This window comes from Tiliqua scincoides, chromosome 1 (genome assembly GCF_035046505.1).
Source record: "Tiliqua scincoides isolate rTilSci1 chromosome 1, rTilSci1.hap2, whole genome shotgun sequence".
In the NCBI taxonomy this organism is placed as follows: Eukaryota; Metazoa; Chordata; class Lepidosauria; order Squamata; family Scincidae; genus Tiliqua; species Tiliqua scincoides.
Window position 1 is genome coordinate 256,657,032 of NC_089821.1, and position 576,716 is coordinate 257,233,747.

Here is a 576,716-nt window from a genome sequence, read left to right on the forward strand (position 1 = left end):
TGGTGTTATTTTCATGAGATATAACTTTCTTTGCCAAGTAATCTTTACTACTGTAGCAACAGTGAAAATAAAACTCTCTCTCTGCATCTTATGGGAGGAGGGTTGTGTGTACCTAACCTTTCCTTGTTCCCCTTTTTAAAAAAATCATTAATTTGAATACAGTTCAATACTTCAGCATTATTTATACCTTGAAATAATGTAATTCAGAACTCAATTTTAAAATTTTTTTAATTGAACACAAACAAAAACAAAAGCAATAAATACTTCAAAGCTATCTAAAAACCATGTCACAAATTAGTGCACTTTTGGGTTTGTTTTAAAAACAGGATCATCTATACTTTCCCATTCACAGCACTGTAAATATAGATACATTTTTTAATCCTATGAATGAAAGGATTTACAAACTCCCTGCAGTAGTAATTCTAGTAAACAATTAAAAACAGCTTACCTAAGTCTTCACATTTTCAACATTACAAATGTGAAACCTCTAATAAATAAGATGCAATTTTTACAAAAACTTTAAAAACAAGGCAGTGGTATAAAAAACAACAGGATTGCTTGATCCCAATCTAGAAAAAAAAAGTTGCTTTTAGAGCTTGGAGGCCACTAGGAATATGCACTCACACCTCCTGGCTCAGGGCCAAATCTTATCCAACTTTCCAGCAATGTCAATGGTGTACATGCTGCATCTTAGAATGGAGGGGCAGTCGTGGAGGCCTCCTCAAAGTAGGGGAATGTTTGTTCTTTTACATCGGGACTCCATTGTGCCTGCATCAGTGTTGGAAAGTTGGATAGGATTGGGCCCTCAGTGCTCTACGGATTCTCCTTGCCCATCTTTGGGTAGCAGTCAGGGAATAAGGCTGGAAAAAAGGACTAGGACCACAGAGCTGAAAGGCAGCACACACTGCACGCATCTGTTGCTTCCTCTAGGCTCTTAAAGTAACTGGCAGATTATCCAAACTGAAATTTCATATCCCTGAAAATGTTTTGTAATCTTCCTTGTATTTTTACCATGACTAAAACACAGACAAGTTTGTTTTTAATAAAAATAGTAGAAAAATCAGTGCTTTTAAGGTGACAATTCTCCTGGCAAAAAGATGAGCATGCAAGTTGATATGAAAATATTCCACATAGATGCAGAAAAAGCTACCTCCATAGCTATTAACACAGACTCCTGCATGCTCAAAATGCCTTCACTACGTCAGTGCAATAAATTCTAACATCTTAGTGAGGCAAATATCAGTTGAAGAAAAAAGGCAGAAAACAAAGCAAAATACAGTCACATTCCAGAATCTCTCAGCTGCTCACATTTCTTAGTCTTACTGTGTCTGATCAGACACTGACTGCTCCCCCTCACAAATAGCATGAGGGAAGCTACATGAGCAGGCTGCAAACTGCAGCACAGGTTAAACACTAAAATTCCCTCTACACTGTTTGTATAATAACCAATTCAAGGGTTAAAAGCACACATCTGCATGCACATCTAATGACTCACTCTTAATATTGCAGAAGAGAAATAGCATGAAAGATGAAGGCAGCAGGCTTAATTATGCTTCCATCTGAAAAACCCACACATTTTTAATTACAATGTGTTTTCTGTGTGTATAGATCTATCAAACTCTCCTCTGAGGGATAACATTACACCCAATCTTACCTATTAAGAAATAATGGTGAACAATTTTTAAAGTGCTTTTCTATGTTGTGTACTAGAACCTATCTGGGCATGGAACTTGTCTATGTCATTCACAAAACTCAAAGGTAGCTGTTAGTGCTCACATGTATTCTGATGTGTGCAGTAAGCAGATTATGTTGGGATACAAAGGGTAGGTGGGGGTTTCAAAGCCCCAGAGGGATGAAAAATCATAAGTCTAAAAGAGAATTGCCTCATTTGGTCCTCAGCAGTGTCCGATAAGCTTGGAAATTAACCCTACTACTATGAAACAGGGACAGATCAATCCTACTGAAATTTGTGCTGAGGCAGTGGGGCCAGCATGGCTTGCACTGTATCTTGTGAAGGAATTTTGCAGACTGGAGATCTCCCAAAGGTAAGGAGACATTTGTCCCCTTGCCCCAGCTGCAGCAACAGGTCTACTCAGACTTGTGCCTGTTAAATTGCTGGTGCAAGTTCAAGTGGAGCCATGTCAGTGGATGTTGCCTGGGAAGGGGGGGGGGACAGGATACTGTGTGCCTCATCCCCTGCCCCCTCACACCTGCTGCTTACCTCCTCCGGTGTGAAGGTCTGTACTGGCACCAGTAGGATGGCGCAGGCCTTTCCTCTAACTCCTATGCTGGCATGAAGCACTTTACAGCACTTGTGCAACAGCCTACAGCAGCACAGCACACTCCACAGGCTCAGGAGGAGCTTATGATTGTGCGTTAAGTCTGATGCTTCTGCTATGCCTTTTATGTACAACTAAACCAGAAACTTTACTTGCTGAATAGTATTTCAAGATTCTGCTTATGTTTTGCAACAGTTAGACTAAATGGTCTAGTATACTTACAAACCTCATAAGCTGGTTGAATACCCAACTAATTATCATCTCCATTGAGCTTGTAAAATATGCCCATATCCATTCCACTGTAGCTGCTCAGCTCTGTTTCATTCAATGCACATTAAACAATCTATGTGGAACTGGGGTGGTCAGATTACGCGCTTGTATCACAAGAGAATCATATGGCTACCACTAAAACATAACCTAGGGATTTCCTCCACTGAACCTTCACTTTCTAAATGATGTTGAGATCATGTGGATTGTCAATAGGGCCTATTCAGCAATTCTTTCACATTCACAAGAAGCAGATTTTTTAAAGAAGTTATTCAGAAGGCCATTATGTGTGTACTGACTTGAAAGTAATCCCCATTGTAAGTGATACTTCTGTGTAAATATGCATGGGATCAAGCTGGCTTTCACATTGGTATTCTTTCATTTTCATGAGCTTTGTGAAATGCATGAACAATCCCTAGTAATTAGCACCTTTTGCAATGCTCACAATTGAGTGGAATCTACAGATCTGCCTGCAAGTTTCAAAAGATCCTATAGCATCACCTAAAAACATGAGATGGTGACTCAATTAGGAATGTTCAAATACGTGTTGAAAATTTTTAAGCCACAATGTTTTGCTACAGGCTAAAAAATTCATCTTGTTAGGACCTCAACAGTTTCCTTAATGCAACCTTGAAAAAGTACCAAAGTGTATAAAAATAGGTCAGCTGAAAAAAGGTCAGGTTTTCCTATCACCTGAAATAATCCAGTGATCACCAGATCATGTTCTTAAAGCTTTAAGCAGTTATCTTCCAGGTTCTTCTCATAATTCCTCAAGGTCAGTTAAATCGACTACTACTTTTAAGAAGATTGTATCATCTTTGATATAGGTATTTTTAGTATTTTCCAGCACACTGTGTGCCACAAACCGAGGACACCCACTGGCAATATTCATCTCCCCTTCAGGCCTTTTGAAGCTGCTGCTGTGGGGGTCAGCCTTAAAGGTTTCGACGATATGGTTTTTCTTTCCACTTTGGTCCAGAAGCATAAGTGTAACCTTTTGCTTGAAAGGCCATGGTAACAATGAATCAAACTCCCCTCTCATCACTACAAAGTAAAGGGAAACGAAAGTCCCTTTTCCCGATCCATCCCCATTCAGATATGCTCTGGCACATAATCTGTACCCACAGCGGCTGGTGTAAAATGGCTGGCTGAATATAGAAACAGTGCGGCCTTCCACAGACTCTTTTTTCTTCATTCTGTAGTCCGTGATTTTCCAAATCAGTTTCCCATTGTAACTTGTACCCTCCAAAAGCTTAAACCGTTCTTCATTTTTGTTAAGTTGTGTCCTGTGGATACCAAGGTGGACATCATGTTGATTGGATAAGTCTTCTAGAACAACTTGAGGAGAAAGAGATGGAACATCAGGGATACGTGTTTTTCAGAGTTGCATGCAGACTTATGAAAGTGACATTGCTCTGTTTAGACATGGTGTGTAATTATTTATACTACCCAGGGATATGATGGAATCACAGTGCCAGGTCTCAAGTTGAGCCCATAGTCTCTGCTCCAGGACTTGAGTCACAAACAAGTCATGACTCATCCAAAGCAGTTTTTTGAGTCATTTTGACTCTAGTCCAAGTCCTTAAGAAATGAGTCAAGTCATGGAAGTAGCGATAAAAGCAAGCAAGCATGCACAAAAGCGAGACCCGACTCGAGTCATTTCCCAAGTCACTGACAACAGTCTTGTGTTAGCTCCGAGGCAATGACTGTTAGCACAATCCTATGTATGTTTAACCAAAAAGTAAAAGCAAATGATTCTATCACTTTCTCCAACCCAAATGAAAGCAGATAGGGAAAAAGGGTCAGTGCGCCACTGCTTCTAGAGCATCCTGAACTTAATGTTCCCCCAACCTTTTCATGCGAGTCACTGGGAAGTTGGCAATTTCCCAGTTTCTGAGTTGCCAATGACAAGAAAAATAAATAAAAGTTACTGAAAAAAAACACCCGAGGTTGGACATTGTCATGAAATGAAAGGCAGATTTAGTACGTATTTATGGACAAATACGCAAAAGGCTGCAGGTTGCCCACCCAGAGTAGAACATTAACTTTTGTGCCATGTAAGTAGTAAAGATGGATGTCTTAACTTGCAATTGTTGTGCTTCTTGGTGAATGAATGAACAGGTAAGTGTCTTATGGCCCAATCTTACCCTGGGTCAACAGCAGCAGATCTCGCTATAAGGCCAGTTATGGCGGCATGAAAGGTGCACCGCTATCAGGTGCTCCAGAGCCACTGGCACAAATGGCCAGAGACCATCTGGTAGCCCTCCCCCACCACAGCATGCAGTGTGCACTCTGCCAATGGTGATGAAGGCTAATTGCTGGCAAGGGATGGGAATGGGCTGCCCATTCTTTTCAAGCTGGTGGTTTTTTGATCCTAGAGTTACTTAAATGACTCAACACAGCGAATGATTGATAGCTGATTTGCCCATGACCTTGCAGTGGGAGTTGGCAGTCAAGCCTGTAACATCAGAAAATTGTAGGAAGAAAAGAGTCCTTAAAATACCTAAACGCTGATCAAACGATTCCAAGAAAGCTACTTTTTGTTTTATGTCGTCAATGGTCTCCAGCAGTGGTCTCAGGTCAAATTTGTTCTGCTGCTGATTTGCCATTTGCACCAGCTGTCTCACTTGCGTTTCCAGGCAGGCAGATTTATCAACATGAATTGCCAGAGTCTTTACGTTACACAACCCAGGGGAGGAGGGAGGGGGAAAAAAAGACAAGCAAACTTTTAATAACATTAAAGACAGAACCATCGATTAAACCTTCCACCACCAATTAATAAAATTAAGCTGAAGTGTGTCTTTGTCCCCTCACAGAAAATCCACTGCCATGCAAGGAAGACAAGGAGCAGGAGGAGGGAAAAGGAGCAAGACAGAGTTCCAACTGTAACTTCCATCTCTACCTGCGGTAGATCGGGATCACGGTCCCGATCCCTGTCATTAAGCAGCGCACGACTGTATATATATTGAGGACATGCAACTTCTGACCTTGTATTTCAGGGGCATCCCAGTTGTCTGGGTATAACTTGGTGCATGCAGGCACTATCTAAACACCACACACATGAGATTTGGAAGCACAGGACGAAGTTAGCCAATAAAAGCATTAAATTTAAAATCTGCTTTGCATGTCAGTATGCAAGTGAACTATAAACAAAAGAAAATAAACCCAGGCTAATAAATTCAGAACTCATTGGTCACAACAATCTAGCACAGCAGGTGCCAAACCCCAGCCCACGGGCCAGATCTTTCATCCTGAAACAGCTGTCCTCACAAAGCGCTTTCCATTCCGTGTTGCAGCTTCTGACACACCAGATCTTTCTCCGGTCTCTAGTTGGGCAGCCACACCCCCTGGAAAATCAGGGCACAAAGGCGGCTGGGGCAACCGGAGATGGAAGCGGGTGGCTGGCATGAGGCTGGGGAAAGATCAGATGTGCTGAAAGAGGCCACAGCGCAGAATGGAAACAGAATGGAAGGGACAGCTTTTCCAGGACGTAGCAGTCCACAGTTTGGAGACTGCTGATATAGCACAATGAATGGAACTGGCATTGTTTTTAATAAGGCAGCAAAGGCTTGATCTTACCTGAGTGCTTGTGAGCAAGTTGCTATTTTTACCAAACAGCTGGGTAAACTGCCTGAATTCTTTTTCACACTTTTTAACTGTGTCTGCTAGTTGCTGAATTTTTATTTCTTTATGTTCTAGGTTCTTATAGAGGTCAGAGATCTACAAAATGAAAGATGAAAAGTGTGAATTCAAGCCCCTTATTAAGCACAGAGAAAATAAAACTGAACTATAGAAAAAGGATGAATACAGATCAGAACAATGTACTCCTGAAAAGGTTTAATAAACCCTAACCACAACCAGCTCCTTTGTTGCCTGACAAGCCTTTTATTTTCATGTGCACACATGAACCTGATGCCAGGTGGCTGCCAAGAGAGCACAGGCCAGACTAGGAAAATTATTCAGAAGCAAAATTGACAGAAAAGTGCCTCAGACCCTGTCACCTAGGCCCAGCCCAGGTGGCTTGGGATCAACCTGGAGTAGGGTCCTCCTCAGGGGTAAGGGCCTCCTCCGGAGTAAAACAGGACTATTATCAGGACTGGGACCCCAGCCAATTCCCTTCCCAGGGAGCAGGCCCTGGTGCCTCCTGGGAGCAGTCAGCAGGCACGTGGGTGGAAAGGGCGGGGCAGAACAAGAGGAGCCTCATAAGGAGGCTGGGAGGCGAAGGGAGAGGTCGCTCCTCTCCAGTCGGGAGAGGGATCCCAGAGGAGGCGAAAGGGGGTAGCCACCCCGGCCTCATCCAGACAACTGAGGCTCCTCAGGGAAGTTGGCAGAGCTCAGCCCTGGAGAGAAGGGCCAGGGGCTGGGAGCCTCCAGACCCTAGTCATGCCTGGGGTCCTGGGGTAGAACTCAGAGAGGCGAGTCTACAACAGCCAGGACCCCCTCTCAACAAACCCCATTGGAGGCCAGGGATTCGAGGGGCAAGACCGGAGATACAAGGGGCCCTCCTGAGGACAGCTGAGCAGACCCCCAGCCAAGGTACTGCAGTTCTCGGGAACCCCTACCCCTGGCCGACAGACAGCAGCGGGAGAGCCAGGCCTGAAGCCTCAAGGGGTCAGGCCGTCGTGGGGAACGGGCCGGGTATGCGCCGACGCCACCAGTCTATGTAAAACAAAGGGGCCTGTGACGTAACAGGCCCCATGAGTGTGAAGAACTTAACACGAGTAAACCGGCTGTATAAATCCACTATATCTGCCTCACGGTCTTCTTTTCGCCGACGACCGACACGCATCGTCCGGGTAAGCCCCCCGTGCTTGGGCACACCCAAAGGGGCGGGGTCTCCGCCAGCCATGGACGTCACAATGGTGGAGAATGCGGGCACTCCCTCCGCGGGACCGGGGGCGCCCGCAGGGGAGGGACCACCGGAATGGATACGGTGGTGGATGGTCCAGCAACAAAAACTGGCAGAAGGACAACAGCAGTTGCTCGTCACACTGGCAGACCAGCAACAGACTTTATTGCACAGTCTGGCCACGGCAGTACCCCAGCATGGACCCCACACGGCTGGGTCGGCGATCCCCGTCGGAGGGCCGGATCGCACCCCTCCCATCCGCTTGATGAAGATGGGGCCCGAGGACGACCCCGAGGCATATCTGAACACCTTCGAGCGTATTGCGACAGCAGCAGCATGGCCCCCCGCGCAATGGGCGGCAATCTTGACGCCATGCCTCACGGGGGTGGCCCAAGAGGCCGTAGACACCCTTACCCCCGACGAGGCGGCCTCGTACGCCACCGTAAAGGCAACCATACTGGGGACCCTGAACATCTCAGAAGAGACGTACAGGAGGAGGCTGCGAGAAATCGACCTACCACAGGGGAGCAGCGCTCGGTTGGCGGGGAACCGAATCCGCAGCAACGGACTGCGATGGCTCAAGCCAGCCGTCCGATCAGCTCAGGAAGTCGCCGAGCTCGTTTTGATTGAGCACTTCCTTTCTATTCTGCCACAAGCAGCCCGGAATTGGGTCCTTTGTAACCAGCCAACCACATTGGAAAAGGCCATCACCCTCATGGAGACCTATGACGCGGCTACCAGCACCAGCTTTGCCAGCGGCGTGCAGGGACTGAACCCCGGAGCCACCTCGAGGCCGGGCCGCGGGCGAGCCGCCAACGCACCACCCACAATACGCAGCAGGGTCCGTGAGGAGCGACCGGCACACCGGCCAGTAGATCCGCCACCAGAACCAAAGACGCGGCCACCCTATGCGAGAAACCGACCTGATCAAGGGTTCGGAGGAACAGCAACCCTCCCACCTGCCCGGACCACTCCTATCGTTTGCTTTACCTGTGGTCAGCCGGGCCATATCCGGAGAGACTGTCCGGTCATGGAGTGTTCCCACGTAGACACGTGGGCCGCTGCCCAGGTAAGGGGGGCCCGGGAGGAAACACGCCCACTGGTGCAGGCCTGGGTAGATGGACGCCCCGTGTGGGCTTTGTTGGACTCGGGGTGCACCAGGACCTTGGTCCAACAGGCCCGGGGCAAACCCCTGGATGCCACGCTGTTCGTCCGGTGTATCCATGGGGACATCCGACCCTATAGCCTGAGGTGGGCCAAGGTCCAGGTCAAGGGGACATGCCAGTTCCTGCAGGTTGGGGTGGTACCCCAGCTTAACTATGGGGCCGTGATAGGGAGGGATTGGCCTCACTTTAACACGCTTCTGGTGCAGGCGGAGGCCCAAGAAGGGGCTCTTGGGGAAGAGGTGAGGGACGGTGCGGCTGGGGACGCCGCGGCCCCTTTCCCCCCGGAAAGAGACTTGCGGGACTTACAGAGGGAGGACCCCACACTGGGTCCCGCATTAGACCAGGCGGCCAACCCTCCCCAGGGAGATGAGGGGATCAAATTCGTGTTCAAACAGGACGTCCTGTACAGGGTAGGCCGTGACCCTCAGGCAGACCGAGAGGTAGACCAATTGGTACTACCTCAACCCTTGCGTGCATATGCGCTCAGGATCGCACATAGTGTCCCCACCGCCGGGCACCTAGCGGCAGGCAATACACTACAGAGACTAACGCAGAGGTTCTACTGGCCTGGCATCCGCAGCCAAGTGCAGCGGTACTGCGAGAGTTGCCCGGAATGCCAACGGGTACAACCCCGTGGCCCTCCCGGAGGGGGGTTGATCCCTCTGCCGGTGGTAGGAGTACCCTTTGAGAGAGTGGGCATAGACCTGGTAGGGCCGCTGCCGGCTGCCCGGGGCGGCTTTACTCACATCCTGGTGATCGTGGACTATGCCACCCGATACCCAGAAGCCGTCCCGCTACGAAAAACAGGGGCCCAGACCGTGGCCCGCGAGCTATTGCGGGTATTTTCCCGGGTAGGGTTCCCAAGTGAAGTAGTGACTGACCAAGGCACCAACTTTATGAGCCGCGTTTTTAGAGAACTGTGGGACCTCCTCCGGGTACGGCCATTGCGGACCTCGGTGTACCACCCCCAGACAAATGGGCTGGTGGAGCGTTTTAACCAGACCCTAAAGGGGATGTTGCGCCGGTTTGTGCAAGAACAACCAGGCAGTTGGGCCCAGTTATTAGACCCCTTGTTGTTTGCAGTTCGGGAGGTACCCCAGGCATCGACAGGGTTCTCCCCGTTTGAACTGGTGTTTGGGCGCAAGCCCAAGGGCATACTGGACCTAGTGAGGGAGGACTGGGAGCGGCCACGAGGGCAACCCAAGTCCTACATCCAGTATGTGACCGAGTTGAGGGAGAGACTGACCCAGTTAGCTGACTGGGCGGGGCTACATATGAGGGAAGCCCAACTTGTGCAAAAGGGCCAGTATGACCGCCGGGTCAGGCCCCGGTCCTTCCACCCCGGGGACCAGGTGTTGCTACTGCTACCCACCACTGACTCCAAACTATTAGCCCAGTGGCAGGGGCCTTACGAGGTGACAAGGCAAGTGGGCCCTGTTGATTACGAGCTGCGCCGACCAGACCACCACCCCGAATTACAAGTATACCATGTCAATTTATTAAAGGCCTGGCGGGCACAAGAATGCCTCCTAGGAGAGGAGGAGGAATTTGGGCCTTCGGGAACAGAAGCAGGGAATGTCCACCCCGTGGGCACAGGGGGAGAACTAACGCCTAGCCAAGTTGAACAGGTAAGGGACCTCGAGAACAAGTTTGGGGACGTGTTTTCAACCCTCCCCGGGCGCACCCACCTAGCAACCCACCATATTGAGACCCAGGAAGGGCGGGTGGTGCGGGTGCCCTCACGGAGGTGGCCGAAACATCTCGAAGAGAACCTCCGCCAGGAGGTAGAGGCGATGAGGCGCCTGGAGGTGATTGAACCCTCGCGCAGCCCCTGGAGAAGCCATCCCGTCATGGTTCCCAAGCCGGACGGCTCTACCAGGGTCTGCATTGACTTCCGACAGGTCAATGAGGTGTCGCGCTTCGACGCCTACCCCATGCCCGCCGTCCCAGGAATGCTTGAACGTTTAGGGGGTGCCCAATACTTGTCTAAACTCGACCTAACCAAGGGATACTGGCAAATCCCCTTGACCCCTTCCTCCCGGGAAAAGACGGCGTTTGCCGCCCCCCAAGGGTTGTTTCAATTCACACGCATGCCCTTCGGGTTGCATGGGGCAGCGGCCACGTTCCAGCGGCTAATGGACCAGGTGCTGCAGGACCACCAAGCCTACGCGGCCGCTTATATCGATGACATTATCGTTTTCAGCAGAGACTGGGGGCAACACCTGAGGGACCTGGAGGCGGTCTTAGAGGCATTGAGGCAGGCAGGGCTGACAGCCAACCCTGCCAAGTGTGCCGTCGGGCTAAGACAGACCCAGTACCTGGGGCATATCGTAGGAGGAGGCCAAGTGCGGCCCGTAATGGACAAGGTCCGGGTGCTGCAAGGGCAGGCCAGGCCACGAAACCGGCGGGAGGTGCGTCGGTTCCTGGGGCTCTCGGGGTACTACCGTGCTTTTATCCCCAACTATGCCTCGAAGGCAGCCCCCCTCACCGATTTGCTAAAGGGGAAACCAGGAGGGAGGCTGGAATGGACCGAGCACTGTGAAAGGGCCTTCCAGAGCATCAAGGCAGCGTTATGTGCCGAGCCAGTCTTGCAAGCCCCTGATTTTGACAAACCCTTCCTGGTGCAAACAGATGCCTCAGGAGTGGGATTGGGAGCAGTACTGGCCCAAGGGGATCCCCCGCACGAACACCCCGTGATGTACCTCAGTAGGAAACTCACCCCAGCAGAACGCCAATATTCGGTGATCGAGAGGGAAGCCTTGGCCGTCAAATGGGCCCTACAAACCCTCAAGTATTACCTATTGGGAGCTCCCTTTACCCTGATCACCGATCATGCCCCTCTGGCCTGGCTACACCGTATGAAGGACACGAACCCCCGTCTAACTCGGTGGTACATGGCCCTACAGCCCTACGCCTTTAAGGTGCAGTATAGAAGGGGAAAGATGCATGCTAACGCTGACTTTCTTTCTCGGCAGGACACCCTGAACCCGTGGCCCCTTGACTCCGTGGCCCCGGTCTTGACGGGGGGGGGGGGGGTTTGTCACCTAGGCCCAGCCCAGGTGGCTTGGGATCAACCTGGAGTAGGGTCCTCCTCAGGGGTAAGGGCCTCCTCCGGAGTAAAACAGGACTATTATCAGGACTGGGACCCCAGCCAATTCCCTTCCCAGGGAGCAGGCCCTGGTGCCTCCTGGGAGCAGTCAGCAGGCACGTGGGTGGAAAGGGCGGGGCAGAACAAGAGGAGCCTCATAAGGAGGCTGGGAGGCGAAGGGAGAGGTCGCTCCTCTCCAGTCGGGAGAGGGATCCCAGAGGAGGCGAAAGGGGGTAGCCACCCCGGCCTCATCCAGACAACTGAGGCTCCTCAGGGAAGTTGGCAGAGCTCAGCCCTGGAGAGAAGGGCCAGGGGCTGGGAGCCTCCAGACCCTAGTCATGCCTGGGGTCCTGGGGTAGAACTCAGAGAGGCGAGTCTACAACAGCCAGGACCCCCTCTCAACAAACCCCATTGGAGGCCAGGGATTCGAGGGGCAAGACCGGAGATACAAGGGGCCCTCCTGAGGACAGCTGAGCAGACCCCCAGCCAAGGTACTGCAGTTCTCGGGAACCCCTACCCCTGGCCGACAGACAGCAGCGGGAGAGCCAGGCCTGAAGCCTCAAGGGGTCAGGCCGTCGTGGGGAACGGGCCGGGTATGCGCCGACGCCACCAGTCTATGTAAAACAAAGGGGCCTGTGACGTAACAGGCCCCATGAGTGTGAAGAACTTAACACGAGTAAACCGGCTGTATAAATCCACTATATCTGCCTCACGGTCTTCTTTTCGCCGACGACCGACACGCATCGTCCGGGTAAGCCCCCCGTGCTTGGGCACACCCAAAGGGGCGGGGTCTCCGCCAGCCATGGACGTCACAATGGTGGAGAATGCGGGCACTCCCTCCGCGGGACCGGGGGCGCCCGCAGGGGAGGGACCACCGGAATGGATACGGTGGTGGATGGTCCAGCAACAAAAACTGGCAGAAGGACAACAGCAGTTGCTCGTCACACTGGCAGACCAGCAACAGACTTTATTGCACAGTCTGGCCACGGCAGTACCCCAGCATGGACCCCACACGGCTGGGTCGGCGATCCCCGTCGGAGGGCCGGATCGCACCCCTCCCATCCGCTTGATGAAGATGGGGCCCGAGGACGACCCCGAGGCATATCTGAACACCTTCGAGCGTATTGCGACAGCAGCAGCATGGCCCCCCGCGCAATGGGCGGCAATCTTGACGCCATGCCTCACGGGGGTGGCCCAAGAGGCCGTAGACACCCTTACCCCCGACGAGGCGGCCTCGTACGCCACCGTAAAGGCAACCATACTGGGGACCCTGAACATCTCAGAAGAGACGTACAGGAGGAGGCTGCGAGAAATCGACCTACCACAGGGGAGCAGCGCTCGGTTGGCGGGGAACCGAATCCGCAGCAACGGACTGCGATGGCTCAAGCCAGCCGTCCGATCAGCTCAGGAAGTCGCCGAGCTCGTTTTGATTGAGCACTTCCTTTCTATTCTGCCACAAGCAGCCCGGAATTGGGTCCTTTGTAACCAGCCAACCACATTGGAAAAGGCCATCACCCTCATGGAGACCTATGACGCGGCTACCAGCACCAGCTTTGCCAGCGGCGTGCAGGGACTGAACCCCGGAGCCACCTCGAGGCCGGGCCGCGGGCGAGCCGCCAACGCACCACCCACAATACGCAGCAGGGTCCGTGAGGAGCGACCGGCACACCGGCCAGTAGATCCGCCACCAGAACCAAAGACGCGGCCACCCTATGCGAGAAACCGACCTGATCAAGGGTTCGGAGGAACAGCAACCCTCCCACCTGCCCGGACCACTCCTATCGTTTGCTTTACCTGTGGTCAGCCGGGCCATATCCGGAGAGACTGTCCGGTCATGGAGTGTTCCCACGTAGACACGTGGGCCGCTGCCCAGGTAAGGGGGGCCCGGGAGGAAACACGCCCACTGGTGCAGGCCTGGGTAGATGGACGCCCCGTGTGGGCTTTGTTGGACTCGGGGTGCACCAGGACCTTGGTCCAACAGGCCCGGGGCAAACCCCTGGATGCCACGCTGTTCGTCCGGTGTATCCATGGGGACATCCGACCCTATAGCCTGAGGTGGGCCAAGGTCCAGGTCAAGGGGACATGCCAGTTCCTGCAGGTTGGGGTGGTACCCCAGCTTAACTATGGGGCCGTGATAGGGAGGGATTGGCCTCACTTTAACACGCTTCTGGTGCAGGCGGAGGCCCAAGAAGGGGCTCTTGGGGAAGAGGTGAGGGACGGTGCGGCTGGGGACGCCGCGGCCCCTTTCCCCCCGGAAAGAGACTTGCGGGACTTACAGAGGGAGGACCCCACACTGGGTCCCGCATTAGACCAGGCGGCCAACCCTCCCCAGGGAGATGAGGGGATCAAATTCGTGTTCAAACAGGACGTCCTGTACAGGGTAGGCCGTGACCCTCAGGCAGACCGAGAGGTAGACCAATTGGTACTACCTCAACCCTTGCGTGCATATGCGCTCAGGATCGCACATAGTGTCCCCACCGCCGGGCACCTAGCGGCAGGCAATACACTACAGAGACTAACGCAGAGGTTCTACTGGCCTGGCATCCGCAGCCAAGTGCAGCGGTACTGCGAGAGTTGCCCGGAATGCCAACGGGTACAACCCCGTGGCCCTCCCGGAGGGGGGTTGATCCCTCTGCCGGTGGTAGGAGTACCCTTTGAGAGAGTGGGCATAGACCTGGTAGGGCCGCTGCCGGCTGCCCGGGGCGGCTTTACTCACATCCTGGTGATCGTGGACTATGCCACCCGATACCCAGAAGCCGTCCCGCTACGAAAAACAGGGGCCCAGACCGTGGCCCGCGAGCTATTGCGGGTATTTTCCCGGGTAGGGTTCCCAAGTGAAGTAGTGACTGACCAAGGCACCAACTTTATGAGCCGCGTTTTTAGAGAACTGTGGGACCTCCTCCGGGTACGGCCATTGCGGACCTCGGTGTACCACCCCCAGACAAATGGGCTGGTGGAGCGTTTTAACCAGACCCTAAAGGGGATGTTGCGCCGGTTTGTGCAAGAACAACCAGGCAGTTGGGCCCAGTTATTAGACCCCTTGTTGTTTGCAGTTCGGGAGGTACCCCAGGCATCGACAGGGTTCTCCCCGTTTGAACTGGTGTTTGGGCGCAAGCCCAAGGGCATACTGGACCTAGTGAGGGAGGACTGGGAGCGGCCACGAGGGCAACCCAAGTCCTACATCCAGTATGTGACCGAGTTGAGGGAGAGACTGACCCAGTTAGCTGACTGGGCGGGGCTACATATGAGGGAAGCCCAACTTGTGCAAAAGGGCCAGTATGACCGCCGGGTCAGGCCCCGGTCCTTCCACCCCGGGGACCAGGTGTTGCTACTGCTACCCACCACTGACTCCAAACTATTAGCCCAGTGGCAGGGGCCTTACGAGGTGACAAGGCAAGTGGGCCCTGTTGATTACGAGCTGCGCCGACCAGACCACCACCCCGAATTACAAGTATACCATGTCAATTTATTAAAGGCCTGGCGGGCACAAGAATGCCTCCTAGGAGAGGAGGAGGAATTTGGGCCTTCGGGAACAGAAGCAGGGAATGTCCACCCCGTGGGCACAGGGGGAGAACTAACGCCTAGCCAAGTTGAACAGGTAAGGGACCTCGAGAACAAGTTTGGGGACGTGTTTTCAACCCTCCCCGGGCGCACCCACCTAGCAACCCACCATATTGAGACCCAGGAAGGGCGGGTGGTGCGGGTGCCCTCACGGAGGTGGCCGAAACATCTCGAAGAGAACCTCCGCCAGGAGGTAGAGGCGATGAGGCGCCTGGAGGTGATTGAACCCTCGCGCAGCCCCTGGAGAAGCCATCCCGTCATGGTTCCCAAGCCGGACGGCTCTACCAGGGTCTGCATTGACTTCCGACAGGTCAATGAGGTGTCGCGCTTCGACGCCTACCCCATGCCCGCCGTCCCAGGAATGCTTGAACGTTTAGGGGGTGCCCAATACTTGTCTAAACTCGACCTAACCAAGGGATACTGGCAAATCCCCTTGACCCCTTCCTCCCGGGAAAAGACGGCGTTTGCCGCCCCCCAAGGGTTGTTTCAATTCACACGCATGCCCTTCGGGTTGCATGGGGCAGCGGCCACGTTCCAGCGGCTAATGGACCAGGTGCTGCAGGACCACCAAGCCTACGCGGCCGCTTATATCGATGACATTATCGTTTTCAGCAGAGACTGGGGGCAACACCTGAGGGACCTGGAGGCGGTCTTAGAGGCATTGAGGCAGGCAGGGCTGACAGCCAACCCTGCCAAGTGTGCCGTCGGGCTAAGACAGACCCAGTACCTGGGGCATATCGTAGGAGGAGGCCAAGTGCGGCCCGTAATGGACAAGGTCCGGGTGCTGCAAGGGCAGGCCAGGCCACGAAACCGGCGGGAGGTGCGTCGGTTCCTGGGGCTCTCGGGGTACTACCGTGCTTTTATCCCCAACTATGCCTCGAAGGCAGCCCCCCTCACCGATTTGCTAAAGGGGAAACCAGGAGGGAGGCTGGAATGGACCGAGCACTGTGAAAGGGCCTTCCAGAGCATCAAGGCAGCGTTATGTGCCGAGCCAGTCTTGCAAGCCCCTGATTTTGACAAACCCTTCCTGGTGCAAACAGATGCCTCAGGAGTGGGATTGGGAGCAGTACTGGCCCAAGGGGATCCCCCGCACGAACACCCCGTGATGTACCTCAGTAGGAAACTCACCCCAGCAGAACGCCAATATTCGGTGATCGAGAGGGAAGCCTTGGCCGTCAAATGGGCCCTACAAACCCTCAAGTATTACCTATTGGGAGCTCCCTTTACCCTGATCACCGATCATGCCCCTCTGGCCTGGCTACACCGTATGAAGGACACGAACCCCCGTCTAACTCGGTGGTACATGGCCCTACAGCCCTACGCCTTTAAGGTGCAGTATAGAAGGGGAAAGATGCATGCTAACGCTGACTTTCTTTCTCGGCAGGACACCCTGAACCCGTGGCCCCTTGACTCCGTGGCCCCGGTCTTGACGGGGGGGGGGGGGTTTGTCACCTAGGCCCAGCCCAGGTGGCTTGGGATCAACCTGGAGTAGGGTCCTCCTCAGGGGTAAGGGCCTCCTCCGGAGTAAAACAGGACTATTATCAGGACTGGGACCCCAGCCAATTCCCTTCCCAGGGAGCAGGCCCTGGTGCCTCCTGGGAGCAGTCAGCAGGCACGTGGGTGGAAAGGGCGGGGCAGAACAAGAGGAGCCTCATAAGGAGGCTGGGAGGCGAAGGGAGAGGTCGCTCCTCTCCAGTCGGGAGAGGGATCCCAGAGGAGGCGAAAGGGGGTAGCCACCCCGGCCTCATCCAGACAACTGAGGCTCCTCAGGGAAGTTGGCAGAGCTCAGCCCTGGAGAGAAGGGCCAGGGGCTGGGAGCCTCCAGACCCTAGTCATGCCTGGGGTCCTGGGGTAGAACTCAGAGAGGCGAGTCTACAACAGCCAGGACCCCCTCTCAACAAACCCCATTGGAGGCCAGGGATTCGAGGGGCAAGACCGGAGATACAAGGGGCCCTCCTGAGGACAGCTGAGCAGACCCCCAGCCAAGGTACTGCAGTTCTCGGGAACCCCTACCCCTGGCCGACAGACAGCAGCGGGAGAGCCAGGCCTGAAGCCTCAAGGGGTCAGGCCGTCGTGGGGAACGGGCCGGGTATGCGCCGACGCCACCAGTCTATGTAAAACAAAGGGGCCTGTGACGTAACAGGCCCCATGAGTGTGAAGAACTTAACACGAGTAAACCGGCTGTATAAATCCACTATATCTGCCTCACGGTCTTCTTTTCGCCGACGACCGACACGCATCGTCCGGGTAAGCCCCCCGTGCTTGGGCACACCCAAAGGGGCGGGGTCTCCGCCAGCCATGGACGTCACAGACCCACAGGCTAAGTAGAAGGCCAAATGTCAGAGCAATCAGCTTCACCACATCAGGCTGGCTTAGATGGAGCCTTGCCTTGAGGACCACACCATGCTTGCACAGTGTACTTGACTCTGTGAACAACAGCCACCTCTCAGGATCCCCAACCCAAAGAATGATCCCCAACCCTAGCTGTTCTCACCAACTCCATGGCCAAATTCAATCAAGGAACAATGCTAATGGAGCAACCGGCCTTCTGAGCTAGCTGCTGCACCTCTAGCAAGGTGCACAACAGAAAGATGCAATTAGTACCAGAAATAAGACATCAAGGACCATTAAGGAGGTTCCTTGTTGAGCTCACCCCACAAAAGATCCTAGAGCACCCTATGGGATAAAAAAGGGTAAGAGGCTTGGTCACAGGACCATGTGTCTTCATCCTTCATTCCTCCTGCTGCTGCCTCACTGTAGGTTTTGTCATGTGTTAACCTGCAGTTACTATGTTAAGCTATCTCCATTCCAGCCACAATCCAAGGGCCACCATGCTGAGTCAGCACCCAGGATTGGTAAAACCTCTGTTCCTTTTGCCCGTGGTCTGAGATGTAGAAACCCTTCCCCCCTGTTTCATATCACTCCTCCAGCTTTTCTCCTCTCCTTCTACCTTCCCCAAACCCTCAAACCTCTACTTTTTCAACTCCAGGTCCCACTGGGTAAACCACATGTTCTTCCCCTTCTGTTATCTCTGTGCCATTACATGTCCCTTTCCTTTTTTAGAATTTTCTCCCCTCCTCTTTTTCTACTTTCTATCTATATATAAACCTTATCTATAAACCTATATATAAACTATCTATCTTCTATCTATCTATATATAAACCTTATAAGCTTATCATTTCGGCCCTAACTAAGTAAATGGCTAAGAAACATTGACCAGCTCTATTTTGATTCACCCTCCCTATCATTAACTTATCCTCAAAGTAAAATTTTTCAGCCCAATCCTATAGGGTCTTAGCATTGACAAAATGCTTTCAGCAGCAGACAGACTTGCACACTGCTGGAGTGCCAGCAGGAAGGTTGGAGCCTTCACCTGAGTGCTGGAGCAGCCACCTGGCTCCACCATAAGACTGCAGGAAAGGCAGGATGGGTGGGTGGGGGCAGGTGGAATGGGGCAGAGGAGGGTAGAATAGATCTGCAACAGACTGGGTGGATTCAGCAGCAAATTTGCTAGTGCATGTCTGGGTAGACTCTTCTACACTGCTGAGGCTTACCCGAACAGCTTGTTGATTGCAAACAAAGGCAGAACACAATCAGTAATAAGCAGGCTGCTTCTGGCATGGCAAGTCTGCTTTCACTGTGCAAGAAATTCACCTTTCCTTTTAATTTTCCTGTGGTGTATATTCTGATCTGTCCTCAAATGGCAAAATTAGTTTTTAACCACATCCTGGGAAACTACAGTGTTTGAGATATGATTTTTAAAGTTATAGGTAGGGGCCCACCCCTGGAGGGGCCTGGAGCAGGCTTGTTCCACCCCCAGGGAGGTCTCAGATTGGCTGGAGGGGGGGGAGCGGTTCCAGCACCCTAGTCCTCCTCCTTAGCAAGAGCTTCCACACCTGGCTTGGGAGCAGCAGCTGTTCACCTCACAGCTCCCTACTTCACACTGCATGCCTCTCATCCCTGGCTTCCCTGTTTTATAGAGCAAGCCTGCCCCCTTTTGGCCCCTCCCCTTCCTCCAGGTGGAACAGAAAAGGCCTTTCCTGTTTCTGGCTTGTTTCCTTCAGTGTTCCTTGTCTACCCTGCCAGCTTCCTCTGTCTGGTTAGGGTGAGCCAACCTTCTTTGCCCTCCTCAAGGGCAGGGAAGCCTCCCCACCCTGGGCACAGGGTGCCTGCTCCAGAGTAAGTCGGGGGTCAGGGCATCTGGGAGGGGCCCCAACACTATATACGATACACATGCAACAGACAGTTTGTAGCAACCAGAAAATCAAAAGCAATTATTTTCTAGGATGTGGTTAACTATTGATAGAAAGTACTATTAACATAACAACAGCTTTCTGCCAGGCATTATTGTGCAAATTCCCTCTTAGTATTTGCACCATACTATGAAATGAAATCAGTTGAGCTCAGCACGTGTCCAGGTTTTTTAGAACATGTTTCTTGTTTCAAATTAATTTTTAAATATTCAAATGAACTAGAAAGTTTTTCTCAACCAGTTGTACTCTTACCACTGATAGTACTTGAGGTGGTGACCGGTGGTACCTATGGGACCCCAGACCCCTGCAGCCTGGCAGAGAAACCAGCAATGACAACACTCTCATCGACCTGTCCACCACCACCCCAAGATCTCTCTCCTGATCTGTCACAGACAATTCAGAACCCATTAGCCTATATGTGAAGTTTGAATTTTTTGCCCCAATGTGCATGACTTTACACTTACTGACACTGAAGCGTCAATTGAACTGTCAATCCTCTGCTTGAGGAGAAAAAAAAGAAACACAAATTCTGACTAAAGTAATGTAAGCCGACCACAAGAGACTTACACTTCAGAGGATGAGCTAGTTCATATAGAAGAAAGCAGTTTTTCAGATACCACCATGCGCAAGCTGTAAGGGGCTTTAAAGGCCAAAACTAGTATTTTGAATTGTACCTGGGAACAGACAGACAACCAGTGAAGCCCCAGGAGCAGTGGTTGGATAGAGTCAAATTTGCTCATAAATGATCTGGAATTGGGGTAAACAGAAATGTGTTCAAGTTTGCAGATCATGCCAAATTATTCAGGGTGCTAAAATCCAAAGCTGACTGAAGTACTCCAAAAGAACCTCTTCAAACTGAGGGACTGAACAGCCAAATAGGAGATACATTCAGTGGCAATAAGTGTTAAGTAATGCTCATGGAATTTTTTGCACTGTACTTCACATATACACTGATGGCGACTGAACTGTTGGTGATTAACCAGAAAAGACATTTTGGAATAGCAGTGGACAGCTCAATGAAAATGTCAACCCAACATACAGCAACAGTGAATATTAAAATTGTGTAAATTAAAAGTATTTTTTGTCATACATTTTGCCATCACGTGATATAAGCTAGGACAGAGGTTACCAAACAGGGGTGTTGTGATGCTTCAGCCCCCTTAAGGGGCTGGGCGATGGGGAAGGCAGCAATGCAGTTGCCACAATTGTGCCATTGCCAGGCTCAAAAGGGTTTTTTGTTTTTTTTAGACTTACCCCTCACAGCGCTGGCCCTCTGGATGGTATGGGGAGACCACAGATCTCTCTACAGGGCTCCCCAATCCTTCAAGAAGCTAAAAATGGCAACTGTGACTGTCAGGCCTTTGACACCTCTCAGCCCTTGATTGTTATAAGCCAGGATGTGGCAGAGAGGCCCTGATGTACAGGCCTGGTATATGTAAACAAACGTAACTGCTGCACTTCTGATTATAATGACATGCACCTGTGTAAGTTGGGAGCCATGTGACTCGGGGTACAAGTGCTGAGTCACGTAGGCCATGGAGAAGTGGTGCAATGCACCACTGGGCAGCCAATCAGAGCAAGTCACAAGACTGTCAGAAGACAACGAGGTCACCTGTTTCTGATTGGCTGACTCTGGTATATAAGGTGACTGCTGCAGTCACTAGATGTAGGTAGTTGTGGTGAATGTCTATGGTGAAGTGCTGCTGGATTGGATTTTGACTCGGACTGCTTATCATTGCTCTGCTTGCTGTATACCTGATTTCTGGACCATTCGATGACTACTCTCCTGCCTGTTCCTTTACAATACATGCTTCTATATTCAACAAGCCTGCTGTGTCTGTGGCTTTATTTGGGACCGGTTGCTTCCTGTGCTGCCCCACTATGCTGCTATTCTGCACATTCTATCCTCCTCTGTCACCCCGACAGTGACCCACTTCCAGTTTGCACAAACCTGAAGTGGGTTGCAATTGTTATTTTTAGCTTTTTGGAGACTTGTGGAGCCCTGCAGAGGGGTCTGTGGTCTCCCCGTGGTCTTGAGGGCTGTCACTGTCAGAGATAAGTCTCTCAGAAACACTTTTGGCCCTGGCAGTGGCGCAATCACTTCGTTTCCTTGACACCTCCCCTGCAAACACTCTGGTTCCCAAATTCTCAGAGAGTTTGGGAACTGCTGGGTTAGGGGAAAAGACATCAAGTGCTTACATTGACAATTGGCAACTAAAGAAGGGAGGCTACGAGAGTGAGACAGTGAGGCTACTGATGTTAATGGCAGATATAATTTTGCATCTGATGATGTTTTGAAGAAGTATGATAATAGTGCGGCTTTCACTTTTTCTTCTAAGCTTTTTCCGTAACACTGCACAGCTGACTGCACAATTTTGATCACTCTTGAGCTTTGTTTGCTGTTTCGATAATCTAAAATAGCCCAAGCACTCTCAATTAAACTGAATGCCTCTGGCAACCACTTAGCTGTTAGAGTTCAAACATCAACCTCCTCTTTGTTCATGGCTTTTCTGTATTCTTTCTCCTTATCAAGGTCAAGTGAATTTTGGGTGGAAGTTCTTCATGAAAGTCTTATGAAAGTCTGTGTATCTTCCAATTCCGCCTCATAAAGATCTACTTAACTAATTTCACAGTGTTTTTTTCTGGTCACTTTCAACACTAAAGCCTCTAAAGTCATGCACTACACAGGGACACAGTTTTTCCCCCAATACCATTCATACACCAACAACAAACTGCCTTCCGTGCAACAAGCATTATGATGCAGTCTCTAAAGTTAAAAGACTTCCAGGTCTCTTTAAGATTTCTAGGTCTCTTCCCAGAGACTTTTGGCCTGATCTAGCAGGGCTTTTTCTTTTTTTAGTGTTCTTATGGTTTTAAAAGTACCATTCTCCACACGAAACTGCTCTCACTTTGCATTTCTAAGTGTTCATTAGCCCTGTTCTATTCTATTTAAGGTACAAAACGCAGTAGCATGCGTGGTGGGGTGTCCAGGAGGTGGCATTCACTCCCCCACTCCTGCTGCCTCCTTCCTGGAGGCCTTCTGAAGGTCAGGGAGGTCATATGTGGCTTCCCTGGCCCTCAGAATGACTCTGGGGAGAGGCAGCAGGTGTGGGGGAGGCAGCACCCTGGAGGTGTTTCTCTGGCGGGTGCAGTGACAAGGAACACCACTGATAAAATGTGCCCATTATTTTAGTGGAGATATACAAGGCAGCAATATTGAAAAAGCTGACTTCCCTCAAAAAGAGAACCAGGTTAAACACTTTGACCAAAAATACATTTCAAGTGCTCAGAACATACCTGTCCCTTAACAACCCTAACAGAAATAACAAATGTTTTTAGCCTTTGTGTGAACTCAGCCCAAGAACAGTAAATCTCACAAACTGCTAAGGATTTTGACTGCTAAGCAATAGTCAAAGACCTGGAACTGTTACAGAAGTTAAAGCCTTGCTCTCTTTTATAGCTACTATATAGGGCAGGGCTGCTCAAACCCTGGTCAGCGGGCCATTTGCAGCCCGTGGGGACCCCCAGTCCAGCCACCAGGGAGCCCCCCCCCCCATTTCCAATGGGCACTCGGCCCGCTGAAGACCTGCCGGAGCCCTCGCTGGCCCGACATCTGCTCTTTGCAGCGGCAGCAATGAGGGCAAGGCAGGCTCTGCAGAGCTTTTCCGCTCTTGCAAGAGTTCTGCAGAAGCCCCAACCATCCAAATAGGAGGAGTTGCTGAGGCCAGGCATCGGATGGGGGTGAGAAGGTGTGGGACTGGTGAATGCTGTTGCAGTGAGTGTGCTTTGTGTCGGGGATGGCAGGCACTGAGGGGGAGAAGGTGCAGGACTTTTGAATGGGAAGATCTCCTGGGATGCTGGGCTAATGCTGGAGAAAGCAGGAGGGGGGGCGTGGAACTTTTGAATAGGAAGGTCTCCTGGGATGCTGGGCTGATGCTGGAGAAAGCGGGGGGGGCGCCACGGGATCTGCCGGGAGGCTGGACTGATGCTGGAGAAAGTGGGGGGGGGCATGGGACTTTTGAATAGGAAGGGTCTGCAGAAGTGCAAGGATGATGCTGGGGTGAGAGGGGAGAAGATGTGGGCCTTTTGAATAGGAAAGAACGTGTGCCAACTTAAGAGTCATGGGGGTGGCGGGGGGCGCTGAGAGATGGAGAAATAGGGTTACTTCCATGTGTTGCTTGAGTTTACTAGTGTGGGGGGTGGTGGGAGACAGAGAAATGGCTCTGAGAATTTTTCCCTCCCCTTCCTGGACTTTATTGATGAGTTGGTGGCTCAAGACAACAGCTCTACCACTCACATTAATAGTTCATAGTTCTCATGTGTTTTCTTTGGATGCTGGTTATTATAGTTCTTATGGTTATTATTAAGCCCAGCAAAATTCATTCACTCATATAAGCTCTGTCTAAGGTATTCATTTATGTAAATTTTTTCAAATTTGAAATGCAAATTTTCCCAGCCCCCAACACAGTGTCAGAGAGATGATGTGGCTCTCCTGCAAAAATGTTTGAGCACCCCTGATCTAGGGCACAAACTGTGAGTGGAGTGACACAAATGGTTTGCTACATGAAAATGGCTCCATATTCTGTTTGGATGGGTTTTAATCACAATAGTTCAATTCCCTCCTCAAAACCATTCAAGAAACTGCTTCCACAACAGGTTTGCACTATAAGCAGTCTCTCTTCCAAATTGCTGCATGTATGAGCTCAAGAAACTAGAGGCGTCAAGGAGATCAGCATAAGACATCCAGAACCCCAAGTAAGAGACAGATAGAGCACTATGAGCTTTCTGAACTTCCGCTTTCCTGTATAACTCCTCTCCAAAACTGCCCAAGTTGTTTATTAACTGGTTACAGGAAGCAAACAGACACTCAGTACGTGTTACAAGTGGGAAAGCAGCAATCAAATCCACAACCAATTTCTCACTTTCCACTTCAGAAAAATAGGAAACCACCAGCCACTGTGAAATTGTTCTCAGTTTTTCTTCTTACAATCTATGTATCGAGAGGCTCTCAGTGTTGTGTAGAAACACAGTCAACTTTATTGGAAAGAACACACCTGCATTAATAAAAATGGAGACAGATTCTTCTCCTCCATCCCTGCCTCAAGAGTTGATGGTCAACTGAAAGCACTGGCAGTCCTGGCCACCCCAGGGCCATAGGGTAAGGTGCCACCCCTCAAACAGAAATAATTGTGGTGATGTCATCACATCACCACAGTTAGTTCTGGAACTGGCCAACAGTGGCTGCAAGCTTGCAGCCACTGTTGGTGTGATTCTGTGCCACTCTGAGACCTTCACCAATTTTTTTAAAGGGGAAGAAGGAGGCAGCCCTCAGATCGATGAAAGCCAACAGCACCGCTGGCTTCTTTCACTTTGAAAAAAAGATATTTTTTTTAAATGGGCATCGGGGGGGGGCATGGATGGGATCTGTCCCCCTTGACCTCCCCCCAGGTATGCCAGTGGTTGAAAGAGAGATGTGTGCACATATTAATTTAATTTCTGCTCTTGACTAACAGGTGTTGTAGGTTTCATATTACAGAAGCCTGCAAAACTTGTTTGACCAGAGACTGACATAAGAGAGACAAAATTAGTATGAACAACATGGAAAATGAAGCCTATCAAATCACATTTATAGAAAATATTGTCCATTTCTTGTCCAAAATGTAGGTAATCATGAATGCCATGCTCCACCTGATCTTCCAGCTTTGAGTTCTTTTCTAAGACCTGCAGCATATGTTCTCTTAAGGAGCCAGTCTCATGTTCTGAACGCTTTCCTCTTTTAATCTAGAGAGAGAATATATGTAAACTCAAAAGCAAGCTCAGCATATTATAAACATACAGCAAGTCCTCACTTTGCTGATAAAGTTGTAGTTTCCAAGAACCTAAGTGAAACTGCTCATAATGAAACCAATTTTACCATAGGCCAACTGATATATACGTAAACAAGAGTTAAGTTCCTACAGTGTAGTTCTGGTCACAAGAACATCAAAATTCTAAATAACGCTCATGCTTCTTAAACATTGAAATAAATGTGAGCTTCCTGGGCTGGAGAAAACCCACACAGACAAGAGGAGAACATGAAAACTCCACCCAGACCGTGGCCCTGGCCAGGAATCCACCCCCCCCCCCCAGCTTTATAACAAAATGACTGAGGAGTTGCTATACTAATAACATATATTAACATTTCTCCTTTGCCTGGTGAACTTTATCTGAAAAGGGAGGAAAATCTTCAGTGGGTTACTCTGATATCAAACCAAAGAGGATAAGACAGAAGGGACATTCATTAGCAATTGTGCCATGGAGTGCATCTCTCTACTGTAGTCCTAGTATTTTTATGCAAACTTCATAATACCTTTGCTGAACAGCCATACTGTTTATATGGACAATCAATTTCCACCTCAGGACATACAGAGACATGCTCTTCTACCTGCAAAATAAGAGGTCATGCATCAAAAGAAACACTTGAAAAGAAAATGTTGGTTTTAAATTCTTCAAAGTGTAATGAAGAGGACCAAGATTATGTTAGGATTACAAGGAGAATGTCTGATCAATGCTAATGGTTACAAAGGTACTTCAAGAGGTTCAACTACTGCTACCTGGAACTTTTACAAAATGTATAGCAAATATATATGGATGGTCTGTTCATATTAATACTATTGTGAACAAAGAACAAAAAATTTCTACTGCCAGACTCAAGCTAGCACAGGCAAGGCAACAGATTGTTCTTTTCATAAAAATGGCCAGCATGTACTGAGCCAAAAATAATCTTGTACCTCTTTTGTCAGAATTATCTGCATGCAGCCATGGGGACAAATCAAGGGATAATCAGGACAATCTGTCTTCTCGTGGATCTGGGGAAAAAAAATGTTCTGTTATTCAAAAGAAGCCAGACTCCTGGCATTATATGCAACAAAACACAATTGAATCCCAAAAGGTAAGAAAGACCAGATAGAAACACCTACATTATATACCAAGGGCACAAGCTATTGGAAGTTCAGTGCCCCAAGGCTACTTCTGTTCAATTCAGTGGAACGCAGGATATTTTAACTTGCTACACATTCGTTTGGTCTTCTTCTTGCTTCTTATCCCTCTATCTCTTGCAGAAGAAAGAAAAAGTAACCCACATTTGGACATACACAGGTTACAATCCTATCCACACTTACCTGGGAATAAGCCCCATTGACTATAATGGGGTTTCTATTTCTAAGTAGGCATGCACAGAAAAATTAAGGAACAGGCTAACTTGTAACGTAGCTAAAAACTAGTATCAATCAGTACAAATGTTCATTTTTCAGAACTGTACAGGTAATTAATAGCCTTTGTTGCTGCCTACAACATTCTTTAGTCACTCAGTGCAAAGTGAAAATGCTTCCCTCCCACCTTTAATCCTCCACACATTACAATGGACTGCTTAGACAGTGGAAATGATTGAACACCCAGAATGCAAGGGAATACAAGAAGGTTAAAGGCAGCATGAGACACCTTTGTGCTATTTCTAGCCCTCCTCAATGTCAGAATGGTCGTACTCTTGGCTTGGCAGTTCTATGGACCTCAGCAAGTACCCAATCCTGCAGAATGCAACTGCATGCTATACGCATAGCAGAAGGACTATAGATTGAGGTGGGAGAAGACAATGATAGTGAAATAAAACATACAGCACCACTTTCTGCAATTCTCATTTTTGTAAAAAAAACACAAAAAACTCAAAATCTGCAAAAAATAAAACCATTTTATTTTGATTTTATGTATTATTTAATTTAGGGTTGTGCATGGGTAATGATTGTGGCTGCATCTGCTGATACTATACCACCTTTATAAACTACGTAGTACACTTTTAAAGCGATTATTATAATGTAAATTTTGAATAAAACACATCTTTCTGCACTTCTAATTTCTGGAAAACACTGAATCCATGAAAAAAAAAAACTTCTTTCTCTCACCTCTAGCTGTAGTTGAGCAGCACACACTCACTTTGCATGCAGAAGGTCTCTGGTTCAACACCTGGCACCTCCAGGTAGGGTTACAAAAAGACCCTGGACACCAGTGGTCAGACTCAGTATAAACAAGTGTCTAAATCTATGCTTGGAAAAATCCAATGCTAAACCCTTCAGAGGCTGTGCAGGCCTGATGCCCACTCCATGGGCCTCACAACAGTTCCCAAACACGACCGGCAATTTGTGTCTGTGACTTCTGGTTGCATCTGAAAGGTGTTTTGAGGCCTGGAAGTTGCAGGTGCAAATTGCAAGTCACGTCTGGGAGCAGCTGTCCTGAGGCCCAGAGAGTTGGTCAAATCTGAGGCCCGCAGTTGGTCAAATCTGCAGATGCCAAACCCAGGATAAAGAGGCCCACAGTATTAAGAATATTTATATACAGTTTTCCAACAGAGTAGTTCACATAAGAGCAGGTTCACAGTTTGGAAGCACTCCTGGATGATTTGAGGGTTGCCATGGCTAGGAACAGTTTTTTGCACAATTCCAGCTGTTATATCAACTTCACCTGTTACTGGCCAAGGCTTTTAAGAACATAAGAAGAGCCCTGCTGGATCAGGTCAAAGGCCCATGTAGTCCAGCTTCCTGTATCGCACAGTGGCCCACCAAATGCTTCAGGGAGCATACAAGACACAACCTGCATCCTGGTGCCCTCCCCTGCATCTGGCATTCTGAGGTAGCCTACTTCTAAAATCAGGAGCTTGTACATACCTATCATGACTTGTAACCCGTGATGGACTTTTCTTCCAGAAATTTGTTCAATCTGATCTGATGAGTCTTACACATGCCCTGTTCATATCCAGCTTGTATGACTATCATACACTCTACATAGTGCTTCCCTTGAAAATTGCTTATAACCTTCAACTGATACAGAATATTGTGGAGAGACAGGAGTGTAAAACTCCTATTTTGTTCCATCTACACCGGCTGACAGTTTGTTTCCATGCTCAATTCAAGGCATTTGTATTTATCTTTAAAGTCCTACATAGTTTGAGGCCTGTTTACTTAAAGGACCATTTCTTCCCATATAGATCTGCCCACTGCCCCGAAATGAATCTGTCCACTTCCTCCATTTATCACTGGAAGTACTGCTCCATGCTTCTCCCTCATCAGATGTTTATGGGTGGGTGGGGAGGTCACACAGGACAGAACCTTTTCCGTTGCAGTGCCTAGGTTACAGAACTCCTTTGTTCTGGAGGCCCACTTGATTCCCTCACTTTCAGCACCATGTTAAAACTTTGTTTTGTCACATATTTCAGTTAGTGTCATTTTCTCCTGCTAAGTTAGTTTCTACTGTTTTACTTCTGTTTTACCTTCATGGTATTCTTATTTTTAGTTTTAAAGTGTCTATTTTTTTAATTTAACAACTCAATTTCTTTATTATTGTGAATTGCCATGGGGGTTGAACGATGAATATAAATTTTTGAATAAAAAGATAAATAATCCAGGAGGTGATCGATACATAGGGTCTAAGCCATTTAAGTATTGTATTTTCCACAGCAATTTGTAGTCAAATTCAAGTTAATTAAAAAGATTTTTGCTAGAAGCTTACCTTTAAATTAATTGAAATCACAGGCTGATTACAATATTGGCACAGTTGCTTGCGATAGTTACACTGTAAACTTAAGTGATCTTTCAAATCTTTCTGAAGAATCTTTTCAGAACATCCTTCATTTGTGCATTCAGTGCTTTCAAACAAACATTGCTGTAGATGATCCTGTAAAAGCATAGTAACGTACTGCCATATATTATCTATATTGGGGGTCCCAAAGTTTCAGCTTTCAAGGTTACATCACTCAGTCTTGCTCCTACAGTGGGACAGAGGAGTCAATTATCACACACGCATGCACACACTTTGTACACAACTAAGAATTTTCATAATAGGAGAGAAATATTCACAATCATTGTAGCTGCTGAGCTGCTTGTGTGTGCTCTCTCTTCAGCTGAGCTCTCAGTGATAACAATCTAGCCCAAAAATAGCTTCATCCAGGAGAAGGAAAGATGCATGATGGTGGGTGGAGGTGGGAGAGACAAAGAAGAAATGGATGGGCTGCATGTAATGATATTGTCACTATGCAGGGTCAGCAGACTGATAAAAAAGTTTTGGTGGGCCAGATGTGGTCCATTGACCACAATTTGGGGACCTCTGATCTACAATGTAAAGCTTGCTGCAATGTATATAGAAGGTGGCTGTCATATACTGCCCTTGTGATATATCTATCTGCATGGGAGGCCAGACCCCTCTCTAAATGGCACAGTCTCCAGTGAAAGCACATGGAAGGTTTTTTAAAACTAAAATAGTACATGAGAAGGCTGCTATCAGTATCCAGACCACAACAGGGGAAAGCAGCCCTACCTTCTTGTCACAGCTTCACTACATTTCATACCCCCCCACACACATTTTTTTTAAAAAGGCTTCCCCCTCCCATCCAGCCTTGCTGAACATTTAGGGTGCAATCCTAACCCCTTATGTCAGTGCTTTCCAGCACTGACATAAGGGCAATGCAGCTCTGAGGTAAGGGAACAAACATCCCCTTACTCTGAGGAGGCCTCTGGGAGTGAGACCCAACTGCAGGATGCAGCGCACGTCCCAATGGCACCACTATGCTAGTGCTGGAAAGTACTGACATAAAGCATTAGGATTGTACCCTTAGGCACACTTCTAGTTTGGTTCCAACTCTACATGTGCCTTATCTTGATTTTCCATGCTTTGCCACTGTGAGGAGGGTGGCAAACATAATACAATATGTTCCTGTTCCTCAATAAAAAGGTTTGCAGGAATGTCCACAATCCCTCCCCATTTCTCCAAGCAGATCTCCAAGTCTCTGCCTTTTGCTCTCCTACAGCAGGGGTGCCAAACCCCGGCCCTGGGGCCACATGCAGCTCTCGAGGCCTCTCAACGTGGCCCTCAGGGAGCCTCCAGTCTCCAATGAGCCTCTGGCCCTCCGGAGATTTGTTGAAGCCTGCACTGGTCCAATGCAACTGCTCTCAGCATGAGGGCAACTGTTTGACCTCTCGCGTGAGCTGTGGGATGAGGGCTTCCTCCACTGCTTGCTGTTTTATGTCTGTGATGCAGTAGCAGCAACAAAGGAAAGGCCAGCCTTGCTTTGTACAAGGCCTTTTATAGGCCTTGTGCTATTGCAAGACCTTCATTCATTCATTCATTCATATGTTATGAATCTTTAATATATATATAATCTTTAATATATAAATCTTTAATATATTCATTTATGTATACTTATGTAAATGTATTCAAATTTTAAATGTAAATTAATTCTTTTCCCCCCTGGCCCCCAACACAGTGTCAGAGAGATGATGTGGCCCTCCTGCCAAAAACTTTGGACATCCCTGTCCTACAGCAATGCCACCATTCTGTTTATGGTGATTTCCAGTATTCCATTTTTCCCAGTAACAAAGCTGAACACAAAAAGAACTCTTAAAACACCCAACAGTAACTAACACCAGTAACTGAACACCAGATGTTCCCAATTTAACTACAGATGTTTTCTGACCAATCAGGCCATTTTGCTTAAATTATCCTTTGAGTAACCTCTTATTATACAACTGTGAGTTCTTACAAATGTAGCTTCATCCTCTGTAATCAACCTCGCCCTTTCACAAATGCAGACATGGAGCAAATTTTGTGGACAACATGTACTCTGCACACAAGGACCGAAAGATACTTCAACAAAACCCTTTGAATTTGAATATTTTGTAAATATTACAAAATTCAGTAAAACATGGTCCATGCACAGAACCAGGTTTTCAAGTGCAAACCCCAGCCTGTTCCCAAAAGGTTATTGTATGCAGCTTAAATCATTCACATCCAATCTTCTTCTCTACTCGTCTACCCAATCCATGGTTATATGGGTACAACCTCAAACTCCTATAATCACAGACCCTCACCCTTTCTTTGGAGCTGCAAGAGGTGAGCTAGGAAGAGTAGAGGGGCTCTTATCTTTTTTGCCCCTTCCTCAATACACATGCCAACCACTTAATGGACAGGGAAGGCAGACTGACTGCATACAGACATATTTTTCTCCACAAGGTACTAAAAACCTATATATGAAAAGTAAAAATAGGTTTGACAAGTAGTTCCAGCACTGAAATATCTATTTTATTTGAAGTGCATTCATACCCATGCACACGGAAACCTCTTTCCTACACCCAAAGGGAAAAAGTAGCTTTAGCAACAATCCATTTCTCTGTTTTGACCATAAGACCAAAAGTCAATATTTGGCTCAGGTGACATTAGAATACCTGATAGCGCCCCAGAGATATTTTTGCATTGCAGGCTGGAGAATTTCTGCAAAACACTTGCAAATTGAGAACTTCTCTTTTACAGCAATTGTCTTTGAAGACCTAAATAGAAGCATAAATGCTTTATAAGCACACAAGCAAAAATACAACAGTACAATCTTTTTAACAAGGCAAGTGCTGAAAACATAAATCAAAAGCTGGCATCTTTACCACTAGACAGACCCCTGGATGCATTTGTAGCTACAGTATCGCTGCCTCAACAAGGGCATATATACTGTGTATCCAAAAAGAAAAGTTTTCTACACAGGCTAATTATTATGCACCAAGAAGCATCTAGTCGCAGATTTGAAGAGTGAAGCAAACACAGAAGCTCCCCTCGTAGAGTAAGACCACAGTACTCCATATTGTGTGGCCTTACCTTGAAAAATGGACTACCAAGGCTGGCTGGAGTAAGATGGAGAATGTTCAGGAATGCACACTAATGTTATCCATAGACATATTTGTATCTTGAGAGTTCTTATGCTCTTAAGTAGGTGAGCTTCCGTACCAATTTCATACTCGAGGAGTCAAAGGCTTTAGAAAACAATAGCAGTTGGGTACCTCTGATAAGCCTAACTTGCCAACACACAAAATTATATCCTTGCTACTCTGCTATGTTTCCATGAATGAACTGGGTTATGGTAGTGAAGACACATCAATTTCCCTTTCAGTGGGAAAATTTTAATAGCCATAACAGGTTTTAGGGAACAACTCAGCCTTTCCTAGTTACTGAGTTTGCAATTTTTGGGTTCTGTGAGATCTGCAGCTTCACCACTCAATGTTGCACAAAGATTCTCCACAAACCAACTCCATGGGCTCACATAAACAGAACTTATCTCACCTCTTGGGCTTTTATTACATCTTTATCAACAGGACATACGGGTACTGCATTCAGTTCTCTAAAGAGGGACACAGAAATATGGGCCAGGTTAGATTTTGTAACCTTTTGCCATTCACAGAGAGAGAGCGAGAGAGTGCGAGAGAGAGCGAGAGAGAGCGAGAGAATGAATTCATAGCAATCACTTGTTCAGACCAATGTAATAGTTTAACTTAAAGTTTTATCCCAGCACAAGCGTTTTTAAAACTCCCTTAGCTTATTAAATTATAGAATTGTTGATAGAGCATTACTTTTTCTTGACAAATTCCACCTCATCGATTAAGCATCTCCAGATTCTGTTAATTATAACAGTAGCATATTTTTAAATGTAAGTTCTGTTGTCATGTTGTCAAAAGGGCAAGAAAACTGCTAGAGAAAATTAAATTAACAAAGCCTGGATGCTGGAAATCGAACAAGCAGCTGGACTGATTAAACTTTGACAGTTTAAGAGAGCGTGTGAATTTGCTAGGAAGCATCTGTAAGAGGGAGAAGGGAAGAGACATATGAAGTATGTCTACTTCATAAGGCAGCAGAATACTGAAAGCGCACAGGCTGCTGTTTATGCTACTCTCTTCTCAAGATGAGTCTTAAAGCCCATTTAACATCACTTGGGAACGGCAATTTGTTACCCGCATGTCAATTTTGTTCTGGAGATACTACTGTAAGCTTCTGGGTTGGTTTTTCAGAAAGGAAATTGATAGGAATCTAAGTAATTTAGAGTGAAACTTAGATGAATCATAAGGCACAGGGTGAAACTGTATGAGAGAATAAAGTTTCGTTTTCAAACTTTTTGCACATCTACACCAATGTCATACAAAGCCACATTCTGCATATTAGGCTGCATGTTCTTAACACAACATTCAAATGCTGCACAGAGCATATCCCAGGCAGAAAGCCAAATTTCAACAGATAATACGCAAACAGACAAGAAGAAAGAAACACCTACCCCAAACAAAATCATGAATGTCATGCAATCAGAGTTAAGTACGTCCAAATACCATCTATTTCAATGAAGGAGTTAAATACAGCACAAGCTTAAATCGCTCCTGCTGAAATCAATGGGACTTATTAATGTTTAACTGTGGGTCAGTTACGCCACACATTTCTATTACGATTTAAAAACTCCAATTCTAGATACTCTGGGGGAGGTAGTTCAATCCCTGGCATCTCCAGGAAGGATGGGAAAGACCATTGTCTAAAAACCTGGAGAGCTGCTGTAAATCAGTATGAATGGTACAAAGGCAGATGAACCAATTGTCTGATTCAATATAACATAGTGTCACATATTTATGTTAATATTTGAATTAAAAAGCTTGATTCAGTGCCAGATTACTGAAGGTCCTGGGACAAAGCTTTGCACTGGGCTGCCCATGGTACCTAGATGGGAGCTACCAGTGCTGTTTGTACTGACAGTTCAGAAGTTGATCTGCTTAGATCTGTCTGTTGTCACCTCTAGGCTGCTTTCACATGACAACACACAAAGAAAAATACCCCAACAAAACTATGAGAACAGTCTTCTCATTCTGTGTAAAGCACCATGCACATGGATTTTGCTATACAAGTGCAGTAAAAATGTTGTCCTGCACAGGAAACGGAGTTTGCTGGTTACCCAAATATGGGTGCAATCCTAACCTTGGAAGGTTACAAACATGCTGTAAAGCACGTTTGCGCTTCCTCAGGAGTTGGCTGGGCCAGCGTAGGGAAGCGTGCCAGCTCATGGAAAGTTGTATCCAGCCTCTGCACCAACTTGGGAAGGGAGGGTTGCGTCGGCCAGGTTTGGCAGAAACATGCGCCTGGGGAGGGTGGGGAGGAGCCAGGAGGGAGGCATTCAAGGGTGGGGGAAGGCAGGTGAAGGGCACTCCTGGGGGTGGGTGGGGGGCAGAGAGCGGGAGGTGGGGCTGGGACCCAGCTGTTATGCCAGATCCCAACCCAATCCCCAAGCAGCACAGAGTGGCTTGAAGCCATTCCATTCTCCTTGGACTTATGCCACCTCAGGAGCATAAAGTGACTGGGGCTGTGGTGACTTACCCGGGGGTAAGGGGAAGAGTTTCCCCTTGCCTCTAGTTGAGCCACTTCTGGTCCCAATCTCGCGCTGGGAACAGCACAGGCCTACTGGCCTGCCAGTGCAAGATAGGATTGCACTATATGCTGGTTAATTCAGCTTTCACAAGACTTACAACAAGCCCCCCACTGACTGGGTCCCTCACTTATCTTCCTTTGTAGCACTTCTCCACCCTCCTCCCTTTTTCACAAGGGCCCTCTAGGAATGGAGCTGTTCCACTACCTTCCTCATGAGGAAGGGGGTGGGGCAGGCTTGCTTAACCAATGCTACATTAATCAGCACACTTTCTGCCATGTCTGCCCCTATGAAGTGGCAAGTGAAGATTCTGGTTAACCAAATTTGCCACTTAACTAATTGCCAGATACAACCTTTACTGTAATAGTAAAAATACCCACAAGGGAAAGAAAAGAGAGTTTTATGTTAGAAACAAAGAAACACATTCTTAACTTCACTGTTGAGAAAGCACCCAGGTCACTAAAGCTGTGCTGAAAACACTTACCACTCCTCTTTACCTTAATGTCCCTCACATTAAGTTATGCAGTTAGAGAGCAGAAACTGATGATTAGGGAAGGAAAGTTCATACCTCAGAGAGACAATGCAGCGCTGGCAAAATCTGTGCCCACATCCTGTCTGGTGAGGATTATGGAGGACTAGATGGCAATAGGTACATTTGTAGCGCTCTTCTAAGGTTTCCACAAACAGATAGTTGGCTTCAGGCTCAAAGTCTAATGAAACTGCATTGGCAGAGTTCTGGCGAGTGTAGCAATTTGGCAAGTGGCCAACAAGGTCTTCAGAGGCCATGGACACTGGACAAGTATCAGCACACAGAGAGAGAGAAAAAGTGATGCTAGTTGGCTACATATACACCCAACAAATGCCATATTCGTTACAACGTAAAATCTTGTAATATATTTGAAAGTTTTTTTCTCTTTTGGCTTTGGTACTAGTTTCTGATGCAAATGAGGTTTCCGTTACTGTAAAACTGCAGAGTATTATCAAGGGACTACTGATGATGAATAATTCATTCACAGAGCTAGGGCTTAAAAAATAAGAAACCTCACTATCAATTCTACTGGTTCTGCAGCTATAAACAACTTATCCAACAGAAAGTGTTCCATCATGTTTTAAAGCAAAATCCTTCAATACTCTTCCCCACAAATCTATTAATGTTGTGATGCCATATTGGATAACTTACATACCAACAACCATTACCTTAGACAATTTTCAAAAGAAGGATTGATCATCATCATGGAAGGGGGTCTACCAATCAGCCAGACAGTCTTAATCAAGTCTTCCCTATCATAAAGCTTAGTTTATGTGCAAGTATCTGAAAGGATTTTCCTACCCACTGTTAGAAATCTGAAATAATGAACTGTTAATTTAGCAAGGCCATGGAAAAAGTTGTTTTAGCATTTAATGCAGTGGTTCTCACTCCTTTAGCACCGGGACCCACTTTTTAGAATGAGAATCTGTCAGGACCCATCAGAAAATGCCAGAAAACCATGAGAACTGATGTCATGACCAGAAGTGACATCATCAAGCAAGAAAATTTTTAACAATCCTAGGCTTCAATCCTAACCACATTTAGTCAGGAGTAAGTCCCATTTACTATCATTGTTAAAAGCATCTTCACAGTAGCCTGTTAAAAGTACAGATCTATGACATTTCCCAAATGCAGTCACATACCTTGGTAGCATCAAGTCTAATATATTAAAAATAAAATATTGAAATGAATGGGGACCTACCTGAATTGGTTCGCGTCCCACCTAGTGGGATCGAACCCACAGTTTGAGGAAACACTGCTCTAATGGCTTATAACTCTATAACTTAACTTATAACTTTATCCAGATTTACAAATTGCTCTTAATGCTGTGACTAGTTCAGGCAGATACCATCTTTTCCCCCAGAGTTGGAAGCAGTTCATGCAGTACTTACTATATCATTCTATATTAGCACAAGCAGGAAATTGGTTTGTTAACCGCTAAAAGTGTATACAGTACATTAAAAAAATTAATGCGTATTTCCTTCTGTTTGCATTCAAAGGACAGAGTTCAAATGTGTGAGACAGGAAGCAAACAGGCTACTTTTGTACCTTTGTAAGTTTCCTGCCTCAAAGCCAAGTCACAGCATACAAGAGTTAATTCCTACACAGTAGCAATGCTCCCCCCATTTTAAACAGTACACTGCATACTCAACTGTTAAGATGCCAAATCTGATTTTGATGATGCATAGTCATTTGTTAAGATGTCAGACGATATACAGGTGGGTAGGGTATGAGATATCACAAACCAAATAAGGTCTTCTCCCATTCCCCCCAAACTACTGTTTAGACAGAAGGAGAGAAGGGTCATAGCTCAGTAGTACAGCACATATCCAATCCAAAAAGATTTTTGTTGTTGTTGAAAAGCAGTATACAAATACTCTATACACAAAGCACCTTTGTATTTTCAGGTAAGGCTGGGAAAGATTCCTGTCTGTAAGGCTGAAAAGATCTCTGTCTGAAACCATGGAGAGCCACTTCCAGGCAGTGTAGACAATACTAACTTAAATGATAATATTGACATTGTGTGCGGGGTGCAGGTTTGAACATACACAAACCCTTTTTGCTTCTCCAATCCTGGCTAGAGGGCAGGATTTGCCCTTACCACAGCAGCAGTTCCACGAGTAGCATTTCACTTCCACTCTGTAGGAGTGAATGGCAATAATGGTCTTATAAGTGACCATATGTCACATATACGTGGGGGGGCGGGGGCGGGAAGGTATTTGGCAATGAACACAGAAGACAAGTTCACTGCCAGCTCTAGTGACTGCTTTCCCAAGTATCACACTAAATGAAAAACAAGGAATAGAGTTTTACTTCTACCACATGCCACCATATCCTGCACTATAAAGCATGTGCACACATGCATGTCCATGTAAGCCCACAATCCTCTTCACATTACCACATTACCCCAGGGGTGGCATGGTCATCTATATCAGGGGCATCCAAACTTTTTGGCAGGAGAGCCACATCATCTCTCTGACATTGTGTCGGGGGCTGGGAAAATATTAATTTACATTTCAAATTTGAATAAATTTATATAAATGAATATATTAGAGATGGAACTTATATGAATGAATGAAGGTCTTGCAATAGCTCAAGGCCTATAAAAGGCCTTGCACAAAGCAAGGCTGGCTTTTCCTTTGCTACATCACAGACCTAAAACAGCAAGCAGTGGAAGGAGCCCTTGGCCCACAGCTCATGTGAGAGGTCAAACAGTCGCCCTTAGGCTGAAAGCAATTCTGTCAGGCCAGTGAGGGCTCCAGAAAATCCCCAGAGGGCCAGAGGCTCATTGGAGACAGGGGCTAACTAACCACAGGCTGGATTGAGAGACCCCAAGGGCCACAAATGGCCCCCAGGCCAGGGTTTGGGCACCTCTGATCTATATCATGGTGTCAAGGAGTAAAGACAAAAGATTTTGCAGGTGCAGATGGATGATACAATATCTGTTCTCTGTAGTTGGGTTAATTTATAAACTCACCAGGTTCTACTGGCCTGAACTAGAAACTTCGGCCGTAGCTGAACCCAAACCAAATTTCTTAATACCCTGATGCCTTGAACAGCCTTTATGCAGTGGTAATGAGACATCTACAATACTTAGCTATTTCTAGAACTCCAGATGAGAGTCTATGAAGGAAACACACAGGACTAAAAGTACAAATGAGTGGGTTTCTAGGGGGAATTAAAGTGTCTCTACTCTTACAAGAAAAAAATGCTAATTATCTTTGAAAGCTTGCCTACTCTAATTAAAATTCCAGAATCTAATTGTAGAAAATGCAATAGGGGTACTTAAAAACACATGACACTGAGTATTACTAATGCACAATTACTAATGCTCCATATTTAATGCACAGATGTTGTGTTTCACATAACAGCTTCATTTAAGACACATCTATTATATATACTAAAAAGAAAGTACATTTTGTGCAGCATCCTCTTCAGCCTTTTTGATTTCACAAAACACTTGTTTTGTGGCTTTTCCCCCTAATTATTAATGATAGTGCATCTTTCTACTGCGTTAAGTGTCCCTCAAGATAATTTCCATATCACAACACAATTAAGATTCATTAACTCAGACCTCCAAAAGTAGAGTCTAATTTTCATATATTTACTTGTTTATTTATAAACATTAAAGATTTATAAACATTTATAAACCCTTGCAATCCAGAACTCCAGTTCCAGAAAAAGCACCTTAAACTTGTTATTACATTTTAAAACGTAGCTCCAAGACTGTCCATTATGCAACCCCACAGCAGTGTGTGTTGTGCACAAATTTGCTTAAATTCAGAGAGCACACTGATGGTTATTTTCTTCCTCAAATTACTGGACAGCCATTCTTTCCTTTGCTGTAGAGACATCTCTGTTGTCCCAATACTACCATCTCTCCTCCTCCCTCCACATCTCACTGCTAAGCTCTGTCACCAATGCCCACCTCCTTCCCACCTCTTCTCTTCCTGTGTTCCAAGCTGCTGAAGGAGTGTGCCCGATATTCGTGCTCTGATTCCAGTCCACCACAGAGTCACAGGCACTTCTGCCCATACCAGGACACACTGTCAACCCATACAAGACTGTCATATGATAAACAAACTGTAATCATGCACTTAAATTGCTGAACAGCATATGGCAATGTAAGAAAATTTTCCTGTCACAAAGGCCATTGTCTCACAAAGAACTATGCATGCAGTTCTTCATACACTGAGGTCCAATCTGGTCATCTGAATCTGGCAGAAGTGTTATATTATACTGTGAAAACCCTTAAAACCTGCTTTTGCATTCTCTTTACAACTTTATACAGCAGTTACTCTTCACAGAGGATAAGATGAACTACAGAATGTCCTTCATTGAACTACTACTGCAATTTAACAATGCAACGCCTCCTTTGCAGAACTGCTTAAAAAAAAGTCAAACCAGACAGCTAATAAAACCTTAGATTGCTGTAATTTTCATATTATTTGAAATGATATGCCTTTTTAACATCTCTTCAACATCTTTTAATATTTTTTAAATACTTGGTTACAGGTCTGATTCTTTTATGATTTGCTGCTCTATGCTCTTTTTACCCGACTCCTTTTTATCTGACTACTGTTTTTATGATATGTGTTAATATGCTTTTATCTGTTTTTAAATTATGTTTTTAATCTGTTTTAACTTGTTGTAAGCCACCTTGGGTCCCTTCGGGGAGAAAGGCGGGGTAAAAATAAAGTTGTTATTATTATTATTTATTGTAAATTATAGAACAATTGTTGCTGCACACTAAGTTTAATAAAATTGGATTTATTGACCACTGTCCTTAAGCTCATATTGATTAACTGCCAACAAATGATAAAACTAAAAATAAAGGGTTTTTTTTAAGTTAGAAGAAAAAGGTACTACATTAAATATTGGAAGAGGCTGATATATACATAATTTTTTTTCCATTAGGAGGCTCAGACAGGGTTGAAAAGCTCGAAGCCTATGCAAGCCCTAGTGGGAAAAATGCAAGTCACACAGGATGGAGATGAAGAGTATTTTTCCCTTCTGAGTCAGAAAGTTTTCCCAAACATATCTAACAGTTATTTGATGACCCAGGGTACATTTTTGCTACTTCCTCTGGAATTAAATATAATCTACAAAACAATTTATATAAATTCTCTTTAGAAGATACCGCTTTAATTATCTTAATACCACTTTAATTATCTTAATATTTGTGTTCCAACTTTGTTTCATTTACATCTGCTTTGATTTGACATAATTAATGGAATACTCCTCACTTCGGAGGAGAATTCAATCCATTAATATCTACAAAAAATCCATTAATATCTACAAAAAAATTTCCACTTGTTATTCAGCCATTTTCACTTCCTGTCTTAGTATTTTCTTTGTTCTCTGTCTTGCTGATATTTTCCTTCTTGCTCCTCCCCTTGCTCCTCCCACTCCTCCTTCTTCCTCTTAACTCTCTTATATTTCTTGATCCTTCTCTTTTCTTCTTCTGTTTTCTCCATTTTATTCTTTTTGAATTTAGTCCAAAGATTCTTCTTCTTCTTGAAAGAACGCACTCTCTTTCTCTGAGAGTTGCCTCTTTTTTCTTCCTGAAAATTCTGAGTTCTAATAATAAATGCTGCTTTTTCCATCTCCTGTCTCATTACAAAAATCTCCAATCCTTTGGTTTCATCCGGAATTTGGTCCATTCTTTTTTTCCATCCCCTCCATACTTTTCTTTGTTTGTCTATTTGTCAGGGAGAAGTTTATTTGCCTCATTTGTTCAGATAGTTTTCCAACCTCTTGTTTCATTTCACTTCTGAATTCTCACAACATATCCATTAATGGAGGTCTGGCTTTCACTAACATCCTTTAAATTTTTAAATTTTAAATGTCATTCTTATCAGTATCAAATCAAGTCGATATAACTCTGGCTTTAATTGTTCAGGCCTGAGTCAAGTCTTTTGTGGCAAAAACGAAAGTGAAAGTTATTCCAGCCTTTAAAGATTGTTAAATTCCTTTTCATGCATACCATTCCATCCAACAGGGTGATCCTTTATCTTCCCTTATTTACTTTTCTTCCAATAATCCTTGTTACAAAAAAGAAAAAAAAACCTGTTCCAGCAGGAGCTTCTTTAAATCCACACTCGCTCTTTTTCCCCTCTGGGTGGCTGCAAGCCAACGTAAATAATCTTAAAGTTGTCTTTCCCTCCTTCCAACCTCTTGATTGCAATTCTTTTTATAGCCTTTTAATGAACTGGTTACTCACAGTTAAAGGCTTTGTTCGCTTTCATGTTTTATCTAGGCTGGGGGGGGGGGAGTCCTCAGCTGTCTGAATCGTCTCTGAAGATGGCATCCAGGATACAATGTGATTCAGCACAGAGCAATCGGGGAAAATATCTCTGAAACTGCGGTCTCAAGAGACTGCCCTCAGCCTTTGTTCCTTCTTCTTGGCAACAAAGAGTACCTCATTGTTGAGGTTCTTTAAAAACACATCTATTTAGCAGTTGTTCCCCCCCCCCAAGCCCTCCAAGGTTCCTTGCTACTTCACTGAGTGTTAACTCCGCCCCTGATCTGATCTCCGCCCAAATATCTCTGAAACTGCCGTCTCAAGAGACTGCCCTCAGCCTTTGTTCCTTCTTCTTGGCAACAAAGAGTACCTCATTGTTGAGGTTCTTTAAAAACACATCTATTTAGCAGTTGTTCCCCCCCCAAGCCCTCCAAGGTTCCTTGCTACTTCACTGAGTGTTAACTCCGCCCCTAAACCATTATTTCTCAATGTCCACAGTCAAACACTTTGTATGCATATATCCTTGGTACCATGGAAACACCAAAGAGGAACGCTTTATATTGAAAGTGCTGACCATAAAGCTTAGGTACTTCCAATGTTGCAGACTTATGATATAAAAAATTGTGGATCCCTTCCTTCTCGTGATGAAAAGCATCTATGATATGCCCTGTCAGAACAGGACTTATAATGACAAAGGCAAAAGTGTTGTACTTGCCCCAACACTGTTTTTGCAGAAGAGGTGGAAGCTAGTTTGAATGACTCTGCCATCACCTTGGTCTTCTTTATGTGCTCCAGGGAATCATCTGCAATGACATTAAACTAGTCTTTCCCACCTAATCCTTGCCCAAAAAGGGTAGTCTGGGATGTCATTATAAGGCTCTGCATAGCAATAAGTTTGATGCTGATTTTCCACCCAAAAGTGAAATTCGTAAACTGAAGCTCAAAGAACTTAAATCGAAATTGGCTACTCAGCAACAGCTGATGGCAAAGCCAAGGTCACATTCGGTCAATGCAACCATAGCATCCTTCAAGGTCAGCAACCTGATCGTAAAGAAATGCAAATCTTTCACTGAAGGGGAATTTGTAAAAGATTGTTTTCTTGAAGCAGCTGACAATCTTTTTGAAGGATTTAAAAATAAGAAAGATCATAGCTGCTATTCAAGATGTACAATTGTCAAGAAACACTGACGTGCAGCAAATAGAGAAGATGTGTGGAGACACAACTGAACAATTGTTGGAGGATGTTTCAAATTGTGTTGCTTTCTCACTCCAACTGGATGAATCTACAGACATAAGAGACATAGCCCAGTTACTAGCCTTTATACGGATGGTTTTTGAAGAATTCAGTGTTAAAGAAGAACTACTTGGAATGATTTCTTTAAAAGGGAGAACTACCAGTCAGGAAATATTCAGTTCTTTCCATTCTTTTGTGACAAAGTGCAATCTTCCATTGCATAGACATGTTTCCATCACTACTGATGGAGCAAGAGCAATGACAGGTGAGGTTAACAGTTTCATAGCCCTCTGTAGACAGCATGACGACTTCCCAGATTTCCTTTCTTACCACTGCATCATTCACCAGCAAGTTTTGGCAAGCAAGAGACTCAATACAAAGACTGTCATGGACATCACTTTCAAAATTGTAAATTCAGTTCGTGGAAGATCACTTCAAAGACGGCTTATCAATCTTACTCTTGATGAAGGGGCAGCGGAAATAATTTTGCACACAGATGTAAGGTGGCTAAGTAGGCACAAATTTCTGCAAAGATTTCGTGATTTGCTGAATGAAATAAGAAGTTTTTTTAAGGACAGGGGAGATGACCAAGCAGAGTTGGAAGATGAGGAGTGGTTATGTGATCTGGCATTTCTCACTGACTTTACAGGCGAACTAAGTGATATGAACCTTGAACTACAAGGTAAAAACAAATGCATTGGCAAGATGAGGAGTACAGTTTCATCCTACAAGAGCAAATTTGAGCTAATGATGACTGACCTTGCAGACAACACTTTTGATCATTTTCCTAATACGCAGGACCATCTGGGACAATATCCAAATTTTGTTTTTCAGAACGAAAAGTATGTGACAGAAATCTTAACCCCTGCTAACTGGGTAAGAGGCACTTTTGCAAGTGGGTGCTCCTTTTTATAGCAGGGGGAGAGTAACTGGCCCACCTCACGCCAGCACTGTCTGTTCTAGTGGCTGTCTGCTGGTATTCCTTGGCATCTTTTTAGATTGTGAGCCCTTTTGGGACAGGGAGCCATTTACGAGTAGATATTTGATTTTTTTCTGTAAACCGCTTTGTGAACTTTTAGTTGAAAAGCGGTATATAAATACTGTTAATAATGTTAATAATAATCTGTTCTGTTATCCAGGAATTCAAAAATAGATTCTGTGACTTCCAAAAAAATTGGAACAGTTGTGGAGTACTTGTCATACCCATTCAAAGTAGATGCGGACATTAAAGAAACTGCAGCTGCTATCAGTAAAAATTACTCACTGAACAAGCTTGAAAAGAAATATTAACCCTTAAAAATGACATTTTTCTCAAGAACCGTGCTGAGCAAGAATCATTTTGGAAGCTAGTGCCTAGAGACAAATTTCCCAACTTGAGAAGATGCAGTGAAGTTGTACACTCTTGTTTCGGTTCAACTTATTTGAGTGCATCTGCGTTTTCCCATCTGAAAATGACAAAGAGTACACAACGTTCCAACATGACAGATGAACATCTCCAGGATTTCCTGAGGCTGGCCCTCATGCAATATTCACCCAACCTCAAAAAGCTGGTGGATGAAATGCAGGCTCAGACGTCTCACTAATAAGCAAGAGCAAAATATTAAAGATTGTGCAAGATCAGCCTGGATCAATACTTGACCTAAATTTAACACAAATTACTCAATAAAAGTTAAAGAAAGTTATTAAGACAGTTAAAGAAAGTTATTACTCAATAAAACTTTAAGAAAAAATGTACTTTCCATTTCCCCTCGCAGTTCTTACTGGATCTTCGGCTCTCTGTTTTGTTCTTGCTTAATTTGCTTAACAGCTGATCACATCCAAGTAAATGACAGAAGGTTCACTAAAAATGGGGGGGGGGGAAATCCTCCAACTTTATTGGGTTAAAATTTAATTTGAAACTAATTTGAAACGTAATTTTCATGGTGGTAGATCACCGGCACTTTCAGCCGGAAAAAGTAGATCATGACCTGTTCGAAGTTGGACATGCCTGCCTTAGTGAATCAGTTTTTGGAAGTTTTATGTCAGCAATAAGTGGAAGAGAGAAAAGAGTGTATAAAGACATATTAGCAGAGCTGAGGACAGAATGCACACCCTACAGGCAAGGAGACCGTGCTGAGAGTGGATCAAATTACAGGGTAGAGAGTAAGCTAAACAAAGAACCCCTGAAATGCTACCAATGTGGTAAACAAGGGCATTTAGCTCGCTATTGTTATTCAAAACAGCCAGGTGTAAAGGAGCACCTAGGCTTAGCCCAAGGCAGAGGAAAGAGTCAGAGAGAATCAGAAAAGGGGGGTTGACAAACCCACTCACAGATTTACAAGCAACAGCTCAAAACAAAGACATGGTTGTTGCATGAAGGAACAAAAATTAGAGAAACAAGCATGGATTGTTGATTCAGGATGCTCCTCCCACACATGTTCAAGCCAGAGTTTTTTCCAAGAATTGGACACCAGCATAATGGGTCAGATTACTATAGCTGATGGAAAGAAAATTGAAATTCATGGAAAAGGAAAAGCTGAATTGTGTGGCAGATGATCTGATAAATGAAGTCACAGCACATGAAGTTATATATTCTCCCAATATAAGTGGCAACATGCTTAGTGTATCAAAATTAACGAAACATGGATACACAGTTAACTTAATGCAGGACAGCTGTACCATAACAAGAAACAGTGATGGTTCTTTAATGGCTCAAGGCTTTGAGCAAGATGGAGTTTATTTTCTAGATTTGCACCAGGAAGAACAGCTGATGTATGCCAAACAAACTTGTACCAATGATTGTCTGAACTTGTGGCACCACAGGCTGGGACACAGGGACACAACCGCAGTCCTAGACTTGCAAGACAAGGACCTTGCAAAGGGAATAAAGGTAAAACACTGTGAAAACCATCCAGACAGGTGTGTATGCTGCATCAAGCCAAGGCAGTCAGTCCATCCTTTCCAAAGAAGACTGAACAGCGCAGCGCCAAAGTCTTAGATATTGTACACAGTGATTTAAATGGTCCAATGCCCAGTCCCTCACTAGGGAACTATAGATATGTGCTAACATTTGTGGATGATTTTTTGAGATATACAGTGCTACTAATAGAGAAGAGTGAAGTTCCTGAGATGCTCAGAAAATACCTAGCTATGGTGAAGAACAGATTTGGAAGGAATCCTGGCGCGCTACAGACGGACAATGGTGGTGAGTACACCTCACAGCACACAAATTCACTTTTACAAAGCGGAGGAATCAAACATAAATTGACTGTCCCATACACTCCACAACAAAATGCCATTGCAGAATGCAAAACAGAAGCCTCTTGGAAATGGCTAGATGCATGCTAACTGATGCAGAGCTACCCACAAATTTTTGGAGTGAAGCAATAGTCACAGCCAACTATTTGCAAAACAGACTACCTACTAAAGGTGTTTTAGACAGCAAAACTCCTTTTGAACTGTGGCATGTCAGAGTACCAGACATGAAGCATCTTCGTGTGTTCGGCTGCAAAGTCTATGCTTATGTTTCAAAGGAGAAAAGGTCCAAGCTAGACATCAGAGCTGAAGAAGGTCTCTTCATAAGATATGCTTCAGGCACAAAAGGTTACAAAGTTATGGACATGCACACCGGAAAGGTGACCATTAGGCATGGTCTATACTTTGCTGAGAATGAGAGAGTTGACAAGGGTAAAAAGTTCATTGATGGTCTATCACAAACAGATGGGGAATTCATGTATGTACCAGTTTACCATAGCAGCATACCAGGACCCACATCGCCAGAGTCTGAGACCAGTGCAGCAGAAGAAGGGGAGACTGATGGGGAAGAGGAATTGTCCGAGCCAGAAGTTGCCACAGGAGCAGACCAGGTTCAGCAGAACCCAGGCGTTCATCCCGAGAGAACAAAGGCATACCACCTTCACGATTTGGACTGACCTACCTTGCAAGGTTGTTGCCAGAACGTGAACCAGAATCCTGGGAAGAAGTGGAAGCAATGCCTGCAGATGAATCAAGTAAGTGGAAAAGAGCTGCACAAGAAGAGATAGATGCACTACACAAAAACAAAACATGGAAATTAACCAAGTTACCACCAAGTAAGAAGGCAATAGAATGCAAATGGGTCTTTAAGGTCAAAACAGATGCAAAGGGACAAAGAGAGCACTACAAAGCAAGACTAGTAGCCAAAGGTTACTGCCAGAAATATGGAGATTTTGATGAAGTTTTCATACCTTTAGCGAAACACACTACTATAAGACTGCTCCTGAGCATAGCTGCTTCAAGGAAAATGTGTGTATGCCATTTGGATGTTAAAAATATATTGTTCCACGGAGAAATTAAAGAGGAGCTTTATATGAAACAACCACCAGGTTTCACAGACAGCAAGAAAGCTCACCTTGTATGCAAGCTTCAGAAGGGGCTGTATGGCTTAAGGCAATCAGCCAAAGCTTGGAATGAAAAACTGGACCAAATGTTAACAGAACAACACTTCACACAAGATGCAGCAGACCAGCGTCTGTACACAAAACAAAAGGATGGAAAATGGACCTCTTGGTTTATGTAGATGACTTGCTATGTTTTTATGAGAGGGAACAAGACTACAGAGACATAGTAAATCACCTGAACAAAGAGGTGGAAATTAAGGAGCTAGGAGATGTCACTTATTACTTGGGTATGCAAGTGGACAGAGGGGAACATGGAAGTTTTCTTCTCAGCCAGAAAACAAAGATTTTGGACTTGATGCTAGGACTCAAAGATGCACACCCAACAGCTACACCAATGGAGACCAACTTTCATAAACAAAAAGATGAAAGTGAACCTCTCCCAAACAATACACAATACAGAGAAGCAGTAGACCGGTTGCTTTATCTGTCCAACACAACCAGGTCAGACATTGCTACTGCTGTAGGAATTTTGAGCAGGAAAACTAATTCTCCCACAAAATGGGACTGGCTTGGAATTAAAAGGGTTGCAAGATACCTGAAAGGCACACTAGACTTCAAACTAAAGTTGCTAGCGAGTAAAAGGCCTCAATTAGTAGTCTACACTGACTCAGATTGGGAAGAAGACAGAGCTGAATGAAAGTCAACCAGTGGGCATGTGGCTCTGTATGGGGGTGGAGCAATAAGCTTGGCAAGCAGGAAACAAACCTCTGTTGCTCTTTCTTCCACAGAGGCAGAGTACATATCTGCATCAAAAACATGCAGAAAAATAATGTGGCTTTGTCAGTTGGTAAGTGATTTGGCAATAGATGAACTGTATTTGGAACACTTGGATTTGTCAGTTGTCTTCAAACAAATCCAAGTGTTTGAAGACAACCAGAGTTGTATCAGATTGGTGCAATCAGAAAGCCAAAATGCACGCACAAAGCACATAGATATCAGAAATCACTTTGTACGTGATATGATCAAGAAAGGACTTGTCAGGATGGACTACTGTCCAACCCAAGAAATGATAGCAGACATCCTGACTAAGCCACTAGCACAAGATAAATTCCAGAGTCTACGAGAAAGTATGAATCTGCTAGAGACTCTTGCATCCGGAATTGAGAAGGGGTGTTGGAGTTGGCGCAACTCCGTCAGCTGTCCAGAGGGGGCAGGATGCTGTCCAGAAGGGGTCAAGCTATGGCCCAGTGACTCTGACCTTTCTACCTGTTCTCTCTGTGATCCTTGTGGGGTATGACCCTAACCCTTTATCCTTCCCTTCTCCTCTGAGCACTTCCTCTTGTCCTCTGACCACCGACCTGTTAAGATGGCGCACACCAGGGCTCTGATGCCCAGGCCATCTTGAGCACAAGGCATGCAGGGTGAGGCAGCTCCAGGGCCTTGCTATCTCTAAGTAATAGCTGAACCTCTGATCCTAATCAGATGCTGCAAATATACACTCAATGGAACTGTAAGTAAATAACTTTTTTGCAACTTTAACAAGCCATTGCCTCTGTCTTTTTTTATTGAATAGCAGTCAGCCGGGTGAGGGAGGATCCCTTGGGTGATACCCAAAGGAGCGTCTGCTGCTTAAGCTACTCTGCTTCCCCCCAAACAGGAAACTATTTTTAATTTCCTCCAACAAGGACCTGGTTAGAGAGGTAAATGTTACTGAACCATTGGGGAACAGTGACCATGCTGCAATTAGTTTCACCATGCATGTTGGGGGAAGAGTGTCAAACAAATCTAACACAAAAACCCTTGACTTCCAAAGGGCGAACTTCCCTCAAATGAGGAGACTTAGGAAGTTAAGTTCGGGCAGCGGTATCTGCCCAAGGTCTTCTGCCATGAAGATAGAAGCAAAGAACTCATTTAATTTCTCTGCCATCTCTAAGTCTCCTTTTAACTCCCCTTTCCCTCCCTCACCATCAAGACGGCCAACTGTTAGTTAGTTAGGAAGAAGTTGAAAAGGAAGGTAAAGAAGGTTCATTCTCTACAGAGTGTGTGGAAGCTGTTTAAAACAACAGTAACAGAAGCCCAGCAGAAGTGTATACCGCAAAGGAAGAATGGCTCGACTAAGTCCAGGAGGGTGCCTGCATGGCTAACCAGCCAAGTTAGAGAGGCCGTAAAGGGCAAGAAAGCTTCCTTCCATAAAAGGAAGTCTTGCCCTAATGAGGAGAATAAAAAGGAACATAAACTGTGGGAAAAGAAATGTAAGAAGGTGATACGGGAGGCCAAGCAAGACTATGAGGAACACATGGCCAGCAATATTAATGGGAATAATAAAAGCTTCTTCAAATATGTTAGAAGCAGGAAACCCACCAGAGAAGCGGTTGGCCCTCTGGATGGTGAGGAAAGGGGAAATAAAAGGAGACTTAGAGATGGCAGAGAAATTGAATGAGTTATTTGCATCTGTCTTCACGGCAGAAGAGCTCGGGCAGATACCGCTGCCTGAACAGCCCCTGCTGAGCAAGGAATTGTCAGATAGAGGTTGAAAGAGAAGATGTTTCAGACCTCACTGATAAATTAAATTAAAAATAAATTAAAGATAAACAAAATGCCACAGTCAGTGAATTAGAGGGCAGGTCCTCTCCTGGATTAGGAACTGGTTGAGGTACAGGAAGCAGAGAGTGGGTGTCAATGGGCAATTTTCACAATGGAGAGAGGTGGAAAGTGGAGTGCCCCAAGGATCTGTCCTGGGACCTGTACTTTTCAACCTGCTCATAAATGACCTGGAGGCAGAGCTAAGCAACGAGGTGGCCAAGTCTGCAGATGACACCAAACTTTTCCGAGTGGTGAAGACCAGAAGAGACTGTGAAGAGCTCCAGAAGGATCTTTCCTAACTGGGAGACTGGGCAGCAAAATGGCAGATGCATTTCAATGTAAGTAAGTGTAAAGTCATGCACATTGGGGCAAAGAATCAAAACTTTACATATAGGCTAATGGGTTCTGAGCTATCTGACAGATCAGGAGATCTTGGGGTCCTTGTGGACAGCTCGATGAAAGTGTCAACCCAATGTGCGGTGGCAGTGAAGAGGGCTAATTCCATGCTTGGGATCATTAGGAAAGGCATTGAGAGTAAGGGCGCAATCCTAACCTCTTATGTCAGCGCTTTCCACTACTGACATAAAGGCAATGCAGCTCTGAAGTACGGGAACAAACATTCCCTTACTTTGAGGAGGCCTCTGTGAGTGACACCAAACTGCAGGATGCAGCACATGTCCCATTGGTACCCCTATGCCAGTGCTGGAAAGCACTGACATAAGGGGTTAGGATTGCACCCTTAGACAGCTAATATTGTAATGCCGTTGTACAAATCAATAGTAAGGCCACACTTGGAGTGTTGCGAGCAGTTCTGGTCACCACATCTCAAAAAGGATATAGTGGAGATGGAAAAGGTGCAGAAGAGAGCAACCAAAATGATTACTGGGCTGGGGCACCTTCCCTATGAGGAAAGGCTAAAGCGTTTGGGCCTCTTCAGTCTAGAAAAGAGGTGCCTGAGGGGGGACATGATTGAGACACACAAAATAATGGACAAGAGTAGATAGAGAGATGCTCTTTTCCCTCTCACATAACACCAGAACCAGGGGACATCCATGAAAGCTGAGTGTTGGGAGAGTTAGGACAGACAGAAGAAAATATTTCTTTTCCAGTGCGTAATTAGTTTGTAGAACTCTTTGCATCTGAAGTAGTGATGGCATCTTGCCTGGATACCTTTAAGAGGGGATTGGACAAATTTCTGGAGGAAAAGTTCATTACAGGTTACATAGTAGGTATGTGCAAGCTCTTTGTTTCAGAAGCAGGCTGCCTCTGATTGCCCCCAGATGCAGGGGAGGGCACCGGGACACAGACTGTGTCTGTTGTCTTGTGTGCTCCCTTGGACATTTGGTGGACCACTGTGAGATACAGGAAGCTGGACTAGATGGGCCTTTGGCCTAATCCAGCAGGGCTCTTCTTATGTTCGTAAGCCCCTAAGGTCAGCCACTGCCATAGTAATGGCAGCAAACACACCAGGAGGTGTGTTAAATGTTAAAGCAAATGTTAACAAAGGTGTGTTCATATGTTAAAGCAGCATCAATCTTAACCACTAGGAAAGCAAAGCCAAGAGTGCCTGCCTGAGATTACCTCCCCCCCAAGTGAGAAGTCTCCAAGGACAGCAATAGCAAGAATACCAGATAACAGGAGAGATAACTGTAATATTGTGTTTCCTCAGCATGTTTCTTAGTTGACTATCACAACAGTTAGCGGACAATCAACTTTGAACTGAATTGCACAAACCATTATAAGCAGGTTTGGGGATCATTTATGTCAGGGGGCCATTTGTAGCCCTCAGGGATCCCCAATCCGGCCTACAGGGAGCTCCCAGTCTCCAATGAAACTCTGGCCCTTTGGAGACTGTTGGAGCCCGTGACTGTGCTTTATGTTGGAGGTGTGTGTTCAGAGTTGTGTGCTCAGGCTGGAGGTGTGGGCTCAGGAGTTATTTATATCCCCCTTTCACTTTTCTGGCAAAAGCAAATCCATAATTGTTCCACACGCATCAATTAATGTCTCCATATGTTTTCTGCTTTTTCCTGGGCATATTTAATGCCGTCAGTGCCTCTGAACAACTAATGTCTCCATGCGTTTCTGGCTTGGCCTGCATGTTTTCACTGTGCAAGGGGTGTGTGGCAAACAGCTCATAGTTCTCATGTGGTTCTACATACTTGTATTAAACTTCTCATGTGTATTGTAAATAAGTTCAGTAAAATTCATTCATGTAAGTTCAGTCTCTAATGTATTCACTTATGTAAATTTATTCAAATTTGAAATGTAAATTAACTTTTCCCCCCAGCAATTTTTTTTCTCGACAATGTTAGAGAGATTATGTGGCCCTGTTGCCAAAATGTTTGCCCACCCCCAATTTATGTTAAAGGTGGAATAAAAGCATAACAAAACATCAACCACCATAAACAGGCATATTTGAGCATGTCATCTTGGAAGCACAGGGCTGCACCTACTTTGGCTAGTCCGAAGGAGGGCTGAATATCCAAAGTAGGTGCAGCCACACTTAGCACGGTCTCCTTGGATCTTTTTTTTTTTTTTTGGTATATCACCATGAGGACTTTTCAAGGAATACAGACTAAGAACTAATAATGTGCAGAACACCAAACTATAGTTCAAATGAGCTTCATGCTCATGACTGGACTGGAAAAGAAGTTCACATTTTTTTTTATTGGTTCACCACACCCGTGTATTAGTCATAATAAAAACCACTGACACTCACAAGCTTCCTAGCATGGCCACCTGAAGGCAATTCTCCCCATACATACAAGTCTGCTCTTTGCTAAGCACAGTAGGTGGCATTTCATTTTCAAGAAGCAACTCCTGCCATGTGCAGGAGCAGGACAACAGCCAAATCTTCTCTCTGAGCCCAAGGATTCCCATGATATTAACTCCATATATGCAAAAAATATTGGTAGCTCAGTACAGCTGAAAGGGTGTGAAGCAGTCTTCAGGAAGTGCTTGCTGCAACCCCAGAGTCTCCATGTCTTTCCTGAGACCCCTATACAATTCATGCAAAATATCAGCACCACATAAAGTGAGTCCTCCTTTATTGCATTTCCAGCTTTCTCCATAAGGATGACTGCTGAAGCAGTGTATTGACCTCCTCCCTATCTCCCCAGCACTTTTCAATCTCAAGAAGGGCGCACAAGTTGGGCATCTCTTATCTGAAGTGCTTGGTACCCAAAGTGTTTTGGATATCGGATGTTTTCCTGTTTTGGAACACTTGCATATACATAATGAGAAATCTTGGGGATGGGTCCTAAATCTAAGCACAAAATTCCTTTATGTTTCTCACACCTTTTATACATAGCCTGAAAGTAATGTTATACATTTAATAATTTTGTGCATAAAACAAAGTTTGTGCATGGAACACAGTTTGTGATTTTATTTCTTTAGGTCAAATTTTTTTTAAAAAGTCATTTTGGTGCTCAAAAAAGTTCCATATCTCAGAATATTGTGTATTTTGGAACTCCACATAAGGGATACTCAACCTTTATTTGTACCCACCTTTTCCCAATCACTGTAATTTTATCTTCTTACTGAATTTGTAGCAAAAGTAGTTCAATTCTCTATAGCAGCGGTGACCAAACATGCTTAAGATAAGAGCTACAGATGATACACTTCAGATGGTTAAGAGCTGCAATATCTAAGAAGTTCTTACATTCTTAATTTATTCAATATGAACACTAAACATGTTTTATTCTGCTGGACTCAGTTTATACCCAGTAAACAATTATAAAGCTTGACAACTTCTTATTTACCTTTTATACTAATTGCAATGCAAAAAGGAGCTCAGCCCACAAATTTCCAAGAGTCACACGTTATATGTCAAAAAGCTGCTTGTGGCTCCTGAGCCACATTTGGCCACCCCCCCCCATACCATCCCACCTCATGGGGAATAACCCATGACAAGTAAACTAGTGGCAGCTGTTGCATATTCTCTAGCACAGTGTTTCTCAAGGTTTGTCCTCTTCACATGGTCCACCTATTGGAAGTACCACAGGACGTTCTTGGAGATGACATCATTGCCAGTTATTTCTGAGTTGGGAGGCCCAGTGAGAGGCTCAGGGTGGGCTTTTTGGAGCACGGAGAAGCATGCTTTCCCACTGCTGTTTGTCACATCGCAGTCCTAGTCTGGTGTCCAGGGGTCCTGCGAGTACCGCCAGACGCCACCTCAAGTGCCACTGGTGGTACCTGTGCCAGTGGTCGAGCAACACAGCTGGAGCCTGTCAAAAGGGAGAGCTTGGAGGATGCGCTCTGCCCAGTCAAAGCACGCTTCCCTGGTAGTAAGTTTCACTGCACTCAGCAAGACACATTTCCCACAGAAACGCGCAGGGGAGAAGCGCGGCAGAACCGCGGGACCTCTGCTGCCCAGCTGAGGCACACGAACTCTGGTAAGCAGCTGGCAAACCATCGCTACGAGCACCTCTACTCAGAGAAGAGACGCTGAACTGAATGGGACTTACCCGCAGGAAGGTGCGCGGGGGGCCAAGGCGCACTGGGCAGCAGCTGCAGCGAAGCGCTTGGAGGCGGACCCGCCTGGAGCCCCCGGAGGCAGAGCCCGCTTCCCGCCCTCGCCGCCCCAGCGCAGCGGCTGCGGAGGCGCACGTGGCCAGCAGCCCGGGGACCGTAGGAGGGGGGGCTGCGAGCGTCCTCCTCGCCGGCGGGCAGGCGCCGTCCAGCCTTTGGGGCCGAGCCCCGCCTCTCCTTTCCCCGCGTGGGCGCCGGAGGTGCGGCTGCGCGCCCCAGCCCTGCCCTGCCCTGCCCTGGGCACGCTGCAGGACCCCGGAGTCAGCGGCGCTTCCGCAGCGGCTGCCTGGGCGCGCTCTTGGCCAGGGGAAGGTTGCGAGGGAGCCGCGCGCGCGCTCCCGCCTCCGCTTGCCGGGAAAGGGGCGCAGCGCGGGGCTGGAGCAGCTTCCCAAGCAAGCCCCAGCCGGGCGGAGCAAAGTTTTCCTGCCGAGACTTAAAAGGCAGCGCTCGGCTTCCCAGCCGGGCACTCCCCCTGACCGCCGCCTTCGGTTTCCCTGCAGCGGCAGCAGCCGCCTCCCTTCCTTGGGATCCTCCCCTGCTCGGTCGTTGCATCACACTGGTCTTCCCAAGCGTTGCTAGACTGAGAAGGCTCCAGTCCTCAAGGAGACTGGCCTGTGCCGGTCTACTCAGAAGTAAGACCCATGATAGTCAATGACATTTACTCTCAGGTAAGCGTGGCTAGGATTGCAGCTTTCCTCTCTCACGGATCGCAGTGGTCCCCACATTTTTTAGCACAGGGACCCACTTCTTAAAATGACACTCCCTCAGGACCCACCTGGGTTTACCAGACTTTGAAAAAAAGGAAATCTAGAAAGAAATATTTGTGAGTGATAATAACCAGAAAAAAATATGCTCAAACATTTATTTCCCTGTATTGACACCTGCTTGCAAATTCCAGAGACTGAGCTCTCCGCAGGGCAATTAGCAGCTACAGTCTCTGATTTTTGAATCCTCTCAGGGCTTGAGGCAATCAATTATCATTCCAGCACCTTTTGGTGACCCACCAAAAATCAGGTCACAACCCACCAGTGGGTCCTGACCCACAGTTTAGGAACCACTGGTGTAGCAGTTTTTGCAAGCCAGCCTCCTGCATACTCCTTTTCAGGAGTCCAGTGCACCCAAGAAGGTGTACAGTGGGAGAGTAATTATTACTAGGAATATTAATTCCCTCTTTATTCAGTGGAGCCTCTTCCTAGATAAGCATCCATGGATTTACAGCCTGATCCATCAAGAGGGCAGAGCCTTTAGCAAGCTCAGTGTGTTTTAGTAAGACTCAAACTGCAATCTGATACACTCTTGGGAGTAAGCCCCGCCAACTTTAATGGCCCCTACTCCCAAGTAAAAATGTATAGAATTTTCCTGTAAATCTAGTATTTGTCCCATATATAGAATGTCCGAGGGTTAAAGCAATGATTTACGTAAGTAGCACTTTTCTTATGCATCCTTTAAGAATGGTGATGGCCTTATATCGGTGTTCATAGTACTGGGTTCTCTGTACTCTTTGGAAGAAGGGATGCATGAGCAACATTAAACACTACAAAGTTCCTATATGAGTGGTTCTCAAACATTTCAGCATCGGGACCCACCTTAAAAAAAAGTTTCACTTTACCAGCTGCTCAAGTCTCTGTGGCTATAATGGTGATTGGGCAGCAGTGCTCCCCCCAAATAGCAGGTTGTTTAACTCTTGATGCACATAGCCTAGTCTACTCTGTCAGTTTTGTGAACCACCAATTATTGGCTATGGACCCACAGTTTGGGAAACACTGTCCTACAGCCCAGTTCTGCACTCCTGGCGCTCAGGGCTGCAGTGGCACTGAAAATGGCTACTGCTGCATCCTGCACACGTTGTTGGCAGTGTTGGCAGTTCCTTGGGGGAAGGGGACTTTCATCCCCTTCCCCCGTATAGCCCTGCAATGGGGCTACTCAATTCTATGTCAACCCAAGGATTGGTATAGAATTTTCAGCCTCTGTGTCGGGCCAGCAGCCTGAAACGGAAGCTCTGGATCTGGTGGAACTTTGCTTCACTGGTCCCGCCTCCCTCCCGTCCCACTCCCTCTCCCTGCCCTGGAACACCTCCTTCCCACCTCCCCCATGCTCTCACCTACCTCTCTGCTGCCCGGCGGTCTGTGCGACCTTAGTGCTGGACTAGCACCCGCACTAGGGCTCATAAAAGTGCCTTATGGCACCTTTGCGACAGTGCACACCAGCAATGTGCTGGTGAGCACTGTATAGGATTGGGCCTCTATACCATTAGCAATTAACATTGCATGTGTGTAAATTATCTGTAGGAAGGTAATGCCTCTTCGTAATTGGGGACCACTTCCAAAATACAGGTAGTCCTTAGCTTGTGGATGTCCTCACTTATGGATGGCTGTGTCCATACTTTAACAGAGGAACAGTCTGGCCTTGTGGTTTCACACCTGCTATTGGCCACGTTGGTACAGATGCTGTCCATCCAGCCTTGTGCTCTCATGTAGCTGTGAAAGCTCTGTTCTGACTTCCAGGCAAATGTCTGGAATGGAAGGTGGACTTACTGGACGTGTGAGGACATAAAAGCATCTATGTGTATCTATACATGTGTAGCCATTATAGAACAGGGATTTCTTTTAGCAATGAAATGTGGAGTGGTGGGGAAACAATGGCAGAGGGGAAGAAGAGAGAGAACAATTCATATTTTGATTTTCAAAGGCTAGTTTGTAGCATAAACTCCATAGACCAAACTTCAGTGCTTAGCCTGTTTGATAGAAAGCTAGAATCAAAGTTGCTGCTATTACTTGCTCCAACTGATATGAACCACGTTTCAGATTTGAAGATGTCAGGTACACAGGCTTAAGTGTACTTGCCTGAAAGTAAGCCCATTGAACTGAGTGGGACTGGCTTCTGAGTAAACGTGGTAGTCGGCTGAAGGTGAAATCCAAGTTAGACAATTGACTCAAGCAGCAAGCTACTATTAATGCTGAAGACTGATGAAAGTCTGTGGTTGTCTTATCTAACTCAAAGGAAAATCCCTTTCTGGTCTCTACTTTCATTAGAATCTTAAGTGTGAAAGCAGTATCAAAATCCTTGAGATGATTTCTGGGAAAATGAAAGAAGAGACACCAAGTTTCCACTCTGCCATTCTAGCTAGCTGTCATCTCTGTTGTGGCTGAAGATGGGAAAAGAAGTGAACAAAGACATATGACCTGCCCTCCATTTGTCATACCAGTTCTTCTGGTTAGCTGCATGTAGGTTTCTGGGCAGTTCTCCTTTGGTCTCCTTGGACTAAGTTTGTAGAAGATAACATCCATAAATGCTTGCATTACCTAAACCCTTGACAAATATGCAGTATTTGAAAGAAGGAGTGATAGAGGGGCCAGTTGCATTCTGCTTCTGTTCACACGTTGCACTCTTAATGAGAAACCACACATAAGCTGCATGACCACGCCACTATGGAATCCTTGACGATGAAGCAGTGTTCTTCCAGTGGTGCTCTCTACAGGTAGTGAAGAATACTTGAAGTATTTACCAGCCCTCGCTCCTGCCTCCCTTAGTAAACAAAGTGATTTTGTTGAGAACCATCAGGAAAAATCAGTCTCACCAGAGGAAAAGGAAGGAAAGAGCTGGCCAAAAATCTGCTGTCTCCCTAGCAAGGAATTGATTTTGCCAAGGATGAGAGGGCAACACTCTGGGCCAAACTACACATTACAATTAATGTGCATGCTTGCCCCTTTTTGTTGCTGTTAAAAATAGCACATGGAAGGGGAGAACACAAAATCCAAAGCAAAACTGTGGGAGGGGAGAGAGTAAGGGGATTTCTATAACTTGCCCGTCCATAGTTTTGTTGCAGATAAAATTCTCCCATTTTTTTTTACAACACAAAACCTAAGGTTTGCATATACCCTTGTGTAGTTCAGACCTTACTGAGCTTCAAATCAGGAACATCTTGCCTCTGCCATGAATTCACACTCCTCAGCTTTAGGTCCGCAGATGCAATTAAAAACTTATTTGCCTTGCAGGGGTTGTACGCAATATTCCTGCTAAGCAGTCTGTACCACTGTGCATACCCCTCCACAGGCTCCACAGCAGCTCCTTGTTGTTTCTGGACACAGTGATGATGTCAAATGTCATCACTGGACTTCTCAGAATATTGGGCTCTGAACTGTGGTGAGCTCAGCTTTGGAGGACTTTGAGCTACACAGCTTAAAGGGAACAGTAGTTGTAATGATGCAAGATAATACACGCAAATGCTTTTAACACTTCAAAGGATTACGTATGTTAAGTGGAGCACAAAGGGCTCTTCAGCCATCACTGACAGTGGAGATAGTTGATAGATGCTCAGAATACTGGTTAAGGGGTAGAGCACATGATGAGCAAAATCTCTACCTAAGCAATAACCACTGACAATCAGTGATGGTACCCGGCTAGCAAACTAATCATCTCCCTAAACATAAAGCAGTTCGTTGCATTTATATCCTATTCCAAACAGGCAAGAAATTTGCTTTTCTGTGATTATTCATCAAATCAGTTTTACTAGAGTTCAGAGCCACAATGATTGTTGCTAGCAAAATTCAATTCCTGCCTGCCCTCCTAGTACTTCTATTGGTAATAGGCATATAACACAGAACTGCTTGTGCAACTGCCCCAATACCACATTGCATATTGTGTTGGCAACCTTTAGTCTCGAAAGACTATGGTATTGTGCTCTGACAATAACTCCCAACTCACCAGCATTTATCTGAATCAAGCAACGCTTCCTACAAAAGGCCACCCTCCACAGCTAGCTGAAGTTCATGTGAAATATATTCTGTAATGCATCAGCTTGCAAACTGATTTGTACACCATTCACAGAGGAGTGTATTGGAATACATTAACTGTCGTTGTACTAGGGGCGTAGGGCAACTAGGCATCCTGCCTGAAATGATGTAGGCAACCTTCAGTCTCGAAAGACTATGGTATCGCGCTCTGAAAACAAAATTATAAAATTGGGGCCCAGTCCTATCTAACTTTGAGCACTGATGCAGCCAAGGCAATAGGGCATGCACTGCATCCTATGGTGGGGTTAGGCATTCAAGGAGGGCTCAGGGTACATTACCTCAGGGCTGCATCACTGCTGGAAAGCTGGTTAGATTTCGTCCTCAGTGCTCTAAAGCTACAGAGTATTTATTGTGTCTCAAATCTTTGCAAAATGTAAGTTGTATTTAACTCTTACTTTCTAATATTCAAAATAAACCTAACTGGAAGCAATGTTTTTATAATCTGGATGTTTAAGTATGCCTCTGTTAACATTTGTTTAAGTATGTTTAAGTATACCTCTGTTTACATCTGACCAAACCCCAAAAAACGTTGACTATTTCCCAAAGTCTTTTTGTTTCTCTGTGGAAATAAACCGCTGAAGAAATCCCGTAGATTTTTGGAATGTATTATTTAGTAATAGTATGCAAAAGGGTATTCAACCACAAACACCACAAGATCAATTTCCTCCACAATTTGTTCTACCAATGCTTTAGCCTAGAAGTACTTTCCCCAAATATACATCTTGGCCTTTAAAATGGCCATTTCATATAAAAGTTTTTATATTTCTTTATTGTAACTGAAAAACTGTACATAAAAAGGAGCTGTAAAGTTACATATCTCAAAACCAATGTAAGAAATATTTTTCTCTGCCCAACTTAAAGGGAGTGCAAACATTTTACATTTCATAAAGTGACAAAAAGAAACCAAAATGAACAAATTGCATTTTTGTAGCAACGGTACAAAGTCAAGCTGGATTTTTTTAATGGTATAGCAAAAAAGAAAACCTCTTTCAAATGAAAAAATCATATAATTTTATTTCTAATTTTTAAAAAAATATAAATGAATTTAGAAGAGAATCACAGTATACGGGCCCTAAACATTTTTAAACCATTACAAGGTACATAAAAATAGACACAGATTCCTCGGAAACTTTAATTCTTTGATTAAGCAGCAAGCATATCACTCTTCCAGGCAAAAACACTGCTTAACACAACAACCCCCTACCCAAAACAGGACGGGCAAGCTGTATGCACATAATCTGAGAAGCACACAATTTTTAAAAAGGACAACATTTTGCTATGTACATATTCAGTACTACAAATGCTAAACATTTCATTACTGTGTGGAATAGCGTATGTAAAGCAATATTACACTACATACCTATCTCACCCAAACGCACAAGTGCCCAGTTACTGTTTTGATAGTCTAAGATTGCCATCTGCACAGCAGCACCCACCCTTCTGTATACTGAAGTTCTAGCAACAATAGACAAGACAAAGTTAGCAAAAAAGGACAATACAGTCACTGGGAGATCTGATCTAGATATTTAAATACTGAAAATGCATTGTTAGCCATTTGGTATTTAGGATTATGCCAAAATGCACACACAGGAATTTGATATGCTGGAAGAACCAAACTACAGGTTAATATTGATTCCAGAACCAAAACTCAAAAATAATAAAGTACCAACAGTTCTAATAATTGACAATGCTGCTTTCCTTCCTTTGAAAAGCCAGTATTTAAAATCCAACATTATGTTAGGAGCACAGATATAGTATGAAAAGAGACCTATGGAAGAAATGTTTGTACTGAATTTATAAAACAAAAGAAAACAATTTAAATGCGATAAAAAAAGAGTGAGAAAATATAAAGTTAATCGATAATCCTCGATTATCGATTATCCTTGAAAAGTTAATCTAAAAGTGTTGACATGTGAGCTATAAAATGCAGGACAGAAGAGATTGGTACAACTTTGCTGCACGCAGAGGACATCCTAAACCTTAAACTTTGAACATTAAATACCGTTGCTTCAGTAAGAAATAGGGTAGTCAGCAGGGTCAGTTAAGAAGAAATGCACACTTTAGTGAAAACAGATTTTTAGTAGCTCAGCATTTTTTGCCCAAAACTGAGAAGCAAGACAATACAGAGCTGCACTACTGTTTCCTAATTGATTAATAAAGCATGATTTAGTATCTGCTTTAATACAGTTAAAATGGGAAAAAAATGCACTGGCAAGGAATACAAAGAAATGGTACCAAAGACTCTGAAGTACCTGAGTACCAAAGACTCAGAAACCTAAGAAGGAAAAGGTGGCAAGTAAAGACATTTTAAAACGTTTGATTGTTTCATATTGCCCCTGTATAGATGTAATTCAGGAGGGCACTCCCTGCTAACTTATTGCCAGAACTTGGACAACAGAATTAAATGTCAAGTAAAAAGCAGTACTACAAAGATTTAAAAAAAATGAATAATAACTTTATTAGCCACATTACAACAGAGGTGGTGTTAGTTTTGTTTTTAAAATAAAGCAAAGATGCTGGCTCATCCACCTCCTACCACAGATTCTGCACAAGCAAGACATACTTCCAGTATCTGTAGACCACATACATAAGTACTAATTATTTTGTACCTTAGCTTTGCAAATCTTCAAGACAACTTTTCAAACAGATATACTGAAAATGTTACCTGAAGAAGTGCAGTTTATAAAGAAATCTAGGAAATACAAGCCATAAAATGTTTGAAGTGTTATCTCTATCAAAATCTGTATTACAGGTTTGTTATTAATGTTTGTGCTCCTAACATAGGAAAATGTAAAAAGAATTCCCAAAATATGACAGGCTTGAACTGAATGAAACTCCTATACCCTCCAGGTGCTTTGTTTCCATGAACTCATATAGCTGAATTTAAAGAATCTAAAAAAATAAATAAGAGTAAAAACCAGTTGAAGTCCTAGTGCATTGAATTTTTTTTTTTTTAGTTAGCTATGTAAAAACGCTGACTTTGTAGACATGGTCTTTGTTGCAACAATCTACTGCACTGAAGTTTTGCAAGTACTGGTGACCATTTACATGTTTCAGCTAGGTTTCCAACCTTGTTCTTTTGTGTAAGATTGCCTCAGTACTGTGGAAGGCTTGCTCCCCACCTCCCGCTTCATTATCTGAGGAAAAATAGACACTGATACAATTTTGTATGTAAGTTACCATAGTTCTGCCCTATTTCTTTAGTGCAGAGGGGACTGTGATTCTGTCTGGATTCCAATAAGCGATGGTGGCTGTGGGCCGCCAGTGGAGGATAATGCTGGTCTTGGGTTTAGACGAGGAGGCATGGAATTAGCTGGGCGGATGAGTGGTGGAGGGGGCTGGTTTAGGGTTGGCCTTGGCTGAATAAATCGAGCCTGCTGCTGAAGTGGTGGAGGCTGACGATGGAGAGCTGGAGCAGCCGGAAGCGTTGGACGAAGTAATGGAGGAGGCTGGTTCAGAGTTGTTACGGGGATTGCTGGTGTTGGAATAGGCATCTGGGCAGGTGGAGAAGACCCTACACACTGAGGAGTCTGTGGGATCTGGGCCTATAAACAAAGTGATACAAATATGTAAAAGCAGCCATTCTGTCATTTCATACAATTGGGGTTGTCACTGTCTCCAGAATATGGGGAGCACAATTAATAAATCCATATTTGGTAGCTATGAAATCTCCTTTGAAAGCAACCATTTCTAAGCACTTTAATAATAGAAGAGACAAAATTATCAGTATAAAAAAGAAAAAATACACTTAAACATTCAGGATTATGCAATCAGTCCATACGTTAAGTCTGGAAATAGAGACAGGCAGCCCGGTTCTTAAAATTTTCTGCTAACACAAGCCCCATTGAACTGAATGGGACATGGCCAGTAGACTGCTCTAAGTACCAGAATGGAAAAGGCTTCCACAGCTGGAGATTCAGCATTCCACTTCAAGTTAAACATTACATTTTATGCTATGAAGTTTAATGCCATTCCTGAACTCATGCTTATTCAACATCCGGTACACAAAAACACACCTCATCTTCTTCATCAGTGCTCTTTCCTGATGGCACATTAGTATTTTTTGTGTCCTCCCCTAAAGCAGAAGCATCACCATTAGAAGCCAGGGTTCCTTGTTCTGCTTCCCACTCCTGCAATACCTCCTCTAAGTTAAACCGACGCCTGTAGTTTACAAAGAAGTTCTTCACTTGACCAACAGTCTTGTTGCCAATTACATCAGCAATAGCTTGAAAATCTTTACCATACTTGCGGACACCTAAAAAGGCAAAGTAAATACACCTATGAAGGTTCAAATCAATAAGCAAAACTCTGTATGATGTATATATGCATAGGTGCCCCCTAGGGACAGCAGATAAAGACCAATTCTGAAAACTAGAGTGGTGCTTCTGTAAAGATCTGCCATAATTCAAGAAGCATTATTCACTGTGTAGCAGTGGCTATGGCAATTTTATTCATCTGAGCTTTAATATTGTTACTGATAATTTACTTACTATGGCTTGGATTGAGAGAAAATTGTCTATAGTTCCATATTCCCAAAGGAGCTTTATCTCCTCAAATAGTAGTTCTCTATCCACAAGGTATATTACTTTTGTAACTGAAGAGACCATCAGAAGCAAGACTGATATGGTAAAGGAAGTCTACTGCTAAAAGGAAAACAGCCCTTTGGTGTTTCTTAGTACTTTGGATCCCAGCCTACATATTTTATCCATTACATCATTCCTGTGGTTGAAAGCCAATTTTGAGCAAGCACTGTAAAATAAAATGTTTCTATGTGCTTATTTAATGGAATTATTACCTAGTTTGCACATCTGTTACTATCACTAATGTATCACTGCTGGTCATTCCTTCCTTCCATTTGAAACATGAGTTGGATCAATGGACTACGGCCTTGGCTACAAAAAAGGTCTAGATTTATGACAGGCAGCATACACCAATATCAGTTTCTGCAAGCAGCTTCTCAGCCAATAGTTTACAGAAGAACCAAGTATCTCACATATTTGTTACAAATATTTGGATAAAAAGCCTCAAAAGAAAAGCTCAAGTTCTAATTATAGTTACTAACAGTAATTTAAAAAGTCTGAGCCCACTATTTTTGCATAAGGCTCAGGTTTTTTGCAGGAAACAGCAAGTTTAAATACATATGTATCTTCTGAAAATCTATTTACTTTAGTCTCTATTCGTAGACATGTCAGTAACTTGTTGTTTTTGAAGCACATCCAAAGTATTGCTGCTGATCTCCAAATGCTCAATTCTGGTTTAAGTAAAAATGGATACAAGTTATTTGTGTCAATTAACGAGAAATTATACAAACAAGAAGTGGTGAAATGAAGCAGATTCTGTGACTACTACAGAATATATAAACAGAAATATCTGAATCTCATTATTAACTGAAAACAGCTGAACTGGGGAGTTCACCAAGAGACACATTAAACAACTGATGGGTTAACTATATTTATTCAGAGATAAATTCCATGATGTTCAGTAGGTCTTACTTCCAGGTGAATGAGCATAAGATAGCAGCCTGAGGGCCCAATCCTATCCAACTTTCCAGCTCCGGTGTAGCCATAATGCAGCCCCGTCGTAAGGAAACACATGTTCCCATACCTTAAGAGGGCCCCTGTGACTGCCCCTCTACCACAAGATGCAGCACACACCCCACTGGCACAACTGCACCAGCACTGGAAAATTAGATATGATTGGGCCCTGAGTTAAATAGGGTTGTATTCTAATAGAACACACATAGAAGATCCTGCAAGTGAATTTTTTCACCTACTCCCCACAGCAGCCACCTGTGGTCTGCCAAAATCCACTACTATGGGTCTAAGGGAAAACCACTTCTCTGGAGTAGGATGCCATGGAGCACAATAGGTTTAGGGGGGGGGGGAGAAATCAGCAAAAATCCCGCCCCCAAAAATAAATGTTTTCCATTTGTGATAAATCAACTAGAATACACTCAGGTTTCCAAATAATCACTGCTGTAACAGAATCATCTTATTGCAGTGAACTGCCATGCAAATGAGAGTATCCAACCTCACTTCTAAGGTGCCAGATAAGACTCTCCCTTTTCAGGAATCTAATTCTTCTTGTGGTACCTTTCTACTAATGACTTATCAAAGAAAGGTAATAGAGGGGGTATCATGGTTTCAGTTAACCATGGATTGGGTATGCACAGCCCCTCCACAAGTGCCTCTCCAGAGATGAAGGGAACCCAGCTCAGAAGACCCTGCAGAGGCAAGGGGAGCAGAACTCTCCTTGCGTCTGGAGGGCAAGGGGGCATCCTTGGTTATCTGCCATTTCATTTAACCACTGGGGGGGGGGGGTTCCAGAACAGAACCCATGAAGATACAGGGCACACCTGAATGAAAAAAATATTGAACATACCTGTCAGATTCCATAAAATAATTGATGAATTTTAGTAAACAAGGGTGAGTGCATATGTTTTGGAATTTGAAAAATTCATAAAACTAACAACTTTAAACATGCAAATACTGTTCATCCAAGGCACAAGGATTCATCCAAGGATTTTTTGTGCCTTCTTAGTTGTCTTACTGAAGACACATTAGCAGTGCAATCCTATGTATGTCTATTCAGAAGGGCTATTCTGAAAGTAAGTTCTGTTTGGCTCTTAAAAAAAAAAGCTTAAGGAAAACAATTTAATACTGCTCAAAAGTTACATACCATGCTAACACTTCACTTCCATATAACCTCCACCTGAATTGAGGCAATCTTTGTATCCTGGGTCAAGCTTTTTTTCTCCCCTCATCAAGAAAGTTGCTACCAGGGAGCTCAGCCAGCTTGCATTTGTGTAAAGAAAAGGTGTGATTTTTCTTCATGACAACACACGTGCTCAGGCAGCAGCAACTTTCCTGAGGAGGGGAGACAAAAGCTTGTCCCAGGATACAATGATTGCCTCAATTCAGGAGGAGATTATGTGGAGAAGTAATGTGGCCATGATAGCATAACTTTTGAGCAGTATTAAATTGTTTTCCTTAAGTCTTCTTTTTTTAAACAGCCAAACAGAACTTATTTTCAGAATAGCCCTCGTAAGTTCCATTGTGTTCAGTAGGGTATACCTCCAGGAAAGTGTGTACAGGATTTTAGCCAAATTCTGTTACAGCATCAAAGTGCATTTAAAAGTAAGAAAGCTGAAGAATTTTAAGAAGGGTTTCTAATCTAAAATGTAGGAAATGTGCATGTTGCTTTTTCATTAGCATAGCTTGGGGTGAGGGTTGATACCTCATTACTTATGTGAAAACAAATACTGTTTTAGTATGGCTAGCTGCTTTTGCTGAACTGTTCTTATCTGATAAGGAAAATAGTTCTTGCTGAAAACAGACTAGATGATGTGCTTACTTACACCAGCTGTATGCAAAGATCTGTTGGCATGGTTGTACTGTTACATATGGCAAGGAGTGACAACACCGTTACATAATTTCCCACTTAAATTGATTCCTGTCCTGTATATAATACTGATGGTTCTACTTTCCATCCTGTATCTAATAGTAGTCTCCAATCCTAGTAAGGGAGAGTCAGATAGCTATTTGCTTGCTTCTTTGTAAGTACTTTTAGGATTGAAGGATCTAGAGCAGTGAGGACAGATTAGGTCTAATTATTTATCTATTTTAGAAACTTTCTGTTATGACCCTGGTTTTACTAAAGTGAATCTATACACAATTTTGTATATTAAACGGCATTATTTCTCTGGTATACTTGCCAACTTCAGCTTTAAATCATCCCTACTAATTAAAGATTTATTTAATTTCTTTTCATCACACTTTAAGCTGTCATACCATGTTAGCCATATGTTCTTTTAGAAGAAAAAATAAGGCTACATATCTATTTTTCTAAAACTTTCCCAGATCACAAGCCATTTCCACATTAAGAAGATATCAGTGGTGTCAACGTACCTTGTACTGCAAGAAGTTGTTCTTCTGTTGTCCAACGGGCATTGATTTTTTGACTTGACTATAAAAAAAGAGAAATGACATACATCAAACAAACATCACCACTCCACTGGCTCCCTGTATGTTTCTGGACACAATTTAAAGTGCTGGTAATGATCTAAAAAACTCTTAATGGTAGGGCCTAAATATTTGAAGGACATTCTTTCTACACATGTATCTGCCCATCCAATAAGAACTTCCAGGAAAGTTCTGTTGTGGGCTTCACCTCTGCTGGGGAACGGTACTTAAGGTAACCTGTGACAGAGAATATTCCATTATGGAACTCACTCTTTGAAATTGCCTTCCAATGAATGTTAGCTGGTGTTTCAGAGTCAAGACATTTCTATTTTGCCTAGCCTTTCAGTGACTGGCTTTTGATGAATTGCTCTTTCTAGCTCTGTAGCACTGCTAATTGCTCATTTTTGTTTTATTTGCTTGAACAGTTTAATTATTTTAATATATTTGCTGTATTCAGTGTTGTTTTGTTATTGAATTTTAATGAATTGAGAACCACCTTTGAACTTTCCCTGAAGGATATATATTTTCTAAATTAAAATATCAGGAGCAATCCTCTCAAAATCCTGCTAGTTAATGACTGGAAGTCAAGTTGAAGGATGTTTCCAACAGGATACTAAAAATGCCTTTGAACCTCTTACACTATTTTGAAATATTGTTACTATGAGACAAAGTGTATGAGAAGGCTACATTGAACTCAAAAATGCATTCATACCAATAAAGATAACATATTCCGTCTTAATGACTAAGCAAAAAACCAGCACATGCGAAAGTCACCCTGTTCCAATGGCTTATAAACTTTAAGTCAGTGGTTCCCAACTTTAACATGGTCACGGTGCGCTACAGTTACTGAGTCATGTTGTAGCAGTGCCATTGCCCGGCTCTTCCACGCACTGCCATCTTGAATTGTGTGAGATTCTGCGCAATCTTGTATGCTTCAAGATAGCAGTGCCCACATGAGTTGGTAAGAAGAGGCCACCAGGGACATCCCACGGTGACCCTGTAAGTTTGGTGTGGTGCCCACATAGTTTGATCACCACTGCCAAACTAGTGCCACCACTGCCTTAAGCTATTTCGCTTCCAGCACAGCAAATACAATATCGAACATTCATCTGTACTGACTTACCTCAGGAGGTTTGAATTCTTCTATCCCACCTTCAATTTTCTGCTTAAGTGCACTGTTTACTTGTTTAGCATTCTGAACCTTGCCCAAACAACAATAAAATCACAAATCCAAATTAGTTTACATAAAGCAGGACATGTACCTGTTTTGTTAAAGGACTGGGCTGCAATCCTATACACCAATATTTCTCAAGTTTATTCTCTGCTGTACCACTTCACATGGTCCACCTATTCAAAGTACCACTGGAAGTAACTGGCAATGACATCATTGCCAGTTACTCCTGGGTTAGGAGGCCAGATGCAATGCAACAAACACCAGTAGAAGTTCAGGGTGGACACGAGGGCTATTTCAAACACAGGCAAGATTGTTTTGTAGCTCTGCCTCCCAAGCCGAGCCTCCTACCACTGTTTGTTGTGTTGGCGCTTCTGATCTCACTGCCAGCAGCAGGTGTCCAGGGGTCACCACCAGATACCACCTCAAGTACCATTGGTTGAGAAACACCGCTTTACACACTTTCCTGGGAGTAAGCTTCATTGAACACAATAGGACTTACTTCTGAGTAAACCAGGTTAGCAAATGATCATGTTGTAGGTCAGCTGGGAAGCCAAACTGAGCTTTTTGTGTACACAAAACCACCTCTGAAAAGCTAGCACTTGACCTTGTTTCCACATGCTTGGATACTTATGATCAGTGTAACTGAACACTCTCATGAGAGTTTGAGCCTCTTGGATCCCGTGCTGCTTACCCTAGGCTGAGCATCTGCCTAGATCAGTGGAGGTATTTTGGAAGCCAAACATCCTAGGTTCTGGTTATTAAGGGACAAGGAAACAGCATCTTAACGATGACCATAGTATACATGTGCCCACTTGATCAAGCTGCACATATAATGGGTGGAATCCAAACCTTCAGTGCAGTGGCACTCTGACACTGAAAGTTCCTTCCATTCAGGGGAGGAGCTTCTGATGGCAGAGTGCCACTACACTAAAGGTGTAGGATGCTGCCCAATGCTAACAGATACAAAGACTAGACCCACAAACACCCAATTTAAAAACTCCTAAAGGAACATAAGATGTAGTTAAATTATATATGAAGTCACATTTTACAAAACTTATAAAGTAAATTTAATTATACTAAAGCCAACCCACAGACTACCGTATTTTTCGCTCCATAAGACGCACTTTTTCCCCCCAAAAAAGTGGGGGGAAAAGTGCGTGCGTCTTATGGAGCGAATACTGCAAAAAAAACAACAACAAATCTCCGCCCCTGGCTCCGCCCCCTGCCCACTCTGCTCGGCTCCGCTTCCCAGGAAACTGTGGGTGGCGTGGCAGTCTCGCTCAGACGCGCGCGTCTACTCAGAAGTAAGTCTCAGCATCACTGGGGCTCACTCCCAGGAAAGCGTGGGTGGGGTGGCAGTCTTGCTGAGCAAGCCCGCGCGTCTACTCAGAAGTAAGTCTCAGAGTCACTGGGGCTCACTCCCAGGAAAGCGTGGGTGGGGTGGCAGTCTCGCTGCCCAATCCTGTGCATGCCTACTCTGAAGTAAGTCCCATTAGAGTCAGGGGGGCTTACTCCCATGAAAGCCTCTCTCCGCCCCCCAAGCCTGGAGCATCACAGCTTCTCTCTTCCCCCCCCAAGCCTAGAGCATCACATACTCTTCCCTCCCCCCAAGCCTAGAGCATCACAACTTCTCTACAACACATTCCCCCCTCTCTCACACACACAGGCTGCCCCCTTCACTTACACACACAGATGCTCTGCCCCCCCCCACTTACACAGCAGGGGAGGGGCACTTTCACTCACCTCATCCAGCATCTGAATGTAAGCCCCATCACAAAGAAAAAACTGTCTCCTTGGTCAGAATGCCAGTGTTTGCTTATTGCACAAGCCCCAGGTAAGGCTTGGTTCTCACCATAAATCCAGAGGTTTGTTGTGTCTTGAGAATTCAAGTTGTGGTTGGACTTTTCACTTGTTCATTTGTATTGGAATCACGGAAGAACTGGCGAGGAGGTAGATGTGGTGTCAGCAGTGGCCCTTTAAGGGTAAGGCCTGGGCATCCAGCAGTGTGCTGCACAGCTGCAGCCACTGGAAGGCAATAGGGTCCTCAGGGATATAAGGAGTACCAGAGGCAGAAAGGGTTTGTGGGTTTTGAAGGCGTGCAGGTTGGAGAGGAGACTGACTGGGTTTATTGAATTTGGAATCTGACTGTGGATTGTGACTGGACTTGGATACCCTGATGGATTTGACTGACCTACCTGGAACCTGACCTTGTACTGTAATTTGGCTTATTGGCTCTGGACTCTGATTTGGCAACTCTGATTGATGGGACTGATTTACTTGGCATCTGTGGACTGGAACTGGACTCACTTTTGCTTGCTGCACTGGTGAGTTGCACAAGGGGGACTGATCAGCCTTAAGCGGGCATGAGGTCCAGTGGTTTGGAATTTGGCAGAACATCATTGTAGCAGAAAGATAATGTGATCCCCTATTTGAGTGCACCTGCTTTTGTGAGCTTCATAAATTCTGACTCTAGCAATGATGAGTTCTTGGGGGTTTCCAGAAAACTAGAGTACTCAAACCTTTAAGTCTCTCCATTTGTTAATGACAGTGATAATGGTTCTTAATGCCACTGTTGACTGCTGTTCACTTTACATGGTTCAAATGTTGTTCTGTTATAGCTTATTAAATATTTTATTACACTATTTGGTTCAGAATATTTTTTCCCTTGTTTTCCTCCTTTAAAAACGAGGTGTGTCTTATGGTCAGGTGTGTCTTATGGAGCGAAAAATACAGTATATGGGGCTGACCAACAAATTCACCAAAATCAAAGTGTAATTTTTCAGAATTGCTTTAGCAGACAAGAGTCTTAGTAATCAGGATAGAGCAGTGATTCACAAACTGTGGGTCAGGACCCATTAAGTGGATTGCGAGTTGATTTCAGGTGGGTTCCCATTCATTTCATTATTTTATTTTCAATATTTTAGACTTGATGCTACCATGGTAAGTGACTGCATTTGGGGAAACGTTATAGATCTGTACTTTTAACAGGCTACTCTGTGTACGTTTTTAACAATGATAATCAGTTGGGCTTACTCCTGGGTAAGTGTGTGTAGGATTGCAGCCTAGGATTGTTAAAAATTTTCCTGCTTGATGTCACTTCTGATCATGACATCACTTCCGGTGGGTCCTGACATACTGCCATTCTAAAAAGTGGGTCCCAGTACTAAAAAGTTTGAGAACCACTGGGATAGAACAGAGGTAAAGTCAATTTACAATTGCACTTTAGTAGAGATTTCTGTTTAACAATATTGCATCTACCCAAGCACTCAGAATGAGTCAAGAGATAAAAATAAAAGTGAAATGCATGATGGATCTCTGAAATACCTGTCGCTTCAGTGAAATCAACTCCATATCCAGTTGCCTAAGAAGCGTGTTGGCTGCATTGGGGCTACAGGACACTGCTACAACATCTTCTTGAGTGAGGTACATGCCTTTGGGGGGACGGCATTTTGAACGCTGGGAGTGATGACGATGTTGTAAACTCTGATACTCTCTTCTACCCAATCCTATTTTGCTGGACTGAATAGGGTGTTCATTACTTCCCTGCAATTTTCACAAAAATTTGGAAAAATTTAATACTTTTTTTTACAATTTTGCCAATACCAGATATAAATTCAATATGCTATAAACTACAAGTGTTTGTGTGTGTGTGCATGTATTTATTTATTTACAAATTTATATCCCGCTTTATCTTCCAAATGGGCATTCACAGTGCCTATATATCTATATACAGACACATACTGTGTGTGTAGACATACACACTATACTATAATGATAAAATTATTTACAGGTGTGCATCCCTTAGCGATGTTCTGGCTAACTCTGGGATCGCATATACGATGACCGCATGTGATCACATGTTCGTTGGGGGCGCACACCCCCACCCTCCGAGTGGGAGAGGAGCTCTGTTCTCCTTACCTCCGGAGGGCTGTCTGAGCCTTCCAGAGGCAGCACAAGTCTGCACGCTGCCTCTGCAAGGCTCAGACTGAGGGAAATCGCGTCTCTCATGCGATTTCCAGCTTTCTCCATGAAACCAGAAGTTGCGTGAGAGATGTGATTTTCCTCAGTCTGAGCCTTGCAGAGGCAGCACTTAGATGTGCACTGCCTCTGGGAGGCTCAGACAACCTTCCGGAAGGGAGGGGAGCCTTCCCTTCCCTCTGAAAGGCCCGCATTGTGTCAAGCGCTGCTTGACAACAGGGATTGACGACAGGCAGTCCCAATCCCCATTATTAAGTGGCACACAACTGTATTTATTTAGCATCATTAACATACATGGCATTTTACAACAGAAGACAAGTCTCTGTCCCAAGGGTATCACAATCTAAAATAGACATCAGGGAGCCAACAGAGAAAGCAGAGAGGACTGGTGCTATTGGAAGCTTCCCTGACCTTCAGAAGGCCTTCTAAGGGCTCTGGAAGACCAAAAATTGCAACTTCATGTTTTTGACTAAAAAATTTTGGTCAAAACGTTTTCTGGCTTCTAGAGGTCTCAAAAGGCCTTCTGAAGGTTGGGAAGGCTGCATGCAGTCACATTTGAAGGACCAGGTCCAGCTGAACGTGTAGTTTCAGAAGCCACAGTTAGATAAAAGGTGAATCACAGATAATCAGATTGGACTTGTATTTAGCTGGCACAAACCTGAGCAGCCATGCAGGGCTGCCTAGGTCGGGGGTTAGGATACAATGTGTGGTGCTGCTGACAATCCCAGTTATGTCAGAGCTGGAAAGTTCGTTAGGATTGGGGCCTAAATGTATCTAGCTAGAAGGGAGATTAAGAGTGAACATTAACTTCCTGTTCCCTGTTAATATTCACACTCTGCTCTAGCATCTGCCTGCTTGTTTGGTTAAAGGAACAGACATTTCATGTGACTGTAATGAGAATAAACAAAGGCATGGGGGGGGGGGTGAAGCACAGAGAGAACACTACATTTTATCTGTGGTTTCCAGTATCTGGGGGGGGGGCAGGGTGGACATATCCACCTCAGATACGGGGGGATGCCTGTACAAAAGTTAAAATCCACTGACACTGTACTCCTCAGATACGAACATACAACATTTCTATCTGCTCCCCATCACTATCATGTGGAAGATTCTATATTAGTAAAACACTAATTCAATGTTAATGAAAATCATGTTTTGTAAACTCCGATGTTGCTTTATTTATTCAATTTCTACTAGAGACTGACTTATGCCAAATCTATATATATATATATATATATATATATATATATATATATATATATATATATATATATATATATATGAACACACACATATATGTGTGTGTTTTATATTTATATATATATGTGTGTGTTTTATATTTATATATATATGTGTGTGTTTTATATTTATATATATATATATATATATATATATATATATATAAATTTTTCTCATTCAGTCATGACAATTAGGTGTCATGACTGAAAAGGCCTTGGTGTCTTGGACCCACCCACTGTACAAATAATGCAATTCCCCCAGTTTATTACCTCTTTTTTAGTTTCCTTTTTGGGGTCATAATCACTATCATTCCCATCCATTGGGTGAGTTTCTTCCACATCATCATCACTGAGAATACAAACAGATTAATGAATTAATCCTTTTATCTCTCCCTGTATTTCACTTTTGCCTTTCTTTTTCCTTATCCCACATAAGTTGGAGTACATTCATTTGCATGAAACAAGAAAAGAGAATGCAAATAAATATTTTCAGAAGATACATCACAGGTGCCTCTAGGGTGGATGCCACCTGCTGCAGCACTTGGAGATGCTTGGCTTTTTGGAAGTTTGGGGTGATGTAATGACATAATAAAGTGGCCACAGCCTTCTGGCCAATTGCTTTAAATGCAAAAAACCCGCCTCTGAACTACCTCCATTCAGTGATCTTCAGCCTACATAAAGAGCCTATGTTCTCGACAGTTAGGAGCTAAAACACAATCATCAGCAAGACCACAAGATGGTTGGGCTCAGAGCAGGCTGAAGATCACTAACAGAGACTCTGGTAGTGTGACGTCACCCCTGATATTTTCACATATGCCACTGCCAAGCCACATGCTGTACAAGAAAGTACAGGTCCCTCTTCCTGTACTTCTACCTCTGATTTTTTGTTCCTACGTTCAGGACTTTACATTTCCCCCCACTGAACTTCATGATGTTGATATGGGTCCACTGGTCAAGATAATTTTGAATCCTAATTTGGTCTTCCAGGGTTTTAGCTATCCCCCATCTGCAAACTTGATAAGTATCTCTTATCAAATCTCCAAATTCAAAATCTTACTTTTGAACTCAGAAGCAATCGCATGGAATAACATACAGGTAACTTGCATTAATTGACAAAGCAGAAAAAGTCTAAAACAACTCTACGCTGAAGATGGTCTTTTTTTGATGGTCTATCTAAAAAGAAATTGTCATGTTGCTTACCTGTCACCTTGATTATTTCTGTTAGCTAGCTTTCTAGCTTGGCGGTCCATTAAACTTGTTCTAGAACGAGTTTTCTTCCAGGAATAGTAATATTTTACAAGGCTTGCAATTGTCTTATCTGGAAGCTAAAACATGCCAACATAATACATAGACACTGGTTATGGGACACAGTCTTTTCTCCATTTACACAAGAGTACTATGTTTAAAAGACACTTTTTCTGATTAATCCATATTTAAACTTCTAGAACAGAGGTATGGAGGCATTTTTAAAAAAAGAACTGTATTAGAAATCTGTGATTCCCAAATTTACAAAGCAACAACTGGACTGAGTTCAAATTCTCATCTTCCACTGTGAATAAGAGTTTGCATTAAAAAAAACATATTTTAAGAACATTTGTGGTGGGTGCCTACAGTTTATCATAATCAGAAATATAAGAATGGTCACCCTCACTCCCAACAAACCTAAGTGGAAAAAAAGGAAAAATTAAGTAACGTAGTGCAACTATTGGGAGTTTAAAAATTCAATGACATTTGAATGGGTGTTCAAGAGTGTTCAAACATGTTTTTCAAACATGCTGATATTAGTAGATGCAGGTGCAGGAGCCATATGCTCCTGCAAAGACAAAATCAAGAAGAAAAACCTTCACAACCATTTTGGACTAGAAACTTCTTTAAAACATACAAACTTTATTACAACGTTGCACTCTACCTACTGGCTGGCTGGCTGATGCAAAGCGGTAATAATTGCATTATTGTCTTACCATTTGTTGGATTCTATGAAAGCTTTTCCCATGGAAACTGAAAGCTTGTTCAAACAGGACTTTATCTTCAACTGTCCATTCATCCGGAAACGGAGTAAAATTTGGGAGATCTGCAAGTGACTTCTCAATGTTGTGCTTATGCCAGAATAACATGCCAAGTGCCTTTCAACAAGAATAGAAAAAAAGTTTATCTCATGACTAGAGGTGTTTGAAAACTGTTGTTTACTCAGAAATAAGCCCATTGCGTCCAGTAAAACTTAGGCTGTAAACCAGGGGTGCTCACACTTTTTTGGCTTGAGAACTACTTTGAAACCCAGCAAGGCCCGGAGATCTACCAGAGTTTTTTTTACAATGTTCGTGCCATCATAACATATAACGTTGGTGTACCTTGAGCCCCACTGAGTATAACAGGAATTACTCCTGAGTAGACATGCCTAGGCTGTGAGGCTGCAATCCTAGCCACACTTACCTGGGAGTAAGCCCATTGAGTACAATGGGCCTTACTCCCGGCGTTTCCTCCCAGAGGCACCGGAAGGGGAGGAGGGTCGGCACTCCGCGATCTACTCATTTTGCCTTGCGATCTACCGGTAGATCGCGATCCACCTATTGAGCACCCCTGCAGTGTAAACCTATCTTATTCACCAGAAATAGACACGTCTATCATGACACTGCCAATTTTACGTCATCTTGATGGAACACATTTATAGCAGATTTTTCTCCCAACACAAATACTACTTTAGGCAATTCCTTTCACTGTTCTTTTACAGTACATCTCAAGAGATTCACCATCATACACACTCTGGCTCCTGAAGTTATGGGCATCTGATTTATGGACGTCTGAGTTAGATCTTCCTTTTTTGAAAGGTAGGTGGGTCATGATAGAAAGACTGCTATTTTATAAATTGTTTTAAAAAGTGGGTCCTGGTGCTCAAATGTCCAGGAACCACTGCTCTAGCTGGTAGACAACTTAAATTAAGAAATAAAGCAGGTCTTCTCCTGTTCATTTTCCTTGATCTCTCCAACTTTTGTATCATACACACTAGCAGTCTTCTTGATCACCTGTCCATGTTGAGAGAATCACTATATGGTGACAGGTAGATTTGAAAAAATGGAGCTTGTGGCTAGCATTGCACTCCTCCTTAACAAGTTTGCAGTTGGGGGCAGGGATATTGCTAGATCCAGGCTTACTCTAGACAAGGAATGTTAAACTTATTTCATAACAAAGAGCCTAAGTTAGCATTCATGGTGCCTGCTAAAAGCCAGAAGTGACATCATTAAGCAGGTGAAATAAGCACTTTGTTCTCACACAGAAACTCATTAGCTGCAAATGACAGAAGAGAAAATGTTTAAATCTTGTTCACATTTTCAAGATATGAGAGAGCCCAATTATCAAGTTGGGAGAGCCAAATTATAACGAGGGCCGGATAAATTGCTTCCATGGGCTGCATTCACCCGTGGACCTTATAACACCTCTGCTCTAGACATTCAGATCTGCAATGATCAGGAGTGGAATTCACCAGCTTCAGTTAGTGATCTATCTGCATCCACTCCTGACAAAGTATGTTTTCAGAGATAACTGCATTCAGGGGTAACTTCTAGGCTTGCACTGCATTCTACTGGGCTGCCTTTGAAGACCATATGGAAACTATAATTGGTTCAGCATACAGTGGCCAGATTCCCGAACAGTACCTGTTGCATTATACATGCAACAGATGTACTGAAACAACTGCACTAGCTCTCAGTTAGTAACCATTCAAAGTACTGGTTTCAAGAAAGTCGTAAATGATCTCAGTCTGGCATAAATGAACATCTGCTCCCATAGGAACCTGTCTACATGCTAAGGCCATAACCCAAGGCATCCTAGGTCAGCAGTCACCAGATACAGGTTAGGTACTCTCCCTGTTGAAGCTTGGTTGGTCTCATCCTTCCTCTTCTTTAAGCGCCAGGTTTTAAAAACCCCTTTTAAGAGAAGTTTTAGAAGGAATGGGGGTTAAACTGGCTTAATGCGTTTTAAAAAACGCATTTTAGTGGACTCACTGTTTTAACATTAAATATTTTTATTATATCATGAGTTGTTTTGCACATTGTTCAGCTGGAAATTGCAAGATACAGAACCTTTTAACTCAATGAATCTCTTACACTAATTTATTATATTTGCAATTCTTACCTGTTCCACATTGTAGCCATGCTTTTCTTTTGCTATTGCAATATATTCGTCCACTGCAACAAAGGAACACTAGAATTAATTTTCTGTTAATTAGTTTTTTGCTAAAGCAGAGAATCAATTTAGCATTACTGATGTCATGTGACAGATGGCAGCTTTAGCTAGCTCCTTTATATGAATTTTCCTGTTCATCATCTACTACACATAAGTGTAACTATTGACATAAATTTTGTGCTAATGTTAATTTTAGCAATGATTTTATAACTGGGAAATATTCCAAAGATTCTCTACCCCCCCCCCCCCCCCAAAAAAAGGCAGCTGTAATTCTGCATATAGGCTAGTTTAAATCTTACTGGAGCCAAAGAAATTTAAGTAGCCTAGCTATAAGCAGAACTGCAGCCCATATTTTTCAGTCAGTAATGGAAGTAAGCACTCGTTGACATATGAACTTGTCCACAGTTTAAGATTTATCTATTTTAAAACATTTATATCCTGCCTTTCCGGTCCTTACACAACACAAATGTGGCTTACAAAAAAATACAACAGAAAACAGGAAAAACATTTTTTAAAACAATAAAATGAAAAGAAACATTAACAAAGCCAACTATAAAACCAGACTACATATTTCCATCACCCAGCCTCCAAAAAGAAACTTGGTGGGGGAGGGGCTGCTTCAAGTTTCATCATATTCAAAACCAGATGTTCTCCATGAGAAACAGGGCCTTCTCGATCAGAGCTTTGGAAGATCCTTCTGCATGCCTGACTTCATCCCTTCTGGTGCTTGGTTAAGACCTTTCTGTCTCAATGTGCCATTTGCTGTGCTGCTGCTGCTTTTTGACTTGTAAATATAGTTTTTAAGAGAACAAATTTCTACATATTCTTACTTATGGGAACTATCTCCCCTAGCCTCTCTCTTAAAACATCTAGACCAGGGGTGCCCAAACTCCGGCCCTGGGGCCACATGCGGCCTTCGAGGCCTCCCAACGTGGCCCTCAGGGAGCCTCCAGTCTTCAATGAGCCTCTGGCCCTCCGGAGATTTGTTGAAGCCCACACTGGCCCAATGCAACTGCTCTCAGCATGAAGGCAACTGTTTGACCTCTTGCGTGAGCTGTGGGATAAGGGCTTCCTCCACTGCTTGCTGTTTTATGTCTGTGATGCAGTAGCAGCAACAAAGGAAAGGCCAGGCTTGCTTTGTACAAGGCCTTTTATAGGCCTTGTGCTATTGCAAGACCTTCATTCACTCATATAAGTTATGAATCTTTAATATATATATAATCCTTAATGTATAAATCTTTAATATATTCATTTATGTATACTTATGTAAATGTATTCAAATTTTAAATGTAAATTAATTCTTTTTTCCCCTGGCCCCCGACACAGTGTCAGAGAGATGATGTGGCCCTCCTGCCAAAAACTTTGGACATCCCTGGTCTAGACCAACATTTCTTAACCAGTGGGACAAGTAACACAAGTGGTACTTAAAGTGGTGTCTGGTGGTACTTGTGGGATCCCCGGACACCTGCTGCCTGGCAGCAAGACCTGGAACATGACACAACAAACATCTAGGCTTGGCAGGCAGAACTCTAACACATGCTTTTCCATACTTGAAAAGCCCTCCCTGAACCTCTTACTGGTGTTTGTCATGTCTCATCTGGTATCCCAACCCAGACATAACTTGCCAGTTACTTCTGGTGGACTTCGAATAGGGGTCCTAAACCATGTGAAGTGGTACAAATGTTGAGATACACTGGTCTGGACAAGAGAACACCATAACAGTGGCAGTCAAGGTATATGTTTGTCCACAAGTGTTTTTAGTACCTCTCATGTACTGAAACACACTTGCCCTGCCTGCTCCTTTTGTAGTATACTTACTGCCACAGACCTATAGTTTGCATAAAAAATCTCCAGAAAAAGAAGAGGCAGAAAGTCAAAAGGCATTTTTTTTTTTTGCAAAATTGCCCATGCCCTTATAAGTCTACCAACTTCATACTGCAAGAAGTTAAAATATGTTCACAGACAAATCACATGCTTTTGCTGACTATCAGTAATATATCCAAGTACCACAAAATATGCCTCCTGAATCCTCAAGATACTTGGCATCTGGTCCTCCAAATTTAACAAAATTCTTATTACTACTAATCCCCATACCAATTGACCCCCATACCAATTTAGTATCCAATTGACTTGTAAGAGTCCTCTTCTTCAAGTAAGCTGTTGTGTGGTAAGGGAAAGAACTCAGGGAAACAGCTACATATAGTGGCACCCAAATGCACAGGAGGACTCCAACAGGACACAATAAGCTTCTGAATAGCAGAATGTTTTCCAGATATTAAACAGCTGGTGTGTGTGTGAATTTACCATCAAGTAAATGTGAATTTACTATGAGGACTGTAATCACCTATATCAGGGGTGCTCACACTTTTTTGGCTCGAGAGCTACTTTGGAACCCAGCAAGGCCCAGAGATCTACCAGGGGGGAAGGAAGCGTCTGACAGACACCCCCTTTAATGTATGGAGCCCCTGCTGGAGTCTAGTCAGTTTCGTCAGTTTTGTTGCTGCATGCCTGAAGAGCACCTAAAGTGTCAGTTTCAGTGTCAGTTTAGTGTCAGCTAAATATGTCAGTTTCGTCTAGTCACTAGACGAAACTGACACATTAACAGTTTGGAGAGACAGGGCTCCGCGATCTACTCATTTTGCCTCGCGATCTACCGGTAGATTGAGATCCACCTATTGAGCACCCCTGACCTATATCATAATACCAACACACACAACAGTCAGGGTAGGGTGCAGGAGCAGCACCATGCTAGCCATGCTACTTCTGTTTTAAAATGGGTGCAGAAAGACTGTATGATATCAAATTGTATATCCCAGTTTATCAGCCTGGAAAATGAATTTACATGTTAAATCCAGGAATGCACTTTAACAGCTTGCCAAGTTGGACAATTCACCACTAGAAACTGTTGGATGTTTCCTGAAAATTAAGTAAAACAAAAAGCAAGTACAGTGGTGCCTGAAATTAATTCGTTCCGCAAGTTGTTTCGTATTGCGAAGCGCGGTTTCCCATAGGAATGCATTGAAATTTAATTAATGCGTTCCTATGGGCAAAAAAAGTCAGAACAAAGTCAAATTTGGTTTACAAAGTGTTTATTAAGTGCTCTTTAAAGGCATACATACTGTACAGAGGATTTCAAAAATTTCAAGCACAAAACTTCAACTTTTTAATTTTAAAAATTCATCTTGCGAAGCACGACCATAGGAAAAATTCGTCTTGCGAAGCACGGTATAGAAAAATTCATTTTGCGAGTCACCAGAAAAAACCGCAAAAACGCTTTCGTCTTGTGAGTTTTTCAGTGTGCGAGGCATTCGTCTTGCGAGGCACCACTGTACTTATAATACACTTAAAAATTAAACATTCAGAAAGTTAACAGCATTTAATGCTTAATTTTTTTAAAGGGAAAAGGGGTTTTAAGAAAGGTTTAAAACAGCAAGCTAGCAAAATCTTTTAGTGGCAACTTGCCAAAGCATGAAATATATAAGTTATTTACAGGCCTAAATAGAAAATATTTGTATATAGTTAGTTCCATGTAAAAATAAACATAAAACCCATACATAGATTGTAACATATGATAATTGCACAAGTTGGTTTTCATATGACTGGCTGCAGTTTTCAATACTGTGTATACTATACGTGCTCAGAGCAAAAAAAAACTGATGCTACAAGCATCAGTAACAATCTACACATGGGTTTCACATATATTCCTACCAGAAAGTATAGCAACATAAACTTTATGTGTTTAACATATGAAGTGCTCTTTATGCAGGAAAATTCCCAGAATACTGTTTAATGCATGACACAGAACTTACACTTGGCATCTGGGATACTATGATACGGAGACCACACAAGCATCCCTCCATTGTCTTTATCTGTGTATTTTGTAGCTCCTGGAAGAAGAAAGTTTCAGAGAACATGTCATTCACATACAATAAACAACAATCATGCATAAGAAATAGATGACATACAACTTGCTGTTCTCTATTTCGCTGACAGTATGCAATAGTAAGTCTAGCTTCTTTATGTCTTGTAGGAATAGAACAGTCAGGAAAGACATTGGAATACTGGCTAAACATGGTACAAATAGAACAGGCTAAGAATCACTCTATTCTGCCTGTGAGCTAAAGTGCAAAATATAGTTTTACTTTCCAAAATGTAAGCAATTCAGCTAAAATAATCCCACGTGTCAAGATTTCATATCTAGAAACTGCAGTTTGTTCTCAACTGTATCAAGGAAGAAAACCCTTGAGGATAATCATGTCTGAGATGGCAGCATAACTGTCCATGAAAAAGAACAAGAACATTAACTGCACAAGTGTTGGAACTGGTAAAACACACTGGCTCCCTGAGTTACAGATGGTTGTGCTGGTGCTTTCAAACAGATGAAAACCACATCCTTTGGTGGTACTTCTGCACAGGCACAGCAGAAGGGGGCTAAGACCTGAACATTTTGAGTTATGCACATTTCAACTTACATATAGGGCCCTGAAACCTAACTGGTACATACATTGTGTCTTAGTGTCATTTGTTCTTGGCTCATCTAAATAACACACTTGTAGTGTTGGTTAAATCTAGTTTCTCTGCGAATTTAATTTAATAATTTTAAACATGCTGTAACAGTAAAATATTTGAATTTTGAATACTATTAGACCCAACTTCTGATGAGGAGTTGTGATCACTGCAAGGTTCTTTGATATGGGATTCCTGATCAAACCACAGGCAGCCAAATTCTATCCCTTGCCAGCCCAGACCATGCAGCACCACTGACAGAGCACGTGCTATAGAGGGATGGGGCAGATGGCCCAGGAGAGATAAGTAAATCTTTTTTTCTGTTTAACTCCCCATAGGCAGTCTGGCCTCCAGTGGGTCTCTTCACTCATGCCAGCTCTTTGGCTAGCATAAATCTGAGGAGACTCTTGGGATGGGTCTAGACTAGAAAGGTGGGAGAGGATTTTGGCATGCGCCACTACCACAGAGATCCTCCCTCAAACCAGCCTGCTCCCCACCCTGAATCACCAACCTCGCTGACCTAATTGATCCAGTGATGGTTTGGTGGCCTGCCAGTGCCTGCGCAGTGGTTCCTGATTCCTGTGGTGATGGTAGTGAGCCACCTGCTGTCAGAGCAGCTTGGCCTTATGCAGACAGATCGTGAGATCCACCAGCTTAAGGCCCTGATAGGATTGGGCTGTCAGTCTTGAATGGAGTGTTTCTGATGTCAGCAGTGAGAGAAAAAGAACAACGAATGGAAAAAGTCAGGTTGGGAAAAATAAGATGATATTGTGAGACAATTCCCTAGAAAGTTTAAGCACCACAGTTTGTGGATAGAAGACATATATCAAATGAAGGCTTCCAACCACTCCCAAGAAAGAAAAGAAACATTATTAATTTTCCTTATCATTAGTAGAAGTGTTGCTGTGTGCAACTGGTGCAAATTTCCACCATCCCCAAATTCCTCTAAAGAGGTTATTCCTTTAGATTGCACTTCAATCAAATCACTATAGGACTTACAAAAGATATCAAAAGGCTTGTACCAAGGTCCCCTACAAGCTCCCTTCTGACCCACAGTCACTCAAGTGCTATCTGGAAGAATAGATCTGCCTTTTCATCTCTCTTCCCAACCCTGAGAAAACTATATATAAAATGGTGTATATATCAGTGGTGGCTAAACCACGGATAGCGAGCCACATGTGGCTTTTCAACATATTATGTGCAGCTTGCAGAAATATGTTAGCTGAGCTCCTTTTTGCTTAGAAACATTATTCACAATTAATATAAAAGATGAATAAATTTTATTCAAGTTTTTAATGGTAGTGGGTCAGGAGTCAGACTTAGATCTGGAAGGTCTAGGTTCAAATCCCTGCTCGGCCATGAAACTTTCTTGGTGACCTTAGGCCAGTCACTATCTCTCAGTCTCACCTACCTCACAGGGTTGTTGAGAGGACAAAAGGAGAGGAACTATGTACACCACTCCGAGCTCCTTGAAGGAAAAGTGGTATAAAAAATGTAAAAAATAAAAATATATATTTACTAGGTATGAACTGAAAGTCCAATGGGTTAAAATGTATGTTTAATTTTCCTAGTGAGTAAATATAAGAACTTAAATGCTTCTTAAAACATTGCGGCTCTCAAACATCTCTCCTGCAACCCTCAAAAATCTGAAGTTTTTCATATGCTGCTCTTATGTTAAGCATGTTTGGCTACCCTTGGTATATACAATGATATCTTCCACCCCCAAGGAATACCGCAGACACTCGCCTATAAGTCAATCCCACAGATAAGTTGAGGGCAGGTTTTGAGTCATCAATCATGTAATTTTCTATGACCCTCAGATAAGTCGGGGGCTAAACTTAGGGGGGTGTTTGACTATAGTTTTGTCTGATTTTACCCAAGGCCAGATCCTGAAAAATAGCCTACCACTAATTGTTACCTAAGAACTATAGTCTCTAATTTATTAAAAATATAGTAAAAGATCATAAGATACATTTTTATTCTTTTTAAATTCTGGTCTTCACCACCTTTTTGTAAACACTATCGGAGTAAGTGCACTGTAAACAAGATACCAGTAGAACAGTGGTTCCCAACCTGGTAGTCATGTTCTCCAGGGACACTCAACAGGACCTTTCAGGGTACTTGAAAAAGAATGGAATAATGGCAGAAAAACGCAGGTTGTGCTCCAGAATGCCTTGCAAGGACTAGCAAGGCAGGAAGAGAGGTAGCTAGTTGGCTGTGAAAGCCCCACCAAAAGCTAATTTTTGGTCATCAATTCATGTATGAACCAGTGACTGAAAACCAGCACAGTAAAAAAGCTGAGACATAATATGGAAAGTGATCAATCACCCAGAAATTCTCAGCACACTTCTGGTGCAAAACAGTGCAAAGGCAAAGTCTTCTGTTCTTCAAACAGATAAAAAGAGAAAACACTGTGAAATACATGAAGTCTGGGCTTTCATAGAGAGGAGATGAGGGCTTGTATTATTATAAACATTTTGCTAATATGAAGGGTACAATTTATGGAAATGGGCTGCTAAGGGATATGCAAGTGAAAAAGGTTGGGAACCACTGCAGGAGAACCAGGAATCAAATCCACCTTTAAGGTGTCTGGTGTGTTAAGCCAGAAGCTCTACATATAACATACAACCCATAACACATAACTGAGAGTGTGCAATTCAATTCACAGCAGAGAGATGCAGTTGCATATATTTGCAAACCTTTTTTCTCAGAAGTAGACCCACTGCTTTCCATGGGTGTTATTCTTAAGTAATTGAATTCTTAAGTGCATTGACTTGTAGCCTGAATTGAACTGTAGCCTGAATTGAATTTCTGATGGAAAGGAGGATCCCATTCTGGTGTTGAAAAAAAAAAGACTTCTGCCAAATGCATTAGCAAAAAGAAACCAGGTTGCAGCATCGAAAGGGAACGGAGGAGAATAAAAGGTTAACCTTGGCTGGAATTTCCCAGGAAAGTTAATACAGAACAGCCATTTTCAACCTTTTTCAGCTCACAGCACACTGTCAAAGCACTAAAATTATCAAAGCACACTCCCAGTTTTTTTACTTACATTTAATTACTATATTACAATTAATTTTTAATTAATACAATTAAATCATTACATGACAAAGGGCACAATCCTAACCAGGTCTACTCAGAAGTAAGACCTATTTTGTTCAATGGGGCTTACTCTCAGGAAAGTGTGGTTAGGATTGCAGCCAAAGACTGAGGGGGAAGTGCCTGTGGGACTTACTTCTGAGTAGACATGTCTAGGATTGGGCTTTTGGTTGCAGGCAATTGGCACTTCTCTCTCCTCCTCTCCCCCACCTCACCCCCTCCCTCAGGCACATTCCCCCATCTCATAATTGCAGTTAGCACCTCTCCTACTGTCCCTCCCCTCACTGATCCACGCCTTCCAAAGTTCCGAAATCATTTGCCTCACATTCTCCCCCCCCCCATTGCCTGCTCCTGTATTTCAGAAAAAAGTCCAATCCTAGGCATGTCTACTCAGAAGTAAGTCCCATTATAGTCAATGGGGCTTACTCCCAGAAAAGTGGGGTTGGAGAGGAACCTGAGAGCCCAGCCCAGCCCAGGCATGTCTATAGTCAATGGGGCTTACTCCCAGGAAAGTGTGGATAGGTTTGTGGCCCAACGCCCCTCCTCTGAAAGGCAAAGGTGAGGCAGGGAGGGTCAATTTGGGGAGCTGCAGGCAACTGTGGCAAGGAAAAGGGACTTCAGCTAGCCCATTCTTAGGCTGGTAACCTCAGCAGACTCACTGGCTTCCTACCTGCTTGCCTGCCCCCCCCCTCGGCCCAGACTTCCTCCAGGCTTTTCTGGTTGCCCAGTCAGCAGGCAGGGCAGACAAGGGACTTGATACCCAATCCTAGGCGTGTCTACTCAGAAGTAAGCCCCATAATAGTCAACAGGGCTTACTCCTATGTAAAGGAGGATCGGGTTGCATCTCCGAAGGAGATGCAAAGTGGCTGCTCCTTGCCCCCCCCATGCCTTGTGAGAGTCAAAGCAGCCTCTTCCTCCTCTGCCCCCCCCCAAGCTGGCAAAACTGCTGCTATAGAAACAAATGAGCCTGCTTTAGCAAGAACCTAAACTGTTCAGAGTTGAAAGGCTCTGCCCTCTGATTGACCAGGAGATAAGGCAAAGTGAGAATTAGAGCTTGATTACTTGGCAAAAATTTCTTGTACTATACCTGAGTATCTAGGGTAGTTTATCACAGTGGTTTTCAGACTGGGGCATCATGACACCCCAGCCTGAAGGCCCTGGCCTCTCTCCCCTTAAGGGGCGGGGGCAGGGAGAAGGCATCGACCTGGAGTGCAGGGAGCCCTGCGTGAGTGCCTGTAGGGCTCCACAGCTCATCATAAGTGAAAGTGGAGAGATCCACAAAACCAGAAGTGGAGCGCAATCACTCTGCTTTCACTTTCTGCATGCTGGGGAGCCCTGCAGACCCTTGCGCAGGGCTCCCTGCACCCCCAGCAGGTTGTTGCAGGGACTGGTGAGTGCATCCCAGTCCCTGCAGTGCGACCCTGCAGATCGCGTTGCTGCCTTCCCCCCACCTCCACTGCCTCCCCCCCCCCCCGCTCCTGTAAGGACTTACAGTGGTGCAAACTCTCCTAGAGAGTTTGAAAACCGCTGGTTTAACAGGTTTGTCCAAGCTCTGTTCAGGTTTTTCTTTACTGAAGGTTTTTCTAAGAAACAGTCACTAAGGGCACAAACCTAACTGTGCTAAAGGCTGGCAGAAAGTCCCTAGCACCAGCCTCCAAGTGTCACAAAAGTGTCATAAGTCACTTTCATGCCACCCAGTAAGTTGGAAGGCCAGCGCACAAATATGTGCTGTGCTCCAGATGCTGACTTTGGGCCCTTGCACTGGCAGCAAGATAGGTGAGCACCAGCGTTGGGCTGCTGGCTTATGGGCCTGGGGAGGGCATTACAGGGGCGGGGAGAGGGCAGGTGGGCTGTGGGCAGACTGGAGAATGATTAAGCACAATATTGGCATCAAATACTAAATAATAGTAATCTTTCCTTAGATATCATCTCCATACCCTTAATTCAAAAAGGTGCTCAAGAAGAACATGATATCTTATACACAACCAGTTCTTTCACATTTCTGATCATCCACAGCATGTAGGATCAAAGTTAAGCAGTCACTGTATCAGGTGCAGCTTCATGCTGCAGCCTTCATCTTTGAAGGCTAGCTGGTGAATTTGAATGTGAACATGAATTATGCCTCCGTATTTGTAATGAATGAGCCCATAAAGATTTGCAACATTTTAAATGACTTCTGTGAAGAGGTCATTCTCCTGACAACTCTAGATTTTTTTTTTAAAGGAGATCATGTTACTGAGGTTTCCATTGTCATGGAAAAATAGCAGCATAAGCTATTGCCAAATTACAACTAGCTGAAGAAGAGACATAGCTTTTGCTTAATGTCAAGGTAAAAATCAACTCTGCGTAGGAGATTTCTGTTACCTCACTGAGTCCATCATATTAATACTAATCAGCTGGGTGCTGCCACCAGACCAAAAAGGCACCTTTCAAAGTGGAGGTTAAACGGGGAGATCTCAACATAACTGTTGCTGTTGAATCTTCTGAATTACTTTTATATTGTGAGCCCTTGGAGGCAGGCTGTGCAGCATGGCCTCTCCCAGTTTGAAGAGACACTTGGCCAACAGACTGAGGCAAAGAGGCAAAGAAGGGAGGCCCATAGCCAGGGAGACAGACCAGGGACAGACTACACTTGCTCCCAGTGTGGAAGGGATTGTCACTCCCAAATCGGCCTTTCCAGCCAAACTAGACGCTGTTCCAGAACCATCATTCAGAGCGCGATACCATAGTCTTTCGAGACTGAAGGTTGCCAACAAAGTGATCCCTTTTACGATAGGAAACTCTCAGGCAGTCCAATCCTAACCTTTGCTAGAATAGGCAGACCACAGGGGCCTGCTCTATATCCAGTGCAGGTTAGGAAGTGGCTGGAGGTTACCTCAGGGTAAGGGGATATTTTTCTCTTTGCCCTGCACTGATCCCCAGCTGTCCCTATGTAGTTACTCTGATCTGCACCAGCTATTTATTACAGGGGCTGGATCCAGCCTTTGCAAGCCTGTGTAGTCCTCAGCGCCAGCCCAGCCAACCTTAAGACATGTTTGTGACACTCAGGAACTTGCACAGGGCGCCTGTGCCAGCTCAAATCGTGTCTGGATTACGCTCTTATTCCTTTTGCTATGTAAACTACTTTGAGAACTTGTTACTGCTATTAGTAATATACAGTTTTCAACAGCAAGAGATCTTGCCCAACAATTGGACAGGAAATGGAAGGAATGGCAATTTAAAGATAGGCTTCTGTGACACATTAAAGAGAATGTAAGTTCACAGAGAGTTTGATCAGGAAACAGGAGAATGCCAGTCTTGTGCTTGCCCTAAAAGGGGAGGGGGTCTATGAAAACAATGAGGAACTAAATGTTTCTACAGGGAGAATTTCTGGAAAAAACTAAGGGAAAATACAAGATTGTCTATATTTTTTCCCTTTTTCCAGTGGAAAAATGTGAAATGTGGGCAAATATTGGAAAAAATTCTTCCAAAATATTTCTATTTAAGAATAAGTTAAAAACTTTTAAAATAATGTTTTAAAATATTGTTGCATATGGCAAATAATTTCTGATACAATTAGTCAAAGGCAAAGTAAAAGAAAAATACTGTATGTTCAGAACAAATCTAGAAATATCAAAAGTGATTTCATTGTGGAGTGTAGCGCTGCTGCTGTAAAAATTCATATATACAAGAGGCCCAAAATATGAACTGAGATATTTCCTAAAGAAAAATGTGTTTGCTGCTCCCTTAAATGTATAATTAAGAGGTGATATTAAGAGGTAAATATTATCTGAGAATCCTGCACAAAAAGATACTGTGCAGCGCAATCCTAACTGCACGTTAAGCTGGCTCAAGTCCCTTGCGCCAGCCTCAGAGGGTCACAAATGTGTTGTAAAGCACGTTTGTGCCTCCTCACGAGCAAGCTGTGCCAGCTCATGGAGTGCACTGGCACATGCAGGCTGAATCCAGCCTCTGTGGGGGATTCATCCTGAAGTTTTTCATCCAAAGACTTCAAAGACCAGAAAACCATAACAAGAACAGAATCTCCAATGACAGAAGTTCCAACATCAGGAGAATCATACTAGAAGAGTACCACAATGGCAACTGAAATAAATTCCCATATGGGATACACATCTAAGGAACAGCAATAGTGCTGCCTAGTGGCCACAGCAAGAAATTAGAAGGTGTTTAGATAACCTTAAATGTTATGTTATGTACATGCAAATTAATATTGACAAATTCACCTCATGGTTAACAAATACTTTTAGCACACTGGAAAAATCCAGACACCTTTTGTAATATAAACTGTCAAGATAAGCAGTTCTCCCAGAATACAGAACCCCTCCCAAGATACAGAAGAAATACGAATAAGTTTTTTTAAGCCTAATCACCCCCCTCCCCACTTTCTAACTACAAGATAGGCACTTATTTCCTCTCCTCACTCCCAACCTGAAGCCTTTTCTCTTTAGCCTGCTCAGAGCAAAAGCTGGTCCTGCAAAGCATCAGTGACCACAAAAAAGCAACACAAAGCCTTAAGGGGGGAAAAGGGAAGAAAATCTCACACCTTTAACCTTCACAGATGCAAGTTACACGCAGTATTGAACTGAACACAGACTGATTCACCTTATTGTAATCATCATATATTGTAATTGTAATCATCAAATGAGTGAACCCTCATTTGCAAATGAGCAGCAAGATATCAGATCATAAAATGGAAAAAATATATATTTACCAGGATCAAAGTCGGGGATGCGAGCTTGATAATCTGCTCCGACCCTCATTCCTACATCTGCAATGGAGGAAAAAAATAAATGCACCACTTGGGAAGGGGGGGGGTTGGAAAGCCGTCTCTGTTCTTTTTTTTTTTCAGTGATGGCAGTGGGATCTTTAAACAATATAATGGTGTAGACTGAGATTTAGTATCATCACAGTCAATCCTATCCAAGATCACCAGTGTAGGAACTGCAGGCAAACCTGCCTATTGGAACAGCCTCAAATCCTTGTTCAAGTGTCAAGGAGGGGGCGGGTGGGTGGCAGAGAGGAAAGAAACACCCTTCCTCCCTACACACACCAGGAAAAAATGAGGGCAAACCTACTGTCCCTTCACAATTTAAGTAGGCAAAAATTTCCAAGAGGAGGGAAAAATTTGTTTTAAAACACACACACACACACATGCACATCACCAAGAATTCACACACGCGCCACCAAGAACTCGCACACACACTCACACAGACACACAACAAGAATCCAAATACACACCAAGAATTCATTCATCCTCACACACGCCTTCACTCTGCTGTGCGGTGCGGCGCGGCGCGGGCACCCGCGTGCATCTCCAGCGCGGCCAGAGCCCTGCGAGCGGCGCGAGGCGCCCAGCCCACGCGCCGCTCCTCCCCGGCAGCAGCCTGCAGCGAGAGCAGCGCGCACAGCTGTGCGGACACCGAGCAGTGTGCCCATCGTGGAAATGCACGCCCGCTCCCCGCGGGGGACAGGCACAGCCTCGCGCGCGGGGGAGGCGGAGAGCACGCGCACACCGCTCTCTCTGTCACTTCAGCCCGGCTGCCTCACGCGCGCGCCCTCCCCACACTGCCTGCGCGCGCACGCGCGCACCCGCTCCCTCACTCGCACAGGCAGGCTTCATGCAGTTGCCGCCGGCCGGCCGGCCAGGCAGGCAGGCAGGAAGGGAGGGAGTGCGCGGCGCGACTAGGCCCGACGCGGTCCACGCAGGGGAAGGGGAGAACGAAGCTCGCACCGTGCTCATCTCCGCTGTCGCCGCCGCCGCCGCCTCCTCCGCCGCCAGCGCCGCCGCTCTCCGGCTCGGAGAAGTGCCCGTTGGAACCGGGGCTGCCGCCGTTCTTGGCGCCGTTGGGGGCCGCCCTGCACTTGCCGCCCCCCAGGAGCTCGGCTCCCTTCATCATGCCCGGCATGACGGGCGAGGGGCGGCGGGCGGTGGCAGCGGCTGCCGCGGGGGAAAGTTAAGACGGAGCCGCCATGTTGCTGCCCCTTCCCCCGCCCCCCGCGGCTCGGGCCGCCGCGGCGCCGGCGCCTCCTCCCTTCTGCTCCCCTCCTCCGCCCACGGGCCGGGGATCCCTCCGCGCCGCCCAGCCGGATCTAGCCTCGCGCCGTGGAAGGCTGAGGCGGAGAGCGGCGCTGTCTTCTGCCGCGCGTGGTCTCAGCGGGCTGTCTGCGCCGCGACGAGGGAGCCGCGGCGGGCCGACCGTCGCCTCCGGCCTCGGTGCACGGGCAGGGCTGACACTGCGGCCCGTCAGGGGTGGTGACTCAGGGCAAAACCCACTGGGCTCAGTCGGGCCGCCCCCAGACGGACTGAGGGTGCCAGCTGAAAGGCACATCCTCTGCAGGTCTACTCAGAAGTAAGTCCTATTGTGTGCAATGGGACTTACTCCCAGGAAAGTGTGGCTAGGATGGCAGCCTAACAGCCCAATCCTACGCATGTCTATGCAGAAGCAAGTCCCATTATAGTCAGTGGGCTGTTAGACTACAGTCCTATGCACACTTTCCTGGGAGTAAGCCCCACTGACTATAATGGGACTTGCTTCTGCGTAGACATGCGTAGGAGTGGGCTGCCTGTCGTCCATATATGTTGCCAAAGCACTACACGTGACATCACACTTGACAGGTGTTATTATTTTGTTTGGGCGAGGGGAGCTGCTTCATGTATAATAATCTGCAAGAGGAAGGGCAAATATTAATGATCTCACATAAGTGTCCTCTGTCATCTTCTGTAACAGGTAATGAAGCAACCGTTAGGATGAGTTTAGGCATGAATTTTCATTGCAGGACACTTGCACAGCTCCAGACAACGTGCCACATCTATCGATGAAAAATTATATCCTTCCTGTCGGCCCTGATACAAAAGGCCAAGGTGGCGCACTTAAAAAATACAGTAAAACAAACTCAATAATTACAATATAATACACAATAAGTCACACTGGATATCAATTTTTTAAAAATTGTAGAGCCAAGACCACAGAGAATCAAAAACATCCAATAGAGAGGATGAAGTCCCAATCCTATCCAACTTTCCAGCACTGATACAGCCACAATGCAGTCCCTGCAAGGGGGGGGGGGGAGAGAGTCATGGAGTCCTCCTCAAGGTTAAGAAACATTTGTTCCATCACTTCTGGCTGCATTGCCACTGTAAGGTGGATAGGATTGAGCCCTTAGTGCAGGGGTGTCCAAAGTTTTTGGCACGAGGGCCACATTGTCTCTCTGACACTGAGCCAGAGGCTCATTTTAGATGGGGGGCTCCCTGAGGGCCACATCAAGAGGCCTCAAGGGCCGCAAGTGGCCCCAGGGCCAGGGTTTGGGCACCCCTGCCTTAGCGAAACAAAAATTTTAAGATCCCCCATGGAACATCAGCAATTAGGAAGCCAACCTGATCTCCTATGAAAGGGAGTTCCACAAGCAGCACCCCAACAGAAAAGGATCTGTCAAGGACATATGAAATGGGTATTGCTGATCAAACTTCAAACTTCAGTTTTCATATTTGTCACAGCAGTTGCAACTCTATTTGACTACTTGGGGAATAGTTGAGCAGTAAGTATTACAGGAGGACAAGGAGTGATTGTCAGCAGAAAGGTCTTCAGCTCTTGGTAGCAATCCAAAAGTCTGTAAATTGCCCCAAATGCATCTTCTCTGTGTGCAGGAAATGACCCAAATCATTTCAAACTTATTTTTCAATCAAGGAAGGTCATACATTCAGCTGAGACATTGTGCCTGTTACACACATTACACTGACCATGTGTACAATCTGTATATAGCGCAAAAATGATTGTTCTGTATCTGCATACATTATTGACACCTTTCATACAACAATACATGTGATATGTTCTCTACATTTTATAGGCATCCAGTCACTTTGGTTGAGTTTTTAAATGATCATGTATATTTCTCTCCATATGACAATATGTGTGCAGGCATATGTATGTGCATCCAATGTAGCATGTGAATAGTGTGCCTTTTCAGACAGTGACCTACCATGTAAGTTTACACACAGTGGACAATGAAAGCAAGTTATGCTCCTCCCCATGCATAGACTGTGTGACATGCTTTGAGACCTAAATCCACATGCAAATATCCCCTACCCATGTGATCCAACTGCCATAAAAATGGGTAGGCAGAAATTCAACAAGACATGCATAGTCTACACAGGGTTGAATGCATGCAAGCCCATGACTCTCTTTCATAACCTACCACACCTATATAATTCATTCATCTATTAAATATTTGATTGCCTTCACATTTTTGAAAGTGTTTCTTTAATCTGGGGGATGATTGCATCTTTACTAACTACGAGCCCCCATAACTCCTGCAGCAACCCAAGAAACAATCTCAGCAGATATGAACCTTGGCCACTGGCAGCACTGACCATTATCTTTTGTGTCTCGTATGCATTCAAATTGACAACACACTGATTAGTGTTTCTATCCCCTCTTCTGTTATTTGGTGCAAGTGTTTTGTATGCATATTTGAGTCTAGAGCCCAAACCAAGCATGCACTTATTCCATGGGAAAATACATACATGAGCCACATCCATGAGCCACATCAACTCACATGGGATTTATGACCACACATTCACAGCAATCCAGGAATTTCATCATGGCACAAACTGCACCAGTCCCTCCTCCCATGCTGCCAATTATCCCTCAGCAGACTTCCTGGATCTTCAGAAATCCCAGCAGCACTTGCCTGCCAAAAAGTGCAGAAGTTTCCCCTTGAGGCTTTACCCTTCTCAGGGCAAGTTACTTCCTGGTTTGGGCATTATACTGTACTGCAGCAGTTCCCAGTCGGTGGGTTGGGACCCACTAGTGGGTCACAACTAGACTTCTGGTGGATTGTGAAACTGACAAGCTGATAGCTGAGAAGGAAAATGTATTCAGCCCTATGGAAATCAAAATGGAGCAGCATGTGCATTTTTACTTGTGAGTAGGCAAAGATGCCTAGGTCCACTTTAAGGGCAGGCCAAGGGGAACACAGTGCCACCAGAATGGTCCCAATCTGATGAATGCAGACCCGAACAAACTCTTGAGAAGGAAGTCCTCCACCTCCAAACTGATAAGGAAAATGTATTGAGTCCTATGGAAAACAAAACAGCCACATGTGTCTATTTACTTGCAAATAGGCAACTGTGCCTTGGCTCTTATCAAAGGCCAGGTGAAGGGGAACAAAAGTACACCAGAACAGTCCCAATCTGATAAAAGCAGAGCTCAACAAATGCTTCAAAAGGTGCCCCCCCCCCACCATACTAAAAAGGTTAAAAACAGGCTTGAGCAGTTAGTAAAGTGTAACTTTTTTGTTTTAGGTTCATAAAGCTAGGTATGTTGCAATAGGCTGTCATTTTTAAAAATGGTCCTGGTACTAAAAGGTTCCCTGCCCTAACTGTCACAAGGGAGTTTTTCCCAGATTTCTGTAGTTCTGCTCTTCAGTCAAGGAAGCAGTCAAGGAAGCAGTTCTAAGCAGGATGTTTCCTCCAGAATCAAAAGAAGTTCATTTGAGGGGTTACTGAGAGGGAGGTTTCTCATGTCAACCTTCCTGTTCAGGACTAGGAAAGGGAGTTCTTGGGTACCCCCTGCAAGTCACATGGCTCCCACCTTACACAGGTGCATGTAATTGCTAATCAGTACTGCAGTTACATTTGTTTACATTCCACTATTTTGTAGTGGAATAAATCAGTCATCGATTATAACTATAAATATAATTTGGTGCATGGACTAAAATCCAGAGTTGCTTGTGGACATAATTTTCATTAGACTTGAAAGAGTTTTGTCTTCTTGAGACTGTTTCTTTCGTTTTGTTTTTCTCCATTAACCACACTGTTATCTGTAAGAAAAATTCAAAGAATGCCTGACTGAAAAAAACATGTGGTGGAAGTAAGGGGAATAATATGCTGTGGACATCTTGTGGATTAGAGAGAAATTGCAAGGTGGAGCCTGTTCCAGATATTTGGACTCAAATGATCCTTAAAAATTTGGAAAAATTGCTCACAATGAGAAGACAGCAGTTGAGTTGGTCCTTGCAGATTCAGGCCAGTTTAAAGACTCTCTCTCAACAGATAGATGTGTCCAAGGAACAATTGGAAGATGTGAAGAAACAAGTAGAAGATATACAGAAGGAGAAAGTGGAAAAGGTGAGGGATGAAATCATCATCAGAAAAGTGGATACAGAAATTAGAAGAGTGGAAAGTCAACAGGATCTAGAGGGGACGCTGATGGAGATTGAAATAGAGAAGATGGACAGAGTAACATGGGTGCACAAAATACAAAATTTGTTGGAACAAGAAGAAAACATATCCCAGTTAATTAGAAGAATGAACATACCTTATACAAGAAAGTGTGGGCTTATTGGATTCTGTTATGGAGATAAATTATTAAAGATATTACAGGAGAAAAAATGGAAAGAAAGAAAAAGAAACCTGAGGGTTAATCTGAGGGTTAAAGAAAATTGGAGGATTTTATTTCGTTAATAACTGGTTTAAATTTACTTAAAAAACAAATACACACGAAATTGATACATATGAATTAGAATGAATTAGAAAAAATAGTTGGAAATGTCAGCGTGTGGATGAATTGTTTTATAGGTGGTTATTATGTTAAATGAAAAAAGTGAATATTTAGAAAATATATTATAGGGAATTAGGAAAAATCTATTATATTTGATATAAGAAATATATAAATGAGTAGAAGAGTTAGAAGTAGATGGAAGAATTGTTTTATATGTTATTATATTTTGGTAATTAGATTATTTTGGTTTAATATTAATGAGTAATTGAAGTAAGTTTATGTTTGATAGAAAGTGAAAATTTAGAAAATATAGTACAGGGCATTAGGGGAAATTTAGTATATATTATATAAATAAATGGATAAACTAATAAGAGGCAGAAATAGATTAGTAGATTAGGAGATATATGATTAATCAATAATGGTATATAGTATTTAGCACTCCAAAATGTACGTTATATGTTTGTGTGTGTTAATTAAAAATAAATAAATAAAAATTAAAAAAGAATAGGGTGGATCCCTAAATCAGCTCTTCTAGTGACCACAAGCGCCTCTGCCCTGTTAGGATTATGTTTTCACATTCAGCCTATCAGGGCCAGTCCCAGAGCTGGCAGGGTCCAATGTGGGGTACTCGTGTTGGGGACACCACCTTCCCCATGGCCGCTCTACCCACCTGGCAACCACGGTGAGCCAGGTGCTTGTGATGCCATGCATGAAACATGGCACCTGGAAATAGTTGGCAGTGACATGATTACATCACCACCAACTGCTTCAGGGAGGCCCATTTTGGGCCAAACAGTTCCAGGGGAGGGAGGGCTAGCTCATGAGAATTGACACTCCGCTCACTGTGCCACCTTCCCAGTCTACCCTCTCAGGATGCAGCCAGATGCTGGCTGCAGCATTGGATGATCTGCCTGCATCTCAGTGCAGAGCTCCATGTCATGATGTAGACCGCATTGCCCTAAGTCTGGTCCTGCTCCCTATCACTATCTCGAAACACTCAATCAGAACATCCAGAACGACCCCTTCAGATCAGGCGACATAGAAAGATAGAGTTCAGTATCATCTGCGATTTGTGACACACAACCCAAATCTCCAAATCAGCCATTTCCTGTAAACCTGTTAAACAGAAATTTATGCTATGAATGATGTCACACTTGTAGTAGCACTTCTATATAGTGGAATGCAGTCTCTTTGGGGCTTTTAATGTTTCTATGATCTTCTTTGCTCTGAGGCTTCTCCTTTCATTTTTCAAAGTATGTTTGCACTGTAGGGCATCTGCTGATTTTTTTTTTTGGCTGCCCTCAGGTATTCAAAGTGCTCTGCAGTCACGTTCTGCCTGCTCCACAATTCAATCAGTCTCTCTCAGTAATCAAAATCTTAGTCTGTCTGGCTTTATGCCACACATTGCGCAGCCATTATGCAAGGCCTCTGAGAGGAGAGTGCAGGGGGCAGGGATGTTCCAGAGCCACTGTGTCTGAGATGCAAGTCAAGTCACAAGTCTCCACCCCCTTGATTTGACTCACTTGCAAGTCATAATGGGCAGCCATCCTGACTCGTTCTGAGCCTTTTTAGAGTCATTTTGACTCAACTCCAAGAAGCAAGTCAGGTATAGCTGCGCAGAAAACAAGGAGGTGCTGTTGAGGTGTGCATGTGTCAGAGTCCTCATTTAACACTGCCCAGATGTTCCAATCCGATCTGCAGTCAGCAATGTATTGAAGTTCTTTACTTCAACCACCCTTTTAATTTCATTTATGTAAACAAAAGGTGCTGTTATCTGAGTAAGTGCATCAATGCAGAAAAATGATCAGTTCCTTACGAACCCCAGCAACCTCCCCCGTTCACATCATGACTCCCAATTCCACCTTCAAAAGGAGCACCAAGCAGCATGTCATGGACCAATAGGGAGAGCAACAGAGCTCACCTGAGCTCTGCAAGGTCAGAGGAGACAGACTGTTACCAAAAAGGGCTATTGTGTTTTAAGGAGAATTAGTATATTACCCTTTTGGAAACCTTAGGATCGCAGGCTGGATAACAAAACAGCATAATGCAGAGAAAATCCCTTGTTTAGCTTAAAGAGGAGACTGGGAGAAAGATAACTTTCAATCAACGATTATATTTTTATTACAAAACACATAGGTAAACATAATGCACATGGAGAATTGATAAGTATAGGTTTCTAGTACTTGTGTCTAGTGTACCTAACTTTATGGTGGTTGCATGTGCCGTGTATTTAGTGCATCCGAGAAGGAATCAGAAAAGGATAGGTTGTAGGGAAGGATTTTAGGGGTCCCTGGTCTGCATACCCAGTTGCTAACTAAGATGGGGGAGAATGGGAGAAATAGGTAGGATAGAAGGGAAAAGATTCCAGACGCAAGATATAGGTACCTGTCCTGGGAAGCAGTTGGGGGGAGAGGGTGGAAGAGTCCTATGGAGGACCTGTGCCTTGGGGGGCAGCCAGAGAGAGAGAGAGAGAGAGAGACCATGTGGCCGGAGCTTCCTCTTAAAGGGTTTTTGCTGACCTGGAAGCTGGATGTGAATGACCCGGATGTGGCCTCCTGGATGCGCATGCTCACTACACACAGTAGGACACGTGGAGCATGCAAGAAAAGGATGACTGGGTATCAGCCATGACTAGCCTCCTGGGGGAGGGAGGCAGTTTGCATAAGGAGCTTAAGAGTGATAAAGCTACAACAATAGAACAATAGACTTCTTCCTCCGGAGGTGAATGCTTGTTTTGCATAACAGTGATTGAATCAGGAGGCATCCCTGCATTGCTAGAGGTTGTGCAAACTTGTGACTTCTACCAGGGCCTTGGAAAAGTGTACTGGGGGAAGGGTGTCCTGTATTCTGAGGTTTGACCTGCATGAGTTTTAGTCCATAATACATACAAAATCACAACTTGGAAGGGAAAAGGAGATTTTCATGTAACAAGACAGCATGAGGGGACAGAAGCGGCAGACAGGATGGAGGGTCACCCACAGGAGTAGAGAGACGACCCAATGTAGGTCTACTCAGAAGTCCCATTTTGGTCAATGGGGCTTCCTTCCTGCTATTGCTAGGAAATGCCTCTCCCCAGGTTTGCCCAGCTCCTGTGCCCTCTCCCTGGGTTTATTCAGCTACTAGTTCCTATCACAAGAATCCCTTCCCACCTGCATTCAGCTCTTCCTTCTCCCCTCCTTCATAAAAAAAAGTTCAGGCCATCCATCCTTCAGCAATCGATCATTCGTTTCTTCCTAGGTGAACCAGAGAGCCTACTCCCTCCCCCTCCTCCAGGCTACCCCTGCTTTCTTCTGGTTCTTCCCCACAGCCTTGTTGGGGAGCCTTCCTCCTCCCCTCCACGCCCAGCCCCCATTCTGTAACCAACCTACCCTCCTCCCATCACGTCTGCTGCTCATGTTGGTCTGAATACTGTCTTCTGGATCGCCCCATGAAGTCTTTCATGTGACATGGAAGCAGCAAAGAAATAGCAGACACACACAGACACAAAACTGAGTCATGGTCACAAAAAACATGAGTGTTTGTGATTTGAGTATCTATGAGTCATGACTTCTTTTTGAGTCGCTGTCATGAGTTGTGGGTGCAAGTCAATGACATACGTAACAAGTTCCCACAAGCTGCGTAAAATGTTTGTTTTTGCAAATCAAATTTTCGTAAGTCCACTTCCCATCCCTGGCAGGGAATACATTGTTCCTGGGCCCAGGGTCAAAAAGGGGGGTGGAAGCCAAAAAATGGGGCCTGAGAGGCAAATTCGCATTTGAAGGGGGAAGGGAAGGTACCCAAAAGAAACTTTGTACCTCCTGATAAAATTCCTCTCCATGGTTCTGTCTTTATGTGTGGTTCATGAACAGAAGTGGCCCAAGACCACTGCATGCCTGAGGTGAGGCCAAATGCCATTCTATTGCCTGCCCCTGCCACCTCCTCACCTGACCTGCTACTGCCACTGCCATTCTCACCTTCCACTGCCTGGCTCAGTGGCAGTGTATAAATAGCACCATTCTGCCTTCCTCAACATGATGTATTTTGAAAGAAGAGGAATGAAGCACATCAGAAATTATGGAGCAAGGAAGGATAGCAGAAGACTAGAGTATCTCCTGCCATTTGCCTCTTCTCCACTTTTGTTTCTGCTCCTGTTTCTGCTCCTCTGTCAAACTTTTTGTTTTCAAATTGACAAAATGAAGGAAGAGGAACAGCAGAGGGGAATGTGGGAACAGAGTTGGTGCCTGTGTTCCCTACTAACTCATGATATGTGCAACCACCTCAGTCCATCTCATGGCTGGGATGGCCCTGGACACATTTTGTCCCAGATTCTTCAGTCTGCGCTAAGAGTTTTAAATCAGTCACATATGGGTAGGCAATCTTCTCACTCACAGAATTCTAGTGAAGAACTTGTGCCTTTCATTTGCAATCTCTTTTATGTGCACAGCGTGCTTCTAATTTATTAAAAATTTTTTCCCCTGATCTGCATGGTAATCAGGCTGAAAATGGTTAAACCCTGTGCTTCCTTCTCTACTTGCAACACAAACAGTGCTGAAGACGGAAATCTCTACTCTTTCAGATCTGCCTCCCTGCAATGCAGTTCAACTCTAATCTTTGTTTCTACCTTCTCTAGTTCTCTGCAGCATTTCCTTTACACTCCAACTCTCTGAGGCCATTTTTGGCTTTGCTACTGTACTTTCTCCCACTTCTGATGCTCAGAGAATATTTGTGGTTCAACAAACCTTTATAAAGTTAGGAGACCAAAGCATAGAACCAGGGCAGGCCCAGCTATGAAGTTAACTATGTAGCTTACATCAGGGCAGATGATGGGAGGTCTGGCAGATGGCAGCAGACTCAGATGTCACCCTAAGTCTGCTGTCACCTCCAACCTGCTGTGGGAGCCATGCAAGCCACACTGATCCATTTCCTGCTCACTTAGCAAGTTATGCAAGCCACTTATGCAAGGAAGGAACACTTCACTACCTCTCCCTCATTCTGCCTTTGCACAGCCTACCTTGAAGACAGAGCGTGAAGAGGACATAAGGAGCTTTGGGTGTGTGCGTGCATGTGTCCAAGCATGCAGGCCTCAGCAAAGGTGACAAGTCCAAGACGACATTGGCAAGTCATAGATTACGCTGGGCAGCAGACACATTTGGGCTGTCCTTGCATGAAACAAACAACCTTACTTATTTACTTAATAAGTAAAGTGCAGTGCTACATTTTCCAATGTTCCTTGCTGCCCAAGGTTTAGAAGTATCTACTGGTGTTTCCAAGTATATGCCTTCCATATACCAAAATCACACTTTGGTTCTTACTGTCAGCACAAAGACTGCAATCCTCTGTGTTTTTATTTAGGATTAAGTCCTACTGAATGTAGTAGGACTTACCTCTGAGTAAAACACAGTAGTCAGACCAGCAATCTTGGTCTGACTTCCAGACCAAAAAATGCTGAGGAACCTTATACACACACAATCATGCAGGCATGTGTACACACACACACACACACAGAGAACCTGTGGGCAGGGATGGTTGTTATTTAACATCTGTACAGAACTTAGCATTCTTAACAGTTCTATCCTAGTCTCCCCACTCCCCTCCCCGTTGGTGCAGCTGCGCCAAAAATTGGTGCGCTTTTTAATTTAAATTCCCTTACTCCTGTGTAAGCCACCTGCTCTGCAATGGGTGTTCTCAGACCTGTGCTAGAGATTTTGCTAGCACAGGGAGGCTGCAGGAAAGGTTGATTTGATCCAGCATGAGCCATTGCTGCTGAATCTCCTGGCCCCATTATGCCAAATGGAGGCTAATCTAGGCAATGGGTTGAAGCCCTCTCCCCGATTCAGATGTGGGCCCTAAATAGTCATTAATTATAATCCCCCCCCAAAAAACAAGCAGGCATGCCCCAATTACACAGTCAACATATTGCCTAGTTTGTCCCAAAGGTGTTTTTTTTTTGTTGTTGCCCTGGTTGAGCCTGGAAGGATTCTGCCATTTTTAGAACCATGCCTGTCAACCTGTCTGCTGTTACGTTATGGTTGTGGTCTGTGGAACACAAACATTCTGCCCTCAAGAAACAAGAGCTGATTTGTCTGTCTCTGCTTTTGTAGGAGTGTCACTAGTGACAAGCTTGAACCCCTAACACATGAAGGCCACACTGATTAAACACATCTATTGCCAATGGATACAGGTTCTTTCTACCCTCTGTTGAAGATCCCCCAAGTCCACTTGTCAGGTTTCGCCTTGCCCCCCCCCCCAGCCTCCGTGTTCCATATTCCCTATAACGGGGTGTATCTAAATTACTTGTTCATATAACAATAGCTACAACACAGTTGTCTGCAAAATACTAGGAATTTCAGGACAAATTATAGGCAAAATTGCATGTCATGAAGTCCCAATGTGTTTTGTTTTAAAAGGAAAGTAATCTCGGAAGCCTTCAGTTCAGAGTGGTGAAGAAATGAGGGAGAAGGAGAGTTTGACTCTTTCTTTAACTCAGGATTGTCATTCCCCGCATCTACTTTTCTTCTGTGTCAGGGTGGGGGTGGGGGTAAGTGTTTCTTGATCTCTCCATAATCTGTTCCTGGACTCAGGGCCCATGAGAGGTAGGCAAAGGGGGTAATTTGTAGCTGGGCCCAGGGTCAAAAAGGGGGCCCAGGAACCAAAGTAGGGGGCCAGAATTGTCCTAGAATCTTACATTTTCCTATCTCACCCAGACTTGCTTCCTTCACAGGATACTGAGGGTGCTACAGCAGGCATGTGGCTGTGGCTGCCACAAGCTGTATGTACAGGGCCAAGGAATGCATACATGATACTCCTTTTCACAATATATCTGGGAGGAAACTTGTCTTATGGATCCCCTTACCATGAAGGAGTGTATAGGAGCTCAAGAACACCACCAAGGAACTACAGCTGCTGCAGAAGTGAGTTTTGATACACACAGGACCCTTTCCATTCTATTGTAAGCGACCCTGGCTGCACCTGCATACTAGGATGCTAATTTTTTACAATGATTTTCTATATTTAAAAGATTTTTGAGAGACTTAGGCATGTGCTTGGTTTTCTGCATTACTGTATCTAGCTGCAGATACCTCATGGGCAGATAGACCTGGGCTTCACATTGGAAAGTAAATAGACCAGCTGACACGCCCTTCCCCTGCCCTGTTTCACCTCCATCCCAATCTTGTTCTCTACCCAATCACCACTCTCCCCCTGCTCCATTTTGCCCTCCCTTTGGGAAGGGATCAAAAAGAAACTTTGTACCCACTGAAAAATTCCTCTCAGAGGCCCTGATGTACCCCTTCCAACTGCAGTTGGAGGAATCCCAGGTAATAATAATTGCAGCTGCAATTGCTGCCATAAGAGCATAAGAATAGTCCTGCTGGATCAGGCCACAGGTCCATCTAGTCCAGCTTCCTGTATCTCACAGTGGCCCACCAAATGCCTCAGGGAGCACACAACACAACAAGAGACCTGCATCCTGGTGCCATCCCTTGCATCTGGCATTCTGAGGTAACCCACTTCTAAAATCAGGAGGTTGCACATACACATCATGGCTTGTAACCCGTGATGGACTTTTCCTCCAGAAATTTGTCCAATCCCTTTTTAAAGGTAGCTAGGGCAGGTGCCATCACCACATCCTGTGGCAAAGAATTCCACAGACTAACTACATGCGGATAATAATGGGAGCATCCCTCCTGGGACAAATAACATATGGTGGGAGTAGTGATTTTTAATCAGGACTGCAGTGTGAAGGGAAGGAGTGAACTCCTCTCCCCAACACCAATGGTCCTGATTCTACTGTGGTTGATATTTTCAAACAAAACAAAATAGAAAGACAAACTGCATTTAATATAACATGCAGTTTGGCCCTGTAGGTGGAGAATACCACTACTATTGATTGTCATCTGAAATGGGATAGTCAGGAAATGGTTTTACCACCTCTTGTGTTGTTTGTGCAGACCAGATCTCGGATTGCTACTGGGGAAAGAGGAAAAAAAAAAAGCCTAGAACTTATTATAAAAGACATCCAAGTCAACCCAACAATTGGGCCAGACAATTCTCCAAAGGAGAATTACAGTCCAATCCTAACCAACTTTCTAGCACTGACGCAGCTGCAATGTAGGCCTGAGGTAAGGGAACAAATGACTCCCCCCCCAATGCAATGTCCCCATTGGCACAGCTGTATCAGTATGGGAGCATTGGTTAGGATTGGACTGTAAGGAAGATAAAGTTGAAGATAGCTGGGGGGGTGGTGGTGAAAACACAGCCATAGAAGTACATGTAAAGGTCTCTTCCGAATGATCTGTATTCCTATTGCACATTAACAAACATGGCTGCACAGCTATAAAATATGATACTCTTCAGTAACCAACCTGCATCATAATATATGCTGAATATTTAATCAACCATTTCAATATAATTAGGGAAGACATAAATGGTACAACAGACAGCCAAGTGCTTACAGGAATCAATAAGAGATCTATAGAGGTTCATTTAATATTACTCACCAGAGGACAGCTAGCCAGACAAGGAGGTGGAAACATCCTATAAAGATCCAATCGAGGCCTTAGAAGATTAATAGGCATGTACTATGCTACAGCCACAGATAACTAGATGGAATCACACAGAACCAGTAAAAACACCAGTCTAAAAATAAAGAGAACAAACATCTAACATGCATCAACCTAGGGGTATGTGTATATATATAATCAGACACAGGTGTGGCCCATCCATGAGAACAAATGAATCAGTCACTTAAGGTAATAGACTAGCAGGGGGTGCCCATTTCTGTCCACCACCTGCTGTCTTCCAGTAATCCTCCTCCCCCACCCTGGATTGGAGAAGGAAGAGAGAGAGAAAATGGAAGAGTGGAGTAGAGGAGAGCAGTAAGCTAGTCAGAGTAGTAGAGGCTGGTACATCACCAGGTAACGGGGGGGGGGGAGCATATGGCACACTGAGGGCCCAATCCCATCCACCCTGGAATTGGGCACACTGAGGGCACCGCCGGGAATGGCTCCAAAGGGAGGGGCCGCTCGCCCACCTCCCTGCCAAGGCTGAGTGCTCCGCCCCCCTCCAGCTACGCCACCGTTTAGTAAGGGATGCAGACCATCAGCCAGACCTGTCTGGTAGCAGAGGGAAACCAGTCCCCGTCCCCCTTCGCGTCCAGAGGGGGGCGCTGCAGTCCAAGCTTTGCTACGCGGTCCCGGACTCAGTTCGCAGTTCCTGTCTCCCAAAGCGGCGAGCGCACGTTGGCCGAGCGAACAGCAGAGGGCGCTGCCGGACAGGTCCAGGCTCGGTGGCGCGGAGCGGAGCGGCGGGGATGCAGTGCGAGGGAGGGTGCGTGGCTCGGAGGAGCTGATGCTGCAAAGCCGCCCGACTCCCGGTGGGGAACATGAGGAGCTCAGAGTGGGAAGAAGAGCGCGGAGAGGTCGCGCGTAGCTTCTGCCGGCCCCGGTGAAGCCGCCGAGCTCGACTATGGCTGGCGGGAGGCGAGGACTGGTGGCTCCCCAGAACACCTTCCTGGAGAACATCGTGCGGAGGTCCAACGGTGAGGAGAGCGGGAGGCGCCGGGGAGGCAGGCAGGCAGGGAGGGACCCACATCGTGCGGCAGGAGGGGCGCGATGCTCTTCCAATGCGGGACTCCTCGCTGGCGCTTTGCAAGGAGGCGAGCTTGGCCAGCCTGCGGGCGGGCTGGTGGCGGGGCTCTCGCTCGGTTGTGGTTGGCACCAGGTAGCGCCTCTGGGTGGGAACGAGTCCCAGCCCCTCAAAGTCCTCCAGAAGAAAGTGGCCAAGAGGTGTCCAGGGGGCAGGAGGAGAGCCCGCCGGGCTCCCCGACCCCCTGAAATCTGCTGGGAGGGGGCCGGGAGATTTGCAGGTGCAGCCAGTGTGTTGGCTTCAGGGTGGCACTGGGGAGGGGGGAATACAATCATAATCACGCCTGCCCCGGAGCTCTTCTACAGTGTAGAATCCTTAACGGCGGAAAGGGCGGGGGGTCCCCTTTTGTTTGGGGAACCTCCTCTCTCCTCCAGCCTTCCCACTTCCCCCACTCCTTTCTCGGGGGCTGTCCCCTCCCTTCCCACGGAGGTTTTGGTGCTATGCAGACCTGGGAGTCTCGCTTTGCAGAGGCTGTACTAGATCCTCCGCTGGAGAGAGAGACTCTCTCAGGTCTTGATGGGCTTCCTTCCATGCTTCACATCCATGCAGGTGAAGGAAGCCAGGCTAGGATAACCTACCAGCCCCCACACAGCACAGCAGCCAGGCATGATTTCATGTGAAAGTGCACTGGGATTTTTTTTTTCCTAATTCTGTCATGAATATAGGCATTTTACATTTCTCTCATTTGAATCTGGCGATCCAAAGAGTTCTGGTCCTATTTAAAAAAAAAAAAAAGCAGGTCGATACTTCTGCAATGTAGTCTGGGGTCGAGAGGGAGATTTATAGCCTGAAGGTGAATCCTGATAACAATATGAAGTAGCGATCAACTGTTATCAATCTCTGGTCTTTTTCTTGCTGATCTTTAATCATTTGAGTAAGCCCCGTTATGCAGGAAATGTCTTGCAGAGATTTGAATCCAGACCACAGAATCCAGCAGATACCAGAAGTCATTTATTTGTTCTGGGGAAAACACTGTTTTGGGTCAGTGAAGTTATTCAGACTCTATAGGGGCTCAGAAAAACTGTAAATTGTTCTGGCTGAAAGGGCTCTTGCTCTTGATTGATGATTTTGGGGGTTTTTTTCTGCCGAACAAACAACCTGCACTTTGGCTGGGTAAACAGAAACAGGAGATGGAGAGTGTTGGAGTGGCAAAAATAGGACTCAGCGTCTCTGATATGTGAGTGCTTTCTTGCCCCAGATTGCTGGGCAGAATTAAGAAAAACCTGTATTACATACAGGTCTATAGGGCTAAACCAAATGATTGGTTTATCCATAAGTTAAGTGTGCCTAAGCCTATTGTACATAGGGTTTTGTGCCCTTTTCTGCACAGGACTGGGTTGTTAATTGTGCATATGTTGTGGTAAGGGACTTGTACTCACCAGATATAAAGGAGGAAAGGGCTTCTGTACTTTTAGCAGGCAGGTAGAAGACGAAATTGCAGCAGATTCATCTTCTACTATCCCGCATGACAAGCTGTCTGATACTCTCTTCTACACAACTCATAAGGTATAGAAGCCCTTCCTCCTTTGGTCATCTTAGTAGTGGACTATAACCGAAGAAAGATGCCAGGTTGTACTTGCAAGATTATGACCCAGTTCCTTGGTTTCTTTCTTTCAGCTTGATTAATGGCAGCTACTTGAATGAATAAGGCCTATTGGCACCAGTATTGATGAGATGCAGGGCTAGGATCCAAACATTGCCTCTGAATTTGCTGGATAAATGGCAACTACACAATGATAAGGCAGATATATTACTGTAATAGCTTCCACAAATGCTTTGCAATGCTTACTGTTGTTTTTATTGAGGAAATAGCCTTTTGATTATTCTCCATGCCCAACATGAACACATCTTTACATGTCATTTCACATTTCAAGACAGTCTCCTCCAACCTAAATTCATCTTTCTACGTCAGATGTTTTACTTGGGAAGAGAGAAATATCATTTTGTCATTAACTCGCTACTGGCAAGTAGTTTTCATTCTTCAAATTATTTCAGTGTCATCAGACGGACACACCATTCAATCAGCACCATCAACTATTAAAAAAACCAAAAACTTCCTAGTGCCTGTCCTCTGTATTTGAATAATATCATCATTAAAATGCCATTTTGAAGAAAGCTCTCAGTTGAAATTGGCATGTCGGTCCTCCTTGATTCTCCCCTACAGAAAGAGGCTTGATGTAAAACCCATTGCCTTTAATGGAAGTTCTTCAGCAGCTACCACTAAGTTCCTGAACAGACAGTAATTTCATATGATTTCTCATAGTACTTTGCAGAACAGCCAAGACGATGGGGGGGAGGGGGCATGGCCAAGAATTCCATAGGAGCATAAACCAAGAGCTAGAATGTGTTTGTAATACGTACCACTGGGCATACTATTGTTGCCCCAGGGCCATTGCTGTCTTGCCCCAGGTTATCCCAGAAGCAGGCTGCAGCAGTTCCCTGGTAGCTCCTTACTTTCAGTGAATTATTTGTAGCTGCTGCTTATGGGTAGGCTTACAATTGTCTGAAGGTAAATCTAGTGTCTTCTCCATCCTTAGCTCTCTTAAATTCCAGTCCATCCTCCCTTGCCTGGAACTGCCTTCCTGAACATGGTGTGGTGCTGCCTCTCTTGCTGCAAATCCTCCATCCCCTAAAACCATCTTTCCCGTGAAGTTTTGATTTAATCCCTTTGTGTTCATTGCCATCAATAATAAATTTTGGGCGAGTCTCCTATGAGGAAAGGCCTTTTAGCAGTATAGTCCTAGGCATGTCTGCTCAGAAGTAACTTCCATTGTGTTCAGTAAATCTTATTCCCAATAAATTGTGTACAAGATTGTCACCTGTGTGTAGGAAAAAGAAGACTGTAGTGGGGAACATAAGTGATGCTTGTAAAATTATGCATGGTGTTAAGAAAGTGGTTGGAACATTTTTTCCCTCTCTCCTAGTACTAGAACTAAGGGTCATCCAATTAGAGTGATTGTCAGGAGATTCAGACGGGCAAAAGCAAGTGCTTCTTCATACAACGCATAATTAAGTGACCGAATTTTCTGCCACAAGATGTTGTAACGGCCACTTGATTTAATGATGGCCACTAGCTTTGAAAGGGGATTAAACAAGTTCCCAAAGGATCAGCCTGTCACTGGCTGTGAGTCACAGTGGCCGTGTGGAACCTTCTGTTTCAGAAGCAGTGTGTCACCAAATGTTGTTTGCTCGGCAGCAACATCAAGAGAGAGCTGTTGCCTTCAGCCCTTGCTTCTGGGCTTCTTGGTGGCATCTGATTGGCCACTGTGGGAAGCAGCATGCTGGGCTAGATAGAGCTTTGGTCTCATCCCACAGGGCTCTTCTTTGGTCCTAGGAAGATTCACAGTCATCCCTAGCTAGTCAAAGCTGGCCTTAGGATGACAGCACAACCCCCCCCCATTCCCTGCCTTCCCCAGCCCCCTCTCTTGCATGGCATTCTGGAACTGCATTGGCCTTACTTTTGTGCTGGTGCTGTACTCTGGGGATTATGCTGCCGTGAAAGGGTCTGCATCAATTTACTGCTATTTTCAGTAGTTATTATTCCAGATATCCCGGACATATGGAAATACAAAGCAGAATTATTCAGTCAAGCCCTTGACCCATCTAGCCCAGTACTGTCTACTCAGTACTGTCCATTCTCCCTGGAGGTGGGAGTCTTCTGCCTATAAAGCATAAAACTGTTTGGTCACTCTCTTATTTGTCCCTTTCTCCAAGGAGCTCAGAACAATATACATGTTGCTGGCCCATGTTGCATTTTTTACTCATGTAAACCATTAAAGACAGTTAGGTAATAGTGACAAGGTCACCCAGTAAACATCATGGCTGCACAGGGGCTGAGCCCAGGTCTCTCTGGATAAGGGCTCAATCCTATCTAACTTTCCAGCACTGATTCAGCCGCAATGCAGTCCTAAGGTAGGGGTTCCCTCACCTTGAGGATGCCTCCATAACTTCCCCACCACAGGACGCAGGGAATGCGCTGTTGGCATGGCTGCCTCAGTGCTGGAAAGTTGGATAGAACTGAGCCCTTAATCTGACACTGTAACTACTACACCACATTTGTTTTCTTATCCTGAAGATGATGTATTATGTATTTAGGATCATGGCTTGGTGGAAGCGCAAGTGAGAAATGTCCCAAATTCAGTTGTTGGTATTTGCAGATAGGGCAGAGAAGGACTCTCATTTGGTCAGCTGCTGCAGTCTGTGTATGTTATGCTAGATAGACCAATAATCTGGCTCAATATAAAGAAACTTCCTATGTTCATATCCTATGGAACTGGTACGGTATTAATATGCCATTAATATGCCATTATATGCCATTAATATGCCATTCAGGGAGATGGAGTACTATATATGACATTCTCACTTCTGGGTTTTCAGTCTGTTGCATCATCTACTTCTACCATGCATTGCCAAAAGGACATATTGGTCTCATCTCTCTCTTGCTGGCTTTTCTTCTCACACCTGTAGTTGCCAGTATCTAGTTTATTCAGAATAAATTTGAAGAAGTCATTGCATAGATAGCATTCTAAGACTCCACCATTGGAACTTTCAATCCACAAGTACAAATCCCCTTTAAAGGATCAGGATCCTTTCCCAGGCTGCCCCACTACTTTTCTCTCCTTGGACTTATGCCATCAAAATGGCTGGCATGGTTCCCAATAGACCCATAGGTGATTGGGCTACCTACCAGGGGGTTAGTAAAATATTTTTGCTTGTCTCCTGTTGGCTGTCCAGTTCCCCTCTCCCCCATTGGCTGCACCATTCTCTATCACTGCAGTTGCATCAGTGCCAATGGTGGGAGAGAGGACTGGCTAGTAAAAACACAGATCTCCATGTTGGGATGATTTGCTGTCTTTGTCCAAAGCATCTAGTTGTGGGAAATAGGACCAGAAATGCCAGGTCAGGACACAGATAGGAGCAACCAAAAATAGCCCCCCCATGCATGCATGCGCACTCTTGATCCCATTAAGCGGTACTGAAATTTCTGTCATGAACCTTAATTTTGAAAATAGGACTCAATGCCAGAGCTCAAACATGAAAAATACAGAAACAAGACAGCCTCTGAACATATGCAAAATGCCTTTCCATCACTTAATATTTCCCTTCCCCAAACAGGAATTTAAGGAGGAAGGGATGCTATTCTTGTTTTATTATTGACAGCCCAATTCTATGGGCTTTCTATGCTGTTGGAACTAGTTTTCCAGGCTTGTTGGGCGACTTGTTGGTGAAGGAACTGGGGGCATGTTGAGGGAAGGAGGAGGTAGATCTGGTGGCACCAACTTGTACCAGGATCCTACCCCCAGAATGCCCCCTGACTCTCCTTGGACTTATGCCAGCAAAATGGCTGGTATAGGACATCTGTGGGCAATCAGGAACCTACCAGGGGGATTGGTAACAAATATTTTTACTTACCTCTTGCAAGCTATCCAACTTGCATATTTATGGGGAAAAAACATTGCAGAGTTGGCTTTCTGTTCAGAGGTTATTTGGGAGATTTCTTTACTTGGTAATAAGGCTAGGCCTGAGTCTTTAAAGAGTTTGTTAAAAACTTCAGTTGCTAAGGGAAACTTCAAAAAATGATAACATGATTTGTTAAGGAGTTTACTGTGATGGATAAGTGCAGGACAGCCCAATCCTGAGCTGCCTGGCGCGTGGGGCTGCAGCAGCACCAATGAAAATTGGCCACGCCACCTCCTCGGGAGAAGGGGACTTTTGTCCCCCTCCCTTGGGTAAAGCGAGTAGCCCCACAATGGGGCTACTCAATTCTACCATGACCCGAGCGTTGGTGTAGAATTAAGAGCCTTTGTGGTGGGCGGACAGCCTGACATCGAGGCTCAGGATCTGGCGGAGTCAAGCTCCACTGGTGCTGCCTCCCTCCTGCCCCACTCCCTCCCCCTGGCATGCCTCCATCTCACCCTCTGCCTCCCCCCCAGCCTGGAATGCCTCCTCCCTGCCTCCCCCAACGTTCCCACATACCTCTCTGCTGCCTGGCAGTCCATGCAACTGTTGAGCAGTGGAGCTCCAGTGATCCACCGGCACTCGCCCAGTGCCGGCAAGCACTGGGCTAGCACCAGTGTTCAACCGTCACTAGGGCATCCAAATGTGCCTTACGGAGGAGGAGGGTGGATCAGAACTGGGAAGGGGACAAGTTCAGTGGCAGCAATGTCCCTCTAATCCAAGCCCCCTTCCTGGACTCAATCCACTTGCATGGGTCCACATGGACTTGCACCAGCGATATTGTTGGCGCAGGTCCAAGTAGACATATGAGGCTGATAGGAGCTTTCCTTGGGGCAGGGGAATAAATGTTCTTTTACCCTAAGGAGGCCCCCAGATACCAAAATGCCCCTGCAGAATGCAGCGGATACCATGTTGGCATCTGCTGCATCATCATGGGGGAGTCATGGTGGATTGGGCTACCCATCTCTTTGAATCTCCATCTCTTATATGGGAATAATCAAGTTTCAAGGATTACTAAGAATCCATGTGAAGCACGGAGTGTCCAAAGAGACCAATATAATTATAGTTTATGTTATATCAATATAAATACTGTGTTTTGTTAATTTACTTTCAATAGGATTCTTAATGATCCTATTGAAAGTGAATTGCATGCTTTCACTCCTACCCTACCCCAGTGTTTCCAGAAAACCCTCTGTAATGGAACATCTTGGCAGCCTTTGGTAAGGGAGGAAAATTTTTGTATTTTCTGATGGTGGTGCCTTATATAGCTATGCAATACAGAGTGGAAAAAATGGGTTAAACATTGAGCCACGCATCACTGTTCCAGCAAGAGGTCACTTGTTGCCACCTCCTGGGGTCTGTTTAGATATTCAGTGGATCAGGACACAAGACTAGAAATAGAAATACTTCTGACTTTCATGTGGATGCAGACAAATCTCTAGGATCCAATCAACCTATTGATGTCACAACAGGTAACCAACTAGCAAACCAACTCTGGCCATTTAAAACCAAAAGCAAAAAAAAGGCCTGTTCCCCAACTACACTGTACTTTTTTTTTTTTTACAAAAATGTTCATTTGTGAGAGGACTGTAGACAATCATTTGCCTGAGTGTTCAATATCACAAAGCCTGTGAATCAGCTTGAAAATTAAAGATGCACATGGGTTTTTTTTCACTTTCAGTGAATAAAAACTAAATGTGAAGAGGTGAATGTTTTAGGAAGGGCTGTAATTCCACCTAGCAGATTGGGAAATTATTCTGAATTTAAAAAGGAAAAAAATCTGCAGAATCACTAAATTCTGAGAAATATGTCTAATGGCATGTTATTGCTCTTTTCCCAAGTTAAACTTATCCTTGGAGTATACAGCTGCCATCATCTCAGTTTGCAACTATGAGAGTCTTAGCAAATTCCTATGCACGTCTGCTTAGAAGTGAGTTTCATTTTCTTCAATGGGATTTAGTCCCAGGAAGGAATGGTGCTGCCACCTCTTGCACAGGACTCTTGTCCAGGACCTGCCTGGACAGCAGGCAGCAGTGGGGGCAGGGAAGAGGTGAAACAAAGTGGGGAGGGGGCAAAATAGGTTGGGGAGGAATGAGGGTAGGGTGGATCTGGTAACAATGGCATGCATCAGATACTATATTCCCTTTTTGCAGCCTCCCTGCCTCCTTTCTCTCGTATTTGCCCGAGGTCAGGAGCTAGCACAAGTACAAGGAGACTAACTGCGGAGCAGGAGGCTTATGGAGGGGTAAGAGGATTTTCCCTTCTGAAGCCTCCTGATCTGCCCCATTGCTGGATACAGCGCATGCCTTTTTGGCATGACTGCACCAAAAGAGGGGGAAAGGATTGGATTGGGCTCTTAATGGCACACTGACTTACAGTATTTTCGAAAATATTTTTGTTGTAGTGCATTATTGCAATATGAAATGAATATTGTAGTGGGTCAGTCCTTCTAACAATGCGGTGCTTTTGTTACTTCACACATTTCCTTCACTGTTTCAGAAATGATGTCTGGATGGTGGATAGATTTCGTTAAATTTAACCTATTCTATAAGCACTCAACAGCCCTAATTGCCATAGGAATTGGGGGAATGGTGGGGATAGCGACTGTACTGGAGAACCCAGTCCCCTCTCAAATTTCAGTTCTCAGACTTGTTTGAGGAAAGTCAGTGCATTTTACCAGTTTATTGTCACTCCCGGCCTTTTCAGCCACACTAGATGCTGTTCCAGAGCCACTTTTTAGAGCACGATACCATAGTCTTCTGAGACTGAAGGATGCCAATTGATTGACAGTATAACAAACCATGATGTCCTTAGAAACCCTTAACACTAATCCCTAAATTCTTTCTCACTGCAACTCCAAATACACTTTTGAAAATCTCTGTGATAAATGCTAGAAAGACTGAACTATTTCATGGTCTTTTCATAGAACACTAATATCACCACATTCGGCTGTAACCCTAAACACACTTACTTGGGAGTAAACGCCATGAAACTCAGTTGGACATTTCTGAGGAAACATGTAGAGCAGGGGTTGGCAACTTTTTCGCACAAAGGGGCTGGACGTTTGGCAATGACATCATCACGTCATCGCCAAATTTCTGGGTTACCAAGCAGTGGCATAAGGACTCCATGAGCCTTGGCAGGCGACTCTACTACATGCTAGACAGGGCATGGCAAATTAGGCAAGAGGCTTTGCCTTCGAAGGCCAGATGATTTTGTGTGGCAAGCTGAATTTAGTCCACAGGCCATAGGTAGCTGACCCCTAATGTAGGTGATCAGACGACATGCTGTTTGCCATCATTTTATATATGAGTATAGAGTAGTGGAAACAGTGCTTGAATTTTGAAGGGCAAAGTAAGGGGTTCTGTAGTGTTTATGTGCACAGGCGCTAGGCTTTGAGATGCTTTAGCAGTATTTGGCAACAATGACAGCGGGCACATCTGCGTCTGAGCAAGAGCAAACTCTTGGCCTTGATAATACGCTGAGTGTCTTTGCCCAGAGCCGGTAAACAGAGGATGTTATGAAGAAGCGCATATCTCAGGAATGTGTATTGTGGTCAAGCTAGAACTAGCTAGTAGGCAGCCAGTATAATCTTAGCAAACTTTAGTACTTTTCCCTATTGCATAGCTTTGCATCATGTGTTTTGAGAATGAATAAAAGTCTGAGGAAGCTAGCCGGGAGGACGGACTTCTCTCTCAATCTCATACCGTCCTACTTCCGGCTCAGCTCTTCCTGCATCAACCCTCTGAATGAATGTCTGCTGCGACTCATTCATTGCTCTGACTCCTTGCTGCTCTAGTTCTAACTTTCAAACCCTCAGAGTGCTTCTGCTTTTAGCACTCTCCCTCAGGCACCAAGGTTCTAAGCCCTGGGTGCTTCCCAAGTAGCATTGCACTGCTACAGGGTTCTTTATGAAAACCACAAGGCCAGCCCTTAACTTGCCTCTGTCTTAAGTTTCAAATGATCATTTCATGTGTTTCATTGCCCTAAGGATGCATGACAGGATTGAAAGATGTATCCAATTCATGGGCTTATCGTGCTCAAGAAACAGGTAAGTGAAGCATAACAGAGTGGCCATAATTCAGTGACAGAGCCTGTGCTTTCCATGCAGGTGGTTCAATCTGTCCCCAACTTCAGTTAAAAAGATCTCAGGTAGTAGGACTGGCTGAAGTCTTAGAGAGCCCCTGATAGTTAGACAGTACTGGGCTAGGTGGGATTATGGTCTGACTTTGTATGAATTGCTAGGGTAGAATCCCAATGGCATTGCACCAAACAATTCCCATGATGTATGTGCCAACTTTTGTGTTGCATATGGGTGTCTCTGGCAACTGGCTCTTTCATTTTGTCAAGAAATTGTATCGCAGCAGTTGTGTATTCGGGAAGCTCCAATAGAGCTTTCACTTTTAAAACCATATGGCATCTTTGCAATGCTTTCAGAGCTCCACAGAAAATGTAAGGAGACTGGACGAGGTCATTCCTTCTACAATCATGATCTTATCTTTTCCTGAGTATGGATGATGATGGAGAGACTTGGGTTCCCTAATATGTGGAGACAGCCAATGGGCCATCTGGCTGTATGTGCATAGGCTCTCTTCCAGCCTTCAAGTGAGCAAGTAGAAGTCAGGAACGGGAACAACGCACATGACCCCACTCCAGTCTCCATGCCTTTAAAGAACATCTGACGAGAGTTATTGCAGATGTTGACATGTGGCTCCTCAATGGCATAGAATGGTTAGAACATACATTTAGGCTGTATGACAAAAAACAAGAAAGCACATTAATAAGCTCTTACTCTCAAGCCTCTGCAACAATACGACCATTAGTATGAACATATAGATTCTGTGCAAAATGTGAAACAATCAGATTGCATAACTGTGAAAGGAGTGCTGGGTTTATACAATTAAATATAATTGTGATATGCCTAAAACAGACTGATTATTTGTGACCTTGTCATGATTATAGTTCTGATCAAAATAATGTTTGCATCTTCCATTTGGCATCGACTTGTCCATAAGCATAATTGTGAGCCGTTTGTATTGTAGCATCACAGTTCTAAGCATAAGTGGCTAATATTTAAAATTATAATTCTGTGTATGTTTACTTAGAAGTAAATCCCACTAAACAAAATTGGTTTTTTGAGATATTAGGTTAAGGGCGCAATCCTGGAAATGAGTTCAGCCGGCTCAAGGGAGTATGGGAAATGAGTTGGGCCACCATAAGGCACATTTGCACCTCCTCAGGTGGACGTTGTGTCTGCGCATGGAGATGCACCAACACACAAAGGCTGAATCCAGCCTCTGTGGCAGCTTCCCCACCGAGGCTTGCATCAGCCTGGCTGGGCTGATGCAAGCAACAAAGGTAGGCGGGGAGGAGGCAGGAGGGAGGCATTCCTGGGCGGGGGAGGTCGGGCGGTGGGCAGCCCCAGGGGAAAGTGGTGGTGGGCAGCCTCCAGGGGAAACCCTCCTGCCTTGCTTTTGCCTTTTAGAGAAGGGGTGTTGGGTCACAATCCTATCCACACTTTCTTGGGAATAAGCCCCATTGACTATAATGGGACTTACTTCTGAGTAGACATGCCTGAGCTGGGCTTGGCTATCAAGTCCCTCTCTTAGCCTTAGATTCAGAAGGAACAAGAAAGCTCTCTTAGCCCCACTTTCCTGGGAGTAAGCCCCATTGACTATAATAGGACTTACTTCTGAGTAGACATGCCTAGGATTGGGCTGTTGGTCACACTTTTTTCGGAAATACAGGAACAGGCAATGGGGGGGGGAATGTGAGGCAAGTGATTTTGGACCTTTGGAAGGTGTGGACCAGTGAGGGGAGTGACAGTAGGAGAGATACTAACTGCAATTATGAGATGGGGGAATGTGCCTGAGGGAGGGGGTGAGGTGGGGGAGAGGAGGAGAGAGAAGTGCCAATTGCCTGCTCCTGTATTTGAGAAAAAAGAGTGCAACCAAAACCCCAATCCTAGGCATGTCTACTCAGAAGTAAGTCCCACAGGCACATTCCCCCCTAGTCTTTGGCTGCAATCCTAACCACACTTTCCTGAAAGTAAGCCCCATTGAACAAAATAGGACTTACTTCTTAGTAAACCTGGTCAGGATTGTGCCCTTTGTCATGTAATGATTTAATTGTGTTAATTATATTAATTAAAAATTAATTGTAGTGTAGTAATGTAAGTAAAAAACTGGGAGTGTGCCTTGACAATTTTAGTGCCTTGACAGTGTGCCGTGAGCTGAAAAAGGTTGAAAATGGCTGGTTTAAAGTAACATCTAATCTGAGCTTTGCATCCTAGTCAGCATCTTAGAATTGCAGGCTTAGGGTTACAGAGTCAGACTCAGAGGGCATATATAGGCACTGAAAATGTTTCACATGTGAACTCTGCACATCGGCACAATTCAAGAGGTGCCTGTGACATTCGCACAATTGCCTTCTACATGCAACAGTGATAGTTGTGCTTGCAAAATTTTGCAGGGGATGGATAAAGTGGATAGGGGGATGTTCTTTTCCCTCTCACACAACACCAGAACCAGGGGACTTCCACTAAAATTAAGTGTTGGTTGAGTTAAGATAACTGCCTATCCTATCTTGACTGTGCACTATAAACAACTCCTGAGTTGCCCACAGAAATAAAAGATATTGTCTTAACCAATTTTTATATCTAGTCGAGAGTGATCAGTTCTAGCTCTTTGACTTTTCATTAGAGTGATGGATTGGCTAGTCAGAGTCTGTTATTGAATATACATAATTTTAATTTAGTCAAGTAAGGCTGCAATCCTAACCACACTTTCCTGAGAGTAAGCCCCATTGAACAAAATAGAACTTACTTCTGAGTAGACCTGGTTAGGATTGTGCCCTAAGTGATATACAAAGAACGTTGCCTTTTCCCCCCTCAGAGGCACAATGAAATTAAGGTAAGGTCATACTGACTATGAGCTCACTAGAGCCAGTCATACATCTACAATGTGAGGGACAATCCTTTGCAATAGAGTTTTGGATATTCTTTCAACTGAAGATAACGCTGTGTACCTAGCCTCCCTGCTTGGATTGGAGCTTTTATTTTATAGAAAGGTTGCCTAAACAGTGGTCTGTGGGCCAAATGTAACCCTGAACTGAATTCAGACCCTGATAGTCCCAAAACATTTTTGCAAACATGTGATAAAAAGTTTCATTTACAAAGAACAGAGAACATGTTTTCAAGTTGCTGGAGACAGAGGCGGTCCACACTTTTAACTGTGATGTGCTAGATTGTGCCAACCATCAACAAGAGCCTGGCCATCTGTGAGAAGATCGGTTTGTGTGGCAAAATACATTTCCAGCCCCCAAACCATCCCTGTTCTAAAAAATGCACAGAGAGTATGGAGGCAGGAAAATGGCGCCCCCACGAAATCTGCTCTCAAGTGCTGCTTTGCGCTGCTTCTCAGAAAGTCAGTCATGAGTAGATAATAGCTGAATTGTCCAGGTAAACTGAAGAGGTCCTATTCCTCTAAGGCTCTATTCAACTCAGCAAACAACACCACAGTCTCCTGTACCAGTTATTCTGAAGGCTCTGCCTTCTGTTCTTTTCAAATATGGTTTATGTATAGGAAAAAGTACATTTTTCCACTTTTTGCCTCTATAAAGGAGGATCAGTGATAATTCTTCTTTCCTCTGCTTTCCAAAGAAGAAAGAGTAATTCTCTCCATGGTGCCTCATTACCTAAAAAATCGATTTCCTTCCAGTCATAGAGACAGGAAAATACTAAGTCAGACGTTGCTCTGTACTTCCAGCATATTTGGGGGAGACAGTGCAGAGAGAAGGAGCCAATATGGATAGCTAGAGATGATCCATTACCCATCTCTCTGTGTTAGTCTACCCCATTTGCCTGGGATAGGTTGCCCATACATGGCTGCTGTCAGTTCGTGACCAGCTAACCGTGCTGGAGTCCACTAATCTGTGACTCTGTTTCTCATTTCTGTGCTCCTAGAAACATTAAACGCTGTCCAGAAGAGCCCTATGACTTCTTGGTGTGTATATGCCCACCACTTGAGAAACAGTGGCTTGATACAACTCCTAGTCCATATCTTGGGCAGACTTGACTGAAAGAGAATGAGTTTGGGAAACCTTTGTCACCTCTACAGTCTCTGTTCTGAAATAGTTTTGTTCCTTCCCTGTGAGAACTGCTTGATAGCCTGCTTTTGAGTTGTGGAATTTAGTTGGGGAGAAACAAGTCTATGGAATCAGATTTGGCATCATGAGTTAGATTAGGGAATTTGTGTGTGCCAATGCAAGTGTTTCTGTCAATTCTGTACTGAAAATGCAATGCATAGCCTTAGGTGTTCCTTCACAAAGTGCAGCAACCAGGCACCAAACACTAGAGGGAGCTGTTCACATACAGCTTTCCCGACCATGTTTTTCTTCTCTTTATTCCACTACTTCACAAAGTATTTCACTGCTTTGTTTCAAGGTAGTGGCACTGTGAAGTCTTTATAATGCGTGGCGTTTTCCTAAGTCTGGTTTCTTTTGAAATAGCTGTCTCACAGAAGTAAATGGAGTAATGCATTTTGAAAGGGAGGTACTCATTCCAATATTATGCTTCAATAAAAGGATTTCCTCTTCCTTGGACATGGTAACTTGATTTGAAAACCATTTGCATCTATCCACCCCCACGTGGGATTGTTTACCATAAACACTTAGAAGAATTTAAAGTAGTAAAGAAACAGAACAATTGTAATGAAGACAAATATACATAGACAAAGAAAAGCTTCAAAACACAGGAAAAACTCCACTCTGGCTATTCCAGCAACATGTTGGGAGGCTGTAAGGAAAAACATTGAGGATGCAGGGAGCAAATGACAGAAGTTTAAGTCATTACTTACGCGTTATGTAGGAAGAATAGAAAATTTCTCCTTCTCTCATAATACTAGAACTCAGGAATTGCCAATGGAATTGGGAACTCAGAAAAAGCCAATGGAATTGATTGACAGTAGATTCAGAAGGAACAAGAAAGCACGCAGTACATGCTTACTTTATGGGCATTTTGTCACAAGAGGTGGTGAAGATGCCACAGTCTTTGATGGCTTTAAAATGGGATTAGATCAGCGTTTCCCAAATTCCTCCCAGGGAGCTGGGAACTAAGTAAGTGTTTGTGTGGGCGAGGGGGGGGGGCAGCAAGTTTTTACGTGAAACATGAAAGTAGTTTTGATAGGAGACAAGGGCTTTTTCCAGCAGCAGAGAAGCCCACGAAGGGGGCTGCAAGCCTCCCATACCCTGCCAGAAGCCAGTGCTGCCTCCTAGGTAAATAAAAAAGGTCTTTGGTAGCAGCGGCAGCACATTTGCTGCAGCGCAATCACTGCCATCCCTGCAGGGCCACTCTCCTACTGGGGGAATGCCCTGCTTCTGGTTCTACTAGTGGGTCGCAATCTACCGGTCTGGGAATTGCTAGATGGACAAGTGTTCTGACTGGCTACTGGGGGATAAAGGACGCTGGCATAGATGACCTCTTAGTCTGGTTCAGCAGCAGACCCAACCCAATTTCCTCTGGTGCCTGAGATCAAAGTTTGGTGCTGGTCCTTTGGTAGTTTGCAAAATACATTGCATATTTTTCCCTTCCTGCCTTCCACCAGCTCCTGGATCACTCTGCTTTCCTACTCTTCCCCCCTCCCCTTCTCCTGCCATTTGAATAGGCGAAGAGGGTGGGGAAGGGAGAGAGTGGTGTTGGGGACTAGCAGTCAGCATTGGCTACTTTTCACTTTTTCCCTTCCCTGTCCTTAGAAAGGGTAGGGAGCTAGAAGGAGGGAGGAAGAAGAGGGTGATGGTGGAAGCAACCTGTAAAAAGTGTGACCCATCTGGCTTGATGCATCTCAAAAACTGTATCTTGTGGCTTGCAGGTGCTTGCCACTTATCCTACATTTCCAGGCAGGTAGAAGAAATTGCATTTGGCTTAGTGGATCACAATTTGTGCAGCATTCAGATGCACAGCTTCCAAAGTGCTGCACTCTGTACACTTGCCGCATGAAGCCTACTTAAAATTCTTTCACAAGAAAGTTTAAGTCATGTGATAGTGAGGCATTCAAAAGTAGTATCTCACCATGCAAACTTGTTTGTTCCTCCCTTGCCCCATTCTACCAAGAATCATTATTTGCAGTTACGTGGTGAACTGTTGCACATACAGCTCCCTCTCTGGAGTTCTGCCTGGTAGCAGAGCTGAGGGAATCAATCAGTCCAATGTAAAGCAAAGCTGGGTTTTGCTAAGAACTTCACTGCAACAAGAACTGCAGTTATTGTTACACGTAGGCAGAATAACAAGACAGAAAAATGAAACCAATGAGCAGTGGCGTAGCTAGGGTAGTGCGGGGGGTGCGGGCCACACCGGGTGACGCGATGGGGGTGACGCGCCATGGGGAGGTGACACGATAAAATCATGGCTTTAGGAGCTACCCCATCATGCCATGCACCATTGGATGTGGAATGTCCAGCAGAATGCAATGCAAAAAAACCCGAGTGAAATAGCTCCTTTCCTTCAGAGGTTATAGCCAAAAAACCGGAAAGAAAAAATGAATGGATACCTATGGAAAGTGAAAGTGAGTTGTATCGCGTGTTTACTCATGTGTAAGCGAACTTACCATACTCCATTGGAAAGGGCAGGCTGAGAGGAATTCAACGACATCAGAATGGTCCCGATCCAATGAATGCAGCCTCCAAAAAACATCCAGGAAGGTCCCTCCCTCCCAGCTTCGAGTCTATTGAGCCTGAAACGAAGCCATGTGGCCACATTTACTGGAGAGTAGGCGACCTTGCCTTCGTCCGTCAGAAAGGGCATGCAGAGAGGACTCCAAGGACATCAGAATGGTCCTGATCCAATGAATACAGCCCCCAAAAACACCAGAGAAGGAGGTCCCTCCCTCCCAGCTTCGTGTCTATTGAGCCCTATGGAAAGCGAAGCAACCTCACAGTTGCATTTACTTGCGAGTAGGCAGATGTGCCTTGGCTGGTGGTCAGACCAGGCAAAGGGGAATGTGAGGACACCAGAATTGTCCTGATCCAATGGAGCTGGAGTGCAACAAATGCTCCAGAAGGCAGCCTCCCCCCCCCCCCCCCACTAAAAAGGACAAAAGAAGATGCTTGAACTGGTAAGGGGAAGTTTTCTATTTTGCACTTGCAAAGCCAGGTGGGTCTTTATTCTGATGTGCCTGAAATAGAAGAACTTTAAACTGGGCATTGGGGAGGGCTGGAAATCTCACTGATTCTTTTTGGGGGGTTGTTCTTGCAGGCAGACTACAGAGTATGCTCCATTGACCACTATGGGACTTACTTCTGAGTAGACATGCATAGGCTTGAGCTCACAGGCTGCAATTCTAACCACACTTTCCTGAGAATAAGCCCCATTGACCACAATAGGACTTACTTCAGAGTAGATTCACTTGATGGAACAGGACTGGCTCTCCCTTATTTAATTATTTCTTTTCTTTTAATTTAATTATTTATAACTATTTATTTTAATTTGCTTGATGATGTCACTTCTGGCCATGACATCACTTCCAATGGGTCCTGGACAGATTGTCATTCTAAAAAGTGGGTCCCAGTGCTAAAAGTTTGAGAACTGCTGCAATAAGGTGTTAGTAAGTTGACACGGGGGGGGGGGGGGAGAGTGTGTGTGTGAGAGAGAGACTCTACAAATTTTCAAAATCACTAAAATCAGAGTTTGGATGTTATATATCAATCAATGCGTAATTTCATGCAGAATGCAGTGAAATAAGCCACACTGAAAAACCTGTGTTCTAACAAAAGGTACAGCCAAAAAACCAGTGGGGCAGGGCGATGGCACATCACAACGCCCACCACCTGGGGCCTTGCCTCGCCCACTGCATGGGGTGATGCGCAGGCCTCCCACACCGGGTGACGCGAATCCTAGTGATGCCACTGCCAATGAGAGGTCCAACCAAAGCAGGAGAGTGCAACCCACAAGCTCTTAAACTGGGAACTGAATAGGTAACAGCTCCCCTATTGGTGGGATTAACACACAGTATACCCACACTTACTATTATTGTACAGAGCGAGCTTGTTGTTGCTTTTCCAACACAGCCTTCTGCCTTGTTGGGCAAACTGATCCACCAGACTCGATACTGACTGCTTTACTGGTTTTCCAAGACCTTGGGCAAAGACCTTTGAAGTTAGGAAGCTGCCTTATACTGAATCAGACCATTAGTCAGTCGTGCCTGTCAGCAAGCACTATCAGCAGGTTTCTAAGATTTGAGATAGCTTTCTCAGTCCTATCAGGAGATGCCAGGAATTGAACCTGTAACCTTCTGCATGCATGTGCTTTACCACTGAGCTGCTCCCCCTTCTCCAGCCTTGCCAACTTTTAAACCAGATATGCCAGGGTTTGAACTAGCAGGCCTTATGCATGCAATGCCCATGCTGTATCTCTTGTGAGTTGCACTTTCCACATGTGACAGTGACAGCCATCAAGGAGAGTGATTTTAAACATCATGCAAAATGTGTGCACCATAAGACCTTGTCAAATCCTTTTTACAGCTTTTGGCAACTGATTAAGGACATTTGTTGACATGCAATGCTTAAATTGTCTTTGAACGTTTCTCTCTGTGCATCTGTATGTAACAGTAACGTCTGATTGTGGAAAACAAAGTAGAGGACGGCTATCTGTAATGCAAATGAGCATCCTAGTCAATGTTTTATATGTACACGATAAACCTGGGTGACCTCAAACTTTGTGTGTGAAAACACCGGAAGACTGAACAGTAAATAGATACAGTTTTCATTTTATGGTTTTGCTTTAAAGCTGGCAGTATGGAGAGTATCTCATAGATAAGCGAGTGCCAAAAAATGCATAATTTATTTGAGTTTCCTCCACTTTAGTCATCGCCTTTCTATTTTTCTGTTACTAGGCAAAGGGGAGACGCTTGCAAACATTTTCAAGAGTTCATGTGTCAACTGGGCATTTGTATATGGTGTTCTAGCCACACAATAATAAAAGCACAATTAAGGTCTGCAGGGAATTTTGCTTTGACTTGTGTTCGCCCCATTTTCTCTATTCAAGCTCTCCATCCCACACTCCTCCTATGCAGATTCACCTTCCTCCTGTATCCCATCTTATCTCCCCATCCTTCTGCCTAACAACCACCTTCACCATTCTTTTGCCTCTTCTCCTCTCCTCCTTCAGGGTGTGCGTGTGCGCCTGCCTGCCTGCGCATATACATAGGATGGCTGCATGGAACCAGTGGGGTATAAAGGTTCAGGCTCTAAGTACTCTTGAGCTGTGGTAGTGACCCAGTGCCAGGTAGTGGCCAGGTGAGCCTCTGTGATACTGCATTATTTTATTACTGTCACCAGCACTGATTTCTCAGGTGGGGCTCTGATGGAAAGAGGTCTTTAGCCTGTTCCCTAACTGACCAACCTCTGATGCCACCCTTGAAGTGGCTTGGCACCAGTGGCGTCACTAGGATTTGTGTCACCCGGTGTGGGAGGCCTGCACGTCACCCCATGCAGTGGGCGGGGCAACACCCCAGGTGGTGGGAGTGGTGATGTACCATCGCTCTGCCCCCACCGGTTTTTTGGCAGTACCTTGTAGGGTCACACTTACTAACACCTTATTGCAGCAGTTCTCATACTTTTAGCACCTGGACCCACTTTTTAGAATGACAATCTGTCCAGTACCCACTGGAAGTGATGTCATGGCCAGAAGTGACATCATCAAGCAAATTAAAACAAATAATTATAAATAGTTAAATAAAATGAAAGAAATAATTAAATAAGGGGGAGCCAGCCCTGTTCCACCAAGTGAGTTTTCTCTGTAGTCTGCCTGCAATAACCCCGCCCCCAAGAATCAGTGAGATCTTCAGCCCTCCCAGTACCCAGTTTAAAGTCCTTCTATTTCAAGCACATCAATACAAAGACCCACCTGGCTTTTCAAATCTGAGAGCCCAATCCTATGCCTGTCTACACAGAAGTAAGTCCCATTAGAGTCAATGGGGCTTACTCCCAGGAAACTGGGGATAGGAGTCCAGCCTCAGAGCCCAATTCTATGCATGCCTACTCAGAAGTAAGTCCCATTAGAGTCAGTTGGGCTTACTCCCAGGAAAGTGTGGGTAGGATTGGGCTGTGAGGGAAAATGCAAGTGCAAAATAGAAAACATTCCCCTTACCAGTTCAAGCCTCTTTGTTGATCCTTTCTAGTGTGGGTGGGGGGGAGGCTGCCTTCTGGAGCTTTTGTTGCACTTCAGTCCCATTGGATCGGAACCATTCTGGTGTCCTCACATTCTTTGCCTGGCCTGACCACCAGCCAAGGCATGTTTGCCTACTTGCCAGTAAAAGCTACGTGAGGCTGCTTCGCTTCCCATACACTCGCAGCTGGGGGGGGAGGGACCTCCTCCTCAGGTGTTTTTGGGGCTGAATTCATTGGATCAGGACCATTCTGAGTTGGAGTCCTTTCAGCCTGCCCTTTTTGACTGAGCAAGGCAAGGTCGCCTACTTGCAAGTAAACGCAGCCACATGGCTTCCCTTCCCTTCCCTTAGAGCTGAATACACTGGCAGCTGGGAGGGGGAACCCCATTCTCAGGTGTTTTGGGGGGGCTGCATTTACTGGATTGGGACCATTCAGGTGTCGTTGGATTCCTCTCAGCCTGCCCTTTCCAGGATACTAAGGCATGTTTGCCTACTCACGAGTAAACACGCGATACAGCTCACTTTCACTTTCCATAGGGCTGCATTCATTTTTTTCCCCCGGTTTTTTGGCCATAACATTTGAAGGAAAGGAGCTATCTCAACAGGGCTTTTTGCATTGTGTTCTGCTGGACATTCCACATCCAACAGTGTATGGCACGATGCAATAGCTCCTAATGATGCAATTTTAGTGCATCACCCCCAAGGCGCGTCACCCCCCTGCACATCACCCAGTGCGGCCCGCACCCCCCACACCTCCGTAGTGATGCCACTGCTTGGCACAGATTCCTTATGCACACTTAATCCATTGAACTTGCAAGCATGGGGACTCAGGATGATGCCATGTTCTAAACTCCTGACATGCAGGAGTAATCCAGCCAGCTCAAGTCTAGCACATTCGTGCTGAGGAAATTCTCATGCAACATAAAACATGCAGGTAATGCTTCAGTCTTGCTGCATGGTGGTGGCAGAGGGAACCTGTGGAGAGATCCTTTTCAACTTTGCCCAACAACACCCTCCCTTTCATTCCTTTGCACCCGCAGGATGGTATTTTTATATATTTGGGGATTATGGCAAAGTATTCCCTATAGTAATGTAAAATGACTGGCATTGGGATGAGAACTGTGACTCTGTTGAAACTACTGACTGCAAGTAGATTTGTGTAAGTGTTCAAGCTGAGTCATGCCGAGAGCTTTTTTAAAAAGACATGATGGAGCATTCAAAATAAGACACTCCATGATACTCCAGCCCTGTGTACAGTCAGAAGTGGATTGGCTATAGTTCAGATTCCACTTCCTTCTGCGTAGTGTTGTAGATTGAAAATATTTGTATGCTGTTTTCTTGACAGAGATTTTGGGCTATAAGGATAGCAGTCAATATGAACATAAACACATGAAGCTGGCTTATACTGTGTAGGATTCGTGTAACTGTTCAAGCTGAGATTGGTATTATCTGCTCAATATTAAAGACTATATACAGAAGTGGAGATGGGATGTAAGTGTATTCGTCGTCGTCGTCATCGTAGTTGTAGTAGTGGTAGTAAGTAAGTAAGTAACAGCCCAATCCTGAGTTGCCCAGCTCACAGGGCTGCAGCAATGCCGAAAATGGCTGCCGATGCATCCTGTGCTCACCAGGCAGCCGCTGCTTCCCCCGGGTAAACTGAGTAGCCCTGCAATGGGGCTATTCACTTCTATGGTGACCCATGTTGGGCGGTCAGCCTGACACGGAGGCTCTGGATCCAGTGGAGCAAAGCTCCACCTGTCCCACCTCCCTCCCGCCCCATCCTTCCCTCTAGCATGCCTCCTCCCCAGCCTCTCCCCGCCCTCCCTCTGCCTCTCCGTCTCCCTCCATGCTCCACCTACCTCTCCATTGCTCAGTAGTCCACATGACTTCTGAGCAGTGAAGCTCTAGTGCTGCACTGGTAAGTAAGTAAGGGCCCAATCCTAAGAAGTGCGTGCCAGCTCAGTACCGGCATGCGTTATTGCAAACATGCTGTAAGGCATGTTTGTGGGGTTAGTGTCAGCCCAGTGCTGAAGCTGGCCCAGCATGAACCCACACTGGGACAGCACTGATCGAAGGCCAGTTATCCGCCATCAGGTGCTCCGTGTGAAGTGCCTGGTGGTGGTAAGTCAGGTGTGGGGGGTGGCAGGGAGGAGGCATTCTGGGATGGGCAGAGAGTAGGGAAAAGGCATGGTTGGGAGGGAGTGGGATCCGGAACCCCATGTTGGGCCACGCAGCTCAACACAAGGCTTCTTGACAATGTTGGGAAAACCCAGCGGGGCTTGACTTGAGTCGCAGAGTCACTGCACCATACAACTTGACTCGAGAGAGTCCTAACGAGGACAATTTCCTAGACATCCTTTAGTGACTCTAATGAACTTGAGTTTAGTCGCCTCCCCCCTTTAAAAAGCCAGCTGTGGAAAAAACGGGGCTGCTGCCAGGGTATGTGTGTGTCGGAGCTTTCTTTGCTCACTCCCCAGCTGCCCCCTTCCATCTGTAAACAGGGTGGGAGGGAGTCCATGAGAGCCAGGACAGAAGCGGCAAAAGGGAGGAGGGTCATGAAGAGCAGCAACTGGGAGGCTTACCAGGATGACCCAATCTTTGGCAGCCCTACTCAGAAGTAATCTCACTTTAGCCGGTCATTCAATGAGGCTCCCTCCCACAAGTAATAACAAGAAGCCATGAGGTTGGAAATCAGAATCAGGATGAAGAGTTTTCTCCCTGGGCTTCTGGCAGGAACCTCTTGGCTCCTCCTCCTGCTCTCCCTTAGCCAATAAAAATATCTGAATGCCCATCCTTTGTCCAATGATCATTGATTCCTTCCTTCCTATTAGAGATGGGGAAAAAGAGCTCACCCCCGCCTGATTCATTAACCCTTTCCTGCCTCCCAGCTGGAATTCCCTGCTGCTTGCTGGTCAGAATTATGGGACCCCACAAGGTTTTCCACACAGTGAAAACAGTAAGTAAGCATCCCCAGACTCAGGTAGGCTCAAATCAGCATGCATGGGGACGAGTGCCGAGTCAGGGAGCACCTGGCTCGAGTCTTTTTCAGAGTCTTCCATGCGTACAACTCATGAGTCGGAGTCACCAAAAAACACGCATTTTCATAATTCGAGTCCAAGTCACCTGACTCGAGTTCCCAAACTGCTTCTTGATTCAGCGCCCTCTGAAGAGCAACTGCAGAGTTGAGTAGCCCTATTGCAGGGCTATTTCCTTTATTTGGGGGAAGGGACGAATATCCCCCCTCCAGTGGTGGCTGCCCAGTTATACTTAGGATGCCGCGGCAGCCATTTTTGTTGCCACAGCAGCCCCACGCGCCTAAGAGGATTGGGCTCTAAGTAAGTAAATAAAATAAAATAAACCTGGAGCCTTCCACATCCAAAGCATGTGCAGTATCACTGAGCCAAACCCCTTATTGAACTCATGGGCCTCCCTGCCTCCACCTATCATACCTAATGGCCGGCCAGCTTTGCCAATCTCTTCCCCTAGTCTCAGGCCTGTGAGACTGTGGGGGAACCATAATGATTTCTGCCTGCCTCACTGCTGCTTCCAGGATAACAAACTGATGAAGGGAAATCAATCTTTTTTCCCTTGTCTGTCTCCCACTGAACTGTCTGCTTAGGGGAAAAAAGAAAGAGCTGCTGCCAGGCACGTCTGTAGCCGCAGGGGAGCTGTTAGGGATAGGAAAATCCCAGGTCCTTTCTCAGAGTTTTCAGCTTTTCCCCCCTCTTTCAAGTAAGTTTCCAGACTTTTCAGTGACAAGACTGACTAGAACATCTGATTGTCAGCCCAATCCTGAGCTGCCCGGGCATGGAGTTGCAGTGGCGTCAAAAATGGCTGCCACTGCATCCTGCACGCTCTGGGCAGCCGCCAGTGGCTCCTCAGGAGAAGGGGACTTTTGTCCCCTTCCCCTGGGTAAATTGAGTAGCCTCGCAACGGGGCTACTCGATTCTCTGTCGACCCAAAGGTCGGTGGAAAATCAAGAGCCTCCGTGTCAGGCGGTAAGCCTAACATGGAGGCTTTTGATCCAGCTGGAAAGCACTGACGTAAGGGGTTAGGATTGCACCCTTAGTCTCATTACTATGCTGGGACAAAGAATGGTGTGGGATAAGTGCAGAGAGAATCCCGTGATAAACCCTGGGGTGGGGAGAGGCAACAGTTGGTTGCGAGACCCCTCTTGTATATTAGTAGTGAACTTATGTGGTTAAACACCTATCAGTGTGTACACGAAATGGGGTGACACAGAGACAAAGCGGCGGTTTCTGCATTTTCAGTGGTGTGTCTCAGCATGCAGGAATAGACACATTTGTAAATTAAAAGAACGGGAAAGTAGATGCCCCCTCAAAAAACTCTGATATGATCTGCGCATGCTCAGTGGCACTCAGGAGCCAGGGAATGTTTGAGGTGGCAGTTGAAAAAATCCAACAGCAGATGGGGGGGGAGGGAACTGAAAAACTTCCTTAAATGTTGAAGAGCTGGATGCAGGCATTAGGGCAGCCATTTTCAACCACTGTGCCATGGCACACTGGTGTGCCGCCAGTGGTCCACAGGTGTGTCACAGGAATTTGGGGGAAGGTCACTTATTAATAGGGCCAATGGGAGATGTGAACCCCCACTGGCAGCATGGTGTGCCTTGTCAATTGTCAAAAACCTGGTGGTGTGCCTTGACCATTTTAGTGCCTTGTCAGTGTGCCATGAGATGAAAAAGGTAGAAAATCACAGCATTAGGGTTTGGAAGAAGAAACATTTTGTTGTAGGTCCCACTTAGAGCAAATTAATTTTAGGACAGAGGGAGTTGATATAGAAAGTTACAGTCCATAGTCAAATAATTCATGTTTGCCCTCAGACAAATACTGTGGTGATGGAATTAGTGACTGTAGCCATGAGGTAAAAGTCAGACTGGGGAGTGGTGTGTGTGTGTGTGTGTGTGTGTGTGTGTGTGTGTGTGTGTGTGTGTGTGTGTGTGTGTGTAGGGGGGAATAGGAGAGGTAAATGTAATGTATTTGTAATTTTAAACATTAATCAAAAATACCTCAAAATTGAAAGAAAGCTTTAATTCTCAGAGTTCTAGCAACTCTGTTTGCTCAGGGTGGTATTTTCCTTCACATGAATCAACACAGGCATTTTATGACAGATATAGGTGCACTGTATCTCTGAGGCCTAAATCTTGTGCTATAGAATTTCATCTATTTAAAGAACAATAGAAACCACTAGGATTCATTGCAGCCCCATGTGTCAGTGTGCACCGACTTTCATTCTTTAGCGCCATGTGGCATAGCATGTTATATGAAAAGGGATTTTTAAGAAATGAAAATAAAAATCAATTTCCTCTAAGCTGTTTTACCACCATAAAAAGATACTGCCTCTGAAACATAGACTTTCTTTCTATTCATTGATCTCAACAGAGTAGCCTGAGTGAGAGAACAAAATTTAGTCTTGCAGCAGCTGCTATATTTTCAGCAGTGTTCTTTGAGGGCCCTTAGTAATATAGTATTCACTGAGATTTTTTGACAAAGCATTGATATAAGTGGATTATTTTGGCTAGAGGCCACATGTGCCCACACAAAGAAATGTGTGTGCATGTGTGGAAATCTTAGGAATTGTTTTTCTTCAGAGGAGGAATGCCTTTTTAGTTTAAAGTTTAGTTTAAAACATAAGAACATAAGAAGAGCCCTGCTGGATCAGGCGAAAGGCCCATCTAGTCCAACTTTCTGTATCACTCAGTGGCCCACCAGATGCCTCAGGAAACACACAAGACCTACATCCTGTTGCCACTCCCTTTCACATGGTGCATTCTGAGGTAGCCTACTTCTGAAACAGTGGTTCTCAAACTGGTGGGTTGCAGCCCACCAGGGGAACCAGAAGCAGGGCATTTCTCCTTAAGGGGAGTGCCCTGCAGGGATGGCAATAACATGAGTGGCAGGATCGTGCCGCTGCCAGGGACAAAGCGGGATTTTCATACTTACCCGTGGCAGTGCCGGCCTCCTGGGGAGTGTGGGGAGTCTGCGGACACCTCCACTGGGTTCCCCAAGCCTCAGAATGACTAAAAATAGTGACTGAAACCCACTTCTGGTTTTGCAGTAAAAAATCTGAGCAAATTGGAGATTTAATGGCATTCTCGTAATGTCTAAAAAAATATAAGCAGAACATAAGTGGAGGCAAACAACAGGCATTACTATAAGGCAGCATGCACCACTCAGTCTTCTCAAGATCTTCTTCAACTACCACGAGACAATCTCCTAACAATAAATTCCATTAGCTGACTGCTTGGGCTATTAGCGTAATATAAAAGAAAATGCAAGGGTGGCCTCAGATCTCCCAGCATCTAAGACAGGGCACCAAAGGTCAATGCTCTTTACCCAATGGTAACCAACAGGCACAAACAGCCATTGCTTCACCTCTTCTTGTGCTTGAGAAAGACAAATGGAAGGGTGAAAGAGGAAGTGAGGAAGAGAGGGAAGTGGTGGGCTAAACAGTCATCTGGAAAATGCTTGAGCCCACTATTTTTCTTAACACCACACTTTTGCTGCATTCTCTTCCTCCTTTTCAAATGCACTTTGCAAGGGCACATGCAACAGAGATGTTAGAGGTGGCACTGGGCACCCTCTGCTAATCCACCACCGGAGGTGAGCTCCTCAGTTTTCTTCATGGACAGAATGGGCAATCAGCCAGAAACTGTAACAGAAGCAACAAAACTTCTGCCTTGCTATCAGATCAACAGCCTAAATCCTATAATTTGTGGGGAACCATGGGCTTCCTCAATGACAAAAATCAGAAATAGCAAACAAGCATACCTGAAATTGTTTTTCCACTATTACCAATCTTCTTTTGCAACATGCAGCTGCAAGAGAGTTCAATGTCTTCCCTCGGTGGTATTGAGAATTTAGGGATCAGCATGACTAGTGGGCCCTGTGATGGGTATGGGCCCTTAGCCAGGATCCAATGTGGCTGACTCCTGATACCACCCCTGCTTCTAGGTTTACATGGTGAGGTTACTTAGGAGTGACAGTAAGGACTTGGCTGTTGCCTTTTATGAACTGAGATCACAATCAAGATAGTGCTCTGAGTTTCTTTCAGTCTGACTCTGCTTGAATATTCTGACCTAGAAACTCTGAGCAACCTAACATCAGTAGGCCAAATAACTGATTTAGTGGTTGTTGGGGAGTGTAATTTTGAAGTTTATATGAGCCTACTTTAGTGTTGGCCTTTCAAAACCCAGATTTTTCTTATCTACCTCGGTAAGACAGAGTGCAGGGTGCTGTAGGAAAATAATCTCCAGAGTCTTGAGGTTGCATGAAAACAGTGAAGAGAAATAGCTTGACTTAATTAATTGTAGTAAATGCTAAAGTACTTTATTGTTTCTGGAACGTGCAGCAATAAGCTGAGCAAAAGCCTGGGGATTTAACACAGGTTGTGAGAAACAAAGCCGTTAAAATGTCCTGCAGTTATATTGTCACTATGTTTCATTCCAGAGGGAGTATAAAGATCCTTTTCCTGCTGTAAATGCAATGGGCCAGTGGATGTACACCACTAATGTGCTTGATTGAATCCCAGATGCTCATTGTATGAGAAAAGGTTTCAGTGGAAAAATGTGGTCTTGGCAAGAGAAAAAAAATTATAGGAACGTGTGCTTAAGCTTCCCTTATTTGTGTCTTTTGCTTGCTGAAATAGCTAATTTCAACAATAAATACTTCATCAGATCAATACGGGTGGCTTTTTATGTTTTGAAAAATGAAGGAGTAGTGCTGGAGAATTATGTCAATGTGACAGACTTGTCTTTTTGTTATAAATATATACTCTCGTGAATGACCATAGTTCTAAGTACCCATTCCTTTGAATTTACTGTGATATTCATCTGCCCAGCCCAGGGGTTGCTACATATAAGGAACATTTTCTATAGAGCTTATCTGCTGTGGAGTCCTCATGCATCCACCACAGAACTTGTGAATGTTGCAAAGGATTTTGGAACATGTGCTAGGGTACACAACCAGTTCATACGGGTTGTATATGCAAGGGAGTGAAAATAGGACACAGGTACCTTGTTGTCTTGAGTGCTCCATGATGCATCTGCTAAGCCACTGTGAGATACAGGAAGCTGAATTAGATGGGCCTTTGGCTTCATCTAGCAGGGCTCATATGTAGGCTACTGTTCTGTCCTGACCACAGGCAGGATCCCAAGGATATGGGATGGCAAAGTCAAAGAGGAAGTTGATAGGATCAGGCAACTAGCATTGGACAGTTTGGTCTGGTGATGTTTTGAGCTAAACTAAGACATATGTAGTTCTCTGGATCTGATTACTCAACCCAGGCCTTTGTATTCTCAGAACCTGCCATGCTACTGGTTCCAGAAGCTAGAGAGCTTGATAGACAACCAGGTTACCCTAAAGTTAATTATCTGTATTATCATGGTAAGTGGTAAAGAGGATTTCATCACTTCTCTGGCACAGGTGGTCATTTATATATAGTTAAAGGCTTGGAAAGGACAGATGTGACAGATACTTGAATCAGGCCGGTACTGAGGTGAGGCTAGACTTGAGCACTACTGAAGATGTGTCTTTACCCAGTTCAGGGCATTAGTCAACTGTAGTTGCTAATCTGTCTGTTTTGCTGCTTTCCTTGCATGCCAATTTACCAGATCCAACTGGATAGCCAGTGACCCAGTGAGGAAAGCCAGTGACCCAACATTTTGCGATGAGGGAAAGCTTGAGGGTCTTATTCTTGGGTAGGAGGGAAGGGGCTCTGCTGTGTAATCAAGTAATGTACTATGGAGTTTTTTGTCTAACAAATGTATTGTTTTAAACAGATACAAATTTTGTCCTGGGTAATGCCCAGATTGTGGATTGGCCTATTGTGTACAGCAATGATGGATTTTGCAAGCTTTCAGGATACCACAGAGCAGAAGTTATGCAAAAAAGCAGCACCTGCAGGTATTTCAGCACAATTTTATTTTGTGTAAAATAAACTGTAATGTTTTTGTATTCTTGTTGAAGCAAAATAAAAACAATCTGTTCATTCTGCTTTTCAGTTTCTTATTCCTAAGGCTCAAACAGTATAAGCTGTGGTTTGCAGCTTCTGGGAGAGAATTTTTAGGGTATCATGCATGTAAAGGCTCATTATGGGAAGACAAGAAAGATCTGCCCTTTGTAACTACTTGCAATACTTCTGATAGAGTAGCAATATGAAGCAGAGGCTCCCCAGCAGATCTCAAACGTGGATAGGATTGTAAGAGAGCAGATGTTCCTTCAGGTAGTGACTCACCCACTGCTGCTCTGTTAATTTAACAGCTGAGCTAGGATTTGCACCAAATCTACAAGTCCAATCCTATCTAAACACCCCCCTCCCCACCCCCACCAATGCGGCCATATCACCAGAGCGCACATTGCATTCTGCAGGGGTCCCAGAGGTCTCCTTCAGGCAAAGGAACATTTGTTCCCTTGCCTGGGAGTAAACCTCTACTGCAACAATGAGTTTAGTTGGACCTGTGCCAGCAATTTTTTTGTGCACTGCTCTAGCACTCTGGTTTGTGAGTTTGCTTTACAAAATGAAAACAGCCATAGGAGAAGATACTACTTGGGGAAACCAAGTGGTATAAGAGAAATAAGAGAAAAATCAAACCAAGGCCAATTTGAGATCAGTCTCCTTCTTCCCATTGATAGGAAAGCTAGGCATATGTACACTAAAACTGTACTACACTATACCTCTCTACATTAAAGTCAGAGATAACTTTGTCATGGTTCCCCTAAGGATCTTGGGAATTATAGTTTGGGGGACTGCTAAGACTTCTATGTTAAGGAACCAGTCTCAAAACTACAACTTCCAGAGTTCCGACAAAGAAGAAATGACTACTGAAGCACAAAGTAGAGAAAATGCTATAACCCAGTGGTTCTCACACATTTAGCACTAGGACCCACTTTTTAAAATCAGAATCTGTCTGGACCTACCAGAAGTGATGTCATGACCAGAAGTGACATCATTAAGCAGGACAATTTTTAACAATCCTAGGCTTCAATCCTACCCACGCTTTCCCTGGAGTAAGTCCCATTTAATATCTTTGTTAAAAGAATATACAGAGTAGCTTGTTAAAAGTACAGGTCTGTAACATTTCCCCAAATTCAGTCCCATACCATGGTAACATTAAGTCTAATATATTAAAAATAAAATATTGAAATGAATGGGGACCTACCTGAAATTGGCTTGCGACCCACCTAGTGGGTCCTGACCCACAGTTTGAGAAACACTGCTATAGCCAATATTTGTTAGAAAAGTCCAAATCCTGATATGCTTGAAGAGAAAGTTATTTCATCAGGTGATTATTGTCAACAAAGCAGTCCACTTTTTAAAGATGTGAATTCTTGTATGGCTTATTAGCCTCTTCAAACTGTTAAACCAGCTTAAATTTGTGATGTGCATATCCTTTGTGTGACTGTCTTATATCTGACTCTGGACATCTTTTTATTTATTTGCAGTTTTATGTATGGAGAGCTGACGGACAAGGAAACAATTGACAAAGTTCGACAAACATTTGAAAACTACGAGATGAACTCCTTCGAAATCTTAATGTACAAAAAGAACAGTCAGTAAAACATTTCATTCATTTCTCAGAGTTGTAGACAGGGTCCAAACAGGAAAGCGAGTCAGCAAGTAAACCATGAATTGTGCATTAACCCTAGGCCCAAAGGACTTGACTGAACAGCACCATTGTTGTGGGAGCAGCACTGGTGGTATTTTTTTTTTACTTCGTTGGTCATTAATATAATTTTAGTGGTGTGAATTATGAGAATTATAACTTTACTTGGTGTACAGTAATAAGATTGTCACTGATGATATACACTTTGTGGTAACTGAAAGCAGTGGCTGTAGTAAATTGGTTTCTTACAGGATTTTAATACCAGAGCTGTTGCTGGAATGCCTTTGGCCTTGGATGCTGCATACTACTGTGTATCACGCCTGCTCAATATGTGAGCCACCAAGCTAAACACAGCTCACCAGCTATTTATTTGAAGGTGTTAGGTGGTTTATAACTCAGGCAGCTCAAGTAGATGATTTATCAGTTTTCCCTGGATTGTCTCCATGTGTGGTTTGTGGGTTGTATTTTGGTTGGAGGTTCACACAGGGGTGGGCTTATTATACACAGTGATTGTTTCCAGTGAATAATATCTGTGGCGCTCATTTGCTTATATATAGGACTGTTCTTTTTTAAGCTTAAGCAATTTAAACAAAAAAAATATTGCACAGAATATATGCTGGATGAATGAAGTATGCAATGTATAGATTGGGCAACCTTACCATGTAAGGCATATCAGGCAACAGGCAGGGAAGATGGCAAGGTGGCAGGGGGAAACCCTATACCAGGGGTGTCCAGCACACTTCATACAGCGGGCTGAATAGATTCATGGTGCTGGTTGAGGGCTAGAAGTGACATTATCAAACAGGAAGTGATGTCATTAAGCAGATGATGGCCAGAAATAAGCAATTTGTTTTTTTGCATTAGCTGCAAATGACACAAGAGATAATGTGCAAATCTTGATCACATTTTCAAGATATAGCCCAATTATCATGCAGGTGGGCTGACCTTTCAGCAGCAACACTTCTTTTGAGGCATCCGTTCACCACTTGGCAGCTGAAAGGTGGCCTATGAAGGGACATTTTGGCAGAAGCAGCGCTACAGCCCACATAATAATTGAGCTCTCCCTGGATCTCTCTCTTTCACATTTCTTGGTCTGCCCCCTCCCCTATATTATTCCTTGCCTTCTGAGGCCTCATTCCATCTCTCCCTCCCAAAGCCTCAGCAAAAGCAGCTCTGCTGAAAGGGTGACACTAAGAGATCCCAGTTATTACATGGGCTAGATAAAGAGCTTCTGTGGGCTGGATCTAGCTCTCAGGCCTTACGTTTGTTATCCCAACCCTATACCTTGCACTCGCCTCTGCTTGTCCACCGTCTGCCCAATCACTCTGTCAGGCCGCCTCACCCTCTCTTTGCACTCTTGGAGGATTGGGAAGGGCTTATCTTCTCCTGCTCCAGCTCTGCTACTGAATGTTGGGAGTGGAAAGGTTCTGGTCCCAGTATTCTCCCAGCAAACCACTTTACAAACAACAATGGTGGAGCAGGGGCAGGATAAAAATGGTGACATAGGTGCTAGCAATAGCGTGGTGGTGAGTGTGTTTGTGTGGGGGGGCTGGCAGGGTTAGGTGATGAACTATAAAATTTGGGCATGTGTTTGGGCATCAGATCAGCATGAACCACCGTGTACTCAAACTGCCCCTCTACATCATTATTTTAAATAGTAGGAAATGCTTTGGCTTGTATGGCTTCACATAAAACATTGACAAAAATGTATGTGATTGAACCATGATGGCCTGAAGGAAGACAAGAGTTGTTTCCAGTGACAGCAGTTTAGAGTAGAGAAGCACAAGTGCATAACTCATTCCCTATACTTCATTTCTGTGCTCCACTTACTGCCCAATCCTATTCCCTACCATTTGTACCGTTGCAGCCATGCTGATGGAGTACATGCTGCATCCATGGTGTAAGGGGGTGATCAGGACGCCTGCCAGAAGTGAGTAAAAATATTTTTTAGCTACCTCTGGGTAGGCCTCCTAGTGACCCATGGGTCTTCTTGGGCCTGGTGCAAGTCCAAATAGAGAAAAGTGGCAGGGCAGGCGGAAAAATGGGGGATGTGATCCGGGATGTGTTTTTGCTGCCAAAATCCACTGCCTCTGGCCAGCACCCAGCCCCTGTTCTGTGATTGAAGAGATACTTTTACTGCAGTCCCATCACAGAAACAATGAGAACTACTGGGAGAATGGTGGAAAAATTAGTATTGAACTGAAGGTGACAAAACAGTCTGATAGCAGTACCATGAAAGAAGATTCAAGCTGAGAGGATTTCTGCCAGTAAAAAATTAAATTCCCCCCCCCCCTGTTCTTTTCAAGAAGGGCCTTTTTAAATTTACAAAGTGTGTGAAACATAAAAAAGTATAATGTATTATAAAGACTGTGTATGCTATGTTTCCTTTGACTTCAAACAATATTTTTAAAACTTTTACTTTCATGGAACATTTTCTGTATTGACCTGTGTTAAGAAACCTGATACATCGCAGAATTTTCTAGGGTTTTATCTAAGGTGTATAGCCAGTACATGGGAGTGCTGCTAACCAAGCCCATGGAGCCTTATTGTTGCCCTCCATGAACTGAGGACTTCCTAGGACACAGCCAACACTCTTGTGTGGTAGAACTGAGAAGTCCATGGACTAACGGGAAGTGCCCAAGTTGCAAGTCGACAACCCCCTGACTCGACTTGCAGGTCATAATGGGCAGCCATCGCAACTTGGCCTGAGCCACTTATAGAGTCATTTTTTAACTCAAGTTCAAGTTGTTATGAGAAACAAGTTGCAGCGTGAGTCAGACATGACTCTGCAGAAAATACGGAGGTACTGGTATGGTGTGTGTTTTTCAGAGTTCTTTTTTAACCCGTTTTTGCTCATCCCACAGGAGTACGCATTTGGTCCCTGTTGTATGTATGCAACATTGGGCAGAAATGGCTTAACACTTCCCTGATGTTCCCATCCCATCTGCAGTCAGCAGTGTGTTGAAGTCCTTCGCTTCAACCACCATTTGCATTTCATTTATGTAAACAAAAGCTGTGCTGTTATTCAAGTGAGTGTAGCAGTGCAGAAAAAAATTATTGGTTCCATATAAACCCCAGAATTGACCCCCCCTTTCTGAAGGTGTTCCTCTTTTATCGTAAGTAAACATCTCCCCCTGGTTTGCCAACCTCCTTTGCTCCCTTCCTGGGCTTGTATCCAACCATTTGTTCCTATTGCAATAACTGCCTCTCCCCTTCATTGGGCTCCTCCTTCTCCCATCCATTGTCCAGAAAAAAAACTAGGCCATCCAATCATTCATTTCTAGATGGCCAAAACACCCCTCCTCTGTGTCCGGAATGCCCCTGGCTTCTTCTGGTTCCTCCCCCCATCCTCATGCAGCCAGCCCAAAAACCCAAAAACTTAAGCCTCCACCCTCTCCTTCATCACTGCCTCTTGGAACCAAGCTACCCTCCTCCTACCAGGTCTGCTGCTGCTGTCAATCTGAATACCAGCTTCTGGATTACCCCATGAAGTCTTTGGAGTGATGTGGAAGCAGCAGAAAAAAGTAAGCTTGCACACAAAACCGAGTCACAAGCACACACAAAAAGCAAGTTGTCACTCAAGTCAATTTGAGTCATGACTCATTTCTGCATCACTGGCCCCAAGTTGTGAATCGTGTCCAAGTCAGCGATGCCCATGATTCGAGTTGATACGAGTTAATAGAAAACACATGTTTTAATGACTCAAGTCGTATCGTCATGAGTTGAGTGCCCATCCCTATTAACTAAAGTGTACACTATCTGCCCAATCCTATCCAGGGCCAGTCTGCATGGTGCAGGGATGCTGATGCACCATCCACTGCAGCCCATGAGTTGGTTGGGGACCAGGCCGGCTGGGGGAGGCGAGTAAAGAAAAATTTTACTTACCTCCTCTGCTACAACCTGGTCCCCTGTGGGCCCACTCAGATCTAAATGAGTTATTTTTCTAGCATTGATCTGAACCTCTGTAGGGTGTGTCAGGCCTAGGATGTGAGCTCTAGATCTCATGGACACTGCTGTTGTGGTGATCTATCTCCATCCAGGCCCAATCCACCCCCAGTTCACCCCAGCTGCCAACCTACCTGTGCCGGTCTGTGGCATGCTGCTGTGGGGCTTACTGGCTGCTGTGCTGTTGGAAGTGGACTGCACATCATCAGAGCAGCTGCAGCTATGGTGGCCCATTAAATTTTGTTGTGCTGTAGCACAATGACAATAAAGTTACTACTACTACTACTACTACTACTACTACTACTACTACTACTACTACTACTATGTGATACCTTTGCAGACCATGAGATCTACTAATGTATTGCATTGGGCTGTAAGCCTTCAATTCACACTGTAAGATTGGGTGGTAAGTCTTCAATTCAATTCAGTTTAAGCCTCTGGGCAGGCTTAAAGTGCATATAGTTAGTTGAAATTTAGGTGTAGATCTCCATTCAGTTCAAAAGTTCAGTTTAAAAATGAAAGTGTAAGGTTGCACACAATGACCATTTCAGGCAGAAAAAAGTAAGTCATGCCCTTGGATGTTCTTGGGGCTGAGACTCTCTAATCTTCCCATAATCAGCATCCATTGTCTACTCTTCCATTGTCCATTCTCCTCCATTCCCAGGGACTGAAACTCCTCTAAACATTAAATTGCCACTCTTGTGTGCCATGCTGGTGCAATCCAGTCAAGTAGTTATAGGTAGCCTAATTAGAGGCACTTTGAGGTTGTTCACTCTATCAATAGCCCCTCAACAGCCAGTTGCTGTGTCTCCTGTGCATTGACAACTGATCCTAAATTCCCCCAAATTTTGTCTTAAGTCCAGCTGGATAGACCTGGACCCAAGACTGTATTTTTACATGTCCTAGCAGGTGTGGGTGTGTCTGAGCAGTGTTGGTAGCAAAGGAGACAGGGAAAATCCCTCATTCTCTTGAGCTAGACTAGAGAATTCCATCCTGAACCAGGCAACTTCTTTTGTGTTGATCATAAGCTAGTAAAAGTGGTGCTAATTTAAATCTGTTGTGGGATATACATCTGAATAATTTATATTTGTACCATTATGGGAAAAAACAGTAAGGAACACCTTGAGATTTTTCAGAGCTGCCCTTTTTTCTTTACTCTTTTAAAAGCATACCAAGAGCCAAATAACCTATAAAACTTATCAAAATACCTATCAGGCTGAAGTATATTTCAGTTCTCTAATCACTTTTCAGAGTTCTTGTACGACAGAATGGGCTTGGTACTTTGTGAGTCTTCCTCAGGGATTGAAGTAGAATTTCTTCATCTTGACATGTAAAGATTTGACCTCTTGACTGGGTTACTAGATAGTCCACAAATGGAACCAGTGGCAAAAATTGGAAGGCAGCATCTTTTGAAAACACTAGAAATGGCTTCCTTGAGTCTGTCAGTGTAACTGCTCTATGCTTCATACTCATCCTAGGAAGCTCATAGATATTTCTTTCTCTTTGCCTCGCTCCCACACTCTGCCTGCTAAGGTGAAGTGGTTAGACATACACAGACTTTCCTATGCATTAATCCTAAACACAGTCAGAGGAAGGAGATTTTGCTCAATTTATTTTTTATAAACTTTATATTACAAATGTAATCTGTCTAACCCATTTTGATCTCAAAGACACAACTTGCTTGCTAATTAATCTAGGGTGAATATATGGCTCTAAAGTGTACAGAAACAGAATTTTTAAAAAGAATCAAAATAGTGTGCTATTGATTGAGTTCCAAAGATCAACTATAACTGTTATCTAATCAAAATTCAGGGGTGTGCTATATCATGCCCAGTAATTTAAAGAGAGCTGACACACATCTTGCAATTTTGTTTCTAGTGGGTATGGTGTCTGGCTGCTATAGTGTTGGTGACTAAGCCTGTGCTCTTGAGCATACTTATTTGGGATTAAAGTATGCTGTTCTCAAAATGCACAGGATGTGCATAGCTGCACCAGTTTGAGTCCATGATCCTGGAATTACGTGGTTCACATTTTACAGTAATTATGATGTAAAGATATGGCCTTTACAGCATACAGGTGTTATAAAGTTTGCAAGGTAGCCTTAGATAAGCTGCTACCCAGGTGCCTCAGCCTCTTGTCTGCAAAATGAGGATAATACTAATTTTACAGAGCAGTTGTGAAAATAACTGAGGATGCAACTCAGACATTACATAGATCTGTGAACAAGATTTATCTTGCATTTAAGAAAAAAAAAAATCTGGTACCAGGGACAGGGAGCACTTTGAGTCAGAACTGCAGCAGAGACGTGCAGTTAGGGCAGATATTACCTGTATGTTCTGCTTCATGGGGCAAATAGTAGCATTGGAGAGGAGTGATTTTTATCTGGGGAAAACAGCACAGTGGATAGGATTAACCGTCCCTGTGCTGCAGTCCTGATGCAAGTTGCCACCTCCCCCCATGGCTGTTATTAACATTTAACATTGTGGAAGATCCTTTTCACTGATTTCCTATAAGACATTATCTGCAAGGTGTTTGAGCCCTCAAAAGTGCTGTGTCTAAATTGTCATTGTTATTAAAACGCCAGTCATTATGACAGACAGGGCATGCACAGAGGAAGAACTTGCAAGAATTCCTAGGTACACCATGTGTTTTCTTGTTTCCATTCACTTATATGAGAGAAGATAATGGTGTCCACTCATGCTCTGTGTGTGCTCTGCCCTGATGAATTCCGTGACCCTAGTCATTTAGAACCAAACCTGCTCCTGCCTTTACTTGTCTTCTTTGTTTCTGCTTGGTCACGCTAAAATTCAGTGAAATACTCGTCCTATTCTGTCACTCTCCATAAGGAGACAAACATATGAGAACCTCTTTAGAGTGCACTGTTGTTGCACATGCTTCACCCCAGCTCCTTCTTGTGATCACTATTCTAGTGTTTGTCACTGCAGTCAAATGCTGATCAAGGGAAGAGTAGGAGGTGAAGCTAAAAGCATGTACCACTGGTGCACTCTAAAGAAGCCCTCATACATTTGCCTCCCCATGGAGACAGAAGACTGAATAGGGCTACACAGAACTGGAATTCTATACAAGCATGGAAATTGGTAGAAGGTTCTGAATAGTAGGCTGTCCTTTATGATCTGAATTTTACATCTTGTGGCAGTGGCTGCAGACAATATTCTTTTTTAAAAGTTGAACATGATATGAGAGAAGTGCCCTTAATAAACATCACCAGTTGTTGTTACTCTGGTCAACCAAGTTTAGCAGGTTTTTGAAACAACTTCAACAATCTGCATTCCTTCCACTGCTGCTGTTGGTCCACTTCCAAGAAGCATACTTTGGCATACCAATGTACAAGAATCCGGCATGGCTAAGGAGGGCTTAGTTAATTGTTTGTGTCCTGGCATAGCCGTTGCTCATCATAAAGAGAGGAGTGTGTATTATGCGAAAACTAAACACACATATGAAAGTAGCTGCATCAATGGGAATGCTTATAAAACAATCCATACCAGCATTTCCATTTTGCCCTAGAATGGTGTGTGTGTTCTTTTTCTCTGGAATCCAGACCTGCCACACCAACATAAAAGATTCTAAACAATTAGTTTGAGCCAAAAAATGCACTCCTTTGCTCAAGCAAAGTTGAGGAATATAGCATAGCGTTGCAATCTAAGAATAGAGAAAGGCTGCAATTCAAATGATTTGGTGTTACAGGTGACCAACTGACACAGCTCTGTGAAGGTTTAAGTAACAGGTGAATGACTGTTCTTAAGTCCTTGGGGACATCAATTTCAGAAGGAATAATCAAAATAACTGCTATTAGTCAAATAGTAGACAAGCAACTCAAAGGATTTAAATATATGCAATCAACAGACAATTATGAAAGTGACTAGGAAAGCAAGAGAACTGTAGCTGAAGCTTCAGGAATGGAAGAGTCTTGAAAATGGAGGTTGATACTCTAGTTTTAGACTTCATGGTGTCCTTGAACAGGAGGAAGCGGGAGGAATGATAGAATTTTTAGTGGCTTGGTTTAACAGCCTTCTCTCCCAAGCTGATGTGTGCCTACTGAGCCTTCCCTCCAAGGGCCATCCCTTCTGTCTGGTAAGGGACATTATAATATGCTTCACCTGATTCAAGGTTAACAATCAGTTGATGCGGGCTCTTGGAATAGGAAACCCCTATTCTGATGCTGCAAGATTTGTGTCCAGAGATATTGAGAAAGCATAAGCATCCATGACTGTTCACTGAGAAACTACAAAATGCTGGGATTTCATATCTCTGAAGATTTCTTTTAAGTTAATCATTTTTCAAGGACAGAGAGCTCTAGACTCTCACCTGCAGGAAAGACATACACATCATACTTACTGATCTCAACATTTAGCGCCCCTCCCCCGTTGCATGGAGAAGACGACAATGCTAATGATGCAGAACTCACCACAAACTCAGCAGAGTATAAAGACTCTGCAGTGTAAATAGTCACAAAGTAAAATGAAAAATATGGACATTCTGGAACATTCTGAGTGTGCTTCTGAACAGGCATTCTACCCAAGAGGAAATCCCACTCCATGCTTGTTAAGGATTTTAGCCCTGTTTTTAATCATCTTTTTGATTCTACCTGTTAACCTATTTTTGCCCAACCCACAGGTTTACATATTTGATCCTTGGTATTTTTCTGATCTATTCCCCACTAATATGCAAATGCCTTGCTGACTGCAATTCATTCACATACCACAATTGTTATCAATTTTGGCTGAGCCCATCAACATTGTTTATTTGGAGGGTTGGTAGGTTGGAGGTAGGGGGAAAATTTCTTAGGTTCTTGTTCTTTGAATATCTACTCCTGGCATGTGGCTCCTTGAGCCTAGGTTTGAGATAAATGAAGGTTGTTTGCCTCTCCATGGGCTTCTGACTATGTTAGATATTCTCTTGTATTGTTCTGTCTCCCTTTTAAAGAACTGAAATACATGATAACTCAGTAATTTCCTTGCAGCTCATCTTCACTCAGTGGTATGATCAAATTTTACAGTACTGCCCTAATATTTCATACAGACACTTATAAACATTCAGATGATGCATTATATTATAAACACTATAATATAATGTTATTATATTATAAATATAATTATAAAGCAGTTCAGACAATGAGGCTACTACAAACGGGGCAATTAAAAAATCAAAATTTCTGGCAAATTGGGTGTGCAGGAAAGTGACCCAGACTAGAATTAACAAAATTGTAGTGGCTAATGGCAGGAGGGTATTTTCAGGTAATGAAATCAATTATCTATTAATTTATACATTGCTTTTTATATTTTCTGCCCACATGATCCAGCTGCCATTTCTTGATAAGTGAGAACTTTAAGTCTTAGGCTTGGAACACCTAGAATTCTAATCAGCAGATTTCCAAAGATGAACAGTTGGTATTAAAGAATTGTAAAAATATAAATCCCCTGATACTGATAGTTTTCCAAGTGAATTTTATAGGAAGTTTGCTCACATTTTCCTACAGTGTTTGTTAGGCCTTTTCAGTTTGATTCTTGGGGGAGAGGTGACATTCCAAACTCTTGGCAGGTCTTGTGCATTATAACAGCAGTTACAGTATATCATGTGATTTTGCTGAATGTGCATATTAGCTCTAATTCTGCAATCTTGGCAACTAGACTCAATAAAACAATCTCCATTTGTGTCCCTATGGATCAGTCAGGGTTCATACTTGGCTGCTAGATTGCAGATTGTATCAGGTGAATGCTGAACATGTTGTGAGTCAAGCATTTCAAGAACCCCACTCACTGTTCCTTTACTGAATGCCCATGAAGCATTTGACAGGTGAGAATGGCAATTTTTTCTTCCAGTGGTCAGAAACTGAATGCTAATTGCCTTTGTATGGAGGGACAGGTGCATGATTCTAGTTCTAATTTGTTGAACTCCAACAGGATTACATTATCTGGGGGCATGAAGCAGGGTCACCCCGGCCCCCTTACTGTTTATAATCTCACTCTTTATAATTTCTAGCTAACTGGCTTAATAATTGCCTAAATATTAATGTTTATCTCAAGGAGTAAATGTACATTTAACTAACATGTTTGCAGACAATATTGCCATTTGCCTATCAAATTCCATAACCATGATGTTAGCATTTATTTCTGCTACTGAATAATATGGAGTACTGATGGGATTTAAAACAAATTTTGCAAAATCCTATCACTTTTCCTTTAATGCTGCCGTTGATGCCAAATTCCCAATTTTAAAAAATGCTAGGAAAAGGAGAGTCAACTAACATAAAAAAATGTAGTTATCCATGTTCTGGGATGCTTGTCACAACTTCAGAGGCTCAGTTCCACAGTGATCTGGCAGAAGTTAAAAGCAGATATGAAACACTGATTTCTTCATCACTGTTATGGTATATAGCTACGTTCAAGATGACTATTTTATCTAAGCTTAATTTTCTTTTTAACTTTCTGCTGCTCTTGTTTCAGCCTAAGTTCCTACCTAAGTGTCAAATTCCTTCATTTATTTTTCTAAAGAAAAGTCCCCAATTCAACAACTCCGTTGTTTGTTAATCTAGTAGTGTTGGTGATCTTGGGGTACCAAATTTAAATTATACACAGCCTCCCTGTAAATTAGGCTTATTAGTGTATTAGTGTAATTACTGTAAATTATACACTGCCTACACTGTATATTAGGCTTAACTTACAGGCCAATCCTATTGGGCTAGTTTTGACAGTGTAATAGGTCATACAGCAGTGCTCACAACATACTGCCAGCAGCCATTTTGAAGCTGCCACCACAAACTGGGGCGAGATATGGTGGGATGAGGTTGCAACAGTGTGGAACAGGGCAGATCAGGTCTGGGAAGGAAGGAGGTTTGGAGGCAGCAGCAGCCACTGAATCCTAGCCCTCTCCCTGGTCCCTGCAGTGCAGGTTTATGGGAACCTGCAAATTCTCTAGTAAAGGTCCTAGTAGACCCATGCGCTCTGTAGAGGCTTACCCTCAGGTAAGGGAATGAATGTTCCCTTACCCAGAGGAGACCTCTGTAACTGCCTCCGCAGCAGGATGCAGCATTGCTGCATTGGCGAGGGGGAACAGGAACAATAAGATTGGACAGTAAGAATGCAATCCTATCCATGTCTACTCATAAGTAAGTCCCATTGTGTAGGGCTTACATCTAGGAAAGTGTATATAGGACTGCAGCCCAAATTCATTCTTCTGTTCTGCAGTCACCTTAATGCTCCTTCTGCTTGTTTGCAAAAGAGATGGTATTTTCACATGGCTTTCTTATAAAACTGTATAGGTGGCATGTTCTGCACATTTTTTGTAATTTACCAACTTTTCTATGTCATTTTTCCTCCAGGGACACCTGTTTGGTTCTTTGTGAAAATTGCTCCAATTCGAAATGAACAGGATAAAGTAGTTTTGTTTCTTTGCACTTTCAGTGACATAACAGCTTTCAAACAACCTATTGAAGATGATTCCTGCAAAGGTATGTGATTTGTTTTTTTACAAATACAGAACTTTATTCATTTGTTTCAATTTTTTCAGTGTAATTTCATTATTTTACAGCAGTTTTAGTGTTAGATCAAAGTGCTTAAAAGTTTTGTAATGCAATGAGCATCACTGTTTCTTGTTTCTACTCAATATAACGTGAGTAGACTTGCCAGTTTTTTTAACCAGGCCTCACCCGTGCCTTCAACAATGACTTGATCTGCAGAAAGAGGCAGGAAATGATGCTTATTGTCATGGTATGAAAACCTTCACAACCTCATCCCACTGTTGAAGGCACTTCTACAGGCTTTCCTTTGCTTGTTTGATATATTTATACCATACTTTATCCAAATGCTACAAGGTAACTTTCAAGTCAGATAATGACAATATTACTACAAAGGCAACTAAAAGAGAAAACCATGCTCAAACAAAATAGGCAACACTGAAATACTGAAAGCAGAGGACTAAAAGAAAAGCAGCCTCAGAAAATAAAGTTTGTGGAAGCAAATGTTCACACACTAAAAATAGCAGCAAACCTGAGTCAGAAGACTTGGGTGAATAAAACCAGGTTTTCCTGGTGTCTAAGGGTCAAATAGCAATAAATGTTCTTTGCATTTCAGCTGCAGAGGAGTTAACCCTTTCCCTTTGCTGTGTTTCTTCATTGGCACAGGGGAATTTGAGCTGGATTGGGCTCCTAATCAATGATATATAGAGTGGTGCTATGACTTTCTGGGACTTACTTGTGGTGGTTGTTAATGCATGCATGCACATACATTCGCACGCACACACCTAACAGCCATTGGCAGAGTTATAACATATCTTATCTTTAAACATATTGACTGTTGAGTATAACTTTGAAATCTTCTGAGCAAATTGTGACATTCTAAAGAATATGTATGTCTAGCATTAGTGACAGGAGATTAACAAATCCACAGAAGTGAATAGGCATCTATTATCTCAAAGTGACATGGAGAGAGACAGATGAAATGCTAGAAAAAAATGCTGTTCATTTTGAGGCTCTGTGAAGTGCGGACACTATAAATGCTGATGTTTAAAGAAGTTAGTAGAGCTTTTGCTTATGCTTCTTATTGTAGATTCCTTTATGTTATGCTCACTGTGGAAGTGGTTAACTTGGAAAAGCTGCATGGTATATGCAATCACCTTGTAAATTAATCACATGTGCATTTAAATGTGCCTACTCTTAGAAGTGTGCATATTCAATAGAAGAACAGGTAACTTCAAGGCCAGATGAAACTATAACATCATCTCTTAGAGAATCCAATGCTGCTAGCCCACTATTATATTCATATTTTTAAAAAGTTGTAAGCTGCCTTGGTTGGGGGGGGGGCTTTTTGGAGGCGAAAGGTTGGATACAAATGCTTGGGTAAATACTGAACTTATTTAAAATATTTTAATTTATATTTTAAACAAAATATAAAGATAAACTGAATGTACAAGAAAACTGTAGGACATAAAGCACTAACTTTGAAATATTATTTGGACCAATGACATGCCCTTACTTTTGGGCACTCTCCAACTTTGTTCAAGGCAATAGCAAGAGCCACTCTGCAAGCAGTGTGTTTGAACATGATACCAGCTGCCCCACGTGACAGTGCCCGAATTTCTGTGTAAACGTGTAAGAAGCTCTCTTCAGTTTTGTGCTTTGTTTCCTCCTACATCCTCTCAGTGCTGCTATGTCCTTCACAAACACAAATTTAAGGAAGTAGAAGGTTAGTGGTGGCAAACTTGAGGGCCAGATAGTCTCCAGCTGCAGAATCATACCCTAGAATAGAAAGTACTGGGCTAGATGAATCAGTGATATGACTCAACATAAAGTTGTTCTGATTGACTGAGTTTTGAATTCGTTATTTTACGAGTCAAAAAGGTTGTATGTCTTTTGTGTTAATATAAATAGTATACAGTAACTTCAGCTTTGATGAGCTGTTCACAGATAACTAGAACCATTGAATATTATCTGTCCTCATTAACCATTCAGGGGAAAGGACATAGATCACAGTGACACTGCGGAATAATAGCTTAGCATTTATTAGCCCTGATCAAGGCATTGTTGAAGAAAATTGTCTGTCAGTTAGGTTTATTGTTCTGTATGTGAGATTTGGGAGTGGATTTTTAATTTTGCTGTTATGTAAATTAGAGTATCAAACTACATTAAAAAGAAGTGCTGAGGGCTTGAGGAAGAGACTTGTGTTAGCCCAGTTGAATAACATTTTTTTCTTTCAATTTTCCCCTCCAACAACCCCATGCCGTAGCACAATCAGCTTTTGAAATGCTCTTCAATTTTAAAAGCAGTTTTCCATGTGGCAAGGATTGGGGCAGGGAGGGGGCCAGGGTATTGTGGGAGAAAAAGCAAATATAATGTTCCAAATTCTGTATGCACTGACTCCCAAACAAGGCTAGATGAGGCTGTTTACAACCTAATTCTATACATGTTTACTCATAGGTAAATCCTGGTGTGTTCAGTGAGGCTTATTCCAGGTATGTGTATTTTTATGTGGGATTGCCTCTCTAGTGCACTGAGTTCACAGAACTAGTTTCACAGTCTTGTGATCCTTGCAATACTGTAGAAAGTGCGTCAAGTTTAACTTTGTATAGTCCCAGGCTTAGATTTTTTGCTTTCTTTGAATTTAATATAACTGCCAAAAAGAACTTTCCCTATCTGTTGGCATTCTGGACTGTAGTCTTCAATCCACTGAATTTTCACCTGTCTTCACTGGTTAATGAGAATAATCAGTCCTTGTCTATTTTCTATGTACAGGAGACAGCTATGTCTCTCCTCAGGCTTCTAAAGTGATGTGTTGTAATAAGATTAAGAGGATGTAAGCAAGGATTCCTGTGTTCTAGGGTGCAATGGGACATCCTCAAATCATGTTCTATTATACGCGTAGATGCTACTGATTCTGGCCTTCCCTCTGGTTTTCTTCTGTCCTTGCCTACTGTTTTACATGCAGAGTGACAGTTCTTGCTCTCATTCATTCTCCAATTTCTCCCTCTTATCTGAAAACAGCACTATAGAGGGGCTGTAGTGAGAGACAGCATTTAGATGTTTTCAGAATGGAAACTTCCAATTCTATTTCTGTTCTTTATTTGAGGTCATATGCATCAAACCTCCACTGTTTTTTTTCTGTCCTTAAAAAAGGAAAGAAGCAAGAAAAGGGTGCCTGAAGAAATGAGGAATTAGGTGCTATTGTGAACCTAAAGTATCTACCTACAAAGGAGGTAGCCTGTTATGTCTCTGAATTATTCATCACTCTGACCTTCACCCTTGGGGAGAGAGCTGTAGATAGGTAGTAGAGTACATGTTTTGCATACAGAAAATCCCAGTTCCATTCCCTGATACCTTCAGGTAGCTGGGAAAGAATCCTGTCTAAAACCCTGGAGAACCACTGCTAATCAAATGCAGACAGTTCTGGGCTGGATGGACTAATGGTCTGACCCTGAATAAGGCAGCTTCATTCATGTTTATATTTCTTGCCTGTCAGCTTATGCTGCTGCTAAGTAATTCTGCCTAAGTAATTTTTTAAAAATGTAAATATCAGAAAAATTATTAAGTATTGATGACTTGTTTGAAACAAAATGGTATACAGATAAGCTGAGTGATGAAAAACAACTGATTTCAAATCAAATGCCTATATAGATGCTTTTTGAATCTGAACTTTACCAATTGTTCCTATATAGAACATCTGATACTTCCTGCCCAGTATGCTCTAGAACAGGGTGTCAAACACAAGGCGTGCAGGCCAGATGGAGGCCCCAGAAGCAATTTCTCCAGTCCCCATTATAACTGAGCTCTCCCGGCATGATAATTGGGCTCTCTCATATCTTGAAAATATGAACAAAATTTGCACATTTTCTTTTCTGTTGTTTGTTGCTAATGTGTTTCTGTGTGAGAACAAAGTGCTTATTTCTGGCCATCTGCTTAATGATATCATTTCCTGCTTAACAATGTCACTTCCAGCCCTCAGCAGGTGCCGTGAATGCATTTCGGTCCATTATATGAAACTAATTTTACACCCCTGTTCTAGAAGGTTTATTCTATTACAGGGTTTCTCAACATTTGTTCTCTGCCGTACCACTTCACATGGTAAACCTATTTGAAGTATCTCTGGAAGTAACTGGTGATGTCATTATTATCAATTACTTCTGGGGGGGGGGCAGATGCAACTCGACAAACACCACTAAGAGGCTCAGGGTGAAAGGGAGGGCTTTTCTGAGTACAGGAAAGCATGCTTTGAAACTCTGCTGCTCAGCCCAGCCTCATACTGCTGTTTGTTGTGTTCTTGGTCTTGCTACTGGGCAGTAGGTGTCCAAGGGTCCCATGAATACCACTCGATACCGCCTCAAGTACCAATTGTCTTACCTGTACCATTGGTGCGAAACACTGTTCTATTCTAAGATTCTACTATGTTGTGGTGAAATGTGACTTTTTCCCTCAGGGAGGTCTGTTCTTTGGAGAAAATGTCACACTCCATAAAATGTCATGCTTTGCCATCATTTTCTATCACCACCGTATACTGTATCTGAGACGCATGGAGGTCTAATTCATACACACAAACAGTAGTAGATGGCAGCATCTGGCAAGTAGTAGTAGCAAGTACTACTAGTAGTAGATGGCAAGTAGTAGTAGATGGCAGCATCTTTTTTAATTTTTAATTAAAGAAATGCTAACAGGAAATTTTAATTAAAGAAATGCAAAATGAAATGAAACAGTAGTAGATGGCAGCATCTGGCAAGTAGTAGTAGCAAGTACTACTAGCACGTAGATGGCAAGTAGTAGTAGATGGCAGCATCTTTTTGTAATTTTTAATTAAAGAAATGCAAAATGAAATTGCTGGGACATACCACAAGATTTCATCGAAAAATGAATATTTGGTTACAGTAAACAGTACTGGGAGGGTGTTACCGGGTGTTGGTGGGCAGATAGGATCCCGGGAGGGGGCTGGGTTCAATGGTAGGTTCCCAGGCTCATTATTTATTTGTTTATTGGGGTCATGGCATGAGAAAGGTTAATGACCACTGGGCTAGGATTTGGTGGCTGCTGCTACTGCCAAACCCATCCCCTTCCCACACCTGATTTGTCCCCATCTCCTCCGCTTTCTGCCCTCCCCTGCCAGGTCATCTCCCTAGCCACCGTACCTGCCTTGGCAGGTGGCCGGCGATCCTCTAGTGTGTTGGAGAAGGCCCTGGTCATCTCACCAGCACTCCATCAGTGTGCGGGTTTACACATAAGGCAGTCACCACCAACAGAGCATGCACTCCGCTGGTGGCAGGATCGCATAGAATCAGGCCATTTATCATGTCAGTAAAGTTCTAGGAGATACCACTCATGTTGTCTGAATTAAGGATTGACCAGTCATCAAATCAAACTTGTGCTGCAAAGTATGCTGTATTGACTTCTTTAAACTTTTGTCAGTTTTCAAAAATGAGATGTTTATCAGTATCAGTATAATGGAACCAGTCTAGTAACTGCATCCATCCTAGCTTTTATTCCAGAAAAATTTAAGAATTTGTCTAGTTTTTCTTGAATCTAAGGAGCTGTACCCTGATTCTCTGAAACAGTGGCATAACACATGAAGGGTTGGGGGCAGTGGGCCCATTGGATTGGGTCAATAAACTTTCTTAATATAACAAAACAACTACAATTCACAATATAATAATTGTTCAACAGCATTTGAATTAATGTTTAACCCAAACAATGAAAAATCAATTATCTAACAATCCAGATCATTCTAGTTAATTTGATTTAACATATACACAGGGCCCAAGCCTATTCAATCTTATCCAAAAGGGCGTGCACTGCACCCTGCGGAGGGGAGCAGTCACCTTATATTGAGACCTCCTCAATATAAGAGAATATTTTTTCTCTTACCATGGGGCCACATTGTGGATGTATGAGCACTGGGAAATTGGATAGGATTGGGCCCTGAATTGGGCTAATTTATTTAGGCATCCCAAACAAAAAACTTCATAACTTATACAAAATATATTTACATCAGAAGATATTTTAAATAAATCAACTACTGAAGATACAAATCTTGGCCAGGCTCCAAATAACTCCTTTGAACACATCCAAAGGCTTAGTTATGCCTGGTGAGTTTTTTGATTTGTGATCTCTTTTAACAGCAAATGTCCAATGCCACATCACAAATGCTTTTTGAAAGTCTTCTCAATTTCAACAGCAGTTTCCTATATGGAATGGAGAACTGGTGTTCATGAAATAACAATCTAAAGCCCCCTTAGTCAGATGGACCTATTTGTGCAGTTCTTTGCATCCTGATCACAGCAACCAAGTGAACAAAATGCAGTATTTCAACACATGGTGACTGCTTCAGGTGTACCTACTGGTGACCATTCCATGTGGCAGAATTTCCACATGCACCAGGCTCCACATGCAGGCCCATTGCTTTTTGCCATGCCACTATAAACTACCTTATTTTGCAGTGTATGATGGAATGGGGAAAACCTGTGGAACCACATTATGTGCCTCTGCACATAAACTTCCATACAGTTGCTAGTGTGTATAAATTGGGTCTACATTGTACACAAAACGAGAATGCATAACCAAGTCACAACTAAGCATAAGAACAATTAAATGAAACCTTCCATTTCAGCACCATGGCCAGCACCAATGGTTAATAGTACTAATAATTTGCCATGCACATGCTTAGTACAAAGACAACAAATCTTTAAGTTCTAACCCAGGGGTGTCACACTCATTTCATATAGTGGGCCTCATAGCATTCATGATACCTGCTGTGGGCCAGAAGTGATGGCATTAAGCAGGAAGTGATGTCATTAAGCAGTTGATGACCAGAAATAAGCATTTCTTCTCACTTAGGAACTCATTAATTGTAAATGACAGAAGAGAAAATATGCAAATCTTGATAATATTTTCAAGATACAGTAAAGCAAGTATCATGTGGGCTGCCCAGTCAGCAGTGGCACCTCAGCATAGCTCAGCAGTTAAGAGCACCTGGTGGTGGTTCTAGGAGAGCCTGAGGGTCAGATAAAGAACTTTCAGGGGTCACGTCCAGACTTATGTTTGACATCCCTCTTCTAGACTGTTCTTTACAGTCTGTACACACACACATAAAATCAACTTGAATATGCTTCACATAAATTCATAGATGCACAGATGCATTTAACTAAAAATGCAAATATGTCAATGTCACACTTCATGGCAAGCTGCTCATGTGAATTGTTCCTGGATTGTAATAAAAGATTCTTGGCACTTTGGGTATTTAAGTAAGAAGTGGTTCCCATTACATTTGTGCAAAAAATGATGTAGTCTATACTGTACTCTGTGATATTTCACCCTTTGTTTTTGTTCAAGTTAACTTCTGAGTTTTTTTTAATTTTCTCATTGAAAAAAGTTATACATACTTGCATGATTTGAGGACCTGTATTGTCCTCCTTCATTATCCTTGTTTCACTCTGTCTCCTTTCCCTTTTTCAGTATAAACTAGAAAAAGAAAATAGTGGCAGTAGCGCCCATACACCTTGTTAATTTCTTTTGCTAATCCTTTTTCAGTATATACCTATGGCCCAATCCTGTTGAGATGGTGTGCAGTGGAGCGCATGCTCCATCAGTTTGCACTGTCAGAAAAGCACCATAAAGCGCCTTGTGACAGAGTTTCTAGGCAGCATGCCATGGGAAGGCCAGAGCCTTCCTGTGCATGCCAGCTCTTGTGGGGATGTCCACTGGAGCAGGTAAGTCTGGTGCAGGGAAAGGGCGGGGGAGGGTGGTGATGGCAGTGGAAGTGGGCAGATCAGGCCCCAGAGGGGGGTGGGATCAGTGGTGACAGCATGAGTCATATCCTATCCCCCTTCCTGGGCCTGATCCGCAGGCACAGATCAACTTGAACTTGTGCCAGTGATATCACTGGTGCAGGTTCAAGTTGACCATAGTGGCTGCTGGGGCTTACCCAGAGGAGACCTCCAGCAACCAAAATTCCCCCAGGATGCAGCAGAGCCTGTGCCAACGTCACTGCATTGCCATGCAGGAATTTTGTTGTTGTTGTTCAGTCATTAAGTTGTGCCCAACTCCTTGTGACCCCATGGACCACAGCACGCCAGGCCCCCCTGTCTACCACTAGCTTTTGGAGTTTGTCCAAATTCATGTTCATAGTGTCAAGGAGGCAATCTAACCATCTCATCCTCTGCTATCACCTTCTCCTTTTGCCTTCAATTTTTCCCAGCATCGGGATCTTTTCTAAAGAGTCCTCCCTTCTCATGAGATGACCAAAGTATTTAAGCTTCAGCTTCAGCATCTGTCCTTCCAATGAACAGTCAGGGTTAATTTCCTGTAGAATTGACTGATTTAATCTCCTTGCAGTCCAGGGGACTCTCAAAAGTCATCTCCAACAGTTAGGATTGGGTTATTAGCCACTTTACAGTCCCAGAATCTAGTAGTTTTGCAAGCCCATCTCTAAACTTTCTTCTGTTTGGGGGGTTATACTTTCTGGTATCCTGTATGTAATTAATTTGGAATGGAGACTAATAGGAGTTCATAGGTGCAATTGTGCAACTACAGAGAATATATTTTGGATAGTGGGCAATGAAAATTGGAAGTTATTAAATGGAAAATGCACAAATCTAAGTATAGCGTGGAACTTAAATGTGTAGCATGCTGGGCCTTTTCAGACAATAATAACATATAATATCAGTAAAATTAGTGATTACTCCTTGAGTGGTTTTTATGAGTTATGATTTGTCCCATGTGTTGTTATTAATTCCTATATACTGCTTTTCAACTTTGCTCACAGTGTTGCTTAAGGCAGTGGTTCTCCAACTTTTAGCTCTAGGACCTACTTTTTAGAATAAGAATCTGTCGGGACCCACCAGAAATGATGTCATGACCAGAAGTGACATCATCAAACAGGAAAATTTTTAACAATCCTAGGCTGAAATCCTACCCACACTTACCCAGGAGTAAGTCCCATTTAGTATCATTATTAAAAGCTTATATATAGTAGCCTGTTAAAAGTACAGATCTGTAACATTTCCTCAAAAGCTGTCACATCCCATTGTAGCATCAAGTTTAATATATTAAAAATAAAATATTGAAATGGATGGAAACCCACCTGAAATTCACTTGCAACCCACCCAGTGGGGCCCGACCCACAGTTTGAGAAACACTGGTTAAGGCATTGAGAGTCAATTGACTTGAACAGAATTGGTTGCATGCAGTAACATTTGCAATTTTTTTTTTTTGCATTGTCTTTAGGCTGGGGAAAGTTTGCTCGCTTAACACGGGCACTCACAAGCAGTCGTGGAGTCCTGCAGCAGCTTGCTCCAAGTGTTCAGAAAGGAGAGAATGTTCATAAGCATTCCCGGCTTGCTGAGGTAATGTCCAATCGTTCCACGTAAATATTAGGATACAATAAACGTCACCAGTTTCTTGGAATAATTGCCTGTTTGTGTTAAAATACTGTACCAGCTGTAGGAATGGAGCTGTCAACACTGATTTTTAAATTCAAGGGATTTAAACCACCAAGAAAAAAAGCACACACAGATCAACAATGCGGTTTTATGCATGTTTAGAAGTCAGAAGTAAGTTTATGCACAACAGGGTTTACGTAGTAGGTGTTATAAGAATTCCACCCTTGCAGTACTGATTTAAAAAAATTGTTCTGTAATTCATGTATTCCCTGAACAGGGATGCAGAACTGGATGCTACAATCCAGTGGTTCTCAAACTGGTGGGTTGTGATTCACCAACCTGGGAAGCACTTTTCCTGACCCCTTTAAGCAGCAGGAAAGGGGGGAAGGCAGCAACGCGATCCCTAGAATTGCACCACTGCCGGGACCAAGGGGCTTTATTTTAATTTACTTCTTCCTGCACCTACCTCTGGGATGTGTGGGAAGACCCCTGCAGGGCTCTCAGTGCCTCAGAACAATGAAAAAAGGTGATTGTGACCCACCTGGGGCAACTCACCCCATGAAGGGTTAAAAAAAGTCCCTTGGTCCCTGACAGCTGCATGATTCTGGTAATCACATCACTGCCTTCACCCCACCCTGCAAAGAGTTACCAGGATTCTCAAACTGCCAGGGTGTTTGAGACCACTGTTTTAATTATTAAAAATTCTTGGTGTCCAATTAAATGACTTATGTTTGTTACCTCTGGTTATGCTGTCGATGCTATTTGTACTATGTCAAGGCCAGTTTCAGGGGGCTCTTGGCAAACTGTCCTCCATGGGCCCCTTCCTATCTGGGTGTGCCCTGAAAGAGTCATTCCACCATCACAACTGGGAGGCTGTGGGCCTCAGGTCTCAGTGGCAAATCTTTGGTAGCTGCCCAGCATAATCTCCAAATGTTTCAGAGCTGACTAGACAGCTGAAACATGCTGTTTCACAGCTCTGTGAGGCGACGAGGGATGCAGCACTTGGGCAAATGATTTTGCCCAATCACTTTCACTTACAGGTGGGCCTCGATATCTGCAGGGGATCTGACACCCCCCCCCCCGGATATCCCCCCTCACCTTCAAAGGTTTTAAAGTGAATTTTGGTCCTTTTAAACCCTTTGAAGGCAAACTGAGCTGTGCTCTGGTAGCCTCGGGAAGGCTTTCTGAAGCCCAAAAAGGTCGCATGAGTCTGCTTGCTGCCTCTGTGGGCTTTAGAATGGCTCCGTAGCACTAAAAAACGCTACTTCTGGTTTCCCTCAGGAAACCAGAAGTGACATTTTAATGTCTTTTAAAGCATTCTGAGGCCAGGGAAGGGAGGATATAAAATTCATGGATAAACAGGCTCCACCTGTATTACCATTAGAGCCTAACTTGTGCATTTCTGTGTAAACAGAAGTATGACATCACTTTAAAAATATGATCTGGATAAGCAATATAAGGAGCTGAAGTTCATGCTTCCTTTTCAGCACTGCTTATTAAAAACATTCAGTAGGAAAGTTGTATCTCTCAAGCTTACAAGCCTTATTAAAATTCAGTTCTCCAGTAGTTCCAGGCAGGGTCAGTGTGGTACATCTAGGAAGCTCCTCCCTCTTAGGCAGGTAGGTCAGGTTACAGAAGTCTTGTTGAGAGGGGAGGGACTCTCGTTTACCCCAGTCTGACCTTTCCTCACTAGGCACCAGCAGGACTGCAGAGCACTTAAAAAAATGGAAAGAAGGACATAGATTAGGTGTCCTGGGCCTTAAGGCCAGCAATTTAGTCTTTTTAAAATTCAATTTTCACTACACATAGATTTTCTGAAAGTTCATGTAGTAGGTGTGGGGGGGAAAATAGAGAAATATAGTCATTGATGACTTGATTTGCATTTTTGTTTCAATTTTAAAATGGTCTTACATGAATAAACCATTCTGATAACTTTGAGAACTGACTTCTGATGTGCAAATAAAGAGAAAATTACTTTTATATGTATAAGAAATTCAGTAAAACCTGTATTAAAAAGTTTTACATAGTGCTTTATACAGTGGTGGCCCCATCAACATTTGAAGGCTCAACACCCAGCTTTAACCATATACTGAACCCCATTTGCAGGCCCAGCCCCACTTTTTTATAATGTCAAGGCTTTTTACATTTCAAAAAATTTATGATTGTTTTTGGTCTCTGTTATTTAAAACACTTCCAGTCTAATACAGTTAAACTTTAAAGGAGACTGTTGTTCTAAATCAGGGGTGCCCAAACCCTGCCTGGGGGCCACTTGCGGCCCTCAGGGACTCCCAATGTGGCCCACGGGGAGGGAGCCTCCAGTCTCCAATGAGTTTCTGGCCCTCTGGAGACTTGCTGGAGCCTGCACTGGCCCCACGCAACTGCTCTCAGTGGAATAGTAACTGTTCAACCTTTTGCGTGAGCTGTGGGATGGGCTTTCTCCACTGCTTGCTGTGAAGGAAAGGCTGGCCTTGCTTTGTGTAAGGCCTTTTATAGGCCTTGACCTATTGCAAAACCTTAATTCATTCATATAAGTTCCATCTTTAATATATTCATTTACGTAAATTTATTCAAATTTGAAATGTAAATTAATTCTTTTTTCCTGGCCCCCGTCACAGACTCAGAGAGATGATGTGGCCCTCCTGCCAAAAAGTTTGGACACCCCTGTTCTAAACTATTGTTTTATGATGTTATGGATTGACAGTGGGGCAGCCCTATCCAAATAATGCCCAACATGGCGTTGCAGTGGCACCAATGTGGCACCTATTGTATTCTGTGGGGGAGTTTTGGCATGCTGGGGCCTCCTTGGGAAAAGAAACATTTGTTCCCTTCCCCAGGATAAGCACCTGCTGCTGCCGTGGGTCACTCCAATCCAATATTTACCAGCAATATCGCTGGCAAAAGTCCATGTTGTCCCGTAAAGGTGGATCAAGCCTGGGAAGAGAAGCCAGGGAAGCCATTTATTGATTTATTTCTACATAAACCATTTTGTGAACTACCCTGTTCAAAAGTGGTTTATTATTGTTATTAGTGCACCCAAAGTGCAGACTTTACCAAGAAAAAGATGAGACTGTATCTCATCTGATATGTGAATGTAGTAAAATCACTCAGATTACAAAGTCAGACACAATAGAGTTGCAAAATTAATCCACTAGCCATTATGTGAAAATTATAATTTGCCAGCAATGAAAAATGTTTGGGAACATCGCGTTGAGAAGGTGTTGGAGAATGAACAGGTCAAGATCCTTAAGGTCTTTAAAATTCAAATGAACTGACACCTCGAACATAATACACCTGATGTAACAATAATAGAAAATCAAAACATCTGGCTAGTTGATATTGCAGTTCCTGGAGATGCCAGAGACAGTGAAAAAGAACTAGAAAAAAATGACAAAATACTGAGACCTGGCCATTGAAATCACACAACTTTGGACAAAACATACGAAAGTGGTCCCCATTTTCATTGGGGCACTTGGAACAGTTTTGAAACTGTTTGAAATGCTGAACCCACTCCTGATCTGGGCCTGATCTGTCCTCCCCCTGCCCCATCTCCTCCCCATTCTGCCCATCCCTGCCCCAATCCACCCCCTCCCTCCTGACCCCTGCGCAGGCTTACCTGCAGTGGTGGATGTCCTTGTCCATCTTCATGTGGACCCAGCTGTTTGCCGCTTGTAGCAGTGACCAAGCCACATGCTGTGGTGTTGTTGCTTTTTTGGCAGCCGTAAAGCAAATTACGCATGTTGTGCTGGTATAATGCACCCATAGGATTGGGGCTTAAGTCACTTCAAGCATTTTAAGAAGAATGACCCACAACTGTAAGTAAATAGAGAAAAAAAAATGAAGGGGTTTTTAAAAATATCAAAATTTTTGTTCCCACAGGTACTGCAATTGGGCTCTGAAATCCTCCCACAGTACAAGCAAGAGGCACCAAAGACCCCACCACACATCATTTTACATTATTGTGTTTTCAAGACCACTTGGGATTGGGTCATCCTGATTTTAACCTTCTACACTGCTATTTTGGTCCCTTACAATGTCTCCTTTAAAACCAAACAGAACAACGTGGCCTGGCTGGTAGTGGACAGTATCGTTGATGTCATTTTTCTGGTAGATATTGTGCTTAATTTTCATACAACTTTTGTTGGGCCAGCCGGAGAGGTGATCTCTGACCCAAAGCTGATTCGCATGAACTACTTGAAGACATGGTTTGTTATTGACCTTTTGTCCTGCCTGCCATATGATGTCATCAATGCATTTGAAAATGTTGATGAGGTGAGTACAAATGTCTTGCTTTCATGGCTTATTAAACCATTCACCAAAACAAAAAAATAGGGTAAATTTACTGGGCTGGTGCTTGCATCCTTATATGCTCTATTGATACCATTTTGCCTTGCTGTGCTCTTGTTCTGCATGTATACTTTTAAAAAATATAACGCTATTCATACACATTATGCTTTTGGCTAAAGGAACATACCTAGGTTGAAGCTGTTGCTCAGCAGGAACAAGCAGATCAATCCTAAACTCCTATCACTAATGCAGCTACTCCAATGGAATGTGTGCTGCATCCTGTGGGGTGAGGGAAATGGAATGGGGTGGATCCTGACAGCACCAATGTGTGCAAGGATCTTATCCCTGTTCCTTTTCCTAGTTCCTCTATCTCAGTGTTTCTTAAACTGTGGGTTGGGACCCACTAGGTGGGTTGTGAGCCAATTTCAGGTTGGTCCCCATTCATTTCAATATTTAATTTTAATATATTAGACTTGATGCTATCATGGTATGTGACTGCATTTGGGGAAGTGTTACAGATCTCTAGTTTTAACAGGCTACTATGTATATGCTTTTAAAAATGATAGTAAATGGGGCTTACTTCTTGTTTTACCAGATTCCTGGTCCAAGCTTTGCTTAGAGAATTATACCCACTTTAAGCTAATTGGTTCCGTGTGTTCCCCAGCAATGGCCCCAGTTCTATATTGCAGCACTCCATCACCAGGGTAGCTCACCTGTTCAACCTGCAGAGGTCCTCCTTCCTCCCCTCTCCTGCCAGCAGCTTCTCCAGCTACTACAGCAATACCTTGGCCCTCAGCAGGTCTTGGGCATGGCAGCCGCACACCAACCTCCAGTGTTTCCAGTAGTCTCTGTTCCAGCAATCCTCAGAAGTCAATTCAGCCATCTATCTGTTAGTCAACAGATCCAGTAGTCCATCAGCTGACCCAGCTCAGTCCATTAATCCAGCAGTTTAGTTCTCTCTCCTCCAAGCTCCTTCCTTCTGCTCTGGCACAGCCCAATCATATCCACACTTTCCTGGGAGTAAGCCCCATTGGCTCTAATGGGACTTACATCTGAGTAGACATGCATAGGATTGGGCAGTCAATCTCTCCAAGCTCCTTCCTTCTTCATCCACACCCTTTTCCTTCTTGCAGGTGCTACTTTTAATTCTGTGGTCCTTTTGCCTCCAAGTGGCTGCAGCTGTCCAGCACATTCACTGCAATCTAAGGGTCTAATCCAGTGGTATTCAAACTGGAGTGTTGCAATGCCCCAGCCTGTGGGTTCTGGCCTCTGCCCCCTTAAGGGGTGGGGGCAGCCAGGAGACAGGGGGAAGGCTCAGGGGGGCTGCAGGGGCTTGGATGCACTTGCCCAAGCCTCCTGCAGCCTCCAGGGGTTGTGGGGAGCCCTGCGCAACCTTCGGCAGGGCTCCCCAGGTCAGGAAAAGTGAAAGTGGAGCAATCGCGCCCCACTCTGCAAAAACGGATGCGGAGCACGATCACTCCGCTTTCCCTTCTGACGGGGCTGCAGGGACTGGGGTGCACCCGTGTCCCTGCAGCAGCCGTCCCTGTGTGCGGGGAGCCCTGTGCAAGCGCCTGCAGGACGCCCCAGGTCAGGGAAAGGGAGAGTGGGGCGATCGCACTCTGCTTCCGCTTTTTCGGAGGCAGAGCAGATTACTCCACTCTCCCTTTCCCTGACATGGGGTGCCCTGCAGGTGCTCGTGCAGGGCTCCCCGCACACAGGGATGGCTGCTGCAGGGACTGGTGAGTGCATCCCAGTCCCTGCAGCCCCCTGAGCAACGCGATCCCCAGGATCACATCGCTACCTTCCCCCTGCCCCTGCTGCCTTCCCCCCCCCGCTCCCGCAAAGACTTACTGCGGGTTTCAAACTGCTGGAGAGTTTGAAAACTGCAGGTCTAATCCTATCCCATTTTCCAGTGCTGGTGCAGATTTGCCAATGGGGCATGCACTGCATCCTGTGGTAGAGAGGCAATCACTGAGGGCTTCTTAAGTTGTGGACACATTTGTTGCCTGCCTCCTCCAGGCCTGGAAATGGGATAGGATTGATAGAATCAAGAAGCCTCATGTCGGGCCACAAGGCCTGACATGGGGCTCTGGATCTGGTGGAGCTGAGCTCAGCTGGTCTTGCCTTCCTCCTGCCCTGCCCCGTTCGCTCACTCTCACCCCCCACCTTCCCCTGCCTTCTGCCTGCCCTGGAATGCCTCCTCCCCGTCTCCCCCATGCCCCAACTTACCTCTCTACTGCCAAGCACTTCACAGGGAGTGCCTGGCAGCGAATCACCAGCCTCCAACCAATGCTGTCCCAGTTTGAACTTGTGCTGGGCTGGCAGTAATGCTCTCAAACGTGCCTTATGGCATGTTTGCAACAGCATGCACCGGTGGTGAGCCAGCACACACTGCTCTGGATCTGGCCCTGAATCTCCCCCCAATCCATGTGGGCAAAGTTTGTGTGAGCATTTTTCATTTGGGCTTTTTTTCTGGTTACCATATGAATCTACTGTCAGTACTGACTGAGAAGAATCTGACAACAGTTCTACATGGGGGACGGGGGACTGGACGGGACAGGCAATTGTTCAAATAATGTATTCTTGTTTTCCAAGAACAGTTAATTGGGTATGTTGGGTTCACTTCTGGCATGCTTCAGTTTCTCCTGAAGTTTCTGGCCAGAAGCAAAATTCAGCACAGAGTTCTATTTCTAGTCCCTTCAGCACTGCTATATGCCAGGCTGTTTTGCACCCTAGGCAAGGCTAACTGAAATAGAAATTTTTAATAAGACTTTAATTATATTCCGTAGCATTGTTGTGGTATTTATCTTAAAATAAAAAAGAAAATATAATATAGCCTAGTTGGCTGCCTAGTTGCCCTAATGGTAGTGCCAACCTGGTTATTCATTATATCAGTTGACTTTTGGTTTGATGATAAGGTCCTTGAAATCCTGAGGTTAGTCTTGTTGGAATGTTCTAACTCAGGGGTCCCCAACCCCCGGGCCAAGAACCTGTTAGGAACTGGGCTGCACAGCAGGAAGTGAGCAGCAGGTGAGCCAGCAAAACTGTCAGGGACCAAGTGACCAGCCTCAACAGATGCAGTGGGAGGAGGGCAAGAGAGCACAAGGGGCGGCTGTTGGGGAGCAAGTGTTCAGCCTCCCCATGCCTTGCTCAGCCCCACTGCTCTGGTGGGGAAGTGCAGGGGAACCCCGGGGCTGCCTAGGTCATCTCTGGATGATGATGGTGGAGGCGGGCTGGTGCTGGATATGGGCACACAGCCCCTGGTTGTTCCCATCAGGGGGTGATCAGCTCAGAGACCTACCATCCACAGCTGACACAAGGTGGGAAGCCTCCCCAATGCCACAGAAGGCACACCTCAGCAAGGCAGGAGCAGACTGGCTAGGGGGAGCTAGCCTGCAAGGGAGGAGGGAATTGCCACTATCCACCAGGGAAAGGGAGCTGAGGCCCCTTTTTGACCCCACCAGAGAGGAATGGGTGGGCCGAAGAAGGCTGACCAGTCCCATAAAGCCGGGAGGGCCTTTGATGTGCAGGCAGTGTAGTGAGGCAGAAGGTTATAAAGCTAACAGCCATCTGCCTGGGAGCTATCGTAGGCCTGTAATCTTCAAAGGGGGGTAATGTAACTGCCTTCCCCCTGGAGCCTAGTCTGAGATCCCCTGGAAGCCTCACCCTGCCAAGGTCCTCCTGGAGAGGACTTGGGAAACCCTCTTCTTCCCAGCCATTAGCAGGGGCAGGTGCCTGATGATCCCCCATCCCCCTTCCCTGATCTAAAATGGTGTAAAAATGGTTTTCCTTGAAACTGGTCCCTGGTGCCAAAAAGGTTGGGGACCACTGTTCTAACTGGTAAGAAGGGATAAAAACTTCTGGAAGCTGTTTCTGTTTGCCTTATATTGTAGTACCCTAATTGTATTTAAGGAAGATTAGAATATAATATGGCCAGAAGGGGCAGTGACACAGGTTTTAAGCTTGCTAATCAAATAAGACCATAAAACTACATTCTGTTCCTTTTGGTGTTTTTTTTCCTATTAGGCCTGCAGTGTGTTAAAAACAGCCTCCTCAATTGCTTCTGATTTTTATGGTACTACAACATGAGAACAGGTGCATGCTAAGTAATTTTGGTTTGGATCTAATTATGTTTTACTCAGAATGAGTGTAAGTCAAGAGCCATCTTGGCAAACTGGCTCTTTTTTTAAATCAACCATCATATATATTGTGATGTATGTAATCTGTAGTATAAGGCATACCATATGCTTTATACGTGAAGGAATCCACCTACTAAGTCAGGGGTGTCAAACTTGTTTTCATTCATGATTCCTGCTGAGGGCTGGAAGTGATGTCATTAGGCAGGAATTGATGTCATTAAACAGGTCATAATCAAAAATAAGCACTTTTTTCTTACTTAGGAACTCATTAGCTGCAAACAACAGAAGAGAAAATACATAAACCTTGATCATATTTCAAGATATGAGCCCAATTTTCATGTGGGTTGCCCTTTCAGAAGTAACACCATAGCACTGCTCAGCAGATGAGAGCCTGAGGGCCGGATAAAAAGCTTCTGTGGGCTGCATCGGCTCCTGGGCCTTACGTTTGACACCCCTGTACTAAGTCATTCTGCCCTAGACTTTTTGCCAAGCTTCTTCCATTTGTCATTGTCTTCTGAAGGCAAATATATCTGTGGTTGAGTTGAAATAGTACAGCACTTCATGCAGTCACATGGCATGCAGCATTGGCTCCTGTACAGGCTGGTTCATAAATGCTTGCTCATTCCTTGATGACTGCAGGACCACTATTTGACTAAAGCATCATGTCTTGACTACTGCATTTTTCTCTTCTTTGGCGTTCCTCTTTCTCATCTCAGTAGTTTCCCTTTCTCTTAATAATCTCCATTACCATTATTCACTTCTCTTGTCACTCACAGTATATGTCCCTAGTCTTTAGATCCTATCACTGATTTATCACTACAGTGTTTCCTTCCATATCTTGTTCAGACTTCTTATCCTTACGTGTAGCGCACTACACACAGCATAGTCTCACTGTATATTTTTAAGCCCTATCTTTCTTGCAATGTCCTTGGACATTGCCTCAGTATCTCCAACTTCACCACCCTTGAACATGGGAACCAATAAATTGTTAATTTGAGTCAGGAGTGTTAGGAGTTGAGGCATGGTTGTCTACTCATGAGGAAATGCACACAGGCAACTGTTTGGTTTTCCATAAGGCTCATCATTTTCATTGTCAGCTTGGGGGAGGGCACTTCTAAGTGTTTTTTAGGGCCTATGTTAATCAGATTGGGAGCACTTTCATGGCACTGCATTACTTCTGGCCTGCCCTTCAAACTGGACTGAGGCATGTTTTCCTACTCTTGTGTAATGTGCATGTGCTGCTCAATTTCACATCCCACAGGGCTTAATACATTTTTCCTTGTCAGTTTCACAACCCATCACAATCTGATCCCTACTCATATTTTGGGAAACCCTGTCCTAATGTATATAGGAAGTAATGGCTTGTACTATAGAACTAAAAGAGAGAACTTATCCGTTGAAACCTGCTTTGTCCCCGAAAAGGAACAGTTTGTTGTGAGTCTACCAACTTGTTTGTTTGTTTTACCCTGGCTACTCTGCATGCACTACACTACTCACTGACCTGCTGACATTCACTAAATTGAGAACCATCCTTCATTCTTATTACTTTTGATAGCTAAGATGTGCCTACTGGAGGAACTGCAGGGGGGAAATATTAAATGTAAATGTAGTGACATTTCTCTAACCAAACAAATTAGAGAAATGTTTAGCTTCCAATCTGAATAATGAAGAAGAAATACAGAAAACAACAACCCAAATAATGAAAGTAAATGTTAGTTACTCCAAAAAAAGGAAAGTTGTTGAGCTTGACATGTGAGCAGTGAGTGGAATAGAGAACCAAGTACTGTAGGCTGTTAAATGCATTTTTGCAAAAGTCCTGTGTTAGCAAAGTAGATAAGACATTAATTTGGACAAGTGCTTGTTAGAATTATCTCCCATTCCTCTACTAGTTGAAACATACTAATGTAAGTGCAATTCATTTTTTTCCTCTAGCATGGGGCTATTTTATTAGACCAAAGTACTGTATCATAATCCACATTCAGTTGAGAAAGAACCCCAGACTGTGAAAAGATGTATTCTTTTTGGTATAATGCTGAGGTATTCAATCTGTGCATTGAATACCCTGTGCATCTGGGCTCTAGTGCATCTAGCCCCCAGGGGCGTCATGATGCATCTTGGGGAGACAAGAACACAGGTCGGCATGAGGAGGGCTCTTCGCCATCTAGCCCTGGTCAGTTCACAGGACGAATTAATTATAAATTCTGATAAAACAAAGGTGCTGGTTTTTGCTAGACGTTATAAGGCCTTTCGATGGCTCCTAAATGGGAAACCCATTGAACAGGTTAAAATAATAAAATACCTGGGGGTGATCTTTCATTATCAAGGAGGCCGTTTGGCCCACAAAAACTATGTCAGTCAATCAGCTCAGAAAACATCTGGTGCCATTTATCATTTTTATTCATCCAAAGGCGCCAAATTTCTCCCTGCGGCTTTAAGGCTGCACACTGCTAAAACTAGGGTTCAATTGCTCTATGGCTCTGAGATCGCCCCATATTTAAATACCAGGTCTTTGGAGGTGATCCAGACCAAATTTTTGCGCCAATTGATGTATGTTCCCCGATGTGTGCCAAACACTGTGGTCAGGTTGGAATCCGGTACCCCAAGTATAGAGATGTCGATGTGGCTAAATGCCTTACATTATTTTTTGAAGATTCTCTCGCGACAGGATAACTTTACTTATTTGATCTTTTCGGATCCTTTTGTAGGCACCTGGGAAAAAAGGTGCTTGGATCATTTCAAACTCTGCAATCTCTCCCCAGAGTCTTTAATGATGATGAGCCCGGGAGACGCAAAAGAAATTTTGCGTCAGAGGTTGGTAGACCTTGAATTGAGATCTGCGAGAGCCAGACTTTCAGTGTATGTTTTTCTTGGGGATCAAGCTCTTGCATTTTCTCCTGCTAGATATTTTTATAATATTGTTATACCTAAATTTAGGATTGCTTTTACTAAAGCTAGGTGTAATGCACTTTTATCAGCAGTTCTTTTGAGGCGTTATGCAAGGCGTCCCTATTCAGAGAGACTGTGCCCCTGCCCTCAAAATGTGGTGGAGACAACTGCCCACATTGTTTTGCAATGTCCATACTATGACGATTTGAGATCTAAATTTATCTCCCCGATCTTCGGTATTGAAACGGGGATGCAGGTGGAGGAGCAGCTTGCTTTTCTGCTTTCTGATGTTTACTCGGATATATCACTCAGGGTTGCCCGCTTCTGTTATGCTGCACAGTTGGTAAGGAAGAAAATTGAGAGTGTAAATCTCTGATTTTATGATTTTACATATGTGTAAAGGGGTGTTGGTTTTAATTCTGTGTATTTTGTTTTGTTGTTTGTAACGAGCTGGTCGGATGACCGTAAATAAAGTATCTATCTATCTATCTATCTTGGGGAGAGAAGTGGCCATAGCTGCTCTGTTCAGCTGCATGTGCTGCTTCCCTACTTGCTGCTTTTCTGTGAATGAGGTGGGTGGGACAGTGTGAGGTGGGGAGGGCGTGTGAAACATGGTGGGGGAGGTGGTGGAGCCTCCCCACCAAATGGAGAGAAGGCTGACTGGGAGAAGATGGGAGGTGTTTCCTCTGCTTAGGAAGGAGGGAGCCCAACCTGCTCTTGAGGGGCTGTCCAAATGCCCCAGCCTGCATTCCTCCATCTTGCCTGGAAGGAATAGGGGTGGCAGCTGCATGTTGGGGTGTATATGTGTGAGCATGTCCCCATCTACTTTGGGGGTGAGTTGTAATCTTGCTCTGTGTAGCTGCAATCCTGTCCACACTTTCCTGGGAGTAAGCCCCATTGACTCAAATGGGACTTACTGCTGAGTAGACCTACATAGGCTTGGGGTCTGTGTCAGCTTAACCAAGAATCTTCACCTTTCTATTTTTCCTCCCCCTTCAAAAAAGAAAAAAAAAACTCACTCTTGATGGCCTTGTCTCCAAAAATTGATTAAAAAATAAAAATACCCATTCCTTTTCAGCCACCCTGCTTTTTCCTCCTGCCTCCTTTTGGGGAGGGGTACTTTCCATGTTGGCTGCTATTATAAAACAAAAGGCACAATCCTAGCTAGGTCTACTCAGAAGTAAGTCCTGTTGTGTTCAATGGGACTTACTCCCAGGAAAGTGAAGATCACAGCCAAACAGACTCTGGGTCTCAGTTTCAGGTCTGCTTGCAATTAGCAGATACACACAAAACAAAGTCTTCCCCTCCCCCAACAAATTCATTACTCCCTCTCCCTTTCCAAAACCCTCCAGGTGTGCTGCTAACAAACTCAGGGCACAATCCTAACCAGGTCTACTCAGAAGTAAGTCCTATTTTGTTCAATGGAGCTTACTCTCAGGTCAGTGTGGTTAGGATTGCAGCCTCAGAGTGCTGGCAGCGGGTTTTTTTTGTTTCTAGTGTATAATTATAGCACCTTCATCCCCATTTTGGGGGTAACTGAGGTGAGGTGTTGTAATGGGGAGCCCTGGCCAATGGCCACAAGGATCAGGGGAGCCTAGGGCTGGAAAGGTTTGAGGACCACTGGTATAATGTAACTATAACAAGAAAATGGCATCAAAGACAGCTGTAAAAGCAATTGCAGAGATCAGTGAGTTTACAACATTTCAGATACAGGTGCAACCTTGTTATACACTGATCTGATTCAACATGAATGGTCACTACAAATGAGAAGGCATGTGCTGATCCCTGGAGAAGGGGAAAAATGCATCCCTTTAAAATGCTTTTCTTACTGTTGTAGAGATTTTTATCTTAAAATGATGAAAAGGGCCCTTTAAATTAAAGGAAAATAGTCCTTATTTTTCAGATAAGACCGTAGAGCAGGGGTGTCAGACACAAGGCCCAGGGGCAGGATGTGGCCCCAGAAGCTTTTTATCCGGCTCTCAGCTGCTGAGCAGCGCTGAGGTGTTACTGCTGAAACAGCAACCCACATGAAAGTTGGGCTCTCCAATATCTTGAAATATGATCAATATTTGCATATTTTCTCTTCTGTCATTTGCAGTTAATGAGAATAAGCTGCTGATTTCTGGCCATCAGCTACTTAATGATGTCACTTTCTAGTTAATGACATCACTTCCTGCCCTCAGCAGGCACCCTAAGTGCTAACTTCAGCCCTTTGTATGAAACGAGTTTGGTACAGAGGGCTGAAGTTAGCACTTAGGGTGCCTGCTGAGGGCAGGCAAGAGTTCTTAGCAGTCTCTCTAACAACAGTTAGAGAGAGGGCAGCCAGGTGACAATCTATCAATCATTCTCTCTCCAAGTGACCCCCTCCCTTCCCCCTAAACACTCTCTGCAGTTGAGGGGAAAGTCACAAATGCCTCCTAAAGGTAAGGCAGTGTTTCTCAAACTCACAGGGAGTTTGAGGACTGCAGTGAGTCATTGCGGGGGAGCAGGGAAGGCAATGGGGGCTGGGGAAGGCAGTGACAAGATCCCCAGGATTGCATCCCTAAGAGGGATGCAGGGACTGGCATGGACTTATCAGTCCCTGCTGCAGCCTCCCAGGGTTGCGGGGAGCCTGCGCGACCCTCTGTAGAGCTCCCAAAGTCTTAGAAAGTAAAAGTGAAGCAATTGCGCTCCACTTCCAGTTTGTGATTTCAAACCAGAGGTGGAGCATGATCACTCCGCTTTCACTTTCTGAAGGTAGGGAGGCCCTGCGGACGGTCACGCAGGGCTCCCCATAATCCAGGGAGGCTGCGGCAGGGACTGGTAAGTGCATGGCAGTAAGTCCCTGCGTTGTCGCCCCCCCATAGCAACGCGATCCTGGGGATCACATCGCTGCCTTCCCCTGCCCCACCTCTTAAGGGGGCAGAATCCAGGGCCCACAGGCTGGGGCGTGGTGATACCCCAGTTTGAGAAGCCCTGAAGTAAGGAAATGTTTGTTCCCTTACCTTGGAGCTACATTACCCTGAGGTCGGTGCTGGAAAGTTGGTTCGGATTTTGGCCTAATTCATATCCTATGGCTAGAGGTGTTCTTAAATGTTATTTTTTTTTTTTGCAAATTTCATGTTCTCTGAAGAAGGAAAATTGCAGGAAGTGATATCATGTTTTAATTCCAAGGGCATGTCTTTATATATTATAATTGCTTTAAAAGTGTAACAGGGAGATGATATAGGTGGTATGGTGTCAGCACAGGCAGCCACAGTCATTACCCATGCACTCCTTCCCTCCAGCTCATCCAGCCTACAGTGACCAAAGAGAAAATGGCTTTTGGAGGGGGGGCAGATTTTGGGTGTTTTTTTGTTTGTATTTTTTTTACAAAAATGAGAAGTGCAGAAATCGTGTTACGTATTCATTCCTATATTCCTATGTGTCCTATAGTTCATTTATGGTATATACAATTTATTGTACATAAATTGTAACAATATATAGTTAAAAATCTAGTAAAATGAAAATATTCCCTTGATAAATGATATATTTGCAACTTGCTGGGAACACCATTCTTTGCGTCACTGTAACATAATCTGTTCCTGTTTGTTGGCTTATTTACTTATGCTTCTCTTGTGATAGCTGAAAGTCCCCTGAGACAAGATGTCAGTACTTACATGGCTTGAGTACACACAGGATCCTCATAGAAACTATGTGTAAAAACACTAGTGTGTCTGCTTCAGGTGACTGGCAGAATAAGAAAAGACTCATTAAAAAGTTTTACCCCTTCCTGAAACTTTAGTGTACTGAGATTGCTGAACGTCCATGTGGTTGGTGGTGCCACTATGGCAAAAACAAATTGTGGTCCCCATTTGCCTCTAGCTGTGATGTCTTTCAGACTTGTTGGCAAAGGTACATGCTGCACAGCTATAATTTTCCCACAGCCCTGTTTCGCCTGGTAGCATGAAGAAAAGGAGATTTAGCTCTGCGGTGCAATTAAGTGAAGGTGCTATTTCTGCATCAGCTGACACAGTTACTTTGCTTTTAAAAAAACACTTGCAATGACTTATCGCACTATAGGACAAAGCAAAGCAGCCCACATAAGCTTCTCAATCTATATAAAGCTGAAAGAATTAAAGGGCTCAACTACACCCTAGGGATAATATATGGTGATAAAGAAGAGCAAATGGAGCTTATTACATTTTGCATTACATTGGAAAATGGCTGTCAGAGCAACATTTTAAACTGCTTATAAAGGGATCTGTATCTTATTGGCTTGGTCCTGTTAGCCACTGTGTTGAGCCAGCATGTGTGTCAAATCCTGCTGTGTAGCACAGAGGCAGTTCTGCCAATTCGACTGAGGCAGAAAGGGCCAACTGTCACAGTGCATGCCATTCTTGTCTCTGATAAGCAGTGGAGACAAATAGAAAACTGCTGTAGCCAGAAACAGCACTATGGAGCAGAGGGCAAGAAGTGCCCTGAAAAAAGGGTGACCTCACCACACTTTCATGCTATGGATGGCATAGGTGGAGGGAGCTGTGATACCAGGACAGAACCAGGAAGACTGGTTATGGCACAGAGTCAGGCTTGCCCATGTCTTCCAAGCTGTCTGAATCCTACTAATCCTGCAAGGTATGGCTTGGTTTCCCCATTATATGTACTGGCAAGGTTGGAGAGTTGTTTGGCATGGCAAAATTTGCTGAAACAAGCAGGGAGATGTCTAGAACTACGACACAAGGAAGTTTTGCAATAGCCATGCAGCAACTAAAATGTTTTATTGTTTACTATCTCATCCCTTCCTGGAGCATCAGTAAAGCCCTAAGCTGCAACATGCTTAGGTTCTTGCTTCCCACTCCTAATGAAACTCAAACTGTCAGACATGTCCTGCAACTTGGGGCATCAACTGGAACTCATTATCATCTCTGTTCATGGCATTTGGGGGTGGAGTCTGGACCTGGATATGGGGGCATTGAGTCTTTGGACTTTGCAGACTCCCTGGATGTGGCAGATCATTTCCTTGGAGTATCTGTGGCATCACTTCCCCGAGTGGCATCCTCGGAGAATCTGACTCCTCACTGCCCCAGTGCATGCTGGGACTGATGATGGGGTATTCTGAGGAACTCCCATCTGATTTTGATTCTGGGCTGGATCTGACATGCACTGGGTTACTGCTGATTCTTTGGGTCTCTAGGCAAAAGGTAAAAACTACATTAAGGCAGTGGGAAGGTGGCTGCAGAGGAAGTGACCAGAGTGTTGTTGACTAATATTCTTAGCTTTTCTTGGAGCTACCTCTGTCCTAAGAGGTAGGCTACTATGCTGTTAGAAGACTGGAATCACATGTCTTGCTTCTGCCTTTTGCCACTGTTTATGCGCTGCCAGGCAGCAACCGATTTTTGTTTTGATCTCCTTTCCTGTTTTTGTCTTTTTACAACTTCTGTTTTTATTTACAACTAAATACATACTCAAACAAGAGCACAAATACCAAACAAAGGAAATTAGGTACATTCAGGTACCATCAGTCAGAACTGAAAATATTAAACACAGTGAAGACCACAGTTTTGTAAGGAGATGGAACAGGTGGTTGATGATTTAATTGGGGGCCTGAGGAAGGCAATAAGGGAGCTGATTGGGCTTTTCTTGTCCTTTGACAATGCCTTTCATAGCTAACAGTGAAACATTAGGAATAACTAAACTAGAGGAATATGGTCTTAAAGCCTGTAGGAAGACTCTTAACATTTGGTGATAATTCTGATCACAAAAGCTTAGGTTCCTATGTTAACCCTATGTATGTCATCCCAAGATCCATGGTGGGATAGTAATGTGACTTTCATAATTTCATCTGGAGTTTTTAGCTGTACATCAGGCGTGTCCAAAGTTTTTGGCAGGAGGGCCACATCATCTCTCTGACACTGTGTCGGGGGGGGGGGCCGGGGAAGAAAATAATTAATTTACATTTCAAATTTGAATAAATTTACATAAGTTTACATAAATGAACATATTAAAGATGAACTTATATGAATGAATGAAGGTCTTGCAATAGCTCAAGGCCTATGAAAGGCCTTGCACAAAGCAAGGCCAGCCTTTTCTTTGCTGCCTCTGCTGCATCACAGACGTGAAACAGCAAGCAGTGGAGGGAGCCTTCATTCCACAGCTCACGCAAGAGGTCAAACAGTTGCCCTCACGCTGAGAGCAGTTGCGTCAGGCCAGTGTGGGCTCCAGCAAGTCTCCGGAGGGCCAGAGGCTCATTGGAGACTGGGAGCTCCCTGAGGGCCTCATTGGGAGTCCTTGAGGGCCGCAAGTGGCCCCAGGGCCGGGGTTTGGGCACCCCTGCTGTACATAATAAAAACTGGGTAAATATTCCTGCTTGAAACTGACAAGAGCTGCTGCCTATCAGAGTAGACAATACTGATCTAGATAGATCAGTGATCTGATTCAATGTCATCAGCTGCATGCGCTCATAAATGAAACATCTGAAGCATTTAAAACTGTTCTTTTATGCCCTGAAAACAAATGGATGTGAAGGTAGTACTGTGAATCTCATTTTAACTGGATCAGTGTTAGGAACAGCATGAGCCAACTGGAAGCTAGTTGGTCCATTGGCAAGATGTAGTGGTTGACCCCAAGAGGCTTGGGTTGAAGTTCACTGACCTACTGAATGGCCCTAATTTTTTTTCACAAGGGCTTTGCTCACAGGTTTGTTGTGAGAATTGAGAGGGACGAATGAGACAAGAAGCGCAAATAATTTGCTCCCATTAAATGTGCTCAGTACACAACAAATAACAATGACAGTAAAACATAGTTTGCAGTCCCCAGTGTATAGCATTAGAATGAGGGGAACATATTTCTATATTCTGTTTATGGAAAAAGCTGCTCCAGAATGTGAACTTATGTAAATCTGTCTCAGGCATGCCACTTTTAATTTGATTCAAGCACAATATAAATAGTTTTCTGTTTCCATACTTTCCTAAAATTGCTCATATTCTGTCATGCGCTGAGGGGATTAGATAAAATGTTTTTTTGTTGTGGTTTATAAAAATACTTTTAAACCAAATTCCTTAGTCATTGTCTTGTTTTGCTGTGATCTTTGACGGCAGTCTCAGTGATCATGATGTGTAACACTGTTACAAGGTAACATATTCTTGCTCTTCCATATATTTGATATGTATTTATTAGAGAATTTTATCTTTCTCTCTTCTCCATCCTGTTATTCCATGCATGAGGAAAGAGGTTAAAGTCAAGGCCTTTAGTCTTGTACCAAACTAGGTGTGACTGATGGCCAAATCCTATCCAGGATTGGACTGTTGTACAGAGGGTTTACGACAGTGGAACACAGTTAGGAGCACTGCTGCAATCAGTGGTAGTGTGGGAGGACCAACGTTGGACCCAGTAAGGTAAGTCTGATGGATGTGGGGGTGGGTGGAAAGAACCAGGAGGGGAGAGGGCAGAACCAGGAGTTGTTGGGCTGAAACAAGGCTAGGAAGGCCACAATAGCAGCAGCAGTGATCCCACCAATACCATACCCAGCCTCAATCTGCCTTCCTGGGTCCACTCAGCTACAGAGCTGGCGCAGGTCCGAATTATCCAAGGGGGCTTGCATAGGCTTATCCTGAGGAGGACACCAGAGGCTGAAACTCCCCAGCATCCAAGTGGGTGCCATGTTGGTGTGGCTGCACTCCTATGTGTGGAGTTAGGTAGGATTGGGCTGGATGTGGGGAATTAGGTAGGATTTTTTTAAAATTATTTTTATTTTGAGGAGAGATATATCAGGACTGGGACTTCAGAGTCAGGGGGGAGATGTTAGAAAGGAATGTAACTCTTTGCCTCTGGTTTGGTCTCAGTTCAGATTAGGACTTTCACTGCTACTATTGTCCCCAGGAAAAATATTGTCATTGTTATCAATGGAGCTTTTGGCAGGTTTAGTTTAGTTTTAGTTTAGTGACATGATGAAATTATGCCTGTTGAACCATTTTTTCAATAGCCCAAGTACTTCATCAGCATAGGAACATAGGAAGCTGCTTTATATACTTTTGGGTAATTGGTAGTTCAGTATTGTCTACATTGATAGCGACAGTGACTTTCCAGGGTTTTAGAGTGGCCGCAACTCATTGGTACAGCACCTGCTTTGCTTACGGAGCGTCCCAGATTGATGACAGATGAGCATACCTGTCATCTCCAATGAGTTGCGGCCACTCTCCAAAATGGAGGCTTGAGAATTGTGGCCTTCTTTGTGCCGAGTCATGGATCAGGCACTGAATATCTGAAATGCATTCTAAAAATGCTAGGTATTATTTGTAGCTTTAATTTACATGATCTGTGAAAAAAATATTTTATTTTTTTCAAATTAACTGATGTCTGTGCTTATAATATTGGTTCATTAATCTTTTTGTGCACTAGTTCCTACTTCCTAGCAAGACATTCATTAATCTTTATTTTTAATGGCCTTGTAATCTTTGAAAAGTCACTGTTGGCCTAATTAATTGAGGGGTATCATTTATTGATAGTGTGCACAGATTGTATAGATGTAACTCTAGCTTTATTGTTTGGCTCTTTCAGTTATTGGATTGGAAATAGCAGGGCTGGGAAAATACCCTATCGTTTGGAGACATAGGTTTTTTACCTTGTTAGAGTACTGGGCTTAATGGAGCAATATGAACTTCTTAAGTCTGAAAAAGCCCATTTATGCAATTGACACTCTGGGATTTATATGCTCTATTTCAGTTCCTGACAATGTATCTAAAGCCACCTTTTAGCACATTAGGATTTCAGGCTTCCTCTGAGGAGCTCTGGGCAGTGTGCAAGGGGAACATAATTTCATCCTCACAACAAGTCTGGGATTTAGTTAGGCTGGGAACTTTGTAACTGACTACACTGACTCCATACTTATAGGGAAAATATTGCAATACAGTCCTCAGGTAGTTGGTATGTTGTGCCCTTAGTTGTGCTTCTAGTGGCAGCATGGACTATAACATTTTTGTTGCAGTTAATATAAACTAGCAGTTGTGGGCTGCAATCCTAAACACATTTTCCTGGTAGAAACTTCCATTGAACTCAGTGGGGCTTACTTCTGAATAACCATGCCTAGGAGTGGGCTGAAAGTCGTTAGAGAGAGAAGATGAATTCTCAGCTACTCTTGAGTCATTCAGAGTTTAAAAACAAATCTTCCTGATAGATTATGCTTTTAGCAATAACTAGGCACTTCTTATGTTTCTGCCATTTATTGTAGCTCATCCATAGCTTTTAGCATCTTGTTCAAGTAGGCGTAAACTAAAGTTAAATCTATATAATTTTTATTTATCCAGACACTTGTATGCAATTTATCCAGACACTCTGATTCAAAATATTCACAAGGGACTAGTTTGTTGAGGAAGACAGTATTATGTTCATGCAGCTGTTTATAATGTGTAATAGTATTGTAGAAAATTATTTTATAATAGCTTGTTAGAGCCAGTGAAAGGTGAACTTTCCTCGACATATTCAAAATTGGCTCAGTATGTATCAATGTTCCTTGCAAGCATTATGTTGTCTGTCAGCCCCCTGTGCCTCTGTATGCTCTTATTTTGTTTTTATTGATTGTTTTATAGTTGTATATATTGTGGCGTTAGTGTTTGGTTTTTGTTTAAAGCAGTAGCGCTCAAAGTTGCACCTGCTGTGCACTTGGAATGCAGTCCCCATCTGGACCACATCCACGTGTTCTGCCTAGATGCTGCGTGAAGTCCTTCTTGTTCATAGGACAGGGACGCTCTGGGCAGTCGCACTGTCTGCCAGGTGTCCCAGAAGACCACGCGACGGGATGTCCAGTCAGACATGATGGCCAAGACCATCCCTGTCCCCCTGAATGAGGGGGACATTACACAGCACCTGGGCAGAACTAAAAGGTCTGCTCACTGGGCAGACGGATCCACATGAACACTGGATCCATCCCCCAGGCTGCCGTTCGCATGGCCCTGGTTTAAAGTATAAAATTGTAAGCTGCCTTGGGCAACTTCTCTGGCAGAGGAAAGGTGGGGTATAAACAAACAAAAACAAACATTAAAAGTTATTAAAAGTCTAACCGAAAAGGGATAAACAAAATGGTCAACACAGGTGAATAAAGAAGAGATAAGCTTGGCAAAAAAAATCCATACAGATGGTTTTCAAAAGATGCAATAATAATTCACCAGCATGTGGACCTGGATCTCATCAATCACATGCATTAAAATTCATTTCTGCCAAGCCCACAGGTGTATACATTTGATCCCTGTTGCGTATATGCAACGTTGGGCAGAAATGGCTTAATTCAGAATGGTTTCAGGTTAACCTGGAGACTTTGTACACATGCTGGAAGGACTGAAGACAGGCAAACTTAACATAAGCAATCAGATTGCTAGCTAAATGCATTCCCTGTTTGGAAGGGTTAGACTTCCGACCTTATTTCACTCCCTTCCCCACCAGTGAGTCTCTTCTACCTGGTGGAACTCATTGCATAAGCTTTGAGGAGCTGGAATGAAAAACCACTACTTCCTTCCAGCTTGGAAGTTCTATCACTTAGCTGTAATGATGTTATTGGTCTACTTCAGAGGTTTTAAGACTGGGGTGTCACGACACCCCAGCCTGAGGGCCCTGGCTTCTTTGCCCTTAAGGGGTGGAGGCAGCCTGGAGGCAGGGAAGAGGCAGCAGCGCGATCCCCACAATCGCGCCACTCAGGGGGCTGCAGGGGCTTGGCTGCACTTACCACAGCCTCCTGCAGCCTCCCAGGGGTGCAGGGAGCCCGCGCAGCTGTCTGCCAGACTCCCTGAGGCTTCCAAAGTGAAAGTGGGGTGATTGCGCCCTGCCTTCGCTAAACCAGAAGTGGAGCACAATTGCTCCACTTTCACTTCTAACGGGGCTGCAGGGACTGGGGTGCACCCACCAGTCCCTGCAGCAGCCTTCCCGGAGTACAGGGTGCCCTGCGTGAGCCTCTGCAGGGCTCCCCAAGTCAGCAGCAGTGAAAGTGGAGCAATTGCGCTCTACTTCTGGTTTTGCGGAGGCAGAGTGCGATCACTACACTTTCACTACTGCTGACCTGGGGAGCCCTACAGAGGCTCGCGCAGGGCTCCACACACCCTGGGAAGGCTGCTGCACTGACTGGTGGGTGTACTCCAGTCCCTGTAGCCCCCCTGAGCGGCTCGATCCTGGGAATTGCGTTGCTGCCTTCCCCCAGCCCCCACTGGCTCCCCCGCACCCCGCAAGGACTTACTGTGGTTTTCAAACTCCGGAAGAATTTGAAAACCGCAGGTCTACTTGATTGGGTGAGGGAATCTGAGTATCTGCCCCCTACTCCCAGGAGGAGAATTTGTGGGGACATGAGCCCATCAGCAAGCTCTGGCAGGAATTCTGACTCGAACGGAAAAGAAAAGTTCTTCTCCCCCTCGTTGCTTATGGCTAGAAGTGTTTGAAAATGGTGTTATTTACTTTATTAAAAAGTAAACCCATTGTGTTCAGTAAGACTTAGGGCTCAATCCTACCCAATTTTCCAGTGCCAGTGCAGCCATGCCAATGGGGCGTGCAACGCATTGTGTGTTGGCGAGGTAGTCACAGGCCTCCTCAAGTTATGGAAACATTTGTTCCTTTACCTCAGGGCTGCATTGCAGCTGCATCGGTTCTGGAAATTTGGATAGGATTGGGCCTTTAGGCTGTAAATCTATCTTACTCACAAGAAACAAACACCTCTACTTACAGCATTTTACAACAGGAAGAGACAAGGCTGCAAGCCTGCTACTCCCAGCATCAGAGACACAGAAGTTGCTGGGGGACCAAAGCTGCTCAAAACACAGAAAAACAGACAGAAAATGCATATAAAGAAATGGGAAACTCTGGGATTAATCACAACAGTCTTGTCTCTTATCCAAAACATTGTAATACAGAGACTAGTGCTCACATGTAGATGTTAAAAGCTTAGTTGCTCAAGTGTGTGTTATTAGAAGAACTGAACGTTGTGAAGTCACCGTCTTTTTTGAACTCTATTATGTTCAGTTTGTACCTGCCAAGTTATGTAAAATGTTTTTGTGTTGATGACAGCAACAGTGAAATATACAAAGTTATTTTAGCATGTCCTTCCAATCTGAAAAAATAGTGAAAGTATAAGAATCAGAAAGTTATGAAACCCTTGCATAGAGAAAGGTGACCCTCTTGCTATTCTTGTAGAAGACAGGCGAGAGAGCTGATGATGTAATGGCACACTGTGCCGAAGGCCGAAGAGAAGGGGATCAGCCAATCATATCTTGGACTGCAATACTTTAGTTCCTGATTGATATGTAAACTACTTTTTGAAAAGTTATGATGTTCAGGATTGTAGAGGCTCTTAGGCAATATTATTTGTCCAGCAGGACAAATATTTTTGTTATCATACCTTTCTTGCTTCCTTGAATTCAGGTGCAGTATCTGTTTCCTGCCTGTAATAGCAGAACAGTGTTTTACAAGGAAATGCTTACACTTTAAACATTCTTAGAATGGTTCTTTATCTCTCAGGATATGGCTTAATACCTTTCTCCTTGATCTGTCCCCTTCAATCTTCAAGAGCGTATGTTACCATTTTGTCAAGTCTGAACCCACAGTAGATCTTGAACTGGTGTCCTGAGGGGATTAATCTTCTGTGCTACTATTCAGTTCTGTTGAAAGGAGGGAAATTCAGAAGAACAGGTCACATCAGTTAAGGAAGCTTCTTTGCAGCAATATGCCAGAACAGATCAGGTGATGCTCTCTCACCCTTATAAAAGCCCCCAGGTCAAGCTTGCTTGCTTGTGTGAGGTAGACGTGCACTTGGTGGATACAGACAACCATTGCCTTGTTCCCCTTTTGCTTACCCTGACCTCAGTTGCACAGCCTCTGAGACTGAGCGTTTGTCAGCAAACTCTGAGTTTTTGAAAAATAAAAGGTTGCAATAGAAATTTGACAGCATAATCTAGTTGATGGCTGAGAATTGCAGAAGCGACAACATTAATCCAAGCTTACGGTATGGTAATTCTACTGATACTGTTTGCCTTATGTCCAGAAGCAGCATGCTGCAAGCTTGATTTTAGGTGATTCTGTTTATAAAAGCATAAAAACTATGTTTATATAGAAATGGTACAGGTACCACTTTTCAAAAGCAGTCTTGTATCCATTTGAGTTAGTGCCCATGTCTTCTTTCTGAGTACAGAACATCTTAAATCTGTCTTTAGTGAATTTCATATAGGTTTATCTCTGACATTCAGTTTATCAAAATTATTTGCATAAAATGCTTGTGATCCCTCTTTGTGTCATCTGTCAGTTTGATAAGCGAACCCACTCCTTCTTTCCAAACGAATCAAAAGTATTGAATAGTGCAAGAGTAAACTGACAGGAAGCCATTAATAACAACTACTACAGCACCATCAGAATTCAACTTAGCAGCCAAGAAGTTGCCCATATTTCTAGTGATAACAGTATCCTACATGGGAGAGGGTTAAGTTTTGATATTACATTCCTGGCATATGTTCCCAGATCCAGTTAGGATCAGATCCTAATTTAATTTACTTCAGCCATTTTCTTCAGCTGGAAAAGGTGAGAGAATTGCTTAAAGCTACCATAAAGACTTCCCTTAGGTTCTGGACTGTACCATAAGCATGCACAATAGTATTCAAAATTTCTCGAAACTATGGTGTCAATCTATATGTCAGAATGATAACAGGCAACCTTCTCCTAGCATTCCACTACACGTTGTTGCTGGGATCAAATGATAAACTGGGCTGATGGCATGAAAGCCCCATGATTCTCCCTGCCCAGCCAATTTTGAAGAAGTGTCCAACAGCAGAGGAGGTAGGGAGGGGAGGCAGCAGTGGCAGTGTGATGGCAGTGGCAGGGGGGAAGGACAGTTTTCTGAAATTCTGGAGAGCAGCTGCCAGCCATTGTAGGCAAAACTGAGCTAGATTGATCAGTGGTCTAACTTGGTATAAGGCAACTTCTTTTCTTCAACGTTACTTGTTTAAAAACAGCACGATATCAGTTCCCTCACAGCACATTAGATTGCCTTGGCACACCATTTGGAAATCACTGGATTAGTGTTTATATAAAGCTCAGGACAACCAGTCATTTTTGAGGTGGGCGGACAAGTGTCCTTTTGATGGCCAGTACCATGCCTTAGCCTACAGGCAGTCCTGAGCATTCGTATAGTGCCGGCTCAGGAACTTCCATAGATGGCTTGAGCAAGATCCACCTCATTCTCTTTCTGTGGCATTGAATATGTTACATTGGAGGGTTCTTCTCTATCTGTTAGCCTTTATCGTTAGGAGATGCACTGGTTTATGTTGTCAGACTTCTGGCTGAAATCCTGAAATCACTTATGCAGCCAGTGGAACTAATATAATAGGAAGGAGGTGATTTCAGGACTGGAGCCAAGTCTTTAAATCTTGACTTAAAGCCAAGCCAAATGAAATAAAACAGAAATAAAAACAGATCGTTTTTGGCTGAAATAAAAACAGATCGTTATCTGTACATTCGGAGAGTTTAATATATATTTTTGATTTGCTTTGTAGTTAACACTAGTAAGCACAAAAGATTGCACGGTTGTAGGCCATTTTTCTAAATATCTACAAATTACCCTGCTTTCCCGACTCATTGTTTTTTCCTCTTGTGCTCAATTAACCAGGACCCTGGAGGTTTTTATGGTTTGTTTAAGCATCCAACATAATCTACATATGCTTTAAAAATGCAGGAAATGTAATTATGAAAAATTCATGAATTAAAAAAGCAAAATGCAGCATTTCTGATTTTCCAGTGACATACGTTAATACGGAAAACATATTTTTGTAAAAAATGAGATTTTCCACTGCATTAAGCAGGACTAAGCTAAAATATTAGAGCAAATGATATTTAAGCATGACTGAACAAAATTTTCCATAAAACCTAATGACCAGAATTATGCAATAATTTAATTTCCAATATTACTGATTCAAACAGGACACTTTAAATTGAATTTGCTCAATGGAAAAAACATGACTTCTATAGTATAGTCACTTCATGATCTCAAATATGCTAAGTTTTTCTACTCTTAAAATGTTTTTTAAAAGTACAGCACTATAAATCGGATGTAGAACAGAACAAGAATGCTTATTGTTTAAACTAATTAAGCTTCAGCAAGTATTGAGTCATTTTCTACCATTTTTTCACCATTGAGTTCACGAGTCATACTCCACAATCATAGATTTAGATATTGTGTAACTCTTGTGACCCAGAATTACATTGTAGCATTGTAGCAACATAGGTGCACAAAGTTGGAAAGGTACATCTTGTGTTTAATTGTGTGTGCTGCTACGTGCTAAAAGAGTTATGAAACCATTGTCAAAATGGGGTGACTCCTTTAAAATGCGATGGACACTTTAAGTGATCAACTTGTAGGCACTGTGAAAGCTGGAGAAGTCATTTTGTCTGTCTTATGTAGGGACTATAGAAGGGAGTGAAAACGGAATAAAACTTAACATTGCACTATGGAGTACTTCATGTCTGCTTGGGGAAGAACCATTTTTTCTCACTGAAGCTCCTTAGAGCTGGAATATCAAACTCTTTTCTTATAGTGAACCAAATAGCATTCATGGTGCCTGCTGAGGGCCAGAAGTGATATCTTTAAGCTGATGATGGCAAGAAATAAGCACTTTGTTCTCAAATAGAAACTCATTAGCTGCAAATGATGGAAGAGAAAATGTGCAAATCCTGTTTATAATTTCAAGATATGAGAGAGCCTAATTATCACCAGGGCCGGAGAAATGGCTTCCAGGGGGCAGCATTTAGACCATGGATTTGGCAGCCTTGTCTTAGAGTGAGAGAAAAATTCATTGCCCTTCCTCTGATTGACTTCAAGCCTGTGCAACATCATTATAGTCCTAATAATTAACTCAAGACACTCAGGGTCCAATCCTATCCAACTTTCCAGCACTGATGTAACCATACCAAAGGGCACGCACTGCATCCTGTGTGGTGGGGGGCACTCATGGTGGCCTCCTCAAAGTAGGGAATTTTGTTTCCTTACCATGGGGCTACGTTGTAGCTGCATCAGGGCTGTAAAGTTGGTTAGGATTGGGCTGTCATTGTAGATACTAAGTTCATCAGCATTATTGTCATTACGAAGGCCAACACACATTTTGCTATCTTAAAATCAAGCAGTTGTAATCTTAGTCTTAGACCCAAACTACACATTTCACACAATTGTCTTTCTCCTACAGTTTTTTGGTTTTTGTTTAAATACGATAAGCTATGAATTTCAGCATAAGAGTGGGGAGGGACTGCGAAACCATTTCTTCATCTTTTATTGCTCAATATTCCACCATTACCTCCAGCTATGGAAAGTAAAACAAATGGTGAACAGGAGCAGGAAATGGAAGAGTGTGAAGCAGTCCCTACCCCCGTTCCTCCATTCAAACTTAGAGCCTACTGAGCATGCTTTTGATATAAGAAAGACAGAGATGGGCAAATCCAGTGCAGCTTGACTCAAGTTGAGTCACAAGACTTCGCTCCCTATAATTGGACTTGAAAATAAATCCTAACAGGCAGACTTTCCAAGTCTCCCAGAGCATTTTGGGCTGCAGTTCTCAAACTCTCAGGGAGTTTGAGGACTGCAGTAAGTTATTGTATGGGAGCAGGGAAGGCAGCAGGGGTGGGGGGGAGACAGCGGGGGGGATCGTGTTGCTAAGGGAGCTTCAGGGACTGGCATTTACTTACCAGTCCATGCTGCAGCCTGCCAGGTGTGAAGGGTTGCTCAGGGTGCCTCACACCCCCGGGAGGCTGCTACAGGTATTGGAAGTGCATGTGAGTCCCTGCGCCCCCCCCTTAGCCATGCGATCCTGGAGATCACATTGCTGCCTCCCCCGTGCCGCTGCACCATAAGGAGGCAGAGGCCAGTGCCCTCAGGCTGGGTGGGGCATTGCAATGCCCTACCTTGAGAAGCCCTGATTTTGGGGATTTTAAAAGACGTGAATCCCAAGTCTTTTCCATAAAAATGTCAGGTGCAGCTCCATGGGAAAAACAGAGCTTCTACCAGAGTGTGTGTCGGAGTTCTCATTTAATATTCCCCTGATGTCTCCATTCAATCAGTAAACCTCAGGTGGGAGGTGGTGGGATAAACTTCGTTAGAGTAGGGACAGAAGAAGCGAGGAAGGTCATGCACAGCAGCTGGAAGGTTTACCAGTATGATCCAACCCTTTGCAGCTCGATTCAGAAATAGTCCCATTGTGGCCAGTCATTCAATGAGCCTGCTGGAACCATGCTATGTGTTTCTCCTGGATGGCTAGGAGCCACCTTCCCCTCCACCTTCTTCTCTCGCTCATCCAGGGATAAAACCTTCATCCAATGATCACTAGTTCAGAGATGGACAAGAGAGTCTGCTCCTGCCTCCTCCCTTCCTGCTCAATTCAAAACCAAAACATTAACCCTTCCCTGCCTCGTGACTGGAACTTCCCTGCTACTCTGAATGATGGCCCCATGAGGTCTTTCATGCTGCAAAAAAGTAAGCAGGCACAACCAGACACAGAAAGACTCAAGTCTGTACACGAGGACTCATTTCTGAGTCAGTGGCCTCAGACTCAAGTCAGTGCCAGAGTCATTGACAGCCCTGACTTGAGTGTACATGAGTCAGCAAAAAATATGTGTGTTTGCAACTTGGGCTTGAGTCACCTGACTTGAATTCCTGTCCCTAAAGAAAGATAAAAGTAACTGCATGGCACATCTTATTTCCTCATTATGTTTAGCATGGTATTTTATTGAAAAGATAAGGAAATCCCAAATCCTGATGAAGTATAATTCACTAAATAGCAGTATGTATTGAACTTGTTAGAAACATAACTGGGAGCACAATCTTAAGTACTTGCTCCACTAGCACAGTGGTCCCTGTGTCCCATTTGTGACACTGCATGAGTGGGCAGTACTGGTGGGGAGGCTTTTGCTGCTCCACTGCCCCTACATTTGGAGCCCCTGGCTACTGGTGCAAGTAGGTAAGTGGTGAGTGGCACAGGGGCATGGGAAAGGTGGCAGGAGGTGAGGAAAGGGCATTTCTGGGTAATGGAGGGCAAAATGGGGTAGATCAGGCCCAGAGGGGGTAGGATCAGCGGAGGCCTCCTCCAACATATCATAACCCCCTTCCCGGGTCAGGCAGCCCTATACAGGACCTATTGGACTTCTGCAAGCTAAATACCTGGCAGAGATCCAAGTAGCCCCATAGGGCTGGGTGGGGCATTACTCGAGGTAAGGTGAAAAAATATCCCCTTACCCCAAGGAGACCTCTAACCGGCTTCTAGCTAGCACTGGATACAGTGCTGGCCGTGCAGCATGGATGCACCAGCGCTAGATAGGATTGGGCCATGAAACTCCTTTCTTCATAGTTTTTCTAGCATTTTAGTGGGAAAACAATTTCATATTCACATCCTGCTCCTGTATTCATTAATCAAGGGCTAGTGCCCTTCTCTGAATTCCAGCGTTCTCTGATGTCAGGTTGGATTTTATGAGGGCCTTCTCAGTGGTGGTGTCTTTATTCTGAAACTCCTTTTCTCAAGTTTGTTTTGTATTGAATTTCAGAAGGATAATAACAATTGTTCTTTCTGTGGACATTTAGAAATGTTTTTGGGATTTTGTAGAATAAATTGACATTTGATGTGGGAGACGATCTGCTGCTGTTATATTTTTGTGATGAATTGTGTTTTATGCTGTAAAGCTATCCTGAGGACTCGTTTGAACTATGTGGTAATACTGTATATACACTTGAAAAATAAATGAACCACAAGAATGACCTGTTAAATTTTTAAGAACACTCACTTGGTTATTTTGCTTGCAAGATTCTAGTTTCATGAAAATTGGAAAGGGCTGTAATAATGTGCAATGGAAACTCTGAAGAGGATGTTGCTGCAGCATTGCTGACAATATTGGTACTTGTTACATAAGTAGTGTATTGTCATTGTTTTTGTCACACTTGCTTTTAATGCTTTATTATGTTGGGAAAGGTTGGTACCTACAGTGGCCAGAAATAAAGCAAGTTTGTAATGTCAAGCCAAGGAGATATGTAGACAAATAATGATCATGGTTTTTAACAAGCAGAAAGAGCAGTTCATACTATTTGCTCAACCCTTGTGCCCCAATCCAGAGAATGTTACCAAACATAAGCCCTATTGAAATTAATGGATCATTTAACAGTCACCTAACTCAAGTCCCATGAATGTCAGTGGGACTTAGGCACAGCTAACGTTCTGTGAAGTGAAACTCTGGTGTGCTCTCAGGGGACATGCAATAAACTGGCAGAAATTGGGAGACCTGTTTATAGAACATGCCTGAGACAAAGCATACTTTTTCTCAAGTCAGCCCTGTGCTTGTTGTGGCTAAGATTAATTCTGGACATGTAAAAGCATTTTTTTTAGTTGAGGTCATCATTGACAGAAATCATTAGATACACCTAATGCCAAATATTAATGGGCTATTTTGCTTTATTCTTCTAGGGGATCAGTAGTCTGTTCAGCTCCCTTAAAGTAGTCAGGCTGCTTCGGCTGGGTCGTGTGGCTCGAAAACTGGACCATTATATTGAGTATGGAGCTGCTGTCCTGGTTCTTTTGGTCTGTGTCTTTGGACTTGCAGCCCACTGGTTGGCCTGCATTTGGTACAGTATCGGGGACTACGAAGTTATCAATGAGGATACAAACAAAATAAGAAATGAAAGTTGGCTGTACCAGCTAGGGGAATCCATAGGATCACCGTACCAGTATAACAAGTCAGGAACTGGAAAATGGGAAGGAGGACCAAGCAAGGATTCTGTTTATATCTCTTCTTTGTACTTTACGATGACTAGTCTCACAAGTGTTGGATTTGGGAACATTGCACCAACCACCGATGGAGAGAAGATCTTTGCTGTTGCTATGATGATGATTGGCTGTAAGTATCTCAGAAATAATTTTGCATACATAGTGTTTTCAGCCTATATGTTTTCATATGCATGAAATAAATGAATAAGTCAGCTGACTACTTACTCATGGAGTGATGCGAGTTGACTGTGATGCAGGAGGTACAGTGGTAATTCATTTCATGTATCCAGCTTCCAGCTCTTCATGATATGAGATTAGTAACCTTCCCCCCACCCCATCGGCTCATTTTGCAATGAATGGGAGTTGCTGAAGGTGAATAGCCAACTACTTTTCAATGCATCATATTCTGAAGTCACGTTTCATCTTGAAAACTTCAGGCAAATGCTTATATCCTAACTCATGTTAGTTCCATCAAGATTTGGAAAGGTGATAATGGTCCTCAGCCAGCTCTGGGACAATGTTTCGTTGTCTCAACTTAGGGGAACCATCAAGAGAGAGGCCATGGATACTTTACCAGTGATTCTCAAACTTTTTGACTGGCAGCTCCCTAGACCTATTGGGACATTGGCTGCAGCTCCCCATGAGGGCTGCAACTTACTAGGGCTTGCATTAGGGCTACAACGTTGTATAGGGCAGTGATTTTTTCACAAGGATTCCATGACTTCCCTGTCTGGTTTTCATGTCTCCCTTGGAACCACAGCTCACAGTTTAGGAACCATAGCTTTATGCCAATTGCAGCAGGATGTGCTGCAGTTGGCTTCCTTACTCAAGGGTATAGGCAGCTACTATAAGAAGATTATTTTAATGCTTTACCTATAGAAGGAATATGTTTGTAGAAAAATGGCTCTAACAATCAGATTTGAGGCAACATTGCCATTACCTTATGGAAATGATGGTTAAAAAAATGTATAAATTGAAAAGTGGCAGGTTTGTTTCTTCATTTTACAGAGATATTGGTATTTGTAAAAATTCTTTAAACTTTGGTGTCTAAACTGTTCTGTTAAATCGATGGTAAATAGCTGTGCTTGTGTACTAAAAATTGGTTTCTAGAGCACTCCCTTGGGAGCACACAATAGGCTCTTCAACAAACAGTGCCATAGAAAACAACCAGGCACACATCTGTCTTGATTAAATGTACTTGCTTTAATACACAATCATCACGACCTTTTGAATCTCTGCAATGTTTTGTGGCTGATGACTCTCTACTGTATAAAATCTAGCATTTTAATTGGAGTTGTCAAGAGAAACAGTACAAGCTTTGAATATTTCACTGGAGTCATTAAGATGTGAAATTTGTGCAGTTCTAGCATGGTGAGATTTCTTGTCTCAAACTTTCAAAGGAGAGTTGAATAGTTCTGAAATGTGTAATGAGTACTGTGAAAAAGAAAGGACTGTGCTGTCACATAACCTGTTCCCCGTGAAATCAAGGCAGACTAAGCATAAATACATTTTTGTGTGCGTTTGAGAAGAATGTGGAGCTGAAATGAGTGCATACAATTGAATCACAAGGTATAAAAAGTTTATAAGGGAACTGATTAAAATGTCTATCTGAAGCATTATGACGTTTCTGGCTCATACTGAAGCTTTGCATTGCTCATGGGCAAAGCATTGGGGGCTATAGTGTTAATAAACTGGCATGTCACATTATTTCAAACATTTCTCCACACTGATTGCAAATGGTACAATATTTATTTGCAAGTTGGTTAGCTTGCAAAGCACCTGAGTCACAAATAAAGAAAGGGAGAGAGTTAGCAGGTAATCCTGGGGACCTCTTGAAGAAGATTACACTGAGAATTATCTGAGGCTTAAGCTGCTGTGATTGCGCTAATGGCACAGAATAAATAAAAAAATTCTGGAAAGTTTCTGGACGGTTGAAAGGAAATAATATTCCCTAGAAGAGTAGTTGCCAGTTACATCTTCTGGGATCATATCTAGAATACCGAACATTTTTTTTGGAGTCATTTGCCCCTGGTTGTTCTGTGGGTTCTCATATAATCAGTTCACATGACAGTCAATTTAGGATAAATAAACCTCCCTCTCAGTTGAAATGTTATATACACACAAAAAAACTTATCTGCTGGTGGTTCATAAAGGCCCACTTGTTTTTTTCAGCACTGGTTGCCAGGTGTGCTTGTCCACAACTGGCTTACGTCCATTTGTAAGTATTTATTATATTTTTACCCTGTAGTTCCTCACAGGACAGGGGTTTCCACTCTATATGTGGAATAATATGTGGAATATGTGGAATAATAATCCTGTAAAGTGAGTTAGGCTGAGAGACATTGACTGGACCAATATCACATACTGAGCTTCAGAGAACCAAGGTTTCTAATCAAGAAACATTTGAACTCCAAGTATGCAAGCAAGAAGATGTGCTAGACAAGGATATGAGGCTTGTCTGATACTTGCTAGTTTTGCCCCACTCATCCACAGGGAGCATATGTCGCATATGTGAAGCTGGATTCCTTCAACTATTTATTCTGAAATATCTTGGATCAGTTCAAAGGCCTATCTAGTTCAGACACCAGTGGGAAGCCCACCATAATGGACCTGCCCCGCTATGCGCCCCTGGGCAAAGGTTTGTGATGCCGCCCCCCACATAAGAACAGCCCCACTGGATCAGGCCATAGGCCCATCTAGTCCAGCTTCCTGTATCTCACAGCGGCCCACCAAATGCCCCAGAGAGCACAACAGATAACAAGAGACCTATCCTGGTGCCCTCCCTTGCATCTGGCATTCTGACATAACCCATTTCTAAAATCAGGAGGTTGGGCATACACATCATGGCTTGTACCCCATAATGGATTTTTCCTCCAGAAACTTGTCCAATCCCCTTTTAAAGGCGTCTAGGCTAGACGCCAGCACCACATCCTGTGGCAAGGAGTTCCACAGACCGACCACACGCTGAGTAAAGAAATATTTTCTTTTGTCCCAAACCGCCCAACACTCAATTTTAGTGGATGTTCCCTGGTTCTGGTATTATGTGAGAGTGTAAAGAGCATCTCCCTATCCACTCTGTCCATCCCCTGCATAATTTTGTATGTCTCAATCATGTCCTCCCTCAGGCGTCTCTTTTCTAGGCTGAAGAGGCCCAAACGCCGTAGCCTTTCCTCATAAGGAAGGTGCCCCAGCCCCGTAATCAACTTAGTCGCTCTCTTTTGCACCTTTTCCATTTCCACTATGTCTTTTTTGAGATGCGGAGACCAGAACTGGACACAATACTCCAGGTGTGGCCTTACCATAGATTTGTACAACGGCATTATAATACTAGCCGTTTTGTTCTCAATACCCTTCCTAATGATCCCAAGCATAGAATTGGCCTTCTTCACTGCCGCCGCACATTGGGTCGACACTTTCATCGACCTGTCCACCACCACCCCAAGATCTCTCTCCTGATCTGTCACAGATAGCTCAGAACCCATCAGCCTATATCTAAAGTTTTGATTTTTTGCCCCAATGTGCATGACTTTACACTTACTGACATTGAAGCGCATCTGCCATTTTGCTGCCCATTCTGCCAGTCTGGAGAGATCCTTCTGGAGCTCCTCACAATCACTTCTGGTCTTCACCACTCCACACCAAGTTTGGTGTCGTCTGCAAACTTAGCCACTTCACTGTTCAACCCTGTCTCCAGGTCATTTATGAAGAGGTGGAAAAGTACCGGTCCCAGGACAGATCCTTGGGGCACACCGCTTTTCACCTCTCTCCATTGTGAAAATTGCCCACTGACACCCACGCTCTGCTTCCTGGCCTCCAACCAGTTCTCAATCCACGAGAGGACCTGTCCTCTAATTCCCTGACTGTGGAGTTTTTTCAGTAGCCTTTGGTGAGGGACCGTGTCGAATGCCTTCTGAAAGTCCAGATATATAATGTCCACGGGTGCTCCCGCATCCACATGCCTGTTGACCTTTTCAAAGAATTCTATAAGGTTCGTGAGGCAAGACTTACCCTTACAGAAGCCATGCTGATTCTCCCTCAGCAAGGCCTGTTCGTCTATGTGTTTTGAGATCCTATCTTTGATGAGGCATTCCACCATCTTACCCGGTATGGATGTTAGGCTGACCGGCCTATAGTTTCCCGGGTCCATGCCACCCTCCCATGCCATGGAGCCTCATGCAACATTGGGGCCAACTTGGAAAACGTTCTCAGGCTTCCCTGCATTCTTAAACAGTACTTCGGGGAAACCAGAAGCACTGCTTAGGATCATGTTGGGAGCCTCAGAAGCCTTCCTGTGTAGTCTGGAGTGTTGCGAAGATGTAGTGCTCGGGATACTTGCCCCCTTGCCCCCCTCCTGGCCCACCACTGGAAGCCCACATGCAATGAGCCTCTCCCACTAGTACTCCCCAGTAACTGGTATTCAAAGGCAACCTTGCTTCTGAACCCAAAGTAGCATACTGCCATCATGACTATGATTGAGAATACCGTGAATGTATGCAGTGTGTATAATGGACTTTGAAACTGCAGTGACCTGTAAATCCTGTCAGAAAGTTTGGATCTAACAGCAATGCAAACCCAATATATTCTGAATTCTTGGACTGTAGCTTATATCTGTTCCACAATATAGCTTATATCTGATAGCTTATATCTGTTTATATCCAGATAGCTTATATCTGTTTTTCACAAATGTTTATTAACCTTGATGGGGAGTTGGCCAACCTTAAGTTGATTTTTCTAGCACTGATTGGAGTTGCTTGAAAACTTTAGTGCTGAATTTAGAATCAATATAAAATATGTTTTTTTCTACCCTGAATTAAAGCATGCTAATAGAGCCTTTGATTTGCCCTTTTCCTTACACTTTAGCACAGATTATGACATGCAATCTCAGATGATACTGACATAAAATGTTAATGTAGGAATTGTACAGTCTTTCTGATGCTAATTTCTGACAGTGCTTCATTCACCCCAAGGGTTTGCAATACCCAGTGAACTGCTGTTGATTGAGTGGATTTTTCTGAAATTGCATTGAGAAGAATGGTATTTTCTTTGCTGTTAAATGTGAGTGTCTTCAAATGTAATCGTTTGCATGTATTCCAGTTGAAATAGGAGCAGTTAAAATGTATTCAGATTGTATTTATATGTGGTTTATCACAGGAATTTTCAAAGAGGCTTTGACAGGCACCTGCTGGAGATGCAGGAAGATTTCCTGCTACAGGCAGGGAGTTGGACTCAATGACCTTCTGGGTTCCTTCTAACTCTGTGATTCTATGATAAAATATTCAGGTGCCCCTCCTGTATACAAGTATAACTTAGGGCACAAAGGTAATGCAGCTCTGAGGTAAGGGTACAAACATTCCCTTACTTTGAGGAGGCCACCGTGAGTGACACCCAACTGCAGGATGCAGCACACATCCCATTAGCACCGCTATGCCAGTGCTGGAAAGTACTGACATAAGGGGTTAGGATTGCACCCTTAAATAAGTTAAAGGGAAGGTTTACACAGGCTGAAGTGCCACTTCAGATTTTGCAGGGAGGAGGCAAGAGATTTCAGTAGGAGAACAGACTTCTAGTAGGCTTTATTTTTCACATTCATATATTGCCCTTCCTCCAAGGAGCTCAGGGTTGTGTACATGGCTCTTTCTACTCATTTTATCCTTGCCACAATCCTGTGAGGTAGGTCACTCTGTTGGCTGACCAAGGCACCCAATAAGCTGCATGGCTGAGAGAAGATTTGAACCAAGGACTTCTTGGTCCTAGTCCAATGTGCTAACCACTGGGGTAAACTGGCTTTCAAGAATATGCTGTTCTGTGAGGACTATCATTCTTTAATGATGATACAAACAGGTTATTTTCTGACTTCCGTTTTCACCCAAAGTGCATTTTAAATTGGACATCTTTTCACTGATCTATAAGATCTCCGAAAAGAAGCTTTTGACATTTAAATATTCAGCCTCCTTTTCATGTAATTGTCAGATACTTTGCATTGTATTTGTACTCTGGAAAATACGGGGTCAGTATGTTGGTTTTAAGAAGACTCTGCATGTTAATGGTTTTAGTTACAGTCATGGTTATGGATTTCTCAGCTAATCCCCTTTTGTCTTCATCTATGTATTAATTCTTTCATGGCAAAAACTCCATGGTAGGAAGATAAGGCAAGATTTGCAAAGCAATAGATAATGCCCCAGATTTCCGATCAGTCAAAATAATGTGTTCAGACAGTGGGAAAAAGATTATAAGCAGCAGAAATTGAGGTTTGAAAGGTCAGAGTCATGGAAATACATGCATATTTGCTGAAAGAATAGAGTTCAGCATTGGAATCCACTAATCAAAACAAAAAACAAATAAAAAAGAATGACAAGCTCTTTCTCCCTAATTGACCTCATTAAATTTTAGCATTGGTATAATCATCATGGTATCCTACAGGGAGGCAGAAGAGAGGTTGTGAAGATATGACAAAAGCAGTAATACCACAGGCAATTACTGTTTTGTTTTTATGAAGGCCAAGAAGCCATGAGGTGCCCAGAGCAATGAGGTGTCAAGAGACCTTTGGAGTGAGGTGGGGGGGGGGGGCGGTAGATTTGGCAAAGGCAAAAGTCCCTCTCTTGCATGTACTGTGGGAAGGCAGTGAGATTTAACATTTTCTTTTTTATATACTTTATAATAACTGGCAATGTCACCAACACAGCACAACCTTTTAAGCAATGGAATTTGTAATAGTAAATAGAACCATTAATAACACTTGCTCATTGTGTAGAACTTGCTAGCTGGACAGGGATAGATATAATCTTGAGGCGTAATCATTGTGGTCTGAAGCAGTCGGGAGGCATTCTCATCTACTGCTTCCCCTCATTAAATGGTACTCCTGCCAAGGTTACCATAGAGAATTCATGTTGGAAGCTGAGTATCTGAATGTCCAACGTTGTCTCCAGAGAACCTTGCAATGTCCTGTGGAATTGTTTTTCTGAGGTGGAGATTACATGGTTGTGAAGCTGTTTCGCTAGTATCATGACATGAGTAAGTCATTATTTTTCCATCAATTTAATCCTCTTCAGAATTTAGTATTGTACTCATCTACCACAAGAGGGCACTGATGGGATAAATCTACCTTTTTGCATTCCGAGAACTGTGAGCTGCTACTTCTTCACCATCTTCCCCCAGTTCTGTCCATCTCCTATGACTAGGTCATACAGGCTGTAAATAAGCACACCTTTAACGGTTAATGGAGAAGTGTAATCGGCCCTTGTGTGCAGATCCTACGTGATTGCCCTCCAACTACAGAAATGGTCAAACTGCGTTTCATCAGTTCAGTTTTTTAAAAAAAGAAAAGAAAAAATTCAGCTCATTACAATGTTTTGCTTTGTCATTTTTCATTGAACTAAGGTATTTATCGCAAGCATTAAACAGTAGTTCAAACAAAAGCAACTCATTCCCACTCATTTATGAGGTTTTCACTATAACATGTTTATATTTTTGTTTTTCTACTGCTCTTTAATTTTTTAGTGAAAAAAGATGCAGAATTCTCTCCTCATTCATGCACAGCAACAATTTAAGAACTTGTTTGTTTTTTATAGACTTTCTGTGCAGGAAATTTTGGGAAAGTAACAGTGGATGACAACTTAAACACAGGTGTCCTCCTGCAGCCACAGATTCAATCATCTGCTGTTCTCTGTGGCCCACCCCCGTGATCCCTGTGCCCCCACAGGGCCATTACCTTCTGTTTTCTTCTTTACCAAGTAGGCATGTTTTTTGCTTTTATTGTACAGACGCTAGAACAGGAATGCAACAAGCAGGCAGGCAGACTGCACGCTAGAGGGACACAGAATGTTCACAGGAAGCTTCTGTTAATGTTCTGACTGTGTCCCTCTAGCATGCAGACTGCCTGCTTGTTACGTTCCTTTTCTAGCATTTGTAAAAGCAAGAAACATACCTGCTTGGTAATGAAGAAAATGGAAGGTAATGGGAGTGGAATACTTGTCTCTCTCTATATGATTCCCTCAAATCTGCAGTTTCTAGATACCAGGAGAAGCCTGTATCTTGGTAAAATCCAATTAAACAGCTGAATCAGATACTGAATCCTCCCAAATATTTATTACTTTAGGGCGCAATCCCGCACTAAGGACAATGCAGCTCTGGTAAGGGAACAAACATTTCCTTCCTTTGAGGAGGCCTCCATGAGTGACACCCAACTGCAGGATGCAGTATATGTCCCATTGGCACCGCTATGCCAGTCCTGGAAAGCACTGACATAAGGGGTTAGAATTGCGCCCTTAATCCCAAAATTTTTGCTTTGCAATTCCAGTTGAATTCCAGAATTGGTTTGCTCAATAAAAGACTTGGGCCTGCCACAGGAGAGTCATAAATGTTATTGATGTTGTACAGGGAGAGGGATAGTTACAGAAAGGCAGTGGTCATATAGGTGCAATTCAGATATAACATAAAAACATGATTTTCCATTATGATAGTATGCTCCAGTGAAGTTTGGGCTCATACCTAGAGGTACCAGATACAAAGTGCGACAGAGTGCCTATAACCATTGTATAGAAGAGGGAATTTTGACAGGTGCAGTTCAAAATGGAAGGGTTTAAAAAGCTGCACCTGCCAACTTTCTTGTTGTATATAATGGTCAAAGGTACAAACACTCTGTCCCATTTTGTATCTGGTAACTCTACTCATGTCCAACTTCCTCTCCTGTTTCCTCCTCCTTTCCATGTACATTACAAACTTCCATTCACAGTTTGTAACAAACCACAAGTTCCAGTTTTATCTGAATGTAGGAAACTGCAGCATGTACAAACGATAATTAACCAGAATATGAAACCAGGATAAGCTCTTGGTTTGTTAACTAGCTATGGTTTATAAAAGTCACAATTTTCCATACTTAGATGAAATGAGAAACTGCATTTTGTTGCAAACTGTGACCAAAAGCATCTTTCTTACTGGGATAACCTGAAATCTAGCGACTGTACCTCTTGTTGCCCAATCTTATTCAGGGCCTATGGCTGCAGATATCACAATCTGATGCCATAAGTCCTGGTCTAGCAGTGCAAAAGCTGTGTAACTGTTGTTCAGTTTGGGGTCATCAGTGCCAATGGATGGAGACCTTGCAAACATGCCAGCAGCTCATCCAGGCCACAGCGGGTAAGATGGTGGCAAGTGCAGTTCAATGATGGTTCAAGGGAGGGCAGGGAGTGGGCCAAACTGGACCAGTTTACAGGCAGGAGGAGAAGGATCTTTGTTCCACAGCAAGGCCCTTCAGCTGTGCTGAAAAATTGCTTTTCTGCATTCAGATGGAAATTGAATTAAAATGATAATTCCATATGTCAATATAGGGTTATACTCCTCATATAAATTTGATAATACCCACTCCCAGGACAAGTTCCTGCTATTTGGTTACTCTGAAGCAGATCCTAGTCAATATAGATTCCACTTTTCTCTGCAGCTATTCTTTTAATTAGTAGTTTCCTCCTTACTTCTTAATTTTAAAGCAACTTCTACTTCCCTGCTTCTGCCACTTCAATTACTTACTTCCTGTTCTCTTGTGACATTCTTGAATTGGACCTTAATTAATCTGTTCCAGTTCCTCTTGGGAAAGGAAGCTTCAAATACTGGTTTCTACTTTGTAGCCAGAGTGACTACTCATTATTTGTTATAGGATTGCAATTACTATTTGGGGGGAAAACATACATTGTGCGTGTGCGTGTGTGTGTGTGTGTGTGTGTTGAATGAATAATTGCTCTGACTAAAACTAGCTCCCACCCACCCCCCATCCTGGGAACATGAATGTACTAGTTAAAGGCCAGTTCAAAAATACCAGCCACTCAAGTGACCAAGAAGAGACTAATTAAAGTGGCAGAAGTTGAGAAACTGAAATCATTTTAAAAGAAATGGGCAAAGATGATAATTAAAGGGACAGTAACCCATGGGAGTTCAGTGCCAGTTCACACAGGACTAATATGCACTGCAATTGCATTCTAACTTTAAAAAAAAAAAAAATGACCACAGATCCAGTCTTTAAAAAACACAGGAGGACAACACAGAAAGCAATGGGCTTGTGACAACTTCATTTGAATGGACACAAGATACCAATTCTAAACTAAACAGGGGGAAAAGTGGGATATAAATGCAGTAAATAAATAAATGACGAGTGCAGGGGTGTCCAAACTTTTTGGCAGGAGGGCCACATCGTCTCTCTGACACTGTGTCGGGAGCTGGGAAGAAATTAATTTACATTTCAAATCTGAATAAATGTACATAAATGGATATATTGGAGATGGAACTTATATGAATGAATGAAGGTCTCATGATAGAACAAGGCCTATAAAAGATATTGTGCAAAGCAAGGCCAGACTTTCCTTTGCTGCCACTGCCGCATCACAGATGTGAAACAGCAAGCAGTGGAAGGAGCCCTCATCCCACAGCTCTCACAAGAGGGCAAACAGTCGCTGTCACACTGAGAGCAGTTGCATCAGGCCAGCACCTCCGGAGGGCCAGAGGCTCATTGGAGACTGGGGGCTCCCTGAGGTCTGAATTGGGAATCCTCAAAGGCCGCAAGTGGCCCTGGGGCTGGGGCACTGTCACCCCTGGGCTAGTGGGAAAGCATCTGCGTTATAGTGTGCTAAAGTCTGAAAGAACAGAAAGACTTATTAGCCCTTTAATTTTTAATTAAGCAGTTAACATTCCTAATGCCTCAAATGAGCTTTGTGAGTATGCTGGATATCCAATATGGAAATGAATGGGATTGGTTGGGCTTAGCCAGATGTGTTCATTTTGATGCATGTTAGAGAATTATTTGATACTTTATTAAATGGATAGATAATACCAAAGCGGATTTAGATGCTATTCTAGTTTTCTAGGCAACTTTTTATTGGTATGTTCAGCTTAATATCTTTAGAGTTTATTCTCTGAAGGTTTCTTGGTGCTTGTTGCTGAGGTTAAGCCAACATCAAAAGTATTATCTTTGCATTCTGCCTAATGGCAGAAACTAGTGTCTGAGGAGGTAGCTTGAGAATGGTTCTTCAAAATGTCAGTACGTTGTAGCAGCCTTATTCACACTCACACAATTTTTATTGCAGCCTATTCAAAAAAACGTGTAGGAAGAATAGTGATTTATAATGTTTCCTTTATCAAGATTGAAATGAAAGGCGTATGGAGAGCTTTTTCCTTGCTTCGTAATGACAGAACAAGACAGCTAGTCTGAACTTCAGAATTGTATGTACATGGTCAAAGGGTGCTGTGGTACTAGGGCTCTTTAGCACTGCTAAGGCATTGCTTTTCTACAATAAGTTGGAAGCGCACTTAAAATGCTGTTCCCACAAGGCACTTCATTTATTGGGGTACACCCTGTAAAAATACATTAAGTGCTTCCTGCTCCCCTCATGTGACAGACTCCTAGTTAAACCACAGCATTTGGACCAGGGAGCTGTGGTTTAACTGTGGTTTACAAACCAGAATATGAAGCCAATATTTCATCAGGGTTTCATATTTTGGTTTGTAAGCCAAAGTTAAACCACAGTTCCTGAACCTGAATGACATGCAGAGCTGTGGATTAACTAATCAGGATTCTTTCGTGCTTGAGGTGATGTGATGGTTTGTGAAATTGGTGCTTGTTCAGCTGACATTTCCTAACAATGATTTGTGGGATAATATGAATCGGTGACATTGGTTTTGCTGCAAACACACAGAGCTAGAAACTGAAATGTACTTGCACATTTTATACATTACTATTCAGATGAGGAGTTATTTGCCTCAAGTGAGGACACAGATATAGGGCAGTTGTTCTCAAACTGGTGGGTTGTGACCCACCCTACCCCTGAAAAAGACTTATCCTGGTTCTTTAACTCCTGGAGACTTTGAGAACCAGTGACTTAGGGCCCAATCCTATCCAACTTTCTAGTGCTGATGCAGCCGTGCCATGGGGCATGCACTGTATCCAGTAGTGGTAGTAGTGCAGAGTGTAGTTACAGAGGCCTCATCAGTGTAAGAGAATATTTGTTCCCTTACCTTGGGGCTTCATTTTGGCTGTATCAGAGCTGGAAAGGTGGTTAGGATTGGGCCTTTACTCTTGCGTTGAGTTGTTGGACTCATTTTGATCTTTTAATACTTGAATGTTAGTAGTCACCAAACTGAGTAGGAGATAAATTTACTGTGCCTTTCCCCTACTACCTGGGTAGTGTTGAAATTAATGATAGGAATTGAGAATGCTAAAATAAATTTCTTAAAAGGCTTCTTTTAAGGATCGACCTGCCAGCTGGTGCACCAATTCTGCCTGGAGCCTGGACAATAGTGCAGCTCTCAGGCTTTAATTCTGCCACAAATGGGCCTCCAGCAGTTAGTGTGGTTGTGCACTTCCTTCCTGCACAATGTCCTGTGGCAAGGGTGCACCTCAGGTCTAGGGCCACTCCGGAGGCTGCAGGACAATGGGAGCAGGAGAGGTAGCGCTGTGATGGCATGGCCGGCAGGGATGTGCTCATCTGTGTGCTGTGATCACCTCTGGGAGCCTGAGCTTTGCTGAGCTTTACTGGCTGGTCCTCCTGGGCGATTGCGTGCAAAAAGTGTCCAACTGTTGCCACAAAGGGGCCTGCCGACTTGGCCTAGTTGAGTCAGTCGGGCCATGTGGTTCTGCAGGTTCCTGGCCCTGCTGCCTCCCTACTCCTCGCTAAGAGTGAGGAACAGGTCGGGGAGGGAAGGCAACTGAGGGGGGCCAGGAGGGACAGAGAACAAAGAAGAGAGAGAGGAGGAAATTCTTTTTAAAAAACGCTGAGCTCTATGGAGCTCAGCAAAAATTGTCTTGTCCTTATGGGAGGCAGGACCAGACTGGGCTGGGATGCCCTCCCACCGGATGAGGACACATCCGAGTAAGTCCAGCCCTGCGTCCTGTAGTGGGAGGGGCATGCCCTCTCTGTTCAGAATGCCCCCCTTTCCTCTTCCAAGAACAGGACATTCCTAGGTAAGGAATTCCATTTTTTCTTAACACTGTTTGCAGATAATAGTCTCCTATTAGAAGCTACTTTATTTCACAATGACAGAGTACAGAATGATTGGAGGGAAAGGAAGGCAGCTTGGTTGCTGCTTTTGATACCTGCTGTGAAAATTGTAGGACAAATTAACCAATAGGGGACGTATTCGATTAGGTTAGCCATTCGATTAGGAAAGCCATTAAAAGCTATAGATCTTTGTCGGCAGATTGTAGTGTTTTTGTTGAGAACAAAGTAGGTTTAAAGAAGTCTTTGAGCCCAATCCTATAAATTTTTACTCAGAAGTAAGCCCCATTACATTTAATGGGGTTTAGCCCCATGTAAGTATGGATAGAATTTCAGCCTTTGTTCTTTGTTAAAACGTTAAGTAATGATAAATCTGCAGCAACGGTTACCCTGTACATGCCTGATCTCGTCTGATCTCAGAAGCTAAGCCTGGTTAGTACTTGGATGGGAGACCGCCTGGGAATACCGGGTGCTGTAGGCTTATACCATAGTCTTTTGAGACTGAAGGTTGCCAACCAATGATAAATATATAAAAATCTGTTATCAAGATTTAGGAGTACGTTAGCTTCTTTAGCTAAAGCTGCTGGTATGAGCTGCTTTTTAAATTTCAGGTTGTTTCTGGAAGTAAGTTCATCACTCAGTGTGTTAGTGCCTGACTTGATCATACTGTATTGTTAGCCAAGTATAACCATAATCACCCATAAGCTCTTTTCCCTTCAGTCCTTCAATTCACACATATAAGAAACAAATTGAGAACCCCTGAGATCATGCTGTTCTCACCTCACTTTCCATTGATGATATGAACTCAAGCTCCACTCTCCACATAGTCAACATTTTGGGGTGGTGATCCCCGGGAGAAATTTTCCCTACATCCTGTGTTTGTCACTGCAGACAAACACAGATGGGTACGGGTTGGTGCTTTAGGACCCAGGTAGGGCTAGAATGGCACAATTCCAGGAACCCCTACACTTTTCTTCTGCGTGTGGAGTGAAGGTCTGAACAGGCTGTAAAGTGCAAAAAAAGGTAAGCAGCCTAATCTTGCTGAAACGAAAGTGAAGAATTGACCTGACGGAAACGCCAAAAAATACTGTACCAGGGACAAAATACATATTAAAAAAGAAAATACCAGGAGATCCTGAAGTCAGGAGACCCAGTAATGGCTGGGGGGCAGATAGGGGTTAAACATTTCTGCCTCCCCAAGCCATTTGCTCAGTCAAAATTTCCTTCCTCTTTTAAGGAACTGTTTAGTTCATGGAGAAAATATACTACTCTCCCTCTCTACTCTCTATTTATTTATATCTATTTATTAAAATATATATTTTAATATATTGTACTTGATGATACCATAGTAAGTGATGGCATTTGGGGAAATGTTACAGATCAGTACTTTTAACGGCTTTCAAATACACAGTATATGACAATGCTATATACATATTCATAGTATATGACAATGATATATGCACACCCAAACTGGTGGGTCATGACCCACCAGTCAGAGAAGCAGTTGTTGCTGCCCCTTTAAGGGGTGAGGAGGGGGGAGGTAGCAACGTGATTCCCAGTATCGTGTTGCCACTGGGGATGGGAGGGTTTTCTTTACCTACCTGCAGTCAGTACTGCAGGTCTGGAGGATGTGGGGAGCCCTTTGCAGGGATCCCCATGCATGCAAAAATGTAAAAAAAAAGAGAAAAATAGGCACTCAGTTTTATTGTGAAAACTGAAAGTGCCTTTTTTTTTTTTACATTTTTGCAGGCAGGGGGTTCCTGTAGAGGGCTCCCTACACCCCCCAGGACTGCAGTGCTGGCTGCAGGTAGGTAAAAAAAACTCCTCCCGTATCCAACAGCAGTGCAGTCATGGGGATCACATAGCTGCCTTCCCCTTTCCCCCTCAAAAACTTACAGTACTCCCAGCTCCCTTGTAGGAGTTTGGGAAAAACTGCTATATGACAATGCTATACATAAATATAACAATGTTAGTCTATGGGGCTTACTGCCAGGTAAGTTTGGATAGGCTTGCAGCCTTTGGGATGTTTGGGGATTTTTTTTTTTAAACTGATGAGCAACTGCTTGGGAAGGTTAGGAGGGCTCTTTATTTTAAATACATTTTTAACTTATTCTTATTGTAAACTTTTAATATACTTAGGGTGCAGTCCTAACCCACTTTCCAGCACCGACATAAGGGCAATGCAACTTATGAGTAAGGGAGCAAACATTACCATACCTTGAGGAGGCCTCCGTGACTGCCCCTCAACTACAGGATACAGCACATGCCCCGCTATGGCACAGCACAGGCACAGCTATGCCAGTGCAGGAAATTTGGTTAGGATTGTGCCCTTAATGAATTTATTGATTTAATTTTGTTGCATGAGGGGTGTTAAAAATATTCCTGCTTGATTATGTCCCTTCTGACCATGACATTACTTCCAGGTTAACATCACTTCCAGTGGGTCCCAACAGATCGTCATTCTAAAAAGTGGGTCCTGGTGCTAAAATGTTTGAGAACCGCTGTACTAGAGTAATATCCAGGTCTTAGTTATTGCTTCCATCTTCTGAAGTGAAATGTGTGGTCACAAGAGATATGGTGTTCTTGGTCATGACACCTTGACTGTGGAATGACCTTTCTGCGTCCCTCCAGCAGGTTCCCTTTTCAATGAATTTTAAAAACAACCTGAAAATATTGTTTGAAATTGTTTTGCTGTTTTTCATATCATTTGATGCTGCTGTTGTGCTTGGATTCTGTTGCTGACTGTGGAAGAAATCCTACCCAATTTTCCAGTGCCAGTGCAGCTGTGCCAATGGGGAGTGCACTGCATCCTGTGGTGGGGAGGCAGGCACAGAGGCCTCCTCAAGGTATGGGAACATTTATTCCTTTACCCTGGGTCTGCATTGCGGCTGCACCGGTACTGGAAAGTTGGATCGGATTGGGCCCTCTGATGTTATTTGTGTTTTCTTTTATGTGAGTTGTTCAAGGAAGCTTTTATTTGAGAAGCGGTATGTTATTTCAATAAATAAAATTATTATTCTTAACAACAACAGTACTTATATACCACTTTTCAATGGAAAGTTCACAAAGCTGTTTACAGAGAAAATCAAACAAACTACTAATGGCTCCCTGTCCTAAAAGGGCTTACAATCTAAAAGGATGCCAAAGAACACCAGCAGACAGTCACTAGAAAAGACAGTGCTGGGCGAGGAGGGCCGGTTACTCTCCCCCCGCTAAATAAAAGAAGAGCACCCACTTAAAAAGTGCTTTTACCCAGTTAGCAGGGCTTATTTGGCTTAAAAAATTACACTCCATAAGACGCACCTGACCATAAGACGCACCTAGTTTTTAGAGGAGGAAAACAGGAAAAAATATTCTGAACCAAATAGTGTAATAAAATATTTAATAAACTATAACAGAATAACATTTGAACCATGTAAAGTGAACAGCAGTCAACAGTGGCATTAAGAACCATTATCACTGTCATTAACAAATGGAGAGACTTAAAGGTTTGAGTACTCTAGTTTTCTGGAAACCCCAAGAACTCATCATTGTTAGAGTCAGAATTTATGAAGCTCACAAAAGCAGGTGCACACAAATAGGGGATCACATTATCTTTCTGCTACAATGATGTTCTGCCAAATTCCAATCCACTGGGCCTCGTGCCCGCTTAAGGCTGATCAGTCCCCCTTGTGCAACTCACCAGTGCAGCAAGCAAAAGTGAGTCCAGTTCTAGTCCACAGGTGCCAAGTAAATCAGTCCCATCAATCAGAGTTGCCAAATCAGAGTCCAGAGCCAATAAGTCAAATTACAGTCCTAGGTCAGATTCCAGGTAGGTCAGTCAAATCCGTCAGGGTATCTAAGCCCAGTCACAATCCACAGTCAGATTCCAAATTCAATAAACCCAGTCAGTCTCCTCTCCTACCTCCAACCTGCTCTTCTCCCACAAACCCTTCCTGCCTCAGGTACTCCTTATATCCCTGAGGGCCCTATTGCCTTCCAGTGGCTGCAGCTGTGCAGCACACTCTGCTGGATGCCCAGGCCTTACCCTTAAAGGGGCCACTGCTGACACCACATCTACCTCCTCGCCAGTTCTTCCGTGATTCCAATACAAATGAACAAGTGGAAAGTCCAATCACAACTTGAATTCTCAAGACACAACAAACCTCTGGATTTATGATGATTTACCTGAGGCTTGTGCAATAAGCAAACACTGGCATTCTGACCAAGGAGACAGTTTTTTCTTTGTGATGGGGGGGGGGGCTTACATTCAGATGCTGGATGAGGTGAGTGAAAGCGCCCCTCCCCTGCTGTGTGAGTTGGGGGGGGCAGAGCATCTGTGTGTGTAAGAGAAGGGGGCAGCCTGTGTATGTGAGAGAGGGGGAAAGTGTTTGTGTTGCAGAGAAGTTGTGATGCTCCAGGTTTGGGGGGTGGAAGAGAGAAGCTGTGATGCTCCAGGCTTGGGGGGAGAGAGGCTGTGATGCTCCAGGCTTGGGGGGGAGAGAGGCTTTCCTGGGAGTAAGCCCCCCTGACTCTAATGGGACTTACTTCAGAGTAGGCATGCACAGGATTGGGCAGCAAGACTGCCACCCCACCCACGCTTTCCTGGGAGTGAGCCCCAGTGACTCTGAGACTTACTTCTGAGTAGATATGCGGGCTTGGGCTCCCTCCAGCGCTGCCACAGTCCACGCGGGCACTGAAGGAACGCAGGAGCCCCCTAGCCAGCTCAGCCTCTGACTGCCCGGGGAAGCCGAGCAGAGCGAGGGGGCGGGCGGGGCAGGGCCAGGGTGGGGGGCGGAGTTTGTTTTTGTTTTTTTTGCAGTATTCACTCCATAAGACACACACACTTTTCCCCCCACTTTTTGGGGTGGAAAAAGTGCGTCTTATGGAGCAAAAAATATGGTAAGCCAAATAGGAAGCCAATCTAGATTATGTAAGCTCTGCAGGCAATGTGTTTTTGTTCTTCTTTTAACTAAAATTATAGAACTTCATGTCTGTAATACAGGTTTGGAGTTGCACTTTCTTTTGCCTTGTTTTTTTCTAGCTCTTTTGACTTTCCAAATTTCTGTTTTGTCTCTACAATACTTTTCTTCCAGTTATTGTCCAGTTATTAGAAAAGGGTTTTGTGTTTTTTTTGGCTTTTTTTTTTTTAAACACTCCTGCTACAATGTGACTCCCAGGGATGAGTATGGTGTGCTGCTAATTGCAGGCTAGATGCATGGGGTTGCAATTCTAAGTTAATTGGTGATGCTGGCATGCTGCAATTAACCTCATTAGGATTTGAATCACATCTAATTAAATCTGTGTCTAGGACAGGGAGCCATGTAATCCTTTTTTGCTCTTGGGCTGGCCCTCAATGGGGGTCATTTTGAAATCTGCTGGGTTTTGAATGTGAATGCAGAGTGGGAGGACAGGAGCAATTGGTGTGTCATACAGTCACACACAGGAAAGCACTACTGACAGGTTAGGATTTTTAAAAATAAAACTTTCTGTTGAAAGTTCTTTGGCATTTTAACTACAGTTGAATTATTGAACATACATCATCTTTTAAAAAATGGAAAAGGAGCTTTATTTCAATTCATATTGAGGCTTTCGTTGTAATGTAGAGGCAAAGAAGTGGTTAACACCCTGGTTCAGCTCTCGCTTCAGTCATGAAGTCTGTATACGGCCTTGAGTTCCTGAGCTTATGTCAGTTCCAACATTTGAAACGATGGTGTTCATAGTGCAGAACAAAACCATGGTTTGAACTTTCAAATATACAAATGGTAAACCATTTCTTTAGGGTTATTTGTCTCCTATCATTTTCTGTTCTCTTAAGAACCAGGTTAATACATTCACAATGTGCTCTTCTCTTCATGATCTGGATGGCAGAATTTATGAAAACATAACTAGTCCTCTGATGTGGAGTAGGATCATACTGTGGCGTTTGATATGGTTTCTTTGGAGTTGGATGTTACCTTGACATGGGATGTGGCCTGGAAATGGTGAGGCCTCAGGTCTTACCCCTAAGAGGAATGTGTGGTCATTGGAGGTGACCCTGACTGCACCCCCCCTGCACAGCTGTGTTCTGAGGGTCAGAGAGGCTGCATGGCCTCTCCGGCCCTTGGAAGACTTTCTAATGCCTCTGGGAGGCTTTTCTAAGGCCTTCTGAGGGCTGGAGAGGCTGCACATGAGGGGAGGAAAAACAGGAAGTACCTTTTTACTGCCTTCCAAAGCATCAGAAGGCCTTCTGAGGACTAAAGAGGCCACGAGTGGTCCCTCTGGCCCTCATAACACCTCCAGACACAACCAGCAACTGAAGGGGTACCTCACTGGTACAAGGCGTCATGGCACATCCCTGACCCCTAACCTCAGTTTCTTACAGCAACTTGAGTGGTACCTGGTGAGAACTGTTACCTCCCTTGGCTTTCTTCATTGCCGTCGTGGCTGAACTGCTTGTGGTTTGATCCTCTGTCTCTGTTTTAGAATTGCATGCGTTTTCTTATGCTTGTCCTATGATAGTGACATTGCTGAAGATTGCTTGAGTTTGTGGACATGTGTCTGTTTCTTCAAATACAACTGGGGGTGAGGTTCACTATAGTCTGGCATTACAAGAACCATGTGTGCATTCACACATTTCCTTATGTGCACTGATTCCGTAAGTTACTTCCTTGTTAGTATAAACCAGTGTTCTTCAATGTTGGAGTCATGACCCCAATGGGCTTATGAAGCCACATTTGTGGGGTTGCAGCAAGTTAGAAGAAGCAAAATGACTGTCAGTCATGCCAAGTCATACTGTTGGGATGGCATGGTGGAATATGAGTAGCAGAGGGTTGCGTAAGGGCCAACATTCCACATGTAAAAGTATTTACACACTGCTTGCATACATGGGATTGTTGCTGAGCCTTTGTCCACTGTTAAGACTTTGCTGTTGGCTGCATGTCATTCTACATTACTGTGTAGTAGCCTGTCCAGCACTGATATAAAAGCCCAGGGAATGTATTGTCTTGATGAGCAAAGATAGTTGTGCTAAGTTCAAAAGGAGCCTTCCTCACTGCAGCTTGTGGGGGTGGGTGGACTGGTTCCTAGGAGGGAGCAAGATCAACGAGGGGTCCCCAGCCTCATACTTGCTTACTTTATTTATTTGGGTCATGGCATGAAAAGGTTGAAGACCACTGATATAAATCATAGCCCCCCTGAACAAGAGAAACAAGTAGGATTTGTGAAAATGCAATCTTCTGTGTGCCAGAGTTCAGCTCTGATTTTCTTTTTTTTAATCAGTACAACCATTTATTTTCTGCAACCTATGATATGTCATCTTACATATGAGTGAATGTAACTCATTCCACTGAAAATATGGTTTCAAAGTAATAGCACTTATAAATAATAATGACCATGAAAATGAAAAATAAAACCAAAATACAAAGCACAGTATTCTACAGACATAAAGTTTCAATTTCCTTCTGGAAGACTATGTATAGAAACACAGATGCTTTCTTTATGATATGTAACATGAGAGAAGTGGGAAGGGGAAGGCATAATACAGTCTTATAAATTAGAAAATAAGTTTCCCTTGCAGTTTTTTTTTAAACTCATACTGAGTAGTCCAATTACACATTCTTGTGTGCATATGTGTGTGTGGAATGTCATCACAGAGGCAACCTACACATGTTAATTATGGAAAAACTATGATGAATGCCCTTCCCCTCTATTTTATTGCCCTTTCTCCCCTTATTTTTAGACCCCTCTATGCCTAAAAGCTGCTGGGACATCCTCCTCCAGCAGACTTTGTTTGAAAACACCATTCCCAGCCAGCCATGTGATAAATGTAGATTTGAGTCCATCATCATGTTTGGATTAACAAAGCTTCCTCCTAAGATTAGTTGACTGGGCAAATTTGTTTGTCTGTCTATGAAAAGGGTAAGTTCAAGCACAGAGATGCTTGTGTGTGTTTAACTGCCAGGTCTACTGTGAAATCTACTGTTGATTTACAGAAGTACCCACTTACTCTCCAGTAGGAGTAAGAACCCTGGTCCTTACTCTCCAGTACAACCAGAGTTCCTGGGACAATATAAGTAGCTAGCAATAGGGACTATATTCCTAGCTCAGTGTTTCCCAAACATTTTAGCACCAGGACCCACTTCTTAAAATGACAATCCATTGAGACCAACATAGTTTTATGAGACCAAAAAAGGGATCGAGAAAGAAATACTTTATTTATTAATAATAATAGTTAATAAATTATTAATTAACAATAATTGGGATCCTGTGTTCCTGAGACTGCTAGAGTTCTTACATACAGTATGTGTGCATAGACATTTGTTAGACTCTCCCTAGAAATGGAGTTCAGGGATTGTTCCTTGAAACCTTGACAGGCATTCCAGGGTACCCAGAAGGCTGAGTGAGCAAGATGTTCTGTTAGGGACCTCCAGACTAGATAAAAGGCTTAAACTGGGTTTACACATGATCTACGGCATACCAGTTACTAAGGGAAATCGGAAAACGTGACACTTTAATATGGGTGTATGAAGATGATCTCATATCACCACAGTTTAGCATTCCAGCCATGAGTGATTTCTCCATCCAGATTGTCTGCTGCTGCAATTTTCTTCTGCAAACTGTGTGTGTGTGTGTGTGTGTGTGTGTGTGTGTGTGTGTGTGTGTGTGTGTGAGAGAGAGAGAGAGAGAGAGAGAGAGAATATTTCAGAAACCTTTTGCTACCCACCACCAAAACTGGCTCATGACACCTGGAGTATTGTGTCCAGTTCTGGTGGCCGCATCTCAAAAAAGACATAGTGGAAATGGAAAAGGTGCAAAAGAGAGCGACTAAGATGATTACGGGGCTGGGGCACCTTCCTTATGAGGAAAGGCTATGGCGTTTGGGCCTCTTCAGCCTAGAAAAGAGACGCCTGAGGGGGGACATGATTGAGACATACAAAATTATGCAGGGGATGGACAGAGTGGATAGGGAGATGCTCTTTACACTCTCACATAATACCAGAACCAGGGGACATCCACTAAAATTGAGTGTTGGGCGGGTTAGGACAGACAAAAGAAAATATTTCTTTACCCAGCGTGTGGTTGGTCTGTGGAACTCCTTGCCACAGGATGTGGTGCTGGCATCTAGCCTAGACGCCTTTAAAAGGGGATTGGACAAGTTTCTGGAGGAAAAATCCATTATGGGGTACAAGCCATGATGTGTATGCGCAACCTCCTGATTTTAGAAATGGGTTATGTCAGAATGCCAGATGCAAGGGAGGGCACCAGGATGAGGTCTCTTGTTATCTGGTGTGCTCCCTGGGGCATTTGGTGGGTCGCTGTGAGATACAGGAAGCTGGACTAGATGGGCCTATGGCCTGATCCAGTGGGGCTGTTCTTATGTTCTTATGACCCCCTGGTGGGTGCCTACCCACAGTTTGGGAAACACTGTTCTAGCTAGACACATTTTGGGAATTGATTTTGCTGTTTTCACTACAAGCCAGTCTTCAAACTTCAGCAATTTAACAATGCAATGGAGGTTTGTGTGCTTTGTTCTTGAGTAGCAGCCCTGCTTTTTCACCTGGGTGTTACTGATATTGAATCCAGTTTGGTGTCCTTTTCCTTTGTGTCCATCCAGCTGAATTCAGGCTTCTTCTATCAGCTTGTTGTACTTTTTTCTACCACCTCTTTCCAAGTTGTTTAAAACTCTAAGAAAAGTAATTTAACAAGTTATCTAGTTATCTTTTGACTCATTGCCTGATTGTTCTTGGGTAAAGTAGTGGGTTGTTATATCTGATCACTTGCAGGTGCTACTTTGATTTGATTTTAAATCCTAGAGTTTCTGTGCTGTCCCAGAAGGGTTTTATTCCCCCTCCAGATGGCTTCCCTGTGTCTTGTCTCTTCACCCTGGGATGGTGGCAGCAGATAGAACTACTAGTTTTCCTCTCCATTGAGCTGTTGGCCCAGAAAAAAGAGAGTGGAGAGCAAGAAAAGGTACATGAACACTAACTACTAGGTGCTACAATGCTTGGTCAGGCTGCCTTCTTCAGCTACCTACCCTGACACAAGTAGTAGTCTCCCGTATAGCAACTTTACCATTAAGTAAGCATGCCCTGCAAAGAATAAGCCAGCCATCATAGACCAATGAATCCCAACAGTGTTTGAATTCTGTTACTGAGGCACTTGTGGCTTCAGTACAATCCCCAGCAAAAGAGGGTTGACTTCAGGATTTCTGCTGTGCTGACCTTAATAGGATGCTGCTGTCAGTGTCTTCAGAAGACTTTTGTGTAGAGAGAGGTCAAAGACAGGTTATAAAGGTTTTCTACAGGCAGTTGCTGGAATTGTATTTGGAGTACAGAAACAAGAAAAACATGGAGTTACCATTTTTGGCTTCACTTGATTTGCCTCTGACAGCTCACATTATTCTGTGACTTCTTATCAGCCCTTTTGAACTTAAATGACACTTCAGGAGTGTGAGGTGATGCTGAATGGTAAATAGAGAGCTAAATAGCTTGTGGCTAAAAGTTCACAGAACAGTAAAGCAATGGGTCTTGAAACAGTGCTGCTAACAACGAAGAAGTGGTGATCTGAAAAGAATTAACACCACCTTCATCGAGGGCGTAAGTTAGATTGTGAGCATCTTAGACAGATGGTAATCAGAGAAATACAATTCACTTCTGGGAGTGAACCAGGAACCAGGAACCCCTGTAAAGAAGATTTCTCTAAGCTAAGTTTTGAATTGACCTAGCACCAGTGGCACCATCATCCTTTGTTTGGCTGAATATGTTTTGAAGAGAAGGAGATGGAAAGAGTCCTTGATCCCACTTTCTAGTAATTGACTAACGTCCCATCCTCCATTGCCATGTAATGCAGCAGCGTGAACACTGCTGGTGGGGGCAACGGTCCCGGAGAGATAAGGAAAAATACTTTTTGCTTACCTGCCCATAAGCCACCTGTTTGCCAATGGGTCTCCTTGGACCTATGCGAGCTATTTAGCTGGAGTATACCTGAGGAGCCTCAGGGGTGTACATAGGACTGGGAAAAGGAGAAGATCCTGGTGTACATAACCATCATCGAGATCTTCCTCTCTCGCCCTTGAATTGCCCCCTGCCTGACCTGCTCCTTACCCTAAACTTCCCCCAAACTGCCCACAATTCCCCCCCCACCTTACCTGCTCCAGCATGGGCTGGGTGAGCCATTGGCATGCATGCGGGGCCTCCAGCTATTTGCAGAGCAAGTCAGCTTGTGCATGACAGCTCGTATTTAGTGAAAATTAGTTGTAAGATTATCATGTTGTAATTGGGCTAAGCCCTTTCTAAATGTTATAGAGCAGGGGTGCCCAATAAGTCATCCCGATCTACCAGTTGATGGACAGGCAAAACGCATTCTTGGGAGTGAGCCCCGCCCTGGGAGTGAGTAGTCCTGGAGTGAGTAGTTTACTGGGGCTGACTCGTGAGTAGTCCTGGAGAGGAGCCACTGGCAGGCTTCTCTCCTGTCCACGCATCCCTGGGAGTGAGCCCCGTTGACTCTCCTGGGGATGACTTACTTTCCCCTGTTTTTGCACTGGTATGTATGGAGATCTGCCCCCCCCCCCACTTCCATCTGTTGGTTCTGTGTGCAAGGGGTTTTGCAATGGTCTTGCTGTGATGCCTATACAGAGATCTTACCTGCCCCACACTTTTCCCCTGCTTTTGCACTGCTATGTATGGAGATCTCCGCCCCCCCCACTTCCATCTGTTGGTTCTGTGTGCAAGGGGTTTTGCAATGGTCTTGCTGTGATGTCTATACAGAGATCTTACCTGCCCCACACTTTTCCCCTGTTTTTGCACTGGTATGTATGGAGATCTGCCCCCCCCCAACTTCCATCTGTTGGTTCTGTGTGCAAGGGGTTTTGCACTGGTCTTGCTGTGATGCCTATATAGAGATCTTCCCTCCCTCACACCTTTCCCTTGTTTTTGCACTGGTCTGTATAGAGATCTGCTCCCCCCCCCCCCACTTGTATTGGAATTGAGGAAGATCTGGTGGGGAGGTAGATGTGGTGTCAGCAGTGGCCCCTTTAAGGGTAAGGCCTGGGCATCCAGCAGAGTGTGCTGCACAGCTGCAGCCACTTGAAGGCAATAGAGCCCTCAGGGATATAAGGGTACCTGAGGCAGGAAGGGCTCCACTTATTTATGTGAGTCAGCCTTTTCCTACATGAAGACCTGTAAGTCCAAGTCCATCAGTTCTACCATGACTGATGAACATTTGGAAGTGTGCTTGAAGCTGGCTGTCAGCAGCTACTGTCCGGGCTATGCATCCTTGGCTGATTCACTTCAGTGCAAGTCATCAAAGTGCAGTGCATCATTACTCAAGTAATTACAAAAAATGTTTATAGTTAATTATGTTGTGTTGTGCAATATTGGCTCATGCGGTTATGCAAGATACACCAACATACATTGTACACATAAATGTTATATGTTATGATGGTGCAAACATTGTAAAAAAACTCTGGTAGATCTCCGGACCTTGCTGGGTTTCAAAGTAGCTCTCGAGCCAAAAAAGTGTGAGCACCCCTGTTATAGAGCTTTTGTGAACAGATTGTGTGTGTGTGTGTGTGTGTGTGTGCGTGCGCCTGCCTGCCTGCCTGCCTGCCTGCCTGCCTGTGGGATGGCATCACAGTGGCAAACTCCTCTTTCTCATGAGTCTTGTGCCAGTCCTCCTTCCCTCTTGGGAGGGGGCAACCAGACAGCCTGGAAGTAGAAAGTAAAAATATTTTTGGCTTACTTTTTCATATGCCACCAGACTGTCAATGGGTCTCCTGGGACCAATTTTGTTGGAGTGGATCTGTGGAGAGGGAGGGGGGTGTATCAAGATGGAAAAATGGGGATAGGATTTTATACCAGTGTTGCCAAGATCTACCCTCTGTCACCCTTGAAATGCCCCCTGTTCACCCTTACCCCAATCTTCCCCCAATCCTCCCCCTCCCACCCTTGCTGCCACCTGATCTGCACTGGTGCAGCATCTGAGAGCCACTGGTGCATGTGCAGAGTATCTGGCCATTTGTGCCAGTGGCTCCAAAGTGCACAACAGCACCACAGGTTTTGCAATGCTGCAATGGCACTTATGGTGGTGGATCACGAGATCCATTACATTAGTCCCCTATGGACAGGCATGCCTGAACAGTGTATTTTGCATGCCAAAAACAATTGGGGGGAGTAGTCTCAGACCAGGTTGGTCCCAAGCACAATGTGCCAGGCCTGGGTAAACCCATCAACCAGGGCTGTCCCAAGCCCTCCTGATGCCTGAGGCAGCATGCGAAAAGCTGCCGTCCCCCTTACTCAATGATGTGCCAGCCTCTGCTCTTCCCACTCTTAAAAGTTCTATCTCAGCACTCTCCTCCTCTCCACATTTCCTCTTCCTCTTTGTCCCCTTTTTCTTTTTCCAGTCCAGGGAGTGGAAGGAGAAGAAGGAGCAACAGAGGCAAGTAGGTGGACGGAAATTGGCATCCACACAAAACTTCTGTCTGAAGAGACCACTTCATTTGGCCTCACAGATAGGCTGGCCCTGTTATCAAGCCATCTGTGCTTACCGCTGCAGCTGGGAACTGAGATGCTCCTGTATACAAAACATAATTCCTGCAAAGAGAAAACGAGCATTCCAGAGGGAAGGGGTCTAGCCTAGCTTCTTTGATTTGCTGAGTCCTCTTTAGTGACTGCTATGGCTTTCAGGACAAGCAGGATTGAATCTGGATTTTTCAAAGAGTACAACTCTTGTAGCAATGTAAAACTTGTCTGTATTTGGTTTGGGTAATTTATGACAGTTGAGTCTGGCAAAATGATAAAAGTATCAAGTTTTCGTGTTTAATTTTGAATTCTTTTCAAAATTGAGATATATCTTGAATTGCCATAGCCTATGCTACAATTTCTAAATACTGAAGCGTAACAAGCCCCAGAAGCCTTTTCTTTAAGACAGGCAGCAAAATCCCTGGTGGCTGAAAAAGACGATTAGAGCAGAATGAAGCTGAAGAGAATTTGCCTTGAGTGTTCTTCTGCAGAGTTCCTTTTAATGAGCTCCCATACTTCTACAAGTGTCTAGTTTTTAAAACTTGTTTTAATATACTAAAATAAAGAAAAAGCATGATATTGATTAGGAAAAGGAAAAAAAAGATTTCCTTGTAACAGTGGCTTAGCTAATGAAAGTGTAGCCCGGTGCCGAGTGCAAAATGATGCCCTAAAAGTGATGTCACTTCTGAATTTGGCTGTCCATCACTTCTGGAAGTGATGTCATACCCAGACTTTTTTAAAAATGAAAAATGGGATAGTGGCATAGCTAAAGTATCTGCTACCCAGGGTCAAAGAAGATTTTGTAGCCCCCCATGACGAAATCAAATTTAATTTACTAAGTAAATAAATACATAAGGTTTTCTGGTTAAATGGCCATCACTTTTGATAGAATACATATATTCCAGTGTGGCTTGTTTCATTGCATCCAGCATTAAATTGCCTTTCCAATGATATATAATACGATGGTATTATTCGTACATACCAAGGTTTTCACAATGCAAATGTTTTCTGATTAATTGGCCATAGCTTTTGATAGAATGAAGATGTTTCAGTGTGGCATCACTGCTGCCACTGATATCTGCGCTCAATCTGCCCTTGACATGTCCCTGCCAGTCCTGATTCTCCCCTGGAAAGTCTCTTCTGCTAACTAACATGCTCTGTCACACAAGTTGTTGGTGTGCACCTGTGGCCACCAGCTGATTGCACTGGTGTTCCCAGCCAATATGCTGTTTCAGGGGCTGAATCTTGTGCTGCGGGAATGCATGTTCCATCAGCATGAAGCCTGGATAGATTGGGCCATAATACCCACTTTGCTTTTAAACAAGGCCAGGATAACCTATTTCAGAGTACATGATTACAGCACATAGCAGGCAGAGAAGAACCACGAGCAATGCCTGTAATTAGGGTGGGGCAATTTCAAGTTTCATCAGAGGAGGAGGCAAAGAAGTTTGGGCAAGGTGGGGAAAGAAGATTCATTACAAAATTCTGCTCTTGAAATATCCAGTATTAAATTGCATAAGTATCAGCATGTGTTAACTGCTTTTGTTATGGTTATTTTTTATGCAGCGTGTTCATAATAACTGGGGATACATTTCATACATTCTGCCCAGTTGCTCTGTGTTCTGAGATCATCTGAAGAGGCCTTATTGGGAGTTCTACTATTTAACTGCAGTAGATTGCCACAAGGTCTAGGGCAGTGATTTTCAAACTTTTTCATCTTGTGGCACACTGATACGGCACTAAAATTGTCAAGGCACACCATCAGGCTTTTGACAATTGACAAGGCACACCATGCTGCCAGTGGGGGGCTCACATCCCCATTGATGGGTGTGTGCACGCACACAATCCAGTGTGATCTATGCGCATAGTGGACCCAAAAATTCTTCATGGCATGGAATCTGCGGGATCTTGGCACCAACTCTGTGTTAAGTGGGGTCCATGAAATAAATAAAATGCTTCTGAGGAACAAAAGCCTTGGGGTTTCTGTTCTCCTGACAGTCCCTGATTGTATCTGTGTGTGTGTGTGTGTGTGTGTGCGTGTGTGTGTGTGTGTGTGCATATTCAAGTTGTGATAGCACAGCTTTTGTGTACACAAACATGCCTTATTTGCTTTTGTAAAAAACAAGGTACATGTTTTTCTTGCAGAATGGCCTGGATTTGGCCTGCCAGTAAACTGCCTGTCTGCCTGCCTACTTGGCATTTTTATTTTTAAGTTGTCTGCTCATTTGTACGCTGGTATATGAAACATGAGGTCAAGGCTGGCCAAAGTTGTTTTTTTTTTAAAAAAAATACAAAAACCATTTCATTTTCCTACTTTAAGCCAGCCATCGGACTGATTTGACCAAGATGATGCAATATGAAATGCCTTTAATGACACAAAATGAAATCATCAGAAATATTTTGCATTCATGAGCCTATGAATCTTTCTGTAATTTCTGTGATAGGGACAGCAGGTAGAGTGGATAGTTTTGTGTTGACCATATTTAGCCTTTTAATTCAGCCATTGTGATGTCATTATTTACCAAGTTTTGACCCACATAACTGGAAGTGGAGCAAAGTGCTCACTGACAGCCCAATCCTGAGCTCCCGGGGCTTGAGACTGCGGTGACACAGAAAACAGCTACCGCCGCATCTTCCGTGCCAACGGCAGCTGTGGGCGGCACCTCGGGAGAAGGGGACTTTTGTCCCCTTCTCCTGGGTAAGGGAAATAGCCTTCCAATGGGGCTACTTGAAGTAAGAGCATTTGTGTTGGGCACCAATGAATGTGCAGAATCCGGTGGAGCAGAGCACCACCGGTCCCTCCTCCCTCCCTCCCCCCAGCACACCTCCCACCCGATCTCTCCCCACCTCCTCCTCCCCAGAATGCCTCCCCTGCCCCCACTTTGCAGCTCAGTGGTCCATACGATTGCTGAGTGGTAGAGGCCGGGTGCCTGCCTGATGCTGGCCAGCACTGGGCTAGCATGGACGTTCACCCAGCATTAGGCCTTGCAAACTTGCCTTATGGCACATTTGCAACAGTGTGTGCCAGTGGTAAGTTGGCTTGCTGAGCCCAGGATTGGGCTCTAAGACAGCAATCCTATACACACTTTCCTGGGAATAAGCTTCACTGCACAAAGTGGGACTTAGTTGTGAGTAATCATGGATTGTGCTGGAAGTATGGATTTTATTTCTGATATGTATCTTGGAGACAACTTACAGAAAAGCTCATTAGCCATCCATAGTTTAACCCTGCTCATTTCTATGATTGAGCTTAGTAAGTAAACAATTTTTTTTTTCACTCACAGTTCCTTCATCCTCAATTAAATTGTTCAGTGGGATTCATGTATCCTGGGGAAAAGAATGCAGCTGGAAAAAATATTATTTTTGCTTCCTTCTGTAGAAGAACCGTAAGCAGTTCTTACTTATTTGTCTTGCTGACAATAAAAACACATACAAAAACAGGATGAATGAAGCTTGTGCTTCTTCTTCTTCTTCTTGTAAATGGGACTTATGAACAGAGAGTTTGAATGCTGTCTAGGTTAAGATCTAAGTTGTCTTTGCTATTAAATTTGTTTGACACATTGCGGAGCAGCAAAACCAGGTTTGCCCCTGTGTTGAATTCAGCATGCAATTGTGGCCATTCTAGGCTCTGTGAAATGACACATATGTATCAACTTCAGACTGTAATCCTCTTGTAAGATGCAGGCTGACTGTACTTGTTCAGCCTTGTAGTGCTTTTTTGCTTTTGCAACAATCCTGTATGGAGCTTTTTAAGGCTACAGGGGCTTGGGTAGGCGGGGCTACAGGGGCTACAGGCACCTCCCCTGCTGCTGCCACCTCCCTGTCTCCAGGCTGCCCCTGCCCCTTAAGGGGGCAGAGGCCAGGACCCACAGGCTGGAACGTCACAACACCCCAGTTTGAAAAGCCCAGAATTAAAACAATAAAACAACCCCTCAAACCCAGAATACACTATAAAAAACAAAGACTAATCCTTAAAACATCATAGATCAAGAAGCAACAATAAAAAACCAACATTATTCTTCATTAGAGAAACCTGGGTATATAAAACTGTTTTAATGTGGTGCCTACAGTTTAATGAAGTAGGTCCCTGGTGGCTGCCTCTGGGAAAGGAATTTCTACTAGTCAGAAGGCTGCTTTGCCATTTGCTTTTAAGCCTCCTGCCCAATTATGTTCCTTACTTTGAATCCTCTACTGTAGCTTGTGGAAACTCCATTCCTGGCTCTGATCTTAAGAACTCGTGTTCTGCTATTGTTGTATCTGATCTACTAGCCTCTGTAACACATTGTGCTGTGAAAAAGCTTGTTGCCTCTTTCCTCCACCTGTGAAGATTTATGTGAGATTCGAAGAACAGACATGAGGCTCATTCCGCTCCTGGCTCTGAGTCCTGCTTCACGTCTCCAAAGAGCTACAGTTCTCCCCTCTGTCTCAATTCCTACTGATTGTTCTAAATTCATTTGTTGTTCACTGCCATGGGGCAGTAGTGGACCTGTCCTCACTGCACCCCAGGGTAGGTCCACGACATGCTGCCCCCCAGCACTCCGCCTCCCCACCCCAGGAAACTTACTGAGGCTCATGGAGTCTCATGTGACACTTGGCAGCACAATGTGCGGGGAAGCCTTCTGAAGCTTCTCCCACTGTGTTTCCGGTTTCCCAACAAAATCGGAAGTATCGCTTAAAACAGTGGGGGAAACCTCAGAAGGCTTCTCACCCACTGCTGCGCACTGCATGGAGCCTCACCTCCTGTGGAACAGCTCAGACAAGCAAGCGTGGCGGGCGGAGGAGGCAGCGGTGGGGGCGTGGCAAGCATGCAACGAGCACAGAGCCCAGGGCATTTGCCCCACTGCTCAGCCCCAGGTCAGCCACTACCATGGGATCTCCTTGAGTGTTTGTTTTTGGAGCTAGAAAGGTGGGATTAAAATTTCTATTTTCATCTTGACTAGGCTTTCTTTCTGCTCTGTGATGTCAAAAGTTATAAGGAAAAAAAAAATCCAAATTTGAAAGATTGGTTATTTAATTCATATACTTGGGCAAAGTGACAGACTTCAAAGCATAAGCCAGACTATTTGCACAAATAATCCAAACAGCAACTGTAACGAGAGATTTAATTTCAGCTATGTAATTGAAAATGGCCCATGCATTGCTCTCTGTAAATTGTAGAGGGAAATGATACCCTTAAATGACTCTGACTTCATCTAAGTAGTGACCTGCTCATTAGCACTGTGAAATGAAATGGAAATCTATTGTAATTGTCAAGGCTATTTAATTATGTTGTGGATAAATTTCTGCAAAACAGTATATCAGCATTTCTCTTTTCCCATTTTGCTATCATTTTTCCTTTGGAAAAACTATCAGTACAATGGTGCAGATTTATCTCTGGTTTCAACTAAGTACATACGTAAATGTCCTCGAACATGGCTGAGCAATAGGATTTCTGTGTTCATACACCACAGGTTCAGCATTCAGGTGAATGTATTTGTTTCAGACCAGAGAAGGAGAAAAAGACATTAAATAAATGGAAAATATGCTTGTATGATCTACAGATTTTGTCATCTCTATGGAGACGGAGGTATTTATATGCTGCACTTACTCATCATTGTTCCATAAAATGATTAAGGCTGTCGGGAGCTATGATGTTTCAGGCTACACAGTGGCTCTGTGGCCCAACCTTCTTGACCAGATTTTTTAAAAAATTTGTTTCCCTTATCTCCCTATAAGCCTCTTGACTGGCAATGGGAGCCATAGCCTATCCAACTTTCTAGCACCAATGCAACTGTAAGGCAGCCTTGAGGTAAGGGAACAAATGTTTCCTTACCTTGAGAAGGTCTCTGTGACTACCCACCCACTGCAGGATGCAACTGGCATGGCTGTTGGCATGCAGTTGGCATGGCATGGCAGCATCAGTGCTGGAAAGTTGGATAGGATTGGGCCCTGGTCGCTTCAGACTTGTGTCAGCTCCGTAGCAGGTACAAGTCCAAGGAAAGAAAAGGGGTGTGCTGGCTACTAGAGAGGGGATAGCATCTGGCATAAGTCACCTGGGTGCCACTCCTCCCACCTCTACCACACCCCTCCCCCTGTTCTGCCCCTGCTCCATTATACCTTCACCATGTATAGTTTCACCATGCATGTTGGGGGAAGAATGCCAAACAAATCTGACCCAAAAACCCTTGACTTCTGAAGACTGGACTTCCCTCAGATGAGGAGGCTAGTTAGGAAGAGGTTGAAAGGGAAGGTAAAGAGGGTCCAATCTCTCCAGAGTGCATGGAAGCTGTTTAAAGCAACAGTAATAGAGACCCAGTGGAAGTGTGTACTGCAAAGGAGGAAGGGTTCAATTAAGTCTAGGAGGATGCCAGCATGGCTAACGAGCCAAGTTAAAGAGGCTGTTCAGAGCAAGGAAGCTTCCTTCTGTAAATGGAAGTCTTGTCCGAGCAAGGAGAATAAAAAAGAACATGAATACTGGGTGCTGTAGGCTTATACCACAGTATTTCGAGACTGAAGGTTGCCAACCATAACTGTGGCAAAAGAAATGTAAGGTGATATGGGAGGCCAAGAAAGACTTTGAGGAACGTATGGCCAGCAATATTAAGGGGAATAATAAAAGCTTTTTCAAATATGTTAGAAGAAGGAAGCCTGCTAGAGAAGCAGTTGGCCCACTAGACGGTGAGGGAGGGAAAGAGAAGGTAAAAGGAGACTTGGAGATGGCAGAGAAATTAAATGAGTTCTTTGCATCTGTCTTCACGGCAGAAGACCTTGGGCAGATACGGTTGCCTGAATTGCCTCACTTGACTAAGGAATTAAGTCAGATAGAAGTTAAAAGAGAAGACATTACAGACCTAATTGACAAATTAAAAATCAGTAAGTCACTGGGCCCAGATGGCATCCACCAAGGGTTATTAAGGAACTGAAGAATGAAGTAGCCAATCTCTTGACTAAAATATGCAACTTAAAACGGCCCTTAAAACGGCCATGGTGCCAGATGATTGGAGGGGAGCAAATGTCACACCAATCTTTAAAAAAGGAAGGGGACCAAGGAAATTATAGGCCAGTCAGCCTAATGCCTGTTCCAGGTAAGATGGTGGAATGCCTCATCTTAAAACACATAGATGAACAAGTTTTGCTGAAAGAGAATTAGCATGACTTCTGTAAGGGTAAATCTTGTCTCACAAACCTTTTAGAATTCTTTGAAAAGGTCAAAAGGCATGTGGATGTAGGAGAATCCATGGATATTATATATCTGAAGGCGTTTGACATGGTCCCTCACCAAAGGTTGCTGAGCAAAGTCCGCAGTCAGTGAATTAGAGGGCAGGTCCTCTCCTGGATTAGGAACTGGTTGAGGTCCAGGAAGCAGAGAGTGGGTGTCAATGGGCAATTTTCACAATGGAGAGAGGTGAAAAGCAGTATTGGCAACCTTCAGTCTCGAAAGACTATGGTATCGCGCTCTGAAAGGTGGTTCTGACACAGCGTCTAGTGTGGCTGAAAAGGCCAATCCGGGAGTGACAATCCCTTCCACACCAGGAGCAAGTGCAGTCTATCCCTGGTCTGTCTCCCTGGCTATGGGCCTTCCTTCTTTGCCTCTTAGCCTCAGACTGTTGGCCAAGTGTCTCTTCAAACTGGGAAAGGCCATGCTGCACAGCCTGCCTCCAAGCAGGCCGCTCAGAGGCCAGGGCTTCCCACTTGTTGAGGTCCATCCCTAAGGCCTTCAGTTCCCTCTTGCAGATGTCCTTGTATCGCAGCTGTGGTCTACCTGTAGGGCGCTTTCCTTGCACGAGTTCTCCATAGAGGAGATCCTTTGGGAACTGGCCATCATCCATTCTCACGACATGACTGAGCCAACGCAGGCATCTCTGTTTCAGCAGTGAATACCTGCTAGGGATTCCAGCACGTTCCAGGACTGTGTTGTTTGGAACTTTGTCCTCCCAGGTGATGCTGAGGATGTGTCGGAGGCAGCGCATGTGGAAAGCGCTCAGTTTCCTCTCCTGTTGTGAGCGAAGAGTCCATGACTCGCTGCAGTACAGAAGTGTACTCAGGACGCAGGCTCTGTAGACCTGAATCTTGGTATATTCCGTCAGCTTCTTGTTGGACCAGACTCTTTGTGAGTCTGGAAAACGTGGTAGCTGCTTTACCGATGCGCTTGTTTAGCTCGGTATCGAGAGAAAGAGTGTCGGAGATCGTTGAGCCAAGGTACACAAAGTCATGGAAAACCTCCAGTTCATGCTCAGAGATTGTAATGCAGGGAGGTGAGTCCACATCCTGAACCATGACCTGTGTTTTCTTCAGGCTGATTGTCAGTCCAAAATCTTGGCAGACCTTGCTAAAACGATCCATGAGCTGCTGGAGATCTTTGGCAGAGTGGGTAGTGACAGCTGCATCATCGGCAAAGAGGAAGTCATGCAGACATTTCAGCTGGACTTTGGATTTTGCTCTCAGTCTGGAGAGGTTGAAGAGCTTTGCTGAAAAGCAAAGTGTGCCCTAAAGATCTATTCTGGGATTGGTGCTTTTTAACTTGTTCATAACTGACCTGGAGACAGGGTTAAGCAGCGAGGTGTCCAAGTTTGCAGATGACACCAAACTTTTCCGAGTGGTGAAGACCAGAAGAGATTGTGAGGAGCTCCAGAAGGATCTCTCCAAACTGGGAGACTGGGCAGCAAAATGGCAGATGCGTTTCAATGTAAGTAAGTGTGTAAAGTCATGCACATTGGGGCAAACAATCAAAACTTCACATATAGGCTAATGCAGTGGTTCTCACACATTTAGCACCAGGACCCACTTTTTAGAATGGGAATCTGTTAGGACCCGCTGGAAGTGATGTCATGAGTGGAATTGATGTCACCAAACAGGAAAATTTTTAACAATCCTAGGCTGCAGGAGTAAGTCCCATTTACTGTCATTGGTAAAAGAATATACATAGTAGTTTGTTAAAAGTACAGGTCAGCAACATTTCCCCAAATGCAGTCACATACCATGGTAGCATCAAGTCTAATATATTAAAAAGAAAATATTGAAATGGGGACCCACCTGAAATTGGCTCGCGACCCACCTAGTGGGTCCTGACCCACAGTTTGAGAAACACTGGGCTAATGGGTTCTGAGCTGTAATAGGAGAGAGATCTTGGGGTGCTTGTGGACAGTACAATGAAAGTGTTGACCCAATGTGCAGCAGCAGTGAAGAAGGCTAATTCTATACTTGGGATCATTAGAAGAGGCATTGAGAATAAGATGGCTAATATTGTAATGCTGTTGTACAAATTGATGGTAAGGCCTCACCTGGAGTATTGTGTCCAGTTCTGGTCACCACATCTCAAAAAGCACATAGTGGAAATGGAAAAGGTGCAAAAGAGAGCAACCAAAATGATTACTGGGCTGGGGCACCTCCCTTATGAGGAAAGGCTACAGCGTTTGGGCCTCTTCAGCCTAGAAAAGAGGCGCCTTAGGGGGGACATGATTGAGACATACAAAATCATGCAGGGAATCGACAGAGTGGATAGAGAGACACTCTTTTCCCTCTCATATCACACCAGAACCAGGGGACATCCATGAAAGTTGAGTTTTGGGAGAGTTAGGACAGATAGAAGAAAATATTTCTTTACTCAGCATGTAATTAGTTTGTGGAACTCTTTGCCACAAGAAGTAGTTATGGCATCTTGCCTAGATGCCTTTAAGAGGGGATTGGACAAATTTCTGGAGGAAAAGTTCATTACAGGTTACAAGTCATAATAGGTATGTGCAAGCTCTTGGTTTTAGAGGCAGGCTGTCTCTGATTGCCAGATGCATGGGAGGGTACCAGGACACAGATTGTGTCTGTTGTCTTGTGTGCTCCCTGGGGCATTTGGTGGGGCCACTGTGAGATACAAGAAGCTGGACTAGATGGTCCTTTGGCCTGATCCAGCTGGACTCTTCTTATGTTCTTATGTTGTTACCTTCCCCCCTGGACCTACCTGATTTGGTGGGTGCTCTGTTTCCCAAATGCCATGTATGGGGCTGTCCTGGCCTGTCTGGTGGTGAGCCATTAGCATGTGGCACTTCATGCTGCTGGCAGGCCATTTATGATAGCCGTAAAGCATGCCTTACTGCCAGAACTCTAGTTCCGGCAGCAAGGGAGAGTAGGACTGGGCCATTAATGCTACAATTCTGTACACACCTGGGACTAAGCCCTATTGAAACAGATGTAAATTACTTCTGAGTAGTCATGAGTAGACTTGTCTAGATTACTGTAAGTAATCCAACTGGGCCTCAGAGTTCTGCATCAGTTGCCACTTCTGAATTTTTGTTTATGGGAGGTGTGCAAGAAGAAATAGTCTGATAAATCCAAAGATGTTTACTACTGAAGTATTTACTATTAATATTATCACCATCACCATCATCATCAATAGTTATATACCACTTTTCAACAAAAAAGTTCACAAAGTGATTATTTGTAGATTATCTGGCTGAATTATGGTCATTTTATGTCACTAGATGTAGTCCAGCTCAGTGACGATGATCTCTTTGCAGCACTTTAGGACTTCAGCAGGGATGCTGTATTTTCCATGTGCCTTGCCAAAGGCAAGGGAGTCCAGGGCCACGTGAAGTTCTTCTAGGGTTGGCCTCTGAGCGGCCCGCTTGGAGGCAGGCTGTGCAGCATGGCCTTTCCCAGTTTGAAGAGACACTTGGCCAACAGTCTGAGGCTAAGAGGCAAAGAAGGAAGGCCCATAGCCAGGGAGACAGACTGCACTTGCTCCCGGTGTGGAAGGGATTGTCACTCCCGAATCGGCCTTTTCAGCCACACTAGACGCTGTTCCAGAACCACCATTCAGAGCGCGATACCATAGTCTTTCGAGACTGAAGGTTGCCAACATGGATATGTAGTCCATTCACATTTAAACTCTTTTTAATTCCCATTGATTAGTGGGAGAGATTTTAAGCATCCCTCCCAAATTGATTCTATTTATTTATAAAATTAAAATAAATTGGCAATACTTTAAAGCTTTGATGTGATCATGCCCTCTAGGCTTGCCAGCTTGTGCAAATGTATTATGAATAATGCATCTTTGGTGCCACAATCAAAGAAATTCCTGATTCCATTACCAAATTGAGTATGTATAATACAGATTGGTTGGGAATTTTAATGGATCAATTAAGTTGTACTGTGTTTTTTACAGTACTGTATGTATTTCAGATATATTTTAAATAGCTGAGTTCAAGAAGAACATTTGGAACTGTACAACTTTAATCATGATTTGAAGATTATAATTAGAACTTGCTCAAATCAGTAATATTAAAGCACTGTGGCAGTAAATAAGTCTGGCTACATGGTATTGGCTGCATTCTAAATCTGTGTTACTTCAGTGGTAGTGATATTGCTACCAAAATAGAACTGCAGACTGCATGATTCTTTTAAATTGTCAATCACGCGTTCTATTAATATGTAGTCATAGAATTATGAATGACAGTTCTAAAACGGTATATTTAACATTTTGTTAATTGATTTTTAATGTGATTGAATCATTTTCCTGAACCATGAAAAACCAAAATTTTCATTTGACCTATTTACTTGGCGCTATGTTTCTATGCAATGCTTTGAACTAGTTCAGAATTTTCAGGTGTGTGTGCGTGTTGTGAACTGTAATATGTTTTAATTTACAGCATTCTAGTAGCAACTTCTAGAGGAGTTGCCTTGCTAATAAGTTGTAACAAAAGTCTTGTAGTTAGAGTCCAATCCTATGCATGTCTACTCAGAAGTAAGTCCCATTATAGTCAATAGGGCTTACTTCCTGGTAAGTGTGGATAGGATTGCAGCCTAACGGGCCAATCCTATCCAACTTTCCAGCACCTGTGCAACCGCAGTGCAGCCCCAAGATAACGTAACAAATGTTCCCATACCCTGAGGAGGCCGCTGTGAATGCCTCCACACACCACAGGATGCAGTACATGCCCCATTGGCACAGCTGCAATGGCACTGGAAAACTGGATAGAATTGGGCACTAACACATTTATTTCAGCATAAGCTCCTGTGGACTACTAGAGTATTGTGTGGGCCAGTATCCAGTTGCACTAAGGATACTCCTCGGTGGGTGGGGGGTCGGGGGCTTCTTGTAGTGAGTGATTCGATTGTCAGGAACATAGAAAGGGGGGTTTGCGATGGATATGAGTACCACATGGTGACTTGTCTGCCTCATGCGATGGTTGCAGACATCACATCTCCTTTAGATAGACTGGTAGAGAGTGCTAGGGGAGGAGGTAGCTGTTGTGGTACATGTTGACACCAACATGCACCGCATGGTAGTGGTAGACCACATGGTAGAACAGCAAGATGGTGACAGAGTAGGAGAATGAATTGGGAATAGAAGCATGATGGGATGTGTTAGACATGGGGAAATGTAAGTGGAAGGTCCTGAAGGCCAAATTTAGGCTGCTAGGTAGGAAGCTTGAAGCCAGGACCCCAAAGGTAGTCAGAAGTGCTACCTGTTCCAGATGCAGGGCCAGCAAGGCAGGCGGAGCTCAGGGGTCTCAATGCGTGGATGAGGTGGTGGTGTAGGTAGGAAGTATTTAGATTTGGTGGGCATTGGGGAATGTTTTGGGACAAGCAAGGCTTGTACAAGAGGGATGGGCTTCGCTTGAACCAGAATGGAACCAGACTGTTTGCACATAACATTAAAAATGTGGCAGAGCAGCTTTTAAACTGACCCCTGGGGGAAAGCCAACAGGAGCCAATAGTCATCCAAGTTCGGGACTCCTCATCCCTATGGGATGAGGATGGGGAGGTTAGAACAACAAGGTAGTGACACAGTAGGAGAAAGAATTGGGAATGAAAGCATGATGGGATGTGATAGACAGTTTGGCACAATGAGAAGTTGTAGGGATAAAGGAGCAAATAAGCAACCCATAATGGGGGATTCCATGTACAAATGCTTTTATGCAAATGCCTGAAGTCTCTGAGCGAAGATGGAAGAACTGGTATGTTTAGTGACTAGGGAAAACTTTGATATAGTGGGCATAACAGAAACCTGGTGGAATGCGGAGAATTGGTGGGATACTGCAATCCCAGGCTATAAACTCTATAGGAGGGACAAGAAGGAGTGTTGGAGGTAGGGTGGCCATCTATGTTAAAGAAGGGGTAGAATCCAGCAAAGAAGAGATTGAAGGCTGGTCCTATTCCACCATACAATTGCTGTGGGTTAAATTACCAGGTTCAAGGAGCGATGTAATACTGGGGGCATGCTGTCGTCCTCCGGATCAGAAACCTGAAGGGGACCTTGAAATGAGGAAACAGATCAGGGAAGTGTCGAGAAGAGATAGGGTTGTAATCATGGAGTACTTCAATTATCTTCATATCAACTAGGTCAATTCATGCTCTGGTCATAAAAGAGAAACTGAATTTCTTGACTTGCTAAATGACTTTGCCTTAGAGCAACTAGTCATGGAGCCCACCAGAGGATGGATGACTCTGGATTTAATATTGTGCGGCACTCAGGACTTGGTCAGAGATGTAAATATTACTGAGACATTGGGGAAAAGTGACCATGCTGAGATCCGTTTCAACATGCACGTCGGGGGAAGAGTACAAGCAAATCTGTCACAAAAACCCTTGACTTCCATAGGGCAGACTCCCCTCAAATGTGGAGGCTAGTCAGAAGTAAGTTGAAAGACAAGGTAAAAAGAATCCTTGTCAAGGGTAAATGGAGGCTGTTTAAAACAATGGTAATTGAGGCCCAGCGGAAATGTATACCACAAACGAAGAAGGCCTCGACTAAGTCTAGGAGGGTGCCTGCATGGCTAACGAGCAAAGTGAGAGAGGCTATAAAGGGCAAGGAAGTCTCCTTTCATAAATAGAAGTCTTGCCCTAATGAGAATAAAAAGGGTCATAGAATGTGGCAAAAGAAATGTAAGAAGGTGATTTGGGAGGCCAATAAAGACAATGAGGAATACATAGCCAGCAATATTAACGGGAATAATAGAAGCTTCTTCAAATATGTTAGAAGCAGGAAACCTGCTAGAGAAGTGGTTGGTCCTCTGGATGGTGAGGGAGGGAAAGGGGAGATAAAGGGAGACTTGGAGACGGCAAAGAAATTAAATGAGTTCTTTGCATCTGTCTTCATAGCAGAAGACCTTGATACTGCTGCCTGAATGGTCCCTGCTGAGCATGAAATAAAGCCGGATAGAGATTAAAAGAGATATTTCAGACCTAACTGACAAATTAAAGATCAAAAAGTCACTGGGCTCAGTTATTAAAGAACTGAAGAACGAAGTAGCCAATCTCTTGGCTAAAATATGCAACTTGTCCCTTAAAATGGCCACAGTACCAGAGGATTGGAGGATAGCAAATGTCACGGTGATCTTTGAAAGGGGAAGGAAAGGGTACCCGGGAAACTATAAGTCAGTGAGCCTAACATTTGTTCCAGGGAAGATGGTGGAATGCCTCATCAAAGATAAAACCTTGAAACACATAGGGCGCAATCCTAACCCACTTTCCAGCACCAACATAAGGGTAATGCAACATTGAGGTAAGGGAACAAACATTGCCATACCTAGAGGAGGCCTCCGTGACTGCCCCCCAACTGCAGGATACAGCACATGCCCACTGTCACAGCTATGCCAGTGCTGGAAAGTTGGTTAGGATTGCGCCCATAGATGAACAAGTCTTGCTGAGGGAGAATCAGCATGGCTTCTGTAAGGGTAAATCTTGTCTTACAAACCTTTTAGAATTCTTTGTAAAGGTCAACAAGTATGTAGATGCAGGAGAACCCGTGGATATTATATATCTGGACTTTCAGAAGGCATCTGACATGGTCCCTCACCAAAGGCTGCTGAGGAAACTCCACAGTCAGGGAATTAGAGGGCAGGTCCTCTCCTGGATTAGGAACTGGTTGAGGTCCAGGAAGCAGTGAGTGGGTGTCAATGGGCAATTTTCACAATGGAGAGAGGTGGAAAGTGGAGTGCCCCAAGGCTCCATCCTGGGACCTGTACTTTTCAACCTGTTCCTAAATGATCTGGAGGCAGGGCTAAGCAGCGAGGTGTCCAAGTTTGCAGATGACACCAAACTTTTCCGAGTGGTGAACACCAGAAGAGATTGTGGAGTGCTCCAGAAGGATTTCTCCAAACTGGGAGACTGGGCAGCAAAATGGCAGATGCGTTTCAATGTCAGTAAGTGTAAAGTCATGCACATTGGGGCAAAGAATCAAAACTTTACATATAGGCTAATGGGTTCTGAGCTGTCTGTGACAGATCAGGAGAGAGATCCTGATCCAGCACAGCTGTTCTTATGTTCTTAGAGTCATGCAACCATTGAAGCAGATTATAATCTATGAATGTTTAAGGTGCTACAATTTTTTTGCACAGTATAATATTGGGTTCTGTAAGTCTGTAAGAGCCAGGGTGGTGTAGTGGTTTGGGAGGTGTACTTAGACCTGGAAGATCCAGGTTCAAGTCCTCCCTCAGCCATGAAGCTTCCTGGGTGACCTTGGGCCAGTCACTTTCTCTTAGCCTCACCTTCCTCACAGGGTTGTTGTGAGATTAAAAGGAGGGTAGGAGCTGTGTACACCGCCCTGAGCTCTTTGGAAGAAGGGCGGTATAAAAAATGTGAAAATAAAATAAATATAAGCTGATGCATACATCAGCAGGTGTTTAATTACTGAGGTAGAAACAGTATGATTGAAGCACCTATATATGGTGTAGAAATCAGTGTTGAATTTGATCTCATGTTCAAATCCTCACTCAGCCATGAAGTTGAAACTTACCATTGAAAAGCTATGAATTATTGTTATGATAATGTGCTCCAGCAAGTCTAATGCTTGCCTATTCTTCTCTCCTTCCTCCCTCTTTTTTGCACAAGGGGAACAAATGTAAAGCTTCTGTTTCTAGTACAAATATAAAAAACTGGTTTATTGAAACTAGGGTTCATTAACTAGTCAGGGTAGCAGACCAGGACCAGTCCCTTCTTACCTCAGTTTACTGTCTTCTTTGCCCTTCATTCCATCTACTTTAACTTGGCTCTGAACCCTTCTTCCAGCCCATAAGAACAGCCCCACTGGTTCTGGCCATAGGCCCATCTAGTCCAGCTTCCTGAATCTCTCTTTCTAGGTTGAAGAGGCCCAAACTCATAAGCCTTTCCTCATAGCCCAATCTCCTAAACCTTTCCTCATAAGGAAGGTGCCCCAGCCCAGTAATAATAATAATAATACAGGTATTTATATACCGCCTTTCTTGGTCATCAGATTTCTCCTCAGACTTTAATTCAAGGCAGTTTACATAGGCAGGCAATACTAAATCCCAATATGGATTTTTACAATTGAATCATCTTAGTTGCTCTCTTTTGCACCTTTTCCATTTCCATTATGTCCTTTTTGAGATGTAGCGACCAGAACTGGACGCAATACTCCAGGTGTGGCCTTATGCAATACTCCAGGCGAAAGCCCCACTGTCTGTGGTCTCTCTTCCCTTTTCTTAGCTCTTGGGACCTCTCCCCAGTCAACAACCTTATTGCCTCTTTATAACTAAAGAGCCAAACTTTATAACTTATCCTAGCCAAACTGTCAACTTCCCCATTCCTCACAGATCCCGGACGGTCAAACTTTCTGAACAACTGACAGCTAGTTCCCTGAAAAGTAATCACATAGTGCCAGCACACCAACTCGGCCTTTTGGTGTCAGAGGTACCACACCAACACAGGTACAATCAGTGGTGTAGCTAATGAACGTGTAGCCCAGTGCAGAACTCAAAATGATGCGCTGGAAGTGATGTCACAACCAGAAGTGACATCATACCCAGGCTTTTTAGAAAGTGCAAATTGGGGGGAAACCTGCCTCCCCCCCCAGCAGTTCACCACCCACTTGATCTGCCACCTCTCCCTAGCCCAGTGGTTTTCAACCGCTGTGATGTGGCACACTGGTGTGCCATGAGGCTGCCTCAGGTGTGCCACGGGTCCAAGGAGTCAGGTGGTGGCGGCAGCAGCTGCGCGTGGGGGAGAAGCAGCGACTTGGAGCCTCGTGCAGCAGCAGGAGAGAAAGGGGCAGCCACACAGGGGTTTGAAAGCTCCTGCTGTTGCTGGTGCCTGCCCTGCACGCTGATTGGGCAGCCAGCCAGGCAGCTAAAGAAGCCTGGAAGAGATCCCAGCAGGTGGAACGTGGAGGGAGTGAGAGCGAGCCTGAGGGTGGAAGCAGGTAACAGCCAGAAGCAGCTGGCTGGCAAAGATCCTGGAGAGACCCTTTTCCTTGTCTGCAATGCCCCAAAGTGACCCTGCCTGCGTTGCCTCCCCTGGCAAGGCTTTGGGAGGGAGGGCACTGGGCCACAATCCTATCCACACTTACCTAGGAGTAAGCCCCACTGACTGTAATGGGGCTTACTTCTGAGTAGATGTACAGAGGCTTGGTTGCATTCTTTCTTGAATAAATGAGCAGGCAAGTGATGCTTTTCTTACCCCCACCTCATCTCCTCCCCTCCTGCACACACATCCCCCATCATAATTGCAGTTAACCCCTATCTTTCTGCCCCTCCCCTCCCTCTTCACCACCTTCCAAAGTTCAGAAGGTGCCTCCCATTCCCTTTCTCTCTCTCTCCCTCTCCCCCCCACCCCAGTGAATCCTGCACTTGTTTCAACCACATCTCCTCACTGTCCCTCACAGCACATTTCTATTTCTCCAGTGTGCTCAGTCTCATGTCTCTTTGCCACTTCCTGGCATATCAGAGCACATCAATTGATAACTGTCTGAACAGACCTGCTTCAAAACCTTTCCAGAAACTACATACACCTCCCTCTCCAAGCTTCTGGGGAATTTCTTTCATTGTCATGTAATGATCGAAGGCTGCCATCCTAACCACACTTTCCTGAGAGTAAGTCCCATTGAACAAAATAGGACTTACTTCTGAGTAGGCCTGGTTAGGCTTGTGCCCTTACTCATATTAATTAAATCAATTGTAACATAATAATGTAATTAAAAAGTAGTAGTGTGACTTGACAACTTTAGTGCCTTGTCAGTGTGCAGTGAGCTGAAAAAGGTTGAAAATGGCTGCCCCAGCCAGTGGCATAGATAAGGAATCTATCTGCTACGTAGGATCAAAGAAGATTTTGTAGCCCCTCCCCACGACAAAATCAAATTTAATTAAGTAAATAAATAAAAAGTGTGCCCCTTATTGGTTAGAGACACTGTGCTGGGGTGAAGAGGGATAATTATTCTCTCCCTGGAGAACACCACTTGAAAAAGTGCCTCTTTACCAGTTAGTAGGAGTAGCTGTGATACATGGAAATGAGAGCTGACTCATATTGACATCTTATTGGTTCCATGCTGTATGATAACAACATGTCATTGGCTCTCAGAACATGGGTCAGTTTTGAGTTAAGAAAATCCACTTTTTGTTCTATAAGGCAGTTGCGTTTTTGTTTTCTGGTTAATTGGCCATAACTTTTGATAGAATACAGATATTCCAATGGGGTTTGTTTCATTGCATTCTGCATTAAATTACCTTTCCAGTGATATATAACATGATGGCATTATTCATACATACCAAATTTTTCCACGATTTTGGCCACTAGTGTCAAGCTCAGCTTGTTGCCCCCCTCTAAAGCTTGTTGCCCAGTGTGACTGCTGCCCCCTGCACTCCCTTAGCTACGCCACTGGGTACAATACAATCTATGTGCTCATCTTATTTTAAGAAAAAAAATATGCACTCTTTCAGAGAGTGCTCTTTAAATCACTCCAATTAAATGTGATGATTCATACTGGGAGTATGGGACACTGTGAGCCTTCTAACTAAAGCTTGAGTGTTTTGCAAATACTCCAGACAGAATTTTTTTTTTTAATCTTGAGAATGAGTTCTAAAGAGTTCTGTCCATTATAGTCAAGTACATTCTTTCTTATGGCTTTCTTTGTGTCTCCATGTCCCCCTGTACACAGCATCAAAAGTAGCAATCTATATGGTAACCTCTCCATCCTGAATGTGACCTTCACAACTCACTTGTAGGAGTACTGGCTGTGGCAATTATAGAGGTGTTATCTTTGAAGTTATTAAAACACTGTTTTCAATGAGCTGGCAGCATGGACTGCATTGTTAATGAGTTGCTACATTGTTGAGGGCAATATGCTGTATTTTAAGTTTGGACAAAGGAGATATAATTGGTAGGGAGAATAATGCAAAGACATGTCCTGCCTTCAGAGTTTTGTACATTAAGTGACATTTGCTGAAAAGATTTATTTTTAAGTAGGTGCTGTGGCAAGTGGTGCCCTAGAAGAACAATACTAGCTGAAAATGGAACCTGTTCCTGTTATGCTAGAAGATTTTCTAGTCTTGTTCTTGTATGGCAATGGCACTAAATGAAAAAGTTTCACTAAAAAGAAAGTCCTGAAGACTTGGGATGAGTTTATACATTTTGATGGAGAAGTGTTACCTTGTACCAACTTCCTCTCAGAATTCTTCTGTCATCAATCATTAGTTACAAATGCACTGCCCATATTATGAAATCAAATTCAGTGTTGTAAAATATTCCCAGAATGCCTCTGTAATGGCATTTCTTTTACTTCCTTGAAATCCCTTCTCAAAGCTCACCTTTTCAATGCTGTGAAAAGACCCTCATCCACTATCCCAGGGGTGTCAAACTCATTTCATGCAGCTGGCCGAATATCATTCATGATGCCTGCTGAGGGCTGGAAGTGATGATGTCATTTGGCAGGAAGTGATGTCATTAAACAGGTCAAAATCAGAAATAAGTGCTTTGTTCTTGTGTAAGAACTCATTAACTGCAAAAGACAAAAGAGAAAATACATAAATCTTGATCATATTTCAACAACAACAACAACAACAGTATTTATATACCGCTTTTCAACAAAAAGTTCACAAAACGGTTTATAGAGAAAATCAAATATCTAATGGCTCCCTGTCCCAAAAGGGCTCACAATCTAAAAAGATGCAACACCAGCAGACAGCCACTAGAAAAGAGACTGCTGGGGGTGTCCCATTTCAAGATATGGGGGGGCCCAATTATCATGTGAGCCACCCTTTCAGCAATGAGACCTCAGCATTGCTCAGCAGCTGAGAGCCCAAGGGCCAGATAAAAACATCTGTGGGCCGCATCCGGTCCCTGGGCCTTATGTTTGACACCCCTGCACTATCCTGATACAATTCAGATTAAGTCCACATAACTGAAATCACTGCATGATCCTCCACACCTGCCTCTGTTTCTCTTCCCTTCATCTATTGCCTTCCATGTGGCTGTTTTTAGATTATAAGCCTCATAGAGCAAGGACTTGACTCTTGTACTTTGTAAGACACCATGAACATTGATGGTCCTCTAAAAATAAATCACTTTTTTTGCATGCTTCATCTGCATTGCACTACTGGGGAACTTGTTCATGTGTATAAGACTTTGCCACTAAAGAAAGAGAAAGAGAATGATTCTTTATGGCGGTTTCCACCTAACAACTAGTATATACCATAGATACTGGCCTATAAGGTGAGAAATTTTTACCAAAAAATCTAGCATAGATCACCTCCTTGTACTATCTGCAGGTCACTCAGGAGTCAGGGCAGTTCAGGGGTGTCAGGGCAGCCAGGAGAAGCCAGAGGAGTGGTAGGCAGGAGCTCACCCTGTGCAATTAATGCTCCAGCTGACCATGCTTTCCTTCTTCCAATATCTCCTTCCTGCAAGGAGACACTTTGCAACTAGGCAGCATGTGACTCGGCAGGCAGGCAAGCTGCTGCTGGGTCTTAAAGCCTGCCAGCCACATACTCAGTACAATTGCAGATCAAAAAAATTTCCCTCACTTCCTATCTCTGGCCTTCCTTCCTTCTCCCTGGATGCCTGCAAAGTTCACCCTGCACAATTTCATGCTCTGGCTGGCCATTTCTTCTTTGCCCCTCCAAACAGCTCCTTCCTGCAGGGAGATGCTTCTCAACCAGCCAGCATGTCAATCAGGCAGGCAGCCCCTTGTTTTTAGAGCCTGCTAGCTACAAACACAGTACTATGCCATTTTTATATAAGGACCTGAGGACCTGTGTTTTTTGGTATCAGTAGGGAGTCCCAGAATTATAGTCAGATATCCCCCCCCCCCAAGTCTTACCCTGATTTATCCAAGGGTGATAGAAAATTCCATGATTTTTGACTCCTGCCCACAACCTATTTATGGGATTGACTTATACTTAAGTGTCTACGGTAAATTCACCCTTCAGCCAGCCATTTCTGCCCAACGTTGCATATAGGGACCAAATGTGTACACCTGTGGACCAGGAAAAATGGGTTAATTTTGGAATAATAAAAAAAGATCATAAGAACTTGTTTTCCACTCAAGGTCTGTTGTATCCACCTATGACTGAAATTACATCTGTGTAGTAGTTGCAGTCTAACCCATGCTCCAGGGGTTATTCCAACATCCATGAAGGCAGGGGTGAGTCTGAGGCTGTGTATGGATTGACATGGAGGGTTTTGAGGAGGGTGCCAGCATCAGTGATAAAGTGTTTCAGAGAAACTATCTCTAGGTTTCCAACCTGAGGAGGAAGGGGAGAGAATTAGGCTGCAATCCTAACCACACTTTCCTGAGAGTAAGCGCCATTGAACAAAATAGGGCTTACTTCTGAGAGACCTGATTAGGGTTGTGCCCTTAGTCTCCACCAAGGCCAACCCAATCCCCCAGCTTGCCAAATGTTGCCTATTCATTACCTGATTTTGGGCAAACCTCTGCTCCTTCCACTCTCCAGTGTTCTTCTCCTCCCCTTCTCATTTCCTATCCTTTGTTATCCTCTTCCATTTCCAAACCAGAGAGTGGAAAGAGGAGGATAAGCAAGTAAGGCAGTGCTATTCAATCTGGGGCGTCACGACACTCCAGCCTGAGGGCCCTGGTCTCTGCCCCCTTAAGGGGCGGGGGCAGCCTAGAGGCAGGGGGAAAGCAGCGGCGTGATCCCCAGGATCGCGCTGCTAAGGGGGCTGCAGGGGCTTGGGTGCACTTACCCAAGCCTCCTACAGCCTCCCTAGGGTGCAGGGAGTCCGGCACGACTTTTGGCAGGGCTCCCCGCAGCAGGGAAAGTGGATGCAGAGCAATCGCACTCTACTTCCTCTTTAGCAGGAGCAGGGTGCAATCGCTCCACATCCACTTTTCCTGCTGCGGGGAGCCCTGCCAGAAGTCACGCTGGGTTCCCCGCACCCCAGGGAGGCTGCAGGAGGCTTGGTTAAGTTCCCCCGCTGCCTCCTCCCCCTGCCAAGACTTACAGGCTCTCAAACTCTCCCAGAGAGTGACCCCGTCAGTTGGTTTCATGAATGGGCTGCTCCTGGCCTCCACCCTGTTCCTTCTCCTCCACATGTTATGCCGCCTTTCCTGGGCTGTCCTGGCCCTTCCTATGCACCAAGAGAGAGCTCTGGGGTGAGCCCTGAGCCTTGCACCCAGCCGCTCTTATCTATGGCTGCACCTAGTGTCTTAAAGCCCGAGCTGCACTTTTCATAGGCTCCCTTACTTGTCTCCTTCGCCCTTTGTTGTCTTAGGGCATCCCCATTGTTCTGGTAACCAGGACCCATTTTCCTGATTGTGGAGCTGTTTAGGATGACTCTGAGTGGCTTCTGCCATTTTGCAGAAGGCTTTAGGGAAAGGCAGCTGCTGAGACTTATAGGTTTGTGGGTTCGTCCTGGACCAGATTGACAATCTGTTTGAAGCCATGACACAGATGTTGTCCACCATGGTTAAAGATTTTCCTTATCATTAATGTGGCAACCACCAGCTCCATAAAAGTATATGTAAGATATACATAAATTGTGAAATATATCGAACAGCTTCACCTTTTGATTTATTCCCTGTGAGACCTACAACATTCAGTGCATTGTCGGTGCAAGAACATTTATATTTTCATTAATCAATTCAAAGGTTCCAAGTGAGTCAATTGAATGACTTAAATATTTGAATTAAAGAGCCTGTTGATTTGTGTTTCCACATCTCTGGCTACAGAGACTATGTGGAAAAATAATAGTGTCGTATGGGATGATCCATTATCATTGCTATGCAGCTGACAGCACTGTGATCGCAACAGTGATGCTCCCAGCTTGGCCTCTCATCTCCATACTAGCTTGGAGCAACACTGCCATATAATTCCCCTGAAGTAGTTACAACCATCCCAACTGATATAGAGAAATTATCTACTGTGGCCCAGCAACTTGGTGCCCCACCTTCAGCTGTTCAGTGGATTGCTATTGGGCAAGATATTTTCTGTTGTAGCAGTTCCTTTGGTATGGCAGTGTCATATTCTAGCTTCCCAAGTCTGGGCAGTCGAATGTTTATATTATGCAAATTGTTCACTAAATACACGAATCAAGCACTGGCATAGCTAATGATCGTGTAGCCCGGTGCCAAGCTCAAAATGTTGCCCCGGAAGTGATGTCACAACCAGAAGTGATGTCACGCCCGGGCTTTTTAAAAAGTGCAAATTGGGAGGAACCTACTTCCTCGCCCCAGCAGCTTGCCATCTACTTGATCTGCTGCCTCCCCCCAGTCAGTTGCATAGCTAAGACATCTATCTGCTACATGGGGTCAAAGAAGATTTGTAGCCCCCCCAGACAAAATCAAATTAAGTAAATAAATAAAAAGTGTGCCCCGATAGGTTCAAGACACTGCTGGGATGAACAGCGATGGTTATTCTCGCCTTGTTAAATATAAGAGGGGCATCTCTTGAAAAACTGCCTCTTTATCTAGTTAGCAGGGGTAACTGTATTATGATGCACGGAAATGAGAGCTGACTCATATTAACACCTTATTGGTTTCATGCTGTATCATAATAACATGTCATTGCAACATGTCAATAACATAATAATATATCACTGGCTCTCAGAACAATCATTCTCATAGATCGGTTTTGAGTTAAGAAAATCCACTTTTTATTCCATGGCAGTTGTGTTTTCATTTTCTGGTTAATTGGCCATAACTTTTGATAGAATACAGATATTCCAATGGAGTTTGTTTCATTGCATTCTACATTAAATTACTTTTCCATTGATATATAACTTGATGGTATCATTCGTACATACCAAGATTTTCACAATTTTGGTCACTAGTGTCAAGCTCAGCTTGTTGCCCCCCTAAAGCTTGATGCCCAGTGCAGCTGCTACCCCCTGCACCCTCTTAGCTACACCACTGGAGTCAAGTGGTGTTGAGGGGAAGGATTTTCCACTGGTTTTCATTCCAAATTGTCTCTCATTGCTACTAGTGTAAATGGGCACTAAGTCGCATACCCAGAATCTGGGCAAGTCACATGAAAAACCTGATATTTCATTGTGGATGAATGTTCTTTCTGTTTAGTGCTGTTTTAAAAATGTGTATATTGTGTTGTAACTTGGTGTTCTTTGTTTTGTTTTGGGTTTTGAACCTTACAAGGCAGGACAAAAAAAGGAAATACAGGGCAAAAAAAACCCAAGTAAAATATTTTCTATCACTAATCTCTGAGGGTAAATAACTGCCTCTCCAGTGGCAGACAGCAATGTGATCCCAAGCAGCAATATTAAAAGAATTGAGCCTATTTGGATTCTACAACAAAAATGAACTCTTTGCTTCTTTACAGTTACATGAACTGAAGGAGGTTATTTAGTGTGAATTCAAGCAAATCGTGACTAACAGCCTTCAGGTGCATAGGAAAGTTCCCTAATTACTCCGTCGTGAAGCTGTCCAATAAATAACTTTACACAAGCTAAATGAATTTGGCATTTTTTAACTGAAGCAAGAGAACTGGTGCTAAGGGGATGGGCCTCTTATGGTAGTCAGAATTGTTTGGGGAAAGCTTGCGTGCTTATAGCAACAGTCCTATTAATGGCGTAACCATGTCAGTTTGTCTATAACAATTACAGTAATTAATGTTCTGTTTCATGAAATTGGTGCTTTTTTCTTCTTTACAGCCTTTTGATGGCGCTCTCAAGCTGGTGACTTCCTAAGACTTCAGAAAAAACCCATTTTATCCCTTATTCTCTCTCTGTTTTTTTCCTTTTATTTCCAGCTCTGCTATATGCAACAATTTTTGGTAATGTGACAACTATCTTCCAGCAAATGTATGCGAACACTAATAGATACCATGAAATGCTGAACAGTGTCCGGGACTTCCTGAAACTTTACCAAGTGCCAAAAGGTTTGAGTGAACGTGTGATGGACTACATTGTTTCTACCTGGTCCATGTCCAGGGGCATAGATACTGAAAAGGTGAGTTATTTTGATATTGGACACTTACTACCAACCAATTGCATTCTCATTACAACTTACTGTACTAATGGCTAGTATTAGTAACTGCAACCATGAGCTTCCATAATTGCATAAAAGCAATAAGCAAAAGAATAGATTTTTTTTTTTGAAATATGAATCAAAACTAAAGCTAAAACCATAATTTTCCCAATTTGAAACTAAGTCAAATGTAAAACTGCAGAAATTGCTGAGATGCTGCAGAATGTCCCAGGGCATGGTCAGGCAGGGTCTGGGTCTGGTCAGGCTGAAGTTACGACCTAGGTCTGGTCAGGATCTATGTAGGGGAATGCTTGAGGGACATCCCTTTGAGTTTGTGGAGAAGAGTGACATACAAATGTAATAAAGAAACTCATGCATTTTACTGGTAAAAGGTCTTGGAAACAAAAATGTCACTTTTCTTGATGAAAAGTTGTTGGAAAGAGGCCTAAAAAAGGGACATAAATATGTTTAAGGCTGAAGTTCTATTCATAGTTAACGGGGAGTAAGTTCCATTGAACTTAGTGGGACTGACTTCTGAGTAGACATGCTTAGGATTGAGCTGCAAATCAATAAATATGCATATTGCACCAAAGATATGTTTTAAAGATAAAAAGCAGAAGGAATACAATAGCATGTATTACCTTTTCTCATTTAATGGTTACTTTAATAAATAGGAAAATTTTCCATTATTAGAAGATAGGAAATGTATTCCGATAGATTTCAGTAGCTGATGTATTCAGATTTTTAAAAGTGAAACAGGTTGTCTATAAAAATAAAACACAAAAGCTTATGTGTTTATAGCAGAGGGCTAATAAATATGAGATTGAGTAATGTTCATTCTCATCTCTCTATATAAAAAATGAATATCCTGACTGACTCATCAATGCCCCAATCCCTGGACCTAGAAACATGAAATTCAGGGAGTATATTCCTTCCATGATGTAAGGACCCACTAAGAAGGGATTTTTAGAAATTTGACCCCTAAGGGGGTGAAAAGAGGTAAAATGTATTTTCATGGATTCCTCAATCTCTTAGGCTCAATGAGATATTGACTTGGTTTCTGCTTACAAAGGAGACGTACATACATACATACATACATACATACATATCTTTTAACATACAAATGTATATGCACATACATTTGTATTACATACATTTGTATACATACATACATTTGTATTAACCATACAGATGCTTAAACACATAATTCAGGATATCACCCTAATCAACCCCTAAAGGGATGAATCTAAATTTAGGGACGAATTATAGAACCTTTCCTATTACTTAGGCCTGGGTGGCTCCCCCCCCCCCGTTTCTACTGCCTGAGAGAAGTCTGTGGCCTCCATGGCAACTGAGGCCAGGCAGGTCCTTTTAACTTAACACTTTTTAAGTCAGTATGGCAAGGGGAAGTAACAGTAAAATAAGGCATTTTAGTTACTTTGAACAGTAAATTGAAGTGTATTTCTGGCTCAATGTAAAGTTCTGCTACCCCATGATTTTGACAAGTTTTCCTCCTAAGAATCTGTGCTATTACCAACCCTTGTTCTGCTTATCCCTGCGTTCCAGTGAGAGGAGTGTTAGGGAGTGGCAGCGACTCAAGAGCTGTGTGGCGCAGTCTCGCTTCCCTCACAGGAGGCATTTTCTCTTGACTGCAGTTGCTGTAAATAACAGTAATGTTGCTTCACAACCTTCCCTTCGTTGTTTCTTCATCAAATGTTATATTTCACATTTCACTTCATCATTTTTCTGCAGCAACATGATTCAGTTTATTCAAACTACATATACTTTATCTTAATTTGTTTTCCTTTACTTTTGCAAATACCTTTGTGAAGCACAGGTACTATGCTTATAGCACAAACCCAATTCAAAATACAAAAATAATTTATTAAACAAAAAATTCGATGGAACAATGACTTTGAATAATCACAGGGTGTTGCCTGACATGGGGTAGTTGTGCTAAATTTCAATTATTCATTGCAGTCAAAGGAAAATTTATTGGAGTCAAAATGGACTGAAAGTAGTTAAATACTGTAGCAAAGTTCATAAATTCTCAAGTCCAATTCCCAAGCTCCAGTGCTTTTGCATGCAGACACAACTTTAAGAGCTTTGCAAAATGATTAAGTCATGATGTGGCTTCTGCATTCCTTCGTAGCTGTCAGTACTACTGTATGTAGTGTAATAGATCCCTCTAATCAAATATTTCAAATGTGAATTCATTCGAAGAAACTACTATCACTATAATTTTATTTTACCTGTTTCATAGAGTGCATAGACTACAACAGTAAAAGCTAAGTTAAGCATTCTCATTGTATATATTACAGTAGATACTCACCTATAGTACTTCACCTGATCTCTGGGCCAATCGGAGGGCAGAGCCTTTCAACTCTGAACAGTTTGTTTCTCAGCTGACCTGTTGCTCAGCTCAGGCAGGCACCTCCTTAGTTGCTATAGTGACTTTCCAGGGACATCCCAGCCAAAGTTAACTTTTATTCTCCTTCCTTCTGCTGCAGCCTGGTTCTGCCTTGCAAATGCTTGCAAAGCACGTCTGTTTTTTTGAAACACCAGGATGGGACCCTCCTTCCCAGGCTACAATTCAGTGCACCATTACTTAAGAATAACACCCATGGAAAGCAGTGGGTCTACTTCTGAGTAAAAAGGGTTGCAAATATCTCATCTCTCTGCTGTGAATTGAATTGCACACTCTCAGTTATGTGTTATGGGTTGTATGTTGTATGTAGAGCTTCTGGCTTAACACACCAGACACCTTAAAGGTGCCTTTGATTCATGGTTCTCCTCATGTCCACCTTAAAGGTGGATTTGATTCATGGATCTCCTGCAGTGGTTCCCAATCTTTTTCACTTCCATATCCCTTGGCAATAATAGATTGTACCCTTCATATTAGCAAAATGTTTGTAATAATACAAGCCCTATGAAAACCCAGACTTCATGTATTCATCACAGGGTTTTCTCTTTTTCTGAGGAACAGAAGGCTCTGCCTTTGCACTGTTTTGCACCAGAAGTGTGCTGAGAAATTCTGGGTGATTGAGCACTTTCCATATTATTATGTTTCAGCTTTTTTACTGGGCTGGTTTTCAATCACTGGTTCATAGATGAATTGATGACCAAAAACTAGCTATTGGTGGGGCTTTCACAGCCAGCTAGCTACCTCCTTCCTGCCTTGCTGGTCCTTGCAGCAAGGCATTCTGGAGCACGGCCTGCCTTTTTCTGCCATTCTACCATTCTTTTTCAAATACCCCTAAAGGTCCTGTTGAGTGTCCCTGGGAGTACATGAATACCAGGTTGGGAACCACTGTTTTACTGGTATGTAGTTTACAGTGCACTTACTCTGATAGTGTTTACAAAAAGGTGGTGAAGACCAGAATTTAAAAAAGAATAAAAATGTATCTTATGATCATTTACTATGTTTTTAATAAATTAGAGGCTACAGTTTTTATGTAACAATTAGTGGTAGGTTATTTTTCAGGATCTGGCCTCGGGTAAAATCAGACAAAACTATAGTCAGACACCCCCTAAGTTTAACCCTCGACTTATCTGAGGGTCATAGAAAATTCCATGGTTGATGGCTCAAAACCTTCCCTCGACTTATCTGTGGGGTTGACTTATGGGCAGGTGTCTACAGTGAGTTTGCAGATGTCATCTTAAGTGAGTTGAATACTGCTGGGCAAAACAGTGTGAGATTAATCCCACCTGCCTCACTCATCCTGTTTTCTGTAATCCAACCCCTTTTAGGATTAAGGTTTGAATGGCTGGTGGTTTTTTTCTTTTTCTTTTACTGATCTGACATTTAGGAACAGCACCATTATGCCTGATGTGGTCCGAACAGCTCAATCATGGTTATCAAGGCTGGAGAGGACTAGCGAATGTGACCTCCTTCCCCACCCTGAAATGCCTTCCTCCTGCCTCCTCCCTGCCCCTCACCATGCTCCCCTCCAGACCCCTGCGCTGGCCAAGCTCATCCAGTGCAAACTCAGCCATCACTGGGGTCCACGTTGGCACGGGGAGGCCGATGCGCGTCCGTGTGCCAGTCTATCTCCCTGAATGGTGCAAAAGTGCTTTATGGCACTTTCATGACACTCTTCAACTGGCACAAGGGACTTGCACTGGCTGAAAAGGCGCTTAGGATTGTGCCCCGATTCTCCTCTTCATCTCCTTGTTAGCATTAACATCTCCTTGTTAGCATTAAGAGGGAAACACAGAGCTAGGAATAACATAGCTATGGAAAGTTGGTTAGGATTGCGCCCTTTGTCTGTGAACTTTTTGTTTGCTTTGTGAAATTTTTGTTGAAAAGCGGTATATAAATTCTGTTAATAATAATAATTAGACTGACATCTTGAGTAAGAAAGGTTTTTTTTTTTTTTAAATGGCTGTCATTGATAGTCCCCTTGTACTTGCCCCAGGGCAGAAAAATGTTAGAAACATATATAATGATACAAACTCAAGCTTTATTAAAAATCCCAATATATTTTGAGCAAAACACTTTTTTTCCTTGGCGGAATAATAACCAACAGACAAGCCCTATTCTGATTATAAAACTTAACGGAAATTGGAACACTTCTGATAACACATACTTTTCAAATAGTTAAAGCACTTCCACTTAATTTGTGCACTCTTTTTAAATTGAATATGCCTATTTAAGAGTGTGAGAGTTATTTCTGTTCGGTTGATTTCACTGTTTTGACCTTTGGATATTATCATACTGATTCAGTATTTAGCAAAAAATGAGACTGACCTAAAGAATTGTTTTCTTTTTAGCCTTATAATGCTAGGGTTTGTCTTATTGATGTTCAAGAGCTTTTTTTAATTCACTATTAAGGGTGGTGTGGGGAAGGTCAGGGCCAATCTGGGTTTTTGCTGACCTCTTACCCTTGCATCTCCTGACAGATCCCTATTTAAAATTCCCAGAAATCACAGTACAGCAATAATCAGCTGTCCCCATTCTAAATGGGCACTTAATAAATATTAATATTAGTACTTTCCAAATCCTAGTCATCTGGGGATGGTTCAGCTTATTTTATAAAACCAAAGTATCTGTTATTTCAGTAGGTTGTAGCATAACACAGCATTGAAATGCATAGGCACACATAGGGCTGGTTCAGATGATATGCCAGTCCCTTCACCATGCAATTAAGGATGCACAGCCAGCCTTAGGATGATTTGGCTGATTCAGCAGAATCCCACACCACTGCAGGGTGCTGAGTTGTCCTGTCTGCCCCTGAGTCCGTATGGCCTGAAATGGGCCTCCTGGAAGCAGATAGCTTAATCATGTCACTACCAACTATTTTTGGGTGCTGCGCTTGGCCTACTGCAGCTGCAGTCACTGCAGCTGCTTGGTAAGTTGTAGCCCCCACAGGGAGCTGCCCCACTCACCACAAGTGATTTGCATTGGGTCCTGCCACTCCTGGGACTGGCCCTGTAAGGACGTACTTGGATACATTCCAGTCCCCCTCTCACCATGTTTTCCTAGTACATGTAATCATTGCCCCCTCACATGTGATCTAAATACAGTACTTCCCTGAACAACAACAAGGGTGAACAACAAGGAAATATCATAACTCTTTAAAATGTCTGCTGTGCTGTCAGCAAAAATGAAGTGTTTTCATTTTAATGAGAAAGGCAATAATGTTTGGCTACAATGCCAGACCTTAGCAATAACCAATATAACTCAAATTCAACTGAGATGGATTTTCTTTGAGGTGAGTGCATTTGTTCTTAAACCTTATAATAATGATAAAGAGTGAATGAATCTCTTAATGAAGGTCCATAGGGGATCCAGATCTCTTGCACACACAGACTGATTTGGTGATGTTCTCTTAGGTTTTACAGATTTGCCCTAAGGATATGCGAGCAGACATCTGTGTTCATCTGAATCGGAAGGTTTTTAAAGAGCACCCTGCATTCAGACTAGCTAGTGATGGGTGTCTGCGAGCTCTTGCAATGGAATTCCAGACTGTACACTGTGCTCCAGGGGATCTCATTTACCATGCCGGAGAAAGTGTGGACAACCTTTGCTTTGTGGTTTCAGGATCCTTGGAAGTAATCCAGGATGATGAAGTTGTTGCAATTCTGGGTAAGTTCTTATATTATATTCTAGGATGTAGTCCAATAGGAGCAGAGCTCTGAGACTTTTCCTAAATCTGGAACAGTGTGATGTCATCATCAGGTGCATTCAGTTGCTGCCCTTGAAATTCTTTTCAAAGTCGCTTACCCAAGAAAAAGCATCAAGTTCAGTTGAAGGAAAACTGTGAAATCTGTCCTGGTCATCACTTTACTGAAGAACTGCCTGCAAAATAATATGTAGCACATGCTACATTAACAGCCCAATCCTATCCCTCCCCCCATCGATCCACCTATACTGTTGGAGTGGGCACTGCATCCTATGTAGGACAGTCCCAGAGGTCACCTCTGGGAAGGTCTCTGATGCCTGGATGCAGTGGCATTGCTGGAGAGTGTGTGTGTGTGTGTGTGTGTGTGTGTGTGTGTGTGTGTGTGAGCTGCACTGGGTGATGTACACGGGGGGGGAAGGGGAGTGACACGCTGAAATCATGGTGGTTAGGAAAAATACCATGTTATATACCATTAGATGTGGAATTTACAGTGGAATGCAATGAAAAAATCCAGAGTGAAATATCTCCATTGTGTCAAAAGTTATGGCCCGAAAATCAGAAAACAAAAAAATGCATGGAGCCTATGGAAAGTGAAACTGAGTCACATCATGCATTTACTCATGAGTAGGCAAACGTGCCTTAGTCTGTCGGAAAGGACAGGCTGAGAGGAACCCAACCACACCAGAATGGTCCTGATCCAATGAACACAGCCCCCCAAAAAACGCATGAGAAGGAGGTCCCTCTCTCCGAGCTGTATTGTATGGATTGAGCCCTATGGAAAGCGAAACTAAGCCACATGGTCACATTTACTTGTGAGTAAACAAATGTGCCTTGGCTCGTGGTCAGGTCAGGCAAAGGGTAATGTGAGGCCACCGGAATGGTCTCGATCTGATGTATGTGGAGCTCAACAAATACTACAGAAGGCAGCTCCCCCCCCCCAAAAAAAAAAGAATAAAAGAGGCTTCAGCTGGTAAGGTGAACTTTTTTTGTTTTTAGACTTGCAATGCCAGATTGGTCCTGACAGTGATCTGGTTTAAACATAAGAACATAAATTGAACTGGATAGAGCTGAAAATCTTACCAATTTGGGGAGGGGGTATTGCAGGCGGGCTGGAACAGGGCTGGCTTCCCCGAATTTTATTATTTACTTTAATTATTTATAATTATTTTCATTTGCTTGATGTCACTTCCAACCTTGACATCATTTCCGGTGGGTCCTAGACAGATTGTCATTTTAAAAAGTGGGTCCCGGTGCTAAAGGTTTGAGAACTACTGCAATAAGCTGTTAGTAAATTGACACCACTAGTGACCAAAATCACTAAAACCGGTTTGTACGAATAATACCATCATGCTGTATATCAATCAATGCATAATTTCATGTAGAATGCAAAGAAACAAACCACCCTGAAATAGCTGTGTTCTATCAAAAGGTACAGCTAAAAAACCAGTGGGGGCGGGGCAATGGTACATCACCATGCCCAGTACCCAGGGTGTTGCCCATACTCTGCATGGGGGTGACACGCTGGCCTCCTGCACTGGGTGATGCGAATCCTAGTGATGCCACTGCCTGGATGGATCTACTCGGACCTGCACCAGCACAATTGCTGGTGCATTTCAGCATGGACCCAGCTTGGGGGATTGGGTCCAGGAAGGGGGTTTGGATTCAGCAGATGCCAACGCTGCCAAACTCACCCCTTCCTGGACTGGATCTGCCCTCCTCCTCACCTGTTCTGCCCATCCCCTGCCTCCTTTTGCTCTCCCCCCACCTTTCTGCTCTCCCCCAACATTTACTGCTATTAACTGTGGTGGTGACCACTAAGTAGATGTCTGGGGGGAAAGGATCAGATACCATGATTGTGAATAAGTACACCATCTTTGATAGTCATAGAACCTAGATGTCAGTCAAAATCTGAGATCTTGAAGTCTCTAGATCCATTCCGCAAACAGGGCACTGCTAGTCAGAACTAAGTTAGTTTCTGTAAAACATGCCATGCTTCCATGCAAAATTGGAGGGAAACCACATTTTTAAAAATATCAAATATGCAGGAACTAGGTCTTATTAGTCCCTGACTTTGAATTTACTAGCAACAACTGAATTTAGCCTTACATACTGGATAGGATATTGAGATTTTATATGATATTATCTATGCAGCAAGCATATTATGAGAGAAAGGACTGCTCTGTGTGCCATTTCTCACTACTTGACTACAAGGATCCCTGGCAGTAAAAAGATACTCTGCCTATCTATAGAAGCTATCCCTGCTGCTTTCACCTCCTCCTCCACACTTCCCCTTCTCCAAGGTAATACTTTTTTTGCCTGGGGATGACCTTTGAATATGGCTGTGAGTGGAATTTGCTGACTTGCATTTGAGAAGAGATTCTTGCACAATCAAGCACCCCCTGCACTGAATACTTGCCCATCTTAGCATAATAAATTGCAAGCTTTTTGATTGATTAAAAATATGTCCCTGATTAATTGGGACAACAGATACTTTTTTCTAATTTATTTCTAAGCTAAGTGTTTATATAAACTGCAAGTGGCTGTCACCATCTTGGAAGAGGTATTCCCCAGAGGACTGCCTTTTCTGAGATGGTGCCAGGAAAGGCACATGAGGCAGCAACAGAAGGAGGACCATCTCTACAGAAGAAAGTATCATTTGAAACCACAAAAACCACAGTATCCCTTTGTTTTGGAATATAGCTGCAGTATGACAGCTTAATTTGCAGTACTTTCTTCCATTTAAGATAATAGGCTAATTAAAGTAAAGAAAATGTTTTTTCTTCAGAGTGAATGTTTTTGTTCCTGAGTGAATTCATTAATATGCAATGTGCATGCAAATTTAATATATTTTCAATCAATTGATCAAGCAGTTAAAACTGATATATTCATCAACTGAGATTTCTTTAATTGGTCAACATCCCTGCAAATATTAAATGAATTCCATGCTTGAAGTACCATCCACTACTACAATAGCCTCCTTACATATATAGGATAGTGTATAATCCAGGATCACAGGCTGATTAGACTGTAGTAAACAGCATGACTCACTGTGGGAACTCACTGTGTTAAAGCTGTTGAACGATTATGCTATATATCACAACCCTACATTTTTTTTTATTAAAGTCATTAAGAAAAACAGCACATGTACTGTTTATCAAATGGGCAAATGAAGTAATATTAATGAATCTATTCTTGAATAAATTTGAATTCTGAATATCTGGTAGCACTCCAATATGTTAAACAGCAATTCTTATGAAACAATAGAACTAGCAAGGAAAAAAACAAAACATTGCCAACAGGCTGTTATCTCCTCTCCATTCCAATTTCCTCTTCACCAAATATGCATTTCTATCCAGAATTATGTTCTTATTATCCCTTATTTCAACTAAGAAATATGCTGCTTTTTAAAAAATATTCCGACTAAATGTATAACTTAGAGGAAACTGTCCTTTGTGCCTCAACGATTTGAATTAATTTATTCTCAGTGTTTTAGAAAATGGCACTGCAGCCAACTTTATGTTGGAAATAGAAGTGCATGCCTCCTAGAATAATATTTTACTTAGGTTACAATTCTATGCATGTCTACTCAGAAGTAAGTCTCATTATATTAAACAGTACACCCAGGAAAGGGTGTATTGGATTGCAGCCTTAGTGACTTCATTACTCTTGGCTTCTTGTGGTGGTTCTCAAACTCTCTGGGAGTTTGAGAGCCACTAAGTACTTGCATGAGCAGGGGGGGAGGCAGCGGGGGCGGGGGGAAGGCAGCGGCGTGATCCCCAGGATTGCGCCACCCAGGGGGGCTGCAGGGGCTAGGGTGCACTTACCCAAGCCTCCTGCATCCTCCCCAGGCTGCAGGGAGCCCAGTGCGACCTGCAGTAGGTCTCCCCGCAGCAGTGAAAGTAAATGCTGAGTGATCGTGCCCCGCCTCCGCTAAAGTGGAAGTGGAGTACGATTGCTCCGCATTTACTTTTACTGCTGCGGGGAGCCCTGCTGCAGGTTGCGCCAGGCTCCCCGCAGCCTGGGGAGACTGCAGGAGGCTTGGGTAAGTGCACCCAAGCCCCTGCAGCCCCCCTGGGCGGTGCAATCCTGGGGATCGCGCCGCTGCCTCCTCCCTGCATCCAGGCTGCCCCCGCCCCTTAAGAGGGCAGAGGCCAGGGCTCACAGGCTGGTGCATCGTGACAACCCAGTTTGAAAAGCCCTGGCTTATTGAATCACTGTGTTCTTCTGTCTAATAACATTGCTATACATCACATGTATCCAGTATCAAAGAGGAAGGCATGCTGTCCACTCCAGCTGATACTTGCAAGGCTGGAAGAATGTGCTCAGAGGACCATGGTGTAATGGTTAGAATGTGATGCCAGGGAGCAGAGTTCAGTTCCCCATCTAGCTATGTAGTTGTCGTAGGGATAAAATGGACTTGAGGAGAGACTGTGCATACTGCCCTAAGCTTCTTAGAAAAAGGATATGATAAAAATATTTGGGCAGAAAGGCAGGGATGAAATAGTAAGTAAGTAAATAAATAAATACACAAGTCTGATTCCAAAGGCTACTACAGCTATAAAGCTGAGAATCAGGTATTTTCATTTGTTGTCTAATTAGCAGAGAATTTTGTCTTTTTTTTCCTTTTGCATAGAGGGAGAGGTTGATAAAGCTTAGATTTTGTCTTTGCACCGACTTATTTAGATTCCCTAGATTAAAAAGCAAGAGTCACATCATGCCTTTTATTAAACCAACTTAAATATCATAATGTAGAGAACATAAGTTTGAACTCTCCAGAACACTTCTTCAAGTGAAGTCTGAAAAAAGCAGGGTAGAGGGACAATGTTTTAGGCTCACACTTCTTGGTACTGGGCCTCGACGCTGGGGGCAGGAGCAGCATGAGTGTGTGCTGGTAAGTTCCCCACAAGGTGGTGGGGAGGCATTCTGGGCCAGAGAGGATGGGAAGAAGGCGAGAAGGGGGCGTTTCTGGGAGGGGGAGGGCAGCCCTCAGGGAAATTCAGGCCTGAGAGGGGGTGGGGATGGCAGCAGAGGCTGCTGCCAGATCCTTCCTCCTGCACCTGAAAGACTGACATGGGCTACTCAAATCTGCACCAGCGATTGAGCTGACCCAATGTTCCCTTACCCTGAGGAGACCTCCGGCTGCTGCTGTGGCCTTGCAGGATACAGCACAGTGCAGCATAGGATTGCACCCTAAATTGGTTAATATACTAAATAATCAAAAAGCACAAAACCTCCATAAGCAAAGCCCTATTATGAAGCCATCCACTTTAAGGATCCTTTTCCAGGACAGCTAAATTTGGTAATTTCCATAACATATAAAATTTATGAGTATTTATACTCATATAAATGTGTGTGTGTGTGTGTGTGTGTGTATAAAGTATATATACAGTTAAATACTGTAGTACCTTAAGTTTTTTTTTTGGGGGGGGGGGGAGTATGTAAGAGCTAAAATATGAGTATTGCCTAAAAAGAAATTGTCTACAGGAAAATAGCTAGGTGGGTAACCAAACTCCAGAAAAGTACTTTTTATGGTATTGTTGCAGCTGTGTGCAAAGCTCTCTAGGTGGATACAAGTGATGGATAGAAGCTGTGTACAAGAAGGCAAGATGGTACACTCTTGGAAATTAAGCCCAGAGGATTCATCAGGAAACAAGAGGAAAAACATTTTTTTTCTTTTTTATATATGAGATGGTTAGTAGAAAGTTGCTCATATATGCAGAACTTGTCTTACTCTTTACAATAACTAGATTAATATCCTAAGTAAGGAAAGCCTGGCAAATCTTCATGATTAGACAGTAAACCTCTGATCAATTCAATACTGATATTTTGATATTTCAATACTGAAATCATGCTGGATTTATGCAGATGCCTGCCTGCAACCCTGGCCTCTGAGCGGCCCGCTTGGAGGCAGGCTGTGCAACATGGCCTTTCCCAGTTTGAAGAGACACTTGGCCAACAGTCTGAGGCTAAGAGGCAAAGAAGGAAGGCCCATAGCCAGGGAGACAGGCCAGGGACAGACTGCACTTGCTCCCAGTGTGGAAGGGATTGTCACTCCCGAATCGGCCTTTTCAGCCACACTAGACGCTGTTCCAGAACCACCTTTCAGAGCGCGATACCATAGTCTTTCGAGACTGAAGGTTGCCAACTAAAAACTATGCAGATGCTATCTTTTATTAATAAACATTCTTATTTGCTGTGCCGAAGTTTTTGCTGGGGATAAACCAGTAAACCATATTATTAAGAATAACAGCTGTTTTGATCATAGCATGACTAGCTATGAAAAGCTTTGTGAATCAAGCCTGGCTCTTTTAATTTGTTTACTATCATCATGGGATGAGTGGTTTCATTTATTTACTCTGATTAAGATTCTGCATGGAAGATAGTTTGTGTAACTCGGATCTTCAGAGTAAGTTATTATTTACAAAGGCATAATCCTTGGGGAATAATTATTTGTAAAAAAAAAAATTATAATCATGTGACTCCCATGGAGAATTTCATGAGTCTTTTGCTCAGTATGAGAAAGGCGTTACATGGGCCATTTGCTTTGGGGGGAGAAATTCCTGCTGGTTTAATTTATCTAATTGCAACCTTAAAGTGTACAGACAGAATTGTTCTGGTAATGTTTCTCTGAAATGGCTTTGGTTTATTACTTTGCCCATAAGGGCATTATTTACATAGAAGTGCTGAGGATGAGAGTCTTGTCTCAGTGGGATAAATTCACGATGTGACACAAGAACAGGGACGCCTAGTCTAAAAATGCAAGAGAGTAGAATTCTTGAATGATATTCTTAGCTACTGTTGTAGCTAGATTTCCAAGCACAACAGTGAGTCCAGGTGTACTCCAAGTTTGTAAATCTAAGTCAGCTGCCAGACCTGAAGATGTGCTCTTTACTTTTAAATCCACTGAAGTAGGAGATGCACTAGCAATGTCTCCTAGCTATTTTTTTTACCTGGTCTGGTCATTTTGCCTCCACTTGTGTATGCTGCATGTGAACATGTGAGTGGTGAAATTTGGACAGACTACAGGATGGGAGGGGAGAGGGAGAAACTGTTGCTTCCTCCACAGGAGATCCACCTGATATCCATCTTATTGGTGTGTTAAAGGAAAAGAGGGAATATTTATCTTGTTACCTGGTAATGCTGAATCAGAGTGACCTTGAACACTGAATTCCATTTGAATGTCTGTAGTGTGGTCATCTTTAGTCCTGTCCAGGAAACAAGTACCTGAATGTCTGGAGGAGGAGTTAGCACTTGCTGGTAAGCCCCACCTTCTACTCCGTTGTTCTCTGTTGCCTCACCTCCCTCTCTGCCCATCAACAGCGTTTGTCTGCACAGGCAAATATTGTTCATAGGAAGAGTTTCTACCTATGATTGTGAATGTGAATGCTTGGGCATGGGTGTTTGCCATCATGGGGGAGAATCTCTTCAGATGAACAAATTTGTCTGTACAAACAAATGCTGTCTATGGGGAAAGTGGGAGTGTGGGGCTACAGAGCGTGTTGGTATGGTGGGTCTTGCTGGTGTTCTGTCACCACTGTACCCTCTAAGCTGTGCAAATGCACAGACGCACAGATATAATAAAAGCTCCGTGCAGTTGAAATAAGTTGCTATGCACTTTCCTTTGTTTTCTTATCTCCCACCCTTGGGACTCTATCTCTTACTGTTGTTTTCTTATTGTCTCTTATTGCTCTCTCTCTGTAGAAAGTGCTAAAGGAGAACCAGGCATTGTGTGCATATCACTGACAGAATGCTTGGAGCAGCCAAGTTTATTTAAGAACAGCTTATTTCGGTAGCCACAATCCCCACTTCTATTCCCACACAATTATTCTATGCAGATATGCTTGGAAAGAGAATGATATATATGCTAGTGAGTTCTGGCATCTGATTAACTGTGAGTCTGCAAGATGGATTGATCTAACTGATAGATCAATCATAGATCAATCATCTATCATAGATTATAACACTGGATGATAATTCTGCACTGAGGCCCCTGTGGCATGGGGGAGCGGAATAGCTGGTAGACCAGAGAATGCTTCCATTGTATAGGAAATTTGGGGGTTGGTGGCCAGGTGAACACTTTGCTAAATTTGGGCCATCAGCCAGTGTCTGACCTGGCTGACCTCTGATGTTTCCCCAAATACATTATAAGGTGTATTTAAAAAAAACAAAAAAAAAACAACCCTTGAATTTTGAATTTTTGTTTGTTTCCATTCTCATAAGCAGGTACCTGTATGGTATTAAAGAATGAACTGTACATGCTATGTTGTAGATGCTAACGAGGCATTCTGATTGTCATAATGTCACCATAGGATTGGAAGACTGTACTTGTCACTTGAGCAGTAACAGTGCAATCCAATACTGTGAGTAATTTACTTTACAATGTAAGTAAGTGCAAAGTAATGCACCTTGTGGCAAAAAATCAAAACTTCACATATAGGCTAATAGGTTTGGAGCTTTGTCTGTGACAGATTAAGAGAGAGATCTTGGGGGTGTGATGGACAGCTCAGTGAAAGTGTCGACCCAATGTGCGGTGGCAGTGAAGAAGGCCAATTCTATGCTTGGGATAGTTAGAAAAGGTATTGAGAACAAAAAAGCTAATATTATAATGCCGTTGTACAAATCAATGGTAAGGCCACACCTGGAGCATTACGTCCAGTTCTGGTCACCACATCTCAAAAAGGGCATAGTGGAAATGGAAAAGGTGCAAAAGAGAGCGACTAAGGGCACAATTCTAACCAGGTCTTCTCAGAAGTAAGTCCTATTTTGTTCAGTGCGCTTACTCTCAGGAAAGTGTGGTTAGGATTGCAGTCTAAGATGATTACTGGGCTGGGGCACCTTCCTTATGAGGAAAGGCTACAGCGTTTGGGCCTCTTCAGCCAAGAAAAGAGGCGCCTGAGCAGGGACATGATTGGGACATACAAAATTTCGCATGGGAAGGATAGAGTGGATAGAGAGATGTTATTTACACCTTCACATAACACCAGAGCCAGGGGACATCTACTAAAACTGAGTGTTGGGAGAGTTAGGACAGACAAAAGAAATTTTTTTTCTCAGCTTGTGGTTGGTCTGTGGAACTCCTTGCCACAAGATGTGGTGATGGCATCTGGCCTAGATGCCTTTAAAAGGGGATTGGACAAATTTCTGGAAGAAAAATCCATTATGGGTTACAAGTCATGATGTGTATGTGCAACCTTCTAATTTTAGAAATGGGCTATGTCAGAATGCCAGATGCAAGGGAAGACACCAGGATGCAGGTCTCTTGTTATCTGGTGTGCTCCCTGGGGCATTTGGTGGGCTGCTGTGAGATACAGGAAGCTGGATTAGATGCGCCTATGGCCTGATCCAGTGGGGCTGTTTTTATGTTCTTAAACAGTGCAGTAACAGGGCAGGAGGTGTGTTCCAGTGGAAGCTATTGCAGACCTGGCCCTGGCGGCACCCAGAAGCACTGGACTGCAAAATGCTGCCCTCCCCGCCTGAAAAATGGTACTTGCAGTTTTCCATGAAAACAGGAAGTGCTACTTTAAGGGCTTAATCTTAACCCTTATGTCAGTGCTTTCCAGCACCGACATAAGGGCAATGCAGGTCTGTAACATAAGAACATAAGAACATAAGAACAGCCCCACTGGATCAGGCCATAGGCCCATCTAGTCCAGCTTCCTGTATCTCACAGCGGCCCACCAAATGCCCCAGGGAGCACACCAGATAACAAGAAACCTCATCCTGGTGCCTTCCCCTACATCTGGCATTCTGACTTAACCCATTCCTAAAATCAGGAGGTTGCGCATACACATCATGGCTTGTACCCCATATTGGATTTTTCCTCCAGAAACTCGTCCAATCCCCTTTTAAAGGCGTCTAGGCTAGACGCCAGCACCACATCCTGTGGCAAGGAGTTCCACAGACCGACCACGCGCTGAGTAAAGAAATATTTTCTTTTGTCTGTCCTAACCCGCCCAACACTCAATTTTAGTGGATGTCCCCTGGTTCTGGTATTATGTGAGAGTGTAAAGAGCATCTCCCTATCCACTCTGTCCATCCCCTGCATAATTTTGTATGTCTCGATCATGTCCCCCCTCAAGCGTCTCTTTTCTAGGCTGAAGAGGCCCAAACGCCGTAGCCTTTCCTCATAAGGAAGGTGCCCCAGCCCCGTAATCAGCTTAGTCGCTCTCTTTTGCACCTTCTCCATTTCCACTATGTCTTTTTTGAGATGTGGCGACCAGAACTGGACACAATACTCCAGGTGTGGCCTTACCATCGATTTGTACAACGGCATTATAATACTAGCCGTTTTGTTCTCAATACCCTTCCTAATGATCCCAAGCATAGAATTGGCCTTCTTCACTGCCACCGCACATTGGGTCGACACTTTCATCGACCTGTCCACCACCACCCCAAGATCTCTCTCCTGATCTGTCACAGACAGCTCAGAACCCATCAGCCTATATCTAAAGTTTTGATTTTTTGCCCCAATGTGCATGACTTTACACTTACTGACATTGAAGCGCATCTGCCATTTTGCTGCCCATTCTGCCAGTCTGGAGAGATCCTTCTGGAGCTCCTCACAATCACTTCTGGTCTTTACCACTCTGAAAAGTTTGGTGTCGTCTGCAAACTTAGCCACCTCACTGCTCAACCCTGTCTCCAGGTCATTTATGAAGAGGTTGAAAAGCACCGGTCCCAGGACAGATCCTTGGGGCACACCGCTTTTCACCTCTCTCCATTGTGAAAATTGCCCATTGACACCCACTTTCTGCTTCCTGGCCTCCAACCAGTTCTCAATCCACGAGAGGACCTGTCCTCTAATTCCCTGACTGTGGAGTTTTTTCAGTAGCCTTTGGTGAGGGACCGTGTCAAACGCCTTCTGAAAGTCCAGATATATAATGTCCACGGGTTCTCCCGCATCCACATGCCTGTTGACCTTTTCAAAGAATTCTATAAGGTTTGTGAGGCAAGACTTACCCTTACAGAAGCCATGCTGACTCTCCCTCAGCAAGGCCTGTTCATCTATGTGTTTTGAGATCCTATCTTTGATGAGGCATTCCACCATCTTACCCGGTATGGATGTTAGGCTGACCGGCCTATAGTTTCCCGGGTCCCCCCTCTTTCCCTTTTTAAAAATAGGCGTGACATTTGCTATCCTCCAATCTTCTGGTACCGTGGCCGTTTTGAGGGACAAGTTGCATACCTTAGTCAAGAGATCTGCAACTTCATTCTTCAATTCCTTAATAACCCTTGGGTGGATGCCATCAGGGCCCGGTGACTTATTGATCTTTAATTTATCAATGAGGTCTGAAACATCTTCTCTTTTAACCTCTATCTGACTTAACTCCTCGGTTAGGAGGGGCCGTTCGTGCAGCGGTATCTGCCCGAGGTCTTCTGCCGTGAATACAGATGCAAAGAACTCATTTAATTTCTCTGCCATCTCTAAGTCTCCTTTTATCTCCCCTTTCCCTCCCTCACCATCCAGAGGGCCAACCGCTTCTCTGGCGGGTTTCCTGCTTCTAACATATTTGAAGAAGCTTTTATTATTCCCCTTAATGTTGCTGGCCATGCGTTCCTCATAGTCTCGCGTGGCCTCCCCTATCACCTTCTTACATTTCTTTTGCCATAGTTTATGTTCCTTTTTATTCTCTTCATTAGGGCAAGACTTCCATTTACGGAAGGAAGCTTCCTTGCCCTTCACAGCCTCTCTAACTTGGCTGGTTAGCCATGCGGGCACTCTCCTGGATTTAGTGGAACCCTTCTTTCTTTGCGGTATACACCTCTGCTGGGCCTCTATTACTGTTGTTTTAAGCAGCCTCCATGCACTCTGGAGAGACTGGACTCTTTTTACCCTCCCTTTCAACCTCCTTCTAACCAGCCTCCTCATTTGAGGGAAGTCCGCCCGTCGGAAGTCAAGGGTTTTTGTTAGAGATTTGCCTGGTATTCTTCCCCCAACGTGCACGTCAAAACGGATCGCAGCATGATCACTGTTCCCCAATGGCTCAGTAACGTTTACATCTCTAACCAGGTCCTGCGTACCGCACAAAATTAAATCCAGAGTCACCTGTCCTCTGGTGGGCTCCGTGACTAGCTGATCTAAGCCACAGTCATTTAGCACGTCAAGAAATCCCTGTGGTAAGGGAACAAATATTCCCTTACTTTGAGGAGGCCTCCATGAGTGACACCCAACTGCAGGCTGCAGCACATGTCCCATTGGCACCGCTATGCCAGTGCTGGAAAGCACTGACATAAGGGGTTAGATTTGCTCCCTAAGATTTGCTCCCTGGCTCCCATTTTGAAGGCCTCAGAGGACCTTCTGGGAGCCAGGGAGGTTGTGGGCAGCCTCCTCAGCCCTTAAAAGGCCTTCTAAGGCCTCCAAAACAGGCCTGAAAAGACCAGAAAAGTCACTGACAAGCTGTTGTGACCCTCGGTGGCAGAGAGGAGTCTCTGTTGGGCTGTTGCTTGCCATGGAGGGAGAGTGGTTTGAATGTTGAGAATGTTGGTGACAAGAAGGATAACAGCTGGAAAATCTCCTGCCAGCATGATTTGTGTGGCTTGCCTGTGGAAAGCTTAGAGTGTTCCTGAAACAAAGAGAAAGTTGGCTACACCATTGAGGGATGACAGCTGGAGTTTGAAGGGTTACATATACATAGAACAACATTGTAAAGACCTGTACTGGGTCTAGGAAGCCTGCCTATGTAAAACACCTTGAGCAATATCCGAAGAGTACTCTGAGGAGAAGAAAAGGCGGTATATAAATATAGTAATAAATAAATAAAGTCATATGCTTGTTTGCTCAAAAGTAAACCCAACAGAGTTCAGTGGAACTTACTCCTAGGCCAGTATATACTGTATAGGATTGTGGCTGGGGGCCCAAGATCCTGTATAGGATCACTGTCTGGAGGCAGTTAGGGGCTGCATGTGGGTGAACAAGCTGAAATTAAATCCGGATAAGACAGAGGTGCTCTTGGTTCGGAAATCCACAGCTTGGGTGCTGGACTGTCGTCCTGCTCTGAATGGGATTGCACTCCCTCTGAAGGAGCAGGTCCGCAGCTTGGAGGTTCTCCTGGATCCACAGCTGCTCCTGGAGTCCCAGGTGGCGGTGGTGGCCAGGGGAGCCTTTGCTCAGCTTCGGCTGATTTGCCAGCTGTGGCTGTACCTGAGCTGCGCTGACCTGGCCACAGTAACCCATGCCCTAGTGACATCTAGATTGGATTATTGCAATGCGCTCTACGTGGGGCTGCCTTTGAAGACGGTCCGGAATTTACAACTAGTACAGAACACGGCTGCTCGTGTGGTTGCTGGGGCACGTCGGTTTGACTTTGTCGAGCCGTTGCTCCGGCGGCTGCACTGGCTGCCGGTTCTGTTCTAGGCCCAATTCAAGGTGCTAGTTTTGACTTTTAAAGCCCTTTACAGCTCGGGTCCAGGGTATTTGAGGGACCGCCTCCTTCCCTACTATCCTGCCCGTGCTCTTAGATCATCTGGGGGGGCCCTTTTGACTGTGCCGCCACTAAGTGATGTGAGAGGGGCGGCGGCCAGGAAGAGGGCCTTCTCGGTGGTGGCCCCCAAACTGTGGAATACCCTCCCCTTAGAACTGAGAACTGCTCCCTCGTTGTTAACGTTTTGGTGTGGACTGAAGACCTTTTTATTTCAAAAAGCTTTTAATTGTTGACAGGCTGGCTGGCGTCCTTGCTTCTTATATGAAAATCCACGGGGTTTGTTTGTTTTTAGGTTTTTTTAATTATTGTAAATTGTTTTTAATCGTTTTTCATGTTGTACTGTTAAATTGCAAGCCGCCTTGTGTGCCCGTTGGGCAAAAAGGCGGGGTATAAATGAATAAAATAATAATAATAATAATTAATAAGTGACTACATGGGTGGTGGCTTGAATTCCAGAAGCTATTGGTGGTTTGGAGAATGTAATTCTTCAGGTGAGAGTATCATTAGATAGCCAGCCAATTGAAATCAGTTGGTTCTGGTGTTAGCAGTGCTTTGACCTTTCAACAAATTGTGACAATAGCTTGGTATTCTTTGTATCAGAAGTCAGACCCTAGCAAATTTCTCAATCCAAACCAATTATAAGCATTTTGCCTTGTTTTGTACAAAAAGGAATTTACTCTTTGTACTTCCCTGAAGTGAAAGCAAAGGCACTTTTGGCACCGTAGGTGGTCCAGTTACCATAATGAAGGTGTTTATATATATATATATATATATATATATATATATATAAATTTCTTTAGCCAGTAAAAATGCAGGGCCTTTTGCATTCATACACGATGCAAAAATCAGCCAGAATGATTGGAAAGTGTATCTGATTACTATGGTTTACAAGACATAAGTTAAAAAGAAATGGTTTGACTGTCTGCCAGTTAATCTTTTTTATGCACTTGCAGCCACGTAAGCCCTAGAATGTGAAAGAGAGGTTATACAGTGCCATGGGCATTCATCTTTGTATCTGTGTGGGTGTTTTGTAGAATGAACTTGGAAAAATACATGCCAGTAATGAGAAAATAGAGGCATTTGGTGTTTTGTTTTTTTTAAATGTTTTTTTCTTAAAAAAACCCATTACTAGCTTTACCTCCTCAGAGAGATCTGCCCTTCAAGATAAGAAAATAAGTAAATAAATAAAATTAAGAGATATGCTGGAACAACAATTAGGGGCACAATCCTAACCCCTTATGTCAGTGTTTTCCAGCACTGACATAAGGGCAATGCAGCTCTGAGATAAGGGAACAAACATTCCCTTACTTTGAGGAGGCCCCTGTGAGTGACACCCAACTACAGGAAGCAGCACACACCCCAATGGCACTGCTATGCCAGTGCTGGAAAGCACTGACATAAGGGGTTAGGATTGCACCCTAAGTTGCATTATATTAAAAATATAAACTAACGACTGATTTCCCATCTATGCTGTTTAGATATGGAGATATAAAAATCTTATTGCCTTTGAAGTATTCTGTGCAAGAACAACAAATGCTCCTAGGAAATAGATCAAGTATTTCAATCATTCTGTTTTCTTCAACTATACTATGTGCATCTTTCTTTACCATGCATTCCCCAATAAATACAGCCGACAACAGGTATGGGATTAAATGGGCCACTTTATTAACTTACAACAAGCGCAACAAGGCAAAATAGGAAACAATACCCAAACTAAGTGCGGGGTTCTAAATAGGGGAAACGGCCTAGCCGTCCACGTCCCCCAGTCTCATAGGGCGTCCACCCAACTCCAGGCGTAGCTCAATTGTTATTAAGCCCGCCTTTCACTGTCGCCCAAAGAGGGTAAGCCAGCCAAACTACTCTGCCTTCAGGTCACCCCTGCAAGGCCCCAAAGTGCAGACCAGGGGCTAGCCAGCCTGCCTCCCCGAGCCGGTCAAGCATCCAAAGAGCGGTTCTGGTTCACCCCTGCCCTTGCTGGCTTAGATTGGACGCCGGAGAAGGTCTTCTGTCTACCCACCCCGCACTTCTACCGCCACAAGGGGAGGTCAGCCTAGCGCTTGGCCTTCCCTGCACCCAAAAAGAGGTTCAAGCCTTGTTGCAACTCTGAAAGAAAGCGCCCATAACCCATAGGAGAAAGGTGAACTCCATCGCCATGGTAAAGAGCAGGCTCCTCAAAACCAATACTGGGATGATGGATAGCCGCTCCACCAAGCTCCATGACGACCCTGCCCAGGTAAGCGTTGACCCTTTGCGTGCTACCTTAATTCTTTTAACACCACTCGCCCACCGCCAAACTCGCCTATGCAGCATGTCAGACCACAGGATAATGATCCCGGGAAACTGATGGACTAACAAGTTAAAATCCTTGCGGGCCTGGAGCCTCAAGGACATGGACGTCCTCTGACCCAGGTCATAAGTGTACCACGATTACCTGCGGCAGGGGGTTGATAGCAATGTATTCCAAAAAGGCCAGGAAAAATTGGCCCAACACATACCCCTCTTGGCCAACCAGTCAATGTGCGCAACATCACCCAGCACCAGCTGAGAGCCGAAACTGGATGACATGGCATGGTTCCGAGCCCAAAAAACTATGGAGTGTCCGCAGATCAAGACCCTGGCTGGGCAGCTCCTTCGCGGACCTGTTGGAAAAAGAAGCACATCGTGAGATAAGCTCACTGGACAGGCCAAGAGAAAGGAGAAATCCTTCCTCCACTCTAATACTCACTCCCGTGGCCAGTCACGGTCAGTGACCTGGTCTGCCTTACTAGGACACCCCACCTACCCATCACGCCGACACTGGTGCGGCAAACGCCCTCCAAGCACTGCCAACAGAGCCTACACGGCTCTGACACATCGCGCCCACATGGCGCTGCACACGCCCACTGGCGCTGCACATGGAGCCCGCACTGCTCCCCGTACTCTCGCGCCAACCTGGCGCTGCATACGCCCACTGGCGCTGCACATGGAGCCCGCACTGTTCCTCGTACTCTCGCGCCAACTTGGCGCTGCACACGCCCACTGGCGCTGCACATGGAGCCCGCTCCCTGTAATATCGCGCCCACATGGCGCTGCACACGCCCACTGGCGCTGCACATGGAGCCTGCACTGCTCCCCGTACTCTCAAGGAATAAAGGCAGGGATCCCACAGGTAGGTGAGTTAAAGGTTCCAAAACGCCAGCCTTGGGAAAGGCCCCTTCGGTTGTGCCTATCTGCACATGGCTACTGCCCTTGGCAAATGTGCAGCAGCACTACCCTCTCCTTATGACCCATTAGGTGGTTGATTTAATAATTCCAACCGCAAGCCTGAAAAGGCCATTACTGTTGTGCCCATCAGCACAGGGCTACTGCACCTGTTTAATGTGCAGCAGCTCTCAATGAATAAAGGCTGGGAACCCATTAGGTGGGTGAGTAAATAATTCCACCCACAAACCTTGCGAACAGGCCATTCTTTTAATGCCTATCCGCACATGACTACTTCACCTGTTAAATGTGCAGCAGCTCCCCCAGGATAAAAGCAGGGAACCCATTAGGTGGGTGAGTAAATAATTCCACCTACCAGCCTTGGGAAAGGCCATTCTTTCGTGCCTATCCGCACATGGCTACTGCACCTGTTAAATGTGCAGCAGCTCTCAAGGAATAAAGGCAGGGAACCCATTAGATGGGTGAGTAAGTAATTCCACCTACAAACCTTGGGAAGGGCCATTCTTTCGTGCCTATCCGCACATGGCTACTGCACTTGTTAAATGTGCAGCAGCTCTCGAGGAATAAAGGCCGGGGACCCCATTAGGTGGGTGAGTAAATAATTCCACACACAAGCCTTGGGAAAGGTCATACTTTCGTGCCTATTCCAGTTAAATGTGTAGCAGCTCTCGAGGAATAAAGGCAGGGAACCCCTTAGGTGGGTGAGTAAATAATTCCACCTACAAGCCTTGGGAAAGGCCATTCTTTCGTGCCTATTCACACATTGCTACTGCACCTGTTAAATGTGCAGCAGCTCTCAAGGACTAGAGGCAGGGGACCCATTAGGTGGGTGAGTTAACAATTCCAACCACAAGCCTTGAAAAGGTCATTACTTTTTATGCCTATCCGTACGTGCCTACTGCCTGTTAAATGTGCAGCAGCTCTCAAGGAATAAAGGCAGGGAAACTCATTAGATGGATTAATAACTTGTGGGTTAACCCACAAAGGTGGGTTAATAGTTGCAAAACCGCCAGCCCTTACATTTGTGCCTATGTGCACAAGGCTCTGCACCTGGTAAATGTGCAGCAGCCTGGCCATACCTGTTAAGCAGGGTACTGAAGGCATCATCCACCTATGAGGAGTAATTGCGAAAACCCTAGCCTTATAAAATCTTCACTGCCACCGACAATGAAACCCTTTCCATACAAGAAGATTGCAGGGATTCATGTAAAAGGATATTATTAAAACAGAGGGTTTATGGATTTGTTCTATTATATCTTTGAGCTAGTTTTATCATAACCTATTTTAACACAAAGAATGCAAAGAGGGAAAGGGCCTAACAGTTTTCCCTCCCAATGCAATAAAATGACATTTCTGGCTTCAAAACAAGGGCATTTCCTGAGGAAATGTAAATCTGACATCCTGCACAAGTCAGGTGGGCATGAGCATTTGACTACGCAGGAGGTGAAATAGATAGGAAGTATTGAATCTGGGCATTGGGGATAAGCACCTGTGTTTCCCACTAATCACCCTAAAATGCTTGGCAACTGTAATCTCAAAGTCTGGGGAATAAGCCTACAACACCCAGAATTCCCGGGCATTCTCCATGGTATAAGCCTACAACACCCAGAATTCCCAGGCATTCTCTGTGGTATAAGCCTACAACACCCAGAATTCCCAGGCATTCTCCGTGGTATAAGCCTACAACACCCAGAATTCCCAGGTGTTCTCCCTGTCCAGCAGTAACCAGGCCTGGCCCTTGCCTAGTAACAAATGGCCCTGGGCCCTTATGGCCCCCCCGTGCCATGCGGCCACCCTAAAATGCCTCCGCTGCCCATAAGGCGTGCGGAGCCCGCGGCCTCCACGCGGGGTGTGCGACTATGCTGGCGAGCCTCAGCCTCCCCCTGCCTCGCCTTTCAACGGGCCTTTTCTTTTTGTCTCGCGTCGTAGCAAGCCAAGGCCTGCAACTGTGCCATTTACTCCTCATCATCCGATAAGGAGGGAGGGAGGGGAGGGGGGGGCCATGCTAGAACCATTTTTTTTTTTTTGTGGCCTTGCCGCCCAACTTCCGAACTTTCATCCCCTTGTCCACCCCCCAGTGACTGAACATCCCCAATGGGGGCCCACCACCCCCTGTGTTCTAATTTGACAGTATACAATACGGTAGCCCACGAAAGGGCACAATCCCAGCATTGACGCCACAGCAGCACTTTGTCTTGCCCCACCGTGCTTGCATGTTGGTTGCTGGTAGACCACCCAACCCTGCAAAGGAAAAGGCCCCTTGGGATGCAAAGCTCCTAAAATGGCCGCCAGGTGCTTTTGTTCCTGCTTTCATATGTTTTGCTTGGTTTGCTGAATACCTCTTTTTTTCTTGCTGAGATGTTTTGAAGTGCACTAGGAATTAATTGCTTTCAGTTTTGAAATGGATATTTTTGTCATGTATTGCTGTTGTTTTTATTATGTGTATGCCATTTGAGATTGTGAGCTACTTTGAGCACAAAGCATCTGTAAGTTTTACAGGATTGATTCTAAACTGGCTTACTAAGTATTAGTTAAAGCTGAAGTTCTGTTTGCTTATATTTAATGACTTTACACAATATACACAATTATGTATTTTCCCTCTCTCCAGCCGCCACAGAGGCTGGATTCAGCGGCTTCCTCATAAGGAGGCTTGCGTCGGCCCAAGATGCAGTTTGGATTGCTCCCTTAGTTGTTTAACAGTAGGCTGACACTCCAAATTCTTTTGTTACAATTACTGTCTTCCTTTGCTTGCATTACAATAATGAATTAGTTAGAAAAGTTAGTATGTTTGTCAACATGTGTGACATTTTGAAAGTTTTGAGAGGTACGTTGTCTTGGTTAATACAGAGAAGCAGTTTATTCAGATGAGTAAACACATTGACTGAATCTGCATATTGGAGACAATCCACTTTTTAAATGGAATAGATTAACCATACAATGATGGCAACCTTAAATCTTGAAAGACTATGGTATCGCGCTCTGAATGGTGGTTCTGGAACAGCGTCTAGTGTGGCTGAAAAGGCCAATTCAGGAGTGACAATCCCTTCCACACCGGGAGCAAGTGCAGTCTTTCCCTGGTCTGTCTCCCTGGCTATGGGCCTTCCTTCTTTGCCTCAGACTGTTGGCCAAGTGTCTCTTCAAACTGGGAAAGGCCATGCTGCACAGCCTGCCTCTAAGCGGGCCGCTCAGAGGCCAGGGTTTCCCACTTGTTGAGGTCCACTCCTAAGGCCTTCAGATCCCTCTTGCAGATGTCCTTGTATCGCAGCTGTGGTCTACCTGTAGGGCGCTTTCCTTGCACGAGTTCTCCATAGAGGAGATCCTTTGGGATCCGGCCATCATCCATTCTCACAACATGACCGAGCCAACGCAGAGACGCCTGCGTTGGCTCGGTCAGATTAACCATAGTTATGAGTTAATAGTTGTTTAACCAGATAGATTAAACAACTGGATGAAGAAAACTGGGTTCTTAAAATAGCCTTATAGTTGTCCTGTGTCTGCATATGTAGTACCAAAGGGCAAAGGAGGACAAGCCTACCCTGCTGCTGGAGGATTACTTGAAGAAAAGGCACTGATAACATAACAGTGCTTTTCTTTAGTCTCTCCAGTCAATATAGAGAGAGAACATGTATATGTGTAGAGAGAGTTTCTCCCTGAGTTCACTTCTCTTTGTTTAGGATGGACACTCTAATAGGGAATATTTCTTTTTTCAGAACTCATAATGTGTGGGACAATGTTTGCCATCCCAGAAATGTGATTTGCTCCTGCACAATTTTTACTTGGTGCCACCACTGGTTGTTTGGATAGATATTGTGTGGTTTTTACTTTGCAGCTTGTACAGCTGTTTAGTTGTTTACATTCTGTTTACATACAACTGTTTACATTCAGTTTACAGCCCAATCCACTGCAACTCCTTGCTCAGCAATACAGTGTCTGGTGTCACACAACTTGGTATCTGCTGTATCCTGTGGGAGAGTTTTGGAAAGTTGAGGCCTCCTTGAAGTAGGGGAATGTTTGTTCCCTTGCCTCACATAAGGCCCATTGCAGGCTGATGGGTCTGGCGCACATTTGTGGGGACCTGTGAAGGCAGATAAAGTTGACTGGTACCAAACCCATTCCTTCCCGGAACTGATCCACTCTCCTCCTCATTCTGCCCCTCCCTCCCTTCCATCCCCTGCACTATCTTACCTTAGGTGGCGGGTGTCTGGCTTCCGTTACCTCAGAATGCCAGATGCAAGGGCATCAGGATGCGGGTCTCTTGTCTTGTGTGCTCCCTAGAGCAGTGTTTCTCAAACTGTGGTTTGGGACCCACAAGGTGGGTCGTGAGCCAATTTCAGGTGGGTCCCCATTCATTTCAGTATTTTATTTTTAATATACGTATTAGACTTGATACTACCATGGTATGTGACTGCATTTGGGGAAATGTTACAGACCTGTACTTTAACAAGCTACTATGTATATTAACAATGATAGTCAATTGACTTATTCCTGGGTAACTATGGGTAGGATTGCAGCCTAGGGTTGTTAAAAATTTTCCTGCTTGATGTTGTCACTTCCGGTCATTACATCACTTCCAGTGGGTCCTGACAGACTCTCATTCTAAAAAGTGGGTCCTAGTGTTAAATGTGTGAGAACCGCTGCCCTAGAGCATTTGGTGGGCCATTGTACGATACAGGAAGCTGGACTAGATGGGCCTGTGGCCTGATCCAGTGGGGCTGTTCTTATGATCCAGCTGCTTGCTGCTTGTGGCAGTGGCCAGGTTGCATGCTCCAGCAGTGTCATGTTTGTGACAGCCACAAAGTGTGTTACGCCTCTGCAGTGCATGTTGCAGTGTTATAACATGCTGATAGGATTGGGATGCTAGTTTTACTTGGATATTGGACTTTCCAATAGTCATGTGATTGCCTGAGCATGGAGCATTGGTCCTTCAAGAGCAATATTACTTTCCTTGTCCAGAGTATCATTCCATGTTTTAATGGAAAAAAAGAAATAAAAAGCAGGATATTGTCAGTGGTCTATTTAACTATTTAATTAAGTTGAATAGTCTATTTAACTATTTAATTAGTTAAATTAGACTATGTAATTAGTCTGCTTAACTAGTATGATCATAAATATTATGTTTATTCCAGTAAAAATAATTTCCTGCTAAGCTTTGAATTGGTTTCAATATAATTTGAAAATAATTTGTATGCCTTGTGTACTGTATTGGAATGTTTTTCCTAATCAGATATTTCAGTTCAAGTAAGCAGGGCTGGGACTACAACCATAATTCATCAAAGTATATTCAAAATACAAATTACAACAAGTAAAATATGTTTTTGGAAATGGGTTTTCTTTTGTAGATACTGCTTGAAACTTGACACTCTTTTGTCAAGCTGCTGCTTGAATCTTGACATTATGAATCTTGTCTTGCCCCTAGGTAAAGGAGATGTTTTTGGCGATGTTTTCTGGAAAGAAACTACGCTTGCCCAATCCTGTGCTAATGTAAGGGCTTTGACTTACTGTGACCTTCATGTGATTAAAAGGGATGCCTTACAGAAAGTCCTTGAGTTCTACACCGCCTTTTCACACTCTTTCTCAAGGAACCTCATTTTGACTTACAACTTGCGGAAAAGGGTAAGGAATGTCATGTTGCAGAAACATATGTAAAGATAGGCCTGCTATTTTCTTTGTGGCTTGTTTCAGAATACACTGCATCACCTCATTCCACATCTTCCTCGTCTGTAAATTATATATTGAGATGTTTTCATCTGACTGTATGCAAATTTATTTATGCAACAACCAATTCCAATAGATAGCTTGCCAATTGGGATGATTCCACTGCAAAAATATGTTGGTTTTATGTCTCTTTATACTGGGAAATATAGTGTGGCAAAGGTGTGAAGAATTCCCTCTTAGGGATTTCTTAGCTTCTCACACAGCTACACTGACCAGAGTTTCCTAGTAAGAAACTCTTAAATCAGTTTAACCAGACTATTAAACCTATTAAAATCTGTAGTATAGATATTTTCTGTTTCTTTGCAATATTAACCATATGCTTCAAAGTGTTTTTCCCCCACTCTTTTTGAGCTAATTTTGTACATTCCCAGAAAAGTCGACCAGGTAGCCTTCTGTGCATACATTTTGTGTAATGTTCCCCTACTGTTTTGATAATTTCTTGACTGTCAACTCCAACCTCTAACTCACACTATGAATGTCTATCAGATTTTAATATCTAATGGTTTTTATTTAAGATCTGTTTGTGTTCATGCAAATTTATACTTCTATAAACGGCATGGCAGTCAAGTAGTTTTAGGGTGAGAAGTGCTGGGAATTGCTAGAGTATGTTTTCAGGCTGCTTCTGATTTTTTTTGTGCTTGGGTACAATTACTTGTTCTGAATAGAAAGTACATTTTGGCCTTCTTTGGCACATCATTCATGTTAAATCTTAATCTTAGTACTTGTGTATTTTAAGGGTGGAATCCTAACCAACTTTCCAGCACCGAGGTAAGGGCAATGTAGCTCTGAGGTAAGGGAACAAACATTCCCTTACCATGAAGAGGCCTCCTTGACTGCCAGCCAAGTGCAGGATGCAGCACATAGCACAGCTATGTCAGTGCTGGAAAGTTGGTTCAGATTTGGGCCTAATGCTTCGAAAATAACTTCACAAGTGGCAAATGATTATTCTTTCAAGTTGTGTGGTTTTGTTTTAGTCATGCATGGTTTTGCAATGTGGACAGACAAAACAGAAGAGATGGCTTGCTTTGTATGGTAATATTGTCAAACCAATGTTGGAACTCTTTATTCAGATACAGGAAAGATAGGAGAAAACCATGAAATTTGATAAACACCAAGAAAAGCTGTACAAGGGAATAACTTTGCAACTGTAATTAGAAGCATGTAATGAGCATGACCCAAATTCCCGAGACATTTCCTTATTACAGCTTCAAACATAGCATGGCATTCTTTGGTCTAATTAATTAACCTATTTGTTTGTAGATTTTGAGTAAGACGAATCAAAATCATCACAGCATCATGCACCATTTTTAATTGTAGTCAGTGAAAGGGCTGCTGTGGTTTTTTTAGTTAACATAGGGCACAATCCTGAATACTGGGTGCTGTAGGCGTATACCATAGTCTTTCGAGACTGAAGGTTGCCAACCAATCCTAACCCACTTTCCAGCACTGACATAAGGGCAATGCAACTCCGAGGTAAGGGAACAAACATTGCCTTACCTTGAGGACGCCTCCAGGACTGTCCCCCAACTGCAGGATGCAGCACATGCCCCACTGGCACAGCTGTGTCAGTGCTGGAAAGTTGGTTAGAATTGTGCCCATAGTTAATCATTTTATTATGCCCTTTTGGAAGAAACAGTATCCTGAATTGAGTGAAAACTGAGTAAACTAGTGCTGAGTGTTTAATACTGTTTTATGTAATGATCATTGTAGTAACACAGAGTAGATATTTCCTTGAGAGTGAGGCCCAAGCTACACATTAGGAGACAAGGTGTGGGGTGACTGACTCCAGTTTGGTCTCCCATGTCCCATAGTAATGTGTAGATGGAAAAATAACTTGGCACCACACCATCTTGCTAGTATATTCCTGTTTCCTTACTTTGCTTCATTGGTTGTTGATTGTGAATGGGCAAATGCTAATACTGTGTCATACTAGTTTTTTCCAACCACTTACTACTGGCGAGATTCAGATATGTGTCATCTGTTATCACTATGTGACATCTGTTATCTCTCTCAGTAACATGTAGTTTGGCCCTATCAATAATAAGCAGAGTTTTTTTATTTTTATTGATTCGGAGTTCATTTTTAACAAATGTATAGCCAATTTATTAGATCTGAACAGAATGTGCAGCATGTATTCTACTTGTCTCCATCATCTCCATGTTTTATTCCTATTTGTGATATCTCAAAATGTTAAGAATAAGTTAATATGCTGTATTTATCATTTTAAAAAACTATATGCTTTAAAGATTTAAGCATAAACTTTATTGCAATTAAAATACAGGGTGCCCATGTTATACATGGTTTCGGCATTCATGGATCTCCAGTATCTGTGGGTGGCAGATGCCCCCCCCCCCCAGCCTCTGAACCCAACCAGAGTACAGCCCACTGGAGCTTCCTCAGGTTTCCCAATACCTTCCAAGGTATTAAAAATGTCACTTATACCGTAAACCAGAAGTTGCTCTTTTTGTTGTTGTATTTTTGGGCATTCTAATGCCTGCAGCGACCTCAGAAAGCCTCCAGGCCAAAGCCCAGCTCTAGTCAGGGTGGGGGCAAAAACCTCAGTTTTGAATACCCCTGGTTTTCCATACTCATGGGAATTCTAGAAACAGAACTCCTGTGGATAATGAGGGCCCTTTGTGTATGAGTTTCCTGATTCTCATTGAGGTCTAAGGGGATAACTTTTGAGAAACCACCCAGAGCTGACCCATATTATATTCTTTTATATCTCAATGCACATTTGTGTATATTTCCAAACCCTATTCCAAACAGGTTTTTTTTTTAGCAACTCGAGTTGAGTCAACACGAATTGAGTGCCCATTCCTACATATAGGCCTTTCACACTAATGTCCGGTGTATAGATGTCAAAGGGTGTGACTGGTGCATGCTCTGACATTGGGGTGTGTAACAGAAGTGTGAGGTCCCTTTTCCCTTTGCACATGAGGAGGAATGAGTGAACATCTCTAATGATGTAATCTTTCTCATTCGAGTACTTTGTCCAATGAAATTATGAAGTTATTATCTCCCTTTTAAGCTGCAGGCTGTGGCTGGATGGGTTTCAGAAAGACTTCCACTGCTGCGGTCACCTTCAGGCCCTTAAAGGGCTCTTGAAATCTGCGGATTCAAACATCCACAGATAACACAGGCAAACTGTATATTGTATCTAGTAGGATTAAGTCTTAGAAGAAGAAAAAAACAAGAGGAACATATAACACCACTACTTCTCATAACCTGGAAATTATGATTCTACTAATGCAACCTAAAACTGCATTAACCTTCCTTGAAGCTAAGCTTTTTTTCAGTAAGTACTGAACAAAGAGGGAAAGGGCATGAATTTTGGACAGGAGAGTTGTAATAGATACAGGGTCAATAAAATAATATCCATGGATAATTTGAAACAAAGATGCTAAAGAAGTGCAAAGTATTGTTTTGACTGTTGAATTCTGTTTCAAGTGTTGCATTCTACATTTAGTTTGGTGTCTGCACAGAGAACTAAAAGAAAGAAAATGCTTTCTTCAGTGGTGTTACTGGAGGAGGGACGGGGCAAATGGTGCTGTTCTTTCTATGCCTGACGGGATACCTCCCTGCTGCCTCCTGTGCCACTGCCACTCGTCCCTGAACCTCTTCTGAGGGTCAGGGCAGCCTCATGTGGCATCCCCTGGCCCTCCGAAAGCCTTCTGAAACCTCTAGAGGGCCGTTAAACATTACTTCTGGTTTTCCGACAAAAACCAGAAGTTGTGTTCAGAGGCTCTCCATTAGCCTCAGAAGGCTTTTGGAGGGCCAGGGGAAACTGCGCAAGGCTCTGGAGGCTCTGTAAAGTGGAGGGGGAGCCGTATTCTACAGTCCTGGCCCCAGGCCAGGACTGGCACTGTGTCTCTTCGTATATCTGTCATTTATGGAGTAAATAGCCGGTTCTTCTGTAAGATAATCATTAAGAGTATCAAATAGCCCTATAATTAAACGAGCCCTTGTAATTATCTATGTATTCCCAGGATTTTGGTATCTTGGTGCCTGTGATGAAATGCATTACAATGAAAATGATAACGCAAGTGGTAAACTAGCACATGATGTTTATACAGAATCTGACTAAACTGTAAAAGATAATTCAGTGTCCCCCAAATTAGAGCAGATTTGTAAGAGAGGTCAGGGCTGAACTGGTATGCTTTAGAACAGGGGTGTCAAACTCATTTCATACAGTGGGCCAAATAGCATTTATGATGCCTACTGAGGGCCAGAAGTGATGTCATTAGGCAAGAAATAGTCGTTAAATAGGTCGTTATAACCAGAAATAAGCACTTTTTTCTCACTTAGGAACACATTAGCTGCAAATGACAGAAGAAGATACACAATTTTTGATCCTATTTCAAGATATAGCACATCCCAATTAGCATGCGAGCCACCCTTTCAGCAGTAACACCTCAGCAGCTGAGAGCCCGAGGGCCAGATAAAAAGCAGGCCACATCCTTAAGTTTGACACCCCTGCTTTAGAACTTCTTTTGAAGCTTAAACAGGTCACCCTTCAGACTGATCTGGGAAATATCTTAAAATATTTCATTCTCCTCTTTCATGTTCTTCTCTGAAACATTTATTGCAGAAAGCATATTCCATAATAGCAATTTCCATCTGATTATTGAGATAATGGAATTTTAATTGGGTTGCAGTCAGTGATAAACCGATGCTGATTGATGGTGAGGATGGTTAAATTTGATCAGTATTAAATAAGCAACCTCTATTTTTATTTTTACTTGCAAGACTTTGATTGCAAATTGTAATGTTATCCAGAGTTCACTTTGCAGACTGCAGAAGATACAAATTTTCTGTTCAGAATGTGGATCAAGTATACCAGATGGGAACTCTCAAATTCTGATATGGTTTGAATGTGCTCCATTCTCTTCATCAGTAGGAAGTGTTACATTCATTTCTAGCAGTTCATGAAGGCATTTCTTTTTTTGTTTGTTTTGGGAGACAGGAGAAGGGCTTAAAAATAGTTTTCCTGTGTGCTATAAGATTGGGGAGAGAATACTGCAAGATCAGAGCACCTGGAACAAATTCAAGGCAGGGATGCCTTGATCATCGGCAGTACTGTTCAGCAGAACCAGCTTGGGCCCATCTCCCTCTCTTGAGGCTCTGGGGATGATTTTGGTGATATTTAGAGCTAGGATGGGGTTCCATTAGTGGAAGTTGTAGGAGGCCTTCTGTGTGCTGGAATCCAAACACAGGGTAGTAATAATCCTCCACAGCCTGACTTCAATGCTTGGAGCTGGGGATTGTACCTGACCTTACACTGTGTTTTGGAGAGACAACGTCAGGTCAAGGACAAGACCGACCAATTGGGGATGAGCCTGGTGACCACAAATTGTACTAGAGTACTTCTGTGGTAGGTTGCTTGGAGGAATAATAAATATAGACCCTAGACTAGGTTAACAATAATCAGTGGTAGTGTGGCCTCACCAAAGAATTGTACTTACAAAGAATTGTACACCAAAGGATGTGCTGACATAGTGAAGAATAGAATCCTTTATTAGCATATATAATAAACAAATCCACAAACTATATACTGTAGACAAGTATAAGTTGATCTCACAGATAAGTTGAGGGCAGGTTTTGAACCAAAATAATGGAATTTTTATGACCCTCAGATAAGTCAGGAGTTAAACTTGGGAGGGGTGTCTGACTATAGTTTTGTCTGATTTTACCCGAGGCCAGATCCTGAAAAATAACCTACCACAGTGTTTCTCAATCTGTTGGTTGGGACCCACTAGGTGGGTCACGAGCCAATTTCAGGTGGGTCCCCATTCATTTCAAAATTTTATTTTTAATAAATTAGAGTTGATGCTACCATGGGATGTGACTGCATTTGGGGAAATGTACTTTTAAGTACAAGCTACTATGTATATTCTTTAAACAATGATAGTAAATGGGACTGGCTCGTGGGTAAGTGTGGGTAGGATTGCAACCTTTGGGATCCTGCTTGATTTTCCTGCTTGATGATGTCACTTCCGGTTATGACATCACTTCCAGTGGGTCCTGACAGATTCTCATTCTAAAAAGTGGGTCCCGGTGCTAAATGTGTGAAAACCACTGACCTACTAGTAATTGTTACCCAAGAACTGTATAGTTTCTAATTTATTAAAAACATAGTAAAAGATCATAAGATACATTTTTATTCATTAACTTTTTTAATTTTGCTCTTCACAACTTTTGTAAACACTACCAGAGTAAGTGCACTCTAAACAACCTATCGGCAGAACCATTAATCAAATCCTTCTTTAACGTGCCTGGTGTCTTAAGCCAAATGCTTCACATATAACACACAACATATAACACATAATTGGGAGTGTGCAATTCAATTCACAAGCAGCAAGGAATGACTGCTAGCAAGTGCAGCTACACATAGTTGCAACTTGATTTACTCAGAAGTAGACTCATTGCTTTCCCTGGGTGTTATTCTTTAGTAATGGTGCACTGAACTGTAACCTCAGACTTTGTTTCAGATGGAGATGAGGATTACATCCTGGTGTTTTAAAAACCAGACCTCTGCAAAATGTAAAGAGGGTGCAGAAGGGTTGAGCAGGCGTGTTTGATTTAAATGGAAGTCTTAAAAGCAGTGAAAAGGTTAACTTTGGCTGCAGCTTGCATCTTCAGATGGAAATGAGTATTATTTTCTGGCGCAGTGAATATAGATATGAGGTCACTTGACCATAAACTATAAGGATCTCCAAGCTTAACTGGGAACATGCTCTATTTGCCACATTGCAAAGATCCTGCCTTTCAATATCAAGAAGTCTACATTTGATACACTGAAACGCCTCTTGATATGGAAGTGAGCCTAAGAATTCAAAGGACACCCGAAAGATTTAATTTTCTTTTCCAGGACAGCTACAATATGGTCCCTGTTAGGTTCAAGGTACATCATATAAAGCAAACTACAAAGGTCGTAGATGTAATATAGGCACAACCAATATTTAATAGCCATCAACCAGACCTAGTTACTAAACACAAATTGGCCTTTTTCTAAACATAAGGCTTCATACAGTTCGGTAGACCCAAGATTTTTTGCAAAAATTTACCTTGGACATACTCCAGGGCATTATTTAAAGCCCCAATCCAGGGGTGTCCAAAGTTTTTGGCAGGAGGGCCACATCATCTCTCTGACACTGTGTCGGGGGCTGGGGAAAAAAAGAATTAATTTACATTTAAAATTTAAATAAATTTACATAAGTTTACATAAATAAATATATTAAAGATGAGCTTATATGAATGCATGAAGGTCTTGCAATAGCTCAATGCCTATAAAAGGCCTTGCACAAAGCAAGACTGGCCTTTCCTTTGCTTCTGCTACTGCGTCACAGACATGAAACAGCAAGCAGTGGAGGAAGCCCTTATCCCACAACTCATGCAAGAGGTCAAACAGTCACCCTTACGCTGAGAGCAGTTGTGTCGGGCCATTGCAGGCTCCAACAAATCTCCGGAGGGCCAGAGGCTCATTGGAGACTAGCGGTTCCCTGAGGGCCACATTGAGAGGCCTCAAGGGCCGCATGTGGCCCCAGGGCCGGGGTTTGGGCACCCCTGCCCCAATCCAAAGAGGAATTCCATAAAATAATTGGGGAAATCACCTTGGCATTAAAGGTCTTCAAAGCTGTTGGGACATAAGTTCTCTCACAAAGAAATTCGACAGATGGATTGCACGGTAACATTATCTGCATTAACTGCCATTTTCCTGTGAATAACCCAGGAAGAATTGTAATGTAAATTTAGACCAAGGTGTTTAAACTATTTGACTTGTTCTAATTTATGTCCATTAAGTTGCCAGGTTTATGGTTTCCAGGTTCTAGAAAACACAAGAATTTTAGGCTTGGCAAAATTTGGCTATAAACGATAATTCTGACAAGAACTCCAAGCACTTTGCCAGAATGTGTTTTAAACCCAAATGGGTACAAGATATTATTATGGCACCATCTGCATATAGAAGGATTGGGACTTGAGTGGATCCTGATCTGGGACAGTGCCCATTCACATTAGACAAAGAGGGGGCCAGATAATTAATGAATAAGGTAAATAGGGTGGGGACCAATATACACCCAGTGTGTATATTCTTTACCCAGCATGTAATTAGTTTGTGGAACTCCTTGCCATAGGATGTTGTGATGGCATCTGGCCTAGATGCCTTTAAAACTGGATTGGACAGATTTTTGAAGGAAAACTCCAGCACAGGTTACAAGCCATGATGGGTATGTACAGTCTGAGAATAGCTGGTTGCTCATTATGAGGTAGGAATTTTTTCTGTCATCTGAATTGGCTGTGGATGGCAGTTTTTCAGACTGGTGGGGGAGGGAAGGTGTGTTCAGTAGGTTTCATGCATTAAAAATTGATCACTATGTTTCATAAAGTAGCACATGTTAAACCCAAGTGCAAAAACCCCACTTCGTTGGGGTGTGCGAAGGTAAACAGAATGCCAGATATAAAGGAGTGGCAGCAGGATGCAGGTGTTTTGTGGTCTTGTGTGATCCCTGAGATATCTGGTAGACCGCTGTGAGATACAGGAAGCTGGATGGGCTTCAGGCCTGATCCAGAAGGGCTGTTTATGTTCTTAGTTTCTTATATACCTGTTTAACTGACACAATTTTCCTTGTTAAATTCTCTGCAGAAGAATACTTTATCTGGCAAGTGGTATTTTTGTTGGAGCCTCCTTATAAGAATTCGTAGTCTCTTATCAATTTGTAACTGATCCGATTTATGCCAGAGTAGCTCCCTATCGATGGATGACATTGTGAATATATTTAACAGTATTTGGGCGCAATCCTAACTGCACCCGTAAAGCACGTTTGCGCCTCCTTGGGAGGAAGCCAGGCCAGCGCTCCGAGAAGCGCCGGCCTGCGGAGGCTGACGAAAACCTCCGCGCCAGCATCCACCCAGCTCCTTGCATCGGCTCACATGAGCCAACACAAAGATGAAAGGTAGGCATGTGGGGGCGGAGAGGAGGAGGGAGGGAGGCGTTCCTGGGCGGAGGGAGGGCGGGCGATGGGCGGCCCCGGGGGTAAGTGGGAGGTGGGGCTGGGATCTGGCAGTTATGCTGGATCCCAACCCCTGTCCTTGGAGAGAACAGAGAGGCTTCAAGCTGCTCTGCTCTCTTCGGACTTGTGCCGTCTCAGGAGGTGGCGCAAGTCTGAGGAGACCCATAGGCACCAGCAGCCCTTACCCAGGGGTAAGGGGGAAAGTTTCCCCTTACCTCTGCCTAAGCTGCTGCTGGCCACAATCCTGCGCTTGATATAGCGCAAGCCTCCTGGCTTGCCTGTTCCAGCGCAAGTTAGGATTGTGTTCTTAGACACTCTTATGCTGTAATTTTCTGGGATACCAAGTTGTATGTACCACTGAGAACTTCCTCTGACGGATTTAGATAAATATTTTTATGGGGGGAAAATCTTCACAGTTCTGAGCAATCATGATGGGCCTATTGGCTTTTTTTGTTTTTTTTTTGTTCCTTGTTTCATTCATCTCAAACTCTCTATAATACTCATCAGTGGAATGCTCCTAATTGGAACATTGGCAGAGTGCTTCCTGTCTTTTCTGTTTAAGTAAATATTTGCTCTGGTGTATTAATACACTTCTTGTTCTCCATTGCTCTCAATTTACTTTTACTCAACTGGTGATTGTTGTGTTTGCTCTACCTTGCACAGATGCAAGGACATGATTGTGTTGATAATTGCTCATGCCCCACCAGACAGAACTTACTTACCTGCAGCACCTGCATTGAGTACTTTAGTACTCTCCGTGCCTTTAATATTTTACTATGCCATTTAAACATTACACCTTTTAGTTTGTATGAGAGAAGATTAAACAACCAGCTCCAAATATAGAAAGGCCAGGTTCATAGGTGGAATGCTTTAACATTTCATTATGATTACTCTGCTCAGGAAGTCTAGACAGGAAGGCAGGCCCACATTTCTCCAGATTTATCTTCTGAAACACTGGATATAATCAGCACCATCATATATAAAATAGTATATGAATTGAATACCCAATAAAATAAATGAGTTCAACATATAACAAGAATGGGTTGGAATTTCAAAAAAATCTCAGGACCTCTTTAGGTATTACATTTTTAAGTGTGAATCTAAAACTGTGAAATGTGAAGTACATGTTGTTGAACCTGGGTTTGCCTTTGTGTAGTGCAGTGGTTTTCAACCTTTTTGTCTCACGGCACACTGACAAGGTACTAAAATTCATAGCACACCATCGGTTTTTTGACAATTGGCAAGGCACACTGTGCTGTTGGTAGGGAGCTCACATCCCCATTGGCCCTACTAACAAATGACCCTCCCCCAAACTCTCACGGCACACCTGCAGACCATTCGCGGCACACCAGTGTGCCATGGCACAGTGGTTGAAAATGGCTGGTGTAGTGTGTGAAAAGGCCATCAGTGTAGAAAAAGGAGAAGCCTGGTCCTAACCAGCACTGGTATAGCAGGACCACACAGCCTCCACTGTATCCAGCGCTTGTTGAGGCAGGTTAAGAGGTCTGCTTGGGGTAAGGCAGCGGTTCTCAAACTTTTCTGGCCCGCGGCTCCCCTGATCCTTGTGGCCATTGGCCATGGCTCCCCATTACAACACCTCACTTCAGTTACCCCCAAAATGGGGATGAAGGTGTTATAATTATACACTAGAACAGCCATTTTCAACCACTGGTGTGCCGCGAGTGGTCCACAGGTGTGCCACAGGAATTTGGGGAAGGTCATTTATTAATAGGGCCAATGGGAGATGTGAGCCCCCCACTGGCAGCATGGTGTACCTTGTCAATTGTCAAAAACCTTGTGGTGTGCCTTGAACATTTTAGTGCCTTGTCAGTGAAAAAGGTTGAAAATCACTGCACTAGAAACAAAAAAAAAAAACAGCTGCCAGCACTCTGAGGCTGCAATCCTAACCTCACTTACCTGTGTGTGGTTAGGATTGCATTGCTCCATTGAACAAAATAGTACTTACTTCTGGGTAGACCTGGTTAGGATTGTGCCCTGAGTTTGTTAGCAGCACACCTGGAGGGTTTTGGAAAAGGAGGGGGGGGAGAAGTGATGAATTTGCTGGGGGAGGGGAAGACTTTGTTTTGCGTGTATCTGCTAATTGCAGACTGATGCAAACTGAGACCCAGAGGCTGTTTGGCTGCAATCCTAACTTCACTTTCCTGGGAGTAAGTCCCATTGAACACAATAAGACTTACTTCTGAGTAGACCTAGCTAGGATTGTGCTTTTTGTCTTACAATAGCAGCCAACATGGGAAGTTCCGCCCCCCCCCCCCAGGAGGCAGGAGGAAAAAGAGGGGTGGCTGAAAAGGAATGGGGATTTTTGTTTTTTAATCAATTTTTGGAGACAAAGCTAGCAAGAGTGGCTCCTTTTTCTTTTTTGAAGGGGGAGGAAAAAGAGAAAGGTGAAGATCCTTGGTTAAGCTGACACAGACCCCATGTAGGCCTACTCAGAAGTCAGTCAAATTTGAGTCAGTGGGGCTTACTCCCAGGAAAGTGTGACTAGGATTGCAGCCGCATCTAGCAAGATTACAACTCACCCCCAGAGTAGATGGAGGCTGCTCACACACACCCCAACATGCAGATGCCACCCCTGTTCCCCCCAGGCAAGACGGAGGAATGCAGGCTGGGGCATTTGGACACTAAGAGCAGGCTGGGCTCCCACCTTTCCAAGTGGAGGAAAGCGCTGTGCTGCCTGTACTTACTCTTCCCTCCCAGTTTGAAGCCTGCCAGGAGTGCGCCCTGTACTGATGAGATGCAGCACCTCCGCTACTGCCCAGCCAGCCTTCTCTCCCACCTGCCCCCACCATGTTTCACAGCCCTCCCCACCTCACGCTGCCCCACCCACCTCGTTCACAGCTGCAGAAAAGCAGCAAGTCAGCACGTGCAGCTGAGCAGCTATGGCCACCTCTCTCCCCCAGATGCCTCACAATGCCCCTGGGAGCTAGCCATGCCTCCCTAGGGGGACAGATTGAATACCTCAGGGGCAAGGGGATATTTGTCCCCTTACCCTGAATAATGCTGCAGCCTGCTCAATGGAGTTACTTGGATCTGTTCCAGCTAATTCATGGTACAAGTCCAAGCAATCCTGTGTAGAGCATTCAGGCCCAGGAGTGTGGGTGGGCTATAGCAGAGACCTGCTTCGCTCATCCTGCCCCCCCCGGGCCCGATCCACCCCTGTTTTACCCTCTCTCTCCCTGAAACACCACTCCCCACTTCAGTTCCACCCTCCTGCTGCCCCTCCACTGCCCTATGCTTCACTTTTCTGAGTGCAGCATTGGTGGGGCAGCGCAGGCCTCCCCACTGTTGCTGCTTGTTTTCTTAAGGAGTCAGCACTTAGCATTGCGCTGTGATTTTTCAATACAATGCAATTTTCATTTAGATGCTACTATTTCATTTGACTTTTAACTAGGTCTTGAGTTTTATTGATAAGATTTTAAGGCTTTCCTCGGGATTATTACAATTTCTGATTGGTTGCTGCCTGTTTGCTTTCATTGTGATTGTAGTTTTTTTATCCTCGCTTTTAGATTAGATATATAAACTACTTATTGTATAAAATTAGTATTTTATTGTTTTTTGTAAAATGGTTATATATATTCAGTATATTTATATGCATAGTAATTTTTAATTATTATCTTGTAACCTACTTTTAGTTACCTGTCAGAGTCAAGAAAAGTGAAATAAATACTCCAAATAAATAAAATGAGTGATCTTTACTACTCAAAGTAAATATGGGTGTTAGTAATAGTTTACAGCAGTTTTTCTCAAAGTTTGTCCTCTACCATACCACTTCACGTAGTCCACCTATTCGAAGTCCCAGTGGAAGTAACTGGCGATGACGTTGCCAGTTATTTATGGGTTGGAAGGCCAGATGTGATGCAACAAGCACCAGTAAGAAGCTCAGGGTGTATGGGCGGGCTTTTACAAGTGCAGAAAAGCATTGTTTGGTATTCTGCCTATCAAGCTGAGCCTCCTACTGCTGTCTGTTCCAGCATGCTACAGGTCTTGCTGCCAGGCAACAGGTGTCCAGGGGTCCTCAAGTACTGCTGGTGGTACTCATACCACTAGTTGATAAACATTGGTTTATCAATGTATTAAAGCCTTGGGATTTACCCCGTGGTGCAAGCTGCCCGGGAAGAGACGGCTGGCAGGGGGGAGATGACCCAAGCCCTTGTGCCCCTGTGGGCAGGCTGGAGCCCGGGGCAATCTGTGGGGCAAGAAGGCAGGAACCCGCAGGGCCGGGGAGTCCCAAAGCAGCAGGCAGAGGTGGCGGCAGCAGTGCAGTCGTCCATCGGGCGAGAGTTGGCTAGGGGAGCAGCTTCCCGGCCGAGCCGCACCTGCACAATGTGGCTGGTGAGGGCGGTCAGATATGGGAGAAGCCCAAGATCTCAGGCCCGGTTGCCCAGTGGAAGGGGCCTGGCGGGGCTGGCACCAGGCTCATAAGGAGCCCAGCAGCCAAGGAGGAAGGTCGCGCTTCCCTGGGCTCCCTAGCAAGGAAGGAAGGGGAGAGGGGACAGGAGGGGTGACAGCCCGACCCCTGGCAGGCAACAGGGGAAACTGAGAGGTGGGACTTGCACCCCACCAACCGGGGCACCCCTTGGACAGAGGGAAGGAGAGCCCCAACCACCCTTGGGCTCAACAGGCTGGGGGAAAGAACCCTCACCATTCCACCCCAGCAGGATCCGGGGAGACCATCCAAACTGACCCTGGCGAACTGGGGGAAGCTAAGGGAACCACCAGAATACAGAGAGAAAGAGGCTGCGAGGACTATGGTCAGAGGGTCCTGGGCCAAGTGGGACACACTTGGGGCCAACGACCCCACGGGCCTGGCCCAGCAACTCCCCTTCCAGCACCTGACCCCAGACTGGGTAAGAACCATCTGGCATTGGCACTGTTCTTGGTGAGCCCAAGCACTAGAGACTTGCGAAGAAACAGGGACTCAGGGCACAATCCTATGGTCTGCACCGTGCCTCCATGGTGCGGACCACAGTTGCAAACATGCCATAAGGCATGTTTGCGGGGCTTACCGCCGGGCTTCCGCCGGAGGTGGCTCAGGTCTGGCCGGCGCTGAGCCACTGCTCAGTGGGCACCCGCGTTCCGCAGCTCAGCGGTGCCTGCCACCGCCGGGCTGTGGAACGGCAAATGGGGCTGGGATGGAGGCGTTCCGGGGAGGGGGGAGGCCAGCATGATGTGGGGAGGGGACAGGGAGGCCGGTGTGACACGGGGAGTGGGGCATGCCAGAGGTGTGCCTGAGGGTGGGCAGGAGGAGGACCCGTGGAGCTCCGTTCCACAGGATCCTCAGCACTCATGGAGGCCGTGTGCCTTACACGAGCACCTTTAGTTTAGCGGTGCCCTTTGGGCGCTGCTAATGAGAGTAGCCCCATTGCAGGGGACAAACGTAGCAGTAGTGCGGGAGGCGCTGGATGTGGTGGCAGCCCTTGTGGTGCCATCAAGCAGGGGTGCCCCAGGCAGCTCAGGATTGGGCTGCCCCTTAGGATTGTGCTGTCAGAACGCCAGTTAGACTATATCAAATTGAACTTTATATGCAAATCCTATTGGGCCCCTGTGCTGTAACAGGCCCATAAATGAATGTGAAAGCCTTAACTCTATTAAATCGGGCTTGCAAACCACTCTTCGCTGTTCCTTGTGTTCCTTGCTGCCCAGGCAGGGCTCCCATTATCAGTGACATCACATCCAAGGCTCCACCCCCAGGCCCTGCCTCGGAGATGGACTTCACAAGTTGGAACAGCTGTGGGATGCCACTGGGGGATGCCACTGGGTTCTATTTATCCCTTATCTTTTTCAACATCTACAGGAAACCATTGGGAAATCATTCGGAATTTTGGAGTTGTGTCTCCTGAACTCTTAGCTCCTTCTGGGTCATCAGGAGGTACAGGTGATTAGGAGGGCTTTTGCCTAGCTCAGACTGGTGCAACAGCTGTTGATTGGATTTAATCACAGTGATCCATGCCCTGTTTTACTGTGACTATATGCAACCTCTGGGTTTCAGTGGTAGCCTTTCTCTGAATGCCAGATGCAAAGGGGTGGCAACAAGATGCACATATCTTGTCGTTTTGAATGCTCCCTGAGGCATCTGGTAGGTCACTGTGAGATACAGGAAGCTGGACTAGATGGGCCCTTGGCCTGATCCAGCAAGGCTCTTCTTATGCCCTTCCCTGGTGAAATCAAGGCTTGACAATTGTAATGTGCTCTGCATAGCAGCTGCCCTTGAAGGCTATCCAGAAACTGCAGTTAATGCAGAATGCAGTGGCTTATATGATGGTGGTCATATGATGATTCTTCTCCAGGCACAATTCAAGGTCCTGGTTATGATCTTTAAAGTCCTTCAATTTGGAACCTCAGTGTCTAAAGGACCACCTTCTTCCATATCAGCCAACTTATTCCCTGACTTTATTAGAGGGAGCCCGAATAAATAAATTATTAATAAAGTACCTTCCCTGGATGAGGCCAGATTGCTGGCTCTAAGAGATAGGACCTACTCTGTGGCAATGCCACTACTTTGGAACTCCCTCCAACTTGACTTAATATCTATACCTTCCTTCCTAGCTGCATGGCAGGGATTTAAGACTCTCCTTTTTCATTTAGCTTTTTCATCTCAAGTTTTCTTGTTAGCTTTAGTTCCTTCTTAGTTTTCTGGGGTTCCTATCATGGGTGCTGTTAAAGAGTTTATCATCTTGCATTTTGCTTTTTTGTTTTTTTTCTAACTTTCTAACTGGTGCATTTATGTTTTCAATGTTTTATATATTGTTGTGAGCCACCTTGGGGATCTTTATTGCAGGAGGAAAGTCACAATAGACATAAAAAAAAATACAAGTGTGTTTCAGGCAATCACCTTGTCATGGCTTCATGTGTGAATCTGCTCCATTCTCTGTTCTCAAACTCAAATGAAGCTATATCCTCAGGTTTAGCTAGAGTGGATTTTGTATTATGGCCTAATTGGTATTGAGCAGGCTTCTTGTTGATCACCAAAAACGGAAGGATTGTATAACCTGAATAGCAACTGCAGGATGGGCTTTCTGGATAGCTTCCAAAAGAAAGTGAGAGTGCATAAGACGTTGACTTCATAAAATGTGTCGTTCATTCTCTTTGGCAGAAAGAAAATCTCCTGAAGAAATCACAATTCTCTCACTAATTTGGGTACCCAATTCCTAAAGTAGTAGTGAGAATGACTGTTGTTTTCAAAGGAAGCAAGATCAGTTGTTTTACTTTCTAACATTATGATAGTTTTATATTGTAGTAGAAATATACATTTATATATAATTCCCATCATATTTTTAGACACTTTTCTTCCTGACTGATGGCCACCTTCTTCTATTTCAGCTTAGACATTGCTTTTGATTGTTTTTTATAAGATCCATCAAATATGTCACAGATCTGTTCATTTGCAACACTTCTCTTGTTGCAGTGAATTTTCAAGATCACTTTCCCTTTTGGGATAAATTTTAGCTCTGTTCGTTATCAAAAGTCTTGAAATGAGTAACTTTACCAAAAGTCAGTGGACAGCATTTTAAGATGATCTTATAATCTATCAGTGTTTGCAGTAGAGAGAATGGCATATATAGGTCTAAAGCAGGGGTGCCCAAACCCCGGCCCTGGGGCCACATGTGGCCCTCGAGGCTTCTCAATGTGGCCCTCAGGGAGCCCCCAGTCTCCAATGAGCCTCTGGCCCTCCGGAGATTTGTTGAAGCCCACACTGGCCCGACGCAGCTGCTCTCGGCATGAAGGCGACTGTTTGACCTCTCACAAGGTGACCTCTCACACGTCTCACAAGGTGAGCTGTGGGATGAGGGCTCCTTCCGCTGCTTGCTGTTTCATGTCTGTGATGCAGTAGCGGCAGCAAAGGAAAGGCCAGCCTTGCTTTGTGCAAGGCCTTTTATAGGCCTTGAGCTATTGCAAGACCTTCATTCATTCATATAAGTTCATCTTTAATATATTCATTTATGTAAACTTATGTAAATTTATTCAAATTTTAAATGTAAATTAATTCTTTTTTTCCCCGGCCCCGACAGTGTCAGAGAGATAATGCGGCCCTCCAGCCAAAAACTTTGGACACCCCTGGTCTAAAGTCTAGGGGTCTAAAGTTAAAAGTGAATGGTCTTTTGTGTAATTATAGGATTTTGAGGTAAACAGAATTAGTATCTGACATTTTGCTTAAAGAGTTGGTGCAGTTCAAAGGCTTGCATGGTTTGCTGGTAACAGTTGTCTTGATCAAAGAAGAATCTTCATTCTGTACTTGGTAAGGTCTTTCTGTTTTTTCTTACTATGCAGAAGTTTAATACATGACAATGGCAGTCTCCCCAATGGAGCCTGCAGTAATAAGAGATAAGAACATAAGAACAGCCCCACTGGATCAGGCCATAGGCCCATCTAGTCCAGCTTCCTGTATCTCACAGCGGCCCACCAAATGCCCCAGGGAGCACACCAGATAACAAGAGACCTCATCCTGGTGCCCTCCCTTGCATCTGGCATTCTGACAAAACCCATTTCTAAAATCAGGAGGTTGCGCATACACATCATGGCTTGTACCCCGTAATGGATTTTTCCTCCAGAAACTTGTCCAATCCCCTTTTAAAGGCGTCTAGGCTAGACGCCAGCACCACATCCTGTGGCAAGGAGTTCCACAGACCGACCACACGCTGAGTAAAGAAATATTTTCTTTTGTCTGTCCTATCCTGCCCAACACTCAATTTTAGTGGATGTCCCCTGGTTCTGGTATTATGTAAGAGTGTAAAGAGCATCTCCCTATCCACTCTGTCCATCCCCTGCATAATTTTGTATGTCTCAATCATGTCCCCCCCTCAGGTGTCTCTTTTCTAGGCTGAAGAGGCCCAAACGCCGTAGCCTTTCCTCATAAGGAAAGTGCCCCAGCCCCGTAATCATCTTAGTCGCTCTCTTTTGCACCTTTTCCATTTCCACTATGTTTTTTTGAGATGCACAGCACAGCTTGATATACACAATTTATTAAGTGTTGTTCAAAGTTTTACTGCCTGTCAGGAGGAGCAGACAAAAGATGTTTATGATGAGTGATTTTCTTTATTTAAAAAAATGCAAAATCATTGTTGTATTCCATCACATTCATTTTGGTGGTCTGAGCAGAGGAAAGAAAATGGTGACAGCGCTGCTAATGCTTACAGTGCTACTAATGCTCACAGATTAATCAGTTAAGTAACAGAAGTTTGGAGAGCCCCAGGCCAAGCTAGATGAGTACCGTACTTAGGCCACCCCCTATGGCTGCTTTTAATAGAAAAGACAGGGGATCCAATCAAAGATCTCAAACGTTTATCTAGTTTGGTCTCCAGACAGGAGTTTTTGAGAGCAGTTATGTTGGTTTTCCTATTAAAGCCTACAATATTGCTGAAAGATGCCTCATTGGTCTGTCATTTCAACCACTGGTTTCGATTTTAAGCCTTTGTAGCAGGAAAAAGTATATGGCTGGGCCAGTGGGGGGCCCAGACTGTCTCAAGCCATTTATTAGTTTGCAAGGTTTCAGTGACAGTCTTCTGTGAGGTGTACCAAGCTTAATTTCATGTTAATCAAATGCATTGGTTCCCAACTTGGAGTACATATACCCCCAGGGGTACTTGCCAGGATCTTTAGGTTCCTTGAAAAAGAATTGAATAATGGCGGGAAAAGGCAGGTTTGTGTTACAATGCCTTGCAGGGTTGACAAGGGAGGAAGGAAGGAAGGCAGCTAGCTGGCTGTGAAAGCCTGACAACCGCTCTTTTCTGATCATCAATTTGTGTATTATCAGATATGGACCAGTAGTTGAAAACATATAAATTTGAAATAGCAGCAACTATATTAATTACAAACATTTTGCTGATTTGAGGGATACAATTTATGGAAATGGGCTGTCAAGGGTTCACAAGTGAAAAAAAAAATTGGGAACCACTGATCTAATGGAATCAGTGTAGGGACATAGTCATAGAACATTTTTCTATGGGATGTTGTTGGAATAACCAATCTATTTGGTATAGATTAGGCATTTCTAGCCATTCCCATCTAATGCTGCAATTTTCTTTTGACAATCGTGATATGATTTAGAAATGACCTTCTTTCATCTCAATGCCTCTTTTTATCGTAGCCTTGCTGTACTGCAGGGTAAATTGACACGCTAGTGAATTATATCCCATTTGGCTTTCTACACCTCTTTCTTTTAACTCTATCCCTCTGTCTTCTCATGGTGTTTTCAAATATTCCTTTTCAAAGTAGCAGATAACACGTCAAATTAGACATGTATAAATTTTAAACATTTTGATAGTCAAGCATACTAAGCCTTTCATGGCTGGATGAATTTAAAATATAATTTAAAATGCTGCTCAAGTCTTTTAAGCTACGGATTAACAGTGCAATCCTAACTTGCACTGGAATAGGTTGGCTGGTGTATCTAGCACAAATTTGGGGTTGGCCGAGGCTCAGCCCTAGGAAAGGGGGAAAAATTCCCCTTAACCTGGGGAGAGCTGCAGCGGCCCCAATGGGTCTACTCAAATCTGCTACACCTGATGAGATGACTCAGATTCAAGCAGAATGGAACTGCTAGGATCCAGCATAAGTACTGGATCCTGGCCCCGCCTCCTGTTCCCTGCTTGCCCTTCCCCCTCCCCAAAATGCCTCTTTCCCCCCTCTCCATGCCCCCCAGACCCCATGCCGGCCGACCTTGGCCGGCTTAGACCTACCTCATTTCAGTGCAGTGGAGGCTGGATGCAGCCTCTGCAAGCTGGCACACATTCCTTCGCCGGGACAATTTATTTCTACGGAGGTGCAAATATGCTTTACCACAGCTAGGATTGAGCCCTAAAACACATTGTAGAATCTAGTCCCAACATTTCAGGGAGTTACAAAGAATTGTAATTGAGAAGATACAAATTCTTTCTAACCCCCTGAATATGCTTTCCAGAGTTGAAAGTGAGACGTTGGGGCTAGATCCTACAATGTGTTTCAATCTGTGGCTTAAAGACTCAGGCAACACTTTAAATTATATTTTGATAGTTGTTTACATTGTAGTACATATCTAGAGGATATCAACACACTTGCATTCTCTTCCACTCCATATAACACCTGATTGTATATAAAGACAGGTCTCTTCAGGTAACTGTGGAAAGTACTCTGGCCCTGTCAAATGAGACCATGATTTCCTGATCCCAAACCAAAGTCTATCAACAACTAAGTTTCTTGCTTCTGGAAGAAGGAGAGGAGCAGTGAATACCTCTTTCTTCATGAGTAGTCCAAGTCCAGTGGTACTTCTTGTCAACTATGTTTGGGTTCTCTTTTGAAAATGAAAGGCAGGATATAAATGTGAAAAAATGATGCAGAGTTGGGAAATTTTTTTGCTCTGTGATTTGAAGGGACTTCCATTCATGAAAGCTTCTTTAGTTAATGAAGTGGACTTTTAATTTATCCAGTATCTCTAATATTAGAACTAGACTAGGGAAGAGATCTCAGCAGAAAGAATTTGAGAACTGCACTCTCTTTTTGAGCAATAGATTTCTTTGTGGTTTTCAATGGCAAAGGATAATGTAATACTGCAGAAAGGAAACATTTAATTTGTTTTCCAGTACTTAAAATGTTCTTTATCAAAGTCTGTTCCACATCTTGCAATTTTGAGAAACATGCAGAGTCACTTAGAGGAACGGATATATTACTGATTTTTTTTTTTTAATTGTGCAGAGTTCCTTTGAAACAAATGCTTTTTCTCATGTTGACACTCAGCATGTTGACACTCAGCTGTGCTACTGGCTTTTTTGGGGGTAGAACATTGGAGCTTTTTGGATCATTCATTTGGCACACCTGCCTTTGTTTGGATGCCAGTTCAGAGCTATTCTATGGAACAGGAACATCTAAAACTAACAAGAGACATTTATTTTTAGTAGCAGGTTTAATTTCTGTACAATAGAACAGTGAAATCAATCTTTTTTGTGACTCAGCACAATGCTGTAAAGTGCTCTGAGATTTCTATAAAAGTTATTTTTCATCCCAAAAATTGCAACCAGCAGCTCTGGCTGGGTGTAGCACTAACCTAGATACTTCAAAATGTCTCTTAGGCTTCATAGCTAGTAAGAGTAAAGAAAGTGAACTTTTACCACTCTCTTACCGTATATCCAGTCATCACTTTCTTGTGATCTGCTACAGAAAATCATACAAGCAGGTGGGTCCATCTATAACAAATCAACCTGTCATACTTTGCTCCTTTTAGTGCTTTACTCTCTTCTTTTCTTATCCCAAACATTGTATCTTAGTACTTTCTTTTGATTGGTCTGCAAGGAAGTCTTGCACAATCCCTCTTTCCTTTCCAACTAACTTCATTAATATCAAAGTATTTTTCTTTCAAAAAAAAATTGTTAATGCCTTTACACCTATTCACAAGACAGCTTCCTTTATCTGCTTATTTCCTGTTAGCAGAACTGAACCTGTATAAATTTTGTTGCTGGGACTTGCTATGCTGAGATCTGCCTCAAATCTGTCCCTCTCCACTTAGCAGACTATTGTCAGGTATATGAATGGCTGCCATTGTGCAAACTTGATAAGGAAAAAAAATAGAGTGCAATTCTGGAAGATAGCACTGTGTGCAGAAATCATGGGAAGACTACCGTAGATATTCGCCTATAGGGCGATAAATTTGTCCCAACAGATAGCTCCTGAATCTACCCTTCGCCTTATCTGCGGGCCACTCGGGGTCAGGGCTGTTTCAGACACAATCCGGAGCAGCTGTGGTGCTGCTGGGAAGGGTGACGCACCACCTGCTCCCCCACCGCACGCGGGGAGCCTGACGGAGCTGCGCCTGCTGCTCCCTCCTTCCCACGTGGAGCAGGGAGACTGACAGAGCTGCTCAGCTCGACTGCTGCTCTCTCCTTCCCACCTCAAGCAGGGAGCCTGACGGAGCTGTTCGGTTCACCTGTGCTCCCTTCTTCCCACCTGGAGCAGGGAGACTGACGGAGCTGTTTCACTCACCCTCCTCGCTTGCCTCCCTCCTCGTTGCTGCTCCTGGGCATTGCAGTCCCACCCACTCAGGCTTCCCAAGCCTGGTCTCCTTGGCTCTGACTTCCTCCTCCTCTTCCGGGGAGCAGGAACCTGGAGCGTTTCCCATGCCTGTTCTCAGTGAGGCTTACTCCCAGGAAAGTGTGGACAGGATGGCAGCCTTTGAGCCCAAGCCTGTGCATGCCTACTCAGAAGTAAGTTCCATTATTGTCAATGGGGCTCACTCCCAGGAAAAGATTGTAGCTTGAAGATGGGGTGAGGAACAGGAGGGCTGCTTCTTCATGCAGTCTACAGCTCTGCATCTGCTTCTTCTGAGCAAGAGGGGGGCAGGGAGCCCCCCCACAGCCTCCCTCCCACCTGCCTGCCTGCCCCCACTCCTGCACTGCCTGCTTCTCTCTGCCCTCCAGCCCCAGCCCCTCTCTTCCCTCCACCAGCCTTATTATTATTATTATTATTATTATTATTATTATTATTAACAGTATTTATATACCACTTTTCAACTAAAAGTTCACAAAGCGGTTTACAGAGAAAAATCAAATAACTAAATGGCTCCCTGTCCCAAAAGGGCTCACAATCTAAAAAGATGCAAATGAATACCAGCAGACAGCCACCAGAACAGGCAGTGCTGGGGTGAGGTGGGCCAGTTACTCTCCCCCTGCTAAAAAAAAAGGTGCACCCACTTGAAAAAGTGCCTCTTACCCAATTAGCAGGGGTACAACTTCACTCTGTTGTACTGTTTTCTCCCCCTTCTCTTCTCCCTTCCCCACTGTCCCTCTTTCTCTGCTCCCTATTTACAAGCCATGCAATCAGGGAAACTGACCAGGAAACCCCCTGACAGCCTTGATCCTGCTGTAAATCGAGAGGAGGAAACAGCCCTCAGACCAGGTGAGGGTGGGCTTGTTGCAGCTGCAGGATGCACCTTCCCTGAGAGTGGAAACACTCCCATCAAATGTCTCACAAACTACAATTCAGAGCACCATTACTTAGGAATAACACCCAGGGAAAGCAATGGGTCTGCTTTTGAGTAGATAGGGTTTCAGCTATGTGCAGCTGCACTTGGTCACAGCCATTTGCTGTTGCTTGTCTCTGCTGTGAATTGAATTGCACACTCCCAGTTGTGTGTTATATGTAGAGCTTCTGGCTTAAGAGCAGAAGACTCTGCCTTTGCACTATTTTACATCAGAAGTGTCCTGAGAAATTCTGAGTGATAGATCACTTTTTTATTTTTATTTTTTTATTTTTTTTCCTGTGCTAGTCTTCAATCACTGGTTCATACATGAATTGATCACCAAAAATTAGCTATTGGTGGGGCTTTCACAGTCAACTAGCTACCTCCCTTCCTGCCTTACTGGCCCTTCAAGGCATTCTGGAGCACTGCCATTATTCCATTCTCTTTCAAGTACACCTAAAGGTCCTGTTGAGTGCCCCTGGGGGTACATGAACCCCAGGTTGGGAATTACTGTTCTATTAGTATGTTGTTTACAGTGCAGTTACTCTTTGATAGTGTTTACAAAAAGATGGTGAAGACCAGAATTTAAAAGTTTATGAATAAAAATGAATCTTACGATCTTTTACTATATTTTTAATAAATTAGAGACTGTCAGTTCTTAGGTAACAATTACTAGTAGGTTATTTTTCAGGATCTGGCCTAGGGTAAAATCAGACAAAACTATAATCAGACACACACACCCAAGTTTATGACCCCGACTTATCCGAGGATCATAGAAAATTCTATGATTCTTGCCTCAAAACCTGTCCTCGACTTATCTCTAAGATTGACTTATAGACGGGTGTCTACAGTAGTTCCTAGACTGGGAGGGCCAAGTGTGAAATTAAATGTGATCAGAGTGTTGGTACAGATGTATCCTGAAAGCACTGTTACAACCTGTTGTCCTCAAAGCTTATGGTTATTCTGGTGCTGCAACAGTAAGAATACAGTTATGCTCAAGGAATATTTTATAACTGGATCAGTCTATATTTATGTTAAGATTCAGAGGCTATAACTGGATCTTTATTACTGTTTAATCTTTTTGCAAGAAACAGCAGGTTTTTTTGGGGGGGATCAGAGTACAAAGGGTGGTACAAGAAATGTTATTAAGAAAAAAAAAATTACCAAGCAATAGAAAATGAGGTGTATTCAGGTGTTTAGAATTGCAGATAACTCTGCAGAACTGGTGATGTTAGTTAGTCTAGGAATTGATGTATCACTAGAGTGACTATGATAGTATGCAAAAAAGATATCTCAGTTTTCCATGCAAATTAAGAACATGTACATACATCACTAGCCTTTGATCACCTCTTCTGCTGTTTGTGTCCATGTGTGTTGCAGAATACAAAGCTTAAGAAAACCATATTTTTAATGAAATGTACATTCTAGCCCATTAGTTTTTAGTTTATATTATATTATAGTATATATTAGTTTATGGATCAAGGAAATGAAAAATGTGTTTTTGAGGATAAAACTCTCTGTATGAGTTTTCTTTGTTAAATAGCATGTGCAGGGGGCTAATTCATATTGGGACCATTGCAGAAGAGGAAATGGTGTCGTGAGCAAGCAACTCTCTCCTAACAGTCTCTGTGGATACAGAGGTTGAGCAAGGAAGCAGCCTGTCACATTGTTCCTTCTGAAGTCACATACCTCTTCATTTTGACATCACATATCTACCTCACTTATCATACTTAGGACATATTGGAGTAGTTTGCTGAAATGACCCAGGAATGCTTAAAGTTGTTGTTCAATGCAAGGATGATCCATAGGGTTTGATGGAGGTACTGGTTCTTCACTGACGCCATCCCTTCCTTGTTCATTTCCTTAATGCCAGAAAGTGTAGAGGAGGTAGTCAAATGGAGGCTTTTCACCCAGGGGATCTTCTCCAGGGCCTGTAACTTTTCCCCTTGTGCTGCCCTCTCCCATTGGGCTGTTTGAGTATAGTCCCCCTTCACTTTGGGGTCTGGACTTCATAGGAAGAAATTCTTCCTGTCCCCTCCTCTGTTGTCTTCTCTACTGCCTCTCTACCAAGCTTTATATTCCTGGTCTCCCTAGTTTCACCTGCACTGCCCTTCTCCAACTTCCCTGTTTTTCCTCTGCACCTCTTCAATACTGGTCAGTGATCCCTTTTCATCTTTCTCACCTTTCCCTTGATTGTTCCTCCACTCCTTATTTTGCTCCTTTCCTTGCTCCTGCTCTGGTCTCAGCCTCAGGTTTTCCTCCTGTTTCTCATGTCTCTGTTTCAGTCTTCTCCCGTTCTCTGTTCTTCATCTTTCCCCTCTCCTCATCTCTCCTCTGTCTCCTGCATTAAACCTTTCTGCCCTTGTGCTCTTAGCTGCCCCCCAAAAATTGTTATTGGCTGTGGAGTCGATGGTATGCAGACTTCATGAGTCACTTAGCAATGACGTCATTGCTGAGCACAGGTTAGTAATGCCATGGCTGCAAAGGTCTGTACAAGTAGTCACACACTCCCATAGCCATGTCCACCAGTTTGCCAGGTGATGGTAACCCCAATTGATCATTCTGTCTTTTCAAAAGAAAGGAAGAGCAGGTGTCAGCCAGCAAGGGTTTACCAGCCACTTCTAAATGTAAGAAGCCAGCTGGAAAGGAGAGAATATGCAGAGCAGGTAGAATGCATGACATCATCACCCTTACTATCAAAAGTAGTGGAACTTTGCTTTGGCCCACTCCCCTGCCTCTACATAACTGGAATTGGAATATTTAACAATTCATTACTAAAATTTCAGGGTAGAATAAGGACTTGGTGGACTAGTGTTCTTGACACATTGCACACTTGAAGGTGGAAGAAGTCAGCTGGGAATAGCTTCAAACAATAGCAACATGCAATGAAAGTGAATGTGTGAGTCCTGTTGTGCTTCTGGTTTCAGAAAGAGACCTCCAAAAAGAGAACTCTTGTATCTTTACCATGGGAAATGCAAGGACAATGAATAATTTTGAAAATTGTGTATCTACATGGGGGGGGCATAATCAAGGTATGCTTTTTATGACTGAAAGAGTGAGTGCACTTGTGCATCCTGTTGTAACGTGGCAAACTTATATTGCATCCAGTTGTGTAACACTACAGTTACACAGTTGTGTGTTTTCAGTCTCTCCCCCCAATTGAAAAACTGAAGCTGCAGAAAAGCAATGCCAGAACTGACCCTTAGGATTATGCCCAATACCATGTATGAAACTATTGTATTTGAGATTTTTACTTGAGAATTGAGCCATTTCACACATTAAACAACTAGTTTTATAACAAAATATTTTCAGTTACTTCAAAAGCAGGCTATGAATTCAAATAGCCATTCTGGGAACAATGCACATTGTTTAGCTAGTGAAATAAGATATATGGTGAAACCCCAAACCCTTAAGAACAATCTTCAAATGCATGATTCACACATAACCTTTACAGATGCACTGCACATCTGAGTTTCTTAAGCATATACCTAAAAATGTCATGTGTGAATATGACAAATGTGTTATTATACGTTCATCAAGCAGCTGAGATTGGCTACAAGTCCCTGTTGAGTGCCACTGTGGGATTTCTGATAATGTGCTTCTTTCAAACACTATCCGAAAGTATGAAAACTTTCCTGTAGGACTGGCAAAACCCTGCTGCTTTTGGAAACAAGAGTACAGGGCATGAGAACTTTTAAATACATGCTAGAGTAGTGGTTCCCAAACTGTGGGTTGGGACCCACTAGTGAGTCTCACTGACAAGTTGATAGCTGACAAAGAAAATGTATTGAGCAATATGGAAAGCAAAACGAGCTACATATGTGCATTTACTTGTGAATAGGCCTTGGCTCCTATTCAAGGCCAGGCTAAGAGGAATTTAAGGACACCAAAATCATCCCAATCCAATGAGTGAGTAGCTCAACAAATGCTTCTGAATATGCCACACCCCCATAGTAAAAATGATTAAAACAGAAGCTTGAGCTGCTTTAGAATGCACCTCCCCCCCCACCATAGTAAAAAGGACAAAAACAGAGGCTTGAGCTGCTCGTGAAGTGAAACTTAAAAGTCTTATAAAGCTAGGTGGGTCCTTATAAGAGTGTCATTTTTAAAAGTGGGTCCTGGTGCTAAAAAGTTTGGGAACAACTGTGCTAGAGAACTGGATACCAATTAGTGTTCCATTAATTTAAATCAGGATTTAGGTCAGAAGCAGCTTCTTTCTCCCACCTCCATCTCTGTTTCTGCACTGAACCCTTTGATGGTATGGATTATTAAATACCCAATGAGATGGAAGTTACAGTTTTGAGTGAGTCTTTGTGTTTGCTGTCCTGAAATTGTGCTTGACAAACTGTTTGTTCTGTGTGTTTCAAGGATACTTCATATCTGTAACATCCAATCCATATGAGGGACATAAGTATCTACGGTTTGGTTATAACCCAGGGCTTTTCAAACTGGGGCGTCGCAATGCCCTAGCCTGTGAGCCCTGGCCTCTGCCCCCTTAAGGAGCGGGGGCAACCTGGAGGCAGGGAGGAGGCAGCGGCATGATCCCCAGGATTGTGCCGCCCAGGGGGGCTGCAGGGGCTTGGGTGCACTTACCCAAGCCTCCTGCAGCCTCCCCAGGCTGTGGGGAGCCCGGCGTGACCTGCAGCAGGGCTCCCCGCAGCAGTGAAAGTAAATGCAGAGCGATCGCGCCCCGCCTCTGCTAAAGCTCCGCATTTACTTTCAGTGCTTCAGGGAGCCCTGCTGCAGGCTGCGCCAGGCTCCCCGCAGCTTGCAGGAGGCTTGGGTAAGTGCTGCCTTCCCCCCGCCCCCACTGCCTCCCCCCCCTGCCCACACAAGTACTTAGTGGCTTTCAAACTCTCCCAGAGAGTTTGAGAACCACTGGTTGTAACCCATGAACTTTTTTTTATGCGTGCCTGGCAGATAGTAAGTTCAGTTGCTCAAGAAATTCTACATGGAACAATATCATTGACTCGTCTGACATCTACTGGCCAAAAAAATTGAACTGCAAAAATGCGGATATACTTCCTTTGATTTTCCCTCATTGTTCTTCTATTTGTTCTGATTTTCTCCTGTCAACTGTTTTATTCAGGAACGTCAATGTGCCTCTTCTTCTTTGACAAAATGTGGTATTTGACATAAAAATGTAATTAATTGCTTAAAGTGCTGTTAAAAAATCAATTCATATTTTTCCCTGTACATATTTTGCCTATATCAACGCTATTACTTATACAGGTATACAGTATTACTTATACAGGCACTTATCCAAAGTGCTTGGGACCAGAAGCATTTTGGTTATTGAATCTTTCTGTATTTTGGAATATTTGCATATACATAATGAGAGATCTTGGTGTTGGGGCCCAACTTTGTCTAAACACAAAGTTCATTTATGTTTAATATATCCGTTATAGCCTGAAGGTAATTTTACACAATATTTATAATTTATACGTGAAACAAGTTTTGTGCATGAAACACAGTTTGTGATTTTTTTTCATTAGGCAAAAAAGTAAAAAAAAAAAAGAAGTCATGCTGGTGTTCAGAATAGTTCTGTTATTTCAGAATGTTCCATATTTTGGAATTCCAGCTAAGGGATGCCCAACCTGTACTAGAAACTGCAGGGAAATCATTTTGAAGTCCTCACGTTGCCATTGCTTTCTTCCTTGATGTATGATGAGGATCATACATTAATAACAGGGATCATTCTTACTGCTCTCAGTTAGACAGGTTGCTTTTCAAAGCTAGAGTGGACCATTTGAACAAAACTGTCCATGAGACTGAATTGCTGAGCAGGTTTCCTGAAATATTTGAAATGCGATGGTCAGGGATGGGGTTTTCTCTGTGGCATGTTCTGGCATACCAAATAATTATGCAGATCATTTAGTGGTCTCTTTCATTTATCACACCAGAACCTTAACAGTGGTCACCATTTTCATAAAGGAGTGTTGTTTTGCTTTTCTAAGAAGAGCTCTGATAGATTTCAGACCAAATCAGAATATCTTGTTTCAAACAGTGGCAATTCAGGTGCTTCTGGGAAGCTCACAATGAGGGCATGCAGCAATAGACCTCCCCTCTTGTTTGCAACTTATTGCTGGCATCATCAGATCTAGGTTTCTTCTGTCAAATGAAATTTGTGTGTGTTCCAGCTTGGCTCCAGCAAAAGGAAGCATCTGTATGTAAGCAAAATTCTCAGCTGCCTCCTTGGGTTTAATGAGAGGTGTAATGTTATCTAGAAGGCTATGACTCTTGAGTAAATATTACAAGAAACCAGCAAGATAGTTGAATTTTATGTTTGGATTGCCTGAAATCACCTGTTTGTATTTTTGTGTAAGACCCACTCCTGACTACCAGTAATGCCCAAGTCATTTCAGAAGATTGCTTGTTCTGTTCTTTCCTCCTTCAATTATCCAACTCCACCCAACCCCGTATTCCCCCCCCCATATTTTTACATTTTACTCTTTACATTTTAACTATTTGCCTGTTCGTGATTGGTTGAATTTGGTCAGAGTTTTGCCCTAGTTCTCTTGTGACTACCTGCTGTTGGACAGAGGTTTTGTTTTTTTAAATTCTCCATGAAACTGGAGGGGTGTTGAGGACAGTCTCTCTCTGCCTGGCTTTGTCTTTATGATGAGAGTAGAGGCTACTGATTCTTTCTCTGGCATAAGGGCAGATCAGCACAAAGTGGCACAGCTCAGATCACTACAGCCCAAACACTACAGCCCAGATCAAACTATTATTTTGATCCTGACCACATTGCCAACATCAGCATAACGATCCAGCCAGCTGTTCTTCTTACCAAGGAGAATATTGTCTATTTTTTTTAACTTTTATTCGGAATAAAACTTACCTACATTTTGCATTTTGTTTCACTGGCTTACCCTTATAAGATACTGTGACTTCATAAGAATTGACTTGCTGGATCAGACTGAGGTCCATCCAGCTTAGCTTTCCATTTCCAGCAGTGGCTAGCCAGATGGCAAAGATAAGGTCAGATGCCAGATTTAATGGTATCTTTTCCTAGTATCTGATTTAGAGAGGTATGCTATTATTTATATTAATTATTTTTCTTTTCCCAGTGAAAGTACTGTTTCCATGTAGCTATCATGGGTAATAGTTACTGATAGATCAAACTTCAGTGAATTGGTTGAATTCCATAAACTCATTTAGGGGTTTAAACTCATTTAGGCCAAAGCCCTTGTGATTTTGAATCTACAGTTATGGATTATGTGAAGAAGCTCTTTCATTTATCTATTGTGAATGAACTGTGCCCCAGTTTTATTGGATGACCTGTAGCTGTTGTATTTGAAAAGAGAATAATTTCTGTCAATTTATTCTTTCCATAACTTTATAAACCTTTATCGCATTCTCCCCAGTCATCTTTTTTTTTTTTACTTATGCAATGAATTTAATTGGAAAAATACATTTCTTAGTATTGAATCCTATTGGGATACCAGAGTCATGTCCGTCATTTCCTCAGTCCAACCTGGTAATGCCATGATGTTGGCACACCAGTGTTGGTACAACATGGGTCATATGCCATGCCTGTCATGGCAAAGCATTGCTGTTGCAGACCTTCCCAGAAACATATCCAGCATCCATAGAAAAACCAACACAGTCTGTTATCCATGGAAAGGCATCTTTACTTCAGCACATCATCACTGTGACATCAACAGTCCATCACTGTGATGTCCGAGGAGCCAATCACTGCACCCAATTAGTCAACTCTGATGGCCAGAGAAGCACTGCCAGGTAAACCGAGCAGGGGATGGGGCAGGCACAGGGCGAAGGAGCATGTGCTGGGGGAACATAGGCAGCCATTAGGAATGAACCAAGCAACGGGCACCTCCCCCCTAACATGGGGAGATGCCCCAAGGAAACTACACACACACAACTTGACACAAGGAAGTGATAGCACTCTACATTTGCAGGAGTTTTGGTAGAATCGGCAGTACAGCAGTAAAAGCAAAGATCTGCCAGGAGTCCCTGTATCCAGGTTTAAGTCCCTCTCATCCCACTCATACAAAAACACACATACAAGGAATACCTTTTTGAGCAGATCAGAGCTTGTATAGAAAGAGGGCTATCTTGGAAGAGGGCAGCCATGTGAAACAAACACACAAATCTCTCCACAGCTGGAAGGGGCTTTTTTGCCATGGGAGGGACTGGAACAAGTTGCAAGGGGGGCCTCAACAGCACTCAGACAAAGCTGAGTGCTGGTAGCTCACCACACAAAAACACAGGCCTGAAACATCCAAGTCAGGGACAAAAGAAAAGGAGTCAAGTCTGGAACCCACATCAGCTACTCCACAGAACTGATCTCTGATCTCTCAGCCACAACAGAAGACAAGCAGTGTGCACTTCATTTGGTGTTTAATACCTTGCATCACTGCAAACAGACATACCTGACTGGAAGTTTGTAGCGCATGGACCTATCAGAGTGAGCACTGCATGGGCCAGTCATTGGGCTGGTATGTGACAGCATGCCTCCTCTGAGAGACCAGAGAGGTATGAATCCATGCCACACATCTGATCATCTGAGAAAGCTCCTAGCAGGGGCTTTAATAGTGATGTTGGTGAGCTGTGATTGGCTGCCAAATGTAGCCTGTATCTATGCACCATTGTAGGAAAGTAGGATGGGCAGGGGTTGGTAAGAGGTGTAATTTTCTGTTTTTTTCCCTTCCCCATTATTATGGGGTTACTTCTACCTATGCCAGCTCTGTCATTAGCATAGCATTCCCCCCCCCCCCCCGGTGTCAGGTGTACATCTGTTCTCTGAAGGGGCACTGCAGTATGATGCACATTAACTCCTTCTCATCCCTCCATTGTTCCTTCTCATGTCACACCCCAATCTCCTCTCTGTTTTGGCCTGTCCACTGGTGGAGTTCCACTAGCATCCAGTCAATGTCTGAGCTATGTTAGTACGGCATTATGCCAGCAACTGTGGGAGGCAGACTTCTATACTAGCAGGGCTGTCATTCCACCAGTGAACATAGAAATATATATGCTGGCATATCTGGAGTATAGAATTTGAGTGTTAATAACAAATGAGCTTTCATTTACATCTCAAATAGAAAAAAGTCCACCTTTAATGTGTAGCTTAATGTCTACTGGCTCTATTGGATGCAAGATCCACATTGAATCAAATTGACTAGTTACATTTTTCTACACCTACATCTTTGACTATCACTACATAACTAATTTTGTCGTCACTTATTCAGGTGCTGTTTCCCTGAAGAAGGATTGTCAAATTCTTCTCTGTAACATTTGCATGTTTGGAAACCTGGGGCTCTGATAAGTAGCTCTGAAAGCTTGTCCAGACCCATTATATTGTCTCACCCTTCCATTAGCACACATTCCTGGTCTTGAAAGCACATAACCGAACTACAAAAGACAACTATGTCATTCATGTAAAGGAATCCATGAAGACCCTTGTGGGATTTTTTTTAAGTCTGTGTGTTCATTTTTCTCCTTTGCCATTGATTCTGGTCCCAGAAAATCATCTCCTTCTCCTTCCCATTTTGCTGTTCAGATAACAGGTGGCCCTAGGGATGTTTTTTGCGAATAAAGTGGCATGTTTCCCTTTATGCTACCTATTTCTTTGTTGACAGAGGCCCCTAGGCCTTTCTTAGTGCATGACAAAAGAGAATTCATCAGGTTCAGTATTACCCAAGGATGACTTTCTTCTGGAAAAAGCTGCACCTTTTGTCCCAAATCTACTGCTCATCAATTGTACTGAATAAAGAGCTGGCAATCCTCTTATCTGTAATGTGGATTGCTAGATATGATTTATGTACTGTATTGTATACCTTGATTGCAATAAGAGGCACAAGATAATGCGTTATCACCTTTTCCCAATTTCCTTTGGCTTTGTCAAAGTCTGAGGCTCAGATCTGAAAACATTTGGAACCAATGCCTTTGTCTTTGGGCCATTGGCTAGAGGGGAGAACTACAGCCATTTCCTACTGGTCAACATTATTACCAGAATCTTCCTGGGCCCTGGAGTCAGATGATCTAGGAGAGCCAGTCCCATTCTGCTACCTCCATTCTGAGGTCAGCTGCACTTTCCCAGTGTGGACAACTCAATACTGAAGGAAGTTGTTTGGCTGCCATACTGCACTATTGTATTCTTCTTCTCACTACTTTGCTATTTGTCTTCTGCATATGCTTCACAGTCAGTTCCTGGCCTGCCTTCACTTGAATGAATTCACCATAACCTTGACATAAAAACATCCAGTCTTGGTTCTCCACCCCAGCTGCCTCATCTTCTTCAAGCCCATTTGCTTCCTTTCCAGCTGCAAAGACTTGACCTTGCAAGGTTTCAGATACTGAGCCACTGGGATGCATTTGCAGACAGGGACATACCACTTTTGTGGCCATTTATTATGCTTTTTGTGTTGGTGCCATGCTTTCTGTGGTTTATTTTTTCTTTTCCCGATGTATGACACACTGCTGTGATCAGATTGAACATTGTTGGCTGAACTTTTTTAGGTTGACTTGAAGACATTCAAAATCTTTTTTTCCCTTGACTTTAGGAAGGTTGAAAATATCTCTGTCTTAGACTGACATAATTGGTGCCTCACATTACTGTAGATAATTCAAGTGTTTAAAATTACCTCAGGTCCCTTTGATCTCATCTTTGATCTTGTGCTAGATTTTTATCCCGTAATGCTAGAAAAATATCTTAAGCAATTGCTAAAATGACAGTTTCGCTTAGCTATTGTTCCTGATTGTTTTATCCCTGTGAAAGAAGCCACAGTAGTCTTTATCCCTGATGAAACCGTTTCCAAAAAGCCTTTAAACCATTCAAGTGTCTCATGACCCTTAGAATGTGGATGATTAATGAAGCCTACAGACATCTTCCCTCAAGCTTTTAGCTTACTCATCTTTGCAGCCGAGAGGGACTGTTCAGTCAGGAGTATAGAAGATCTATAAACTAAGATCCTGTCCCAAGAAAACTCCAGCCTTTGACTTCATTAACCCCTGCTAATTGGATAAGAGGCACTTTTTCAAGTGGGTGCACCTTTTTTTTAGCAGGGGGAGAGTAACTGGCCCACCTCACCCCAGCACTGTCTGTTCTAGTGGCTGTCTGCTGGTATTCATTTGCATCTTTTTAGATTGTGAGCCCTTTTGGGACAGGGAGCCATTTAGTTATTTTTCTCTGTAAACCACTTTGTGAACTTTTAGTTGAAAAGCAGTATATAAATGCTGTTAATAATAATAATAATAAATTAAATCCTATTACTGAAATTTGGTTGCATGAGGGCCCAAGCCTAAATGGTGCATGCTGTCAGAGTGCCGGTGCTAGCTCATCACTGGCTGGTGCTGGGCACTCGGCAGGTGTGCGGACTGCCAGGCGGTGGAGAGGTAGGTGGGGGCGTGGGGGGAGGCGGGGAGGAGGCGTTCTGGGGTGGGGGAGGAAAGGGGATGAAAGTCCCCTTCTCCCGAGGAGCTGCTGGCACTGCCCAGTTAGCGCTCAGGATGCAGTGGCAACCATTTTTGGTGCCACTGCAGTCCTGTGCTCTGGGCAGCATAGAATTGGGCAATGATACAATAAACTAGTGAAAATTGTTATTTTTATTATTAAATTTATATTAAATAGTAATTTCTATTAGTAATTCTGTTAATATTTTTTTAATGAATTAAGATGTGAGCTATAAGATTATCATGGAACTCTCATATTTTAGTTCAGGGGACATCCTGTTAAGGTCAATGTCAAATAATGTAACACTGAATAGGTGTGGAGTTGCAGCTGAAGAGCTCAGTCCTGCAAATTAGTCACAACTCAGTGGATTTGGTTTCTGAGTAAACACCCATACTGTATGCTCTAAATCCAATTAAAATAAAAAAGATTGAATTTGTTGTTGCTAAAGTCCACTGCATTTTTGTTCAATAGAATTTATTTGTGACTTAACTTCTTCTGGATTGTTACCATTTTGCACCATGTGGAGGGAAAAAAACACTGCGTGGTACAAGTCTTCAGCTAGCAGGGAGTTTCTAATATGAACTACAGGTTGAGTCTCATTATTTGTGAGGGTTCCATTCCCAGAACTCACCTAGATGGCAAAAAGCACACTAAAGCAAATCAATTATAAAAAAACAAAGTCACTTTGCTCTGATGATTTAAAAACAGCCTTGCTGACCTTTTGAAATGCATGCAGAGGCAATCAGTCTCTCTCCAGGAGCTGAGGCTTCACTAGGAGGCAGCAATCTCTCCCTTCACCAGGAGCCACAGTGATAATCACTGCCATTTAACCTTTGTTCATGTGCTCAGGGGGAAGGGAGAGGTTTGCCAGGATCCAGAAAACTACCTAGAAAAACTACAGGTAGTTTTAGAAAATGTGTGATCATGATTATTTGTATTTCACAATTTGTTTATATAGTCCAATATGGAGTGTTAATCATTTATAAGAATAGGGATTATTCCTTTTATTATTCATAACACTGTTCATAACACATAACATAGCACTATTATTCATAACAATAATAAATTGTTTACAGTTTATAAATATTTATAGCTTATTACATGTGTGCACGCGCGCGTACACACACACACACACACACACACACACACACACACACACACACACACACACAGAGAGAGCTTTATAAGAACATAAGAACAGCCCCACTGGATCAGGCCATAGGCCCATCTAGTCCAGCTTCCTGTATCTCACAGCGGCCCACCAAATGCCCCAGGAAGCACACCAGATAGAAAGAGACCTGCATCTTGGTGCCCTCCCTTGCATTGGCATTCTGACATAGCCCATTTCTAAAATCAGGAGGTTGCACATACACATCATGGCTTGTAATCTGTAATGGATTTTTCCTCCAGAAACTTGTCCAATCCCCTTTTAAAGACATCCAGGCCAGATGCTGTGACCACATCCTGCGGCAAGGAGTTCCACAGACCGACCACACGCTGAGTAAAGAAATATTTTCTTTTGTTTGTCCTAACTCTCCCAACACTCAATTTTAGTGGATGTCCCCTGGTTCTGGTGTTATGTGCGAGTGTAAAGAGCATCTCTCTATCCACTTTATCCTTTATGTATAATTTTGTATGTCTCAATCATGTTCCCCCTCAGGCGTCTCTTTTCTAGGCTGAAGAGGCCCAAACGCTGTAGCCTTTCCTCATAAGGTACCCCAGCCCAGTAATCATCTTAGTCACTCTCTTTTGCACCTTTTCCATTTCCACTATGTCCTTTTTGAGATGTGGCGACCAGAACTGGACACAATACTCCAGGTGTGGCCTTACCATTGATTTGTACAACATATTATAATATTAACCGTTTTGTTCTCAATATCTTTCCTAATGATCACAAGCATAGGATTGGCCTTCTTTACTGCTGCCGCACATTGGGTTGACACTTTCATCGACCTGTCCACCACCACCCCAAGATCTCTCTCCTGATCTGTCACAGACAGCTCAGAACCCATTCGCCTATATGTGAAGTTTGGATTTTTTGCCCCATTGTGCATGACTTTACACTTACTGACATTGAAACGCATCTGCCATTTTGCTGCCCATTCTGCCAGTTTGGAGAAATCCTTCTGGAGCTCCTCACAATCACTTCTGGTCTTCACCACTCAGAAACGTTTGGTGTCGTCTGCAAACTTAACCACCTCACAGCTCAACCCTGTCTCCAGGTCATTTATGAAGAGGTGGAAAAGCACCGGTCCCAGGACAGATCCTTGGGGCTCACCGCTTTTCACCTCTCTCCATTGTGAAAATTGCCCATTGACATCCACTCTCTGTTTCCTGGTCTTCAACCAGGTTTCAATCCATAAGAGGACCTGTCCTCTAATTCCCTGACTGTGGAGTTTTTTCAGTAGCCTTTGGTGAGGGACTGTGTCGAACGCCTTCTGAAAGTCCAGATATATAATGTCCACGGGTTCTCCCACATCCACATGCCTGTTGACCTTTTCAAAGAATTCTAAAAGGTTTGTGAGGCAAGAGTTACCCTTATAGGAGCCATGCTGATTCTCCCTCAGCAAGGCCTGTTCGTCTATGTGTTTTGAGATTCTATCTTTGATGAGGCATTCCACCATCTTAACCGATGTTAGGCTGACCGGCCTATAGTTTCCCGGGTCCCCCCTCTTTCCCTTTTTAAAGATTGGTATGACATGTGCTATCCTCCAATCTTCTGGCACCATGTCCGTTTTGAGGGACAAGTTGTATATTTTAGTCAAGAGATCTGCAACTTCATTCTTCAATTCCTTAATAACCCTTGGGTGGATGCCATGCGGGCCCGGTGACTTATTGATCTTTAATTTATCAATGAGGTCTGAAACATCTTTTCTTTCAACCTCTATCTGACTTAATTCCTTGGTCAGGAGGGGCCGTTCGGGCAGTGGTATTTGCCCGAGGTCTTCCGCCGTGAATACAGATGCAAAGAACTCCTTTAATTTCTCTGCCATCTCTAAGTCTCCTTTTATCTCCCCTTTCCCTTCCTCACCATCCAGAGGGCCAACTGCTTCTCTGGTGGGTTTCCTGCTTCTAACATATTTGAAGAAGCTTTTATTACTCCCCTTAATGCTGCTGGCCATGTGTTCCTCATAGTCTCTCTTGGCCTCCCGTATCACCTTCTTACATTTCTTTTGCCACAGTTTATGTTCCTTTTTATTCTCCTCATTAGGGCAAGACTTCCATTTACGGAAGGAAGCTTCCTTGCCCTTTACGGCCTCTCTAACTTGGCTGGTTAGCCATGCAGGCACCCTCCTGGACTTAGTGGAGCCCTTCTTCCTTTGTGGTATACACTTCCGCTGGGCCTCTATTACCGTTGTTAATTAGCCTCCATGCACGCTGGAGAGATTGGACTCTTTTTACCTTCCCTTTCAACCTCCTTCTAACCAGCCTCCTCATTTGAGGGAAGTCCGCTTGTCGGAAGTCAAGGGTTTTTGTGAGAGATTTGCCTGATGTTCTTCCCCCGACGTGCATGTCGAAACGGATTGCAGCATGATCACTGTTCCCCAATGGCTCTGTAACATTGATATCTCTAACCAGGTCCTGAGTACTGCACAATATTAAATCCAGAGTCACCTGTCCTCTGGTGGGCTCCATGACTAGCTGCTCTAAGGCACAGTCATTTAGCATGTCAAGGAATCCCGTCTCCTTTTCGTGACCAGAACAGAAATTGACCCAGTCTATATGAGTTTAATTGAAGTCCCCCATGATTACAACCCTGTCGCTCCTCCTCCACTTCCACCACTCTTCCCATTCCTGCCTGCTACCACACACCTCCTTTCTCTGCCGGATGAAGTGATTGTTGGGCTGGGTTTCTGTTGTTCAGCTCAGAAGGGGAGGCAAGCAGCCCTGCAGCTGCAAATATTTTGCAAATCATTTTCTGCTCTTGTGAAAACGCTTAGTTATGTACAAAATGTATGTATTATTTTCTATAATGGACCCTCTCTGGTCCATCATATGAGCAAGAATGAGTGATGTGGCCCTGGCAGCTGAACGTTTGGACTTCTTTTTATGCTGTGGACATTTTTTTTCCCTTTGTGTTCATGGAATGGATGGAATTCTAAAAGAACGTTTGCCAGTCCCCCATGAAATTGGACATTGCGCTGTCTCTTCTCAGTGTGAATGTAATTATGGAAGTTAATTTACTCCGATTCAGAACATGCCAACTTTGGAAAGCTATCCATCCATTTTTGGCTTTCAATCATTTGCTTAATTTCATCAGTTTCTTGGGTTTTTTTGTTTGTCTTTTTGCTAATTAACATCTTTATAGCAGATCCATTTCCTTCTCTTTAAATTGCATCAATAAACAGTACAATCGGTTGCATGTTTACTCAAAAGTAGGCCACATTCAGCCTGGGATAGTGTATCAATTCCATATATCTCTTTAAACTTCTTGCTTATGACCTTGAATAACAATGCATTGCATGAATCTCTCCGCAAAGACCTGAAGCCTAGTAAAATTAGGGCTCAGCTGAAAATTCTCTGGAACTTTGAGGTGAATTGGGGGAGGGAAGGTAAAATTGGTTTCCCTTTCTTGCTTCCCCTTTGCCTTTTATTGCTATGTGCTTTGCAGTGGCAATGGTAATACTCATCGTTAATTGGTGACTGCCATCTTGTTTGTCCAGAATGTGCCTTGAAGCTCCAAGCCAGGGAGTACTAGGAGGATCCTCATTCTGTGCAAATCACCAACTTGGCCTGCAAATGAAGAGGGTATTTCAGTTGAGCCTCACATTAGAACTATGCATGTTCTTTATTTTCACTGGTGTTTACTATTGGAATAATATAGTATTGTGTGATAAAGGCAGTATATCTGCTTCACATATATATTTCCATTATTTTTGTCCAAATGTGGCAATTTCAAACCAGCTATCACTAAGGAACAAAATATTAGCTCTCTCAGCTACAGAAGCAACCCAGACCTCTATAATACAAATCACCAGAAGGCAGAAGATTTAATTCAAGTGCGTCTGCCCACTCTTCCCTTCAGCATTCTCTTCTGCACTGTTTAGTTGTTTTGTTTTTTTAAGAAAAATTCCACAGTGAAGAAGAGTTTAAATTTGACTCAGGTGTCAAGTGCCTGTGTCACTTTCGACCAGCTTTTTTGCAGAGTGATGAGAGTTTGAGGTAGCCTATTAAATGACAAACAGCAATTGAACTCAACATAAGAACATAAGAACAGCCCCACTGGATCAGGCCATAGGCCCATCTAGTCCAGCTTCCTGTATCTCACAGCGGCCCACCAAATGCCCCAGGGAGCACACCAGATAACAAGAGACCTCATCCTGGTGCCCTCCCCTACATCTGGCATTCTGACTTAACCCATTCTTAAAATCAGGAGGTTGCACATACACATCATGGCTTGTACCCCATAATGGATTTTTCCTCCAGAAACTTGTCCAATCCCCTTTTAAAGGCGTCTAGGCTAGACGCCAGCACCACATCCTGTGGCAAGGAGTTCCACAGACCGACCACACGCTGAGTAAAGAAATATTTTCTTTTGTCTGTCCTAACCCGCCCAACACTCAATTTTAGTGGATGTCCCCTGGTTCTGGTATTATGTGAGAGTGTAAAGAGCATCTCCCTATCCACTCTGTCCATCCCCTGCATAATTTTGTATGTCTCAATCATGTCCCCCCTCAAGCGTCTCTTTTCTAGGCTGAAGAGGCCCAAACGCCGTAGCCTTTCCTCATAAGGAAGGTGCCCCAGCCCCGTAATCATCTTAGTCGCTCTCTTTTGCACCTTTTCCATTTCCACTATGTCTTTTTTGAGATGCGGCCACCAGAACTGGACACAATACTCCAGGTGTGGCCTTACCATTGATTTGTACAACGGCATTATAATACTAACCGTTTTGTTCTCAATACCCTTCCTAATGATCCCAAGCATAGAATTGGCCTTCTTCACTGCCGCCGCACATTGGGTCGACACTTTCATCGACCTGTCCACCACCACCCCAAGATCTCTCTCCTGATCTGTCACAGACAGCTCAGAACCCATCAGCCTATATCTAAAGTTTTGATTTTTTGCCTCAATGTGCATGACTTTACACTTACTGACATTGAAGCGCATCTGCCATTTTGCTGCCCATTCTGCCAGTCTGGAGAGATCCTTCTGGAGCTCCTCACAATCACTTCTGGTCTTTACCACTCGGAAACGTTTGGTGTCGTCTGCAAACTTAGCCACTTCACTGCTCAACCCTGTCTCCAGGTCATTTATGAAGAGGTTGAAAAGCACCGGTCCCAGGACAGATCCTTGGGGCACACCGCTTTTCACCTCTCTCCATTGTGAAAATTGCCCATTGACACCCACTCTCTGCTTCCTGGCCTCCAACCAGTTCTCAATCCACGAGAGGACCTGTCCTCTAATTCCCTGACTGTGGAGTTTTTTCAGTAGCCTTTGGTGAGGGACTGTGTCAAACGCCTTCTGAAAGTCCAGATATATAATGTCCACGGGTTCTCCCGCATCCACATGCCTGTTGACCTTTTCAAAGAATTCTATAAGGTTTGTGAGGCAAGACTTACCCTTACAGAAGCCATGCTGACTCTCCCTCAGCAAGGCCTGTTTGTCTATGTGTTTTGAGATCCTATCTTTGATGAGGCATTCCACCATCTTACCCAGTATGGATGTTAGGCTGACCGGCCTATAGTTTCCCGGGTCCCCCCTCTTTCCCTTTTTAAAAATAGGCGTGACAATTGCTATCCTCCAATCTTCTGGCACCGTGGCCGTTTTGAGGGACAAGTTGCATACCTTAGTCAAGAGATCTGCAACTTCATTCTTCAATTCCTTAATAACCCTTGGGTGGATGCCATCAGGGCCCGGTGACTTATTGTTCTTTAATTTATCAATGAGGTCTGAAACATCTTCTCTTTTAACCTCTATCTGACTTAATTCCTCGGTTAGGAGGGGCCGTTCGGGCAGCGGTATCTGCCCGAGGTCTTCTGCCGTGAAGACAGATGCAAAGAACTCATTTAATTTCTCTGCCATCTCTAAGTCTCCTTTATCTCCCCTTTCCCTCCCTCACCATCCAGAGGGCCAACCGCTTCTCTGGCGGGTTTCCTGCTTCTAACATATTTGAAGAAGCTTTTATTATTCCCCTTAATGTTGCTGGCCATGCGTTCCTCATAGTCTCACTTGGCCTCCCATATCACCTTCTTACATTTCTTTTGCCACAGTTTATGTTCCTTTTTATTCTCCTCATTAGGGCAAGACTTCCATTTACGGAAGGAAGCTTCCTTGCCCTTCACAGCCTCTCTAACTTGGCTGGTTAGCCATGCGGGCACTCTCCTGGATTTAGTGGAACCCTTCTTTCTTTGCGGTATACACCTCTGCTGGGCCTCTATTACTGTTGTTTTAAGCAGCCTCCATGCTCTCTGGAGAGACTGGACTCTTTTTACCCTCCCTTTCAACCTCCTTCTAACCAGCCTCCTCATTTGAGGGAAGTCCGCCCGTCGGATGTCAAGGGTTTTTGTTAGAGATTTTCCTGGTATTCTTCCCCCAACGTGCACGTCAAAACGGATCGCAGCATGATCACTGTTCCCCAATGGCTCAGTAACGTTTACATCTCTAACCAGGTCCTGCGTACCGCACAAAATTAAATCCAGAGTCACCTGTCCTCTGGTGGGCTCCGTGACTAGCTGATCTAAGCCACAGTCAAGCCTTTTGTCCTTATAATTTGGTATCTTGCAACAAAAATTAAATATGATAAATAAAACTGTTCCTCTTGATTACAGAAGCCGCTCTGCACCTAGTTATTATTTTGTCCTAATTAAGCATTTTCTTCCATGGAAGAAATAATCTGCCTTTCTCCTTAAGGGAACAATACTGTTTTCTTCCCCAAGATGTTCCTTTTAAATAGCTTCTGTGCAATTCCTTACAATATTTCAAATTAATATGAGCTGCTTCTAACTGGAGTAACAGCCCAGTCCAACCCAAACCCCCCCCCAGCTGATGCAGTCATGTCAATGGTGCATGCCCTGCAACTGCAGGGGGAAGGGGCAGTCAAAAAGGTCTCCTTGCGGTAAGGTGAACTTTTGTTCACTTTTCCTGGGGAATGCCTCTACTACTGCTGTGGATCTCCTTCAATCCACTTCTAGCAGGCATAAGTTTGAGAAATGTAATGGTGGTGGTAAGAGAAACAGAGTTAGGTTATCTGCTCACTCAAGTGCTGATGATCCTTCTCCCCCCTGCCCTGTTCATGGACAGAAACCTTTTTAGAACCAGTTGCAGAGAGAATCAGTTTTGGGCAAAATGATTAGCAGCTTAGTTATTTAAGTATCATTCACCGGCAATAGCTCTTGTTTGCTCAGGGCCCAATCCTAACCAACTTTCCAGCACTGATGCAGCTGTGCCAACAGGGCTTGTGCTGTATCCCGCAGAGGGAGGGGGGCAGCCACTGAGGCCTCCTCAAGCTAAGGGAATGTTTGTTCCCTTACTTTGAGGCTGCATTCCAGCTGCATTAGTGCTGGTAAGTTGGACAGGATTGGGCCCTCATGTTGTCTACAGAGGCTGTGGATAAAAATACGCTTCCACCAAATCTCAGAAAATGTGTAAGAGAACACAAAATCACTGAGATGCCAGAGAAAGAGAATGTGAAAACCATGGATGTATGGTCAGAAACAAATATTTAAAGGTAGTGAAAATACTTTTTACAGATTTGTCTATTTTGAAATTAGTTACATGTTTTGTTCACTGTGAGGAGGCAATTCATGTGCATCGTTTGGTGGGGGCTTAACTGATTGCACACACTATCTCATTAGAAAGGTCTGTGATGTGTGTGTTGATATAGTGGACGGTATCAAAGTTTTGCATATGGTGGTTAATCTGCAATAACTTATTCATGCATGTGAGTCATCATCTGAAGCTGTAATTGACAAACCATAACCACGGGTAACCTGCAAAACACTTTTGTTTGCCAGCTTATTTGTGGCACTGATAAAGGCAGTTCTTAAACTTGAAAGCTTGTACACCCTTTTAACCAATGGTCAGTTTTGAGATTCAGCCTTTTCTTTTATCTAAACTGTAATTTGAGCATCTTCTTACTATTCTCCTTTTTTTTTTGGAATTGTGCAGTGTTCTGCTTAGAGCTAATATGCCATTCAGACTGACAGCAGGTACTTCTGCTGAATACATCTGCAGGAGTTTTATGATCTAGCTCTCTTGTGAATACAAAAAACAAAATTTGAATGCATCATGATGACAGGCACCCATAGGACATCAGAAGCATCATTCTGACCAGACAAAGGATTGCCTTTGAAATAAATGTCTGCAGAAGAGAACTGTATAATGGTTGGATGAGAAGATGTCTCATCATAGATCTCTTCCAGTTGTAGTTGCTTTTACAAATACAAGTATCTTATGCAAAATTACATTTTGGCATATAGAACCGTCATTGATACCAGCTTTTTAGATTAGGTATTTTTGCTCTGTGTACTGTGAGGCACAAGTCTGTGGACCTCTAAAGCTTGCAGAATTCTGTGCAGGACTGCTTGATGTTTTTTGCATGGTATGTTTGATCCTGGATTTCAATAAACAGATCTTGATCAAAAATCAAGTGCATCAGCTCTTGATTATTCCCAGTGTGAAAAATAAGCATTCTGCTATTCTGGAGGAATAACCGAGACTGATATTTTCAGAAGAGATGTCTAGTCTCATATGTCTAGGTTAATTAAACCTGCAAATTCTGCATTTGGGGTGAGTAGAAATTTCCAACTGATATAGGCATTCAAAGTGATTATAAATAATTCTAGTTTCACATGGCCTTGTCAAAATTTTCCAAATGTAGGCAAACATTAATAACTTGTCAGTCCATCTTGCCATGTAGAAAATTCATGCTGGAACCCAAATGTGACCACCTGGAAGACTCCAACTAGACAGATTCTGAAATCTGTGCAACAGCAACACAACATTTTTTTTTCCATCAAAACAACAAATCACATTCATTGTCTTGACATTTGGTCACAGCTATCTCTGATGCATCTTTAGAAAGAAGAAAAATACATAATCGTAGGAGAAAAGAATCTTTTGCACCTCTGCAGGTGACTGAAACATCTATTCAGGCAGAAATAATTAGGCAACAGGAGAACTAAATAAATCCCTACATTATTTGGGAGGCAGATAATTACTTTTGCAACCTGCAGTGATCTGAGAAGTTGCATTTCTATTTTTATTTTCAAACCACCAGCTTCAAAACAAAAATAAAGCAGATTTCAGGCTAGAAAGAAGATATAATGTCATTTTACAGTTTTGTCTTTTAGATCATTTGGTGACAGGAGAAGCAAAGGATTTTTACAGCTTGCTAATTATATTGCAAAGTTGATCTACACTATTTTCCTTTTCCAAAGTTCTAGTCTAAGGATATAGTGGCTGAGGCTAATTGGTGAGCAGGCCTGTCACTGCAATGACAGATAGAATTTTTAAATCAAAAGAATATTTTCAAAGGGGATATGACAGTAGCTCAGTGGTAGCTTGCCTTTCAGTGGTCTGTTTTCCAGACAGCTTAAAACATTTCTTTAAAACAGCAATACAAAATCTTAAAAAGAAATGAAATAAACTTCTAAGGAGCCAAACAAATGCCAAGTTTAAAACTATTGCAGATCTCGGAAACAAAAAGGTGTTCTACTTTGTGTATTGCTGCGAGATCACATTTGGTCTCATTGTATAATGATATCTATCACCATCCACAGTCAATATCCTGGCACATGCAAATGTTGTAGCAAAGCAGCAGCAGGTGTTTTAGTTGTGTTGATTCCCACCTCTCGGTTTGTTTTTTCCCCCTACAGAGAGCAGATAGGTTTGAAAACTGACACTTGGTTCTCTTTCAGTGTCTGAACTGGCTTAGGAGTTGACCTTTTCCCATTGTCAAATGTTGTCATTAGACTTGTTAGAAAGCTTGTCAGTCAGTTTTCTCCCTGGTGCTCTTCACCTGCTGCCAATAGAATCAGCATTGACCTGGGATGAATGGATAGACTGATAGACCTGATGAACATGAACATGGATAGACTGATAGACATGTGCCATGACACTGATTTGAGGTCATCTTCTGGAAGCAAATTGTCATTGATCTGACAGGTGGCCTTAGCTGTGAGGTATCTTATTCCATTTTGTTTGGCACAATGCCACACTCCTTTGATTAGGATGTCAAAGGACCAAAGTGTGAACCTACTTCTGTGTGATCCATTTATAAAGTTGTTGCAAAAAACAAAAACAAGAGTTGAAAATGCCTGGTGCAATGCTACTGTTGTTACCAGAATGATAATAGTAACATCTGATCTATTTTGTTGGGACCTACATATCTTCCATTGCCATCTTTTATTGGCCATTTCTTGTACAAGGGTCAGATACTGTAGTGATTAACATACTGACTCTAAAATTTGTTGACCAACTGTTTTTACTGCTTCATTTTCTGTTTAATTTGTGCAAATGAGTTCCTCACAGATATTTATTTTTGCATAGTTTCCATGCATTATTTACAGCTGGCAATAATCTTAACATTCTTGTACTGTAGTGGTTGGCAAATTTCTTCCAGTCCAAAACTTTTATTGGCATAATAGATAATACACAAAACCAACAATAACTAGCAAATAACATAACAAAGCAAAACATAGCAAAAACCTTATTAACACCACTAAGGGCTCAATCCTAACCTGCACTGGAACAGGCAAGCCAGGAGGCTTGCGCTGTATCCAGCGCAGGATTGTGGCCAGAAGCAACTCAGCCAGAGGTAAGGGGAAACTTTTCCCCTTTCCCCTGGATAAGGGCTGCTGGTGCCTATGGGTCTCCTCGGATTTGCGCCACCTCTTGAGGTGGCACAAGTCCAAGGAGAGTGGAGTGGCTTGAAGCCGCTCCGAACTCCCTGGGAACAGGGTTTGGGATCCGGCATAACTGCTAGATCCCAGCCCCACCTCCCACTCCCCACTCCCCCGCCCCCAGGGCAGCCCATCACCCACCCTCCCCCTATCCAGGAACGCATCCCTTCCTTCTCCTCCCCGCTCCCCTATGCCTACCTTTCCCGCTTGTGTTGGTGCAGGCGGGCTGACACAAGCAGCTGAGGGGAAGCCGGCGCAGAGGCTTATGTCAGCCTCCTAGGCCGGTGCTTCTCAGAGCACTGGCCTGGCTTCCTCTTGAGGAGGCGCAAATGTGCTTTATAGCACGTTTGCGACCTTCCTACGCCGGCCCAAGAGATTTGGGCCAGCCTAGGGCGCAGTTTGGATTGCGCCCTATGTCTCAGAAATAGGGTCTAAGAGCCCAATCCTGAGGGCACAAAAGTTCCCTTCTTCTGAGGAGCTGCCAGCACTGCCCAGTTAGTACACGGGATGCAGTGGCAGCCATTTTCTGTGCCACTGCAGCCCTGGGTGCTGGGCAGCTCAGGACTGGGCTATAAGTCTCATAAATAGATTCCAGCCGCTTACAACGTCTCTGTATGATAAGATGGAAATAATAAACTACACTCTTGGTCAATTCCTTATTAGTTCCTCTCAGCATGTATTTATTTTTATCCTTAGTAGTCCAATTCAAGATTCTTGTACTGTAGCAGTTGGCAAATTTCTTTATTTTTCACATTTTTATACCACCCTTCCTCCAAGGAGCTCAGGGTTCCTTCCCTCCTTTTGTTCTCACAACATCCCTGTAAGGTAGGGTTAGGCTGAAAGAAAGTTATTGGCCCAATGAAGCTTCACCACTGAGCAAGAATTTTAGCTGTTTTTTTCCCCTTTTATATCTGATATGTGGTATACTGGTTATCTTTTTCAGAATACTCTGTTTCTGATTCTGAAAAGCCACAGAGCTATTTTGCATAAAATAATACGAGCAGCTGTTCTGCCATAGAACTCCAATTTATCTCAAGTACCCATATCTACATCTATCAGAGGGTCACCTTGTATAGTGTTTCAATGATCTAATAATGTTATGACCTTGCATGTATTACTATTATATTGTATATTAATTGCTATTTGTGCTGGGTCTTGTGCAGCTTGTCTATTATCATATGGATGAAATGCAAGTTGAAGTTACCCATCAGAAGTCTTTAAACAAGAATTAGTACAGAACTTCAGAATTGCAAAATGATTAAACTACTGGGGACTGGAATTAAAGACCAGATTTTAATGATGCCCATTGTACATGTTTCATGATAATGTTAGATAAGAGGCATCATGTTCAATTTGCTTCGCTGCAACTGAAATATGATGCTTTTAACAAAGGCAAATGTTACCAATTTCCTTATGTTTTCTTGGTTGTTGGCTAGATACCTGTTATAGTGTTGAAGGCTGCTTTTCTAATGATAAACACTGGCGCTGGCATTTAATTAATATGGGATGTTTTATTGGACATAAGGGAGCCACTTTTTTGGTTTTAATCTCCTCTGGTCACTTCTGCTGTTGTTGTTCTGACTTGGCCCCTTTGTATTAAGTATGGGGTAGAACCTTATCTGTAGTGGTGCATGTGTTGTACTATAGTCTAGAGCAGGGGTGTCCAAAGTTTTTGGCAGTAGGGCCACATCATCTCTCTGACACTGTGTTGGGGGCCAGGGGAAAAAAAGAATTAATTTACATTTCAAATTTGAATACATTTACATAAATAAATAATATATTAGAGATGGAACTTATATGAATGAATGATAGTCTTGCAATAGCTTAAGGCCTATAAAAGGCCTTGCACAAAGCAAACCCAGCCTTTCCTTTGCTGCCACTGCTGCATCACAGATATGAAACAGCAAGCAGTGGAGGGAGCCCTTGTCCCACAGCTCACATGAGAGGTCAAACAGTTGGCTGTCACACTGAGAGCAGTTGCATCAGGCCAGCATTGGCTCCAGCAAGTCTCTGGCGGGCCAGAGGCTCATTGGAGACTGGGGGCTCCCTGAGGGCCAAATTGGGAGTCCTTGAGGGCCACAAGTGGCCTCAGGGCCAGGGTTTGGGCACCCTTGGTCTAGAGAGCTGTTTGCCTTCCAGTCCTGTGTGTTGGCTTCTGAAGAAACGTGGTTGGCCCCTGTGGAAAGCAGGGTGCTGGACCTTTGGGTCTGATTCAGTAGCTTGCCTCTTATTAGTGGCACAATTCTCCCATTATGCCTGTATCACTTCAGATTTCCAGTGTTTCCAAGCAGTACAGAGAGGAGCTATGCTGCAGTAGCTCCCCAGCTGCTGAAGGTAAAATGGAAAGGGGCCCTTATTATAAAGCCAGGTTTGCCTGGTTTATGTGGCACACCAAATATTTCCAAACAAGGCGCGAGTTATTAATTTATTGTGTTAGGGACTCAGACTGTTGTGTTGCCAGAGATACTTCATAATTACTTGCTTTCTTCAAGAGCTGTTTGGCTTACAGACAGTGCTAGTGGCATTGGAAATGGAAGACTGTGAAATTGACATTGCAGTTAATATTGACAGAAAACACTGGGCAACAACAGTCCACATGGGATTGTCATGGGAGAGAGCTTCATATTAGTAAAGCACGTTGCCAAGTGCTGCAGGGATGTAAAGAAGGGAAAGAGCAGACAGATGTTTAGGGGTAGTAAAATTCTTCTCTCAGTCAGAATATACTTCCCTTTGACATTGTAAATTTTCCTACTGCACTCCTTTTATGTTTAATCCCTTCTAACACATTTCACAGTCTAATCAGAAAGCTCAGTGTTTGCTATCAATTTTCAGGTCCTTAATTGCCTTCATTTATCCGTGACATGGAAGCTTACAATATTTGCTTTCTTACCAATGATCATTCATCACCATTTCTTCCACAATGTTAGTGAAAGGTTCACGGAAAATATTGTTAATTAAATACAAAACCAGTGAAACCATCTATAAAGGTGGTAGAGTTGCTGAAGTAAAAGAACAGAAACAGTTAAAATGTGAAGTTGAACCTGAATGGACAATTGTGAAAATATCCAGTCTTGGAACTGGGCCTCCCAATTGCAGTCTCTGAAATGTTTTCAGAGACTCTGAAAACAGCCTTCCTGTGACAAAGGGTTCCTGCTCTAGCATATATAACAGTTTGTCATAAAATATCTGCCATTCTTTTGCAAGTCTGTTTATTTTATGAGATATTTGCTAAAGTGCAAAAACTACTGTAAAAATGTATTTACGTTCCAGTCTGGTAGATAGTAAGTAGTATCAGGTGAAAATGGGTGGCAGGATTGAAGTTGTGTGGGGAGGAAATGTAGCACTGAGAAGGTACTTCCTTTCCTGTAACACTAGAATTATCCAATGAAATTGTTGAATTGGATGACATGGCAGGGGATTCAGGATGTATGCATGAATGTACTTCAACACATAGAGCATAATTAATGTATGGAATTTGCTGCCATAAGACATGACAATGACCACTAATTTAGATGGCTTTGACAAGGAATTGGATAAATTCATGGAGGGCAATTCTGTCAATGGCTATATCATACAGTCATATAGTTGGAATGGGCTTTCAGGGCCATTTAGTTCAACCTCCTGCTTGAAGCAGGAAAATCATCTTTTGAGCATCTCCAAAAGGTTTCTGTTTGATACCTTTTGATACCAAAAGACCTCTGCTTGAAGACCTCCAGCAGGGAGAATCCTCCACTTCCCTTAGTAATAGGTTCCGTTGCCCCCTCTCTTACAGTTAACAATTTTTTCCTCATATCCAACCTAAATCTCCCCTCCTGTAGCTTAAGCCCATTAAAATTCTACTTTCTGGAGCAGTAGAGAACACATTTCTGCCCTCTTTCATGTGACATTCCTTCAGGTATTTGAAAAACACTATCATGCCCCCCCTCAACTGAGTGGCGTTGCTAGAGGGTGCGGGGGGTGCAGGCCGCACCGGGTGACATGCCGGGGGGTGACGCGCCCTGGGGGGGTGACACACCTTTAGGAGCTGCCATGTCATGCCATACACCGTTGGATGCGGAATTACCAGTGGAATGCAATGCAAAAAAAGGAATTGAAATCGCTCCTTTCCTTCAAAAGTTATGGCCAAAAAAGCGGAAAGAAAAAATGAATGGATCTGTATGGAAAGTGAGCCGTATCGCCTTAGTCCATCGGAAAGGGCAGACTGAGAGGAATCCAATGACACCAGAATGGTCCCAATCCAATGAATGCAGCCCAAAAAAAATACCTGAGAAGGAGGTCCCATCCCAGTCTATTAAGCCCAAAATGAAGCCATGTGACCACGTTTATTCGTGAGTAGGCACACTTGCCTTAGTCTGTTGGAGAAGGCAGGCTGAGAGGACTCTAACAAGGTCAGAATGGTCCTGATCCAATGAATGCAGCCCCCAAAAATACAAAAGGGAAGGGGCCCTCCCTCCCTGCCTCACAGCTGCAGCCTATTGAGCCCTATGGAAAGCGAAGCAGCCTCACGGTTGCGTTTAATCGCGAGTAGGTGGACGTACCTTGGCTGGTGGTCAGGCCAGGCAAAGGGGAATGTGAGACACCAGAATTGTCCTGATCTGATGGAGCTGGAGTGCAACAAATGCTCCAGAAGGCAGCCTTCCCCCCCCCCCCCCCCGTTAAAAAGGACAAAGAAGAGGCTTGAACTGGTATGGGGAAAGTTTTCTATTTTGCACTTGCAGAGCCAGGTGGGTCTTTGTATTGATATGCCTGAAATAGAAGAACTTTAAACTGGGCACTGGGGAGGGCTGGAAATTTCACGGATTCTCTTTGGGGGGTTGTTCTTGCAGGCAGACCACAGAGTACGCTTCATTGACCACTATGGGACTTACCTCAGAGTAGACATACATAGGCTTGAGCTCACAGGCTGCAATTCTACCCACACTGTCCTGAGAGTAAGCCCCATTGACCACTATGGGACTTACCTCAGAGTAGACATACATAGGCTTGAGCTCACAGGCTACACTCCTACCCACACTTTCCTGAGAGTAAGCCCCATTGACCACAATAGGACTTACTTCAAAGTAGATTCACTTGGTGGAACAGAACTGGCTCCACCTTATTTAATTATTTCTTTTATTTTAATTTAATTTTTTATAATTATTTCTTTTAATTTGCTTGATGATGTCACTTCTGGCCATGACATCACTTCCAATGGGTCCTGGACCTGGACCAATGGGTCCTGGTCATTCTAAAAAGTGGGTCCCAGTGCTAAAAGTTTGAGAACTGCTGCAATAAGGTGTTCGTAACTTGACATGGGGTGTGTGTGTGAGACTCTACAAGTTTTCAAAATAACTAAAATCAGAACTTGGAGGAATAATACCATCATGTTATATATCAGTCAATGCGTAATTTCATGCAGAATGCAATGAACCAAACCACATTGAAATATATGTGTTCTAACAAAAGGTGCAGCCAAAAAACCAGTGGGGGCGGGGCGATGGTACATCACCATGCCCACCACCTGGTGCGTTGCCCTACCCACTGCATGGGGTGACGGGCAGGCCTCCCTCACCAGGTGACACGAATCCTAGTGACGCCACTGCCTCAACCTTTCCTTTACCAGGCTAGTATTACCAAATTCCCTCAACCTTTGCTCATAGGACTTCTTGTCCAGATCCTTGACTATCTTCATTGCCTTTCTCTTAACTTACTCCAGTTTGTCTGGATCCTTCTTAAAGTGTGGCATCCAGAATTAGACACAGTGCTCTAGATGAGGTCTGACCATTTTGGAGTAAAGTGAATCCACTCCTTCTTGTGACTTGGAAGCTGTGGTTCTGTTAATGCAACCTAAAATCGCATTAGCCTTCTTTGCAGCTATATTTCACTGTTGACTCATATTCAACTTGCTGCTGCAACGCCAAGATCCCTTTCACACATAGTACTGTCGAGTCAGGTATCACTCATTCCTTACCTGTGCCAATATAATAAAACAACATTAAAAATTGCAGAAGTGATTGAAGAGCATAATAAAACCATTAGAGCTAATAAAATCATGAATTTAAAAGCCATTAGGTAACATGCTGGAAAGTCTTGACAAATAAAAAGGTCTTTACTTGGTGCCAGACATCATCTTGGCTATGACCACTGGTCTAGCTTGTATTTGCCAAGCCTTGGTTGCATCCTGAGAGTCTCAGTGGCTCCTCAGTGGCTCCAGCTGAATTCTTATGACTACATCAGCTTAGGTTAGGTGGTGGAAACCGTGTTCAGACATTCAAGTGTGTATAGAAAATGTGTGCTTCAGGGGGAGCAGGAGCACAGTACAAGGCCCTGTCCCACCTCTGTGCACTCACTGGACTGTCTGTACCAACCCTGTTGCATTCAGAATTAGACAGAAACCTCTGTACCCACATGCAGGACCCTTTTTTGTGTGGATGAGCCTATGTATGTCAGTTCATATGCACATAGGGATTGTGTAGTTTTGTGAAAATCCAAAGTTTGGGTCAGCACCTCTCTTTTTTCTCCCACTTTCCTCCCTTATGCATAGGTTAGTTAAAACACTTCCCATACCCCTTTCTACTAGAGTCATTCAAGGTGGTGCAGAACAACACAGTTGAAAAACAAACCACCAACAATACCAACAGTCATTAAATTTTCAAACCCGTATTTAAAATACCAAACCATCAAGAATAAGAGATAAGACAAACAGCCACTCAGGATAGCAACATGGAGTCCCCCAAGCCAAGCCTGGAGAAAGAGGATGTTTTTTATGTTCTTTCTAAAAATGGAGATTGAATGGCCATATGGACATCATAGCAGAAAGAGAAGGTCTTATCTAGACTATCTGCTATCCTTACCGGAAATGGTGTTCACTCTCAGAGCAGGTCCTCCCCAGATAATCTAAATGGGCAGACAGTCTTGCTTGGAGTAAAGTGGTCCTTCAGTATCCTTGGGCCCAGTCATTTATAGTTTTAAAGGTCATAACCAGCACTTTGAACTGGGCCTGGAAACAAATCAAGAAACAATGCAGATAAAGCAAAACTGGAGTTCATTGGGGACTGTCCATTTACACCCTGACAGACTTGGTAAGGTGACCTGAGGCTAGGTTTTCAGTTCCTTTTGGCTTATTGCCCTGGCAGACTTACACAACCATGCTGATGTCACATTGCCAAGTGTGCTTCAGGTCTTTATGACTACACCATCAGTTATTAGCCTGGCAGTGTAAACTATTAGGGGTAACTGTTCACTTTCAAATTTGATGGAAGAAAATTCCAATTCTTTGCAATAAGACTTCATTCTTTCTTCAGATCCTATTTTTAGTATGTTTTCTGTGAACTCAGGCAAATATGTGAAACAGTCCTAGGGAAGTGTGTGTCATGAATGTTCTGATGTAGCAGAGCAAAGCTCCTTGGAGGTTAGAATCAGTAAGTAGCTATAACAACAACAATTGTAGCAATATCACTAAAGCATATAGCATCAGTTCCCACCAGCAGTTTCTAAAGGATATACAAGGTCTTTTTGAGTTGGATTAAGTCAAATGGAGCAATCTAGATGCCAGCTGGGCGTCTTGCCTGACTGGCAAGCCTAGCAATTTTTATCCTGTTTCCTTGCCAGCTAGGGGTAAGATCAAGGACTGTATAGCCTTTGTCAACATTTTTCATGTTTACACCTCTTTTTAAAGACATATCCTTGAAAGGCCCTCAGAACAGGCTAACATCAGCGTTCTCCTAGTTGCTGCCATGTATTCCCTGCCCCAAGCTGCAGATATAGAGCCAATTTCTTGACTTCTCTCTGAACAGTGTATTGTTCACAGGAAAGATCATATTTCATCTTCAGGACCACATGGTGGGGTTGAAAGAAATATGTTTAAATTCTACTGAGTCAGTTACATGGGATTAAAGACTACAATAGTGTGATGATATAATCTGCAGCCTTCAGATAACAGTGTAACAATTTCCATAACATCTGAGATGACTGTATCTCAGTGGCAGAGAACATGCTTTACATGCACAAAGTCCCATGTTCAATTCCTGGCATCCAGGTAGATCCAGGAGATTACTGAATCCCTGAAAAGCTGCTGTCATCAGTATTGACAATAGCTAGCCTTGATAGATCAATAGGACTGTCTTGGTACAGGGCTACCTTTGGTGTTTATGCATTTTCATCCATAAAAGCCCTTGTGGTGTCGGAGAACTATAGTGTAGGAGCATTTCATCATGGTTCATCCAAATGGCAGCTTCCAAGACTCTGGGACTGTAGCCCAAGGAAGGAGGCATAAGAAGTATCCTGGAGAAAGGCAAGTGTCTGTTCCCATGGACACGAACTGCACAACCTGCACTAGGCTGCCTTGTCAACCATCATTAATTTTGTTATACCTAGCCTATTCTTCCTTATAACCAGACAACTTACAGGACCACACCCACTTGGCTTCAACTGTAGGAGTGCATCATGTGTCTTCAGATCCCATTAAAAACTGAAGAGAACAGAAACACTTTATAGATGTGGTTGGAAGTGCTTGGAAAGGCTGAATTAGTGTTCCATAATTGCAAACTGAGAATCGTCTGGACAAACCTGAATGTGCTGTAGAATGAACACTAATATCAGAATAAAAGCGTTTTCAATAGCTATCTATTTCTTACAAGTTGGGGTGCCAGTACTCTTTCCCAAGAGTAGAACAAATGCATGCCAAGAGTGGAACATATGCATGCCTTAAACCCTTAGTGCAACTTTTTCAGGGAGTCAGCAATATTCCACCACTGGGGGGTCTTAAGTTGAGTAATAATTTAACTTTAGGACCTATTTGTTTTATTAGTAAAATCATACATTGCTTTATTCATTTGAGTACATCCATCTGAAACAGGAGTCTTCATACTTTAAAAACTATATTTTTGTTTTAGAGCCTCATTAGTGTACCTTTTTCTTTAATTTTTCCCCCTTTGCTATCTGTAGGGGGAGACACTAGAAAACTTTAGTGCATCCTCTTTCTTGAGGACACTATGTTGAATACTCATGCTTTCTGGCTCATAACATCATCTCAGAGCAACATGGGTTTTTAAAACGTGGCGGTCATAATTGACATGGCCATAGCAATGTTTTCAAACCTCTTACCAGTTAGTTGTATACAGTAATTAAATACACATGTGTCATTTAGGAGTAGAAAACTAGAGATATCTATAGTAGCCGTATTTGCAAATTGTTTCAGTGCAACTTCCTTTATGGAAATTATATCAGGGGTGCAGAAGGTGAGAGGGCTTGTGCAGTCACACTCAAATTATTCCACTGTCAGTACCATACAGCTAAGCTTTTCATTTCCTCCTTTATTGTTGTCAGATTCCAACTCTCGAACAGTCTATTGCTAATGCAGCATGATGCCCTTCCTGTGTTTGCCCTTCATCGCTCCTGAATTATTGCACACAACCCATTTACAAATTGCCTTATTCTGCTAAGGTTGTAATTGCTTTCACAAATAATAATCAATTTGAGCAGAAGGCGCGACAATTTTCTGTCTTGTTATGCACTAACAATGCAATGTGATTCACCAAAATGATGTTATGGCTCAGAAATTGCCTTAGCAAATGAGATCTCTTGCCTGGACACAACAGTACCGTCACTTTGTTTTGTTTATTTATCTATCTCATAAGCTGTCGTGGAAGCACAGACGTGTTAAGCTGCAATGAGGAAAATAAATTTGCACTGTTCTTCTATGAAAAGAGGCAAGTGTCAACCACTTAAGAACTGTAAAGAGAGATAGCTTGGTATATTTTCATTCACTTTCTCATTGCTTATGAAGCTCAAATTCCCTGATAGTTTTCAGTGCCCTAGTGGTTGCTCCCAGACCTGCTGGAGCTTGAAGGAGACAACAGGGTGAATTATTCTTTCTGTGACTGAATTGTTTTCCTAACAATCTCACTTGCAGTTTGTCCACACCTCTGCTCCTTCCATGTCGCCCATTTAACTCCAAGCTATTGGTTTTTTAATCTGCATTCCCAGATTGACCATATTCAGAGCCCTTATCGATCCTACATATGCAAGCTGCCTCTTTCACTTCAGTGGAAAGGTTACCTCTGCTCTTGGAATCTCTCATGCAGCAGAGGGGGAGGTCAGCCAGAGGAATCTCTTCTGTCAGAGACATTGATGGTTACGGAAAGAACTAGAGACCCATGTTTTATGTGATTTTTGTTTCATAAGCTGCTATGAGAGTCTGTGACATTCAGTGGCAGAACAAAAAATACCCAAAATGAAAAGAAAATGGTGCAGCTCATCCCTTGCAGTGAATGCATTGCTTTTAAATATGTTTGTGAGAAGAACCAGAGTGCCTACAAGAAATCACTGGATAGGACTGATTGCCTTCTGCAAAATTGACTTCCAATTGTTTTTTTTTTTTAAATGCCTTATATATTCTCATTGAAGATGTTTTTGTTTTCTAGAATCTATGTTTCCTTGTGGAATTTCTCCCTCATTTGCAATGAGCACATGTTTCTCTGCTTTCTTAACTGAGCATGGACACTGTATTACCTTTGCACCAGGCATTTTGGGGCTCTGTTCCTGGAAGCCGCATAAATCTTAGGGGGTGGGGAGAACTGCTGCTGCTTCCAGAAGGGTTGGGTCAAAGATGTAGAAAGTGGGGGCAAGTCAGCAAGCATGGCAGCCTTTGTGTACTAGGGGTGTCCAAACATTTTGGCAGGAGGGCCACATCATCTGCCTGACACTGTGTCGGGGGCCGGGGGAAAAAAGAATTAATTTACATTTAAAATTTGAATAAATTTACATAAATCAATATATTAGAGATGAAGGTCTTGCAGTAGCTCAAGGCCTTGCACGAATCAAGGCCGGCCTTTCCTTCACTGCCGCTGCTGCATCATAGACATGAAACAGCAAGCAGTGGAGGGAGCCTTCATCCCACAGCTCAGGTGAGAGGTCAAACAGTGGTCCTCACACTGAGAGCAGTTGTGTCCGGCCAGCGCAGGCTCTAGCAAGTCTCTGGAGGGCCAGAGTCTCATAGGGGACTGGGGGCTCTCCGTGGGCCAGATTGGGAGCCCCTGAGGGCCGCAAGTGGCCCCTGGGCTGGGGTTTGGGCATCCCTGTACTAGATGAAAACAAACTCCCCAATATTAGGAGGGTGGTGCCATGAGGCACCAAAAGAGCTTGGGCTGGACCTGGCAATGAGACTTCAAAAGAGCATGTGTGAAGCTTCGTCTGCTACTGAGGGGAAAAAACCCACAAAATATATCATATTATTATAGGAGCACTTTATTTCACATTTTTATACCGACCTTCTAGTGTACATGATGTACAATAACATGAGATAGGGAGATAGATAGGTTGAGAGGTAGGGACTGGCCCACAATCACCCAGGAGGCTTCATGGCTGAGTGGGAATTTGAACCGGGATCTTCCAGGTCCAACACCAGAATTATGTGCACAGAACACTTGTAACATGTTCCAATTGCATCAAATATAAGTTTTAAAAAATTTAATTTTGTGTTTGTGATAAGGAGTTATCTCAGGTAGACCAGTGTGCAAGAAAGCTGTAGGGGGTAGTCCAATTCCAGTAAGGGCGCACCAAAAGCCTGAGGCCAAAGAGGCAGTCAAGGAATGGACAAGGTAGTATGCTGGGTAAGGCATATAAAGCTGAGAACCAGAGACCAAAGAAGACTTCAGATTCAGCTTGGTTGTTGGGTATCAGAGTAGACAAAGGCATGCATGGCTCTGAATCTGCCCAATTAATGCACCACTAGCAGCCTAAACCTCTTTGAACACTGCGGCAATGGAACACCACGCCAATGCAACAGGGGCCAAATGTGAAGCCAATCTTGGCAAAGCAATACTGGTGCAGTCCTTTTCCAGTAATACCCCTAACATCCATGGAAACACCAACACAGCCTGTTATCCATGGAGCAACATCCTGTTGGCAGCACATCATCACTGCTACATTGGCCTTGTGCAGTTTTTAACTGGAGAGTTGGGGTATGTATGAATGTATGAACGAATGAATGAATATGTGTGCCATTGGTGTGACAACGTTGTTTAATCACAGTAAAGTTGGTATATCACCTGTGTGACATCTGTGTGTCAAAGCCATGAAGTCATTGTACCGTCTATGTGACATCAGCTTGTCATCTTCATGAACTATTATCAGTGCCGTTATCTGTGTGTGACATTCATGTGTCATTGGTGTGATGTCCAAGGAGCCAATCATCACATCAAATCAGCCCCAACACTGGCTGTTGGAGTTCCTGGCATTCCTTGAAAGAGACAGACACTCCTAGCTCTTAGCTATTGCAAAAGGAAGGGATGATTAGGCAACACATCTGATAGTGGAGACACATTTAGTGTTATGTTCTTCCCTCGTTGGGGCAGTGAGATCGAGCTTCTAGAAGTTTGTGTATGGAAACCTCCTGGGTCAGAATCCCTACAATATGAATTCTGAGAAGACGGAAGTAATATTGTGTGATACATGTTGTGAGGGATAAGAGGTTGTTTGTACAAAGTGCTGCCTTTGTCTGTCAAGTGCACTTTCACCATGGTTCTCATAATCATAATCCCATTTGGGAGACCGGAGAAGTATAGTCCCAAGCCACATATTTATCTGCTATGTACGTAGTTTCCCTGGCAGGAGCCTTAGTGCTGTACTAGGGTTGGTGTGCCGTGGATGACTGACAAATGTAGTTTGTATCTAGTACTCTGTCATAGGAAAGCCGGTGGGGCAGGGGTATGACAGAAAGTGCAATTTTCTGCTGTTTTTCCCTTCCCATTGTCTCTTACGGAGTTACTCCTATCTATGCCAGCTCTATCATTGGCAAAGCATTTTTCTGGGGTCAGGGGTATGACTTTTCTGTGAGGGGAAAGTTGCGTTATGGTGCCTATCGACGCCTCATGTCTCCGACATTCACGTTCCTCCCACATCACACCCCAATCTCTGTTTTGGCCTTTCCACTGTTAGAGTTGTACTGGCTTCCACTTGACATCCAGGCTACATCATTGTGGCGTTTTTCCAGTGTTGCATTGGCATTTGTGGCACATCCATCAGCAGGTGGGCTTCTACACTGATGGGGCTGTCGTGGCGCTATTGTACACTGATATATTTCAAGGGTAGCATTGGGCCTTAGAAATTCCAGTTGTGTGGGTGGATTCCATGTTTTTCTCCCAAGTCCTGTATCTGATTGTTGAAGACTTTAAAAAAGCAGACTTTGCTAGTACGCGTCACTTCGCCTTGAAGAAAATAGTCAGATGAAGTAAAAGTACTGTCTTTTGCACACTGGTGCTGATAGTACATCCTTTTGATTGTAATGAGGTTTCATCAGGAAGTTCAGTGAAAATTGCTCAGTCATTCAGTGAGAATTATTCACAATGAAGTGTGGACAGGTAGGTTCAAATTTCATCTCTGCTGCAAACACATTAGGTAGCTGTAGATAAGCTACTAAACTTAGCTGCTGCTCACCCTATCTCAATGATATGATAATTCTGATTTACCTTGGACTGCAGGATGGTTCATTGTGTTATGTGAGCACTTAAAAAAATACAAAAATAAGCAGTAAAGCAGCCCAACTCTATTATGTTTCCTCTCTAAACTTCCCCCTTCCAATGCTGCTTCACAACAAGGAACAGACAATTCTTACAAACTTTTGCGTGTAACTTGTAGAGGAATCTTCAAAGGCTAAATAAGAATGAAAATAATACTATTTTGTAAGAAGCCTGTGAGCCCAATCTTATCCAATTTTCCAGCCCCTGTGTAGCCGCAATGCAGCCCCAAGGTAAGGGAACAAATGTTCCTATACCTTGAGGAGGTCTCTGTGACTGCTGCCCCACCGCAGGATGCAGTGCATGCCCATTGGCACAGCTGTACTGGCACTGGATAGGATACTGTGTCTAGTAAAGTAACTTTCCATCTGTTTGCATTGCAAACATTCTTTATAGCCTGTCTTTATGGATCCATTAGACAATATCCAATGAAACTGCGCAACTTCTTCTGCCCCTAGATTAAATATGACAAGAATACAGAATGATTATTGCTTTAATTTAAAACACTGAGAATTGCTTGGGTGAACATGTGGCAGATTTGTTGACATCATTGCAAATTCTTTGAGGCTGCCAGAATTTGTGGCATAATATTCAGACTTGATGGAATGATAGTATACACTGTATAAATATTAGCCAAAACATTCAAGAGACTTTTTAAAAATCTGCTTTCTTGTTTATTGCCAAAACAAAAATTATATTTTAAGGAAGTGTATTTATAGCACAAGTGACTGTGCTTGGCATTATTCACATTTTAATCCATTTTAAAGAGTGGCTTATGAAGTTAAAGAGAAGCATAAATGCTTTGCATACGGTGATCACTGAAGTGAAGCCACCTAAATTAGAAATTGTGCAAGACACATTTTCTACTAGAAGTTAGTCACCGTTGTTAATATCCAAGGAACTAAAAATATACTGAGATATTTTGGTATTATTATATGAAGTATATAGGAGGACACTTCTGCAGACTGTTGAAGGCAGTAGAAGGGTCTGAAACTATCCACTCTAGCTATATCCACGGGCTGCTCATCTAAGTAGGAAACTAGGAGAATTTGAATTTTGCTTTCTTGGAATATTCAAGTGCAGCACAACTTAAACATCATTTCCCTCAGAAGGTCTTCTGTAAGCTCAGGTTGAAGAGCTTCACCTTTTTTGGTCAGACAAGCTCTTTGGTTAGACATAACTCAACCTTACCATAACCTCAAGATTCTGGAGCTTTGAGGACTTTTTCTATAGTTACCCAGGGCACAATCCTAACCCTTTATGTCAGTGCTTTCCAGCACTGACTTAAGGGCAGTGTAGCTCTGAGGTAAGGGAACAAACATTCCCTTACTTTGAGGAGGCCTCTGTGAGTGACACCCAACTGCAGGATGCAGCAGACGTCCCATTGGCACCGCTATGCCAGTACTGGAAAGTACTGACATAAGGGATTAGGTTTGTGCCGCTAGAGCCTTTTTTTTTCAGGTATTTATATACCGCCTTTCTTGGTCTTTATTCAAGGCGGTTTACATAGGCAGGCTTTATTTAAATCCCTTATTAAATAGGGATTTTTACAATTTGAAAGAAGGTTCTTTCTTTCAAGAACCACTACATTCAGGTGTTTCATTCCGATCTGGCTTCACATTCTGGCCTCCATCCTCCCACACTCAGAGCAGATGGAATAGCTCGGCTTCAGCTTGTCAGCTGCTTCAAGGTCGCACGGTGCTGGTGGCCTCGAACTGGCGACCTTGTAGATGTTATCTTCAGGCAGACGGAGACTCTACCCTCTAGACCAGACCTCCTGCCCTAGAGCCCTCCTGCCCTAGAGCCTTAAACTTAAAGAACCCCCTTGAAAACTTTACTTAGCTCTGTTTGAGCAGCAATTCATTTCCACTACTTGGACGAAAAGTAGGTGAAAGTTAAAAACAATACTATGCTGTCCAGCCTGTATTAAAAGTCAATTCATAATTACACTGAAATTAGCTCAAAATAATTTTTTTCTCCTGAACATTCTCCAAAATGCTTGATTTCATTCCCGGTTCTGAACTAAGTTGAGGAGAGTTTACTCCACATTTATCAAAGGAACCGTGAATATAATTGATATGAATATGGTAACTCTTTCAGGGTATGCAGCACCACATGCATATTGGAGAAACTCTGGGAACACATTTAAGCCCCAGATCCAAAGTAAAGGGCAGACTTTTTCAGGGTATGAATCCTATGCAGTCAGGATCAAAAACTATGTAGAAGTTACGGCAGCACCTAGGACCAGCTCATCCATGAAGCCAACTGAAATGGTCACCTCAGGCAGCAGATTGGGAGGGGTGCCCATTTCTGCCTGCCTACTTGCCTATATTGCTCCTCCTCCTTCCACTCTCTGGATTGGAAAAGGAAGGGGGGACAGGGAGGAGGTGAGTGTTGAGCTAGATCAGCAGAAGGAGAAGATGCTGACAATTCATTGGGTAAGGGGGGCACTATTTGGCATGCTTCCTCAGGCATCAGGAGGTCTTGGGCTGGCCCTGGTAGCATGATTTGAACCATGAATTGAATCATAATGAATGAAGGACCCTGTAGCATTTTTAAAAAAAAAATTAAAACTTTATTGAACACAGCGACTCATGGTTAATAAATGACACTCAACTGTTAAGCATCCACACTATTTTGATGTTTGTCTGACCAGAGACTAACTCGTTGAGAACTGTCAGCAGGCAGGCCAGACTGTATGCAATGTGCTAGATGCTGAGTTTGTTCCAAGAAGGTTAGAAATGGTAAAAAAAGGCTAGACATCAGAGTGTTCCACTTCAGTGAGCAGCACTGCAAAGAGAGCTGCAGGCAAGGAGGTTTCAGCAAGAAGCAGCTGTATAAAACATCCCCTTATTCCAAATCTTAATACCTTGTACATTATGTCTCTAGGCAAACTTCCTGAAGCAGAGATCAGCAATATCCCAAGGAACAGCTGACCTTCTTAACTGTAGATTGATGTCTCATCTTGAATAATTGAGGTTGAAGTCCTAAACACACTTGCTAGAGAGAAAGCTTTATTAAACACAGTGGAACCTGATTCTGAGGTACCAAGTGTAAGATTGTGCTGAAAATCTGCAATGTAGTAGTATTAACCCATTTTTTGCCTGGCCCACAGGTGTACATATTTGGTCACTGCTTCGTATATGCAATATTGGGCAGAAATGGCTTAATTGCCAGTCCTCTTATCTCTGTAAGAAATTATAGGCCAGGAAACTTGCAGATTATTTCAATCTTTGAAACATTATGATGTTAAACCCCTGGGGGCTGGGGATAAGAATAGGCCCTCAGTTTGGCTGTACTTGTCGTAAGAGGCGACTAAACAGCCACCGGGTAGATGGGACTCGTTAGCCTGGGAAGGCAGCTCATCTGAGAGAAGGAAAACTCTGATCCCAAACCTCCACTGCCTTGTGGCTACATCCAGTTATGGAAAAGGCTTCAGGAGTCAACCTCGAGGCAAAATCTGGAGCCGAAGTCCCTGAGGCAGCTCATGGCTGAACAGTCACGTTCTGGCAACTCCTGTGATGCTGCTGGAACCAACCGTATTGGCTTCTGCCTTTCCATTGGACCATTTCAGTGGAGAGGGGGGATTTGCTGCATGGGAAACAGTCTATCCTCCATATCTACTTTACCCAGGCTTTGCGCACTGGAGAGGACACTCTATTCCAGAACCACTATTCAGAGCGCGATACCATAGTATTCCGAGACTGAAGGATGCCAACAACAATATGATGTTAATGCTAAACTGTGTCTTTACATGTGCACATCAAAAATTTGCTTTGCTGAGCAACGCATCACTGTGGAATTCATAATTGCCTTTGTAGCCATTGGCCATGGTTCAGGAAACTCTTCTTGAAAAGGAAGCAACAAAACTGAGTTGGCATAAATAGAGCACAGTGTTCTATTGATCACATAAGTTTGCAGCAGGGTTCACTGAAACCAATTGTCAAGTAGGCAAAAGGTCCATGAAGGAATTGGAGACATGTTATGTCAGCAATTCTGCAGAAGGTTGCACTCACTTAACTGCCATGGAAGTCCACAAGTCATGCCTGCAAGTTAGTTGCAACTATCCATACATGTCTCTGTTTTCTTGTGTAAATAGCCTACACAGGGGAACCTAACTGTACTGGGTCCATAGTGGAAGCAGGAGCCCTTTAAATGTTTGCCCCTATTGCAGTCTCAGTTCAATTATTTTCTGTTTAATTCAGATATTTGTTATTTAGATATTTGATATTCATTTCATGTGCTTGTTACCTTGGGGGAAATGCTTCCATTGACAGTAATGGAATGTAATTTATTTCCAACGTAAATAGCATGGATGAGGGGTCAGTCTAGATTGGGACCACAATGGAAGCAAGGAGTGAAAACTCCTTCACTTCACCATGGCCCTGATTTTGTTCTCCTGCACATGCTGTTTACACAAGAAAACCAAGACATGCTAGGTCAAATCACACATTAAAAGTAATCTGTGGTTGGACCCTAAGACAAGCCAGAAATGATGAATACTGGCTCTTTGAATGATGGATGATTAAGTTACGGGTGCTTTAAGTGTTGCTTTCACACAGGCGTGATAGCACTGTGCTGCTAGGAACTGGTTATTTCAATTAAGTGTGTTTTGGCTTAAGTACCTACCCCTGAAACCTAAGTTTATAGAGCATGTGTTGGAGCATGCTGCAGTGTGTGCTGCCTAGAGTGTGCACTGCATGCAAAAGTGGGGGCATGACCAGATGGCCTGGGGGAGGTAAGTAAAAATAGTTTTTACAAGCATACTAAGGCTTTCATGGCTGGATGAGTCCATAATTTGAAATGTTTCTTGAGTGTTTAAGCCATGAATTAAAGCACATTGTAGGATCCAGTCCCAACATTTCACTTTCAGCTGTGGAAAGCATCTTCAGGGATTACAAAGAATTTGCATCCTCTCAACTGTTAGCTGGCCACCAGCTTGACTGCCTGTTCCTGCTTGAATTGTTAAAGGCATACTAACACTCTTCACCTGTTCATCATAAAAAAGTTTTTACTTACCTTTCATAGGCTGCTTGTATCTTCTTGGACACCACACCAACTACTTAGCTGATGTAAGTCCGAGGACCCTCAGGGGGTATGTCAGGATGGGAAAATGGGGATAGAATCTTGGCATGCACTAGTACCACTGAAATCCACCCCCTCCTGTCCCTCTCCTTTCACTCCTCCTCCCCTGAACTTCTCATGAACTGCCCCCGCTGCTACCATACCTGTTTTTGCTCAGTGTCCGGGTTCCACTGTTCTAAGTCCTGTGAATGGTCACCAGGAAACACAATCCAGGATTTGCAGCCAACAGAGTTAGAGCAGGCTGTTCAATAGTATGTGGTTGTCTAGCAATTATATGCCTATGGAAAAGCCTAGGGCTGGGTTAAGATTAGGCTTAGAGTAACAGCATAATACATACTTTCACTGCTGCAGATATAATCCTGCTTCACTTATTGTTTCTGTGATTTAATGAAAAACAAAACCTGTTTTTCCCTGGAGTGAAATGTTAGCTGTGCTGATAAGGTATATGGGGAATAAGTAGAACTTATCTGGAGCCTCAGCTGTTCTGGCATAAGTTATGCATTTACAGTTCCTCTGTCAATTTTAATGTGATCTCCAACTGAAGAGTTTTTTATTAGAACATAAATGGTATGTTAATAACATAGAGTTCTGTATTTTCTTAGTTCCCGTGTTTCTTGTAATCCTTTACAACAGGGATTTTCCATTCTCCACAATTATATGACATATGATTTATAAGCCAGTCACACAAAAGGCATATATGACCCATGCTATACAATGATAGTGTGCATAAAAATCTGGTGTTACTATTAAGACTGAGTAACAGTATCACCCTGGATGAACCTAGAGGTTAATGGGGTGTGAAATGTCCCAAATGTGAAATGTAGTAGCCAGCAGCACCTTTCACCAATTCTGACGGGGGTGCTAGCTGTGGCCATTCCTGGAGAGGCCTTTTCTGATCATTTCCAGGTTGGATTACTGTAATGTGCTCTTTGTGGGGTTGCCTTTAAAATGTGTTTGAAATTACCTGTCAGTGCAAAACATGATAGCCCGGATGTTGACTGGGACTGCCTATTGAGAAGAAAATACCCCAACATTGTGTTTTCTGCACTGGCTATTTGTTTCTGACCTTAATTTTCTGACCTAACACCCATCGCACCATCACGGAATGGGTGGGAAATGCCATTTCGAGTCCAGTGCAAGGTCCCCAGTCCACCTGGCATCAGTGCTATGTCTGTTGGATTTTACTCACATTTCCATCCCTGCATGTGTGACGGTATGCTGGGTGGCCCTTCTCTTTTAACTCCATGGATGACTAGTGATATCATCCAAAAACCCCTGTGATGGTTGCTGAAAGTGACAGTAACTGCTGAAAAGTACTTATGAGATGCTTGTGATAGAAACTCAAAATCCACACAGATTTATTATATTGCCCCCTGCTCATTGAAATGACTTGTCAAAAATACACTGGGATAGCTATATTAGTCTTAGGTTCCAGTTATTTCAATATGAATCAAGGAGCACCTTTTCAGACCAGTTCATTTAACAGTAGCATCATCTTTTGTAGATTGCAGGCTTCTCTTTTGAGGTAAAAGTGGGAGAGTTTGCACCCAGGAGTCCAAGGCAATAATCCCTTCAAAGAGGCTATGAATTTTAATACGTACAACTTATTGCTGGAACTGAGTTACCTGTAATCTTAAAAAGAAGGAAAGGATTATTTCCTGTGCCTTGAAACACTCTTTATGGGGCTAGTAATTAGGAGAACACTAATCCTTGGCTTTCAATGTGCCCATAATTCAGACTGTTACAGCGGCAAAACTTCATATCTGCTGAGTTGCCCTACAGAAATGTTGATAAAGCTGTGTTGCTGTATTCCAGTGGTCTTCAACCTTTTTTTGTGCCATTATCCCAACATATAAAGTATGAGACTGGGGACCTACCATTAATCCCGCCCCCTCCTAGGACCCTATCTGCCCCTCTGCCCACTCCCCACCCTTGTTATGCCCTCCCAGCACTGTTCACTATAGCCAAATATTCTTGTTAGAGCAGAAAAAGTTACCATGAAGCTTGACACAGGTGAAAGCTATTTTAGCACAATTGCTAAGAACCTGAGCAGGACTAGGACACAGACAATCTTCTGGTACCTGAAGGGGTATACCAGATGCCTCCCCCTTTACCTGTTGGTGCTCTAGACCAGGGGTCTCCAAACCCTGGCCCGGGGGCCAGATGCTAACCACGGCCATCCTCTCTGAGAGCCTCTGGCCCAGTTGACCAAACACAACTGGAGTTGTGCTTTTGGGGTGGGGAAATGGGGGCCATTTAAGTGTGTGCTTTATTTTTTGGGCTGTGTTGGTACTTGGAGAAACCCTGGGCGTTTGAGCCCATTCATTTATTAATTCATCCAAGTTCCATTTCTAATGTATTTATTTAAATTTAATTATTTAATTATTTTTCCGGCCCTCGACACTGTACCTGCTATTTGATGCGGCCCTTCAGCCAATACCTTCAGAGGTACCAGTGGTCTTCAACCTTTTTCATTTCCATAATTTGCCATGACCCCACAACTGAGGCTTCACAACCCTGTTGAGGTCCCAACCCCAAGGTTGAAGAACACTACCATATTCTGTCTACTTAAGAGTGTCTGGGGCCTTTCCATTTCGTAGCCAGAAGGAGCAGAAGAAAAGTCATGTGAAGGATCTCGCCTTTCTTCTAGCTCGTTGCATCCCAAGCAACAGCTCACTTATTTTTCCAGTGCAATCTCTCTGATTACAAATAGCAGCAGAACTGCTGGAAGCAGCGACAGAATGATCCTATTGTGATTGTCTGGGTTCACAAATCATCAGAACAGGATCATTTGGCTCCAACTCCTTCTTGCCCCACAGCTTCTGATCTTGAAAGAAGACTTCAGGAAATCTGATCATGAATCTTCCACATCTTGTATTGATTTGTCCATCTCTGTGTAGATGTTACCACAAAAATTCATCATCACCAATCTACTGGACATTTGTAGGTTAAATGAAAGCATTGCTAGACTTTAGTGCTGTTGGTTATTTTGCTTTTGCTTCGCATGACGCTTCCAAGCTTAGTTGTCTTGTGGAGACAACTAAGAACCAACAGTATGGAAGCAGACAGATCAATTGTAGGTTTCAATCAATATTTGCCTTCCTGTGTTTTATTCTGATGATAGTTTAAAATGGAGGAGTAAATTATGACCCCTATCAAATCAGTGGCACCATTCCAGAAACCTATAATTTTACTTAGGATGCTTTTTCATAATGGGAAAAGGTGGAGTGTTGCTGTGCTACTGCAAATACTCTTGCCCTGATTGCTGCTATGCTTGAACCTCACAGTAGGAGAGCATCTGGTTCCTAGAGACATTTTGAGCATTTACAGAATAACAAAGAAACACACAAAATGACTTAGGGAGGGGGGAAATGCTTGTGAGGTTTATCTAACGTGCTGTCATAGGACCTCTGCATGTCTGGGACACTCTAGCTTCTTCGTCTCCCACAGCACTTCCTTGCATAAGCAAAATGCTCATTGAGGGACAGAATTGCCAATGACAAAATGTGTGTTTTATTTGCTTTGGAAAGGAGAGTACAGCAGAGGAAAGGCATCCTGATCATGTGCAGCAACAAAGGCATAACTGTGCTTTTATTTATTGCACTCAAAAATATGTGATGGCCTCTAAAGAACCATGTGTGTCATACTCTGTGTTCATGGAAACTTTTCAGTGCCCCCATTGCCACAAAAACATCTCAAATATATGTGTATAAACATCATCATGATTGTTATTATTTATTTGATTTTTTCCTCTGTAAATCAATTTGGGAACTTTAGTTGAAAAGCAGTATATAAATACTGTTAATAATAATAATAATAATAATAATAATAATAATAATAATAATAATAATAATAATAATAATAATAATTATTATTATTATTATTATTATTATTATGCATGTTGTTTATTGTTATTAGTATGTTATGCATTTAAGCTTGACACAGAATTGTAATTGACTGGAGGTTCAATGTGTCCATCATGGTTAATAACCACTGATAGACTATAGTCCACCGTGAATGTTTAGAATTCACTTTAAGAGTCACCTAAACCAGGGTCCAACAACCCCTAACCTTCCCATCACTAGGGTTGGTGTCACTCGGTCTTGTAACTCATACTGTCACCCGCATTAACTTTATTTATTTTATTATAGAACAGTATAGGTCACCCAACCAATCAGTAACCAACAGAAAAAAACAGTGGCCAACTTGATGACACTCACACAGCTGAACAGGAGTTCTGATACTTGGAAAAGGGAACTGACACTTATTGGTATTGGCTCCATGCTATGTCATAATAGCATCTCTGATTGTCTCTCAGAACAATCAGTCTCATTTGTCAGTTTTGAATTAAGGAAATCCACTTTGTTACATAAGTCAGTTTTCTTTTTCTGGTTATTTGGCTATAACATTTGATAGAACATAGATATTTCAGTGCAGTTTGTTTTATTACATTCTGCATTAAATCTCATGTCAAATGATATATAACATGATGGTATTCCTAAAAACCACGATTTCCACACTTTTGGACACAAGTGGTGTCACCCCCCCAAGGATGTCACCTTACTAACACTTTATTGGTTCCATGCTGCGTCATAATAACATCTCTTTGGCTCTTTGAACAATCAGTCTCATTAGTCTGAGTTAAGAAAATCTTCTTTTTGTTACATAAGGCAGTTGTATTTTTGTTTTCTGAGTTTTTGGCCATAACTTTTGATAGAAATGAGGTATTTCACTCCTGTTTGTTTCAGTACATTCTGATGTAGATTATACATCATCTGATATATAACATGATGGTATTCCTAACAACTGCAATTTTCACCATTTTGTTCACTAGTGATGTCACCCCCCTGAGGGTGGCACCGAGGGTGGTCTGCCCTCCACTTTCTGCTAGCTTTGCTACTGTTTGGGCCCTGCGTCCCTTGAAATTAATGGCACTTGAATTAGTCACGATAAAACCTTGTTTTATTGATTTCAATAACACTTAAATATAACATGCAATCCTTTGCATGGCTACTCAGAAGTAAGTCCCATTGTGTTCAATAGTGCTGACTCCCAGGAAAATGTGCATAGGAATTACAGCTGTTGGCTACAAAGAAATGAGTTTGCTTCAGCTATGGCTTTTAATTCAACTCCATGCTTTGATTCACCTTTTTATCTTAAAGGTTTTTTCCCTGCAAAAAAACAACAACAAAAAAAGGCTTTAAGTCACTCCCTAGGAAAATGGGGTTATTTGTCCCCCATATCTAACTGCATGTTACAAGGATTAAACCATGTTTGGAATCAGGAAGAAGGGTGGTTAGCTATTGAAATATTCTGAAGAGATTTTTTTGCAAGAGAGTGGGTGGATCATATGAGGATCAAAGTGATCAGTAATAAACCTGATTTTATTTCAAAAAGAAGGGTGCAAACATCATTTTTGGAAATTTAGAAGAAGGAAGTGGCATTGAAAATGTAGGAAGAAGTTTTGGAATGTTACTGAAAAATATTTTGATTTTACTTACTCTTGGGAAATATTGGTATAAAGTGGAAATTGTGCACCCTTAGTGGACAGGCTGAAATGGGAACCTCAGTCCTCCTTAACTGGCTCTTAGGAAAAACCATGGGGAAACCACCTTTTTTCCCCTGCCTGCAACTCCAGCAGTGTACAACTGCTTTGGGTAAGGTTCTGATTGAGACAGTGCCCCTTAGAAATGCTCTAACAGTGCTTTAGAAATGCTGTTTAATAGTGCTCCTTGAACTATGTAACTCCTTGAAATGACTTCTTGATGTTATCTGTGTTGTGTTAAAATTTTATTCCAAATAAGATGTATGCTGTTTTTTTCTATCTAAGAGAATAAGCTAGTTGTTTAGTAGAAAATTTGTCTCTTGAGTTCTTGGTATAAATTCATTGTCATGCTATATCTTGAACCTGGATTTATTGAAGCAGTGAGAAGGTATATATCCGCTGTAGTCAGTTTTGCACCTTTTGGTTACCTGAGTAGCTTATGGCTGATCTAAATACTGGATGCATGTAAATCTTACCTGTAAAGAGCCCAGAATGTGACAGCATTTCAAAATTTATTATGATTCCTTGATGGTCCCTTTAACACTTGTCATCAAAATGCTGCATCCATACAGCAGAATACATTACCAGTCTCTCACAGGAACCTGAAGGGAAACAAGCTGGCATTGCCAGTAGGGGCTCCCATTTTGTTAAGGCCAAAGGGCTGTGCTGGAAACCGGAGTGCAGTCTTGTCACATCCATGATAATCTGACTGGCCAGTGAATTGCTGCATTAAGTGGGCAACATTCAATTTTCTCACCCTGCTGCCATTACATTTACAAAATGCTTGCAAGAGGAGTTTCTGAAAACAGCACTAATAGGGTAGCCTTCTTTACTGACATAAACAACAGTTTTGGAGCGCATCAGGGAAGGGTGGTATAATTTTTCCTCCCTTACAAGTTGCTTACTTTTGGTAATTGCTTGTGATAACCTTGTCCTTGAACAGTTCTTGAATGTAAAGCCTGGGCTCTTGGAGAAAGTGTGCTTTACATCAGAATGTGTAAATACCAAAGATACGTATATGCAGGCTGATCCAACTTATTTCTGGCTGACTTTATGAATTGTCACCTCTGTGCCAAGTGCGTGGACAAATCTCAAAGATGTCTGGTGGCAGTGAAGGAGCTGATTAGGCAAAGGTGCATTTGCTTCACAGACACACCAACGCTGCATTAGCCTTCTAGTTGAAGGATTTAAAAAAGCCTATTCCAAATCCTGCCTTTTTTACAGGTCATTAAAGCTGTTTGCTGCTCCAGCTTTTGGTTAAAAACATTCCATCATTTCAAAGGGAGTATCTTGTCATCTTGAATGCTGTCACATCAGACCTGCTGTGATGCATGTACCTGCTTTGAGATGAATTCAGGGAGTTAATTAGATGTAACAGGATGCAACAGAATATTAAATCAAAGTAGTGGATTCCTCCTGTCTTTCCCCTGGAGATGTCTGTGGTTTTATAATTCCCTAGCTAAAAGCTTCATTTTATTTATCCAGGGTTCACCCTTGGCTCACCAAGAGGGTAAACTGCGAAAGTCATGATAGGCCAGGTCGTACTCCAGCCATCACTTTACTGATTAGCTTCGCATATGCTAGGGCAGTGGTTTTCAAACTTTAAGCACCGGGATCCACTTTTTAGAATGACAACCTGTCGGGACCCACCAGAAATGATGTCATTAACCTGGACATCATTGCCGGAAGTGACATCATTGATGATATCATAAGCAGAAAAAATTTTAACACCCCCATATAACAAAATCAAATTAAATAAATTAATTTATTTAAAGTAGACCTCTCCTGACCTTGGGGAAGTCAGGAGGTTCCTTCTTTAATTTAAATAATTTTTTTAAATATAGGAAGCAGTTGCTGATCTTTTTAAAAAAAGTTCCCCAAACATCCCAAAGGCTGCAGTCCTTTCCACACTTACCTGGAATAAGCCCCATTGACTATCATTGTTAAAAGTACGTTCGTAGCAGCCTGCTAAAAGGACAGGTCTGCAACATTTCTCCAAATGCAGTAACATACCATGATAGCATCAAGTTTAATATATTAAAAATAAAATAACCCAGAGCCTTCCAGATCTCCCCAGGCCTTAGAATGCCTTAAAAGGTGAAAAAAGCCACTTCCGGTTTCCCTTGGTTTCCCTTGGAAACTGGAAGTGGCTTTTCTTTCTTTCTTTCTTTCTTTCTTTCTTTCTTTCTTTCTTTCTTTCTTTCTTTCTTTCTTTCTTTCTTTCTTTCTTTCTTTCTTTCTTTCTTTCTTTCTTTCTTTTTTTGCCTCTCCAGGCTTCAGAAAACTCTCCAGAAGGGTTAATGGGGCAAAGATTGCAGATTTGAGTATCTGCAAAATTTGGTATCGGTGGGGGGGTGGGGGGTAGGTCTGAGAATGGATCTCTTACAGTTACCGAGGCCCCACCTATATACATTGAAATGAATGGGAACACACCTGGGGGCCCAATCCTATCCAATTTTCCAAAGCCAATGCTGTTGGGGCATGTACTCCATCCTGCGGTGGGGATGCAGTCACAGAGGCCACCTTAAGGTATTGGAACATTTGTTCCCTTACCTTGGGGCTGCATTGAGGCTACACTGGTGCTGGAAAATTGGATAGGATTGGGCCCTAAATTGGCTCGTGACCTGCCTAGTGAGTCCTTGTCTACAGTTTGAGAAATCCTTTCCTAGGGTATTTTTGAATATTATGGGTAAAGACAAGCATAACATTGGTAGACCAACAAGGCAAATTTTTTGGCACCCTCATCCTATTTAGTACAGATGTACTCTTTCCTCTCTAGGGTCAAGCTCTGTGAAAGGGAAAAAAAATTCAACAAGTTTTTAGCAAAAGCTAGTTGTGGACAGCATAAAATAACCAGTGTCTGTAGTCACCAGTACCCTTCTGCTCCCCAGCATAATCCCTGAAACAGTTTATGACCTAGTGTTCATTATGGTAGAATGTATGCTTCCATCATGCAAATTGTGACACCAGAAGAAACCAGGCTCACAATACAGGTGAAGAAACTTCTGTGATTTATCTTGAAATACTATGTTTAGCAACTATTGCTAGACATGAGAGAATATTAGGGAAAGTGGACTGACTTGGATTTGGTCTGGGTGACCTGCTTAATTGTTAAAATTGTTGCTTAAATTGTTGCTTAGCCAAGATCACTGTGTTGAGGCAAGTCACTGTCTCTCTGTCTGACCTTCCCCACAAGGTTGAAGTGGTGATAAAATTAGATGACTTCTGAGCACTTCCTATGTAGGAAGGACAGAATACAAATGTGACAAAAATAATAAATAGGATGTCCTCTAATTGAGTTTTTCTCCACTAAACATATTTGACACAATCCCCATATAAGATCATTATGTTGTCTACCATTATGAGGAGCTCATGCACTCATTGTCTTCTGGATTATAGCCCATCAAATCAATTTCAAACTATTAAAATCAATTATGGGGTTTGCCATTCAGTTCAGTGGGATTTCAAGACTGTATGTGGAATGTGAAGTAATGGAGCAGTCAACGTAACTGAGTGTGCTGCTGCATAAAACATTTCAAAACATTTTTTTTAAACTGGGAAGAACCTATTCCTTACATTTCTGGTTGCTGATAAAGACTGGATGCAAACAATCAGCATTTTTCAGCACTCCAGCAGGTACAACACCTGTGGACTTTTGTCCTAAATCCTCCCTTATAATCACAGTTCAGCTGGCAACTGCAGTTGTATTTTTCCCACAGTGCCTAGACCAATGTAATATTGAGGGCATTGGGGGAAAAAATATGGTAACTGGCAACCAATAGATTTGTTGCTATTGCTTTAGAAGACATTCTGTGGCCCTCAGAGCACTCTCCGGTGTTCACTCTCAGAACATCTTTGGTGGCAAGTGGAGCTGTGCTCCTCTTACCTCCAGATGATCCACGTGGGTCCAACAAGGCATGTGGAGGGGCAACTACAGCAGAGCTGGAGCTGGTGAGGAGCAGCTACATGAAGCCAGATTTGTGGTGCTCCTTTCATTACAGATTTTTTAAAAATTATTTATTGCTGTTTGGGGTTTGAAGAGCACCTTTTCTGGTGGGAGAAATCATGGGACTAGCTCTGGGACTAGCTCTGTGGTGCTTCCTGCCTTTCAGATACTTAAAAAAAAAATAATTACTGCTGTTTGGGGGTTGGGGAGAACCTTTTCTTGTGGGAGAAATCATGGGCCCAGAACTGTAGTGCTTCTTGCCTTTCAGATATTTTTTTCCTAATTCATAGGTATTGGAATGTATTCAAATTTATATTACATTAGATTTATTCAGTATCAATACACACTTACAAACCTTTTCAAACCACAAGGTTTGTGATAGTCACACCATTTATCACACAATCAAAAACAGAGCTCTTTAATTCTTAATATTATTATCTCTTTTCTCAGGTTGTTAAAGAAATCCACCCAATTTCAGAAATATTATCTTGTGTAATAAACTCCAGAAGGGTAGTGATATTATTTTGTTGCCATAAAAAGAGCAGAGACTTAATAGTCACCTTAATATTCAACATATGTATTGTGCAGTGAGGCACAGGCAATTATTACAGGCCTAGGGAAACAGCCCCATTGATGATACACATTTGAGGTGTATTTTGCTGTACTGGGTTAGGATGTTACATGTCTAGAGGTGGCTAAACTTTTACATCCTTATTCTATGTACACAAAATATTTCACAAACAACCTTTCTACATATATTAGATAAAATAGTCTGTGAAGCAGCATTCTTTCTTCCTTTGCTTTAGCTGCATGCTTCTGTCAACTAAGGCTACAATCCTATCCACACCTTCCTGGGAGTAAACTCCATTGACTATAATGGGACTTACTTCTGAGTAGACATGCATAGGATTGGGCTCTAAACAAGTGATGATTTCATAGCCCAGGGCCAGTTTGGACAATACTTGTATTCCCATTGGCTACCGACATTGCACAAGGTACCCCTCCCTGTCCGCCTCTGTAAGTATTTCTAATCACATGGGAAGACCTGCTGGGGAAGTGAAATTACCACCTGTGCTGACATTTTTGGCTAAAAATCCTTTGTGGGAGAAGCAAACTTCAATAACATCTCTTCTTTAATGTTGGACTCCTCATGAAACTACAGGCTTTCTGCCAGGAAAAAATATCATTATATTATGCCACATCATCTTGCAATCTGGGCCATGTCCTTTGAATGTCCAAGCAAAAGGAGCATGAGAAGGGGCTATAGCTTAGAGCCCATGCTTTACTTGCAGAAGGTCACAAGTTTAATCCCTGCATCATCTGACAGGGCTAGGAAATACCTCTCTCTGAAAGCCTGGAGAGCCACTTCCAGACTGTGTTGACATTACTGATGTAGGTGGACCAATTGTCTCACATGGCAGAAGGCAGCGCCATATGTTCTTATTAAAGAGACAACTGTAGATTGCTGAGAAGGCAAATATGTTGCAGATTGGGATGGTGGTTAGCTTCTAGTGGTTAAATGTCACTTTCACAGTGGGGTGATCATCTTTTGTATGTTTATTTGAACTTGCAGACATCATAGCAAGTGATTGCCATAGAAGATTGGCAATATACCTCTGTTCGTGCATGTCATAGGCTGTAAAATGATGTTGTTGGACTCTGCTGGCTTTTGGAATAGGTACTACAATAACTTCCCATTGGTTCTTGTAGCTTTTCAAGGGGAAATTCCAGCAAGACTGAAAGGCAAGTAAACACATCCTTGTTTCTTTTATTCGAGAAGCATTTCCAGCACCTGAAGAAGTATCACTTGGCTGATAGTAGCCATTGAATACATTAAGATAATCATTTAAGAAACATTCTATCTGCTGCCATTTTCTACAAATAAATTACATCTTCCTGTGAAAGCCCCACCACTGCCCCATGCAACTTTCTTAACAATACCTTAGTGCTGTTCGGCAGTAGAATACACAGGGGTTACTGTGAGGATTAATTACTTGTTTTCAGTCCTTTGATACATCGTGGTATTAAAAGTGTAAAACATCTGCTCTGTAAAATATTTGCATACACATTCATCACCATGGTGTCCCATTTTGAAGAGTAAAAGTATATGAAAGTGCTCCTAAAATTACTTTTGTTCTAATAGATGGTTTGGAAAAATGTCTTTTTGGAGGGACAAGCTGTAAGGTTTCTTATCTAATTATGCCACCGATGCATTAGTCCTAATGGAAGACAGCTGTCTGCTCTTTCAAGTTAAGTTCAGCATTGGATAGCCACCTGGACACATTCTGCAAGAAGCTGTCAGAGTACTATTCTCCAAACTGGCTGTGAAGAGGAACTCTAACAGTACCAAACTTCTGTAATAATTTAGGGCGCAATCCTAACTTGCTCTGGAACAGGCAAGCCAGGAGGCTTGTGCTGTATCCAGCGCAGGATTGTGGCCGGATGCGACTTAGCCAGAGGCAAGGGGAAACCTTTCCCTTTACCCCTGGGTAAGGGCTGCTGGTGCCTATGGGTCTCCTTGGACTTGCACCACCTCTTGAAGCTGCTTCAAACTCCCCAGTGGGATCTGGCATAACTACCAGATCCTAGCCCCGCCTCCCACTCCCTGCCTGTCCACCCCCAGGGCCACCCATTGCCCTCCCTCCCCCTGCTCCCTCCTTCCTCCTCCCCCCCCCATGGCTACCTTTTTCGCTTATGTTGGCCCTGCGGGGCCGATGCAAGCACTGGAGGGGATGCTGGCGCAGTGGCGTCTGTCAGCTTCTGCAGGCTGTCACCTGGCTTCCTCTCAAGGAGGCGCAAACGTGCTTTATGGCACATTTGCGACCCTTCCAGGCCAGCCCAAGGGACTTGGGCTGGCCTAACTGACAGTTGGGATTGTGCCCTTATTCTCACTCTGCTCTGTCCACATTGGTGTTTTATGTTAGTTTGTTGCTAGTTGCCTTATAGAGCCCTCTTGGCCCCCCATATCAGTGTACTTGTATTCTAGTAAATGCATTAATACAGGAATTCTCAAACTTTTTGGGAGTAAATTTCCAGAGGTAAAATCATGCGGGGGAGGGAGGAATGTAGTGCCATGATCCCCAGGATCGCACCGCTTTTGGGGGTGTCAGGGGCTGTCTTTTACTAACAAGAAGCTGCAGCAGGCTCCCAGGGGGTCAGGGAGCCCCATGGAAGCCTCTGCAGGGTTCCCTAAAGCACAGAGGCTGTAAAAATAACAATCACGACCCACTTCCGTTTTCATGATCGCAAACCAGAAATGAGTTGAAATTGTTATTTTTACAGTCTTAGTGCTTCAAAGAGCCTTGTGGAAGCTTCTGTGGGACTCCCCGCACCCCCAGGAACCTGCTGCAGCTTCTTGTAAGTAAAATACAGCCCCTGACACCCCGACAGTGGCACGATCCTGGGGATTGCATCGCTGCATTCCCCCCTCTCTGCCCCTTAAAGGAGAGGTGAAAGCAGAAGTCCTCAGGCTGGGGCATTGTGACGTCCCAGTTTGAGAACCTCTGCATTAATAAATAAAAATTTTCTTTTTCTACATGTGAACTTATTAAAGGTGACGAGAGTAGGACTTTGGGAACCGCTGGTCTAAAGACCTTGGGATATTCCAGATACTTTCTGACTTTTTGATTCCTTTTTGAAGTCCAGACATTTCACCCTGCCTCTGATGGGGCCAAAAAATGGACCATCAAATTTGATATTTCCAGACTGGGCACCAATGTTTGTACTAAATAATTATGACAGGGCTTCTGTTTAATTATCCATGCACTGCCTAAAATAAACATATTGAGATGCTGATTAGGTTGAATGGGCCATTTCATTAAATGAAACAATAAAACTGTAGCAGAGTCCTAACTAACCCCCCCCCCCAAGACAAGTGGGTCATTAAAGGCCAGTCTCACCAACCCAGACAAGCAGTGTTTGATTGCTGATGGTTAATACAGATCTTCATGTTCAATTTATGGTGCATTCCCATTGAGGCCTCCTATCACACTTCTCATGGCCAGACACTCCCTGAGTTTTGCCACTAAATAGCTGCCATAGGCCCTAGGAGACTCAGTGGTGGTCAGGAAACATATGAGGAGGTACATAAAAAGTTTTTACTTGCTTCTCCTGGATCTTCTGATCAGCCCCTCCACCTTAGTATACATCGTGCACTCCATTGGCTGCACTGCATGCTGTGGGTTAGTGGAGAGTAGGATTGAGCTGTTAGTATATGAGAATTGTGGTTTTATAAAACATCGGAGCAAGTTTTTAGAGCAGACTCTCTTGGTCTGCAGCTTGACTCTACCTGTCATATTCATTCAAGGTGGGAATGTGGAAATATTTAGATGTCTGTAGATGCTGAAAGCTGATGCCCTGGGTTAGCCTTCTTCTGACCCCAAAGGTGTTGGGTTTGAGCAACTGCTTTAGATTTCCAGTCTAGCGGTTATCATTGACATGTGTATCATTCATTGACTGAGAATGGGTTAAGACAGATGAGAGAGATCTTGTTGGCATCCTTCAGTCTCAGAAGACTATGGTATTGCGTTCTGAAAGGTGGTTCTGGAACAGAGTGTCCTCTCCAGTGCGCGAAGCCTAGGTAAAGTAGATATGGAGGATAGACTGTTTCCCATGCAGCAAATCCCCCCTCTCCACGTCGCTGAAATGGTCCAATGGAAAGGCAGAGGCCAATACGGTTGGTTCCAGCGGTGTCGCAGGAGTTGCCAGAACGTGACTGTGTTCAGCCATGATCTGCCTCAGGAACTCTGGCTCCGGATTTTGCCTCGAGGTTGACTCCTGAAGCCTTTTCCATAACTAGATGTAGCCACAAGGCAGTGGAGGTTTCGGATCAGAGTTTTCCTTCTCTCAGATGAGCTGCCTTCCCAGGCTTACAAGTCCCTTCTACCCAGTGGCTGTTTAGTCACCTCTTACGACAAGTACAGCCAAACTGAGGGCCTATTCTTATCCCCAGCCCCCAGGGGATAATGAGAGATGAGATGAGATGGATAAGTGTTGTTATTAACATGATCCTTTTTCTGTTCATAGTTTCCCACTGTAAAACTGAATAATGTTTTTACTCTTCAGAGAAAAATAATTATTGAATAGAGTTCACTCAGTGCACATAGGCAAGACTCATAGAAATATCTGTTGGACCTTTGACCACTGCTTCAGTGACTACACTGGCTATCCGTTCATGTTCAGTACCAATTCAAGGTGATGGTATTAACCTTTAAAACCCTTCATGGTTTGTGTCCAGGTTATCTGAGGGACCATTACACTCCAGCCCACCCTCCTAGGACCCTCCCCCCCCATGTTTAGGGCTTGTTTACGTTTCTTTGGAATATGTCACAGGAGAGAATTTGGCAAACCAAGTAAGGAAATAAGGCTCGAAAAACCCAAAGCTAAATAAAAATAATAAACACACATAGTGATAAAATCCCATTGAAGAAGTGCTCCATAAGGGAAAAAAAATTAAAATAGTAATAGAAGTCTCTCTCTCTCTCTCTCTCTCTCTCTCTCTCTCTCTCTCTCTCTCTGAAATGACATTTAGGTTTCTAAAACGCTCTGCTATGTTATTGATTTTCTTCTCATGAAAAATTGGTTTTCTGGTTCTAATTTTGATGGTGTCATGAAAAACAAATTAGATTGAAAATGTCTGTTGAGAACATTATCTTTGGTTTTTCATTAGCCTTGTTATACTTGTGTAGACTCTTGCTGTAAAAGGGAAACAGACTGTGGCCCAATGCAGACTACCCATTTATTGCATGATCAGGGTTTCATCACAGCCCATAATATGGGCAAATGTCAACTTATCTTGGTTGGCCAGATGATATGACTGCTGTCCTGTTATAGCTACCATGTGAACCATGACTTTCTGGAAGCACTCTAGGAATCTGTGGCCCATAGAGAAGCCATGCAGGCGTGTTATGGCCCAATCCAGGATTGGGCTGTCACATGCAGGGATTTACAACAGCAGAATAGAGTTTAATCTTATTAACCAAAATCATGTGTGACATATCTATTTTATATTATAGAATTTGGTTTGAATTCAGAATAGAGTTCTATAGCTAGCAGCCAATATGCATTTTACACTGAAAAGTGTTATAGGTTATTTCAATTTATTAACTTTTTTTTAAATTTCAAAGCTTTTCCCTGGAACCCTTAATCAACCTGTGAGACGGTATTTGTTCCACCACCAAATAACATATTGTTCATAAATTGCATCTAGCTTCCTCTTATTTCAGCCTACTTTAAATTTTTGTGTTTGGTGTAATTATAAAGAGATATGCATAAGAATAATATCCTTGATATTCTCACTGAGTTCCTGTTTCAGATTACACAGGCCTACAAAATTGAGGGTCAGAAAATTTTTTCCCAAACTTTATGGTGGTTTGATATGAATTTGGGGTGCCGATTCCAAAAATGGCATCTGTTTTGCCCTATTACATCTAGTTTTGGAGATATAGTATAGCCTCAGTAGTGAATGGTTCAAGCAGCTTCCTCATGAGGAAGCCATGGTGTAGGCTTCCTGTTATCCTCCTGTATTCCTCATATCCCAGGAATTGGTGTAACGTTTAAGGAAGCAAAATTTGTGTTGGCCTGTTTAATTATCAGTGTCTACAACTTAAAAGGCATTGGTATGTATCATTAGCTGGATATAGTTAATTCTGGTTAGAAACACAATTCCTCTGATGCGTTTATGTGAAACGCAATTCCTCTTATTAGTGAATTGAATGCATAGATTGATGGAGTGGGACGGTTTTTAGCATTATCTGGGAATTTTAAAGCAAATATCATAATGTACAGTATACAAAAGTATCCTGATTGCATCTTGACATTTTCATTTTTTCATGTGTCAAATGGACAGGAGAGGAAATATATTTTCATACATTGATTATGTATGAAAGAGAGACTCTTGTGGGATGATAAAGGAAGGCTGGATAACCCCAGATTTCAGACTCTTTATCCCATCATTGGGAGCTGTTTGGAGGAAGGTGGTAGTCAGCTATATGTACTGACAGAGATTAAATAAAGGAGACACACACACAGACCTCAAACAAATCAATATATATTTCCTTGGGAAGAGGAGAAATGGGAGAAAGTTGGCCTCAGGCAGACAGACAAGCCTTGAATATCTTTTTTTCTCAGCTAAACAGGGATGAAATGTGTCCAGAACTGTGGCAGATTTCCAAACTCTTGCTTGTGCACACCTGGCTGCTATCTGGTGAATTTGTTTTGTTGTCCAATCCCTGCAGAGCTTTTTTCCATAATTTCCCATCTGCAGCTAAGTAAAACAGCTGACAGCATCATTGTGTTTGCAACAGTAAATCATGTAAAATGCAGGAAAGAAACAGAACTCATGGATTTATAATGATTTCAGAAATAATTTAGATGAGTACTGAACCAGTCACGGAGGACGTGGGACTTAAGGTTGGAGGTGTTTTTCTTCTGTGACTCTTGCAATATTTAACTGCAAGAATTCTCTCAAAGCTTCATAAATCTTATATTTCTCATCGTCCTTAAGGCAGCAACTACATATTTTCCTGTTTGTAATTTAGATGTGAAGACTTTCTTTTATTCCTTTTACATGTCGTTGTTTATGTTTCTGTTCTGGTTGATCATTTTATCTGTATCCTTGCCCACAATAAAAAGGCAGATAAAACTTGGGGGGCATATACTGAATGATATTTGAAAAGTCTTTTTAGTTCACAAACACAGTTTATTTCTGCTTGATTATGAGAAAATTTCTCTTAAGATTGTAGTATATAGGCACCAGTGTGTAGAGTAGGGTTGGCAAACCTTCAGAATTAGCCTGGAGTCTCCAAGAACCATCATCATTCTCCAGGTGGTTATTTTAAAAGGGCCTCCCTGAGTGAATGACTTTCCATCATGTTGGCAAAAATCTGTCCAGCCACAGTTGGGGACACTAGGATAGGTGCTAAGAGACAATGGCCCCTATCCAGTTTGGGTCTTGCACTGCCGGAACTACAATTCCAGCAGAACAGAGTACTTTACAGTGCTACAAAAGCTGGACCACTGTTACCTGTTGCTGGTGAGAGGTGTGGCATGCACAGCAGTGGCTCCAGGAGGCTCTACAGGTGCCGGTAATTTGGTGGTGGGGATGGACCATGGATGTGGAAGGGGGAGTAATCGGATGTGTTGAGGGAGGAACTGGGCATATGTCAGGGAGGTGGGGGTAGATCCAGCTGCAATCATGCACACCGGATTCTGCCCATCCTGGCCCATGCTGGCTGTCCCAGTGCCTCCCCCCCCCACAGCATGCGATGCACGCTTTGTTGGCGTAGCTGTACTCTATAACAGGGGTCTCTAAACTTTTTGGCCAAAGGGCCGCATCAAATATGTGGAACAGTGTTGAGGGCCAGAAAAAAAATTAAATATAAAATTTAAATAAACACATTAGAGATGGAACTTAGATGAATGAATAAATGAATGGGCTCAAATGTCCAGGACTTCTCCAAGAACGAACACAGCCCAAGAAATAAAATACACACTTAAATGGACCCCCATTCCTCCACCCCACAAGTGGAACTCTGGTTGTGTTTGGTCAACTAGGCCAGTGGTTCTCAGGGGTTCAGAGTCTGGCCGTGGGCCGCATCTGGCCCCCAGGCCGGGGTTTGGAGACCCATGCTCTATAACATGGCAGGGGATGGGATTGGGCAGAAAAACTGCCAAGAAAATGAATGGTGTGACTCTGATGCATGTGAGAAAGAAAGTGTACAAGGTTGAGATTACTTTGTTAATGCATTCTGAAACAAAGGTTTGAGGAATCATGAAAATGGAACATAAAATGAATCAATTGTGTACTTAGAGGGAAGTTGAACTGTCATGCTCTGAGATTGCAGGAGCCTATGTAATCCCAATGATTAGTTATTGGACAAATGTATCATAATTAGAAGAATAGAAGAAGGGAAGCAATTTGGAAAACCAGAAGTATGGTACTGGTATGGCTGTATGGTACTGTATTGGCTGTAGTGCCAGATCCCAACCTCCATTCCTGAGCAGCGCGGAGTGACTTCAAGCCTCTCCACTCTCCTTGGGCTTGTGCCACCTCAGGATGTGCCGCAAGTCTGAGGAAACCCATAGGGGCTGCAGTGGCTTACCCAGGGGTAAAGGGAAGAGTTTGTAAGGGGAAGGAAAGGGGAAGGAAAATTCTGTCTATAATTACACATGAATCAATCAGAATAACCAGAACCAGAATCAATCAGAATATTTCTCTTATTTTTAAGTCCTCTTATCAATTGCTTTGCAGACAGCATCATCTTAAAATTCTGAAAACCTTGCTTGCATCTGAAAATAAAAAACAGGTCAACACTTTGGTAGCCTCAGTTTAGCTTCTGACCTTGTCCTGGGGCATAATTAAGTGATCTAAACTTGATTTTGACCCTGATTTGAATGTGCTTGACGCTGCCCAAAACTTCAATATTCATTTAGAAATGTGGAAGCATCCAGTGATCTTAAGGAAGCGTATATTTACTGGAATCATTGAAGTAAGCTCATTGTGCACTGTTAGAGTGGGTGCCACAAAGAGAATGTTTGAACATCTGACGTTGGTGCACTATAAGCTAGCATCTGTATACTATGTATTGGATTTCTCATTTTGTTAGTGGTTCTTGTGTGTGAGTTGACAGTGGCATCGCTAGCTTGGTGCAGGGGGAGTGGGCCACACCGGGTGACGCACCCTGGGGGTGACACGCTAAAACCGCTGCATTAGAAGCTACACTGTCATGCTGTACACCATTGGATGTGTAATGTCCAGCGGAACGCAATGCAAAAACCTAGAGTGAAATCGCTCCTTTCCTTCAAAGGTTATGGCCAAAAAACTGGAAGGCAAAAATGCATGGAGCCCTATGGAAAGTGAAAGTGAGCCATATCGTGTGTTTACTCATGAGTAGGTATACTTGCCATAGTCCTTCGGAAAAGGCAGGCTAAGAGGAATCCAATGACACCAGAATGGTCTCAATCCAATGAATGAAGCCCCAAAAAAACATCCAGGAAGGTCCCTCCCTCCCAGTCTATTGAGCCCGAAACGAAGCCACGTGGCCGTGTTTACTCGTGAGTAGGCAAACATGCCTTAGTCAGTAGGAAAGGGCAGGCTGAGAGGACTCCAAGGACATCAGAATAGTCTTGATCCAATGAATGCAGCCCCCAAAAACACCTGAGAAGGAGGTCCCCCCCTCCCAGCTGCGAGTCTATTGAGCCCTATGGAAAGCGAAGCAACCTCACAGTTGCATTTACTCACGAGTAGGCAGACGTGCCTTGGCTGGTGGTCAGACCAGGCAAAGGGGAAGGTGAGGACACCAGAATGGTCCCAATCCGATGCAGCTGGAGTGCAACAAATGCTCCAGAAGGCAGCCTCCTCCCCTCCACTAAAAAGGACAAAAAAAGAGGCTTGAACTGGTAAGGGGCATGTTTTCTATTTTGCACTTGCAAAGCCAGGTGGATCTTTGAATTGATAAGCCTGAAATAGAAGAACTTTAAACTGGGCACTGGGGAGGGCTGGAAATCTCACTGATTCTTTTTGGGGGGTTGTTCTTGCAGGCAGACTACAGAGTATGCTCCATTGACCGCTATGGGACTTACTTCAGAGTAGATTCACTTGGGGGAACAGGACTGGCTCCCTCTTATTTAATTATTTCTTTTATTTTAATTTAATTTTTTATAATTATTTATTTTAATTTGCTTGATGATGTCACTTCTGGCCATGACATCACTTCCAATGGGTCCTGGACAGATTGTCACTCTAAAAAGTGGGTCCCAGCGCTAAAAGTTTGAGAACTGCTGCAATAAGGTGTTCGTAACTTGACATGGGGTGTGTGTATGTGACTCTACAAGTTTTCAAAATCACTAAAATCAGAGTTTGGAGGAATAATACCATCATGTTATGTATCAATCAATGCGTAATTTCACACAGAATGCAATGATACAAACCACATTGAAATATCTGTGTTCTAACAAAAGGTGCAACCAAAAAACCAGTGGGGGTGGGTCGATGGTACATCACCACACCCACCACCTGGGGCATTGCCCCACCCACTGCATGGGATGATGCGCAGGCCTCCCACACCGGGTGACATGAATCCTAGTGATGCCACTGTGAGTTGCACACACAAAATGTAAATAAAATATGAACGCTAACACTTTCCACTAAACTTTGTTGGCCAAGAACCCCCTAAATGCCTACCTTAGAATCTCTGTGCATTGCAGAGGCTGTGGGGGAATGGTTTAGGTGGCGAGCTAGTCACGCCCATTAAGTCCCAATGTCCCTCTTGTAAACTGAGTGTCTGTTCAAGGAACCCCTCCCCATTTCCACTGTGGAATTGCAAGGGAAGATGGTGCTGATTGACTGTGTGTCACTGAGAATTTTTTTTTCCTGCCACTACTGTTTTTGTCATTGAGGAAAAATTCTGAGTGCTATAATGCCATTGCACAAATCTATGGAAAGGCCACACCTGGAGTATTGTATTCAGTTCTGGTCACCGCATTTCAAAAAGGCATAGTGGAAATGGAAAAGGTGCAAAAGAAAGTGACATGGGCTGCAATCCTAACCACACTTTCCTGAGAGTAAGCCCCATTGAACAAAATAGGACTTGCTTATGAGTAGACCTGGTTGGGATTGTGCCCTCAGATGATTACTGGGCTGGGGTACCTTCCTTATGAGGAAAGGCAACAGCGTTTGGGCCTCTTCAACCTAGAAAAGAGGCATCTGAGAGGGAACATGAGTGAGACATACAAAATTATGCACAGGAAGGATAGAGTGGATAGAGAGATGCTCTTTACAGTCTCACACAACACCAGAACCAGGGGACATCCACTCAAATTGAGTGTTGGGAGAGTTAGGACAGACAAAAGAAAATATTTCTTTACTCAGCGTTTGGTTGGTCTGTAGAACTCCTTGCCACAGGGTGTGTTGATGGCATCTGGCCTAGATGCCTTTAAAAGGGGATTGGACAAATTTCTGGCGGAAAAATCCATTATGAGTTAAAAGTCATGATGTGTATGTGCAACCTCCTGATTTTAGAAATGGGCTATGTCAGATGCAAGGGAGGACACCAAGATGCAGGTCTCTTGTTATCTGGTGTGCTCCCTTGGGCATTTGGTGGGGCCACTGTGAGATACAGGAAGCTGGACTAGATGGGCCTATGGCCTGATGCAGTGGGGCTGTTCTCATGTTCTTATGTTCTCCCATGTAACAGAGTCTGGAAACCACTAGTTTAAGCTAAAGAAAGTAACACTGAAAAGAACAGCAGTCCATACAGGGTTGAGTAAAGAAGTTTAGAAATGTTCTGTCGTCAGTGCTACTTTTTCAGCTTGATTCATCTTAAGTGCATCAGATAATCTTTCCTTTTCACACTCGCATCTCTTTCATCCTCAGGGGTTTGGGGAGGGGAGGGAATGCCAACCAAGAATTCTAACTTGGAATAGCTCCTGCTCCAGGCTACCTCTCCTACAATCCATTATGCGCTTACTACTTGAGGAGTCTGCTGTGTTGGAGCAGTACATAATACAGACTTTAAAGGGAACGCTATAAATAATACATATGGGGTAGCTATTTCCGACCTTATAATGGCTTCAGTCTATGACTACAATGTGGTACTTGTGCCAGGAGATTGTGTCAGAGAGTAGAGGCAAGTGAAATGATATCCCCTTGGAGAAATAAATGTTTTGTGACAGGGTGGAGCTAATGCAACCGGAGCCTAAGTGTCTTTGCACTTCCCTCCCAAATACAGTTTAATTTTAAGACTATAAAGCATGGCTATTCTTTACAACTGGCATCTGCAATTGAAAAGAGGTTCTACATAATAAAATGTGAGAAATAAATCTAGACATTTATAGCTATGGAAAGGAAGGGGGAAAAAAAGAAAAACCACCCTCAGTATAGGTCACGGATGCATACAGGATATGAAACACATAAATGAGGAAGATCCTTACATTAGGATGCAACCAAATAATGTTAGTCCTGGCTAAGTCCCATTGAAATTAATGGGATTGACATTAGTCACAACACCTAATGTGTCTCATTGGTTTCAATTATGTTTAGGCATGATTTTCCATGGATATAACCCAGTATTTTGGAAATTGCTGCTTGCCACACATAATTATTTAAAAAAGCAGTCCAGATTGTCTTGCAAAATCTACAATTGAAGTGTCCTCATGATATTCTCTCAGGCTGTCATAGTCTCAGGTAGTTAACAAGCTGAACTTCAAAACCCTCTGTCAAGCTGCTGTTGATAGGCTCGGCTCCAAGAATTATATAAGGTTGTTAACAAGCAGGACTCTGAAGGCTGTTAATAACAATCCAGGCTTCTGTAGAAAATAAGCAAACTTGAATTTCTCAATCAGAACTGCAAGCCGTCTGGCATAGTGATGAAGCTGACTGAAGCAGTGATTTTGAGCAGCAAGTTGAGGGGGAGAAGCAAACTAATAAGAGGTTCCTTGCACCTTGTGCCTGTCCACTGCTGGTTCTGACCCACTGTCCACCAAACCACTTGCTGAGAGCAAGCAGGAAGAAGGTCAGTGTAGTGGCCGTCCACCTCTTCCTCCCATAGCACAAGAACTAGCATCAGAGAAATAGTAGCTCCAAACCCACCCTGTTACCAAACCCAGTAAGAATGGTAATTCTTCTGTAATTAAAAACTCAAAAATCTTTCTGAATGCTTGTGCCATGAGCTTCCTGCTACAATCCGCTGCTGTCTCCAATCCTATCCATGAGATATGCAAGTGAACTGTGAGGGCCACTAGCTTATCTCAGATTGCTAGTGTGGCAGCAGCTTTGCCATTCTGTGGCTCACTGCTGATAGTGTGGCAGCTGGTATGCTCCGCACCAGCAGTGGCAGGCTACAGAGCAACCATTGGAGCAGGTATGGTGGCAGCAGGGACAATGGTGGACCTTCCAGTATATTCGATGGGGCAAATGCCCCAGACGCGAGCCTTTAGGACCCTGCGGAAGCCTCTCTGAGGCTCCTGAAGGGTTCGGAAACTGTGCTTCTGTTTTTCCAGAAGCACAGTTTATAGCGTCGGGAAAGTCTCAGGAAGCTTTTCCGACACAGCCTGGGGTTGCACGAGGCTCCATGAGCCTCAGGTGAGTTGGGGGATTTGTGCAGGAGGGGCGGCAACAGCCCATCATGGACTTTTGCCCCAGGGCGTGGAGCTGGGGAGTCCGCCACTGAGCAGGCATGGATCAGAACTGGAATTGGGCTGGGCTGGGGGCAACGTGTGGCAGATCTCAGCAGCAGCAGCATTGTGGGATATGGAGTCCCTGGACGAGGCCCAACATGCCCCCTTCAGCACAAGAGATTTACTCCAGCAGAATAGCTGGCATACATCTGAGTAGGCCATTGGGGATCAGGGAGCTGCAGAGAAGATAAGTCAAAAATGTACTTACTTCTCACCATCTGTCTGGGCCCCAGCTGGCCTGCATGCTTCTGCAGAGGCTGCATTAGCAGCACTGCATCATGCAGGTCGACCAAGGATAGAATTGGGACCTAATTGTGCTTCTGTACTCAGCTATTTTTACTTTAATTGGTCTATCAAAGTAACTGCACTACGTGTAACTACACACATCTCTTCTCCGGTGCTTTTTTTATCTTTTTCAAATCAAAAGTCTTCAGAGGCTGCAGATTTCAGCAGAACAGCAGCACATGAGAGAGGTAGATGCAAAGGCTGCTTACCCTTTCTCCTTCCATCAGGACTGCTTCTAGCTCCTTTGGCAAACTGTCTTCTGCATGAGTGAGGTTCTCCTAGGGTTCATGATGGGCAGATGGAATGAGAGACAAGGCAAAGGTGGAGTAATTCTCTCAGTAAGAAAGTTGCATGATCAGCACTACATTTAGGCACTGGGCACAGGGGTGGTCTCTGGAGTCATCAGTGAGTCCTTCTGCAGCTGCCCAAAGAAACAGATGTAAACCTTGCCTTTCAGCCATGTTCCCTTAAATCCCAGCCTCCAGCTCCTTTATCACCCCATGGGTTCTTTCCCCACTGGTTTCTGTGGGGTACAAAATGGTATGGCAACAAAGGCTCTTAACAATGCATTGCTTGTTTCCAGTGTAAGAAGAGCAGGCATTGCTCTCCTGACCCTGAAATGATGTTCCTTTCCAGAACTTGTTAAAGACTTGACCAGATATCACCAGACATATCTATTAGCATGCATGTGATTGTATGTATGATTTCACAAGATGGCTAGCTTATTCTATTACCTTTTTGGTTCCCACTGGCTCTGATGCCTCCCAGCCCAAGACTGTCTGTTGTTTATACCTCTTGACCCTTCATTGCTTGCCTGACAAGCTTTTTATATGCACTGTATTTGTGTTGACAAGCTGGTTTACACATGTATGTTGCCCTGGGTATCTTCCAGGAGTGTGCAAACCAGCCTAAACTTGTGTCTTTTAAATTCAGCTAATGGCAAGAGGCCACAGATCCCAGAGACCTTAGGGCAGGGCACAATTTTAGTCTGTCAGAGCAATCACTACCCTCCCCCCCCCCCCAAGCAGGCAGGCTTGGGAGAGACTTCCCTCTGTTTTGTTTCTTTGGAAAATGTCTTGACTGGCTGCATTTTGCTCATACAGCATATTTGAACCTGTGAATTTAAACCACATCCCAGGAGCTTCTTAACACAGAGTAATCAAAGGCTGTAATCCTATCCACACTTATTGAGGAGTAAGCCCCATTGACTATCATGAAACTTACTTTTGAGTAGGATGGGGAGGTGGTGGATGAATGCAGGCTATTCTGCTTGACACTTGTGTCATAGATGAGCTGCCCTTGTGGGGGAGGGTCATACTCATTCATATGTGTTCAGGATGCCTGCCACTCTGGATAGTCCCTATACCTACCTTGTTTCTTATGGGAGAATTCTCCTCTTTAAATCCAGTGAAAAGCATGGATATACACACAGCCCCCATTAACCCCTATTTGCATTATGACTTATGAAGGAAATTTATGTTGCTCTGCTGTGTCTGAGCTTTCTGGTTGCTAATCCCTAATTATAAAGGGCATCCCATATAGAATTTTAGGTTTCAAGGACCTTACAAGTTCCTGATTGACCTAGCTGTCTACCAAATTCTTGGATGAGGTAGAGCGTAGGGATGTATATTGGAGCACTGGTGGATGGCTGCAGCAAGATAAGGATGTTTTGCTGCAGCCACTGGAAGAAAGATAAGAAATTAGCAATATTGCCCGGTCTCAAGTTGGCAGAGGCACCTCTGAGGTCAAGCTCCTTTGTTTGTTCAAGAAGACTTATTTAAATTTGCTGGAGGGATGATCCAAAGTTCATACCATGGTTATTAAGTTCAGAAAGGGAATCAGCATAAAATGCAGCCGCTTCTGGATAATTCCATCCTTCTTGTGGCTTTTCATGAGGAAAGAAAAGGGTGGAAGAAAGAATAAAAGGAAAAATGATTTTTTTCCCCCTAATGCTTGGACTTCACACTCTCTTGGGACAAAAGACACATGTCTAGTGATCCAATGAGAATAGGCAAATTCTGCCACAAAATCCTGCTTGGTATATGGCATATGTAATGCGCTGCCACTCAAGGGCAATATTAGTATGTAATGTTTTAATTAGAGGAAACTGGGTATGCTACAAGGAGTTCTTTCTCTCTGAAGTATCAATTAAGAGCTCTTTATGAAGGCAAAGAAATTCAATACCAAAATATTACTTTGTGTCAAGTACACAAGTATTGGCTCTAGTGGATTGAACAGCATGCCTTGGGCAAAAAACATTAAGAAAGTCATAGAACAGGCTCCACACAGAGTGAATTGGAAATTGTTCATACATTTTGAAATGGGAAGGAGACAAGCAATATGGAACATGTCGGCTAATAATGGCAATATATCATGAAAGGCACAGTCAGGGGAAATAAGAAGGTAACATGGATTAGTTCTTCTAACTCAGAGAGCCACAGCCACTTCAGATCTGTGAAAAACAGTGTTAAAGTTTTCTAGACAAGGAGAATTTATCTGTGGAACCAACTGGGCGCAGCTTCACATGTGGCAGAACAACCAAAGTCAACTATGACACTTCTTGACCTTGAAAAGTCAATCCCGGCACAAAGAACACACCTACATTGACACTTCCATTGCTCCCTGTTTGTGTGCACAGAATTGCATTCATCAACATTTCAGTTTAATCTGCCCTTTACTAGTGATTTTTATTCTGGTTTTTTATCTTGTTTGGTAATGGGAAGTCTGCAAATAAGATAATAAAAATGCAGATGAATTACAGCATATGAAGTGAGACTAATTGTGTTTGGGGTGTATCTTAAGCATTCCTGTCTGGTAGCAGTAACAAAATGTGGGAGGGGAAAGCTTTTGAAATGCAATGGACATACGATCCCTGTTACATGTTGCTGTTTGAATTATGCAGAATATCATATCTATCTGTACGTTAAAAAGAACACATTGCAAATGATATTGTAGCATACTAGAAAAGGTACCGAGAAACCAAAAAGAACTCTGTTTCCACAAGGAAAAACTGAAGCACGAGTTTGTTTTCTTAAGAAAAATGCAGTTAAGAGAGAAGTTTGTAAAAGTGTGGGTGAAAAGCCGCCCTGGGTCCCGTTAGGGAGAAGGGTGGGATAAAAATAAAGTTTTATTATTATTATTATTATTATTATTATTATTGTATGAAAAAAATAGACTGAAATTATTCACTGGCTCTGTCCATAGTAGAACTACTCAGTGCAATCGATTAGAAGGTGGTTCAGAACAGATAAAAGGGAGTCCTATTTCATTCAGCAGAAAATTAACTTAGACTTCACTTTCACAAGATGTGATGATCATCACTCTAATTTTATGATTTGGAAAAGGCTTAGGGCCTTATCCTATCCAACTTTACAGCACTGATGCAGCCACAATGCAGCTCCAATGTAGGGGAACGAATGTTCCCTTACCTTGAGGAGTCCTCCATTTGTGCCTCCCCCTCACCACAAGATGCAGCACACGGCCTGTTGGCACACCAGTTTCGGTGATGGAAAGTTGGATAGGACTGGGCTCCTAGAAGACTTTGTGGAAGTTATATCCATCAACTGTGGTTAGCCATGATAGTTAACAGAACTTTTGCCTAGAGCAGTGTTTCTCAAACTTTGAGCTTTATTCCCTCAGTCAGTCTTTGTGGGGGAGGGCTAAGGGGGGAGGGGGTGCTTTCCACTTACTTTATGTAGATAGGGCTGCTAGAGGCTGCAGGAGGTGCGGGGAGCCCCCCACAGCCCTCCGCAGCACTCCCCAAGGCTTTGAATCATCAGTAAAAGTGGGCACAAAGCACCTCCTGCAAAACGGAAGTGCTCTGCGCCTCCTTTTACTGACAATTCCAAGTTTCGGGGAGTGCTGTACAGGGCTGCTCAGGGCTCCCCGCACCTCTTGCAGCCTCCAGCAGCCCTACCTGGATAAAGTAAGTGGAAAGTACCCCCCTTGCCCCCCATATGGAAGTGATCCTGGGGATTGCTTCCCTGCCTCTCCCCTTTCTCGCCCCTTTCATGGATTTACCAGAAGCATCTGATTGGCCTTGTTTGGAAACAGGATGCTGGAGTAAGCTATTTGCTTATTCTTAGAACCAGTCCTCATACAGATCTGTGAAGAGGTAGGTTCAAAAAACACTGAAAACATTTCTGCATGAAGTCTGGTCAAGTTTAATGCCATGATAGTGGCTTTGCATATTAGAGGGCACTCTAAAAGTTTGAAATGGATTCCTCCTTGAATGGGATGAATTTGCCCTGTTTGCATAAGTGGATGTTCACTACTGAAGTGGATTTTGCTGTCCCTCTTCCTTATGTACGCAATGACAAAGTATTGCATATAAGCACATGCTTAATTTTGCCACACAGTGAACCTTTAGTTCCTTTTAGCACTTTTTCAGCACCTAGATATGGGGCAACTAAAACTATACCTGCCTTGTCTGGAACTCTCAGACTATACTTAAGATGCAAAATGTGAAGTTCAAGGTTGGTTGAAAGCCTTCCAGTCTACCCTCTGCTATGTGTATAGTGTGCAAAATGAAGCAAGAGTATTGCAGATCTGGTCAAGGGCATGCTGCTCTCAAATAAAGAATGAAGAAAACTAAAGCAGTTAAATTTCACCTGTGCCATATATTACCATAGATATAGTAGGTAAAATTTTTTGCCAAGTAATCAAGCTCCAATTATCACTTCCCCTTATCTCCAGGTCAATCAGAGGGCAGAGCTTTTCAACTCTGAAAATTTTCTTTCTTGCTCAAGCTGGTCATTAGAAGCAGTGCAGAAATTAGTTTCTATAGTAACTTCCGCTGGGAAATTCCAGCCAAAATTAAGCTTTTATTCTCCTCTGTTTCATTTTGCAAATGCTGTTGCAGCCTGGTTCTGTTTTGCTAAATGTAAGTCTGTAGCAGAGATCTGTTGTTTTTTTTTCAGCACTAGGATGGGATCCTCCTTTCCATGTGAAGCAGAGTCCCAGGCTACAATTCAATGCACCATTACTTAAGAATAACACCCATGGAAAGCAGTGGTTCTACTTCTGAGTAAAAAGGGTTGCAAATATATGCAGCTGCATCTCTCTGCTGTGAATTGAATTGCACACTCTCAGTTATGTGTTATGGGTTGTATGTTGTATGTAGAGCTTCTGGCTTAACACACCAGACACCTTAAAGGTGGATTTGATTTATGGTTCTCCTGCAGTGGTTCCCAATCTTTTTCACTTGCATATCCCTTGGCAGCCCATTTTCATAAACTGTACCTTTCATATTAGCAAAACATTTGTAATTAATAATACAAGCCCTCATCTCCTCTATATGAAAGCCCAGACTACTTGTATTTATCACAGTGTTTTCTCTTTTTATCTGTCTGAAGAACAGAAGACTCTGCCTTTGCACTGTTTTGCACCACAAGTGTGCTGAGAAATTCTGGGTGATAGATCATTTTCCATATTATTGTTGCAATGCAGTGCTGCTTGGGAAGCACCCAGGGTTTAGAAACTTGGTGCCTGAGGGAGAGTGCTAAAAGCAGAAGCACTCTGAGGGTTTGAAAGTTAGAACTGGAGCAACAGAAAGTCAAAGCAATGAGAGAGACAGCAGACATTCAGAGGGTTGATGCAGGGAGAGCTAAGCCGGAAGTAGGACTATATGAGATTGAGAGAGAAGTCCGTCCTCCTGGCTAGCTTCCTCAGACTTTTATTCATTCTCAAAGCACATGATGACACTAAGGAAAATTACTGAAGGTTGCTGAAATCTGCACTGCTAAGAAACCTGCTGGCTCTGGCTTGACCGCAATACACATTCCTAGATATGTACTTCTTCATAACATCCTCTGTTCACAGGCTCTGGGCGAAGACTCAGCAACTGGCCCACTCTGGTGTGCCTGAGTGGGGGGGGGGAACCAGCAAATTTGCCTGCCGGTTGCCATGTTACCAAGGCTAAACCCAGCACCTGTGTAGATAACCACTACATATTATGTTTCAACTTTTTTACTGTGCTGGTTTTCAATCACTGGTTCATAGATGAATTGATGACCAAAAACTAGCTATTGGTGGAGCTTTCGCAGGCAACTAGCTACCTTCCTTCCTGCCTTGCTGGCCCTGCAAAGCATTCTGGAGCACAACCTGCCTTTTTCTGCCATTATGCCATTCTTTTTCAAGTACCCGTAAAGGTTCTGTTGAGTGCCCTTGGAAGTACATGAATTCCAGGTTGGGAACCACTGTTCTACTGGTATGTTGTTTACAGTGCATGGATAGTGTTTACAAAAAGGTGGTGACCAGAATTTTAAAAGAATAAAAATGTATTTTATGATCTTTTACTATGTCTTTAATAAATTAGAGACTGTACAGTTCTTAGGTAACAATTAGTGGTAGGTTATTTTTCAGGATCTGGCCTTGGGTAAAAACAGTCAAAACTATAGTCAGACACCCCCCAAAGTTTAACTCCCGACTTATCCAAGGGTCATAGAAAAGACCATGATTTTTTTTGGCTCAGAACCTGCCCTCGATTTATCTGTGAGATCGACTTATAGGCGAGTTTCTGCGTTAAGTCCTGTACTCATCATCTGTGGGCTATGTCAGAATGCCAGATTCAAGGGAGGGCACCAGGATGCAGGTCTCTTGTTGTCTTGTGTGCTCCCTGGGGCATTTGGTGAGCCACTGTGAGATACAGGAAGCTGGACTAGATGGGCCTATGGCCTGATCCAGCGGGGCTGTTCTTATGTTCTTATCTCTCTTTGAAAGAATGATTTTGCTCTAGCCAGTCAATACAGTTGACTTCAGGAAGTTTAGGAGTATCTACTTCACAGTGCTAACTTAATGACTTCTCTGTCAATTAGGAAAATAATCTCCCCTCTTCTCATTCAGGAAGCAAACATAAACTCATAAAGAGATTCACCAAACTAACAAAAGATATTTCCAAACCCGTACAAAGGTCCTAAGTTTCTTCAGCTTTGTGTGGTTACCATCAGCACTATCTGGTCCTCCTCCTCCACTCCTGGCAATGATTTCTATCATTTTAGTATTCTTTTGGAGGACCAAAAGTTAAATAATTTTGATCTGTTGGCACATGTATTCTCTCTGTTGGCCACCTTCTCCCCAATGCATACTGGAAGTAGAACATGGCTGAAGAAGGGTACAAATATATATACTATATGGTGTTTGAGGTTGCTATGCAAAGTGGACACTGCAGAATGTATCTTCATACTTTGCAACTTTAGATATTATTATTCTTTAAACCAATTGTAGGATCTTTCATACTATGTAGAAATTGTCTAGACAAGGAGTGGCCAAACTTACTTAACATAGGAGCCACATATGACAAACTTGTCTGAGACCACAATATCTGTCTGAGACCACAATATGTCTGAGACCACAATATCTAACAAACATCTAAATTCTTTAATGTTAATGGTGAGTAAGTATATTTAACTTACATTTTAATCCAGTGGACTCTTGGTTTTTACCCAGTAAATAATTATAAACTTGAACATTTATTAACCTTTTATACTAACTACGATGCAAAAAGGAGCTCAGCCAACATATTTCCGCAGGCCACACATTATGTGTCAAAGAGTCACATGTGGCTCACAAGCCACAGTTCGGCCACCCTGGTCTAGACTGCGCATAGTCATACAAGATGTTCATTCCTTTATGGAGCAATGATGTCAGTTTAGCTCATGAACAAGATAATGTGCAATGTGAGAAAATCCTCTGAGATATTTCGCTAGTTTTATAAATATCTTTTGGCTTCCCTTGAACTTCCTCAGATACTTTGCTTCAGCCCAAAGACTTCAAATTCTCTTTGAACTTCACTTGAGGCTGAATTGCAATGCCAGCTCTAATATGCATATCTGATAGTTCATTAAAGTGTGATGTGGAGAAATCAGAATCAAGCACTCGCATTCACAAATATACGAGACAAGTACAAAACAGTAAACATTGACTGGAAAAGACTTACAGGAGGCTTATATGCCTGAAATATTTCTTGATCTCTCACTTACTTGTGATTGTGTCTGATCTTACTTATTTTTGCCTGCAATGATTCTTGATCTCTTATTTATTGCCACTCCCTGCACAGACAGGGTAATGTAAAACAAAACCTAAGTCAAACTTGTTTTGCATCAGGCATCCATTGCAAAATTTTAATTAAGAGAGCTGAAATGAAAATTACCTCCTCTGTTCAGTCCCTGCCTTCTTTCAAGTGTGCTTGTATCCTTCTTCTTGCAACATCAAACTGTTCACCCACAACAGCAATTTGCATCTTTTGATTAGTAAACTCTTAAATCATTCCCTTGAAGAATACAAACATGAGATCGGAAAATTCATAATCCAGAAAGATATGATGTAAAATCTCTCTAATTAACAATCTGCTTTACAGAATCTCCCCTGCACTTGGCCCTTTGAAAGTCTTACTCCTTTAAATTATTCTGTGCATCCTCCCTTGCTTACCCCTGTAACTTTCTTCCAAAACACTGATGAGCTGCTTTCCCCCCCCCCTTTCTTCAAAACTGCTTTTTCTGTGTAGTCTTAACCCTGTACATGTGATCCTGAAGATGTTTTACTCTGAAGTAAATCCCTTCAGAGCAAATACTTTTACACTCCCTAGACCAGGGGTGTTCAAAGTTTTTGGCAGGAGGGCCACATCATCTGTGTTGGGGGCTGGGGGGAAAAAAGAATTAATTTACATTTAAAATTTGAATACATTTACATAAGTATACATAAATGAATATATTAAAGATGAACTTATATGAATGAATGAATGTCTTACAATAGCTCAAAGCCTATAAAAGACCTTGCACAAAGTAAGGCTGGCCTTTCCTTTGCTGCCGCTACTGCATCACGTATGTGAAACAGCAAGCAGTAGAGAAAGCCCTCATCCCACAGCTCACACGATAGGTCAAACAGTCACGCTGAGAGTGGTTGCATTGGGCCAGTGTGGGCTCCAACAAATCTCCAGAGACTCATTGGAGACTGGAGGCTCCCTGAGGGCCACATTGAGAGGCCTTGAGGGCCGCATGTGGCCCCAGGGCCGGAATTTGGGCACCCCTGCCCTAGACAGTAGGTTTAGAATTGCATCCTTATTCTGCAGTGCTTACTGAAATGAGTCCCTTAAGTCTTCTTTGTGTTACTTTCTCTCCCACCTTCCTTACATCCTTTTGATGCCTCCCCTGCTGTTGATTTTGCCCTGGGGAGCTTACAGACCTGTCTTTTTTGCTACTCCATGATACACCATGCATATTGATGGTGTTATGAAGTAGTAGAGCACAGCATCAGTGGAACACAACTGCAGAACTCAGTTTAAAAGATGACTGGACAGAACCCTGTTATTATAGATGCTGCCTAAGTGAATGCTAACCCACCCCCCACAGCATGAACCATTGGACCCAAAGAGGTTCTTGGATAGTCCATGGCAGAAAACCCAGGGAATAAGGAAATTGACATGAGTGTTGCTTCCTAACATGCTCTTATTCTGTGGTAAATTCCCATTACCATGTGGATATCTGCATGTGTGGATAACCACACCACTGGTTCTAATTTTATACCCTGCCTAATCCTCCAGTTTGACTCCCTGTTGTCCACCTAAGGATAATTCACATTCAGGAACAAAATATAGGCATTGTATTTATTAGATACATTGCATTTCCAGTTAGTAGGTGGTGTTATGCTGTTTCCTTACTGTTTTGCTAGTGTGTTCTGCATGTCACAATTTTGTTATTCCAGAAGATTCTGAAAGTTTGACCAAACTCTAATGTGCTACTAGTGTGACTTGGAGTGATTTAATAAAGCTTGTTTTTCTCAAAATGGATTTTAGTATGATAATATTCAACACAGGCAGTTTTAATAAAGTGCATTCTCATCAAGTACCTTTACATCATTTTTGGTATTTAATTACTACAGTGATATACAAGTCGAACCTTGTTATACACCAATTTTTTTTTATACAGTGTATACGGATTTGACTCAACACGAATGGCCACTGCAAATGAGAAGGAATGTACCGATCCCTGAAGTAGGGAAAAAATGCATCCCTTTAAAATCACAGTTTAAAAAAAACTGCTTTTACAACACAACAGTATTGCGATCATTCCATTCTTCAGCTGATCCAGGCAAAGGCAGGGGAGGGGGCCCTTTACATTTCTAGTTGCTGACTGCTTCTCTACAACAGTAAGAAAAACTGTTTTTAAATCACAATTCTAAAGGGACATACTTTTTTAAAACTGCTTTTATTTAACACATTTTATGGTATCAGCAGGGAGTCCCAGAATCAAACCCCTGCGGATATCAAGGCAAGACTTTATTCCACTATGAGCAATGGATGGGCAAGAAACCTGGAAGTGGGTCTTTAAATCTACTTTTCCACTGTTTTTTCATCCACTGAATTTTTTTATCCACTAGTGGTTCTGGAATGGAACCCCAGTGGATAATGAGGAACAACCTGTACTATTAATTATGGTCCACACATGTCCTATTACCACCATCCTCACACTGTAGGTTCTGTGAAATTGTGAAATTTGTTGGAAAGTGCAAGAGTTAATCTCTACTGTTAACCCTGGCTATTGGTTTCAGTGTTGGTAAAGAGTAATTCTTCCAAAAGGCCTATGATGGCTGTGTCTTTAAAGTGCAATGCTGGTGGTAGCATCCCAGTGGGCTATAGGTATGCATCCTGATCCAGCTGATATTATTTGCATTTAATAAGTTCCATTGATTTCATTGGGAGTTTAGCTTAAGGATATTGGCTGGAAAGTCTACTAAATTATAATGAAGTCAATTTTATCCTGTCTGCATAGTGGAGGAAAAGAACATACTTGTATCCCAGTTGCACATACAAAGTCAACCTGTACTTCCTTCAGAACCTGTACGGAATCTTATACAATTGCTAGTTTATTCTTGATTCATGAAGATAAAGCATGCAAAAAAAGTCTCACATTTCCTACTTGGCAGCTCTTGAATTATTTTCTCACCGCCAAGTTCCTCTACTTCTTTAAAGAGCTAAAATTAACAAAGCTATTTGTTTGCATGCCTGCCCAGCATTGAGAAGCATATCAAGTAGATTTAGTATCAGCAGGGGAGACATAAAGTAATATTTTGTATGCTGTTATAATTATTTTACTATAGATCCCTTTGGTATCCTGGCATATTTTTTATTTGTTCAGCTTGTTTGTTTTTTAATTTACAATGTGAAGGTTATTTCCTACTAGATTACTCTTATTATGGAAAGTTAATCATAACATGTAGAGCCATCAGATGCCCAGTTATAACTGGCAATACCATTTGCTAATTCTGGGTAGTTGCTTTAAAAGGTGCTGATCATCCTCATCCACAGATCAAAGGAACTTCTTCATTTAGCACTGCCTTGGTTCATGTGCTACTGGAATAAACTGGAGACTTAGGAAGAAGAGTTCTCTGACCAAAGGTCATTCTAGGCCAGCATCTTGTTTCCAACAGTGGCCAACCAGATGCTTCTAGGACAGTGGTTCTGAAACTGGTGGGTCATGACCCACCAACTAGGGAAGCATATGTCCCTGTCCCTTTAAGGGGCAGGGAAGGGGGAAGGCAGCAATGTGATCCCCAGGATCATGCTGCTACTAGGGAAGGGGGGATTTTTAACTTACCTGAAGCAGAGCCAGCCTCTCGAGGCTCTGCAGGGTTGGTTTTAGATCGAAAACAGGAAGTAGTTTTCTATTGCGGTTTTCTATTTGTCAAGAAATTTTGATTTGTTCAGAAATTTGTTGAGAAGCACCTGCAGGGCTCCTTGTACTCCCCCCCCCCCAGAGGCTGGCACTCCCTCACGTAAGTTTAAAAATCCTTCCCCACCCTCCTGCAGCAGTGTGATCCTGGGGATCACATTGCTGCCATAGCCCCCCACACATACTTGCCGTGCTCCCAACTTCCTTGCAGGAGTTTAGCAAGCACTAAATCCAGGAGGACCACTGATGTTTCCAGCAGGCAGTAGTCCAACAATCAGTAGTTTGGGAGAAATTTCTCTCCCTTTTAAAGCTTATAAGATTGTGGCCATCACCACTTCTTGTGGCAGCAAATGCTATCGAGAAATGATGGTATATGGGATCTGGTCTGGGACCCCACTCACCTGGGTCCCTGACCAGCTGGCTCTTCCATGGGGGCGATAGCAGCAACATGTGGCCTTTCCACTGTGCCTGTGATATCTGGCCAGTGATCACTGTGCCAGTGATATCATACAAAGCGCCCTGATATCTGGGGCGAGGAGAGCAGAGCCACCATCAGCAGGCTCCAGAGAAGCAGAAGCAGTGAATACTTGCAGGATTGGGGACCTGGGAGGGTGTTAGGGTAGCTTATACCAACAGGCCAGGAAGAAGGGATGGAAATGCTCCATATAACCCCATGAGGACAGTCGGGAAGAGGCTGGCTAACAGGTAAGATGCTCTCAGCTAAACAAAGCTGCTGGCAGGGAGAAGGACCTGTAAGTGTTGGAACCCCCTACCCCAGCCTCTCTCTGAGGCTACTGGATCCCTAGACCGACTGGGAAGCTGGAGGGAGCCCAACTACAACTTTTTCCAGCTCCCTGACAACCTTTTGCAATGCCCAATATTGGTTGCCCTGGGGGGACTGTCCTTCCCCCAGCAGCACAGACATATGGATTGTGTGTAGTTTTTTTGGTCTGTTCAGAGAAAGTAGATCTTCACAAACACATAACTGGAAGAAAGTTGAGGCTGGTCTTAGTGACCCATGTAATTGGTGCTTGCAAATATTATAGTTGTAATAATACATCCAAGCTCAGGGAGCTGTTTTTTGATTGCAGCCATCCATGTTTCAAGTACATAATGTAGCCTGAGAGGTGTAAATGTAGCAGGAACCTTGTGAGGAGTAGATTGTGAAGGAGTCAGTACCTAACAAGGCATAGCTCTGGTGGATGAACAATTTTTTTTGGATCTATTCAGCCTTGCACTCCCAAATCTTGCGCCAGGTCTGGCAATGTAAGGAAGGGAATGTGTTTTCCATGTGCTAGATATTTGCAGAAGACATAAAGAGCACTTTGCTGTTTCTGCCTTCTCTTCCCCTGTGGGAAGGAAACAAAATTGCTTCTGTTTCCTCCCCCCCCCCCCCAAAAAAAACCACTTAGGGAGGAGAAGGAAGATTATTTTCCTCCCTTTCCAATTAACTAGACAGATCCTAAAGTTCCTCTTCCTTTCCAGCTGGACCCAGGGTTTCATAAATGCACAGTTCAATCTTATTGGGCTAGTTACAACAGCAAAACAGAGTTCTGCTGTCATAATAGGCCATATGGCAGGCAGTAAGCCACTGCCGCAGCTAGCAATCTGCTCTGGAACAGGTAAACTGGCACAGGGATGGTGGTTTGTGGGCAAGAAGCGGATGGGACCAGGCATTCCAGGGGATGAACTGGGTGGGTGGGGAGGAGGTGGGAGAGTGTGGATCCTGAGGCAACGGTGCATGCTGAATCCTATCTCTTATGAAAACTTCCCCCTTTCCTTTTCCTTCTTTGGACATATGCTACCAAAATAGGTGGTATATGTCTGAGGAGACCTATAGGCAACCCCAGGGCTTATGCAGAGCTAAGTTAAAAAAAAAAAATATTTCCCATTTGCTTTCGGGTTGCCCCATCATAGAATGCATTGCCCACCTTTTTGGTACAGCTGCAGGGGGCTGGATTGGGGCCTCACCCGCTTGTCAGTGGCAAGCATGCATGCCCTGCTTTGTGAGTGCCTCTGTTCTTGCAGCAAAAGCACTGTGGAAGAAAAACTACCCATCATGTTCTCCAAGGAAGAACCTGCAGAAGGAAGGGCAGCTTCTCTCCTTTTGCTGAAAATCCTTCAGGTTCTCTCCTAAGAAAGGAGAGCTTTTTTCCTCATACAGGTGTGTCTTTGGCTGGAAGTTCAGGGGCAGTTGCTAGCCAGAGAAGGGGCTTGTGCTCTTGGTGAACAGATGAATGAATTTCTGGCAAATGCCATCTGCCTATCTAGAAAATGGTACTTTTTCAATAACTGACATTCTCAAAGAAGCACACAAAAACAAACAAGAAAATCAAATTGGTTTAAAAAAACAACAACAACCTAAACTACAGACAGTGCTTGCTGCATCATTCCACAGGGATCTTTGGAATATCCTTGCATTGATTACATAAAAAAGTAGAACTAATGTTTCCATTGTGCCTGTTCAAATGCAAATCTGAATACACAGGGAGGTTTTCTTGTGATTTTCAAAATAAATAGAACAGCATTGCAAAGGATTTTTTTAAAAACCCACTTGAATTCTTCACAATCTGTCCCCCTTCCCTTGCAACCTGCAAGCCTTTCAGTAGAGCACTGGGATGTGGGAAGCTGTCAGGTGGCCAAATATCTCCTCCATCCTGCTCTCACCCAGGAAGTATACAGGCTTCCAAACTGAGGTTGGTGTTCAGGGAAGCTGGCAGAAACCAAGCTGTTTTTTTCAGTGCTTCCTGAGATTAACACCCCTACAATCTGAACACTCAGGCTCAGGAGGCTGGTAGTAAGCAGATTTTCATATATATTTAAGTCCTTTGTCTCTCTCTCCAAAGCCCCATTATTGACTATGTATAAATGAAGGAGGTAGACTAAGTGATTACGGGTGCAATCCTAGCCCCTTAGTTCTTTCCAGTACTGGCATAGCAGTGCCAATGGGACGTATGCTGCATCCTACAGTTGGGTGTCACTCACGGAGGCCTCCTCAAAGTAAGGGAATGTTTGTTCCCTGACCTCAGAGCTGCATTGCCCTTATGTCAGTACTGGAAAGCACTGACATAAGAAGTTAGGATTGCGTCCTAAGTGAGGTGAAGGCATCCTGGCTGGCCAGGTCATGCAGAGTGAGCCCTGTTGTGGTAGGAGCGTACAGAGCTGCCCCTTGGGGAGTGGCCATAACTCAGAGCACTTGCTTTGTGTGCAGAAGATCCCATGTTTAGTCCCTGGCATTTTTAGTCAAAAGGCTCAGGTGTGAAAGACAGGATTGTGTTGGATTAGATGGACCAGTGGTCTGAGTTGGTATTCCACAGCTTCATATGTTCAGTGCAAGCACCCCAATGCAGTAGCTTTTATTGTTCTGCATAGTGATTTTATTATTTTCAAGTCCGGCTCATCCATGAGGCCAACCAAAGTGGTTGCCTCAAGCAGCAGATTGGTGGGGTTCTGCATCTCTGCCTACCTGCTTGCCTCCACTGCACTCCCTTTTCTTATACTCTTTGGACTGGAAAAGGAAGAGGAGGGGAACAGGAAATGTGGAGGGGAGGGGAGTGCTGTGCTAGAACATTAGAGAGTAGGGGAAGCAGTGGCTGGCATGTCATTGGGAAGGGGGGCAGCATTTAGCATGCCACCTCAGGTGCCAGGAGGTCCTGGGCCAGTCTTGATTACACCACAATACTGTGGCCAGAGATGTGTCATATATTCTTTACATGTGAAATGTTTGACTCTTCTGAGTAATCTGAAAATCTGATTCAAGCCAAGTATCAGCTCTCTCAGCTATCATAATCATATGTGTCTTGAACCATTGGGTACAAAGAATTTTGCTTCAAAGATCAGGAAAAGGTTCTGTAACCTTTCCCTTTCAACTCGGGTTCCGTAAGCTACTAACACTTTGTGTGATGTTTCTCCTCTGCAGATAGTTTTCCGGAAGATCAGTGATGTCAAACGAGAAGAAGAGGAGAGGATGAAAAGGAAGAATGAGGCACCTCTAGTCCTGCCACCTGATCACCCTGTCCGTAGGCTTTTTCAAAGATTTAGGCAGCAGAAGGAGGCCCGACTGGCAGCAGAAAGAGGCCGAGATGACCTGGATGTGGAGAAAGGCAATGCTTTTGGAGATCATTCTGCACGCACGGTTGTTAAAGCCAGCATTGTCACTGTCAGAGAGAGCCCCGCCACGCCCATTGCTTATCAGTCTGCTTCAACATCCGGTGTGTCTGACAATGCAAAATTGCAAGCCCCTGTTTCAGACTATGCTGGGGGGAAAGGGGTAGGGGATCTTCCAAAGCGTAAAGGCTGGGCAAAATTCAAAGATGCCTGTGGAAAGGGAGAAGACTGGAACAAAGTATCCAAAGCAGAATCCATGGAAACGTTGCCTGAGCGAACGAAAGCAGCAGGAGAAGCCACGCTGAAGAAGACGGACTCTTGTGACAGTGGCATCACGAAAAGTGACTTGCGTCTGGACAATGTCGGGGAGGCAAGGAGTCCCCAGGACCGCAGTCCCGTCCTCGCAGAGGTCAAACATTCTTTCTACCCTATTCCTGAGCAGACTCTCCAGGCAACAATGCTGGAAGTGAAGCACGAGCTGAAAGAGGACATCAAAGCTTTAAATACAAAAATGACCAATATAGAAAATCAGCTTGCTGAGATACTAAGGATATTAGCCTCTAGAAGACGCTCTCAGTCACCACAGGAGTTGTATGAAATATCAAGACCCCAGTCGCCAGAATCAGAAAAAGACATTTTTGGAGCAAGCTGAGATGTTTGTTTAGTGTGGAAATGGAACCCAGTAACCCACAAACACAAACACCACGTTACATTTTTTAAAAGCAAAACATTTAATCTTTCCTTGACGAACACCATTGAGGGGCCAGTAAGCATGTCCCCTCTCTCTAAATGGTACAGTAACAGGAATTGCAACCTCATGTCAAGATGGCAGCTGACTCTGAAGTTGTTTTGACAGCAAGGGTACAGTTTATAGCATTTTTCCTACTTCTTTGTTGTTGGCACATCTCTTTCCACTTAAGATAATTGTTTTAAAAATTATTCCTGGAAAAGAGGAGTACAGATGTTAGGCCCAGTTCATATACTGATCTTGGTGGTGGAGCCTCATTGTATGATGTGATGTGGATGTAGGCAGATGCTCTCCTCTTCATGTGCATGTGATGCATGGGGCTATAGAAACAAAGGCTCAGATTGTACAGTTCCCCTTTGGAGGAGGAAGACTCCTGTAGCTCAGTGTTTCTCAACCAGTGGTACAGGTACCACCAGTGATACTTGAGGTGGTGTCTGGTGGTACTTGCAGGACCTCTGGACCCCTGGCAGTGGGACCAGGAACACAACGCAACAAACAGTGGTAGAAGGCCCAGCTTAGTGGGCAGAGCTCCAAAGCATGCTTTTCTGCATTCAGAAAAACCCTCTTGTCCACCCCGAACCTCTTACTGGTGTTTAGTGTATATGGTCTCCCAATCTGGAAGTAACTGGTGATGATGTCATTGCCAGTTACTTCCAGTGATACTTCGAATAGGTGGACCTTGTGATGTGGTACGGCAGAGGACGAACGTTGAGAAACACTGCTGTAGCTCATTTATAGAAGTGGCCCTACGTATAAATCTCTCATGTCAGATGTTACTGTGTGTAATGGAGGGTGGGTGAACTCCTGCACGTTGAGCATGAAAAGATTATCAATAGCCTACCACATGTATCTATTCTGGGTCTCACAGTTCTCCACAAGCTTTGTATTTTGATCATGCTTTTATGTTGCCAGATACATGACTGAAAAAGACCCCAGATGTCACAAACATGTCCGGCAAGTGTGTTCCCCAAGTCTTTCCTTTTAAAATAACCTTTATATATGGAATGTTTCTGATTTTATTGGTCCTGGTGACAATGAGGTGACCCAGGAGCATTAACCAAAGTTCAAGGAGTTTCTTCTCAAAGGAGAAGCATTTGGTTTCACAGATAATTCATAAGATATGTTCTGCGCTACCACCCAGGGAGAATGGTGGCGGGGCAATCCATTTTGATGTTATTATCAAAATGCAAATAAATCCAAAGCTACTAGGCAAACTTTCCCAGTTATCTATTATGTTATAACACTAAAAAGCAGAGGTCTTCCATGCACACTTAGGGACAAGGAAACTTCCCTAACTACCCCAACTAGATAGTTATACTATTTTGTATTCATGACACTGTTGAAACTATTCACTTTATCTTTGAGTTTACAGTAGAAGCACCAAATAGAGATTGAAGCCTCTGTGCATTAAAGTCAATAAGCATGTGTGCCAATATAGTGGCACATGACCAGTGGCAATGTACTTTTCTGAAATGGTCCCCAGTAACTCATGATAATCTGTTATAGTATTGTCCGTATTATGAACTGTGGCATTTACACCTCTCATTAGTAATTATCATTGTGAACATAGTTACACTTCCATGACTTTTTAAAAAATCTCAGATTGTTACAATTCTTTTATTATTTATAATTTCTTTACAGTGCAATCATGTGCTTGTTTACTGACAAGTGAAACCTGCTTTGTTCATTAGGGTCTATTCCCAGGAAAGGGCAAAAATTATAGCCTTAATGTAAAGCGTTTTATACTTATTTTGTGGTTGATTTTTCCAGTCTTGTGAGGCAGCAACCTATTTTTCCCATTTTACATACAGGGGATTAAGGTCGAGAAATAGTGATTTGCTCAGGACCTTCCAACGACTCATGCCTGAGATGGGAGTTAAATCGCAAGATTTCCAGGTCTAAGATCTAGCAATCTAGACAGAGTTTCCAGTTATTGACTTCAGTCTCCTTTAGAAGGTATTAAGCTTTTGAAGAACTAAGGCAGGGCTTTTCAGACTGGGGCATTGCGACGCCCCAGCCTGTGGGCCCTGGCCCCTGCCCCTTAAGGGGCGGGGGCAGCCGGGAGGCAGGGAGGAGGCAGTGGCACAATCCCCATTATTGTGCCACTCAGCCTGGCGCGACCTGCAGCAGGGCTCCCCGCAGCAGTGAAAGTGGATGCAGAGCGATCGCTCTGGGCTCCCTGCACCCCTGGGAGGCTCCAGGGGGTGTACCCAATCCCCTGCAGCCCCCCTGAGCAGCGCAATCCTGGGAATCATGCTGCTGCCTTCCCCCGCCCCTGCTGCCTCCCCCCTCCCGCCCACACAAGAACTTAGTGGCTATCAAACTCTCCCAGAGAGTGGTTTGAGAACCACTGAACTAAGGCATCAGGGGACATAGAAAAGGAATAACATGCTTGTTCCTACCTGGCTCTGAGGCAACCAGCTAATCTCAGACTGCAGGGAACTGGAACAGTAGGTAGACCAAACCAGAAAAAGAAGGATGTGGATGTAGAGCAGGGGTGTCAAACATAAGGCCCGCGGGCCGGATGCGGCCCATGAAAGCTTTTTATCCGACCCTCAGCTGCTGAGCCGTGCTGAGGTGTTACTGCTATAAGCACAGCCCACATGAAAATTGGGCTCTCCTATATCTTGAAATATGATAAAGATTTGTGAATTTTCTCTTCTGTCATTTGCAGCTAAGGAGTTCCTAAGTAAGAAAAAGTGCTTATTTTTAGTTATGACCTGTTTAACCACATCATTTACTGTCATTTGGATCATCCATTTACATTTGGATCATCTTCTAGCATAGTTTTTACAAGAATAAATTAGCGATTTGGTTGCACATGGGAGAAACCTCCAACCTTGCACTGTATCACACAATGACTGTGCATTGCATGCATGTGCAACGTGCAAACAGATGCTTATAATCACTGCATTAAGAACTGTGCTGATACTTAGCTGCAACACACTACAGTCCTGGAGTGGGGTAGTTCATCCTGCAGGAGCAGACATATTCTTAACAGTATGTCTATAGACTCATTCCAGAGCTCTTCAAAGCTCTGGACTCCCAAGTTTACTTTAAGCTGTTTCTGCCCAGCGGTGCATATATGCAACAGGGATCAAATGTGTACGCCTGTGGGCTTGGCAGAAATGGGTTAACCATGTGCTTGGCATATGAAGGCCAAATAGCTCTGTTGCCATAAACCCTATCAATAAACAGTTTTATGGTAGAACACGCCACTCGCCATGCTGCCCCTGGTACCCAAACACTCTCCAAGGTAGTATGAAGAGCTGCTTCTGGGGAGTAACAGCAAGAAGCCCTGCTGGGTGTGAAAAAGCCCCATGTACCTAAAGAGCCTCGTTGAATCTCAGTTTTGATCTTTGCATGATGCTTTGATTGCTGTTAAATCCCAGGGATGCAGGGAGAACTTTCACTCTCATCTGCATAATTATGAAATACAAAAATAGAAAGTAATTCTCAATAATATACAGCAGTTAAATCACAGTGGCTAGTAACTCTGCTGCAGTGCTAGGAAGTAGCTTTAGAAGATGTTAGTTCCTTCAGATTAATTTCTTCAGCACAAAGGTAATCATGGACTCTTGCACAGAAACCAAAACCATTTTGTTTAATTTATTTCACATGCCATTTATAGCTTGCACTGACTTATTAATTCTAGAACTGCAGTGTTTAACCCATCGATCAATTAGATTGATTTTACACCTTTTAATCAATTTTTAAGAGTGCCCTGAATAATTTTAGAATTTCTTCCAGGTACCAGTGGATTGGATCCAGAGAAGTACAAGCAGAGGTCCTCCCACAGAAATCCCCCCACCATCTCTTTCCCATTGCAAACTCCCCCACCCCACCCCAAAAGTACCTTATGACTGTTCAGAACAGTGTGGACTGCATGTTGGAATTTGTAACTGGAGGAGGGGAATAGAGGGAAATTGGGGACCCCCTAATGCAAGTTTTTTTTTTCTTTTGTGAGAAGCGCTTTGGATCCCAGACAATGCAGTTAATTTTGGCCATATTAACTTGCCAAAACCATGGATGGCAGGACCCACCTTAGAAGAGGCATTCTATCCTCTTCCATTCAGATGGAGATTCATCCATCCTCTTCCATTCAGCTATGGTGGGGCTTGATATGACCCATGGGTATCAGCTTAAAAAGTAGTAAGTAGCCTTGTTTCTTCAAAACTAACATCTATTAACATTAAAATTATGCAGTTTTTTGTATTAATCAATCAATCCATAAGTCCGTTAAAAGTAATATAATTAATCAACTACAATTTTTTCACAAATTGGGCATAATCTAAGTTTCTTTGATATTATAGGCATAGGTATAGGCATAAAACTTTATCTGAAGAACCAAGGTATCTTTTTCCTTAGTTGCTGCTTAGAACTGCTGTAGCATGGCAGTAAGAGGCTAAGGGCCCAATCCTATTCAACTTTCCAGCACTGGTGGAGCAGTATTGCAGCCTCAAGGTAAGGCAACAAACGTTACCATACCTTGAGGAGGTCTCTGTGACTGCCTTCCAACACAGGAAGCAGTGCATACCGCATTGGCATTGCAGCACCGCCTCTGGAAAATTGGATTGTGCCCTAAGGCCACAATCCTAACCAACTTTCCAACACTGGCATAAGGGGAATGCAACTGTGAGTTAAGGGAACAACCATTGCCCAATCTTGAAGAGGCCTCCATGATTGCCCCTCAACTGCAGGATGCAGCACATGCCCCACTGGCACAGCTATGCCAGTGCTGGAAAGTTGGTTAGGACTGCGCCCTAAGCTGCAAATCAGGACTTCCCTGGTTGAAACAACAGATCAGGCGAAAGATCCATTTAGTCTGTCTAGTACAGCTTTCTGTATCTCACAGTGGCTGCACCAGATGCTTGAGGGAGCACACAAGACAAGGATACCTGTATCCTGTTGTTACTCCCTTGCATCTAGCATTTAGAAATAGGCTACCTACCTCCAGTGGCGTCACTAAGGTTCGTGTCACCCGCTGCGGGATGCCAGCACGTCACCCCCCCCATGCAGTGGGCGGGGCAGCACCTCAGGTGGTAGGCGCAGTGATGTACCATCACTCCACCCCCACTGGTTTTTTGGCTGTACCTTTTGACAGAACAAAGATCAAACACATTCTGCATGAAATGAAGCATTGATTGAGATATAACATGATGATATTATTCCTCCAAACTGTGATTTTAGTGATTTGGGTCACTAGTGGTATCACACTCCCCCCCCCCAGGGTATCAACCCACTAACACCTTATTGCAGCAGTTCTGAAACTTTTAGCACTGGGACCCACTTTTTAGAATGACAATCTGTCCAAGACCCACCAGAAGTGATGTCATGGTGGAAGTGACATCATCAGGCAAATTAAAATAAGTATAAATAATTAAAGTAAAACAAATAATTAAATAAGCAGAAGCCAACCCTGTTCCACCAAGTGAATTTCCTCTGCAGCCTGCCTGCAATAACACCCCCCTCCAAAACCAGTAAGGTTTTCAGCTTACCCAGTGCCCAGTTCAATTTAACCAGATCACTGTCAGGATCCAACTGGCTTTGCAAGTCTTAAAAAAGTTCACCTTATCAGCTGAAGCCTCTGTTTTGATTCTTTTGGGGGGGGGGGGGAGGCTGCCTTCTGGAGCATTTGTTGAGCTCCAGTTCCATCAGATCAGGACCATTCTGGTGGCTTCACATTTCCCCTTGCCTGGCCTGACCACCAGCCAAGGCACATTTGCTTACTTGCAAGTAAACATGACTGTGAGGCTTAGTTTCGCTTTCCATAGGGCCCAATACATTTGTCTGCTTGGAGGGAGGGACTTCCTTCTCAGGTGTTTTTGGGGGCTGCATTCATTGGATCAGAACCATTCAGGTGTCATTGGATTCTTCTTAGCCTGCCCTTTCCAATGGACTAAAGCAAGGCTCCATACATTTTTTGTTCTCCAGTTTGGGGGCCATAACATTTGATAGAAAGGAGATATTTCATTCTGGGTTTTTTTGCATTGTATTCTGCTCAAAATTCCGCATCCAATGATACATAACATGATGGGGTTACTCCTAACCACCACAATTTTAGCGTGTCACCTCCCAAGTGCGCGTCACCCCCCCGTGCGCGTCACCCAGTGCGGCCAGCACTCCCCACACCCCCCTAGGGATGCCACTGCCTACCTCTGAAACCTGGGGTTGCATACGGTCGTCATAACTTGTAACCTGTGATGGACTTTTCCTCAATAAAGTTGCCCAATCCCCTTTTAAAGGCATCTAGGCAAGATGCCATCCCCACATGCTGTGGCAAGGAGTTCCACAGATTAATCACATGCTATCTCATCTAACTTTGCCCTTCCTTTTGTCTCTTCTAACTTTCCCACAAGTCAATTTTAGTGGCTGTCCGCTGGTTCTGGTGTTGTGCAAGCGGCGAAAGAACTTCTCTATATCCACTTCATATATAATTTTATGTCAGGCTGCTCAATTCAATCTTGGGCTTACTGGATTTTTTGGTACACCACTGTAAGTCTTGGTGTGACATCACTAAAGGTACACCACTATCATGTGCTGCAGTGCTATTTGTGCAAATGGCTAGAGGCCCTGAGCACGTACCACTGGCTTACCCAGGTCACACCAGAGCAGGTAAGGTGGAAGCAGGGCTGGAGAGGAAATGGTTTGAGGGCAGGAAGAGTGGGTCTTGGCAGTAGTTGCACATGCCAGGTACCTATCCCCCTTTTTTCAGTCCAATACACCTCTTGAGTAAGCTGGCAAAGGTTCAAGGAGACACATTGGTAGTCAGGCAGCCTATGCAGAGGCAAGTAAAAAATATTTTTACTTGCTTCTCCCAGGCCTTCTGGTGGCTCTCACATTATAGGATGCAGTGTGCACTCTGTTGGCACCATTGCACCACGTAGGCTGGTGAAGGATAGGATTTGAGCATGAATCATGTCCCCTCTCAGATGCCCTCTTTCTAGTTTGAAGAACCCCAGACATTGTAGCCATTCCTCATCATAAAGAAGCTCTAAGTTCAAAGTTACTCTAGAAAATGTCACCAAAGCTCCTCTTTGCATCCAGAGCCTCTCATATTGGTTACAAAGAGGCACATGGCTCCCCATCCTTCCTGCATGACATTATTCCATTTTGCTAAGGTTCTGCAAATGACAGAGTAAAACTTATTTACTGAAGTAGAAGGCACTTTATCTTAAATTGAGTTCATTGGTCTAGCATTCACACCATTCTCCTTGAACTTGAGGACATCTTTAGATGTCCTTGGCATGGAACTATGCTAGCTTATTTGATGTGGTGTCAAGACCCACCATTAGCAGACTGAGACTCCCAAAATTTATTCTGTTTGTTGGTCTGCAGGGAAGCTGACTTCCAAGCCAAAGTCTATACAATAGATTCAACTTTGCAAGTTGGATGAAACAGCATAAAGTAGGCTATGCACTGCTTGTGATTCATCAAGCAACTGCTGCCCACCACACATCACAGCTTGCGAGGGACTTAATAAATCTGCTGTGCTTGCTTCTTCCCTCAGATTACAAAAAGGGGGTGGGCGGGCAGAAGTTTCCAAGCATCTGGCAGGCCACAACACAAGGCTGGTGTGTTTGTATTCAAGAGGATAGGTCACTGGTTGTGCCAGTCTGCATTAATGAAAGGCAGGGCCGAAGAAAGCAGAAGCTTGAAATCTAGTGTCTTTCCAGAACTGCTCAGGCAATTCTGGTCAGAAAAGTGATACTGTTGGCAAAGATTCTCAGGGGAAAAGGAAGCAAATTGTCATATGTCAGGGAATGCTTACTGCTAGAAAGAGGTGGGCTGTGGAATACACATGCCCAAGTTAGCCATTTGTATCCATGGGTTCTTTGAACGTGCGGAGTAGTAGCACACCTGCACATGCTGCGCATGCTGTCCTGATGTCAGCATGCCCCTGGCTCTGTTCAAACTTCTACGCGTTTAGTGGAAGACCTGAACGAGGAACTACCTCTTGCCTCCTCTTCCACGGAATCAAGAATTCCAACCACACAGCATTCTTAACTGTTACACATATAGCTTTCCTTTCATACATGCAACTGAACATGCAACTGTGGCATAACTGGATGGATTCACAGATGTTTGGATTGTTGGTCCTGCAGGCACGGCTTCTCTCTTCTTTCCATATATTCAGTAAATGTGTGACGGGATCATCTGAATAAGGCTATAGTGCGGTAGTCCTCTTGTTCTATCCTACATGATTTTAAAAGCTTCTTACCATTAAAAAATAAGGGTGGGCTATTGGTTCCACTCCAGAGCAGATGAACCTCAGGCATCTGTAGTGAGTGTAGGCAGTGTAGGAGACTTTGATTGCCCCACCCCCAGTTCAGTAGTGGACCTCCCATTCACTGATGGGGCAAATGCACCGGGCGTGGAACTTGCATGCCTCCTTGATTGCGCAGGAAGCCTTAATGAGGTACCCGACAAGGTCGGAAACTGTGTTTCCAGTTTGCCGGAAGCACAATTTAAGAGTAGGGGGAAGCCTCAGATGCCTTTTCCAGTTGGTCCTGCAGCCTCGTGAGGTTCCCTGTCGTTCCAGGTGCATGGGAAGGGGTTCCATGTGGTGGGGCGGCTTCATGGACTTCTGCTCCAGGGCACCTTGAGGGTAGGTCCGCCACTGCCCCAGTTCCCTTTGTCATGCAGTTATACCATGCAAAGGACTTGGAAGCATATCCAGTGTAAGTACAGTCTGCAAGTGGCTGTCTCTGCAGCGATGTTTCTGCTGGGATGGGTCCCTGCATGGCAATTTGTAGAGAAACACATCAGGGCTTGTGAAATTTCAAATTCAGTATTCTTTGTTATCCTGGTATTTTAAGAAAACATGCGTTAATAGCTTTGGATTTAATTGGCCCAAGGGCAGACCTGCGGAATATGTGGCTCACCAAGCCAAAGGCTAATCATCAGCATTTCCTGTGATCTTTCCTAGTATTTGACACCCTTTCCATCATTCCAAGCAGCTCAGTGTTGGTGGGCAATATTTGGCTTGCTAGGCTACAGGTTGGGTAGACATACAGTAGGGCCTTGAGGATTTGCTAGCTAGGTGTTCTTTTGTTCACATTCTGGTGCTGTTAGTGCATCCAGTGGTAATATCATTGAAATACCCCCATGTCATCTGTTCAGAAAACTAGGAAGCACCTTATAAATATGGGATACTTACAGGTACCCTAAAAGGAAGTGATTGGCAAGGAATTGTCTTGCTTATCAATTGCAATCCAGGATCAGAAGGAAGATGTAAAACCTCAGCAAAGTGTATTGTGTAAATATATCCTTAAAATTAAACAATGTATACAGTTGTGCCTTGGTATCTGCGGAGGTTCCATTCCTGGAATCCTTGTGGATGCAAAAACCGGCGAATAATGAAATCTGTGGTTGGGCACCCTGTAATTCTCAAATGCAACTGGAGCTATACTCTGGTCATGACTGGCAAACCTTCTGCGGGCCAGGGAGGCATCCCTGACCCTCAGAAAGTCTTCTAAGACCTCAGGAAGGTTGAAAATCGCAACATCCGGTTTTCAGCCAAAAACTGGAAGTTGCAATTTTCGGCCTTCCAGAGGCTTCTCAGGGTTGAGGAGGCCTCTGTGGCCTTCAGAAGCCTCTCCGGACACAATCGAAGTGCAGCCCTGATCTTGTTTGGAGGGTACAGGTTTAGCCTCCCCCCCCCCCGGACCCCATGGATTCCGAACTCATGGTTAGTCAAAACTTCAGGTCCTGAGTCTATAGGCATGGCTTGTATAAAAGAAACCTTCCCTTTTTCATCAACAAGCCATTTGTAAATACTGAAAAGCACTGAACTGTCCTGCAATAGTGGTATAATATAATGCATTGCCATAACCAATAGATAAAGGCGTTTGAAAGTGGTTTTATTTATTTTACTCAGAAGTCAGCCCATTCTGTAAGACTTCTGTAAGAATTCTGTAAGATAGGCTGTAATCCCATTTTACTCAACAGAAACCAATAGAATAAACTTAGTGGAAAGACCCACAACTGTCAATGTTTACTATAAAGTGGTGAATTAGCTTTTAATATGATCGTGCAGGTTTTCAATCAAGTTAAATGTAATTTTGTTTAAAATTGCAGGTTTTTAAAAAGAAAACTATGAAGATGTCACTTCTTACTGAAATCACATGATTTATTTGGTTTTAATCTTTTACGTCCTCAGATACATATCTTTTTGTCTGATCTTACACATGCAATATTAAAACCACCCTTCTTGCTTTAAATTTCATTTACAGTGCTGTCCCGATTTCCCAGAGAACATCCAGTTTAACAGCTACGAAGGTGATGCTCTATTCCTACAGTACTGCACTGTCATGAAGCGAAAGAGCTCTGTGCTGTGAACATCCTAGTGATTTTTGTTTCACTGTTTTGACTCAGTGTAGACTTTGGCTTCGAGCCATTTGAAATATTATTTTTATCGTAATAATAAGTATGTGTAATATTGCAGATGCACAACACGTGTACATATCAGCTCAGTCTGTGATTGGTATATCCAACAGTTACCAGGTTCAAAACAGAAAGTATTGACCTGTGACAGGAGTTGCCCCGGTGGACAATATATTCTGTTGGCCCCAGTTCAGCATGAGCTTGGTGTTCATCTCAGTAGATTGTTGTATTTCATTTCTTTGTTGTTATGCTTAATATTTCTGTTGTAGACTTTGACTGGGATGCAGTTGTGCTGCTAGGGTATGGCCTAACAAATATTTGGACAGCCTGAAATCATGTGCAAACATTACAGAGATATGTTATAAACCATTCAGCCCAAATAAGGATGTGATTCATATTTAATCATTAAGGAACACAAGCATAACCCTATAAGGGAAAAATACTAGACTGTGTCCCAGGGAAGCTTTAAACATCAACACATGGCAGCAGGCATCCAGCATGGGCCCACGTTTGGTATGGTCACACCCAATATCCTAGTCAGCAGTGATGAGCCACACGTTGGAGTAGGTGCCTGTAGGCATAGCTGATGCAGAAGCAGATGTGCATTTTCTTACACTTAGTGGTGCTCATCTGGCTGGATGCATCCTTTGATGTGGATGCATAGAGTTGGAAGGGACCTTCAGGATTATCTAACCCCCTGCTTGAAGCAGGAACATTCTCTCTAGAGCAGCTTCAACAGGTGTCTGTCAAGTCTCTGAAGCCCTCCAGTGAAGAACAATCCACCACTGCCCTTGCTGACCGGTTCCATGTTTGCTGCAAGTTTATCAGGGGTTTGCTAGTTGATGCATATAAGCCAGTGGTTCTCAAAGTGTGGGTTGCAACCCACCATTGGGAACCAAAACTGTGCTATTCCCCCCTTAAGGGGAGTGGCCCAGGAATGGATTACCGACAGCGCCACAGCGATGTGAGGACCCAGGGACATCCCCACCTACCTGGGGGTGTCCTGCAGCCTCCCGGGGAGGGGCCTGGAGGCTTGCAGCTGTCTCCACAACCCTCCGTGTGGCTGCCGCGCACTCTCTTCTGCTCTGAGAGCTCACATGTGGTTTGCGATTGTGCAAACCGGAAGTGAGCTCCGAGAGCAGAACCAAAGTTGTTGCAGCTGCACAGAGGGGTGTGGAGGTGGCTGCAAGCCTCCAGGAACCCCCCCCCCCCCCGTAGGCTGTAGGACACCCCCAGGTAGGTGGGGATGTCCCCTGTCCATGCAGCACTGGGGCGCCATCAGGACCACCACCCTGCTCCAGCCCCACAACACAGTGGTCCCAACATCCGAGTAGGACTTTGGAAACCACTGAATTGGGGCTACTGATTTTCGCAGGCTTATTCATACTTACATCTTAAAACTTCTGTATTTTAAGATGTCATCTGTGGCTGTGATACAAATAATATGTGCCAAATAGGGAATTGAAGGGACTTGTGCAACACCACCACCTTGTCTGTATCCTGGCAAATTACTAGAATACGTGCTCTTTCTTTCACACTGTGCAGTTCACATACTTAGCTTGGGAAACCCAAATTCCCTACTGCAATTTGTGACAGTAATTCACTGTGTTGGTAGCTGATGAGAGAATGTGGGGCAGGAGATGGAAGCCCCACAGCCTAGTCTTCAAGTGGGGAAACGCCTCTCATTCCCCACCAGTATACATGGCTGCTGTAGGGTCAAATTACATTACTCTACAGCAGCTTCTCACTTCTGAAACAGAGTTCATGGCAGAAGACTACGCCACCAGCCTATGAGTTATTTGTTACCTGTAACGGTGATTGGCGCTATGGTCAGTATTCACTGAACTTTTTGTCTTTAAGTTTGGCAGTAACCATATATATGACCATATCTTGTCATATATAATTTATAGCCCACTTAATTGCTCACCATTGGCGACGGCATAACTGTGCCATCAGTGCACCATCTTTCTTTGATCCAATCGTGGGGGAGGGCGGCAATCAGGAGGCCTGGGAGAGATAAGGAAAAATATTTTTCCTTACCTCTCTGTAGAGATCCTGATGCCTGTAGGCATCCTGTATCTCCTCAGACCAGTGATATAGATGGCACAGGTCCAAGGAGTGAAAAGGGGAGGGATGGGTTTGACAAGAAGGCATAGGATCCTGGCACATGCTGGTGATCCTTATCCTTCCCCTCCCTGCCCCCCCCCACTGCCATCAACCTCACAGTTCCTCTAGGAGTACGCGGCTGCACCTCTGCCCATTTGTGGTGACAGCAGTCCAACTTTTGCACTGCTGGGCCTTGTGTTCCAGCAGCACAAGCCCCAGATAGGATTGGCCCATTAATTACATTTGAATCACTTTCTTATTATGTACAGTATTTGGATATCTGACTATTGTTGTTATAAAAGACAGGTATTTGTCATAAAAATGTGGCTTTCTTCATGTACGGTCTCAGGGCATACTGCAGCCATCTTGCTGAAACTTAGCAGGATATGTCTGGATGGATGTCCACATAGGAACCCTGTGCCTGCTGCCTTGAGCTACACGGTCAAAGAAAAATGGTGTATAAATATAACACATAATCATAGACCAATTGATTCAAGAGTCACTTTACATCTCATGGGTGAAAATGTCTTTAGTAACTTCGAGAATGGCCTTTCCTCAACTGAACGTGCTGCATCATAATGGAATATTGTATCCTCGTTCCTAATTCCTAGATTCTGATAATTTAAAGATACTGTATAGGGACAGTCTAAAGTATGTTGAAAGCCAGCAAGGTGCAGTGATTGGTGTTGCAGATGAGGACTGGGACTGGTGAGACTTGGGTTCAAATCCCTGCTGAGCAACAGAAGCTCAATAGATCAAGGCCACTCACCCTCCCCAAACCCAACCTACCTCACAAGGTTGATGTGAAGATTAAAAAGATGGAGAACTGTATATGCTGCCTTGAGGTCCTTGGAGGAAGAGCAGGATTTTTTTTTTAATGTACATTTTTAAAAAATTTATATACAGCAATGTTGGTTTGTACACAAAGGGAGTATTTCTCAGTAGGGCAAAGGATCTTACCACACTCACACGTCACCTCCTGGTGTTATTACCTTTTCATAAAGCAGAAAAGGCACCCACTCTGTGGCACCCACTCTGTGGGTGCTGTAGCTGGACTCCCCCCCCCCTTTTCTTCTTTCCCATCTTGGCATAACTGCACTTTTGCCACAGTGGCTGTTGGCTTCTTAGGAGAAGACATAAGGGAAAGCAACCTCCAGGGGCCATTGAGGCAATAAGCAACCAACTGCACTTTGAAGCATAATAAGCATTTCAAAGTGAGTGATTCTCACTGGGACAGTTCTGAGAATGCAGTGTGAGTTGTTATATAAGAATTGCTGTCATTCTAGTATCTTTGCTCTGACTTTTTTTGCCAGCCACATTTTTGTGGTAATAATTGATTCCAGCTAAGTTTAACAAAGCTTCTTGCAATAAGATATTTAACATTTTAGCCTTAAGACCCTTTCCATACAGTGGTAGAATTGAAACTGTGATGTTGTGGACTTCCTTTATAATGCTGTGTATAGTACTTACTACAGTGTTGCCTCAAGATATAACGCACTTTGATTAGATTTCTTAAGTCTAATGGAAATCACTTGTAAGTAATTAAATTTATTTCTCCACATATTGCCTTCTGACTAGTTTTGCTGTTGCCCTTCCCCCCCCCCTTCACCAAGCAAAGATGCTTCATCAACATTGTTGAAAACACATTTGTATATCAGGGAGTTTACAACTTATATTGCTAAAAGGATTTTGCGTACTGAAGGAAGGCTTTCTTTCTCCTTAACCAAAGTGGTGTGCTTTCCTGCTGTGACCACATGATTCTCAAGTGTCATATAAGCCTATTTTGATGTGAAAAATCCCACAATGTTATTGTAACTAGACTTTTAGAATACCCTCAATGTTGGACAGGTTTTTAAGAATGAATTCCCAAAGGGCAACGATGGTTTTTTCCATTGGTCTTATTCCTACTCAGTCTGCTACTACTCATTTTTTGAAAAGAATCATTTGACTAATAGATAGAAGGTTTCAATAATCTTGTATCAGGATGAACTGCTATATGAAGTCATAGGTTTTTCATAATGCACATGTTATATTATTGTAACTTCATATTTTTCCATCTGCTGGAAACATGTCGAACTCTTCAGTGGTCATCACTGCACGGACCTTTGGTTGATAGGCTGTAATGCCGTCATTTGGGCACTTTTAAAATGTATTCAAGTTGCTTCCATCCTTTCTAGAATTCCACAAATGCTATCATTTTCTTTATTATTTCTTTGCATTTGTCACTTTGTCTTACTGAGCATGACTAAAACAAAATGAATTAGTAGATACTATTTTTGTGGTCAGCTGAGAAGCTGCCAGTAGAGAGAGTGTATATCTCCTGTTTTGGAATGTTCCAATAAAGTTGCAGTCACTCCCTTACTGACATTTTTAAACAAGCACAAATGATATTTGTAAAGACAAAAATTTAATTTTATTTATTATAGTAATAAACTTTTTATACATTACAATGTCTAGTGTGTGCTTTCCTGTTTGGATCGATGACTCGAATTTTATGTCTTGTTTCAAAAAGGTATCTCAGTTTACTTCGGATTGCATGTGGAATGGATTGTCGCCTTCATCAACATTTGCATTGTCTTTCAGGTGAGGTATTTTGTATTCAGCTTCAAACCTCTGCATCCTCCCGGCTGTAGGTCACAAACACGTTCACCACTTTCTTGCCTTGCTGCAACAGCCTCGCATGTATTTTGGTATATCTCAAATGAAGTAATCTGTGTGATGTATATAAACAGTGGTAGTGCCAAATTTTGGAATCAAGACTCAAATATTTGCCCAGTTAGGAATTCCAAGAACTTTACAAGTAAAGGCCAAAGTGCTTCAAACTTCACACCTAGCTTATAAGGAGCTTGGCAGCAGCCCTAACACAAGGCTCCCTTTTTCATTCAAACTCAATTGACAGCAGTAGCCGCTGTCATAGAGGGAGCTGGTGCTGGCACCTATTATGCTGTTGCAATGAACTTAGGAAACTACATTTCTTAGGGATCCAAGCACCAAAGATGCTAGTGCAGCAATCTCCTTGGACACATTGGAGGATTTTATACCTTCTGTTCAAGGCTATTCCACCACCACTGTTAGGTAAGTTTGGGGGAAATGGAAGGGATGGTGAGTGTTTGGGTGATGTCATTCCCAGTGATGATATTGGAAGTGTGAATTCAAAGTGAACTGAGAAATAATTTTATATAACAACACATTTTCTTTCTTTGAAAAATAATATTTATTTTAGTAAGATTCATTCCACATTGAGATGGAGTATCAGGTATCACAAGACTGTCCAAGAAGCTCAGAAAATTGAATTTACAAGGCAGTAACAGTAGGGGGAACCACAGGAAGAGCCCTGCTGGATCAGGCCAAAGGCCCGTCTAGTCCAGCTTCCTGTGGCCCACCATCACAGTGGCTCACCAGATGCCTAAGGGAACACACAACAAGATACCTGCATTCTAGTGCCACTCCCTTGCATCTGACATTTTGAAGTAACTTACTTCTAAAATCAGGAGGCTTGTAACCCATGATAAACTTTTCCTCCAGAAATCTGTCCAATCTCCTTTTAAAGGCATGTAGGCCAGATGCCATCACCACATCATGTGGCAAGAAATTCCACAGACTAAACACTGGATAAAGAAATATGTTATTTTTCGTCTGTTCTTATTTTCCCAACACTCAATTTTGGTGGATGTCCCCTGGTTATGGTGTTGTGTGAGAGGGAAAAGAACATCCTTCTACCCATCCTCTGCATAATTTTATATGTCTCAATCATGTCCCCACTCAGGTGCTTTTTTCAGACTGAAGAGCGCCAAACTCTGTATGCTTTCTTCATAAGGAAGGTCTCCCAGCCCAGTAATCATTTTGGTAACTCTCTTCTACACTTTTTCCATTTCTACTATACCTTTTTTGAGATGTGGCAACCAGAACTGGACACACTACTCCAGGTGTGTCCATACCATCTATTTGTACAATGGCATTATAATAACCAGAAACCAATCACTAGTTAAGAGAAGCTCCCTGAATGCAGCTGAATGAGAACTGAGTCAACAATTTTTTATTAACCTAAATCATTGGTTTTCAAACTCTCTAGGAGAGTTAGCACCTCTGTAAGTCCTTATTGGGGGGGAGGCAGCGACATGATCCCCAGGTTCGCATTGCTCAGCAGGGCTGCAGGGACTGGGATGCACTCACGAGTCCCTGCAGCAGCCATCCCAGGGTGCAGGGGTGCAATCCTGGGGATTGCGTCCTTGCCTCCTCCCTGTCTCCTCGCTGTCCTTGCTCTTAAGGGGAAAGAGGCCAGGGCCTTCAGGCTGTGGCGTTGCGACGCCCCAGCTTGAAAACCACTGACCTAAGTGAAAGATCTCCCCACAGACCATATGACTACAGATGGGCCTTTAGTTCAAAACAGTGACCAGGCAGAATCCCCCTTTTCTTCTTTTTGCAAGGTGAATGCAGTGAGGCCTACATAGTTAGTAGAAAATAATTAATGAAAAGCTTCCTACAGTATTTAGACTTCCTAATTAATTCGTGCAAAGAAGTGTATTTTACTTAATTAAGTTCAGCATTAAGGGACAATTATTCCTTAAGTGTCCACAGTGTTTTGATAGATTTTAAAATACAGCAACTACTTGTCTGCTCAAATTGCTATGGTTTAGCTATGGCTGTTTTTAAGCAATTAAAAAAAAATCTCTGTAAATGTTCTTTGGAATTAAAATTAGTTTTCACAGTGCAGCCAACACTTGGGTAGGGATGTAACAAATCTGCCTTAGATTTTCAGTTTACAAATTAATTTACTTTGTACGTATATTACTCCCACAACATATGCATCTTGTTTCCTCTGTGCAAACATTCTAGGGACAAGAAATCCCATTGATAAGAAAGTGAAAAGAGATGCAATGAGCTATACATTGGATATTATACTCTTGTACCAGCTGTAGCAGTGTAGTAGTTATTTGGAGTGGCTTTCAACATCATTACAAATCCTGATATGCAGTTGAGACTGGCACATTGTCTACTGCAGCTCATTTTGAATGCAGCTCTGATGCAGCAGCCCATAGAATCTGTTCCAATCACAAGGCACAACGCTGTCAAAGCTCAGCAGTTCACATTCCTGGTGATTTAGGTGAGAGAGAGTAAAGCATGTGCTTGCTTGCTTTTTTTAATTGTTTTCTTTATCCTTCTCCATTAACTAAAATATTGCAATTACTTCCTCACGGTTTTGAATCAGAAACATATAAGGGCCAGAAACATTGAAAAACAAATGTTACCTTCTGTCTCAGTCTCTTCTTGAAAATCTAGATGTTTATAGTGAAGAGGATATGGTACTCACATAGCCTCATTTGCATAATATTGCAAACATTAACATTTATTCACTAAAAGAATCACCATACAAAAAGCATTAGCCACATACTATTTTCACCAAACTGACCTGATGGAAAATTATCACTGCTCTCATGTTTCAATAAAGAAATTCCCAGGTATGTTTCCTCTCCTGCAGCTGCTCCAATAAGGATAAAATCCATTGAACTTTGAATAATTTTCTTAGAAATTATTTATTTCAGTCATTCAGCTTTTAAGGCCAGGCAAAATGTAAAGACTAAACATGTGTGGATTATCAAATACCTTTGTCCATAAATTTTCATGCCCTTAAAAAAACGCTCACAAACTCAAAAGAGATTGCTAATATAATTTAAACTTCATAGGTCATAAGCCAAGATATATCACTGAAACATTTGTTCTGTCAACTTACATTTTTCAGCAGGAAGATGTTACATCTGCTACAGTTCACTAATGCTACTGAAATGTTATGTACACATTTTGCGTAAGTCACATCTGTCACAGACTGATTTGGTGTGTTTTGTTTTCCCCCAAAAACGACATGCTGAATGTCACTTAGGACACAGTGTGCTGCAGGAAGGAGCAGCATTTAAATAACATTCAAACCTGTTCTTAAAGTAGCTGATCACCAATAAATCCACAAGGATAATTGCTCCTAAATCAATTTCTGAACTCGTGTCAGAATGAAAAGGGATATAGCCTAGATTTGTTTGCAGCCAAAACAGTCTTTGTCATGTCCTATTTCAAGCTGAGCTAGCTTTTATTTAATAGTCCGCAACTTCTAGGCCTCCTTTCTGTTACATTTAATTACACAGGCGAACACACATTTTGCTTCCTTAAACGTTACACCAATTCCTGGGTATATTTGGGGTGCCGATTCCAAAAATGGCATCCGTTTTGCCCTATCATGTCTAATTTTGGAGACACGGCATAGCTTCTCCATTAGTGAATGGTTCAAGCAGCTTTCTCATGAGGAAGCCTAAACCATGGCTTCCTAATGAGGAACCTGCTTGAACCATTCACTAATGAGGCTATACTATATCACCAAAACTAGATGTGATAGGGCAAAACAGATGGGGAAAACGAATCAGCATCCCAAATTCATATCAAACCACCATAAAGTTTGGGAAAGACTTTTCTGACCCTCAATTTTGTAGGCCTGTGTTATCATAAGTTAGAGAGTTCAAAGTGCTTCACTTGATTTACCAGATCACAGGATGGCAGAGTGATCTACACAACAATACTGAAAGGTAGGTGAGTATTACTGACTTTATATGACAGATGGAGAAGCTGATGCTGATTTGGTACTACTCAATGAATTCAGAATCCTTAAGTTGTCACATTTCTTTTGTTTTAAATCACATTTCTAGCTCTTAAGCTGAGTGGTTTGGCCAAACAATCTGGTTTGGCCAAAGGGTTAGTATTCTCCTCCTCAGGCTCCAATATGGCCCTGAAACTCATTCCTGACTTCACCTGAAAATGATTGTTTTGAGATCTATCCAGGCATCTTTGCTAAATAACAGTCCAGTTTATACCTTGTCTCTCTGAATCTATATCCATTTGTATAAGTCTCCACCCCTGATTTTCTAGCAGGGTAGAAATGCATCTTTTAATTGTGGGTAGAGGAGAAAATGTGGAAGAAAGCAGCAGGCAACAGTGAAATTCCAAATAACAAATAGGTTTATGCTCCTTGCCTGGCCTTGTCCTAACTATAGGCTTACAATCCTAGCTCTCAACCACTTTTGAAGAGGTCTGCCTCCAAATCGCCAGATTCTATGATCCATGAAATAAAGAATGTGCACTGAAATGGTACAACCAGATAAAAGAAAGAAGCATTCTGATAAACTAACAACACAAACACATAAATAAAGCAACCAGTGGATGAAAAACCTTGCAAGTATATTATTGAAGAACCTCATCTGAACAAGATCCCTCAGGCTTTGTGGTAAACATGCAGGCGGTGAAACAGGAGGGAGGGGTGGATGCTGGTGGTACTGGTGTGCGTCAGGATCCTACCCCCATTCGATTTTCCTTCCCTCTCTCTCCTTGGACTTGTGCCAGCAAAACGGCTGGCACAGACCCCAGGACACCTATTAGGGCAACAGAGGCTTGCCCCAAGGTAAGGGAACAAGCCATTGGCACAGCAGCATCAGTGGAGAGGGGATTTAATTAGGATTGGGCTGTTACTCCTACATTAGTGTATACAGGACTGCAGTGCTAGCCTCAGTACTCCAGTTCAAAAAAACGGAGGATTTAATTACTTGATATTATTTGGGAGTTACAAAGGAAGACACACTAATGACTACAGACTCTCTCTCTCTCTCTCTCTCTCTCTCTCTCTCTCTCTGTGTGTGTGTTTAATGCTTATTAAATGGCAAACAGTACTAATGCAAAGGCTGGAGATGCAAAATGCAGGTGGAAGACTTATCAGCGTATATGGTGGGGATATATGAGTGAAGGAAATGAGTGAAGTTGTTGGACAGGAGGTGAAAGCAAATCCTAGAACTGCATTAATAAATAGTTTTGTAGAAAAATGTTTGAGTTAGGAGAAAAAAGAATTGGTAATAATTATGGTGGCAGTAACAAGCAAAAAACTGGAAAGTTATGTTTAAGTTTAGGTGGGAGGGTTGGTGTGGGGAAATTCTCACAAGATAATTTGCATGCCTGAATGAAAATAACTTCCTTCATCTCTAGACCTGAGCTATCTTTTGGGAATCTCCACTGCAGTGAAAAGAAAATAGATGCTTCTTATGTCATTCTCAACCCATCCTTCATCCAAAGAGATGAACGGAGCAGACATGTTACCCCTTTTCCACATTTTGTCCGCACAACAATACTGTGTTCACAGAGAGTCTCAGTCTAGAGAGGCTGTTAAGGGATCATCCCCGGGACTGCTAGGTAATTTACAGTCTGAATAGGAGCAGGCCCTGAAGCCTTGGCCTGACTGAGCCAGCACAGCATCTTGGGAGCTGATGATGATGCAACATCTGGTGATTCAGACCAGGTGACTGTCACCTGTGTGTCACCCCATGAAATGTCAGAGTGACTGTGCAGTTTTTACCTCACTCTGATTGGATGACACTCATATAAATTCCAGCAGGGGCAAGCTGGGTTGTGGGAGATGCAGAGTGGAGTTTGTGCCGAAGGCTACGTCAGTGTGATCCGTGATTTGTGTGCTATCTGGACTGTTGTATATACTGTATATAGTAAAGAGGCGTTTGGTGGAGGACTTCTGCCTTGTGTCGTCTTTGTTCCCGGGAGTGCCTACGCTCTGACCTTGGAAGATAGGCAAGCCGTGCAGCCGGATAGCGGCTAGTTTTGTGAACCGTTCATCCCGCTCGCAACAGAGGCAATACCAGCCCAGTATCACCCATTAACTATTGTTAATAATAATAATAATAATAATAATAATAATAATAATAATAATAATAATAATAATAATAATAATAATAATAATAATAAACAGCCCAACCCTAATTAATCTTCCAATGCTGATCCACCCATGCCAACGGGTGTCTGTTGCATACTGTGGTGGTGATAGTGGGCAATCACAGAAGCCTCCTCAGAGTAAGAGAATTACCTTGGGCTGCTGTTGCATCAACACTGGAAAGTTGGTTCGGACTGGGGACTGTAAGAGACTCTTGGCAGACCATTTCAAATTATTTTTTAATGATATTTTCTTCTCAACTTCTGTAGAAAGCATGTTAAGAAAATTCTAAAAATGAATTAAACACATGAGGGAAACAAAAGCACAACAGAGATAGAAAAAGCACAGGAGGTTTGTAAATGGGTGTTTGCTGGGACAAAAGAAATATCAATAAGCTGTTGTTATGATTGACTGTTCAGAGATTTTTTTTTTAATCTCTTTTTTCTTTTGACCTGCTCTAAACAGATTAGTCACACTAAGCAGCTTTTAATTCTCTGATGTAAAACTGATATGGGAGCAAAACTTGGCACACCTCCTTTAATCAAGGCAGAATTAAAGAAAGCACCATTTTGTCTTAATTATGCCAATATAATTGTTATGAAATGGCATCTGCCTTATCTGAGCACATTTCAACAACCCATTTTCTCTGTGGAATTCCCAGTGTAGTGCAGTGGATGGAAATGTAGCTTGGATTTGGGGCCCCATTCTTGAATATTACAAGTGTGTGTGGGGGGTGTGTGTGTGATTTTTCTGGGGTGTGCAGTGGTGTGTGGACTGGTAGCACAACTACATGGGCAGCATAGACCACAGATTTTGGTTTCTCTGTGAAAAATAACAGCTTGGCCTTTGTCTACATCACCTCTTTACCTAGTAAGATAGACAAATGGGCCAAGAGCACCCAACCTTCCCATAGGTGCTGTTTCTGTTTTAACTCACTTGATACCCTTTAACCACTGCAGTTTAAGTTTCTCTCCTGACCTGCTTCTTAGCACTAGTCAATTCTTGTCCATCAAGGGGTTTGTTTATTTATTTATTTACTTAATTTATACCTGCCTTTCTCCCCAAAGGGACCCAAGGACAATAATTAAAAAGAACACAATTAAAAACATGATTTAAAAACAAAATAAAAACACATTTACAGACAAGAGTTCAGTTTCTTGTCTCCATATGTCTTTGTTTCACAAGCTTGGTTTACCATTTGTGAAATGGTAAACGACGTAGATGTTTACTAGAGCCTGAGATTTTAGCTTTTCCCTGAAGGAATTTCACATATACACTTTAGTTTGTGAAATGACATTGCCACTCAAATTCTTGGATATACAAACCACAGGCTGAGTCATGTAGGGACAGGATTGGTGACACAGGCCAGACATTCATTTACCACACAACTGTTGGTGTCCTCTAGGTTTGCCACGTTGACCCCAAAGGTTCATCACTTTGGCCCACTAGGCCAGAGAGTGGACTCTAATTACTATTCCATTTTGGGCCAAGATTCTGTCATTTTGTTTCATGGGATCAGCTGGACAGATGGTGTGCAGGCTTTAAGAAACAATGGGCTTGTTTTCAAACTGATCTTAAAGGTTTTTAAAAATTTACATCTTATTAATATTGATAAAAAGTGACAATGGAAAATGATTTGAAGTGGTCTATCAAGAGTCCCTTAGGGTGCAATCCTAACCAACTTTCCAGCACTGAGGTAAGGGCAATGCAGTTCTGAGGTAAAGGAACAAACATTTCCTTACCTTGAGAAGGCCTCCGTGACTGCCACCCAACTGCAGGATGCAGCACATGCCCCACTGGCACAGCTGTGTCAGTGCTGGAAAGTTGGTTAGGATTTGGGCATTATTTACTCCTATTCCAATCTTCAACTTTTTCTTTCCATCTTATGTTACCCTCAACTGACAGAATATTATTTCTAGTGTTTATTAATTAAACAAGCATGGCGCTTTAAAATAGAGCAGTGGTTCTCACACATTTACAACCGGGACCCACTTTTTACAATGATAATCTGTTAGAACCCACTAGAAGTGATGTCATGGCCGGAAGCAAGCAGGAAAATTTTTAACAGTCCTAGGCTGCAGTTCTACCCACACTTACCCAGGATTAAGTCCCATTGATTATCATTGTTAAAAGAATATACATAGTAGCTTGTTAAAAGTACAGATCTGTAACACTTCCCCAAATGCAGTCACATACCATATGACCATATCAAGTCTAATATATTAAAAATAAAATATTGAAATGAATGGGGACCCAACTGAAATGGGCTCGCGACCTCCCTAGTGGGTCCCGACCCACAGTTTGAGAAATACTGAAATAGAGGATAGGTCCTTGCCTCCAGGGCTCACAGTCTAAAAAAGACACAAGGGAGACCACATGCAGTGGTGCCAGGTCAAATGGAAAAGAATGTGCAATTATTTCATGTACATGTTCTTAGGCTTAGTTGTAGTAAGGGGTGAGACTGAGAGGTTCATCTCAAGTCTTCACAAAAAAGTTGGGTTTTGAAGAACTAAGGGCCCAATCCTATCCAATTTTCCAGTGCCAGTGCAGCTGTGCAGTGGGGCATGCACTTCATCCTGTGGTAAGGAGGCAGTCACAGAGGCCTTCTCAAGGTTTGGGAACATTTGTTCTCTTACCTTGGGGTTGCACTGCAGCTGCACTGGTGCTTAAAAATTGGATAGGATTGGGTCCTAAGAGAGGAGTTATCATGCAGATGATATGTTCCAAATACATATAGAGAGAATGTACATATAGACATATAAAACAAATAGAAAAGTATAAAGAAACATGTTAACAGTAGGACTCTCTCTCTCTCTCTCTCTCTCTCTCTCACACACACACACACACACACACACACACACACACACACACACACACACACACACACACTGTGGAATTCATACACCTCCAGCTATATCAGGCTACCTCAGGATATCTTGCTCACCCTGCACATGCCTGATCTTGTCTGATCTCGGAAGCTAAGCAGCGTCAGGCCTGGTTAGTACTTGGATGGGAGACCGCCAGGGAATACCGGGTGCTGTAGGCTTATACCATAGTCTTTCGAGACTGAAGGTTGCAACCATTGAGAGAAAGAAAAAATAATAATTCTTTGGTGCCTTCTTTGATGACTTAGATGGCATCCCTCTGGATAACTGCTAGTCCCTTGAGTATGTGAGTTGCCATTCAATTCCAACATGGGAATAGCAATATAAGAACCCAAAAACAGAGAGTGTTGCCCAGGGCCAGCCTGTGAACAGACAGAAGAGGTAGAGATTAGCCAAGTGCAGACTCAGATCATCTATGAATACTTGGAGCAAAACGCAGAGCTAGAACGTGCATAAACTGAGCCAGAGGACCAAGTTAGATGTTCAGTTTTATTCTGAACAACATTTAGCTTTCCCTCAATTCACCCATAAAACTCCCCTGCACCACCAAACATCAATGGGAACAAGAAATCTCTACCAAAAGGTGCTAAAATAGGTTTTACACATCCTGAACCCCACCTCCTCCTATTACATGTTTCTGTTGCTGCTTTGTTGCAAATTGCATCATTTTTATGAAATCAAGTTAATTCAATGTTGTATCAATTCCATTTGAAACGCCAGATCTGCAGAGGGTATATCTCAATATTCAGTGCAGCTGCCCAAAACAACACATATTTGTTCTGTACTGGTCATGATTCAGTGGTAGAACATATTATGCTTTTCCGCGTTAAAGGGATCTCAAGTAACAAGACCTGTACATAAATTCTGGGAGATTAACTGCCAGTCAAAGATGACAATAACGGGGTTAACAGACCAGTGGTCAGTCCTAGTAAATGGAAGCTTCACATGTTCACCTTCTGTTGTTGAGGCAACTCTGGCCTGATCCAGCAAGGCTACATACTTATGGTGAGCCTTTCCTTTTGGTGAGGCTTAGAAGATGGTCCTCCATTTGCAGTAATCAGCTGCTAGATTCTAGTTATCTTTGGCACAGTTTACATGTGAATATTCAGCATCCCTTGATGACTGCAGCATTGTGTGAATAAAGCAGAAGGCAAACCCTTCAGTCTAGCTGCTCAGCTTTCATCACAGACTGGAAACTGGGATGTGCAAAGCATGTCCAACACTGTCTGGTAACACCCCATCAGATGACAGGGTTAGGCCTATATATGCAACTGAATTGGCACATAAAGCTCAATCCATCAGGTGCTGCTGCTTCACAGCTTCAATTCATTTCAGAATTGACTTTAATAATCTTTCTTTTCCTGTATGGAGAACTTAAAAAAACAAAGCACAAAGTGCCATATGTATCGCATAACTTTCTCTTTGATCTTGGGCACCACCAGAAGTGCAGTTATTCTGTGGGAAAGTTCATCTGTGAGTCACATTCATGAGTGCCCACCCATGTGGGACTTGCAACCACAAGTTCCCACAAATCTGGGGGTTCTTTTGTGACAAAAGATCACTAGACCATCCTCCAGTGCTGTTACTAATGCCTTGCAGTTTTCCTACGCCTGCTCAAAGCAGCTCGCCCTTCTTAGGACAGAGAACTTCCTGTTTCAGGAATATCATGTGATTTACCACTCCAATATTTGCAGAGAAGTATTTTTCCCTTGTTCAGTTCTGTACTTTAACCAAGAATGAATTTCAAAAATTCAACTCCCCTCCCTGCTTCTGAGCATACATTGATTGCTGGTCACTCAGGACAAGCTATCCCAGTGGGAACCAGGGAGGGAAACCCACAAGCAACATGAGACTCAAATCAATTGGCATACAGCAAGTATACAATTCATTTTTGCTGAATCAAGTTTAGACAAGCATGTCCCTGGGTCCATCCCCATACTTCAAAGTTTGAGGACTGCAACAAGATTGAAGACGCTTTTCAACGGCAAACAGAGAGTGTGCGCAAAGGGAGGAAAGTGGGGCCAAAACTGCACACTCCATGTATTTGACTTTGTTTAAAAAAAATAAGGCTGTAATCCTAACCACACTTTCCTGAGAGTAAGCCCCATTGAACAAAATGGGACTTACTTCTGAGTAGACCTGCTTAGGATTGTGCCCTAAATGTTTCAAAGAAAAAGCTATGCCCTACGATGCCCTGCCTCAAATACCTACATACATAAAATGAATAAAAATATCTTATTGGGCAAATTATTCAAGGCCAGATGTGTAATGTTTTCCCCAGTAATCAGTCAGTGGGTGGAAAATTATTACTATTGCCTGGCTTCAGTTTGATGAATCTAACAAGAAGTGTGCAGCCCACAGGCAAATTAAACAACTGGCTGATCCAACTTTAATAGGGAAGTTCTTTGCCCATGTTCTGTTTTTTGATCAAGAAGGTAGAGTTCTTCTTGAACTCCTCAGGTGACCCACAAGTCAACTGATCGTGGGTCACCCAAGGGCAATCTACCCTGGCTGAAACTAGGGAAGGATACACAAGCAGGGTAGGTGGTGTGGCTGGATCTGTGTGATTTCTCCCCAAAAGATCAGAGAGACTCTCCACAGCTACTTCAGCAGCAAGGGGGTGGATTAATCAGTGGCTCAAATAAAGAGTTGGGTTTTTGAAACAAGACAATTTACTGCCATATTACCTGTTCACAAACATTCCAAAATAATTCTTCAAAAGTATGCTTACTGCATTTCAAGGCAACAACAGCTATTTACAAACGCACATAAAACAACTGCAGGCAAAGGGGTTCTCAGAAGAGGGTTGTGCAGCTTGTCAATGACATCACCACCTAGTGTTTGTGCCCTCCCCTCAACACATCAGCTTTCATCACACTAGTCTGCCTCTCCATGAAGGCACTCATCATGCACTGAGTGCCCTCAACAGTGCCAGCCAGCATCCTGGGTCCTGGGTGCTTTGCCCTGCCAAGATCTCAAGGCTTACTCCTGACAGGCTGCTGCCCTCTCTAAGTACATGCCCCATCCTGCAATCTCTCTCTCTCTCTCTTTCTTCCTGTTGCCCATTTCCCAGTTGCTTGCAACAGCTCCCTGGAGGACTTGAGCACTGCTGCTTCTGCCTATTCCTTAGGTGCTGCATCCTCTCCGCCTTCCTGCATGCATCAAGATCCCTCCAATAGCCCATGTCCTTCAGCTTCTCCAAAATGTAGTTGGAACAGTTGGAACAGTGGTGTCCTCCATCACAGGTTGATTGATTGATTGATTGAGAAACAGGTTGATTGTAATCAGTCAAATTCAACTAGAACTGCTTTCACATAGAAAAACCCTACTCACCACAAGCAATGCAGAGGAAATGACTTCCTTTTAATGCCGAAAATGAGGACAGCTTTGGCGAAGGAAGGCTTTGCTGGAAGACCGTCTAGAGCAGCCATTTTCAACCACTGTGCCAGGGCACACTGTTGTGATGCAAATGGTCTGCATGTGTGCCATGGGGGTTTGTGGGAGGGCCATTTAATAGTAGGGCCATTGAGAGATGTGAGCTCCTCACCAACAGCATGGTGTGCCTTGTCAAAGGTCCAAAAACTGATGGTGTGCCTTGATAATTTTAGTACCATGTCAGTGTGCTGCAAGACGTAAAAGGTTGAAAATCACTGGTCTAGAGTGCTGTTCCATCTCCTTTGAGGACTCTAAACACACAGATATTGACAACCACATTGGTTTTGCAACCATACATTCAAAACCTACATGGAAGATTTGGAAGATTTTTCAAATTGTAAAAATCCCTATTTAATAAGGGATTTAAATAAAGCCTGTCTGAGTAAACCGCCTTGAATAAAGTCTTGAATAAAGACCAAGAAAGGCGGTATATAAATACCTATTATTATTATTATTATTATTATTAACTCACAGACGAAAAAGTGAAAAGGTATTTGGCTTATTCCAGTAGTTCCCAAACCTTCTAGCCACTCTTTAAAGTGATTCTCTGTTGGGACCCACCTAGCTTTACATGACTAAACAAAATAAAAGTTTCACCGTACCAGCTGCTCAAGCCTCTGTTTTTATCTTGGTTACTCTGGCAGGACTGCCTTCTGGTGTGTTTGTTGAACTCCATGTTCATCAGATTGGGACCATTCTGGTGGCCTTGTGTTCCCCTTCACCTGACCTTCCATAAGCGCTGAGGTGCATTTGCCTACTCATGAGTAAACAGGCATGTGCGGCTCAGTTTGACTTTCCATAGGGCTCAATGCATTTTCCTTGTCAGCAATTAACTTGTCTGTTTCACAATCCCCAAACATCAGGTTGCAACCCTCTGGTGGATGGCGATCCACAGTTTGGGAACTGCTGGTTGATTCTATGGGGGAAAAAATCACAGATAAGGAAACCCATATGGGTTTTGCAACCATATGTGCAGTCATGCCACAGGAAATGCTAATTTCCCCATTAGTTTTTGCATATTTGGTCTGGACCTTAGTTAAACATTTATGCTTTTGGAAGAAATTAGACAACATTTTTAAAAGTTGGTGTCCTTTTTTTGAGCATTATTTGGTGTCAGTATCAAGATGAAGGACAATGAAAGGATGTGGAAAGAACATAACTCTTATTCCACAGCAACATAAATGTCTTTCCATTTAGAGTTTGCTTCAAATACATCATTACAGGTTTGGTTGCCCAGATTTGCAAGGACTAAATGTTTTAAGCAAGACCAGGGCACCCTTGAAATGACTGCTCTAAATGAATGGCTTGTGTGTTCTTATGATTTGATTACAGAAAAGGGTACACGATGACACACAGATTGTCATGGATACATTAATTCCTGGATAAATTAATCATTGTAAGTTGACTGTCACATACTCTCACCCCCACCAAAGTTTCTTCTGATCTTCCCATCAAACCTGAGAACAAAGAACTTGTTCCCACCTAGATGTCTAAAACAATCTTAATTTTAAAAAAAGGCAGCTATTAAGAAGTTAGGGAAATATGTATGTGAACACCAATTTAAAATTACAGTGTTATTATTTAGCATAGTTATACATTGCTTTGCAACAAAGAAGTTCACAAAATATGTGAGCTCCTTTGAGACTGGGAATCATTTCTTCATTCCTTTGCTATGTAAACAACTTTGAAAATTTTTGTTGGAAAGTTGTGTATATAACTATTATAAATCATAATAATGCTGAAATATTTAATTCATTTAATTCACTTCACTTTCACTTTGAAATGTTTTTTTCAGAGCAGCAACAGACTCCGGAAAAAAAAAACTAAGGACATGGACTTCTTGCAGCAAAACCCCTAAAAGAACTGAGAATTCACCCCAATCCTATGTAACAATAAGGCTCAGTCTCCATCTGGGACACAGCTTAATCTAGCAGGGCTAGGAAGTATGATTTTGATGTATATGAAGTATCTGAGCTGACACACATCATGGGACACTGTTGCCAACTCCAATATCAAGCACTTAATTGGGCATTTTAAAAATGTTAGGATGTTCTTAGTTACCTGTCATTTTTGTTTCTAAGGGGTTTAGTGCTGCTGCCCAGTGAGGTCTTTTTTCATTTGCCCTAAGAGGCTTTTTGGATCTGTTCTCCATTCTAGGTTTTCCAATACTGCCTTGCTGGTTGTCTGGAAACTTCTGCTGCCCACCTCACCACTTTGAAGGTTGTCGCCTTGCCAGTCAGCTGCTAAAGTAAGTAATCATTCTTTGGGTAGTTGTGTCCTCCAACTCACCCCTCAGTTTATCTATTAACCCCTTCGAGACTAGTGCTTTTTTAAATATTAGTCTGATGTGGTGCTGAGCCCTGCCCCCATATGCCACCATCACATGCAGTGGCTGGCCATGTGAATTATACTTTAATTACAGGCTGCCCTCATTATCCATGGGGGTTCTGTTGTAGGTACCCCCATGGATAAGGAAACCAGTGAATAAAGAAATCCATGGGTTTCAGGACCCTGAAATCCTCCACAGGTAAGGGAGGCCTGTGCTCCCCTCACCTCTAGAAGGTCCATGCAGGTCCTGTGGATCACCACAGGTTCGAGAACCTTCAGATACTGAAATCTGCAGATTCCAAATGTGTGGCTATTGTGGGCACACCTGTATAGTTAAAAAAAACCAAGATCTAAAACCAGGAACAAAACATGGTCTGATAGCCTAGTTTGTTTTAACTACAGCTAGTTAAACTACAACTCTTCAAGTTCATACATAAAGCACAAATGTGGTGCATTCTAAAAGGAAAGCAAAAACTTTCACTCTCCTCCACACAGGAGAGGGAAGGAAGCATTAAGCTCCTTTAACTAGATGTACCAGACTCTTCCATGAATCAACCTTCCTACTACACAATTCACATAATATGAGCTCTGACAACACCTTTTTATTCTCCAGTTCCATCAACCTTGTATAGCAATGCCACTTTTTCTTCTGAAGAAGTAAGCCTTCATAGTGCGGTTAACTGGGGGAAGTGTAGAAGTGGCACTGCTGGGAAGGAGAGTCATGACACTCATTAGAATGCAGTGGGTGATGGCCAAAGTACTCATGGCATTCTAATGAGCACTTCAAGTTTTCTTGCCCTGCAGCAACTACAGAGCAAATCTCTGCATGCTGCTTCATTATTTTTAACAGAATTTGGTCAGCTTTAAATACGTTTTGCTGAAAGTTAGCAGACAAACAAAGTTGTGCTCCTTGGGGTGTTTGGAGCTCCACAGCAGCATTCTGCATGATTACTTCACCATATCATTTGTTCCAGTAAAAGACAAGTGCATGAAAGATGGTCAAAAGGCTTATCCAGCTGCAGGCCAAAGAGATACAGAGACAAGTACAGCCTTACATCCCTAAGAGTCCCTTCACTCATTTATTGCATTATAGTCCCTAAGCTTGAAAATGTTAACTGATTAACAATTAAAGCTTTGGTCTGTTAATTAATGGAGGCTAATTTCGTTTAGTGAGCCTATGAATAAAAGGCCCATTTTTAAAATACTATTTTGTATCTGATGTTTCACTAGAACAGGAAATGAGTGTGAAGTTTGGAGAGTCTGGGGAGTGTCAAGGCTGAGAAGGGGCTGCACTGGCACAGCAGCAGCACCCCCAATATCCTCTCCTCCTTTCTGGCCTCTATCCACTTTCCCAGGTCCACTCAGACTTGCACCAGCAAAATTGCTAGTGCAGGTCCAAGGAGTCCCATTTGGACAGTGAAGGCAAGGGAACAAATGACCTCCAGGACTGCCCCTCTCCATGGGAGGCAGTGCACTCTCCGATAGTGTGGCTGAAAAAACTGGGCGGGGAGGGGCTTAGAAAGGATTGGCTGCCCAACTGAAATCCTATACTCACCTGGGAATGTCCCATTGAAATAAATATGGCTTACTTCTGAGTAAACATGTACAGGGTTGCATTGCAAGAGACTGAGCTACAAATCAGAATAGCGATAGTTCAAATGTCACCACTGCCATAAATTCATGCTTTTCCCAACCTCAATCCATCTGCAGTATGGAATAATAATACTTGCTTATCTTACAGGTGTGCAATAATGATAAGGTGGAAAGCATGCTGAACATTCAAGAGCACTATACAAATGCTAATTATTATTATTGGTTTATAGAAACATTAGCTGCTATTAATTTCTCATACTCAAAGGCCACCACAATCCATAAAGCCGCCCTGGGTCCCGTTAGGGAGAAGGGCGGGATAAAAATAAAGTTTTATTATTATTATTATTATTAAAGTTTGTACACTACATACTAGCACAACATACATACAAACAATAAAATGAGAAAATTCACAAATGATGGCCAGGTTAAGCAAGACCAGCTTATCATATGAAACTTCCTGTAAAAAGTCACATTGATGTCACCATTTTCCATATATGAATCAGCCCTCATTCCCTACCCAAAATTATATTTCTGCATGACACACTGCAGAAACCTCTTTGCTAAACCCAAAGCATCTATTTATGCTGCTGCTGCTGACTAAAGATGGCAGTTGGCTCCGGGTTTATTTTCTCATTTTAATGCTCCGCACAATATAGAAGGCAACTGTGCATCAAACTGTACATGTGATCAAAGGCGCGGCTGCCAGTGCCAGGGCTAAAAGCAGCCCAGTAATTGAAAACAACCATTTCCTGCAGTGAATCGATGTTGCAAAACTTGGAGCAGGCATTTTTTCCCCTCTTTGTGGCAGGCAATAGATCTTCAGCAGAGTTTAAACCAGCAAGCACATCAAAAAACAAAGCCAAGAAACCGGCAGTGTGAAATTCAGGACTCAGCTTGCCCCCAAATCGGTTTTGTGCTTTGTCAGAGGTTACGTTGCCAGGAGAAGATTTCTTTGAAGAACAATGGCTGCTGTCATTATTTTCTTTTCCTGACTTTAGAAGCATGTGCAATTTAATGCAAGATGGATTGCAGAGCTAGTGAAATGTGGACTGCATGGCTTAGTGGTTTCCATTAAAATTTCCACAGCTCTAAAGAGCTGCTTTGGCAGTTGATTCACCTATGAAGAGAAAAGTCCAATTCTTGACCAATGAGTGATCAATAACAGTTTTTTTGCAGACATAGACGGACCCCAGGAGGCCTGACAGGAGGCAGTGTGTAGATGGCTTCAAGCTCTGCTTCCTATGTGCCCATTTTATTTCATACAAAATGCAGAGCTACATCTAACTTCAGCTGTCAAGCAACTCTGATTAGCAGCCAGTCACCTGCTTGTTTTCCAGTGGCCAAAAGAAATCAGTAGTTTTCATCCACTTCATTTGCTTCTGACATTTTAAGTCTTAATTTGAGTTTAAACATTATCAATGTCAGAGCAAATGAGATCTGCAACACTGCACAGTCAGCAGCCCTAGTTTTGGGCATCATAAGAAGATACACTAACAGAACTGGAATGTTGCAGCTGCAACAGAAAGAGAGAACTAAACAAAACAAGAGCCTTGCAGCAAGGAGACCAACACGTAAAGTAAAAACAACATTTGCCAGCATACTTCAAGAGTCACAACTGACATAGAAACAAAGCATACTCAAGTCAGGTCCTGATTTTAGTCCACTTCTCCTCTCTAAGAAACACACTCACTGCAGAAGCAAACTAGTTTCTTGGGCAGAAAGTAGTCAGGGAAGGATGCTACATTTCATAACCAGGAACAGATCTGGGCTCCTGTACCTATATCTTAGGAGGGGAGGATTGAGAGCTGCTTCCCTGGAGGAAAAGTCATGTTGTAGTGCCTTGCCTCAAACCTGAACCCCACATGTCTCTGATGCTTATCTGGAGCTCTTATGTGAGTGAGCCGCCTCCTTTATTTCAGTGGAAGGAGTGGAGTCTTTAGACATGGACGGCAGGGCCTTTAAGTCCCCGCCAGCAGCGATGGATGAAAGAAATCGGCCTAGAAGGAAAAAAATCCTTTTTCACAGAACAAGCTTATTCCCAGGAGTGGCCCTCTGGATTTTAGTCAGGAGGGGTGTTAACTGAGTGTCCTTTTTAGACACACGTAAGATGCACACATGGGGGAAAACCAATTTGTATGCAGGGATCTTGTGCAGTGGCCAATGGCACAGCTATATAGTTCTGCAGGGAACGGAAAAGGGAGACTAAAGTGAAAGGTGCAACAAAAACAAATTTATTGTGGGAATAGTTAACAAAAATGGAGAAGGAGAAATTAAAAAAACAACAATAAAACAATAGCTAGCTAAGCTTGCCCACCAGCTGACTGTAAGCTAAAAAGGCCATAACGATCTCTGACAAGTCACTTGCTGCAAGACCCTAAGTCTAAGTAGTTGTTAGGAAGAGAAAAGGATGATGAGGTCCTTGGAAGGAGACATGGACAAGTAGTAGTGCAAATGTGAAGGGGGAAAGAAAGAAGAGGAAGAGAAGGGTCTCAGGGACATTAGGTGAGTTTCCCAGAGAGACCCGGGGTTTGGAAATGGAGATTTTAGGATGTCAGAAAGAAAGAAGAAGGGGAAAAATTGGAGAGATTAGTGGAAATGGAAACAAAAAAATTATGTGGTGCAGACCATAGGGAAAGACCATTCCCTATGGTGTGGACCACAGAATCATTTTCTTTTCCAGAACCGAAGGTGTGATGAGACCAGTCTTGAGACCAGTGTGATGACAGACAAGGAGTCTAGAGACAGGCCATGGAATCATCACACCCAGCTTGTGGTAGTGGGGTCTAATCTGTTCCCCCACTGAATAAACCTAACTAGAAATGCAGCTTCTTGATGGGATCCCACCCTGAGCTTCCAGTGGTGTGAGTAGTTGGAGTGACAGCTTGGGAGCTTGTTTGGGAAGGAGACCTCAGGTTGCTACTCTTTGATACCTCTGCCTTTTCTCTCCAACTCAACCCTTGCTAGTTACTGCCTGGAAACCTTGAACTCACTGTGGCTTGAACATGAAAACATGGGTTTCATTTTTAAAGGTTGTACAGCCATTTCATATTCTGAAAAACCTTATTTGCTTAACTTTTTAGCTATAGGCATTTTCCTCCAGGTTCTATCACTTTTATTGGGAATGAAATACTAAAAGCACAAAAGCAGATTACTGTTGAAACGTGTCTCTTCACTGTTCTGTCCTTTATAATGAAAATACTGCATTGCAAATATTGTTGTGTGAATATTACAGGCATCTACTGGACTGCAACAATGACATCACTGAAAAGACAAACCCCATCCCCACTTTCTCTTCTGCCAGCACCAGCTCCATTGTGACCTTTTTAAAAATGGTCCTTAAATTTGTTTTAATATTTAAAAACATATTTTGCATAGGAATACTCTCTGCATAAAGTGAAAAACTTGAACAGGTTTTTGCCCTCTTACACAGTAAAGGCCCATAATTTCTGAACAATGGCTCCATGATCTGAGTTTTCCTGTTCGAAGGATGCTGGTCTCCTCCACCTTCCAGCACTGGAACACAGACACGGCTTGTTTGGGTGCTTATTTCTGTAAAAAGGTGAACAGACTTTCCCTGGCAACAAGGCAATTCACCACCTGCACCTGTTCCATCCCCTTTCCATGGAACAGGTGCAGATGGTGAATTACATTGGAAGAGGGAATTGTCGTCGCACAGTCACTACACGGTTGAGACCAGTGTGATGACTGTACTAAGAGGAAAACTACTGCCTTCATCTCTTTTAAAAATTTCATCTGCACATGTTTCAGGATAAATGCTGCAGAAAGGATTGCTGCCATGAGCCAGGTCTGTGCAGCACAGCTACAGCACACTGGACCACTTCTTAGCTTCTATCAATTTTTCAGACATTCAAAGGAGATGCCAGAGTGGTTGGGTCTGCCAATTACTACATCCAAGTGATCTCCTTTCTAATATACATGGATGTGCAATATCCATAAACATTTAAACCTGCAGGCAGCTGCATCTGTATACGTGTTCATTTTCATTCAGTTTAGCTACTACAATCATTTGATTTGATGGTTTATCAGAAGCTTGGCTTGTAATCAAATGTGTTCCTTGTTTTTCATAAACCTTACAGCCCAATTCTATGCTTCCCTCCACCCTCTCCTCCCCGCTGGTGAAGCCACACCAAAAAGGCATGTGCTGTATCCAGCAGGGGCAGTGGATGGAGCAAGAGACTTAGGGCCAAATTCTATCCAATTTTCCAGCGCTGGTGCACCTGTGCCAACAGGGAATGCACTGCATCCTGCAGGAAAGGGGTTGTCACGAAGGCCTCCTCCAGGTAATGTTTGTTCCCTTTCTTTGGGACTGCATTGCGGCTGCACCACCATTGGAAAGTTGGATAGGACTGAGCCCTTAATCCCCATTCTCCTCTATAAGCCTCCTGCACTACAATGGGTCTACTTGGACCTGCACCAGTTATTTTGCTGGTGCAAGTCTGACAGAGAGGCAGGGAGGCCACTACCGCCAGATCTACCCCCTTCTGCAGCCCTCCTGCCCCCTATTCCTTCCTCCGCCCCACTCAGTTTCACCTCCATCCTGCCCTCTCATCCCTCGCCACCTTACCTTCCTCAGTGGGTAATTGGTGCTTCATATATGCACACAGGAAGGCTCTGGCCTTCCCACTGGCATTCCAGCAGCACTCTATTCAGCATGCTTCATGGCACTATTTCGGCTGCTGCTGCCAGTGGAAAGCATGTTTCTTTGAAGGCAAGGCCCAACTGGGCTGTTATATTTTACTTGAACCAAGAGTTGGAAGTAGTGCTACCATAGTTATAAATATGGCCAAATACCAACTTCCAGCAAACTTAAATAAGAACGTTCATATTTATTACATTACCTACTTCAATCTTTTAGCCATTAGAGTTGCAGTTTAAGTCAGATTTGTCCTATAGTTATTCCATAAAAATTCTGCACAAAACTCATTTGCATTTTCACAGACCTCAAGAACACCTTTTAATACATTTGGAGTGAAAGTGCCTAAGACAGCCAATTATTTCCTGCAGTATTTGTATTCCTGTGCAAACTGGTGTCACCAAAGACCTTTCCATCAATCATCCCTCATACATTCTAATACCCTTAAGTGTTGAACACTTTGTTGCATGATTCAGTATAAATACAAAATCAATGTAATTTTCCTCGATAATGACTGGATCTCTCTCTTTCAGCAATCAGCACTGTTCGTTTGTCTGAAGTCCTTACAATTTAATGTACTACCATGCATGAAACTGGATTGTCACAACAGATTTAGAGAGAATGCAGAGTTCTAGCATTTCATTATGATGAGCTGGAGCCTCTCAGAGCATCCTTTTTGTCTGAGGCCTTGAGAACTGTGATTATAAGCAGCCCTGGCAACCAGAAAATATTAAATAAAAACTGCAACTTGCCAATTTTACGACTGGAATGTCAAATTTCAGAGACTGCTTAGTGAAACCACTACACTGAGGTGAATTTATGTCAACCTGATTGGATTATATTGGGATGAAAGAATGGAAATCAGCTGGAATACGGTAAAAGCATTCTTCTACTCAAAGGTGCACTGGAAGGCAGCTCCCTCTCCACACCCAGCTTATAGAAATGCTCGGCTATAATCTGTATCTGTTAGTTGCATGCATTTCAGTATGCAGTAGTAAAAGCTATCAGGCTACTGTTTCTAGGTCTCTGTTTCCCTGAGAAGTATAAGATTCCAGGACACCTGTATTTCTCTTATATCTGTTCACTTACATAGTGTTACTAAAATAATACTCTGCTTTTCCATGCCAACACATATGCTCAAGCAGGCTTTCATAAAACAACAGTCCACCAACAGCTGAGTATTAAAAAGGAAAATGTATATATTTTATATAAATCAATTTATATTTGTTTTTATGCACGCATACAAATAGAAAGGAAAAAAACTCTTAGAACAAAACATCACCACTAAGCAAAGCACAGCTGAAAAACCCACCAGAGAGCCACCAGTCATCACAATCTGATTGAAGACCTGCTGACATCAGCCAGGTCTTCAAAAAACAATGAAAAGTGGGCAGATAGGAGATAAAACAAACCTCCCAGTTTGTTCTCCCATATCTCCCAGGTGTACAGTTTGGGGGCCACTGTGAAGAAGAGGCACCATGCAGCCCAGACAACTGTGCCTTCTGCCATGTCCCCCTCTAATCATTCCCCTTTGCCCATCTGTCACTCTTCCTGGTTTTTGACCCTGATTGGGTGAAAAGTGCAGGCATCAAGCACCTGGCCCTTTACACCTCTTCCCACATAAGAAGAAGAGCCCCACATAAGAACATAAGAACAGCCCCACTGGATCAGGACATAGGCCCATCTAGTCCAACTTCCTGTATCTCACAGTGGCCCACCAAATGCCCCAGGGAGCACACCAGATAACAAGAGACCTCATCCTGGTGCCCTCCCTTGCATTGGCATTCTGACATAGCCCATTTCTAAAATCAGGAGGTTGCACATACACATCATGGCTTGTAACCTGTAATGGATTTTTCCTCCAGAAACTTGTCCAATCCCCTTTTAAAGGCATCCAGGCCAGATGCCGTCACCACATCCTGTGGCAATGAGTTCCACAGACCAACCACACGCTGAGTAAAGAAATATTTTCTTTTGTCTGTTCTAACTCTCCCAACACTCAATTTTAGTGGATGTCCTCTGGTTCTGGTGTTATGTGAGAGTGTAAAGATCATCTCTCTATCCACTTTATCCTTCCCATGCATAATTTTGTATGTTTCAATCATGTCCCCCCTCAGGCGTCACTTTTCTAGACAAACGCCGTAGCCTTTCCTCATAAGGAAAGTGCCCCAGCCCAGTAATCATCTTAGTCACTCTCTTTTGCACCTTTTCCATTTCCACTATATCCTTTTTGAGATGTGGTGACCAGAACTGGACACAATACTCCAGGTGTGGCCTTACCATAGATCTGTATGACTGTCAATGACTTTCCACTAGGCAGCCTTCAAGGGATTGGGAAGCTTGCCTCTGTGGTACAAAGTCTAGTTTCAGCCTGAGTGAGAGAAATGCAGAAGGTCACCCCATGAGCTTTGCAGATGTGCAGGGATTTGAACATTAGCTTCCTACAAAGCTAGCACTGTGGCCCATACATCACACTGACTTTTAATAAAAGTACTTAGTACATTTCGTAAGTGCTTAAAGTGCTTTATATTGACTTGAGTCAATACAAAGTGTCACATGATACAAAGAAAGCACTTGAAAGTCCCTTCCTTGACTGATTGTGTGGGAGGGAAGCTGAATGTGGTTATACAGTGATGAAACGGCACATGCTTAAATGAGTCTTTATTACTGAGCGATCTGCTTCAAGGGGTGAGCACTGGCTTCAAGGATACCTTCCTCATACATACTAGCATACCCGCTTGCCTCTAAGCTTCAAGATCTAGTTGCACAGCACAATTGCTGAGATCCTGAGGAATTTTTCTAGGCCAAGAGGATCATGGACTGTTATGACAAACTTTCCAATTAGTTACCCTTATGGTACAACAAGAAGGGAACCAGTGCTAACCCCCAGAGTTTTGGGTATGAATCTTGCAAGTCTGACATTCAGCATACATACAGAACATACTAATTCCTTACATGGAAAAGGTGGGTAGAGAAGAGCATGATGGGAGCTGGACAGGAGAGATCATTCTGAGTGCCATTCAAGAAGCTTTCTGGACCTTCAGCGAAATGGCCTTGTCACAGTGCAACCCTATGCTCTTGATAAATAATTTAAAGAAAACAGCTACAATGAGATCGCCAGAAGAGGCAGGATGGACTGGCGTTAGTGTTTCTTGCATGAAATACCTCTGTAGCTGTACTGATGCTGCTCAATATATGTGCTGTTGCACCTATGTATAGCTTCTGGACTGGGATGTAAAAACATGGAGGCACCAGGTTCAAGTTCTCCACAGCAGTTAGTGAATGTACACATATATCCAACAGCACAGCAATTAATTTTTAAAAGGCCAGATTTTGTCATGACAGGCCTACAGGTGTGCTGCGTGCATCCAAAATACCAAATGTGCTTAACAGTGAAAAATATATACACAGGCACACAAGGAAGAGCAGAGGAAACATCCACTTTGCTTTTCCCTTGTCACACTTGTCGTAAGAGGCGACTAAACAGCCACTGGGTAGATGGGACTCGTCAGCCTGGGAAGGCAGCTCATCTGAGAGAAGGAAAACTCTGATCCCAAACCTCCACTGCCTTGTGGCTACATCCAGTTATGGAAAAGGCTTCAGGAGTCAACCTCGAGGCAAAATCCGGAGCCGGAGTCCCTGAGGCAGTTCATGGCTGAACACAGTCACGTTCTGGCAACTCCTGCGACACCGCTGGAACCAACCGTATTGGCTTCTGCCTTTCCATTGGACCATTTCAGCGACGCGGAGAGGGGGTATTTGCTGCATGGGTAACAGCCTATCCTCCATACCTACTTTACCCAGGCTTCGCGCACTGGAGAGGACACTCTGTTCCAGAACCACCATTCAGAGCGTGACACCATAGTCTTCCGAGACTGAAGGATGCCAACAAAATCTGTCACATTAACAATACTGATTATATATGCAAGTGGGTTTTAATATGTGCAAACCAAAAAGAATAACTTGTAATTACTTTAATTAGTTTTCCTTCCAAACTACCTATAAAAATGATGAATGAAAACAGCAACACTGATTTGCATATATTTGCCTCTTGGTGGGTTCCCTTGACCCTCCTCCTTACCTCTGTGGCATGAAACAGACAGACTGTCCTCCATAAAGCTCCCATCTTTCTGTGTCAATGACAGGGATATTATGTTGATGGTGAAAAAGGCAAGATTAATTAGGGGTTGAGGCTATTCCCATTTCTGCATCTGCTGTTCATGTACATATGCTGATAACTGAATGGAAAAATACCCTTTTTGAAGATTTAGGCAATGTAACGCCCTTGGAATGTCCCTGTGCGCATAATGTGGCATCAAACTGATATATTGCTACGAGTAAAATGGCCAGGCTGACTTATATTGGTCTTGCATTGTTTGAAATAGGATGCCTAAGATGAAATTTCTGAGACGGGCAGCAACTGCACTGGTCTGTGGATCAGGGGAAGTCTAGTTTTTGATGGGCATATGCTGGGTAAATCATTGTTCATTTTGTTGTAAATAAATGCTTATAAGAAGAACAAAGACATATATTTAAACTGTGGCAACTACAATTTCTAGGCCTTTTGGATATAGGAGAAAATGATATTGATGGACACAGTTGTGATTACTTAAAGAGCAAATACACCAATTTATTTAAAAATGTGTATTTCATCTTTTCCCTCTCACAAGGGATGCACTCAAGACGGCTGACAACATGTTGAAAGAACATGATAAACTACAATAAAAATAAATTTGAATTTAACAAAGAGACAACATTAAAGAATGCTGGAAAATTTGGGCTGGGTGGGGTGGGGGGAGGAATTCTTTTCCTCTCCCCCACCCTTACCCCATTTCCACATGATGTGGCAGCCACACCAATTTGTCTTAGTGAATATAGAATTTTCTCTCTTCTCCATTTCTTGTTCCTCTGCACTAGTTAAAATTTCTAAACAGTCTTCAAGGACAGCTACGGCATGCGGACCACCACCCAAACTCATTCAGCCCACGTGGAGCTCGGCATGGGAGGAAAACCACTTGCCCAATTTGCTGTATGCCTGACAGGGGCTGGTGGAACCACCCACCCTGTGCTCTTCCAGACACCTGAGCCTGGGCAGGTAACTCCACCATTCCCCATCTGATATGCAGTGAATTGCGTGTGAGGTAGCCAAGCCCTGTGTAGTTGCTTCTGGGAACATGGCAACTCGGAATTTTGGCGGAGACATGATTACAACATCGCTTTACATCCTGCCCCCTTTCCCCTAAAAGTTGCTAACCCCTGCCCAAACCCTTCCTTAAACATTGCTAAAATGTTCCCTAATTTTGATACCTGCAAATTGGGCCAACTCATTTTAGTCCTACTGATGAACATATCAAGCTGCCTTACACGGACTCTGACCATTAGTCCTTCTAGCTCTGTATAGTCTACTCGGACTGACAGTGGCTCTTCAGTGTTGTGGGTCTTTCCTAGCCCAACCTGGAGATGCCAGGGACTGTACCTGTGACCTTCTGTAAGAGTTGTGATCTTCCATTGAGCTACAGCTTCATCCCTGAGATGTTACAGCACAGTAATATATAGGCCACATTACACCAAATAACTTTGACAAAGAGTTATTAGTGTTTTGTTCATCAGGTTCAAGTGGGAAATGAAGCGGATACACTATTATCTGGAATTCTGTGTACCTTAATCTCTGAGATGATTCATATCAACAACACACAAATACCATTTCCACATACCAACCATGCCCATAAGTGGAAGGAGCAGATGATCTTGTTTAAATAAGAGGTTGCTTGCTGTCTATCTACAGGAGATGCACTGAAAATACATCTAACTTTTTATTTTATGAGAATTATGCACAGTATTCACCTATACTGCAAGACAGATACATTTTTATAGGCGTTTTTTAAAAGACTGCATGGCAGCTTCTTATGAGAGGTAGATAGTATAATCTTGTTCCTCCCAAAACACATCTGCATGGTGGAACAACAACCCAAATTTGGCTCTGAGTGCACGTTTCTCCTGGAAAAAAACTAAGCCTTTCTGTAAGTATCCTGAAAGCCTGGGCTATTCACATATTTCATGCAATACTGCTGTTCCAGAAGAGGCCAAAGGATTCTTTACAATGATGCGTACAGAGATTTGACCATAGCCAGATAAATACATCCCATTTATCCTTATTGCTCCCTTAAGAAGTGCTTACACTAGGAAAAGCAGACATTGAAGAAACAGAAAGGGGAGGCTCTCACCAGACACAGAGGGAGACACAGAGATGCTTCCCAGGAGCAGCTTCTCTCACAGCCAGCTGCTAAGTGCCTCATGACTGCAGCCAAGACATGGCTCCAGCTCATCAATTAACACCTGCTCTCCTCAGCTTTCTGGATCTGAAACATTGAGGCACCTGCTTCAGCAGTATTAGCAATGACTCAGCATTACCTCCCACCAGCTCAATCCACAGCAGCATGTCGGAACCCATCACGTCCATTACCTTATGCAACAAAACAATCAGGCATGTCCTGTAGTATTTGTACCACATTTCAAAGCTGTCTGCAAAAGCCGCAATACAGTGTTATTGCACTTGGATGAACAAATCTAGGCAGGATGAAAAATCAGTACTGGAATTTCTGACAGAGATTCAGCAAGGGGTAAATCAAATATGTAACCAGATGCAAGAGAGGGCCATGCTCCTGTACTTCCTGTAGCAGAGAGGCCATTTCAGCCAGGTATATGAATAGTGCAGCAGGGACAAGAAAAGTTTCACCAGTCAAAATTTTCTCTTTTAATGAGAGAATTACCTTACTGCAGTTCCTTTGGAGTAGTAGTAAATGGCCACTCTGGGGTCTTTTTAAAATAAACTATTTTAATAGGCTAGCATACCTAACTTTTTTTTTTATCACCTTTACTATAATTCATCAGTAGTAATTAGCTCTTTTAAAAGGACCACTCCATAAATGACTAAGGGCCCAATCCTATCCAACTTTCTGGCACCGGTGCAGTCACAATGCAGCCCCGAGGTAAGGGAACAAATATTCCCATACCTTGAGGAGGCCTCTGTGACTTCCTCCCCAACACAGGAAGCAGCACATGGCCCATTGGCATGGTTGCACCAGCACTGGAAAGTTGGATAGGATTGGGCCCTAATATGATAAAAATTCATCCTGAAAACAATATTAAAATTTCCTACATGTAAATTATATATTTTTAAAGATTTTCCTCAGAAAGATGCCATTGCATTGCCATTTTGTAATAGTTCTCTCTTAAATTCAGGCGTATTATGACATAATTCTTCGGTGAATAGCATGAATTATACTTACTATGGACTGTTTGCTGTAGGTCTTTTCCTTAAGCTTACTTGGTTTTCGATAAACATCTTAGACACAATTTTTTTTTGTCTAATACCATAACTAATTTCTGAAAATCTACTGCATCTCCAGAAACATTACAGTTCTTCTTCCATTTAACCAAAAATATCTGGTTGGAATGCACCAGCTTTTAATAGCAGACAGAATTTCTGCATGGCTGAATCTAATTTGACTGTATTATATTGTATTGGCAACCTTCAGTCTCAAAAGACTATGGTATCGCGCTCTGAAAGGTGGTTCTGGCACAGCGTCTAGTGTGGCTGAAAAGGCCAATCCGGGAGTGACAATCCCTTCCACACCGGGAGCAAGTGCAGTCTGTCCCTGGTCTGTCTCCCTGGCTATGGGCCTTCCTTCTTTGCCTCTTTGCCTCAGACTGCTGGCAAAGTGTCTCTTCAAACTGGGAAAGGCCATGCTGCACAGCCTGCCTCCAAGAGGACCACTCAGAGGCCAGGGTTTCCCACTTGTTGAGGTCCAACCCTAAGGCCTTCAGATCCCTCTTGCAGATGTATCGCAGCTGTGGTCTACCTGTAGGGCGCTTTCCTTGCACGAGTTCTCCATAAAGATCCTTTGGGATAATGATTGCTGAAAAAAAGAAAATTCTTTCTTCTGTGCAAGCATTAAAGGATATAGAAGGCCTGTCCTCTTTTGCATTTGGCCACTTTATGCTGACTAGTCCATAAATTTTATGAAGTGACCATAATGTTTAGCACACCAGCGGCTATAACTGAAAATCTGTTTGAGAGAGCAGCTTGGTATCCGTCACCTCCTTTTAGTGATAAAATTATTTGACAGGGGAAAATGCTTAACACAATTATGCCTAAAATGTTGGTGTTTATTAATTTGCAGCTGCACAACCATTTTACCAACCATTTTACCCAAACAGAATTTTTTCCTCCTTCCTTCACATTCAGAAAACTGCTTGAAGCCAATACAACAAAACTGAAAGGATAAATTCCATCAAGTTTAATGGCTTGCACACTGTGCTGATGAAGTCCTGAATGGTCTCCTGGGGTCAGCCCATTGTTTAATATTAATTACTGAGCATTACAAAATGAACTGAATGGAAGTTATTTGGTCACAAGGTCTCCTGGCTTTCAGAGAATGCTGAGAGGCAAAAATACAAAAGGTTTTCATATTGTCAGTTCACCCATTCACTATGACAAAACCAAGCTTTGTTGCTTTCAGTTTTTTTGTCATGGCAATAATCCGCCTACTTTTAATAAATGTTGAGTACACTGCACTCTACAGCATTGTATAGGTTATTTATAAGGGTATTCCCAATTATGCCAAGAACTTTTCCTTCTGACCTCATTTAAGCCGGCAGTCACTGCAAAATCACATTTTACACAGATGAATTCAGTGCCATTTGAAAACTTGCTTCCAGCCTTTTCATTATTAGTTCATCTAATACATCTAGCATCTCACTTTATGATTAGGTTCAAACATGAAGTTCCAAATACACAAATACCACACTACCAAGAAAGCTGTAGTTTGGTACACATATAGCCAGAGGTGTCACAACCTGCCCTGGCACCTGGAGCAGTGACGTCACACTGTCATGCCCCAGTGCCCGCAGGCAGTGATGTCACAACATTGCATGATATCATTTCTGGGCTCTCCCTAGAGAAGGCAGCACTGGCTGCATGCGTAGCTGCTGCTCCTCCTTCAGGAAGAGGCCAGAGGAGACTGCCTTTGCACCGCAAGCAAGCTAGAGGAGGGAGCGGGTGCTGTGGCCACTTCACGTGGCCCATTGCTTCTCCTCTGGAGGCTAGGAGCAGGAAGTGGCTACAGTGTCCTCTGTAAGTAGGGCAGAGCCTGGGGCCAGTCTTGCACTCCCCCTTGGTGGAGAGCCTGGAGCAGGTGCCCCACAGGCTCCACCCTAGTTATGGCTCTGCATATAGCCTAAATTAGATTACTTGAAAAGTCTGGAAATGGGACATGAGCATACAAATATACATACTCCATATTGAGGCAGATCATTGAGCAATCTAGATCAGTAACAGCAGCTCTTGAGCGTTTCTGATGGCCAGAAACCAACCCTGAAATCTTCTGGACACAAAACATGTGCTTTGCCAATGAGCTACAGAAGTCTCTCATCTTTACATCATTTAACACTGAAGTCTTAAGACATAATTTTATCTTTGAGGTCCACGCACTAGCACAGTAAAAACAAACACCACATGGGGCTAGATGCTGGACTGCTGAAGTTCTGTCCCCCCCCCCATACACTTCATGTAGGGATTTTCAGAAGTAATAAGTGATCCATGCAGAAAGTTATCTAGTTTACCACTGCACACATGTGCTTGTGCGCACATGCAACCTAAAACAATTCAGGTCCCATATGGACTCATAAGGAAACTTTCAGTGGATTTTCATGCAAATTGACTACATTAAGGAGCATGAAGCAGCCCTCTGTGAGATAAATGGTCCCTTTAAAAGATGAGGATCTTGATTTAAGGGGAAAATCCCAATTATTCTGGGTTCCTAGCTGTAATCACAAATTTACAGATGACACTACACTGAGAGAAATAGCTAACACTGCAGAAGAAAGTAGATGCATTCAGGAGGAGCTGACAGACTGAAATACTAAGCTGAAACGAACAACATAGAGCTCAACTGGGAGAAATGCAAGGTTCTGCACTTAGGTGAAAAAAATCAGGCACCCCAGCTTAGGCAGTACATCATGTGAAAAGGGTCAACTTCATGTTGCAGTGGATCTGGATCACAAGCTGAACATGAGTCAGTTGAACATGAGGCTGTTGTGGGATCATATGCTCCCTCCCAGGTCCAAACAGCTGACATGGGGCTGCATGTTCCTGCACCAGTGATTATTTTGGTGCAGGAATGAATAGCCCCATAGTGGCTGCTGGGGCTGGTGCCCCAACAGCCACTATGGGGCTATTCAGTCCTGGGCAAGGGGACAAACATCCCCTTGCCCATGCTGGGTAAAGTAGTGGCCATTGTGGGCTAAGGAAGAACATGACTGTGCTTTTCAAATATCAGAGGGGCTGTCACATGTAAGATGCCAGATTTGTTCTCTGCCCTAGAGATTCGAACTACATCTAAAGGGCTTAAGCTGTAGGAGGGATTGGCTGAGTATCAGAAGAAATTCAGCAATGGAACCTAGGGAAGTGGTAGATTCTCATTGGAGGTCTTCAAGCAGAAGCTTGACAGGCACCTTTTAGAGATGTACTAGATAGAATTTTAAATCCTTCATTTTTTTTTTCCTAATCCACTTCCTCACCTGTCAAAAGTCTGACCTCCTCATTGGTTTAAGATATTTGTGAACAGTGATATGCTTTTACCTTAATGTTTGCGAACATTACAAACATCTTAAAATAAACACTTTGGTAAAAATGTTCTGAAACCTCTGGGAACGGAGGGCATCATGCACAGTTGCACTATACAATTGGTACTCATGACATTCAAAGCAAAAATCCTCGTGTCTGTTATTGATGTGTTGGTTATGCTTCTGTAGGTTCATTTTTGTTCTTCCCAGGAAAGTTCAGAAAAATCTGCAAGACCAGATTGAACACTGCAGGATATTTTTAAAAATGAACTGTGTGCTGCTGGAGATTACAATACCTCCTGCAAGGCCCTGAGAAACTGATCCATACATTGTCTGCATGTCCTCATCCTGTTATGATGTTTGAGAGATGGAGAATGAGATGAGGAACACCACTGTCAATAGGCAGCTCTTGCTAAACACAGAGACTGAGAGGGCGCATGTATGCCACACAAGGAATTGGCGACTATACATATTCCTTGAATTGTATTCAGGAGCCTACAGGATGCCACTGCAGTACAGGCACTAAAACAAAAACAAAAGGGGCTGTCACATCTGTAGAATCATGTTGATGCCGCATTAAAATGTTATGCACACAGTTCCATGCATTCAGCATCTTATTCATTCCTCACAGAGATTAGTGTCTAATCAGCACCATTATATGCTGCAGTATTACTCCCTAACATTTGGTGCCCTTTATTAAACTGGAATGTTTTTGCAATTCAAGTGGTTTGAAACACATTGGTTTCTCATCATCATCATCACACCACGGTCATCACCATGAACTTGACCTTTTCTTTCAAAGAGCCAAACTACCAGAGGTTGTCTACGTAATAAATGAAAATAGCTTCCTGATAAGAAAGCCTGAAGAGGTCAGTTTTTATCAATTTCTATAAAATGTGTTTTGTACACTGTTTGAAAGCGTTGAATGACATCATCATTTTAATTTAATTCTTTTTTCATACTTTTTAAAAATAACAATTGTTTTACTTTAACCTACTGTTTTGGAAAATATCTTGTCCATATGCACTCATATATCCACACAAATAACTGATAGGCAGTCAAGTTTGTCCCCCAAGGCAGAGCTTATAAGGTTTGCTTGCTCTCTTTCCTGGAGGAGGCCCTAGGGAGAAGAAGATTAGGATTCACAGGTAATATAAACCAGGTCTCATATGAGGTCACAGTCCAAAAGTACAGTCTGAATGAAGAAACCAGGCATATGGTAAAGTGCAGAGGGGTCATAGCTCAGTAGGAGAGCATCTGCTTTGCAAACATAATGTTCCAGGCTCAATCCCTGGTATCTCCAGGTAGAGAGGAGAAAAATTCCTGCCTGCAACCTTGGAGAGGTTTATACGGAGGTTTCACTCAGTATGATGCAACTTTCTATGTTCCAAAGTAAAAACTCCTTTTGATCACATGCTGTATGTACCTTCTCCACTGGGAAATACCTCCTCCCTCAGACATAAAAATGGGGTAATCAGGAAGAACAGTCTGAAGTGGGCTTCTATTTCTGATTAGAGGCAAACTACAGTTAGCAGAAAGTATAATTCTTCCAATTCAGACATTATGGCAAACTATGACTATCCCAAACCAGGGAATGGAGGATGGAATCAGCATGTGAGACGTAAGCACAACAGTCCATATCACATTACAAAGGCCAAGTCGTAGTTTGGCCATGACATCTGAATCAGGCTGGTATTTCTTAACTTACTTTCACTACTGCAGCATCTTCCTCCAGAGCAAACAACTTTGGATGCTACCCTTTGCTGTTGAGTGCCCCAGTCTACACTATGAATGTGTAGCATTCATACAAAAAGTTTTTCTGACCTAACAGCATAAGGAGGGATCATTTGTATCCTCACATCACCACTGTGGTGTAGGTCAGACTGGGAGATTATAAGCAGCCCAAGACCACTCAGTGAGCTTCCCAGTTGATTAGGAATTTGATTCTTGGTCACATGAAAGTCCAACGTAAGAGGTGTACATGGCATCTCTGCAGGCACCCTGGTAATTCCAACACCTCCTTCCATCAAATCTTTGAATACTATATACTCAATGTGTAGCTTTAAAACTGTGTAGCTTTAAAAAGAGAGAGAGAGAACACCTGTTAACAGAGATTCTGGACTTCCAAAGCCATTGCTGAAGCACCTGGCCTCTAAAGGTGATCTCATTCAACATCAAAAATTCAGGAAAAAATAAAGTCATTTTATTCTCTAGCACATCACATTGATTTATTTAAATTTGGTGTTGCTTGTATCTACAAAACAGTGATGTTCCCTACTATTCCCTAGTCCAGTGGTTCCCAACTGTGAGCTGTGGCTCCCTGGGGAGCCACGGAATCCAGCCAGGGGAGTCACTGAATTGTTGTGAAAAACCTACTGCCCTATACAATGTATAGCAGTGTTTCTCAAACTGTGGGTCAGGACCCACTAGGTAGGTCGTGAGCCAATTTCAGGTGGGTCCCCATTCATTTCAATATTTCATTTTTAATATAGTAGACTTGATGCGACCATGGTATGTGACTGCATTTGGGGAAATGTTACAGACCTGTAATTTTAACAAGCTACTATGTATATTCTTTTAACAATGATAGTAAATGGGATTTACTCCTGAGTAAGTGTGGGTAGGATTGCAGCCTAGGATGGTTAAAAATGTTCCTGCTTGATGATGTCACTTCCGGTGGGTCCTGACAGATTCTCATTCTAAAAAGTAGGTGCTGGTGCTAAACGTGTGAGAAGCACTGATGTATAGGACTGAAGTCCTAATGGGGAGCTAGCCACATCCAATGGCCCAGTAGGTCAAGGGGCCACCAGTCTAAACTGGGAACCACTGTGCTAGTCTAATAAGGTTGGAACAAGGGGCGGGGAAATGGGAAGCTAAATTAGGCACAGCAGGAACATCTAACTGAAATTAGAAGGGTTAAAAATCATGAGCATATTTGGAGTAGGAAGAAGTTAAAGCAGTTCTGCTTCCCTCGCTTTTACTTGCATGATTAAAGAAAAATGGTTATATTTTCATTGTGGCTACCAGAAAAAGATTCTCACACCTGACATATGTGGGTTCTGCACTGCGACCAGGATTCATGTTCACAAACAACATATGGGTATGTTTTGAAGAGCAAAGTGTTCTGCTTAATTCTTAGAAGGTCGCTTCTGGGCATATATCTCCTGTCTAGAGAGGAGACTTCTCAGGAGGTTATCTGTAAACAAAAATACCATGCCGGCAAGCAGAGGGAACAGCAGTCAGCACTAGCTCAGCTCTCATCCTGCATTGTGACAGATTTGCCTGCTAACTTCTCTCCAGCTGAAAAGAAAATGGCAGGAACACTTGCGGGAGTCAACCTGCAACATAGATCCAAAAGAGGAAAAGAAAGGGAAAGTAGGGGGTGCTGTCAAAGGGATGCTTCACGAGTGCACGGCTCACTCTCCTGAGCAAATACAAAGGCTTTGGACCAAATCCATAACTACCAGTACTTAATTTCTTTAAATAAAATAAATAAGGCACAAGGGCTCAAGTCTGCTCCGGTCAGATGCTAGAACTCCAAATATATGAGGCTAGGCTATGTTTATGTAGCAGTGTTGGGCATGACAAACCACAAAGGTAAAATTTTCTAGCTTAGCCCTAGAGCCTGTGTGGCGTACTGCACTGGTCTTTGACTGGTGGCTTGAAACCAGTGACACAACAATTTTATTTCTGTTGCTGATTTTTTTTTTTTAGAAAGAAAAAAGACAAAGATGGGGAGAAAGTGAAGGAGAAAGGCTGAAATAAATAGTAGACAAAAATTGAAAGTTGATCCTATATTTCAGACTGGGGTTAGAGTTGGGGCTAAGGTCCAAAATGCTGAGGACTGTTGATGAAGTAGGTAGCTGTAGAACTGAACTAAAGGTAAGGTAAAGGTTTCTCCTGCACAGTCTTATCTGACTATAGATTTGGACTAGAAGAGAAGTGAAAAGCGGTGTGCCCCAAGGATCTTTCCTGGGACCGGTGCTTTTCAACCTCTTCATAAATGACCTGGAAACAGGGTTAAGCAGTGAGGTGGCTAAGTTTGCAGATGACACCAAACTTTTCCGAGTGGTGAAGACCAGAAGTGATTGTGAGGAGCTCCAGAAGGATCTCTCCAGACTGGCAGAATGGGCAGCAAAAAGGAAGATGTGCTTCAATGTTAGTAAGTGTAAAGTCATGCACATTGGAGCAAAAAATAAAAACTTCACATATAGGCTGATGGGTTCTGAGCTGTCTGTGACAGATCAGGAGAGAGATCTTGGGGTGGTGGTAGACAGGTCGATGAAAGTGTCGACCCAATGTGCGGCGGCAGTAAAGAAGGCCAATTCTATGCTTGGGATCATTAGGAAGGGTATTGAGAACAAAACAACTAATATTATAATGCTGTTGTACAAATTGATGCTAAGGCCACACCTGGAGCATTGCATCCAGTTCTGGTTGCCACATCTCAAAAAGGACATAGTGGAAATGGAAAAGGTGCAAAAGAGAGAGACTAAGATGATTACTGGGTTGGGACACCTTCCTTATGAGGAAAGGCTACGGTGTTTGGGCCTCTTCAGCCTAGAAAAGAGGCGCCTGAGGGAGGACATGATTGAGACATACAAAATTATGCAGGGGATCGACAGAGTGGATAGAGAGATGCTCTTTACACTCTCATATAACACTAGGACCAGGGGACATCCACTAAAATTGAGTGTTGGGAGAGTTAGGACACACAAAAGAAAATATTTCTTTACTCAGCGTGTGGTTGGTATGTGGAACTCCTTGCCACAGGATGTGGTGATGGCATCTGGCCTGGACGCCCTTAAAAGGGGATTGGACAAGTTTCTGGAGGAAAAATCCATTACGGGTTGCAAGCCATGATGTGTATGCGCAACCTCCTGATTTCAGAAATGGGCTACGTCAGAATGCCAGATGCAGGGGAGGGCACCAGGATGAGGTCTCTTGTTATCTGGTGTGCTCCCTGGGGGATTTGGTCGGCCACTGTGAGATACAGGAAACTGGACTAGATGGGCCTATGGCCTGATCCAGTGGGGCTGTTCTTATGTTCTTATGACTAAGAAGATCCAAATTCAAATTCAAGTTTGGCTAAGATTATTGGGTGGTCTCCGGCAAGTCACTTTCTCTATCAGCCTTTCATTGGCGCTTTAGAAAACTAGTTTTATGTTAGGGGTCTCCATTGATATTTGGGTAAAGTTCATAATAAGGGGTGAAGCAATCATTGGAACTGAAAAGTATCTTAAGAGCCAGGTGGGAAACTCCTATTGCCCCTACTCTATCAGCTGCCTACTTATAGGTTTCCTACTAACTGTTTCCTACTACCTCATAGCATACCCATAAGTATTGCCCCTCATATTTGTTCTTGCTACCAACATCTGCCAATAACCTCCATCTGAGTCACAAGTCTCACCTCCCACATTTGATTCTCTTCAATCACCATTCACACCACCTCACCATTTTTCTTTCCCACCATCCTCCCATACCACCTCCATACTTCCTACCTATATTGCCCTTCACATGCCTCCATCGTTCTTCCAGTTGTGAAATTTTTCCCTGGTACAACAATCAAAGCTAGTTTTTAATGCATTTAGTTTGAATTCCAAAGCGCAGCCTTTAATTTACAAAGTACTTGAAAATCCTCTAAAATTCTCACAACAAAAGCTTTAATCTTATGGTGACTCACCAAGAGAAAAAGTCTTTTAATATCTTCTAGCTAGTATGGAAATAACAGGAACTAAATTCACACACAATGAGACATCATCACACACGATGAGACACATCATTTGAGCCTATCCCAAAATCTTAAGTGGCAATGATAGATGGATCATAAGAACATAAGAACAGCCCCACTGGATCAGGCCATAGGCCCATCTAGTCCAGTTTCCTGTATCTCACAGCGGCCCACCAAATGCCCCAGGGAGCACACCAGATAACAAGAGACCTCATCCTGGTGCCCTCCCCTACATCTGGCATTCTGACTTAACCCATTTCTAAAATCAGGAGGTTGTGCATACACATCATGGCTTGTACCCCATAATGGATTTTTCCTCCAGAAACTCGTCCAATCCCCTTTTAAAGGTGTCTAGGCTAGACACCAGCACCACATCCTGTGGCAAGGAGTTCCACAGACCGACCACATGCTGAGTAAAGAAATATTTTCTTTTGTCTGTCCTAACCCACCCAACACTCAATTTTAGTGGATGTCCCCTGGTTCTGGTATTATGTGAGAGTGTAAAGAGCATCTCCCTATCCACTCTGTCCATTCCCTGCATAATTTTGTATGAACAAGTGCATGACTTTTTCAATGTGCATCACTGAACAAGCATGACAAAGGCTGGAGACCCAAGCCTAGGATCTTAATCCTAACATATAAAAATCCAAAAGCCAATACTGGGATTGTATCCATGGATGGACACTGTGGGGGCCTTGCCCCTTTAGCAGTATTCCTGGCAACCTACCTGAATTCAGTCTCTAGCCCGTCCGGTTGTGGAGGCACAAGAAAAGGAATGCAAGCAATATTCCACCAAATTGCTCATGGAAGCCCATTCCTAACTGCCCCAGTGCTTACAAAGTACCAAGCAGACAGGGAGAGGCAATTTAGAGCCTGACTCTTTCCTTTTACTTACCAGAAGTTCAGTGTAGCCTTTGTGCTCCATGTTGCTTCTGCTTGTAAGCACCTAGTAGATAAGGAGAAGCAATCTGGAATAGTCCAGCAGCTTTCCCCCCTCCTCATATGCCCCATTTTCCATCTCCCATCCCTCTTCCCCAAGCAAGGATATCTAGGTCAATAGCCTTCTGAACTTGAGGAAAACAGAGATCTGGGATCCACAGGCAGGAGATTTCTTCTGGGCTCAGAATCTACTGCAGTGAAAATCAACACTTTGGAAAGACAAGACGTCTAACTGGAGACTAGAATGGCGTTACTATGAGTCCAGTACTGACTTCCCTTTTATCATCCTGTTACAAGAGTCAATGTTCAGCTAAATATCCAAGAATAAATGATATTCAAGGTGATTTTGAATTTCCTGATTGTGTTCTTTTAAGAAGTGAAAACAGAGCTAAAACTAACATTGATTTTCTGTTCCTCAGTACAGTTCTTAGACAGTTGTTTCAAGGAGCTGACAGAGACATTGTTGGTGAACTTGGGGAAGTTCCCCAGATACTGTGCCCTGGGAGACTTCAACACCACACTGACAAGAACTCAGAACCTAGGCTTTAACTTTGGGCTGACAGTGGCTAGAATTGTTTGTTATCTCAAGGTAAATATGAGCAATACAGGTATTGTGTCACACTGAGCTGACCGAGTAATACTGATGGTCTATATTCTGAAGGCAGCACAAGGAGAGGGAGATGGGGCTGAAGTACTGAGAAAAACAGTATATAGCTCACTCTTCACACCTCTTTCCATGCAAGTGGGTGCAAGTACGTAAGCAAGTTCTCTGTTGAGTCTGTTTGTATTGTAAGATAGTATATTGCCCAAGAGCCAAATTCTATCTAACTTTCCAGCACTGGTGCAGCCACAATGTAGCCCCGAGGTAAGGGAACACATGTTCCCAAACTTTGAGAAGGCCTCAGTGACTGCCCCTCCCCTACAGGATGCAGCATATGCCCCATTGGTACAGCTGCACCAGCACTGGAAAACTGGATATGATTGGACCCTAAGTTCTTAACCTAGTTCAAAGTTTTGTAGAGATTGATTTTTGAGGCTATGTTCATGCAAGTTACTTCATTATTTTCCCCCTCAAAGAATAAGAATTGGCAACAATATCACACATGACAAGTTCATCAACTGAATGAATTCCCTAAAATGCATGTCATGGGACTACTTTTCTTTTTAACTCAGAGGGGTCTTTCATCTAGAGGCATGCTACTCAGGGCAATCTATAAAAACCTTCCCTTCTTCCCGTGTATACTCATAGTAGAACCTCCAGGCACAGAGGTAGTACCCCTCTGAGTATCAGTTGCTGGGCAGTTGAGGTGGATTATCTTCATTTCTTGCTTGTGGTCTTCACAGAAGCAGCTGGTTACAGGGGTTACATGTGTGAAACAGGGTGCTGGACTCCTTTCCTGAAATCCAGAAGGGCTTTTATGGGAATGCAGATATTCCATGGGTATGTCTAGCATGGGGCCATTTTTAATTTAGATAAAGTCCCAGCAGCCCAAGAAGTATATGTCTGAAGAACCAACAGAGCAATTGGATAACTTGCAGTTGTTAGAATGACTGAAACCAGAAACACTGAGGCATTTTTTTTTTTACCAGAAAAGGATTTCCCATCACAATACAAGTCAACATACAGTCTGATGAACAGTATCTGACTGTTCATCAACAGTGCTGGTGAACAGTGATTAGTAGATGGAAGATGGAGGACATGCACCTGTTCGGATCAGGCTAACTGAAGCTGACAATTAACATACAGCAGAAATGTGATTTTCCAAAATAACAGGGAAAAGGTTGAAAGAGGTCAACCTTGAAACAGACATGGAAAATTAACCAAAACCAAACATTTACATTCAAGCTCTTTCAATAGCCAAGATTCGCCAAGTGAAGGTGAATATAAAACATTCACCATGCTTTAAAAAATCCCTTGTTAGAGCAGTCTGTGTGCCACAGACATTACCCAAACACTATTTCCCAAATCTCTTCTCAGCATTCTGACTCTTCTCACCTTGAGTGTTAGCATTTCTTATTCCTTTGGCGTTTCACTATATCTCACTATGCAAACAACAAACTTGGCGATAAAGCTGAAGACTCTGCATTTTGATTGGGTCTCTCAGCAATGAAAACAGGGATGAGAATTAAAAAGCTTTCTGACAAAGTCAACATACATGACTTCACAGTTTCACTTTTATTGACATTCTGAGGAGCAGAGGTGCTGTGTGCAAAGGAATACAATTACTCCAAAGTGTTCCCACCACCCCCCGCTACTTGAAACGTTACTTTGCAATGTCAACATTTCCTTCCTTCCTGTCTGTCTGTCTTATTTCTGGTCAGGCATGAATAAAATACAGAGCTGTGGTCATGTCTTTCCCTGAGAGTCTGAAAACACAGATCAACACACATTTTGCTATCTTAAAATTTAGACTTACTCTTGGGTATATTTGGGGTGCTGATTCTAAAAATGATGTCAATTTTATCTCATCAACTTTCAGAGAAATGGCATAGCCTCTTTAGTGACTGTTTCAAGCCTATGTCATGGCTTCCTCATGAGGAAACTGCTTGAATCATTCACTATGCTGCTTCTCTAAGACTAGATATTGACAGGGCAAAATGGATGCCATTTTTGGCATCGGTGCCCCAAAGTTATATAAAACCACCATAAATTTTGAAAAAGTTTTTCTGACCTGAGATTCACAGCCTTGTGAATGAGTTATTATAAGTTCCTATCCTGTATACACAGCCATATGGTCTTTAGGGAGAGTGTGCATTCCCACTTCTTGTGTAGTGGAACTCCTCCTCCAAGAATTGTTTTGTATTGCCACAAGATTTTTTCTTAACTTAAAACCATAGTTTCCCCTTAGTTCTACTGTTACATGCAGTGGACCCTCGGTGGCCATTCTGGAAGCACTGCCAAATGAGGTGGCAGCACTCCCAGTCTACCAGTGGATTGACAGTGTCAGGCCTTTGGCACCCCAGGCCCTGAATTGTTATAAGCCAGGATGTGGCAGGAGGGGCCTTGATGTCCAGGCCTGGTATAAAATGTAATTAAAGGAACAGCAGCAGCACTGTATATGTATGCTGATGCAATCAGCTGCACCTGTTACAGGTGGGAGTCACGTGACCTGGGGAGAGATGTGTGCAGAGTCACGTAGGCTATGGTGGAGTGGTGCAATGCACCACTGGACAGCCAATCAGAGTGGGTCACAAGACTGTCTTGTGACTATGAGTTTGCCCTACTCTGATTGGCTGACCCCAGTATATATGGGGCAAGCACAGACTCCAAGGTGTGGGTTGTTGTGGTGGAGTTTCTGTGTGCTTCGCTGCTGGTTTGTGTACTGATTTGAACTGCCTTCTCGTGACTGTGACCTGCTGTATCCCTGACTTCTGGACCGTATGACTGACTACTCTTCTGCCTGTTCCTTTTACCAATAACTGCTTCTGCAACAAACAAGCCTGTGTCTGCTTCTTTGGCCCTGTTTGGGATTGCCTGCTTCTTGTGCTGTCTCCCTACACTCCCGTGCCACTTTGCTATCGGGAAAGCAAGGGCTATCCTCCCCTGCTGACCTGACAGACAGCCACCTGCCCAAGCAGATAAGGCAGCAGCAGGTGCAAGGACGGGACAATACTGGGAGTGGGGAGGTTGTGGAAGGGGTGGATCTAGTGGTGATGGCATCTGGCAGATCCAATTCCCCCTTTTTGCAATCTCCCCACCCCCTTTCTCTCCTCAGACTTCTGCCAGCGATTTTTCTGCCACAAGTTCAAGAAGACACACTGCAGAGGAGAGGCTTACGCTTTTGCCTCTGAAGCCTCCCAATCTGTCCCCTTTTCACTGGATACAGTACACCTGTTTTTGACACAGCTCCTTGGCATGAGCTATTTGGCATGACCTATTTCTTGGAAACCTTTTATCATCTTTGTCGTTCACCTCTGAATCCTCTATATAGTAGTTTTCAAGACCTAGGGAAAATGGAAAAGCACATGCACAATCATGCATTCATCCAGTTCATACATTAATGCGAATTCAAATAGCATTTGTTTTAATCAGTCTCATCCTTTGAGACCACAGAAACATCAGATGATTGCTCAGTGACCATTTCTTGCTTAGAAGATATCTGCCCAATGCAATTAAAACTTCTGCCATGGGAAACGTATTTGTCTGCATTTAAATTCAAATGACAGCCCCTTTAAATTCACAGTACTTTAGGAATTCTGCCTAAAGAAGAGCTGTGAAAGCGATGAAAACTTGCTAACTCCCAAGCAAAACTAGTTACAATTCATTCCATTGCTGGGGACTCACCAGAATATAACTAGGTTTAAGGAACATTACTGAGGCTGGGAATGTTGTTGTTGGAAATTGAGTGTTGGGAGAGTTAGAACAGACAAAAGAAAATATTTCTTTACTCAGTGTGTGGTTGGTCTGTGGAACTCTTTGCCACAGGATGTGGTGATGGCGACTGGCCTGGACGCCTTTAAAAGGGGATTGGACAAGTTTCTGGAGGAAAAATCCATTACGGGTTACAAGCCATGATGTGTATGTGCAACCTCCTGATTTTAGAAATGGGCTATGTCAGAAGGCCAGATGCAAGGGAGGGCACCAGGATGAGGTCTCTTGTTATCTGGTGTGCTCCCTGGGGCATTTGGTGGGCCGCTGTGAGATACAGGAAGCTGGACTAGATGGGCCTATGGCCTGATCCAGTGGGGCTGTTCTTATGTTCTTATTCAAAGCTTACTGCAAGCTCAACCTGCCGCAACTATGAAAGAAAGCTTTTTCCTTTTTCTAATTCAGAGACAGAAAAGGTCACCAGAAAAACAGAGTAACTAATCTCCTCTCCTTTGTGCAGGCACTAGGATATGTCTTTGGTCCTTGTGCCACCAAGCCAGTGCTGCTTCCCCATTTCATCCCTGCTAAAGTTGGAACCAAAACTTCAAAAATCTTCCAAAACGTCTGAGAATTGTCAAGAAAGTAAGTAGACCTACTGGACCAGCAGAGGCTTACACTGGAGCATGAGAACAAATGTTCCCTTACCCCAGTGGTTTTCAAACTCTCAAGGAGTGTTTGGACCACAAGAAGTTCTTGCAGGGGCGGGGGAGGAAGGAGGCAGCTCAGGGGGGCTGCAGGAACTGAGATGCACTCACCAGTCCCTGCAGCAGCCTTCTTGGGGTGCAGGGAGCCTTGCACAAGGGTCTGCAGGCCTCCCCAGGTCTTGAAAAGTGAAAGCACAGAGATCGCGCCCCAATTCTGCAAAACCAGAAGTGGAGCACAATCGCTGCGCTTTCATTTTTCAAGACACAGGGAGCCCTGCAGACATTCGCGCAGGGCTCCCTGCACCCCAGAAAGGCTGCAGCAGGGACTGGTAAGTAAATGCCAGTCCCTGCTGCCCCCTTAGTGACGCGATCCTGGGGACCGCGTTGCTGCCTTCCCCCCACCCCTTAAGGGGAAAGTGGCAGGGGCTCACAGGCTGGGGCTTCACAATGCCCCAGTTTGAAAAGCCTTACCTTACCTCAAAGAGGTCAAAACTCCCCTGTGGGATGCAGCAGACATCACACTGGTGTCAAATCTGTGAATCAGGTAAGACTGGGCTGTTAGTTTGGGGATAGCAGCCCTTTTACAACATTTATAATAGTGTCAGACTTTTTGAATGTTAGCATGACATGTTATCTCTCCACGCTCCCTCTTTTGTCTCTTCATCCAAACAACTGAAGGCTTCTGCTCTTGTGCATTTGCTATCTAGGTGTTAGAGACACAGGTATTAAACTCTGCAAAGAAAAAAACTAACATGAAAACTGTTTCTTTTTTGGCCTTCATAGCCTTGTTTCCCACGAACCAAACACAGGTCATACAAACTGCACATTCATTTAAGAAGCAAACCTTTGTACGCAATTTTACTGTTCAGTATAATTACAGTACAATTATCGTTTCTTCACCCATCTGTCATATTCCAGTTTATAACACACAAGATATACCAAGGGTGTTGTTCAGTCATATCAACCACAAGTGTTCTCTGGTGCTGCAGGGAGCAGCTGCCATCAGTGTTCCCTTTCACTTCTTCCCCTGCCATGTGGAACAGTTAATGACCTGAGTAGTAGATAACCACTGTAATCTTAAAATGGGCAATAGTCAGTCTGACCACTAGGAAGCTAGGCACTACTCATGCATCACAACTAAGGTGGTCAGGAGGAATGAATACATGTTTATCAAGCCTGATAGTCTTCATAATACAGAATGGAATAAAACACGCAATCCAATTTTATGAAGGCTATGTAAATAGTCTTGCATTCCATTTTAAAACTATTCCAACCTGTTAAGTCAAGAAGGATTGTACAGTGAAGGACTACAGCTCAGTGGAAAAGCACCTGCTTTGTACTGCATCTCTGGGCAGGGCAGAAAAAGATTCCCATCTGAAACCCTGGAGAGTTGCCAGTCAGTGTCAACAATACTGAGGTAGATGGACCAGTGGTCCAATTCTCTAAAGGCAGTTCCTACTGCAGAGAATATCACTTAATAGTAGCTGCCCTTAAGAACACATAGGATTACCCTTTGAAATTATTCCCAACTGGATGGCACTTCTGTAGCGTGTAGCATGAAGCTTTGCTCCACTGGATCCAAAGCCTCCATGTAGGGCTTGCCGCCTTACATGGAGGCTCTTGATTCACCGCCCACCTTTGGTTTGGTAGTGAATCGAGTAGCCCCATTGTGGGGCTACTCCGCTTACCTGGGGGAAGGGGATAAAAGTCCCCTTCTCCCGAAGTGCCGCCAGCGGCTGACTTGGGCGCGCATTTTCAGCACCACTGCAGCCACGCGCCCTGGGCAGCTCAGGTTTGGGCTGTTAGGCTCTAAATTAGGGCCTATTACCAGATTCCAACCCTACCCTGGCACACCAAGGACTGAAGCTGGAAGTGCAACCTTATCCTTATTGAATTCCCTTAAGATGTGGTGTTGTTCTGGGTGGTATTAACAAAGGTATTACAGTCTTGTGGTTTTTTGATGTTCTTTCTTTCTGCTTCCCAGTCCAAACCATGTCTAATTTCAGAAACCATTATCTTCTTCACCCTTAGTTCCCCACCCTGCCTTCTTTCCCCCTTCCCTCCCCAAACCAAAAAGTCCCTGGTTATTTTGGTAGCCCTTCTTTGTCCCTTTGCTGTTTGTAGAAGATGCAAGATTCCTTGAACCTTTCCCCACAACATCTTTTGGAATTTGGCATAAACACAACTGCACCCTGGAATATCACTTCTATCTGTACAGCACACACACCTGGCTATGCTCCTTATGAAGGCTGATAGTGCCAAAGGAAGGGGGCGGGGAGATAAAAACCGAAAGAAACCACTTCTACCAGTGATCTGCACTCATGCTTGATTTCAAGCATCACTCTGTCAGCGATCTGCACACATGCCTGGCTTCCCTCCAGCGGACTCCATTGGGAGAGAGGGCGATAAGAGAACAAAGGAAAGAGATAAGTGTTCAGCAACATTTTTCAGCTGTGCAGTGCTTCTATTACAGCATGCAGCTTACAAGGAACAATAGCTACCACTGTTTATTTTAACATTTTTAAACCTTTAAAAATTGATATTAAAATGTATATACCAGCAAAAAGGCCCCAAAGGCAAATATGAAAGCAAACAGGTCAAAAATGAAAGCAAATGGATCAATTATAGAAGAAGGAGACCTTCCCACTCGTTTTCTTTTTTATAACCAATGTCTTAATTTCAAGTTCATAATCTTTTCATATATCATTTCAATGTATTTTAAAGGAAAGTTAATGTGAATTATTTGAATCCTGCTTCCTGCTAATAAAATTAGGCTGATTAAACTGTGCCTTCCTTTGCAACTTGGGAATATACTTATGGGAGACCTTCTTACAAGCTCATGTTAATTCATGCCTTCCATTCAGAATTAATTATAATACTCTCAAACTCATTATTGTATGTGCTATCACTATTTTACAGTTTAAACACACTGTTTGTTTTTTTAAAAGCAAATGAGTGGTTAAAATTAGAGAACCTGAAATCTTCTAGTTAGTAGTGTTGGAATTCGGATGCAGCGCCATCTGCAGTTGTCTGCAGGGCAATGTACTGTCCAGGCACCTGAGACCCTTTACCAGCCCTCTGTGATCCTTGCAGAAGGTGTGATCCTTAACACTATTTCCTTCCTGCCCTTTCTCCCTCCTCTCTCTGTTCTAAGTCATTGAAGCAGGAGAATGTAAACTGCCTGAGCTTCATGCCACAGCGGCAGATCACATCCTCCCACACACACTCATACAAGGAGAACAGCTTTTGGGTTCTCAGTTCCACAAGTAGTAGGACACTCTACCACGCAGAAGATATGTAATCCTGGAAATGTGAGCCAAGTTTGTTTGTTTTTTGAGACCTTAACCAGTCTCTGCTCCTGTGTATGTTAATTGATAACAGCAGCCTAGCCAGGTGGTGGATTTCCCATAGGAAAAACGTTCTTCCACCGACTGCTCTGCTTCCCACCTGCCCCTCTTTCCAACAATAAGTTCAAAAAACACTTTGCACTCTGTGCCTCAACATATGGGAACATTTTAAATTTAGGAATAATTTTCATAGGCAGATTTTCAAGCCTAGGGCAATGTGATTTATTATATTTGCATATCATCCTCCATCCATATAACTCAGACAGGTGTGTTAACCTCATCATGTTCTTCTGTACTTTGCTGGAGGCTCTGGCTGTGAGTTTCATAGGTGAGTGGAGATTTGCATCTTGGCTTCTCGTGTCCCAATCCAACGAACAAGCCACATTACCACACTGTTTTTTCCCCCTATGTGTACTGACTGCCCATCCTCCCATACATCTATACTTAAGAGGGACCAACACTCTCCAACACTTCATAGATTAAAACAGAGACACTTCTGTACCTACAAGAATGACTACCAGAGAGCCCCTCTCCTTACACATGCCAAAAACTCTGTTCTACCTACTGCACAATGGATTCATTCACTTTCCAACTACTGGCTGCTGAATCAGGGTATTTTAGTAAACTGTTCATAATACTTTAAAAGAGTCTTTAACTGAATGCTTTTTGTCACAATGGTTATTCTTATTATTGAATGGCCGTAACACAAACACATGCAGTACAGGTACTACCTGCATGCGATGAGGCAGAAGCAATGCAATTGCTTTGTCCACAAGCTTGCAACTCACTAGTGTTAAGATGCATCTATCATGTAGAGATTTAAGAATAACTGAATATAATGGGGTTCCATCATAAACAGGGGCTGAAAAAAAGAAAATGGATGGGAATTGCAAGGGGGAAAGAGGCAGAGAATGGAATAAGCATCGTTCCCCTCACCTACATTCCCCCCCCCCCAGCAACCCTGATCTCAACCATACTTTGCAGAGAAGCAGCATCAACTGGGACTTCAAAGAAAGTGACAGAAGCAAAACATGTCATTTACCTAATTTCCAAAAGGTGGCCCCCAAATCTCTTATAAGGGCAAAATAGGGATAGTGAATTGCCAGGAGCAGGTAAGTCAGACAGGGTAGTGTCCCACCTGTCCAAAACAATTATGCTCTCTTCAACAGTTAGGTTGGACCTATCTAAGCCTAAGTTGTCTGTACTCAGTGAGAAGCTTTAGTACTGAAACACTATTAAGTTTAAGTAGTTGTAACCTTATATGCAATCTGCTCCCTTATCTGGGAAGACAATAAACACTTCCTTTTTATTCTTTCTAAAGCTGGCCTGCTTTGTGCTATTGAGGGAAGGTTTATTTTCCCCAGACACAGAACCTAGTCTTATGGTTCACTACAATCTGGCTGGTTGTGACACTGTAATGCTAGGCATGACATTGCAAAAGCCTTACAGCATCACACAAAGTGGGTCGCCATCCAAAATGGCCATCATTGGATCTACTATCCAAAATGGCTTCAGCAGCAGTGGCCTGCTCCAACACCTCACTCTGCACGGGAGTGCAGAGGACCTGCCTGGGTGGGGGTATTGGGGTGGGGGGAATGGGGTGCTGACCAGGGAAAAGAGGAGGCATCTTGTGGGTAGGAGGAGGTGTCCTTATACACACAACCTGCGCCAGTATGCTAACCACTTCCTTGTCTCCTGACAGGCCCCTTTCTCTCCTCAGACTTGCGCTAGCCAGAGAGCTAGTACAGGTCTGAGGAGACACATTGGTAAGCAGGAGCAATCACACCCCCTTTGTCTCCTCAGACCTGCACCAGCTAAAGAACTGGTGCAGGTCCGAAGTGACCCATTGTGATAAGGAGGCTTCTGCACCCCAGATTTGCCCACAAGCCACTATTTTGCACCTGGCTCCCACTAGTGAACCATAGGGTTCTAGTAAAAAATTAATTCAATACCAGCCTGAAGTTTGCCCACCTCTGTTCTATTCTATTCTCTATTCTATTCTATGCTCTAATCCAGGGGTGTCCAAACTTTTTGGCAGGAGGGCCACATCATCTCTCTGACACTGTGTCCAGGGGCCGAATTAATTTATATTTCAAATTTGAATAAATTTACATAAATGAACATATTAGAGATGGAACTTATATGAATGAATGAAGGTCTTGCAGTAGCTCAAGGCCTATAAAAGGCCTTGCACAAAGCAAGGCCAACCTTTCCTTCGCTGCCACTGCTGCATTCCAGACATGAAACAGCAAGTAGTGGAGGAAGCCCTTGTCCCACAGCTCAGGTGAGAAGTCGAACAGTCGTCCTCTTGCTGACAGCAGTTGCGTTGGACCAGCACGGGCTCCAAAAAGTCTCTGAAGGGCCAGAGACTCATTGGAGACTGGGGGCTCCCTGAGGCCCTGATTAAGAGCCCCCAAGGGCTGCAAGTGGCCCCCGGGCCAGGGTTTGGGCACCCCTGCTCTATTCTATAGAGCATTTAGAGCTTGAGACCAGGATGTTCCTGGTGCTGTTAGGAACTGAAGCCATTATGGCTATTTTGTATGGATTGTTGTTTAGGGCTATCAGCGCCTGGTTGCCTGTTAAAAGCTTAATCTATATCAGTGTTTCTCAAACTGTGGGTCGGGACCCATTAGGTGGGTAGCGAGCCAACTTTGGGTGGGTTGCATAGCACCCAGCTCCATTGCCATTGAAAATACAGGGTACAGAGCTGCTGGACAGGGTGGGTTCCTGGTGGGAGTGAGGCATGGTGCTTTGCCCTGAATAGGTGGGAAGATGGGATGCTGGAAAGGGGGGGGGGGCTATGTGGTTGAAGGATTCACGTTCTGCTTTGACTTCCAAGTTGGAATGTTAAATTCCAAATTATGCAAAATTACAGCACCAGAATGCTATGTAATGGAATGTTTGGCTGATCGTGGCTTAGGTTTGAAGCCTACATTGATGATGTCACCTCTGGCCATGATATCACTTCTAGGTGAATGACATTACTTCCTGTGGGTCCCTACAGATTGTCATTCTAAAGCAGGTTCTGGTGCTAAAATGTTTGAGTACCACTGGTCTATAATTTTATACATGAACATATATACCTTGAGTAATATATGTTTTTAAAGGAATGTTCTAAAAGGAACATTGTAAAACTACACTTAAACTTCATGCTGGCAGAGAAGTGAAAAGAGCATTTGCCTTTTGCAGACAACACCAACAGCTGAACAGGACCCCTACTAGAAGGCTTTGATCTATTAAAAAAAAACTACAAATCTTCTGCACTTCATCATTTAAAAAGGGAAATCAGAGAATAGGAACAAAGGAAAGGTGCCATTGTTCCAGTTCTGCCTTCAGTATGTAGCTTTTTATCTTCCTCCCCTCAAAAAGAACACTTTCCAAAAAGATGAAAGGTGCTTCTTTTTCATATCAGTCTAACTCTGGCCTAGGTGGCTTGTGTCTATAGTTACCAGCAGTGCTTTTAAAACATATGTGAGGAAAAGGGACTGCTGTTAGAAGGCCAGATGAATTTTGGAGGTGTGAACATTTCATTTTCATTTAAGGAGTAAAGAAGATTCCCTCAAATTTGGACCATTCAAATAGGTTTAAATTACAAGGGAGATTTTGATAAAAAGTTAGGAAGAATTTCCTGATGGTAAGAACTATCCAGCAGTAAAACTGCCTCAGAAGGTAGCAGACTCTCCATCATTGGAGGTCTTTAAGCAAAGGTTAGAAAGCTATCTATCAGGGATGAGGTAGTTGTGGACTGTCTGGGGTTGGACTTAATGATCTTGTAGGTCCCTTCCAAATATATGGCTCTATGAGGTTCAGGTATGGACATTTTTCTGAGTTAATGTCAGCTGGAGTACAAGTCAACAATGGTGTCTCAGACTGGCAACCTTCTGCCCCTCCAACGTTAGTAGTCTTCAGCTACTATTACAGTATTACAAAAAATATTTTCTAGTCAATTTTCCAAAACTCAAAGAAGTTTACACACATAAATATAAACAAATTAAAATTAAATTTTAAAAGGTTAAAAACTACAATAGAAAAACAAAAACAGTGCCAAAAAGACTAGCCAATTACACCAAAGGCTATGTGGAAGAGTGCATTTTGCACCCATTTCAAAAAGTACAGGAGAAGCTTTGTACCTCAAAAGGGACAACATTCTTTTATCTTGGGGGAATAAACATAAAAACCACTGAGATGGAACCTAAACAATCAGGACTTGAGTAGAACTGGCCAAGGGGGACAATACAAGGAGAGGATACATGAATTGAGATAACTTTTGAAGTCTGAAAAGCCATGATGCAACTATCATAATTTCCTTGCAGTTTTACATCTTTTCTTCCCATAAAACCACTGGCTTAACTGGAAAATGGACTCATGCTGATGTAAAAAAAACAACACCTACATCTGCTCATAAAAAACCCCATTCTTAAAGTCCAAGCATAGAGACCAATTTGTACAAACACTTCAGTATATGACAGCTGCTATTTTAATCAGTCCTACTTGAGTTGCACTGCCATGGGGTGAGCCAGTCATGCACATGTTGTTGCCGTGTGCCAAAGTCAGTACAGATTGCTTTTTGATACTTGATAGACACTGACCTCTCTCTCTCTCTCTCTCTCTCTTTCTCTCTGTGTGTGCGTGAGAGAGAGAGTGAGAGTAAGAGATTGGGTGCTGAAAGCTAATCTGTGCTGTGCTTAGCCCATGGAAAAGGGACTAAAATCAACACAGGGTGACTACAAAACATGGCTGCCAAAGGCTGAAAGTATGATAATGTCCTAGTGCCAACAATCTTTCAGAAGAGACACAAGACATCTTTGCAAGAGCAAGGCTGACTGATGTGATAACTTTATTCTAACATCGTTCATTTAAACATTTTAACAAATTACTTTTAAAATCTGAGCCTTTGAGGACAGCCTGGATTAGCAGTCTAAATAAATATGTTGGCTGAGCCGGCACACACCACTTAGGACTCTGTTCCATTAGCGGTGCCTAGAATTACACTTGATTTACTCTTGTGCGATTCAGAGAAGAAAATATCTCACAGTGTTAAGGAAAATCCTATTTCTGAATAATCCTCTCACTGGAGACATTGTTTGTGAATCATTCATCCTCTTGGGCAGATTAGCTTGGTAATGCTACCCAAGGTCGGTTAGCTGCTTTGGCTATCTTAAGCAGCCATGTAGCTGCCTGCTGCTACTCAGGGGACTTTAATTGGTACAGACTGATTTATAGATCTTTTTCCCTCCAATTTTAATTCTAGTTTCATGCAGGTGAGCTGTATTTCTTTAGCAGAGCTAGTTCTATGTTATCAGATCTTTCTATTTTTTTCTCTGCACCCTGCACCCTTCAAGGCATCTCAGTTAAATTTGCTATTGCCATACAAAGAGAATAACTCTTTTGATTTAAGGAACTCAAAGGGACTAGATGTGCTCCAAAAAGGGTCATTAATCCTTGTGAGAAGGAGCAGATGATCTCTTTTGGTAGCTTTCCCCTGCTACATCTGAATGCAATGGCTAGTATTTATATTTGTAGCACATCTGCTTAGATTTCTTTTAGATATTAACTCCGGAGGTTTCAAAAGCCAAATCCAAGAAAAAGCCCACTCTATTACCCTGCACATGCCTGATCTTGTCTGATCTTGGAAGCTAAGCAGGGTCAGGCCTGGTTAGTACTTAGATGGGAGACCGCCTGGGAATACCAGGTGCTATAGGCTTATACCATAGTCTTTCGAGGCTGAAGGTTGCCAACCATAAATTAAAAAATGAACACATTTTTCCCCCCCTGTTTACGGCTGCCTGAGGCAGCTGCTACACTGTGCCTACTGGTAGGGCAAGCCCGGGGCAGAAACACCTTCAGCACCACAAGTATCAGAGTGAATGAGTCACTCAGTCATCAGAACTGTTTCAGAACTGAAGCTCCATCTCCCACATGTTCTTTTCAGAAGAGGTATAAATTTTAAAAATCCCATTGCCTTTTAGTATAGACTCTGAGATAGGATGGTGCTGGTGAAAGTATTTTCAAGAAGAATTTCTAAGAGGCTAGTGGCCCAATACCGTCCACAGATCCCAAGGTCTGCCAGCATACCAAGCAGTAAACCATCACATATGCTTCCCCAATGGTCTGTGGAGCATGGCTGCCAGTGCAAAGGCCAGGAGACCAGGCAACAGCAGCTGTGCCACACAAACTAGCTATCAACACAGAGTTGCTAGTAGATTGGGTCAGAATGGGGGGGATCTCAGCATCAACAGTATCCCATGCACCCATTCCAGCCCTGACATGCTCCCTTTAACCCAACAGATCTATGCCAGCAAAAGAGCTGGTGTAGATCTGAGTAGGCTGATGGGGGACCACGGAGCAGCAGATGAGGCAAGTAAAGTTGCAGGTCCTGGTGTCCAGCCATCCTGCAGTATGCAGCAGACACTGCTTTGGTGATGCTTCAGCACGTGGGCTGGTGCAGGATAGGACTGGGCTGTAGGTCTTACAGGTTCGTTTCATGAGATTTTAAAAGCTTGTCGGTCCAACCCTATGTAGGGTTATGCTGCCAGAATGTTTACTCCAATGGCATAAGGCCCTTTGTGGCTGTAGGAAAATGTGGCAAGTGGCTGGATCTGCATACCAGCAGACTGAGGACACCCAGCGGAGGGATGTGGAGAGGGGTAGAACAGGGCGAGGTTGGGGAAGAATGGGGCAATGATAGAACTGGGTGGAGTGTGCCATAGCCTGCGTTGCATCACCACATGGGGAATGAGATAGGATTGGGCTGTTAGTTACTAGGCAATACCTATGGGAGCAGTGAAAGAATAGGGGTGATGGACCCTGAAAATGAAGTGCCTGGATTACCAACAAACCATTACTTCTGGAATGAATCACAGAGATTTAAGTTCAGCACTGTTCACTTCCACCAATTTTTACTTTCTGTGATAACAGAAAAAGCTTTCGACATTAACTCCACAATAGGAGTAATTTTCATCTGCAGAAGAAAGAGAAACTAACTTTCCAAAAAAAGATATTTTTAACGTTTTGGGTGACATTCAAAACCAATTTTTTAAAATATACTTGATTTTTACATACAATAGGTTAGCACGCCCACATTCTTCTGTTCACTAACAGAAGTCATTTTCCCCAACCGTGGAGGATATATTACTATTATATAACAACTAACAAAGCACAGGATATACATTTTTAAACAAGTAAGTAAACATGTCTATGTCTAGATTCAGCAATAATGATTATTACAGTTGTGCTATATTTGAAGGGACTTGTTTTAACAAGTCATTTATAATAAAATAAATCCTCTCCCAATGCTCTGTCTCAATCTCTTGCTCACTGTCATGCTCTCCCTGTGTGTTGTTGTAAGTCAGACATTGTACAGAAATTATTCCACTTGAAACAAGCTTTCGCTGTAGTCTTGTAAAATATTTTAGTTAGTGAAGACAAAAAAACCCCAAAAAACACAGCTGCAGCCAGTTATTATTACATTGTTTGGCTAAGGACTACCACTGCTATAAACCTGACTTATTCATCATTGCTTACATGTACACACATAAGAGACCAAAAATGTGGTTTATGTAAATAGCAAAAGTGCCCTTTTATATAGCCCTAATTATTGGTGGACTCATATAATAGTGCTTCAGCAGACTGGCCCTTCTGTTCATCCTACCATGTATCATAACTGCATTAATCCAATTGACAATGCAGTACTTGCAAGAAGCAGTCATCCATAAACATATCCCTAAATGGAAGTCACACATGGAGATGGGTGAGAGTCTCCACAGCGGGGGCATGTGGTCCTTTTAAAAAGCTGAAATCTGGCCAATAAGCAGTTGGGGGGATGGGACACTGGAAGGTGAGGTCAACACCCCACCTTTTCAACAGCTAATTGGTGAAATAATAGTTTTGTAAAATGGGTTATGGAAGCCCACTACTCCACATGCATTCTTTAATCAGAGCCATGGTGTCTTCTAGAAAATGCAAGCCTCTACAAATAGAGACCAGAGGGAGAGGCTGAATCATCCAGGGAGTTCATGCCATCCACCACTCTGGAGGAAATTGCCAGTGGTTTGAGAACTGTGGGGGAGCCCATCCTTGATGTGTCCAAGGGTTACTTAAAGATCTGTGTGCCTTGAGGGAAAGGCAAAAAGCCCAGGCAATGGAGCTCATGCCACAGGATTCTGAAGAGATAACCAGCAGCCTTGGATGCCTTGGCAGAAAGGTAGTACAGGTGCAGTCTATTTATCCACAGATTTTTTTATCTGCCAGTTTGTCTCAACAAGAATGGGGTGGGGTACTGAAAGTCACACACACCTTTGCCTCCTTTGCCCTGTGCTGGCGTCTAGATCCGTTTCCAGGCAGCCCAAAACATTGCAAAAAGGCTCCGCCTCCCCCAGGCAGGGAATAGCCCTGGAGACATGGAAGAGGTTCCCCTTGCAAAGGAACAGTAACATTCCTGGAGCCCCTGAGCCAGCCGAGTTTGAAGAGGGGGGTGGAAAACCCTGTGTAACCAGAACACGTGCAGTGAGGTGGAGCTCTCTCTCTCTCTCTCTCACTGACACACACGAAGGGGCAGGTGTGGTAGCAACAGAGGGCATTGCTTTAAAAAACCCAGGGAGTGTTTGCCTAATTTCCCCCCCCCCCATGGTGCAGGCAATCACCTATACAAGCAAGCCTTCCCACCAAGCAAAGCATGAGATTTAGCCTACAATCCTCTCCACGCTTTCCTGGGAGTAAGTCCCATTGACTGGAATGGGGTTTACTTCTGAGTAGAAACACATAGGGCTAGACTCTTAAAAGCTCAGTATTCCAACTGTGAAAGAAGCTGGGCAGCTGGCAATGGGGAGGGTTCAGGAGGGGGAGGCAGGAGGGGGAGGAGAGGGGATTGCTTTAAAAAACCCAGGGAGTGTTTGCCGAATTCCCCCCTCCCCCAATGATGCAGGCTCTCCTGCTCCAGCAAGCCTTCCCAAGCAAGCCTTGGGAAGCCTTGGAGAGACAGGTGAGGGTAAGCAGAGAGCCGGACTACAAGTCCCAGAATGCTTCAGGACAGAGGAGCTTCCATGATGGTGGCCAGGGAGGGCTGCAGGTGCGGTAGCAGCAAGGAGGAGGAGGAGAACCTGCAGCACTGTTGAGAGGCCGCCTGGGACACAGAGGACGAGGCTTCCCAAGCAAGCTCACCATTCCAACTGTGAAAGAAGCAGGACAGCTGGCAACAGGAGGGCTGAGTACAGAGCGGAGGGGATTGAGAACAGCTGCCTTAGTTTCCTTCCATCCAGAAGTGTCAGGCTGCAGCAAATCTGCATAACTCTATGGCATTTAGCACGATGCGTTTTTTGTTAATTGCGCCTAGTCACAGAATGGAACTAATGCGGATAAATAGACTCCACCTGTATATAAGTGCAGTAAAAATGAATTATGGGGGGGGGGAGCAATGACATGTATTTCTGCCTTTTGTTGTTTTTTATTTTCTCAACTTGTCTTCTGCCTTCAGCTCTTTAAGTGACTTACAAACATTTATCATAAAACAAAATCCAGTATAAATAACAGCAGCCAATATAAAGAGAGAATAAATACAATATCACAGCAACATGGCATCTCAACAATTAATTTCCTCAAGCATGTTAGTTCAATATCTCAGGTCAAGTATTCCCCATGTTGTATTTCTGGGTTTGATTCTCCATTCTTGTTTCTATCAACTTAAATGTGTCATTGCTGAATTTCATTTTCTTGTTATCAGTCAAGCCCCTCATGCCTCAAAAATCTGATGCACCTCTCAAGTCTATGCTTCTCTTATTTTATATTTCTTCTTGCTATGTGAAGCAGAATGCTCTATGACTAACATGCCAATGACATTGAATGAAGAACAAAGTCAGAGATAAACAATAATTTTGGAATTCTCAGGAACTTCAGATATTTCCCAGCAACAAATATCACAGCAGGATCTGGGTCTCTGATTGTCGACTGAATTGCATGCTCACAAGTCTACACAGTAATCATTGTTTAAATTGTAATGTTGTAGTTCAGTTTTAAATACAATGCCTGTCCAAAGAAATTTGATTCAACAGGAGCCTGAGCAGTCAAGACAATCTAGTAATCTGGAAGAAACTCATGCTTTTGTCTCTTGTCTCTAAAAATAGCATGCACATTTTTAAAGAAAACTGTTCATGCTTCCCCGTGAGAATAGTGGTCTCTACCTCCATGCAGAGACACAACAACAAGCAGAATACAAGTTATATTTAGATATGTGCCAGATAGCTGAGCCAAGCATAATCCCATAATAAACAGTAAGGACAAACTATTGTATTAAGAACCTGTTCAAGGTTCTTTAATACATATAAACAGCCCTGACTGCATAGGGGACATACTGCACCAGTATGGGTAAATGTGTAATGTGTGAACTCAGAATCATAGATACAGTCAACAATTCCTATAATCAAGGCAGCATTTTTTGCAGTTATTTCTATTTAATCATTCATTCCTATTCTGCCTTTCCACTAGATTGGCTAACAAAAGCATAAAAACAATTTACAATAAAACATTCAATAATCTAATAACAATAATACAGCAGGCCCTCTTTCTCAGTGGATTTGGGACCAGCAGATTTGACTCAATGCAGGTTTTGACCCATGTTAGAAGGGCCTCACTGTACCTAAAAAAAAAATGGTTCTGTTCCCCTACTAACTATTAGCACCTTCATTTTTACTGGATTACATTTCAGTTTGTTAGTTCACTTCCAGTCCATAAGGATCCCTTGAAAATGGTTCTCAAAATCCACTCGGGAATCAGATGATTCAGTGAGACAGAGCTGGATGTCAGCTGCCCAAATCCCCTGACAGACTTCCCCACCAGTTTCATGTAGAAGTTAAATTGCATAGTGACAAAAAGGAATCCTATGGGCCCCTAAAGGCTACTGAGTATAAAGCCAAGAAGTGTTACCTAACAACAGGTTCTGCATCCATCCCTCCAAGTGTGGCGCAAACCAGGACAACATTGTGCACCCTAAACCCAACCTCAACACTTGGCCTAGAGCAGGGGTGCTCACCCTTTTTTGGCTCGAGAGCTACTTTGAAACCCAGCAAGGCCCGGAGATCTACCAGAGTTTTTTTTTTTACAATGTTCGCGCCATCATAACATATAACATTTATGTGTACAATGTATGTTGGTGTACCTTGAGCCCCACTGAGTATAACAGGACTTACTCCTGAGTAGACATGCCTAGGATTAGGCTGTGAGGCTGCAATCCTAGCCACACTTACCTGGGAGTAAGCCCCATTGAGTACAATGGGCCTTACTCCCGGCGTTTCCTCCCAGAGGCACCTGAAGGGGGGGGTCGGCACTCCGCGATCTACTCATTTTGCCTCGCGATCTACCGGTAGATCGCGATCCACCTATTGAGCACCCCTGGCCTAGAGTAATAACATGGGTATCCTACTACTAATGAAAGGTCCAACAGAACCATGAGGGACACTCTAGTTCTCAGAAGGAATAATGAATCCATGCGTCCAAGGCAGCTTTAGTTCTGAGCCCTTGTAGGAAGTATGATACTTTATTTCATTTAAGATTCTTTGAAACTCAGTTGCAACCATATGTTCAGTCCTGTTGCCACAAACAGGGAAATCAGAAACCAGTCAGTAGTAATGGCAGAAGATCTCAGAATGGTTGATATGGAACTCTGGGAAAGCAAAGAGTTAATTGGAAGCTTGGTTTTGAAGTACAGCAGAAAGGAGTGTTGATGCATACCAGACTTCATGAGAAAACCATGCAGGCCTGGCCCAAACCAAGGTAACACCCAAATTCCACTCTCTCTATGCTTTTTCAGTGTGCAGTGCCATTGCACCCTCAAAACTGGCAGATTTTGGAAGATTTTGGAAGTGAAGGCACAGAGAAGACAGTTATCCTCTTTCCATTCTCTGGAGAGCAAATGGGAATAGAATCACAGATCCTGAGAGTTCCTCTCAGAATAGGTGACTCAGTACACTTCATGGGTGGGCCACCAGCGGTTTAGAATACAGGTGTGCGCCACTTAATGATGGAGATATGTTCTCTGATTCACGCTGTTATGCGATCTGGTCATTAAGTGAACATTCAGTCAAATATATTGCCTTTGTTGGGTAAACAAACATTCTCTGCCAGACACTAGCTGGCTGCACAGGCTACTGGAGATAGATTGCCTGTTCTTTGCATTAAGAGCCTCTCTGTTATGTAAACAGACACTCTGCTGCAGGCTATGGCAGTTGCAATTGTCTCATTAAGAGCATCTTTACTGTGCTTTGACCACCGTCATATATGCGATCCGTTGTTCAGCGAATGGTTGTTAAGCAGCACGTATACACTTTTCTGGACAAAAGTGTATACACTTTTCTGGACACCTATCTGACATCTCCTTTAGGTACAGAAAAAGGAAGGAATAACTTTTCTTCAAGAGGAGGATAATATAATTGAAAATCTGCTGATAATTTGGGCTACTGTAAGAAAAGGCATGGCACCATGTCCAAATCCCACATTCTCACATATAGTTTCGCCAATTAATACAAAGGAATTTAATTTGGGTGGGCAGCTAGGCAGATTTGAAATGTGGCAAAAAGTATAATATGGCTTCCTATGCAAAATTGATGGCAAATGGAATGCTGCTATTAAATGAATAGGTGTCAGAGAAGATGGAACAAAGACCCTCATTGTATTAGTTTCTACAGTTAAGACATTTTATAATGAGTTTGAATTGAGAAGAATGAATTAGATTAAAAACAGCTTGGATAACTTGCTGATGGAGATCTTTAGAAATTATACAAGTTCTACTAGGCTGCAATTCCATACACACTTACCTGGGAGTAAGTTCCATTGTACTCAGTGATTCACAATGTGTGTTTAAATGTGCATACCCATTGCAGTGATTTACAATGTGCATTTAAAATTAAAAATAAAGAGATATGCAAGAGATGACCTGATCCTAACTTGGATCAGGTCAGCATGCGGAGCCATTTACAGCAGTGGAAAGGTTTTCTGCTTTTGGCAACAGCACCACCAGAAGAAGATTGTTGGACTCCGCCATGCCTGTTGGTACTGGTAAGCCACCAGTAGGGGCAGGATGAGGCAGAGGGTGGTCTGATCAGGGTTGTGCATTGGGGTGGGCTGCAGGGGTAGTGTCAGGGAGAGCTCTAGCATTCTTAACCCCTGTTTTGTCCATGATTGGCTCTAGTTTTGCAGGTACAGCATAGCCACCTTATATGCGAATTCAAACAGCTTCCTATGGAGAAAGCCAAGATGTCAGCTTCTTCATGAGGAAGCAGCTTGAATCAGCATATAAAGTGGCTTTGCCAAACCCCCCAAATTAGAGCAAATCGGGCAAAATTGATGCTGTTTTTGGATGCAGAACTCCCAAAATATGCTAAATTCGTTCAAACATCTTTGGAAACTAAAAAGAGGTGGTGGGGGGGGGGTAGGCTTATGTCATTAATCTGATTTTAAATTTGGATCACCAGATCCAAATAAAGTATGTCTTTTGAATGTTGTTAAAAGTGTGCTGAATACATGTCAAAATTCTGTTATGTATTTGTAGTTTCATGATCAACATATATGAAGAACTGCTGTAAATCAACAAAGCACAATTTTTTAAAAAATGGATAAAGTTAAAGAAATAAGTTCAACTGATTGGATAACTGGACAAGGATTTTAGAGTGCCGTGCTGAGTGGATGGCTTGGTTATTAATGCTATTTGGGAATAGTACTTTGTGGAACATTAATGACGAATACATCAATTTGATTCGACTAGAGGGAAATTAGAGATTGAACGATAAATAGTGTTGGGAGAGTTAGGGCAGACAGAAGAAAATATTTCTTTCATCATCATCATCAGCATCCTTCAGTCTCGGGAGACTATGGTATCGCGCTCTGAAAAGTGGTTCTAGAACAGCGTCTAGTGTGCCTGAAAAGGCCGATTCGGGAGTGACAGTCCCTTCCACACTGGGAGCAAATGTAGTCTGTCCCTGGTGTGTCTCCCTGGCTGTGGGCCTTCCTTCTTTGCCTCTTTGCCTCAGTCTGTTGGGCAAGTGCCACTTCAAACTGGGAGAGGCCATGCTGCACAGCCTGCCTCCAAGCGGGACGCTCAGAGGCCAAGGTTTCCCATCTGTTGAGGTCCATTCCTAAGACCTTCAGATCCCCCTTGCAGATGTCCTTGTATCGCAGCTGTGGTCTACCTGTAGGGCGCTTTCCCTGCATGAGTTCTCCAAAGAGGAGATCCTTTGGGATCCAGCCACTGCCCATTCTCACAACATGACCAAGCCAACACAGCAGTACGTACATACTAGGGATTCCAGCTCGTTCCAGGACTGTGTTGTTTGGAACTTTGCCCTGCCAGGTGATACCAAGGATGCGTCGGAGGCAGCGCATGTGGAAAGCGTTCAGCCTCTTCTCCTGTTGTGTGTGAAGAGTCCATGACTTGCTGCAGTACAGAAGTGTACTCAGGACGCAAGCTCTGTAGACCTGGATCTTGGTATGTTCTGTCAGCTTCTTGTTGGACCAGACTCTCTTTGTGAGTCTGGAAAACGTGGTAGCTGCTTTACCGATGCGTTTGTTTAGCTCGGTATCGAGACAAAGAGTGTCGGAGATCGTTGAGCCAAGCTACACAAAGTCATGGACAACCTCCAGTTCACGCGCAGAGATTGTAATGCAGGGAGGTAAGTCCATATCCTGAACGATGACCTGTGTTTTCTTCAGGCTGATTGTTTCTTTACTCAGCGTATAATTAGTTTGTGGAACTCTTTGCCACAAGAAGTAGTTATGGCATGTTGCCTGGATGCCTTTAAGCGGGGATTGGGCGAATTTCTGGAGAAGTTCATTACGGGTTACAAGTCATAGTAGGTATGCACAAGCTCTTGTTTTAGAGGCAAGCTGCCTCTGGTTGCCAGATGCAGGGGAGGGCATCAGGACTCAGGTTGTGCCTGTTGTCTTGTGTGCTTCCTGGGGCATTTGGTGGGCCACTGTGAGATACAGGAAGCTGGACTAGATGGGCCTTTGGCCTGATCCAGCAGGGCTCTTCTTATGTTCTTATGTTCTTAAATGTCTGATAAATGGTACAAACTGACACATACGAGTATATTAACTGAGGTACAATCCAATGCTTTACTACTCAGAACTAAGTCCCATTGATTTCAGCAGAGCTTATTCTTAGGAAAGTGTGCATAGGATTGCAGCTTGAGTGACCTGGTATTGAAACTAATGTTAGCAAATAAAAATGATGGTGATATGATGATGAATTCAGAATTTATAGAAGCAGCACAAAATTATAAATCATGCTTTTTAAAGATAATTTATACAGTTTTGTAATACAGGCATGCCCCCTTATCCACAGGGGTTCCATTCCGGAACTCCCCGCGGTTAAGTGAATCCACGAATAAAGGCAAACACCCCCCACCCTATGGAGCCCAGCAGAGGCTTCCCCAGTCCTCCAATGCCTTATAATGCATTAAAAACGTTACTTCGGGTTAAAAAAAAGAAAAAGAAATCTAAGAGTCAGTCTGAGCCCAGAAGAGGCCACGGGCAGATGCATGCAGATGTGCTCAGAAGATCCTCTGGGGGTCAGTGGAGTACAGCTCCCCTTGGCTCCGGAGGGGCGCATTCAAATCTCTTGATTTGGAGATTATTGATACCGCAGATATGGGATCTGCAGATATGGGGCCCCCTTTATTCCTAAGTGAAGCATATGTGAAACACAATAACATTTTTATTTTAAAAAAACAAACCAGCCAGTATTTGTCAAGAGCAGAGGAATTCAGAGAAAACTTTTGTTAGAAGCAGCCTCACTACCATCTCCTTCCAAACAGAGGCATTCATAACCCCTCCATGCACCAAGGCCCTCCACCAGAGCTTTTGCAAACCAAGACAGGCAATTCACAGACTCCCTGTTTAAATCTTCTGGTTCCTTTATTTTAAAACACAGATTTATACACTTCATTTATGCTGTTTATATAAACTGATTCATAAAGATTAGGGAATTCTCTGTTTACTACAGATTATGAACCACAGTAGACTAATACCTTAAGACCACTTAAAATATCACATAGTAAAGAGCAAGTTTCTGAGTTCTCAAGAATGTCTTCCAGCTGGATGTTAAGCACAACAAGTGATGGTGGGAAGATATTTATGGGGAAGATTACCTTACAGATTTTTCCTTTGGGAGGATCCTGAATTCTTATTAAGCATCTAAGTCTGCAACACACATTCTAGGGAGCGTACTAGGGACACATACCACAGAATTCAGTGAAGCTGGTACACATGCTTCAGATTGCACTGCATATTACCTACAGTGTAATGCTATGCAACGTTACTCAGAAGCAAGTCTACTGTGTTCAGTAGGGTTTGCTCCATAAAAAGATGCAGAGGATTGCAGCCCTACTGGTTTTGCATTCTATGCTGTCACAATGAAAGTGGCGCTTCAAAAACAATAATATTGACGTTGGCAAATATAGAAAATAAACCATTAGGATGAGATAGACATTATCCAGGATCAGAATCAGCAAATCATTTCCTATGTTCCCACAATATTTATTTTCTTTATGTATCACTTCATAATGTTTGAAGCATTTGCAAGGTAATTGTAACAGCTATTTCAAACTCCTTGAAAATAATGTACTAAAATTGCTTAAAATCGTGCACCTAATTATGTAGAAAACAGAACATAAAATGCCTGCTCTGTTGTACATTAAAATTAAACCTCCATTACAAACACTAAGACAGAGCATTTTGGGGGGTGGGTGGGAGGAAGGATGGGAGTTCACAACTAAAAGGACATTTGCAATTCTGTTGAGTTTCAAAACTCATCTTGCTACTGCTGCGGCTTAGTTAGACCACCTGCTTTGCATGCAAAATGTCACAGGTTTAGCCCCAGACACTTTTAGAGGGGGGCCAGTTAAGAATCACTGCCCATCCATGTAGTGATGCTAAATGGACCAGTGACCTGACTGTGCTGAAAGATGATGGAGAGTAAGGGAGAGATCAATGTGTGGCCATGATGACAAAGGCACCCAGGTACTTGGCCATTTAAAGATGGGACAAGCAGTGGGAATAGCCAGCAGTTCAGTTTTTGACCCAGAAATTCAACACAGTGCCTTTTCTGCTGCATGCACAATGCTCTCACCTTTTCTCTTAGAGGTTAACTTGGCCTTACAGGCAACTGAAAGAAAGGGAAGACCTGGGCAGACAATTATATTGTGCTGCACTTGGTTTTGAGAATTGCAATTCCTCGATAGTACTGATCTCATTTCAAATACTTGTACCTACATTTCTGTCACTCAAAGCATTCTACAACATTAAAAAATCTTAATTCCCTATGATACCACAGCAGGGGTACTTGGCTGGAGGAAGAGGAGAGAATGCACAGGCAAGAAAAGCAGGTGGTAGGCAACCATCTCCTGAATTATAATCATTTGCAAAGCTTTCCCAGATTTCATAGAAATGGAGGAGTGGAAAGAGGGTCACAGAAAGACTATTTTTAACTGAAGGTAATTTAATGTACCTTTTATCATCACTAGGAAGAAGGAATACTGTTGCCCTCTGCAGTTTCAAAATGAGTTTTTGCTTTTCATTATGGTAGGTAGCTTCCCATCCACTGAACAGCTTAAAAGTGGTATTTCAGACCCTATTAACTGCACAATGGGAATGACAATTTCTACCGATAAACAAATATCCCTGAAGTACACAGCAGTCCATACGAACAGATATAGAAAACTCCTTCGGAGAGAAAAAAAATGTTTCTGTAAAAGTGTTTGTGACAGTGGCACAGAATACACATCAAAATCTGAGCTGTGTAATTGAAACCTGAAGATTTCCATTCAGACACTGTTCAATGAAGTACAAAATTAATGAAAACAACTAAAATTAAAATGTTAATGTTTATCATTTTAGCCAACACTTAGTTTGATTAAGATTTTGCTCCAAATTTGTTTCTCCTGTAACCTGGACATTTTGCTCAAGGAATGGGTATTCTCAGTGGTGGTCTCCATTATGTGGGACTTGCTTCTCTACTGCCATTTCAAGCGTAAAACCTACACTTGCTGCGCTTATAGGAATATTTTCCTATGTGCAACAGTTTTAACTTCTGCTGCTTATCTGGCTTTGGTTTTTAGGATTGTTATTAGCTTTTATACATTTTTGTATTATTGTTCTATGCTATCTTAGTGCCTTCTTATATGCCATGGGGTGTCATTTTTGCAGAAAACACATCTCAAAAATGCCTGATATAAAAATAATAAATGCATGCTCTGGCTGAAGGACAGCAAGCCAGCCACAACTACTGCTGTACCCATGCCAAGAGCAAGAAGGCCTAGTTGAAGGAACAGCAAGCAACACATGTTAAGTAGCATCAGAGAGAGCTAGCCTTCCCCCAATGCCCAGGGTTATTAGACTCTAATTTTAGCCAGATATCCCCTAATTAAACTTTTCTTTAAAAATTATGTTTAGATTGAAAACCACTTGCCTGCTATGAAAATCCTGTTCCAGTATATTCTTCCAACATGATTCCCTCCAAGAAAGACAAGGTTGGAAAAAATCAACCAAGTAGTAGAAATGGAGGCCAGAGCTGCATGGAGCCGACGACAACCTCGTGGAGACAAACAATGATTCTGAAAAGAAACATTTAAAGACAACTTTCAAATACTATTGTAACTCTGTTCAGATGTCCAGGTTGCTCCATACATGTTCAGTGAATATGTGTACAGTGGAAAGTGGCATGGTGATAGACTATGCCCTACCCTAGTTTGTTCCTTTGCTCACTTTCAACATCAAAATATTGGGACATTTAGGCTCTCCAAGATTTCAGAAGGCGCTCTCCCAGTCCTGCCTGGAAAAGTCAGTGTCAGGGGTTGAGCCCTTGGCCGACCCCACCTTACCTGGCTGTGGGCCAGGGACAGAACTGCCTGGCCACAGAGCTGCCACCAACTTGCCAGCTGACCAGGCGAGACGCAGGGTAGCTGGGTGGGAGAGAAAGTCCCCCCAGAGCTCACCTGACTGGAGCAATAGGCAGGGTAGGATCCCCAGTAACCACCAGAGAGGAGGGAAGCAGGCTAGGGTCCGGGTCCCTTTAAGCCTAGAGAGGGAGGAAGAGGAGGAACCAAGGGTGTGGCTGGGGTGGATAAAAGCAGGGAAGCCTGTGATGACAGGCAGTTCTGGAGAGGGAAGGCAGGAGGCTAGAGCTGGAGCCCCTGCCTGAAGACCAAGGGCCTCAGGTCCTGCCTCCAGGGAGGAGGACAAGGGTGTTGTGAACCCCCTCTCCCTGACTTGGTCTGAGGCTCCCCCTGCAGGGAACCCCAGGGTGGTGGACACACCCACCCAGGGGTTCCCAAGAGACCACCCAGCTGACCCTTGGCGCCCTGTTGGGTGACCCCCAGAGACCCCCTTCACGGGGCATCCCTCACAGTCAGAGTTGGACTATGGGACATATTATGCACAAAATGGACTGTATCACTGAGCTATAGCCTTTCCCTTACAGTTCTAGCTGGATTAGTATTGGCAGTCTCTAGTTGTTGGCAGAATGGGCAGGAACTGTCCAAAAACTAATGAGGACTTACACATGTACTCAGCAGGAATGTCACAAATGTGTGAAAGTGCATACAGAGCCTCCTCTCCAAACTTCAGAAAGGGACCTATTTGAAGTAGAAGAGTGGTGGAAAGACATGATGTTTGAGGTTAAGGTGATTGCTATGGGGTGGTGAAGCTAAGAAATGAAGAGAATCCCTTGTTGTACAGTGATGCCATCAATCTAGGAAGAATTTCTAGATGCATTAAATGTTAGTTTGGAAAGTATATTGCCTTTTTATGTCATATTTGAAAGAGTCAGAGGCATAATCAGAAAGTACCTTGGGATTTACTGAGGCAAAAAAATATCTTATTACTGTTTTCCATAGGTGCTATTTATTTATATACTACCATGCTGGCATCCTTCAGTCTCGGAGAGACTATGGTATCGTGCTCTGAACAGTGTTCTGGAACAGAGTGTCCTCTCCAGTGCGCAAAGCCTGGGTAAAGTAGATACGGAGGATAGACTGTTTCCCATGCATCAAATCCCCCCTCTCCACATCTCTGAAATGGTCCAATGGAAAGGCAGAAGCCAATACGGTTGGTTCCAGCAGCGTCGCAGGAGTTGTCAGAACGTGACTGTGTTCAGCCATGAACTGCCTCAGGGACTCCGGCTCAGCATTTTGCCTCGAGGTTGACTCCTGAAGCCTTTTCCATAACTGGATGTAGCCACAAGGCAGTGGAGGTTTGGGATCAGAGTTTTCCTTCTCTCAGATGAGCTGCCTTCCCAGGCTAAGGAGTCCCACCTACCCAGTGGCTGTTTAGTCGCCTCTTAAGACAAGTACAGCCAAACTGAGGGCCTATTCATATCTCCCAGCCCCCAGGAGAGATATACTATGATTCTCCCATAAAATTAACATCAAGGTGATGTGAGAGAAATAAGTCATTAAAATATCTGCTACAGAAAAAATCATCTTGAAAAAGTACAGATAATAGAAATATCAATGTAATAGCACACAGAAGATAAAACTGTTTACACAACCCAACAGTCAAGCAATTTAAGCAACTGCTGGACCATGCCAAGCTATTATCAAGTAACAACATTAATCCAGTTAAAATTAAACTCCCAGAAGTTTGGTAAACTGATCAGACTTTGTCTGGCACCTAAAATATATTTAAAAGATATTGGGAGGGAATTCCATAATCAGGGTACAATCAAAAGAAATTTAGTCTCTCCAGTACCCAGTGTCTGAAGATGTCCCAGTTCCCCCCTGAAAAGGGCTTCTGATGCTGATCGCAGCTGTCAGGGAGGTTCATATCAAAATGTATGGAGATTGAAACCACATGTTATTTTTTCTTGGTATTACTAGACAACTCATTGGTTCTACACACTGCATGGCTACTGTCATAAACAATTTGGTATCTAGGTATGGTGTAGTGGTTCTGGTGTTGGTTTTAGACATGGAGGAGACATATTCAAATCCCCACTCAACTATGGAGCTTCCTAGGTGACTTTGGACCAGTCATTATCTCTCAGCCTAACCTACCTCACAGGGTTGTTGTGAGAAAAAAATGAAGGGAAGGAACCATGTACATCACCCTGAGCTCCTTGGCAGAAGGGTGGTACAAAAATGTAAAAAGTGAGTGTATACATACCAAAAGGCACAAAACCATTTGCTGGGGGGGAAAAAACAGTGATCGATTGACTTGTGTTGATGATATTAGTTTACTTAGATATTATTAAAAAGTGGGCACGACAAATTCTGTTACAGTACACTGCTGTTTTGCAATTTATAGCCCAGTTCTATTGTTGTGCTGTGCTGGTGCAAATGTGCCATAAAGCACATCTGCAACAACTTCTGCGCCGGAAGTACTGGTGGGAAATCCTGTGCTGTCCTGCTGGTGCAGAATCCGGCCCAATGGCCACCAGTGCTGGAAAGTACTACGCTGAGTAGTACAAGGGAGGGCAGAATGGAGGCCTGGAGGGGGTGTCTCAGGGCAGAAGGAGGGCAGAGAGAGGATGATTCAGGTCTGGGAGGGGGAAGAGGACAGTGGAGGAGGCATCTGTCATGTCCTAATCTCCTTCCCAGGCCTGGAGGCCCTATACAGGGCACTACACCAGCAATTTAGCAGGCACAGATCCAAGAAATCCCATTGGGTAGGCTGGGACTTGACACAGAGTAAGGGAACAAATGTTACCCTGAGGAGACCTCTGGACTGCTCAGTTCCAGTACTAGATATGGTGTGGGCAGTGTGGCCCAACTGCACCAGCACTGAATAGGATTGGGCTGTCTATCTTGAATATTCAGGCCTTTAGCTTCCCCCACTAGAATCTGCTATCCAAAACAACAGTCTCAGCACTCATCATGCTAATGCACATGGTGCTATCTGGGTCGGGAGTCTGTCTTTTGTCCTGCAGCTTAAAATATTTAATGCAACTTCAGTGGCACAATATAATACTGTAGTCAATTTTTTAAAAAGTTAATGACACTGAAGTTCTTACAGATTACATAAAATGAGTGGGAAATATTAACTTCAAATAGCAAATTAAACACACATTAACTTTAAGGTAGACAGACTGAATAAACTTTTCCTTGCTCCATATAAAGCTTTCTGGTTATAATTGCTTCTTTTCTTTAAGGATCCAATTAAACTTTTACAAGTAACTATGAGCTTTCTTCTAAAGATATGAAGAAACTACTGCAAGCTTTCTTTTAAAGATGTGAAAAAAGCAGTCAAGGTTGTACCTAGCAACGCGCTAGTTTATTTTTTTCATTTTGAAAATCAAACTGGACACATGGGCTTTCTATGGACACTTACTTGCAAGCATCACTGTTCATACTGCTGTTTATCTTAGACAATAACCCCTTCCATAATTTATTATAGTTAGTACTATGTATAGGTATAGGTAGTACTTTCCCCTGGGGGCTGGGGATAAGAATAGGCCCTCAGTTTGGCTGTACTTGTCGTAAGAGGCGACTAAACAGCCACCGGGTAGATGGGACTCGTCAGCCTGGGAAGGCAGCTCATCTGAGAGAAGGAAAACTCTGATCCCAAACCTCCACTGCCTTGTGGCTACATCCAGTTATGGAAAAGGCTTCAGGAGTCAACCTCGAGGCAAAATGCTGAGCCGGAGTCCCTGAGGCAGTTCATGGCTGAACACAGTCACGTTCTGGCAACTCCTGTGACGCCGCTAGAACCAACCATACTGGCTTCTGCCTTTCCATTGGACCATTTCAGCAACGTGGAGAGGGGGAATTTGCTACATGGGAAACAGTCTATCCTCCATATCTACCTTACCCAGGCTTCGCGCACTGGAGAGGACACTGTTCCGGAACCATTATTCAGAGCGCGATACCATAGTCTTCCAAGACTGAAGGATGCCAACTAAGGTAGTACTATGTGGCCCAACTGCACCTATAGGTAGTACTATAGGTAGGTATAGGTAGTATAGTATAGGTAGTACTATGAACTTTTTAAGCACGCAAGTGAAGCTATAAAACATTAAAATGTCACATTTGATGCTTGGCATCAACGACCACAGAATACATTAATATTGAGTGTATAGTCTAGAAAGAAACTTTGTCCTCTGTTAAACTTGCAGCTTTCTATATGAATTTTTAAAGTCTTGTGATGCTGCGTTGAACCCACCACAGGTCATGGCTGATTTCCATGCTTACAAAGCATAAGACATGTCCTGCATGTAAACAGTCCAATTGTTGATTTAGCCTATTAGTAGTATGCAGGTGTAAAAATTAAGTAGAAATATGTGATTGGAATAGACAGAGGGGCTGAGTCTCCCTTTCCTCTCATCTCATATGAATTCCTCCCTGCAGGTGTGGCATTTCATGGTCCTCCACAGCCCCACAGCCAACCAAAATGCTCCTAAAGTCTATTTGTGAAGGTTGATTAATACTGGATTTCAAAGTGAATTTAGGAGCATCCCGGAGCATCATTTTAACCCAGACTGGAAATGATACTGTGAATTGCTATACCCAATTTGTGCCCAATATCAATTTGCACCTAAAAGGGGACAGGCAGACCTCTCATGTAATTCCACCGGCTGTTCCTAAACTTTAGGATGTAATTAATGGCCCAATTCTACAGAGGGCAGATCAGCTCCCGATCTGCTGCCCTAATGGCAGCACAACTGTTTTGCAGGCATTGAGTATGTCAGAGCTGCCAGTGGAAATGGCAAGAGTCTCTATGCACCCACCACACTTTGACCCAGCTCACATCAGAGCAAGTAAGGTGCTACCAGGAGTAAGTCATGGTAGTTTGGGGAAGGTTTGGAGCAGGGTGTTCTGGGGGGGTTGTTCAGGAAGCTGGAGTGGGTGGATCCTAGTGACAGCAGCATGCACCAGGATGCTGTACTTGTTTTTCCAGCCTAATACAAACCCTGTGTCACCTCAGATTTACACTAGCAAAATAGGTGGCATGAGTCTGAGGTAACCCAGTGGTGACCAGGGGAGCTACTGGGAGCTAAGTAACAACAATTTTTACTTACTTCTCCCAGGTCTTTTGGTCAGCCCCCCCCCTTGCATGGAGGCAGATAGTGGGGGATAGGACTGGACTAACAGAGTGCCAAAGAAAAGTGGTCTCCTCTTAACCTGGCAAATTATGAGCTCATTCTAACAATGTGGCACAATGAGTAAGACATTGAGGGGCTTACTGCTACCATAATACAATCATAGGTCACATGGTTTAAATTATTTTCAGTGCAATCCTATCTGTGTCTACTCAAAGAAAACCCCAATAAGTTAACATACTCCTAGATAAGTGTGTATAGGACTGCAGCTTTGGTTATTAAATACAGAGCTGAAAGCAGATTACAGATGCTTAATGGACATTAACAGCACAATCCTAGACATGTCTATGCATTCAGTTCAATGGGACTTACTTTTAAATAAGTGTGATTAGGGTTGTGTTTAGGGTTGCAGCCTAAGACCCATTATATATAATCTAGCACACATTTTTCTGATTGGGTGTGATGAGCAAAATAATATTGTGCATTATAGTATTTTTATCTTTATCAGTTCTCTTTTATTATTATTGCACATCTGTCTGATACATGTGTTTCTAAACTCAAGGCGAGACTGATTGAAATATGTACATACACAATTATGCCTTCATGGAAAATATGGACAACATCTGCCCTTAATGGGCTTTTGTTTACAATGGACAGAGCTCCTAAACTACGAACAGTCCATTAAGGTTATAAATGGGTTATGAGAAGCCAAATAAGGATATTAAAGCAACAGATGTACAGCAATTGATAGAATCAAATGGTCGTTCTGTATGCAATAATTCTGCAAATTATTTTTCCATGTTTGATTACAAAGAGCATCAATCTAAACCTATCGTTAGCCATGATATCCAGAGCAGTATGGTTTCAAAGTATGCCACAGATCAATCTAGCATTTGCCTAAAGTAGTACTTAAAATGCTGCAAAGAATACAAGTAACTTTAGTAAGCACACAAGTTGATATTCCGAATTGTGATGAGAACAGAAGGCTTAAGGCTTCATATGAATGGCATACATGGACATAAAATGTGATTATAATTCACTCCTCTGCAGGGAAACGGCATATATTGAACGTCTGCCACTCTTGGAAATCAATCCAGAGTGCGAGTCAACACTGCTTGGGTGGGAAATGGTAGTGAATATTTTGCTGTACACATAAAAACAAACAAGAAAACAACAGAATGCAGCAGAGGATTTAAGAAATCACTGTGACTAACTAGAGGGGAAAAAATGGCATGTAATTCTTCTGTGGAAAAAAAATCCTCTGACTTGCCAACGGGACCCAAGAGTGCCACCCTTGAAGACATTCTGAAAAATTCAGACTCCCTTTATGGGTTTTTTTTTTCTGGTACCATGAACTATGGAAGAGGAATCCTGTCAGAAAAGATGCAATTATATCTGAATATTATTTTAATCCTAAAATTTATATGATACAAAAGTACTGTACCACAGTGAGGCCTGTCCTGGACTGCTTACGACTTATTTAGTCAATAAACAAAGAAATAATCTAGTGGTCTTGTGCTTTTTTGAGCCAACCCACAAACTGAGGACTTTTACAGTTAAGCCATTAATGGCTCAGGTAGATGAGCCCTGGCTGCCACAAGGCTGCTGTGACCAAAGGGCAACACAAGATATGTCTGTGTACTTACTTTGATAGAAATTTATTTAAAAATAAGTTCTAACAGCAAAAGGCTTACAAAAAACAAAACAATCATTTTCAGAGGTGAGTGAGCACAATCCTATGTGTGTCTACTCAGAAGTAAGTCTCATTTAATGGGGCTTACTCCCAGGAAGGTGCTATAGGATTTCAGTCTGTGGGCCCAATCCTATCCAACTTTCCAGCACTGATGCAGCTGCAATGCAGCCCCGAAGTAAGGAAAAAAAATGTTCCTGTACCTTGAGGAAGACTCCATGACTGCCCCCCTCAATACAGGATGCAGTGCATGCCCCATTGGCATGGATGCATCAGCATGGAAATTTGAATAGCATTGGCCTTATGTCATCCAAATATGCATTTTGATTTAAGTAGGTGGCATTTTTGTTCACTCTCAATGATTACTTTCTACTGACCTCTTTAGTTTCTTTCTTACACTTGTCAAGCACAAGACTGTAGAGCAGGGGTGCCCAAACCCCAGCCCTGGGGCCACATGTAGCCCTCAAGGCCTCTCAATGTGGCCCTCAGGGAGCCCCAAGTCTCCAATGAGCCTCTGGCTCTCCGGAGATTTGTTGGAGCCCGCACTGGCCCAACACAGCTGCTCTCAGCGTGAGGGCGACTGTTTGACCTCTTGCGTGAGCTGTGGGATGAGAGCATCCTGTTTCACGCCTGTTTCAGGTCTGTGATGCAGTAGCGGCAGCACAGGAAAGGCAGGCCTTGCTTTGTGCAAGGCCTTTTATAGGTCTTGAGCTATTGCAAGACCTTCATTCATTCATATAAGTTCCACCTCTAGTATATTAATTTATGTAAACTTATGTAAATTTATTCAAATTTTAAATGTAAATTAATTCTTTTTTCCCTGGCCCCTGACACAGTGTCAGATAGATGATGTGGCCCTCCTGCCAAAAACTTTGGACACCCCTGCTGTAGAGAAATGTCTGAATATCCTACTCAAATTGCCAAAAAGAAAGCTGTAATTCAACACTAGAAGCAGGACAATGGTCAAACCAGAGGAAAAACAAAACTATTTGTATTTCAAGTAAAGTCTATACAGTGGACCCATTGTATCTGTGGATTTGGGACCACAGATTTCACTATCTGCAGGTTCTGAACCTATGGGGTAAGCCCAACATGGACCCATTGATCTGCTTAGGTAAAGTGGAGATGCACACAACAGCTCTAACCAAATGTATTCCCAATAGATTCTCTGGAAAAGAACTACATATTTTCTCCTGTTCAGAACTATTCTCTTCTCTGTGTTTGAATAATGACACTAGTTCTGAAAAGATTTTGTTTTCAATTGCTTTTTGTTTGCTTTTTGTTTTAACCAGACAGGTTTAGATGATAAGGTTGTTTGGGTATGCATTACAATAAAAATATACATGAGCTATGGAGTCTGTCATTAAATTTGTTACTGGAATGAAACATCAAAGTCTTAGCCCACAGGGAGAGAGTGTCCCGGAAGATTTGTATGTTTGCAAAATAAGATCTCTCAGGAGCTTTTTCCCAGTAATAATCCTCAATGATTCAGAAAAGAACCTAATATTGCACCCGTAGGTGTTGTAAGACGATGGCTATTTTTTTCTTCTAAAGTTGAAATCATGAAACTTACCATTGGGGAGTTGGCTTTTTTAATTGAGATGGATGCCAACCCCTTGGATGAGCCACCTTCATGTAGTTTCATTTGATGTTTGCTTTTCACATCACTTGATGTAGGAAAGACATTGGAAGAAAACTAATGCTTATCCCTGTTTCTGGTCCTTACTGACCACATTCTCTACTTACTGTAGAAGCAAAAACATGCTTGTTTGTCTTCTGTTCCATGGTAGCTTGTTTTTTGGGGCTGACACAGAGATAATCCTCATGACTGAAAAAACCAGGTGAAATGTGACTACATAGCTGTATTAAGAACATAAGAACATAAGAACAGCCCCACTGGATCAGGCCATAGGCCCATCTAGTCCAGCTTCCTGTATCTCACAGCGGCCCACCAAATGCCACAGGGAGCACACCAGATAACAAGAGACCTCATCCTGGTGCCCTCCCCTGCATCTGGCATTCTGACATAACCCATTTCTAAAATCAGGAGGTTGCGCATACACATCATGGGTTGTACCCCATAATGGATTTTTCCTCCAGAAACTTGTCCAATCCCCTTTTAAAGGCATGTAGGGTAGACGCCAGCACCAAATCCTGTGGCAAGGAGTTCCACAGACCGACCACATGCTGAGTAAAGAAATATTTTCTTTTGTCTGTCCTAACCCGCCCAACACTCAATTTTAGTGGATGTCCCCTGGTTCTGGTATTATGTGAGAGTGTAAAGAGCATCTCCCTATCCACTCTGTCCATTCCCTGCATAATTTTGTATGTCTCAATCATGTCCCCCCTCAAGCGTCTCTTTTCTAGGCTGAAGAGGCCCAAACGCCGTAACCTTTCCTCATAAGGAAGGTGCCCCAGCCCCGTAATCATCTTAGTCGCTCTCTTTTGCACCTTTTCCATTTCCACTATGTCTTTTTTGAGATGCGGCGACCAGAACTGGACACAATACTCCAGGTGTGGCCTTACCATAGATTTGTACAACGGCATTATAATACTAGCCGTTTCGTTCTCAATACCCTTCCTAATGATCCCAAGCATAGAATTGGCCTTCTTCACTGCCGCCGCACATTTGGTCGACACTTTCATCGACCTGTCCACCACCACCCCAAGATCTCTCTCCTGATCTGTCACAGACAGCTCAGAACCCATCAGCCTATATCTAAAGTTTTGATTTTTTGCCCCAATGTGCATGACTTTACACTTACTGACATTGAAGTGCATCTGCCATTTTGCTGCCCATTCTGCCAGTCTGGAGAGATCCTTCTGGAGCTCCTCACAATCACTTCTGGTCTTTACCACTCGGAAAAGTTTGGTGTCGTCTGCAAACTTAGCCACTTCACTGCTCAACCCTGTCTCCAGGTCATTTATGAAGAGGTTGAAAAGCACCGGTCCCAGGACAGATCCTTGGGGCACACCGCTTTTCACCTCTCTCCATTGTGAAAATTGCCCAATATTCTTCAATCTGGTTGCATGAATGGTGGTTCTGATTTACTTTCCACAGAAACTTCCTGATGGGCTGATCCAGAGTAGAAAAGACACTCAAATACACATTTATAAAGACTCACTAACCAAGGACACTGGGAAGCAGAGAAAACTCTGTGCAAGCAGGGATTGCTCCATTAATTTCATTGTCAGATAATGCTCTGTATGCATAGTCAATTGTAGCCATTATGTGTTACTAGCGGGAATTAGCGATGAAACTGAAAGTTGCTAATATCTGTCATGCTATGAGAATTCACCTATTTCACAATATGGGAGTGCATTTTAGCACATGCTTCCTTCGTCCTGAAAATGATCTTCTTGCAATTTAAATCAAGACTATTTCAAGCTGATATGCCCATTTTGCCCCAGCATGATCTGTGGAACTCTGACTAGGTAACAAAAAGGCAGTTGCTGTTCGCTGGCACATTTCATTGCTGAAATTGTGTTAAGTTTTTCTTAAAGGGAAATAATTTCCGGACCAATACCAGGGCTCCACGAGTTTGCCCACATATATCATGTGAAATGTGACCTTTCCAAAAGGAAATCACACTCTGTGCTGTGCATTGTCTTGTGTGTGTTGGGTGGCTTAGAATCATAGAGCAGGAAGAAACCTTGGAAGTCACCTGCAGGCCAATCCTATGGGGGTATTGCACTGCTGGAACTAGCGGAAATACAATTTGGCTGATGAGCCAGCCACTAGGGTTTGGGGGACTCCTTGGGGGACTGTAATAACTTCAAATTCCTCCTTATAGCTCCAAGCCTGAGGATTCTTTCACAAATTTAATGGCTGCACTGTTGTGTTTCAGGGAAGTATTGGAGGGGTGCAGAAATCAATGTGTCTTGGAGCTTTGGAAATCTCATGTCAGCAGCCAATCTTGATGCAAGGTGTTGTGGTGCCCAACACGAGGAAAAGGAAAGAGAGAATTGCAAAGTTTTCTGCTTGGCTCCTACACAGCACAGGCAAGCAAATGGTTGGTTGGTAAGTAAATAAGCAAGCAAAAAAGCAAGTCAATGTAGAACTCTTTAAAATAACAACTGTCTTTTTCCCCAGACATTTGCAGTTGGTGCTTAAAAATGGTGGTGATGGGCGGTGATGGTTGACTATCACTAATCATAATGTTCCACAAATCTGACTCTAAATCATTGGTAGTTGACTTTTTGGGCATGCAAACAAGGGTTTGGTCCAGAGTCTGAGGAAATGCCACTATAATGTATACATATAGTCCATATGCAACCACAGAGCCTTGCAATGTTTTCTGCCTCTGGTCTATTGAGCCAGGGACAAGCACCAATACAAAACTGGAAAAGAGAGAGAAATGCAGGGCAGACAGTCTAGCCCACATCCCAACCCTAGCCCACTGCTGCTTGTGGCATGCATAACACAGGTTGGCCACCCATGTTCTAACTTATTTAGCAACCATCTGTACCTTAAAAACAAAAATCACTGAGCAAACAAAATTCCCTCTTAGGGGCTTCCCAGAATTTCAAACAACAAAATGGTTATATTTTGTTTGGCACCACCATATTTCACAATGCCACTTGTTCTACTTTCCTTGACACTGTCAATGACATATTCCATTACAAACACTTAGTATAAAGTATACGCCTTTTCGGTAACAACATCTAAGTAGAAAAGTATAATTCAAACAACTTTAAAGTAAGTGTGGACTACTTGCGAACTTGATTGTGCAAAATGGAACACAGTGCTTGTAGATGGAGGCCTGTGCAGTAATCACTGTGAGTCATAGCTATATGAAGAAATTCCAGCCCCCCAACCAACTCGGAATCTCATGAACATGAAAAGGCAAAGGGAATGAACTTACAATGAAATTATGGACAGTTGGAAGGGAAATCAGCCTCCTTGCTCCATTTTCAGCAGTTACACCAATCCAATTAAGAAAAGCCCAGGACCAAAGGTAGCTGTGGCCGCCATGCCAGTAGCTTACAAAAGCAAATGTAATTGCTGTAGATGACAGCATCTTAAATATGCTGCTGTGGGATCCTCCCATTGGGATGTAAATGTACCTGTCGGGAAAAGTAGAAACAGATGTAATTAAGACTTCACTGAAACTTCAGTGATAAACTTAGTGCAACATATATTTGATTTTAATAGCAGTGCTATAAAGTTTTGTTGCTTTGATGAATTACCTGACATTTTCTATCTGCAAAGCAGCTGTAAGATGCTTTCTGGCAGCACAAGTGTGATGTCAGAAGGCCCACCAGAGGAGGCAAGCCCAGCACAGGGGGTGGAACAGAGCACAGCGTGGAACAGGCAGGAGATGGGGTGGGGGTGGGCAGCCCAGGTCCAGGAGGGGGTGGGTTTAGTGGTAGTGGCTCCTGTCTAATTCAAACCCCCTTCCTGGCCTGCTCTGCCTGCACATGTCAATGTGGACTTGCTCCAGTGATTACCGCTGGCGCAGGTCCAAGCTGGCCATAGTAGCTGCTGGGGCAAGGGGAAAAATACTCTCTTACCCTGAGGAGACCTCCAGCAGCCAAAACTCCCCCATGGGATACAGCAGGGGCAGCGCTGGCACTGCTGCATTGCCACATGGGGGTTTTGGTAGGAGTGGACTGCCCCCCTGCTTCTCACCAGGGAGCTGCACAGCTGTTTAGGTAAGCAGTTCCAATTTCCACCATTATGACCATCACTAGGTATAGGCTTAGAAATGGCAGCTTTAATTAAAAATTGTGCTTTCAATTATAGTTCAGTTTACATGGTGTCAATTGGCTCTCCCTAGGTAACTTCTCAGGCTGCTGCACAGGGAGAAAGGGATTCAATTTTCTGAATTTTATTATCTAGCGTCAGCAGTTGGTTAATTGAGCAGTATTAATTTCATTTTACTTAGAAAAATGTCTCAGAGGTGAATCCTTGGGGGATGTGCATATATTATCAACAGAGGAAATGCCATTGGATTAAGGCAGGGCAACATGACAAAACCTTGTGCACTGCACAACCAGCACAGAACTGTGAATTAAAATAGATGGTATGACCTATTGGTAAAAAGAGGTGTTTTTTATCAATGGTGTCTGCTGAAAGTACACAGAATGACACACTCTTAACCCAGTAGTCAGGAGGCTAAAGGTAGATTCACATGCAACTTGAAGAGCCCAACCCTATGTCTGTCTACTTAGAAGTAAATCCCATTATAGTCAATGGAATGTACTCCCAGGTAAGTATGAATAGCATTGCAGCCTTAGCTGTAAGCCTGTGAGCATGATCTTGTCATTACTTTCAGATATAGTGCCATCTGTTTAAGTGCTTAATAAATATTACTATCATCATCATCAATGCTGGCAAGTCAAAATCTGCAGGCTTGCTTCAAGATTCAGAAAGATAGGTTTGCTTTTTTTTTTTTAAATGCTGTGAAATGACCAGAAATTATACTCTCAGATATGTCTCTTCAATGAAACGTCTGTTCCTCCCACCCTCTGAATTAGAACAGGAAGAGAGGGGTGGCATGGCAGAGGAAGCCTCATGCCACATTTCACACATTTTCTTCATTTGCATGGAGGACTGTTTCACTGCTTCTGAGTTTGCCTTCCGGGAATCCTAAAAATAATAAATACTTCTACTCCTGCAAAATTTAATTTATGAAGTCATCTCTCTCTCTCTCTCTCTCTCTCTCTCTCTTTATTATTTCAGGAATAATGAAACAATACCTGAAATACTTGGTTGCACTACTGTTTATTTTGAGCAGCGACAGGTGTGCCGCAAATGGTCTGTCTGCAGGTGTGCCGCGGGGATGTTAGCCCCCCAGTAACAGCATGGTGTGCCTTGTCAATTATCAATAAGCTGATGGTGTGCCTTGACAATTTTAGCACCTTGTCAGTGTGTCCTGAGATGAAAAGGGTTGAAAATCACTGATTTAGAATATATCAGTAGATTACTCAGATGCCTGCCAGTACTCAAAAAAATGCTGGGCTGCACCACCATATGTGACTAGGTGGGTGGGGGTTTGGCAAGGTGATTCTGCAATAAAAAAAATAGTCCTGTAAGTTATGGAAATAATGCTAGCAAAGTACTTACAATAATATTGTCATTTAAATAACTGTGCATTCAAAATTCTTAAGTATTTTTCTGAGGTTGCAATCTTAATAAAGCACTTTCCTGGGAGTAAGTTCCATTAAACTTAATAGGATTTACTTCTGAGTAGTCATGTATTCAATTGCAAGTTCTGTGATTTTTACCTACCTAATGAAAAGGCACAACAATTTAAAAGTATCTGTTATTGAAAATTAGTATTCGTATTACATGCTTTCCTACAACTATGTATCCTTTTCCAAGTCAGCTTATCTGCTGCAGGCAAGCCGTTTCATTTAAACAGCACATCATAATTTTAACTCGCTAGGTGCCCATTAGTGAGTGGGATAGATTATGTAAATATTACCCTTCAAATCTCTGGAGTATCACACACATAATTACTGAAGTAGTTAAGAATGACATTTATTTATGAAAGAAAACTTTCACATCGAGTAACTATTCTCTTAATTGCTTACAAGTTGCATACAAAGAAGAATAGGCTTCTCAGAACAATGAGACAGCCTTTTTTGAAGTACACTTTGGTGCTCCCAAGCTTTGCTGCCTAGTGGTCTCAGAATTATACTTCCAAAATGCTTTATGTTTTCACAAGGAAGGACTAGGAAGCTGCCTTGACATAAATATCTTTCAGAGCGCGATACCATAGTCTTTCAAGACTGAAGGTTGCCAACAACAAACGTTCATTTTTCACAATATTTCAACCAATTGGCACCAAATCACCTGCTTCCTGATATTTTTAGCATTTTTGCATCAAACCCTCTCAATTGCCCATCATGAGTAAAACCTGCATGCACATCAAGAGCTGTATGTTCTGTACAACTCAGTTCACACAATGTCCACTCTCAAAATACTGTACATATGGAGGAGGACTGAGCTGCCACTGCATGCAAGATGTAAAATAATACTCAGTGAGGATGGAAGCACACTATGTTCAAGAAGGACTGCAAGCAACTGGAATTATAATCACATATATTGCTGTAGTGTACAGTGCTGTACACAGTATAAGAGGACCAGGGCAACCAGATGTCATAACTGGAAAAGAGGACAAGACACTCCAAAATGTAGGACATGACAAAATAAAAGCTGAAAACACATATATTTATTTCATGTGTTTAAACACTGTATTTCTTATTATTAAATTTAAAATTTAAACTTAAAATTTAAATTTAAATTAAATTTAAAAATGAGTACAAAAAACAGCACAAACCACCACCATCAAACTAAACAACCAAAATAATGCAGTGACAACTTTCCAGAATCATGACACCACCAGGCCCTGCAAAATTGATAACAGAGGAAGATACTCTGGTTTACAAGCCCCTTTTGTCCCAATGTGCACACACCTTCTTCTCAACCATGTAAACAACACACCAGGTCTGCATAATTTCAAGGACCCAAAAACATACCATGTACTTGAGAGAGAAGTGGGATTATCTGCTATCCAATTTTAGGGGGTGGAATGGGGGCAGGACTTGCCCTATCAGGTTTCAGAGAGTCATGACTGATTTTTAATGCTCTGCTACTGTTAAATGCTGCTGTCCCCCCCACCCCTGCAAGAAGCATCAGATCAAACTTCTAAGGAGCCCCCCCAGACCCTGTTTTACTCTGTTTACACATATAGTCACTCTCTCTCTCTCTCTCTCTCTCTCTATTCTCCCCATCCCTGCAAGTAGTATCAGATCAAACTTCCAAGCAGACCCCCCAGGGACCCTCTTTTATTCTCTCTACAAACGTGCACTCTCTTTCTCTTTTCCTCGTTTCCCATCTCGCCCTATCCTTGTCAGAAGCACCACTTCCCTCCTGTGCATGGAAAAACATTGCAAAAAGGGCTTCAACTCCCCCCCCCCCACTGGCGTCAGACACGGCAGCAGCCTTAGAGGACCTTGCACTGGGCATGCGTGCCACTCAGCTCCCAGGCAAAACACGGAGGCACATATTGCCCAGGCTGCTTCTGCCCTCCTCTCCCATGTCACGTGACTATAGCTCTAAGTTGCATTACTAGGAAACAGGAGCCTAAGCAGAATGGAGGAGCAAGAAACACCTAAAATGGAGAACATTCAGTCACGGTTGGAGGACACTCAGACAAGAGGCTAAAAAACAGGACAAATCTGGCAATTTCCATACAAATGGTCACTCTGGGCCCACTCTTCTTCCACCACGCATATGGCATTTCCAGTTTGGAACAGCATGAACAGGCACAAAATCCTTGATAACTGCGTGTACTGATAATCCTTGGTACTGTGTGGTCACAAGTGATATAAGGTTTCATGGTTGACAATCCCAGAGATTATACAAAAACCTCAAGGGCTTCTAACTGTACCAAGCGTTTGATTATATTGAGGAACACCAACAAAATGGGAATTGGACAAACTTTGAATCTGCATACTCAATTAACTCCAGGCTTTGTCATGATAAAGCCTGAAGTCTTTTCCATTGCCATTCCACCAGTTTCAAAACATGCAGGGTGGAAGCAAGAATCTGCATTGGCAGTTATAAAAGTGGCATGGCATCCCCTGAGCACAATATTTTGCTATCCATAGTTGATAACCAAACCCTGATGCCTTGACAGTGCATGAGGTGATCATCAAATATATGCAGGAAAGCAAGGAAACTTTTAGGAGAATGAGAAACCAGCATTGATAAAGGAAGGCACAGTGAACATCTCAAAGCAGGAATGACAGCACTTTTTCAGGCTCAGAGCATCTGTTCCCTGCTCTATAATCTACACAGTATTTATATTCTTAAGTACATTCTTTATTAATTTAACAAAGTTGTCTTAAGTGCCTACTGTATTTAATATTTTAGTGGGTAAGGAGCTGGAAGAAATAAAGGAAGCCATGAACTGTAACTTTCCTAATGACAAAACTTCAGCTACAGATGGAAGATTAATGAGAGAAGCAACTAATGATGTGCAAACTCTTGTGCTCTCTTTCAAGAATTCACTTTCTGCAAAGTACTTTCTTTCATGTACTGTTCGTGAACACCTCTCTTCAGGGTCACTGTAATTATGTAAGTGCTGCAATCTTTTTCTTTCTTTCCTTAGGGATATTTCCATAATGTTCAGGGTTAGGTATGAGGAGGTAGGGGATTGTAAAAATCTCCATCACCACAACCAGTAGCCCTTTGTCAGGGATCGGTACAGGGAGAAGGCAGTCTGACTGAGGATATAGTGCACAGTGGTCAGTGCTCACAAATTCTCTGCTATCCCTTTTCATGGGTCAATAGCTGAGTGGTAGTAACTGATAGTTCTTTCTACTACCACCATCTCAGGCTAAAGAGACCAGGCAAAGGGGAGCCATCTGGGAAACCCCTCTCCCAGGATAGCACAGAACCCCAGGGGTTCTTATTAGACTCAAGACCACAATATCACCCACAAGAGCACAGTTATGACAACCCTCTGCTTTACCAGTGAACATGGACTGGGCCAGCGAGAGTCAGTAGTTTAATAAAAATCCAGTGCTTAAACCATACAGGAAAAAGGGGGATAGGAAAAGTTGAAGTAGGCTGATGGAAAATGCTTGAACTCATCTGAATGGACACAATGAAAAGCTTGATCACATGTTTCCAATAACCATGAATACCCAGCAGATGGAGCTGAAATGCTAGCCAAGAACAAAGCACACAAAACCCCTAGTGCTTAGTAAAACTGTTAAGACTGCAGCATGGCTTGGAAGGAAAGCAACGAAGCAAACAAAAATAATCCTTGGATGCATCTATCTAGGATTACAGCCACTATCACTAGCTATTACTTTGTCCCTGGTCTATGTACTTATTAGAAAGTGAATGTGGCTTTCTTGAATCAACACTAGATATAACGGCAGACCTGGTAGAAATACATACGAGCATCCCTGTGCTGGAATGTCGGTAACTTACGTTTGATGATCTAATTGAGTTACCTGAATGGAGGAGTGGAACCTGCCTGGTCTCTCCTTCCCACCCCTTTGCCTAGACAGGCAGGTTTGGCTGCTTAAATTGGTAGGTGCAAATCAATCAATAGGAGAGGTACATACTTCAAACAGAACCCTGAATCCATAAAAGCACATGGCTGACTGATAATGGCTTTTCAAATGAAGATCAAAGGCTGCTGATGTCCCAGCTGCTTTTAGACTCCTGAACTTGCACAGGAGCTTCTGGGAAGTGGGAAGTGACCAAAAAAATAAGGAAAAATAGGCAGAAAAGAGGGAGGAAAAGAGGGCACCCACCCCACCCTTATATTACTAAGTGTTGCTAGGGTCACCAGCTCTGATAGAAGCTATTCCCAGAGATTTATTTTCCAATGTTATATAAAGTCAGAAATCCCTAGAGAACCTGCTAAAACCTCCAGGATTATTTTCAGTAGTCACTGCTGATGCATGGAGACTCCTGAGGAGTACTGGACAATTGGCAACCCTCAGTGCTAAACATTTTTATATTACTCCAAGTGCTGCACGCAGGTTTATAGTCTAAATATTGCTGGTGCACCAGGTCCAGTCCTTCCTGGAGAAAGCAGATGTTTCTGCTGCCACACATTGGTCACATCCAAGTTCAATGGACTATTCATGGGGCTGCTCTTGAAGAGTTTTAAAGGTGCAGCCTGATTGTTGGTGAGAGCTTTGCGTTTGGTACACATTATACCAATTTTGTTTGATCTGCACAGGCTGCTGATTTGTCTCCGTGCCCAGTTTGAAATACTGGTTATTAAACTTTAAACTCCTAAATGATTTTGTTCTAATGCATTTAAAGGACCTCTTGCATGAATTTCCTCATCCCTTGAATTCTTCTGAGGAGGACTTGCTCTACATTCCACCAGCATCTGGTTAGAGAGGCAGATATGTTTAAAAGTGACATATTGGGGCACCGCCTCTTCTGGGAAGCCCACCTGGTCTCTTTTCTCTTCACCTTCTGGTGGTACATGAAAACCATTTTGCTTCATTCTCCAGTTTATGCTGAATGTTGTCGTCCCCAAGTTGTTTTTATTATTTACAGGAATCTGTTAATTTCACTTTCTTTCTGCTTTGAGCAATTTTATGTTCTCGCATTACAAATTTTATTCTAATTGTGAGGCATTGGGACCTTTAGGTTGAAAAATGGCATATAGGCGTGAATAATAAATAAATATGTAAATGTATCCTAGGTTACAAATTCAGAAAAGAGTTTCCTATTAAATTGGAAAAATGCTTATTTTTGTGACTCGTACTTGATGTTCCGTCTTTAGCTCTGAAGGCAGTAATACCCTCCAGCCAAGTTCTTCTAAGTCTGAGCACATAACTTCATTGTTTCAAACTTCATACTTTTAAGGAACACAAAAGCTTTAAAACCTTTTGCGGTTTAAGGAGGATTTGTGCTGCAGAAAGTGGTTATATAAAACCAGTATCACTTTTTCAAGTTTATCTGTCCTTTACCAAATACATTCAGAGCCATAGCTCCTTTTCTAGCGACAATAGTCAGGATGCTTTAGGCTGCTTTCTTCTTCCATATGCCCAGCAGAGAAAGCACAACTGACCTAAAGGAATGGATTTTCTTCCTCTTAGCACACTATCAACAGAATTGTTTACTAAGCTAACACTTGGAAAATGATTTGCAAAGATGAAAGGGATAATCTGAAGGCAAAAAGACAGAACAATGATGTATCTCTCATGATCAAGCATAGAGGTTATAATTACAGGGAAATCTCATGTCGTGGACTGACCCGCCCCCAGGCCCCTGAATTACTTGGCAGCAGGACTCCAAGGGAGAAAGGTTCACCTGGGACCTAGTGAGAGATGGCTAGACCCTTGCCGCGCTCCCTGTGACAAAGTAGATTCCTGGGAGAGGCTGCCAGGCATGAACCAGTGGTGCTTGGCTCTACCCTCGGCTGCAGAGCTGGATGCATCAGGGGCTCCCACGGCCACCTCCCCGAGCGAGTAGGTGCCCTCACCTGGCTGACAGGGACAGGACACAGGGTGGCTGCTGGAGAGGCACGCAGCCCCCGACCAGGAGAGCTGAGAGACCTCCAGGAGGCTGAGAGACCTCCAGAGTGTCCCTTGGTGATGACGTTGCCAGTCAGCAACCCCATTTGCTGGTGCCACCTCGCCGAGCGATGCTGCAGTGTTGCTCAGGCACTAGCTGGGCTACCCGGAGGCAATGAGGGGCATCTGATCTGGCCAATGGCTGGCAGCAGCTGTCACCTGTAAAACTCCTAGCCACCAGGAAAGGCCCTCGCAAGTCAGGGTGGGCACCCTCTAGAGGAACCTGGGGAAGAGTCATGTGGAACAAGGAGGCGCCATAAAGCAGGAACAGCCTGTAGTGATGTTCAGATGGAGGAGTGGTGAAGCAGGCAGTACTAGTGAGGCTTGCTTGCCGGGGGGCCATGATGACATCCTCAGCACCAGAGGGGGGACGTGTAGGCTGTAACCCCCAGAGGGTCTGAGGCCATCCCTGACACCCCAGGAGGCCAGGAATCCCACAGGAAGTGGCTGAGCCCTACAGGAAGGCTTTCCCTGGGGAGACCAGAGACAACCCTGACGCTGGGCACCAGCCGTTGGCCCCGGGGCCCGATACCTAACATAGTTTGCATGAGCTTGTTTTAGTTCTCCCTCCCTTCATTAAACCAATATTTGACACTTATCTTAATCTACTAAGGAATCTGGTGGCATAGGCAAGCAAGACTTTCCTATAACTTACCAAATCTTCTAAGCTAGTTGTGATGACATTTGCCAAAGGCAGGGTGGAGCAGCCCTCATAGGTACAAAAGAAGTGAAACAAAGACGAGAGCAGTTATATTCACTAGCCATTCCTTCTTAAACATTTCATGATGTGTTCAATGTTGACACTCCATAAAGGCTTTATATTGCTCCTGCAGTGTGCTAATCAGCAGATCCTGTGCACTGAGACATGTAAGTGAACACACTAGTCAAATGGTCAACACGTACCTTTCCACACATAGCATTACATCTAAAGTATTTACTAACAGCCCAGTCCTACCTAACTCCCTGCATGGCAATGCAGTGTCAGCAGCACAGCTTCCTCTGGATCCTATAGGGAAGTTTGGGCTGCTGGGGGGCCTCCTCAGGGTAAGGTGACATTTGTCCTCTTGATCCAGGATAAGCTCCAGTAGTTATTATGGATCAACTTGGATTTGCACCCAGTCTATAGTTGGCATAAGTTCGAGTTGATCCATGCAGGTAGATCAGGCCCAGGAAGGTTAGGATTTGGCGTGTGCCACCACTGTTGAACCTGCCCCCCTCCTGGGCCCAATCTGCCCATCCCCTCTGTGTTCCATCCCCCCCACCCTCTGCACCAGGCTTACTTGCTCTGGTGGCCTTCCAAAGTCTGTCAGTACACATGGGAAAGCTCTGGCCTTCCTGCTGCCACATCAGCAGCTTGCATTAGTATCCAGAGCTTTGCAGCTACTTTTCAGAAGCCACTGTTGGCAGAATGGATGCTTCATCAGCATGACAGCCTGATAGGATTGGGTTAATTTACATACCAAATAAGCTATTAGCAGCATCTTCTCCACAGGGTCTTTGTGCCATCCCCACAGGAAGAGGAGAGAGAGAGAGAGAGAGAGAGAGAGAGAGAGAGAGAGAGAGAGAGAAGTCAGAGGTTTTTGAAGTTTAGAATTTCTAGTTGGAGTTAGGTGAAACTAGGGGTGTAGCTCAAGGTTCTCTCTAGGCATCTTCTTCCTTGCGGAAGTTCTTGTTTGCTTCCCCTCATGCTCTGCTGGCAAGTAAAACAAATATATGCATAATATTGATATATAAATATGAATCCACCTATCTATTGAGGAATTTCTTGTGAGGTTGCCCTACACACACATCATTTATGAAACTGCATTTGGCAATAATATATGGGAAGGCCTTCTCTGTTGAACACCCATCTTGTGGAACTCCCTGATGAAAATGTGAGCCAGTGTGGGGCAATATTTCGATATGGAGCAGAAAGGCGTGGCTTCAAATCTCTGCTCAACCAGGATTACCCTTACATATCTAACATATTTTAACATAATTAAAATAAAACAGGGTTGTTATGAAAATAAAAGGAGAAGAAACAGACACAGTGTACTTATCCACAGGAAACTAAATTTGGCAGCATTGGCTTTGGAACATCTCACAACTCAGGGGAGTGATGAGCAAGGAGCAGAATATAAATGCAAAATATTTAGATTTTGCAGTTCAGCATCACATTTCATTCAACAAATGAGGCTGGGTAAAAATGAAACAAATGCCACCAAAAACTGATAATGCATCCTGTAACAGTTACATAGAAACTAGACAAACTTTTTTTTAGGGTCTGCATCTTTCTTTCTTTTCTTTTTTTTAAACCTCTTGCTGCAACAAGCAGAAAAGGAAATTCTAGGGGGGAATAAAATGCAGTGATGGAGCATTTAATTAAGATACTGGCTTTTACTGCTTCAGCAAATTTATAAGGAAGCTATTGAATAATTCAGCATTCAGGAGATCCTATTGCACCTACAGGAGACAATGGCAAGTCTCCAACAAAAGTCACTGGTACAGACACAAGAAGACCTACTGAAGAGGACAGATGTGGTCCATAATTACTAAAGTAGTAGTAGCAAAATACCATAACACTGAATGTATTTTGCTTATGGGTCTGTTGGACATTTATCAACTTATACAATATCTGACTATTTCCAAAACACAAAGAGACCCCCAGCATGCAAAGAAGGCATTTCTGCCAGTGCAAGGGAATGTCCTTGATTTCTGGTAACTTTCTACTTCATCTGCAGCAAACTGCACTACATTTCATGCTGTTCCTGAGGGTCCTCCAATGGAAACATCCCTTACAAAGCACACGCAGCCTTGGGGGGGGGGGGTCAAATCCAAATCAGCCAGGGGCAAAGGGTTAAAACCCCCTTACCAGACACTGCAGCCCCAATCGCCCTTCCTGGTTATTTACCAAACAGAAAACACCAGAGCCAAAGATGCAATCAACAATGCATAGCTTTGCCCTAGGGCTGGGGCCAAACGAGGCAAGCAGCCTCTGACTGCAGATACTCAGGACCAGAAGGAAACACAGGGCATGCAATGTCTGCCTCTATGATTAGCGTACAGTAGTCATGAAAATGCTGGTTATTGCCTTTAGATCCCTGAACAGTTGGGGATCAGAATATTTGGAAGAAAGCTTTTTCCCACATGAGTCTTTGTGTAAGATCTTTTAGGGGGACTAATTTGAGGGTTCCTCTCCAGTTGGAAGTCTGGCAAGCGTCATCTCATAAGCGAGCATTGTCAGTGATGGATCCTGTGCTGTAGAATGCCTTGTAAGCACGGTTGGTGCCCTTCTTACCAGTTTTTCTCCAGCAAAAACCTGACATTTTCATCAGGCTTTCATTAAAAACAAATAAATTTGGTCACTTAATAAGCCGATAGATCTTTTTTTGTTGTGCTGCTTGTTACTGTATTTGTTGTGCTTTCCACTATTACTAATTTTAAGTGTACATATTTTTAATTCTAAGCTACCCTGAGTCCTTGTAAAGTTGCCCTGAGTCCCTGCCAGCGCTGCTTCCTCTCTGGGTGGTGCAAATGTGCCTTACTGCACATTTGCAACACCTACCACCAGTACTAGGTCTGCAATGCTAGCAGTAGGGAAGTTGAGGATTGGGCTGCCCATCTTCAGCAGTTGGGGCTAACAGGCTAACAGCGCAATCCTAAGTAGGACTTAGGCTGGAGCAAGGGACATGCACCAGCTTAGGAGGGTCACAAACATCTGTAAAGCACTTTTGCACCTCCTCTAGAGCAAGCCATGCCAGCGCATGCAGGTGCGCTGGCATATGGAGGCTATATCCAGCCTCCGTGACTGCTTGCAGGGCGGGTCTTGCATCGGCCAAGCTCGGCCAATGCAAGGCTCTGGAGTGGGTGGGGAGGAGGTGAGAGAGAGGCGTTCCAGGGCAGGAGGAGGGTGGACAGTGGGCGGCCCCGGGGGTGGGTGGGTGGGGGGCAGGAGGCTGTTATGCTGGGTCCCAAACCCTGTTCCCTAGCAGCACTCTGCTCTCCTTGGACTTGTGCCATCTCAGGAGGTGATGCAAGTCCAAGGAGACCCATAGGGGCTTCAGTGGCTTACCCAAGGGTAAGGGTAAGAGTTTCCCCTTACCTTTGGCTGACCCACTGTGGAACCCTATCTCGAGCCCTCCTGGCTTGTCTGTTCTAGTGCAAGATAGTATTGCCCCCTAAGAGCTACAAAATTAAGACAGCTCACTTCAAGGAGGGAAGAATCATGATATCCCAGAGAGAAAAGACTAATACAGGAAACACAGGTTTAAAAATGAGGAAATATTTCAAGGTAGAGGAAAGAAAGCTTCAAAGATTTACAAATAATGCTATGGAACACAACCAGGTTAAGTGGTGAAGTAGAAGACAGGAAAGGAGGAAGTTGCTGCTCAGCAATGAATTGTCTTCTGAACTGGACAGTTGATATCAATTGCTACTGCTATTATATAAAATTGCTCATAGTATTTCTTCCCAGATTGGTATCATCTGCAACTCTTACAAGCATACTTTCTGTGCCATCTCCAGTGAAAATATTCAAGGATGCTGAATGCAGGTACTCAGGAGGAAAAGATGGTCCACCACTTCCACTGTGTGCCTTGCCTTGCACTTGCACTGTGTACCTTGCCTTGCCTTGCACTTGCACTGTGTGCCTTACCTTGCCTTGCACTGTGTACAGAAGGCAGTGAACCTGTCTCCTACCTGCTTACCTTTCTCCTTCTTTGTGGTCCCTTTAAACAAAATAGGAAGTACAGGATGCAAAAGGAGAATTCCACGCTTTGTTTTGTTTAAAGGAACCACAGAGAAGGAGAAAGGTAAGGAGGTAGGAGGTGAGATTACTGTACTCTGATTCACTTCTCACTTGCTACAAGTGAGCAGAAAATGGATCAGTCAGCTCCAGGATCAGGAATGTGGATGTGGGAGAACCCGTGGACATTATATATCTCGACTTTCAGAAAGCATTCGACACAGTCCCTCACCAAAGATTACTGAGAATACTCCACAGTAAAGGAATTAGAGAGCAGGTCCTCTCATGGATTGAGAACTGGTTGAAGACCAGGAAACAGAGAGTGGATGTCAATAGGCAATTTTCACAATGGAGAAAGGTGAAAGGCAGTGTGCCCCAAGGATGCGTCCTGGGAACGGTGCTTTTCAACCTCTTCATAAATGACATGGAGACAGGGTTGAGCAGTGAGGTTGCAAAGTTTGCGGACGACACCAAACTTTTCCGAGTGGTGAAGACCAGAAGTGATTGTGAGGAGCTCCAGAAGGATCTCTCCAGACTGGCACAATGGGCAGCAAAATGGCAGATGCGCTTCAATGTCAGTAAGTGTAAAGTCATGCACATTGGGGCAAAAAATCAAAACTTTAGATATAGGCTGATGGGTTCTGAGCTGTCTGTGACAGATCAGGAGAGAGATCTTGGGGTGGTGGTGGACAGGTCGATGAAAGTGTCGACCAAATGTGCGGCGGCAGTGAAGAAGGCCAATTCTATGCTTGGGATCATTAGGAAGGGTATTGAGAACAAAACGGCTAATATTATAATGCCGTTGTACAAATCTATGGTAAGGCCACACCTGGAGTATTGTGTCCAGTTCTGGTCGCCGCATCTCAAAAAAGACATAGTGGAAATGGAAAAGGTGCAAAAGAGAGCGACTAAGATGATTACGGGGCTGGGGCACCTTCCTTATGAGGAAAGGCTACGGCATTTGGGCCTCTTCAGCCTAGAAAAGAGACGCCTGAGGGGGACATGATTAAGACATACAAAATTATGCGGGGGATGGACAGAGTGGATAGGGAGATGCTCTCTACACTCTCACACCAGAACCAGGGGACATCCACTAAAATTGAGTGTTGGGAGGGTTAGGACAGACAAAAGAAAATATTTCTTTACTCAGTGTGTGGTTGGCCTGTGGAACTCATTGCCACAGGATGTGGTGACGGCATCTGGCCTAGATGCCTTTAAAAGGGGATTGGACAAGTTTCTGGAGGAAAAATCCATTACAGGTTACAAGCCATGATGTGTATGTACAACCTCCTGATTTTAGAAATGGGCTATGTCAGAATGCCAGATGCAAGGGAGGGCACCAGGATGAGGTCTCTTGTTACCTGGTGTGCTCCCTGGGGCATTTGGTGGGCCACTGTGAGATACTGGAAGCTGGACTAGATGGCCTATGACCTGATCCAGTGTGGCTGTTCTTATGTTCTTAAAGTCTAATCTATTTTTTATTTAAAGGCCCCCACACACTTCCATAAACAAACTGATTACTTAATAACAAACCAACTTGATTAAATTCTACATTATTGATTTAAAGCTAAGAATCACATAGTACAGATGATGAGTGAACAACAATGAAGAGTAATGAAGAACCTGATGTAAAGTTGAGAAGACAGTAATGTGATGATAGAAACAAAGGTTCATCCATGTTCAGGAGACATTCTGTCTTCATCTATCGCAGCAGCCGCTGCTGCTTTCAGAAAGAAGCAAAGCGAGTCAAACAATTCCAAAAAACAAGATGGTTTTACCACTTAGAACCAGACCATTTGGACACCAACAGATTGGACTGAATTGAACTCAAATGTAGAATTTGCTCCTGTGTGATAGAGGGCCCTTAACTAAGATAGGGTCCTTAACTAGGATGGGACTTCACTGATATGAAACCTAGAATTATGCAACTCCGTTCCCCAGGAACCTCATACGGCCTTCTTTACAGGCCATTAAGATGGCATACAAAAATAATCTTAGCTCACCAAGGGCGTACTTGAGGGGGTGCAGGAAGAAGCAGATTCGAAATGTCTCCTACAGCAGGAACATTCAAGACCGTCAAAGGATTAGGTTCAGCAGGAGACAAACTGAAAAATTTGCCTGAGGGGGGGATATGAAAATATTCATCTTCTTTCCTGAGGGATCCCTAACAGACAAGATATAGCTCATGTTATATTAACAGTCCAGTCCTAACAGTGCCTTGAGCCAGCACAGGCCCCCTGCGCTGGCTTCTGAGTGTTGCAAACATGCCATAAGGCACATTTACACAGACTTGAGAGTTGGCTAGGCCAGAATGGAGACCCACACTGGCTCACCAGGACCAGATCCAGCCCCTGTGCCAGCCAGAGGAAGTAAATTTGCACTGAGAACTGCAGGGGTTGGGAGAGGGTGGCGGGAGAGAGTGCCAAGGGTTGGGAGGAAAGTTTTTGGCAGGGGAAAGCAGACCAGGAGAGGGATCAGTGGTGGTAGGGCACGCCATATCCTAATCCCCACTTCCAGACTTGGTGGCCTTACATGGGTAGCCCCATTGGGCAGGCTGGAGTTCGGCATAGGGTAAGGGAAAAAATATAATTAATATTTAATACACCAAAATTATAGATCTTGATACCATATTTGTAGCTGCAGCTCGATCCCTAATGCATTGGTTTATATTTTAATATATGTAAAATGAGATAAGAAAAAATAGTTGTGAATGGTTTTATACACTGAAATCGGTAAAGAAATTGAAAACAAAGAATATCCTGTTTGTAATCATGGGTGTATTGTTTTAAAACACAGTTTAAACATTCAGATTTTAAAAAAAAAATTTCCTCCAATTTTTTGTTTCCCCTTCCAAATATATTTTGCATCCTTAAAATATTTCCAAAAAAAGGAAAGGTAAAAAAAGCATTTTCAATGACTGGGAAGCATGTTTTACTTTGGCTGCCTGTCTTCCCTTCAACAACAACAAAAATACAACCTTTAAAATGCTGTGCATTTTCCAGCACAAGAATGTAGAATCATCCTCATCAGTTTGTGTCTTCCTTTTCAAAACTGTTTTGGACATGATGAAAAGGAGGGAGGATAGATTGTGCAATTAACTTATGCTCCCTATTTCCCATGCTTGTCCAACATGTCTAAAAATCAGTCTTGTGCATCTTCCCCTGACAGGGAGAAACAGAGGAAGCTGCCTAATACTGAGGCAAATCAGTGGTCAGTCTAGGTCAGTACTGACTGCACTTACAGGAAGTGGCTCTACAGAGTTTCAGGCAGACATCTTTTCCAGCTGGACCTGGAGATGTCAAGGGAAGGACCTTCTACATGCAAAGGATGTGCTCTTTCATGGAACTGTAGCCCCATCTTCTTTAATAAAATCGAGATATGCAGTCTTCCACATGAAATGTGTAGGCTCAGTTATGGGGAAGATGGAGAGGTGCAGAGAACATAAGAGCCCTGCCGGATTAGCCCCAGTGCCCATCTAGTCCAGCTTCCTGTATCTCACAGCAGTCCACCAGATGCTTCAGGGAGCACACTGACAAGAAGATACTTGCATCTTGTTGCCACTCCCCTACATCTGGCATTCTATTCACACTCGCAACCCCCAGTGAAGACACCAGACTGCAGCTTGGGTTTAACTTGGGCCACCTTATTAAACACAAGTGACCAATTTTTAAAACATGAAACCTACTGAACACACTCTCCCTCCTTCAACAGTCTGAGGTAGATGAGAAAACTGCCATCCATGATGAGCAACAAGCTAATCTCAGACTGCACATACACATCACAACTTGCAACCCATGATGGGGTCTTCCTCCAGAAATCTGTCCATTCCCCTTTTAAAAGCATCTAGGCCAGATGCCATCACCACATCCTGTGGCAAGGAGTTCTACAGACTAATTACAAGCTGGGTAAAGAAACATTTTGTCTGTTCTAACTCTCCTGACACTCAATTTTAGTGGATGTCCCCTGGTTCTGGGGTTGTGTGAGAGGGAAAAGAGCATCTTTTTATCCACTCTATCCATCCACTGCGTAATTTTGTATGTCTCAATCATGGCTTCCCTCAGGCACCTCTTTTCTAGACTGAAGAGCCTCAAACACTATAGCCTTTCCTTTTAAGGGAGGGCTCCAGCCCAGTAATCAAGAAGGAAGCACAAGTCAGCTGTACTTCCTGTTTTCCCCAAATTAGTATTATAGTATTAGTGAATTCCTAACAAAAGCTCAAAAAGAAAAGAGTGTTTGGGGTTAGCCAGCTGGTGATCACACACCACTGCTCTTCTTTAACCCCAAATTGCACAACAGATCTTACTTTTAAAATCTTAAACATTATTTTTACCTTTACTCCCCCCTCCCTCTGCTCTCAAAAGATGGTTATGGCACTAATGATATAAAGACAGGTTGTGACCCAGCTGTCATTGCCATGTGCATACAGTCTGTTTTGACTCATATGGAGCACAGAACAAACAAGTAATGATTCAAAGCAGTGGCAAATCTGGGCTGAGAGATTATGTTAGAACTCCAGTAACACCCTCTTCTCTGTCACGAATCAGGCTTTCAAAGTCCAAAATAGAATGCAGAAATGCAATGTATAAAGGGTGAGAGGTAAGAAGAAAATAAAAGGGAAATCGCATGTAAAGAGATGCAAGTTCTTCCTTTATATTCTTCACTTTCAACATGTTTCATTTGCTCTCAAGCTAATATGACATAAACCAACAGACAGAGCAGCAGGAATTAAAGGAGAAAAACACAGATTCATTGCACAGATTAGATATGCTGTTTGACATTGGAATCCTTGCCTTGACAGCAATTAATGATCCAGTGTATAATGTCGAATATATGAGTGTATGAACAGCTAGCTGGCTTTGTGCACAATACAGCAAATCTGTTAGGAGTCCTTTTGGGGTGGCGCAACCCAGAACGCCACCCAATATTGCCTTGGGTCTGCTGCTGCCATCTCTGAACACACACAAACAAAGCCCCTTACCTAGCTCCTGGAGTGATCTCTTCACAGGACTCCTAATTTGATTTAAAAGGATTGCACAAATGAAGGAGCTCCCTGTAGGACTCTAGAATTCCTCCCACCTCTCATCATATTACAGTGCAGACAACTGTAAGCACATAGTGCTTGCCTTGCTGGATTTGGAAGTGCTGAAAGTAACACAGGCAACAATCCTAACCAACTTTCCAGCATTGGCGTAGCTGTGCCAGTGGGGCATGTGCAGCATCCTGCAGTTGGGGGGCAGTCATGGAGGCCTCTTCAAGGTAAGGCAATGTCTGTTCCCTTACCTTGGAGTTGCATTGGGCTTACCTTGGTACTGGAAAGTTGGGTAGGATTGTGCCCACAGTAACTTTTCCACACCTGAGATGAGAGGCAGTCAAGTAGGGTTACCAGCACCTTTATTGGCTTGGTTCTTTAGCCTTTAACAAGAGGTTGACATACAGAAAATAAGCCAATAAAAGGTGTGTGTGTGTGTGTTTTTAATTGCTTTGTCTTCATGTCAAGAAAACTTTCAGCTGTGAAATTTCTGCACATTAGGCACTGGAGTAGATTCAGTAAAGAGTCAGTAAGTCTACTTGTTACTGAGTCTTTTCTTTCTAAATCATAATCAATGTGTACAAAAACACCTGCAGACTTTCTTGATTCCAAGAATCTCAGGCAGAAATTTCATGAGTACCACCAGAGTTATTGTGCCTCCCTGTGCTAGTCCCTGATCTGACTCCCAATTTCACATTTACATAGCAGAGGAAGAGAGTTTCAAGAATCTAACTGGCTATTTGACAAATGATTACAAACTCTAACTTTGCCCTGGGTTTCACTGTATTTGTTTGTTCTCTCACATTCTAATGAGACAAAAGCACTAACTTTGCTATTGTAGTGTGATCATTACTATGGTTACTGCGGAGTAATTATTTTCCCTGACTGAAACATTTACATTTTTTGAGGTTGCCTAATTAAGATAGTTGACTAGCCTTGACTTTAGTTCTCTAGCACTGCTGTGCGTCCAAACCATTCCCATACCTCCACTAAGAGTGGCTCAAACTCATGAAATAAGATGCAGCTCTTTTTACATCTAAACAATATTTCAGTTCTGTTATGAATATGTCATCATCTAACCAGGCAAGCAGCTTAATGTAATAGGGGGCTGGAAAGGTCATCTCCCAGAAAGTCCAGTCACACTGTTCCGGCTCTACTTTATATTGCCTTTATTTACAGTTTGTTGCAGAGTAGTCCTCCTTGGTGTGTGCGCGTGGGTGTGTGTCTGTCTGTCTTGCACTCAAGCTGCTCAGCATTGCAAAGACCTGCTAAGCCAGCTCTTTCATTGTCCTTAGCAGGCTATCCATTCATATTTTCAAGTTGAAGTATACTGTGCCACTCTGTTAGGGACTTGGGAGTGCCAACACCAGGTTCAGCTGGGCCCCCATGGTGAGCCTTCCACTCACCTCCTGAACTGGGCACTGCCACTTGCCAGGTGGACCCCTTTGATGACCATGGGCTCTTGGTCAGTGCTCAGCCTGGTTGACCCCAATGCCACCCCTGGGACTGGGTATCATTTGGGATCCTGGAGACCCCAGCCCAGCTGCTACCGCAATGCAAAGTTGGTGTTTTCCCCTACAATGGGAATCTCTCCACCAAGTATTATCCTGCTCCCACTTCTCTATAATCCTCCTCTTTTGTGCTCTCTCTTCCTGTTCCATCCTTTCGCTGTTGCCCCCTCTGCTTCGCTTCTCCTTCTCCTTGCTCATCATTCTCTTAACTCTCTTGCTCATGCTTTGGCTCAGCCTCCTGTTTCTCACTTTCCTCTTGTTCTCTTCCCACTTCTGTTTCTCTAAAGCAGTGATTTTCAACCTTTTTCATCTCATGGCACATGGACAAGGTGCTAAAATTGTCAAGGCACACCATCTGTTTTTTGACAATTGACACAGTACACCATGCTGCTCACAGGGAATTCACATCCTCCAATGACCCTATGAATAAATGACCCTCCTCAAACTCCCGCACCACACCTGTGGACCATCTGTGGCACACCAACGTGCCACAGCACAGTGGTTGAAAATTGCTGCTCTAAGGTTTCTCCTTTGGATTTAAACCCACCACTGGCTCTACTCCTCCACCCAATGTCTCTCCTAGTCTTTCCAGGAACTCCCAATGGGTTGGAATTGGTCCATCCTGCATCATGATTGTCATGCTTGGACATCCCAGAGCTGTAGCAGCCTCAGCCACAATCATCAACAGGCTGAGAAACATAAAGCCTATGAGATGGTTCCACTGAACGCCCTTTCTTCCAATTTTCAGTTATAATCCCTAGGAAATGTAACATTAAGCACAAAAAAAACACCCACATTTAAACATTGGGGAATGTCATTTTTTCTTCTTTTACTGATTCACAAGTACTATTTGGCACATGTTGTAAAGAACATCCCCATAACTATACAAAACAGCATACGGTAGCTTCTGAGCTTATGTTTGTTTTTAAATCTAAGCTATTTTAGCGGTGCTGTAACACCTAACAAGAAGAGCTCTAAACATCCCCAAAGCTGGCAAAATCTATCTCACAAAACAAAAATTGTTCTTGTAAAAAAATGTATCCTCCAACCTAGTTCTTTTCCCTCTTTCTTCCTGCTGTGGACTTTTAAGCCACTAGCAAAGCCATAAGAGGAACTGATGAGCTGTGCCCTTTAGAGCACTTCTCTCATCAAGTGGAGCAAGAGTCAGACCCAAGCACATTGTATCCGTTGCAAGCAGATGATGAGAAAAAAAATAACAAAAGCAGCAAGAAAATAGCACACAATAACAATACAGAAACCTTTTATTCCAAAGAAATTGGCTGGTTGCTGGAGTAAGCCAGTGTCATCTTAAAGTAAGCATTCTCTCATTTTTCTCACTTTGGAGGAAATACCTATTCTAAAGTGATGTATTATCTAAACAATGAAAGTGTGCTTCGTGTTCTTCTCGTGTGCAAATTTGATATTATGAATTATAATTATAAATCAATCTTGGATTTAATTGGGTGACAGTTTTACTTATAGGTCCTCTCCATAAATTCATCTTAAAGAATTATTATAACAAACAAAAGTGCTTTACAACTGTTAATGGTATTGTTGTCAGAAAGCCCTGTGAAGCTGGTCATGATTATTTGCATTCTATGGATGAGAAATTGAGGCTAAAAAACATGACCAATGCCATTTGGTTACTTGAACCCACAATACCAAATCACACCCTAATGCTTGATCCGTGGAATCACAATGTTTCCCTGAAGCCTGCCTGAACATGATTAAGCAACACCTAAGAGCCCATCATCGGGTCAGCCCTGGAATTTCAAGTGTGATCAACTCATTCAATCCAAGAATTGAAAAATCAACATCAAAGAAAGCTAGGCAAACACAAGCAAAAGCATGTCGACAAAGTCTGTGTCTTAACCGTTTTTTCCCAGCTCTTTAATGAAATATGTGTTCAAGAAAAGATAGCTGCTTTTTATGTGCTGTTAAAAAAAAGAAAAAAAAAACTATGTTCAGAGAGGTCTCTTATTAAGAAGTTTCCTTGTCCTGTCCTAACACTACCCAAACAACAAAAATGTGCTTGACTAGGACTATGGGATTATCTGGATGCGAAAAGTATCTTCTTTTGAGTGGTCCACTTTTTTCTTTCAATTCCCCCGAAACCTGCCTTCTTTATCAACACAACATTTTCAGAGACAGGCTGCCACCTCACATCTCTCAATACAGCTGGGGCTCAAAGTCAAGGAAGTAAAAAAAAAACCTGGCAGGAGGCCACAAATGAAGCTGGCATGGGACTGTCACAGATGGATACAGTACAAGACGTTGGGGAGATATGCCTCTCCAAAGCTTCATTTGAACTACTGACCTCAAAGTGAAAAGGTTTGCATCCTGTTACCAACTCCTGCATTTCTTTCTTAATTGGTCAGGTGGGGGCTGCCAACCCACACTTCTCTTTAATGAGATTTCATTAACTTCCATACAGTTCTTCATCTTTGAGTTATTACCAAGCAAAACTAGAAAGAGGGCCTGACAGCTCAAAAAATAAATAAATTGTGTGTTCTATTTATGTTCCCATTGCACCATAGCAGTTCAGAATGATCAGAGCTTAGCTGTGTAGATTCACAGGATGAGAGATATAAGCAGGAGGGAGGGAAGATCAGGCCCGGGAGGGGGGTGGGATCAGTGGCAGTAGCGCACACCAAATCCTTACCCTCTTCCCAAACCTGATCCACTTTCACAGATCAACTCAGACTTGCACCAGTTACTGAATTGGCACAGGTTCAACTTGACCCACCAGGCATACAGGGCTTAACCCAGGTCAAGGGAACAAATGGTCCCTTAATCAGAGAAGAACTCTGGAGGCTGAAACCCCCTGCAGGACCCAGTGGAGGCTGTGCTTGCAATGCTGCATTGCCATGTGGGGAGTTATGGTGGATTGCGCTATTAGAGATTTTCCAGCTACAAGTAAGATTGAGCCTTGGAATGCAGTTCTCCGCCTTGGACTCAGATACCCATTTTTGGCTCTCAGGAAACGCCTCCAAACTGAGTAATAAAACATCAATGAATTATAAACAGCTTGGTGCCATAAACAAACATTTGGCCAGGGACACAGAATGCAATACTGGTCAAGATGCACCAACTGGAAGGTCACTGACTGGTGCCAAAGGAGGAGGAAGAGAACTCTGGACTGGCAGAGAATTTATGGTTAAAGGGAGGAGGGAGTGACGCATGTATCCAGAGAGCAGGACCTGACAAAAAGGGCTTAAAAGCAGGACCAAGAAAAACAGACTACATGGGAAGAGAGATGGTACCATTTATCAAAAGAAAAGACAGTATACGTCTGAATGCCAGCCTTTAGATATTTAGCTGCACAAAATCAGAACCTTAAGTCATCTGTTTGTTGGGCAATCTAACATAATTAATCCTACACCTTTTGTAATCAAAACAAAGCTTTCGAAATATTAACACATGTATCTGGAAATCTATTCTGGCGTAGGAGCTAAGACCCCTGAGCAAAGATCCTTGGGCTGCTAGGCAGGGCTAGAGTCCTGATCAGCCACAAAGGCCCCACTGTGACAATATACTATTACTAGCTGTGTTTATTCAATTAAAATATCTTGATTAATATAATAAATGAAATAAGCGCATACTATATTCAGCCATGATTTCTTGGAGTCAGAAGTGATGTTCTGAGTAACCATAAAAACATTATGCACTAGAAGAATTCACAGTTCTGCACAATACTGCAAAATGCCTCCCAACTCAGCCCAGCCCCAATTGCAATTTTCAGTGGAAAAATCAAACAACAACAAAAGTTCATGAATGTGTTAACCAAGCTTATCAGATTTGGATGGAAGGCTCAACCTAGAGTAACAGCCCAATCACACTGAAATTCCTTAATATGGGGCCAGCACAACTTGTACTGTATCCCACAGGGGAATTTAGCAATCTAGAGGTCTCCTCAAGGTAAGAAGACATTGTCCTGGGGAAAGCCCAAGGCACAGCAAAGGGTCTATTCAGACCTGAGCCTGCTAAATCACTGGCACAAGTCTGAGTGGATCCATGTCAGCACGTCCGTCCTGGAGAGGTAGATAGGATACAGTACGTGCCAGAACCATAGATCACACACCCTTCCTGGGCCTGCGCTGTCCTGGTTTAATTTTTAGTGTGAACACCTAAGGAAATACAAGTTTACAAGCTTGGAACATTTTAAACCACTCTGATTCAACAACATTCATCATTCCACCCATTCCATCCACTTCTCATTTACATACCAGTACACATTCTTTGCCAAATCCTTAGACATCCAAGTCAAACTGAATTCAAAGCCAACCATGGGGAAAGGCCTGGCAGTAGCTCTTTCAGCCTGTCAAATTAACAATTTTTGAACTAAAAATGATTACACAGACATAAGAATTACCTTGCTGGTAATACTGGACCAAGCCAACATTCACTTAGCCAAAATTCTGTTTCTGACAGCAGCCAGCCAAATGCTTCTGGGACTTCACAGGCAGCATCCCATTATACAGTAGATTATCATAGAGAACCTCTAACAACCTCCTCAGAGAAATTTTTTAATACATGAATGCTGAGCTTTCCAACAGAATAGGAGCAGTCCTAAGGAGTGCTGACTGGCCCGCTTGTTGCTAACCTAAGTTTGCCATCCATCTCTGCTTGTCAGAAACTCACACATTTCAACAAGAAACCCACCACCACAAGTAAAACAGTGCAGAGGTACCATTTAAAGAAGGAATAGCTGTCCCATGGTCTTTCAGACCAGATATAATTATGCGTCAGGGCAGTGGTATCACTTGGGCTTGCACTGCCCAGAGCAGGAGGCCAGCACATCATCCCCATGGTGGACCAACTCCCATGCAGTGGGTGCGGTGATGCACTATCGCCCCACTCCTGCTGGTTTTTTGGCCATAATTTTTGATAGCATAGAGATATTTAAAAGGTTTGTTTCATTGCATTCTGCATGAAACTACACATCAAATGATATGATAGTATTATTCAAAAATACCAAGATTTTAAAAATGTTGGCCAGTAATGGTGTCACCCCCTGTGCACGTCACCCAAAGTGGCCTGTATCCCACGAGTGATGCCACTGCCTCAAGGACATCCACATCTCAGGAACATCCCAGTCTGAAACCCTGGAGAGCCACTTCCAGAAAAACAATACAGTAGGCTCTTGGGATCCACAGGAATCTATTCCTGGACACCTCCCCCCCCCCCCCGTGGATACAGATACCCATGGATGAGCAAATCTGTGGGCCCAGGCCATTTGCAGCAACTGTACACATATCTGCGTATATTCACATATAAAGCATGTGGTCTGAGGGCATGTGATCCAGCCACCATGCTGCAACTAAGCAGATCTAGGTCAGGTCAATGCTTAAATATAAGACCTCCAGAGACCCCAATATATGCCACCTTGAAGATACCACAGAAGTCAGAAAAGATACAAATGCAAAAAATGCATTATTTTTAAAGAGAGGTAATGCTTGACAATCACTTTTCATTCTTACAATAAGCAGCACGCATGTATAATGGGAATCCATTTTTTCAAGGTTGCATACAAAACTCGACTACTTCCTTCTATGAGACACAGATTTTCTCATCTAAAAATTATATTTTTTGAACCTGTGCAATTATCTTTATTATTATAGTAGGAAGGAAACACTGAAGCATATTATTATAAAAAAAAATGACCCTGCAATCATCTAAGAAATATATTATCTTTGCTACTATACAAGGAACCACCTGATGAAACAAACGTCCTTAAAAACCTGATTCCTATAAATAACCTCTTCCTTTTTGTGGAGCAGTTTTGCAACAGTCCCATTCCTGTCCTCAATGTGCATATTTTAACTTTGACATTTTAATGCCATCTGCCACTTAAAAAGCCCAATCTGTTAAACTGTCAACATTTATTCCGAATCCTATATACATCAGCCAAGTCACTTGATTATCCTGCCATGAATAGGGGGCCTAATTTCTCCTCTGCCTCAAAAACCCATGTAATAGCTTACACCTGTCTGATGTGGGTGTGAAAGTCAACTAATTAGAATGGCAGCCTTTTACACCCACATTGTTCATATGTTAATGAATACAAATGGTTAGGACCATAAAAATAACTGGAGTGCGGGTGTGAGAACTGCTTGTGTGCAAGGCTGAATCCAGATATGGATTTGCAGTGGGACCCAGTGGCCCAATTACACATTCTGCAATAAGGATGTTCACTCCTTGTACTGTTGGCAGAGCAATAAGTACCATAAAGTGCAAAACAGAAACTTGTGATTGGCCACAGTTCTCTAGTATGTGTCCACTTCTTTGTTTCCGGAGCTACCAAGTATGGCCCTGTGTGTCATGTTTACAAGAGTCTCTGAGCCCTTTCCCAACATTTCACAGACACAGACAGTACGTACACTTACGTATTTTAAAACTGATATGGCACCTTTTAGATTAAAGACCGCCAGGGCCCGAATAGTGGGCCACATCACAACAATGTGTTCCACGCACGTTCATTGCATAATCTGAAAAGACCACTTTCTGAAAAGTTAACATTTCAGATACGTAACTGCATTTGTGGATAGCTCTCCTACACATAATTGTGAACTATATTTAAATCTACTGCCATGATTCTACCCCCTCATTTGTACTAATTGTAATACATATAAAATTATGAAAAAAGCTCTATTCCAAAGACTCAACCAGGGTGAATGCATGTGGGGTGGGGAAGGGGAGAGGGGAAGATCAAAGCAACCCTAACTGAATGTTTGCATGAAGCATATGCATGCACAAGTGTACATGGATACAGCTCTTTGCTAAAGGGAATTAGCTGATAAACATGTAGGTATTCTACAGATATTTAAGTGAAAACATGAAGGTAGAAGGTGGGCCTTTGCAATAATTCTGCTTCCCTCTTTACACCTGATCACTCATGAGAACAAAGCTATTCATGCATTTCCACATCACACCTTACAGTGTTTGCCCATCCACATACAAGCAACCTTGTTGCAAAATGTGGGAATCATCTCCAACTTTATGCAAAAGCAAAAGCACGCTGACCAAGAGAAAACTGTTTTTGACAAATGGAAAAGAAAATCTAAGGGAAGAACTCCTAAATCATTGTGCCAATGTACTTGCACTGCAGGTGCACTGACTCTGGGGCACAAAATTTATAAATATACACTGACAAATGTTATCTTGAACATTGTCTTCGGTTCTGAAGGAGCTCAGGACTCTAAATTAAATGACTTGCAGTTCTCCATATTGGGACAAGATAATGAACCCCTCAGCACTGGGAACAGACACCTGAAAATTAAAATCACAATAAGAGGCAACCTTCATGTTCAGGAGCAGCAAGTTGGAAACAGCAAAGAGAAATCTGATCCAGCTGACTGACATACCAGAACACCACAATCTGCTATTTCAGATTCCAACAGGCCAGAAAAGGCCCCTAAACCACCACTGCTAGATATAAATTATGTCATAAAATAATATTTAACTAATAGTTGTTAGTTAAAAAAATTTCAGTCCATGCTTTAAAGCAGTGTTTCTCAAACTGTGAGTTGGGACCTACTAGCCAATATCAGGTGGGTTCCCAATCATTTCAATATTTTATTTTTAATAGATCAGACTTGATGCTACCATGGTATGTGACTGCATTGGGGGAAATGTTACTGAGATGTAATTTTAACAGGCCAATATGTATATTCTTTTAACAATGATAGCCAATGGAACTTACTCCTGGGTAAGTGTGTGTAGGATTGCAGCATAGGATTGCTAAAAAATTTTCCTGCTTGATGATGTCACTTTCGGTCATGACATCACTTCCAGTGGGTCCTGACAGATTCTCATTTTAAAAAGTGGGTCCTGGTGATAAACATTTGAGAACCACTGCTTTAAAGGGAAAGCAAACAGTTCAGAAAAGCCTTAGAAGTTAATTACTACTAGTGATGTTGGCTGTATGTTAACTCCAGGTTCACAATGCCAGTTCACTGGGAAGCAACAGCAGGACCTCTTTGGCTACCTGTCTCACATCTGGGCTTCCTAGAGGCATCTAGCTGGCCAATGTGGGAAACCTGCTTAATTTTAAGAGAATTTTAATATTTGTTATGGACATAATGCAAGCTTAAATATCTAGGCACTGAGGTATGTCTGAATAATGCACATTTAAAAAGGCAAAAATTATTAGCTATATCTGTGGAAATACAGAAATATTTTGTTAAAATGAGTCAGCTGTGCCACCTCTTTTCTTATATTGAGAAAAACACATTCTTCCCTCTCATTACAGTCCTATAGAGAATGTCTTCCTCCACTAATGGCAGTCATTGACAAGAGGTATTATTCATTCCCAACAGGGCAGGGTGTTTGGAACAGGGTGTTCCAAAGCACCCTACGAACCTCCTTCCATTAGATACAGCTTCAAAACCCTGAACTCCCTCCCAAAGTTGGCAAGGCTTTGCACTAGTGCACAATTCCAAAATGCCAGGTGCCTGCACATAAATATTTAATTGGTACCTTTTTTGTTTTGCAGCAACAGCCCAAAAAGGCACAGATGGAGTGAACTGAAACTCAATTATAAATAAATGTTTTATGTAGAGAGAGATAGCGCATGCAAGGCTTCCATCACATTTTTTTTTTTACCAATGCAAGCATGCAACACCTTCTCCACAGCTCCATTTTCAGTTCTATTCATTCGTTTAAAGGCTCGAGATGTGAAAGTATGTGGCAATTAAGACAGGTTTTTTGCAAAATCATATGGTTTGATAAATATTGTGGATGAAAGCGTTTACAAAAAAACAGGAGGAAGCCATTTCCCAGTGTCAGCTGCATGTTTCTATGCAGACAATGTAGCTACTTGTGAAACAATCTCTAATTAATGGTCTAGCCCAAACCAAGAAGCAGCTCCATTATTCAGGTTGTTCTTTGGCACCTGGAAACTCCAGGTGTGACCTTCTTGCAATCACTTGGCCTGCCTTCTCGCCCCTGTTATTAAAGAATAAAGGCACTTTTCTAATTCACAAGAAGAGAATGAATACTTTAAAAATTGTACTGCTTTGAGAATGGGTTATATAGACTCAAAAAATTACTAAGAGGCACATTTATTATACATTCTTAAAAGTGGAACAAGAATCACATCTTACAGACAAATTATTGTTCAAATTCGAAATAAACATTTAATTACTATAAAATGAAGCAATTTCAAATGAATCTACAAGTTACAAATAATGTGAGCGTGATTGATAATGGTGTAATAGTATAAGTAAACTTTACAGCATTAGGGATGTTAAACTTTATCTTATACAGAATAAGTTATTTAGATCTTTTTATTGTATATTGTTAAAACAGTAGGCCATAACAAATATAGCAGCTATTTTTGACCAGTGTGCCACAGCACATTGGTGTGCCGCTAATGGTCCACAGGTCTGCCGCAGGATTTTGGGAGAGGGTCATTTATAATAAGGCCATTAGGGGGATGTGAACCCCATTTTAGTGCCTTGTCAGTGTGCTGTGAGATGCAATAGTTCAATACGATAAACAGTGTCACTTCTTATCATAATAACAATCAACTGCATTTCTATCAAAGTAGTTTCGGTATAATTTGGCACAATTTTACTACAACACCAAAAAAGGGGGCTACCTTTGCAATTATATCTCTGTCTCTGCAAAGCAAATGATATCATACACGAGCAAGCACCAAACTCCAGCCCACAGGTTAAATCTGGTGCCCACTGCAATCCTTCCCATGGGTGAATGGGGCTTACCACCTGGGGGCCTCCCTTTCACACCACAGATCACACTCAACCACTGCACTGGCCAGCTGCCCATGCCTGAAAATCTGGGCGCAAAGCCTGCTGGGGTGAGAGTTCCACTAACACTGAAAGAAGTTTAACCAGAGAAGTAGAATTAATGCTCACAACTTCCCCAGAACAAAGTTAGAAAGTCCAACAAAGGAGACAGAATTAACTTTTGCAACTTAGCCAAAATGGAACTAGAGAATTCTAACAAGGAAGGTAGAATTAGTACTTGCATATTACATCTGTAACAGAGTTACTGAACCAACCAGAGAGATAAAATTAATGCTTGCAGCTTGGCCAGACCAAATATGCAAGTTCAACAAAGAAGCTTTAATGCTTGTAGCTTATCCAAAACAAAGTTAAAGTCCAGCCAAAGACTTAGCTGGAGGATTTAATATTTGCAGCTTGGCCAAAAAGGAACTGAGAAATCCAACCAAGGATTCAGAACGAATTTTAGTAGCAACTTGACCAAAACACAGTTGGCGTGTTGGACCCAAAGATACAAGCTGCAAGAGAGAGACATCATAGTTGAAAATAGAATTAAGTTCCAAAACTAATCTCAACATATTAACATTTATTTTAAGTTAGCTATGTGATTCTTGAACTTTGAGTAGAGCTCATATTTCAGCATGTGCAGCAGGCACAGATTTCCTATTCAGTTCTGAAATGTAAACAGATTAAAGGAGCAATCCTAACAATGAGTTAGGCTGGTGCAAGTCCCTTGCTGTAAATGTACTGTAAACCACATTTTCGCCTCCTTGGGAGTAAGCTGTGCCAGCACACAGAGGTGTACTTGCACACGGTGGCTGCATCCAGCCTCCGTGGTGGCTTGTGGGGCGAGCCTTGCATTGGCCGAGGTTGTTACAACGCAAGACTCTGGGGTGGGTGGAGAGGAGGCGGGAGAGAGGCATTCCGGGGTGGAGGGAGGGAGGGCGGGAAGCGGGAGGCGGGACTGGGATTTGGCTGTTATGCCAAATCCTAGCCCCCATACTCGAGCAGTGCAGAGTGGCTTCAAGCTTCCTGAGGTGGCGCAAGTCCAAGGAGACCCATAGGAGCTGCAGTGGCTTACCTGGGGGTAAAGAGAAAGTTCCCATTTACCTTCAGCTGAGCCACTTTGTAGCCCTATCTTGCACTGGATACAGCGCAAGCCTCCTGGCTTGCCTGTTCCAGTTTAAGAAAGGATTATGCTGTAAGATAGACAAGGCTGCCCTAGGTCTTAATCAGTTTTGGTATTAGTCATACTTGTAATTATTTTGATTCTGAGGATAGAAAGGATGAGGAGCTCTGATTTATCTTCTTATTTCATGGGAGACATTAGACTATTTCAGTGGTTTTCAAACTGGGGCGTTGTGAGGCCCCAGCCTGAAGGCCCTAGCCTCTGCCCCCTTAAGGGGCAGGGGCAGCGAGGAGGAAGGGAGGAGGCAGTGACGCAATCCCCAGGATTGCATCACTAACAGGGCTGCAGGGACTGGGATGCACTCACAATCCCTGCAGCAGCTCTCCTGGGCTTTTGCAAAAGTTTCGTGATCACTCCACTTTCACTTTTGATGACCTAGGGAGCCCTGCAGATGCTCGTGCAAGGCTCCCTGCACCCCAGGAAGGCTGCTACAGGAACTGGTGAGTGCATCCTGGGGATTGCATCACTGCCTCCCCCCACCCCGCAAGTACTTACAGCGGTGAAAACTCTCCGTGAGAGTTTGAATACCGTTGGACTATTCCTAGAGGATCCAAGGGCTTCACATGTTCATGTACTTTTCTGTTCCAAAAGCAAACAAATTGCATTTGGATATGAACTTGTCATTCTGCTGTCTGCCTTCTCTTCCTCTTAAATAATGAGTTGTTTTTTTTTACCATTGTGGCCAGTTCTAACATTTCCAATAACCAGTATGTTATTGTGGAGGAACTAATAAAGTCCCCAGATCTTACAAATTTCTTATTTAGCAATTGTATACAGATTTATTTAGCAATTAAGCTAAATTATTAAGCAGTTTAGCAATTTATTTAGCAAATTCCTTATTTAACAATTGTATACAGATTGGTTACTAATTCATGGTCAACTGATTATGATACAAGATCATTATCCTAACAAAGAGCAATATTAACAGGTCATGTAGTAGGTGCAAGTCTCTAATCCTGTCAATACAGGTAGAACCTTTTTATGCTTGCGGGTTTTGTTCCCTGGACTGTGATTGGGGAAAAACGCATTGTGCCAAATCAACCAAATAATGTGATTTACACAAATTGCATAGTTACACAAATTGTGTACAGTTAAGCAAATAGCGCTACAGCCTGACACTTGGGGATGGAAGAAAAGTAAGGCAGGGGTTCTCAATCACCTCCCCCCCTCACCACACCCTGCCCTCCCCTGTTGCCAGCTGTCCCCACTTGTTTTGCAGGTGAGATGCTGAGCTTTTAAGAGTCCAGTCCTATGCATTCTATTTAGAAGTAAGTCCCATTCTAGTCAATGGAGCTTACTCCCAGGAAAGCATGGAGAGGATTGTAGCCTGAGAGCTCAGTCCTATGCCTTCTTGCTCAGAAGTAAGTCCCATTCTAGTCAATGGGGCTTACACCCAGGAAAGTGTGGAGAGGCCCATAGCCTAAATCTCAAGCTTGGGATTGCTGGGAAGACTTGCTTGCTGGGCTGTTTTGCTTGTGTAGGCTGGAGCACAGAGCGCCTGTAGCATCTCAGTCTAAAGGAGGGAAAAATTCGGCAAAGGGTGCCTGGTTTTCCTTCTCATTTTCTGCTTTGAGAAAGGCAAACCAAACAAGCTGGAGGAAAACACTCCATGGTTTTTTTTAAAGCAGTCTCCCTGTTACAATGGGGAGTGAGGGAGTGAGTGAGGGAGTGCAAGTGTGCAGCGTTCCTCTTTGTTGCACCTGTTCTGACTACAGAGGTTTTTCCCTAGGATTCCCCTCTCCCCACAAGATTCTCATGGATTCTTGCAGAGTCTTTGCGCTTGCCTCTTTGATGACTGAGGGGCTCCAAGGAGTCTTACTCTTCCAGAGTTCTTCCATAGCTCCAGGGCTACTTCTGTGCCTGTGCAAGGCACAGCTATTTTGCAATGTTTTGGGCTGGCTTGAACTGGAACGAGACACCAGCGTGGGGCAAAGGAAGCAAAGGTGTCTGTGACTTTGAATTCCCCCCATTGGCATTGAAATAAATCTGCAGATAAAAAACCCGTGTATAAAAAGATTGTACCTCTACTTTGGGATACACAGATTGCTACATACAAAATATATCCTGCTGGGCGCTTGTGGAGTTAGGTACCAACTTGACATCCATTTGTAATGATTGCCTTTTAAGGTGACACTGATGGTAAGGATTGGAAAACACCAGATTTGTGTCCAGATATGCTAAAATCTAAACCTGCCAGTACATTGTTTCCCATTTGTGCTGATAAGAACATAAAGAATTATCTAGGCCAGTTAGTAACTTATACAGTTTACTAGTTAAGCTTTTATCTTGTTGATTCTTCAGCAGATTTTCAAATTTGAGTGTTGGGACAGTTAGGACAGACAAAATAAATTATTTCTTTACTCAGCATGTAGTTAGTCTGTGGAACTCTTTGCCACAGTATGAAAAATTTCATACTGTATGAAATTTCACAGTATGAAAAATGAAATGGAAAAATTTCAGGAGGAAAAGTCCATCATGAGTCCCTTTGGGGAGAAGGGCGGGGTATAAAGTTTATTATTATTTTATTATTATTATGTCACCCCTGCTAACTAGTAAGAGGCACTTTTTCAAGTGGGTGCTCCTCTTTTATTCAGCAGGCGGAGAGTAACTGGCCCACCTCCCCCCAGCAGTGTCTTTCCTAGTGGCTGTCTGCTGGTGTTCTTTTGCATATTTTTAGATTGTGAGCCCTTTTGGGACAGGGAGCCATTAGTTATTTGATTTTTTTTCTGTAAACCACTTTGGGAACTTTTTGTTAAAAAGCGGTATATAAATAGTTATTATTATTTATTATTATGCGCAACCTCCTGATTTTCGAAGTGTGTTACCTCAGAGTGACAGATACAAGGGAGTGGCACCAAGACACAAGTCTCTTGTTCTCTTGTGTGCTCCCTGAGGCATCTGGGAGGCCACTGTGAGATACAGGAAGCTGGACTAGATGAGCCTATGGCCTGATCCACTCCAGCATGGCTCTTCTTATGTTAAATTTCATTAATCTTGTCAAAATGGACCACGTATTCTTTATAGACCAGGGGTGCCCAAACCCTGGCCCAGGGGCCACTTGCTGCTCTCAGGGGCTCCCAATCTGGCCCATGGGGAGTCCCTAGTCTCCAGTGAGCCTCTGGCCCTCCTGAGACTTGCTGGAGACCATGCTGGCCTGATGCAACTGCCCTCAGCGTGAAGACGACTGTTCGACCGCTCACCTGAGCTGTGGGATGAGGGCTCCCTCCACTACTTGCTGTTTCACGCCTGTGATGCAGCAGTGGCCAAGAAGGAAAGGTTGGACTTGCTTTGTGCAAGACCTTTTATAGGCTTTGAGCTACTGCAAGACCTTCATTCATTCATATAATCTCCATCTCTAATAAATCAATTTATGTAAATTTATTCAAATTTTAAATGAAAATTAATTCTTTTTCTTTCCCGGCCCCCGACCCAGTGTCAGAGAGATGATGTGGCCCTCCTGCCAAAATGACTGGATACCCCTGTTATAGACTGATGAATATATGTTCAGTTTGTAAATACTAGAACAAGAGACATTTTCTCTATTTCTAATTTTGTTTCATTGTAAGTTTTCAAATAGTTATGTTTAGACAGAGCTGGTAGACAAAGTGTATTGCTTCCATTATCTTATGTAGCCCAGAAGATTTCTGTTAGTAACTCTCTTGTTATAAGAAAAAGTTGTTCAAATTCTAAGCACAACAAAAAAAAGTGCGTTTTGCTTCATTTCAAAGAATGATGTGACCATCTTGTTTATACAGGCTTTCCATCTTAGATGCTTCTTTAGTAGATAATTTTTAATACTGATGCTGGAAGCTTTGAGTCTCGATATCCACAAGAGTTCCATTCCCAGAACCCATGTAGACGCCAAAAAATCATGTTAATGGAAATCCATTTAAAAAACAATGTCCCTTTGCTCAGAGATTTAAAAACAGCCTTGTTTACTTTTGTAATGCAGGACAGAGACATCAGGCAGACAATCAATCATCATTCCCTCTCCAGACACATAGAAAGGCAGTAACCCCTCCCTTCACCTTGGGGATGAATGCAAAGAGGAGGTTATAATGACTTCTACTTAGCATTCTTTCAATGCTCAGGGGGAAGGGAGGAGTCACTTCTCTCAGAGTGAAGCTGTTCTAAGTGCCTGGAGAGAGAATGACTGATGGATTGTCTGCCAGCTGCCCTCTCCTGCATTAACGAGGCTATTGTTAAACAACTTTTTTTCCTTTAAAGGCCCTTCTCATCACCTTGAGATAAAACCATGGGTGAAAAAATCTGTGGATAATGAGGTTATACCTGTAGTGGAACAAGAGTCATTTTATCCATTTCTAATTTAGTTTCATGGAAAGTTTTCATGTATAGACAGAGCTGGCAGACACAGTGTATTGCTTCCATCTTGTTATGTGGCCCAGAAGATTTTTGTTATTAATTCTTGTGTTATAAGAAAAAGTTGTTCAAATTTCAAGCACAACCAAAAAAAAGTGTGTTTTTCTTCAATTCAAAGAATGATGCGACTATCTTGTTCATATAGGCTTTCCATCTTGGATACCTGACTTCTTTAGTAGATAATTTTTAATACTGATGCTGGAAGCTTTCTTGTCACCAGTGCTTACTGTTACTTAATCTTTCATCTTGCTCATTGCTCTTTTACATTTGTTTTGTATTTTGTCATTGTGATATGCTGAGTGGTCCAAGCTCACTGCCTATAGATAAAAAATCAAAACCAAAAGGAAGTACTCCTCCTCACAATCCATAATTAACTTATGAAATTCATCCATTCCAGACTGTGAAAGGCACTGGCACAGAAGGATTTTTTAAAGGATTAGACATATTAAACGGGGAAAGATCTGCCAATGGTTATTAGTTATAATCAGTAAGTTCAGAAGTACTATGCCTCTAAATAACTGATGCTAGGGGCAAACAGTAGAAAATGGATATCTTCATCATGTCATGCCTGTGAACTTTTCAGGGCCAGCCAGCTGCCCACAGCTGGAGACAAAGTACTGAACTAGGGACATTGATCTAAGATCCAGATAGGCAATTCTTATATTTTTGTATGAAATTTTGAGAAAGATATTATGTCTTTAGGAAGATGTCATTATTATGAGAAGAGTAGAAAATACTGCAAGTTAGAGGGTGTTTACATTACAAGAAAAGTTTAGCCCTGAGGGGAGAGAAAAAAAAATGTGAGCTGCCAGAAAGGAGGAAAAAAGTTGCCATAAAGAAAAAAAAATCTGTAAAAGCTGTTGGGAAAGGGCAGGGGAACCAGAGCAGTCAGTGAAAACACCCCTTTCCCTATGGTAAACTGCCAGCTAGTTGCTATCAATAAATATACACAGAAGCTGAGGCTGGTTAAGGTTTCATAAGAAATAATTCACAGTTCATAGTTGCTTACACAAATCTTCTGAAGGCTTACACACAGGGTCCTATTACTTTGGAACAGAGAACCTTAGAGCTTCCTTGATTGCCCTTCTACTCTTCACCAGTGGGTCTGTCCTCCTGATACCTTATAGAAGATATTCAAATATTGAGATATGATGCGTTGAATCCAGTGTGCTTTATGGATGAGTGGGGATTTCAACGTTACTTTTACTGGCTAAACACACTGCACTACACTGCCATATAATTATCATGAATGGAAATATTGCCATCTGCTTCAGAAGAATTTGAAATATTCAGTAGGCTTTCAGAATACCATGCACAGAAGAACCATAAATTCTAGATAAAAATTAAAGAGGATTATGTTGTGATCTCTCAATTGTGATAAATATAATTACCCAACAATTTAAGGTCCATTGTTGCAAAATAATCAGACACATTAAAAAGGCTGCACTGAAGAGAAAAAAGTAGCAACAAAAGCATGATTTTTACATGCCGGACTGCACAATTGCAAGTCAACCTCAAAGAACAGATATTATTCCACATTTATGGCAGGGCTACCACTCCGATAACACAATCCTAAACCACTTTCCAGTGCCGATACAGCCACAATGCAGCCCCCAAAGCAAGGGGCTGCATCCCCCTTACATCCCCCTTATACATCCTGGCACCGTGCGACCTTGAAGCAGCTGACAAGCTGAAGCCGAGCTATTCCATCTGCTCTGAGCGTGGGAGGATGGAGGCCAGAATGTGAAGCCAGATCGGAATGAAACACCTTGAATGTAGTGGTTCTTGAAAGAAAGAAACTTCTTTCAATTGTAAAAATCCCTATTTAATAAGGGATTTAAATAAAGCCTGCCTATGTAAACCGCCTTGAATAAAGTCTTGAATAAAGACCAAGAAAGGCGGTATAAAAATACCTGTTGTTGTTGTTGTTGTTGTTATAAACATCCCATTACCTTGAGGAGGTCTCTGTGACTGCCCCCCCCCCCCCGCAATCAATGGATGCAGTGTTCACCCTGTTGGCACAGCTGCATCAGCACTTGAATGTTTGTTAGGACTGGGCTGTAAAATGTAAAGAAACCTTAGGCACCAATTTTACCATAGTCTTCTATTTCCCTTCCTGTTCAAATACTACCACAGCAAACAGAAGAGAAGGGCAGATGGCTGGCCTACTGAATTGCCATAGCAAGCAAAACTGGACCAGCTGGGCTTCCACCTACCATACTGCCTAATTAACTTATTCGAACTCACTAGAAAAACAAAAAAAAATATTTTTCAGTTTCTGACACACCAGTGAAAATTTGAGGCACATTCACTCATCCCAAGTTCAGATATCACATTCATGTTTGCATAAAGTGGAACAGCTGATCAGAGGTAAAAAAACAACTTTAAATTTCATCATTACAATGTTTTCTTCTCCTGCCACATATTCCTACTCTTATTAAAGGGTTTTTAAAAAATCTTTTTTCCTCATCTTTTGGATTGGGTTGCAACTGCTTAAAACAAATGCACAAAAAAATGAAACTAATTAACTAATATCCAGATAAATCATGTATATCAGAGTTAGTCTAAGTACAATTACTCAGAAGTCAAATGGTGTTTAGCAGGAGTTAATCTCAGGCAAATATGCATAGCAAAGTAGCCTTAATGTAACATGAGCTACATGCTAGCTCTCAGGAAGCCCTTAAGAAAGACAATGGACTAGATCAGTGGTTCTCACACATTTAGCACTGGGACCCACTTTTCAGAATGAGAATCTTGTCAGGACCCACCGGAAGCGATGTCATGACCAGAAATGACATCATCAAGTAGGAAAATTTTTTAACAGTCCTAGGCTGAATCCTACTCACACTTACCCAGGAGCAAGTCCCATTGACTATCATTGCTAAAAAAAAATATATCTAGTAGCTTGTTAAAAGGGCAGGTCTGCAACATTTTCCCAAATGCAGTCACGTACCATGGTAACATCAAATCTAATAGATTAAAAATAAAATTTTGAAGTGAATGGGGTCCGCCTGAAATTGGCTCATGACACACCTAGTGGGTCCCAACCCACAGTTTGAGAAACACTGGACTAGATATTAACAGGGATGCCCGTAGACACTTTTCTCAGTTTGCATCTTGTTGAGTCTGATGCTTCTTTTTTGGCCAAGATCCTTTTGAAAAAAGTGCCAAAGTTAGGACTTGAGTGCTCCTCCTGATTATGCCACTGCTCCCACTGCAGAAGCACCGCAGATGCTCACCTATAAGTCGATCCCACAGATAAGTCGAGGGCAGGTTTTGAGCCCCAAATCCTGGAATTTTCTATGACCCTCGGATAAGTTGGGGGTTAAACTTGGGGGGGTCTGACTATAATTTTGTCTGATTTTACCCGAGGCCAGATCCTGAAAAATAACCTTCCAGTAATTGTTACCTAAAAACTGTACAGTTTCTAATTTATTAAAAATACAATAAATAAGATGCATTTTTGTTCAATAAGTTTTAAAATTCTGGTCTTCACAACATTTGTGTAAACACTGTCAGAGTAAGTGTTGTGCCTGTAAGCAACATACCAGTAGAACCATCAGTCAAATCCTTCTTTAAGGTGCCTGGTGTGTGAAGCCAGAGGCTCTACATATAAGATGCAACATAAAACATGCAACTGGGAGTGCGCAGTTCAGTTCACAGCAGGGAGACAAGCAACAAGAACTGAGCTGCGCACAGTTGCAACCTTCTTCACTCAGAAGCAGACCCACTGCTTTCCATGGGTGTTATTCTTAAGTACTGGTGCATTGCAGCCTGGGACCTTGTTTCAGTTGGAAATGAGGATCACATCCTGGGGTCTTAAAAACCAGACCCTTAAACTTGACAGGGGGTGAAATTCTTTGCAAATGACTTGCCAGGAACGTTCAGCGGCAGCAGCAAAAGAAGGAGGCATTTCCCTTCTCCAAACTGGAAGGAAGACAAAGGGGCTTCTGGGAATTGTGAGGAGGCTTTGTGGGAGTATTTGCTGCATTCCATAGCAGCAGCCCATACAGACTACAGTTCCCAGAAGCACTTTCACTTCTCTTCCTGTCTGGAGAAGAGACTAAAGTAGCTGCCTCTGAATACAGTAATTACTGGTAAAAATTATCCTTTTTCTCCACCTGCTTCCTGCTTCTCAGCCCATTTCCAGGCCCCCCCCCAACTTCACCAGACAGCTGCCGAGCCTCCATAAGCTCCTAGAGGGCCCTGCCTCATTTATTGCATTGACCCACGTATAAGTCGACCCAGGATCTCAGGTTCCATTTTGGGTATAAATTTTTCGACCTATAGGCGAGTATATGTGGTGGTTTTGCTCCTCTCTGACTACCTCTCTGCAGCTGCTGTTCTCTGTGAAAGTATAGTTTCATTTCAGAAGCTCAGCTGACTTCAACATCTAAAAAGTATTGTCCCCATCCCTTTCCTTATATTTACAGAAAATGTAATTTTTGTCTCAAAAGAAAGAAAATATGTAAATCAGTGCTATAGCCAATATCCATTTGCTTCAATAACCTGCTCTTTCAGGTTCAATCGTATGGCAAAATGCAGCATCATTATATAAAATTCACAATTTTCTGTGAATTCTGGGAAGTTCACACACATGTGTACAGCAAGTTTTTCATAATTTCTACCCTCCATCTTTTCTAGCTGATCATAGGAACAAACTCAGTTGAATAACATTTTAACTGAGTCTATGAAGGGGTGCAGAAAGTGGATATTAAAGACAGAGCCTTTGCTGTACTGGCACCTAGACTACAAAAGGAATTCCTTTAAGAAGAAATCTAGCTGAATAAATTGGTTATTTTTCACAGGTGAACTTACTCCTACAGGCATTTTGCTGCTAGGCGAAACATGACTTGCTTTAATACTTCTTATGCAGTTTTATGTGCTGATCTTTTATGTTTTTAGCTAGCTGCTTTGAAGTGTTGGTCTAAACATGTTGTTTCATATTATTTTCCTATAATTCAATTACTGCTAATAACAAATCAGGATTAAAAAGCTTCAAAAACTAAAAATAAGATCCCCACCTGGTATTGGGTCAGTGATGTTTCACACAGAATGGTGTGGTCCTTAAATGATTAACATAATGGAGGAGTGGAGATAGGCAGAAAAGGCTCAAAGTAAGTTGCAATAAAAGTAACAAACAGCAGTTACATATCTGTTGAAGCACACAGAGTCCATTACACAAAATCAATGGTTTTCACAGAAGATAAAACTGTGCTACAGAATATGCATTTTTCTTTTAGCTTTTATGACAACACATTCAGGCAGAATCCATAAGCAGCCCACATTAACACCACTGACTTCTCTATCACCTCCTGCAGTATCCATGTGGGAAAGTAGGCAGGTGGGGAATGAGATAGTCATGGTGCACTTCAGCTTATCAGATGGGCTAGCAAAGTAAGGTGATATAAATTATAGTTAATTCTAACATATGTCCAAGAAAATAATACCAGAAAAAGGGGTTGCAAGAAAAAGAAAATCAAGGAAGGAAGCCCCCGCCCCATGTCAGCGGTTCCCAGTGCAGCTTTGAGTTTAGTTTGATATTACCTTTATAAGGGATACAACAGTATCCCTAAAATATCAATACAAGGTTTCCCTCTGGTGGTAGCAATGTTATTTTGCAAATGAAGTTGCCTTGCACATACTGCATAAGGAAGGCAATATGGCAGCCTTCCAAATTTGCCATTCTCTTATCTTCAGTTTTGCCTTAAAGTGAATCACAATCTGTTTTTCACTTGCTGGTGCATATAAAAGCCTAAAAATATACTTACACTGTCATTTATTGAACGTACAATAGTGTTAGACCTTTAAAAAAAAGATGCAAAAGTAAGAATAATAAATAAATAGTGCTACAGTACTTAAGTATGGGTAACAAAATGGTGCTGATTGACTCACTTGATTCAGTTCGGAGCCAGCTGATGTGCATGCCACCACTGAAAACCCCCTAACGAAAGCACTGAAAACAATAAACATGACTTTAATTGAACAGCACTGTATTAGCAAAGTGCTATAAAGCGAAGTGCCTTAAAAACAAGGTAGACCTGTAGTTAAAATTGGATCTCTCTGAACATCCAATGCTGTTGATAGGAAAGGCTACCAGAATTTAGTCTATTCTTCTTAGGAGTGAATTACCCTATTAGAGTATTACGTTCTCCTGTCACTTGCTTCTACTTTGAAATTTAAATATCCTTGATTTAATGATCTAGCTCACTTCCTCCCAAATTCTTGGAGAAATTATAATAGCTTTATAACAAGTGTGTAAAAAATTGAGAAAACTGAGTTAATAAATAAACAAATATACAAAGTATATTAGAGGGATAACCTGTGCTGGTTTATGCAGAATAAAGTTACATAGTGTCATAAGAACATAAGAACAGCCCCACTGGATCAGGCCATAGGCCCATCTAGTCCAGCTTCCTGTATCTCACAGCAGCCCCATCAAATGCCCCAGGGAACACCAGATAACAAGAGACCTGCATCCTGGTGCCCTCCCTTGCATCTGACATAGCCCATTTCTAAAACCAGGAGGTTGCACATACACATCGTGACTTGTAACCCATAATGGATTTTTCCTCCAGAAACTTGTCCAATCCCCTTTTAAAGGCGTCCAGGCCAGATGCCATCACCACATCCTGTGGCAAGGAGTTCCACAGACCGACCACATGCTAAGTATAGAAATATTTTCTTTTGTCTGTCCTAACTCTCCCAACACTCAATTTTAGTGGATGTACGCTGGTTCTGGTGTTATGTGAGAGTGTAAAGAGCATCTCTCTATCCACTTTATCCTTCCTGTGCATAATTTTGTATGTCTCAATCATGTCCCCCCTCAGGCGTCTCTTTTCTAGGCTGAAGAGGCCCAAACGCCAGCCATAGCCTTTCCTCATAAGGAAGGTGCCCCAGCCCAGCAATCATCTTAGTTTTCCTCTTTTGCACCTTTTCTATTTCCACTATGTCCTTTTTGAGATGTGGCGACCAGAACTGGGCACAATACTCCAGGTGTGGCCTTACCATCGATTTTTACAATAGCATTATAATATTAGCCGTTTTGTTCTCAATACCTTTTCTAATGATCCCAAGCATAGAATTGGCCTTCTTCACTGCCACTGCAAATTGGGTTGACACTTTCATTGACTTGTCCATCACCAACCCAAGATCTCTCTCTCGATCTGTCACAGACAGCTCAGAACCCATCAGCCTATATGTGAAGTTTTGATTTTTTACCCCAATGTGCATGACTTTACACTTACTTACATTGGAACACATCTGCCATTTTGCAGCTTTAATGTAACAAGAGCTATATGCTGTCTCTCAGGCAGGCCTTAGGAACAACAGCAGCCTGAACATTGCCCCTAGGCAAATTTCTCAGTTTGCCTCCTAGTGAGCCTGAGACTTCTCAGCTTAGATCCTTTTCAAAACAATTTCAAGGCAGTATCTGAGTGCTCCTACTGATTTACATCACCTCTCATGCTCTAGGACAGTGGTTTTCAAACTCTCGGGGAGAGTTTGAGCTGCTCTAAGTTCTTGCAGGGCTGGGGGGCAAGCAGCAGGGGTGGGGCAAGGCAGTGGCGCGATCCCTAGGATCATGCTGCTCAGGGGGGCTGCAGGGGCTTGGGTCTACTTACCCGAGGCTCCTGCAGCCTCCCTGGGGTGCAGGGAACCCTGTGTGACCTTCTTCAGGGCTCCCTGCAGCTTCAGAAGTGAAAGTGGAGCGCTTGCACTCTACTTCCGCTTTAACGGAGCCGCTGCCTCCTCCCCTGCCTCCTGGCTGCCCCCACCCCTTAAGGGGAAACAGGCCAGGGCCCTCAGGCTGGGGTGTCGCGATGACAGTCTGAACAGCCCTGCTCTAGGTGAAGTCCTGGAGTTCTGCTTTCCCTTGTCTGACTACCCTCCTCCACAGAGCCACATTAAACAATGAGAAATATCTTTCATAATGATGGAAAATAAGAGCGTGATAGAAAGAGAAGAACCTCAGTGCCGCTTTGAAACAACAGCCAACATGGAGAATATCCCTTATCTCACAATAAAATTATACAATTTGCCATCTCTGCAAAGGTCCAGAAAATATAACGGCAATCTCATTTATCCAAAGAAGTGATTTCATTCCATGCGCATTTTCTTTCTGCTCATGTCCACATCCAACCCTCACCAACAGATGAGCGTGCAAGTCTGACAAGCTGCTTTTTAAAGCATGCTGAAAATCTGCAAGTCCATGCTTATGAAATAATTGTGAAACCAATTGCCTGGCTTAACAGCATAGTAATGACCTCTATGACAACTGAATCCTAATCACTTGGAAGCATAAGCTGTCTTCCAATCTGCCAAAGTCCAAATAAGAGACAAAGAGTATGAGACAAAATGAAAGAGACAAAAGGCACAATACAGACAAGAAACTGAAAACAATTTGTTCAGGATACAGCTTTTGCATGGCATTTACTTGACGACACACATAAAGGCCCAGATAATGTTTAAGCAAATCAACAACTTCACTGGTATGGAATACAGGTGACTTCCATAGTTTCCAACTCCATGCTCACAAACTTCAAAATTCTGCAACCAGGAAACACAATGTTTTATCTCTTGATTTTGTAAAATACAGCCCAATCCTACCAACACAGGCTGCCACCAGAACAAATGTGTTTTCTGATCACAGTAAACAGTGATCTGGAAGTGTACCACTGCTGGAGAGACTGGGGTGGCCCAGCTTGTGACAGCGGAAAGTGGAGCACCTGCCAACGAAAGAGATTACCTGACAAGGGCATTTTGGACTGGGGAGGGGAAATAACAGGGGGAGGGTGTGAGGCACAGTGGAGGTGGAAGGGCATGGCACCCAGTGCGGGCAGCTTGCGCTGGACACTATCCCTTCTGCCATATAGTAACTTCAGGAGCTTGGGAAGTCAGCCTCTGTTTCGTACATAATACTTAAATCATGAGCACAGTTTCTAACCATGATTTTAATTGTAAACACATGATTTCTGGAAACGCATCTCATAATAGACGCATCTCATAATAATAATAATAATAATAATAATAATAATAATAATAATAATAATAATAAATTTATTTATATTCCGCCCTTCTCCCCAAAGGGACCCAGGGCGGCTTACAACATGTTAAAAACAGATTAAAAACATAATTTAACAGCAAATAAATACGCATCTCATAATCTCACAGACCCACTGTGAAAGAATCTGCAATCATTCTATATCATATATAATCATTCCATATAATCCTAATGGGTATTGGCTTCAGTATTGGGCAATGGTCCTAAAATTCTGACAAAAATCACCTACTGGAGTTACTAAAACCATGGAGAATCTTCACAGGAATCTGTCTTAATGTTTAGAGATTACATTGATGTTCCATCTGGTGAAATTCAGGGCATATTTTAGAGTTTGCCCTTTGCAGTAGTTCCTGTCTCTTCTAGTTATTTTAACTTGCCAAGATCAACTGCATAACTGTGCAATTGCTATATTTTATCAAACTTACTGGAATACACATATTTCTATGGCAGCTCAACTTTTCAAATAATTTGCATGAAGGAGTGGTAATGTAATGGTGTACACTTCCCTGTGCAATAAGAGCTGGATATACACACACTTCTGAATATGAATGAGCTGCATTAATGTACCTCAAGGGATATATGGAGTTCCACAAGTATATTTTTGGATCTTAGTCACTCTTATTACAAGATCTACCAAATACATATCAAGATCAGCATTTTCCCTTACTAGTAACAAAACCTTAAGCCTGCAAATTGGTTTTGACTTGCAAGTCACCAGTATACAAGCACAATGATCTGCACCTTCCTTAATCTTGACTTTGCCACTCCAGCAGTTTTCAAAAGTTAATGTCACATTTGCATAACATTTACATAAAGATGCGCTTGTGTTGATACAAGAACCTTACATTTATTTTTCAACATGCTCACCAGCTAATTCCCTATAGCAAACAGATTGCACTCAGCCTCTCTAAAACGGTGATTTAGATTTCATTCTCTAGAGACTACTAAGGAAAACTAGTGATGGAAAGAGATTTATATTACCATCCTCTGTTGTTTTCCAGTTACAAAAATTATCTGTACACAAATCATCCAGCAAGTAATGTGCGCAGATATCAATTTAGGATATTTATGTACAGAAATGTTTAAGGATGAATAGGACAGATGAAAGAACCTTCTAATCAAACTTCTTATAATCAAGATGTTCCAAATCTAACCACTTCTATCATACAACTTCACAATGGATGAATTCAACCCCAAGTACAATCACCCACAGATGTAGAAAAAGGAAGGTCTCATTGCAGAGGCAGCAATTCAAATATTTCTCCATTCTGTTTATTCATTACAACATTTAATAATGCTCTTCCACTGCTGCACCTGGAACAATAATCCTGGTGCATTGGATCCAGCCTGCAGGTCGGAGTTTGGAAGCTCCTGCTCCAAACGATGCATAATTTTATAAACCTCTGTCATACCTCACTCAGTCATTTTTGTTCTAAACCAGTGATTTCCAAAACTCGGCTCTCAGGAGGATTTTATCTGGCCCTCAGAGATAAGAATAGCTCAAAAGATGCACTTCCAGGTCTCCCAGCATGGGTATATACTGCATTCAGTCACTAGAGCAGGGAACTCCAAACTTTTTGGCCAGAGGACCACATCAAACTTCTGGCATGGTGTCAAGGGCCAGAAAAATAAATACAGGTTCAGCCTTGTTATACACAGATATTTTTTTACAGGGATTTGATTCAACATGACTGGCCACTGCAAATGAGAAGGAATGTGCTGATCCCGGGAAAAGGGGAAGAATGCACCCCTTTAAAATCACAGTTTTAAAAACTGCTTTTTACTGTTGCAGAGAGACAGTCATACAAGTGATTACAGGTATAACCTAAGTATTCATAGATTTTTCTATCTCAAAGTTGATGAGAAGGGTCCTTTAAATTAAAGGAAAACTGTCGTTTAATAATGCCATTGAGGGCAGCTGGCTGACAATCCATCAATCATTCTCTCTGCAGGCTTCACTCCTTCCTTCCCCCTTAGCACATGAAAGAAGGTTGAATGGCAGCAATTATTACCTTCTCCATACGTTCCGCCTTGCTGGGGCTCCTGGTGAAGGGAGAGATTGCTGCCTCCTAGTGAAGCCTAAGTGCCTGGAGAGAAACTGATTGCCTCTGTGTGCATGACAAAGGTCAGCAAGGCTGTTTTTAAATCACCAGAGCAAAGAGACTTTGTTTTTTTAAATTGATTTGCTATAGTGCCTTTTTTTGCCATCCACTTGAGTTCTAGGAATGGAACCCTCACGAATAATGAGACTCAACCTGTACATTTTAAATACAGGTCGAGTCTTGTTATTCACAAGGGTTCCATTCCCAGAACTCATGTGGATGACAAAAACTGCATTAAAGCAAATCCATTTAAAATACAACTATGCTAGGCAATTTAAAAACAGCCTTGCTGGCCTTTGTGATGTAAGACAGAGTCATTAGACAGACAATCCATCAATCAGTCTCTCTCTAGTTGCTTAGAAAGGCAGCACTCAAGCCAGCCATCCCTCCCTTCACCCAGAACTATGCACTGGAAGGAATGCAAAGTTATTATCTTTCTTTCACTCTCAGGGGGGAGAGTTTCACTCTCAGGGGGGAGTTTCTTTCACTGCTCAGGGGGAAGAGAGAGGTCTCTTGCCTTTGAGTGAAGTTGTTCTAAATGCCTGGAGAGAGAATGACTGATGGACTGTCAGCCAGCTGGTTCACCTTAAACTCCAACAAAGGCATATGCTGCTTTTTCACAATGCTCCAACTCATCCTAGCGACACATTCCTGATGTGACAGTGTTAACTAACCAGCAGCTCCCTTCCCACTATCTTTTGCCAATTCCAGACACAAAGCATTGAGCAACCCAACAGATGGTTCATTATCCAAATTCTGTTAGTCTTTGGGTAGTACTGGAATAGGCAGGACCCTGTGGGAATGCCAATCCCAAACACAAAGAGTGACGACAAAGGATAACTAGGCTGGAACACAGGCTGCCTCCTCCCTCCACTTCATGCACATATTTTCCCATATAATAGGGAAAAAAGACTAACCCTGTGCATAGCCTCTTTTTTTGGCAAACCAAATTCTGCCCTTGCATACAGGAACTGTATTATTGTTATTAGTAAGAGTATTTATATACTGCTTTTCAATGAAAAGTTCACACTCTTGTAGAACAAAAAGTTCTGTATTTTTGCAGAACAAAAAAAGAAGATGCTGAGTCATACAGTCTTGTGTGTTATTCCTTTATAATTTTAACAGGGAGAAAAAAAACAAATTAGATATAAAGTCACAATCTCATATTACGTTTTCCTTCAAAGAAGAGTCACTGTAAGAACGTAACAGAGTTTACCACTCATATAGCCAGAATATACCACTCATATTGCACAGAAAGTTCTAGCCAGAATATGCAGTTGGTATTGGTTGAAAGCACAGCATAGATAGCTGTTTCCTGAACAGTTTTAGAGATAGATTTGAATCTTTTCTTTTTTATGCCACCACAACCCTCATCCTCCACCAAAAGTTTAGCAAAAAAGTCAGGTTTTAACCAATCTCCTGACATAGTGCAGTGTATGGGCTAACTAAGTGAGGAGGGCATTCCATGGTATTGGTGTTGCCACTGAAAAAGCATTCAACAGTGCAGTAAGAAGATAAGAAAGTACTGTTAGTTGTAATTCTGTTAGTACTTTGGATAGCTCAAGTACTGAAGAAGAACCGAGTAGTCCTGTGTAGGACTTTCAGGGCTGGGGGGGGGGGTTAGGATCTGGTGGAGGCTTCCTTTTCCACCCCCTTCCACTTGTGAAGATAATCAGACCACACTCCTTTATGACCGGGTAATTTTTTTTTGTTATCCTCAGGGTGATCAAGTAGCCATAAACTCTTATGGCCACTTGGCACCCACAGGTCTCTCCAAGGCCGGTTGCCAAATAGCTCCTAAACCACAGAGCTTCCACTCCTGGTAGCCAGGATAAATTTGGGGAACCCTCCCCTTGCGTCGTACTCCGGCTGACACCCCCTTGGGCTCAGCTTGAAAGAGGAGTAGACTCCCATTATGGGGTCTCCAGGGTCCACCCCAGACACACTGGATTGCCTCCCACAGCCAGTCCCTGTGCCTTCTCCAATCCCAATAATCCAGTCAGTTGTAATAAGTAGGATTTATTGAATACAGGTTTAAAGCATGGTTACACAGACAGTACTGCATCAGTCTAAAGTTTAAGAATTTAGGAAAAGAGCACACCAATACAATACAACACTCAATCTAATAAAACAATAACAACTACTTCCTAACTCTAACTATCACTCACCAAAGTCTTAGCGTCCCAAAATCTGATCTAGCCCATCTTGCTGCAGTCAAGTTGGGTCAGTCCTGCCAAGGTGGTCAAGGATCTCAGGCCCCCTCAGCCAGAGACAAAGCTAGAACGAAAGGAACTCTTCTCCCTCACCTTTATAGATCTCCTGACCCATCCACCAATCAGAACTCGGTTCCAGTCGAACATTCTAGGGGTGGACGCGCCACAAGCCTTCTTACTCATGGTGGGATCCCCCCTCCCAACCTGAGACACTCACAGCTGAACCCTGTTGTTAATCAAGCTGGCCTTGAAGCCCACTTGGTATGATATCAGAGGGCTCTGTGAAGCAGCCTCCTCCACAGTTCTCCCAGGCCTGGTATGCACTAATTAAAGTTGGATACAGCTGGGGTCTGGCACTGGGGCCTAACAGCATGGCTACAAGGAGAACTTTCTTTATTCAGATGTTACCTGGTCCTTGATTTCCCTTCCCTTTATTTCCCTGAATAAAGAACTTTCTTTATTCAGATGTTACCTGGTCCTTGACACCACTCCCAGGCCTGAATCTCCCTTCTACCTGCCCTCCCCACCCAGTTTTGCCCCCTCTTCCCTTTTCCTGCCCTCCCCTACCCTGCGTCACAGGCTAGAACCTCCCTACTCCCTGCCCCCTGCCCAGTTTTGTCCCTCCCTGCCTTTCTCTGCACTTCCCCCACCACTCCCTGACATATCGCCAATGGCTCCCAGGGTTCCTCTGACCTGCGCTGGCCACCACACTGGTGCTTCTCTCCATCTGGCCGTGAAGGGCTTTTCAGCACTTTCACAACAGCCATCTCCTTAGCAGCATGCGCAAGACCGCTCTGCTACAAGGTAGGATCGGGACCTTAGTCTGTTATAAGGTAAGGAACATTAGCAGCTTAACTCTTTTCCCAAAGATTGATTCACACATTTGTGAACTTAATTTTATGAAAAGTTATTTTTTTTTAAATTGCCTTTGAAGTGAATAAGAGCATTTTTGGTGTGAAGTTCTGACACCATAACTCATTCACTCATCACTGGTTGTTGCATGGTGAGGTGGCACTGGCAGGAATCCCTTGAGAAGGACAATAGTCATACTGGTCCCAGCCTTCAGTGCATTCAATTTACAAACAAAAGGCAGCAGAAGGCTGGACTGAAGGAACGAATCTGGAGAAATCATCACAGGAAAACACGAGAAAGGAGAAACCAATTCACTGAGGGTTACAGGATGACTTTGGAACATGTGAGAGACAACTATGAGGCAGAAGATTCAGGAGGAGCCAAGTTTCTGCTCATCTATCATTAAGAGCCCTGCTTATTGGATGCAGTATACCCACTCCTGTCTCTGAGGCCATCTTTGCTGTTCAGGCTAGAGGGCACCCCAATTTCCCTGCAATGCTCTTCCACACACAACAATGGTAGCAGATTGTGATTATTACATGCTACAAATGATCAACACACATACATGTGCCAGCCCTCGGTGAAATCAGCATATAAGACACCAGTTTCTTTTATTAATTTAGCAAGAATAATTTCCTAAGAACTGTATTCCATACATGAAAGAAGCCTATTGTCTAAATGCACAATGCTTCCTGGCACTTTTGCTGCATCTCTTTATTCTCTATCCACTGCAAATTGATGTCTCCAAGGAGGCATAACTTGGCATTAAGTGAGCAAACGATCTCACACATTCAAGGACTCATTTCTGGTTATTGCTGGGTATATTTTTTTCTTATTATGGTGTATAGACTTTTGCATCTCTGAAACAACTCAGCAGTCACCCTTATGTCATCGACTGGCTTTATAACATACAGAACAAAATGTGGTTTTTCTGGCCTGATGAAATTATTTGCACAAATCTCATTCTCATGCCTGTCTAATCTTAATAATGCACAGAGCAGCAAGACTGTCAATCACTCATTTAAGTCACATTTTATTTTCCTATTAGCAGTAAGAAAACACATGCCTTCTATGGCTATTTCAGGAGCTCACACAGTTACTTCCAAACAGAACAGAGTAACAGCCTGCAGTATGCCTCTGCCATGTTTACTGCCATTTTCTTTTCTTATATTGATAATTTTACATATTCTGTCTTTAAAAAATGTGAAGCACATTTTTCCAAAATACGACACCGTTGCCTTTGTTTCAATTACAGGGCTCAGGGAAAAATTAATCAAGAAGTTAAAATTATTTCATAGTCCTACAATAAACAAAAACAGTTTCTTTTACCTATTACATATTCCTTCTATGTGGTATTTAATATTCTAATTTTGGACATAATTGTCAACTTTATGCTTACCTTCTGTAAATCACATTCACGTTGAAAGAACAAAATTCCACATGTTGTTAACCATTCTGTCACAGAAAGGATGCCTGTCCCAAATACTTAGCACAAAGTAAAATTTAAACCAGTGATTTTCAACCTTTTCCATCTCATAGTATGCTGACAAGGTGCTAAATCTGACAAAGCACACTATCAATTTTTTGACAGTTGACAAGGCACACCCCACTGTCGTGGGGGGCACACATTCCCCAATGGCCATGCAAATAAATGACCCACTCCAAACTTGTGGTACAGCAATGTGCCGCAACGCACTGGTTGAAAATCACTGCTTTAAACAAATAAGCCTTTCTGTATCAGTCATAGTATAAAACGTAAAACTGAAATTTGTTGGCTTTCTGCTCAGGCATAGCCAGAGGCAAAGCAAAACAGGTTGGTTCAAGGAAAGTTGCAGGCAGCTGAGTCAGAAGAAGTACACTGCATCTGTGCCTGCCACAACCTAGTTTAACTGAGCAGACTCTGATTGGGTGCTCAGACTACTTAAGCCTCAGTATTCAGCTCCACCAGTGCAGTAGGTGTAAACTGTGAAACTGCTGCTGGAGACTTTAACGAACGAATACCTGTTTATGTATATACTGTAGATGACCTTGGACTGACTGACTGACTGTGATTTGTGGATACTGACTTGGATAAGGTAATACTGGACTCCTATACTCTAAGTGTATGACCTGGACTGCTTTGACTACACTGTGTGTGTGACTCCTTGCTCAAATATACAACAGCAAATTCAAAGACTCTGCTGTGTCTGCTGGTTTTTTGCACCCTGCTCTGCGAACAGGACACTGCCGGGCTTACAACCTAACAAAACTGCTGTCTGGTAGCAGAGGCTATAGGTTACATTCAGATCCTATTTTCATATCCCACTGCAAAATCAGAAGTGCATGCACCCTCCACACGTGCTTTGACATATAGCCCCTAATTTATAAATATTCAAGTAAATAAATAATTGGACAGCAACTGTTACCCTGCACATGCCCAATCTCACCTGAACTCGGAAGCTAAGCAGAGTCAGGCCTGATTAGTACCTGGATGGGAGACTGCCTGGAAATACCGGGTGCTGTAGGCTTATACCATGGTCTTTCGAGACTGAAGGTTGCCAACCAAATAATTGGGGAAAACACAGAGAATAACATTCCCAAACCTTATTATTTGTTAAGCTATGCTATAGGTCTCCAAACCACGGCCCACAGTATCTTCAAAAGTACCTGTCTGGGCACTGCAGTGGTGAAGATGTTCTGTTTCACACCGCAGCCAATCATTTCAGAAACACAGGCCAGGCAGTCACTTCTGCTGCCCGTTGCCCCAGAAAGCTCTGCACCCTGATTTCCGGGTGGAAGCTGCTACCCGGTCCAAGTTTCTGAGATGATTAACTGCAAAAGGGCTGTTGCGCGGAATGGAAAGTCTTCATCACCACCACGCCATGCCTGAAGACGCCAGATATTTGAACATCAAGAAGCAGGAAGCCACAGGAGGTACAACACAGTCTAGCAGCCAATGACTTGCGTACTGACTGTGGACAATAGTTTGAGTAATGCTGAAGTAGAATACAATGACAGAACAATGAAATATTGACTTACCTGATGAGAAATCTATGCAATCCGACGTCAAAATTTCTGTTAAAAAAGTATACAGTTTCTTTAATGTGTATTAATTTCAAGTGGTATGTATTTAAAAACACAATCAAATGCTTTTAAAATAAATTAGTATTGAAACAGATCTCAGCTGGTAACAAAAGAAAGCTCGTGAAAGCAATACTTCTAAAGGGAGAAGTCTAGTTTCCCCATTTTCATCAACAAGAGAAGTTATGGGAAATAGTGTACCTTGGGGTAGTCTGAAATGGTAAAAATGAAATAGCGAGAAATAGGGCTTATACTGTATATCATATTGCATCCGCTTGTGGACAGCCATGTTGAAGATAAGAACAAAGAAATCAAGTCAAGAAAAAGTACAATGACAAGCCACATAAATGGAAGATGCTCTCCTTAACCTTGTATAAGAGGGTCAAAGTGTTGGGTTGCCCCCATTTTAGCAAAAAGAAAGCAAAGGGGAGATCCATTTGTACCCTGTAGATCAGTAGTACCCAAATGTTCTCGACTGGTGGCTCCCCTGACCTACTGGGCCATTGGCCATGGCTCCCCATTAGGGCTACAATCCTATACATTAAAGAGGGTGGGAGGCTTTTTGCAAGGATTCCACGGCTCCCCTAGATGGTTTCCATGGTTCCCCAAGGTGCCACAGTTCACAGTTTGGGAACCACTGCTGTAGCTATATCAAAGAGGCAGTTATAAGAGAAAATTATTCAGATTGCAAAAAGAATTGCTTTAGTAAACAAAGAGTTTTTGATATCTCTATATAAAGATATGGCTGGTATCCAAGAGGCCACACTAAACTCAGAGACTACTTACTGTTTCTAAACTCAAAGACTACTTACTATTTCTGCAACCTCCTTACAAGGCCTGTTCCTCTGTAACCTATCATAGTCTTCCTCTCCATTAAAACAGAGAGAGAGAGAGAGAGAGAGAGAGAGAGAGAGAGAGAGAGAGAGAGAGAGAGATCCTGATCTATCTGAGGATGCTTTGGAGTGTTCCCTACTTTCAGGATCATCTCTGAGAGAGAGAGAGAGAGAGAGAGAGAGAGAGAGAGAGATGATCCTGAAAGTAGGGAACACTCCAAAGCATCCTCAGATAGATCAGGAGGAAGGTGAAATCAGGGGAAATTGTTGTATGTATAGAAGTATTTGAACACACGTGCAGGGTTCTTTGGAACTTGGCCCTAGAAGATCCGCCTATCTTCAGATGGCATGTTTAAAATAACTTCTAAGGCCTGCCATTTCTGTTTTGAAAGCTAAAAAAGCCACCTCTACATTTATGTTCTGTGCACAGCCAAATATAAGTCTTTAGATACAGAAAGACTGACAAAAACTGGAAAGCACTCATGCAAAAGGCTAAAGCTCAACTAGCAGCAATAACACATTCACTGAAAAAGTCACATGCCTTGACTCCAAATAAAAATATACACTGCTTTTTTCCTTTCTGGATTAGCAATAATGTACACATCTGAAGGCCAAACATGCGCAAAACTGCAATAGGTTTGCAATATGTTCAATGTAACTGATGAGCCAGCCCTGACTGTGTTGTGAATGCCTTCAAGTTATTTTCTAACAGCTTTGTTTCATTGGCCCAATTCCTTTATCACCATTTCGAAGGTAGCTCTGCTTCAACCATGTTATTAGTATTCCATGCAACTCATTAAAAGAGAGGTATGACTATATTATGTTTATTACAGACCAGATCCTTGACTGGCAAAACCAAACTTAACTACATCACATCAAATTACATTGCTTCACACCAGCTGAGGCTCTCTCTCTAAAAATGTATTCTCTGAAGCAATTTGGGTCATAGGACAAGCAAGTGCGCTGCTAAATCTGCATTCTAATTTTGCAGAAGAGTGCAGACATTGCTAGCAAGACTCTTTCCAAAGAAATGGAAACACTGAACATCTTTATGGGATCAATTAGCACTGCAAGATTGCCCATTATCCTCATAACCACATTGTTGTGATCTTGATAAAAAAAATGAATCCTCACAATTCACACTGACTTACAGCACTGAATCAACTGTCACTGTACAGTACTCAGAGACATAAATAGTGAAGGTTCCAGGAATTCCTGAGGGTTCCTGAACTCACTTCAATGTCTGATTCACATGCAGGGGAGGAAAAACATGGTACAGAGTGTCTGTAGCTCTTTAAAAAATTATACACGGTGGCCTTCAAGTCCAAATGAAAACACCTCTCTGTAATTCACCGCATAAGATGTCACAACAGCTACTGGCTTAGGTGGTTGACCAAGATATCTAGAGGACTGACTTCAACCATATTGTCTTGTCTAACCCCTAAATGAGCATGAGGAGATTTCCTTAAGGGAGAATTAAAGAAACCCACATATGCTACCCCAATAAGGAAAGAAGAAGGCCCATCAAGCCAGCAATCAAAAAGCTGCTGATGGCCCAATCCACTCCAGAGAGCCAGAGAAGGGATTCGCAGATGCTGACTCCCTCACAACCATCCCAGAGTGTCTTTGGCTGGCATGACCCCTGTTTGATTATACACATACTGATCACTCACTTCTTTCCCACTCAAACTTGCCCCACATTTTTCACTGGGTTTAGGACTTAATACAATAGCTGCAATGCCTATTTGTCTATTCTCCTTAATAGCACACGTGCAGAACCAAACACTCAAACACTATCAATCGGGAAAAAGGTTCACAAGCAATTACTTTACTCTGTATTTTGAAGTTCATGGTTGAACATACGTACAGGGTTGATAAAGCAGTCATTACTTACAACGCAAAATCTCACATAATATGCCTTCATTCAGAAGAAACCAATTACATGTAATGGAATATAATTGGACAAGCAACCGCTGTGTGTTCCCAGTAAATGAGCTTTGTGAACTAGTTCGGTTTAAGTGATAAAGAGCTCCCTGAGTGCAGAGAGCATTCTGCACTGGAACCTGAAGTGGCTGTCTGAGGACAGGAGGCTTGGCAGCTGTAAATGAAATATTTCTCCTAAGAGATTCTTCCTCCTCTCCTATTTTCCTTTTGCAACAATGTTGCCTGTAGGAAAACATAAACTTTTTTGGGTTTAGAAAACTGCCTCACATTTCAGCCCTTCTGAAAACCACTTAATCCCCCCCTTTCCATTTCTGCCCATCTTTCTTGCTTTGATGGTTAAGGCTAAATTACTTCTTAATTGATAATCTCTGAAGGAAAAAAAATTCCCAGACACTCATGACATATTTCCACTAGTAAACAGACTGAATGGATAGTCATAACAGCTTTGGCCAACTGGCAGCTCATGGGCCTAATAAGGCTCTTGGAGAAATTAACAATCTCCCAGAGATTTGAAGAAAGGCAACCTTATAAGCAGATGGCTAGTAAAAATAAAAAGGTATTTACCCTCTGTTTAAAAGCTGCCAGAGAGACAGCCATTTTTACCTCCTAGGGAGAGAGAGCTAGACAACTTAGGTACCGTCACTGAAAAAGTCCTTCCCTTTATTTCTGCAAGTCATGCTATATTGAAAAGCAGAACCCAAAGCAAGGCCTCAGAATTAGAAGGCTGTTACTTTAAAAGTTAACAACCAGCATTTTGAATTGGGCATGAAAGCACACTGGCCACCTGTGTAGTTTATAAAGTTCAGGAGTAATGCAACGACACCAACAAGCCCCAATCTGCTACATTCTGTACCAGTTGAACCTTCTGGATTGTATTCAAGAACGGCACCACAGAGCGCACTTTACAGTAATCCCAATGTGATGTGATGAGAACATGGAATACATTAACCAGATCTGCTTTCTTTCAAAATGGGTGCAGCAGGCACACCAGCCAAAGTTGAACAAATCTGCCTCTGGCCACAGCCATCATTTTCTTAAAGTTCATCACAGGAGCACTTCCAAACAGTGAATATGGTCTTTCAAGGGCTGTGCAACCCTGTACAGAATTGGCTGTACTAGAATTGGCTGTACTCCCTAATCCAGAGCTTTTCAAACTGGGGCATCGCGACGTTCCAGCCTGTGAGCCCTGGCCTCTGCCCCCTTAAGGGGTGGGGGCAGCCTGGAGGCAGGGAGGAGGCAGCGGCGTGATCCCCAGGATTGTGCTGCTCGGGGGCTGCAGGGGCTTGGGTGAAAGTAAAAGCGGAGCAATCACGCCCCGCCTCCGCTAAAGCGGAAGTGGAGTGTGATCGCTCCACTTTCACTGCTGCGGGGAGCCCTGCTGAAGATCGCACCGGGCTCCCCGCACCCCCAGGAGGCTGCAGGAGGCTTGGGTAAGTGCACCCAAGCCCCTGTAGTCCCCTGAGTGGCGTGATCCTGGGGATCATGGTGCTGCATTCCCCGTCCCCACTGTCTCCTCCCCGCCCCCACAAGCACTTACAGTGGCTCAAACTCTCCATGAAAGTTTGAAAACCACTGCCCTAATCTGAATCAGCTGTCTTATTGACCTGAACACATATGTCTTGCACTGAGTTTCAGTTCATTGAAGATGCCACTTTCCTATCTTCTCCTCAAAATCATTGAACATATTTATATAGTAATATTACCCAAAATAAACTGAACACACTAATAAGATCCACATGTACAGACATATGCATGGACATAAGTTGGGGGGGCTTTGCCAATGAAGGCAAAGTTGGGGGGGCTTTGACATAAGTTGGGGGGGCTTTGCCAATGAAGGCACTGTTGGTTTAGAAAACTCTTTGCTTAAAATCAATTGATCAGTATGATAAAGATATCTTGGGGAAAAACAGAATTTCCTTGTTAGGAATATTTTTCTTGCAAAACTCCAAACACATAACATTTACACAGAGGTCAAGGGTTTAGACTAGATCAGTGATTTTCAACCTTCTTCATCTCATGGCACACTACCAAGGCACACCACCAGGTTTTTAACAATTGACAAGGCACATCATGCTGCCAGTGGGGCTCACATCTCCCATTGGCCCTATTAATAAATGACCTTCCTCAAAATTCCTGTGGCACACCAGTGGAGCACAGTGGAGCAGTGTGCAACAGCACAGTGGTTGAAAATGGCTGGACTAGATGCTCATTGGGTTGATTAGACCTCGTGGCTCTATGACCATGCCCATTGTTCTTCAGAGATGCAAATAAAAAATGCAAAGCAAGTAACAGCCATGTCTGCCGCCTTGGACATATTAGAAGGAATTTGAGACATCACATTTAGTCAAATTCTTCCTATTATGGTTTTCGAACAGTTTCCATAATTCCACTTTAATAGGTAAATAATCAGACTGGCAGTGAAATTCTGGCACAAGTGAAGTCAATGCAATTTTTGTCATTCACTGGATCCAGAAATTCATTCACTTGTTTTGTTTTAGAAATGCAACTCTACTCAGTACTGTTTATAGTATTCCTGCAGATAAAGCTCAATACTCGCATGTTTGTAATATACCTAACCGCCTTGTTACTTGCCTCTCATATCTATTTGGTACCAAATTATAGATGGAATTTTGAAAGAATTTATATTTACATATTGCTAGCAACACAATCCCAACTTCTCTCTAGATTTTTTTAACCCATTTATTTCTGCAGCATGCTCATTTAACTATTTAACAGCTTCATTAGTTCAGATGCCAGAAACTGTACACAAGTACAGTACAGTAATTTGATTGCTTTCTGTTTTTGTATCTCATAAAAAATATTTCTATCCACTGACAGACATCTACACAATAATTTGTTATCAGATGTTCTGATGGGTACACATTTTTCTATGACATGAAGTGGAGAGTTGAACATATGTATATCAGTGTTTAACCCATTTCTGCCCAGCCGACAGGTGTACATATTTGATTCCTGTAGCGTATATGCAAAGTCAGGCAGGAATGGCTTAATATGGATTTTGAGATCAAAACCGCACATTTTTAGGTTTAAGAACAGACACCTGGGAGGCAACTGGATTGCAGCAATGGCAGAAGGTAAGTTCTATGCCTTTACCCCAAGCTGCTATATTAGCAATGAAGATGAAAAACAACAAGTAGTATAAATGTATCTCCTGTCTTAGGGCACAACCTTATTCAACTTTCCCACACTGATGTAGCTGTAACCTGACAACAGGGTATGTGCTGCACCCTGCATCGACAGGGGCAGTCACAGAGGCTTCCTCAAGGTAAGGGAGCATTTTTTCCCCTTACCTTAGGTTTGCATTGCAGTTGCATCAGCACTGGAAAATTGGATAGGATTGGGTGCTCTGTCTTCCCAACCATGGCTGATAACTGCTGCAGAGAAACAACATCAAAACATGTGAAAATAAGGGAAACAGTACTGAGGACATGAAAAACCTGCTCCCTCCCATGTCATAGCCAAAAAGAACTCCCCCAGGGCTATATCCTTGATCGAAATGGGCTCTGTGTGTCCAACAGGAAAGAGTTTGGGTGTAGCAGGGACATGTATGGAATATAGAGAACATTCCTGGATATGGGAAACAGTGCATTTGAACAGTGCTTTTCCAGTGGCTATTTGCTGGGTGTACTTTTCAATCTTTTTGGATTGTGAACCATATTGGGACAGGGAATCATTTAATTACTTGATTTTGTCTGTAAACAGCTTTGTGAACTTTTGTTGTTGAAAAGCAGTATATTGGTGATGGTTATCGTGATGATGAGTGAGAGAATCTGCTTAGCGTTGGTTGAAGATTCAACCAGCTGAGCTGTTCCATCTGCTCGGAGCGTGGGAGGATGGAGGCCAGAATGTTAAACCAGATCGGAGTGTAACATCTTGAATGTGGTGGTTCTTGAAAGAGAGAACCTTCTTTCAATTTGTAAAAATCCCTGCATGGATTTAATAAGCCTGCCTGTGTAAACCGCCTTGAATAAAGTCTTGAATAAAGACCAAGAAAGGCGGTATATAAATACTGTATATATATATTATATTATATATAAGATAGCAAGAATATTCATGCTATGAAAAGGATGTTTAAACTTTGGGTTCATTCAGCACCCAATCCTATTCAACTTTCCAGCGCTGATGCAGCTGTGCCAATGGGGTATGAACTGCAGTGGTGGTGGGGGCAGTCACAGAAGCCTCTTCAGGGTAAAGGAACGTTTGTTCCCTTACCTTGGGGCTGCATTGCAGCTGCACTGGTGCTGCAAAGTTGGATAGGATTGGGCCCATAATCTCTCAAAAGGCAAAGTCTATGGCTTTTAATTAAGCTTGGATTTCAAGACACCTTTTCAATGATGAACTCAGCTGCAAAAACCAGAACATACCACATCTCATTGGACTCCAGGACTGCTTGATAAAGAAACCTTTTGCTGTACTTCAGGGATCCTCCACTCTTTGAAAAAAAAGGAAAGACGCCTGGAATAGTTTGGCAAGAGATGCTGGCTATATTAAAGTTGTGTTTAAAGAAAAGCTGAGTCTTGTGGGGAGCTAGTGTAATTTTAAAGTTCTCAATTTATTATAAAACATTTACTTTAGTTCCATAGATTTTTTTTTTAATGAGTGTGAGTGGGAAAGAAGTTCAATAGCACATAGAAATCAGAAGACTAAAACCATCAGTGGAGTCCTTCAGAAACTGGCATGCAGGGGAAGGTGGAAGCAAAAAGGGTCAGCTTGTCTTTGCCCTTTCTTTGCTTTCAAGCTTCTGCTGCTGAATAACTCCCAAGAGGACAGGGAGCGGCTGATGGTTAGATACCAGAAACGAAGACATTGCTCATGAGATGCTAGTCAGAATTAGGCACATCAGGCAGAGCAAATCATGCTATATTGTATGATCATCAAATCAGAGGAACACAAACAGGGGTCAGAGATTTATTTTCTGCTTTTTAAAAGCAACAATGCCTAAGATCCTGGTATTCTCTAGTAGAGAAAACAACTACTCCCATAACTTGCTGTAGCTCAGAAGACTCTTGTTCCTTTACAAGGGGAGGAGAGTTCAATGGATGCAATAGCCAAACTCTGCTTCCTTGATTACACATCCAGGTCTCTTCCCTCAACTCTCCTTAGGCAATGATGCACAGGCACAGAGTTCCTCAAACGTTGCATTTCATGAATGGCAAGTTAGGAACCAATCAGTTTTCAGAGGTGGAAGAAAATCTCCCTCTGTGGAAGGAAATTTTGCTGGGAGACTTTTTTTTTTAAAGTTTCATAAAAAGAAAAGGAAAAGGCCTCTTCTTAGAATCAATCACATAGCAACCTAATTTCAAAATAGGATACTTCTTATTCCTCTCCTAGCCCTCCATCTTACACAGAGACTCAAAAATGAATTCTGAGTGAAGACTACTCCCAGTCATAATGTACTTCGCTTTCCTCTTTCCTCTACATTCTTCTTCACGTGTGCATATAGAGCCTGCGTGCTTTAAGAACATAAGAGCCTTCCTGCATCCTGCTTCCCACAGTGTTCCATGACATACCTCTGGCAAGTGCACAAGCAAGACATAAGGACAATAGACTATCCTTGCAATTGCTCCAGCGTGGACTGGTGATACTTTTGGTACATAAAACGTGTTCTCATAACCAGGACATCTTGCAAACTAAATTGGCCTTGTAAATAAACCCAATTTTGTTTGAAAAACTGTGTTGATTCTGATTCTTTAAATTTTGGGGCAGTGCCAGGTTACTGGAGGGTGAGTTAGGCTCAGAATTTGAAAGCCTGGAAGTGTCCCTACTTCCTCAAAGCCTTGCGGAGAGCACAGCCCCGATATACTAGGAGTGGTGGAAGCAAAACAACAAACAGATGGTTGGCATCAGCATCTTGGAAGAGGAACCATGAAAGCACCACAGATACTAAATACTATCACATGTCAACAACCAACAAACATAGAAATGAGTTTGTAAATGTCGTGGAATGTTACTTTTGCTTTTAGTGCCTTTTAGTGATGCTGGGAGGAAGAGTTGCAATTCTTAACCGTGCCATAAGTTAAACACTTAGAAGACCATCACAAGTACCATCTTCTTGTCTATGATATATTGAGATATCTCTGTCTGGAAGGTTCCAGAATGCCTGCTAGTTGTCAGAATTTCAAGGTATTAGTACCCTGTGAAAAACACAATCTGATCAATCTGACCAGAATATAGACTGAAGGCCACACCAATGTTGCCCAAGTTTCCAGAAGTGACAACATTGGCCTAAGACAGAGCTATGATATGGGCTCCTTCAACACAACAGAGTGTGACTTGCTTTATCTTTGTGACATAGGACTAAGCAGCTTGTGTAAGTGCTTATGCACTTCTACTCAGAACTGCACAAATGGTGTTTTGTCTTCCATTTACGCCCCCTTGAGCTATAGCCCAGGTTAATATAGTAACAGTGCACAATACTTGCCAACATACACCTTCTAATATTTTCCATAAAGAAATGAAAAAAATATTGTCTAAATTCCTCTTTGGATGGCCTGCAGTACCCATAATGGCAATATCTACACTCTTGACGTGAAGACTTTGTTCCTAACTTCCACCACTGAAAAGCAATATTCTAACACAAACAATATTTAACAAATAAAATATATCTCAACATCACTGGTAGCTGGGATTCATTATTTTAACTGTAAAGGCATGAAAGAGTCATAACTCAAGGGAAACACAGGGCAAGCTTAGTGAGGTTTCTCAGATAATTGAAATTGGTCAGTAATTCACTGGGAACCATGGGAAACCCTGGTGCTCACCTTGCTTTCATAATGCAGTTGGATATGAACTGATTTTTAAGACACAAACACACAAATCCCAACTGCAGGAAAGATTACATCTAATTGTTCTGGAGAGGCATGGTGTACTTTGCTTTCAGGTTCCTGGACATGAATAAATGGGCAACAAGGCCATAAAAAATAACTCACTTTTTCCCTTTGGAGAAAATGAAAAATCTAATCTGGATTTACCACTGGACAATGGGTGGCAATGATGCCAGATGAGTCACACAAATATTAAGAGCCACATGACTAGCTCTAGGCACCTCAGGTGGTTTTAGACTTGTGCTTAGATGGAAGTTGCCCACCGCGCGGTAAACTTGTTTTGGAGTTTGGAATATTTATTTCCAGGCAGTTTGATAGCGGCATCACTGCTTCTTCCCAACTTTTGCATCTGTTAAACAGATTTGTACATAGCTTTAATCTATTTAGCAGTAGGAAAAAAGAAATAATGGAAAGTAATGCCTCTCTGAAGCCAAAATCAACTCTTGAACACTATCTTCCATCTCAAAGGAGTTTTAAAAGCATTTCCAGGGTCACTTTGCCAAGGAGTAAAGTTCCATTTGTCGCCACCGCCCCTGCTCCCAGTCACACAGAATTCCCTTGGGTGTGTTTTAACTTACTTTCTGGGTTACAGTGAATAAATATATAATTTGTGTAGCTAAATGCTTCCTTAGATATTTCAGCCTCTCTATTCCCTGAACCAATTTTCATGTTCTTACTCTGTCAACCAAGTTAGTTCTAGATCATCTGCATTTTGCTGTTTTTCAGTTAGAATATAGCATCAGAGAGAGTGGAAAATGCACTGATTGACAGCTGTCATAAGAGGAACAGAGACTACTTTACAGGTATTGAAAAAGAGCCTATTCAAATGTTGCCTCACCCAAAGAAACATGAACAAAAATGAATTCACTATGATGACACTCCACACAGAAATAGTCACACCTGAAAATTTCCTTGCTCATACCTTTCTAAGTAAATGGATCATCTACCAGTCAGAAATTTCAATTGGGGGTACCACAACAGAAGAACTTTTTAGCAGTGCTGATGTGGAGGCAATTCAAAGATCGATCCCATATAAATGTTAAGGTAATCAAGGGAACGGCTAGCAAAAATTGCTTTTCAGTAGGAGTAATTAAGGAAATGTGGTTCACAATCTCAAAAAGAAAGTTTAATTTAAATAGGTCCATAGTTGGTCATTCTAGTGATTCTATCCATTTCTGAGTTCATTACTTCATTCCTTCTACGTGAGCGAACTTACCACAAAAGATAAAAACAAAAACACTTTGGTAAACGGTTTGTACCCTTTGTTACTTGTTTCTATAATATCTCATCAAAATCAATAGAGACAGTCCCAGGCTGTTCTAGCTTAGCCTGCAATCCTATACAAACTTTCCTGGGAATAAGCCTCATTGACTATAATGGGACTTACTTCTGCGTAGACATGCATAAAATTGGGCACTCAGTTACTGCTACTTAAAAGCTAAGAACCGTAACAACCACCACCACCACCACCAGAGGGACTGCTGAGAGTACTTGTGAATTTCCCCACAGTAGGCTATATATGTGCACCTTAAGATCAAGTGAAAATTGCCCCCTATAATTACCACATGGTTTGCAGATAGCAAATTTAGGTAGAGAAGGAAATGGGGGGAGGGTAACCAGGGCAGCAGCAGCACTGTGACTATTTTTTTTTCTTTTTTAACAATTGCAGTGCTAGTGTGGGGTGGGGGGGTTTCTTACAGCACAATCCTAGGTATATCTACTCAGTAGTAAATTCCATTGTGTTCAATGGGGCTTACTCCCAGGAAAATGCATAAAGAATTGCAGCCTTATCCTCTTCCTCATATCCTGCTCCTAGCTGTGTTTGGCCACCGCAGCCTTACATGCAACAGGAGGCTGTCCATGTCTTACATATATACAAAGGTAGATATATACACACACCAACCAATCTCTATAATCCCCAGGATTCTAGTCAACAAACTACTCACAAGCAATTGTTGGCATGGGAGGGCTTTATCTGTGGATCCCATATCCACAAATTCACTAATCCGCAGATCGTATCTGCGGGCCCCCCCCATGTGCGCCCCCTCTGGAGGTGAGGGGAGCTCTGCTCACCTCCAGAGGGTCTTCTGAGCCCTACAGAGGTCGTGGGTGTCTGTCCGTGGCCTCTGCTGGACTCAGACTGAGACTTAAGGTTAAAAAAAAGTGACTACCAGTTTCTCCATGAAATCGGAAGTGATGTTTTTAATGCATTATAAAGCATTAAGAGGCCTGGGGAAAGGGGGGAAGGTGTTTGTTCAATTCCGCAGTTTCACTTAACTGCAGGACGTTCCGAAATGGAATCCCCACAGATATGGGAGCGTGCCTATATACTCAAATGACTGTTAAGCAGGGAGGAGATGGAAGGAAGAGACTTGAATCATAGGCCAAATCTCTGTGCACACTTGCAAGTAGATCATGCTCAATTTTTTTCTTAAATTATCATCTTTATCATTTATCTTTAAAACTCATATCTACTTTAAGATGTTCATTTTTATTTTAAGTCAGGTTCTCTATTTTTTCAAACTGAGTTGACTCAAATATATGTGCATATTAAAGTTTAATTTTAAAAAATGCTTAATTTTAAAGAACTGGAAGAACGGCAGGTGTCTGGCCTTGCATTTTAACTTCCAGTTTATCAAAATGGAATGACAGATATTCTCAGTCATGACGCTAGTCCAGAGAATTTTGCATGCAGCAATGGGCTGTGTGCATAGTCCTGTGCATAAAGATCCAGCACATCTCGTCTGACAGTGACAACACCTGTTGGGGTTTCAACACTTGTGATTCAGTCCACTTGTCAAGCCAAGTAAGTGGCAGCGTCAAAGCGAGTAACAAGCAACATCTCTTTGATGGGGGCATATGTGGCTGCTGTCCCAATCCATCAGTGGAAATTGCATATTCCATATTCAAGGACTGGTTATAAGATTCTTAATTACCCCTTTGCAAGCAGAGATCTCCCTTACTGTATGAAAGTGCTCTTCAGCATAGTATTTACTGCTTTAAAATGTTAAATAGTGGATAAACAATACTGTATTAGCCGTAGGAATAAAGAGAACATGAACTACAGCATAAAACTGATGAGAAATAAGAAAAATGATTTAATCTATGTTATATATAAAACTACTGTAAGTAAAAGAAGTGAACCAACCAATTTCCAGCAGTTATAATGCCAATTCGAGACATGACTCAACAAAACCAGCATGAGATATAGATAATGTTAAATCATAAGTTATTGACTTAAATAACACACAGTCACACTTATTAACTAATGGGAAATACATTTTTCAAAAAGTTGAACAGTTTTCTCTAATTATCACTGACTGGGAAGATTTGTGCTTCAATTCATATAAGGATAGGACATTTTAAAAGATCAAGGACTGATTCAGGCAGAGTCTATCAAAACGGTCCTTGAAATTCATTTAAATCAATGGGAGTTTGAGACACCTCTAAAGTAACTTTTTCTGGACTTAGCTTATTCCTTTAGTTCTGCACAGTGAAAAGTATTATTCTCAACACTTTCCCTGTAGGGGAAATCAAATATTACTAATCAAATATTACTTATCCTTCCCTGTATGAATTTCCACACAAAGAGCCTTTTTTCAGGGGGGCAAGAGTGAAAAATGGATCATAATTCATAAAGATGGGGGGAGAAAATAATTATCCTATCAGTGAAGCTAAGCGGTTTGGATCAAATTCTAATCATTAAGATGATGAACATTCCAAAGGCAGACTTCTCGTCACCTCTGTGGCAAGAAAAAGTAATTGTTAACTGGAAGGACATTTTTAAAAGACTGTAAAAGGAAACAGTTAGAAAAATACTATGTAACATCAATTACAGGTAAGTCTGCAGGTGCAATGCAACACAAGGCACACAAGCACAATGCATATAAACTACATAAAAAATAAATCTGCAATAAAAATTAGCAATAAATTTAAAAGCTTACCTCCACATTCCAGAAAAACTGTACATGGTGCTCACACAGCGAGGTAAGGCAGGAGGCTGGAATCCATCCATGCGAATAACAAGGGCAGGAATGCCAAATAGGACAAGATATTTTACATAAAAAAACAGAACTTGAGCCAACGCCAGGCCACCTAAAGGAATGCAGGACAAAAAGAACTTATTTCAGCACATTTTGGTATTTATACTTCTCGCCTCTCCTCCCAAATAAAATCATTATTTCATACCCTCCAGCTATCTGTAGTACTTTTATTGGTCTGTGCCCTAAGTTTGCACTGAGAGAAGTTCCATCTTTGGAGAGTCCTTCCATCTGTAGATGGCACTTTGCACCCTCACAAAGACACTCTGCACACAGAGGGGATCCCATGCATCCCAGCAATGAAGCTGTGCTCTATTCAAACTTAGGATATAACCTGTTGCTTTTTAATTGATTGATTGATTGAGAGACTACTATCTAAATGCTAAGTATTATTTATTTATTTATTTCCCTATCACCCACTTGTTGTCTCTGTCTCTCTCAGGTTTGTTTGTTTCCTTCTCACTCCGTTTCTCCTCTTCTCCCCCATTCTCCTTCTTCCCCTGTTTCTTTGTTCCCCAAGCTTCCTTCCTCCCTATATTCATGCTCACCCCCTTATTTTGGCAGTGGCTACTGCCCCAGCCATGGCTCCTTGCCCCAGCTGGCTCCCCTTCTTCCCATACTGTCTGCCTTTTGAAAAGGCAGGGATCTAGAGGGAAGACGAAAGTGAGGAAGCAGCAGGGAAAAGAAGGGTAGATTAGAGCATCTGCTCTAGTCTCTACTGCTCTCCAATGGCCCTTGCCTTTTCAGAACAAAGAAGGAGCTGATGCTGGTCAGAAGGGGCACTGGCAGAAGCTACCAAATGTAAGAATCCAGCGGGGAAGGGGTGTGGAGAAGGAGACTGCTCAGCAGACAGACAGAAAATGATGCCATTGCTCTGCCACTGTCAGAAGCTTCACTCCATGTAACTTGGCTACATCTACCTCATTGGAGTACCCCATCACAGCAAGTTTGATCAGGACCAATTAGAGGCCAAACTTTGCTTAACATAATACAACATTCTCACTAGAAGGGTGGGTTACTTATAGAGTAAAAAATGCATATGAACAATCCAGTATTAAAAGCTGCTTTCAAATCTCTTCATGCACTCATACTAGATTTTGAGCACTGTAGCTATAAGAAAACACCTTTTCTTACTTCTAGTTTGGACTTCTAGGTTTGGAATGGTATAATAAGCAAATATTGATTTCAGCTCAGCAAAAATCAAGACTTATTCATCTGAGAGATAAATATTTACCCCCAAAGGTCTCTAAATCTTCATATGCCCTAAATATAAAGTTAATACATGGTATGTTAAATGTTATTACAGACATCGCTTTGCTTGTCTACCCAAAATTTTCTTGGCCTTTTATATTAAGCTTTCCTGGAGGTGCATAACCCCAGAAAGAGACGTATACCAGGCCGGAGCCAGTCAATTGACCTTCATTTCTCTGAAATATGACAAGCCTTTGGGTCAGGTCACAGATCATGCTCCCAATCCTCCAAACCATGGTTTAGGTGGAGCTTGTGTACTCCGTTCTCCTCTTGTACGCTCAGAATCTGCGTAATATTCATTTAGTGCAAATCATTGTTTGTCCTTACATCTAAACTAGCAAATTGTTGTTTGCATCTGGCCGCCAAAGCACAATTGCAAATCAGGATCAAATTATGGTTTGCAGTGCTGATTTAGAGGACCATGCAACCCATAATTTTCTAGGCTGGATGTTACAACAAACTACAGTTTGCATTTAAACAGGAAGAAGTGAAAGTCCCCTTACAAGGGAAGAAGAGAGGGTCGGGAGTATCGCCTGAGAACCGATCAACTCATTGTCCTCTCGACATTCAGTTCTACAGTCAGTCACACCATGGACGCAAGGTTTCAGTAAACACTGAACCATAATTTGAACCAGGGCCAGTTCAAAAATTAACTAGCAGGAAGTAGTTGTTGAAGGCTGCAAATTGTGGGCACCGTTAAAGGACATTAAATGGTTAATTATTCTACAAAATGATTTTTTAATTTAATTTTTTTTTTTCAAGTGAGAGCATACTTTTGGATTTTCTAGTTCAACCACTGGACTGCTAATATGTTTAATGCAATTACAAGTACAGCTAAATAAACTAATCCTAAAATTTGACTTCAGCCACACTTCTTAGTACCTGGCTGCTGCCTTTATCTAGGAACATTACGCTTTCCTGTCTGAACCATTTGTCTCGAGTGCCGGTACCAGAAATTCCACCTGATTCTCAGAAGAGAAACTTCGCTTTTCTCGTTCAATCAGTCAGCATGAACAAATTAAAGATCATGAGCCAGGGCTTAGCTGGCTGCTTCATTTCTATAACAGCATCAGAGCAGAACATTGTCCTTTTGCCATAGCTACACCAGCCCTGCAGCATTGCCAGCTGAAAACAGCTGCTTCTGCCACTAAAATAGCACAGATGTGTCCATAAAGTCATATGGTACAAATCTTTGCTATGGACTATACTTGATGTCTCCTTTTGTTTCCTCAAATTTTAATCCCCTGACCAAAAACATTACAGGATATTTTAACACATTTTTAAATTTAAAAATACACACCCTGTCCTTTTGCAATGGAAACAGGGCAGCTAATAAATACAATGAAAAGAATAACATAAAAAAATAACAAATGATTGGTATCAGAGCATTTACTACTGTCATTGTGCTATATCATTAAAGGCCATTCTAAACAGAGTGCTTTTCCAGATCCTCTCAAAGGCGTGTAACTATCAAGCTGGCTTCCTCAGGTATGAAAATCCACTGCTTCATTATTATTATTATTAACAGTATTTATATACCGCTTTTCAACTAAAAGTTCACAAAGCGGTTTACAGAGAAAAATCAAACAACTAATCGCTCCCTGTCCCAAAAGGGCTCACAATCTAAAATCGCTCACAATCTAAAATTCATTCACACAATGGGTAGATAGTATCTGAAAGATGGTCCTCTTTAGAGGAGCAGAATAGATGAGAAGGGCTTATTCAAGGAGAGAAGCTTCCAAACATACAGTTAGAATCTCACGAACTCCGATAAGCATTATCTTCACTGAAGATGGATTCCAACAGAAGATTTTCTGAGTGATTTCCCCCATACTTCTATGGTCGATCTAGCCTGAATCTAGCCTTGAAAGAGAGGAGCAGGGGTTATGTTATATTGCTACATTCTTAATGATCTTGTTCTATCCTTAAAAGGGGGGAGGCGTTTTAAGTGCTTCAAGATGTTCCAAATGCTTAGGAAGTAGAGAGAGAAGAAGGCATTCTGCCACCATGATTTTAAGATAATAAGAGGATCTTTAAAAGATTAATCAATGCAGGGAGGGAGTCATCTCCCTTTTTTCAGGAGTTCTCAATTTAAGTGTTTGTGTATTCATCATTTCACCTTATTGGAAACAACAAAAAAGCACACACATTTATGAACAGTTGTATTAATGTTCCAGAGCTTTGGCATGTCTGTGTGCAGCTTCAGTGACATCATCATAGGCAGCAGCCAATTACTACCCACAAAAGCTGCACACACAACTGCTGAGTCAACTTTCAGCTCCCTTTTGAGCAGTACTTTTCTAGGTGTCTCCAAATAGCTCTCTCTGCTTTACCTTCCTTTCTCTCCACAGATACTGTAACTATCTTTGGGAATCCAACCATTCCCCAAATCTTTGCTGCTTCCTTAAAATATTGATCTGAATACTCCTTCCTTGTTCAAACCACAAAAGAGGATTATGGCTCCCAGAAATGGTCACAGAACATTCTAGAAGGCACATGAAAAACTATTCATTGAACCAGGCAAATTTTCAATGTTCCAACATGTTTCAGACTGTGAAGCGCTTTTTCTAGGAAAAACTATTTGTCAGTCATTGCTACATTAAAAAATGAATAGGTCTTAATGTCAGCAAGTTTTCTGGTTTAACCCATTTTTGCCCAGCCCACAGGTGTACACATTTGGTCCCTGTTGCATATATGCAACACTGGGCAGAAATGGCTTAAGACTGTGGTGGAGAAACCTGTATACTGTCCACCTCAGAAGCCCAGGAGCTAGTTTTTGAATTTATTTTTAATTCTAGGATTCCCTTCTGCAAAATTTCGAGGAGAGCAGACAATCAGAATCAAAACAATGTGTATAAATATATAAGATAAAGGAAATGGCAAAAGTAAAACAGCAGCAGTAACTAAAAAGTTCATGAAACAGAAAAGATTAAAAATAACTGTAAGTACATTCATATATCATTTCCTGACCCAAATTTTAAGGCAACAGTTCACCTTCAACCAGGCCTTGCTGCATCAATTCAGCCATTTGGGACCAACATAGTAATATGTCTCTCAACAATCATATTTATATATTTGGCCACCCCCCTCAGAAAGCTCTTCATTAACCCCACCGAGTATGTATGTAATTTTGTTCTGGTCATCCCAACCCCAGATAGTGGCCAAGATTGGTTCTAAGTAGCATATACGAAGATCTTGGTATAGTGTGCAATGTAATAACATGTGGGAAAGAGTTTCTAAATTTCCCAGCTTACATGGGCAAACTCTGTCTGCAGCTGGAATGCTTCTATATCTGCCAAATAATTGCTCAGATGGGATGACATTGCATCTCACTAGGGTAAACGCCCTCCGTTCTTGGGGGCATTCCAAGAAGTCAAAATATTTAGGCCTCCTTCCAGGTAGAATAGCAAGATGGAGATGTACTGGAGAGCAGATTTTGTGGGCATTGCTATAAAGGTCTTGTTGCTCGATGTTAAGGAGCCTTTGTTTCAGGGTTCTGTAGGCCTGCCCTGCATCTAGAGTGCCTAGCAAGTCTAAGGAGAGCCCCATAGAACAGATTTTCTTACTCAAAAGAGCTAAGCCTGGAAAGAGAGGAGAATCGGGTAAGAGGCCCCAAATCAGGTTATCTTGATCTGACAGGTGATACACTCTGAGCCAATAACTAAAAGTCCTAAGCCATGCCAGGGTATCCACTCTGTGTTGGCCAGCTTCCAAACAAAGAGTTGCATAGGCTACACAATGTGGCACCCCTAGTATCTTATGTAAGAACATCGCCTGCACTCTCTCAATTGTGCACTTGAAGGTCGATGACCAGACGGGGCTTCCATATAAGAGCTGGGAGATAGTTTTTGCATTAAAGGCCAACAGTGCAGCAGGAATGTAGGAGTTACCCCTGGTGAAATGGAAACGCAAGATAGCTTGGGTCGAAACTTTGGCTAGATTTACTGCCATTTTACAATGCGTCACCCAAGAATGCTTGTGATGGAAATAGATCCCTAAATATTTAAACTCTCTTACCTGTTCAATTATCTTCCCTTTGAAAGACCAATAGAGAAGTTTCTGAGATTTGCCAAATCTTAGCTAAATTTTGCTTTAGGTAGTCAATATAGTCGGTTATCAAACGTTTCAGACCTACCCTCAAAGTTGACAGTAAAACCATATTGTCAGCATATAGTAAAAGCGGGGTATGATTGGGGCCTAATTTAGGGCTGTGAGCATTGATTTCTTTAAGATGAGTATTGAGGTCATTTAGAAATAAGTTGAACAAGGTTGGAGCAAGAATGCAGCCCTGCTTCACTCCATTGTTAGGGATTGGCTCTGAGAGGTTGCCTCTAAGGGAGACTCTAACCTGGCAGCTATTATCTGTATATAGCTTCCTAATTAGGATGAGGAGTCATCTGTCCATCCCCATATGTGAAAGTTTATGCCACAAAATGCCTCTAACCACTGTGTCAAAAGCACTCTTTAGGTCTAAAAAGGCAACAAAGAGCTGTCCATTCGCCCGGGCTAGCTGTTTGTTAATGAGATGAGAGGACCATACAGTGATCTAAGATGGATTTACCCTTTCTGAAACCTACCTGTTCCGGGCCCAGAATATTGTTCACCTCGATCCAATCCAATAATCTTGATATTAAATGTTTTGTGTACATTTTACCAATACATCAGGGCCAGGTGCCTTACGCGGATTTAATTGATTGATATGCTCCGAGATTTCCGCGATGGAGACCAGAGGCCACTCGGGTATATTGTCAAGGGCAAGCCAATCCGGATAGGTGGGTACCCTAGGGCTGTCATAAAAAACTGCAAGGAAGTGCTGTTGCCAGTCTGATGGGGAATCACTGATGGATCGTGCACTTCTTTTCGCAAAGCTCCCGCCACGACCTTCCAGAATTGTTTGCTATTGTTTGATCGAATGGCCTGCAAAAGACAATTCCATTGATCTTGAAAAAAGTCCTTCTTTTTTCTCTAATAGCTGTGATTAAATGTTGTTTCAATGTAAAGTACTGGGCAGGCATCACTGCTTGCTCCGAGTCCCTGAGTTCCCTATAATGTTTCCTACAATTAGCCTTTAGGGCAAGACATTCTTTGTCAAGCATGAATTGGCGGTCAGAAGAGTGCCCAGGCTCGTGCTGCTTTGGTGCCTGTCCCAAGGATGTCACTATGTCCTCAATAAGTTCCTCAAACAGTGCAATCTTTTCACCAGGCTCAACTGAGTCTGATAAAATAGATCCCACTGTGCCCACCAATTCTGTCTTGAGTAACTCTTGAAGCTTGTGATTACTTGTGTGATTAGGCCGGATTTTGGGGAGGATTTTTAGAGCGCATCTCATAGATCCCAGCGTTTTTTGTCTTGAAGGGTTAAATTCTAAATCAAAATGGCAAATCAGCAGCAGGTGGTCACTAGACATGGGTTCCCCCACCCGAAATTCTGCGACATGCAGTAATATGGAGGATGGAATCATCATGTAATCTATTACACTAGAACCCAGAGGGGAGATGTATGTAAACTCACCAGAATCATCCAAGTCCTGTAGACCATTAAGCCATAAGATATTCCTGGCTACACTTAGTTTGGCCAGCAACATTCCTGCTGGGTTAATCAGCTTATCCTTCGAATGTCTAGTAAAGGAACATATTGGGGGGAGCGGTGAATCTCTAGGAATATCTAGGGCTTTATAAAAAATCCCTTACCCCTGGCCTACCTTCACATTCATATCACCACATACTATCAAAGCCGCTTGTGGGAATCTACATTCCAGGTCTTCCAAGATTTGGCCTAAATAGTTCCATTGTTGAACCCTTTGGACCTTGGTTGGCATAACTGGCATATACATGTTTACAATTATAACAATTAATTTGGATAATGCCACCTTGATGACCTGGATTTTACAGAGCTTGTCCACCGTTAGTATGAAAGTGGTCAGAAACCAGAACCGCAAGCCCCGCAGAGGGACGGCCCCTAGAGTTAGGTCTTCGTGCTGGTAGGGAATGAGCAATGTACCCCTGCAGAGCAATATTCTCCATCAGCCAGGTTTCCTGGACCAAAATTACGTCAAAGGCTCTCAGAAAAGTTATAAAATCCAAGTCATTTAGCTTCTTGATCCAACCTGCCACATTCCAAGATAAAAGTTTAAGGGCAGCCCTGCCCTCTGAAGCAGATGAAGGGGCTCAATGTCAATCATCCAACAATGGCGTTACTTCTTCATCCTGAGGAGTCATCCTGAGGAGAGTCAGCAGGCTCTTGAACAGCTGGATTCAAGGAGGGTAATTCTGGGGTGACTGTTGCTGGTGGCTGTATCAAACTCTTGCCAGGGCAGTGCACCTCCGCTTCCATCCTGATTGTTTTGTTCACATCCTCAAAATAGCTCCATATATCATGCTGAATAAGTAACAGGCTGAATTTGCCTGAAAATGTGAGGAAAACTTAAAACAAAATTATCATTTCTCTTTACAGATGCAATCTTTCCCTCCCCCCCCCCCTTTCATTTCCCATTATGGCCTACAGCATCAGGACTTGATCACCAGTACACTCAACAACCCTTCCCTTATCTGTGGGATACAGATGGGACAAAAGGTTGAAAATACAGCTTCTAGCAGTATCAACCATCTGGATTGCAGTCTTGAAATCTATTGCATCAACAACAGAATACAGCTTAGATAAACAGCTACTTTCTGTTTATGTCAGTGCCCTCCTTGATCCTCCTCCAGGCTTCAGCTATTTAGGATGAAAACAGAACATTACTGTTACATCTTTACACTCTCTCTACAACCAGAGTAAATTTGCCAGCAAGCTTTTAATATGGTCCTTTTATCATTCTATTGCTTCTATGCCTGAATTCTGGCACTCCCAACAGGCCCTAATAATAGGTCCTGGTGAGACTTGCTTCAAAAGTAAGCCTTGTTATGGTGTGATGGGAAGATATAACATGAAAACATACTCTTACACTTCATGTTTAAGGGTAAGTTCCATTGGCTTTGTTTGGGTGTTACATTCCTGATCCAATAAACCATGGTTTGTTGAACTACTGACAAACAATTAGCTTGAGTGCTCCCCCTCCCCCCCCCCCCGCTTGTATATTGGCTTCAAAAGACTTTCTGGTTCAGTCACAATTAGTCATGAACTTCAAACCACAAAATTGTGGTTCAAGGACTCGTTACAAACAAGAACTATGAACAAAGACCAAACCACAATTTGCAATCTTGGTTTGTAGGCAGTGCAGAAACCACCATTTCCTACTTTGAACATCATACCACATGTGATTTAGCAAACCAAGAAGTCAAGCTTGCAATGGGAGGAAAGAGGAAGAAGCAGGTTCACCACTCAGTCCAAAACCAGCTTGTTAGATCAGGACTATATCTGACTTGCGCTATTGCCTTCCCTCACTTTGCAATTCATTGTTATATTTTCCCTAAAAATGGACCAAACAATTTTCAAAACATCTAGCCATACAATACAAGTTCTACAGAGCAAAGGTCTTTTTAATTTTGTCCTTTCAGGCACCATGAACACCAACAACCCTGGATAAACACAAAAACATATCCCAATCCTGACCAACTTTTCAGTACCGATGCAGCTGCAATGCAGCCCTTAAGTAGGGGAACTAACTTCCCTTACTTTGAATAGGCCTCCGAGGCTCCCCCCCCATCATAGGATGCATCTGAGGATGCAGCATATGCCCTTTTGACACAACTGCATTGGTGCTAGAAAGTTTGTTAGGATTAGGCTGACAGTAGCAGGAGAAAAGTGGTAGCTGAAGGATGTTTGAAAGAAAAATTGTCCCGTGCAGCCTCTGCAGGCCTCAGAACACCTCTGGATGTGTCTGGAGAACACCTCTGGTTGTGTCCAGTGATCCTATTGGACCCAACCTGTGGATTCACTTGTCCATGGGTTTTGGTATCCATGAGGGGTGCCTGGGAACAGATCCCCCATGGATATCAAGGTCCAACTGTCTAAGGATTCCACTGTGAATGGTTTTATTAACAACAACAACAAAAAAATGTGATGCTAACTGAATTTGGTTCAAAATGCTTGTTTTATTATGAATTGTAGCTAGAGAATCAACAGCATTTGATTTAAAGAGTTCTGACCAGAAGTAGATGTTTATTTTGAATTTCAGTTATTTTTATTATGAATAGATATGCCATCAAATCAATGGATAGCAGAGTATGTCCAGTAGTGCGTGGCCTCACTCCAAACGGAGCACAAATACCACTCTCCAAATCATCACCAGAACCAGAGAAGAACTCCCTGAGTCTACCATGCTATGTTTGTTCCAATGACTGAGTTCTCAAGCAGTGGCAGTAAATCTAGCACGAGGGGCAGCAGAGGAGATCTAGAGGCCCAATACACCACTCTACTTTCTTCTTTATGATATCTGGAACACTAACCTCCTGGAATGCAGGGCCTCTGGAAGATTTCATTTCCTACCACAATTCTCAGGGATGCTAGCGACCCAGCAACTAAGGAGGAAGCAAGCCTCTGGAGTCTGCCTCTCAGCAGGTGCTGCTGTCTACCCAGCCCAAAGGATTGGGAAAGGAAGAGTTCATGAGTTTGAGAGATAATTCAGAAGCTCCAGTGCCTCATGATTTCACCAAGAGATCAGTGCGGTTTTCATATCTTACACTGGGTTTGGAAAAACCAAACTATTTTTCTTAGCTTTTTGAACTCCAAATCCAACCCTAAATTGAGCTCAGGGGTGTATGGGGTGGGGGTGGGGGGTCACCTGTTTATGATAATGTTAATGATTTATTTTATTCCACTTTTCTAGATGGAGGTGTTGCCCTTGAACCCACAAAGGTAGCGTTAGGTTCGTTACTTGGCATGCTAGATACGATTAAACACTCTAAAGGAAGGTATCGCAGAAAACAGCTTGCTTATTGCTAGTAGCAAAGAAAGGCAGCAAGGAAGCCAGTTGCCTCAGATCATACACATATGTAGCTAGATGCAGCTAGCTTTTTATACTCATTTCAACCATAGACAAGCATATGAGCAAAGGGTACAGTAAAATTCGACTCTCCTCGGCGCAATCCCTCCACCCTCCGGCCTTCCCTCCACACTTTGCCACAGTGAGCTTGGACTGCATTTGCAAGATAACACAGACGGGTTCTGTCTGGTTTTCAAGGATCAAGGTACTTGGTGAGGGATGGCACACAGCTTTTTGCTAAGAAGCATTTTAGGACCAGAGGCAAAGTCAGTGAGCTAATGTTAAAATGGTGTTACTTTGGCCAGAGTTTGCTAGACAACCATTGCCTAAATTAAAAGGTCTTCAAATGCCACCTAGAACAAAAAGAGAGGCTGCTGAATTTCCCCTGGGAGGGTATTCCACAAGTATGGTGCCACCACTGAGATTATTATGAGTTCATACTGGCAATGCAAAAAATTGCAACTGCAGATTTAAATCACTAAATATAATCTCAAAAGGCTTAAAAAAAAGTAAAGAAGAAACAAGAAAGGATTGAGTCCTAGAATATTAAACCGTTTATACATGCTTTAAATGTTCTTTGTAGATATCTTCATTTGCCAGCTAAATGGGGTTAACTACATTTCAATGTTTTGCATTTTGGAAGGTTTACTACTTTACTTGGAAAAAAAATCAGCATCTTTTCTTGCTGAAACCTCTTGAGCTCTGAATTTTCCATGTTTAGGGGAAGATTATTTCATTAAGCACTCCAAATTATATTTCTTTTTCCAATTTTCAAATGCCAGATGCTAAATATTGACTCACTTTATTCTTCTTATCTCAACAAACAAACATAGCCAGCAATAGTAGAAAACAGATTCTTTTGTTAACATTTCATTAGTATGCAGATACACGCACAGGCACTAATATTTTCAAAAGCAACATACTGAAAGCTTTACACCTGAATTCACAAATTTTAATCTTCTCTTCTGGGTTATTACAGTGCAGTCCTAGGCATGTCTACTCAGAGGTAAGTCAATGGGTTTACTTGCAGATAAGGCTGCAATTCTGTAACACTTCCCTGGGATAAGCCCCATTTATTTATTTATCTGAAAAATCCCATGCCAAAGCAAATGTCCAAGGCAGCTTACAAAGCTCCATAATAAAATGTACAACATATCACACCAATAAGTAAAAAACATTAAAACAAAACAAAAAAACCCCCAACACACACTGTTAAACTACTGGGGAGGATAACAAATGGTCCAGAAGCAAACAGTCAAGCCACAGCACTGTTATGTGGGTGCAGAGGGCAAATATCCACTCATCAACCAAATGCCAGATGAAACTGATATGTTTTAAGCCCTTTCCAAAAAGCCATGAGGGAGGTTGATACCAGCATCTTGAATTGGAACCAGAAACTAATGGGTAGCCAGCATAATTGCTGAAGCAGTGGGCCAACAAAGTCAAATTGCCTAGCCCCTGAAACTACTTGGGCCGCCACATTCTGCATTAATTGCAGCTTTTGAACCATCTTCAAGGGTAGCCCCATGTACAGCACTTTGCAGTAGTCCAGTCTCAAAGTCACTAAGGCGTGGATCACCATGGGCAGGTCCAACTAACTCAAGTATGGTCACAGTTGGTACACCATGCTGGGCAAAGGCACTCCTAGCCACCCCTGCCACCTGGTTCTCCAGAGAGATGCAAATTCAGGAGCACTCCCAAACAGTGCACCATTCTTGCAGGGTGAGTGCAACTCTGTTCAGAGTGCATAGACTCCGCACCCGCATTAAGGATTTCCTGACCAGGTGGACTTCTGTCTTTTCTGGATTCAATCTCACCCTGATGGCTTTTATCCAGACCCCAACTACCTCCAGGCAGCACCCTAGAACTTCCACAGCCTCCCTAGAATGAGATGGTAGGGTGAGCGGGATATCGTTGGCATATTGGTGACACCCCACTCCAAATCCCCAGATGATCTCCCTCAGCACTTTCACGTAGATAATAAAAAACATGGGGGATAGAATAGAACCCTGTGGCATCCCATACCATAAAGATCACACAGTTTAATTAACTTACTTTTAAGTAGACATGTATAGGATTGTGCTCTAAGTGTGTATGGGAATCTGAGCTACACTACAGATCATCTAAACTTTACTATTAATTTAACAACAGTTAATTAATTGTAATAATATTTAGCATTTATATAGCACTTGACACAGTCCAAAGCACCTTCACATACACTTCCATATAAGAAAGTGATCCCCCCCTTACAAAAACACTCTAAAGCAAGTAAGACTGAAATGACAAGAAAAATAATGCTGAAGAACACACATACAGGAGAAAACCTAAACAGCTCTGTAAGAGTGAGCAGCATTCTTTATTCAAGATGAGCAGCACCTTTATTCAAGATGTGTCTCTCTTAAAGATAAGCTCAATTTGAGTAATGCTCACTTAGCATCTTAGAGATAGCAGGATCAAATGTCTGTATTTATAACACCTGGGACCAGGATCATGGTGCACTAGTGCTGGACAAGGCCAAGGAGGCTGGATTTAGAGCTTTTCTCAGCCATAAAGTTTATTGGGTGACTGGCTCACAGTCACGAGAGCAACCAGTCTCATGAGGTTTTTATAGGAAGAAAGACAGGCAGGAGACTTATGATGCCATTATTGTAGGAAAAATGCATTAAAATGTAGTACATAAACAGCAAATGTATCAAATGCTTTTGATACTGAGGCACAGAAAACATCTTCCATTAGTATGTTTCTGTAACCAAGGCACTAGACCCACCCAAACCCAATTCAAAATGACAGCTGAAAGAGACTCTGGCTTGCCACAGCTCAATTCAGGCGAGATATGAAGTGGCATCTTGTTCACAGTTCACATTCCAAGCAACTTCACTACCCAGTTCATTTAGGTATGCTACAGCTCATGCCTCATACTTCAGTAAACCATCCACATAGCTGCAATTCAGCACTTCTCAAATATCACTTCTTTTTTCTATTTACCACATCATTGCATTGCATTTCATACATTTAAAAAACAGTATTCAACTGAAGTCAATTCTACACAGTGGAATAAACACAAAAGAGCAGCCTTGCTGAAGAAGATTAAGACCCATCTAGTCAAGCATTTTGTTTCCAGCAATGACCAGCCAGATGTCTCTGGAGATCCACAAGGAAGGCATGGATGATCAGGGCAATTTTGTTTGTATGGTAGAAAAACTCCTCTCAGGAACATAAGAGGTCCCTCTAGTCGTCCTGCACTGGTCAACTAGGCACACACAAATCATAGGTCACAAGTGTAACATGAGGGCAACTGGCCTCCTCAACATGAAGGCAACAGTCCTCTCCTCCTAGCCATTATTCAAAAGCACGCTGTTTCTGAACACGGAGGTGGCATATATGACACGGAGGTGGCATATGACAGCTGTCGATAGGTGTATATTCCAGTCCTCTTATCCAGCCTTGACAACATGATCATAAATGTATTATTATTATATACTAATTTTCAACAAAAAGTAGTTCACATAACTAAACAAATAAATATATGGTTCCCTGTCCCCTAAAGGCTTACAGTCTAAAAAGGACACAAACAGATACCAGCAACAACCACTGGGGTATAAAGGGATAGTTTATCTCCCTTTGCAAAATACAGGAGGACACCACTTTAAAAGGTGCTTCTTTGTCCAGTCTGAAGGGGTTCGAAATGCAAAATCATTTATCATCTCCGCCACCCACCCCTGATTTAATCTTTTTCTAATCAAAATCTTAACTTGCTTGTACGAAAGCTGCTCCCAGTTCTTGATCACCTTTGGTGATCAAAGGCTACTCCAAAAGGGTTTTGAAGCAATTGTTTTATTTGCGGAGCCTTAGTAAGTGATAGAACTTCTAATCTGATGATCAATTCTCAAAGATGCCACAGGTATACCTGCACACTAGTAGCAGCAGAAATGGCCATCACATTCATACCTATTTAATGCAGCTTGGATTAAACAGATGCAAACTATTTCCAAGGTTGTCTTCAGCATTTCAAAAGCTGCCCACTCAGCCCTAGTATACTAATTGAATATTGTCACCAAAAGCAAAAATCATTACCTTTTAAGCACTATTTGTACTCTTGTCTGTCACATCATCATTTCTTTGCTGATGCACAGTGCAAGCATGAGATGGACTGCTGACAATACTGCATCACTGTCAAGAACAACTTTCTACACTAAGCATTAACACTATGTAAACCATCGCAAATAAAGCCACATGTTGCAATAGATTCACAAGCCATAGGTGCCTATACTGTATATCCGCCTATACTGTATATCGTCATGGGCAGAATTTGTGTACCTGGTTATAAATGTCATGCTTTTTTAGGACACAGTGCAGGACACCATTTTCAATCTGAGAATCAAAGTTCTGCACAGTGTACCGTCAATTTAACAGGTTGATTGGGGGGAAAGGTGTCCATTAATGCAAAAAGTCACTTAAGTCAAATGCATTGACATTCATGTGCAAAACATATATAACCAGTTTTTAATGGAGCAGAAAACATCAATTTTCCCCAAAGTCTGTTCAATCAAGTGTCCTCTGAACTTTAAAAATGTTTGCACTCTATATTTGGTAGACAGTCTGGCATTTCTGCATTACATAAAAACATCCCTTTGCCACCTTGCGTTATATGTGGCACTAATGCCATATACCATTTAGACATTCCTTCTGTCAGATGTCCGAGGGAAAATCCATGGTGCTTACCACCAGCTTCTGGTTTATCCCTCTCATGGTCTGCCTCCCACTACTTTATAGGAGCTTGGGAAGGACACTGCCAAATAATTCACTCACTTGTTACCTTGACTCTTGTTATGTACCTATTTACTCTAGTATTATCATTGAATAGGGAACTAGCAACAAGGTTTAGGTTCTGGGGTGGAGAGGAAAGCCACTTTTCATTCCAGCCTCAGTCCTAGCAGGACTGCTAGGGGCTGTCTGTCATCCCTGCCCCCCCCCCCACTGATTGGTGCCTTGGCTCTGCCACAAGTCGGGTATAGCCTCTTGCTCCCTTTAGTGAGAAGACTCCTCAACATGGGTACTCCCCTAGGAATCTGGCCATTTCCCTCTCCGCAGCCTTACCATCCTCTCCCGATTGCTTCCTCTCCTACTTCCTCTCCTCTGCCATTCACCCCCCTCTTTAACAAATCATAGACTCTGGCTGCATGTGATGTCTGAACTGACCCAGTGAAACGGAGGAACCTTCCATTAACCACTAGAAATAAATGTCACTTGGCTCCTCATACTGCAATCCTAGACACACTTTCCTGGGAGTGAGGCTCACAGACAAAATGATATTTACATCTGAGTAGAGCTGCAAAGGATTGTGCTGTTAGTATATGAATTTTTGCAAGATGTGTTTGTGTGTTCTGGCTTTTGGACATGAGAACCTGAGTGAGTGTGCATAGGATTTATTTTCATACCTGTGAAGACAGCGTGAACAAAGTGAAGGACCATCTGCTCCCATCTGAACTTTCTACTGTTTAAGATCTTGAGAAAAGGCCCTTCTCCACAATCTAAAGTCAGGTGGGTGGTAAGAAGAGATAGAAGCCTTTTTTTTGTGGTGGTGGTGGCACTTGTGAAACAGTCTGTCACATGTCTAAATCAACATCATTAACTTTTAAGCACTAGTTACAAACCCTGTTCTCCTAAACTTTTCAGTAGCTGATGTATTTTGCTAGGCCCTGGTTGTTCTTATTCTTATTGTTGTATTGAGCTTTGAATGTAAATTCTGCTTTGATTGCTGTCTTTACATTTTTATTGCTTCTAGTTTCAAATCTGATGGTTTTTAACTTTTGGGTGAGTCAACTGGGAAGCTTTCATGCCAAAACAAGGGATATATATATTTTTTTCATAGGCAGACACCTGAAAATCCAAAGTCACTAAGGGGGAAAAACAAGAAGTATATTTTCACTTTCTTTTACTGCCTCAAGAAAATCGACATTTTGGTCTGTTATGATTCAGATTCGTAGATTCAGAAGCACCGGCAGCGCTTGATGGTTTTTCATTATGAAAGATTAAATTCTGTGCATGTAAAACTAAGTGGTAAAGCCAAAGCCTAAAATATTTCTGCCCCATCATCCCAGCCTTTGAATCTTAGAATCTTCATATTCTCAAAGCCTTCATACAGAGGATAAGTTGCTTTCCTCCTAATCAAAACTTGGCAAAGTTGATGTAACTTGTACACTGATCCAGACTAGCTGCTTTCCTGCTTGGAGGCATAACAGCCCAATCCTAAATCTGATGGGTCTGCCAAGTGTAGTGACACCAAAACGGCTACTGCTGCATTCAGCGGCACCATCAAGACCACCAGTGGTCTCCTCAGGGTGACTTTCATCCCCTTCCCCTGGGGAAAGCCCCAAGCCCCGCAATGGGGCTTCTCAAGTCTGAGCCAACTATTTTGCCAGCATAGATTTAAGAAAAAAACAAAATATCACATTCTGATAAGGAGCCAATTTTTTTCCAGTACTAGTATGTACACAATAAAAATATCAGATATCTGCATCTCTGAAGCTAGAGTTGTGCATTACTAACCAATTTAATAAATACTAATCGTGCATATTATATGAAGCTGCCTTTATACAGAGTCAGAAAATTGATATATCAAGTTCAGAATTGTCTACCCTAATTGGCAGCAGCTTTCCCAGCATTTTAGAAGAGGGACTGGGGTGGGTTTCCCAGCCCTATCTGAAAATGCTAGGACCTTGTGTTCTTTCTTGAAGTCAACTCAAGGAATTTGCTTTAGATTATTCATTTTTAATTTATTGAATTTATTTAAATATGAATTTTGTTTCAAATAACCTGCTTATATGGATTTTGGTTATCAAGACTTGATACTGATTGTATGAAACAAATGGGTCACTGAAGTATTTCACACTGCCTCTTACCAAACATTTTTTTTAAAATTTTATTTCTAGGGCCAGAGGCATAGAATTATCCACAACATTTAGTGCCAGATATCTTGGTCTCTTAATTTAAATTAACTAGGCTGAATGTGTTTCATCAGTTACTAATTTTATGACATTTAAAACATGAAAAATGCCAACAAACGTAAGAACAGCCCCACTGGATCAGGCCACAGGCCCATCTAGTCCAGCGGCTAGTATCTCACAGCGGCCCCACCAAATGCCCCAGGGAGCACTCCTGATAACAAGAGACCTGCATCCTGGTGCCCTCCCTTGCATCTGACATAGCCCATTGCTAAAATCAGGAACAACTAGGCTTTGTTTCATTGACTGAATAATATTCTTGTCTGAACATTAATCATCAGTTTAGAATCACCAAAAAAGCTGGAGAAAAGAGAAAAAAATTCTTGTGTGGGCAAACTTCTAGGACTTGGTATTCTCTACAGAGACTGCCTCCTCTGTTTATGGCACTGAGTTGTACTCTGAGAACTGCATGACTAGTTCCACAAGCCCATGGGAGATTTGGATTTGTGTTTCTTGAACAGCAACTCACTTCCCATGATGCACAGCAAACCTCTTTGGAGAATATGGAAACTTTGAAAAGCGGTGTTTGATATGACATTAACGGTGTGCCTTTCAGAGTGAAGAAGACAAAGATTCCACTGGATATGTCTAGTCCCAGGGGTGTGCCAAGGTGGCTTTTTGGATTCAAGTCACTTTTTCCAAGCTAGGAAAAATTTTTATTTTGGGCAATTTTGCTGGCATGATTGAAACTGCCTAATGGCCTGTTCCTATGGAACATGCAGCAGGTGGTCAAGTACTTAGGATGATGGACAGCAGATACCCACTGCCACTGGTAAGATCATGCTGGGAGGGAAATAGGGATGGGATGGAATAGGGTGGGGTGGCAGAATGGGGAGGCAACACAGGCAGGGAGGAAGGTGCATCAAGACTGGGAAGGGGACAGTTGCACCTGACAAATCCTAACCCTATTCCTGGACCTGATATACCTTTACTGATCAATGTGGAGAAGCACTAGTGATACTGCAGGTGTAGGTCTGATTTGACCCATAGCGGCAGCTGGGGCATACCCCAGGGCAAGGGAACAAATGTGCCATTCCCAAGGAGGCCTCAACACGTCAAGATTCCCCTGCAGAATACAGGAGACTCCACATAGCCATGCAGGGAGTTAAGTAGGATTGGACTGTAAATCACATAACAAGCATCTTCAGACTTACAGCTTCCTAAAAGGAACCTATGCAGTCTGTGTTCTTGTTAACAACCACACTGCAGGTATAAGCCCATACCTGTGCACATTTTCCTTTCAACACCAAGACTGTAAGCAAGTTGACTAAAATGGGAACAAACATCAAGCATGAGATTCATTTCCCCCCAAAGTTATAATGAATGGCAGTAACCCACAGCTCTGTGGTGCTTTGACATGCAGATAAAACTTGATGCAAGCAGGGACTGGTTCTCTCACAACTGAAAAAATAAGGTAGCCTTGCTTACATGGAGTTCCATTTACTTATCACAACCTCAATAGGCAAGCTAGAAGTAGCTGGATCAGGGCATTTCAAGAGCCCACTTGGGCTAATAATAAAATTGGGGCAAGCAGCCTCTTGTCAAAATCAAAGTTTTGACTGAAACTGGGGACAGGCTGCAACAGGAGTGGAGTTGAGTGCAATTTCAGAGGGAAGGGTCAAATGTTTTTGGAAAAAAGGGGAGAATTATAAGGACATCATGTCCCCATTAGAGAAGAAACCTACTTGTTTTATTTTCTTTCTTCCTAGGAGCTCAAGGCAGCGTACATGGTGTGCCAGGCAGCCTCCCACCCAAGTCTGCTCAGTTTCAGCAAAGCAGTTGCATCATGTGCTTTGATGCACAATCTGATGTCAGCATTCTCTATGCATGCTGCTAAGTAGCATGTAGGGAAGCAGCTGGAATTTGTGGATCATGAGGCACATGTGTCAGATACAACTTGACACACCCACTATTTGCAAGTTGACGAGTCTGAATCTTCTAGCTACTTCTGTAGAACCATATTAAGAAAGCACGGCTCCATTTTGGAATATTAAACTGCAAAAAGACTCCAAACAGTTGTAATCAATAAAAATTCCTACTTTATTCTGTAAAGCAAGGGTGACACTCAAATGGGATGGAGACCCAAACTTGCTACCTAGGTGATAACTTTCCACAGAAAGAAAATAATTGGTTTTGATAGAGTAAGGCACGAGTAGCAGAACCAGTTAACTTCTAAAAATATTCCTTATGTGCCACTCTTCCATATTTTCCCCAAACCCCTCCTCCAGCAAAACTTATACCTTCAACAATTATAATGTGTTATTGATATAATTTTGTTTGTGTTTTTTCTCTGTTCACAGAAACCAGTTTTGAGAACAATTGTTGAGAAGCAGGTTGCAAATGTGTTGATAATTAAATAACGAAATAAATATAAATAAATTGCCTCCCCTAAACAACCCCATGCAGTTTTCAGCCCCCCTCCCATCATCCAAGTCCCTGTTCCAAGTGCCACTGCTTGCCCTTTCAGATGCCAAAATATATCCCTCATGCCAAAACAGCAGCACTACTCCCATCTGGCTAGCATAAACATCCCTGCAATCGAAGTTTCCATTCCTGCAAATTCAAGATCATTACCACACATCCTACCTTCCTTCTCCTTCAGCTGTGTCAAGCATTGCTATTCCCTCTGCTAGCCGAGGGCCACTGTGCTAATCAGCACCTTGGACAGGTACCAGAGGACTCTCTTCTCTTTCCAACCTTCCTCTCTCCATACCCTTCCTTGAGCACAACCAAATCCCATAACTCCAGCGCTCTCTGAGCTGCCTCTCAAGGAAACCATCCCCTTGGAAAGCAATCTCAGCTCCCTTGCATTATTTTCCTCCCTGGAACCAGCTAAGGCTACTGCCTTGCCCACCTGAGTTTGCTTTTCAAACCTTTCACCCCATCTTTGAACACACCAATCTCAGCAACACTACAGGCTTGTCTCAGCAAGTACAGATAGGTAAGCTTGGCCTTTGAAAACCCTGACCATGGCCCATAAACTTCTATGTTCTGTATCTCACGTGCAGTCAAACTGAAAACATGTTTAGTGTTTCTAACTCTTCCCCCTTTGATGCAATTGTGGCAAGCATGTGGGAGTCTAGGACTCCTTCGTCTATCTGTTACTTGTTAAGAGGGAGCCTAGAAAGCTGTCTCGGGCATCATTTTCAGAAAAACTCCTTAACCATCACAGCAACTACTCACTCCCCAAGTGGGGATGCCTGCTTCAGCACCTGCAGTGCTGGTTAGGAAGAAATTCATGGTGAGAGGCAACATTCTCCACCGCAAGTGAGCAAAGTGTTTTTACAGCCCACTCAGAGGCTCACCTATAGTCTATAACCCAGGTTCAGGCCATGGAGAACAAACACTCAGCCACAGTGCTGCACCACAACTGGAACCGTGGTGTTTTTTGCTTCTCTCATTTCTTTTCCCCAGTCTCTTTTTCTCTCTTCCTCCTTTCTGCTATGGCAAAACCCCCTATTTCCTTTGGGTAACTTCCTAATTTCTCTATGATCTGCTACCCCTCATTTCTCTCTTCCTTCAATTGCACTCATTATGCACCCCCTTCTCTGTGTAAAGATTTCCTCTCTTTCCTTCCACCTACAAACCGCTGATTTTACAGCCTAGTTGTGCAAGCGAGACTGTTGTGTACAATTGCATTTAGTCTCCTCTTTGATTCCTCTTCTTACTTATTGCATTCTTAGTCTCATAGTAAAAGCAACCTATTGGTAAACTGTTAGACTTGCCTCCCTCCTCATTTCATACCAATCCACTGAGATGTGGCATGAATCACTGCACTTAAGAGTTTGCACACACAGCAGATGTGGGTGCATGTTATACATGTCTTATAGCATGTCCAGTAACAATAAGGGTATCACAGGACACACTAGGGACTCTATAGGCCTAGGTCTTATGAGTGATCTCACTACTGTAAAACATCTGGCATTTAAACAATCAAAATTAATAATTGTTTACATAATGACATATACACAAATATATACATACACTAACCTAAAGTCCAGTAGGTGACTGCCTCCAGATGCGAAGGGCTACTGCAGATGGCATGCATATACATAAGATGAATCATCCACTCTGCTAGCCACCACCATAGCAAAATACGAATGGTGCCCCAGATGAAAACACAGAAATTAGCCTTCAAGCTGCAGGATTCTTGTTTAGTCACCTGCATTGGGAATATATAAAGATATTTTTAAGACCATGTAGAAATGATTGTTTGTTTAGTGAAGAGCTGAAATAACTTTTCTGTACAGTCATCTCGTTTTTAAGATAAGTCTGGAATATAAAATTCCCGAACACAAGAAGACATTGAACTGACTGGGTTTTTTTATTCTTGTCATCTTATGTCAATTGACCAACTGTATTATATGCTTTGGAAGTTTGATAGGCTGTGTGACTAAGGTTATGTCTCTAAGGACACAATCCTAACCAGGTCTGCTCAGAAGTAAGTCCTGTTTTGTTCAATGGGGCTTACTCTCAGGAAAGTGTGGTTAGGATTGCCGCCTAAGTGAAAAAGAGCATAAAATAAACTTTTTACATGGAAAGTACTTCTATGGAGAACACAACATGCATATGGCTGGCAATGTATGATGTTTGCTGCACATATGTCGACTATTCTACATGTTATAAGCAGTTTTCTACAGTTTTCAATTTTCCATGCAAGAATGTTATCGCATCATAATTGTTTTCATTAGGTTTCTGATTCTGTAACTTAAGTGCTTTGAAGTAAATCTATTTCAACTAAACTTACCTCAAAGCAAAGGCTACTTTCACTTGGTAGGTGCCAAACATGCCGCAATAATGCAATTTTAGAGGTATTTTTTCCTGATTTTGAACAGCAGATTGAGTGAGAATCCAATTACCAATGAACACACTAATGATTCTGTAAATATCTCATTCAGATATCACTATCAATTCCTTTAAGCAAATGCTCCGGAAGTTTTCGTACATGCAGCTCTCATTCACAGAGCCACACCGCATCATGGTTTATTCAAGGCCATATAAACTGTTGATTATTTAGTGCAAACTTCACAAAGGTTAAAATATCAAAGGCCTGCAGATAATATCCTGTAGGAGTGGCAGTAGGAGGAAAAAGGGGGGGGGGGAAGATGACTGCTGCAATTTCATCATAATGCCCTCACCTCAAGCATAAATGTTGATCTTGCATAGTAGTTATGTTTCCAATTGTGTGGGTATAGCAAAACGAGATCTAACCAAATTTTTAAAGCTGCTAAGAAAACACATAATATCAAACCAGAAATATTTCTCCTAAATGTGACATCAGAAATTAAAGATCAATGTAAGAAACACCTTATTGTACAAATTGTCACAGCAGCAAGAATATTGTTTGCGCAAAAATGGAAATCTACAGATGTGCCAACTAGAGAAAATTTAATAGATAAAATTTATGAAATAGCAGAAATGGAAGTTTTAACAGAAAGAATGAAAGAGAAAGATTTAGCTAGAGTAATAAATTATTGGAAGTTTTTTATGATTGGATAGATAATTTTAGTTAAACAATATTGTTTCACTAAATTTAATTTTTTAGATTGATAAATATGATAGCCTTTGTATTGATGATTATGTTGTATTTTTTTTTTGTTAACTGAATGATGCATGTTGGAATCTAGGGCCAATACCCTCATGTATAACCTGTGTTGTACCTGACCTAAGCATAACCCATTTCCTTTCCTGTATCTGTAATAAATAAATAATAAAAAAGAAGAAGAAAAAAAGAAAACACATAATAAAAAGCTTAAAAGATTTATGCTTCCATCACACTTCATTTTTATCCCTTGCTCTAATGTCTGCTCACATCATAAAGAGCAGACTCACTTCTGTGAGCACATTAAATCATACTGTAAACTTTCCTCCAGTCCATAAAAGCCAGAATAATTCATTCCAAAAACGTATGTAGGATTAGAATATTCTCAACATTCAGCCTCTATCACCTGTTGGGATAATTATTTCTGAAAAAGCTTTTTGTTCTCTGACTTATCAGGAAAAATAAAATGAGGTAAGGAATGCTAAGTGAATAAAGCAATTAGTACAAAAGAAATTTGTTTATTTGCTTTCACCTTTTCACATAGGATTTTGAGCACGGAGGGAAAAAGCTGACATCAAAAATGTGTTAATTGTTTTAAAAAATTAAATTGCAGAATAAATTGTTGCATTTAACAGTCAACCAGTTCAGTAATACTTTTTATTCAGAAACCCACATGGAAGTTTACTTCTTCTCTATGTGGGAACACTTGACACAACAGCAAATAATTGTGTCTTTTCTTTGAAACAATTTAATTATCCACAAGTTCATTGAAAATGATAGAAAAACGGTGGCCAGATTTAGTTGTATTACCAATGCATGCTTGAGTGTTACTAGCACAGGCCTTGGGTTTGCACGCGAGGGGAGGAAATCAGTGGGGAAAACAGGCAGTGATGGAGAGGCTCGCTTATCTAGTGAACTCATAGTAGAGGCAAGAAACAAATTGGGAAGCCCCAATTTGCAGCTCACAATCAAATCCTGTACTAGTGCAGCACTGGATCAGCAGAACTTCTCTTTGCTTACAATATGGGGACACTGCTATTCACCTTAGTTGTAAGGCTAACAACACGGGAATATATCTAAACACTCAAACTCACTCTTATTGATTATACTAACTGCCCCCCCCCCACACACACACTTATATCAGTAAGCTAAGATACTAGGATCCAAGCTTCTGAAGAGAGGCACAGAGGGAGCAGAACAGAGCCTGGGGTGGGTGGAACAGACAGGCAACAGGGCAGTGAGGAGAACAGATTGGGCCCAAGAAGGGGTGGGTTTGGCGACAGTGGCACTGAATCCTGACCACCTATTGACCCATGGTAGTGGGGAGGGGGTTTACCCCAGGACAAGGGGACAAATGTTCCCTTCCCTTTGAGGAGGCCTCAACATGCTAAAATTCCACCCTGGGATACAGTGGATGCCATGTTGGCACCACTGCATCACCAGGTGGGGAGTTCAGTAGGACTGTGCTGGCCATGACCTCCCTCAGGTGCCTTCATTCTAGACTGAAGAGTTCCAAATGCTGCAGCCTTTTCTCAACATAGAGGTGCCCAACAATCATTACGATAGCTCTTTTCTGCACATTTTCCATTTCTGCTATATCCTTTTTGAGATTAGGCAACCAAAACTGGACACAATACTCCAAATGTGGCCTCACCATTGATTTGTACAATGGCATAGTAATATTGATAGTTTTATTGTCAACTGCTTTTTTAATTATCCTGAATACGGAGTTGGCCCTCTTCACTGCTGCTGCACACTGGTCCCTTCCCAGCACCACTTTTCAAATCTCCATAGCATGTAACATCTATTGACTAAAAGACTGACAGCACAATCCTATTTATGCTGTAAACATGCTATAAAACATGTTCACTACCACACGAGTAGGCAGCACGGGTGGGATGGCCTGTCAGCGCTGGATCATAGCCCTTGGCCATCAGTGGAAGTAAGTTTCGCACTGACCAGTTCAGGAACTGGGAGAGGGTGGTGGGAAGTCTTTTCACAGGCAGGGAGAGAACATTTCCGGGCAGGGGGAGGACAGAACGGGAAGGAGGGCAGAATGAGCAGAGGCCTCATCCACCATATCCTATTCTGCCTCTTGAGCCAGTCAGCCTTACACAAGGCGACTCGGACTACTGCCAGCTTTATAGCTGGCACAGATCTCAGTAGCCCCATAGGGCAAGCTGGGGCATTACTTAGGGTAAGGAGGAAAATATCCCCTTTTCCCAAAATGACCTCCAGCCACCTCCTAACCTGTGCTGGATACAGCACAGACCATGAAGCCCAGCTGCACCAGCTCAGGTTAGGATTGGGCTGTGAGTCAAATCACATTTGCTCAACTTTAAATGCTTAAGTAAGGCCAATTAAATGTTAACTCAGGGCCCAATCCAATGCATATCTACTCAAAAGTAAGCCCCACTATAATCGGTGGGGCTTACTCCCAGGTATGTGTGGATAGGACTGCAGCTTGAGTTATGCAGTTCTCTTTCCTCACAGGCACCTAACTCACACAGTGCACGTATTGAGGTTCTTTATCTGTACATTTCTGTGCTTCTTCTGACATAAACTGTCGAGCTATAAAACAACAAGGAGAAAATATTCTCTCCACTTTTAAGGGAATACCTCATTCATCCAAATTCTTTATTTTTCTTTTATCCTTGCTCTTTCGTTGCTGGGAAATGATTACTCAGATGATTGGCTTATTCTCCAGAAAGAATGGAAGATTACTTAATAACTCTTATTACTTCTTTCAGTGAGCTTTCCGGATGCTTTCACTATACTGACTCATCTTTAATGACATCTCACTAGCAGTGAGTGGTTTGAAAAAACTACCGATTCCTCAAAGCACGGGGGGGGGGGAGGAATTGAAATTTCTGGGATGCTACCGCCACTTCACTTATGATGCATGCCTATCAGACTTCAAATAGGCAAGTTGACACATCTGCTTCCTGCATCCAATAATAAACGAAAAAATATTCATTGAACCACATCAGCGGAAACATTTAGGGACACCAAATGGTTAATTTCAATAGGAACTGGGTATGATAACATCTGAGCAAGTTTGAAAATCTCTGTGTCAGGACAATTTTTCTTTTATAGGACTGGAATTATGTCTGGCTTGGAGAGAAGAAAAATGCCTCTGACGCTAAAGGTCCTGTAGTAGACACACAGATGAGAACAGTTGCAGACTTGAGAAGGAAATGCAGTCCCTCTCTTGTAAATGACATAAACAAGGCAGAACATCTCCTTCCTTTAAACTTTCTGTTCTGCACTATCTTCTTTTGAAAAGTAGGAGCTTCCTTTTCAGTTAAAATACATATGCACTATTGGTTTAAAAAAAACAAAAACTCATTGGAAAATAACTTCTGAATGGTTTTGCTGGGGGGGGGGGGAAACACCCCAAAACCCAGCCATGTTCCTAGAGGGGTGGTGTGCTGTGCATGGCAGATAGATACAACCTACTTGACATTACTGATATGACTAAATTTACATAATCTGCTTTCAACTTAGAAAAGCAGAAGAATAAAAGTTTCTTCATATAAAATGCCCCCCACTGGTCACTAACTACATTCATTTGCTAGTGTAAACACATATTCTTCAACCACAGTTGATCTTGTCTCTGATCACCTGGAACCAATATGTTTGCCTCATGCCCACACACATATCACAACATCCCAGAACTTGATCTAGAAATCCATGGCTCTGGACACAGCTGCCTCATGTGTTCAGCCACCAGGCCTCCAAGTTTGAGCAGCTCTCCTTGCCAGTGGTTCCCAAACTTCTGACTTGTGGCTCCTTCAACCTAATAGACTGTTGACCACAGCTCCGCATTAGGGTTACAATCCTATACACTGTATAGGATAGCAGGTCATGAGGATTCCACGGCTCCCAGGAAGCTCACCGTGGCTCTATGCAGTAAAGAACTGCCAGGAACTAGAGTGAACCAACCCATCCAAGTTGGTGATTGGCTCTCCTCCTATAATTCAAAGCCTTCCTACTCGGACTAAGGCTTTGCTCTATGCAACAATACAGTTGATTGCCTTCCAATCGCTTCTCTGGTTCTGCCCTCAACTCTTGAGTCCAGCCCAACAACTGTGTATAGCTCAGCTTTGACACTACGATCATATGCTGTGCAAGCTCCCCTTGCCGACGGTAACAGAATGAATTGCACAAACACACAATGCTCCTTCCCTTTCAATAATTCGTTACAGAGAAGCTACTTTATTAGATCACCACATTTACTTTAACAGGCACACTATGTTTTTGACCAGTAAGGAGATTTTAAAGATGAAGTGTGTGCCATGTGTACATGTTGGGTTGAGACCTTACCCTGACTGAGAACAGGAACCATTTTACTTTTCTCAGCAGTTTCTGCGAGGGCAGAATGGTTGAAGCTCCTTCCTCACATGCCTTGGAGGATCCCCATGGTTTTTAATAATCAGAGTATCTGAATCTTTTGGATCTATCCGAGATCTTCAACCACAGCATCGTAAACAGTATCTGACTCATAAAATACACTATGCTTGGGGCAACTGACTACTGAGAGTATGAAAATCAGTGTCTCGGGCTTATCAAAACTCCCAAGACTCAGTTATTAACATCTTGCACTCTAAGGATTTGTGCAATGCAATCTCTAATCTTTCCAAGGAAGAAAGAGCTAAATCAATACCAACCATAGCAACTGGTTTTTGTGGCATGGACCGATTATGTTCCAGCCATCTAGTATGGGTATACAACATTTACAGCCCAATCCTTTGCATGTCTCCTCAGAAGTAAGTCACATTATAGTCAATGTGGCTTACTCCCAGGTAAGTGTGGATAGGATTGTGCTGCTTGACAGGCGGCTAAACATTTTCAACAGGAAAAACTCAGGTTGTATACTCTTAACTCAGAATCCTTTGAAAATCCTGATAGCTGTACTGTCATGCATTCAGGAAATGAATTGCATGTTCAAGTTATTTCTGGATGAAAAGTTTCTATTATTTCTCATTGACACAAATGGGAAATCTGTATAATCTCATTGTATCAAATACCTTCTGGATATGTATATGCATTTGTGTGCATATTTATATCGTAGAGAGAGAGAGAGAGAGAGAGAGAGAGATTAAGAACATAAGAACAGCCCCACTGGATCAGGCTATAGGCCCATCTAGTCCAGCTTCCTGTATCTCACAGCGGCCCACCAAATGCCCCAGGGAGCATAACAAGAGACCAGATAACAAGAGACCTCATCCTGGTGCCCTCCCTTGCATCTGATTTTAAATTGTTGGCATCCTTCAGTCTCGGAAGACTATGGTATCGCGCTCTGAATAGTGTTCTGGAATAGAGTGTCCTCTCCAGTGCGCAAAGCCTGGGTAAGGTAGATATGGAGGATAGACTGTTACCCATGCAGCAAATCCCCCCTCTCCACGTCGCTGGAATGGTCCAATGGAAAGGCAGAGGCCAATATGGTTGGTTCCAGCAGCGTCGCAGGAGTTGCCAGAACGTGACTGTGTTTAGCCACGAACTGCCTCAGGGACTCCGGCTCCGGATTTTGCCTCGAGGTTGTCTCCTGAAGCCTTTTCCATAACTGGATGTAGCCACAAGGCAGTGGAGGTTTGGGATCAGAGTTTTCCTTCTCTCAGATGAGCTGCCTTCCCAGGCTGACGAGTCCCATCTACCCGGTGGCTGTTTAGTCGCCTCTTACGACAAGTACAGCCAAACTGAGGGCCTATTCTTATTCCCAGCCACCAGGGAAATGATTTTAAATATGCACCCGTGATTTCATATCATGAAATCTATAAATTCCATGCTGCAGTGTGCCTAGACAAATGCACATATGGAACTTCTGAATTCAGGTGTGGATCAAAACATTCCTGAGAAAATCCAGAATTCCTGGTTCTGGATCAGTCAATTTCACAATAGATTTTTCAAGGTGAATTTGAAGAACCTGAAAAATGACCTGAAAATGCTTTTCAGGATAGGGAGTTGTCCTGCTGCAATTTGGCTCCTCTTCTGACTCACTCACTCACATTCACACCTGAGCACCAAGGGATCAAAAAGCTTCAATTGCCTTCTAAATGAAATTTTTAAAGTCCTCTAAATAGCACACAATCAGAAGCCAAACTGCAGTGGGGGCAAGTGAAGTGAAGTCATTACCCCAAGTGAAGCCCCATAACTCCATGGAGGCAACCATGGGGTGTGGGCTAGGGTAATATAAGGAGGTTCCATAAATAGTAACTGTGAGTAGTATGGCAATCTATTATCATCCAAGTCCAAGGCAATATTTAAAAAGTGTGTCACCTGTTTGCAAAAATCATCGAAGGTGATAATAGGCCCATTGTGAAACACGGGATAATAGAACACATACACCAACATCCACAGGAAGGAGTGCTGTGCTGTCTCAGTAGGCCTGTGCCAGCAATATTCTAGACTGAAGCTTGTGTAGTAGAGGCAGCGGACAGTCAGGGTGAAAAGCAGCAAGTAGTACTCACTTTCACTGGCATACCAGCTTCTCTGTAAAATAACACCAGAAAAAAAGTTACATGAAATCTCTCATAGATGACAAACATTTCCACAGCATAACTGTAAGTCATGCCGCTGCAAATAAAAGATAATTCTTCTTATGATACTTAGTATTTTATATACCTATTTTCCTAAGTACTCCAAGTACTGGATATAATTGGCTACTACAGGAATAGAGCTACAAACAAGCCAAGTATACTCTATGACATTACTCAAAACGATATTTGGCCATGGAGAGGAACCAACATTAAGATCAGGCTTGGAAACAGAAAGGGAAAATTAACATAATTCCTGGTGCTTTCAACACAGAAGAACAAGGCAGATAAATCCTCAGGTCTGTTAACAGCACTAACCCACAATCATTTTTTTTTAAATTATTCAGACACTTCCTGCATTTTGCTGTGAATGTACACACCCAGAGGGGAAAAAACAAGGAAGAAAAAAAAAGCAGGAATACAATTGAGCTTATGTTACATTGGCCGAAAAGTACCACTGCTGAGCAATGAAGACATCTGAAAATGCAGGATCTTATTTAAGAGAAGAAAAGTAAACCTAGAAGGAAGCATGGCAATGGAAAAATAAATGCTTGTTTCATTGATCACATAAGTACTTCCAGAGTATCTACAATTTCCTGACTAGGGCTGACAAAGAGTCTCGGAAATGCTTCCGATGCTTTGAACATCTTAAGGCACATTTTCATCTTCCTCTTAAAAGTGCACCTCATTTCAGTTCACATTGTTGGAGTTGGTGCAACTCCGTCTGCTGTCCAGAGGGGGCAGGATGCTGTCCAGAAGGGGTCAAGCTATGACCCAGTGACTCTGACCTTTCTACCTGTTCTCTCTGTGATCCTTGTGGGGTGTGGCCCTAACCATTTATCCTTCCCTTCTCCTCTGAGCACTTCCTCTTGTCCTCCAACCACTGACCTGTTAAGATGGCACACACCAGGGCTCTGATGCCCAGGCCATCTTGAGCACAAGGCATGCAGGGTGAGGCAGCTCCAGGGCCTTACTATCTCTAAGTGTTAGCTGAACCTCTGATCCTAATCAGATGCTGTAATATACACTCAATGGAACTGTAAGTAAATAACTTCTTTTTTGCAACTTTAACAAGCCATTGCCTCTTTGTCTTTTTTATTGATTAGCAGTCAGCCGGGTGAGGGAGGTTCCCTGGGGTGATACCCATAAAGGGGGGGGGGGTCTGCTGCTTAAGCTACTCTGCTTCCCCCCCCCCCAAGAGGAAACTATTTTAAATTCCCTTCAACACACATCTCAACATTCTGGTTAATTTCTGTGTTCATTTCTTGAGGATCTCCGTATGGGGAAGAACTGTAACTCAGTGGCAGAGCACCAGCAGGTGCCAAGGAACAAAACTAAATGTACTTCAAATCTCAAGGGGATTAGCCAACAGCTATAAAAATGAAGGTAGGGGGTATTTTATTGACACCACAGAGCTCTGTGCCATCCAAAAGAAAAAAGAGAAAAGAAAAAACTTCCCAGAACGCATTGCGTAGAAAAAATAGGCAACAAAAGTAATGATGCTAGATTGTCATTACCTTAATTATTTTCAGATAAAACATGTTAAGAAAAATAGTCCCAATAAAACTAGAAAGCAGTCTTCAATGTTGTGACATTATTGATGAGACCAAAAGGAGCATATCCTGCACACAAACCTGGACAGCTATTCTTATGAATTGGTTATTTCTCTCACTATTCCCTCACAGTACATTATATTTACAGTCCGGCATGCAGGCAAGGCATGTACACAGGCTATGCAATGGTCTATCCCTTCTGTGAATATTGTTTGCAAGTATGAATGAATGCCGGGAACGCAGGAGACATCTTTCAAAAGAACATTTTCTTCATTCAAATCCTCCAGCGCGGAAAAGAAAACCGTGAGCATTGGGGAAAAGCTCCCTTATCCCCTGCTCCCTTTCTCTTTTCCTGCATAGGAGGCAGAAAAGGCAGCAAGCTCCAGACCAGCCACGCCTCCAATGAGGTTGCTGCAAAATGGTGTTGCTGCCCTGCCTCTCTCACACCACATGTGCACCACATTATTACACAGTAGCATCATGTGTCCTTTCATTCTCGGTTGACATTGGTCATTGGTTTGTTTCTGGGTTTGTTTTCCCTCTATTGTTTTCCATCAAGTGTTTCTAAAGATTTTTTTTTCCTCTGTAAATGCTAAGGGTTTTTTCTTCTGATAGACAGACAAATGATCCCTAGCGAGCTCCATCAAGTACTCTAACATCAAGAATATATGAAGCTGTTTCATACGGAGTCAGACCATTGGTCTGTCTAGCTTAGTCTTGGGTGCTCTAATTGGGAACAGGCAGAAATCTCTCTCGTCACTGGTTACCTTTTCTTTTTAACCAATGATATCAAGGTTTGAATACGGGATCTTCTGCATGCAAAGCACACATTCTATCATTTTGCTAATCCCCTAAAACTACAACACAACACAGTGCCAAAGCATGGTAACACTTTGGTATTATTAAGTACGCACACAGAACCTCCACACCTGCCTCTTCAGAGCACGGCTCTACCAAAATCACAGAATGACAACAACAGATCTCTCATTCCCAAATCATTCTTATGTAACTCAGCGGACTTCATGTTAACATCTTACTGTATATGGTAAGAGTAAACATGTTCTCATTCTCTGGTTCAACTTGTGAATTCAAAAAGTCACCATGACCACAAGAACGTGGACCTTTGCAGGACTGTGAATATGCCACCAATCTGTCAACTGAATATTTCGTTTTATAGGTCATGACTCATGCTATGAAAGACCAAATTTGGAATATAAAATGATGAACATGGGGACTTTTTAAAGTTAGCTACCAACAATGATGCTCTCATTTTGAGTGGACACCAAATAATCCAATAATTGAGTGGATCAGCCATAATCCAGATCAAGAAAACTCTATGGACAGGTATTCAGATAGCCTCTGTAGCGTGTAGCACCTTTCAAAGGTTTAGTTGATTTGCCAGCTGCGGCCTTTCCTGGGCAAATGAAGTCTGGTCACTGTCTCATGCATGCCCTGACAACAGCCAGGTTAAATTACTGCAACACACTCTGTGCAAGGTTGCTTTTGAAGAAACTTCAAGCTACAAGTAGTGCAAAATACAGCAGTTAGGCTGCTAACAGGCTCGTCATAGGGAACACATATTGCCAAATTTGAAAGGATTAAGCACTGGCTCTTTACTCATTTATGGGCCCAATTCAAAGTGCTGCTTTTGATCTTTAAAAACCTGAAGGGCTTGGACTTGGGCACATGAAAGATAGCTTGCTTCCAGATAACCCTGTCCAACTTTTAAGGTCTTTTTCAGATGCTCTATTTAGACTGCCCCCATTTTCTGAGGTGAGGTAAGGTGGGAGGAAATAAGAGGTCAGGCATTCTCAGTTGTGGTGCCTCACCTATAGAAGTACTTTCCTCTGTTTCCAGAATTGCTGGCAAGGGGAATTATTAATAAATGTCTCTGACTAAGAAGACACAAAGGGACCAGTCATTACTGCAGCTTTTAGAGACAATATGGCCAAAATGAACAACACAGCTCTGTTTGATGTAAGGGATCTTGGACAGGGTGCAATTCAGCATTACGCAGAGAACCCCAGTCCCTCAAAAGAAGAAGAGGTCCCAATCCTATTCAACTTTCCAGCGCTGATGTGGCTGTGACAATGGGACATGTGCTGCACTTGGGAGGATGGCCTCCGCATTTGTTCCCTTACCATGGGGCCGAACTAGGACTGCATTGGTGCTGGAAAGTTTGTTTGGGCCCTAAAGCTGTAATCCTACACTTACCTGATTTTGCTATAAGAGTGAAATCACTTCCAATCAAAGAACTACAGATTTACTGGAAAGAACATAAATATCAAAAGTACACCACAATATGTTCCCTTACCTTGGGGACACCTCTGTGACTGCCCCCATTGCAAAATGCAGTGAACACCCTGTTGGAATGGCTGCATCAGCACAGGAAAATTGGATAAGATTGGGTCCTAGGAATCCTTACTTTTTATCCCAGTAAAAAGTGGGTGCTGACATGCCCGCTCCAGAAGCATGATTAAAGGAGAAACACTTCTATTCAAAGTGCAGATGGGTAGGGCATAGGCAAACGGGGGGGGGGGTTGCATCAGTCCCTGGAATGCCCACTAGGGGTGGCACGGCACCCCCCCTCCATGGTGCACTCTCAGTCACTTTTATTCTGAAATATTCCATGACCACCACTTTCTTCAAAAAAGGGACAGAGATGAGCAATGCTCAGAGCAGTCTATCCCTTTAAAAAAAAAAAAGAGGGTAAAGGCGGGCACAGAGAGGGGGGATTAGCCACCGGTTGTTTTTTTGTGCTTTTTCCATAATAAAAGCAAAAAAAAAAAAAAAAAGGTAGTGGCCGAGTGTGCACCACAAGGGCAGCACCATGCCACCTTTCCACTCCTCTGTGGTGTGCACTCGGCATGCAGTCCAGATAGGGGGGCCGGCACTTGCACACCTGGCTCCCGGGCGGCAGGGAAGCCATGGTCACCAGTTGTATAGGGCCCATTATATATTGGGTACATTTGAAATACAAATATTTTTCACAGATGTGACCAGGGAACATCAGGCAGATACCAACAAAAGGGGAAGATGACATAGCACACTGGAATAGGATTACATAATTGAAAAGTGTTACATTCACAGGAAATGTGCAAAATGCATAGTGAAACTTCTTTAATGGAAACAAGTAGCATGCAGGTGCAACTTCACAATACAGATGCCTGCACAAGACACATTTCTCAATGGGTACAGGCAGGGAAAAGTGATTATACTGAAATGCTGAAACAACTAGATTCTGGAAAGTTGCATTAGTGGAGATACTACTGAATGCAAAAACGAACAGGAGGTGTATTGAAAGGTTTCCATGATTACACAGGAAGCAGGAGGTTATATAAATGTAATTACATTCTTTTCCCAGGGTGGGTGACATGAGATGATAACCAGAGTTCAAGATTGAGGCATGAACTGATTTTCAGGGAAAAACAATGTCCAAAATTCATTTTGCACACAGATTCCATGATGCAATCCAGGGCTGGCAGCAGTTGGTATGCGCAAGTAGGGTTGGTCTGGTGATGCTGTCTGGCATCAGGTATATGCATAGTTCATAAATTAAATATGACAGCATAATACAATGGAAAATAAAATAATTCAGGACAATCATTTCTCTTAACACCACTGCCCACGTGCCAGGTTCCCTCTTTGATGGTACTTCAGAGGATAACTGAAAATAAAATCATTTGATTTTAGTGCTGCTACTATTGTTAAACATTTTCATAGATCTACATGTTCTCATATAGTGAACAAAAGGATCCTTGCAACTGAAAGGTAGGATTCATACATTTTAAACAAACAAATGATTCTTGCCCTACAGATTACAGACCAATTCAGTATCAGGTGCCACAACAGTTTTATGATTAGCCATATCAAAATTAAACTACAAGTGATAAACATTAACCTAGAGCATAATACTTCATATACTGCAAAAGTGGATGCCACCCTTTTTTGATTTGGATGCTACCCTTCAGCAGAGTAGTGCCCCAGCATTAGAACCTCCTTCTATGAATGGAAAGAGCTTCCAATGATGGAACCAAGCCATACCAAGGATGGAAAAAAGATTCAGAGAGCAATTCTACCTCGCACCTCTGATGGCACAGCAGTCCCTGCAGCAGCAGAAGGTGTCACAAAAGTATCATAAAGTGCTCCATGACATTCAATGGGTAAGCAGCACTGGCAGAGCAGCCTGCACTACCCCACACAGCACTGCATCCAGCCCGATGGCTGATGATGCAGACAGGTAAGGCGAAGAGCGGTGCAGGGGTGGCAGAGAGGGTGGCAGAGGGAGTTTTAGAGGCAAGGCGTTTCTGGGCAGGGAGGATGGAATGGGGACAGATCGGGCCTGAGAGAGGGTGAAGTTGGCAGAGGCTTCCACTGCTGTATCCTAAACCCACTGTTACACCGGGCTGCTCAGACTCCCATCTGCTGTATAGCTGGCAGAAAACCAAGAAGCTTCATACAGCTGTCTGGGGCGTTACTCAAGGTAAAGGGAAAAACATTTCCTTACCCCGAGAGGACCTCCAGTCGCCTCCTAACCTGTGCTGAATACAATGCAGGCCTTGCAGCTTGGCTGTGCCAGCGCAGGTAAGGATTGGGCTGACTGTTTGTTTGATTGAATAAGAATTTCATTTGCCTAAATTGTCAAAAATAGATTCTTGGAACAATAAACACTATTACAAAACACCAAGTTAAATATTTAAATAATATTGATAAAATAGTTACCTTTACTTCTTCCAGGGCAGGCACATGCAAAGTTGACAACAGAAGTAATGAACTCAGCCACACCAGAATGGGGTTCTTAAAAAGCGCCACTAAATAAGAGACAGTTACATGTACCAAAATCACTATCAGACCATTGGTACCCAACAGAAACCAAGAGGCTGCCATGCCGTAGGCCATCCAAAAACAGGGTCTGTGCTGAAAAAACAGGGAGATCAACAGTCATTTAATATCTCAGTTCCAATTTAATATGACATCTTATCTATCATATTTATATCATACTGGTTCAAAAGAGATCAGGGCAGGATAATATGATGTTACCATGTTTTATACTCACATCATCCCTACGAGATAAATTAAGCTGGGAGAAAGTGACTGATTGCCACTGAAGTTCATGACTGAACAGGTACAGTATATGAACCCAGATCTTCTCAGTTTAAATGCAACACTCAAGCTCATTTCAAGGTATTTTGTTATCTAAGGCAAAGTTTAAGATCCCTCCCCAGATAGTCATATAAAGGACAATGTGATAGCAGATTACATGATAACAAGCTACCACAGATAATGATGCTATCCAAAGTTGAGCCAGCCGTAGAAAATAATCTATGCAGATGGCAGGATACAAATCACACACACACAAACACACACTCAAAAAAAAAATGAGCCAAGTCACAAACTATCAACAAGTCACATATGATCACTACATTTTCAACAAAAGAAGCAAGTAGGAAACACTGAAGTTTCATTCTCTCATCATATGTACACACAGGATGCACATGTGCATGCATGCACAGATGCACACAAGAGGAGATGCTGGCTAGCCCTGCCACTGGTGGGTGACTGATTCTCTATGGGTGAGAAGTACCTCCTTCAATGTTGCCATTGAGCAGGTAAGAAAACAGGAAGGTGATAAGCACCTAACTTACAGCTGGCTTACCTCAAATCAGGCAGAGCTGGACTGGTGACAGAGATCTTCTTATCATCCTCATGGAAATGGCCACAGAGCAGACAGCCAGCTCTTGCTGCCACCTGCCCTCCTCTCCCCTTCCTCTACCACAACAGCTTCCCACCATTATGTGGGGGGAGCGGGAAGTGGGCATTGCTTTGACACTGAGCCAGGGAGCTTCCTCCCACATGTTGTGACTGCTTGCTAGCCTCCAGGCCAGCAAATCTGCAAGACTGGGAGACAATCACTGCAAGTGGCAGCCAATTCAAATCTTCCACTTATAGGCCAGGGCTTGAATATCACACCCTAGCCTCTCATCAGCTCAAGCAATTGTTTATCAGTTAGACCAGTCCTGTATCCATTGCTTCATACTGGCTTAATAAATATAACATTCTCATACGCTGCCACATAAGATACTTTCAGTAAGCATAAATTCTCTGAAAGCCTGGCCTCCCAACTTCCTCATCTCGTTATAAAGCCCTTTTCATTCTGCACCAGAACACCTGCAGTCTTGTCTGTCAGTCATTCCCAATCTTATGCCTTCACCATGTTGCTTCCTCAGCCCAGAACAAAATGGGTCTCTCTCGCTAGTTGATCACCCTCACTTATTTTTATATTGCTTTCTCATACAAAAATTTCATCAGCCAAACTTTTCTGAACCAGCTTAACCATAACTTGGACTTGAGCGACACAATTCAGTGGATTTGAATTATCTGGACATATGGATGTCACATTTTTACCTCCTCAGAGTTCTGCAAGAAGGCTCACCTTCAGTTTAAACCTCAATGCAGCTTTAAAAAGCAGGCAAAAGTAGCGAGGACGATTCTTCATCTTGCTGGCTTTCACCCTCCTCCCCCTCCTTCACAGAGACACCACAACTGCTCTGTGAGGAGGAGGGGTGCACAGGTCCGCTTTAAAAGCACCAGCATGATGACCATGAGGATAATGACAATTCTTGCCTTGTTGGTTACTTCATTTTACCCTACGGAGTTCAGTGAGAAGGGGGGGGAGTGCCCTCCATGCTCCAACTGCTGCTGCACATACCACTGGCACTACTTCTGAGGGAGTTAAGGAAGTTGGTGAGCCTCCAAGGCCACAGCCCCTTCTCTGAATTCTACCAGAAACTGATTGCCCTTCTGCTGCTGCAGCTGGCAATGGTAGAAGCAGTGTGTACTTAATCACACATTCACTTTCAATGAGGGTGGAAGATGAAACAACCAACCAAGGAAAAAAGACTGCATGGAGAGTTGGTAATACTAATAATAATAATACAGGTATTTATATACCGCCTTTCTTGGTCGTCTCCTCAGACTTTCTCCTCAGACTTTAATTCAAGGCGGTTTACATAAGCAGGCTGTTCTAAATCCCCATAGGGATTTTTACAATTGAAGAAAGGTTCTGTCTTTCAAGAACTGCACAACATTTCAGATAGGTCTTTTCTGGTCTGGTAACACTTCTGGCCTCCAGTTGCCTCCCACACAGGCTGACAAGCAGCTCCTTCATCTCTCACTTGATGAGAGATAGTGGGGGTAGTGGGGGGGAGAGAGAGAAAGCACACACACGTGCAAGAGTGAACAAGGGAAAAGGAGCCATTCAGTCAGTTGCCTGGCAGGAACATGAGCTACAACATGATTGGGAACAAATGAGTCTTCATTGGACTATTTTGCTTCAGATAGTGGATGGAGGATTGCATGTTTGAATGCTTCCCAGTATGCAAATCCCTTCATATAGAATTCAAGCAGGTAAGGAAAAGGCTAGAGCAGAACTTCAATTTAAAGTAGAACAGTCCACCAGGTACTGCCACATGACATTCTGCTGATCACGCAAGCTGGCTTTGTATTAGTTCATATAAGCACAAACACTCAATGTGGTCCTCATCCTGTCTTGAAGCCCACCCCATGTTTCAACAGCACAATGTTGAAAACAAACAATACCAAGCACTACAACTGTCAGATATTCTGACTTGCTGCAGAGAGTTTAACAAGTTAAATAGTTAAATGATTAACTGTCACTTCAATGACCCAGAGCAAAGAGCTGTACTCCTGTGCTGTTCACAGTGGAGTCAAGGAATACCACAAGATACCATGTGTCTTGCCCAGTGATAACAGTTTTCCGATGCTTGTTGTTGCTCTTTGAAGCCCATAAAGGAGGCTCTTTAGGTGTCCATCAGTCTCTTTGCCTTTCTTTGAAACTAACCACTGAAGCGATTCCAGCTGCAAAAGAAATAACTGTTGCTCTTGCTTCTTAAGAGGACTTGAAAACATAAGCAAGTAATGTGTATAAATACATCATTACCAAATTCCATTTTGAACTACAGGAAAAAGCCCACTGACTTTCAGAGAAAACCAGATTTACAACAACAAAAAAGCTCTTTATGGAAGTATGAAAATTACTTCTCCCCTGGGCCGCTGAATTTTATCTCATCTTTAGTCCATGTAGTAATTTACAGATTCCCATTCCTTTCCTATTTCACTGCCATGGTTCAATAGTTCCTTTCCTCCTCTAATTTTAAATAATTGTATAGCATAGAAAACCTGATACACTGCTCGCTTTGGAACACTTTAGAAGAGAGCAAATTTTATTTTCAATTGTCCTTCCAAATATCCCTCCTAATCTAAGTATCTCCAACAGACAAGAAGCCACCATCCATCCTCACCTGTGAAATGAGAAAGCCATTCAGTCGTTGAAGACGGGAACAGCACCAGGATCCGACAGAATCTCTGTGGACTCCCTCAGATGCAAAAACATCTACAAACTGCTGGCCCTCTACTTTAACTCCTACCTCGAGACTGGGAATATCCCCGACCAATGGAAAAACTCAAAGATGGTCCTAATCCACAAGAAGGGCGACAAAGAAGACATCAGCAGCTACCGGCCAATCGTTTTGTTAACAAGCCCCCCCCCCCACAAAGTCTTTACCAAGACCATACTGAACCAACTGGATTCAACACTGGACACATACCACCCAGTGGAACAAGCCAGCTTCTGAAAGGGCTTCTGCTACATGGACCATACCATTACCCAACTGATCGAGCAATGCCGAGAGTACAAGATGCTGTTTATACTGATGTTCATGGACTATATAAAGGCCTTCGATTTGGAAGAAATTAACACCGTTCTCAGCTCTCTCTTGCATGCTGGAGTGGACCCATCATACATTAACATCCTAGAACAATGCAACACTGGGATGTCAACAACCATCCAATTGTTTGACAACAAACTGCACATCCCCATTGAAAAAGGAGTCCGACAGGGTGATACCATCTCCCCAAAGCTCTTCACTTCAGCCCTTCAGCATGCTATGAGCCAACTTGATTGGGCTGCTGATCGTTGGAAAGAAACCTATGGGTCACAGACGACATTGTGCTTATCAGCAACAATACAATGGAGATAAACAAGATGCTGAACGAGCTGAACAAAGTAGGCAAAGCTATCAGCTTGAATATGAAGAAAACCCAGATGATGATGAACCAATGGTGCGACAAGGGCAATGTGCAACTCTGTGGTACTACCCTGGATAAAGTTGACAGCTACATCTACTTGGGACATGAAGTGAACATGGCCAACAACCTAACAATTGAGATCAGGAGATGAAGGAAAGCTGCGCGGGACGCCATGGGATCAATCTGAGAAGTCACCAGCCAGATCCAGGACTCGCAACTGAGAGCCCACCTGTTCGACTCCACAGAACTTCTGGCTTTTAGCTACACCACAGAAACATGGGCCGATAAGAAGACCATAGCTACCACCATGTGAACTGTCCACCGGGCACTTGAAAGATGTCTCCTCAGGAGAAACTGCCGAAAGCAATGGCAACACAGTCTCAGAAGTCAAGAACACCAACAAGAATTGAAGACCCATGACCTGTTTGAGTACATGGCTTCCGCGAAGCACAGATGGGCAGGATATGTCATCCACCAAACAGACGACCGATGAAGCACCAGAATCACGCACCAGATCCTGTACCACATCCAAAAAAAAAAAAACACGGCTGACCAGCTACTTGCTGGTCAGTTATCTTTGCCAGGTCATTTAAACAACAGGGACCGCTGCACTGGACAAAGGTTGCACAAGACCAAAAAACATGTAGCGAATGTGGGTCACATTGGGAAGATCGCCAATGAAGATGGACCATCAAAGTAAGTAAGTAATCTAAATAGTGGGGGGGGGGGGAGAATTAAATGTTGCACATTTTCCACAAATGCCTTCGCTATACTACAGCTACATACAGAATAGTATTATGTAGTAAGGGCTTGTAGTAATAGCCAGTTTTATTGTAACAAAGCAATATATTGAAACAAAGCATTGTAACAAAGTTCTGGGGCTGAATCTGTCACACACAAGCATGTGCATGCACACACACATCAGCCATGCAAGTAGCGCAGGAAGTAGCACCCGGATTTCCCACTTTTCACAGTCCAATGAGCTGGATCAGATCCTTTGTTTGCATGTCAGTTGACAAGAGGAAACTGCTCAGACAATAGCTACTGTTGGAAGAGGAGAAAAGTGCAACAACCCTGTACAAGCACCCTGCACCTAAAGGGGGCAATACCTGGAGGGTATCAGCTACCTGGAGGGTTTATCTATCTTGCTTTTTCCACCCCCCCCCCTCTCTCTCACCTATCATTCATGTACAGTAGTTGCTTCAATAAAGCTTTTTCTTCCTTTATAACCACAAGTCTGCAGCTGTCTTCTTAACAGAGGTCTCCCAAAGCATGCTGCATAAACCAGCTCTGCCAACAGCTACTAAAAGTAGACGAGTGAGAAGACCCTTTGCTATGTTGAGACATCATAGAAAGTAACAGAAAAGTCCAAGATCAGGGATTTTCACCATGGCATATGATGAACAGCTCATTGAGAGAGCTTAAAAGTTACAGAGCATCAAGGAAACAAGATGCTAGACTAGATGGATCACTGAACTGATCCAGAATGGTTCTTAGAATCATGGAGGAGACCTTGTGAACCATGAAGTGCAGCCCCCCAGCTTAATGCAGAAAATCAGAAGCTAGAGCTTTCCCAACAGATGACCATACAGCCTCTGCCTGAAGACTTGCGGGGGGGGGGGAGAGCCTGCCCACCCACACCTATGTAAAAGATTCTCCTTATGTAGCCACCCAGTGATTCCTCTAGCCAACCAAAATGACCAATAGCTTGGAGAACCTTCCCTGCAAGCAACAGCTGGCATGTTTAGGCATCTTTAGTTTTAGAAAAAGAAAAAGATGACTAAAGTTACAATCCTATGCTCCCAGATAGATGTGCAAGTCCCACTGAAATCAACAGAGCATACTTCCAAGTAGACATGCACAGGATTGTACTATAAAGAAAAGGCACAGCAGAGTTTGATGAAATGAATGGAATGAACAGAAAAGAGATTTCTCCCTCTTTCATAACACTTGAACTCAAATGCAACCAATCCTAGAGTGCTTTTAAAAATAATTGAACAAATTCTGGAAGGATAGGTTTTTCAACAATCATCAGTTAGGGCAGCCAAATGAAACCCCCAAGTATCATATTCCAGAAATTCAGGGACAAACAAGCAGGAAAATAGGAAAAGCTATTCCTTTTTGTGTCTTGCTTATGGGTTAGCTCCTGATGGGAACAAGATAATAGCCAGATGAACCCTTGATCTGATCCATCAGGTTTTCTTACATAGCATCCCAGCAATTCTCCAGCCAACTCACACCTGTACAAAACAATTTACATTGTTTTGCATGAATTACTTGATGTCTGGCTACCAGTAGATACCAGTAGAGAATCCTGATTTATTGGATCATGTCGTTCCTTTCTATACAGGTGGGTCTCTTTATCTGTGGATTTGGGACCCATGGTTTTACATCATTGTAGGTCCCGAACCAGCATACCTCCCCACCTGCTGTCCTCCGAATGTGTCTGGAGCTGTGCTGTGGTTGCATTTGGAGGCTCCTCTGAAGGCCAGGGAGATTGTGCACAGCCTCCCTAGCCTCAGGAGGTCCTAATGCCTCCAGAAGGCAAAAAATCAGCACTTCTGATTTTTGTGCTGATTTTCAGCCTTCTGGGAGCCTTAGAGGGCCTTCAGAGGGTCGGGAAGGCTGCGTACAGCCTCAGAAGGGCCTCTAAACAAAACAGGAGCACAGCTCCGGTCACATTCAAAGTTCAACAGGTGGGCAGATCTGTGGATTTCAGTATCCGTGGGGGAGGGGGGGTCCAGGAACAGATACCAAGACACCACCTGAATTTTTATTTGTCCTTATTGATCACACTTATAGGCACTCAAGACAGCATAGCCATGGATTAGTCTGAGGGACAGGGAGCTTTCTATCTGGATTCTGAAGCCTAGGTCTTCAGGGTCCACCATTCAATACCATATTCAAGCACGCACACACCCATCTTACATCAGCAGCAACTCCCAGAATGTCTTCCAGACAAGAAAAGCAAGTATCACCATATCAAAGATCATCATACAATGTGATGCAACACTGGGGACAGGCAAGCACCCTGCAGAGACTGCCTTATTGTCCCCTGTGCTTCAGGTCCTATGAACCATGACTGCTGGCAGCAATATCTCTGTTGCAGCCACGGTCATTTATTTGGCACTTGAGATAGCTTTATAAAACTGCTCAGCTGAAAAGCTGAAATACCAGATTCCTAGCAATGTGAAAAGCAGATAAGCACCACCTTGCTTTTTTTCCATGGCAGGGGTGGGGAAAGTAATTTGTCTGCAGAATTGGTTCCCTCCTCTATGTGTGCCACAGTTGCTTAATTAAGCATATCAATAAAAACCATTACATCTAGTTGATAAAAACTACTCTTTTCTTATACTTCATTCATTTGGCATCAGCTTTAGACACAACATTCTGTATCACATAATCACCCAACTAAAATGAAGATTTTTAAATAGCTAACTATGACATCAAAAACAAAATTGGGAGAATTATTAGTAAGTTGTTACTTAAGTCTCAGGTAGTTACAACACATTTTGGACACAGCATACAAAAGTACACTGCATGATGTGAATTAACTCATTGTACTTTCAACTCACAACCTCACATGGGTTCCCATATGGCAGGAACAGCTATAAGAAACATAATCTGAAAGAAAGCAAATTATGCATCCCTTATAACTAGGGTGACACAGCAACTCAAGCACTGGGCCTCTGAAGGCCAGGTCAGAACTAAATCAGTGCTCCCCAAACTCCTACAGGGGAATTGGGAGTACTGTAAGTTGTTGCTGGAGAGGGGGGAAAGGCAGCAAAGCGATGCCCAGCTTTTCATCACAAAATCTGGAAATGCACGTTTTTATATTGTGAGGAAGAGAGCAAGGTACGCGCCCATTAGTAGGCAAAGGGGGTTTCTAAAGGGGCTTGTAAACCAGAGTGTATTCCTCTGTTATGAATTTTGCAGGGCCTGGTGGTGTCATGATTCTGGAAAGCTGTCACTGCATTATTGTGGTTATTTAGGTTGATGATGTTGGTTTGTGCTTTTTTTGGTTTTTTATTGTGGTTGTTTTAAAAATTACTAATACTGTTTACTAATACAGTTTTAAATTTAATAATAATAGTATAGTGTTTAGATTAAGCACATGGAATAGTATGTTTTTAGCTTTTATTTTGTCATGTCCTTCAATTTTCTTGAGTGTCCTACATTTTGGGATGCCGTGTCTTCTTTTCCAGTTACGACATCTGATCACCCTGGCTACAGGCAAGTAGGAAACCCCTCTCCCATCCCTGGTAGCAGCGTGATCCTGGGGATTGCGTTGCTGCCTTCCCCCCACCCCTTAAAGGAGCATTGGTCAGTGCTTCCCAGGTTGGTCGGTCGCAACCCACCAGTTTGGGAACCACTGAACTAGATGATATGAAGAATTATAGTTTCACATCTTCTCCTCCCTCAATAACATTCAGTAGAACAAGACACATAAAGCAACATGACATAATTGCACTGGGGTTTCTCCCTTCTCCTTCACTTCATTGGCTATGCTTTCAGGGGCAGAGAGACTGTCAACATCCCATGGCTTGTTTTACCAGATGGTACTGGGGAAAGAGGGAGAAAAGATGGTGTTGCTGCTTTTAATGGCAACCAGATGTTTTCCATAGCTCCACCCTTAATATGTGGCCTAGGTAATCACTATCTTCAAGCTTTCCCCACCTCCCAGGGTTGTTCACAATCCTTGAGGGAAAGGCAGAAACAAACACAGCAATTGCACACAATCTAATTTAAACATTGTGCATTACAAACAAAAGCTTGCTTAGCTGTTATATGTAACCAGTTAAACTTAGCGGGAAACAAATAAAAAGACATACCTTCTCCATGCAAAGGCTGGACATCTGGGACACTACTAAATGGCCACAAAGAAGCCACAATACATATCCTTTGCCCCATTCCATCCAGAAACTCCACTCAAAGTCCATGGGGTCCTAAACAGAAATTGAATCCATTCATAAATTTCTGAAATTCCAGGCTGAAAAAAAACGGAAGGTGCAATATCATGGCAATATCTTTAAATCAGGAACTTGGAGGGAGTTCAGCCATTAGCATAACAGGCTCAGTCAGACTGTGGTAATCGGTGGGGTGGGGGGGTCGGTGGAACTGGTGCCAGTGCCTCCTCCTTTCCAGTGATCTATGCCAGGGCTGAAATTGGTAGGCTCAGTGGTTACCATCAGGACAAAGTCAAAAAGTTATACCCATCCTCAGAAACCTCCCTTCCCATTATATGGACAATTCTCCCAAACCTAGACTGCCACAGGTAGTCAAGGGTCCAAGAGATCTGTGATAAGGTTTTGGTTGAGTTCAGCCTACAGCAGGCTAATGAAAAGTTTAAATATAAAAAGGGATAAGGGGTGGATAATATAAGGAAGGTTAGAATAGAACAAACAGGCTTAACAAATCAGGTTTGAGTGTTGGAAGTGCCCAAGTGCAGATTTCAGCAAAAATACAAGCAGGTAATTACAGGAAAACTTAACAGGACAATAATTCACAAACATGTCTCATCTTACTGGTCCCTACCTGTACTCACTCAGGGCCTTAGCTTTCCAGATACCATCACATCCCTCTGATCCCTAGTGAGGTGAGTGGAACTGGCTATGCATTGATTCACTCAGAGATGCAGGTCAGAACACACAAACCTCCTTAGGATTAAGTAACTTAGGTTCAGTGAAGTCATAGGTCCATCTGGAGGGGTTATGACCATATGGGTATCCCCTACCTGCACCCTGACCTGCTCTGGGGCACTTAGAATATTTAATCAACAGGTGCATGCCAATCCCATCATGTGGGCTGACTAGGGGCCAGTCTTGGTTGACTTAGATAACGAATGACAAGCAGTTCACAAACTGCCTGTCTGCTCAGCCATGCAGCCTTTCTGCACTGATGGTGATTTCAAAGTGTGCCAGGGAAGCCTTTTTCCTTATGAATTTTATGCTAAGGCTCTCCTTAAAGAAAACACCACAGGATAAGAAGAGAGCAAGAGGTGTTCAATTGCTACCCAAGCTCACAGCAAAGGATCTCAATTTAAAGGATCTCAAAAAAGAATTACTATAGAAATTAAAAGAAT

General features: G+C 43.2%; 4 protein-coding genes across 7 annotated transcripts in view; 1 reads left to right on the top strand and 3 right to left on the bottom strand.

Annotated features, from left to right (window-relative positions):
* Positions 1–1,550: 1,550 nt before the first annotated feature.
* Positions 1,551–54,220, bottom strand: TRAF5 (TNF receptor associated factor 5). Its single transcript, XM_066621676.1, has 11 exons — positions 54,116–54,220; positions 35,270–35,492; positions 32,589–32,646; positions 31,709–31,810; positions 29,001–29,165; positions 26,234–26,311; positions 25,813–25,887; positions 25,152–25,244; positions 6,126–6,266; positions 5,050–5,218; positions 1,551–3,884 (listed from the first exon to the last, which is right to left on the bottom strand). Exons 2-11 carry the CDS (start codon positions 35,485–35,487, stop codon positions 3,307–3,309), a joined length of 1,677 nt encoding a protein of 558 aa, XP_066477773.1. The 5' UTR covers positions 35,488–35,492; positions 54,116–54,220; the 3' UTR covers positions 1,551–3,306.
* A 5,388-nt stretch (positions 54,221–59,608) lies between these two features.
* RCOR3 (REST corepressor 3) lies at positions 59,609–91,134 on the bottom strand. Of its 4 annotated transcripts, XM_066621893.1 has the most exons (12): positions 90,836–91,134; positions 89,816–89,872; positions 81,312–81,389; positions 77,452–77,504; positions 75,285–75,446; positions 74,524–74,648; positions 73,594–73,672; positions 71,432–71,650; positions 68,057–68,134; positions 66,880–66,937; positions 62,989–63,227; positions 59,609–62,517 (listed from the first exon to the last, which is right to left on the bottom strand). In XM_066621893.1, exons 1-12 carry the CDS (start codon positions 91,008–91,010, stop codon positions 62,173–62,175), a joined length of 1,668 nt encoding a protein of 555 aa, XP_066477990.1. In that variant the 5' UTR covers positions 91,011–91,134; the 3' UTR covers positions 59,609–62,172. The 4 variants fall into 4 exon arrangements, with proteins under 4 accessions (XP_066477990.1, XP_066477997.1, XP_066478006.1 ...); XM_066621900.1 differs by lacking the exons at positions 89,816–89,872; positions 90,836–91,134 and adding an exon at positions 84,708–84,997; XM_066621909.1 differs by lacking the exons at positions 89,816–89,872; positions 90,836–91,134 and adding an exon at positions 82,529–82,620.
* A 13,913-nt stretch (positions 91,135–105,047) lies between these two features.
* Positions 105,048–372,529, top strand: KCNH1 (potassium voltage-gated channel subfamily H member 1). Its single transcript, XM_066611753.1, has 11 exons — positions 105,048–105,120; positions 133,644–133,767; positions 135,307–135,413; positions 146,752–146,880; positions 156,127–156,245; positions 160,158–160,550; positions 187,000–187,429; positions 238,678–238,877; positions 244,731–244,983; positions 267,059–267,255; positions 371,690–372,529. The coding sequence occupies exons 1-11, from the start codon at positions 105,048–105,050 to the stop codon at positions 372,527–372,529; spliced, it is 2,865 nt and encodes a 954-aa protein (XP_066467850.1).
* A 24,489-nt stretch (positions 372,530–397,018) lies between these two features.
* Positions 397,019–576,716, bottom strand: part of HHAT (hedgehog acyltransferase) — a 189,751-nt gene continuing 10,053 nt past the window's right edge. The window contains exons 3-11 of the mRNA XM_066611755.1: positions 575,467–575,580; positions 566,249–566,443; positions 559,717–559,929; positions 551,886–552,057; positions 530,621–530,771; positions 517,013–517,048; positions 464,986–465,187; positions 452,866–453,010; positions 397,019–397,110 (exon numbers count right to left, since the gene is read on the bottom strand). Coding sequence (XP_066467852.1) covers positions 397,019–397,110; positions 452,866–453,010; positions 464,986–465,187; positions 517,013–517,048; positions 530,621–530,771; positions 551,886–552,057; positions 559,717–559,929; positions 566,249–566,443; positions 575,467–575,580 — 1,320 coding nt within the window. The remainder of the gene's footprint in view (positions 397,111–452,865; positions 453,011–464,985; positions 465,188–517,012; positions 517,049–530,620; positions 530,772–551,885; positions 552,058–559,716; positions 559,930–566,248; positions 566,444–575,466; positions 575,581–576,716) is intronic.

Coding starts and splice junctions, on each gene's coding strand:
- TRAF5 (XM_066621676.1), bottom strand. CDS start 35,487: ATGGCCTCTGAAGACCTTGTTGGCCACTTGCCAAATTGCTACACTCGC. Junction 6,267..25,151: donor ACTCAAAGCTGGAAGATCAG/GTGGAGCATGGC, acceptor TTCATTTTGTAG/ATCTCTGACCTCTATAAGAA. Junction 3,885..5,049: donor ATCGTTTGATCAGCGTTTAG/GTATTTTAAGGA, acceptor TTTCTCCTCAAG/TTGTTCTAGAAGACTTATCC.
- RCOR3 (XM_066621893.1), bottom strand. CDS start 91,010: ATGCCGGGCATGATGAAGGGAGCCGAGCTCCTGGGGGGCGGCAAGTGC. Junction 73,673..74,523: donor AGAAATAATCAAGGTGACAG/GTAAGCAACATG, acceptor TTGTATTCTCAG/TGATGATGATGTGGAAGAAA. Junction 63,228..66,879: donor ACAACTTCTTGCAGTACAAG/GTACGTTGACAC, acceptor TTGCCTTTTTAG/GTGTCCGCAAGTATGGTAAA.
- KCNH1 (XM_066611753.1), top strand. CDS start 105,048: ATGGCTGGCGGGAGGCGAGGACTGGTGGCTCCCCAGAACACCTTCCTG. Junction 187,430..238,677: donor TGCTATGATGATGATTGGCT/GTAAGTATCTCA, acceptor TTTTATTTCCAG/CTCTGCTATATGCAACAATT. Junction 267,256..371,689: donor CTTACAACTTGCGGAAAAGG/GTAAGGAATGTC, acceptor TCTCCTCTGCAG/ATAGTTTTCCGGAAGATCAG.